The sequence below is a fragment of the Neopsephotus bourkii genome, unplaced genomic scaffold (genome assembly GCF_033783945.1).
Source record: "Neopsephotus bourkii isolate Nb327-2 ecotype Australia unplaced genomic scaffold, CSIRO-AGI_Nbou_v1 NB_1707, whole genome shotgun sequence".
Taxonomy (NCBI): Eukaryota; Metazoa; Chordata; class Aves; order Psittaciformes; family Psittacidae; genus Neopsephotus; species Neopsephotus bourkii.
Genome location: NW_026902181.1, coordinates 2,537,128 through 2,940,929, shown reverse-complemented (window position 1 = coordinate 2,940,929; position 403,802 = coordinate 2,537,128). Strand labels below are relative to the sequence as shown.

The window sequence follows — 403,802 nt, the reverse complement described above, 5'->3', positions numbered from 1 at the left end:
GGCTCCCGAGATGTTGGGTTGATCATGGATCTGTATCCCACAGCCCCTCTCACGTGCTGTGTTCCTGCTGTGGAGCACATCCATGTCCCTGCCAAGCCTGAGCAGAGCTGCCACACTACGTTTCAACTCTGCTTTTGGGGAGGCTTTTCCAGTTTCAGCATGAATGAATTGAGGCCTGTGAGGAGGGCAGGGCTGGTTCATTGCTTTTCTTCACTGTGCTGCTGTACATCACCACCTTCTGCTGGGACCTGGCTGGAGGTGGCTGTTTCTACTTGAAGAAATGATGCTGCAGTTCTGGGATGTTTGTGAGTGAATGTGGTTCATGCAGGAGTGCCGGCTGCCATGGGTTTAAAGAAGAAAATTAAAATAGGGAAATAAAAAGGCCCCGACTTTTCCTCACTCTATTAAAATCATGCTCAAGTTCTGCTCGGGTCTGGAGCTAGAGCTAAAGAGTAAAACAAACATGATTTTTTTTTAAAGAACTGTGGCAAATCTCACAGCGTTTCAGGCAGGTGAAGTGCTTTGTCTCCAGCAGTGGGTGACCTCCCCCACAGCTCTGCCTTCTTGCAAATAACTCAGTTTTAGTATGGCCATGTTGCCAGTCAGAGAGGAGAACATGGGGAAAAGATGTGTTGGAACCTTCTCCTGTGAGATAGTAAGTGACAGGATGAGTGCTCCTATAAAATGTGTAGCAAACTCAGAAAAGTAGCACTTAAAGAATTCTTTTCCAATAACTATGCATATTTCCATAATAGTAAATATATTAATTCTTTACTGACTGAATGATAGATCTATACAAGGGTCATTGTGATGAAAGGAGAGAATCCTTTCAAGTGCTCAACTTTTTTTCCTCCTGATGGCATGTGAAGTATGGAAGACATTTTCTGTATTTGCATTATTAGAGCTATTTAACAGAGCCTAAAAATGCAGTGAGGCCCCATAAAGTTGCCTCTCGGTCCTATTCAAGCAGTGACCAGCCTCTTCTGAGGTGAGAATTTTTGTCTTGTCTGGACTTCATCATAAAATCGGAGAATCTCAGAATGGTTGGGATGGGGCATCCACAACTGTTGGGCAGCCTGTTCAATGTCTCACTACCCTCACAGTAAAGAACTTCTTCCTAGTCTCTCTCCTTTCCCTGCTCTTCCCCACTAAGGGATGTGCCCCTAGGAGGCAAGCTGCTCTTAGCTGGAGAGCTAAAGTTAAAAACAAAGTGTGGATTCACATGACTTTGTTTGAGGGGCCTGTCACAGGAATTACTGCTTTATAGGGATAAATAGTGAATGTACATAATATTCAACAGATCTATCAGGATATCCTGTTCAGTTCTTTAGATGGCAGAGAAGCTTATAAACCCCGTTCCTGGCTGCTGCAAGTGAGCACAGCCAAGGAGAGACACCAGCAGCTGCTTTGATTAGCCCAGCTATAGGCTGCACCACTTCTTTCCGTGGTGCATGGTCCTGTGATCCTTCCACACACTCAGAGTTGGAAGTCATGGGAACACCTTTGCTATCACCACCATTTGTCTTGGAAGAAAGCATTTGACATTATTTATGTCCTGCAAAATAATTGTTCAGCAAAGCAGTTAAGGATGTGTTCATCTGTTGTGCTGAGCCAGTGCCTAAACCAGTACTAGAGCATTGTAAATGGGGAAACGAAGAGCAAGCGAACTGCTAAAACCTGGAAAATAAGTATCATTAATTTTTCAGTGTTTTACTACTGAACTGTGGTAAATTACATGGCACGCTGTTTCCTAGTCAAGGCTTCATTTTACTTATGATCTGGGTATTTTAAACTCTTTCCATCTTTACACATAGGAGTCACCTCCACTCATGCATTATTGAGTGTCAGTGATTTCAATTTATCTGCGTAAGGAAAACAAGACGGCTTTGCTATAAAAATGCCAACTTCTGCTGCTACTGCCTCAACTGACAAAACCTTTGCTCATCAATAATCACGTGCTAAGGAGCCAGCATGACCATTAATAGTGCTACTGCATGTTTCCTGTATCCCTTTCCCCCAGAATTTTCTGTTCTGAGTGCCATTTTATATGTGATTTTAGTTTAAATGTTCCACCTTCACTGCACGTTTGTAATGGAAACGGGTTTATGACTGAAGCTGGTGCCTTTTCAAGTATTTTATGTATGTAATTCTAATGTGAAAAAAACCCATGATCCCATCCTTTCAGCTGCTCTTCAGTTCTGTGAACTAACTTGTAGTATTTGTCTAGTGATGTGTGTTTCATTCAGTTGTAGATTAGATTGTTGTGGTTGAATAAACAGGTATCATGAAACCTAAATAATACATGGCTTTTTATTCACTTCTTTCCTGTAGCTGAGCTCAGCCTGGTTCCATGGGTGGAGGGGGAACAGGGACTAGGTAGAGCTGACAGTAGATTGAGGTCTCATCTCCCTGACGAAGAAAGAAGACTTAACTCAAAACTAGTTTTGGCCTGGTTCCACTCCTTCATAAAATGCATGTGCAAAAGCATGGACATGCGTACTTGCTCTCACTATTGTTCTTGCCCTCTAATCTTTTTTCCCTTCCCTTCAGTGAACACTAACAACCCAGTCCTGAATGAGAGGCTGCCACTAAGAAATTGGTGGGCATATATGATGACTTGTTTGAAGCAGACTTCAGTGTCAGCCTACAGTGCAGTGGTTATTATTAACTAGAAGTAAAACTATTTAAAATAGGTTTTAGGGAAAAAATAAAAAGTTACTTTCCTAGAAATACATTTTTTTTGTGTGACATTTTGAGATAATCTCACAAAATCTCTTCCTTTTATATATTACATCAGCTGAACAATTTGCTGTAACTGTACATAATGAAAAGATTGCCGGCTATGGAATTTTCTTTAGACCTTTTAACATGGTTCAGGGTTTTTTTTTTCCTGCATAGATTCTTTAATGGCAGAAGAACTGAATATCATGTCAGCAACTGACTATTAGTTCTTGGTGGAAAGGTTTGCATGGGCATTTTGTGACAACCCAGCAATGAAATAATGGTTAGAGTTGGCTGACTTCTACAGAGGCAGAAATTTAAATGAGCTTTAATGTCTCTGCTTAAATGTGGCAAGGGGTGGAGAGGATCTGTCATTTATCTCTGAATACAGCACTTTTGTGAGTTGTAGCTGTGAAAGTCTTAGCCGGAGCACAAGCCTGGCTTCATAGACACAGCTACATGGAGCAGTGTGCTAGCTTACAGGCTGTGACCACTGCGAGCTCTGGAAGCACTGCTGACCCGTATGGCTGTAGCAAGCTGGAGCCTGGGCACTGCTACTTGGAATCATAGGATGGTTTGGGTTGGAAAGGAACTTAAAAGATCATCTAGTTCCAACCTTCCACTAGACCAGGTTGCTCAAAGCCCCATCCAACCTGGCCTTGAAAACTGCCAGGGATGGGGCAGCCACAGCTTCCCTGGGCAGCCTGTGTCAGTGCCTCAGCACCCTCATAAATGAAGAACTTCTTCCTAGTATGTAATCTAAATCTCCCCTCCATTAGTTTAAAGCCATTCCTCTTATCACTACATGCCTTTGTAAAATGTCCCTCTGCAGCTCTCTTGTTGGCACATATATAGGTCTCCCTGCAGCCTTCTCTTCTCCAGGCTGAACAAACACAGTGCTCTCAGCCTGTCTTCACGGGAGAGGTGCTCCAGCCCTGTGCTTGGGATTGAGGTTGAGACATACCAGTATGGAGCTGGCATGCCTTGACCCATACTTGAGCACACAGGGGTGATGTAAACTACTATATGGTACTACTATAAGACGTGCCAAATTGCAGGCTTTGACTTTCCATGTTGCTAATTTTGCAAGCTTAACTATATCAGTTAAAATACTAGTACAGTATCCTGGAAATAAGCCATGCTTTTTTGCAACCATAGGTGGGGAAGAAGCTGTTAATTTGCTACAGGGACTGTCTTTCTCTGAACATAAGAATGCAAAGCAACTTGCTTCATAAATCCCCTTGCCAGATGAGGAATAAGCAGTCACCAGTAAGGACAAGTGGAGAAAAGGTGGGAGAATTCTTACAGGCTAATGATAAATCCTTATTTCTATAGGTAAGCATTACAGAAACTGGCTAATTCCTGGGTGATTTTTACTGTAACCAAAACTCTTGTTATCACACTGAGCTCTCCTTGTCACGCACTTACCTCTCTCTAGCACTGCCCTAACTACTGGGTTAGAAAATCAGTTCGGGATGCAGCAAATAGCTCAGCACTTTGAACTACTAATAAACATTACCTGGTTCAACTTTGTACTCTTCCTTCAGGAAATTAGTCAGTTGCAAAGGAAAGGATCTGTGCCACTGAACACAGGCTCCACTTGCAAGTTATAACCTCTTGCTCTGACAAACCAGTGAGTGGTTGTACTTCTGACATTTGCAGCAGGATGCAAATTGAGTTGACATACACAGAAGCTGCCCCCCCCACTAGACACACCAACACTCCCTCCAGACATTGGCTAAATTTTAATGACAGTATTCAAACTGTACAATCAAGAAGCAATGGCAATGTTGACTGTACACAATGATTCTCCAGCCATTGCCAAGTGTCAGTTACATTTTAAAGATGAAACTTATAAAAATGCACAATTCTCTCCCAAGATACTGTACACTATTCAGCAGGTTAAAAACTGAAAAAAAAAATCATTAAAAAAGTCATTACATGATTTGTATACATCAGGGATAGTCTACATAATCATTTTCATCTAGAAAATATGTGCATTATAAACCACTTCCATGCAATGCAACAGTTTCTTATTTCAAAGGTAGTATAAAAAGACAACACAGCAGTCCTAGTCCCTAGAACACAATATGTAATACAAAACAAATGTGCATCCAATTTATTAAATGTTTTGTATGAACAAAATACTATGACAAAGATTCAAAACTAGATTTTTTGAATATTTCTTTTTTGTTTCCAAGAAGTGACTACAGTGCTAAAAGATACAGGTAACAAGAAGTGTGTGTAGTAATCATTTTAGCCAAAGTGCTTCTTCTAAAGTTGTGATACTAAACCCCAAAGTTTGCTATGCTAACCTGAGACAGAGTGCTATCTTTAAGATTGCTGTGATATACTTTCTGCATCTACTCAGTATTTTATCAGCCTGCAAATTTCAGACAACTACAAAATAATCTCGCAAGTTTAAGACAACTTAAAATATTCTGTTTATTGCATTAATGTATGAAGTGTGTTGCTTACAGTTTATTTAGAAGTCCAAAAGAGTGCATTTTGGTATAACTGAAGAGGCAAGGGCTGCTTCCTAAATTGGTGGAGGCCCATTAAGATACTGCAGCATCAGATGCAAAGAACGGGCAAAGTTGTTTGCCCTTGTGCACCTGTAGTCTTCTTCAGAAGATGGAATTATACAAACCACTAGTAAAAGCAGTAGAAGGAACAATTGAAGTGGAAACGCTGCTCGCAATACACGGTAAAAGAAGTAGGGAGTCTGAGGAGTTGCTTGAGTAGGTTGTGGATGGCTTTCGCCTCTGAAAAGGAGATAAAAAGAAGCAGGGGTGGGGAGGGAAGAGAAAAAAAAGAAACTTTAGAGTCTGAATTAAACAAGTTGTTTAACTTGGTCTCTAGGGTTCACCCTACCCTTCCAAGATGCAGGGCTGCCCATCTACAGCAAAATAGACTAACTGTCACTTGAAAGCGTGCAAGGCTGCTCAGTGAGAACCCAGCTGCTGTTTTGGGTTTACTCTCCTTACTGCTGAAGAAGAAACATTTATTTGCCATAGCTTAGATCACTGCATTTTTACCCTGTTTTCAGATACAAACTTAACTTTTCCCTGGAGACAAACAAACCACTCTAAATACATATTAAAGTATAAAGGAAAGCCATCATTCAGACTGCCTAGCCTCTTCTCTCTTTTGGCATTACTGAGATACGTCCTTTGAGCAGGCCCTTATGTACCAGGAGTGAAATGCTAGCTTTGTCCTTCATGAACTGTTTGTAAGTGTTGTAGTTAAGTGGCTCCAAGCTGCAAGTTTCTGTTTCCAGGGATGCTAGTGGAATTAAAGGAGGTTTTACAACTGAAATATTCTCTCATTTGTCACAAAAAGTATTTTCTCGAGAGTAAAGCCAAGGTTGCACATTGGTGCAGAGGTCTAGGAACAGGAGTGCTAAAGGAAAGCATTCACCAAGATGCAACCGAGAGCCAGGCAGTAGAAGAGACACTACAGGTATGCAGAAATCACCTCTACCTGTACATACGTCAACCTATGAAAATCGCTGCCTGGGTTTCTGCTGGCACTCAGCTTATCTCTGTCTTTCTCACTATCCTTCAAGAGATTACAGAATCATAGAATGCTTTGGGCTGGAAGGGACCTTAAAGATCATGCGCAGCGTCACCTTCCACTGGACCGGGTTGCTCAAAACCCTGTCCAGCCTGGCCTTGAACACTGTCAGGGATGGGGCAAGCGAATATAAAATGATACCTTCTGCTGCTGCTTTTTTTGTCACCTGAAGCTCTCTGTACGGTGATCTGTTAAAGAAATAGCTTTTAGTTTCAGAAACTACAAAGAATTTCTCAAAGAAGACAGCTGTAAAATGTAAAGCCCTGTTGTAAATTCTGTAATAAGGTACATGCACCTTAAAGGTGACATGATTACATTTCAGGAACGTTCAGGCTAAATGTCAAAATATGCTATATGCTGACAGGACAATACTAGAAAAAAATACTTGCCTGTTTCGCAGCAGGGTTGGATTTCTCTGTGACTTGATTATAGACCCCTGAGTCCAAGTCATCTGGAACTAGCAGCAATGCTCTGGTACCCTAAAAGGTAACCACATATTCTTCTTTAAAACACATGTTCAAAACTCATAACAGATGAAGTGCAAAGAGCCATGCTTCACTGGCTCTATGTGCGTGCACAGACAAATGCCTCTTTACATGTGCGTAACCAGTGGTAAATGGATGCTCCAGTTCTCCAGCATAAACAAATATTTTACTATGCACAACCCAAAAGAATTGCAATGGAACAGATGCATACAGGTATTAACTTGAAAATATCTTTTATCTGACAGCTCTCAAGATAAGCAATGTATTGCTCTGAACTACAACTCCTATGCATTCATTACACACTCCTTCCTTAATACTTGGTATGGCTCATAGAATAATTCAGGTTGGAAGGGACATCAGGAAGTTTATCTAGTCCCTGCTAAAAGCAAGGTCATCCATAAGACCAGACCAAAACCTTATTCAAAGCTTTATCCTGTCTGCTCTTCAAATCCTTCAAGGATAGAGACTGCACAACATCTCTGGACAATCTGCTTCTATACTGTACTAAACTTGTGGTGCTAAAGTTTTTCCTATAGCCAGACTTCATTATTCTTTTTTTCAGCTTATGAAGGTGTAAGTACTTAAGTTTAAAGTCAGACTTTTATAAATGCCTTTACTCTTAGTATGTTATTACTTTTCAGTATCAAAGATCCATGAACAAGTATTGAAACTTTGACTCACCAGATCTCCTTGTATGGTTTTTAAGTCACATGAAACCCGTTCAATAAGGTCTTTCAGTTTCCTTCCAATTACATGGACCTTCTCATCAGTTTCAATGTCATCAGCATTTGATTTAAGCAGCAGATAAGCTGTGAGTTCTTGACGCAAGTTTACTTTAAGCTGTTGTTCCAGCAGCTCTTTCTGTAGTTGCTTAGAACAAATAAAAAACAGTACAACAGGCTTTTACTCTCAACTTTAAGGATGTTCTCATGGAGGAACTCTAGAAGGCTTTAAAGAACAACTCAACCTGCCTGAGAATCCGCAATACACAAGAATGACTATTATACCTACGTATGAAATGAAGATCTCTTGAAGAGACTGGTTTTACTTGCTTGAACTAACAGAACTAATTCTAGTAGTAATTAATCCATAGCAAAAAGACATTAAAGGTTTGAAAGTGGAAGTCTTACACCAGAATAAAGACTGCCCACAAGGAACTTAATCCATATTATTATGATGATGCATAATTATGGAAAAAAACACCTCATATAGGCAATCTTTATTAAGAAATTTTCCTAATATCCAGTCTAAACTTCCCAGCATTCATGCTACTGACTGACCCCAAGAGTACAAAGACAATGATAAAAAGCATGAGCATCTTCAAATCCCATTTCTCAGTATGCCATAACTTACCTTCAATTTCTTGACCCTTTGTTCCAACACCTGCATGCTGACTTGAGTTGTCTCTTTCTGCAGCTTCTCCAGTTCTTCTTCCGTTTTATCAAGCCAAGCAGAGATGTTGCTGAGATCTGAGTTCAGCTGCTGCCACTGCTGCAATTTCTGTTTTATTTCAAGGTCACTTCTGAAGTCTTGAGCTTGGATGAGCTCTTGCCTATCAATAATGTCTACAAATGATAGAACAACAAATGTTTAAATCTTCAGTAAGGTGAAGAGTGTGTAAACACGATGCAAGGAGGTTTACGAGTAAATTATTCTCCAATCTACTCAAGGCCAAATAATTGCTACCAAGTACTACGGTTATCCAGACACAATTTTCTTGAGATTTTGCAAGTCTGTAAGTTTCATATTACCAGTCAAGTTATCCACATAGTAATGCTACACATTAGTTGAAGATGATTTAATTCAAATCTAAGGAGACAGAATTCAATGAGCCAAGCCGTGATTTGGTAGACACCAAAATTCATCATGGGATAAAGTATGATCTTTTAGGAGAATCCTAACAGCAGTTAGGACTTGGGTTTATGATTCATCAGTCCCATGCTAAAGGAGCTGCAGACACCACCTGTGTGTTCACTAACACTATTTCTGGAAGCACATCTAAGCCCTTCTCAGAGATTTTCCTGTCCACCCCATGTATGGGACTCAATCCTGGTCTGTTTGTGACATAACCTAAGTAACCTGGTGCATATAGCTGCAGTCTTCTTTTAATCACTTGATTCAGTTTTGTGATTGCAGTACAGATGTGTAATTACAATCTCAAGCACCTGAAACCAGGAATGAGGTCCTAAAAGGTTAAGAGAACCAGGTTATTGTCCTATTTGGAAGAAAGGACTGCAGTGAAAAAGTAAAGCACAGAATACATTACCAGCATTGAAAAAGCATTTCTGTAAATGGGAGCTGTAGCATCTTGTTGTATGGAGTACCAATAACTGAGAAAATTAATTTAGCAATCTTAATTTAGAAAAAGAGATGCACTACTTTGGTTTGAAATATGATTACAAGTCTGTGAAGCATTCAGTATCACACAGAAGTGAAATTGTTCCCATTCATTTCAACCAACAAAGAAGTATACTATGAGTGATAAAAGCCTCAAATCTGGCAGAAAATGTAAAAGCTTAGAACAGCAAATGCAGGTTGGAGGGTACCAGGTGAGAAGGCAGCTCAGCAAATTTTAGCAAAATACATCAATTTAGAGGATACTGGTTTACTTCTATTTTGTTCTCAAGGCAAATATGCTGCCTTTGTGCCATCTCTGCTTTGTCTTACACAGTCACAGACCAAATACCCCAGCACCAAAGCCACTCCTAATGCTCTGTACCTGACTGCTCTGCAGCTGCTATATTCACAAGCTCTTGCTCAAACTGGGGTTCTTCATCATTCATGTCAGGAGTCGTAATTTTCTCATTGTTGATGCTGCTGCTGCTTGCAGAGCTGAGCTGATTCACCTGGAATGACATTTTGGTAGGTGAGTCCTGCAGGCTGTCAAGCTGTCAAAGGTCAAACTTAATTACTGTTACTTTGGGGTGGCTGGGTGGTATGTCAGTTTTAGTATTGGGCTTCTGCACCTTTTTTAACAGTTTATTCTGGCTCTCCATGCCTTCTCAGTAAACAAACACATACCATAGTGACATTAATTATTACAAGACTGAGCATGGCAAATTAATTGTTTTTGCGCTACGTATAGCAGACAATGTACATTTGCTGACTGTCTTTGTTGGATATTGGGTCTTGGCATTACTGACTAAGACTGGATTACTGACTGATAAAAGCAACCAGATACTAGTATCTTGTGCTCGGGAGATTGCTTACAAGTGGTCCAGATCCAATGAGCCTGGCAGCTGCTGGCAAAGCCACAGCAGGCATCCAGCCACCAAGGCTAAGGCACCAATGAACAATAGCCATTTTGGCGTATTTTTTAGTGCCCAGAAGCAGATTAAATGGTGGGTTGCATGTTAAAAAAGCACCCTTCAAATCGGTCTGCCTAGGAAAGGAAGATAGATACAACACTAACTATCAAGGGAGGGTATTCATTCAACACTCTCTCCTTTGGGGAGGTTAGATTCCCCTAGATTTTATGACAACAAGGAAATAAGTTCCTCCAGACACTGACTTTTAGCAGGAGCCTGGCATGATTATTCCGAATTGCTTTAAAGAAGCTTCCCTAGCAAGTGGATAGAGACTCTCACTGGTTACCTTAGCCACCAGAAATAATGTCTAAATTTACATGAAGTGAACATTCCCCCTACGACTAATCTTTTCCTTGGTGCTGGAGGAGGGAAGAAGATGGAGTTACAGGAACAACAGACTGTGTTGTACAGGTTTAGTGCCCATACAGCTTCCAACTCACATAGTCTGGCTTATAGCGAGTACTTGTCTCTGGATCAGACAACATATTTACAGCCACTTCTGCCTGTTTGTATTGGCGTTTCCTGTGGACGGGACTGTCTGGAGAACGCCAAGGATGAGCTTCTGAAACAGACTTTCCTGAAACAAATAAAACCAAACCCATACACCATGAGTGCAAAATCCCATCTCCACAAGGAAGATGTTGCTTTGTGTTGTTAGAAAGCGCTTTGAATAAAATGGCATCAACTTATGGCAAAAAAATGACAGTTTTGCAGTTTTCCTTGCAAAGCATGCACATCTGCAAAACATGAACAGTGTTCTAAAGGTAATGAGATGAGAGCCATGCAGTTACGGGACATCCTGTTTTCTTCTGGAAAATGCTTTAACACATGTATGAGCATTCAAAAAAAAAAAAAAAAAGAAAAAGGCTGCACTGTGGTTTTGGAACGTTTGCATCCCAGTAACACTATCACACATCTGCAACACGTCAGTAGGGACAACTATAGACATGTCCTCATTTGGGGAATGCCTGGTCTGGATTTAAAAGACAGGACACACGCAGTTCTGTCATGCACAAACCACAAAAAATACTTGCAGAGTTGGAACTACTGCCTTCAGTAATTATGCAATCAAAATTAGAAACAACAAAAAAAGTGACACTACCCAGAGCAAACCACCAAGAAAGTACCAAAAGACTTTGGATCAATACAAAGAAATGCACATTAACCACCTTGGCATTTACCAGGCAAAATCTAAATGGTATGTTCTTGACTACTTTGTAATGTACGTGTGAATACTGCAGCGTAAGAACACCATGGCAGGATGATACATGGTGTCCACACAAGGCAGGAAGTCAGACATTACGTATGAGAGAGGTTGAGGAATATAGCGTGCAGCACAGGGAGATTGCCATGTTCAGACACATGCATTAGCAGGTGCCTACCAGAAGATGCTTTCAAAGTTTTTGTGGTCATTTTAAGATATGCCTCAGGATTTTCAGTGATTTCTACATCTGAAAAAAGAATAATGTCATTTTCCTCACTATTTAATATTTTCCAACTATTAAGAACAATGGAAACAATGAAGGACAGCAAAGACAAAGAACAAAATAAGTTAGTACTATTTTCATCTAACAGTCTTAGAAAGCAAGGCTTCTAAACCCTTATGTTTCTGAAAAGATAAGCTTGGTTTAGACAATACCGTTCCCTTCACCAAGATATCTAAGAGCTGAGGCTGCTCACTTCTATTAATAGTACCTGAAAATGAACCAACAACGTGGGAGGAAGACCTCAATCCCCCTCCCTTCCCACACAGGGACATCCTGCAGTTGTCCATGTCAAAACAAACAGCTGGCAATTGGTTCTCACCTGACAGAGCACTGTAGTATGTCGCTTCTTCTTCATCTTCATGAGAGGAAGAACCTCCCACATCACCTGTGTGATCCCACTCAAGTGGGATGGAGTCAACACTGACAGGGGTTTCACAGCCTGATCTTTCATGACCCTGAGTAGGGGGCATAAGGTGGCAAAGGGACTGTGCTGAATTGGGCCCCTCGCTGATGGCCTTCTTACACCAGGGATCATTCTGGATTTCTCTGGAGTCTTCTGGATCTGTCTCATTTTCAGAGGTGTCTCTGTCATCATCCAATCCCTAAAAATAAATAACAATTATTGCATATTAATAAGATTTACAATAGATCTACACTGCTTAATGAGCTAATGATTGAGCCACACGCTACTACAGGGGACTATTTCCTGGTCAGCTGCAGTAATCGAAGACCATGTGCCTAAAACCGAAGAGAAGCATCAGTTCTGCCTCCTTCCTCTTTAGCCAAAACAACCCTCACATCAGCAGCAACCTCCCTTTTTTCATGACACTCAACCACCACCATCTGTCTTTAGTTTAAGAGAGGTACCCAGTTCCTAATAGGCAGCAATGAAATGATGCTCAGGTCGGGGTGAACAGCTGCTCATAGATGTTCATGTTACTTTCTCTACCTTGCTTTCCAATAGATGCTCTTCTTTTTGAGCCAAAGCAAACTGAGAATCATCTAAATGTTCCCAGTGAGAAGAGCATGCTGTTCTCCATTCAAGGTTATGCCAAGAAATTGGACAAACAGGTATTCTAAGCACATTACTGAATTTAAAGAAAAAAAAGTGGTACTAAACCCACCAAAAAAGCCCTCAAACCACTACTGTAAAAATGTTAACCCTGTAAACTACTTCCATGCAAATATCCAGATTCTGCAGATAGCGTCCCAAAAGGAGAGGCGTGAGGAGAAAAGACTGGTGACAAACGTTTAGCAAACCTGGCAAAACTACTGAGTAGGTCCTGACACCTTTGAGCTCAAGCCACTTGGTTAAGCTGCTAGGGATAAGTAATGAGCATTACAGTTCAAACAACAAAATTTTCCCCAAGCATCAAAACAACTGTTGCTTCTTACGGGATGCCTTGAAGTCAGTCTTTGATGGAAGCGGGCAACTCGCCCAAACACTTCCTGACAGTATCGATGAAGTTCTTCCAATTCATTCTCAATCACAGCAGCATCCAAAGGCTCACTCTTCTGAATCAGCTGCTCCCCAAAAACGATTAGCTGATCAATCTTATTGGTGTTTAGTGTTATTTCCTGCTGGAAACCCTATTTGGAACACAGAAAAAAAAAATTATTTCTGCAACACCCCTTTTTAGCTTAAGTTTTGGGTTTCTTTTCATTGCACTGAAAGAAAAGCAGCCACTGACATTGTTGTCTAATTTCATTTGGCAAATATACTTTTACTCAAGAGGTCCAGAGGTTTGCTTTATTAGCAGGATTACAGTTCCAAATTAAGTGGCATTTTGCACCCATGTATACTTCAATATAATTGCAGTGTCCTGGGCCTGCAGGGGATCGTGACAGAGGAGCTCAGCTTATCAGAATTTATCCTTCTCTGCTCTCTTTTCCTCAGTAATGAGGAAGTTTGTTTGCCTGGTTGGGCCTCCAGCCTACACAACAGTAAAACTACATCCCAAAAAGATTAACAGTGCAGGGAGAAAGAAGAAACAAGCACATGAACAGGTAGCAAAGAACTAGTATATTCTTTAGAATCACTGCACACACCTGCCATCTTTCAGTTGGAAGTCCCAGCTACAAACAATGCACTCAGAGGACAGATCCTACCTTAACGCAAATTCAAAAAACCTTCTAATGAGAAAAAAACACCTGACTTTAGGAATGTAGCTTTTACTGTTAACCTGCATGTGGTCATTTCCTAGAGAGACATCACTGTCACTGACACTCAGTGTTAGGAAAAATGGGCAGGATAGAACACAGCTTGAACACTGAGCCTGAATTTAAATACGGTTTAATCTTGATTCACAGAATAGGCCTTAACAAATGAGTGGTGTCTTAATACAAATATAGTCCTACAGAGATCTGTTGGCTATTGTGAAGTTCCAGAAAATAAGGTGATTCTGTCAAGAGAGGGCAACCCAATAGGATTAGCCAGACTGCTGATATTAAACAACTACTTCATAAGGATACGCACATTTAACTGGCGCATTTTGTCATCAAAATTACTTTCTGAGAAGTGCTCCACATTTGTCAGCTGGAGGTCCATTTCTGTGAGCCAAACAAGGATGCTTTCTCTTGTCCCCTCAAATTCATCTCTCCGGTTGGTGAAGTGCTGGATAGGAAGAAGCGAGCCAGGATTATAAGATTTCCGCTACTAAAAAAGGTGGTCATAGAAGCCCTCTGAAAACAGTGTTTTGTTTCAAAATTGCTGTTAACCTTAAGGGCTGTTGGGAAACAAACGGCAGCATGCCATGTATAAGAACTGCCCCTTTCCTGTAGTGATGCTGGAACAAAGTGTCCTATGTTAGTACATTATTTGTATGAGAGAGACAGTAAAACTTAGGCAGAGCAAGATGTGCTTATAAATTTATATTCCTGCTTCCACACTGGCTATATTCTCCCACATCATTATATCAGTGTAACAGCTATTTGGACTCAGGTTTAACATCTAATTTGTTCTAAATTTAGAAGACAGACAAAGGAAGCAAGCCCCATCGTTAATTAAAGCACTTAAAACTGTAATACTGAAATTAGTAAAACAATGAAGAAGCTATATCTCAGATGACCATGCCAGTGTAATTAATGCATCATTTGGCACAGAAGCCAAGAGGACTTCTCCCTGCTGCCATCTCCCACAAAAGCTAAAAGACATGCATCTTGTGGTACCCCATTTCTTCTCAGTGGATTTACTGTTCGGGAAAGGAATCGCAGAACATCCCAAACTCTAACTGCACAGAGCAAACCTGTCAGCACTCTCACAGCCTCATTCACTGACTTTTAGAATCTAACAGTTTTGCCTGTCAATTGCTTGCAGCACTGCTATAATTACAAGTCAGGGAGTGATAAGTTTTCCCCAGGGCACAGCACAGAATATCTGCTCAGAGATCAGTTTAACTGGACAAGCGGGACACTTCACTGATGTGTCACAAATACATTCTTCTGTGTAATACAACATTCCTCTGTCAGGCAGAAAGCACAGAAGAACAATGTGTTATAGTCTTCAACTACCAAGAGCCCATGGCAGGAGGGCCTGAACTAGATGATCTTAGAAGTCCTTTCCAACCCTAACTATTCTATGATCCTGTGATCTACCAAGGATATATTTACACCATATACTTGGTGAGACCTTTCTAGATCTCTTACAACTCAAGATAAAAAACAACACAAGGTAGTTGCTCCAGTATTCGTTTTGCCCTTGTGTAATTCCTACAGAAACTTGTAAGTGCTCCTCACTCTCTCACTCCACCATGCAATTACCTTGAGTCTCCTCAGAATAGCAGCGACTCGTTTCTGAAGATAATCCCAGCGCTGGTTGCCCTCATGTACCATCTGCTTCAACTTGCTGGCTGAGTCTGTGCGGTTCTCGCGGGCGAGGCGCCTGTACTGCTTATTAATCAGCTCCAACTGAGTGAGTCGTTCATGAACTTGCCTCTGGAATGCCTACAAGGTGAATCAAGGAAGTCAGCTCCCTTGCCAGCAAGAGAAAGGATCTGGATGATACTATTTATCACGAGAGATGATGATGCTCTCCCCTTAAAATGAGACTTTGTAACTACAAAATTAAATCCAGAGAAGGTCCTGTTATTTTCACTAATCTGCTCAGACTCAGTACATTACAAAAAGAAAAGAAGAAAAAAATTCAACCCACAAACATCTCCAGCCTACAAAATGTAAATATTTAACTTACGAGCAGGATCTTGTCTGTTTATAGTATTTGCTTCTCCGCAATAAAGAAAAATAAACAAATCAAGTCAGCCAGACACCTAGCAGCCACACAGTGGCCACATTATTTATGTTCTCTATGCCACCACTGCCTAGCTGGTGTTTTTTCAGTGATAGAGACATTTCACATAGACATTAAGAATTCATCAGTCTGGACACTCAGCCTGCTGCTGACCATAAAGAAATTAATTTAAAAAAATCACCTCAAATTTCTTCAGCTCCTCCTTTGCATGTGTGTACAAAACCTCTGAGGAATTAGGCCTAGCTGCTATCCATTCTGATGCTACTAGCCAATCTTCAAAGCGAGAGTAGTCGTCCAGAAACCTCTGCCATAGGCGCCAGGTTTCCTCGATTCTAAGATGTAAAGGAAGATGTAAAAATGGAAAGATTTTATCACAAGCCAACTATTAATTTGGATTTTTTTTCCTTTTTCAGAATTTAGCTTGTGGCAAAAGCTACAGTGTTTGTTAAAAATGCTGCCACAGGCTTCTTCAGGAGAGGTAAGAAAAAGACTTACTTCATTCGCCTTTCCATAGACATGGCACATATGTTTCTCCACCGTCTGTCCAAACTCCTGGTAGTCTGCTGGATGGAGTCACACTCTGTCTCATTAGCACACGCATCTGAATCGTGTAGTAGGACTTCACAAATATTAAACACAGATTCCACCCCTGCGGTGTGTTGCTCTATGTCTCGTTGCAGATCCTGCCATTGGCAAAAGAATAGCTTGAGTAGAAGGAAACATACATGGCTAGACTTCACACATACCCTTCCAAAATGCTGCAGAAGATGGGGAAAGAGCAATTTGTATGTCATGAAATGCTTATTTAGCTTTAGAAAACAGACTTGCAGGATGAGCTGTGCAGATGACAGGCTGACAGGTCAGAACAGAACTGCCATGCAAAAAGGGATTGTTCGGCTTTTATTTTTCAATGAAAGTGCAGTCTTCTCATTAACAGTCTGCATCCCTACACATACCATAAACACAAAAAAGTAACCGCATACTTACTAAATTTGACAGTGTAAGATGACAATGCCTCATATCAGCTTACCACCCTCTAAGACTTGACAGAGAACTCGTAGAACAGTCCATGTACTTAGTGACTATCTGATCACAGGCTGGTATCAAGAAACACAGCACATGAGTAGCTGGTGTTACACTGCTTTTCTTACCCCCTCCTGCAGAGCTCCCGTTTTCACAGACTATTTTAAAGGTTCTGGCAAAGACCCTTTGTCTAATCTACACTGCAGATTTCTTCTCCAGAGCCTGCATATCCACCATAGTCTCCATAGTCTACAGTCTCATTCTGTACCTATATCTAGTCCTACTTATTCAATGTAACAGAATAACAGAAAAACAAAGCCTTATCTAAATATTTCTTATTGAAAAGATGGCTCTGTACAATGCTAGCAACTGTAAATATTAATAAAATTACAGTGTTCACTCTACTTCCATTTTTTTCAACCCTTTTCTGGCTTTCCTAACGAAGGATACGAAGACTGTTGCTTGGATAACACTTATTCAAGCAACAGTCTCCATTGCTTGAATAACACTAGAACAACAAATAGAAAGGAACATTTTTTTCTGACAACAGTGAACAGGAATTCCCATTAAATGGTATTAGTGATTTCAGTGGGCAGATGAAGCCGAACTGGTGTTACTTTAGACTTACAAAACCAAAACAAAATAAAGCAAATAAAAAAGCCCCAACACAGACACAGCTTGTTGTAAATACAAAAAGAGGTGAAGGAAGGCCTTCCCAGAAGTCAACAAGCTGCAAGAAGCTCAGAATCACCTGGCAGCAGTCTTCAGTGGTCTTACATGGGTACCTGAAAGTAGGTCTGAGCCATAAATGGTCAACATTTGGCTTGTGGGATTCTGTGGTAATGTACAGCTTTAAGGAATGTGGAAGCCAAAATCTTTGCACAGATGAGAGACTGCCAGAAGCAGACCCAACATAATTTTTGACAGCTTACTAAGGATTTACAGCCATTTTTTGAGGAAGAGGCAGCAGTGTCTTTTTAACACAGGCTCTACCCTACTACTGGTACCAGAGAGACTCTACTGAATGCATTAAATTGCACTGGATTTACAGCTGTATTACTGAAAATTAGAATTTGGACCACAGATTACAAATCCATTCTACTTGCACTGTGGTAATGTTGCTGACACAATGTCGTTACTTTCAGTCATGCCTGGGTTCATAGAGTAACCCTAGTCAAAATCCTCGCCATTTTCCTAGGTATTATTCCAAATGACCCGACTGTATTATGGTGAGACAAACACAGCGAACTAAGTAATGGAGCCAGGAACATACACTGAGCCCCAAAAGGTGCTTTCCTTCCAACTCTGCACAGCATTGCCCAGAGAGCTTAAACAGACTAAATGCTACTGCTAGACATCTGCATTACCAGAACAGCTTTGAAATCTTAAGTTTAATACTATTAACATTTTACTCTTTATCCTTTAATTGAACAAACATGCTATAAAACATATCTGTGGATGCACAATGCTTTTGAATGCCATTATTCAAGACTGAACAGGTAAAGATTTTCTAGTCATGGATGTCAAATAAAAGAAGCCTGCAGGGCATATTTCTCACCATCATTCTGCTCTTGCTGAAATAATTGGTGAATGTAACTGGGGCAGATCCTCTTACTTGTCACACTCAGATAAAGCTTTCTCTATTGCAGAGCAAAAGAGGCTTTTTGTGGTTTTTTGTTGTTTTTTTTTTTAACTGTGGTCTTTTTAATCAGCATAGTCTTCTCATATACAGTCTACTAAAAGTTTGCAGCAGGAGTTTAGAGGTGCTCAGATGTGTTCGAAACAATCCAAACAACAAAGCAGTAAGTAGCTTTGAGCAGCAAATGATGACTCTTAACAGTGAGCTGAAGCTTGAACACTCATAATAAAAACAGTTCAGACACAGCTCCTTTGTCTAACATTCTTCTCAACCTGGCAGTTTATCACAGCCTTTGAGAATGCAAAAGGTTTGGATGGGGAGAAAATATTTTCTTGTTCTTTATACAACCATTTATAATGCAGGGTGAAACCACTAGAGGCACTGGACCAAGGCTTCTGGTGTGTGACCAACTGCTGCAGTAGAGCCGGTGGGAGCCATCTCAACTCCTGTTGCAGTGGAGCTGGCCCTTCCCATTATGTATGGGACATGAAAGCATCAGGCAGAGAGAGAAGATGGGAATGATGGGAAGAACACCCATAGGTGTTCTTAAAGGCAGACACCTTAAAGCTTCCATGCTTGACAGCTTTAATCTTGATCCTTGGTTTTAGGGTAAATATTCTTGTTTAACCCAAGGGCAAGATTACAGGTGGTTCTCAGCCTTCCCACAGAGGCACTTTGACCTGGAGCAGACTTAACAGCACAGCCCTGAGAAAAGGCTGCCTCCACTAGCAAGTCTGTGCTGGCTGCTAAAAACAGGCATTTACTCCCAGACTATCCAAAACATCTCACACTTCCACTTGGCTGGATACCTGGCACATTCAGCTGTGCCAAACCCTTGCCATCTCCAGCATTTAAAACTAGGATAGATCCTGAAGATCTCCCTGGTAAGCTGCTGTCTTGGACAAATGCCTACACACACTCAACCAGCACTCAACGGTGGTAGGCTGCTTCACACTTATGCCTCTGCAGGATTCATGCACCATCTCACCCAACCCTGAGGGGACCATCAAAGGCCTGCTTACTGGATCAGGCCTCAGTCAAAGGTGTGTTTGCACAAGTCCACCCTCCAAAACTTAAACATCCTTCTTTGCCAAGCTTGCTCTGTTGCCTGCAAGTAGTGAAAGAGAACTGAGCTAGTGAGGGCACTATATCAATATCAAATCACAGCACCAAAATCTGTCACAGCTAGTTTGCAGGAGACCTGGCATTCACATCTTGTTAGCCTGAATCATCCTCATGTATTTTGTCCACTGCCTGTGCCCTGCCTATCCATTATGAAACCTGCTGTACTTAACTGAGCAAATATAAAAATGCTTTTGTTTGTATTTTCCTTGTTTTCCTTGTGTGGAGAGGAGGAGAAGCGGAGCGATAAGTCAACAACATACTGAAATTACAGCAACCAAATTAAAGTTTTCCATGCCATGCATCTTAGCAGGAATATGCCATGAAAAGCTAACAGCTAGAAGGCCTTGCTAAAGAAAAGAAACAGGTGATTTTAAACCAGGGCCAATGTAATAAACAGGATTTTGGCTCATTTACTCTGGCTGCTGCTATTTCCTACCTGCTGCTCTGCCAGTCTCTTCTGGATTTCTTGGTCATCACAGATGTCATAAATCACAGGCTTGGAAAGCTCAGACTCAATCTGGGCCAACCAGGTGCGAAGGTTACTCATGTTTTTGTCCAACAGCTGCATAAATTCAAACGTCTCCTTCAGTTTCTTCACCCTAAGCAGACCAGTAAGAACACTTTGTTACAAAGATCTGCAATAAGTAGAAATGATGTTAGCAGAAGGTGATGACAGGCATGGCTTTATGAAGCACTTACTGTTGCACCAATATGTTGCCTGTAAATCAGGAGCCATGTTTTAGTCAAAACCTACCTAAATTGGCTCAGCAGGGCCCTGCTCTACAGCTACAGGAAGCCCTTGTGTGAATTCTTTAATGAAACTATATGAGCAGACTGAATTTTCACATGCTAGTTAGCTCTTCAGTCAGCTCCTGGACATTTGTTTCAGTGGGAGTTTATACCATAACATGCCACAGTTAAACTAAGATGGGTATCTATGGTCTGATTTTCCTGCTTTGAATTATACCCAGTGTCTTCTTCAGTAACTAACAGGCCCACTCTAATCAGCAAGGTACCGCCTCTGCCAATGGAGGCAGAATTTTCTCAAAGCACAGGTCCAACACCCTGGTCAAATGGATGCTGACAAGAGAGGAGACAGCCTGAACAAAGGTCTGAACTTACAGTGCCACAACATTATAGCTCTTCTAAATAACATGCTGAAATGTGTGGAGATGTACCTGGCTCTCCTGGTGGGTGAAAATGAAAAAAGAAAAAACCCCACACAATCCTGAAGAGGGAGAACACCCAAGCACTAGAGAGAGCTGTGCAGGAGACAAGCAAATGAACCATTATGACCATTTACTTTTCTTATAGCTGTTTGTAGCACAGGTCTCAAACTGCAGACAAGCTTTTCTTTATTCCCAGTCTTTACAGCATATTCCCTTGTCAAAACCCCTTACCAGCCCCTTAAGTTATACAAGTAGCACATTTGTACATTTTGTATAACCCCATATGTTGGAACAATGTCTGTTAAGCTACCTCACTGCTCTCAGATCTTTCCTTGCAATTCTCATTTATTGCAATTCCAAACAAAAATCACTAAAAAGCACAACAGTGGGATGACACTTCTCTCTTCTGACTTCAGACTGGTATCAGAGCTTGCCATCTAGCCTTTGCAGTTAATGGAGAAAAAAATATAATAACCTAGATGATTTCCATCAGACCTGTATTAAACATCCAAATCACCAGATGAGACAAACAGTATCAAAAAGCATGTACTTGTCTCCATAAAGTGTAATGGTCTCCCCTGCAGTACTATAAACATGAACACTGAAGATGCTAAATCAGGTGAAATTATTCCGTGCCTGCCTTAGGGAGACCCCACTTCTGAGCCAGCATTGCTTCACTGCACTGTTCTGGCTGCTTGCATCCCTCTGACATGTAGTTCTGTCCCTGTGCCTTGGGAGTGATTTTTGGACCTTGCATGTCATTTTTAAAATGCAGATTCCTGAATTAAACCCTCAGTTACTGCCTAGTCTAGCAACCACCCAGATTAGCCTCATTAAGCGCAGGACAAAAAGTATGCACTGTGAAAAGGCCAAAACATTCTGCATTAATTAGCCTCCTCTGCTGGGAACTCACTAGGGGTCTGAGATGAACCTTAACATACTTTGCAACACCAGTGTTGTACAGGCCAGGTCTGGAGCATCATGGGGAGATGTAAACTCGTCTAGTGCAGTGAAGGACTACACCAAGACAGCAGTGTCCTGACAGGGTACCTGGATGCTGGTCCTGCCCTTCTTTGCAAGAAAAATCCGTTTTCTGTCCCACTATCCTGCCTGCTGCCAAACTATTATAGAAAGTTTTAGAGGAGAGGGATCCAAACTGCCTGTAACAGAGTGGTTTTTGCAGCTGCCTGCTGCAGAACATGATACAATGACAGAAGAAATACAGGACAGGTAATTCGTAACGAACACGTCACTTGCTAAGCAACAGCCCATATTATTAGCAACCTGAAGGTAAGCAAAGAGGATACACACATCAGCTAGACCTGATTTAAGGTAAAGCACTTAGAGAGGAGATGTGGGAAATGATCCTGCTGGATTTCTTCAGTCCTATTCGTTATTGTGAAGGTACTGAGTAAGGCTAGCAAATCTGGAGTCTCACATGTGCATTCGCAGCATGGGAGGCACCTTCCCCTGCCTCTTGTCTCAAAAGGACGAGTAAGTACTTTCAGTTGTTTCACAAGGAGGGTGAGAAGAGCACAGTGCTACAGTAGAACTCCTGGCAAGCATTTAGCAACTCTGCACACTCTAAAACATAAAATTAGTCTTGTCTGGTTGATGCAACCCTGCAAGCCAGCCTGAAGAATTTGACAGAAGTCCATGGTCCACCTAGTTCCTTGCAACCACAAAGCCATCGATACTGGTGTAAAGTGAACACAGATGATTCTGCCCCTGTGCACTGACAGTACCTTCTACTATTGCAGCTGACAGAGAGGAAGCCAGTGGATAAGAAAGGCATTTAGCTGCTCTCACTTTCCTAAACAAGCTCTTTTCAGAGCCCTGCTCCCAGGTTCAACCCTGCATGCAGAATGCATCTGGCTCCCAAGCAAACAGCTGCTATATACATCTTCCTGCTCCTGGCTCTGCTTCTATTAAGTGGTGCTCAATGAACATGTCATACTCTAGTAATTGCAACTGCACTTTCTTGTGCTATCATGGGCTGGCAGTAATTTACCTGGGAGAACAAATTCTTTCTCCACCCTATCCCTTGCTTCTGCCCCACCAGTCACTTTAGATCCAGTTGGTTATGATGCTCAACAGGGCCTGTGACTCCCCAGGGTATGTGGCCCACCAAAAAGACAGGTGACTCAGGAACTGTTTCCCCTGGAGAGATGTAATGATACAGGCTCTGTACTGAGCACTGAAGGGAAGAAGCACTATAAGAGCCAGGCCTGTGGAAAAGTCTGAGCCAAACGCTTTGCTGTTGCATTGTTAACTTTGCATGACTTCAGGCCAGTCAGGAGGAAAGCAAGGCTCCATTGCTGAGCTGTCCCTCCCTGGCTGTATACAGTAACAATTTATTCGTTGCACATTCTATGACATTCCTCATTAGTGCTTTGGATATGTCTCTCTGGTGAACTGCAAGAGATGAACGTGTTGGGACCATCTGATGCCACAGCTAACCTGCTGAGACAAGTTTACTGTGCTTAGTATCATCTCTGCTTTCCTGTACTCCCTTCTCTGTATCCACCTCTTTGCCATCATGAAGCTACATTACAAAAAAACCTCAGGGGTTGCAAGATATCTTTCCTCAGTCTGCATATTGGATAACAGGTAGGTGAAAGTAGCAAAGGAAGAAAAACAAAGCAATATTAGATTATAAATAAATTTTTCTATGACTGACAGCACATGGTATAAATTAAAAAGCAAGAGTTTTAGAACCCAAGTGGGGGGTTTGCACCAAAAGAATCCCCAAGAGTATTATTTTGGCTTAGGCATCACTCTAAAATCCAAGTTACTGATATTACCATAAACAGGTTGGGCTTTATCTACTAGTGTTACTAGAAGCAACAGTATCAAAGACAGAAACACTGTTGGTAGTGCAACCTCGTATTTACTTTCTAGCAATTGCCAGTACAGACACCCCATTGTAATTTAGTAACTTAATCTGTTGCATATTCTGGATAGAATATGCCATTTGTCAGTAATTTAACCACCCTCAATGTTTTAAATCATTAATGTCAAACTTGAGCTAAAGAGCCAGAGAAGAATAAAACCCTAACAGAAGTTCACACTAGTGCAGCGTGTTGACAGGAAGGCAGCCATGTCCAGATGCTCACACTGGCTGATCTGCTCTTGCTGCAGTCAGCAGACAAAGAACCCAAGGTAAGGTAGGTAGGGTTCTACACTAAAGCAACAGAAGTCACAGGGAACTGCAAGTTGACTGGCTACAGCTCAAAGAAAAAAGTAAAACACACTAATTACAATCACAAAAGTATTTCCCAACAACCATTCTCAGGTGCATTTCTGCACCCTATCAGTATTCTTGCAAATTATCTGCTCTTTGCATGAAAGAAGCCTCATCAGCTCCTCTGAGATACATCCTGAAGGGACTATTTGTTCAGAAAGACAGGCCTCCTGGGAGCTTTGGAGGGGGTACTCAGTGCAAGCTTCCAAGCCTGGGGGCAAAAGCTCCCCCCACATCCAGGTAACAAATCACCCAACACACACTGAATTAAGAGCAATAAAAGTTCAAGTGCAGCAGCTCAAGGAAACAGATCCTCCCAGTTACCCAGAAGTTGAATAGGCTGCCACCACTGTTGCTTGAATTCTTCCTCTACAGTCTTGTTCTCAAGTTACTTGGTCAAACAGGCAAAACTCACTTATTAAATAAAGGACTACCTACCTACAGTTGACTTCCCAATGAGAACCCACCATTCAACATGCCCCCAGAAGCAAAAAAACAAAAAAAAAAAAACAAAAAAAAAAACCCCAAAAAACAAACAACACACAAAACCCAACAAAAACCAAACAAAAAACCAACTGAAAAACTCTTAACAAATATCACCACTAATCTAAAAACCCCACAAACTCAGACATCTACTGTACTTTGCAATGGGCCCAGCTTAAAAGATATCCTGATTCAAAACCGTGTTTGGACACACGCATAACATGACTGGAATAAGCCAAAAATGTCTTGATCTTTACGCCAAAATGAAAATGGCAGCAAAAGAACAAAACCAGTAGATTATAACTAAAAGCTGGCTGCAAAAGTGAACAGAAGGACTAACTGACCTGACTCAAGATTGGATTTGAATCTTAATACCCTCCATGAAGTTGCCAGCATTGGGTTACAAGAGAAATGCGTTAAGCTGCTTCAGGCTGAATCACCACACAGCCCCACAAATACGCACAATATTTTGTAGTAGCTACTCAGGAAGTATATAGGAGTAGAAGGCACTTCCAGGTTCACTGGAATGTATTCACACAAAGAATTGCAAAATGCCTGGCAACTGCATTGCATTAGTTGTCAAACTGCTGCATTAAAAGGTACAGGGAAGCTCAAATAAGGTAAAAAGTAACATTCAAATTTTAGTGCCTGATGAAAAACATCCTGACATATATTCCAAACTCCCCTTCACAAGCACAAACATCTTCAGAAGAAGACACCACATACATTTCTTTTTAACCGAAGAGGAGCTGAACTTGCCCTGCCAGCTGATAGGATTGTTTACTATCCCGTGAAGCGAATGAGATGCACAGACCAGGAAACCTTTGTTCAGTAAGCTGCCGGCTGAGCTTAACCATGTAAGGGACAAAAGACCTGATCAGAAGAGGTGATGTCAAAGGCAAATTTTAGGCCTTCATATAAAATGCAAGGCTGTTTCTTTGTACAGCACGGGGCCCCAGTACAATGACAGGAAGCCCCAGTGTTTGTGGACTGTGTTAGCACAGTAAGCAGAGCAAACAGCGACTGTGCCGGAGGAGGCTTTTCTCGTGTTACTCTGCCAGGGAGCCCAAAAGGTTGACGCAGCCCTCCACCGCCGTGGGTGCAAAGCCCCTAAACATGGCTGATGTTAAGCGAGAGGCGTCTGAGCACTATTCCTCCTGATAACGTGCCGCATCTCCCGCTCATTCACTTGTCCAAGGCAAATCGCAGGGAACCACTGGCGCATCGGTGCCCTCCCCCCCCCCGCTGCCAAGGCCAGACCCGCTGCGCCAGCGATGCCTGCTCCAACTAACCCCACCGCGACCGCACCCGCAGCCGCCTACCAACATAGCACTTACGGTTTGCAAGAAAAAACCATTCCTCAGCTTGCAAATCCCAAGCTGCAAGGGGGACCAACCGTCTGTGCGACCACGGCAGGCATGGAAGAGGAAACCCCTCCTCCACAGATGCCCTATTTATTCATCGCTTTAGCATCGCGTGTCGGGGGGGGGAGGCTCGCCCGTCATCCTCCTCCCCGACCCCCGAGGTGGGGAGACACTGTAGCTCTCCCCAGTTTTAACCCCTGAATTTTGGGTTGGTATTTTACCTGGCAAATGGCCGCATCCCTTCTCAGAACAAAGCCGCGAGAGCTTTATTCTGACACAAGAGAATTAGCACAGGAGGAAATGCAGCTGAGCGGCTGCCTGCAGCTGGCGACAAAAAGGTTGCACCCTGGAGGCTTAGGCACTGAAAAAGGTAGATGTGGTGCTCATTCTTGTGCGAGAGGGACTGGAACCTCGGACCCGGATGATTTGCAGCAGAGTCAATTTGAAGCGAGCCCAAAACACCACGAGAAAATGTACATCCACGCACAGGCACCATGCACACAGATATATCCTTACTTCACCTTCCCTCTGCTCTCACGCCTTTATCACTGTATCCCAGGTATCTAAGCATGAATTAAATCTCCCACACACTAACCTGTCCTCTCTTTAACCTTCCAGTGTAGGCAGAAGGCCTCCAGTGCAAGTAGCTTGTTATACTGGAGGACAAAATAACCCCTAATCTTCATTTATGTCATCATTCATTTGTGAAAAACACAATGTCATGATCTGTGTTATGACTGCCAGAGATCACGGGGTGGGAAAAAAAGGCGGAAGTTGGAGAACCTTGGATTAAAAGTCACTCCCCATCCAGGCAGTATCAGGGGAAAAATAAAGAAGCTATGATAATCCTACCAAAAATGCAAAGGTTTTTCAGTATTCAGGTCATTTTCCACAGACCTGTACTGGCTTGCCAATCACTCATTCAATATATGGCAGGATAAAAAGTTCCTGGGAAGACCCTGCACACCACTGAGAGAGCTTCAGACATTTGCACAGGTAAATCATGCCCAGTCACTGGGCAGTTTTAACCTGATTATGGCCCAGGGAGGTTCAAAAACACATTCAAAATGGTACATCTCAGAAAATGGGGAAGTAACGCTTGCAGCTTGACAGGCAGGCACTGGGAATGGTGAAAGCCTGAGGAGACAAGGACTGCCCTTGCACAGCCAGCTCACCCTGCTCCTGCCACACCTCGGTACACATTGCATAACCTAAATAAGTCCAACCATCCTGCCTAATAAGATAATGAATTCTGTCACAGGTTTTGCACCGAAGAAAAGCATAATCCCTAAAGGACAGGGAGCCTGGAGAACACTGAAAGAAATCATGCACTTTGCAAGTGAGACTTCAACTGTCCGGATATTTTACCTTCCCCCCCCCAAATAAATACAAGAATGAGATTTTTACGGTGGTACTGACACAAACCAGCACAACTCTGCTGAACATGGCTGTTAACGTTCACCTGGGGGCCTCCCTGCAGCATACTTTGCTTCCCTTGCCATGCAATACTAATGTGCAGCAATATAAAAAGACCTTTGAACTGGCTGTGAGCTGCAGCAGGGTAAGACAACACACTAACACGTGGTGCCTGAGTGTTTGCCCTGCCAAAGGGTAATAGGCAATGTGGTGGAAAGTAAACAGAAAGACCAGCCAAGAGGCTGTGAACTTGCTTGCTCCCTGTGCCTACTAAGCTGAAGCCAGATGCTCCTGGAGTGGCAGCCCAGCTGCAGTGCAGTGCAGGGAGAAAGGGTAGGCGCAGAGGAGTAGCTACATAAATAAGACCTCCATGGAGCCTTTGCACAGCTCAAAGTGGTGTCACTGAAGAACTTCAATTCCATACCATTTTACTGCAACCTGCAGTTTCAGGCTGTTTGGGGATTTCAGCTAGGGTATGCAGGAAAACAGATGAAAACACCATGAATACACCATGACTCTCCTAAGTGGGAAGGAAGGGGCTGACTTTGGTTGTGGCAATTTAAGATTCCTGGATACTGCAACAATGGCTGGCAGCTTCTAAACACTAGTTGCTGAGGATTAACATTTAACAGAATGAGCAGGCACATCTGGCCTTGCTGGCTTCCCTGTGTTTTCATGCTCACATTCATCGGTCATTTGAACCCATTCCTGCTATGTACACAAAAAATGTGCCTTTCTCTACAAGGCTGAAAACATGGACCAGACCCACCAAGTAAAGAAAACACATCAGAGAGTTCCCACAGCCAGAACACCTGAGAAATGGCATCCCTCATCCACAGCTTAGCAGCAGTGAGAAGAGCTGCCAGATGCCTTGAGGTACAGCAATGCAACATGTGTTATTGTAAAGACAATACCGCAGACCCAGCTCTGCTGGAGGAAGTTCCTGATGAAGCTGGTAGCTTTAATGAAGGCTCAAGCAAAATCCCAATACACTGCACTATGCCAGGCAGTGCACACATCCTCCCATAACACATAGATGCTCCTCCAGCCTGCCAGCAGGCACTGCGCAAACATCAACACAGAAGGCAAACACTTCCCTGTGGGGCTGGGAAGCTGGTATCAGTGGTGAATGGGCCAGGGAAATACACTGAGGAACATGGCCATGCACACCACAGTTCCTTGGCAATTCTTGCCCATTACTTCATGGCTGGGGATGTAAATCCTACTCAAAGGGGTTTTGGCTGCCTACCACCCGCATGCAGCATGTGCACTCCTTCTCCTACTGTTGTACATACCAAGCATGCAGCATTTTCTTCTGACAGAGTGCTGCTACAAGGTTGGTGACAAGAGAACAAAAGAGGTTTGCTGTGTCCATTTTTACATATAGCCCAATGCACCCTTTCTGCCTGTTAGTATGTTTGCATTCCCGCTCTATTAACAGAGACTTCATAAGAAGTCTCTGCTGGTAAGAGTATCTTGCAAGCTGAACAGAAATTCATTTGTTCTCCTTTCCAGGCATGCCAGTGTCTTGATGGTTACTTCATCCCAATGAGAATTAAAATTCTGAGACTTCCAAGTTTGCACCAAGCCACCCTCTGGCTGCGGCACATGCAGCAAAGCTTCTGTCACCACACAAGCCAAGCACAGGCATGTAATAGAAGTGCAAAGTCCTGCAAGTGCCACCATATGGCCAATCTGAACTTGTCACTGTGAACTATGAGAATCACTTCAGGGACTACATGGAGAGCTCACCTAATCTGTCCATCTGTCCCAGTTGGGTCAGTTATGGAGACATCAGAAACCACAGAATTGATACTAGCTATAAATCTCATTTAGACTCCATTATGGATACAGATTATTTTATACTCCTCCTATGTACTCATTTTACAGCACATGGAGGTGCTGTAAAAATAAGTTTCTACAAGTAGCTTCTTCAGGACCAAGACAAGATAGCCTCCCTGTCACAGTTAAAATCAGCCATTTCTCTCCAGGCAGCATTCTCCTACCTCAGCTGCCTCAAAGCTTCCACAGCCCTCTGGTAGTCCTGCCCTGAAGCATCTCCTCCATCTCTTTCATCTTCCCCAAGAAATGAAGCAGTGCTCAGTATGCTGCTACAGCAGCAGTTGTGCAATGCTGCAATTTCTCTTCTGCCAGACAGCAGTGGTTTCACAGCCCCTGTACCATGTTTCACAGGCTCTGAGCTCCCTGGAGCCCACCCATTCTATCTACCACATGAAACTGGTGACTGTGGGTTTTTGAGATGGTCTGAGGCTGTCTGGACTGTGACGGCTTCATGCAATGGGACCAACATGATATTCTGCCACCACTCTTATTTTCATGAGCTTTTTCAACACAGCTTGAATACAGTATTTTATTTTTTTTTAAGTTTTTGCAAAAGCAAATCGAAGAAGAAGGAGACAGTTTGTCAGCATGGGACATTACAATCCATGCTCACAGCTCATCTTGCCCTCCAGCCCAAGGCTCCTTTGCTCTGCTCTGCTCCCACAAGAGGCCCAACTTATGGCACATCAGTGATCGGTAGAACTGCTGCGTCCTCCCCAGTACTTGAACTTAAAGAAAGGCTACCCAAAAGCACAGGAAGATCCTCCTCCCAAGTACCCCAAAGCATACCTGTGACTGAGGTGTCAATTCAGTCAACTGAAGCCTAATTTAATTCCTTCAAACCACCAGTAAGGCAGGGATCTTGAAACAAAAAGTTGGAAGGTTGTAAACAGGGGAAAATAAACCCTTAGGACCATACACAGATTCTACTGTGAGTGTCCAGCCTGAAGGTTAGTAATAACTGAGCAGCTGAGAACAGCTGATCTGCAAGCCAAGCCCAAGCAAGATGGATTAGGTGAGGAAGGAGATGTGCTACACCCATGCTGCAAAGTGCTGAACCTCCATGAGTATTAAATCCAAGAGGACCAGCAATGGGCTGCCTCATAACCTAGGACCAGTGAGGGAGCCGCTTCAAATCATAATTTGTCAAGTCCTTTCAAGTTTGTTACTCTGGCCCTGAGCACAAAGTTGGTGGAAATCACAAGTAGAAACTGGCATGTTCCAGAACTTTTTTGGGATTAAGAACATGGGAACAAGCATAAAGCATCATACCAACTCTCCAAGAACTGCAATATCCATTTAGATATCCGATACTGGGAGCTATGTTGATGCTCTAGGCAAATCTGCATTAATGTACCTCAAAGCACCACCATACACTTGTCTGAAGGTAAAGATTTAAGACATCCCAGGTAGACAAACAAGTGCTCTGCTGTCACAGAGTACTTGAGTAAGACTGACAGATCTCTCTTTAAATATTCTATCAGTTTCTTAGCACATTTTCCTAAAGATTACTAGAAATGTGCCATGGTTACCTCAGTTTTAAAATGGTGCATTTTGAGCTGCATTTTAAAATTGCTACAATTCAAAACTAACACACAGCAAAACATGATCACAAAAGTGCTTGAAAAGTGGTATGTTACCCTAATATCAGAACAGAAAAAGTGCTGTTATAAAAGAGAAGCTTTCTTTCCTACACCATATCAAACACAAAGACACCTAGAGACAACTGTTGCAAGACTATCTGCTAAGGGTTACATCTTAAGAAGGCATCTTCTGTGCTTAATTATTCACAGCTCATGTGTCACTCTTCATTCAGATCTCATTCTTGATTAAGATCCAGCACACTCAGCAGTACGCTGTCACAGCACAACCACCAGCCTTATCTGTCCCAACAGCCAACTAAGCAAGAGAGTGTCTGAGGGATCAGAGAGGGTGGTTACAGGCAAAGCAAAACCTTCAGAGAGAAGTTTAGACCAACACTAACTTGATGTTAACCTTACTATTTCTGGCTTACTAATAAACCCAGACAGGCCATGAGACCCAGCGTCCTCCTCCCATGCTGCAAAGTGTTATAAAAACCCAGACGTAACAGTGAAATGGCATCACCTCAGTAAGGCTAATACTAAAACAATCATGATGTTCTTAGCTCTGTCAATTATAATAAAGGTGCTAAATCCTTCAGAAAGAGGCTATTGCTTAGACTATGCTGGTTTTTGTTTTAATTTCAACTGATAGTATTTTCCATTTCATGACCATGCAGAAAATCCTGAATTTAAAAAATAAACTCATGGCATGGTCTTCCAGTTGCTTTTAGGAAAGGGACTGAGTAAAGAAATAGCACTAATACTAAATGAAATTTCATATACTTCTGAATTTAAGAAAGGAACATTATAATTGTATAAATATGACTGACTACAGAGGTAGGCCAGGAGTCTATCACAAATTTCGCTGCATTCATACATAGGGTGAAATACAGGTTTGTCTTAAAACAGGAGACTCTCCTAAGAGTCAAAATGAACTATTACTACACTGCCTTAAAATTAAGCTGCAATTCAACACATGCAACAAATCACTTTGACTCCTCTTTTTATGCAGTTACCATTAAAATTATATTACATATGAGTTCTTAACGCTTTGCCCTCTAATCATCAAATAAATTAAGACATTTGGTGTCATAATACAGAAACAAGTCATAACAAAAAAACATTAACTTCAGTGTAATTTGACTCTCAATAAATTTCAACAGAACTGAGAAGTCATGTCAATCTCTTTCTGATGGTCAAGTGCACTGGCCTCTAACTTATCTCATACAAAATATTGAAAATGATTTTCTTACCGTGCTCCAATGACATCAAAGAGATGCTGCCAGCGATCACTGATTTTGTTGAGTTTATCATTGATTTCTGCAACCCGGCTCTCATTGCTAGCCATTATCAGCTCATCGCCCATTTGTTTCAAATTAAGCTTGTTTTCACTGAACAGATTTATTTCTTCCATGTAATCCTGATAAAATACACACAAACACTGATTAATTCCTGAGCAAAACAAAGCAACAAAACCAAACCAAAACCTGATCAGTTTCTTTTCCCGTGTGTGTGATTTGAAGTCAGGTTTGGCTTGCCATGGCTGAGGTTTCTACATTAGCATGTAGAACTCTTTCACTTAAAACAAACTAAACCAAAACCAAACCTCAATGGAAAAGCACTCTCACAATGAAGCCACTATGAAAAACACAAGCAGCTTAGAGACTTGCAAGTGCCAGGAGCAAGTACTCCTAAAAATAGCAGTTTAATGTTCTAATTTTGTGTCTGCTTTCCTGATTTAACATAATTTTTCAATCAAGCTACTTCAAAAAGAAACCAAATTCAAGTCAATGATGGCTTGATTTTGCTGGTATTATCCAGAGGAGACCTGGGATTAGATATCAAGACATTTAAGCCGTGGGGAGGAACACTGCAACAAAATAATGGTTCTGTTTAAAATCAAGCTAATACCAAAGTATTAAAAAGCACTAACTACCAAGGAGAAGGGGGAGATTTAGGTTTCCTTTTGGTTGTGGTAACTTCTTGTTTGCCTGGCATAACACCTACCCCATCCTTCCATCTTTTCTTTGCCCTCTGAATACTAGTTTTGTAATTCCTGACAAGGGTGGAGGTGCTGAGAACAGTGAGAGGCTCCCAGGACACAGCTGAGCACCACCAGGGAAAGCTCTGAGCAGTGCTGTATGTACATCTGGCACTCAATAACCCAGACATCCCCCCTCCTCCCCACCATACTCACATACATCATGCTCCATGCCTAAATGCAGTCAGGCAGCATTTCTGTTTTGCATTATGCTCCAAGTCTGAACATCAAGAAGAAGGTAAGAGCTGATCCTAGAAAAACTCATCTTCTCCTAAAAGCCTGTACATACTGGTTTTATATCATGTATTGCTTTTGAGAGCCAAGGAAGAAATGAGGAATGGTGTCTTTATAATGAGCTATCAGACTGCAATTTAAGAAAAGTGGCATTACTACTTACCTTCTGCAATTTGTCTATCATGTCTTCAATGCTAACATCTGCAGTCTGCAATACTTTGCTTTCCATTTGTACCAGCCAGGCACACAGCTCCTTATTCTTTTCATTGAACACAATCCAGGCATTGAGCTTGTCCTCGATCTCCTGCTTACGCAGAGACACCTATGGATAAACACACGCATCAGCTGCTGGCAACATCTTTCTCAGGAAGGAACCAGCAATTATGAGCCTTCTAATCTCTAGTCCGCATTGATAACGTTCCATTTTGCAAGTGCAATTATCAAATATCACTAACTTTCTTTTCAAAGCCAGCAAGCAGATTGTTACTGCATCTTATTTTGGATAGCAGGGCAAAAAGTTGACCAGCCAGATTCTCTCCCTCAGAAGAATTAAACTGACAGCTTTATACATAATGAGCTTAAATAACAATTTGAATATTCCTCAGTGAAAATCTGAAAATGCCAAACAAAGAACTACTACATATTGTTTAGTACGGTCTCATTTATAACACAAGAGAAATAATAGCTAGGGAAGTTCTTATTTTTCTGCAACTGTAAGAGAAACTTTGCAAGTACTGACTGCAATTATTTTGTTTATATAAAAACCTCCCTCTTTTCTTTCCGTTTGCTCACCAGTTCTTGGAGAGCTTCCAAAAAATCAGCATCAAAATCTATCCTTTTTATTGAGAACTATGGATATATTTTTTTCGACCAAAATTACTTTGCCACGATGGATAAACAAATTGTCTAGACAGAGAAATTAAGGTCTGATGCTACCTGAACCACCAAAGCTAGTATCACTGCTCCAACATCTCAGAAAGAAGGACAGTCACTCTCCTACTAGCTAACAGTACTTGTTTTTAGCCTAGGGGTCTTAAATAACACATTTTTATTCATTTACCTGCTTTGATGGATTCCTGTACTAAGATATATGGGACAAAGAAAGTGAAAAATGGTCGAAGTTCTACTAAAATAAAACAAGACAAACAACAAATCCTTTACCCTTGACAACAAACTCTGTGTAAAGACTGAGCATTTTGCTTGCCTTGGCCATAAACTGCCACTCTAAGTATCACCCAATGGCAAGAAACACTCCCTCTTCACATCTCATGTGCACCATATACAACACGTGACTCCTCAAAATTCCATTAGTGATTCTGCTAGGCTAATCTCTAACACTATATTGTACCTCAGGGTCGAGTTTAAGTGTGGAAGCAAGAACAGCTCCACATAGCATGAGGATCAGAACATGAGGCACCAAGTGATCTTCCAATATATTGCTTTTGTTCTTTAAATTTTGACTACTTTTTTTTTTTTTAAGCAGAGAATGGGGAATGAAAGTGATTTCTGAATTTTTAATGCTGATCTAAGCAAAGAGATGGGGAATGAAAGTGATTTCTGAATCTTTAATGTTGATCTAAGCAAAGAGATGAGCCGAAAGCACTGTCTTGGGACACAGGGAGACCATCTTTAAAGTTCTGAATGGGAAGAAGTCTCTTGGAGACCCCAGGGACCTCAAAAAGCCTCCATAAGAAGGCCTCTGCTCTGGGATGCTCCCTCATTCCTTCAGCCTCAGAGGTATGAAGGGTAAATCCTTCATCCTCCTTCTACCAGTTGCAGCATCTCATAGAATCAAAGGTTAGGGCTGGAAAAGACCTTAAGATCATTTAGTTCCAACCCCTGATCTCCCTTGTGATGAGACAAGTTAACCTGGTCAGTGGAATAAGACACTACGCATGTCAGCAAAACCACTGTTACAATCCTGAAACAATCCTGACTCAACTTTTGCCTGCTAAGCATGGACAATGCAGGATTTTAAGTGCAAGAAGCACCTTTTACCTGGCTAAGAAGTACAGATTGGTGGTAAACTGGGAAAAATCCCCCAGACAAACTTTTAGGAACATGTCCCCTTCAAGCCACTGCTTTGAGTACTTTCTCCTTGAACCAGGTGCTCTGGTACCAGCTCCATTTTGTCCGCACAGCATGATGCAGGAGCAATCTGAGCATTCCCAAGGGAGGCTAAAATTCTATCAAGGTCAGGTGCAACCTATACCCTATAATTCGTTAGGACAGGGTACTTGCTGATATAAGTAGTTGAATCTTTGACCTACATGTAGCTTGCAAGGGCAGCTATGTAAACACTAATCACTTGCACACATATGCCCACTAAGTGTACAAGTGTCCCTGCCCAGTCTAGCACAGGCATGTGGCTGCCCTGCTCTCCTGGTTGTGACAGATGCAGAGTGGTTCCGTCTAAACAGCTTTCAACTTTTTTGCATCTATACTGCAATTTTTCTTCACACAGTACATCCTGACTCCTCTATTTTGTTAGCCAAAGCAAAGCAGTCATGCTAGCAGCACAAACCATCAAGTCTGCTTTCATACTCTCATGTCTAGCACTGAGCATCGGCGCAGGCTGAGCACGGAGGCCCACCAGGGCTGTGTAAACATTTCAACACATCACTCTACTCCAGCACGGAAGAGATTCCTCCCACTACAGACTTATGTGTGCCTAACACATAATGTCACCCTTTTCTTGTCTCCAAGTCAGACTGAACTAAATGTTGCTCCCTCAGGAAATTAAAATGGAAATTTTGAATAAAATCAGAACTTTAAATTACTACAGGAAATTACTACCTGGGTGAAGTGTAGTGGGGTACATGCAAAAGATAGGTTAATTTTCAGAGCTGCTCACAACAGTTGAAACAGCATCAGCAGTTGACCACAAATTTCCATTAGGAAAATGGTTCAGGCATTTTGATTTAAAAAAAAATGGTCTATCTCAGGAGGGGGAAGGTGTCTCTGGAATTATTTTCAGAGTTCAGAAACAGTTAACACAGAAAAAGCTGGCTGTAGATAAAGGCAAAGCCCAGTTTAAGCCAAATATATTAATTTTTCTTTCCCACTGCAATGCAAAACAGAATCCAAACCCTTAACCCAAATTACTATTTTCATCACACCAAAGTTTTTGAAATAAGCACAGCTGTTCATTACTCTGGCAATATTCTCACCAAGACTGCTTTACCTTTGGCCAATTAAGGCTTAGGCATGAAATGCTAACTCACATAATTACTGCTTTACAAAGTGTAAAATAAAAGCTATTGACTTGTGAGTAAAAGAGGCAAGAGTCTGGCTTGTGGGCATGTAGAGCCATCCAGCCTAACTTAAGACCCCGAAGTATTTTACTTCTTCCAATTCTGTTAACAGGGCAAAGTAAACACACATTCAAACTGCATAATAACGTCCTGAATCAAGTTCATGTGACTTTGCTGGTAAATGTTCCCCAGCAATTTTATACGCAGCACTAAATTAAGTGTAATATAGCAACCAGCCACAAAGAATGAAAATGTTTTGCAGTATTGTACTGCTACAGAAAAAACAAGTGAGGTCTTCATGTGTTTAAACCCAAGGAGCCAGTATTTAAACACACTGAAGTTTTCTTTATCAGCTCTCGGCATTTTTTTAACATCAGATTGCATGACCTCCCCCTTCCTTTCCCTGCCTCATACCCTCAGGCAATTCCTGTATTTCTCCTACTCCCCTCCCTCCTCCCCTTTGGCAGCCCAGAACAAAGCCACCTATTTCGGTAAACAGCTGCATCAGAGCTCTGTGAAATTCAGGCATTCACTAGTTACAAAGGGTTTGCAAAGAAGAAATCTCAGCAGTCTAGGTTCAGGAAACAAGGGCAAACTTCAGCCCTGGTCAGCAGTACCAGGAGAAGCCGCGCTCCCATCCGAGACCCAATCCAAGAGAAGTCCTAAATCCTGCCTGCTAACCCGCTGCCCCTTTGCTGCCAGGCCCTGTGAACATCCCACTACAAGACCCAAGAGGAGGAGGAAGCCTTACCCGCAAGCAGAGCTCTCCCCACTGCCTGTGCAGATGCTCAACGTGCTCCTTGAGCACCGACGCATCCTCGGTGAGGACGCACTCCGCCAGCTTCACCGTCCAGGCTTGCACCTCCTTCATACTGTGGGCCCAGTCTGCCAGCAACTGCTCCAGCTCCTGCATGGAAACGCACCCAGAACAAGTCTTGGCACTAAGCTCCTCTGGTTTCCAAACCTGCTCATTAATCCTCTGCCCGGCCCGTGGGGGAGGAGAGGATGGGAACGTGCACAGCCCATGCAGGCTCTCCGGTGGGCTGAGGGCCGGCTCTGAGCCCCGGGAGTCCAGGGCAGAGCAGTTGAGATGTGTGGCAGCCCTGCTGCATGATCCCTGCAGCCTCCCATGCTCCAGAGCAGCTTTTGGGGTGTCACATCCCAGAAGGAATGGATCCACTTCTTTTTTTTATTACTTAAGCCAAGTTGCTTTCCACCCAATTTCAGCTTATTCATTTAAATAAAGTAAATTTGGTTCCTTTCTCTAAGTAGTGATTTAACAGGCACTTCTATCAGATTGTGGAGATTTTGAACTGCTCATTCACAGAAACACAGTCTCTTTTCTCCCCTGTTCCTCTGACTCTCTTTTCCCTTTATAACAAGCTTATGCACTTTCCTACCAGTGTTAAAATTGTCACCTAAAAAGCAGAGACACCACTGCACACAGCAGGGAAACATGGTACTCTACACACCAGGTACTAGGTCTCATGTTGCAAAGCAGTTGCGGGAAGTGTCACTGGCTCCTCTAACAAAAACCAGCTCCTACAGAGGATCCAGTTTGTCTCATTTTAGAGGGCAAAAATGGCAAGTGTTTGTATCAGGAGAAGTGTGCTGGGTCCAAGCCCTGTGAGCATTTTCAGAGGTCTTTTGAGCCTGTCACTTACCTAAATCATAAAAGAACTCTGATCTGCTTCAACGCTGAAGGAAAAAAACACCCCAAAACCCGAGACTAAAATTTACCGGAGCTCACAACAAATCACTCCCTATGGATGTGCAAATATGCATTTATACATCTTGACAAGGGTTGAATCCCTGCATTAATTGAACTAATGATGGAATTTCATGGGACTTTGTGTAAGACTTGTATAAGGTCTAGGCTTATAGAGAAAAACAGCTTTATTCCATAAGAGTGAAATGCAGGGAGAGGAAAGAAGGTCCCCCCCATGCCATTTTGGTCCTTTTTTTTTATTATACTGTGACACCCAAGAGCAGTAACTGCTGTGGCACTGTCTGACCCTGATACCTCTGCGGCTAAATTTCTCTTACTAGAGTCAGGGGCAGGAGCCGTGTGCTGCCATCTCACAAATAATTCAGGGCTACAGGAAGACTGCTGCTGTGGGAAAGGCTGCCAGAACTCACAAAGAAGATTTCAGGCAGCTGATAAATGAGTTCAAAGCCTTGGCTCGTTAATAAGCTTATTTGTTCCCGCTACATAGGTCAACAATTCACTTCATAAAAGGATGATGAAAGATTGACCAGTCCAGACAAAATGCCTCCTACGTCTTGGAATTACTTCCCTTGCCATTTAATTTTCAGGGTGCACTATGGGTTGCCAGGGTTTCTGCCACTCCCTTACTCTTAATTTTCCTTCTCTTTAACTACTGTCAGATCCCACAGGTGTGCATGGTATTCTGCAGACATGCAAAGTCTCTCGCTTGAGGAGCTCCCTGTCCAGAATAGACTGAAAACAAAAAGGGAGATTCAGCCACTAGGACAGCAGCCAACTGAGCTGAGACCAGGAGATTTTTTCCTTTTGTTTAAGGAACTGCTTATTTTGTAAATTAAGACTGTGGAAAGGGAGCAGAAGCAGGAAAAATAAAATCCAAACACTACTATTCTTGTTAGCAGCAGTCAGGATCATATAAAGGAAAGAAATGCACTGTCACTAAAGACAGGTTAAGAGAGAAAACTGATTTTACAGGGATCAGGTGTCCTGCAAAGACTACATCTACTTAAATACAATAAGGCAGTTTGATACCTTCATGTGTTCCTTGGCTTTGTAGAGCTCTTCATGTTCATTAGGAAGTGGATCTTTTATTTTCTCCTTTAGCTCTTGCAGCCTGCTTTCTAATTCCTTTGTTTGCTTTTCGCAGCAGTCCCAATTCTGCTCACGGAGACCCAAGGAAGTTATAAAAGGTGAAGATACTTCAGTATGGCATACTGAACCACATGGATATGTTGCAAAATAGCCTCTTCAACCAACTTAAATAAACAATCATGTGCTCTGGTTATTTGCATTTTCTTTCCAGTACATACCACCCACAAGAATTTGACTCATGGATTTACAGAACTTGAACCCTCTCTTGTATTTAAGGTTTGCCTTACTAAGCATTTTTGCCCATCTTGTTTTGTCCAATCCAATGGGTGTTAGGGTGTAAGCATAGTCTTTGGTTTTGGGATAGTACTGATGACAGCATGTGTGGTGTTAGCCATGAAAGAAAATTCACTGCTCTAAGGAAATGGCTACCCTTCTTTTTAGAGATGCAACAACAGGAGTATCAAAACCCTATAAGCTGAATTTTAGCTCAGGCTTCACATCCCAAAACAGGAAAGCTCTTCAGGCCACAGGGATCATGAGAATAATCAGAGCACGTACATTCATTGCTGCAAAAAAATGGATGCCAACCCATTTCCTTTGGAGAATCAGGGGATCAGTTTGCTGCAAGCCCTAACAGCATATGACAGGCACTTCCTTCAGAGCCCCTCTGCTGTAAGCAGCAGTTCAGCACTTGCCTTGTTGATAGAGAGCTCAGCCCTGAGGACAGTGGGGCAGGGCAGCTCCTGAGACCCAAAGTCAGAGAAGCAGGTGCTGCTCCTCCCTGGGGAGGCCGTCATGTACCTGTATGGTGCTGCTGAGCTGCATTATCTTCTCCTGCAGCAGGGTCTGGGTGTTCCCCCAACTCTTCTGTAACTGGCTGAGCTGCTCCTGGAGAAGAGTGCTGGTCTCTGGATCGGAAACAGTGTGCAATTTCTCCCCAACATCAATGGTTACTGAGTACATGGCTTGCCACCTCTGAAGAATCACTGCCTTAGCCTTTAAAAGAGAAACAAAAAAGTTTCTAAGCTTTTTTTAGCAAGCTTTAGAAGCACACTCCTGGCATTTCACTTGGGAACAAGTGAAATCATACAAAGGGAGTTTCAAGGCACTATTTGTTCACATTCATGAAACAGTAATGAATAGCACATTTCCTATCTGCTTTTTTAATTCCAGAAAAAAAACAAGATTCTTTTTGATCTTATTTATAAAACTGTACAGTAGCTTTTCACAGACTGAATGTATAGACTGAAACTGCAGCAATTACAAAAAGATGGAAATTCAGTTGTATGAGTTATTCAGAGTAACAAACCAGTTTAAGTTCTGCTGTTACCTCTAGCATCAACAGCTAACAATTTTTTTCAGAGATAGCAAGTCTGTTAACCATGACATGTTCCAAGTGAAGTAAGCCATCATTAATACTTCGCCTGAAACACAAATTGGTCTATAACACAAGCAGATACGATAATTGTTTCTTTCTGCAAAACAACAGCAGGAGGGAAGGCCAATTTGGAGTAGGAGGGAGAAGACTTTTATGGCTTTTCTCATGAAGGAAAAGCATGAACACTAACTTGTAAAATCTACTGAAAATCATCTTCCCACAGCAGGTAAAAATACAGATGAAATAAATATGGCAAGCACCAAACAGAATACTGGTAATGTGCTAACCCATCAACATTAGGGGTGCGGGAACACAGTAAATCTCGGACTGTGCCAGTAGCATTCAGCAATATATTTTTTAAGGGTTTTAGATTGCTTTAAGCAACCATCAAGTTCACTGCTTGTTTTTACTTTCCTATAAAACAAAAAGGTGTATAATTAAACGGAAACCCCAAATATACAAAATTAACAAAGGAGAATGTTGGGGTTTTTGTTCTGTTTTGTTGCGGGTTTTTTTTCTCACTGCATGTAAAATGCAGAATTCAAATGCTCTGAAGAACTGCTGCTGTGCATCCTGGAGTGGTGGCTCCAAGGACAGACTCCCTTCCAAGCGCTTTATTCTGTGCTCCTGGCTCCTCCTGCCTGTCCCTGCACACACAGGACTCATATAGCCCATCCTGCCCCGCATGTTTCTGCTTCCTTCAGGCAAACTGCAAGGCCTGCATTCAGCAGCCATGTCAATAAGATCCACGCATACCTAGAGTGTATTTGTTTACCAGGGTTTCTGCCTAATTTCCCTAGCACCCTGCATTTCCATGTTCATATCAGTAATATTTTTAAAGCATACAAGGCTACTAAATGACCAGGAAGTTTCCTGGTATAATGAGTCCTTCACAATGTCACTGTTTTCTCATCTGTCCTCAGCTTTAAGACAAAGTGTCAGCAATTGGTTTTCCCCATAAAGCATGCAATTACTTTTTTTTTCACCTTACTGGACAGAAGTTGTTTCAGTCTGAGAAAAACCCGCAGATTTTAGGTTTATGAAGAGATAAATACAGTACCTTGCAATCATAAACTAGAATTCTAAGCTGGTAAAGGCTATAGCAGTCCTGACTCTTCACAGCTACAAGGAAGCTGTTTGTATCATCAAGAAGTCTGCTGAGACTCTGCAGGGAACTCTTGAAGAGCTGCCACTGGTTCATGCGTCCATCAATATCCATCTTCCTCTGCTGAACCATCCGGATGACATTCTGCCACTGTTCTTTCAGCAGTGTGAGCTTGGAAATAAACTTTGTTCTGTAAATGACAAATGCTGAGTGTTAACATATTTTGATCTCAAGGCTGCATTTTACAGTGATTGTGATGGATTTCCATTTGCAACATTGTATTCCAGTCATGATGCTCAACTATGCAAAAAGCTCTATGCAGCCCTAAGTTCACCCTTGCTCTCTGTATTTCATCTTTTATGCAATCCAAAACGCTTCTAATATGATACAACAATGGATAATGCAAGTCATTCCTGCTGTTGCGGTACAGCAACATACATAGTACAGCAATCACAGAAACAATAAGCACTAAACACTTCCCTGAAGAACAAGAAGGTCAATGCAAGTAAGACAAGGTCTGTGATTATGCTGCAAAATTGATCTCCGCTTTTATGAGGCTGTAAGGAGTTCAACCATCACTGTATCCTACAGCAGTGAGACCTGACTGCAAAGTGAAAAGGCTCTGTGTTGTTATTGAACCCATTCAAGCCATTTTTTGGCTTCTTCTACAACATGGTTACATTATTGAATCATAGAATGGTTGGGGGTGGAAAGGACCTTAAGATCATCTACCTCCAATCCCCCTGCCATGGGCAGGGACACCTCACACTAGACTATGTTGCCCAAGGCTCTGTCCAACCTAGCCTTGAACACCGCCAGGGATGGAGCATTTACCACTTCTTTAGGCAATCTGTGCCAGTGCCTCACCACCTTCATAGTAAAGAACTTCTTCCTTATATCTAACCTGAATTTCTCCTGTTTAAATTTAAACCCATTACCCCTTGTCCTATTGCTACAGACTCTGATGAAGAGTCCATCTCTGGCATCCTTGCAGGCCCCCTTCAGATACTGGAAGGCTGCTATGAGGTCTCCACACAGTCTTCTCTTCTCCAGGCTGAACAGCCCCAACTTTCTCAGCCTCTCTTCATACAGGAGGTGCTCCAGGCCCCTGATCATCCTCATGTCTCTCCTCTGGACTTGCTCCAACAGCTCCATGTCCTTTTTATAGTCAGGACATCAGAACTGCACGCAATGATCCAAGTGGGGTCTCATGAGAGGAGAGCAGAGGGGAAAGCTAACCTCTCCTTCGACCTGCTGGTCATGCTTCTTTAGATGCAAACCAGTATATAGATCCAGCAGGCCTAGCTGGAGTGATTAAGACAACTCCCATCTATCAATTCTGCTTCTCTGCAGGAGGCCCTGGCCCCCAGAATAGCTCTTACACAAACACCTGTGTTTGTGGAGCTAGCTTCCATGCAAAAATTCAGCAGCTTTGCTTAGTTTAGTCCTACTTCCCTAGCAGCTTTAAGCTAAGCTACGTTTTTTGTACTGAAGTGGTCAAGGCGAGCACACACAATGTCCTGCCATATCTCTGGGAGCAGCAAGATCTGGCAGAGAGAGGTGATGTGTTCACAGCAGAAACACGTAAGGCAGTTGAACCTCTGCTCACAGTTATTACTTGCTGCTTCTCACTCTACATTGATTGAGAGAAAAGTAAGGTTTTCTTAAAAAAAAACAGGTTTAGTTACCATATATTTTGGATTGTGTGCTGGTGACTCAATGCCCTATCATGTGTACCAAGGGAAACATGGATAATCTCAGACCTCTGCACTTTCAAAAGCTGAAGTCTAGAAAGAGAGAAAGGATCCTTCATATGCAACATTCTCATTATGCTCTGTAAGAAAGTCGCTTCTCAACCACTGTAGTTTCAAGAACTGCAGTTTAGCAGTAGACTAGGAAGCCTCCTGTTCAGGAGTAATTATTTTTGTTAGACAGAACATCCAGTTACAATCCAAAACACAGTCTGGCCAGGGCACCAGCACTTCTTTGTCTTTGCATCTCTTCACACTTGTACAAAATGTGCCATGAAGTTATTTGAAGAGTGAACCAACTCAAGAATTTGGGTTTATGTCCTCATGACAGCAAAGATTCAATACATCCAAGGAAGAGAGCATATTCACTAAATTATCGAGATCTTAGGGAGAAAAACTGACAGATTACCTTTGCGGCGCTGCTTGTTCAGATTCCAAGGAGAGTAGAACTTTTGCTATGATAGAATTAAATGTCTGCTGATTTATGGAAATCTCAGTTTGCAGCATCTGAAAATACCATAAAAACAAGTTTTATCTATTCATTGAACAACTTTCACTGTGAAAGCTGGTTCTGCTCCTCTAGAGGGACAGTTTTTATTTAATTTTAAATGCTGAAAGCTCTATTATTTTCAAGAGCTAGCATCAAATGCATCCTAAAATATTCCACACTTTCTGGATAGCAGGAGGAATGTGCACATATGCAATAGCAGAACGCACCACGAGCTGCGTAAGTAATCTGATGCCTAAAGTTTACTGGACTCGTTCAGGAGAAATGCAATCTAGACAGAAATCCATAGAAAAGGTATTAAAAAAGCTACCTATAAGGGTGAGTTTACTCTTTATCACAACAAGTATAAGTTTATTCTAGAAATCAATGACTGAATTGATCTGGGGAGTCTAAGTGAAAGAGAGAAAATAATTTTCTGTAGACCTTAATGAGTATCACTAACATCACCTAACACCCCATGGAATTAGTGACAGCACTTTGGGTAGTGTCAAGCTATGCTCCACTGCAGCAGCAAAAGCTCACCCTAACTGTTCATGATGTTTACCATTTACCACTTGGTTTTACTTTATTTATTTTCTGTATTCCCTTGGATTTACTTTATTTATTTTCTGTATTCCCTCCCACCACTGGGACAAAAGTCTGTAGACAGACACTTTGCTCAGAATTGCATCCACATGCTACCACTACCATGCAGTGTACCTTCTCCTCTGAATGGATAGTATCATACACATGTGAAACACTAACAACTAGCAAGTGTTCAGGAAAATGTCAGAGAAACAGATTTCTACCAACATCTGACAACTGGTCAAAATGGAAATATGCTGTGAAAACATTTTGTTTTAAATGCAGTTCTTCCAGAAACTGTTGAGGTTTCTGCCAGATTGCCAACAACCTGCCTAGCTAGTCGCCACAGGCTTCAGTGCCCTTGTACAGGCAGACAGGCAAGCAACCTCACGGCTGGAGAAATCTAAGGAATTCCATGACACAGCACTTGAAGATGCACTCCTAAAGGTCTAATTGCTGCAAAAAACAGGAGCCATCCATTTTGAAAAATGATTTTCACATTTCAACGTTTTCCTCTCACTAAGTACAAGGCCACATTTCAAGAGCGACATGCTCCGTAAAACTCTGCCCAAGTCTAATTTCAAAAGGTGTAGCATTTTTAGCGATTTCCCCCCAAGATGCTTCCATTTTTGGAGTCAGCTTTACCTCATACACTCTTTGCTGCTCTTGGAGTTCTTCAAACCGTACTGGAATATTTGTTTTTGAGGTCTCTTTCATTTTTTCTAGGAATTTCATCCAGTTTTCACATTTCTGAAAGAACTTTTCATCGTTTTCAGTTTCCATGCTGTAAAACAAAAGAAATAATCAGAAACTATTGTGTTGGTGGTTGTTTTTCTGCCCATGCTTGCATATAGTCTAACATAGCACCTGGTAATAATAATATGGTAGGGATATGCTTGGCACTTTGCTACCTTCTTCACCTATGAATATCCAGATTTTTGCTCCAAGTGATTTGGAATACAGAGAGCTACTGAAAGAGCAAGAGTTCAAGCTTGGAAAGCTCCTGAGAAAGCTGAGAACCCGTTGCAAGACATGCTTTAATTTGGTTTTGATTATTCTCACAGAAATGGTTAGTGGTGATTTTGTGTTTGCATTTCCGACCTGCAGTATTCCAGAGCAGCTGCTGTTTTCTGACTCCACTTCCGAATCAGGCTCTGCATTTTCTTCAGGATGAAGTCACTAAGTGGCAACCTAATGCTTGCTTCATTCAAACTCTCTATGCTTGGAGAAAGTGCAGCAAGCTTCAGGGTTTGATTCTGGAATTAAAAAAAAGCCAAATTAATTGCAAAAAATACTGCCTTTCGTGCATTTCAAAGAAATACAGAAGCCTATTCTCTTTTGTAGGAAGCAGCTGAATGTTATGCATCCAGAATGCTCAGCCAAACCTCAAGCCATTTCTGTCTAACTTCAGCTATAGGAAACAAAAAATTTGCAATTCCCTTACACAATGTCCACTTTTCCAACAGTACTGAACAGATACTCAAGTGCTGGTACCCATATGTTGGGGCCCCCAACATAAGAAGGAATTGAACCTGTAAGAATGAGACCAGAAGAGGCCACGAAGATGATCAGAGGGCTGGAGCACCTCTCCTGTGGAGACAGGCTGAGACAGTTGGGACTGTGCAGCCTGGAGAAGAAAAGGCTCTGAGGAGACCTTAGAGCAGCCTTCCAGTAATTATAGGGGCCTACAAGAAAGCTCAGAGCTCTTTTTTGCAAGACCATGTAGTGACAGGACATGGGGGAATGGCTTTAAACTGAAAAAGGAAAGACTTGGATGAGATATTAGGAAGAAATTCTTTACTATGAGGGTGGTGAGGCACTAGCACAGGTTGCCCAGAGAAGCTGTGGATTCCCCATTCCTAGCAATGTTGAAGGCCAGGCTGGGTGGGGGTTTGAGCAACCTGGTTTAGTGGAAGGTGTCCCTGCCCATGGCAGGGGGATGGAACTAGATTATCTTTAAGGTTCCTTCCAACCCAAACCAGTCTTCGATTCTGTGATTGATTCTATGATTTACTTTGACCTTAAATTCAGGGCAACAGGTAAGCTCCACACCAAATCTGTGGAAAAGGATCTTCCACCAATCTCAAATCTATGTGATTTTCCTCCCCTCCATGGAGATGTCTGGCCTGCAATATATACCTAGACTTTTTATGAACTTAAATCGCTGCTTTTTGTGTTTTGGATGAGATTATAGTTACTCTGATGGAAATGCAGTAACTATAATGCTTAGGACACTAAGAGTTTCTTGAAGTAGGCAAGAGTTGATATTCTATAGGCTCTAAAATCCTGAGTACTATCTTTTTGCACTTGGCAATCCAAACATACCGTAAGCAACTCTGAGTCGTCTGTTTCTCCCGCTAGACAGAGACTATCAAAGGCATCTATGCAATTGTTGACATTACTCTCCAGTGTTTCAAGGCAGTTGTTGAAATCCTCCAGTTGTAGAAGATTGAACTAGGGTAAATATTGCATATTTAGGTTAATTATTATGTAATACACAGTATACAAAATACACAGGATACAAAAATTTAATACACACTATACAACAAAGTGCAATAAGCAGTACAGTCAGGAAACCAAAAAGATGTTAAATCCAAATTTGCCTGTATTTTTAACTCACTCACTGAACTTTTTTTTTGCACTGGATAAAACAAAAATCTAAGCCAAAGCAGAGGACAAAAAAACGAATATCTAAATTTTGAGAGATTCATCTCTATCTGGAAGGAATAAGGGCATCTGTGATACCTTTTTGTAGGTTTGGGATGTTTGATTTTTTGTGAAATTGGAAAGCCAAAACTTAGCTTATCAGAGGGAAGAAACTTGTGAAAATGAGTTTCCTTTGAGCTACACACAGGGCATGTTCCCATGTGCCTACAGCCAAGGCTGTGTAGCTTGCATGCACTCTGCCAGGGTAAATAACTAGGGCCCGAATTCAACTTTTTTATTCCCTAGGTTGGTTTCTTTGGGTCAGGGAGAAGAGCACTGGGAAAGTTTCTTCTTTCTTGTAAAAATTATGCTCCACATCTCTTAGAACATCAAAGCAGCATAAGGAATGAATGGTAGCTGATTTAATAATCAAAAAATACCTCAAATTCATGTAACTTCCTCTGTACTGTCTTTTCCAAATAGAATGGTCTCTGGAGTGGTTCCATCTTCTCCAACAGAAAGGCTTGTACAGCTACTCCAGCCTGCTGTTTTATGCTACCAGCCATCAAAGAAATCTGGTCACGGCACACTGTTACGTTTAGAAGGTCCTGCTGTAAATTCTGATGAGAGAAGGGGCAAGAAAAAAAAAAAGCCAGGAAATGAATCAGATCATCAGTCATGTGCCAATTTCATTTAGTATCTTTTTTTTCTGTAACTGAGCTCTTTTTGTTGATCTCCTTTGGGAGGCAAATTCAGCTATGATGAAAGTTTCAGTCTTTTACTGGGAGGATAATTGGAAGTGCATCCACTGACTCTAGTGTTAGAAAAGGCACAGTTCAAAGTTCAGTGAACACCACGGACTTCAGGAAGTGGGATGCTACTACTACAGAGGAGATTATGGAGAGAAATCAGAATATTCTTTTCTATAGAATGAATATAAACTAGCAGATGGATAAACTGATCCATCCTGCAGATGAGAAATGCTATTATGTTACAAACACATCAGTACTTTGGATCCCTTAGTGATGGAGGACTATGGATTTAGTTTTATTTGTTCGCCTTTACTACAGAAATGATGCTATAAATTTAAACCCTAAAGACGGCATGTTATACTTGTTCAATGTACTTTATCAGTTATTTTTTTTAACCTGGACAAATGCAGTTTACTTTTAGCCATGAAATCCCCTGGAATTTGCTACTGTGTGTGGGAATCTTTTCTGTGAGTATTGAACAAAGACTTCTGATTGATAGCAAAGAACAGACATGTTTCCCTAAAAAGCAAGATGGCCCTTGGTTCCCAACCCCTGTCTTTGGACTGGATCATGCTGTAAACTGTCACTTCAGCCACTTAGTAAATAACCCGTTTTGATTTCTTACTCTCTCTGCATTTATTTTTATTTACTGTGGTGACAGAGTTCTATAAACCCGTAATTTATCCTAATATACACTAGAGGAAAAGATTAGAGATATTAAAACACAGTTTTGTAATGCATATGCATTTTCAAATGTACATAATCATATGCCATATCACTGATCTCCATTCTTCTAACTTGCCACTTTAAAAAAACCCACAATAAGTTCTATGTATCCTACTCACACACACCAGGACAAGATCTACACTGTTAATGGCACTCTAGTGGTTATGCCTTGCTTAGCAGGTGCAAAACTCTTCCCAAAAATTTCCAGAAAATGTGATGCCTTTTTGCTGACATACTGATAAATTTATGTCACAGCCATTAATAGATCAGAATAAAGTGAAAATGTTTTGGTCTAAACTTTGCTGCTGTCAGTTGTTTCTGACATAGGAAGAAATATATGAATTCTCTTTCTCAATTCTCTTTCTCATAACATGAAGTTTCTTAATTGGCCACAAGCACGATGGGGTAACTTTGGACTCCTTCCAATATATGGCTAGAGGTGCATAAAGCATGATTAATCATTGCTCTGTCCTGAAACAGGATTATTATATTACTTTATTGCAGTGTGAGAACCTAATGACAGCTTTGCTGCCTGAGTGAACTGTACCCTGTGGTCTCAGCAAGAGATCTCATTTGCCTGAAGTCAGAAGCACTTAGAATAATCTAATAAGATTAGAAATCTGTGAATTTATCAGACCAGGCTAAAAGAAAAAGTACCAAATCAAAACAAAGCCTATCTGAAGACTGTAGAAGGCCTCAAAACAGACTGGTGTTCTGGAAATCTGGTCTTTTTTCCCCAGTTCTAGTAGATATTATCTCTTCTCCCAAATAGTGCCCCATAAAGTAAATAATTTTTGTTTAATGATTCTTTCCACCACAGGTCTGATTCTTTGTATAGAGCAGAAAGGGGCAAAGATGGAAGACACATGCTACCTTCTCTCTCTTCCCATCCTATGTTAACTCTTGTTTGGTTTGATCTCAGGATCTGGTCCAAGTGTTTAAAGGAAATACAAAGTGCTTGTTACTGGAAAAAATCCACAGATTTTTAAGTTTTCCACTGCCTGGATTTGGGTGAGGAGGGGGAAGAAGGTATTCTGGCTCAAAAAAAAAAATAAAGCCTGGTTTGTTCCAGGCAGCAAAAACATATTAATGTACCCTTAAATCCTGTATCCTGTTCGTCAGGGTTTCTATCATGTTATCCTCAGGCATGTGAGCATCCAAGAGCTGAGTGCACTGCTCTCTGTGCTGTTGTAACTTGGCTGCTGCCTCTGTGCATGAAGTATCAAAGGACTCCAAAAGCTGCAGGGTCGCTTGTGCTGCCCGCAGTTGATCTGTGATGTCTTCATTTACTGAGTTCCACCTGCCAAGATATCAAAAGATAAACGCATTCCCCTAGCAGATTCTCCTCCAGAGTATGATTTGGTGTAGGATTCCTGTGGGAGTTTCTTTGCATTCATACCCATGTGATTGAAAGCCCACTAACAGCACCATTTTGTGCTCTGATCTATCACAAAAAGGTACCCTCAGTAATTCACCACACAGGTACCCTTAGGTGAGTTGTATTAATATGGATTTACAAATCAGACATGTTCAAGTTTTGTTTCAGGAACTTTTTTTTTTATAAATACTAATAACTAGAGGTCTTTTCTGCACGCTTACCTAGTGTGTGCCTCCGTGTACTTCCATTCAATAATCTCTGCAAAGGAGGGAGAGCACTTCTTCTTCAGGTTACTGGCAGCAGCCTGGAGCTTGGCCAAACATTCTTCATTGTTCTCTGATTCATCTTGAAGAGACTGCAAAATGGATTAGAGCAATTAGTTGTGGAGATGAACGACCTAAGTACAGTTTCCCTTAGAGTTTGGTAGGGATAGGGTACCAATAATGCCACAGATTTGCAGCATGGATCAAAATGTTTGTGAAAAATGTAATAATACCTGATCCTAAAAAAGAGGTGAAATGGTTCAAGTTTAAAAAATAAATCGAAAAATTGTTCAGGAAGTAATTTATTTGCTCTTACAGAATCCCTTACTTAACAAACCCACAACCTTGGACTGATTAAATTAATACACTAGAAACCAGAACAGTTTTTATTTTAGGCCACTGTTTCAGGAAAACTTCTACTGGCAATAAAGTTGACTTGACAACCCCTCTCCACGGCTGCATGAGGACCTGATGCTTCACATGGGGATGCTTTTCAGCATGTGCATAAGACTAAAAACATCAAGGGATCTCTGCAACCCAAAATGGAGGCTTTGCAGGGAGACAGGCTAGCAGCTGACCTGTACTTATTTCTTGAACCTCGGTACCTAACTTTCAATGAAGTTGAATTTATGCACAAACTATAGTAAGAAGTCTAAAAATAGTCCTCAGTATCACAGAACCATAGAATCATAGAATAGTTAGGGTTGGAAAGGACCTTAAGATCATCAAGTTCCAACCCCCCTGCCATGGGCAGGGACACCACCCACCCAAGGATCTCTGGAGATAAAAGAAAAAATAATAAAATTCCACTGTCTTTGCTCATATAAATTTTTCTATCTTTTTTTCAGTGGTGTTTGGGGCTTTTTTGTCTGTTTGTTTAAAGGCACAGGAAGAAAGTTATTTTTGGAAGTAAGACAACTTCAGTAGATTTACCTGAAGAGTTTTGACCTGGTTTTTCAAAGCTTCCAATGACACCTCAGAAGGTTTACACTGGTCTATGCAGTACAAATATCTTGTCGTCATCAGGCTGACTTCTTCATAAGCTTCTTCATATACTCTCCACTGCTCCAGTATTGACTGCATTGAGGTCTTTAACTGTGCAACCTGCAAATGAGTCACTCTTGTTACTCCTTAGGTAGTCTTGACATATAAATCATCTTAAATTGACGTAAAATCTAAGATCAGTGCTCACTTCATGACAATCCAAAGAACTGGAGTATTTTCCTACTTGGTAAGGAACTGTGCAGGTTTCAAACCACGCATATTTGATGGAAACAGAAATTTAACCAAGGTTCAAAGGTAGCACTATTCTGTCAGCCAAAACTCCAGAAGAACCCAAAAAGTAAAAGATACTGAAATAATGAACTGCTTATTCCTTCCTGTCAAAATCAACCTGACATGGGAAGAAGTTGAGAGCCTTAATATTCTTAGGAAGCATATAGTTTGATCCAGAGATCAAGTTTCCTTTTAAAGAAAATTTGAACAGAAATTGCTTTGTATGGAAGAAGACGCTACTACGATACTCTGGAGAGGTATCATCTCTCTTATCCCATTGTGCTTTAATAACGCAGGCCCCTCTGAATCACAGTCTAGGAACTTCAGGATTCTCATATAAAACTAAATTATAGGTATCCACTTTCTTTTCTATGTCTCTTCAATTGCTGCAGTTGTTGATATGGGGGCAAGCATGGTTTCCATTTGCCACATAGCCCTAGACACTGCAAATACAAAACCATCAACTCATCATTATTTGTTCTTTTTATCCTTCCCTATTTGGTACATATATAAGGCATATCATACAATCACAGGATGGTTTGGGTTGGAAGGGACAAAAATAGATGCCATATTTCAGTTCTTACTATGGATCCACACAATGGAAGATGAAAACTTTTCTACACCACAGTTCACCCTAAATATACTGTATAGGTCATTGTATCCTAGTATCCAAGTTCCAGGCATGCACATGTTGATAGATGTATCATCCCTGTTCGTATTTGAATCATGGTATACGTGGGAGGAATCTTTACTTGTTTTTTGTAGCCTGCAGCTAATTACCGCCACACAAGGAAGATGGAAAGACATTATGCTCATGAAATGTCTGGGCCACAGACTCACAGTCTCAAGATCAACCTATGAACAATGCAATCAAGGTATCACATCTCCTTAGACCCATATCTGAAATCACATCCTGGCTGTGCTGAGAGCAGTCATCCATGGGAAGTAAGCAGTATTCAGTGTTTCACTGCACTTGCAGACATTCTCTGCAGCAGATGGTTGTTTATTATCAGAAATTTGCATCTAAATAAATGTACTTGCCATTATATCTTCCGTGCCTATCAATTAAATCTAGATTAAAAAGATCAGTTCCAAGCATAAGGAGAATATAACTACAAAGACAAACTGCTGGAGAGTCAATTTGAATGGGAAACCAATCTGCCAGACTCTCCTTGAAAAACTGGAAACGACATAGGATTTGAAGATAGCGAAATCCATCCAGTTGTGTTGACAAGAGAATAGCTGGGGGATGGAAAAGCTGTAGAGAGAATGGGGCAGGAGTAAGTACCTTCCACCAGTGTACTACAGGGGAGAAAGACCAGGGCATGAAAGAGAAAACAGGTTTCTGCTTCCAACTTGACAGAAAAATAGCAGTGCTTTTTTTTTTCTTTTTTAAATTCTATTAAACTGCAGATTATCTACTACTACTAATTCAAGATCAGACTTTCTCTCTTAACTTTGGAAATACATTAATTTATATTATGGTAAAGACTTCAAAAAAAGATCTTAGGAAGGTTAAAAATAAGGAATACTTTGCATTTTGTTTGTACCAGCTCCTGCAATCCTATGAGTAATACTGATGAGACTGGTGGTAAGAATATGCACTGGAGGAAAACTTATCTGGTTTACAAGTCCGTCCATTTCACACAGCTCAACTATCCTGAGAGAATCTGGGTGTTGTTCTGCACTACTAACCAAAGCCAAATACTGTCTGAGCTCATGAAGAATTAGGGATTTAGTTGTGAGTTGATTTTCTAGCTTCTAAATGAAAAAAATGAAAAAAAAAAAGGAAGAATGTTACTTAGTTACCGGCTGGGTTTAAACCACAACAGTCCTTTTTTGCACCCAGCCCGGGGATCAAAGGGTTGAGATAATGACAGATTTCACCAGGGGGTGTCAAAACAAATTTGCTATAAGCATTCACTGTATTGGATTAATAGCCACTGTTCAAAATGTTGATTTGTTTGCTCTTGTAGTTGTTGCACTTGGTCTCAGAGTTCTGTATCACCATGATTACAGCCTGCATTCCCTGTTTTGGTGTTTATTGGCTTTGGTGCCTGAGCTAAGGTTCTTGTTTTGTTGTGCTTTATAATAGTGGCTTGTGATGCAGTAGAATTGCTGGTCATGAAATTTATCTGGTATGTGTTCTCAGCATTTTCATCACCTCTAGATTGTGGGAGGCATCTAACGGGAACTATTAATCATTATACCTTTTGCCATTTCTCCTCGGAATGTCAACCAATCAAGGATATATCCCTCACCAGGTTATTTACAGCAGCATTTGAGAATTTTGAAAATTTTGACTATTCTTTCAGCATCTTGGGATGCTTAAACAAGCCTGCCCCTATCGCTAGGAATCAGTATGTTGTTGAATACAGTTCATATCTTGCTTAGGCTTAAACAGCTGCATGAGAAGCACTGCAGGTTTCCAACCTGCATGAGAAGCACTGCGGCTTGAAGGAGAAGAAGAGGAACTCAAGCTTCAGTGACAGCCACTGTGGCTACTCAAATTCCAGTCACAAGGATTTTGGCTGCTTCAGACCACACCAGAGCTACTCAAACTCCAGTGACAAGCACTGGAGCCACTTCAACCTCCACAAGAGGCGCTGTAACTACTCAAATTCTGATGACCAGTATCTGCTCAAACTCCAGCAGCAGCAATTGCAGTTATTTTTATCCCCTTGACAGGCACTGCAGCCACTCAAACCCCAGCAGCAAGTATGGTGGCTGTTCAATCTTCGGTGACAAACACTGCAGCTGTTTTGGTTCCTGTGACCAGTACCTGTGACTACTCAAACCCGAACAACAAGCATGACAATGACCCAGACCTTGGCCATGAGTAGTACAACTGAACTAGAGAACCAGTCCAGGTTTACTGGACTGTGTGGATCAGATGGCCTGGCACATCAGTCAGAAGGTGGCAAAAACATGTAATGGAGGAAATGTGAATGCAAACAAAGCTTTTACCTGGTTTGTAAGGCTGTTCAGCATTTCACTCAGCTCAGCTAATGTGACACGCTGAGCTTCCGGGGTTTGTTCTGCATTACTATTCAAGCCCCAACACTGTTTGAGCTCATCAAGAGTTCTGGATTTAGCTGCAAGTTGATCTTCTAGCTCCTAAATTAAAGAAGAAAATAAAAAATACATTGAAAAAAAAAAGGATGAGAAATAAGATCTTTTGACAAGACCATAGAAAAACCTTCTGTGTGAAAAGCTTAAACATTCCTTCTCTAAAACCAATTTGGTGTGATTCTTCAGCCACGCAACAAAACCACCATTTCAACTCTCATACAGAACAACTGCTTTACAGGAATTCAAAATGATAGTGACTGCTTTAGACAGTGTCCTGCAAGTAGCAAGAATCAGGCCATTTAGTATCAGCATGAGCACTGTACATCGTACTTGGGAAGGAAATAATCAGGAGACAATTCTGCAGCCACCACACAGGCCTCTGTACCTCTCCTACATGATGCCAAAGTTCTGTTAATGCAGTTGAAAGTTTTCTTGGGCAGGGTAGCATTCAGGTCTCCTCTGTTCCACCAGACAGATGTAAGATAGGAATTGATTTTCAATGTGAGAGTCCCTGACATCCTAACTACTTCTAGACAATTATGTTCAGCTTGTCCTCCCAGGCAACGAACTTCACTGAAATCAATGGAAATGCCTGGGAGAATAACTTCCCCTCCCCAAACACAATCAACAAGATTATAAACTAGTCTTAACATGCTAGGGAAAGCTCAGCAGTAAGCTCTTCGCAATGTAAGTAAATATCCATACATGGAGTAGGCTGTAACAGTTTATTGTAACACTATACTTAAAGCCATGACTATTTCCCTTCCCCCTTCTTACTGTCCCCAAAACATTTTCAAATTTGGACCTAATTTTTATTGAGAAAATGAATTTTAATGAAAGATTTTAGACACCTGCATGCTAGCAGCGTACCTTTCTGGAAGCAAGTTAGTATTTTAGTCAGACATACCCTGTGCATTTCTTCCATTCTGGCCCCTTGATATATTTCAGAGTACTTCAGAGACACAAGTGTGTAACAGAGCACTCTGGGCAATAACAGCAGCCCAAGAGAGAGCCAACAAGAGAGAGATGTAACCATGGCAATGGAAGACCAAATATACCATGTTAAAAAATAGAGAGGGAACGCTGTAGTCAATGAAAAGAGCAGACTGTCAGAGAAATAGAAGCCAATTATTAGTTGGCTCCACCTATACTAATTTTGAGGGAGCTGATGCCTAGTAAAACATAACAAAATCAAAGGACACCCAGATTCCTGAAGCTGGTGCAGACAGACTACATTCTGTGGCAAGAGTGGAGGGAGTTGCTATTTTTCCAAATCGGACTGTGTAGTTTTCCGACACTTTCACCACAGTTCTTCAAACTAATGGGTTGGATAGCTTTTGCCATGGCTGTGCTGAACTGAGAACAACTTCCTTTAGAATAAGATCTACATTATTGCTGCACAACACTCCAAATACCACTGAACAACAGCAGACACATCTTCAATTGGAAGAAAAAACCATAAAATAGCAATTCACATTAAAAGTGTGTTATGGTTAAAGCCCAGCCAGTAACTCAGAACCACACAGGCACTCACTCACTTCCCCCCTTCCTCCCCCTCTCTCAGAGGGATGGGGAGGAGAATCAAAAGAATGTAACTCCCATGGGTTGAGATAAGAACAGTTCAGTAACTAAGGTATAACACAAATCACTACTGCTGCCACCAATAATAATAATGATAAGGGAAATAACAAGGGAATAGAATAGAACTGCTCACCACCCACCAACTGATACTCAGCCTGACCCGAGCAGTGATCTAGCCCTTCTTGTAACTGCCCCCAGTTTATATAGTGGGCATGATGTGCTGTGGTATGGCATATCTCTTTGGTCAGTTTGGGTCAGGTGTCCTGTCTCTGCTTCCTCCCTGCTTTCCCTCCTCCCTGGCAGAGCATGAGACTCAGAAAGTCCTTGGTCAGAGTAAACATTACTTAGCAACAACTAAAATCATCGGTGTTATCAGTGTTGTTCCAAGACTGAAAGTCAAAAACACAGCACTGCACCAGCTGCTAAGAAGGAGAAAACTGACTACTACTGCTGAACCCAGTACAAAGTGGATCTTGCTCTTCATCACCTGAAACTAACATGCTTAATTAGAATTACATTGTAGCATTCTTCCAGAAAACACCAACTTCCTTTATAATTTTCTTTAAAATCTTTGCAGTTCTTTAGTCCGGATTCAACAAAGTGCTAAATGTTTTTACAATAACATCACACATACAAGGCTTTACCTTGCAATCATCTAATGTGTTCTGTGCAGAGATCAGACTTGCTGGAGTTTGTAAAGACCTCAGTCGCTCACTCTGAGCTTCCAGCCAATTGTGTAGATTCTGTGCCTTGTTCTCATTTTCAGTAATATCCTCCAAAACATCTTCCAGGTCTTGTATCTGAAAGTTACAAAACCATTTTAACATCCTTAAACCTAGAGGTGAGCAGAAACAGGGCTCCCCCTTCCAGGACAAAATTTGAGATGACAGTATCTACATTGAAAGTACTATTAAGAGAAAACATTTTGAAAGGAAAAGTCGAAAAGTTTTACTGGCTTTTTAGGATCTGACCTTTTCCCTAGGAAGAAAACACAGCAGTGTGGGTTTTAGAGCTGGCAGCCTGTAGACCTGACAAGGTGGGGAACCCTAGGCTATGCAGACACATTCATATGGAGTTTGAAAACCTCATTCTTCCTCAAACCCACTAACAAAGTTACTAACAAGCAAGGCACCTCAAGTCTCCTATCCTCAATCTTAGGCCTTGAGGATCTATTAAATCCTAGAATGCAGTTTCTTGAAAGTGGTTAGAGAAGATAACTTCCCCCTCCAATTGGAATTTCATAATGGAAAGTTTCAATTGTGCAGGAATCAGATTTTCCACTTGAACATGTTTCTTGAACGCTTTCTGAGCCAGAAAAAATTGGGAATTTTCTGTTTGTTCAGCAGTCTTTGTATCTGGATTCCGTGTGGGCAGCTTCTCCCAAAGCTGCCCAAAGCACAGCTTTCTCCCTATACATTCAGAAGAGAAAAAGAGATGGTAAAAGGAATGTGCTGGTAAAAGGCTGCATTCCAGCAGCCTCATGCTTGCATATTGGGATTCTAACCTTCCCTATATCACACAAGTCAAATTAGCTTTTCTAGGCACTGGGACACAAAAGCAGTGGCATTTCATTCTGGATGCACAGATTATTTTGTAGCCTCACTACAATTCCAAGGCACTGCCTGAAACAGATTTTCTACTGAGAAAGATGATCTATAGTTAGACTCCATGTAGAATTTGTCTATAGCTGCTGTTCTTCAAAGCACTCCATTGGGAAAGCATATTTAATTACTTCAGAAGGAGGACACAGACAGCAACCCATTTCCAGTGACCTAGCAGTGCTGGAACAGGGCTGGGAACTGATCCCTGCTGTGACTTTTCCAGCACATATATCCCTATCTGAATACAGCTGTCAGCACTTCTTTCTTATTAATTACTTTTTTGGCAAATCCAACTGCTACAACAGGAAAATGGGTGATAGTTTAACTATATCCCTATTTCTTATTAGCATCATATGGCATGTAGAGGGGATGTTTGCTTTTCTGGTGCTGTGCTTGCTGAGCAGGGCCTGACTGTTTGTACCAAGCAGTGTAGCACCTCTTCTTTCCACAAACTATCCAGAAATTTTTCCCATTAAGTTTTAAATGCCCCAGATTTCACAGCTCCCCAGTTTTCCCCAATTGACAGATCTCACTAACAGGTTTCCCTGCAGACACTACCCTAAATTCTTCCTTCTACATAGTTTTCTCAATATAGATCTTCCTTGTTGACATGTCACTGACTGTATTTTCTTCATATGAGGAATCTTTTTTTTTCCACCTAATAGAGTTAACTAGGGTAAACCCCAAACTGTCATGAAGAGTAAGTTTTGTCTATTTTTTGTCCATACAAGTTACAGGAGAGTTTACCCTCCCAGACCTTGCTGATGTTTAGATGCCTGCCCACCAGCTGATAGCTAATGTGCTACAAGGCCACTCCATAGGCTGCCATACTGGACAGCATCATGGATAGACAGCAGAGAGCACAGGGGGCTTTACTGTGTTCAACAGTGTTTTCAGACTCAGAGAGAAAGGCTGCTTATACAATACAGAGCACTGGTAGAGGCAAGATCAGAGCTGTGAGAAAGAAAGCAGGAAGAACTCAGTCAGACCTTTCTGTTCAGAGATGCCTGCATCCTGTGCCACTGCAGGTTCATTTCTCCAAGATACTCTGCAAATTCTGTCCTTTCGTATCTCTTGCTTTCCACATCACAAGTGCTCATCTGCAGGAGTGATTGGTTAACAAAATCTACTGTCCACTGTTTAACGTTCATTTCCATCATATATTCCTGGAAAGGGGAGGGAAAACACAGGAAAAAAACAAAAAACATAAAACAATCATTTTGCCAGTTTTATTCTGATCAGTTCCACAGATGCTTCAAGTATAGTTATGGGACATTGATGGCTTATTCTGAACCATGGCCTAAAGTATTTCTCTAAAGGACACGTGGCTGTAGGAATAATTCTCAGTTTTTACATTCTTGTAGCTATTTCCTTTCACTGGGAACTTTTGCAGAAAATCCCTACCATTATGTGATTAGCTCAAGGTAAGAACTAGTGCTGGAGCAGAGAATAAACCTGCGGGTATAAGACCCAGTACTTTATCCATTGGACAATACCATCACACTGCCATGGGCCCAGATTACACTAAGACTGAGGCCTTCCCACACTCCCGCAACTCATAGACAAGTGTAGACAAGGGCTTATGCTCCTTTATCAAAATACCTGGTATCAGAATATCTGGGAGGAGAGTGTCCTCCAGTATGAGTGCACTTGCCCACAGAGATGAGTGAGAAACTACATGCAAAGTGAGAATATCATAAGGGAATGCCTTTTTATTTCAGGTCTTATAAGAGGGGAAGAAAGGGCTCCTTACTGTATCTAGTAGTACCTGGAAAAAAGCCACTAGGGAATACCACAGTAGAGGTACTGAAGCTGTAGCTGCTTCCCTGTAGGAATTTGTGACCCTGATCCCAGCTTTCTTCCCAGCATACACATCCCCACATTGCTGACAAGTGCAGAAGACACACCAACAAACTGATGCCTAAATATCCAAGGGGTTAAAACCAGCACCCCACCTACATGTTCTAACTACCGAATTGAATTGATATATACCAAAATGTTATATAATGCTATACTAACGCACTCTGAAAGAAATGTTTATGTTGGCACTTGCCTTACGTGCAGTACCAACGTGCCTGTGAACTGCAGTTGATGAAACATAGTATTCAAAACCCCGGTTCTCTAGTTAAACAGATTGTGGTTATGGAGCTCCATTACAAGGTATTCCTTGTTGAAAAGACAAATTAAAATACAGTGTAAACACACAGTCTATCTTCCTAAGGAAGGAAACCTTTCCTAGTGAACATGTTTTATAATCTAAATATCAGAGAAAATAAGCAAGACAGATGGGACAACATGAGATTATAGCACAGCAGTAGCTGTACTGCAGGGCCAGCAGTGTTTTGTGTGCCATGGACACAAAAAGGTTTTTATAAAGGAAGATGTTTAAGCACCTTTCAAACTGTTTAAGGAACCCTCTTTACAGCAAGGTGAAGGATAACACTGTGCTTGTAGGCTGTTTTCATCCTTTCAACAGCTAAACACCTTGCAGAAGGCCTGGACTTACAGTTTCTCATTTACCTTGTACTTCTGAAGGAGATTTCTGACTTGGGCAGCACTCCACTGTGCATTTATTGGCTCCTTGTATTTCTGCTCAAATTCCACATTGTACAGCCAGCTCATTAGGTCAACAACAGCTTCCAGTGATGAACGTTTTTCCATCTGAAGCTGGAAGAGCATATAATGAATCCTCTACACTCTGCTTGTTAGAAAAATCAAGGAAGATGACACCCATATTTTTAGAAAGGCTCGGGCACTATAATTGCAATTACTGGGGTATGAACTTGAAAGTGAGTCCTGTACTACAGAGGGATATATGATGTAAGAAAAGGTTGAAAATTCAGAAATTTGAAGTAAAATTCTAACTGTCACAGACTTACACATCAAACTGTAAATATGATAGACATGTACAAAACAGCCCAAAAAACACAGCAACAATTAAACTGCAGTACAATACTGGGGATATTCTGAAAGCAAGAAGACAGCTAATTAGAAAGGAGGTGCCTTATGGAGCAGCCAACTGAATCCCACAGCAACATTTTAAAATAATTACTTAGCTTGAACTGAGAGATGTCAGCAGTTTCTCACCTGGTGAAGCTTTTCTTGGATGGCTGGGAGCTGTGTAATCAGTTCTCCCCATTCTTGCTCAATCTTTGCCAAAGATGACTTAATTGCTGCAGTATCACCTTGCTTCATGTGGAAGAGCTGGTTGGCAGTGCTCACCACAGATGACTTCAGGGAAGATTTTTCATCAATCTCCTTAGATAATGTCTGAGATGCACAGGAGAAATTTGAGAGGGTGAATTTTTATGTATCTTTTTAAACAAGTTTTTCAGTCAAAGGATGAGCTGCCTTAACAACCAGATTTTAGCAAGTCTATAAAGTTCAGAAAACCTAAATTCAACATGTTCTGGCAGCACGCAAGGCCTTTTCCTGCCCACCTTGATACAAAGCTGAATTCTACCTTCTGCTCCACAGGGCTTGGGAATACCATTTGGCAGACCACCTTCACAGACCTGGTCCCTAGTGAAGAACAGCCTTAGTGTTCACTACACCCAGACTCCAGATTCAGTTGGTAAGTGGCCCATCAGCTTAGCTGAACTTCTGTATTTGGCATCAGGAGCAAGACAGAAATCATACTATTACATTGCAGGTGTTTAAGAGATCTTATCTGGGCTCTAATACCTTGCAGTTGAGTTCATTATGAGGACTCCATTGCAATTTATGCACTCTACCTGGCCTCCCAATCTGAAGGAAGGTCTTTGGTAGCTTCCCATCCTCATGGTTCTCACACAGATAATGGGGTGGCTTTGGGACACACAGCCATTCAATGCTATATTATGTGGGCAGCTTCTAGGTCATGGTAAATACAAAAACCACTGAAAAGGTCATTTTCACACTGGAAGACACAATGTCTTAGCTAAACCTGACAAGAGAAATTACTTACAAACAAGCTCTTGATGTTATTCTTGATGGTAACAGGATCTTGTGCCACACTGAGAGACTCCTCCTTCAAAAAAATCATTCTTTGCTGAGCAGAATCCAGCCATTTCATTAGGTCCTCTGAGTGTCTGCTGTAGCTACAAGGAGAAAACAAAGCACACGAACATACATCTCCAAGCTGAGTCTAGGATACATTTCTCGCCCTCCAAGTTGTCCTCTCTGTTAGGAGGCATGTGCTATCTGGCACCTATGCTGCTACATAACCCTACAGAATGGCTACAGGATGGCTCAATGTGCAACACAACAGTTCTGCTGGATGTACACAAAACTGTTCCTATCAGCTCTTTTCAGCTGGTCTGCTCTCCCTGAAATTCTCTTTCTGTATTCACCTAGCAGTTGCCAGGACAAGCTCACATGGGAGAAGAAAGCTTTGCTGGAGGTCAAAACCACCAGAGGAGACTGTGCACACTGCAGATACAGTGCACAATACACAGCAGGGGTAAACACCAACAAACACTAGTATGTTCCATCCACACTATGGGTCCAGCCATCCTGAGCTTAGAGCACACAGACAAGGTATGCTTGGAACATCAGCTGGTGGACTGTGATATAGAGCCCCAAACTTTCTCCACCTGACTGCCAGGATTGCACTGACAGTTGGCTTGGGGCATGTGAAAACATTGGGTCTTTCCCTTTTGAAGAGCTTCAAAAGAAAAGTGTATCAGCCAGCATTTGATGTGTGTAAGGTGGATAGTGTACATGCACAGACTGATACATTACGCCTTTCCATACAAATCAAGGCTAGCTTGCATTTGTAGCAGGCCAAAATGCTTAGAGCAGCGTGATCAGAGCTTCTGTTAACACTTCCAACGTAAAAATTGCAGCACGATGCAGCTAACTCTCACCACTACACTGACTTTGCAATGGCAGCAATTAAACAAAGTATGCAGGAAGTAAATGACTTGTCTACACAGTGAGAGATCAGCTGTGTAATAAGGAGCCACTCTTCTGATCACCACTGCTTTTGTGTTTGGTTTTGTTGGGTTTTTTTTTTTCATTTTTAGGTCAAAGGAGCTCTCGTATTTATTAATTCACTGCCATATTTCAGAAAATAAATCAACAGATCAGAAAATTTCTAGCTGATACCTCTAATTGCTTTCCTATACCCACCTGACCAAGAGTTTGAGTAATGTTTGCAGTCGGTGTAGCTCATGGCCAACTTTTTTGGTTAAAGATAACCACTGCTCTTCCAGCTTCCCAATCTGGTAGCTTATTTCTGGACAGCTCACAGCAGTCAGCAATTTCTTCCCTTCTTTCACCATCTGGTACAGCCTGGCATGCTTTTCATTGACATTGGTTTTGATTTGCTATGAGAATACGGGAGGTTTACAAAACAATAATATTTTAAAAACTGAAAACACAACCAGCAAAAGATATGATTTGTTCTAACTTCTTAATCTCACATTTCCTCTATCATGCATTTTGTTTTCCAAACAGAAGGAACCTGTACTTCATTACATGCAAAAGGGATGCAGTTTGTTTTGTTTCCTCAGAATATATCAAGACAGATCTCAGCATAATTTCATACATTAGCAGAATGACTGTCTTATGATTTGATGGGCTTTTTGAATACATTTAAGCCTCAGGCAATGGACAAACACTCTCTTATCACATCTGGTCGCACTGTCCAAACATATTACTGTCCTCAGCTGAAAGTTATTGCCCTCCTGTTCTTAGAGGGCCTTCAGACTCTGTCCTATTTTAAAAATGTCACCAGTCTTCTGAAGGAAGCTGTTGGTGTAATTATTGAATAATGGTGGCAGGGAGGAATGAAGAATTAACAGTGAAGGCATTAAGTAAAGGAGTGGTCTGGTTTGCTTAGATGGGTGAAAAAAAGCAAAGCATCATTTTAGCATTACTATGCTTCACTGCAAGGTCAAAATCAAAAAAGGGAAAAAAAGAAAAAACAGCTTAGGAAGTAAATCAATTCCAGGGAAAAGGCAGAAAGTAGCAATTGCGTGATTTGCCTCCAGCAATAAAGGGCTTCTACAATATTGTTAATGGGGATATTTCTCTAACAGGAATTAAGAATAAGGGAACTTTATTCTGCTGTGTCCTTGAAACTGTGAAGCTCTAGTGCTGGGACCCCTCCCCTTCCCCCAGAAGACAGAAATCAGAACATTTCATTTTGAATTCTCAGGATTTTAAAAGTAGCTGATAAACCTGTAGACCTTCTGTTCAGAAGTAACTAGCAATTCAGATATTTGAAGCTACTAGGTTGATTCTCCTCTTCCATAGGTTTTACATCATGGCATGAAAACCATTCCTGAGTTACAGAGAAGTAGCTCTGTGTTCACTCTAAGGCTACCTGCTGTCCTTGGGATCCATGTAGCCATCACACCATTTTCTCCCATTATTTGTATTTGAAGACCAAGTTCTAAAGTAGCTACAGTCATTATTCCCACTTAAATGAACTTGTAGCCCTTGGCTGAAATTAGCAGCCTGAACCCCTGCTACTTTTAAATGCAAATTTTCAGCTTGCATCCACACACAGACAAGCACACAAAGGAAACAGTGCCCTGCAAACAATCACCACCTCATATTCTAACTATTCTTTTTGCCAGTTCTACAGATACAAGAAGAAAACAAGTCAGAAAGATAGATGCATAAATACCTCCAGAAGTGCAATCCTTTCCATCAATCTTTCTTCTGTTTCATCAACCAAGTTCACAGAAGGCAACGTAGAGGTAATTGCCTCCATCTCCTTACTCAAAACTAGGTATTCATCATCAAACTCCATCCATTCCTAAAAAACACATTGTAGCATGAACATAGCACATATCCATCTGCATTTTTACCACACTAGACTGCTTATTCTAGCATAAGCAGCTCTTGCTTTAATGAAACAGAACACAAAAAAAAGGTGAAGGATGATTTTAGCACAGATGAATTAATTATTTATTCACAGTATCACAGTATCACAGTAGGTTAGAGATTGGAAGGGACCTCAAAAGATCATCTAGTCCAATCCCCCTGCCGGAGCAGGAACACCTAGATAAGGTTACACAGGAACGTGTCCAGGCGGGTCTTGAATGTCTCCAAAGAAGGAGATTCCACAACCTCCCTGGGCAACCTGTTCCAGTGTTCCGTCACCCTCACTGAGAAGAAGTTTCTTCTCAGGTTTAAGTGGAACCTCTTGTGCTCCAATTTGTACCCATTACCCCTTGTCCTTTCATTGTTTGCCACTGAGAAGAGCCTGGCTCCATCCTCGTGACACTCCTCCTTTATATATTTATATACACTAATAAGGTCACCCCTCAATCTCCTCCAAACTATAGAGGCCCAGCTCCCTCAGTCTTTCCTCATAAGGGAGATGCTCCACTCCCTTAATCATCTTAGTTGCCCTGCGCTGGACTCTCTCCAGCAGGTCCCTGTCCTTTTTAAACTGAGGGGCCCAGAACTGGACACAATATTCCAGATGAGGTCTCACCAGGCCCGAGTAGAGGGGAAGGAGGACCTCTCTCGACCTACTAACCACCTCCCTTCTAATACAACCCAGGATGCCATTGGCCTTCTTGGCCACAAGGGCACAGTGCCGGCTCATGGTCACCCTGTCGTCCACCAGGACCCCCAGGTCCCTCTCCCCTACACTGCTCTCTAACAGGTCGTTCCCCAGCCTATACTGGAACCTGGGGTTGTTCCTGCCCAGATGCAGGACTCTACACTTTTCCTTGTTATATTTCATCAAGTTATTCCCCGCCCAGCTCTCCAGCCTGTCCAGGTCTCGCTGGATGGCAGCACAGCCTTCTGGCGTGTCGGCCACCCCTCCCAGCTTAGTGTCATCAGCAAACTTGCTGATAGTACACTCAATTCCCTCATCTGAATCGTTGATGAATATATTAAATAATACTGGTCCCAGTACCGACCCTTGAGGCACTCCACTAGATACAGGCCTCCAACTAGACTCCGCCCCATAGACTACAACTCTCTGGCTTCTCTCCTTCAGCCAGTTCACAGTCCACCTCACTACCCGATCATCCAGACCACACTTCCTCAATTTAGCTGCAAGGATGCTGTGGGAGACCGTGTCAAACGCTTTGCTGAAGTCGAGGTAGACCACATCCACTGCTCTACCATCATCCATCCACCGCATTATTTCCTCATAAAAGGCTACAAGATTGGTCAAGCACGACTTCCCCTTGGTGAAGCCATGTTGACTGCCCCTCATAACCCTCTTATCCTTGATATGCCTTAAGATGGCACCAAGCATAAGGTGTTCCATCACTTTCCCAGGAACGGAGGTGAGGCTAACCGGTCTATAGTTACCCGGGTCCTCCTTCTTGCCCTTTTTGAAGACAGGAGTGACATTTGCTTTCCTCCAGTCCTCAGGCACCTCTCCCGTTTCCCAAGACTTGGTAAAGATGATGGAGAGCGGTCTAGCTATGACCTCAGCCAGTTCCCTCAGCACCCGCGGGTGCATCCCATCTGGACCCATGGATTTATGGATATCCAGATTGCTCAACTGATCTTTAACCCGTTCCTCATCAACTAAGGCAGACCGCTCCGTTGACCTATCTTCATCCGGGGTCTCAGCGGTACAGGGCTCTTCAGGGCTGCCTCCAGCAGAGTAGACAGAGACAAAGAAGTCATTCAGTAACTCTGCCATCTCTGTATCTTCTGTCACCAGGGCACCCGTCCCGTTCATCAGCGGGCCTACATTGCCTCTGGTGTTAGTTTTACCTGCCATGTATTTGAAAAAGCTCTTTCTGCTGTCCTTGACCCCTCTCGCCAGCTTTAATTCCAAGGAGGCCTTAGCCATCCTAGCAGCTTTCCTACATCCTCTAGCAGCAGCCTTATATTCTTCCCAAGTGGCCAGCCCTTCTTTCCATGACCTGTAAACTCTCCTCTTCCACTTGAGCATACCCAGCAATTCCCTATTTAACCACGCAGGTCTCCTGACCCTCTTCCTCGACTTCCTACGTGTCGGGATGCTCTCATCTTGAGCTCGGAAAAAGCAGTCCTTGAACGTCAACCAACTATCTTGGGCCCCTTTCCCTTCAAGCAGCCTAGCCCACTGGATTTCCCCTAGCAATCGCTTGAAGAGGCCAAAGTTTGCCCTGCTAAAGTCCAGGGTTGCGATTCTACTTGCTATTCTACTGACCCTACCAGACAAGATCCTGAATTCTACCATCTCGTGGTCGCTGCAACCAAGGCAGCCCTCAACCTTCACTCCTTCAACCAGACCCTCCTTGTTAGTGAGGATGAGATCCAGCAGCGCACCTCTCCTGGTTGGCTCATCCACCATTTGCATGAGGAAGTTATCATCCATACATTGGAGGAACCTCCTGGACTGCGGCTGGGTTGCCGAGTAGTCCTTCCAGCAAACATCAGGGAAGTTAAAATCCCCCACGACGACCACGGCCTGTGACCGTGAGGCCGCTGTCAGCTGCCTGTAGAAGGCCTCGTCAACTTCCTCACCCTGATCTGGTGACCTGTAACAGACCCCGACAACAGTATCACCCCTGCCAGTCTGCCCCTTAATTCTCACCCACAGACTCTCGACTCGCTCATCATCTGTCCCCGGACAGAACTCAACGCATTGTAGCTGCTCTCGCACGTAAAGAGCAACCCCACCACCCCGCCTGGCTGGCCTGTCTTTCCTGAAAAGGACATAGCCCTCCATGACTATATTCCAGTCATGTGAGCTGTCCCACCACGTCTCTGTAATTGCCACCAGATCATAATCCCCCGACTTAACACAGGTTTCTAGCTCCTCCTGCTTATTTTCCCATGCTGCGCGCATTGGCGTACAGACATTTCAGGGAGCGAGCCGAGCACACCGATTTCACCCTAGGATTACAGGAGGCCTCCCAGTCTTCATCAATTCCGGAGCGCTGTCCCACTGAGGCAAGCCGAGCTACAACCCCATCCCCCTTCAAATCTAGTTTAAAGCTCTCCAAATGAGCCCAAATTCGCCAATATTTTTAACATTTATTTTAAAGTGGTATGGTTACTTTTTTATTCTCTAAGGGTGTTTTAAGATCTATCTTATGTTTTATTCAAGGAAAAAAGCCAGACACACAGAGAACAAGTAATAGACTTCTGCTGTCCAGTGGAGACATGAAAGAACAACTACTAGACTAAGAAATCACTGGTGCAGAAAGGGTTTCCCTAGATGCAATTCTTTTTCTTCCCTCCAGCCTTTACTCTGGGTTTCTTTTGACTCATTACCTTTAACAAGCTCTCTAAGTGTATACCATACTGGCAAGCCTTCTGCTCCAGCAATGTGACTTCATTCACCATCTCTCTCCAAAATTCCTCTTTGTTTTGTAGGATGGAAGGACTCACTCTCTTTGAAAACACTTGTATGAAAGCCATGTGGGTCACCAGGCTGCGGAAAAAGTCCTGAAAAAAACAAGTTTAAACTTGCTCTTTAAGAGAGACCACACTCCCACAGCAGGCATATGAAGAAGACAGAGAAGACTCATCAAGAAGACCATCCAGTTTCAGGGTCTCTCATAGCTGGACTCAGGAGCTTTCTATCCAAATTCTGCATCACCCCTAGACTTGTAGTTACTGATCATTTTACATTTAGTCAGGAGCCAGTGATCAGTTGCATACGCTAATTTCAGATATACATTTCTAAAGGAGAAGATTCACATTTATACCTTCAGTTCATATGAAATACGAACTATTAAATATGCTGTATGAAGATGATGGTAGGAAGAATTTAACTATAACTAAATTCATAATTTAGCATGAGGTAGTTATCACTGGATAGCCATTATTCAATTTGTTTCACCTAGATGCAAGATGACTCCAAGCACCAAAGGTATTAGCAGTTCTAAGGGTTAAGTAGTATGCAAGGCGCAGTAATCCTCTGGGATAACTATAAGGTAACATTTTGCTTTAGCTATGGTTCAGCTGAGCTCCTGAGAAATGTATGAACAAAATGCTTACACCCACAAAAAAGTTTTGACGGTTTAAGGACTGCTAAGTCCTGATTACCAGGGGAGGGAAAAAGGCTTTTGCACTTTTTTTGCTTTTGTAAAACAATGTGTGTATATTTGGACTGCAGATATATTCTTTGCTTTCCTTTGTAAATAAATTCCTAACATTTTGCTTCGGACAATTAAGGGTTAATTTGCTAGTGACAAACACCATTCCTACCACAATGGAGTAGTGATTTGCAGTGCTTAGCATCCTGAAACAATTCTTAAGGAAGTTTGAGCTATGTGGACCACTTAAAGCATTGACATAACAGACATTGTCAAGTGACTAGCATTGGCCAGGCCTTCTTGCCAAACAGCAGGACAGTGAGGATCCAGGTGCATTCTCAGCCATCTCCAATCAAGCATGTAGCAGCTGGGTACAGGGACACAGGGCTGGCAAGGGGAGGATCTAAACTATCCTCCATTTAGGAAAGGAGTTAAGGAGTTGTAAGTTTCTTCCATTCGATCATGATGGTGCAGAATGCTGAAAGCAAAAGAGCCCTCCCAATTGCTAGACAGCAACTTCAAGAACCTCACAATTGATTTATTACCAGTAATTAGGAGTACATGTGTTTTCCTCACACATCAGTATCTTCTGAGGTAAGCCATAGTAGTATTAAACTGACAAAACTGAAATCCCGATCTTGATTTATCACCAAAACTGCAGTTGTAATAATGACCTCCCTTTAGTGTGTCCTATTTTGATCTATGGCAAAACTCTGCTTTGCTTTCTGCATGTACTCCAGTCCCTTCCCTATGCTATAAGCTAGTTATTTTCTCCATAACACTGGAGAGAGATCAGTCAAAGAATATAGTGCTCCTGCTATGTTGATCTGAGCAGTGCTGCGATAAGCGTCTTATACCTTGTGATCTTCCAGGTGAGACTGTAGAGCTGCTCTGCTTTTGATTAGCTGCTTTGGATCTTGTGCAATTTTCTCCTGTCCAATAGCTACCAGCTCTGCAAATCCATGCAGTAACTTCTCATACTGGCTTCTACTGATGGAAGTAGAGTTCAGCTCCTCATACTTTCTTTTCAGGATCCCCCACATGTCGTCCAAAACATCCTACAATGTAAACACAGTTTAGTGATTTATGAAGGACAAAAATGAATTTTACAAACCTGCACATACATTCCCAGAATGCAAAATAATCATCAGCCTTTTGATGCTAAAAATATATTGTTTGGAGGATTAAACCTTGCTGACTAAGTGGAAACTGTATTGTGCTCTTACCTCTAATTTATAAACTTCCTGGATTAAGGTGATAGGTAACTGAAGTCTTTCCCCATGGCCTCTCAGTTTTGCTACTTGTTTTTCAAGGTCTTGCAGCTCCAAAGCACAGGCATCAGTTTTCTGAATTAAGGACAAAATAAGCTATTAAGAAGAGTTCTAGTTCCATTAAACTTTCCATTATCACTAGTAGCACAGCACATCCAGCAGATGGATATCTGCTGTGCTAGCACTTCATAAGTTCACAAGGAGACACTGACATCCAATGAGCTTATAAACTAAATAGGTAAGATTGCTCATGACACAGCTTACTGGATTCTCATGGCACAGCCAAAAGAGAATTCAGGCCTTGTATCTCAATCCAACCTTCAACATGCACTTCAGTTTACTAATTCAAGAGCAGCCACTAAAAGGAATCATGTACTCAGAAAATATCATTTTTTCTTATGAAATAGAACAACCCAGTCAGGGGTGGATTGAGTCAGGTTCTTTCTGAAGGAAGGGAAGCTATATACTTTTGACATTCCTTTTTCAAGAGTGGTTACTTGACAATATATGTAGGGCAACAGTCCTTGCTAGGGGATTCAGCAGTTCTCAATGTAGCTTTCAACCTGGCAGAAAAATTCTGCCTATAAACAAGGTTATGGGCCTGTAACGAAAGTGTTGTTTCACCAAGAAGCAGACAGATAGCAGATGACCATTCTGTGGAGGATATGTAGCCTGTAGAGAATATTAATTCTCTGCTGGTCCTTATGAAAGTTGAAGAAAATAGCTTAACTGGTCAAATGTCCTATGATAAAGTGCTCAGAAATGCTGAATGAGTAGATACAAATACTGTAGTCCTATTTCTACAAAGAAAAACTAGTTTTGCAAATAAAAAGAAACATAACATGTGAAGTGCTGTAACTTATGTAGCTCATTTCTTCCCTGCCAGAAGGTGGAGCGTACTTGCTCTGAGAGATTGTGGAGAGACTGGTTCCTCCACTCCAACTACTAAAAGGACTGGAATTAGGTCTGACTACAGAAAGGGGTGTAGAAACAAAAAGAGGGTTGTTTTTTTTTTGTTACTCTCTTCTTTCCCATTCTTAAAACCTAAGTGAGACTCAAACTTTAGAAAACATGGAACTTAACAGATACCAAAAAAATGGAAATAAAATCAAATGCTGTGAGTTCTTCCTCTCCTTTATGTTGAATTACCTGAAGCTGTTCAGAAATATTATGTCCATGTATTGCGTTCAAGCATTGCTGCAAAGCAGCCTTTTTCTCAGTTAACTGATCATAAAGCAGCCTGGTTTCATTCTGCAAAAGAAACAAGCATCAGAGGTATATCACGTAACAGGAATATAGTAACAACCAGACAAAATTACATAACAAACAAAATGATTGCCTGTTATGGCAAAAGCACTTTTTTCCTCTTAAAAAACAAACAAAATACCAAACAAAAAAAACTCAACCCAAACCACCACAACAAAATAAAGCATGTGCATTATTTAAAGCAGTATTTTAGAGAAGGAAATTCTGTAGTCTGTGTTGTGTATAAAAGCAGATTACTCCCGTAACAGTGATCCTCTATGACCATAAAAATCCGTGAAACTTATAAAGAAAAAAATTCTTTCCTTCTGAAAATGTGCTCATTACTGGCCACTAATGGAGCTCTGTGGATCTGCATAAGCAAACATTGCAAGACTAGTCCTGTTACTGTCTGAAGACAACATCCCACTGTTCAAAGGAACTGTTTTAATGTTAAACAGTAAAGAACTAGGCTGACTTGCAGATGATGAGCACACTGGAGTTTTGCTGGACATTGCAAACTGTATTTCAAAGACTAGAATTTTCTTTCCTTACTTCAGCTTAAATACCTGATCTGAATATTTCCCAACAACAGGTAGTAGATTTAGCCCAACATGAGAATCTATAGAAAATTTTCTTATTATCTGCTTTTCTGAAGATGAACAAAAAAGGCAAGTTTGCAGAACTATAGCTTCTGCTACTGTGGCACAAAATCTAAAGGAACTGATTTGGTCAACCCTCTGCATCAGAACAGTAAATACAGGGTCAATAAAAAGGGTCAAATCAACCTTCAGTATATAGCTGCCCAGCGCCAGACACGGCAGCAAAGGGGAAGAGCCCACAAAGCAGCAGAAATAATATACAAAATCTTTCTTGGTCTGATCCCTACACACAGAAACTTCTTTAGCCTGTAGCTCAGTGTGCATGGGATCCCAGGTGACTTCCATCCTTTCTGCATGAGAATTTTCTCCTGTGATCAAGGCCTCTATAGTAGTCAGCACTGCAAATAGCACTGCATAAACAGCAAAATTAATTTGATTCTTGAGAGGCCAAGACAAGCTTGTTTAGTACCGAAAGAAGAAAAAAAGAAAAAAAGAAAGCCCATCATAGGTTGCTCATCTGTAACCCAAATGCATTAACACTGACAAGTCTAACAGATGGTGTGAAGTAAGACATGCATTTGGCAGTGGAGTACCTCGTAATTGCTATTATGATCCAGCCCAGCTTTCATTGAGTTGCTCCTTAAAGCAGCGGCAGCTTGAGTTTGTTCCAGCCATGCTTGCAAGTCGTTAAAGCACTCAGAGAACACATCTGTGCTCCCACCAGCATGGATAGCAGACTTTAGATCATCCTTTTTATCACTCAGATCAGTGTGAAGTTTTTGCAGCTCCACAGAAAGAGTCTAAAGGTTTGAAAGAAAGATAACAAGAGTGAAAACGGTCTCCCTGTCCAAGGACTCTTGATCATATAAAGCAGGTTTCAAGTTGATAATTGTTGTTAAAAGCAATAGGCTCAAATCTGTGCAACACCAAGTTTGATGGTGTTATTCCTGAATGACAGAGAGAAAATATCATGCCACATATACTCTGTTGTAAAAGAAATCCACTGGGGATTCTCTTTCCCTTGATGCTTTAGGACAGTTACCTCGTAAAGAGCCTGCTGCACACGTGCCTCTTCAGCAGAGAGAACAGAGGTGTTTAGCATCTCCTCCATGTTATTCAAACACTGGCTGATTGCCAGAAGCAGTTCAAATAATTTTCTGTCCAAATAAGAAGAGACTTCCTCTGCAACATTATCCTGTGTAAAGGCAAGTAAGAAGTTTTCAGTACTTTCATCCAAGTCATGGCTAAGATTTATTCACTCGTGAAAAGTTAGAGGTTCAGTCAGCTAGTACCAAAATAGAATTAATGAAATACTGAGGCACAGACGTGGGTGAGACAGTAATATGCATGTAATATTCAGAGCTGTCAAGGCCAAAGCTGAGACAATGACCATTTATGTATTGAGAGTGGCTGTGGTCTTACAAGTCTCTAATTTCATGAATGGGCACAACACAACTTGTCTTGTCAGCACCAATATTGCAGATTTACTGAAATCATTCACAAGCTCCTTGCTTTATACAGTTCGCGGCATTCTACCCACACTAGCAAATCTTTGGATTCAGGCAGCAGAAATACCATAGCTGAAACTTGAAACGTTTCCTCTCAAAATCCTAAGATGATTTCTATTTCATAGTCCACACCTGACGCAAAGCTACACTACAGTGAGTGCCATTTGAAATGATTATTGCTGCTTCCCAGTGCCCAAACAGTGCCTTGTGTCTAGAATTCCTTGGTTTTTTTTCAATGCTAGGGCATGACATTTTTTACCTGTGTATGAACCACATTTGCTTCTTGGCTTAGGTCCCCCAGCTGGACAGTGTAAGTTTTCAGCTCTTCCACAGTGGGGGTTCCTGCACTAGCAAATATGCCTCGGGGTAGCATGTTCATCTTTGCTGTAATCTAACATTTGGAAAAAGAACATAGTGATTAGGTGAAAAGCTCAAATGAAGACAGGGCTTTGGGCAACTAGACAACACACCTCTCAGAAAGCATTAAAGTTTCAAGGCATTATATAAAGCACTTGGATAGCAGGGCTCCCTTTTTACTGACAAAAATCAGTTGGGTAGTCTATGCCCTGATGGGACACTGGTTGAAAAAGCAGCCTCTGATTCCCAGCTTTAAGAATTACAAGTTGTAGTTTGTGATAAGACAGGCCAACTGCCTACTGCAGTGGAAGTCTTGCCTGAAAAAGCTGACATTCATGCTTCTACATGACTGATATTGTTCCATGTAATACAGCAATTTTAGAGAACAGGAAATGTAGTCATCTTAATTTAATGTGATCAAAACTGTTAATGACAGAAATTACAGCTTTGTCCAAACAGTAAAATTCTGCAGTCTGTTCAAGATACATATATATATATATATATATATATACACACACATATATATACAGTGTGCTCCCATTGCAGTTCAAACTCCACTTTTGGTATGTGAGAAAGACAGAACACAACCGTGAATGGCAAAAAAAAAAATTAAGGCAGAGATTTGTTTTGACAATTTCTTTTTTTTTTTCAACTTGCAAGAACTGAGATTTAACCCACATCCATGAGAATCGTCTGGGAGCTTGTTGGATAACTCTCTTAGTTCTCTTGACAGAATTAAGCAAATAACATCTTGTCTGAATGTTAACTACAAGGATTCACCAATCTGCTCCCACACTATGCTTAGCAGTCACTACTTCAGAGACATTATTAACATTACTGTGCAGTAAAATCAAAAGACAATCATGAAAACAGTATGCAGTAACAATTTCATCTGGAAAATGTTTGCACAGATTTCAGTTACCTGATGAAGAGACATGACATAACAATGCAGGAAGATAGCCTAATTGCTATTTTTACCACAACCAACTGCTCACAGAAAGAGTGCTTTACTGAACTTAAACAGACCTGAGGTTCCACAATTTGGCAGAGAGGAGATTTCATCTTTGATGACAGCTCTTGTTGTAAATACTGCCATTTATTACCACTTTGGTCCTTTGGAACTAAAGTGGAATCAGCCGGTTTGCTCTCTGGATCAGATTCTCCATTGCTGCATTGAGAAAACACCATTAGCACGGCAAATACTGAAACAGAATAAGCAAAATCAGATTTGTAATACTTTTATTGCTCCTGCCTCAAAACCAAAGTAAAACCAAGTGCATGGATAATCTTTAATTAGAACTGTGATACATTTCTTTGGGCTTTTCCCTTCCTGTGAAAAACCTGATGGACATGCTGACAGCCTCCATCTCTCAGTTTCTCATCACTGAATCTGGTAACTGGTTTTGGTATTTTGTACCTTGATTCTAATTTTGAAGTCACACTGTCCTCAACTTGTGGCTGCAGTTTTTCCATGCACAACTCAATGAAGTCAAAGAGGCTTTTCTGTGCAGCTGCTTTTAGTTCTGGATGCTGTGGACAGAAAATAGTGTGAACAGTAAAATTATGTGCACTGTATTAATCTGATTATGCTTTTCCAATCACATTTTATGTGCTCTCCTGGGCTATGCAAGCTCCCACTTAAGACTGTGCTCCTCCAGCACTGGAGAGACTGTAGTCGCTTTAACCAAGCACATCAGCTGAGCTTCTCCAGCTCCTTGAACAGTGGGGACTGCTTCTGAGCCAGGAGTTACTGTCCCATTCACTGGAAAACTCAGAAAAGAGAGCACAGCTGTGGCCCACAAGAGCTGGCAGTCACTATCATTGCCATTTACAGATTCTTCAAAGAGAAAATTACTGATTAAAGGTCTCTCTGCTGTGATGCTGTCACAGACAAATCCAGCATTTTTAATGCATTTAAAAAAACAAACCAAAAAAAAACAAACCACTAAACAACCCCTTTCCTGTACTGCTTGCAAAATTTTGACTTGTCACCGAGAACTTAAAGCAGGAAAATGTTGTTCAGAGACTCATTAAAAATCCACTGCTTGCTGCAAACTATAAATAATTCTACAGCACTGTAAAGCAGAATAACAGCAAGTCTGATGTCTCTGATTGACTTTTCTCCCTTTCTTAATTCTAACTGTTCTTCAGCAACTACCGCACATTAAAGTTCCATAACTCTCTCACTCTTGCTCTGCATAGCATTCATACGCTTTACCTGTTCTTCATTGCATTTTTCTTGAAGCATCATCTGGAGTTCTTCCAAGCTGCACTTCACTTCCTTCAGCTTCAGGGAAAGAGCTTCTACTTCTTGTTCATAGTCTGCACTAGCCTCAGAATCTTCCATTAAATTAGGGATCTTTAGTTCAATGTCTGCTATCACCACCTAGAAGGGACAGCAGTCAATTATTCATTCTTAGAAGTACAACACTTTTTCTTGATAATGTTCTGAAGTCAATGCTAACACTTCTACACCAAAAGAAACATGGAGCCAAAAAAAGACATGGCTTCAAACCCGCCAGATTTTCTCTGAACAATTAAATAGATTTTGTACAGTTAGTCTTAAAGGTGTTTCAATAATAGCCTCTGCAGGAATTTGTATTAACTCAGATATAGAATAAAAGAGGAGAGGAGAAATGAAAGACTCCATTTGGATGCAACCAAGAAGACAACACACCTCAGTGGGGAAGGAGGCGGTGCACAGACTGATCACCTCACCCTTTGGGAGGAATGATGCCGAATTACCAAAACATAGTAACTTTACCGTATGTCAGCCAGGCTATTGTAAACTGTTGGGATCTGGTTTTTGATACAAGCTGCTGTGAATCAACATTACTGCATTACTTTAAACTCACATTTTTCAGGTGAGTGTGGAGACAAGGTACTATGGCTCAACTGCAAAGTAATCAACTGCAGTAAATTAACTGCTTTACATCATACGTCCATATCTAGAGACTGTTTCTGCTCATGCTATTTGAGTTTTCCTCTGTAGATCTTGACTAGGTTAGAAAAACCTCCCACCACTACCAAGTTCTTGTCTTAACATTGAGGCAAGTCATTAAATGCTGACAGGAGTTCAGCAGCACTTACAGCTGCCTGGAGCCTCCTTGTATTTACCAGCTGAACTGCCCTGCCTGTGCCAACATGAACCCCAAAAGGGATCCAGGCACAAACAGTTACTTAGGTGCATTCAAGACCCTAATTCCTGCAGAGTTCAGCACCTGAGTGCTCAGCTGAGTAACAGCTTAAACCTAGAGGTATTTCTTGGCATGGAGTCAGTTCCTATTAAAAAAACATACCACCCAACAACAACAAAACAGCTGGAAATGTCTCCTAACAATTTTAAATGGGGAGATGTTGATATTGCCTCTTTTATAGTAAGTGAGATTTGCTGCTTTATGTAGAGACAGTGCTTGAAGCAAACTGGTACACCAGACTGGCACCACAGAGAACTTCAAAGTGGCGTGCCTGCCACTTTCTTATAATCTGCATGCCTAAGAAAAAAGCTGCATGCCAGGCTCCCACCCAGCCCAGCATCTCATGTCAGTCCTGCTTGCATCCACCTATTTTCACCAACAGGTACCACCTACCCCTATCCTGCTGCCATCTGGGCCTGGCAATAGGATGCCCTAGTGGTAGGTTCAAATACCACCACAGCTCACAGAAGGCAGGGGACAAGCCCCTATTTTTCTACCTATGCTGGCAGCTGCTCTGCATAAAGAAAATTTTACCAACGGGGAAGCATTCTTACAGCACTCTTTTGAATCAAGTGAAAGTGCCACAGAAAACAAAAAAATCATTTTATCCTAGCTGACTTTTCATGATTGAGACCAATGAAAAATTGCCTTTTAATGGAGAATTCAAACTATACTATACAAAATAATCCAAAGACAAAAAAAGCTTTAAAAATATTCATGAATTCTACTTAAATTCCTGGATGCATAAAGATCCCAAATCTAAAGACAGTTTTTTAAACTAAGCCCTTGGAAATCTGCACCTGAAACTGAAGCCAAGCAGTTACATGTTTTCTGTACAGTGAAATGAAGGTGACTAAGTGGGGAGAGCAGAAGCAGTGAGCATTGCTTTTCTTCAGACACACACCTCAGGGAAGTGCAACTTGTACGGATAGCAGCAGTAAATTGTCTGATCTGTCTTACCTGGTAATAGGCCAGCTGCATTTCCACCGCATGCTGCATTTTGGGGGTCTGGGGGTCTGACTTCAGGGACACTTTAGTTTTGTCTAGCCACTGCTTCACCTCAGCAACTTGGGCATGGCACATCTGGAGGATCTTTTCTGGTTCCAACCTGCTGGGACCCACAGCTTTCCCTCGAGAGCCCCAGGTGATGTCAGGGATATGAGGCGGCTTGTCACTCTGAAGGAAATCACATGGAAGAAATGTGGTTATCTATCTGCTTTATACTTTCTTTCCCTTCCCTTTACCAGTGGGAAATACAAAACTTTTGCAATCACAGAGCTCCAAAACAACTCTGCCATCATGTTCCCAAATTAAAAATGAAAGAAAGAAAAGCAAAAAAAGAAAGAGAAAAAGAAAGGGAAACTCAGCAGCCAAATGATCCAGGATCTGGTGTAACAGGTTTCCAGGCAGCAATTTGCATTTGCACAGGTATACCTGAACAAGAGGAAGAGGGATGACGCACCATTAACCACCTCTCCCCTGAGGAGAGATGTTTTCCTGTAGGAGTTAGATGTAAAAGCAATGCAGTTTGTAAGCTGCAAAGCAAGCTGTCGGACCACACTTACAAGCTACTTGCACATGTTCTGTTCCAAAATTCAACCAGTGCTTTATTTGGGCTTTAGGTCACACAGAAAAATAATATATATTTTTAAGTATGTTTCATGTAATTCCTTCTAACTTGCAGTCCTTTAAAAAGCAATATTGCACACTTTGTAATAAGGAGAAATCTAGAATGTGCTAAGACATCTGCAGTTGTTTGGAAGGCTGTACAGGTGTATATATACCCCTATACATACAAATACTGACACTTGATAAGTAAGTCACGCAAAACACCACAAGAATAAAATTGCCTATAGACTACCATGGCCCTAGAGCATACATTCAGGCAGCTGAGACAGTCACTGGTAGTGTACAAGCTTCATACTAAGATGAGAATTGGCAGAAAAACAGGGAGCAAAAGTGCATGGTTTCACCTATCAGTGTCTTAACCATTACTGTTCTTTGCCTCTGAGACACCATGGGACAGTGCCATTAAACACAAAAAAGGTATCTGAGCTTGCAATTCCCAGAACAGTCTATGTCTCCTGAGGTATACATGATTGAAGAAATAAAAAAGTACCAACTTACTTGAACCTCCACCAGAAACTTCCAACTCTAGTTCTAGGCCTGTTTGTTCTAGTTCATTCATCTAAATAACAAAACAGTACACATGTATAATACTGTGCTGACACCCTTTCATCACACACGTATGTGCACCTAAGCATTTAGTTTACAGTGTCAGCATGCTCTGCCCCTCCCCAGCTAGACAGTGTTACTGCAGTAAACTTGGTCCCCCCTCTTCCACAGGAATAGAAATTCAGATACATAGTCTAATCAGTTTGATGAAACATACTGGTATGGTCCACACAGTTGTCTGTGTACACTTCATGGAGGCACCAGTGGACGGTTACCATGGCTCAGCTGACCACACAATCATAGAATCTTCTGAGCATCTTCTGACTGTGCTTTAGAGTCACTCATGTGAAAGAGCATGCTTTGGTAATAATATTCCAAGGCCATACCAGGCAACCAAGCTTCCTAGCAATGCCCTTAACCCAGGTGCCAGGGAAGCAGCAGACTTCTCTCAGAGTAGGATCTGCCCAGAGTACTGGGCCCTCTGTTACCCTCAAGTGAGTCACCTACCACTACAACCCATCTTTTCTTCCTCATTTAGTAATTAAAATGTTTTTATGAATCCTGAATCATGTTTTAGGCTGCTTTAACTGAATTTGGAAGCACATATGTTTCCATGGAAGGGACAACATGCCAGAGGGAGGACATGGTATCATTTAGCAATCATTATCACAAAAAAAAAAAAAAAAAGAAAAAGAAGAATATCACTCTATACAGGGATTTGGATAACATATAGAATTGTCACAGTATAGCAAAACACTGAAGTGGAAAAGTGGGATCTCACTAGATTAGAGTAGCAGGGAGGAGAATCATCCCCCTTGACACACTGGCTATGGTCCTTTTGATGCAGCTCAGGATATGGCTGGCTTTCTGGCCTGTGAGCTGCCAGCTCATGTCTACTTTTCCACAGAATCATAGAATAGTTAAGGTTGGAAAGGACCTTAAGATCATCAAGTTCCAACTCCCCTGCCATGGGCAGGGACACCTCGCTCTAAACCATATCACCCAAGGCCTCGTCCAACCTGGCCTTGAACGCTGCCAGGGATGGAGCATTCACAACCTCCCTGGGCAACCCATTCCAGTGCCTCACTACCCTAACAGAAAAGAATTCCCTCCTTATACCCAATCTAAACTTCCCCTGTTTAAGTTTTAACCATCCACCAAGTGCTCCTCTGTAGGGCTACTCTCAATCTGTTCATTCCCCAGCCTGTGCTGATACTGGGGGTTACCTTGGACTGAGGTTTAGGACCTTGTGCCTGGCTTTGTTGAACCTTATCAGGTTCACATGGGCCCACTTCTCAAGCTTGTCCAGTTCCCTCTGGATAGTATCCTGTCCCTCAAGCATGTCAAGTGCACCACACAGCGTGGTGTAATCTGTAAATTTACTGAGCGTGCACTCAATCCCACTGTCTGTGTCACTGATGAAGATATTAAACAGTACTGGCCCTACTACAGACCCCTGAAGGACATCACTGATCATGATCTTTGTCTGGACATGGAGACGTTGACCACTACTCTCTGGATGCAACCAGCCATCCAATTCCTCATCCACCAGTCTGTCCATCAAATCCACCTCTTTCCAATTCAGAAAGGATGTTGCGGGGGACCATGTCAAAGGCCTTATACAAATTTGGACTTACAGAATTCCAGACAGATGACAATCATAGCTCTTCCTTTGTCCATTGATGTAGTCATTCCACCACAGAATGCCACTAAGTCATGCAAGACCTCAACACATTCATGTCAGCCTCTTGCCTTCCTTTCCTGATTTCTTACACCTGGAGATTGAGATCTCTTGTGCTCTATGGGAAGTGTCATTAAGATCTGCCAGCTCTGTTCTGCATCCTTGTCCCTGAGGGCAGTTCCCCAGGGGGTATTGGTTAACTCCTTGAACAGCCAGAAGATATTACACTGTGTACAACCTATAGGCTACTGCTCACTCCTCCCTTAGACTGTAGCATGCCTTCCACAAAGCAGCAATATATAGGAGTTTCAATCTCTTTAATTTCTCCTTTAACTCCCAACTTAAAAATCCCATAGTTGATGTACGCTTACATCACTTGAACACCTCCATTAATGCCTGTATGAATGCCAGCTTCTTATTTCCTGAAAACTCTCCATTTTGTTTTCTAGTAAATGGCATTTCAAGGAGCGAATCAAAATCACCCAAAGCAGTAATCTGAAGAGGCCCACAAAGGGTTGTAGGTAACCTACCATATCATAAATACTGCAACAAACTCCAGTAGCATAACCATAATGAATCAGGGCCTCTGCCTACTAGGTAGGTTGCACAATGAGCGGAGAAATTCACCTTGTTCAGCCTACTTCATGCCTTCAAACTCACCATAGCATAACTGCCATCACCTGCACCAGGGTCTTCAGTACTCTGCAAAGCTTGCATAGAAGTTTCCTCACCATGTTTATTGTTCAATTCCATCATGTCATCAACATCCTGTAGAAAGAGAGGCAACACTGGAAGTATTTGTATCAGTAGTGTGATGTGTAGTAGGTGTAGATGTGGCACTTAGGGAAGTAGTTTATTGCTGGACTTGGTAGTGTTAAGTTTATAGTTGGAGTCAATGATCTTAAAAGTCTTTCCAACCTAAATGATTCTATGATTATTGCTTTGTTGTGCAGAAACAATTGCAGTTATTACATTATTGAGACACTATGCAAAACAGACCACAACCAAAATGATCAGATGCTGGTCTTCTTATGTACAAAGAGAACCTCTTCCACAAATGATCCCCCAATAAAATGCACATTTTATAGCCTTTCTAGTAATTAGTGAAACAAATTGCTGCTACCAAATGTTCATTTCTGTCTTTGTGGGTTTTGACAAGCTAGAAGAAATTAATATTCAAGAACAGAATCACTTAGGTTGGAAAACTCAAGGTCAGTAAGTCCAACCAAAATGTGCAACAGGAAAAGAGATTTTAAATGGCAAGATTTAGCATGATGTGGAAGATGGAAGATCAAGGCCATCATGTTCAGCACTTCTACAGTTCTTCTTCTTTGCACACTTCAGCAATACCTGGGACTTGTGCAGATCTTTTCTACAAAGATGAGACCCAGTCCCAATGGAGATAACCCCGGGTGCATTACCTGAACGAGGCCATCCGACAAGGTACCAGAAGACCAGGAGGTTGCACTGTCTTTGTGCTTTTCATCATCCCTTTCCAAAGGCCAGAAATTTGCATCTTTCTCTGTGTCTGTACCTCCCTTTGAAAGCAGAAACAGCTACGCATTAGATTGTGAACAGGAAGCTCAGATATTCCTTCAAGCAATGTAAATTACTGCAAACCTTCAGTAACACATTGGTCTGTTTCTGCTAAACCTTCAGTAACACATTGGTCTATTTCTGCTTTGCTTATCTGTCCTTATTGTGTTTCCCAAATCCCACTCCTTCCATTGCTCTGTAGCTCTGCTGCAAAACGAATGGCAATTGGATGACACTAATAGTTTTCTCTAGAGACCACAGAATATCCTCATTTTTTTCATGCTATATATAAAAAAAAAAAACCAAACCCGAGAAACAACCTTTCTCCTGTCCCCTGAAACATCCTGTATGTAAAGAAAACCACAGCAATAAAGGGGCAGAAACCTTGCAACTGAAGTGCTTGGATCAGAGTAGTAAGACACGACCTCTATGCAGGCTGTTGGGACTTCTTCACACTGTCAAGCCATGTATTTTCATCCTTGCCTAGCCTAAAGCAACCCCTTCAACACTCTATCACTTCTTTGACTCATTTCCTTTTGATTCTTGTTGCAAGGGTATATCAAAAATTCTAATTAATATCCATAGCAAGGACTTCAGAGAAATTGAGATTCTTCAAAACTTGATTGAGGCCACAGTCCCTTCCAGGAGATTTATACGAGAGTAGCTTGTCATTACCGGCCCAGGCAGGCTGTGAACTGCTGTGTGAGTGGGTATCTAGGTTAGAAGTTCATTGGCACTTCTGCACATTCCTGATTTCACTCAAGTAACTCTCATTTAGTCCCTAGGATGCAGGAAAGTTGTGCAGAAAGTTTCATGGATTTTTCTTTTTTTTTTTTTTCTTTTCTTTTTCCAAAAGCTATTAACTACCTCATGTAACTTTACTCCCAGCTTTGTTCCTCTGTGGTTCACATGGGCATTTAGACTCCACAGGTTCAGAGCAACCTGCTGAGCAGTGTCTACCATTCTCCCAGAAATCTCTCCTTCGCTTGCTTCCAATAGTCTGATTATGCCCTTTTTTCTTAAGCTCAAACATACAAATAATTTTGATTAAGTTTTAACATTTCAGAGGCTGCCTAATTCTCTCTAAACCCCATTCCATATATAAACATTGGCGTTTAGGCTCATACTTTGCTGTGAACACATCCATAAAGGGGGTATTACTGTCTAAGCAATGCCACCAAAAGCAGCATCACAGAATGAGGTGCTGTGTAACACTGATATTGTAATACTGGTAGGCTGGCTAAAGTGCAATTTCTTAGTATCCTGGAGCAATAAAAGATATTTTAGTTTGTTCTAAAGTGTTTTGAATTAACATATTTTTCATAATTTGTCCTGTACCAAAATCTGGTGTCTTACATACATGGCTGTATATGCAAGATATGTACCAAACTCACCTTGCTGTGGAAAGAACAGTCTTCTGATTCTTCATCCAAGGAAGGTAGAAGAGACATCATTCCTCTTTTTTTCAACTACAAAACCGCACACAGAGACAGTCCAGTTATTCATGACAAGAACAGTAAAAGCCTTTTCTCTTCTGCTTGTAAACCAAAAGAAAGCTACCACTTGAGGTCAATTTTTAGAGAAGCATTGAACATCTGCCATGCTACAGTAAAGTAATTGAAAACTGCAGGTACTAAGCACCTCTGAAAACTGGGACTTTTTCTGTGCTATACTGTTTTAACATCACAGCTATAATAAGGTCAAATTTCATTCTGCTCCATAAAAACAATTTACTGAAAATCTCATAACAACTGATTATCCACAAAACTACACATTGAGGATTTTGCTGTTGATTGCTTGATGCAAACTTCATGTTGGATCTGCTCATGCTAAAAAAATAATCAGAGGTACACTTCTTCTGCCTTATCCTATACATGCATCATACTCAGTCCTTCTGGGACCATTCAGAAGCACAAAGGGGAGGAGAAGAAGTATTAACTCACAGCTGAAGGGGTGCTCCTCTCTCAATACCACTCCTCCTGGAGGAAGAAAGGTTATTTACCTGCCTCCTCAGCTCTCAGGTAAGTGATTCCAACATGGTGCTCCACTTACCCACTGACCAGAAACATCAGTCCTAACCAAGTCACTTTGTGCTAATACAGAGGCTGTAGGTTCATCTTCTGATTCAGGCACTTCTTGCTGTAAGCGCTGGTGAAGCTCAGACATTGAATTCTTCATTCCAGTAAGGATATCTTCCTTTCTTTGGCACAGCTTTATGATTTCTTCTTTTACAGCTTCCATGTCTCCCTAAGGACCAACAATATCCATAAGCATCCATTTTATTATTTAACCAAACAGTAATGTAACTGATGATAACAGTGATGCATCTTACTGAAACTGGGACTATTTCCCTTTTTTCCTTTTTCACGGCATTCGGACAGTTCCCCATTGTCACTACAGAAGATGTCTAGATACATGCAAAACAGCAGCAACAGATTGAACTCAGAACAGCACTTGCTGCCTGTAATGCAGAAGCTGGTAGTCTGGAAGTAAATGTGAAAGGCTGGGTAACTAATTCTAACTAGGTCCTGAACAGCCACGGGGATATGAGTTTCCTTCAGGACAGAGGGAATGCAGCTGGGTTACATTACTGTGTGCCAGAAACCTGACACAAACCACTTAGGATAGCTTTGATGAGGTCAAAGACAACAATAAGGGTAGCTCAGGTAGCTGAGTTTTCTTTGTTGAAGCTGGCTTAAAAGAAGGAAACAAACTCTTCACTGGCTTTTAGTGACACGTACTGGGCAATAACTATCCCATGTCTTTCAATGTGATATTGGGAGCAATTATCCCCGATCTGCAGGGATTGAACAATAATCCAAGTAACTGCATTAATAAAGAGGGAAACAAATTGTCTTTGTCTCCTCCCTGAAGAGCTAGAGCTGGCTCTAGCTGGTGTTCTGTTTGGACCTTTCCTTATCACCCAGTCACCAGGTGAGCAAAGAAAGCATAAGAAATCACAGGGTAAGACACGGCAAGGAATAAAATGCCCTACTCCATTACTGAAAGTGCTAAAGCTCTTTGAAGCATTGTTAGTTGCTCAGAGAATTGTAATGTGGCTAAATATCCCATTGCACACTGGGCTCAGTCCATCAGACCAAGCTTTGATGCTATGCAAGTAATAATCTGAGACAGATGAAAGCAGTAAAACTGCTGCTTCCATCTCAACTACAGCTTCTTCTGTTAATGTTAGTGTGGCTGCAGGACTGGGTAAGTAGAGGCAAAATCCCAGCAAATTTTCAAAGGACGTGGAAACTTGGCTCAGGCAAGAGTGGTTTTTTCCTTTTGTACACTCAAACCCACAAGATAAAAATATTCCAAAGGTAGAGACAAGAAAAAGCCATTGGAATGAAGAAAAAGCCATTCATGACAATTTGGCATGTTTTATAAATGTCCACTAAGAAGCGTATTTCTATTTGATTCATTGCAAGAGAAGACTGCAGCATACATTCACCAGATACAGTTTGGCAAACTTCACTAGCCAAAAACTTCATCAGAAAACAACTCTTTATTAATGCCACTTCTTCATGTGAAGCCCCTCAGTAAGATAGGCAATTCCATTGCCCACATCTGTTCATGAAATGCTACAGTTGTGAAAAGGTTTTCCTCTAAAACAGGAGCTATTAAACAGAAAGTCCTACACTAAAAGACAAAAACAGGAACAGGGAAATGAGTCATGCCTCATACTAACATCAAGCCTGCAACATCCAAGCACCTGAAAGCAAAGCAGCTATGTATTTAGAAGCCTACCAAGTGATTATAGTTATTAGGCAAGTACAGTGTATGTATATTAACTTTATTGTGATTGACTGCAAAAAGCTGAATTTCAGAGGCACTTTATAAACAGCTATTACACTCAATTAGTCATTTCCTGACTTTTGCAGTGCTGTCCTTAAAACACATCTTACTTTTGATTAAATAATCAATTAATCTACTACAGAAAGTAGCTGACTGCAGGGAGAAAAGCAGCACATGTTTATGAGTTAATGAAAACAGTGTGACAGAGAGGACAGCAAAAGGAGTCTAAAGAATCCCTAAACAGAACCACCAAAAGTACTGCTGCATGGTCAGTGATCAGAAATGGACTCAGTTCTCTGCATTATCCCAAGCTGCCACCTCAGCAACATCATCTGGATGCTGAGCACAGGCAAGATATGAATGCTACATATTGTTTCACCAAAACAGCTGCCAGCTGTCATGAAAGCAGCATTCTAAGTCTTCCTTAAAAGTTGATATAGGTACAAACAACACATCAAAATCAATAAGAAGTAAATTATGGAAGATGTACCCAACTAATATTAACTGTAATATCTCTTGGTATATGTCAACTTACATATGCATAGTCAAACTACGTCATTTAATTGACTGCTTGACCATGCATGGTGGGGAGGGGAAGCACGCTGGTATTTCTCAGTGCTCCGCACCATTGTGATTAATGTTAGCCAGGAAAAGTAGCAGACATGAGAGAGTAAACAGTAAAACTCACCTCTGGACAATGAGTCTTCTGAGACAGTGATTTATCTTCTTGCGATATTTCTACTAAGGGGTTCTTTAGGAATTGTTTCAACTTTTCCATTTCTTGCTCACATTCTTCTGTTTTCTTTACAGCTTCCTGTGAAGTTATAATCCTCATAAATAATTGTGAATTCAGTAATAGAGAAACAAACTAGTCAGTAATGGAAGAAACTTGTGCTGAAGAGTACTGACGCCTCCTTTATATGTGTAGTTACATGTAAAAGTATTTGGTCTGCTAACTTTGCACAACCCTATCTTCACTAAGTTTATTATTCACTTGCTAAAGACAAACTGCTCTATCCATAAATCTAAGTATGGTGGAGTATTCTGCCTAGAAGCCTTTGCTTACTCCAGAGTGGAACTACGAATTTGGTTATAAAATGCAAAAAGCATATTAAATCATATTCACTACAATTTAGAACAGGTTGAAAAAAAGGGAGAAATTACAGGGTGTCATTCAAGTTAGAAAGCGTACCTGGTTTTTATTGGTGCTCAGGTCTTTACTGCCAGCTAGTTCTGCACTGACTGCAAATGAACTGTGCTGCACACCAAGCAGACACTGCAGCTCAGAGGATAAGCCAACCACAGTATCTGACAATTTGAATACTTCCTATAAAAAGGATAAGTATTTCTACTTGGTGTGAGCTTCTGCTGCTCACATGACTTACTGGAAAACATATACATTATAAAGAGCCAAATTTACTTATTTGAGAGCGATAGCAAAATCTCATCAACCCCCATGCTTGTTTGTGCAGAAATGGGCAGTTCCCCCCGCAACACTGTTCATGTTTGTCAGCCACTGCCTGTTACAATGTCTCACGTAATTAAGGAATTGTTACATCTACAAACCAGAATATTTTCTCAAAACATTTAACTTGCAAAACACATTCGGTGTCTCTCTGTTTTCTGACCCATGAACTGTTCCTCAGGTGTCTGCAAAAGGTAATAAAGAAAATGCAGTCTACTTGAACTTGAAATGCTGCTGATAGCAGAATTTTTTCAAGCCTGACAGGCTGAAATAATCTCTCTGCAAACTTCGCACAGATTCTGCCTTTCAGAGCAGAGATTCTCTCCTGCTATGAACAGTAACAGAAAAAAAGCCAGATTGGAGAAGAAGATACTTAATTGTGGCCTATAATCTCAATACAATAGCATTAAGAATCAGAGGAGGAAAACAAAGAATAGGTCTTCAGTTCTATGAGAAACTAGAAGTCCTCTAAAAGGGTGGTTCTCTTACCATGCTTCACTTCCACATTAATAGGACTGTATAGTAATAGGTAAAATGTGTACTACCTCAAAACTTCCTTGATTAAAGAATATGAATAATTTGTATACAGACTCCAACATCTCCTGTCATGAGCCAATATGTGACCATAGCCACTAGCCTGGAGAGCTCATCTGTTCTCTGCCTTGCACTGAGACACAAAAAAAATAATCTTGTTTTATCCTTCTCTTGATATAACATAAATTATGCCATATATGTGGGACTGAATATCTTCCTAGAAGCGTTGGCTCTCTTTTAAGTTATTTCCTGTTGACATTTGCTCTTTACTTTTCCTGTTGCGGTAACAGTACTAGAAGACCTACCCACGGCAAAGGGCCACCTGTCTATAGTGTACAGGCAGGCAGGCATTTATTTTTTTTTTTTTATTAAAGAGCTTTCTAAAAATGAACACAGTAAATCAGCATTTATGCAGAGACACTCTCTTGCACAGAAAACCAGTAGAAGCAGCTGCAGCTTCCAACTCCTCCTCCTGATGACGTTCTTCAAGTACTTGACAGGCCATAATAATAACAGAGGGCAACATTCAATTCAGATCTAAGTCACCTAAAATCCTTCCCCAAAGCTTTCACATTTTGTTACTGTTACACTTTTTCAGGTGCAACTTAATTATGCAAAAATTACTACTGCAATATCCTGTTGCATCGCCAACAGCAAAATATGGGCAAATGCACCCAAACACTGAGATTTCAAAACTAATCCTCAGGAAAAAAAATTGTATGTATATATATTTGTACAGGAAACTTGCCTCCCATTTCCTATCCTCTCTATCAGGATACTTACTACCTTTTTATGCAGTTCTCAACATGCCATCCTTTAACAGCTTTATTCTTTGTTATGTCTTTGCTGGTGTTAGACTTCTATTGTAGTACTGCTTCTTTCAACCCATTCAACAGGACTGGAAAATGGTTTTTTGCACAGTTTGATATCCTAGCTGTCAAGAACTGCAGTTTTTCCAATCTGTTCTCCCACAAAGAAATTTCACTCAGCTACAGACTGTTGGGTCCCTACAAGACAAAGGCAAATGCTGAGCAAAAAAGGCTACAGCTGTTTCAAAAAGGAGAAAGATCTAAGCCTTGACCTAATGCTTCACATAAACCAGATAGAAATCTCATGGTAACACTTTATAATTGGAAAACACGCTGTTTCTGATAGTTTTAAAGTGTTTTGAAAATTCTGAAGTATTTAATCTGGTAACTCGCTGAAAAAGGTACATTTTACCACATCCATTTTTCAGACATAAGAAACTGTACGGACTAAAAAAACCTAAGACTGCAGGAATCATACAGATCTCACACAGTCATTGCTTCCCCCCCCAAACTCCAAGCATTAGTCATGTACCATATTTGAGTTTTTATCTTGGTGTGCTGCTCTTCATTTCACAAACTGAAAATCAGAGATGGACATTCACATTTTAGCTGTCACTTGTTTCTGCCTGGCTTCTGAAATACCCAGGAGGAAGTTGGATGTTTTAAATCATCTGCTGTACTGTAATAGGGCTGGAAAACCAAATCAGTAAAGATACTGTATTATTTTTCTAAGTGCTGCTATAATCCTGTTGAGAAATGGATGGGTCATATGAGAATTTTCATACCTCTGCTCACTTGGGAACATGCATAACCAAACTCCAGGTTGTCCCCAAGTATATATACCCTGGGCAGTGGAACGTGATGGAAATATCCCTGAATTAAAACCTTCCTGAGCTGGTACAACCACATCACTCAGTGAAGTGCTGCAGAGATACCACTTCAGGTTTGTGGCCAGTATTGCTGTTTCATAATCCTAACTGCTCATGAGTTAACACTCACTGACCCATCAACACTGCCTTCTCTTACAGCCATGTGTCACACCAATGCTGTTACATCATTTCTGTTTCCAAACCTGTCAACAGCATCTCCAACCCCCCTGTCACATGTTCACTTATGTGGATACACCCTCGGACCTTCTGAGAGCAGGAGTTGGCGTGCCTCAAAATCAAGTGACACTGGTGGAAAACAGTCGCTTTCCTGGCTCACTGATTTGGGAAGATCATCTTTACTAAACAAGTTTATGCTGTCATCAATTTCTATTCAATTTCATGTTCAGGTAAGCTTATGTACTTGAACATTGCAGATGTGAGCACCTGCATGTAACACTGGACTTAATCATTAGTTGTGCAAACCAAGATCATAAGACACTTGGGCCTTCATTTCTTCTACAATATGCTAAACCACATGCTCTCAGTTGTGACTAAATTGGAAAACTGAAATAAATTCCAGGACTACTCGGAGTGCCTTGTTGTAGTATCAAATTACAAAAAGACCCCAAACCATTACATAGAGTCATAGAAGATGTACTATATACCTGTGTTATAGTTTAAGCCCAGTTGGTAACTCAGAACCTTGCAGCCATTTGCTCACTCCCTGCCCTCTTCTCCTCCAGTCCCACAGGGATGGGGAAGAGAATGGAAAGAATGTAACTCCCATGGGTTGAGATAAGAACATTCCAGTAACTGAGGTATAACACAGACCACTACTGCTACCACCAATAATAACAATAAGGGAAATCACAAGGGGAGAGAATACAATTGCTCACCACCTGCCAACTGATACCCAGCATGACCTGAGCAGTGATCAGGGCCTTCTGAGTAACTCCCCCAAGTTTATATAGCGAGCATGATGTGCTGTCTAGTGATTAAAATTATTACAAAATAAAGGTGGTTTAGGTGACAGTAAAGAAAAAAAAAATCGGTTACCTCCAGAAGATCATTTTGTTCTTTAGTAATTTTTTCTAATTTCTTCAATTCTTTCAAAAGCTGCCTTGCTCTCTGAAAGACTGAGAAAGGTTGCATTTTCACTCCTGGTAGCAGTAGCGTATCTTCATAGGACTGTATATGTACAATGCTTTTCATCATGGGACCAACATGGTCCAGTATAACCTATTAGGATACAGGAGAGATCAATGACATGATACTGAGTTGGAAAAATAAAAACTGAAAATTTATACTACTGTCATGATGTGCAAAAGTTCTCTCTAGTGAGTTTCCCATTTTAAGAATGAAGAATATTTTAATCTTGGAACAAACAAGTGAAAATCTATAGTGAGGTTGTCTAAAGCAAGACAAATATATAACTAACATTTACAATTTTGCCTTTTCTGCATATACATACAGTTTGCACAGTGACAAAGGATCATATTCAGATTAATTTCTATTTACTAAGCATACTGTTTCAATTTAAAATGAGGAAGTAGACGAACATTATTTTCCAGAACAAATATCAGTTTATTTTTACCATGTAATGTAGCCATTACAAAATCATTCTCTGGATAACAAATCTACGAAAGGTATGATGACACTCATCTCTTCCCTGATACTGAACCCATGCTTTTTGCATTTCAGTTACCTAACTGAAATGCACATGGTATAAAAGAAAAGATACTAGAATACTTCGCTTTGCTTCACTCAAGCAGAGGAAGGAAAACCATGTGGCCGAGATATCTTTGCAGTGAAGTCTCTGCATGATGAAACACTTTTACTGCAAGTCACTCCATCCTGCCTTTCCAGAAATGTCTACTAAACTTTGCCTCCATTTTTTGAAAAATAGGGCCTGATTTTCAGACTTTCAGATTACTTACTGTTTGATGCTAAGTAGAGTGATATGCAGCATCTCTGAGAGTGAGGCCATAAACTTTTCAAAAATGGAGACACTCAAATATGGCAGGTATGTCTGACAATATGTACTTAAATTACATATTAGAGTTCATTATGGGCATTTTCTCAATAGTGCTTTAATTTAAAATGTTTTCACTCAAACCATGACTGTGCTTCTTGAAGGGATCTCCCAACAGTTTCACCTTGGTGTTAGAATCATAGAATAGTTAGGGTTGGAAAGGACCTTAAGATCATCAAGTTCCAACCCTCCTGCCATGGGCAGGGACACCTTGCTCTAAACCATATTAGCCAAGGCCTCGTCCAACCTGGCCTTGAACACTGCCAGGGATGGAGCATTCACAACCTCCCTGGGCAACCCATTCCAGTGCCTCACCACCCTCACAGGAAAGAATTTCCTCCTTATATCCAATCTAAACTTCCCCTCTTAAGTTTGAACCCATTACCCCTTGTCCTATCACTACAGTCCCTAATGAAGAGTCTATCCCCAGCATCCCTATAGGCCCCCTTCAGATACTGGAAGGCTGCTATGAGGTCTCCATGCAGCCTTCTCTTCTCCAGGCTGAACAGCCCCAACTTTCTCAGCCGATCTTCATACGGGAGGTGATCCAGTCCCCTGATCATTCTCGTGGCCCCCTCTGGACTTGTTCCAACAGATCCATGTCCTTTTTATGTTGAGGACACCAGAACTGCACACAATACTCCAAGTGACGTCTCACAAGAGCAGAATAAAGGGGCAGGATCACCTCCTTCGACCTGCTGGTCACACTCCTTTTGATGCAGCCCAGGATATGGTTGGCTTTCTGGGCTGTAAGCACACACTGAAGCTGACTCATGTCCATTTTCTCATTGACCAACACCCCCAAGTCCTCTGCAGGGCTGCTCTGGATCTCTTCTCTGCCCAGCCTGTAGCTGTGCCTGGGATTGCTCTGACCCAGGTGTAGGACCTTGCACTTGGCATGGTTAAACTTCATGAGGTTGGCATCAGCCCACCTCACAAGCGTGTCAAGGTCCCTCTGGATGGCATTCCTTCCCTCCACAGTATCACAGTATCACAGGATGCTAGACATTGGAAGGGACCTCAAAAGATCATCTAGTCCAATCCCCCTGCCGGAGCAGGAACACCTAGATAAGGTTACACAGGAACGTGTCCAGGCGGGTTTTGAATGTCTCCAGAGAAGGAGACTCCACAACCTCCCTGGGCAGCCTGTTCCAGTGTTCTGTCACCCTCACTGAGAAGTTTCTTCTCAAGTTTAAGTGGAACCTCTTGTGTTCCAGTTTGTACCCATTGCCCCTTGTCCTATCATTGTTTGCCACTGAGAAGAGCCTGGCTCCATCCTCGTGACACTCCCCCTTTATATATATATATACACTAATAAGGTCACCCCTCAGTCGCCTCCAAACTATAGAGACCCAGCTTCCTCAGTCTTTCCTCATAAGGGAGATGCTCCACTCCCTTAATCATCTTAGTTGCCCTGTGCTGGACTCTCTCCAGCAGGTCCCTGTCCTTCTTAAACTGAGGGGCCCAGAACTGGACACAATATTCCAGATGAGGTCTCACCAGGGCAGAGTAGAGGGGAAGGAGGACCTCTCTCGACCTACTAACCACCCCCCTTCTAATACACCCCAGGATGCCATTGGCCTTCTTGGCCACAAGGGCACAGTGCCGGCTCATGGTCACCCTGTCGTCCACCAGGACCCCCAGGTCCCTCTCCCCTACACTGCTCTCTAACAGGTCGTTCCCCAGTCTATACTGGAACCTGGGGTTGTTCCTGCCCAGATGCAGGACTCTACACTTTCCCTTGTTATATTTCATCAAGTTATTCCCCGCCCAGCTCTCCAGCCTGTCCAGGTCTCGCTGGATGGCAGCACAGCCTTCTGGCGTGTCGGCCACCCCTCCCAGCTTAGTGTCATCAGCAAACTTGCTGATAGTACACTCAATTCCCTCATCTAAATCGTTGATGAATATATTAAATAATACTGGTCCCAGTACCGACCCTTGAGGCACTCCACTAGACACAGGCCTCCAACTAGACTCCGCCCCATAGACTACAACTCTCTGGCTTCTCTCCTTCAGCCAGTTCACAGTCCACCTCACTACCTGATCATCCAGACCACACTTCCTCAATTTAGCTGCAAGGATGCTGTGGGAGACTGTGTCACACGCTTTGCTGAAGTCAAGGTAGACCACATCCACTGCTCTGCCATCATCCATCCACCCTGTTATTTCCTCATAAAAGGCTACGAGATTGGTCAAGCATGACTTCCCCTTGGTGAAGCCATGCTGACTGCTCCTCATAATCCTCTTATTCTTGATATGCCTTAAGATGGCACCAAGGATAAGGTGTTCCATTACTTCCCAGGAATGGAGGTGAGGCTGACTGGTCTATAGTTACCCAGGTCCTCCTTCTTGCCCTTTTTGAAGACAGGAGTGACATTTGCTTTCCTCCAGTCCTCAGGCACCCCTCCCGTTTCCCAAGACTTGGTAAAGATGATGGAGAGCAGTCTAGCAATGACCTCCGCCAGTTCCCTCAGCACCCGCAGGTGCATCCCATCTGGACCCATGGATTTATGGATGTCTAGATTGCTCAACTGGTCTTTAACCCATTCCTCATCAACTAAGGCAGACCGCTCCATTGACCTGTCTTCATCTGAGGTCTCAGCGATACAGGGCTCTTCAGGACTGCCTCCGGCAGAGTAGGCAGAGACAAAGAAGGCATTAAGTAACTCTGCCATCTCTGTATCTTCTGTCACCAGGGCACCCGTCCCGTTCATCAGCGGGCCTCCATTGCCTCTGGTGTTAGTTTTATCTGCCATGTATTTGAAAAAGCTCTTTCTGCTGTCCTTGACCCCTCTCGCCAGCTTTAATTCCAAGGAGGCCTTAGTCATCCTAGCAGCTTTCCTACATCCTCTAGCAGCAGCCTTATATTCTTCCCAAGTGGCCAGCCCTTCCTTCCATGACCTGTAAACTCTTCTCTTCCACTTCAGCATACCCAGCAATTCCCTATATAGCCATGCAGGTCTCCTGACCCTCTTCCTTGACTTCCTACGTGTCAGGATGCTCTGATCTTGAGCTCGGAAAAAGCAGTCCTTGAACGTCAACCAACTATCTTGGGCCCCTTTACCTTCAAGCAGCCTAGCCCACGGGATTTCCCCTAGCAATTGCTTGAAAAGGCCAAAGTTTGCCCTGCTAAAGTCCAGGGTTGTGATTCTGCTTGCTATTCTACTGACCCTACCACACAAGATCCTGAATTCTACCATCTCGTGGTCGCTGCAACCAAGGCAGCCCTCAACCTTCACTCCTTCAACCAGACCCTCCTTGTTAGTGAGGATGAGATCCAGCAGCGCACCTCTCCTGGTTGGCTAATCCACCATTTGCATGAGGAAGTTATCATCCATACATTGGAGGAACCTCCTGGACTGCGGCTGGGTTGCCGAGTAGTCCTTCCAGCAAACATCAGGGAAGTTAAAATCCCCCACGATGACCACGGCCTGTGACTGTGAGGCCGCTCTCAGCTGCCTGTAGAAGGCCTTGTCAACTTCCTCACCCTGATCCGGTGGCCTGTAACAGACCCCCACAACAGTATCGCCCCTGCCAGTCTGCCCCTTAATTCTCACCCACAGACTCTCAACTCACTCATCATCTGTCCCCGGACAGAACTCAACGCATTGTAGCTGCTCTCGCACGTAAAGAGCAACCCCACCACCCCGCCTGGCTGGCCTGTCTTTCCTGAAAAGAACATAGCCCTCCATGACTATATTCCAGTCATGTGAGCTGTCCCACCACGTCTCTGTAATTGCCACCAGGTCATAATCTCCTGACTTAACACAGGTTTCTAGCTCCTCCTGCTTATTTCCCATGCTGCGCACATTGGTGTACAGACATTTCAGGGAGCGAGCTGAGCACACCGATTTCACCCTAGGATTACAGGAGGCCTCCCAGTCATCATCAATTCCGGAGCGCTGTCCCACTGAGGCAAGCCCAGCTACAACCCCATCCCCCTTCGAATCTAGTTTAAAGCTCTCCAAATGAGCCCTGCTAATTCGTGCCCCAGCATCCTTTTGCCTCTGTGCGATAAACCTTTCCCACATGCCAATGTCCAGACTGGTGCCCTATAAAACCAGCCGTTATCAAAGAATCCAAAGCCCTGCCTGCAGCACCAGCCTCGAAGCCAATCGTTTATAGACTGAATTTTCCCATTCAGTCCCACATCATCAATAGAAGATGGAAGGAGTGAAGAGAAGATCACTTGAGCCCCAGTCTTTCACCATCCAGCATATCAACCGAACCACACAGCTTGGTGTCATCGGCAAACTTGCTGAGGGCACACTCAATCCCACTGTCCATGTCAGCGACGAAGATGTTAAACAAGACCGGGCCCAACACCGATCCCTGAGGGACACCACTCGTTACTGGTCTCCAGCCGGACATTGAGCCATTGACCCCAACTGTTTGTGTGAGGCCATCCAGCCAGTTCTTTATCCACCGAGTGGTCCATTCATCAAATTGATGTCTCTCCAATTTAGAGACAAGAATGTCACGTGGGACAGAGTTTATACTAAGCAGTTGTCTTGGACCATGCAAACTGTATTCTTTTCAAATGAAGCTAAAGCAGAAGACACCCAGCCACTAATGGAAGTCCATTCTACAGGATCAGTCCAAAGTAAGGCCCCAAGACATATACAACACAGATATCAGGTCCTCTGCACCAACTGTTTTGCCACCCTACCAATGTGCTCCTTTTGGACTGCACTACTTGCTACTGTAGAAATATGTAGGTAAAATCATGACTATAAAAATACTTTCAATCTTTGACCTGAGAGTTAGAATTTGTGTGGTACTAACATTTCAAAATCATATACTAAAAGCTGGTAAATTGCAAAAGTCACAAAGCAGCTTGTGAAAACATATTTATGCTAACTTATGCATAAGAAAAAAGGCCATATAGGAGTTTTCACAGACCTGTCCATGTTTAAGTTGGTCTTTAGGAGAAAATTCTAACAGATCTTCAGATGACAGGCTTGTCTTCATTTTGACAATGTCCTTCTCAAACACTTTAATGTGAGATTCAATGGCATCCAATTCCTAGATTTCGGGAAAAGGGAGAGTATTTGTAGATAGCACAAGTATAAGCCAGCTTGCATTTCTGCCTTTCACTTACATTTAAAAAGAAATACTGAAAAACAAGTGCAGTGTATGCAGGATATGTTAATGGATGCTACCAAACAAAAGGTTAATTATTGTAGATTATGTATCATAATTAACTTCGAAATGAATTAAATTTCTAAGGTTACCTGGTCTGTTTTAAACCCTGAATACAGAACTGAAATATCCTTGAAAAGTCACAATATAAATTAGCAGCAGTGACAAGACATTTCCGCAGTGGTGACAGTTATCAGCATATAAAACTGTCTAAATACACGTTTGCAACTTTCTGTTGGAAGAGTATTATGTCACATCGAAAATTTATCCACATAAAGTTCAGCTGCTGTGAACTCTCATGGAGTCACAGAATAAATTAGGTTGGAAGGGACCTTGAAAGATCTCTGGTGCCCATCAGAGCACATTGTCTGGGGCATGATCCTTTTGATAGTTACATATCTCCTAGGATGGGGACTTAAACCTACCCCTTTGGGCCACTGATCTAGTTTTTAAACAATCCCACTGAAACAAACAAACAAACAAACAAAAAAGAGTCATTTTTAATATGTAGATGGTATTTCCTCTGTTATCGTTTCAGTCTGTTACTGCTCCTCTTCTCTCTGCAGACCCTAAGAAAAGTATTATGTAGTAGTAGACAGCAGTAATACCCACCCCCAGCTGTCTCTTCTCCATACTGAACTGACCCCAGTTTCTGAGCCTTTCCTCCTACATGCCATGCTACAGCCCCCACAACCACCTTCAAAGCCTTCCTCAACTCACTTCAGGAATGTTTGTCTTCCACTGGGAAACCTAAAACTGGGCACAGTACCCATATATGATCTCTCAGGCAGCCCAGGACGCTGATGGTCTTGTTGCAAGGCCATGCTACTATGCCATGATCAACATGTCCACCAGGACCACAATTCTTCAGCAGAGCTGCTTTCCAGCTGGTTCACCCCCTGGCCTTTGTTTGGACATGTCCTATCCGGGGTGTCACACTTTGCATTTGTCTCTGTTGAACTTCATCAACTTCTCTAGCCATGGTGTGAGTCCAGGTGCCTCTGAACAGGAACCCTACCCTCTGGCAAGGTAAGTCCTTTTAATTTCCCAGTCAACCAGCCTTGCATTTCTCCTCCTAAACAAGAAGTTTCATTAATACTCCTGAACTTTGCAGCTTAATTAGGTATCAAACACCTTCTGAGATGGTTTGTTTCCAAACAATTTATTTCCTCACTTGTTATACATACACCAGCACACCTTTTTACCTGTGAAGACAATATAATCTGTATTGCATAACATATGATGAAGCACCTGATAAAAGGCACTTACGTCAGCCACATGCTGGATCTGTGGAAGAATCTCTGCTATCTCATGCTGTAAAGTTGCTACTTGCTCATCTATTTCATTTAGCTGCTGCATTACACTGTCTGTTTCAAAGACTGGTGTTAGCTCCTCCAGCTCCAAGTAAACACTGCGTAGAAGATTTTGCTTTTGCTCTGAGTCTTCCAAAGCCATCTGGAGACAAAATAAGAGCTTACTTTGAATCATCAATGGTGAACATGAAAGTTTCACAGAGGTTAGTACCAGAATGAATCAGTTTTAATTTCCTATATGTCATTGACCACTGCATATATTCCCAAAAGCTTAGTTCAGACCAAAACACTTCACTCCTAAGGGAACTGAACTGCTGCATTCTGCAGGCACAAAAATGAGAGATGTGGCATGATTTTAAGGGAATCAGATAAAATAAGTCTACGTGAGCATGACAAAAGGTATAAAGAGGAAGATGAACTCAGACAGAGGACCCGCTACCAAAAAAGTATGAGATCCTGAAGAAGATTCCTCTCCAGCTCCTTTGCAATGGTCAGGCTGACCCCAAGTATGTGAGCAAGACATGTCAGCCAGACATCTGAAAAAGGTTTTCTGTACACCAGCCTGCAGACAACAGATGTATTAAGATGCTCCAGAAGGTACCTGGCCAGTTGTTCATGATGGGAAGATTCTTCCCATCTGCAGCTAACTGGATGAGCTTTTGGATTAATTATAGTAAATGTCTTCACGAAGAACAAGTGAGGGTTGCAAGAAATGCATATGATCCACTTATCTCTGTGGCATATGAAGGAAAGGACTGAATGCATACTTCAACTCTAATGCAAACGTTGTGTGCATTTTCAAATCCACTAGTTTCCCAGCTCAGAACACAAAATTCACAAACACAGGGGACAATAAAATTTTGTCACAAAAATGTTCACAGATTTTAGAAATCAAAATCTCCTGAATGTGGCTACATGCTCTGTAACATATCAGCCCAGAGCAGTCAGCTAATTTTTGTAAGGAATTCTTACTAGCTTTAGTATGAAAACCTGTGTTCAGAGCACCACCTGTCCCTTGGCATAAGCCAAGGAGTGGATGTATAAAAAATTAGATTTCAAAATCTGGAATTTCCAGAAATCATCTTGGCACTTGCTTAGCCCTGATCTTCCCTGTAAACATTACAAACATTTGATTCATGAAATTATTAGACAGGACTCCCTTCAAAATATAGAGAAAATGGCCTTCCAAACCACAGTTTACTTCGAAGTTTCCATCTAACACACAGACATTAAATACCACTTTACCCTTTTTGGATTACATGCACACTATAGAAAAAAGAACCATGTATATTCAGGCAGTCAAAACCAATTATAGCCACGCAGTAGGATAACAGAAGACAATCACATATTTCAGCACATTCACAAGACAGGTATGTCCAACACCAAAAAGTATCAATCTATATTTCATGAGTGTCTCTCTCCCTTTTTCACTTAAAGGCTTTACTGAAAATGGTAAATTATTTACGTCAGTAAGACTTAAGAATGCAAACCTGTATTTCTGCAGAGCAACCTGTTCTAATAAGACCATGTATCTGCATCAACACTTACCTGAAGATCACTAGTATGTTTGCATAAGCTTTTAGCAGAGTCATTTTGAGCATCTGCTCTTAGCAAGCAGTTGGTGTTTTCTATCCAAACTTTCACATTTTTCAGGAGTTCATTGTATTCTTCCATCTTGTTGGCAGCCTAGAAATTTTACAAAGAAGCATAAATGACAAGATTTTACAAAGAAGAAAAATGCACTTTTATTCACTGCATAGGATAAATGCATCTACGGACAAGACTAAAAGAAAACAATGTGTTTTCATGAAGCTCAGTTTATAGTATGATGAAATAAAGATCGTAATTTTTCTGAAAGAGTTTCATGATTTCGGGCTATTTCCTCTAATCAAGCAAATTATTGGAGGCATCGTTGCAATGTTAATTTAACAGATAGCGCATTAGCACAGTCATAGAGAACCCTCCTGTCACCCACCCAGGGGCATGAACTTCCCATGCTAACCCACATTAGCCATGGTGCGTATCTGGTTTTTTGGGATTGCAGCTGAATGTGATGTTTGCGAGTCCAGAAACTGAGCCACCATAAGATGATGCACCTGCAGCAGGCTTTTGAGCTTTTTGACTCATTTGACAGCTTTGGATGGTATTTTATGAAAATACTTTATTTAAGATTTTTCTAAGATGTGGGGGTTTTTTTCCTTATACTTTTACATTTGCATCTACCTTGTTCAAAATGGCAGTTCTGCGCTCTGCAAGTTGTGAGACCTGTTGGTACTGCTGAAGGGGGGACACTAAGATATCCATCAACTCTTGTGCATGGCAGGAATTTTGCTCTACTATATCATGCACTTCTGCATCCAGTTCATTGAGTTTGTAATGCCAAAGGTCCAGCATATCCCAGATTTGCTGCATGGACAGAGAAGGGAAATGAAATAAAAGGTTAGACTCCAAGATAAGAGCAGAGTTATTTGTTCTTCATGTGGGGCATAAAGAATTAAAGATTTTGGAACTGATATGATGAGAACAGAACATGCTGCATCTACTGGTGTGATTCACAGCTGAAAAAAATGACGTATTTTACTATGAGAAAGAACTGGTAAATATTCACCAGCTAAATGCTTTCTTGTACCTCTCCTTTTACAGATGTAAAATGAATGTAGGGCCATTTTATGCTCCTGCTAGATCAGGCTCTGTAGAAACAACCAAAAATCTTTCAACAATCACAGAGGGGTTTTTTTATTGTTGTTGTTTTGGGTTTTTTTTTCTGCAAGATTACCTTCTGAACTTCTTTGGCTTTTGCAATGTTTTCATTCTTCTGTTGCAACATCTTTTCAATAGCTTGAAGGCCATTGTTAATAGTTTCTGCTTTTCTTTTCAGCACATTCTGAGGAGAGCTCTGCAAGATTTCAAAGCTCACCTGTAAAGAGAAAACGACAGGGAAGATTATAAAGGTTTGCATGTTTCTCAGCACCTCCTCACCAAAATTATTCATATTCTTCTTATGTTTCTCTTGACGAGTCACTTAAAACCTCAGGAATGGAAATACATTTGCAGGAAGAAGCATAAATGTGAGCAAGTTCAACATTTACATGTTGTTCAGTAATTTCCTCTCACTCAAAAGTAACTGTTCAAGAAATACAATCCCTGAAGAAACTAACAATAAGACACTGCAGCTCCCTGGTTGCTTAGCTGCCCCTTTTACACTAATCTGTAACAGAGACTAATCATGCTGCATTGTGGAAAGGGTCACATTTAGATTCATACTGTAAGAAGCCTAGACTGACACCTCTATGTCTCAGCTGACAGCTATTACTTCCATGTAACAAATGCGGGAATATAGAAGTGCATCAATGTATTACAAATTTCTAAATAAACATTTAGAGATTTAGCAACAAAATAAAAGGCTCCGAGCCCCCAAAAGTATGTGGAAATTAATTTTAGTCTGCAGAACTCCACAGGAATGAAAAATCAGTACACTGAAGGGCCTGATTTTTTATGTAAAGAGAGAAACTCTCAAGTAAGCTGAAGCTGAGTAATTGCCTGAGCACAGAACTGAGCGACACAGTTACTAGGCACCAGGTTACTGTGGACTAGATGAAGTGCACGGAGTGAGAAAGTTCTTGCTCTTGGCCCAGAGTTTCATCTTCTCTTACTAAACCCCACTAGCTCTTAGGGTCAGCCAAGCCCCATGAAATTGTTAAATCATGGTAAATTCTGTGTGTGCTTAAGCCCTAGGATTTTTGGGGCATATGCACATTGAACAGCTTTATGTTGCACTGATGCAAAGATGTCTAGTTTAGTAGTTATTCTGTTCTGAAGCTCCCTATACATTATATCCTTTTTTTGGGAAGAGGAATTAATAATTATTACTAAGTTAATAAATTATTTATCTGTTTTATTTCTTAATTTTATTTAAAGTATTTATTATTTATGGATTCCAGCATGTAGTGTCAGACCAATATAATCATCCCGATTGCAAAATGTTGCATTGATAAAATTATATTATCAGAATGAATATATACCAGAAAGAACTACAGTGCTCCTCTCAAATACTCATGCTTATATAAGAAAAGCTATGATGTCCAAGCTGTACTTAGCACCTAAGACTCTTTAGAAGAAGGAACTCAAGGCTGTAATCACCAAACACTTGACCATTACTACTACCCTAGAGCACACGAAACATGAAAAAATAATGATGTTTGTAGTGCTAGTTTCCAAAATAGAAGAGGACTGTGTAGGAGTGATACAACAGCTGGAAATGAGAAAGCAGACCAAGCACTGACTTCGTATGTTTCCTCAGAAAAACTGCTGCATCTGTCAATGCTCTCGTCATCAGTGGGGTAGGATTTTAATTTCAAGAGTTCTTACCGTGATAAATCTGGGATAATTTTTTTTTTTTTTCCACATAAAATGCATGGCATCAACATTACAATTTATTTTCATCTTTAGGTTAGCAGGTTTAGAAGGAGGCAGAATGCCAGCAAAATATGAGAAGTCAATTCAAGTTAACACATGCTGGTATTTCTTAGTATGTAAGTAAACTGACCTCCAGTTCCACCAGGATTTATTTTGTTTCCTAAACGCATTTTGAAAATTTCCAAGATAATTTACATTGTTTTCCACTACCTAAATGTGAAAAGAAAATGTTATCTAGTTCCCAGTATCAGTTCTTTCACTCTGACGTGTAATGTGTACATTGGGATAATCTTTTATCTCAGCAAGCAACAACAAAAAGCCCCAACAAACCCAAAGCATAAATACTGTATTATTTCCCTTCTTCTCCTCTCTCCTACCCAGTTGTTGGCTCTGAAAAGCCTGGTTGCTTTTGAAATAGATGCTACAAAGTTAACTAAATGAAAACTAATAAGCTGTAATGAGTAAGTCTCTAAATACTTAATACAAAATAAAATGAATGAATAATCTCATAGATACTAACAAGTAAGTGGACTTCAAAATTGTTTTATTAAACTTTCAGATGTCATCAAATTAACTGAGATTTAGCCTTTAAAATTAGCACTAAACTTATTGTTCCTGAAATAAGAGAAGTAAAGGGTTTTTTTCTTTTTAAAAGTAACACAAATAAATAAAAATGACCATAATTATACCAGGCTAAAATTTTACACCAACTTACAGTATGACTCCATTTTCCTTTAATTTTGTTTCCAGTTAATTGCTTATATCCCCCCTAAATAGAAAACACTGCCAAAAGCTGATGCTCTGTCAGTTAGTTATTTAAATTCCCTGTCTGCTTTTAAAGGAATACAACCATGTCCCAAGGGGTGGTATCAAGAATGCCATGACACCCTACCACGTGCAAATTCAATAAAAAAAAAAAACAACTGTTTTCAAAGTCCTCTTTTAACTCAGTTTAGAAAATATCTTCTCAGTTAAGCTATACAACCTTCCCAATCAACTCTTAACTACTTGTTCAGTTTAAGAACCAGACTGGATTCAAGACAGCATCCGTATCATATCCAAGACTTTACTCGTAGTGGGTCTGCCATGCCCTTTTTTAATGGAAAAGAAGAATCTTATATTCACACTGCTTGCTGTAAAGTCATTCTGTAAAGAAGACAGTTAATGTGAGTTATCTTTCCTCATGCATTCACTTCCACAGAGAGGAAAAGTGCAAATGAATATAATCAATATTTCAAGTTGAAATTTACAGTTACAACTTTCATCAAATACTACTATACTTATTTATACATTACAAAAACGTAAACATGAAAAATACATCAACAGTTACCTTGTCTTCTAGGTCTTGCAATACTTTCTTGCAGTCCTCCAACTGCGTTTCGATCTCTGCAGGAATTATTGTATGCAACTCAGAATATTTGATCCGGAGTTTCTCCATGATGTCCTTTAGAGTTTGACTTTCTTTACCAATCACATTCTGAATCTCCTACAAAATTAAGAATAATTCAGCAATTTTATCCAGTTTACACCGAGTGCATATTCATATGTACATATATATATATATATACACACACACATACATATTGTGTTTTATATTTCCTACCATGACTATGGTCTGGAAAAGCTGGGAGCTTTATATCAAGCCTCATTTGATTACCTCTGCAGGCAGATTAACTTTGAGAAATACTCATTTAACCAAATGACGCTTTTCAATCTGTAAGAATTAATTAAACTTGATAGTGCTCCAGGTCAAGCAACTGACACACTTATGCTTATTGAGGTATAGTAATGTAATATTTGAAGCGCTCCTATGATTAAATGTTAACCTCTGTGCTCTCCCTTTTGCCAAAAGTGCATTTTCTCTTTGAAAGACATTTAATAGCCAACATTTATTCCTTCATTATTATAAACAACACAAAGGCCTCAAAAAGCAACAGGTTTCAAGCTGAAGTGTCTTCTTTCAGGCAATTACGCAGAGCAGCACAGCAGGTTCCTTTCAAAACAGTAGTTTCCAGTTCTGCACAAAGAATGCAGGTTTTATGAGAAGAAACCTGAACAACTGTTTCTAGACCTGTGGCCTAGAAATTAAATCTGATCTAAGTCCTCTTGCAGAAAGAAAGAAGAAACTGATTTGTTTTGAAGGTTTTCTAGAATTTCAAGTTGAAAAGTTTTGTTCGTTTGCTTTATGGTTCCTTTTCCCACTGTTCAGCTATTTAAGAAACTCAAATTTTAAGTCAAGTTATTGGGGAAAATGATCCAAAGCTCCTACCAATGAAAGGCAATGAAAGACATTAAAATTAAATCCTTTGCTTTTTCAATCAGGGGTAATAGTAACCCATTAACTCCTAGTGTTAGCTTGGAAATCATTTCCCTCACACAAATACAATGCAAGAAGAAATATGTAGGAGTCTGAGACTGATTTATTTTCTATCATCCCATGACAACTGGGTCTGATACTAGAAAACTCAAAACCATGAAATAGCCACGTGCCTCATTCTACCATAGAGAGGGCTGCTGTTGTCAAATGACCCAGTTAAGATTGTGCCAGTATTTACAGGGGTTTATAGATTCCCTGACTTGAATTTGAAAGAATCAGATACAACATTAGTCTCCAAAACAAAACATTTGTCTGCAAACTGGTTTCTGTATATAAATGCATGTTCACATTTTAAGGACTATTTAGCTGGAAAGCATATGCTTGTCAAAACTGTCCCAATCTTTCTTCTAGGGGACTAGATGGTATTACCTTCCATTTGCACACTCATCTATGTTGGCGAGTTAAAACTTCATCACCTGACTAACTTAGATTTGTCATCTGGAAGAGAAATAGGCATTTCCATTTAAAAAATGCAATGGAGTACCAAGTAATGTTATAGATTTTATAGAAAACAGGTTTTCTTTAAGAAGAAGGGATGAAACTGTAATGCAGATTTTGGCTTACTGGTGTTTATATTAGTTAAAATTAAGGAAATTTTCAATCCTTTCAGCTGAATTTTCTACTGCTACAAAGAAATCATTTAACAGGACTGCTGCTAACATTTGTTTGTGCCAATTGACATAAGGAACAGGAACAAGGTCTAAACTCACTTTTGGGTGAGTTTTAGGTGCTCAGAGTAGCACAGTTTGGATGCGAGGGTAAAGATGAGGCATCAAGCACTTGCAGTGATTAACATCTCCCCTTGGATACAAAGAATTCAGTAAAAGAGTAGACCCAATTCTAATTCTAGATAATTTTCAATCAAAAATCAACCCTTTCAGACAAATTGACAAGGTTTCACCAGTGATGCTGGCTCATGTGTTCTCAAATGTAGTTAACATGTCTCTCTCATGCTAACCCCTATAATAATGCTCATATCTGCCACTACGGTCTTCAGCTTCTGTACTTTTCCTAGTCCTTTACCAGCCTCAAGCATTCATCTTCTAAAGAAAATACATGGTGGGAACCTGCAACTAGTTTTTATACAAAACTCAGCAGAGAGCCCAAATTTGTAATAGACCTTAGTAGGTTAGAATAAATAAATTATGAAGTTCTACTGTTAAAAGATAACTCAAACAGAATTAAAAATATTTTTAATCAAGATTAAATAATTAAGACAGTAATACAAACACAGTTAAACTCGTTTGAAATAAATACAATTAAAATAATAAATAAACTGTTACGAATAACAGAATTTCATAAAGTAAATAATACAAAGGACAATGGAAAAATAGTTAAATGACATAAACGTATAGACTAGTTGCTGCAGAGTGCTGGCTGCTGCTGGTGGATACTGTTGTCTTGATCACAATTTGATTCCTAAGAACCATTTACCAAGTTAACCCCTGATGTGGGATATAAATCCAGAGCATCTGAAGTGGCCCTGACTAGGTACCAGATGGGGAAGGGGGACAGGACATACACTAAGCAGTCCTTCCTAAAAGGCATGCATCTGGCTGTGGACATGGCAGGGTCAACCATGGTCTGCTGAGTCAGATTCATTTTCTTTAAGTCAAGTCCAGGTTGGACATACCCTTGGATGACATGGTCTAATGTGAGGTTCTCTGTCCATGGCAAGGGGTTGGAACTAGATGACCTTAAGGTCCTTTCCAACCCTAACGATGCTATGATTCTATGATAATGTGCATATGCCTATGTATATACTTTGCCACTAATTTTACTTGGAGCAAGTCTAAGCCCCAGCATGAAAGAGAACATATTCTGAATGTTCACGCACAATAACAGAGCCTTCACCAACCTCCAACTGTCCTGGCTTTCCAGAAGCACCTTGTAGTAACACAGCAGCATTCTGTAATGCATGTGTCACAGCACTTATTTCTTCAGCAAACTTGTTCCTCTGTTGAATCTCAGCTTGTACAGAATCCTTATGGTCCTGGATCTTTTCATACAGCCTATGAAAGTTTTCCAGCAAGAATACATTGTTAGACTCTATTTTAGAATTATTTTCTGTAACAAATCTCTGAGATTCTGGCCTTTATTGTGTCATTTTCTTCAAAAATGAGACTTCAGATATTGCTAAGCAAAGTATGTCTGGTAGACCAAATCAAACAGCATGCATATTTAAACTGCAAACAGCTCAGGTTCTCAGAGTCTCAAGATGTTGGAAGAACAGAAGATATCACAAAGATTTCCATGTAAAAAAAAAAAAGGCACAGAGAGGGCAAGTACAATCACAGATTTGAAAAAAATAAATAAAAAACATTAAATATTTGAGGCAAATTTCAAACAATAGAACTCAATAAGGCAAAAGTTGAAGTGTTGAAAAAGCACAAGGTCTCATTTTCATAAGACTGGAAGACCCACAAACCTCATTCAAGTTCACAAGAGCCTGGAACCTCAAGAATTGGTAATTATCCCTTCTGATTCCTACTACATTTAAAGATAAATTGCAGCCCACACATGATATGGTCATATCACCTCTAACTAATATATCCCAGTGCCCATGAGGGAGATAGCAGATGGGTTAGATGGAGCATTAGTCTGACCCTGGAGAGAATTCTCTATCTTTTTATGTGTACAACCAATAAAACACTGTGCTTCTAAGTCGTCCTATGTCCATGTTCAAGAGAAATTTCACACTACTTACTTTTTACAGCGATCTTGCATTGCCTTTATCTCACATAAAGCAGGAAGGGCAGCTTCTGCCTCAGTATTTTCAGATGTATTCAGGATGTTTCTTATTCGGTGAAGAAGTAGGAGTAAGAGGAGCTGTTGCTGGTCGATATTTTCCTCAAATGAGTTCACAAAATCTAGTAATTCTACCAGTTCCTCTCTGGTGGCCTTTTCTTTCTCTTTAAGACCTTCTGGCTGTTCTTCCTGGAGCTTATCGAGAATTATTGTTTCTCGTTCCAGCTAAGTAAACAGCATGTCAAAGCATGAGGTAAAGTGCTCTTTTATTCTATCACCTTAAGCAACATTATTCATTTACTCAGACACACGACTAACTACTGGGAATTACATAGCCAGAGAGCTTGACTCTCTTTAGTGTGACAAAACATTTGGGTTTGCTCTAAAAAAGCACATAATCCCCCAGAGAGTAGCTCCGGGTCTAGAGAATTCATGCTGTAAATATCCCCATCATTTCTGTACCTAAGTTCAAGAAAGGCTGGGGATAAGTGGCTGATCAGTGGGAAAGAAATGATGTTCTGCACTAACCTCAGCCTCATCCCTACCACATTCCCCAAAATTTACAGTCTGTTGAGCAACTCACCTCTTCACTGATGAATTTCCATTCCTGCTTTAGTTCTTCACAGTTTATTTCCAGCCCTTTTGCCACCTCAAGCAAACCCAGCCAATTTTCCCACAGTGCTGTCACCATCCTGCCCAGGGCCCTGTCACTTCTCCTGCATAATCTCATCAGCTCTCCAGAGACCTGCCTCAGCTTCACAAGATCATCTTCAGCCGACTCAATGTTGGAGACTAAAATCTTATAGGAAAATAAACCAATAAATCAACAAAATAATGCAGTCAGAAGTGTTAATGAAGCATTCAGTAACATGATTAGGATCCTCAAATAAAATGGCAGTCACTCCCCTGAGCTGGTTAAATATGGTTGTAATACAAGAATTCTGTTTGCTAAGAATGTGGAGAAAGATGGGGTAAATAAAACAAAGCAAACAGAAGAACAGTGCACCCTGGCAATTACATTGTTCTTACTTCTTTGTTGTTATTTGGAAGGGAAGAGAAATGAGCACAAGTTACAGATACAAAAAATGATAAGCTTGCAATACGAGGAGTAGTAAAAGAGAAGGCAGCCAAGAAGCTGCTTATAGCAGTGGCTTGATGGGGAAGCAGCAAGGGGAAACTTCGCAGGAAACTGGAAAATATCTTATTTCCACTTCTGAGAGAAAACAACAGCAATGTTAGAAAACTGATCAGTCCAGGTGCTGCAAAGAAGCAACAAGGAATCAGAACAGAAATGCAGCACTACCATAGGCACTGATAATGTTTGATTTCTACAGTAGTAAGATGTATTCATTTGACATGGCCTATTATAATCCAGTCTTCCTACAGGCATATAAAAGTATCATGTGGATTTATACATACAGAAATACAGGTCAAAGAATTTCACTTCTTTCTACTAAGATGGAACACTACGATGAAGTGTTCATAACTGCATAACAGTTTTGCATGAGATTTTTCAGTTCTTGAGAGCCATTTTTACCTTGCTTTCTTCTAAGTGGTCCAAAGCTTCTTTATAAGACATCGGTGACTGGGACAAAGACTGTCTAAGCATCTTTTCCAGTCTGTTAAGATTATCACACACTTTATCTTTGGTTTTTATGTAGCTTTTGTATTTTTCTAAATACCTGTAGGAAACAACAGACCAATTAAATTTGTTGTGGTTGCTCTCTCCAACCATAATGCTCACTAGAATTAAAAAGAAAATCTTCTGAGCTGGTAGTCCTTACTATTTTAGAAATTGTCTTCAATTGGCACTTGTTCTTAGGGCACTGGAGCATTGTTATTAGGTGAAGAGGCCTAAGTGCCCCAGAGGTAAAGAAAAGCAGGTATGTATATCCATATATCAGACATGGAGCTACTCAAGAGAATTGTATGCCATGATCTAAGTCTCCGTCCTCCCCAGGCATTACCAAAAGTTAGTTCCCACACATTCACATATTCCACACAGTCTATTTGTCCCTGCAATGTGTGGGGACTGTACAATTCCAGTTTTTTATTTCTATATCTTGCCATCTCTTTGCTATTAATAAAGCCTTTAAAGTCATCCAATTCTTTTATTATAAAAGGAGATTTGAAGGTTATGCTCAACAGAACCAGGAGCACTGGATCATGAGCACACTATTTAAGAAACGTAGATTGAATGGTTTGAGTTAGAAAAGACCTTAAAGGCCAGCTAGTTCCAACCCCCTGCCATGGGCAGAGACACCTTCTGCTAGACTAGATTGCTCAAAGCCTCACCCAACCTGGCCTTGAACACTGCAAGGGATGGGGCATCCACAACTTCTTTGGACAACCTGTGCCAGTGTCAAAAAACCCTCACAGTAAAGAATTTCTTCACAATATGTAATCTAAATCTACCCTGTTTCAGTTTAAAGCCATTACAGGCCCTTCTTATGTTGGATACAGTACTCCAGGCGGGGTAAGAGAGGAGGGGAGAATGGCCTCCATCAACCTTCTGGCCACATTTCTTTTGATGTAGCCCGGTATACAGCTGGCTTTCTAGGCTGCAAGTGCACATTGTCGGGTCATGCTGAGCTTCTTGTCAATCAACACCCCTAAGTCTTTCTTCTCAGGGCTGCTCTCAATCCATTATCTGCCCAGTCTTTATCTGTGCTTGGGAGTGCCCTGACGCAGGTGCAGGACCTTTTACACTATCTCCCAAACTTTTTCTGTGTTTACACGTGGAGGTACATCTGAAGGTATACACCTTCAGATCTCTTCCATACCTATATTTGAAGGAAGGAAACTATGGCCTGCATCTTGTTTGGTCTTTTTACTTCCTTAAGTCATCAGAATAGTCTATGGAAGACATGCATTAGGGTCCCTGGGCACCTCTGAAGATTGTTCTATCCTGCACCAGCACCGAATTAGAGACAGCGGAAATATGCTTTCTTCTGATTGTGGTACCCTATGACCCTTAGTCATACCCCATAGATACTTTTTTGAATATGCTAAAAATGATTGCATTGTAAATTAGTATCAATGTAATTATTGTCTAGTAATTTTCCTTCCAATCACACCTTGGAACAACAGAAATGCTTAAAGTTCTTTCTGCTAAATTACCATAAAACCAACACTGCATTTATTATCAGTCGAATATCTTATAATAAGGAACATTAAGATCTCTAAAACCTACCTCTGTTCATCAGCTTCCTTTCTGTGAGCTTTATTCCTTAATGACAAACTCTTGTCGATTAGTTCTGTTAAAGTATTTTCCAGATATGTTTTGTCTTCTGGTTTCACTAGGTTTTTCAGCTTGGAGTACAGGTTTTCTATATTAGCCTTTGCAGAGTTGAACACTTCTGGTTCCCATTGTGGGGTCTGATAGCCCTCCTCTGAGCTACTGAGCTCTGGTGCGCCAGACTGGACTTGAGTTTTGTAGTCCTCAAGCAACCTGGCAGCTCTTTGAACAGCCGTGGTATAAAGCTCACCAGTCTTACATGCCTCCTCCAGGGTACTCTGAAAATGTTAAAAAGACACAGGAACAATCAAAAAAACCTACTGTGCTCCTCTGGATACCAGATGGTCTTCTCAGATTTTCACACTTGGCTGTCTCTGAGACCAATATTCCCCCTAACTGGCCTGAGGAAGTGACTATACTCCGTAGGCAGTCATAGAGCAGTGCTGTAACTATGGACGGATTGCCCTCAACCATAGGAACAGGTCAATAGTAGAAAAGTCAATAGAGAAGGATGGCAGAACACAAGAGCCACAAGATCCCTTATGGACATGGCAGTATACAATCTTATTATTTGTTCAGACAAGGAAAGGCCAAACACTGATGCTGTATTTGTTTACGGAGGGGATATCTCTGCTATGACTTGCCGAACCGCTTCAAGCTAAAGCCTCTTCTTGTATATATTTATACACAGAATAATGTGTGATGTGTGACTTCGCCAGCTACTGGATTCCCACATGGCAGAGAAATTTTGGCATTGTGCTTTCCACACAATACCCAAGCAGCGAAGATATAGCACAGCAAACCAGGAAATCTGGCAGCAGGACCGTAAGTCCATCAGGGACACTGAGTTCCCCTCCCTGTTATTAGCTACTACCTTATATTTCCTTGTTTGTACCCATCAGTCTCTTGGGCAGTCAAGGCACAGGTCTTCTTGACCACAACACAATTCCAGAACCTCTCTGCTATGAAAGTTACCACTCTTTTGGTTTCCAACATAAATTTATCACTAACACTTTTTCTTTGTATTAACACTTCTCTTTAGCTTAAGCAGTCCTTTTCAATCCATTAAGCCTACCCCCTGCTTTGTTATATCTCAGCTAGATTTACCATTTGTTCCCAGTTTACCAGCTTGAGCAAATTCAGTTTTATTATCTGCTCTCAACACTCCTCATCCCTCTAACACCATCTGCTCTTTTTTAAGTGGACTTCACCTGACAAAGGCATCAAGAATCGGGTCAAACCTCCAACAATCCTTTATCAATGCCTTATATACTTGTAATTGAAGCCCTGGATCCTGGTTGCCATTCCTTTCCTCACTCTTCCTGAGCCCTGATCCCATTGGTTTGACCTGTGCTTTACTCTCCTTGATCATTACCAACTTACAGGCTTTTTCTTCACAGTATAAACCAGGAACTTCTGGGATTTTTTATCACTGTCACAGTTGAAAATGGTACATAAAATCAGTCCCAAGAATAGTCCCACAAAAATTGCACCCAGTCTCTCTTCAGCTCAATTTCAACACAACCTTTTCCTTCCTTCCCTTTTCTTTTATGCAAATCCCCACTGCTTGGTTATAACCAAACTGAAAAAAAACATATTTGCTGTATCCTTACTTTCTTATCATGATTCCTATCATATCCCCCAACGCAGAGATGATCATGACCCAATTCAGTTATTAGAATAAAAGAAGGATATAAGTCATGAAGATGCTAGTCACCCACAGATCATCTGATTATTGTGAAAAGACATAAACCCATACCTTACTTTTATTGAATATACTTACAACACGGGCAGCAATGCCTGTCTTCAGCTGTATTCCATGATCTTGCAGTGTCTCTAATTTTGCATCTGTACCAGCAGCAATAGATTTTTCTTCTGGTTTTTCCCTTTCTTTTTCCATTACACATTTAATAGCAGAAAATTTTGTTTGGATCATATCCTGAATTGCTTCCCATCGTATTTTTTCATACTGCATTGTTTTTATATCTACCAGAAGTGGCTGCTGGAGTTCTGATTGAATATACTTTATGATGTGGGATAGATGTTCTGATTCATTCTGACTACCTTCCTTGCTTACAACCTGGAGACCAGAGACCAAGTTTTTAAGAAGCCGATTCAATTCCTCAACATCCTTCTCCAGGTTCTTTATTTCTTTCCTCTTAGATTCTTTGAATGGTGTATCAAAGACCTCATTTTTGTTTAATTGATTTGTTGCCTCCTGGATTAAGTACAGTATTTGATGAACTGTCTGAAACAGAATCAGGGCAGATATAAGATCCTCAGCAGAAGAGCTAGAGCTATCATTTAGCATGTTAGCTTCTTTTCTTACAGTGGATATCACAGTCTGGATTTCATTTAGCAGTGCTTGAACCTTATCATATTCCCTAACAACATTATCAAAATGTATTATCTTCCCTTTAATTTTATTTTTAATTTTAAAAAAATTAGTTTGCAATTCATCCAGCTGCAGTGAGTCCCATTTTAGGCCTACACATTCAAAGATCTCTTTGTACTTCATTATTTGTGACAAATTGGATTGAAATGCTATTGCTTTTTCTTGAAGTGCCTTGCATTTATCCTTCACTTCCACCTGGGCACCTAATAATTCATCTTCTTCCAGGTTAATTTCACCAGAATGTAGATCATTAAGATCTCTCTGCAGTAAAATTACTCCTTCAGCAAACTCTTTGTAGACAACTATCTTTCTTTCTACTTCATGAAGCTTACTCTGAATTTGCCCCTGTGTCTTCCTTGCTCTGTTCTTCAGACTTCTTAACTGATCAATCAAAAATAGTTGTTCAGACAGGCTCAGTTCCCCAGCTGTGATCTGGCTTTCTGTACAGTGGGATGAGATCAGCCCTTCTATTTCCTGTATATCCTTTAAAATCTCCTTTAAAATGGCTTGTTGATTGATTAACTCTGACCACGTGCTGCTTTGGTTCATGTCAGGCCTGGCAAGAATCTCAGCATTGCGAAGCTGACAGTGAACCTTTTCTATTTCTGCAATCAGTTTTTGCCTCTCCTCCAGCTGGAGCTCTAGGTGCTGTAATCTTTGAGCTGATTTTAAAACAAGAGCCTTGTATGAATTCTGCAATGTTTGTACAAGGAAGGTCATATCAGAGCTCTCCTCTGGCTTTAAGCTGGGAATGATGTGCTGGAGCCCATAATTCAGTGATAGAATCACAGGTTCTCTGTTTTGAACTTCTGTGATCAGAAGCTGACAACTTCTGATTTGTGATTTAACATCACTGGGAAAAAGTGCTGCTTTTTGATCAAGAGAGGACAGTGAATCTTTGACCCATGAAATATTTTCTTTCAGCTTCTTCATAATTTCATTTTTTATGAGAGCAGGACCAGTGACCTGAACATCCTCTCGAAGAGTTTGTTGTCCTGATAATGCTTCCAATTTGCTCTGCAAATCATGTACAGAGTTCTCCAAAGCTACCTTCTCTTGATCACTCCAAATTCTTTTCATCTGAAGTTCAATCCTTCTTTTTAATAGAGAAAGACCATGTTTAATGTCCTGTAGCTCTGTAGTCCAAAGTACAGGGTAATTGGCTTTTCCTGCAGCTGAGGAATGTAACTCTGCTTGTACATACTGTTCTTGTATCAGCCTCTGAATATCACGTGCTTTATCCATAAGCAGGTTAAATTCATCGATTTCTGCTACAACTTGATCATGTTTCTTTTGCACTGTTTGTTCCATGTGTTGCCACCATTGTTCCAGTTGCCTCATTTGGCTTTCAGTTAACACTTTATCCATGCATGTTAAATGCTGAGATAAACTTTCTTGCTGAGTCTTCAACTGGTTTAAGACATCTCTTTCTTTTTTTAAGGACCCTATGCATGCCTTAATTTTCTCCAGAAGAACTGTGTTGTTCATAGGGCCCCTGCCAAAAATATGAGTAGTGTTTAAGAATAACAAAACAACTCCTAAAACATGGAATAGACACATTTAAAAAAAATAATTTTAGTTTTTAGAAAATTATTCACTCACTTTATTCATTTAATCATATGTATCTCTCAGTGTTATCTCACAAATTTCCTCACCACTGTTTCAGTATCATTATTTCTTGCTTATCTGTACAGCACTAGTTATTTCTAGATAACTCTGCAAGAAAGTTATATTCTAATTTATCTTCTCTAAAACTGCAGTATTTGTTAATACAGAATGTGTGATTTCCTAAAGGAATGTAGCTTCCCTTTAAAGTTACAATAAAGAAAATTTTAAAAAATCAGCAATAGTGTTTGTTCATCTCTAAGTGAATTTATACTTTATGGTAATTTCTGATTTACGATGAAGATAGAGCTTAGTTATAAGAAAAACTTTAAAAATTACCATTTATTCAAGAGAGTATCTACTCATCTTTTGTTTCCAGGAGTATTTTGAAATTCCAACCTAAAATACATTCAGCAGCTAGATTTTTTATTTTTGTGAATCTCTGTGCTGTAAATTAACATTATTTATTTTAAAGATTTTAAAATTATTGTGATACATTATTGTGAATGATAGGCTAGTTCCATGTTTTGAAGGCTGATTCATAAAAGGTGCTAAATATTTTGTGTGCATTGGTTACCTCTGAATTGATACCATAGACTTACTTCCTGCCACAGAATTCTTCCTATCAAATAAGATTAATTTTCAGAGTAATGAGATACTTCACTCAGGAAAAAATAGAACTGATAAGTCCTTAAAGAAAAATCAATATTTCACATCTACCATAATTTTTTTAAATTATTTTAATATGGCTTTTACATAGGTTTTGATCACAGCAACCATTTCTTTGTTTTGCCTAAAAAATAAGAATTGATGTTGCTAAAGAATAGCAGAGAACCCCAAAAAATGCTTCTGTTTAAGGTTCTTAAATTTACAAACTGATGAGACTTCTCTGGGTACACAATATTAATGACATGGATAAAACATCGTGTTCTTGCTGAGCATTATTCAAGCATGGCACAAAGTTCAGTCTAGGACTATATTTGTTCTGCAACCTATTATCAGAAAACCTCAACTATACTTACAGCTTTATGTTATCTTTTTCTGTTGACAGACTTTTCATTGAGGACTGTGCAGCAGAAAGATTTTTCTGGTACTCGTTAATTAAACAGTAGTGTTGTTGCTTCACTGCCTTAACAGCATCAAGTTCTTGAAGCAGCCTGTCCCAGCAGGGCACTGTGGAATCTGTGGTTTGTAGACCTGCTCTGTTTGATCCTGTTGCATTGGGAAAAGCTTCCTGACTATGACACAAAGATTTTGCCTTCCACGTTTCCAGTTCAGCTTGTAAATTCTACAATCAAGCCCACCACAGAGAGAGGATTAAAAGAGGATCTCAAAACACTTTCAGCTTTCAACACAAAATACAGTTAAATACCAATACATCTACAAATACACACTTGTTCATTCACACGCAAATGAACATGCATGCCTGTGAACATCATGGAAACACACGTGCAATCATAGGCGTATCTACTACTGCACTCTAGAACAGCAGTACAAAATATGGTATTTACATGGACATACTTGCATTAAGGCAGTGTTTGTAGATTACCTGGTAGACATACTGACTAATCATGCAGTCAAACTTCAGATAGGATGACATGCAACAATTTTAGTTTGCCTAAGTGAATCATAATTCTTTAAGTGTATCCCTACATTAACAATGAGGAATGGCTTTGTACTTTCCATACCTCCAGCTCTTTTAATTGTTCATTTATAAGCACAATATCCAGTTCAGCTACTTCATTTTTCAGTTCCTTGACCTTTTGTTCCTCTTCAAAATATTCAGTGTTTACTTGCACTCCAGGAAGTAGCTCCTTCTGGACAACCGCTTCTGCATCTGTGTCCTACAACACAAAACAGGATTCTTATTTCTGAAGGTCCTAAACCAGAAACTTTTCTGATTGCAGCACTTGGCTTCACATGTTTAAGTCATGCCTAAATCCTACTGCAGCATCCTCCACAGCCTTTGTGGGTCAACCACAACCACCCACCTTTGTGGTCACCCCAGCTTGACAACACTGCTCAGCTAGCTATGTAATTTCTACCCATCATTTTAAATTTGAAACTCTGATATCCCCACCTTCAAATAACATTCTCCCTGCACCCACCTCTGCTACTGATGTATTCACAGGTCTATCCTCTCTTTTTCCCCTCTTCCTTATACATTCATAGATCTTTAGTCTCCCCTCACCCCCACATTCCTTCTGCTCAGCACATGCCTTGATACACTGATGCAGCCTTCATCAGGACCTTTTCTTCAACTATTCTTCACAGGGCAACTCATGCATGAAGCACAAAGCAACTCATGCATGTGACACAAAGCCAACAGTTGCTACTACAAATACTATCTGACATCAGGGGTAAGACAAGAGTGCTAGGCAGCCATGTCTCAGTTAGGGTGGGGAGGAAGGGAATGGGGGCCTCCTGAACCAGACCCTGGCACATCAATTCCCACAGTTACAGAAGGACAAGTCATTTGGGGTGTGCCAGGCTTAACGGCCCATCAGCTGAGCTGAGGTTGCCCAAGTGGATACTCTCACCCTGACTCAGTTGACATGCAAAATGTAATCCTCTATATCAGCTTCAGCTATTGCAGACAACAATATAAATGAAATGTCACAGGCTTATTGTCACATGGCAGTAACTTAAAAATCTTTCTGTGCTTACCTTCCCCCTATACCTGGTGTAAACTGTGATGTGTTTCACGTATAGACTTTGTGAGTGAATACATACAAATACACAGATGTGACTATAGTGTGAGCTTGTCCATAGTACCAACATATAAAACGAGTAACAATGACATATTCTTGTTTGACAAATTTACTATATTGATACTTTAGATTATTTTACTAGGAAGCAGCCAGCTATCCCAGCAGCCATATCCCTTGCAAGCTATCGCTGTCTCTGTCTCCCTGTCGGTCGTGACCTATCCAAAATACACCTGCTTCCAACTGTGGGAAACAGGTAGCACATTGTAGACATTATCAGAAAATAGTAACTCTATTCATTTGAACTCTTTTGGTCATTTTCAGTCAAAACTGAAAGGGAGCTCTCAAAAAACTCTCCATCAGAGAACTTTTCCATTTCTCTGTGTAAACATCTGTAACAGTTGTATCAATTCAAACATAAGATTTCATCTTAGGAAACTTTGGAGTGCCATCAAATTAAGTAAGCTGAAAAACTCAGGTAAGTTATCACAGAGTGAGGAGTAAATCCACTTCCCAGAATGAAATATAAACACATCAAAACACACAGTAAAGTGTCCTGACACTAAGAAAAACCACAGGCTTGCTATGTAGACATTTTGCTTGTTCCATGATGTTCTCAATGTATATTGTGGCACTGCCTCCCCATATACCCAGACATATAGATAGTATCAGTCTCCCCAGACACTAGTTTTAATGTTTCCTGTATGTTTTCCGTATCATCAGGTGGTTGGAGAGGGATGAAGAAATGAGAAGGTAAGAGCATGGGTGTTGCTAAGAAGCTACTGTCTTTCAGGTACAAAGCCAGGGTTCCACTGCTGACTCTTCACAGTGTAGGCCCAAGGGAAACTAACAAAACATGGCTCTGGCTTCAGGCTAAGGCATAGCCCTCACTCTAAATCCTTTCTTATCCAATACCTTCCTCAGGAAATCAGCAAAACCTACTTCCCTTTCTCTTTGCAAACCACAAGTTTGGCATGCTTAAACACATGCCTAAAGATCACATTTAGAAGTGAAAAATTAGTCAATCTAGAATAGAATACAGTATTTTCATTTGGAAGATACCTACAGCCATCACCTAGTCCAACTGTCTGACCACTTCAGGGCTGACCAAAAGTTAAAGCATGTTATTAAAGGCACTGCCCAAATGACTCTTCAAAACTGACAGGCATCAACCACCTCTCTAGGAAGCCTGTTCAGTTTTTGACCACCCTCTTGGTAAAGACATGCTTCCAAACACCTAGTCTAAACCCCTCCTGGTGCACCTTTGGACCATTTCCATGCATGCTATCGTGAATACCAGGGAGATCAGAACCACCCTTCTCCACCTCTCCTCCTGTAGAGAGCAATGAGGTCACCCCTCAGCCTCCTTTTCTTCAACCTAGACAACCCCAAAGTCCATAGGTGCTCCTAATAGGACAAATCTTACAGCCCTTTCACAAGCTTTGTTGCTCTCCTCTGGATGCATTCAAGGACCTTTACATCCTTCTCAAATTTGCACCTTGCTATTCGTTCAGCTTGAATTAATTCTCCTTTCTCTCTCTCTCATTTATTTTCTTATGCTGGATTACCCTTGGAATTCAGTTTTCTGATCTGCCCTCCTTGTGATGGCAAAACTATCACAGCTAACTACAATAACACGGAAATAAGTTGCATTGATTAATAATTTAAATAGAAATCCTAAATATCATAAAGATTGATTATGATGGCTCTGAAAACCAATATTTCTCTTTTTGAACAGATCCACTGAAAAATATGGTGTGGCTAGCCCTTTGGATAAAATTTGTAACTACCACGGACACAAAGCAGAACTACACACAATGGTCTCGATTTTGATGTGACAATAATTCCTCTTCTTTTACAACAGAACTTCAGCTGAAGCCCATGTGGAAGCAAAAAAGGCAGTGAGAAATTTAGCTTGAAATAACAGAATGTGGGTTACCTGATGTGCAAAAACTGAGGGATTAGGTTGCAGACTATCTTTCTCAGCTGCTGAAGATTCTGGGACACAACTCTTCTGGCACACCTTTTGTTGAACCTGTTCCATGTCTTCTTTATATGATTGATTCTTGACATCATTACATTTCTCCTTTTTTGTAAGAAATGAAAAAAAAAAAACCCAAACAAACAAACAAGTATTCAAAAAGCCCTAACCAAACCTGTTCAGTAGTAATAACAGACAATAACAGATGACAAAGTTACAAAGCCCGTAATTATAGGTAGATGAGGAAAACCACAGTTACATCTCTATTGTGGGCAGGGTTATGGCAGAGGAAACCATTTAGAAGCAGCAGTGCTATAATTTTGTTATAAATTTGTAGAAAAATTGCAGATTTAATTCCTCTGACCTACGCTGGGCATCTTTCATTATTCTAAGCATGGACCTTGAACTGTGTACCCCTGGATGCAGTCTTGAATGCATTTTTTAGAAGGTTTAGCTTCTTCCTGGGGCTCCAGTCTTGTACTGTAGACAGAAAGTCTGTGGTTATGACACCCAGCCAGGCAGGATATTCCCATGGGCAGCCTGGGGATTTGCTGCATGTACATGCTAAGGCATTTGCTGACTCTTAAGTTCTGCCCAAGTTTGTTTGTCATACGGAGACAGATAAATCAGCCAACCACACAAACTAAAGAATGGCAAATCCTTACAGTATGACTATGGGGGAGAGCACAGCATCAGGGACCTGTCCATGCTGCACAGATATCTCATCTGGTGGCTACAATTCAGATGTACTGAAAGTAGCCAAGAACAACCAGAATAAATAAATTTACCCTAATTCTCAGCCAGCTCATGGGTGCATACTGTGCTCCATCTTATCACAACTACACTGCTTATACCCCTCTTAGGCTTTCTATCTCCAACATGAGCTTAGCCTCTTCCCACTCCTAAATGCTGCTCTAGTCTGTCAAAATTCCCCTTGTACCAGGGTGCACGAAAATATGTAAATTATAGATCTAAATAAATGAGACTCAAGCACAATAACAGAATTCAAGGAAAATGGTAAGATGACCTCACAATACATACAGGTGACTCAGAATGCAATATCCTCAGGAAGCCACTAATGAAGAAAAAAAAAATCCCTCCATATCGATTTTAAATGTACAGAAAAGGGTTCAGAGGGTTAATGCATACCAAGTATACAGCACATCAGACAAAAATAGCTTGATGTAACTTGAGATTTTCACTATTTATAAGAGGTATCCCCACTACATGTACCCTTAGACTCAACCACTGTTGCATAATCTCCTGTCTGGTTACCTCTGCTGGATGGGTTGCCTTTCTTGTGTCATCACCTTCAATACCAACACCATTCTGATGTCCTTGCAGTTCTGCTTCATCACCCTGAGCTGCATTGTCCAGAACTTCATCTTGAACCCTACCACGCTTTTGCATACTTGGGCTCTTTTTATCGGCATCCCCCTGCTTTGAAAAATACAAAGTTTACAACTAGTAAAAGCCACAGTCCAAAATCTGAATTTACAAAGGAATGACACACTCCACAAGCTATCTTCAATTAACTTAATGAATGAAGGAAAAGGCTGAGGTAACCCAAACCCAAAGTATTTTAGCAACACCTGTTCAGATCATTTTGCCATATCATGACCTTAATCACTATGAAGAGTTCCAGGAGAAACTGAACTGGAGTAAGTGCTCACATGATTTTTAATACTGTCATAGAAGTTTCTATTTAGACACATTTGGTAACTTTTAACTACTGGTCTTGCTCCTTCTCCAGAAATGCCAGTACAGATGGTTTCTACTCTCATAATTTTGATGGTCATCTCTCCCTACTGCTGTTACCACTCAATGTTCAGTTCAGTGAGGGAGTTCTCCAAATTGTTCCCTCAGCTTTGTGCATGTGAAGTTGTTTACAGTGTGAATGTCTTTCTTTATGTCCCCTAAAGATCAGCAGTGCTAGGTCAGTGACCTCTCATCAACTCTCATTTGTCATCACATAGTTGACCAAACCTGTTGAAATTACAGGTATGTTGCAGGTTCTGCATCATTGAGAAAGCACGTCCAAGCCCTGTGGGTTTATAGAAATCATCACGTTGATCTCTCTCACACTTCTCGTGTGCAAGGCTGAAGGGATAATTTGGAGAAGATACTTTATTACTCCTTTCATGAGAGAAGTAAATTAAGTCTCTGTAAGACTACAAATTTTAAGGAACTACATATGCATTTCTAGTGGACAGACACACATGGATATATATATACTGACATGTACTGGAACATATTGGTCAGGCACCTGAACAGTCTGCCCCAATTTATCCTTGCTTTGACAGACACCCTGTAAAGGGCTGTCTGACAATACACTGTTTTCCTCCAAAAGTGGATCATTTTGCTTCTCTTTCTCTGGCATATTTCCATTTACATCTTGACCCTAAGAGAAATGATATCAAACAAAACTTACTTGCGTGACTGTAAATATTGTATTTTACCATTAAATCTCTGAATGGCAAAAATCGTTTTCTAGGAAAACAAACAGAACTAATATTGTGCTGCAGCTGTAAACAAGCCTTACTGGTTTAAAAGAAGCTCTCAGAGTTCTTTTGCAGCAGTGTACCTGAAATTTTCTCATCTGTATACCTTCTCCCTCTGTGTCCTGATCAATGATACCTGCTCTAATTAAGTGCAAGAGAAAGCTGTACTGCACTTTTGAATAGATACTACTGGCTTGTTATAGACTTCATATAACAAGTTAAGGGAGTTCTTCACCACATCTTTGATTTTTATACACATGTACTTACAGAAGGCTTAATTTCAATGAAATAAAGGATGCATCTGAGAGACAGATGCCTTTTTAACCCATCTTCCACTGTCATTACTGTCAACAAATACACTTACATCATGCTTTTCTGAAGGCTCCTTTAACTCCAGTGCAGTCAGGCTCTCTTCTGCAGCAACAGGAGTATCAGAAGTGACCTGTATGTCTCTCTTCAACATTGTACCTGCCTTATCTTTCATCTGTATTTCAGTACCAAACACATCTTTAAACTCAAGGGCTCCACTTGAAACATTTTCTTTCTTTTGCTTGACATTTTCAAGTCTCTCTTCCAGACTTTTGTGTTCACTCTGAAGTGTTTCAATCTCACCCTTAATAAACTTCGGTCCTGATGAAGAGGTGTTTTGTTTAACAGTTTCTGCTACAACCAAAATCTTCTTTAACGTGTCTTCGCCTCTACTAAGAGGTCCTTGTTGTTCCTTTAAACACAAAGAAACATTTTATTGGAAAGTATCCTCACTCAATATATTTAATGTTAAGATCTAAAGTCAATCATTAAAATCTTTGTGAACAACAAAGTGTGCTGAAAAGCACAGGCAGACCTATTTGCTGCAAAAGGTCAAATACTAAACTAGTAATTTTAGCTAGTCATTTTAATAAGCTGAGAACACCTGAGCTATAAGCATCAAGACAATGATAAAATAATCAGACGGTATGCTGTGAGGTGTATAATGATCTTTCCAAGTTCTGAGCAAATAATCCCCACCTTCTCTTACTCCTTTTTCCTAGAGGTATAGCAAATTCTGGAGGATGGGGAATTGCAGTGATCCATATCTGAGCTACTGTCTCAGCTTTCAGTAGCTCTCTATGCTCACAGCTACGAGAATTTGTTATCCAACCTGCCACAGTGCAAACGAATGTCTACTCATCTGTGAAGGACACTTCTTTAAAATGTTCACCAACATCTTCCTAAGCTTTCTGCTCTGGCTAACTTAAAGACACCGACTAACACCAAATTTAATCTCTCTCCTAGTTATACCCAGAGAGAAAACAAAAAAACCCCACAAAAATCAAACAACAACAAACCCCAAACAGAACAACAAAATTGAAGAAGCCTGTGTGCTTGAGCTAGGACAATCCTGTCTTCAGCTGACAATAAAAGTCCACTCAGTTCATTAAGACTGTGTTTGGGCCTACAGTTATCTTGATAAAATGAATATAACATATACTTCATATTTTGGAAAGATTTCTTATTTTTTTGGTGTTTGACACATTACCAGTTCCGTGATGGTCTGTACAAGCCCCTAGGACATAGACCCACTTTCTCCATGATGCAAAATGTGAAGCATACCTGTGATTTCAACTGGGCTTGCTCTGCTGATGGTTGCTCTGTTGCTGGACCTTCACAGTCAGCAAGCTTCTCAGAGGCAGTTTTCAACTCAGTGCTTAGGCCTGATACCATATCCTGAAACTCCTGGTGCTCTTGAACGTGACCTTCTAATGTCTGCACTATGGTCTAGAAACCAAGGAATTTCTGGGATTAGTCTACCATTAGCTCAAACAAATGTAATTTGCCCACAGATTATTACAGCTTTTCCAGGACCTCAGCAGCACAAAAAATCTGCCTGCTATAAAACATATAGCTAACCACAGGTGCACAAAAAATACCCATCCCTCTTGTCAGCACATCATGCCCTCCACGGTGAACAAAATGTTCATTAATAGCAGGAAGCAGAGGAGTTTACACTCCATAATAATATACCTCTAAAAGTGATGTCTGCTATTCAAAACAGATTAAAGATTAGATGCAGAATGCCACATAGGGTGCAAAAGCAATTTGCACTAAACTGGATGGAACCAATAACAAACAAGATGCAGAAAAAGCCATACATCCTTCCAAAAGAAAAAAAAAAAAATAACCAACTTATTATAGGAACAAATGCTTCATATTACAGCTATCTGAATTTGTTTATACAGGTACAAAATGTTCTTCGTACTTACTGTGGTTTCATTTGTTTAAATTTATCCCTCTGCAAAGCACAAGGTGGTGAAAAAGTGATCTTCTCATGTTCTTTTTCCTACTGGGGGGGAGGGGAAATTCCCTGCTCTACAGAGAAACTTTCAACCTCCAGTTTTACCTATAAACTTGCCATCTGAATGACACTACAGGCAAACAGTGAGAACTGCAATCAACAGGCATACCAAAAATCCTGTAAGGAATGAGAGAGAGGTTCCAACCTGTAGCTGGCTAAGCAGATTTTCATGTTGTTGCTTTAATTCCAACCATTCCGACTCTGTGAAGCAAGGATCCCCAGCATGACCCTGTAGGTGATCTTCTTGGCTTTTCAATTCATTAAATAGGGAAGTCAAATCTTCTGCTTTCTGCAGGAGGCTGGAATAGTTTGTCAGCTGAGCTTGCTTCTCTTGTAAACCAGGTTGAAGGGCAAAACCTATCTCCTGTTGCTGTTTCTCCAGATTGGTTAAAGCCAGTCTCAGATCTTCTTTGCTTTGTTCATATTGTTCCCTGTTGAACTGAAGTTGCTCCTGAGGACTAAGAAAGAATACTGTGTTTAATAGTATTAAAATTTTTTATTAATTTCCCAGAAAATGTCAAACTGAACAAGTCAACAATTAGACTGAACTTGAGCATGCTGAATACTTTTTTTCAGGTTTTAAATTATTGAAGTTATTGCTACTGAACTGGACAAGTGACTAACTCGCTTAAAACCTTAGTCTTCTAAAGCCTTAATTTCTAGCACCTGAGACGTGATGCTCAGGCTTCGTATTTTTTCACATTTCATTACAGCAGAAGTTCTGTTTAAAAACTACAGTATGGCTATGAATCCATTTTCTTTAACAACTTCTTATGACAGTCTCCTGAAAGGGAATGTTCTGTAGATGATACAGACTGCATTAGTTGAGATGGGAGGTGCAGGAGTGTTTTAGAGATATAGACAACAAGACTAGCATATGGAATATGGGTCATGCTAGCACAATCCAGTGCCTACTTTCCTGACCTTGACATTGGACTGCAGATTGTTTGCTTTATGAGCATGCATGCTGGCCTGCTGCAGGTGCAAGTTGCATTTGCCCACAGCAAATATACAACTATGATCAGTGAGACAAAAGTAAGATTGCTATGTTCACATTTAGTGTTGAAGCTCAGATATTTTCCAGATGGAACTTAAATGCCGACATTTGAAATTATGATCCCACACAATCAAATCCAAATAAATAAAGTCTGGTTATAATTCTGTAAAGTACACGAGAACAAGTGAGGACAAAAGCAAAGTTTAAGTGTTTCATTTTTTGCCCCTTATGATTTGTGTTTTTTGGAAAATGAGAAATAAAGTGTTAGCCTCACATATGTTAAGTACTCTTGCTTCAAGTTCCCTGTTCCAGCTTTGCACTGCTGCCATTACCATGTCACACCTGTTATTCACAGATCTGATCCTGCAAAGTCATGAACATCTCTTCAGACATACTCAGCACCCCATCTCCTCCCTCCAACATATTGTGAAGAGGGTGCTCTGCATTCTGCTGTACTGGATCCAATACAGCCAATGCTCTACCTTTCTGAATGCCACTTGTATTGCTTGCACCAAGTGCTCAGTAATAAGGGAAGGCAACTGAATATTCTCAAAAATACTTCTTTTAGTAATTCATTCCCTGGACATTTTTAAAGAAGTATACAGCAAAGTTTCCAGTGCTTTTACTTAAAGCTGGTTCAAGGAGGTTATGGCAAAAAAATATCTTGAAAGTGTCTGTATGTGCAAGTTTATGTTTATGCAACACACCTGAAATCATCTGATATGTTTTAAAGGATCAGTCTGGCTCTCAGACACAGTTCCCACAGTGCCAGCAACACTAAAGTGCCTTAGCAGCTTCTAGAGCCAAGAAAGTCTCTCAGAAAGCCAGAATAAAACAGGCTTTAAAAACAATTCAAAAATCCCAACCTCCTGGATTTACCCCCAAACTCTCTTCTGAAACAGTACAAATCCGTGGAAAGGTGGATCGCACCTCTGCTAGGGACAATGCCTGGGGCACAGAGCAGGGAAGGGTCACCACAGTGGCTAAATCAGTGTACCCTCACTGCACAGCCTAATGAAACAAGGAGCATTGGGTGCATATTTGTTTGGGCTGGTTTTGTTTTGTTTTTTTTTCCATTTCCTTACAGGAGTGTCTGAGCTACTTCAGTATCAAAAGCAAATCTGAGGCAAGCTGGGCAGACCCCATCAGCTGTCCTGCCACATCCTTTACACCTCCTGGCTACACCCCCCACTTGACCTTTCAATCCAACACTGCAGAAAGACAAGGATTTCTGTAGCTGTCTCATTCTGCCCCCGAAGACCACAAATTCAATGGGACTCATACAGGAAGAAGAGAAGAAAGTCAATGTAGCAGAACTACCTCTTGACAAATTCCACATTACCTTTTGTATTCTGTGGCTAGATGACAGGTGCTTTCCCACTTGTGCTGGAGCTCAGAAATAGTCTGCTGAACCGCTGGCTTTTTATTTTTTTCATTTCTCATTAAAGTTTCTCCTAGAGCTACCATGTTCTGTATTTTGGCCTCTCCTGCATCTTTGAGAGCTGTGATTTCCTGTATTAAACAAGAAGCAGATACAGTCCATCCCCAACTATTTTTGTGTACAAAATAGAAGGTACTACCAATGATTTGTTCATACTTTGTACACTGCTGCTCAAGACAAAAGAATTCTCCTTCCAATATATTGCATAACTGATTCATAAATGGACAGATCACCTAGTTTTCAAATGTCTGGGATAATGAAGCTGATATTATTGATTTTTCTCTACAAAAAAAAAAAAACAACAAACCCAACCCACAGTACTGTGCTGATAAATAAAAAAAAAATAAAAATGCTTCAAATCTTAGAGAAAGAGATTTGTCACAATGCCACCCCTTCCACATGTAAAACCCAGCATCTTTATCCTAACTAGTCAGAGAGAGGAGATACCAAAGATGCCCGAGAGACCCACCACCCAGGCAGTGGAGCAGCCCAGCACAACGGCACTTCAGCACACCTGCAAAGCCATGAGAGATGTCCCAGCTATAATACTGACCACCCTCTTCACCTCTGGAGCAGGCTATGATGGGAAGGTGCACAACCACCGGGTGCTGCTCCACCCAGACATACAACAGAGAATCTCATGTGCATAATAAAACTACATAAAACCAAATCAATCAACCCACCCAAACACACTTCTCTGCCCCCAAATAAGTCAACAAAACCACAGGCAATCAGCAGTGACATTATCTTTTATGGGGTAGTGACTCATAAAACTTTCCCCTGATATTAGAATGAAATATGAAGTGGAAAAGGAATACTTTTCACCCAATACCTTTACTTGATTAATCCTTTCGTCTGATGGCAACTCCCTTTCCTGTGAACTCAGCTTATTAATAGCCTCCTCGAGCTTTTTGATCCAGCAAGAAACATCCTGGGCAAGTTCTTCAAAATTCTGTCCTTCCACAGGAAGTCTCTCGGTATTCCCTGCCTTTTCACTTACATGTGTTATCAGTGTCTGGTATCTACTAATAAGACCACTGGCTTCTGAAACAGTTTGATATTCTGTTAGCCCAGCCTCCCTCAAGGAACTTGCAAGCTGAGCCATGGAGTCAAATGGTTTTCTGAAAAATACAAAAAATTAATAAACATCTATTTGCTGTGACAACAACTTCTTTAGAAGACAGTTCTTAGAGACCACAGAAAACAATACCTCTGCATTAACAGTGTTCTATACAAATTTTCAAGTTTTGTCTCATCGTTTTTGGTCTCTTTCAGTTTTTCTTCCTGAGCAGTGAGCCATCCTTCCAACACTGTACTGCTTTCTTCAAGGCTAAAGAGAATATAAATACAAACATAGCTGAAAATAAGAGACATTACAAAAAGTAACATAATGTGCCTCATCATGCAGTTTTAAGCACAAGCTTAATTTTCAGTATCTCAGTTCATGTCACTGAGACTATCCATAAGCACATACTCCCATATAACACTGAGTCTGCTATGAAGTGAAAAAACACACAAAGCATACAACAAAACCCTCATTACCCTTTATGAAAATCCATCTTTAATAAAAAAGCAGGGTTGTTTGCCATTCACTATGGCTGTTTAATAATGAATCATTTTGTATCCCTTGTGATTAAAATGTCAGAAACTACATTAGTTCCCTACCTACTGAGCTGCTGGAGAGAAGCACCAAGTTCCTTTGCCCGTTTCTGACATTTGGAAATCAGTCTTTGTAGTTCTGCTTCTTGATCTCTCACACGGCTGTTAAGGTGGTTAATGCTTGCTTTGGGTAAGTAATGCTTCACTTTATTCAACAAAGTTTTAACCTCTTGGATATCTCTGTCTTTACCTTCAGATGTTAGGAAGTGCTGAATAAGAGCACAAACACAAGATGCACCTGTCAAATTTTCTGTTGTACAATAGATATTTATGTTACAAGAGTTTTTCAATTCCTGTTATCTCCACAATATTTTCTACAGTAGTTCTAGTCCCTGAAACAGAATATATGTTAATTGACAGTTTGCTGACAATTCCACTTGTAAATGGAAAAGTTGCTGTTTGCAAAATAAGGAGAAAGGGAGGCAGATGACTTGGATTTTCCTCTCTACAGTACAAATACACAGAGAAGAAATAGGCAAGCAGCATTCAAATCTAGCACTGGCATCACTATGTCTTCTGCTGCTGCTTAACTGTGACTGCTGCTCACAGATACTGTGATTTTCCCTCTTTTCTGTTGATTCTGTCTGACTTAGAGTGAAAATCTGGCTACAGAAAAGTGAACGTAATTTTTCGTACCTGAGTCAAATGGGGGTCAGAATTTCATTTTACTCTCCCCCTGTTTGATTTTCTGCATCTTTGCACACTGAAGAACTTGGTCCATTGACTTTCACTAACTACTGTCCTGTCTCTCACTTGCCCAGCTATGTCTGAACATGAACACTGATACTCCATTTTGAAATAGTTTATTTTCAATCTACTTACTGACATAATGCTTTAAGTTACAAGAAATGTTCTTTCAGCTTCAAGTTACAAAACTACTGTAGATGAATTTGCTCCCAAGAACAGTCTGCTGTGTAAAAAATAAAACTTAGAGTACAGTCAACTTCAGAAATTTGAACATTTTAATACTTTACCTTTAGCCTCTGCAGTCTTTCTTCCAGTATCGGTTTTGTTTCTGATGGATCAAAGCAGTCCTTCAAAGACAGCTGAGTGCTACTGAACCAGTCATTGAAATTCTTGCACTGACCTGAAAAAAAGATACATTCCAATTTTCTTCATTAACTGTATTGTGTAAAAGAAAATCCTATTTAACATGAAGATTTCAGACAATCTGTAATTACATTTGTCAGTGCTACTGTCAAAGGTTGCTTTGCACACTGGAACACGTGACAAAAAATGCTGTAGCTCATACTTTTTTTTAATTGGCAATAAACATACCTGTTCATTTGGGAGGGACAGTCTCCTTCCCAGGTTTGCCTACCGGCAACTTTTATCATTTCCACACAAATAAATATCACTCAAAAACTATCTGAAGATGAGACTACCTTTGGGCCTAATTCTACACCTGCACAACCTGTATCTGTATAAAACTAAAAATTACCTAATAAGGTTATTCACTCTCATAACTAAGATTAAGTAAAAAATGACTGGAAAAAAATGAAAACATTTTGATTTTTGTATTTTTTCATGTAATGTTCTGACATATTTTCCTGAATTATCATTTATATTTCCTCTACCTATTTTTTTTACATGTGAAAATAAGAAACAAAATACTTTGATTCAGATTGAGTGTTTTTTTGGAATTAAAAGCCATTTTTATCCAAATCTTTATCTTGTTCAGAATCCTGAAGCTGTTTGAGCTATTGAACCAGTTTCAGACACAAAGCCAAGAATAAATTAATTGTATAACCTTTAAGAAATTATGATGGTCAATACAAACCTATAAACCTATGTAAATACGAATGTGTTTGCTTACGATTCAGAACACCAATAAAGTGATCTTGAAACACATGTTTCTTCTTATTAAATAAATCAGTGACACATTTAAGCTGCTTATTTAATTCATCCACATCAGGACAATCTGTCTCTTCTTGGAGTAATGTCACATAGTGTTCTTGTTGCAGAATTTTCTGGTGTATCTCCTGAATATTAAAAAAAAAAGGACAACTGTTACAAAGAAAATGCTGAAGTGCAAGCAGAATTTCCCTGTACAGAGCTACTGTTGCACCAACCAGGGTTTTGCAAAAGGATTTAGTCCTATCTATGTGCCAAAATAATTTCTGAAAGTATACTGCATTAATAAGGCAATCAAATAGGTAAATACAAGCACCAAACTCTCCTTGAGCAGTATGTATACATCTGTATGCATGCATAATCACACGTATAGTCACCCTTGCACATTTTGGCATCATGCAAAATAGGTGTGTGAAGTTCACAGTAATATAGTATGTTCCAGAGAATATAATATTGAGAAATTATAATGCCTTAGCTGCCACAGTTATTATTCCACCCCTAAATGCCTTACTCTGTAGGTCAAGTCCCTGTGGGTTGAAAAACAACCTGGACGAAGCTAAGAGAATTAATTTAAAAAGCATCTTTCTTCCAATGCCTGTGATTTCACTGCCCCAAACACTAACAGTCTGACGGCTAGAATGTGCAAAATCCACTCCTCAACAGGAGGCTTAAATCTTGCCAGCCTTCAAGCTCCAAGCAAGAAGTAGCTTTATTCACCTCTCTCCCTGCTGCAAACAGTATGAAAAGTTGGCTCAAATTGCCTACTGGGAGCTTCCCTTGCACAAAGACAACCTCTGTGTATTACCCAGTCTTGGAAAGGATATAACCTAGTACCCCCACTACTGCTTCAACCTACAGAGGATAGTACACTGTTGTCATGCCCATCACTAACTATTTGTAATAGCTGCAAGGATTAACTAACTAAATCTGGTAACATCCAGTGAAAACAGGCTTTCTTTCATGTTTCTGGCAGCTTAAGAAAACATTCAAGCCAGGCTCTTCACCTGAGTTATTCTAGAATTTAACAACATACATAGGAGAAACACTTATGAAGTCTTGCCCAGGAGAGAAATAATGAACAAAATTATAAAAGTTGCATAATTTGTGGCACGCTACCTCTAACTTAGTAAAGATCTCTAAGGTGTCAGAAGGAGATAAAGCTTTTAAAAGAGATTCAGTCATTCCAATCTGTGTCTTGGCCAAATCAAGGTCTCCTTTTAGTTCTGCTGTATTCAAGCTGAGTTCGCTGGTCCCCCTCTTCGTTGACAAGAGCTCTTTTATTAGCTCCATTTTTTGCACAACAGATGATCTGATGACCTTAAAATTGAAAATAAAACATAGTTAAGAAACTACAGCAGATTGGTGTCCTAGAATATTACTGAACTCCATGACAGACATAAAAAGCAATAACATCACCTGAAATCCAGATATTTCAAACACAGCTTGTTTCAGTTTCTTTCTCTCCCACTCCACAAATTGAAAAATAATAGTATTTAAGCCCTGTTCTTCCTAGCACAGCTGATTTCATCTTTAATTGTGATATCATTTACTGATGCTGCTTTACTAACAAATTTATTTGTGAGTCTACCCTCAGCTGGATGAAGGCCTTACCTGCACTTTGGCTACCATTTAAAAGAGGGTGCCAGCTCTCCCCATAACACACCTCCTTGCAGTGATCCCACTGCATGTGGGATCCAAATGCTGATCCAAACAGGCAAGGAGAGCAGAAAGGTAGGGAGCTCTGGCTCAGACCAGTCACAAGGAACAATAGGTCCTTAACCTTGTCCTTAAGGCTTGTGCAGATTTGCACGAGACAGCAACTCAAGGGCATCTGGTGCTCCCAAGGAGCAGTGTGCATGGTACAAGGTTGCCGAGTCCTTTCCTAAGCTCCTTAGATCACTTTACCCAGTGAATCTCCTCTGAGTTCACTGCCTGCTGAGGTTAAACACAAATAAGCAAACCAGGTCAAGCTCAAGGTGCATCTGATGAACACTGGAATCACATGTTTAGGGAACTGGTACAAGATAAAGGTAGGCTAACATGGTCTTAAGCAGTGGAGAATAAATTTATTCTTTGCTGTATGAAGTTAACACAAAAAGATGTAGATTTCCTTATAATATCCCAAAGGAAAACATCACAGGAAAACACCACTCTATGCAAATAGCTACATGCTACCAAGCTACCTTAAGCCATATCCAGGTAAAGGTACAGTTTAAAACAGTCAGCATGCTGAGTTACTGGGATCACCAAAGGGATGATGAGGCCCACTGTTACTGGCCAACAGCTAAAAGCCAGATATCACTCATATTGGCCTCTTTCAGCAGGTCTGCAAAACAGTTGGGTCATGTCTAAGTTCCTAAAAGACACAGGACTGAAAGAGGCCTTTGTGTTTAAAATGACAGGTTTGGTTCTAACAGCTGTAGAAAGACTGTTGTCTTGAATGAAAAGTCACTGCTAATAGCCAACAAAATGCTTCCAATTCTCTTTGGCTTGATTTAAGTCAAACCAAGACATGCTTGTGGCAAAGATGATAACAGAAGCACGCCTTTAGTAATGAGTACTGCCATATTAGCTGTAAAAGTGTCTTCGTACCTGTAGCTCCAGTGGAGGTTCATTACTATTTAGAAGTTCTTCTATCTCAGCCACTGTGTTGTCAAATTTCTGCAGTTTCTCCTCTTGGGCTTGTAAGCATGCCTAAAGGTGGAAAACCACATCGGTAACTCTGTTTCCCCCAGATTAAACTTCCATCTTTCTCTTAGAAAATTACATTGCTCATACTGTGATTCTGCAATGTGGCATATAGAGCTTCCACAGCTGATCCATATCCTGGTTTTAATTTTAATAATTCAGACTTTTTTTTGTGTTGAGTCAGAAACACTGTTTTGCAGGCAAAGCAGTTGTTAATGCAAATCTATCATAAAGTTAACAATAGTTATTATTTTATTGTATGATTATATTTATATACTTATTATAATATATAACTACTATTAGTAACATTTATTATATAATAGATAATACGTATTATGATTATTATATTTTTATTTTTTATTTTTATTGTAGAATAACTTATGGCCAGGAGGAACAGTGCTAGCCCTGAATGGTTAAAAACCTGCCCCAGGGAGCGTGAGTGACCATGAGTGACCAGGATAGCAGCAAACAGAGCGGGCAAACAGAGCAGGTCGAGGTAGTTTGCGCGGGCAGGCATGCGGAATGGTGAGCACTCGCCGTATGACCAGGGACGGTCTGGGACCTCTGCTCTGGCTGCCCTGGCGGTGGCCACCGTAGGCACCCAGAGAGCGCTGATGAGAGGGGAGGCTGCAGCACAGACTTCGGGGTGTAGAGAGTTCCTGTACTGGTCTGGGGAGGGAAAGGTACACAATGGGCAGGGCTGCCCTCGGTGCTCCCTGGTGGAGGTCCTCCTGCAGCAGGTGGCTGAGCTACAGCATGCTATTAATAGGCTACAAGATGTCAGGGTAGCTGAGAGGAAGCAGGAATGATTGCTCCCGCACGAACTGTGCAGGGTCCTTAAGCTTCCCCTCTAGCTCATGGAGGAAAGAAGGAAGCCATTAACCCGTGAAGCTGGGAATTGGTGACAAAAAAAAAACCAACAAAAAAAGGAGGAAAAGGACAGTTAAAAGCAAGGGACTTCCCCCTAAATCTGTTGTCCCCACACAGAACCGCTTTGCTGTCCTGCAGCGGGCTCATGAGGAAACGCACTCGCACGAGAAACAGTCGGCTGATGCACTAACGAAGAGTATTTGTACTGGTGCTGCCAGGAAAAAGCGGCCGGTTGTTGTAGTAGGGGACTCTACTTTGAAAGGGACAGGGGCACTCGTCTGTCGGCCTGACCCTGTCTCAAGGCAGGTGTGTTGCCTGCCAGGGGCACAGACCAGGGATGTGGCAGAGAGGCTGCCTGTTCTAGCAAGCCCCATGGACTATTACCCACTTCTGGTGATACATGTGGGTGCTAGGGATATAGATAGTAGTAGCCTGGGGAACATAAAGAAGGACTACAAAGCCCTGGGAGAGGTGGTTAAGGGCTCTGGAGCTCAGATAGTCTTTTCGTCTATTCTCCAGGATACAGGGAAGGACCTGAAAAAAGCTAGGAGGATTAGCCAGGTTAATAAATGGTTAGAACGGTGGTGTCATAGTCAGGGGTTTGGGTGTCTTGAACACAGGAACCAAGTTTGTAGGCCAGGTCTAGCGGGGGCTGGTGGAGCTGGTCTGATAAAAGAAGGGGAAGAGCAGTTTTGGTAGGAGGCTTGCCAGACTGGTCAAGGAGGCTTTAAACTAGACGTGCTGGGGGAGGGGGGCATCATCCCATCCCAACACACCCAGCACCTACAATAAATGCTTGGAGCAATGTAGAGATATTCCTGCTGCTCCAGCCAATGAGCCAGCTTCATTTGGAGCTCAGCTCAGATGCCTCTATACAAATGCACGTAGCATGGGTAACAAACAAGAAGAATTAGAGATGTGTGCACGTCTACGGGGGTATGATATAATGGGCATCACATAAACATGGTAGGATGGCTCCTATGACTGCAGCGTTGGAATGGAAGGTTACAGACTCTTTAGAAAAGACAGGCCTGGCAGGCGCAGAGGAGTTGCCCTTTATGTTAGGGATAGGCTGGAGAGTATGGAACCCTGTCTGGGGACAGGTGAGCAGTTAACAGAGAGTTTGTGGGTCAGGGTTAAAGGGAAAACAGCGATGGGAGACGTTACTGTGGGGAACTGTTACAGACCGACTGGTCAAGGAGAACCTGCGGATGAAACACTCTATAGACAGATAGGAAAAGTGTCGTGTCATGCTCACAGGCCCTTGTTCTCATCAATCACCCTGACATTTATTGGAATGACGGTACGGCCCGGCACAAGCAATCCAGGAGGTTCCTTGATTGTGTGGAAGACAACTTCCTTCTGCAAGTGATAGAGGAGCCGACAAGGAGAGGTGCCATGCTTGACCTTGTGCTCACCAACAGGGAAGGGCTTGCTGGAAATGTGACGCTCCAGGGCAGCCTTGGATGCAGCGATCATGAGATAGTCAAATTCGAGATCCTCAGGACAGTGAGAAGAGCGTGCAGCAAGCTCACTGCCCTGGATTTCAAGAGAGCAGACTTTGGCCTCTTCAGGAACCTGCTTAGTAAGGTTCCATGGGATATAGCCCTAGAGGAAAGGGGGGCCCAAGACTCTTGGTTGATATTCAAGGATCACCTGCTACAAGCTCAGGAGTGTTCCATCCCAACTAGAAGGAAGCGCAGCAGGAGGGCCAGGAGACCTCCTTGGATGGATAAGGAGCTGCTGAGGAAAATTCAAATGAAAAAAGAGGCTTATAAAAAGTGGAAGCAAGGACAGGTGGCCTGGGAAGAGTACAGGGATGTTGTCCAGGAAGTTGGGGACCAGGCTAGGAAAGCTAAGGACCAGTTAGAATTAAACTTGGCTAGGGATATTAAGGATAACAGGAAGGGATTCTACAGGTACATAGCCAATAAAAAACAGACTAGGGAGAACGTAGGCCCCCTCAGGAAGCTCTCAGGAGAGCTAGCTACACAGGATTTGGAGAAGGCTGAGGTTCTGAATGACTTCTTTCATAGAATAGAATAGTTAGGGTTGGAAAGGACCTTAAGATCATCAAGTTCCAACCCCCCTGAAAAGGGCAGGGACACCTCGCTCTAAACCATATCACCCAAGGCCTCATCCAACCTGGCTTTGAACACTGCCAGGGATGGAGCATTCACAACCTCCTTGGGCAACCCATTCCAGTGCCTCACCACCCTAACAGAGGAGAATTTCCTCCTTATATCCAATCTAAACTTCCCCTGTTTAAGTTTTAACCCATTACTCCTTGTCCTATCACTACAGTCCCTAATGAAGAGTCCATCCCCAGCATCCCTATAGGCCCCCTTCAGATACTGGAAGGCTGCTATGAGGTCTGCACGCAGCATTCTCTTCTCCAGGCTGAACAGTCCCAACTTTCTCAGCCAATCTTCATATCGTCCCCATCCAGAGGGGACGCTTGTGAGGTGGGCTGATGCCATCCTTACGAAGTTTAACCATGCCACATGCAAGGTCCTACACCTGGCTCAGAGCAATCCCAGGCACAGCTACAGGCTGGGCAGAGAAGAGATTGAGAGCAGCCCTGCAGAGAAGGACTTGGGGGTGTTGGTCAATGAGAAAATGAACATGAGCTGTCAGTGTGCGTTTGCAGCCCAGAAAGCCAACCGTATCCTGGGCTGCATCAAAAGAAGCATTACCAGAGGTCAAAGGAGGTGATCCTGCCCCTTTCCTCTGCTCTCGTGAGACCTCACCTGGAGTACTGTGTGCAGTTCTGGTGTCCTCAACATAAAAAGGACATGGAACTGTTGGAACAAGTCCAGAGGAGGGCCACGAGGATGATCAGGGGACTGGAGCACCTCCCGTATGAAGACAGGTTGAGAAAGTTGGGGCTGTTCAGCCTGGAGAAGAGAAGGCTGCATGGAGACCTCATAGCAGCCTTCCAGGATCTGAAGGGGGGCTATAGGGATGCTGGGGAGGGACTCTTCATTAGGGACTGTAGTGATAGGACAAGGGGTAATGGGTTAAAACTTAAAACAGGGGAAGTTTAGATTGGATATAAGGAGGAAATTCTTTCCTGTGAGGGTGGTGAGGCACTGGAATGGGTTGCCCAAGGAGGTTGTGAATGCTCCGTCCCTGGCAGTGTTCAAGGCCAGGTTGGACAAGGCCTTGGGTGATATGGTTTAATGGGATGTGTCCCTGCCCATGGCAAGAGTTTGGAACTTGATGATCTTAAGGTCCTTTCCAACCCTAACTATTCTATGATTCTATGATTCTATATTAAACAAAATATATTTGCAAGAAAATAATCTTTAATTTTCTATGTATTTCTTGCTGCTACTATTAAAAAGAGATATTCTCAGATGTTTCAGTCTAGAACTGGCATTCTGATGATACTTTGGTAGGGACTTGATAAAACACAAGTCATGCTCTACGCACTTTTTTAACCTATATTCTTTGTATATGAAAAGACCTCTACCTTTGAATGGATTTTGGAACAAGCCAGTAATGTGGAAGTAAAATATCAGGTTCAACTTATGAAACAAGATAGTCACATTTGTCTCATATTCCCAAACTGATACTCCAAACTCCCTCAGGACAAAGTACTCTTTCTACAGCCTCTATACAAGCAATCATCAAAACCAGTTCACATGCTGCAGCCCTTAAAAGAGTTCCCATTTGCGTTTGCAGACTTGCTACAGTGGAAAGCAGGACTTCTCCCACATTATTTATACTGAAATTATCTTTAAGTATACAGTCAAATAATTCATTACTCTTTTCTTTAGTGGCAGGCTTCTTGAAAGCAGGAGCACCAGTGTTCTGTTGGGTGGTCACAAAGGACCCTGGGTTTCAACCCTATATAACATGATACATATTGCAACAGTTGGTTTGGGTTTTTTTTTTTTGTAATTAACATTAATGTAGAGATGCCTCAGGATCAACAATAAAAGAAATAATAGTAAATGGATACATGAACCTGAGGCACTCTGAGGTATTTAAAAAAAAAAAATAGCAACACAGAGTTCAGTTTTCTCTCCTCTATTCTGCTTTTATAGTAGCTCATAGAAAACATGGTTTCTCTCTCCCTTGCCCTCTTCTCCCCTCTCTTTTGAGAGCTATCCTCTCGCAAGAAGCAGCAGAGGAACCTTATCGCAGCCACTTCCAGCACAGCCCTTCCTAAGCACCAACAGAGGCATACTGAGGGCATGGTCACATCATGACGAGGTTGAGCAGTTTCCAGGTAATAAAATGGCTCTTAAGAAGCAGTTGCCAGCTGGTGCATTTTTACTGGAGCCATCAGAGGCCTGAACCACCCCAGGTAAATTCCAACAATACAATGATAAAAGCAATAACAATGTGACAAAAGATCAACCTCTGCACAGTGTTTATACTACTGGCTCATTGAGATCTATATACAAAGAAGACCTTGGCTTTTTACTGCTCTGCAAATTAAAACACATGAGCTGTGCTCTGTGCTAACGGTAGCAGTAATGCTGCAAATAAGTGTAATTAAAACCATGGCATTTGCAGCGTGTAAACACTGAGAAAAAAATGCATGCATATTTTCAGACAAGCATATACGAAATATATTTATGTCTCAACGCTATGCAAGCAGGAAATATTTTTGTTTAGTAGATACTGGCATATAGCTAATATATACCAACAAAGTGGCATAGCTGGTTAGTTATGGATCTAAAGCCAGAAATCTAAATATTTACCCCTGTATGTGAGGCTCTTCAACGGCACAGAGCTTGTGTGTGTGTTTTTACATCCAACTGCACCCTGATACCAAGAGTTAAAGCTACAGTCTGTGCAAAAGGGGCAGGGGCAGCTCAGGCTCTGCTGGTGCAGCCTCTGGAGACCTTTAGCAACCAGCCATTACTAAGGCCACACTATGTTTGCTGGAGAACACACCAGAATGAAAATTGCAGGAACAAATAAGTCACCTCTGCAACCTCTTCCTGAACCGTGCCTTGTCCGATCATTTCTGAGGCTCCAGCATCTCCACTGATAGGCAATTTCTAACTAGAAAACTAATCACTACCCTATACACAATCTCTTCTCTTTCTTCTCTAGGCACAAGGAAACGTGCACCATTGTACTCTTAGACTACAAGCTTTCCAAGCCTTCTTTGCTGTTTGTACAGCACAAAGGAATGAGAGGGTTTCTGTAGTCTAAAGCAGCAATTGCCGTGTGGCATTAATTTCAAACAATTTAGTATACATATACTCCATTTATTAGTTTCCAAGACTTGTACCCCCGATATATTGTACAGTATCTTGAGTGAAACTATGCATATACAATTGCAAATGTTACAATTTCCTCTGCTTTTGCAGTGCTGATATTTCTGTGATGTGCATGTTTACAGTCCAAAGTCCAGACCATTCCAGTTAAGAATAAAAAATTTCCACTCAACTTACCTTCAACTGTGTAAGGTTCTCTTCAGTCAGACAATGGGCTTCTGCGTTCTTAAGCTCTGCATGTGCCCAAGCGTCGATTGTGCCAGATAAACTAAGAAGTTTGTCCCACAAAGCCTGAGCTCTTCCCAAATTATCACAGTAGTTTTCAGTCTTTTCATTGATCTACCAGGAGATTTATGTACAGAAAACACACATGGATTTCAAAATGAGAGTTATATTCTAAAAGCAAAATAAGCATAATAAAATCAGAGCAAAATGAAACCACCCACAAAAACAAGTGCAGCAAGGGGAAAAAAAAAATCTCATGCCTTCACAGTGAACTGGTCATGGAGAAGATATTTAAATCCCTGCCACACATGTCACCAAACATACCAATCACAACAGCAGCTTGCCAGTTTTAGGGCAGGTTTAGGAAGGAGCCTTGCTCATTAATGTTTATCTACTCTCAGTAAATACCATCTAATCTCAGTATTGATGCACTGCTTAGATTGACAGTGGCAAACATTTCTTACCAAAAGCACCAGCACTGTAATTCTCCAGATTGTCTCCAAAGTCTAAATCCACAGAAGTTGTTACGGAAGCTTACAGATTCATGCAGAAAGCTCAAATATTGCCTTTCTGCCTTTCCTAGATTTATTTACCGTCAAGGAGTACCCACGATATAAACTACCTGAGGGATGAGAAACATTACGCCAAGAGCCGCTCGACAAGCTCTGCTCTGGTAAACACTTGGATTTATCTCTTAAGAATCTCTGCACTTAATTTATTGCAAATATTACACACATGTCAGAATCAATTACTATAATGCATAAGAGATAAGACCACCCTGATAATTTACTTTTTACATACATCCAGCCATCTGTCCACAATAATGTTAGCCTCATTCTCAAATGGAGGCTCCTCGAAGCTTCTCATTTTATTGAGCTGGAATTGAAGATTTTTGCAGATCTGATTTATTTTGTCTACATCTTCAGCATGATCATTAAATTCCTCTTTTGCCTCTTCAATCTGTGAAAAATGTCAAATGGATACTTATGAACATGTGTACTTATGACTGTTTATTCAGCAAAATATTTTTAAATGATGCACTGTTCAGTTTAGAGAAACAACAGCCTTACAAAAAATAATCTATTTTTTATATCAGGAATTTCATATATGACGAGACTAAGAATGCATCCTGTGTTGTTATATCCCTGTCATGCTGATAGGAACATTTCTTTGTTAGAAATCTGTATTATTCTGTTATTGGTTACAAAGCAGCTGAGTGGGAACTGTGGATAATATATTTCTGACTAAGAGAGCCAAAACTATGGTTTGCTTTAAAATTTGCAATTGAAAGATCCAAGGGGACTGAACATCTATACACAGAACCTCAATTACAGAAATAAACAATGCACAATATATAAATCATCTGAGATACTATTACAACTAACAAAAAAATATAACCTGGCATTCTGATCCCTAGGTTTTTAACTGCTTTTTTATAAAAGCTTAAATCCTACTTATATATAGCACCGTCAAATATGCCATTGCCAGAAACTGGTACGTCCCTTTTTCCTACTTTCTATTTAAACACTAGGCTGCTTCTTTGTGCTTAATTGTAACGTCAGTGTTTACAAACAACATGGAAGCTCGCTAGAAAAGAAACACTGACCTCTAGTGTTAGGCAACTTGATACTAAAAGCTCTTAACGTCCCGGAGACAAGCCTATTACAGCCACTGTGGTAAGCGGAGCAGCACTCACAAATCAGAACAAAGTAGAGGAGCTTCTCTGCTACTATTTACATAATTATAAATAAAAAAATTACCAGTCCTCAAGGACATGCCTGTACTGTGCCACAGCTATTGCAGACCACAGTTCTGAGAGTGGCAATTGCAAAACTGAGGGTGAGGATGAATGGCTGCTACCAGAGAAATGTCTTCATACACGCAGGGACCAGGGTATGCAGGCAATATCCCCTGCAGCAGGAGCCTGAGTGATATGACATGCCAGAAGTCTCACTGGTGAAATAATGTGATACACCTGAGTGATAAGAGATGCCAGAGTCTCATTCTGTCTCACCTAAACAGTGTGGCACACAGAGACACCATCCCAAAGCCTGCAGGAAAAAACTTTACATTCTTTCTTGAATATAACCATCCCAGGCACTTCCTGAGAGCAAGTGTTCATCAATCTATGGTTGATGCTTCATGAGAAAGCCTAAAAATCAGATCTGAACAGCCTGCTATATAACCCATCTAGGAAATGTGAAACCTGTACAGTAAAATGGTCACAATGGACATGCTGCTGTTCAGTAATCCATTAGCCACAGACAATTATGTCCAATGATTGTATTCACTTAGCTAAGAAGAATTTAGCTGGCTGTCCAATTTTTGCCTGAAAAGGTGGTAAACTTTAAACTGAGGGGGTGTCCAGCAATATCTGCTCATTCAGTCTCCTCAGCTAATGTAAAAGCTACTGCAAATGTTTTAACTGCTATCACAGACAGCGTGCAGCAAATGCTAATAACAGAAGCCAAGGCTATTATACAGAAGGTCTGTCTTCCAAGTAGGTTTGTGACATGACAAGTGAGAGGAGAAATACTGAACTATGTTGTTATGGCTTCTAACCACAACAAATTTTGGTCAGCGAAGTCAGTGTGATGGCAGAGAATCACGCTGCAAGTGTAAGCAGCTCGAGGAAACACTGTAAAATCACTCAAAACCATTTTGGCCTCCTAATCCACATCCTAAGGCAGCACCATGTCAGAAAGCTCTACGCTGTTTCCGATGGCAATGACATACAGTGAGGTACACAAGCTCCAGCCTGCAAAGCAGGACAGATCTGCCATGGCACAGTCTCTGAGCAGATGTGCCATGCTGACATAACCTTACTGCTACTGTTCCTGATCCAGTTTGCTTGAAGATTTCTGCACAGCAATGGACAGTGCAGACAAACCCCACAGCCCTGTCTGGGACCCAGCAACATGAGAAAGGAGAGAATACAGGTCTAAATTCTTGGTTATAAGCTACAGTGATGGCAGAGAAGCAAGCAGCCACAAGAGCTTCATTACCTATTATTTTAGCTTTTGGTGGTACAACATTTTAAAGCATCTTCTCAGCAACAAAGTAATTCACTAATTTTGTATAGTTACAAACTGCCCACTATAAGCTGTTTAACTTGGTAGAAAATAAATATTCTAAAGGGTATGGGTGAAAATGGCTGATTTCAACATGTAGTTTTGGTAGGACAGGATTTTGTCTTATTTTCATACTAGATCATAGTTTTCCCTTGTTGTTGAGTTTTTGTGTTTGTTTTGGGTTTGGTTGGTTGGTTGGTTTTTAATCCCTCCAAATCTATGAAACAACACATAGATTCACTATGCAGAACTAGACATCAACTTAAAACCAGGGTATGGGCTCTAAATCTATTTTGGAAGCTGAAGTGGAAGCAAGGTCTTAACATACTCCTTGAAGGCTGAGTGTACAAGGGCAAACTTAAATATAAACGCTCCCAGGAAAGGCTTTTGTTTCCTTTTCAGTAAGTTCTTGTAACTCACCTTTGTTATTAGTCTGTTCAAATTCTCCTTCCCCATGTAAGAAGTTTGCTGGGAAAGCACAATCTCCTGTTTCTGGATGATGCTGGTCAGACTAGTTTTGCAGCTTTGATACTGCTTCAGGAGCTCCAGAGCCCTTGCACACTGCTCCTGGCTATTAAAATAAAAGAGATGCATTATTTAAGGCCTAAGCATAAAAAAGCAGCCTCAACCTCTTGTCAGTTTCCTTCTTCTATATTCAAACGTGGGGATTTTATATTACTATATCTGGAAGAGAGAAAAGGGAGATAAATTGTACCAGTCATAAACCCTGCGATACTATGGGATACCTGGTGTGGTATTTGGACAAGTTTTGCAATCAAAAATTCCCTTCACCATTGGATACTTCTGATTTACATTTAACTGTGATGTGAATTGAGCAGTTGTCTGTATGATACTCTCCACCTGAAAGCTGTGCTCAGCCATCAGTAAACTGGAATACAACATGCAGCATCTATCACAACAGCTTGGGTGTTGGGCAGTGGGAAATGCCACCTCAGCCCAGCCTTCACTGGGATATGGGAACAGATTATTCCTACTGACACCTGTGCAAGCCATGAGGATTAGCAGAACTGTGCCAGTCCATACAAAGCCTCCAGGCACCTTTAAAAACTGTAAGAGAAGGACAGATGCCCTGGGTGATCAATCATAGCCTTTCCCAGTCCTCACTCTCACAGACTTATCAAACCAAGCTCCTTTAGTCTTTTCCTGAATAAGAGACTGTTTTTCCAGCTGTCTTCTTTCATTTACTTCAGTTTGACTTTTCTTTTTGAATGTGCTGGCATGAAATTCACAGCAAATACAGAAAGCACATCATTCCCAGCAGCAGCCAGGTTTTTATTTTGGGTACCAACTAAGTCCAACATACCAGTACATACCTGCTAAATGATGAGACTGTGATGTCTTAAAACTATGTAACATTCAGGAGCACTGGCTGCAAACTTCTATGTACAATCCTTTGCTTTATGACAGTTATAGCATCTTAACAGTAACATTTGCTACTGTATCAGTATTTCATTTACTTTGAAGTATGGTCTAAGGCTTTTTTGCTGTTTCATTTTACAAGCAAACTTCTTACTTGTACAATACGACTTTAAGATGTAGCCTTTCTCCTTACCATTCAGCAAGCAAGAATTTTGTATCCTCCCATAATCTCTCTGTAACTCTGCACTGTTCGTTTGCTTCCTCTGCTTTTTCCTCTTTGATCTGTAGGAGCTTATTAGCAATTTCTTGCATAGGTTTCATTTCAACAGCAGCACAATCCAATTCTTCTTCCAATTCTGTTAACGATTTTACCCTTCATTAGGAAAAAAACGAAATACAGCTTTATGTTAAAGTAAGTATCTGATTTTTCCCCAATGTAATTATAGAGTTCCTAAGAAATTCATCTTGAGCTGCACATGCTATATTGAATGACATCATAGTAAGTCTAATTTGATCTTCAGTTTCTGAAGTAATTTGACACGGTCCTTCAGATGAGTTATGCTGACCTAAGCCCTTTGAGAAAGTAATCAAAAATCCTAGAGACCAATAGGGTCTGTATGAACGTAGTGAATTCTTTTGCATTAAAATGTAAGCACATTCTGGCTATCTTAAAATACGGTCTAAGAAAGTAAGCTATGCCATAGTGTAGGATTTCACAACTTAAAAATGGCCACATCTTATCATCCCCTCTCCCCTTACTTTTTTCCTTCCCATAAACAGTACTAAGTTGTTTATCCATCCTTTGCAAGGCTGCACAAAGCTCCTCTGACAGCCAATAACATGATCTGAGACACATAGATCATGTTATTGCTTTCTCAGGTTGTGGTAAAATAACAGAAGGCAAAGTTTCGGACCACGTGCATTAGTGCTCAGCAAGAAGGCCCATCTCCCTGTTTGACAGTTTTCTCGCTCAAAATTAAGATCATAATCAACCTCCTCCTGTTTTTTCTTCATTAATGCTGCTTCAAACAAACACATACATAGGAGTCTGAAACAAAACACGGAGAAGGCTTCCTTATTTAGGCTGTGGCAAAACAAATAGAACATTAAGTTCACTGTTTCTTCCAAAGCTCCACAGGTACTTCACCACACATTCAGATTTCAGTGAAGGTGTCACAGGCTCTCTGAGTTCAGTGAAATTATGAAAGTGAAAGAGTTTTAAAAACAAATTCACCTTTGTTGAATAGCTGGAACTGTTGGATCCTTCAAGCCTATTTTGTTAATTCTGCCACGTAGATCCTGAATGGTTTTAAGGAGTTCATTGTTTTTTGCAGAAAAAGTCTTGTACAAATCTTTTTCGTCTGTAAGTATCTGCTCCCTTGAGGGATCATAAGTCACATTTAGCTCTTCAGATAAAGTCAGAACAAGGTTTTCACAGCAAGTCTTTCTCCCACATTCAGAATCTTCCAAAGAGATATCAACTGTTTTCAAGCGTTCATCCAAACATTTGGCCTCTTCTGCCATACGAGAAACTTCTTGTGCAGCCTCTCTCAATGCTTTTCCATGTATTTCAGGCTCACCGGGGGGATCTGTGAGGCATTTTATGGAACACTGAATCTTCCTCAATGAGGCCATGAAAATTTCCAGATCTTTAAGGACTGTCTCACGGATCTGCATTTTATGGCTCATTTCTTCGAACAGATTTTGATAGTAAATCATAATTTTACTTGCAGCTTGCAGATCTATTGGATTAAATTCATCTCTTGCTGAACTATCAAGGTGTTCCAACTGTTTGCACACTTCAATCTGATTTAATATGGATCTCTGCAGTTCCTAAAATTGAGAGAATGACCAACAGTGTTAGCAAGTGAAGGAAAACCTGTATCTTGCATTAAAGCTGAACTTATGACTGAAAAATAAATTACACTAGCAATAAAATAAGTACTAACCTTACATTATTAGGGTGGCTATAATTTTTTTTATTTATATTAATTTTATTAAGGGCAGTGAAGAAAGAAAACCCCTTTTTTCCTAATCTACACTCCAGTGGAGGGAAGGAAGAAACAGCTAAGTCACCACGCACAGGGAATTTGTTCAGTACAACAGAAACCCCAAGCCTCTTTCCAGCAATCAGTCAAAAAGGAGAGAAAGATGACGAAAGTCCTGGGACTGAAACCAGCAGGCTCTTGCAGTGGGAGATCACTCAGAGCATAGGCAGGCACATAGATGTTATTCTTTTTTTAATTTCATCATGCTATACTTTTTGAGGAGACTTACATGCATTTAAAAATCTCTTGGTGAAGTCTGCATTCTACCTGGTTACAGCCCTCAGGCAAACAGCAGTGTGTCAGTGTTATGAAAATCCAAAAGTGCTAAGAGCTGGGAAAAAAAACAGGGTCCTTCCAGCCCAAAAGAGTTATCTCAGACAGAGAGTGCACATGTTCGCTGTCCTACAGCTTGAGACACCTAAACCATGCTTTGCTTGAGAGCCAAGAGAAGACAAATGCAAACTTGCAGTTCTGGACAGCTGGAGCACCTCACATATGAAGTAAGGCTGAGAAATTGGAAAGAGACAGTTGGAAAAAGTCTCTTGCGCAGAAAAATACTAAAGCAGTTTGGTTTGGTAAGTCTGTGAGAGTGAGGACTAAAAACAAAGACAGGGGCTGTTCAGCGTGGAAAATGTGTGGACACGTCATAGCAGCCTTCCAATATGTGACAGGGCCTTTAAGGGTGCCAGAGAGGGACTCTTCATCAGGGACTGTAGCAATAGGACAAGGGATAATAGGTTTAAACTTAAACAGGGGAAGTTTACGTCAGATATAAGGAAGAAGGTTCTTACTGTGAGGGTGCTGAGGCACTGGGACAGATTGCCTAACGAAGTTGTGAATGCTCCATCCCTGGAGGTGTTCAAGGCCAGGTTGTACAGAGCCTTGGGCAGCATGGTCTAGAGTAAGGTGTCCCTGCCCATGGCAGGGTCATTGGCACTAGATGAGCTTAAGGTCCTTTCCAACCCAAACCTTTCTATGATTCTTTGAATATTCACCCTAAGTATAAGACATTGATAAGAGCCTAAGTATAAGGCATTGATAGCAGATGAACAAGTTACTGCATACATGCAGAGCTTCCAAAAGCATCCTGAGTTTTGCTCAGACACCTCAGCAGATATGACACAGGCAGTTTAGCTTGGCTCACAGACTAACACCACATTATGTAAATAAATAAGTGATATAAAAGCCAGGAGGGAAGACTAAATCTGAATCAAAGGAAAGTAAGCTAAGATTAAATGTTCACGACCATGGGTTTTATCGTAGAACCTATCGAGGGTCCCTGTCTGGCTGTACAGGAACAATGACATTTAAAGCAAAGAAAGTAAAATGCTGTTACCGTCTTTAGAAGATTTGGCAAGTGGTCCCAGACTCCTCAGTGAAAATCCCATTAAGTTTCCCAGTTACTAGATATATTAAAAAATATTCTGGCTAAGGTGTGGTCTCTGCATTTTCCCTTACCTTTAGCTCCCTATAAGCAAGATCACTATTGATCAGATTAAACCGCTGGATGTCCTTTTTTTTCAGCCGCTGATCTAATTCACATAGAAGAATGGATTCATTTTCTATTGGCAAAACAATTTCCAATGCAGTCCTTAATGAGTTTGTTCTACAAGAAAGGTAACAAAACATGAACTGAAAACAAGCAAGAAAAGACACACAACATTTTACAGCACAAAAATAATGTAATTGACTAACAGACCTAATCCTCATCCTCCTGAGGTCAAAGGAGTTTTTCTATTGATTTATAAGAAAAGCAGTGTGAATCCCAGTGAATTTAGCCAGAAGGTTGAAGGAAATAACAGTAAACATGGAAATGCTGCACAGTCATGTTACGAAGATCTGGCGCTGTGCTTATTGGAGAGATACATATGCAGTATGTGTATGAAGCAAGGATAATTAAGAAAAGCTTAATCATATTAATTACTTTTTTTAAAGGTTAAAAATGTGCAGGTATTTTCTGTAGTGCACATTATTCCCTTCACAACACACAAATTAGTTAAAATGAACAGTTCCTTAGCTAATATTATGAAATGTTATTCTATACCTGGTATTTATAATATCTTGAAGCTCTTTCCATTCTTCTTTCAGTTTGCCTCTTGTCTCAGAGATAGCAGCCTGCTGTGCTTCAACCACAAGATTTTCTAAGGTAGAGGAGATATTTTCCAATTGTGCCCAACCAGAACTGGTTTCACTCTCTATCACCTGAAAGATACAGAGCACTACCTGCATTAATATCATAATGTATTTCTCAGTGGATTAGGCAGTTCATAAAATTACAGTCACAAGAGTCTACAGAAAAAGTGAAAACATCACCCAAAAGTAAGAGATCTATTGCTTTCTTCTTCGTTAAGACTCTATTTTAGCTACATGAAATCCCTCACAACTTTTTATGATGAAAATTCCCAGGTCAGACATATACCTTGTCTACATTTTAGAGAAGGTTCAATAAATATGGCTCAACCTTTTTTACTACATGAATGGAAGATACTTCAACTTAGCTGTGCTCGAAAGAACAAAAAACAAACCTAGAACTGAACAAAGTTCTGAGATGCTAGATGAGCTTTGTATTCTTTTCAAACAAAGATTTGAAAAATTGCAGTAATAAATTTCTCAACATCAATTATGGGCCTTTTATCATCCCCTTAAGGTTCTCACAAACATAATCAAGTTACAAGTTCTGGAACAGTTTCATTCTGCACATAAACCACTGCCATTTGACGGTTCAGTGATGACTCCTCCAGCCCTGACCATGGTCCATCACTTACCACTCCTACTGAAAAAAAAGCTGCTTTCTGTAGTTATTTTTTACATTAGACCTACTTCAGCCTGCAGATCACAAACTGAGACACCCTAATTTCTTCTTCCAGCAACACTTCTAAAACTCCAGTGCTAAGTAGGAATGCAGTTCTCCTGAATGCTAAACCTTTGATTTCCCCTCTACTTCTAATAAACCTGGTTGTAAGGATGCTCCTTTTTCCTCAATACACATAACAAAGAGGTGAGAAAATAGCAATTTAGGCACCAAGTATATTTGTGAAAGACGAATACTTACCTGCAGCTCCATCAGCTTATTCTGAAGGCACGAAGTGCCTTTTATTTCATCAGTAAAGCCAGATGCTACTTTATCTCTGCTGATTCGTAAAAGTTCCTCCACGTTCCTTACCTGTGTATTATAGCTAAAGAAAGAAGCAGTCACTTACAGAAACACTATGACTTGTAATTTAATGGAACATAGCAGGGTATGGGACTTGCTGATCAATAGATTACCACATAAAATAAGCACGGTCTATTGCAAATGCGTATTTTTACCTAAATCCCAAACGAATGGGCATAGATGAGAAGCACATAAAACAGCTGGTAAAATTGCTCATCTGGCTAATTTTCAAGTATGAATGCCTGCCTGCACACTCTACATTCAGTTTTATGAATGCAAAAATTACAGTTCTTTAAAATTTTGCAATACTTTTAAGTTATTAGTAAGGCAGGTACAAATTTTTCTGGCCCAAGAAAAGAGCAGTTGTTTTATAACTTTAAGTGTTCTTGCTAGAAAATCCTAATGGTTGAAGTATGTAGCTACTCTAGTGCTTTCTTACCAATTACAGAGCAACAGCCAGTAAACTATTCAACAGAGTTCTGCATAGCTAAATTGTACCCTATGTTTATTACATTGTTGATTTATGAATGTCTAGCATAGTATCATCTTTTAATATATATATATTTTATCCTTTAAAAAATACCTCTCTAATAAAGCTGATACGGACAAATCACTGTCTTCCTCAAATTTCTTTGCACAGCTTTCTCCATTGTGATGTTTCACATCTGGTTCCAAAATTGTATCTGCAACAGGTCTTGAGGACTACGTAAAAATAAAAAGGTGACAGTGACCTCTGCATCATGTGTCAATAGTGAAGACCAACAAACATAGAAGACCAATTGCTCAAGCGTTCCACAGGAAATGAGATACCATTCACGAATACAAGCTGTTTTTAAACTCTATCACGAACAAAAGAGCAAATTTTTGAAAACTTGCAGCCAGGTCATTCATTCCTTCCACAGATAGTGGGTCCCTGGCATGTACAATCCCCTTATGAAAGTTTTTGCTACAGTTCCATGGACATACACGGGCAAACCACAACTGTCTTCTGCAGCTTTTGTCAGGCTGCTTACACCACATGCTTTTGCGTATCTCCTGCCTGTATTCCAGCATACTTTCTACTACTCAATTTGAAGTCAGCTGATGGTATACAATTCATACTTTTGATTACCCAGAACAGATTTCATCATTGTATTAGGGACAATATTAGCAGCCTTACAAGACATGTTCCTTCTCAATAGCCAATTCCTATGTATCTTCAAACTTCAGGTAAATGCAGCCGGTCCCTTCCTATAAATCACCATTCAGAAGGCTGCCTGATGAGCTGTCTTCAGCCTTACTTGCATTAATTTTTACCCTAAATGAGACATCTGTGGCATACAAATGGCAAAGTGCAGCATATTCTCTCCTTGAAGTTATTTCTAAGAAAATACACGTGTTCTGTTTCTCCCTGTATTTTTCTAAGGCAAATACCTCCAACTCCTCACTATTTTTAATCTGTCCTCTGAAGATTGATCAGATGACTGGGACACTATGGAGGATTTGAACTTGAACACAGCTTCACACATGATTCTTGCAGCTGAAAACCACCCTTTAGAAAGATAAAATGCAAAGTTGGAGACATCTCCTCAGATGCCTAGTTCTGTTCCTTGCATGTTACTTTTTAGTATTTACTCAGTCCACATTCCCAAGCACAATGGGTTTTTGACATCTGACCAGAGGCCTGAGGTCCTTCCACAATAGAAATAGTAAGAGAAAGAATCAGTTTTCCTTTTGGCAATGATCTCCCCTAGACAGAGCACTGTTTTCTACAGTAAGTACAGACTTCTTACCTCCTGTACTGAAACAATATCTATTTGTTGAGAAGAACTGGGGTTTTCTCCATTCTCAGCAGCAGTAATGGAGCTCCTACGGTTTAAAAGAAATTTCAGCTGAAGAACAAAACATGAAATACAAGGGGAAAAAGAAATCCTGGCTAATGATTAAAAAAAACAGTTCATCTGTGATGAAAGGTACTCAAATATTGCACTTGCTAGTTTATGAAGCTTAATACTAAATGTTTAAATGTACAGTTGTCCACAGTAATGTACTTGGCAGTACATTTACAGTATCATAAAATCTATCCATATATCTGACTTCAATGAAGCTACAGCACATCAGGCACTGAGTCACCCACCCTTTCTTAGATGACTGTCCTTTTCCAGCTCGAGACAGCAGAGCTGTGTGAGTATCTGCCACAATTTGTTGAATCTTTTCCAGCTTTTGTTCACAGTCTGCAGTCAGTGTTTGTATCCCTGGGACAGTTTCTTCTAGTAGTCTTCCCAGTATTTTGAGGTCTTCTAATGTCTTGCTAAGTTCCCTCAGGCTGCCTTCATGTGAAAAAAAGGCCTAAACAAAGAAAAGCAACAGAATAATTTTAATGTTAAGTCATGCAGATATGCTATTATTCTCATACAGTTTTTTCTATTTCCATTGTCTTCTCGGATGAGTGCACTTAAAGCATAAGCTGTCAAACCAGGAAAGAAGCATTTATTTTCCCTCAGTTCTTTTTCAGAGCCAGGAATGACACTAGGATTTCTGGCAACGTGTTCCACAGCTGCATTCACAAGATTATACTGACTCTTGCTTGATTTTGAAATTAAAGTAGGGAAAATTTAGTTACATAATGAGAAGTCCCAAATCCTCTTCACACTGACATGTCCCACTGACAACAGAAGTAGAATTGGAAAACCTATTTTAAATATCTCCCATCAATATTAATACTTCCCATGGTGAAATCAAGATATACTAAACATCTAAGAAAAATATGAGCAGAAGCATGCACCTGAAAACACCTGTTTCTCTTTACTCTTGCATACATAATATTTGCTGATTAGGAATCCATGAGAAGCAAAGACTAAAACTCCACTGAAATCAGTAAAGACCAGAATTTCATCAACAGAGCAATTTCTTACCCTTGTAAGTATTAAACTGGCCAGATCAATGCATCTCAAAGAGCAAGATGAAGTAAAATACTAGAAGCAATGAAGTGCGAAACCCATTGCTTATGCAATATGTAAGATTCACTGTAACTCACACTGGCAAAGAGAAACATGAACTTCTGATGTCTAACTCTGTGGCTAATGTATATAAACATATAGCACAAACACAGAGGTAAAGGGCAGCTACTGCACTGTGAGAAGATACTCTCACTTGAAGGCATCTAATACCATCTGTGCAACTGTAGCAAATCAAGGGACTAGCGGAACAGGTAATCATTCTTATCTTTATACTCTGCACAGGTAGATCTGTTTTAATGTTTCAAGGCTGTCAGAAAAAAGAAATGGAAAAAAGATTCCATCCATGCAACAATTCTGAAAGTCTGCAAGGAGGCAAACATCTGCAGTCAAAATAGGCAAAGGAATATTTTGGGTGGCCTCCTTGTTATGTATTCACCTAACAGGCAGAACAAGGGCCATGTTCCACAAACACATGCAGCAACAATGTACCTAAAAAGGAGCAAGGACAGACAAAGCATTCACAAAGAAAGGTAGGTGAGCAGGAAGTGTGTGTGTCAGGTACCTCATGTTCCTTGATGAGCCCTTTGGTTTTATCCATACTTAGGAGTTTCTTCTCTTTGCCTAATTGCTTATTGATTTTTTTTAAAGTTGCATTAAATTTCTTTTTTTCCCTTTCTACTATGAGCTGGAGGCAGGTTGTAATTTCATGATGAACTGCCTGCAAAAATCAAACACATTGTCCCTGTGAGGTGGTGAGACACTATTACTAAGTAAATAATCACAGAACACATTGTGACAGAAAAAATTGTTTTTCAAAGGTGCCAGGCCTAATGAGAACAAACAGTGGATCCTCCTTCCTGTATTACCTCACCTCCCATCTTTTACGAACATCTTTACTCTTTTCTTCCACTGCCAGCTTTTCACAATCTGATGAAATATTTTTCAGTTGTTCAGCTGTTTTCAAAAATTTGTCAAGAGCTTTATTGTCCAGGGAATTATAAAATTCCTGCAAGAAAAGCATCATAATGAAAAAAAAAAAAAACAGAACTGAATGTATCTTATTTATCTAATAAAAATTACATGAGTAGTACACAAAAACCATCCATAAAACATGCATACATTGCATGAATGGGCTGTGGTAGCACTTGCATGAGTGGGTACAAGAGCATTCTGCAGGCAGTGTAAGTGTACGCTTTTTGGAGAAAAGTACATGGTTTTCTTGTAGCTCCTCTCTTACGGGCAAATTCGGTACCAAAAAAAGATTAAGGTCCCTGAACTCTGCCTCATTTCTAGGGAATACACATGGCCATGTGCTCTGCCTGTCAGAGAGAGGGTGACAGGCCTGCATCAGTGCAATAGGGTCCTAGAGACAGCCTGGAGAGAGGCTCTGCGCTGCTCCCAGCACATGACTGCCGAGGCCTCACTGTGCAAGACGAGGCAACTCAAATTTGGGCACTTCCATTTTTGATATCTCACTAAGGACCCCCTTTAAGAGATCCAGATTTTGAGACTGGACACTTTCTTTTACTAGTTTGACACTGGGATAAAGAAGAGATTCAGTATTTATAATAACACTTTAAAAACCTGTCCAGGAATTCAGGCGTAGTATTCTTGGTGGGAAGCTTCATTATTAATCAAGCAATAGAAATGGCTGTAGTTCAGAAGACAGGGAGTTCTGATGGGGTGATGGAGTAATTTAAGACAGGGTCCTGAACTAACTGCTGTACAGACTGACATTTCTACAGAATCACAGAATTGTTGTGTTTTGGGCTAGAAAGGCCCATCAAGGATCATCTTGTTCCACCCCCCCTGCCAAGGGCAGGGACATCTTTCACTAGTCAAGGTTGCCCAAAATCCTGTCCAACCTGGCCTTGAATACTGCCAGGTATGAGGCAGCCCAAGTTTCTCTGGACAAACTGTTCCAATGTCTCAACACCCTCACAGTAAATAATTTCTTCCTTATATCTATATCTAACCACTTTCAGCTTAAAGCCATTACCCCTTGTTTTATGAATACATGCTCTTGCGTAAAGTCCCTCTCAAAACTGTCTGCCAAGATAATATATGCTTACAGCGTTAAATCAAAAAGCTGAGAACAGCATTAATAACTATTAAAAAAAAGCTGGTATTTTTCTCACTGTGGTACCTTAGACTTTTAGAGACTAAACAGCACTAAGAAATACTCAGATTCAGCTATTTAGGAAAACAAACCCACCTCATATCTTGAAATAGATTCTTCAGGACTGAACTTTTGACTGACAAGTTGCACAGCCTTTGAAATGAAGGCCTCTAGTTCTTTCTGGGATTCTTCAAAATTGAGCACAGCCTCCTTCTCTGCGGGTCTCTTCTCAGATTTAGACAAGATGCTGTTCATGTCACCCATGACAGCCTTGGAAGAAAGAGACTTTTCAGAACATGCCTGAGTGTCAGTAATTACATAAAGTTATTGCTTCATAACATCACTCAAGTTTTTCTGGTTGAGATACTGATCATTGCAATGTGCTTGGTTTTGTCCCAGCAAAAGCCTGGGAGACCAATTCTAACAGTATAAAGCCTTTTCTATTTTACATGACTGACAAGGAGTCTTCATAATCACATAATGCTAAAATTAGAGATGTCTGTGTGTATAAAGTACAGTAACAATAAAAAAGTTGTACCTCTATTTTGTCTTTGGCCTCTTTAATTTGTGCCTGCAGCCCAGCATAAGAATGTTGTTGGGACACCTGACTTGAAACATTCTGCACCAGGGACTGCAATCTCTCTTCTGCTGCCACAACTTGTTCTCGGCATGAAGTTCCCCTTGCAGCCAAGCTCTGGTTGAATGAAAAACATTAGAAGCCTCTATGGCATTTATGTCTTTTTGTTTAAAGGAACTGAATGAAAAAGCCAGTCTTGATCATGGATGATCAATATTTAGTCAAATAAAAATCTTATATTCCAATTGTGGTGAGTGTATTGCACTGCAAAATCTCTGTGCAGAGAAAGACATTTGCTGCCATCCACAGGGGATTCTGTTTGCTGAAACTGTCAATGTGATATCTCTCATGTCTTTGCCTCAGAGCCAATTACAAGTATTTTTGAAATATGTGCTCCCATTCACATAGCTTTCCAAATGAATGTACAAACCACACATTTGGATATGCACTGTCTGATCATGAAGTCATCCAAAAGTAAGCACCTATTAAGGCTCTCATTTTCTTGTGGCATTCACTACCAGAAAGCAGGAAGCAGCTGAATATTTTGCATGCAAAAGTCGTGTGCAGTATTTGAATATTTATCATGAAATGTCGTTCTGAGAGCTGTTTTGATCTATGAATATTCAACACATTTTCCTGTTTGAAGTTGTCAGTTAGCATTCTTCTAATGATAATCAGTGCTTTATTCTAGATTTCAACCTATTGTACCGCAGGTAATAAGCGACATGATCTGATCTGCTCACAGACATGGAGATACAATAACAGTTACGTTTTTGGAGGCTGTATTTAGTTACTTCATTGTTATTTAACAAACTAGTGTTATACTGCAAAATGAGGCTTATTTTATAAACATATGCCCATAATTACAAAAATACGAATAGATTTTTTTTGTAGGCTCACACTCATAATTCTGTCAATTAAACATAGTGCAAGAAGGCACATACCAAAAGTAAACTAAGAATAATTCTGATTCACAGTTACTGTAAGTGGATTTAATGTACTAAAGAAGATTTCTGCTTAATTTTAGCACTTAGAGTAGCTCCAGTGAAACCTCCCTTCTGGTGGTCATCTTCCTACTGTTAGATTATACTGGCTCTGCTGCAGAAATAGCAAAGGCAACATAAGACAGTGCTCCACCTTCTCTAGTGATAAGGTTGGCATCTTTCTTCAGTCTCACCTTCACTGGCAGGTGAAGAAAACAAATCTGATTGTACTGAAGCTAACAAGTTATATGCACATACTGCCACCTGCTATCTGCAGTGGGTGGGGAGTGGTTAGCAATCCCTGGCAGACAAACATGGAAAACAATGGAGACTAGTGGAAAAAATTCATCAGTGCTCACTGTGAATGTGTAGAGAACTGTCTATATGCCGAGATACACAAATTACGCAGCATGCTCCTGAAAATACTTCAAAGTATTCCAGTTTTTGACAGGAAAGCCTTCAATACAGCCAAAGTTGCCTCAAACACCCTCCCTGCACTGAAGGGTAGGTGCTAGAAAGGACTGTATGACAAGGGGAAATTCTCAGCTTGGCACCCTGCAAAGTTTTAGACTTCTGCAAATGTTGTGCTGGGCAGAGAGTAATTAGTATCACTCCAGAGCAAGCTGCCGATCAGCAGCACCAATGGCATTTCATTGGCACCTGCTTGTCACCTGGACACACTGATGTTGGAAGATTCATTAATAGCTCATCTGGGAGTGATCCTGAAAAATAACAAAGCACTAGCATTGCTTTGATTTTTTACCAGTGTTACAGCACAAAATCCACATTCATTTCTACTTCAGTGATGGCTCATTTTACCCCAGCCATGAATTCCATGCTGAAAGATGAGAATCTGACAAACAAGTATTTTAAACAGTGTATTTCCATTTTCACCTGCAAATGTTCCTCTGTCTCAGGCTCAACAGGCCCCTCATGACTGATCTCACTAAGCAGGAGCCTGGTCTCTGCTGTCCAGCTGTCCACCCTGGCAAGGAGTTCTTCTATTTTCTCCAAGCTCCCTGGAAGTTCTCTGGTCTTTTCAGCAGTATCTGTGCCCTCTTCACCAAGCTATAAACAAAGAGCAGGGTAAGATGTGCATTCCTGTCATCAGTTCACGTGTTTCTCCACTACCTTCCTGTAATACACAGTCACCTCTTAGGTTACTTCCCAGCTGTTGCCCCCAACAGGGATCAAAGGAGAAGTAAATGCATAAGGCATGTGAGGTTCAGTTTTTCAACCCAGAGGGAAAATGGAATAGCACAACCTCTTCCCCTCCTCTATAAGCAAGCAGCCATAGTCACACTATCACGGAGAACAACTCCTTGGCTGCAGCATCCCCCACCTGGTGCTGGTCAAATCAAGACCAGGGAGCATGCTACCAGTTTAATGGTACAGCAGTCACAGGGCAAGCTCAAGCATTTGCCCTTGCCTTTCTGTATAAAAAGTATTACAGCCATAATGTCCAAAGCAATGACAGAAAAATAACTCCTGAAGTCCTTAAGGCCTTGTAAGGGTGCAGGAGGCCTTTTTAATCTCTGCTTTATGAATGTATTTCCTAATAGCACCTCCTACTAAGGGTTTTCCTAGGAAACCAGGGATATCCCCCACCCTAGGGAATATATTTCCTTTGATCTTCTTGCATTCTCACTAAGCTCATCTACAAAGATACTGTAATCTTTTGCTACCATTTAATGTCACAGCAGTACCTTTAATAAAGGTCAGTGAAAGGCTCATCTTAGAAAATTAAGAGCTCCAATATTCCCAGGCAGAATGAAAATGTCATTCTTGTGAAAGCATTCTAGGAAATTTAATATGTGTAACATTAAGCATGTCGTATAGGAATTTACAGCAGCCTAAAAATCTTCCAAGTGAGCTGGTGTGAAGTGGCACAACCCTAGAAACATCTATGCTGCAATAATTTCTTTCTACTAGCTGAGGCAGAGATTATAAAATTTAGCAAAGGTTCACAAGCCCTTAACAAATTGATTACTTCCATCTCTAAAACTGAATAAAGAGCTTTATTCTGCAAAAATATTTCCTTTTATAAGTGGTTTAAAATATTCTATTTAAAATTTTGAACATTTTCCAATGCGTTCTAAAGAGCATTTAACCAAGTCACAAAGACTTAAGAACATTCCGAATGCCCTTGTGTATTCTCTGTTCCCGTTTTAAAATTGGCAATAGCGAGTTGACTGAAAGATTTATTCATCTCTGATGAGCAATCTGTTTAGTCCAGAAAACAGGACTTTGAAGGCTGCATGGCAAAAGTCATATGAAACTAGTAAACTTACAAACTGTGTTCTCTTGATGAACTTAGCCCATCTCCTGTTCAACTTCTTCAGCTCTTTGGCAATATTCGATCCAACTTGGTCTTTGCTGACTTCAATGAGATAGTTACCAGCTTCATTTAAGGAACCATGAACCAAATTCCACTTTGCCAGGATCTCAGCAGGGATCTAGACAGAGGCATTGAAATAATTCTAAGCAGAACCCTGTCAGAAGTTTACTTCCAAAACGAGGAACAGAAAAGCAACAACCACCACCACTGTCCTATATAATGCTTTCCATCCAGGAGGCTTCCAAGTATCTCTGTCATTACATTACCTCATTTGGATGCTCATTTCGTTTTTCTTCCAGCCACGTCTTTAGCAAATGGATGTTTTCCATATAATTACTCCAGGAAGACAGGACTTTCTGTAGAGTGCTATTTACATTGGAAATATAGTCTCTGCACACAGAAATCTTTGACTCCACTGTCTTAAAGAGTTTGCTAATTTCTTGAGGATTTCCAGCTAGGACATCAAATGGGGAATAGCGTTATATGCTTGGAAACAAGAGAGGTTAATTACACTGAAGCAGTATTTTACACAAAACATAAGAGGGAAGTAAAACTGGTAACAGCACGTCAGTTCAAAATAAAAGGTCTTCATATCAGTTTATGTTCACAAACTTACCTAAGTCAGGACCGGTTATGTTTTTGTTTTTCAAATCTTCACAGATCTGAGTAGCAGTTTCTAGCTGTGCTTCAAGTCTCTTTTCTTCAATGAAATTCTGCCCAAAGGGAAAAGTAATTCACATGGGTAACACTAACCCACATAAAACTAGGTAGGAAATGCAGATTGGGATACATTTCTTTTTAAACATGAGTCCAAAACCTGCCATTAAAAGTGAATCGAGCAAAGCCCATTCAGCAACTCCTTTGCACCCTGTAGTCTTAAACAGATCTAGGGTTTTTTCTGCACATTCTGAGAGTAACTTAAATGAGAATATTAATTCCTCAATGCCATTGTCTGAGTCATAGCTTTGCATAAGTCAGGGTTGCTTATTTCAAAAAGTTGCAGCTGTAGGGCAATACTTACAAATGGCATCTAGAACAAGTCAGACAGAATTTAGTCACCTACGTTAGAAAAGTGATGAAAGGTAGGTTTCCCTGCATGCACAGAAATATTGACATGCCTAATTCCTACCACAGATCAAGCAAGGTCCGAACTGGTGATGGAAAGAGTGAAAGAGGAAGAAACGGGAGCAGAGGAGGGGACGTCTGCTTTGAACATTCAACCCAGCGAAGGAGGGTTGATCTTCAGCCCCACTCTGAGTAGCATCTCTCTCTCTAAAGCTTCTCATTTCTACAAATGTGCTATCTAGCAGTCTACAGAACAACCTCTGCTGTGACCATGACAAACCTGGGCCACCACACCACCACTCAGCCAGGATTGCACATCACGAGACCAGAAGAAGAGCCAGCAACAAGCCTTAAACTCCTTGTGAAAGCTCTATATTCTACCAGCTTGAGAAAGACCACAACTGTAGAAATAACATGAGCCATGAACCAGAACTGCAGAAATAACATGATTAAGTATTTATTAAAACAACTGAATCAAGAAACTCAGCACAGATTTAAGTCTGTACTCCCATCTCACCACAGGGAAGGTTAGTACTCCTCAGGAAAACCAGTATTTATACAACCTCTTGCTGTCTCCTTCCACAGTTCTAAGGCTGGTATAATTCCCACTAATTTAACCAGTGATGTGCCACTCTGAAAAGCCTCTGAGAAATTCTTAAAATTGAATTCACAAGGAGTCCCATTAACTAGAAGTGGAACACAATTGATGGCATAGCATTTTCACATCTCTGCCTCTGTTCTTTATGCAGTATGCTTTGTCAATATTTGGGGTAGGGTAATCCAGCACCTCCTATAAGCCTACACGTGGTATCATTTTAATAACTTGAGCCCGGAAGCTGAGCTAAGCACAAAATGAACCAAGACAATTCATATTCACTACAAAGCATAAGGAGGTAAGGAAGCTGGAAAAAGGAAAAGGCAACAGCAAAATGCAGCATTAGCCAGCATCGTGAATGATAGCTGGCTTTGAAGATAGGAAGTACACAACTACCCCATAGAGGTTTGTGTTGATTTACGCTAGGGAAGGGCTGTTACTGCTGGTTCTATAATCTAGAAAGAAAGAAATTTTCACAGTAAAGAATAAAAAAAGGACAGAGAGAAAATTATAGTCACAGCTTGCTCTATTTCTCCAAACTAAAGAAAGAACTCTCATTCAGAGTAAAATGGGAAGATGCTGGGGAGGCAGGGAAGAAAACTTCTATAGAAGTCTACCTGTCTTTCTTTACAGAAACCCCAGATTTCACAAGTTTACCATTCTTCTATCAACTACAGTAGTATCTTCCAATGAAGACAGACACAAACTTTACTCAAAGAGAGGCGGAAGAAGAATTACTGTCAGGGTGTGATATATATATTTTAAACTTACATTCCAACTTTCCAGCAGTGATTCCACAGAGTCTTTTGCACCATATTTCATGTCCCAGATATTTAGCTTTAACATCACCTCATTGGCTATAGCTGAGCACAGTCCATAGTGGTATTCAAGCAAGGCGTTGAAGTTTGTGAAACGAATATTGCTGAATCTGCAAACAGTGAAATATTCTAAAAGTTGATTCAAAATCATTGGATATAGAAAGCATGAATGGATAAGGTTTTTAGCTTAAAAACCCAAAATTACATGTATGTAAACACTATTTTGATATGACAAGAGTAAAATTGTAAGATAATGACAGTTCATTTTTTTTAAGTAGCAACAATTTTGAGTCAATATTGACTGCTCAATTTATGAAAAAACTTGAATGTCCAGAAAAGATGCATCTGTCATCTGTATTTCAAAGTGTCTCAGCTTATGGACATGGATTCACTGGTCATTTTTTAAAATATCCTCCAACAGATATATGGGGTTGCACAACCTGTAAATCTCAGTGATTTTAAAAGGTGGAAGTTAGAAATTTCAAAATCGCCCTGAGAAATTTTCCCATACAAAATAATCATGTTTCCTAACCTCAATGGATGTTTCCTATCCACACTAGAAAAAGGCATTTATAAAGGCCCTGTTGATGAGCCCCATTCTGTACACATAATTAGACATTCACTGGACCAATAAGTGAATAAGTAGGTAAGTGCCTGCTCCACTTAACAGTTAATCTGTGCTTAGGTGGAAAATGCTGTTTTCCTGCAAGGCATGGATAAATCATGTGCTTTTTTTTCAGAATAGCAGAGCAAGACAATAGCAGAGCTAGAATACAACAGTCAAAGTAGCAGGAATATGAAGATCACAACCTTCTTTTCATTTCCTCTAACTTTTCAGGCAGGACTAGTGGGGTATTCTTCTCATCTTCATTCTTAAATGATTGAAGGGCATCCAAGTGAGAATCAAAGCAATCCATCAAGCCCTGGGGAGAAAAAGACATGGTAAGCCTTTCATGTTAATTCTAGAGTCTTACATCTGGGAATCAGCAAGTCACCTGCCATTAGGGTGAGAGCTCTTAAGAACTAGCCAGCACACGACAATATTTCAGTGTCTTTACTCATTAAAGTACAATGCAAGTATTTCATCACCTCATAAAGTGCATAGTTCGTGCAGTATTGCCCGATTTCTCTTAGCACTATGCATCTAGTTAAGAAACGTTAACCAACAGTACCCATCCTATCAGTTTTTTCTGCACTTTCATAAGGGCAGGCCGTAATAGGACAAAGGGGGATGGCTTTAAGCTGACAGAGGATAGATTTAGATTAAAGGAAGAAATTCTTTACTATGAGGGTGCTGAGATACTGGAACAGGTTGCCCAGAGAAGCTGTGGATGTCCAAATAAACCTATTATGTCACTCCTATTGCTTAATACTTTATCTGATTGCTCAATAAATTTCCATCTAAAACCATGCTGATGGCATATCACATTAATCTTCTGACAGGCGGTTTCACATGATTGGGAAATACTTTACAGGCACATGTCTGAGCACCAAATTTGCTATGTAAAAATCAAACATAAAATGCATTGCACAGAATATACACATATTCGTAAGTGGCATAAAAATAAGTATGTTTGAAGTTCATTTCTATGTAATACAACCTGCCAAAACATGTTAATGGAAATGGCTACATCCTGAGGCAGCCCTCAACCCCAAAAGTAGTGCACAGATTTTAAATCCTTGATTTGTAACCTTAATACTATTACAGTCAGACGGTTATGAACATGGGCAGGTAATCTGATGGATCTTAAGAGAAAGTAAAATTTCCATTATAAGGCACCACCTTGGCAACAAGATCCCTACATGAGACATACTGGAAGGCATGACCAGAGGAAAGGTGGGGGTTGGGGTGGGGAATTCTCAGCAGAATGTTTTCCCATTAGGAAAAGTGGGTTTGACAGGGATTAAGTATCTTGGGTTTCTTCTTAAGGAACTTAATGATTATATATACATGTTCAATGGGAAAGAAGAAACCCCTAAAACAATGATATCTCTATCTCATTCTTTGACAGAACTACTGAGGCTGAACAATAAAAATCAGATAAAATGGATAAAGTCTGGCAAACCTGTTACCAGTTAAAAAACATCTTTCATATGAGGAACTGACTAGCAATAGTACAAAGAAGTGACGTTACCAAGCCACTCAAGAGCCTCTATTTCCCATTCTTTCAAATTCTCTTTAAGGACATGTCATGAAAACATCCAGCTTCTCCCCGTTCATTAAAAAAAAAAAAAAAAACCAAACACTATGATGATCAACCAGGCATCAACACATCTACTCTTACATAATTTTTCAGACTCAAAAGGACATTTAAACTATTATCAGTGCAATGATTAAAAGATCAGAAGAAATCACCTGCATAGTTATCAAAATACCTCCTAGTGCTTTGAATGGAATTACAGAGTGATTCAGCAAATACTTCACTTTCAATACACAAACTTCGTGAACTCACTGGAATGTAACCCTGAGCCCAAGTGCTTTTCTGAACAGGTATGCATTAAGCATAAAGATAAGGATGCAATTACCCTGTGTTACTACCTAACAAACAAATGAGTTGCAGGAACCACATAAAAAAGAATATATTAGTTTACTCATTCAGATAGTATTCAAATTTAATTTCACCCCAGTGAAGTCAAAAACCTTCCTTATAGACTTAGGCAGTGACTTCACTACATTCATCATTTTTCAAAGGTATGCTCATAAAAGCTTTTAATCTTCAGAAGATAAACATATACACACCACTACCTAAATGTCAAACAGCAATTCCATAGCAAGTGTTCTGCTAGGTCAGACTGTGGCAGAATGCTCCGTTGTGATCTTCATACCTTAAACATTACAATGATTTCTCTGAAGACAAACATTGCTTTAAATGGGTCCTGTAAATCAGGCAAATCTTCTGCCTCCAGATGTTCTAATTCCTGAAGCCAAGCCTCAATGCTATCCAGAGGGGAGGGCAACATCTGGTCTAGCTTCACTTTCCATTCATTAATCTTAAAAAGAAAACCAAATGATTAAATTTCTCACTACTGTTGTCTTTCCCATCTCTAAGGTAGTGATATAAACTCTGTAAGCTGATGCTCAAAACATCCCAGAGAAAAAACCAAACCAACAAAACAAAACAAATAAACACCTGTCACCACTGAGAAAAGGGAGCTTCCAATGAAGTCAGCTGCTAATCAGCTATGTTTACCTGAGACCCAGGTTTGCTCTTCAGCCTGTATACTGAGTAAATACTACGGAAAATTTGGCAGTTGATATCCTTGGCTGGTGACCATCCCAAGGTCCAGCAACAGGTAAATTTACAGCAAACTAGTTGCAGAACACAGGCAAAACAGGGATGCTCCAGACAGCCTTCATCATGGGCCTGACAGGGGAACACCATTCCATAAGGAGCATTACCAGCAAGGACCACTACATCCCCACTCATGGCAGACGGAGATGACAGAATCAAACTCACTGTAAAGCACTGACCAACCAGATTTCACTCTATCACTATCCATGCCACAGGTAAGAATACATTAACACACTTTTGCCAGCTGCATCATTATCTGAGCCATAATTATGTCCCAAAAGAACTAAAGCATATATTGGCCAAAAACTTTGATCAGAAGAGTGCTTAAATATATTCAGGTGCAGGCCATTTTTTGCAGAGGTTTCAGTCCTGAGGCTCAGGATTCAGAAGGGTAATACAAAGTCATCTTCTGCCTCCTCTCAGGCACTGTGCACCACTCAGTTTGTCTGGACTTCAGGTTCAGGGTCAATATCTCTTTTACCAACCCAAATAAAGTATCACCTCCCCGCTTCTCCCTGTGCAAGTTAGGCTTCTTCATTAAACATGCTCATGCTGGTAACAAGGTGAGCTAAAAATGCCTCTAACCTGAGAGATCAGTTTATCCCACTCTTCTATTATCTGCTGCTGGCCCTCGACCAGCTCAGCTTCACTTCTTTTTGATGACAACACAGGCAGAAAGGGTTTTTTGCCTTGGTTAAATGCTTCCATAAATGACATCATTTCCTAAAGATAAAAAGAAAGATTAATTAATGGAAGAAGACTTCAGGTACAATCTCATGAAGCCAAGTACTGCCTTTGAACAAGTTGGTCTGATTTCCGTTAACTTCAAAGGGTGTGATGCACAGGAAGACAAGATGGAAGAAAAGAGGCAAAGCTGTCTCCAGACAGTATTTGTGTCTGAAATTATAGGTGCCATTCACTAGCAAAATCTGTATTTAATATAATGCCAGCACAGTCAAGACAAGGTTCTCCCCTCCCACCAAGCTAAGGGGAAAATTCCTCCCCTCACTGTCCCCCATGGGCCATTTTATTACAAACTGTGGCTACAATATAAACTAAAGGAAATTTTACTTCAATACATTCTACAGCAGAAATTTTAGCTACTACCCAGCATCAGTTGGGTAAAACCTACTGTTATTATTACCACAGAAATGGTGAAGGTAATCCTGTAAAGGACCTATGTATTGAGTTTTGTCCAAATCTTCAACTATATCAATTAAGACACTAATCTAATCTCTAAAAAAAACAAACCAAAAAGGCCTTTCTCTGTTCAGAAACCAAGCAGCACACCTTTTTCCTAACAATAAGGATTTTATCCTACCCTTCCCTTTGATAAGTGCCCTTAATCAGATGAGGGTGCTTATCAAATTAATTGTCAGATTTCCAGCTCTTGTTTAAAAAGTTATTTAATGCTTCTGTTTAGACAATGAAGATGAAAACCATTAAAAATCTTCCCAGAAACATATATTCTTTTCACATTAGCAGTTAAATATGAAACACAACTTACTTGGTACTTCTGATAATATGTTTCATTCTCTGTATCGATCAGCAACTTCGCTAACTTCTTCTCCTGTGCAGCCAACCAGCTTTTGGCCTCTCTTACTACTTCCTGGTAATAAGAATAGAAAATTTCATTTTCCCATTTTGAAAGCTTTGTTTTTAATTTACATTGTGCCATAAAAGAGCACATTTTGAACATATGATAAACCCTGTTCAAAGCTATTTTAAAAAACCCAGTAATTTCTTGGACTCTAATGAATTTTGGGTCAGCCACTATTGTAGAGCAAGGCCAAAGTTTTAAACCTGGCATCTTGATACATAAAAACATCTGAAAAGAGACTGATTGCAGTCCTGCCAAAAGGAGGTTATCAGTATGGAGATACGTGAATAACTAATTGATACATAAGCTCTTACGGGAGAATACAAGGAACAGAAAACTTGTTTTTTCAACCAGTGTAATCTGTGAGAGACAATTTCTGTCCACTTTACATGTGAGCTATTAAATTTAAAGCTGGTTGTTTTGCACATTTGCAAATCTGTCTGCCTCTACCCTGGAGGTAGACAGATAGACTTCAGAGCACACATGAAGACAGCCAGGGTTGAAAATGTCCTTTGCAATAGCTAAATGAAAAAACAACACAACCTGCACAGCAATTCCACATATATCATCAAATATCTATGACATTGAATCCTGACTACCACAAAAGAGCATCAGAAGATTCAAGTCAATTCAGCCCTGTTAATGGCTGAATCAGAAGATCTACTAACTGTTATTAAGGTAGGTTAGAAACTGGACAAAGACAGTACTGATATTCTTGACATCCATGATGCACGTTCATTTAAAAGTGCCTCAGTGATAAACCATATGACATACCTGCATGTCTTCTTCAGACTTGGGTGAATTCCTGGAGTATTGCAAAAACTGAGCCACATAAGTCATGATGGATTTTTCATCTGGATTCATAATGTCAACATCTACAAGAGCCAATACACCATTTATATAATCATGCAGCCTTCTAGGCCTGATCACATAATTACATGCTATGCTGCAGTTACTAAAACACATTACCATAAACGTGTTTATTTTGCAGCATCTCAGTGAACATACCATTGACAGAAATTAATATGTAATGAACTTTTTTTCCTTGGGAATATTTTAATATAGCATGATTAAAAATTGAAAAAGTTTCTCCAATGAACAGGAAAGTTTCATATCCTTTCTTATGCATATTGTTCCTGCATTTACTACCAATTCAAAAATCCTACAAATCCTAAGTGCAGCTGGTGTTATAATATAAAGAATCTCAGGTTTGAACACTAAAGATCAGTGTTCCATTTCAAACTTAGGCAGTCTTCTTCTTTTCCTGAATTACAAATCCACACATACAGGATTATATTAATCTCACTCTTGATTACAATGATTAAAAAAAGGCAAATTATTTACCTTCAGGTTCAAGAAGCCGTGGAATATTCAGCTCCAGTTCTGCAATTCTGAAAGCCTCTTTCAGGTTTTCTTTATTGCTTCTAGCTTTTGCCTTCTCCAAATCAACTAGACCTGGTCGTAAGGTCTGGATAATGGCTAAAAAAGGGAGACCACTTCTCCAGCTTGACTTGAAATCGGTCACATTGATAGAGCCATGCCTATCCCCAAAATGATTAGAAACAAAATGTTATAGTCTGTTTCCTCAGATGTGCTAAGTACAAATTTAGAAATAGAACATCCATTCAAGAAAATGGAGTATGAACCAAATCCAATGAGTTATTGAGAACTTCTGCATATGCATCATCAGACAACAATAGAGCCAGTATTACCAATTGCTACAATTACATATTTTATACTTTTTTGCAAAATAACTCAATCTTTTTATCTTATGTTGCATTCTGAAGATGAACTCTTGTTGATCCAACATCCTTTCTGAACATCACATTGGAGCTCAGTATCAATGTATTCTATGGGATGGAAAAACAATTAGCAAAGCACGGAAGAACATGTAGATATTTGTCTGTAAAGGCACTGAGTACCAGAATCATCTCTGGCGTTTTAGAAAATACAGACCTTAAAACTGATCTACCACTGCAAGAAAAATATTTTTTCCCTTATTTAGTTTAGTGTCTTTAAAACATCTTCTATTAAGTGGTGCCTGGACAGTGCTCTGAGGTGTCCAGCTCTGCAAACCACAGTGAATTCTGGGACAACTTTCCAGAAACAGCCTCCATATTATGAATATGCTATGGAATGGAAAAGAAGTGGGGTTTCAGGTGACCAAATTTAGTTACAGAACGATGGGCCAGGACTTACAAGATTTGTTCCTTTACCAAAAGCTACAGTATGCATTGATAACAAAATCATTCAACACAATCACAGTTCAGAAAGGATGCTACAGGACAGACTTCAATATCACTGAGAAACAAGCAATGCAGTGCTTTGACAGAGAAACACAAGATGTAGGAAATGCAGAGAGCCTACATTTTCCACTAGAAAAGAATAAAAAGAATTGAGACTTTGTAAACCAGTGCCAAACATGAGGATTGAGACTAGCAAACATTCCACTTAGCTTACTACACAGAAGCTCCTAAAAGAGAAAACCCAAACAACTCAATTTACATTGTGGTACTTTATTAGTAGGATTAGCTTCACATTATTATATTTAAAGGGCTCATGTCAAAACATTTAAGGCCTGACTGATGCTAAAAGTACTGGTAACATCTAAAAATCTAAAGGATTTTCTGCTAAGCTGTCACTAATATGTTTAAAAACCGGGGAAGTATCACCACATTTAGAGGAAAACAGGAAATACAACGTGTAACATATTATTCATAAGTCTTGGATGAAACTTACAGTGAACACTGTTCTTTTGCCCACAACAAAAGAGCCTTTGTAGCGGACATCTTCCACCGTTCCTTAATTTTAGCACTTTTCTTAGCTGATGGGCTTGCCTTTGAAGAGGAATCAACAGCACTTGAACAACCAAGTGAAGGCTGACTGTAAGTACAAGCAAGTGTCCTGGCAAGTTCTTCAATCTGTCAGAGACGATGGGAGAGTTAAAATTACAATGACAACAATGGCAGAAAATCACAGACAATTGGAAAGAACTCAATCACAGCTGTAACATTAGTACTCTGCCCCCAAAGATCAGATCAGCTTTTTTTATCTGTTCAATCTAAATCATTTCATGCTGTATTACCATCTTCAGGTGATTTTTTTGGCAGGAAATATTCATCCAAAGACTTCCATATGGGTACCAGTAATGGAACTCTCAACTCAGAGCACTTTTCTACTCCTCCTAGCAGTGAAAGCAGCCTCTGGCAGCTGTGTTTTGTGTTGTCAACAGTGTCATGTATTAGGCATGCCCAGAATTTGCCTGCTCACTTGGAGTGCAGGAAAGATCTCAACAGACCTCAGAGATCTGCACTTAGTTAGAGAAGCTTGGCTTTGGTTAAAAAGGTAATGCACAGTCTACGTGCAGTACAACAATCTTCAACACCAAAGTACCTTTACCAAGAAAAATGTAGGCTATAATAATGTTAAAATAACTTTGCTTCTTAGTGTTCTCCTGAGCCCCAGTCACCAGTTCAACCCCAGCATGCCCATGTTAATTCACTGCTGTGTTCTTGCTAGAAGACAGTTTGGCTCCATCATCCTCTAGAGTCCTACAGCATGATTAAAGCAACGCCATGTGCTTTCAAAGATCGCCATAAGCTCATGATATGAAAGATACGAGCTCAGTATCTTGTATAAGACACATCACTGTGACAGCCTCCATGCTATTTCAGGCTCTGGCACTTGTAAGGTGCCTACCAAAACAATTCTGCATGTAAGCATTCGGCCTCCAGCTGGTATATCTTTGACCTGAATGTGGACAAGTGACCAGAATGTGAAACTCATCAATCCACATAAAATCAGACATCTATATTTGCATTATCTGGTCTCTCTAGTCTCTGTTTCTTGCAAACCCCCCCAACAAAGTTCCTGCAAGGAAGGGTTTGAATGCAGGCTGTATTCAGCCTACATATACTTACAGGCCTTACACAGGTAAAGTTTGGCCTATTTTTTAATTGGCTACTTTAAAAAAAACTCATTATCTTTTCTTAACATTTGCAGCTAGACAGCATTCATCAGTTAGGCTGTAATCATTGCATTGATGAAGCAGGTAAAAGACACAGGGAAGGCGTACTGGTGCATCTCCTCCCTGAGCTATTACTTCCAGATGCCAGAATATAATCTCCTTTGTACTAACTCATCTTTCAACCACGTTAAGTCAACACATTTTTGAGTTTCTCCCCTCTGCTAAAATTCTCTTTCATCACTGAAATACTTACATGAAAATGAAATATAATTGTCCAAATTAGGCCAAGCACAATGGAAGGTTTTCCTTCAATAATGTCAGCAACATGAATATTTATGAGCTTGAGCTACAGGAAAAAAAAGGATCATTGTTAACAAAGAAAATGTTCCACCAGCTAAACTGGCTTCAGTTGTGAATTTGGAAGTTAATACTCACTGATCTGCTCTTTAAAAATGTCAAAGCATTTTCTATGTTACTTCGGCACTGGAAGATATTAAATCCTTTTTCCCGTGGCTGTAAAGCAGAAAGAACAGGTAACATCCTCAGCTGTAAAAACTCATTTTGTTTTATATTTTGATAAGGGAAGTCCTGCAAAGATTCACAAATTACTTTGGATCAACTTATTCCAGTGTGTTTCAGTGTCAATGGAATAAGTTACTTGCAAAAAGCTCTATGACTCCAGAAGGATCAATCATATGATTATAATTAAGCATACCCAGAAATCTTTGCTGGATTTGATGAAGGATTCAGGTAATATTTTATATTACTCTGTCTTACCAGATGTTGACCTGAAAGCACTTCCAACAGATCCAAAAGCAAATGTCCTTGCTGTATGTCTGTATAGAGGTCTGAGATAACATAAGGAGATGTATGCTGCAAAATAAATTTCAATGCTTGTCACACCATCTTTTGTCATTTTGAATTCAACATGCTACAGAACATCACAGGTTACTCTGCTGTTAAAAAAAATTCTTAGCATCCTTTAATTTTTCAATACAGTGAAATATAAATCCTACATCTAACCAACCATATCCTGCTTCTTATAACCCATTATTACATTTGTCTTGTATTCCCTTTTGCCTTACCTCTGTATTTTATAAGGGTTATTTAGGCTTCATTTGTACTTTCCAAGGAGGCATGTGGCAAAAGGCCCCAAAACTCTGACAAGGGAAAGGTGCAAGGTCCTGTGTTTGGGTCAGGACAATCCCAAGCACAAATACAGACCCCCATAAAACCCTGAAACATGTGCCACAATCCAGCACAAGTTTTTTATTTCACATCAGCAAGAAAGATACTATTCTCTTCTTACAAAACACCTTACGAATGTCCTTGGACAATCACCAGAACAGTGCTGTTGCACCTCTAAAACAAATGCTTTCCATAGGCTAATCTTTCCAGGCAGTACCTAATAATTTTTAATGTTTATTTCCGAACTTTTTAATCTCCAAGGAGCACATCTGAAACAAAAAGGCAAAAAGCATGTCTTTCTTAAAGAATCCCCTTCTTACCTTTGCCAATATTGAATTTATCCAGCTAGTGAAGGTTTTCTTCTGTGTAAACTCTCGCTGCACTGGGGTGTGGGGGGGGCATGGGGAAGAAGAAAACAATGGTTAATGGAAAAATTATCCGGTTTTATTTCTCTTTCTCAAAAAGATACATGGCATCCATCTCACACCTAAGGTCAGATATTAAGCGATATTTAATATCGCTTTTTTTCAACTCTTATTTTAGAGCTGGTATTTTCTTGCTTGCACTGCAAGGACCTCCACAATCAGCAAACATAATTCTACTGAATACAGCAAAGAGCAACTAATGAAGGTTTTATCAAAAGTTCAGTAAAGGCAAACAGTGGTATAAACACATAATTCTACAGAGCAATACATGCAGAATAACTCCGTCCATTCCTATGCGTTTCTTGAAAGACTCAAGAATATCATCAGTACAAGACCCATCTTGAAATTTGGGAAAAGCCATTAATGGGGTTGGGTGAAGAAACCAATGGAGGCTGGGATCAGGTGATAAATGCAAATCTGTGGGCGAAACCAAGGAATGGGATGTCTTGCCTAACCAAAAGGCTGGGGAGAGTTATTAGGCTGCCATCTGTGAATATACCCTCTATATCCTTTCTGGTGCTGGGCCTTCCCTAGGGTATAAAGACCATTAATCTGGCCAGAAAGAGGCACACAGAGTCTCAGAATAGGAGGGAAGAAGAAGGAAACACTGGATCTCATGCCCCAGTAAAAAAACTGGTGAAATGGGACTCAAAGCGTGACCTGGTCATGCAGAGATCCAGCTCTTCACCCAGGTCCTCCAGGCCAGTACGAAGTGATAAACTACCAGCAGTTGTGAAGGGAGAGAGGAAGTTGGTTAAGCCCATGTTTCAAAGATCAGAATATTTAAACTGCTTGTTGCACCCATGTAGAGTTAAAGAGAGGAAAAAGCCTTTCTCCATGGTTTGTGGGGAGCAGAGATGAAGTCTGATTCCCCCAAAGGTGAAGCAGAACACGAGCACCAGAAGCGGACAAGACCAGCTCTCCATTCCTGTCCAATGGTCACAGTCCATGGGACACAACCCATGCTCCCTCCCCCAGAAACCATCCCATTCCCAAGACACACCACTACCAAAACCACACATTCCCACTAAACATCTGTAAACAGGCCTGAGGTAACAGCAGGAAGTGCTGGCCCTGAGGTTTCACCCCTCCATGCATGGCTACAGGCAGCTGCCCCAGGGATTGGCCTGCAATGCTCCTGTCTCTCACTGCAGGCAGCAGAGAAGCAAACTGAGAGACAGGAGAGATAAAAAGCAGCAAGCAAGAGCAAGCTCCTCTCCCTGCTGTGCCAGGCAGCAAGAGGTAGCCTGGAGTGGAGGATGGGGCTCTGGGTAATGGCAGACACAGAGGTTCCAAGCTCCTGCATACAAGGAGGCAGATGGGCCTTGGGATGCCAGCCCTGCCAGCAGGATAGAGGAGGAGGATGCGTGTCGTGCACCATGGCCCCAGTGCAGCTCCCTGACCTCCAGCAGGTGGTCAGGCAGTGTGCCAGGCCTGCAGAAAGATTGGTGGGCAAGGCAGCTGCAGCAGTACTCACTGCCCACGTCCCAGCTGAGGTAAAACCTCCCACCGAAGGGGCAGCACATCTGGAGACTGACAAGGCCATCAGCTTGCAAGAAGAAACAAAGCTGGGAGATAGGGTGGGAGAGTCCATCTCTTGTGTCTCTGAAAGCACTCTCTTGCACAAAAGGTTAATGTGAAGGCAAGTTTGACATCATAAGGTAAGTGCAATGCTACTCAGCAATAGATATGTGTGTTTTTGTAGGCGGGGCATGACGAAAGATACCAAAAATAGCAAGCCCCTGGGGAAAAAATGCAAAAATCCTGACTGCTCTGAACATGAAAATGCCACTCAGAGTAAAATGGCCCATAGTTTATCACTGGGAATCTGGCAACCACAGACCCCAGCTCTGGGTGGCTTTTCATCACCCAGGATTGCCAGAAGGGCCTGCTGCACAGAGCTTCATCAGCTCATGAAGCAGAGCAAGCTGTGCAAGGATAACACACACTCCTGCTCCCAAACCCACCATTCAACCCACAGACCTTCTTACATGTGTCGAGGGCTGTTTTGCATTCTGTAGTTAACACATCTTTCAACAGTCTTCCTCTAGTCTCCACCACTATGATCCTGTCGGAGCTGAAACAGCCTATTTCCCCCACTTGCTGGATTATTTTGTGCTTGTTTTTAAGTATTAGAGAGACTGTGATGAACTGTAAGATAAGGGCAGACCTGAGGCCAGGAACAAAAATGCAACCTCAAAATTCTGTTTTGTTTGGAAAACAGAAAATAAGCGCAATATGCCACACAGACCAATCAGCATTTCAACACTCACAAGGAGGACACAAATAGCATTGAGATACCGGCTTCATGTTAGCACAGGGCTCATCCACACCCTTTGGTTAAATACGCATGCGGGAGCCATTCCAATTACCTAAGGAGTGATTATGGAGTAGCTGTGCTCAATTTTATCAGGCAGGCAAGGCTGGTATTGCTGGCACTCGAAAGGAATGGAAAACAAATATTGACTGCTTTGCCTGACGCCAGTGACTCTGCCAGCTGTAGCTCTTGCCAAACACACTCTACTGTTACTGATTTAGAGAACTTGCTGCTGGGTTGGTCACAGAAAGAGGGTTAGGATGAGGATGTTTAGCCTTGTTGTAGTCAAATCTCTCCCTCCTATTGCTATATGATGCAATATGGGCCAGACACTGCACGTGTTGATTCACATTGGCAGCTCTCAGGCAAATGTCTCGCCTGGTGAAAGTACAAGGTGGTTATTTCACTACACACACCTAAGCACACCTTAAACCTTCCCTAAGCTACAGCTGCTGCCTAGTGCAACCCATCAAGCTGCCTTCCAAGCAGCTGCCACCTCAGCTGCAGTGTGGCTTATTTTCCTACCCAAATTAATAGCAGTAATAAAATCTCCTCCTGAATTAATAACAAAAGTCCATGCTTGCCAGTATATCCCCAGACTGTAGTGCAGCACTCACTGCTTCCACCCAAACCACACAACCCACAGCTTGGTACAGATGTGCTTCTGTCACCATGGCAGACAGTCTTATTGCAATTTTCAGGCTGTGTTTTCCCTCCCAGCTTCCGTCTTGACTCTACTGTTCAGAGGTGCTAACGATTTAATCAAGCTCTCAAATTCTTATCTCTACCACGTGGTCAATTAATACGGATTTTTATTTTTATGAGGATGAATGGATTCTTTGTTAGGCCTTTTTATAGGGCTCTGAGAGACCTTGGTTTTCTCTTGCCCTACTTTTCAAAATGTCACTGACCCAGAATTTAAAAAAAAAAAAAAAAAAAACCTGTAAAAAAAATGCTGATAATTTCATTCACTTTGGACCAAAAGTCACCAAGTCAAAAAGTGGATGTAGAGAACAAAGTAAGAGGTCGCTAATCTTAAACCACCCAAAATCTATCACATTTCACCCTGTGTTTTAAAGGTAATCGTCAGAACAACTCTTTAGAGAGTAATAACACATAGAAGCAGTGTGTTACATAGGCTAGCCAAAAATCAACACACACTGCTGGACAATGACTGTTTTACCCAGTAACAAGCTATCAGCAAGTGCTACAAACCACACTAATCATTAAGGGCTGCAGTATGGAGACTCACGGGGAACCATGGCAGTGCTGAGCTCTCCCACGAGGAATAGGAGGGCAGCAGCACTGCCGGTCACTGTTTTACTGTCAGACTTCCTTTAACAGCAATACAGAAAAGCCAGACTTAATATTTATCTCCTCTCCTCTGTTGCCTGCCGTGCCTCCTTTCCTGTGGTGGGAGACAGCAGCTCCAGGGAAAGCACCATCTCCTCCCTTGGCAGGGAGTTTGGGGAATCAGACTACAGCAGAACAGATGTAGCCTGTCTATCCACACTCATCAAGCAACGTCACCAAACAGCAAAGAGGTTTTCTTCTGTCGGGAGGACTGGTACATCGCTGCCAGTGAACCATTTAAAACTGTGACGCTTTTTTCTTTAAAATAAATTTTAAAAAATTAAATCATTATTTGAAATTAATGAGCACAAGTCTGTCTGCCATCTTCCCATCTCTGTTTTGTCAGAAGGCATTATCTCTTGTGTATGATATTTTTGTATCTTCCTTTCACCATTCAGGTCAGCTCAGGCTACATCTAGAGTAGCAAACAGTGGAGCTCAACAGGAACAGATCAGCAATTCAAAAGAGCTGGTGTTCAGGAAGCAGAGCACCCACCACATGCAGGACAGAAAGGCTGTGTTAGACTACCTCTATCTAGCCTGAATGCCCACAGGGAGCCATGGAGTGCTTCATCCTTGGAGCATTCATGTCAGTTTCATCCCAAATAACTATTTCCACACTCCCTGATGGCTCAACGAAATGAACCAAAGCATGGTCAGGAGGGATAACTGGGAGAACTCCTTCAAGAGAGTACTGCTGATATGAGCTAAACCACGGAGCATGAATGACAGGAACTATCAGAACTCTTAAGTACTTTCCAGCCCAGGGAGAGAGAGAGTGAGCAACTCATCCCTGAACCCTTTATATAATCCTTTCCCTTCCACCCAGTAGAGTTTGATTCTCTGCAGACAGGAAAGCAAGGAAAACAGTTAACTTCTACCATTTATGTTCAGCAACATGGTGTTAAGCAATTAAAAAAAAATAAAACAAACCCCACAGTATGTTTTTAATCAAGATTAGAAAGTTTATCCACACGAAGGTAATGAAAATACTTCTACAGGAATGGGCCTTTGCAAAACCAAATATTGTTTAAATATTAACAAATTAACTGCTACCATGTCTGTGCGGCAAGTGGGAACTTTCCTTTCTACACTATTCCTTTCAACCTCCTTTTCCTCTTGAAAGCAAATTACCAATTTACCACAAGTGCTGCTAACTCAGGAAGCGTGTTCACAGTGAATTTTGGCCTCCGGCTTTCTTAAACCCTTTTGCTCTTCTCATTGCTGGGATCCTGGAGCAGCTCTGCCTGGAATCACCACTGTCTTTACTGCCACAAAAGCCCATGAAGTAGTACTGCAGTACTTGAGCGCATAGACAGGTTGCAGGTCAAATTCTTCAAGGTACTAAGTCATATCGTTTAGAAATCAACAAACTTTTAAAGATAATGGCTTAAGTGGCTTTTCTAACATTTTTAAGAAAATACACAAATGAAGCAGAGGATTGAATATAAATGGTATTTGGTGCTCTATATAGCTGCCTCGGAAGCCATCCACTCCTTAGGCATTTTAATGCCAGTTTTTAACCAGTTATGTACTTGATAATGCTTTTAACAAATTGAAATTTATCTAGTAAGGAACACATTTATACAACTATACAATCTATTTATTCATTAGGCATGTGAAATGGACAAAAATACCCATGACTTATTCTTTTTTAGGCAGCATCATGTGTCAGTTGCCTCTCCAGTGCCATCAGCCCTGTCACATGCCACGAAGCGATGAGGTTACGGGAACTGCAGACCAGCTCATCGCCCAGGCAGCAAGCAGCATAGACAGGGCATAAATTTCTATGTGACTGCTACAGGACTTTTCTATTTGCAAAAGTTACCTTGAAAAAACATAATAAACATGATCAGAGGGCTGGAACACCTCTCCTACAGAGACAGGCTGAGAGAACTGGGGTTGCTCACCCTGGAGAAGACTCTTTGCGAGAACTTAGAGCAGCCTCCATTACCTAAAGGGGCCTACAAGAAAGCTGGAGAGGGACTTTTTACAAGAGCATGTAGTTAAAGAAAAATGGGTAATGGCTTTAAGCTGAAAGAGGGGAGATTAGACATTAGGAAGACATCTAATGTAGATGGTGAGGCACTGGCACAGGTTGCCCAGAGAAGCTGTGGCTGCCCCATCCCTGGCAGTGCCCAAGGCCAGGTGAGTGAGGCTTTGAGAAACCTGGTCTAGCGAAGGTGCCCCTCCCTATGGCAGGGGGGCTGGAACTAGATCTTTAAGGTCCCTTCCAACCCAAACTGTTGTATGATTCTATTATTCTGGTTAAAGAAAGAACAAAGTATAGTTGTAATAACATTCTGGCTGCAATGGATGAGGCATACAGCTAGAAATAAACCAACAAAAAAACTGGGTAAGAATTAGTAGTCTTCCTGACCTCTGGATGAATTAAACAGGTCTCTTTAATTGGAGATAAATGCAACCTACTACAGGCTGCACAACAAACCTATGCATATATATCGCCATATTTTCAATCTCACTTGAAATCATTCATAATGGATTAGACATAACTGCATGAAAACAGCATGATTTATTTATATCATTAAAGACTTTTAAAACAGTTTCAGCAGCCACATTCTTACATGATCATCCTTTGGGTTACAGTAATAAACAGTTATATATGTATGGGGATTATAAGCAGAGCCAAAAATTAGGACTCCTGCAGTTAAGCAGTGAAAGAGTAAGCGCATGCTCCAAATTCCAACACCTGAAATACACTTTCCTGTATCTGACTTAGTTCAGCAAGGTAGAAAGGAAAGGGAAAACAGAGTTCTGCACCAGCTTGGTGGGAAGCATAACACATAGTGTCTGTTCGCTCTCCTAGGAAGAAAGGGGAAGGATTTGTGCATGGGAGAGAAAGTGGGGGTTGGCTCCTCACACAGTTACAGATTTACATCCCAAAAGCAAAAAGTATTTCCACATTCTCCTTACTGTAATACTGCACTCCTGCTCATCAGCAGGGTTAGTCAATCTCCAGTTCTCACTGTCACAAAACCCTTCTCTTACAAAAGGAGGTGACGTGCCTCCGTAGTTCAGGTAGCCGATAACAATGCTGTATTTTGTTTGACCAAGGGTGGATGCTGCAGTGTCACAGCTCCACACATAGAACGCATCTGTACCATTTGTTGCATCTTTAATCATTACAAAAAGTGCTTATGTCACTTCTGAGGGATGCCTCCAAATGTTTTACAACAGTCAGATACATATAGCTTGCCCCCTGATTTGCAGTGTGTTCATTTCAGCATCATCTAGGAGCTCAAATGATTACAGCAGAGAAACATAATTTAGTCATTTCAATTTTAATAATCAGGGCTCCTCCACTGAGTAAAATCCCCTGACTAAACTGACTAAAATCCCCTACTGTTATTCGACACATAAACACCAGTATGACTTTTCAGAAAACAGCATTAATATTACTTCAAAATAAAACCCTATTCTACCATCACATGTAACTAATTCAGCACTCTCTACCTTAAAGCTAGATAGGGCTTTCCAAACACATTTCATGACAGCAGCCAATTCAGTCTTTCTACCAAAAGCTGAGTTTGACTGGCACAACAAATGTGTGTCTGACAATCTGTGCTTGGTGCAACAGGCAGACTAGTTCCTGTCTGCTACAAGGTTTTGCTTGCCCTCCTGAAATGTAATACTGAAGCACAATGGAAGAAAATTCACCATTAAAGACATTTGGCTGTAGACCACTGCTAACACTCACTCATCAAAACACACTGCTTCAGCAACACGAGTGCAAATATGGATCGTAAAAGTGACTTGGCGCAATATTCTTTTGCCCCATCTGTTTGAAACACATTTTTTCTCAACTAAGCACCATAATAATTTCATTGCAAGTGAGCTAAAAGGAAACAGCTCTGTGGAAACACGACTTACTCCATCCTTCCTAGAATAATCAGGCTCTAAATACATTGAAGACAGGCTTACCAGCAGTGCTAGTCCTGTTGCCTGGACTAGCCTCCTAGATAGCCTCCATTAATATTTTTGTGTATATATTCAGAGGAAAACCAGCCTTCCCAGGAAACTCAGCATGGGACTAGGGAAAACCCATAGACTATCCAAGAGGCCCGTTCTGATGCACTCATTATCACCTAACTAGTCCAGTTAGCTGCCATTAAATTGGAAGAATTAAAAATCAGCCACTGAGTGCTTCTTAACGAGTTGTAACTCATTGCAAGTAAGGATGAAAGACTCTGACCTGCAAGAAATTTGTTTACAAGCCACAAAACTTTTCTACATGTTTTGGCCACAAGCTATCCTTCTACAATTGCAGGCGATATAGCGGTAAGAACAGAAAAACAAATAAAACTGTACTGTAATTAACAGCCTCATTAATGCAACCAACTAACTGCCAGCAAATTGAAAGCAAGGAAACTAACGAAATGACACAACTGTTTTCATGCTGGCAGTTCCTTTAAAAGTCGTTTACAGTAACATGTATTCTGAGTAACAAAACATAAGAAGGATGATCACATATGTACCAAAAAAGGCACCAGATCTGAAAATATCCCAAGAAGGGACTACAAGAGCTGTTCTCATTTTGCTGCCGAAGGGTCTCTCATGAAACACAGAAACATCTGCAAAGAAACACAGCCTAACTACAATGATCATATGCTACTTTTTACAGGTTTCTCAGAATTCTTTTCAACTTATACACAGTCACAGATTTTTGCCAAAAATCTACATTAAAAAGGCACAGAAAAATACAGTAACTTACCTTGCAGTGACAAATAGAGGTCATCTATTTCAGAGGAAGCCTGCTCCTCTGATGAGGGAGATGACTGTTTTGATGCCATACTGAACTCTATGGAGAATCTTTAATCAATTTCCAAACTAAAATCATAGGAAAAAGGAAAAAGGAAAAAAAAAAATCAGTAAAATTTTACATAAAAACTGATGATGCTCAAGTATATAGTGCTAAGACATACATTGTGCTTTGGGTTTTCTTCCCTTGGTAGGCTGTTTCCTTAGCTTATACAGAATACAGCAACTGCTCCCACTGTGTGAATCCAAGCTTTGGCCCCTTGACTTCTCTAACAGCAGCCAGCAGTACTCCACAACACAAACCATGGGCCCCCGTGTGTCTTGCCATGAAAACAAAAGCACTGGGACTAGGGAAATTATAACACTGTTGCTTTCTTTGAGAAAGCCAGGGTGCCTTCTGCAGATTTGTTGGTGCCAAACCTCGTTTTTTAAGATCTTTGTATTTTTCAAGCCTTTCTTCCTGTCCAGATAATTACTGCAAAATGCAAACAATTTAGGCAGAATCTACAAAGATTAAGGTGAAATGAAAAAGCAGCGGTTATCGTACAAGAATAATCACAACCGCTGCCTCTGTCTGGTACCTTTGTTACTCCTCAACCCTCATGAAGGAGTTTCTTTTTCCAACTCCATTTTACGATCCATGGATGCCTCCCCATCTCGAATGCAGACTTGGTGAACAATATCTTTCTTCAAATACTAACACTGTTTCTGGTACTGCAGTATGTATAATGCTCAATCTGCCACTGTAGTAAAACCCATATACTTAAAAATAGACACATTTTAATCAAGAATTATAAATTTAAACAAATTCAAAAAGAAATAAATCTGAAAATTAAATAAGGGCTAACCTTAAACAAATTTTGCAATCTAACTAACTGTAACCTTTTCATCAGAAGTACCAGGATTTACACAGTTTATATTAATAATTAATCCACCAAGAAAATGCCAAAATAAAGGGCATGAATAGATGAGTAAAGAAACACAACATTAAAGAACACCAAAGAAATGTTACCTTAATTCCCTTGTTCATATGAATCATGAGGCAGCCTTTGTTTACTCCACTGTATGCTATATTTCCTCACTCCCTGTCTCCCCCACTGCACAGAAAGGACAACATGCATTTAATGAGGAGCTATTCAATATTTTGTTTTCCTCACTCTGAACCATGAGTGTCCTTGTGCTTTATCCAAGAGCTCCTCTGATAACAGGATTATTAAGTTCCTCACACAATTTTCTATGGCACTTATCACCCCAGCATCTGAACACTTCACAAACATCAATCAATTCATGTTTACAGCATCTACGTGAGATCAGAGGTTATTGCCCACATTTAGAACCACAGAACAGTTTGGGTTGGAAAGGATCTTTAAAGATCATGTAGTCCAAATGCCCTGCCATGGGACATTGTTTTACCAACAACTAGCAAAGGTTGGACAAGGAGTCACATGGAAAAGACAAGGGGTAATGGGCACAGGTTACTCCCAGGAAGATTCTGACTGGACACAAGAGGAAAAGTTTTCATAATGAGAACAATCAGCTATTGGAATCATCTCCCCAGGAAGTGGTGGATTCCCCAGCATTGGACACTTTTAAGATTGAACTGGACAGAGTGCTGGGACATCTTGGTAGATTGTGCTTTTGCCGAGAAAGGTTGGACCAGATGATCCTTGAGGTCCCTTCCAACATGGTATTCTATGATAAATACGGGGTTCTAACAAAGCCTTCCCATACTGGCAAGCAGCACAAAAGCTTTACGCGACTTTAAGATCAGCATTTTTCAGAAATAGACAACAAAGTGATTGCCTTTAATCAAGGGACTCTTGGACTTCCAACCCTGGAGAACTTTCAGGAGTCCTCTGTTCTCAAGATAGAAGTACAATTCACAAGTCAGACAACCAGATAAAACCACATAGATACCACTGATAAAAACTGAGGTTTAAGTGCCATGGCTAGCATCTTGCAGGAAGTGAGCAAGGGCAAGGGCTGAACAAGAATCCAGTTCTGCCAGCAGCACTGCCTATGCCCAAGGCAATGCAATCTTTCCTGGGAAACTCTTTCCCTTTCTCTCAAGAACAGGCAACACAAACCAAAATCTAAATATGCAAAATGACAGATGGCCTTAAAACCTTTTTGGTATCACTGTATGCCTTTAATTTGATTTTGTGATTGCCACCTTGAAGGCTACTAAGTTTGCAGCAAGACCCAAATGGGAAGTATGCAAGCAAAATCCAAACCACATAATCAGATCTGCTGCTTTTTGCTCTTGGGACACAGGGAGCTTCATTTGCTCCACCTTGAATTTTCCAGGGGCCAATTTGTAGGCCTTCAGAAATAATTATGTAATAGTAAATCCCAGACAACAGTGAATCCATGGGTAACATCAATGAGCTTGCCTGAATTTAAACCTGAGGCTATAACTCAAATTGGGTATCATGTAAAGCAAGAGGGCAGGACTAAAAGCAAACATGCAGACACCCACCATGGCCACATCAGCATAGCCTGAAAGCAAGACGTCCTCAAAACTATGTATATATCTATGTTCCTGTGGTTCTGGGGCATGCACTCAACACCAGTGGCAACATATGCTCCTTTTTAACATATTTGTTCTCTTTATTTTTTATTTTATTTGAAACTAATCACTAATCAAGGATTTTCTTTTAAAGCACAAAAGCAGCACAAAATCCCCAGTGAAAACACATCTGTTCAACTTTAACACATCCACATTTGAGATGGTAACAAGTCATCTTCACCTAACCTTTCCGATGCTGAAGTCACTGGCAGCACAGTCCAGAGAAAGGGAGCAGGATTTGGCATTAAAATTCCTCAATAATAACAGGAAAATATGCAAGAGGCGTGAACAGCACTGATGGAAGTTTCATAAACAAAATGCATTTTTAACCTTTTTGTAGCTGTTCCTCCTCTGTCCAATCCTATGGCAGCTATACAACCACACAGTACATACCGTCTGCTTTTATGTGCCCATACTGCACTTCGCATGATGGGACCCCAAGCTCAGTTCAGACCTTCAAGCATGAAAGTAGCTGAAGTTAATAGAACTTTCAGGATTTTAAAGCAGAAAGTACATTAAGCTTTAATGCATTAACTTTTATTAAGTTACTTAATTTACTAATTAAATTATGGCACATGATCATAGAACATGTACAATTGGAGAAAAAACAACAACAAAAAAAAAGGCAAGCATATGCTCCTAAGGTCAAACTATGGCCTCCTTCCCAACAGGATGTGGGATTTTAAATTACACGTAGAAATTCACCCAACAAATCCACAACTAATGCAAGGTAAGTCTATGATAAGCTTTCATGTCCCTGAAACCCTTCATTCACTATCCACACAGCATACCCTCAACACCTTGTCCTGCCTCTGATTCCTGCCCTGTCCCAGCAGAAGACTCCACAGCCGGTTTGAAAGGGAGACACACACTCTTGGAGGACATATCATAAGGATTAGTATTCTTTAAAAAGTACAAGGTACAGATTTGTCTGAGAAGGGATTATACAGGAACAATATGATAGTCCCTTTGCCCTCCCTGCCCCTGAATTTCATCCAAATAAAGCACATGAAGTGCAACTGTATCATAGCAATCTCTGAAGAGTCTAAAACAGTCAAGCTATCTGTAAGACTGCTTAGCAATGCTTTTCATAAGCAGTAGGAGCAATCAACTTTTCTACTTCGTATCCAAGTCAATTATTTTGTTTCACAACAACTAAAAAACCGCACAGCTAAACCAATCTTTCATTCCCCTGAAATGCTGGACAACTAGGAAATGTATACCCAAAGGGCTGAAAGTAAATGTTTTCGAATGACACCATTCCTTTTCAGCAGGAATAAAACAAAAAGTGACGACAATGATGTCCTTCCCTCTTTCTGGAGAATCTAGCATTAATGCAGGAAGCATTAACTGCTTATACCCTGGGATAACCTCTGAAGAACTACAGAGCCAAAGAGAAAGTTCCAGGAACACTGGGACCTTCTTTCCAATGGATTTTTTCCCTGTTGATTAACTTACATGAACTGCACCAGAACTGCTGTCCAAGCTCATCTTTACTTCAGCACGGGAGAAGTCACACAAGAAAGGTGCAATATATACGTCCTCATCAAGAGAAAAGCTTTCCATGGTGTTCTCCAAATGTGTAACTTCTTGACCACCTGGGCTGAACCTGCAGCTCAAACGGTTCAACCACCAACAAAATCTTTTCCTTTGTTACAGGCACTCATAAAACTCAAATCTTTAGTGGGTATTGAGAGAATATTTCTCCCTTACCTCTCCAGCTGAAAATACAGACAGGAATTAGATTAACACAGTCATACAATGTAATTTCAACTTCACTCTCTTGGAATCTGTGCTCCTTTCCCAAGTTCAGATGAAATTAGCCAGCAAAGTGAAAAAACCTCCTGAGAATTAACATATAGGCACAAGCACATTGACAGAGAGAAACCTAAGAGCAACTAGCAGACTGCAAATCTCAAGGAACTAACTGGATAATATACCAAACCTTTACGTTCTATTATCATAAGAACAAACAACACTGACAACCATGTCTCCAGTGGGGACTAAGTCCCAGTGAGGCCTAAGAGGTGCTCTTCTTAAGCAGGGTCTTTGTAAGGACATTCTTGTCTCATAAGAAAGGAGGAAAAAAAGTTTCAGATGGATTTGGAGGATTCATTAGCAATGATTGCATAGCCTTAATGTTACAGTTTGGACCGGGGTGGTTTGCAAACCTTGCTTTTCCACTGTTCCAAGTACTTAGCATGGTAAGATTTTATTGTATGAAAAAAAATGCATGTAACTATAGTAAAAATATAAAATGTGCATTTCATTAATTATTTAAGGTTACTTCTACAAAACGGCTGTGCAATGTAACTAGTAAGCAAGGTAAACTACTTGGTGTGATTTCAACGCTCTCCCGGGTAACGCTCTCTTCAGCCTCTGAGTTTACTGCTAACCACTGTGTACCCTTACACTGTGCTGCAGCCTGCTGCACAAAGGTACCCTCAGACTCCTCCCTGGGAGCCAATCTTAGAAAATCATATGGCATGAAATTAGCTCAGATACACACTCCTTAAAGCTGAAAGCAGCAGATACCTTGTAAACAAGCCCAGCTAGAGGTAGATGAGTATTATCACCTAGTGATAGTAAATCCTTGCTTCATTGGTTTTGCCTTGTAGACACATGCCCCATATTTTCCCAATTATGTTGCTTTCCACTGGTGTTGCAATAGGAATTACAGACATCTTTGCATGGCATCTCCCACCGCTTGCTTTTACTATTCCTCCTTTGAAGTGCCACTGATTATTTACGACCCACTCAGGGACTCGAAAGACTTTCCCTCCGTAGAGGCCTCTACATGTAAACTGAAGTCTGTTCCTAGCAACAGATTATTACTCATGTATTCAAGTCGAGCCAAACTCATGAACAGAAAGTGCAGATTTTTATCTTTGGTTAACTAGTCCAAAGGAAGTAGCTCCACCATGCAAACTGACTGAAGACCCTTTTTCTTTCTGGTTATTAATAAAGATCTCTGTTTTACATTCAGAAAGAAGCAGTAATGTACAGAAGTGCAAGTCTTGAACCCTGCAGAGTGCTGCTGAGATGCCTTCTTTTGGCAAACTGTTTTTCCCTAAGTCTGTCACAGCCTCCCTAAAGGAAAATTGTTGGAATCTAAATCATACCCTTATACAATGACGGTTTGGGGTTTTGACTTTTTATAATATTTTCTTTTCCCCCGACTTCCAATGTCTCACACCTCTCAAGTCAGAGAATTTCACACAGCACTTAATTCTGATGGTTATGCTTTCTTCTCAACACTTCATTTACAAGGGTTTCAACATTTTTTTACCCTGTGTCGGGGTGGGAAGGAAGGAAAGCATGCATTTTCCAAGATCTTTGTACTAAAATGCTCTGTTTTTTTAAGGTGCTACTCCAGACTGAAGTTCATTCTTTACACCTTCAAAATGATTGTCAATATTGCTTTTGTGGGTGATCTCAGACTGTACGCATGTCAACAGCAGGGGCGGGATCACACAGCAAACATACTGATCCCTTTCCCTTTAAAACCAGATCCTCAGGTAGCAAAAATAAGGCTAGAGCCATTGACAGATATACCCCAACTTCCCGACTTGAGGAGCTGACAACTTCTCTGTCTGGCAGGAAAAAAAGTATTTTTCATCAGCCAGTAAACAATAATGGCATATTCTCTACACTTTCCTGGAGGAAGAAAAGGGCTTCCATTAGGTTTCCATGACTTTGAAGGTGATAGGGAAAAGACGCTATAGCCTTCTGATCCTACATAATACCCTACAGCAGTCAGATAGATATCAGCCAGTCTTTTAATAAGTGGTATTAGAGCACATGGCATTAGAAAAGGTCTGCACTGCCTGGGGTAACAGTGAAACAAGTCTAGCCTTGGGTCTTCCTCAGCTATCAGTAGCTGGAGATGAAGGAATTGAAAAGGGAAAAGCCTGGAAAAGGCTGAACAACTCTGCTCAGAACAAACTAAGCCCAGAGAGCATTAGATTTGCAGAGAACCAGAGATGGACACAAAGCTACACTCGATTGCCAGAGAAAAGAGTCCTGCCTTGTATGAACTGACACACTGAAGCTATATGCACAAGTAAGGCCTCCACCAAAGAATAATAGCTGCAAGACCAAGACATCTCTTATTAGTTTATTTATGACAACCAGCAGTATATTTTTGTTTTCCAGGGACTTCCCAGTGATCTATTTATAGCTTCTGAAAACATGCCAGGATAAGCATATGAGTATACAAAAGCCACAATACTTTTTAAGGCCAGCAAATGTTGGTGGTTTGTCTTTGATTTACTCATCAGTAACAGATTCTATTATAGAAGCATAATGGATCTTCTCATTGCATTAATCAATTTAAAAACGTGATTAGAAAAGTATCTTTCTTGACCTTTTTTTGGCGGGGTGGTAATATATATGTCATCCTGGTACAATTACACAGTTTGAGAACTGCACTAACCACATGCTGTTGTTAACAAACACACACACAAATGCTTTCATCAATAGAGCTAAGCCTTGTTCACACAACCACAAAAGCTGACGTGTGGCGGTGCATGATGTATTTGCTTGACCCAAAATACAAGCCTATATCACATTTATCTATTCCTGTGGGGAAATAGAGCTTTAAAGCACACTTACAAAAGCTGGAGAAAACGTTCAGTTTTGAACTGGTTCCCAAGTTTTCCCACATTGTTAATAAAAGCAAGAACTGTTCGGAATTCAAAATCATAATCTTTAATGTAAAAAGGGGAGTGTTGAACCTGGAAGCTCAGGAAGCTGGTGCCATGCCTCTCCATCACCCCTGGGTACATTGCTATGCAGGAAGCAAAAAATACTATGGTGACTCCATGGCTCCATTGAAGTCAAGTGGCTGGATGACAATTCAGTCTCCAAAACACGCACACAGCCCATAAGCACATCCCAGTCAAAATCTACCTGTGCAATGCCCGGAAGCCTCCAACGTTGTGCAAAAGCCATGATGTTTATACGGCATGTTGAAGCAAGGCCAGAAAGGAAAAGCTTTTCCAAAGCAGGGTGATTCACACGACTCCCTGCCGCCCAGCACACTAGCCACGCCGTAGCCCCAAGGCCGCTTCCCGCAGATAACGGGGCTGTGGGGAAGGGTTATCGTAAAAACAACATGAGAAACACAGGCTGGCTCAAGAGCTGCGCCGTACCTGGGAAATGCATCCAGTGCATAAGCACAACCTCTTCCTACCCACTTGGGTAACAAGGAAAGCAGGCAACAGGATGACAACTGTTGTCGTTTCACTTCTACAAGCCCTTCTGCATTTTCACATGGAAGACGCCTCTGTCCCCATTGCCTCGGCTACATGAGCTGAGACAAGGCTAGTGGCCAGGCACAGTGCTGAGCATCCACACTCTGCCTGGCTTCCTTTCAGCAAGGGGAAAGGGTGCAGCATGGCTACAGCAGTCCTAGCACTGCAGGGCGCAGACAGACCTCTGACCTTCAGGCATGCAGTTCTCATCACAAAAGTGAAGCGCTCCCACAGCTCATTGCTCCCCATCCTCGGCGCTTCCTGGCTCAGGGTCAGTTTTTACAATAAAGAAGGGAAGGGGGAGGGAACTGCCTGCAATCAGAGCAAGTTTAACCTTCATGCAGGGAACTGCCTGATGAGAACAAACTGGACAACACTGCCGGCTTTAAGCAAGCAAGCAAGTATTGCCGGAAGTTCTTTCTTCTATTTACAAGTGTTTCTTTCTTTCCCCTGGATTGCAACTGAGATTCTTTGGTTCGTGTTTTAATAGAGATTCACAGCCAGCTTCCCATTAACACTGGAGCCACTTTACATGGTGTAAAAAGGTATTTAAAGTAGCAGTACGTAATAACTATACCTGCTTTATATTAATAACATGATATTAATGAAAATCAGGCTCCCAGGAATATTCTTCCTTTGAAGGAACTGAACTGTTTCCTTTCCACTGCCTTCCTAATTCTCTTTTCCCCCAAATAAAGGGAACAGCAGATGGTTAACAAACAGATTACTCTGTTGAGTGAAGCTAGCCTAAGGAGTAAAAAGCCTGGAGTTACTCAATTAAATTGTGAGGCTGTTCTTGTTCCTGAAAAGCAGTCATTTGTTCTTCCAGGAAATTAAGAAAAGGGAAAGGTAAGGATAGTGGCAATCTAAATGCAGGAGTTCTCACTGAAGCAGGGACTTATCCTTACTGAGCAAAATCACTGGAAGCAGCAGTGCCGTGTTTGCACAACAGACCTCTGCGCACAGAGCTACTGATGGTGCCAGGAAAGGGGAGGAAAGTGAAATGCAATGTGTATTTGGGAGCCAAAAGAGAAAAGGCATGCCTCATGCTAAACCTATCTGCTTTGGCAGTATTCCTGTAAAGATCTCGAACTTGTTTTGATCACTAAATATAGCAGAGAAAAGGAATCTACTGCAAGTAGCTCTCTCCAGCAGTGCTTGCTGTTTTACACTGTCAGAAGAACACAAAAGAGAGATTTGTCAAGCAAACGGCAAATGAAGCTTGCCAAATTTGAAGGACAAATTCCAATTTAAATAATAGTTCCTAGCCTGGCAGCCGTGAATTCATCAACTTCTCTCTCAAGCATGCCCAGCAGAGGCTACAGCAATGCAAACTATCACTCCTCCCCTAGCACACCTCCACTCTGACACAGAGGGGCTGCCTCTCCAAAGTGTTTTTCGTGTCCGTGTAATTCTTCCAGCTGAAAATTCCCTCCAAAGTGCTAGCCAGGGTCTTGTTTGGTTGGTTTTATACCTTCTGTCCCATGTAATTCAAGGTTTGTGGGCAAAGGAGCAAGCGCAGCCTGCATGTTCGCATGCCTGTGCTGGTTCTGCACACATGAAGGGGGCCCTTCGATGATGGTGTCTCCCACACTGACTGTGCGGGACCCTCTGCACCAGGAGAAAGCCAGGGCTTCACTCAGACAACTCAGCAGAGACCCTGCACCGCTTGGCCAGGTAAAGCACTTGTGTTTGCTGCTTAAGAAAAATAATGTGTTTCTCTGTTTTCAAAGAATTAGCTGACCATAAAAACCTAAATCTCTGATTTATAGCATAGTTCCAAGCTTGTAGAATGACTTCTTGTGCACAGTGAAAAAAGGCCAAACACTGTTATTCTTACAGTACTGTTGCCAGAGAGGACCAAACAGCCAGACTGCACACAGACAACCCAAGAGAAAGAACTTGCTAGCAATAACCTGCTAGAATAAACTGTTCTCACTACGCAAAATAACAGTACTAAAAAAAAAAAACAAACCAGTGGCAATTGCAAAGCCAAGGACTGCACATCAGAAATAGCCCACACTAAAGGATGCCTTACTTATTTGACACATGCACCTTCCACACATGCAGGATGACAGTCTCCTCATCAGTGTCTGAATTGCAGAGCTGTTCAGGCTGCTTTCTTTGAGAATCAAGATTTCTTACAACATAGACAAAAGAGAACGAATGCCCATGAGCCTCATGCATTTCCCTCACTGAAAGGCAGCAATATTACTAACACAGAAGTTACTTATACACAAGTTCAGTCAAGCAACAGAGAATGTGTGTTGCGTAAACAGAGCTGCCATACCATTCCCTCCTGGGCCAGGCAGTGAAGCAAGGCCAGAGCCAAGCAGGTGAGTAAGCTGTGAGCCACGGCTGGCTGCCTAAGCCAACTCCAGCCCACCAAAGCATGGCTCTGTACTGTTTGGAGAGACACACCTGAGTCATCATCCAGTATGAAACTCCAGCAAGGAGCTGTCATGTGACTGCCAGTGCAAGTCCCCAGAACAGGACATGCTTCAACTTCCTTACAATCATGCACTGGCTTTCGGTACAGTAAACTCCTGGACTGGCTTTTCAGAGAATCTTTGGAAGAAGAAACATGCTCAGAGTCACCTCCAGGCTTCTCAAAGGTGAAGCCTTTACTTGCAAACATTATCTGTAAATATAAATTATTATTCCAAGTCTACCTACAGCATTAGTAAGGCACAACTGCGCTGCAGGAACAGTGCTCACACCTACATTACACAGGTATCTGCTTCCCCCCCCTTAGAAACTGATGAAGTGCCCTGGGCATGTGACTGGGAAGAAAATTCAGATTCAGTCTTTTCACTCCTCCAAATGGAAGCTGACTCTTCTCTTGCTTCCCTCTTACAAGCTCTGCTTTCCCCATCCCGGGGGTATTTCATCACCAACATCCCACCCAGTTCCACGTAAGAAACAACACTGCAAACAATCTACCAGCCACCTTTTTTTTTTTCTCTAAAAAAAATCCAAACCCCCAAACCAAAACAACCCTAAACCTGCCAGTCTGCAAACAGACTGTAACCGCTTCCTACAGTCCAAGTGGCTGATGAAGCAGGATGACAATACCAGGAAATACCTGGAATTGATCTTCAATGTTTATTTTTGGCTTTTCTCCCAGTTCTTATTTAAGTTTGCTCTTTCCCTCCTCTCCCCAGCTGTTCTCCCTGGGATCAAATTGCAATTTGCTTCACCTCTTGGAGTTCACCCATGGACCTCCTAAGCAGAGCTTGAGGAATCAAATCCTGGCTCAGGCAACACATTCTTTCTATTTCACAGTTACCATGCTCTTTCTCATGTATCAAAAAAGATAGGAGAATGCCCTGGTATTTGTCTGAAATCAGAAGTGCGCAGGATGCATTTAACACTAAGTACTCGCCTGTACTCCGTATCTCTGCTGTTCAAGCAAATTCCTTCAACAAATCCTCCCCCTAGACAGCTCATTTAGCAAAAGAAGTCTTTCTGCTGTAAACCAGTTCTCCCCACAGGAGGAATTTTATCCTTACCCTATTTGGTTTACCTGCACAGATAAGTTCGGCTTTTTCCAGAAAACCTAGTGATTTTTTTTCCAGGCCACTAAATAACACAGCAGTGCCAGTAGCAGCTCAGAGTAGAGCAGGTCACAGCTCCCTGTGCAGCTCCAGAACTCCCCGAGTTTGCATTTAGATATGTATTGCAAGGTTTAGAGATATGTCTGTTTAGAGTCCCCTCATATCATCTGAACACCACTGAACAATAACACATGCTGTCTTCAGCTACTACAAGCCTATATATAAGCTATACATATATATAGGCTTGTGTATATGTTCTTGAACTATGGATTTTTGGAAGGGAAAGGAGGATGAGTAACAAGCTGTATAATTTTGCAGAAAGTTTTCACAGAAAGGAAAGGAGCACCTACTGGGTTCTGTCCATCTCCAGGAGCCAGGCAGCCGGTCTCACCCCCAGGAGAGCAGCAGATTGCAAGGAAGCTGCGAGGAGCACGGGCAGGGGAAGGAACAGACCTCTGGGAGCCTGCGGTCGGTCGTCCTCATTGCTTCCATCTCTGCCACTAACCTGATGTGCGACCTTGAAAAAGCCACTTCACAAATCCCCTTCAGCCTCTTATTTATAGCAGAAGATTGTCTGGTGCTGTGGGTCCAGCCTGAAGCTTTTCCGAATCCAGTGACCGATCAGGGGAGGAGGATGGCTTTGAACTGGACATTGTGGTCTGCACTCCAGGCACACCACCTTACGGTGTGCGACCTACACGGATTCAGAGTCTCATAGAAATGAGGACACTGGGAGCCCTCCTGGAATCTCTGCTCGGATATGAGACACTTTGGCCGAGATTCAGCTCTCCTGACACTAAACAGCTACACAAGAGATGCCTCCATATGCATTCATTGTTTGAACTCTGCAGAAACAATGGAGAGAAGCAGGCACTTTTAAGGCAGTTCATCCAAAGATTTTTAGATATCCAACTCACAATGGATGAATCATGGCCCAAAAGTGTTTGCTCCTCTCTAGTGACTATGAAAGTAGTCTGGGGAACTGTCTCTCATGCAGATAATTATGTTGTAGTTGGGCAAGATTAATTTCACCCTTTTAAGTTGGGGGAAATGAAGTAAGCAAACAAGCACCCCCTTCAGTTTACACTTAAGTGAGAAAGGCCGATTCCACCAGGGATACACTGTGCTTTCCTCCCTCATAAACACCTTGTAACACACACAACATGAAACCACCTTCACAGAGAGGGTGCAGCTTTCCTAGAAAAGCTTCATTTAGTCATTGAACTTGAAGCTTTTACCAACTACTCCTGCAAGCAAAGCTCCATGTTGCCCACTACACAAGAGCCTCCAAGAAGCAGGACATGGCTGCTTGTGGAGCAGTTTCATTTGTCTCCCTGCATAGTTTTGGTGGTTATTGTCAACACAAGCCAACCCAAAATGAAACACAGGTGTCATTAATGCAAACTGTACTGAACCCATTCCTGAAATATCTCTACCTTTTCATGGCCAGCTGTACACAGGCTGCTTGCCACAGACTAACAAGGCACATGTTCAGCAGCATATTCATTCTCCTCCCTGCCACACCTTTTCACTCCATCATTCACCAACTACTTGTCTTTCTCCTGGCAACCAACAGGCCAATAGAGTTAGAAAGCAAAACTTTTTCCTGTAAAACCCACATTTCTGTCTCCTCCCTACACTTACATGAAAGGATTTACAAGTACTTTGTTTTCCATCCTAATTGTCATTTCCTTTGATAGAACTTACAGCCTGAGTCTTAAAGCTCCATTAAAAAGCTCTAATACCATTCTTTTCTTCCCCATCCCTGGCCACAAACAGTACTGCTTGTACCAGGGTCAGCAACTCCTTAAAAGCTTCTTGAGCCAATCTGTGCCACTATATTGTGTAGGGACTTATCAGCAGGCTGCAGGAAGGTCAGAAAGCAAACATGCATCTCTATGAGAGACCAGAGACCAAAGTTAAGTCCATAGTCAAAGCTCGGCCCCTTTTCCCCTCCTGTGGGGAGATAAGAGCCTGTTCTGCACCAGCCCTTTCCCCAGCACAGCTTTCTGCTCCCTTCCTGTGTGTGCGGCTGAGCTAAACAGAAGTGTTTTCCCCACCCCCTCTTCTGTCCCCATCCTGGCCCTTTCGCATATCCATAGAAGCTGCTTGCTTCATCTCCTTCTACAAACACTGTGATTCAGGTGATCCGTAGAGCCCGTCTTCTTCATTTCCCCACAAACACTGGGAGTTGTGTGTGATCCATGAAGGTCACAGGAAGCTGGCCAGTACTGACAGACACTGTTAGCCTTCCTATTTCCATTCTGCAATGTCTTCACAGACAAAATCTCCAGACATCAGGGGTCTGTCCCCTCCCAAGCTAAAATACATTCATCCTTCACAGTGACCACTTGATGATGACAACCTTCATGCTCCACAGGATGGAAGTCAGCCCAGGAAAGGTAAGACAGTCAAACCCATGTCCTGTGGGGTAACATACACTGTATTTTTGATTCATAGTCCAGTAGTTGTAGGTGCTACTGCAGGTATAATCTTCTGCTCCTCCTGAGGAAGCTGCATGTTGGCAGAGGAAGAAGCAGGGTGAACATAGCCTGGCCCTTAACATGGACATACCATTTTTACTCCCAGACATATATTTACACTCCAGACCAATTCATCCACATCAGCTGAAGTAAAAAATTCCCCCAAACCCAGCTGAAGCCTTGATCCCCTCCACAGAGCACAGATGGGAAAAATCAGATCAACCTCATCTCCCAGTGGCTATATGGACACCTGTGTTTCAGACACAGGAGTCTTCCACCCACACTGGCAGAGGATGAAATTCAGGCAAAGAAAGATTAGGTGAGAGGTGTATGGAATGTCACCTTGCCTTTAATCACATCTTATGGATCCAGCCCTGAAGCATTACTCATACAGCACTCCACACGTATAATCCCACCACCTAATCCGACTACTTGTTCAAACAGGCACGTTGCTAGGAGTGGGTCCTTGCCACCACTGTCTACATTTCCAGCATTCCTCCAAGACCACGTCCTCTCCCACATCTAAGAGTCTCATGACAGTTCAAAACAAACTGCAGAAAAGCTAGAGCAAGCGTGGTGGCACACAGGGCTCATTCCTTCAACTCGAGAAACAACACGGACCACTGCAACCTGACGGGTGCTCTCCCACGCTGCCAGATCTTGTTGGGGAAACACTTCAGTTGTGGTAAGCAACAGATAATCATCTCTGTGCATACACAGAAACAGCATCTCAGCTGGTAGACTTTTAAAACCGGCATTTATTGTGCCCCAGGGAAGAAAATGAATTGGGTAAATGGGCTGAAAGGCACAGCTTTGCGAGGAGGAGTTTGGATGTCTCTGCATCTCTCCATACAAACCCAGTCAGTGAGAGTCCAGATCTAAAACAGAGCCACATTTGCTAAGAAAACAGCGCTGCGAACAGATGTCAGGAGATGATTCATGCAGTAAGGGCATATCCCTGTACTACAGATAAACCAACATGAATGAAGCTCTTTATACCTGATCTTCCCTTGGGCTTTTTGCTTTAGTTCATTTCTATATTCAGATGGCAAGGAAACTGAACAGGGCTGAACTCATCATTTAGGGAATTAATTACTGGTAACGGGGTTTTGAAGTGTGCATAAAGAGCTCAGTAAAACGGCTAAAGTGTGGTCCATTTTTCCGCCAAACAAAGCAGTTTTCTCCTGATATATGGAGCAACTTTGCCCAAAAACCTCTAAGAAGAAATAAGCTAACCCCCACAGTTAAAACTGCAGAGGAACAAACAGTAACACTTTTTTTCTTTTGTTACTTTCCCTTATACCATAAAACCTCAAATTAACAGCTAGAGAGATAAAGCATTTTCAACCTATTAGATCATTAGCCAGTAATGCATGCCGCTTCTTGAATTACTTCATTGTGTCTATGCTCAAAATCTGTGCCTGATGAATAAATAAAAAGTAGCTAGCACACTGCAGGACTGGCTGAGTGCTACTGACACCAACGAAGTTCTCATTTACTTTAATGAACTTTATTCAGATTTAACTGGAGAAAAATAAGCTCCTTTCCCCCTCTTAAACCATCATGCTCAATTCTTAGCACGGTATGACACAAACAGCAATTAAATACAGTTTCCTGAACTCGTTTGTAAAGAACTGTTTAAATAAAGGAACTTTACTATATGTTTTTATTGATAACTAGGGTAAAAAGGCTATTATCGTTCATTACCTTGCACTATGAAGGGAAGAACAAACACCGTGTATACTCTTCTGAATACATGTTTGTACAGCACCCTGCACAAGGGGGGCCCAAACTTCACCACAGTACAAAGCAGTACAGGGCAAAACGTTGATTCAGGTCCCTGCGACGTTTCACCACCCCTCCAAGCTCCCACATGTCACTGATCATCCTCCTCAGCTTCAGCTGGTCCTTGCTGCCATTGCTTGCAGATGCCACGGCTTTGCTCCCCTGCTGCCTCATGCTTGATCCACACTACCCTGTCCCCTCCTGCTACGACGTGCCTTCTTCTGCATCAGAAATCAATTATTTAGGCTGCCCTGATTTCACTGTGAGGTGCCTGCCTGTGCGCCTGTGGGGTGGTGGGTACTGCTATTGTGGGCAGCACTACCAGCCGCCACCATGCTCCTTCTCAGAGCTGTAAAGCCACCCCAGAAGTAGCTGAAGGCCACAACTCAGCTTACCAGGCGCCAGAGGCTGCGTATGTGTCCCCTGCAGAAACTGCGTTTTGACCAGAGGTGTAAACAAATGTGCCTGCCAAGATACAGTTTTGTCAGCTTGGCCAACAGTCACCATGACAAGCCAAGATCCTGCACATGGCACTCACATGTTGGTCTGTCTGCCCTGTGATGGGAGATCATCCTGAAAGCTAGAGGGAGGAAAACATGGAAATGATGGAAAGAGAGGGAGAGAAGGACATGAGGCACCCTGAAAGAGGGAAGCGGAGGTGTGAGTGGAACACAGTTGCTGATCTGACAAAGGCTGGGAAAAACTCAAACAAACTTGCTTCAAGTTTTTTCTCCGTACATTTTGAGTTACTTGAGCATGAACCTGTTCTACCTCCCAACTCCTCCAGCAGCTCTCGGGCAAAACACAGGACAACAACCCTGTTTTGGGGGGACAGGCAGAGGTCTGAGCCTGCCTTTAGTCAGCTGAAAGGAGACAGCGAGCCTGCTCTTAAACCCTTACACACGCAGCACCTGACACAAAAGTAAGCACCGAGTTAACAGACCAAGAGCCCTACATGCAGCATCCCCCTGAGCTGCAGTAATACAAATCCGTAATAACTGCTCTGAGAGGAAACGGAGACTGCCAGGAGCCCTTGTGAGAGGGAAGGGAGGGAAGGCAGGAGGGAGGCGGGCTCACAAGGCGGGGAAGAGAAAGAAAAAAGCCCACATGCAGTGAGAACAGCGAGCGCGAACCCTCAGCAGGACATGTTCTGTCCAGGGCAGAAGACGCAACAGCAGCGACTTCGGGCTCATAAATACAGCGGCTGAAGAAACGCTTGCCTGTGCCTGTACCTCCTGTGGCTTTAGCAGGAAAGCAGTTACTCCTTTTACAGAAAACTTTGCCCGAACAAGTATCCCCCACCAGTTTTCACAGGTGTAACCCAAGAGATAGCCACTTTATAAGCGACGACCCACGGCACCTGCCCAAGACGGGAGGTGCAGGGCAGCCTCATTTACCTGCGCGCTCCCCGTCACCCACAACGAGCCCGCTCCGGCTTTCAGCGGGGGAAACTGTCCCGCAGGACCGGACACCGCTCCGGGGAGGCAGGGCCCGGCGGAGGCGGGAGTTCCCACAGCACCCGCTCCCGCCGCCGGCCGAGCCCCGCCGCTCTGCCCCCGCTCCGCCGAGAGAACTGCCGCCGCTGCCTCGTTCTGTTTCCCCCTGTCCCCGGCAAAAGGCCTGGGAGGACAAGACGGACCCGCTCTGGGAGCGGGGTCCGGCAGGGCACGGGCGGTGCCGAAGGTGAAGCCGGCACCGAGGGAACAAAGGCGGCGGCGGGGAACAAAGAGCGGCAGGTACCGGCGCGGCGGAGGGGAGCGGGGCCGGGCGGGAAGCGGCACCGGTGGGGCCGGGGCTGGGGCGGGCAGAGCCGCTTCTCCCCGCACAAAGGCGCGGGCGGGCCGCGCAGCAACTTCCCGCGGGCGGGCGCGGGCAGGCAGACTCACCGCGGGCGCAGTCCCGGCATCGGCGGCGGGCGCGGGTGGCGGCAGCGAGGGCAGGAGCGGTTGGGAGGAGGAGGAGGAGGGACCGGGCGCTCCCCGCCCCGGCCACTGCCAGCGAGCGAGCGCGCTCCCAGCCCGCGGGCGGGAAGGCGGCGCGGCTGCGGCCCCCGCAGCCCAGCCCAGTCCAGCCCTGGCCGGGCCGGCCGCGCTCCGCCTTCCCCCGCTGCCGCGGGAGGGCCCGGGCTGCCGGATGGGGATCAGCGGGGCGGGCTCCGCTCCTCGCACCCAGATCTGGGGCAGACGGGAACTGCCGCAGCTTTGCCCTCCGCCCCGGAGCGGCAGTTCCCTGCCAGAGCCCCCCAGTAACCGGCTGCCGTGCGTGTTCCGCGGGATGCCCCAGCGAGAGGAAGAGGAGGGCCCCCAGCTCCCCAGGCACGCATGTCCTCAGGCTTGGGTTTCATGCTGGGGGTTCCAGGTGTTTTCCCTCCCAGCGCTAATCGGGACAGTGGTGCTGCTCCTACCCCCTGAGAACAGCCAGGCAGGGCCCCAGAGTGTGTTGATAAGAATCGGTTTATGGGCTGGGAAGATTTGGGGTCACTGGTGATACAAAGAAATAAAATACTTCACAAATCTGCAGCACCCCTGTATCAGATCTAGAAGATACGGAATGTAAGTGGGTACAAATTGGAGACCTTTCATAGTTCTCCTCAGGCCCAGCTCCCTCCAGCTTACACACGGATCCCAGGATGAGCACTTTCCCTCCTCTTCCAGATTCAGACCTCCCTCAGTTTTAGGGACAGCATCACCTGGACTTGCCCAGCCAGAACTCTAAATGGGGACGAGGTATGTGAACATGGAGCAAATCAGGGGCTCCTTAGAACTTCAGAGAAAGGGGTTTGGAGGAAGGAGAGGAAGGAATTTATTAGATTGGCTCCATTTGATACTGGATAACTTTTGGCTATAACAAAGTGAGAGGACACAAATACTGAGATTGAGATTTGCTTTACCTACCCAGAGGTTTACTGGCTATCCAAAGAAAACTGGAACTCACCAAAAGCCACTTCCTGCCAGTGCTAATACATCATATTTCTTCTCCACCTGTGCCGATAAAACATTGACTTAAAAAAGTGGAACTGAGGTCCTGCATTTGAAGGCTGCAAAGGCAAATACACTCACTTGCTCAAGCTTCTCTTACATCCACAGATGTGTCTGAAGAAACTCTGCAGATTTGGAGCCCAGATTTTCTGTAAGGAAATTTTTCTTCTCCAGGTAAAAGTGACCCCTGCACCTTTTTGAATGTTATTTCAGCTGGAGCCCAAGAACGTGAGGACTCACATTTGTCAAAGCTGGTCACAATTGCCCTGAGTTGGAAAACACCTGCAGCAATTCATGCTGTCCTTGCAGCAAATTGACTTGTGAGTGCTTTTTGTGTACTTTGTTTACCTGTTTTATTGAGGATTAATTAGTGTTTGTATACTGACACAGTTGTTTTCAATACTCCATGGACATGGTTGAAGGCAAAGGGCTGCATTCAAGCTGTGCTGTAGTCTCCTAACTTCTGTGTTACAGCTGCTTTAACATGTCCTTGAAGTGAAACAAGCGTTTCTGACTGATACAGTACTTTTTGACTGCCAGATTTCAGTCAGCAGTGCAGACACTTGCCAGGCTTTGTCAAACACCAGCACAGGTCCCACCCCAAGGTGCTTGTTTTCACTTAAATTATGCATTTCATAACTACCTTGTAAACCACTTTGAAGATACGACACTAAGTATTACTAACACTAAATGGTATTATTGGACAGGCATAATGCAAGCAATTACATAGTAATACTATTTAAAACAGGTGGATGACACAAAGGTAGAATTAAATCACATATGCCTACTTTGCATACATATTTCTTGGCTCTTGATTACTTAGTACAGCCTGACACTCTGAAAATTCACTTTCATCTCTTTTTACACACAGCCTTCCAGCTAGGAGCTGCTAAAGCCCTGAGTGAGCTCAGACTATTGCTTTGACAGGTATATGGGTGCTGTCAGCAAAGCTAGCGACTGCCATGGGGTCAGCCTTTGCGGAAGGTGAACAGGTGGAAGCTGTGTGAGCAGGGCTCTCACCTACTGCCCACAGGTGTCCAGAACAAGATGCCTGCATGGATGCATGGCGCACTGGGGAAAAGACTCGCAGAGCAACAGTGCAAGTTATGACCAACAATGGTGAAGGTAACTGTGGTGAGGATGGGAGACCCTCACAATTTCCATGTGACTCCTCAACACATGTATGGTCAGTTAAGCAGTGTGTCTTGCCCCAGCCTTCCCACACCACCCTCAGCAGCAAACTCAAAGCTGCATATCTCTTGTACAAGGCATCCAAGTAGCTCACACTTGTAGACCCCACATGGGTGAACGGCATGAGCTTTGTTGTAGGGTATTTGTTTTGTAATGCAGAATTTGCACTATTAGATTCCAGCATTGGAGGGAGATCAAATGCCCCAAGTCCACTGGATAGTGTTAACTGTGAAAGATAGTGATGGCTGTGTAAACCAAGTTTGTTTGGATACTTCATGTTTGCTCTGTAGTCTGCCAGAACAAACCTTTGGCCTAGTGACTCTCCTCTTTCCCTGTGTGCAATGCCCTGTGCCATGCTGGCACAGGGGAGCTGGAAGCCAGAAGAAAAATTAGCCTGGAAGAATACTTGTTTTCAGCTGGATTGCTCCCAGGATTAGATTGCAGTGTGGACATACAAAGAAGTATGTCAGCATGACTGGGGGGCAGCAGGGTCCAGCACAAGGACAGAAATGCACAGCACAAGCTGGAGCTGGGAACAGGATGATACAGCAAAAGAACAAGGCTTCTGTGCCGTGCCAGGAACATCAGCCTCCATGCTCAGCTGCTTTCTCCTCACCCCATCCCTCACAGGAGAGAGAAGGATTGGGAAAGAGAGGAAGGGGTGAGAGTAGGAACTCACATTTGGACTCTTCTACATTCCATGCTGCTGGCACAAGAAATAAGAAAATAAGGCAATAAGGCTGTGGTTTTGCAGACATCGTTTGTGGTAGCAGCACTTTGATGGAGTGGTTGGGTTATGCTCCTTCCACTGTGCTGGTGCAGCTCTTTGTGCCATTGTGTCATGAAACTGACCAGGAGGCTTCTTTAAAAAAGCAGCACACTCCCCACATGAGTTATTTTCACTCTGGCTCAGCTCCCAAACACAATTCACCTCTTCTCCACTGTGCAACTGGAGGAAGAGTGTTAGAGTGGGAAAGTGTAGCCAGAAGCAGGCAAACAGGGCTCTGCCTAAATCCACAGTGCCTCTCCCCATGGCCCAAAACCTCAGGGAGAATTTCTCTTCAGCAGTCACAGGCAACTTGTTTGTCAGAACTGGAGACATCAAAAAAAGAGGAAAGAAAGGTTGAATCCACGTAGGCACGTGCAGCATTTGCATACTGTTTTCCTCTGCAAAACATGGAAGGAAATCTGACTGTAATCATGTTAGAAATGCTCCCTCTTCTCCCATTTAATCTAAACATTATGTATGACATTGTCCCCAGCGCATAAGATGGCAATCCAGCAGACCACTTAGGTATTGATGCTGCCTTTAACACCTGATCGTTCCTGCTGAAGTCAGTGGAAACACATAGATGACTAAAGCTGTACATGCTTAAATACTTTTGTTAGGTCATGGGCTAATTTAAGGACAGCAGCAGAGCTCCAAAATTGAAAAACAGGTTAATAACACTGAAGTCACAGCAAATCTGTAGTAAATCTCCTGGAATAGGTTCATAATTAGTAAACCTACACTTCTCAAAGTAAATATCCTAACCTTTTCAGTTCCCTTTCTCCCCTGAAGACTTCTACACTGACAAATTAGTGACTGAACCTTACAGCAGCATCCATGAGCCGGCACCATACACTTACATCTTCCTGTACAGCATTGCGTAAGTGGGGTGTTTCAACGGGGTAGCTATCTTAATGTTGAACTGACAGTTTGATGTGAACCCCAAAATCTTTCAGAGCAAAGACACTGGCCTCCACTCATGCAAGGTGTCTCCTGAAGACAGGCACCTGCAATCTGAACTGAGCAGGGCTCATTCTGCTGCATTTATAATGCTGGCACTGTATGTGAAAAAAGGTTTCCAGTCTACATTTTCCCATCTTCCAAAGTGCCCCAGCTTCTTCTTAAGGCACAAAGTAAGTTTGTTACACAAAGAGATGTAACTTCAGGTTCCACCCTGAAAATCAAAATTCAAAGCTGAGCTCCCCCAGCCCTCAAAACCAGCTGAGTCGAGTCTCTTGGATCACTTATTTCTACTTGAGGAACCTCCAACATGTTCAAGTCTTGCATCAGCTGCTAAAGTGCCTTTTTGGATCCCACTTGAAGCCTTGCATTCCTGATGGGCTTTGTGGGCTTAGCAGACTGTTTTATGAGTCTGTTAGGCTCCTGATAAGACTGGGTCATGGTCTTACGGACCTTTAGACCTTAGCCAGATCTCATCGCTAAACTCAGGCAAAGGTTTTGGGCTCAGAATCCTCTTAAACCCAGAAGTTTAACCACTTTTTTCACTTACATTAGCCATTCTAATAAAAAAATATCACCTCTTCTATCCTTAGACTGTCACTGCTGCAGCACTTGTACTGCAGTATATTTGTAAGAGTGCTGTGACAAGGCTGCGGTCAAGATCACACCGGTCCTATCCACTTACCCTCATGCTCCAAGGTAGACTGGTACCTTCCAAGCACACTGTACCCACCACCAGTTTAGCATCTCAGTTTTGGCTCTATTTTTCAGAAGCTGGGTGAGAGGAACCTGCCAAGAAACACTGTATTCAGGTGACCATAGCAGAAGCTGGAAAAGCAGGGCATAGGTGTCAAATGCCAGGTCTGGATTCAGAAACCTGCAGGATATACAAGGAAATGACAGCCACTGGTAAGCAGCTTCTTTGCAAAATAGCTCCAATATGCCATCTGCAAGCCCCAGTGCTCATAAAGCAAAACTGGACAGCAAAAGGCACCCAAGGTCTTATGCACTGTTTTAGTTGATGGCCTACTGTCACTCCTGAAGCCTTTTTTTTTAGGCTCAGCCAGGACCTACAGTAGTTTCACTTTGAGCAGAGGCTATTTTAATCTCCTGACAGCCTTTTCCCTTTCCTTGCCACCTCCAGGAAAAGCCTCTTTCTCCATAGTTGCAGGTCTTGATAGTTCTAGGACACCTGGGCTGAGGACTACAGAAACAACATCAGCATGTGCCTCCTGCTCACACTATGCAGGGCACCCTTCTCACACCTCCATCATCAGGGTAGGGCACCCTCCAGCAGCTCTCAGGCAGCAGAGGTTTGATTTGCCTCTGCTTCTGTTGCAACACATACATGTCTTGGATGGCTACAGCCCATTCTTAATAATGATTAAATTGAGAACAAAAAAGCTCTTGAGGGTAGGAAGTGGGGCTAAGGCTTCTTTTGGAAGCAGGATTTACTAATCCCGATCACCACCTTTAAAAATTAGTGCCCTTGGGCCCCAGCCAGCCCTCAGCTCTGTCAACATCTTTGCTGCCAACTTTACTAACAGTGACACAAATGTAAATCTAGTGTGAGAAGAGGATTATGCCCATTCTGGTTTTGTGGCCTATGAAATGTCTACAGCTGTGTTGCCACCAGGCAGTGATTCATAACACAGAAAGGGGAATTCAGACTGCATCTTCAAAATTGTAAAGGAAAAAGGTAATTCCAGAAACTTCACCAGCCAATGAATTGTATGCATACAACATTTCTTCTAAGTCAGAAGCTAACAGCCTGCATCTTGCCAGATGCTGGTGGAAGTACATGATTTTTTTCCTGTGAAATAAGATTAGCAACAGCAATCTTCCATGCATTCAAGTTCAGGATTTTGTCTGCAAGGCTAAGGCGAACATGAGCCTGCCTGGATACTGCCCTGCTCTGTACTGCTTTTACTTGGGATGAGACCTGTGTAGGGGCCTGTGTAAGAATCCCACTAAAATGATTATTTTAGTGCTGACACAGTTGGACAGGCTTTGCAAGAAGGACTGAGGGAATTAGATTTATGGTTTCTAAGAGTTTCAGTTTGATGTGGATTCCTGACTCCCTTGGGCTGATATCTTCATACAAAGGAAAAAAAAGGGTTTTTTACGATGTAATTTATGATTGGATTTCAGCTCTTGGGCTGGGAATATATTTTGATTCCAGGTTTCTATATTCTTAGAGCATGGCTCAGCTCTCATAGCAGGACTGCAATACCACTGAGTAACTGTTACGATTATTAACAGTGTAACTCCTCTGAGCTGTCACAGAAAGACAGCTAAGATAAATGCGTCTTTCAATTAAAGATGCAGAATTATGGATATTTATGCACAAGCCTGGAAAGCAGACAGGATCTGAAATGTACTTTAGGGCAAGAGATACAATTAACTTTTCATTGCCTTTTTTATTTTGCAATTTATAATGGTCTCTCGCTCGAAAGTCTCAGTCCTTGCCCATTTAATATTGATGTCTTCAGTGTAAGATTTTGTGGGTGACTGTGACTTTTTTGGTCACAGGGATAGGTAGGAACTATAATGAGATATTGCACTGCCCCTAGAAGGCACAACTGATAGCATTTGCCAAGGTGGGAATCCATCTCCCCAGCAGACACTTGCATACACTCTATAATAGAAAATACCTTGCAGATCAGAAAGAAAAGTGGTGGCGCATGGAAGACAGGCTGCAGTGACCTCTTGTTTTGGTGTTTACTGCTGTTTGTTTTGGCATTGCAGATATATTGGTAAACTGTCATCTGCTATAATTTGTGTGGGGACAGCTCCCATATTGTTCGCTGTCCTGCAACACCCAGAGTCCTTAAAGAGCTCTTTCATTTACACACCGGTCTATTTTAAAAGCAGCATTAGGTGACACGTCTTCTTCCTTAAAAACAGTGTGAGGATCCTGAACTACCAAACACTTGTGCAGCTGCACAGCAGGATTTTAGCCAACTCTTCTTACGCTGAGCAAAATATCTGGTATTTATTTGTAAATAGTTTTCCCAGAAACTGAGGGAAATGCATGCTAAATAAGATGCTGTTGTGTTTTCTGTGTGACAGACTGTTCCTTGAGTTGTGGCCCCTGCTCCCTGGCAGTATTCCTCTTCCTGCAACAGGCCCAGCTATTTTTGGCCATGAAGGCACCAGTGCCGGGCACTGGTGGACCTTCTGCTCTGCAGCAGTGTATGTACCACCAGCCTCTCACATGTGGGCAGCCACCAGTCACTTGTTAGTACTGGTCACAGGTTTGCTTGCACTTCCTCTGCCCGGGGCTGACTGCAGAACACCTTGCTTGAAATTGGCAGGGGAAAAAAACAAACACTGTTTTGCACTTAGTCCAGCCATGGAGCTGTGGGCTGTCAGGAGTCGCCACACACCTCAAACAAAGGAAAGGAAAAAGACCACAAAAAGAGCCGGTACCAGCACAAAGGTGGGGTTAAACTACTGGGATCAGTGCAGCACGCCTGTCATCACAACCCAGGCCCTGCAGGGCCCCACAGGTGGGACCCCACAGCCCCTATTCTCCCTACACCTCTCCCACCCTGGGGATGCTGCTCCCCACAGCCAACTTGTCAGGGTGAGCTCACCCACCACAGTGGCTGCCAGCCCCAAGGCAAGCCCAGCTCTCAGAGACTGACAATCGCACCTCCTGCAGCCAGCTTTGGGCTCCCCCATCCTTGGAGGGCAGTGATAACTCCTTGTCTCCTTTGCCGATCAGTGTTACTCCACTCATTATTGCTCCTAAATTGCTCCTGACATGGGCTTGTCCTGCAGGAAGTCCCAGATCATTACTTGGATACAAGCTACCAAGACTGGGTCTTGCTGTGCAGCAGGGAGCTCAACTGCCCCCTCCAGCTTTGGGCTGCTGGACATCTGCGGTACAGTGAATCCATGGCCCTTATTCTGCAGAAACAAAATAAATGCTCCTTCCAAATTTTAATTTCTGGATAACATCTACTGATATATAGGGCAGGGCAATACATTATCATGTGTCATACACTGCTTGCACTGGAAAAAGCAAGGTCAAAGGAGCACACCTTGCAGGTCAGAAATTTCGTGATGATTGCAGTTCTTCTGGGAGTTGTTATTATTAGGATTTGCAGTGCATAAAATCCAAGACTCCTGTGGTAAAGGGGCATATCACTGCCACCAGCAGAAAAAAGGGCAAAAGGAGCCTGTGCACAGGAGGTGTCAGAGCCAATGACTCATTATGGGTACCCATGCAGGAGCTTGTTCCTAATGGAGGCGGGTGGAGGTTGGACCCGTTCTAGCCTAAATTAGTCAAACTGATGCTTAAGCCTCCTCAGGGTTTGGTGGACATGGAACAAGACGGTCCCAGTGAGCATCCAGAGGAAGACCCGAGCAGAGGAGTCCCCAGCAGAGCAGAAGCTCACAGAGATGAGAAGGAGCAGGTCAAGGAGGAGGGAAACCTAAGTGTGAAGAGTCATAGAATCATAGAATAGAAGAATGATAAACACCTGGCAGGGCCAGAGCTTCGGTGAAGGGCAGCTGTGACAGAAAACCTCAAGCTGCTCCAAGAGGCGTATCTGTCCTTCCCCACCACCTCTAGCTGGATGCTCTTCACATCTCTGCACCAGGACTGGTGCATGTGGGAACCATAAACCCCAGCTTAAATGAGCCAATGCAGCTGCAGAATGGTCCAGAAAAAAGGCATGTAGTTGGTTTTCAGTTGGCTGGTTGGAGTCACTGCAAGGGTCCATGGCTGATAAGATCAGAGAAGTGGGGAGCAGGGAGGGTGCAGGCGGCAGCTTCTGGCAACTCTGTCCATGTAGGTGAGCATGAACCAGCATTTGTTTCAGCTGATCTAAGCGGGGCAGTCACAGTAGGGTGATCCCTAGCTGTGACCTCTCCTTCCATCCTACACCAGATTTAGTGATGAGAGGCTGCCAAGGTGAGCCAGTTCAACTAGGAGATCCAACAGAAGACTAGCAGGAAGCCTTTCCTTATTGACAGGGTGATCAAACACTGAACAGGCTTCCTAGAGAGGTAGTTAATGCCCCAAGGCCATCAGTATTTAAGAGGCATTTGGATGATGCCTGTAATTACATGTTTTAACTTGTGATCAGCCCTGAAGTGGTCAGGCAGTTGGACTAGGTGATGGCTGTAGGTCTTTTCCAGCTGAACTATTCTATTCTGCTCTTTCATGGCGGTACTCTTTTGGGATGCTTCTGATCAATCAGAAGAGCATACTGAACAAGTTCATCCCATGGTCATATCATCACAGCTGCAATGCAAAGGGAATAGTCATAAGCATGGTGTTTTTTGATGTGGCTGAACCCATTTACCTGCCCATAGCCCTCAGTGTGGATGGCTGGGTCCCTATTCCCCTCCCCATGACACATGTGGCTGGGCAGGACTGCAGCGCTGACAATGACCACACAGCAATCTTGCCCTTCAAGGAGCTGAAGCAACCAACAGCTCATTGCAGAAATTAAAAATAGCTTCTGCCTGGGCTGGTTGCACACCATGACTCACTGTGCCAGTAAGCACCAGAGCGAGGGATCAGGGGAACTGGATTTGACAGCATTTGATGCACTGAGCTGTACCCTAAAGCCACCCCTCCAGTATGACCTTGAAGCAGAGCTGGTCTACAGCAAGACCAGCAGTGCCAGCCAGCAGGCAGACACTGATGCTCACACAGAGATGTGCAATGAACTGTCCTGCCATGTGGCAGCACTCACTTGTGTAGCAAGGTGCAGCACAGGGCTCCAGATATTTCACCAGTGTGGAACAAAAAGCCAGGTCAAGGTCATTCCAGCAATACAAACAAACTGCAGGTAGGTGTGCGTGAGCAGACTGTATTTCTATAAACAGAACACATCTTTTAGGACAAAACTGAACTCTTGGTAGTGCAAACAAAGGTAGGCTGGATGTGGGAGAGCATGTACTCGCTGGAGCAATGAAACAACTCATCTGCAAGTGCCAGATAGGCCCAAAGAAAGCCCTGTGCAACACAGAGATGCTGTTATTCCATTGCCACCATGGTCTAAACTGAAATGTAAATCTCCCTCAAGTCCAAAGTATTATCCCATGCTGTTTTAATAACAAAGTTCACTGTATAATTTGGCTCTGTTCTCCTTATTCACTTCAGGCAAGTCCAGAAGTGAAATGGGAATGGGGTAAAAGGCCAGAGCTGAAATACAAACAGAAGTTGCTCATAGCTCATGTTTGGTTCATGCCATCAAACTTTCATGTTGAATGCTACTAATCCTTCATTTTCATGATTACTTCAAAATTTTTTTAATGAAAAAGCTGAATCCAGAGATGTAGCTGCAAAATGGTAATTGCCTCCTGTGCATTGTATTTAGAAGAGACAATTAACGGTATATTCCAGGGATAGATTGAAAAGATGAACTTTAACAATGACAGAGTTCAGCAATCGGGAAATCTTAATTTTAAAAACCTATCTGGTATTTTTATTTTCTTTTTACATTGAGTCTCCAGAATTATTTCAATTTTTAAAGAAAGATGGATTTCAACAACTGTTAGAATTAATTAGATGTGACTAACCAGGAGGGTACCTGTCGGTTTTACTTATTCGAGTGAGTATGTATGTCACATGCATTTATTCAGATTCCTAATTACCTTTTTAATGAAACTACTAGAAATAGCAAATGATGCTTTTCGTTAACAATATTATTTTTCACTTGGGTCAGACTGGATGGAGGTCAGGCTGCAATTAAAAATGAGTAAACAAGTGCTTACAGATGTATTTTTACTATAAAGATATCCTACCTGTACTGGATATATACAAGACACAGAACTCATACTTTTTAAAAGACTAAAACTGATTTCTTAAATAAATGAGCTTTCTTTGTAACTGGATGTAGATTTTTTTCTGGATCTCAAGGTTCCAGAAGTGCTAGTTCTCTTTCTCAGCTGTCTTCTTATGTAAAAGGGCGAAAACAAGTTTTCCTGCTTTTTCAGTTGTCAATTTCTTGAGCTTTCCTTAACCAGGTAACTGAATACATTTAAAATGACAAACACTCTTTCTGCTCCTGCAGAGCAGGCTCTTGCTGAAGCCAGGACCCTGCCTCGTGCCAGCGCTGGCTGCTGGACCCTCGAACCAGAGCAACTTGTCAGGATATGGGCACTCAAATCCACAGGGACTTTATGGCTGCGTGAAACTGGGGCTGCTGTGGGTCATATTTAATTACAAACAGGCTTATTTCCAACAAAGCAAAGAAAATTAGACAACTCCAATGATCTTAGTGGGCTTTTGGAACGCGGCGCCAGGCACAGGGGTCGTAGGTGGGCTCCTGGTGACACGTATTGACATGACATATCTTGACAGGGGAGTCAAAAGCATTTTGGTACAGAACTCTTACAGAAAGCATTTCGTCCTAGTGCCAGCAGGTAGGGGATTCTCTCCTCGGTGTGGTGAAGGCCTGTCTAAATGAGGGACCTTTATTAAATGCTTTTAATCAAACCCCATGTGATTTGCAGAAGCAATGATGACATCTAGCGGGGAAGCGCATTATTTACGCTAACGGGAAAATCGCAGTTAAAAGCTGTAGGCAGCAAGTAATGAGTGTTTAGAAGGGATTTTTCCAAGGGGGACTTAGCACCACTGTTGCTAGTGGGTGGAAAGGCATCAACAACAAACAAACACTGAAAGTCTGTCCCAATTATCTGTAAACGTTACATGACCTCGAGTTTCTGGGGAGAGATGATACCCAGCACTGAGACCAGCCCTGTTGGTTTTTATTTGATTTCAAGCACCATGGAATCAAATCTTCTTGTTTGAGACTTAAAACTGCAGGGTTAAAGCAGCAAAAGGAAGGGATCTCACTGTCGAGCTTAACTCTATGTTTTGCCTATTTTGGACTAGAGAGAGAAATGTTGCATGTTCATGTAAACACCCAATAGAGATACATGCTATGTGTTGCTGCTCTGCAGTTACATCTGACATGAGATGTCATGAAATGAGAATTTTTGTGCCTGTAGCTCTTGCTTCTCTGTGATTTTAAAGGCCGGTTTGTCAACACATTGGATCAGAAGTTAAAGGAGGAAGTGTTTCGCTAGAAACCTGAAAAGGCTATAGCCCATTTTATAGTACTGGTAAGAAAAAAGATATTGAAGGGAATGATAAGCCTCCCATGGTGTAGAAACAAACGTGAGACTAAAGAGGGAGAGCCTATGGCAGGCTACCAAGAAAACCTGCTACCACCAAAGCCAGCAAGAAGCTGAAAAACCAGGAGAGAGATTTTGCTTCTTCAACTCAAAATGCATGAGGTCTACCCATAAATATCCTGTTTGGAACAGTTGCACATCAGGGCATAGTCTTCAGAATGTGTCGGTTAAACTTCCTGCAAGATCCAGTTTGCCTACAGGACAACACGGGGTCAGAAGCAGCTTCCAAGGACTTCCCCAGGGAAAGGGGCAGTGAAGCAGTATTGGCAGGGCTGTCCAGTCCCCCAGACTTTGCAAAGAGCATGGGTTTTTGGCAAAGAGAAAAATTAATCAAGACCTTAAACAATGAGTTCAGTTACACAGAGAACTAAAGCATTCCTCGGTTTAGGCTTGTTCCTTAAAACCTAACACTAATAGAGAACTCTGGGATTGTTCAGGATTACTGTAGCGTTCAACCTAAATCTCAAGGTAAATGTTCTCATGTTCTCTGCTCTGGGAGTGTATTGAATAGGCAATAGAACTTCTCCCTGAATAAAGGGTCTTGTGTCTCACAACGTTCCTTTCACCCCCTGCAAGGCTCTCTGCCTGACTCAGCAAGAATGGCAGGACTTGGATATCCACACACCGTACGTGCACACAGAAACACTGGAAAGCAGAAGCCCTTTTCTGAAGCGATTTCCACAGGGATAGCTTCTTTTAAAGCAAGGGGTCTTCACAAGCAGTTCCCGGTGTCCTGTTCTTGCAGTCATACAACAGGATTTTACTCATTACATATTGGTGTCTTTTTCCCTCTCTTTCGTTTGTGTTTGCAGTTTGGTGCTTTGCTAAGGCTTTACTAGGACCCTAACTTGAAACATGGCTGAAACAAATGTGCAGCTGCTGGAAAAGAACAAAACGTAATCCCTGCCAGCACTGAGGTGTGTCTGGTCAGAGCAAAGTGGACTGTGCAGACTGAAACAGGGTAGATTTAGATTATTATTGGAAATAAGTTCTTCACTGTGAAGGGTGGCAAGGCCCTGGCACAGGCTGCCCAGAGAAGCTGTGGCTGCCTCATCCCTGGCAGTGTTCAAGGCCAGGTTGAATGGGGCTTGGAGCAACCTGGTCTAGTGGAAGGTGTCCCTGCCCATGGCAGGGGGTTGGAACTGGATGAGCTTTAAGGTTCCTTCCAACCCAAACCATTCCGTCATTCTGTGACATCAAACATGCAAACACATCTGTGTTTGACTGCCTTGTACTATTATCTTACCGCCTCCAATGCCAGGTCTAGAGACTGAAAACCAACTCCCAGCATTGCTTGTTTGGTCAGAACACTGTCAGTATTTCAGACCCACCATATATATGTATTTATTTTCTCTTTTTGAACACCGAAACAAGGCACACCAGCGCCCACCTTAGGGGCATATGCACAACAACAGATAACACACACAGCAGCACTGCACTCTGCCTAACATGAGCATGGAGGGTGGTAAAGCTGCTGCTGTGTTATGTGTACCCACTCATGTTTTACAGCTCCCAGCAGCTTGCAGGCAACTTTGAATGTTAGTGATCAGAAACCTTCAAGTCCTGATCCTCTTTTCAATTAATGTTATCATTCAGTGTGCAAACTTGGGGCTCCCCTTTCCTTCACACACAGGAGTTACCAACACAGACAACCAAACTCGTTGCCAAGACTTGGGAAATCTCTACTCTCCACTCAAGGTGACTTCAGCAGCAAAGCTTCTTTTTTACTGATTTACTGATTTTTGTCCCCACTGTGTGCCCATAAAGCACAAACCAGCGCACAAGTAGGAAAGCAATGAAAGCAGGAGGGTTTATTTCCCAGTTGTGTATTCAGAGTTGCACAGAAAAAAGCAGATAATGCAGCTCCCACGATGCAGCCCCCTTTAATCTATCCTTACTCAAACAGTAGTTTATTATGGATCTGTAACTTCTTATAGGTTATGCCTGTATTCTTGCTGTCCTTCTCAAGCAGCACTTTACTCCAGTATTAAACCCAACTGATTTGAACAGGCTCATTTGTGATCTTTTGAAACTCTCCACAAAAATGAGGGATGCAATGCAGAAGTACCATGCGAAATGCACTGGCCTGTGTTATGCAGATTGACAACCAGATAATCAGAACAGTGTTTGAAAGCTCTGAGTGCTCCTTGTCAGTGAAGGGATTTGTGGATGAGAACTTGTTCTGTGGAAGGGCAGCAAAGAAACTTCACTGTAAAACAAACAGTGAGATGGTAACAGCTTACTGTAACAGGTTTTGGGCTTTTTTTCCCCTGTTAAAGTAAATAGAAGGCTGTTAAATTTCTACTGATTACCTTTTTTGGTGATACAATGCAGGAAATTCATTTAAAGGATGAATCTGCACTGGGGGAGATTTGGGAATCTGGGCATACTGGGAAAAGCTATTGCAGAAATTTCAGCAGAGTGTTTGCTTGTGAGATTTCCACATTTCTCTTTACCATTACCAAAGTGACAAGACTGCAAACCACAGTGACTTCCCAGTGTCTTTTAAAAGCCTTTATTAAAGCTTGGAAAGGTGCCAGATGAGGTTGCTCTGCCTGTAACCAGTCTTACTTAAGGATACTAGCATCATGTGAGATTTTTTATGATGGTGATTCCCACATGGGTGATGCTCCTAAATCCTTTTGGGAAACATATCAAGCAGCTGGACTGAACGTGCCCCAGTGGCTGAGGTTTTCTGAAGAACAGAGGACAGGCTGTACACACGTGCAGCACAGCATGCAGGTTCTACAGCCATGCAGGATGTCTTGACATGCAGGAAGTGGTCATGGAGATTGTCCACTGAGATTCTGGCTGCTGCACTTCTGAAGATCTTTAGCAAACAGAAAGAACCAGAGAAAAGCAGGGGCTGTATGGGAGCCTTGAGTCCATCTGTAATTGCCAGCACTTTCAGGCACTCTGACACACACCCCCACACCCATCCCCCAAATTATCCTCCTATTCTCATTACCTTTAATAAGCATGAAGAACCAAATTTGAGTGTCCTGGGAGGATTACATGTGCTTTCTCACACTCACACAGGTTTCTCTACCTTCACCTGGAAAGCTAATTTACTCCATGCGATGTGTAATATCTGTGCACACAAGCTGGGAATGCTGCTCCTCACAACCCTCCAAATTGGGCACATTTCCAGAACTTCTTTCTCAGGTTTCTGCCACAGATTTCTATGCCCCTGGTTTAGGTTTCTCTCTGTCCACACCACACCTGCCCTAAGGGTGCCTAAAAGGCTTAGAGTAGCCAACTGCCACAAAAAGAAGAAAGAAACTAATGTCTTCAGAGCAACACCCCTTGACTTGAAGCAGGTCCCACTGTGCACAAGCCAGTTGTAAGGTTAGCTGTCCTTGCTCCCTGCTCCTGCAGCCTGATATCCCTAGCTACCAGCTAGGAGAGATGTCAGCTGGGGCAATGCCAGTACTTTCCTGCATGTCTTCACTGGTCCTTTAGCTCAGCAGATGCAGTTCTATTGGTGCACTTTCATAAATGCTGTGATTTATTTGATGCACAGATTGGCACATTTATGCACTTACTACATGTAGTAAACCTCAGGCCTGGTGTGTATGTACTTTATGCATTTATGTAATTAAACATTTAGGGATAATTATTCTAATTGCCTAGTTTGACTTGTTAAGCTTCCAATTCTGAAGATAAAATCCATTTACCTAAAGAAGCTTCATCTTCATAGACCTCTCTTTCATATTGGTCTTTTATAGAGCTTTGCCATGCCCCCTTTCCCACATCATGGCTCCTTACATTAGAGGTAGGCAGTGATTAGGGCTGCTTAATCCTCAGAGCTGGATGCACATGTCACAGGCAGTCTGCATTAAGGTCTGTTTGCTTACAGAGTCCCACAGTTCCTAGCAGGTCAATAATCCAGCTGTAGCTTGGCATGGTGTCCCTTTCTCCCTCCCTCCATCCCCACTCACAACCAGCACAGGCTGAAGAACCCTCTAAGGTCTGGTTAAGCAATGTGCCTACCTGCATACGTGTATGAGCTAATCCCTCCATGTTTGCAAAACTCCCAGATCTGTGCATTCAGAGATGAATCTACAAATGAGAAAACACTATGGTATGAGCACAAAGCTGCAAAGATCTTGACATTATAAAAACCAAGCCTCCAGCATACGAGTCATAACTTTGCATTTTGACTGTGTAGATAAGAACATGCCACCTATTCTATTACTTTTTACGAAGGCTCTGGTTTAATCATTGATGTGCTGAGAGGAGGTATGCCTTCATTCTTGCAATAACTCCCCACTGCTTGAGCTGAGGTGAAGGGTCCTGAAGGAATGGAGCTGTTGTAATCATTTGCCAACTGCTCTCAGCCTTTCTTAAGGGGCAGACTTTCACGTGTTGATCATGTGCTGTCTTGATCTGCCTCACCTACAGCCTTTTGCTTGATTTTCTGCTTTCCAAAATTGTATGTCTTTTCCAGTTCTTTCCAACAGATGCAAAAATTATCCTCAAGAAAGCAGCCATGGGAATCCAGAAAAGAGCTACAGCTAACCAACGCTCTTCCTTAGCTGTACAAACACGTTAAGTTGTGCTTTAAAGCCATGACATAATGAAGATTAAATAATGCAGATGCTTTATAGTCTTTCTTCTCTTTCTGGGCTCTGGACAGTAGTAACTCCTCCATTTATTTGGACAGGTGGAAATCAAAATGGGGAAAACTCATTCATCCTTGTTTAATTCTCTGAAATAGCTCTAAATGAGATTTTATAGTTTACACTGCATATATAGAACAGACAATGAGCCAACATAAAGTTTTGTGGTACTGTCCTTTGGAAAACGTATTTAATACGTTTGTGGATTTCCTGCTTGCGTGTAATACACATTCTAGGCTCCCGTGAGTAATAAATAGCCTACATAGTATGCCACAGCACACTGGTTCAGTACGAGAACAAATCTTCTTTGGAACGCAAAGCTTCTTGCTCCTGCTTGGAAGCATTTCTCTGTACCACTAGGTGGCTTTTCCACCCGGTAGATTTTCTTTCTTTCTTCAAAGTCACTACAAGTACAATGAATCTGCTCTTAAGTGCAGCAATTAAACGGGTGGAGAAGAGAGAAGAAAGCTAATCCTTCAGCAGTTGAACTCTTAAATTCCCCATACTTTTACAGTGAAATCTTTATCCTTCTAATGTTAGTTTCTAGTTAGTTACAGCTAGCTAGCTTACTTCTAGATTTTGAGTAGCGTATTTGCTCAGATATGTTTCTGTATAGCTATGAAACTTTGCATTAAGTACTAGTGTGTCTGATTTTATGATAGACACTTTTGTAATTTATCAGAATAAACCAATTAATAACCCAGAAACAGGATGTGTACTATTTAGTGAAATGCATTGTCTCACCATGGTCTCAGGGTTTGCCTTTTCAGATATTTAACTCTGGTTTTTAGCTTCACTTAAACCTTTTAACTACAGGTCTTTACTCACACCTAAACACTGCAAATATCTGGCTATTGATAGTATCTTTTTCAAGGAGCACTCAATGTCTAAAAAGAGAAAAGCCCTGAGGGGCTCATTGACTAGAGTGCAGAAGAGTGTGGGGGGAAGGATGAGGGTCATAAATGTGTCCTCTGCCACCCTGATGGCACCTTTGTGTTGCTCCGAGAGGTGCAGGCACTGCAGGAGTGACTTGAAATGTTGGCCCAGATGATCCTTGAGGTCCCTTCCCACCTGGTATTCTATGATATTCTATGATAAATCCACAGCTGTGTTAAAAAAGATCAACCACCCCCATAGTTTTTAAGTTTGGCCATGTTCAGTAACAAGTATTTTATTGGAAGCAAAATACAGCTGGGTTGAGTAGAGACAGACCTGAGAGATATTAAGTTTGGCAGGTGAGCTCAGGATTTGCCTTTTTCATTCATTTCAGACATTTTTTCCTTTAATATAGGTAACTCTTATTTTCCATTACAAACATGGTTGGAGAGAAACCACAAAGCTCTCTCCTGCCAAGTACCCTTCAGTGGTATGAAAAGCTGCACCAACAGCTCTTTCAGGCAGAACATAGTAACACACACACAAATTTTAGGGGGGCTAATCCTGAAACTAATTTTACACATCAGATAAGATTTCAAAGATGAAAGCCAGTTGCTGATGAAAAAGCTGGAGAAAGTTCCTGCTTTAGAAAACAGCAGAACTGCATTTAAACTTGACTACCTCTGTAACAGCTGGTTCCCACCTCCCCATATCAGCAAAGATGGACCCAGGCTGGCAAGAGGCTGAGAAAATTGCACTGGAAGCTGCTCTGTGTTGATGCAGCACTACTTGCTCTTGGTTGCCATGTGCTGATGTGCACTGTTTTGATCCAAGTCTCTGCCCTGATTGTAGCAGACAGCTTTTTACACCAACTGGTTTTCAATACATAGCTTTCCCAGAAGCCCTGGACGCCTCCAGATTTCTGAGGGAAGTAGAGGATAATAATTAAATTTATTACAGCTAACTGGCACTCAGTAAAACAGGGCAGTAATATAGCTGAATAAATAAAGCAATTGGGAATACATTTATTTTCATTATACAAGCACCTTCCATGCAGCCTTTACATAGTGTAACAGCCCATGGTATAACCCACTCAGACTCAAGTGAGCTCTGTCCGAGCAGTGAACTTAACAGCTATGTTACCACATTAGGCTGGTGATGATTCAAAATCAGTATAATCGGCTCCTGGGGGCTTTTCTACTGGGGCTCAGCACCACACAACTGCAGGCACACAGCTTTTGGTGAGCATGGAGCACAGGTAAGAGCCACCTGCGGTATCCCAATGTATGCCACACTGACATACCCTGACCTACCTGCAGTACACCATGCAGGTGTGCATGTCCAGACTGATCTTTAAGTTACAGTAATCGTAACAAAAAAAATGTTCTGATTTGTCAGGCTCAAGTCCTTTCATCATAATCCATGCTATTGCTTTGGCCCAGCACAGTTTAAAGCACCTGCACAGCACGAACATAACCCTGCCAGTCAGTGCTGGCAGTATTTCACTACCGGTGAGTGATGCAGTATGTGACTAAAAGGCACTGGACAACTGGGAAAGCTCAGGACAACCTCTGATCTCTTGGCTGTCCCTCAAGGTGTATTATCTCTGCAAACATGCGCTTCCCTTAATCTCTATATAATCTCTTCCCAGACAGAGTAATTAAAAAACAGTTCCATGTCCCTCTCCCTGGGTAAGCATTTTGCAGCCTCCCCTCCTCATGCCAACATCTGTAAATTTTGCCCTGTGATGTTTTTCTAAAATCAAACTTTGTACTCTACTGCCAGATCTGCTCTTTATACAAAACTTTTTTCAGGTGAAACACTCTCTTGTCCCTTCTCCACCTCACGGAGCTTTATTTGCATGCCCAACAGTCCTTGTGGAAGCAAACTCCAATCCCAGTCCTGCATGGTTTTTAAACGCTTCCCTCTATGAATTCCTACCAACTCTTCTTACATCACTGTGCCCACAAGCTGGAGCAGACAGCTGTGGCACAGGAGCAATGTGAGCCTGGTTTCTGTGCCAGGGCTGCTTCCTGACCTGCTGCAGGTCTGGGGGCACAAAGAGGTTTCTGTGTGATACTTGTCACCGAGTGCAAGCCTTGGCGGAGGCATCACCCAGATGGGAACAGCAAAGTAACAGCCTGGGGCTGCTGTGGGAGGCAGCTGGACACCTCTCCCAGCCTTGCCAGCCACCTCCTGCCCACAAGGGCCCCAACCTTCTCCCCAGCCCTTGGAGATACCCACTACAGAAGCTGTGGCTCTTGGTCATGGGTATACTTCATATGCTTTATGTAGGTCAGTATTTCTATTAGATACGCCTCTGGAAAGCTTCTCCTCTCTTGTCAGCTTCAGAATTATTTTATTCTGTATTTTTATGCCTTTGTGATACAGTTTTATGCTAAACATGGGACACATGGGTGCTGTGGTGTGATGTTTTTTACTGCTTTGGTATAGTTAGAAGGACATGTAAAGGACTTTGAAATCGATTTTCCAGCACAACAAACAAATGTTATTATAATCCTATATTCTCAATAATTTTCTTTTGAGAATAGCTAAACCATATGGAGAAGAGTGTGAAAACACCTTCTGCAAAGAACAGATCTTTTTTTTATCAAGGACTGTGCTTACACCTCATATTTTAATTTGTAACAATAATTTAGAAACAGTGGATTCAATGTAATAGTATTTTTCTACATGGATGCCAAGGTTCCTGCATCTGAAAGGCTACGTGAAAATTATTCACAAATGCAGATATTCACTGATAACAGCTTTTTCTGACACTTTTCATCAGATGATCTGCAAAGGAAAAGAGTGTCCTTATTTTCCTCTTACTGGTACAGAAGCACAGAGAGGAGAAAGGGCTTGCTACAGTTTATGCCTGCTAACAACATAATGGCTTGCAGAGGTGTTGAAGAATTTTGTTTCCCTTTGACTTTATTTGGCATTGAGAGCCCTGGAGGCCCATTAAGCAACTATCAACCTTGACCTAAAAAAATTCTTTACATTTCAATCTATGTATTGTCTTTACTAAGAGTATTTCAACACCAAGAAAGGAAGTTACATCTTAATTCTGTTTGCAGTAGTCCCACAGGTTTCTTAAAACTCATACAAAAGATTTTATGACCTTGCCAAGATTCAGATTATGTCCAATTTTCAGCGCTGAGTGCAACCCACATGACTCCAAAGAGAGATGTGAGCATGATACATACGGATAAATCCTTGCAGAATCACAGCACTGGTCAGTATCTTCACTGGAAATTAAACAGCTCAGAGTATAATAGAATGGTTTGAGTTGGAAGGGACCCTAAAAGCTCATTCAGTTCCAGCACCCTGCCATGGGCAGGGATACCTTCTACTAGAACAGGTTGCCTAAAGCCCCATCTAATCTGGCCTTGAACACTGCCAGGGATGTGGCAACCACAGCTTCTCTGGGCAACCTGTGCCAGTGCCTCACTACCCTCACAATAAAGAACTTCTTCCTAGTATCAAATCTAAATTTCTCCTCTGTCAGCTTAAAGCCACTCCCCCTTGTCCTGTCACTACATGCCCTTGTAAAAAGACCCTCTCCAGATGGTGAGGTATTACAAAGAGGTATTTTTTGTAAGTACACATTGGGAGCATGGTGTGGCTGCTTTAATTCAGAGCTCACTTCATGCTGAAAGCCTACAAAGACTGCCTTGTAAGAAATAAGAAATAACCCTTAAAGGTAAAAGGTGGCATTTTCTAAGTTTTTCTTTTTTTTTTTTTTTAATGCCACCCAGGTTCATGCATACAGGCTTCCCTCAGCTCTGCATGAAAAGAGTAGTTATATTAGTAACTGTATGTGGCAAAAAGGCAGCTGAAACCAGAAGGCTGTAAATGCCTATTTATACAAATGTTTTAAACTTCAGTTTTTAAACCATTTAAGCCAAATATCAAGCCAGATTTGTTGAACACATGGCTCAGTGATACAGATCATAAAACTTAGCTAGGTTTACACAGAAATCTGATCTGAGCTTCACATTTTTGTTTTATGCTGGCTTCAGGTTTTCTTGCAAGTATTTTGCATGCCCTAACAAATGCAACTGCATTTTAGTTTTCACACTGTCAGGATCCTTCATACATCAACACACTGCAACCTCTCTAGGCACTCCGAGGAGTTTGGTGACCATCTTCAGGGTTAGCTCTGTAACCTCTGGCACTTGAAGGGACAAGATTGCAGGCAAAAGAGCTGTGAGAAGTCTCTTCCAGGCCGTCCTATACCTGTCCTTTTGTCATATCCTGTCTTTGCTTCCTTGACTTGCCGTTCTGGCTTGAACGTGGCCATACCTCCTTGTTGTAGCTTTGCAGCTGCAATCACTGAGGCTGCTCTGCTCAGTTTGTTGGCGTGCTGCAAGACTGCACCTCAACAGAGACGAAGCTCATATTAAGAGCCTGACATGTGGCTTTTTCAAGCACTTGTTTTAAAAATCAAACCAGCTTGTTAAGTTGCAGGAAAAAACTACATCATCTTCATTAAAAATCTTGCAGGCAGTTGTCATTTAGCTAAACAATAGGTTCTGCCACTTTAGCAAAGTCCTGTTGGCCAGGATTCCCCTGAACATGATACGCAACAGAAGTAAGATGGACAGCCTCTTGCACCATCTAGATGCCAGAAGTCCTGGTCCCACTTTAGTCCTGGTGGGACGGTGGTGATTTTGTTGACCTAAGAAGGTGTTCCTATTAAATCTGCACCTGAAACAGGGCCGTAAGTGATTGCTATACTGTGTTTGTCTTGTTCTCTCTATTACACTTCGGACACAACACAGAGCAAGACACTACCAGCATGAACGCCAGATCTTGTGAACTCAGAGGCTGGAAATTTCTCTAGGACAGCAGCTCTATTTACGTACACAGAAACCTGCAATTCTATCTACGAAGCTTTGCCATTTTAGTTATACTTTGTTTATGATCTGGTTGTATAAATGATATTGGATAATTATACTCATACTCGTCCAAAGACATATGGTATGTCCTCAAGCAAGTGTGTCACTTTGTGTCTCTTGTTTCTTAATGAAATCCAAATTCACTAGGAAAAATGAGGAAGAGTTCTGTCCTAAGTAGGACTTACAAACCATATCCCCCAAACAAATGACTCTGCTAAGGAAGTGATTCTGTCTGTACTTTTTTTTTTTTCAGAACAAATCCAATTTTGCCCTTGTTACTGTCATTGTCAGGACCCTGTCAGTGCCCTCCTTCAGCTGCCACTGAGAAAACCACATTGAGATGCAGCAATATGGCCCTGGTATTATCATACGACCAGAAGTGCGAGCAGTCCACCAGTGCTGGTAGGATTAAAGAGTAGGTCAGAAACGGCTGCACAGTTTGCAGTTGCAAAAGCTCTGCCCTACACGCTATGACGCAAAACCAAAGAGGGTTTTGAGAGTCTTCCTGACTCTACACATGGATTAAGTATTGGCCAAACAAAGAGGCATATAGAAAAGGTGTACATGCACACGTATATGTCTCTATCTACACATACAGAGGTGGAGAGCAGGACAGTCATAAGGCAAAACCACATTAGAGAAAGTGAGCATATTTAGCCTACAAGAAATCAGGAGAAAAAACATCTGATTAGCCAGAAAAACTGCGAAATTTGAGATGAGGTGAGTGTGACAGCTCCAGCTCCTTCATGAATAGTGTTCTGTATTCCTTTGTTGTCTGACTCAGCTGGTTTTAAAAGCCCCTTCATCAGCAGTATGTAGTTTCTAACACAATAAAGGTGCAAAACTAAACAATCTTTAAAACACTCAGGCTCTTAACTGATAAATCTACATTGCAAGTTGCTCCAGTCCTGTTCAGTTACAAACATATTTTTTTCTCTAAAATACAGTGGTCAAAAAAATCTGCAGTCTTCCACTGCCTCCAAATATTAATAACTTATTTGAAAAATGCTTCTCTTACTATATATTGTATTTTATTGCTTGCTTTTCAGCAGACACAGGAGATCACAAGGATATATCACAAGATGTATGGGCAAACTAAAACAGAACTCCTGCAACTTAAAGTTATGCTTTAAGCATGCTTGCACCACAGCTCTGTGAATCAGCAGTCTTGTGTTCTTGGCCAACTTCTACCATTTACATATCCTGACTCCAAATCTACAGCTGCTTAACTTCTGTCGCACGACTAACATCACGACTAACATCACTGAACTCCAAGGGCAGGACTCAGGCGACCTCCAATAGAAGTACTGCAACTCCCAACACCTGGCAATTCAGATCGCCTAATCAAGTGCTTCTGCTCCCTTTTGAGCCAAAGCAGTTAAGCTCCATCAAATGTAGATATCCTACATCCCAATCACCAAACTGTAAGTCATGCAAAGTCTTGCTGGATCTCCTTCTAGCCCCTTGTGCTTTACAGCCAACAGTGTAAATTCAGGAGGAGGAGGGATGAAAAATGCAATGCCCTGGATTATGTCATAACCTGGTGGCTACAGCAGCCTTCTGAGTCATAAGTGGGTTGCATCCTATCAGGCCAAGGTGAAACTGAATTAAGATTTCCCACTCCCTAGCTGACTACGTTTATTAAGCTATTATGGGAAGGATAAGCTCTAGTGTTTCTCTTTCTTCATCCTTTCCACAGAACACTGTGGCTTCTCTGTGAACAAGGCTGAAGTCAGCTCTACAAGGCTCCGAGTGTGCGCAACACAGTAAGCTCCTGCAGGGATTCAGCTGGAACATAGACATGTCTTTGCTGTCCTCCTTGACCATGGCAGGATTCAGACAAGAGCCTGGCCCCACCTGTCACTGCCGCCTGTGCAGCCATGGGCATTCCAGTTTAGTGACCTGGAGAACTGCCAAGACAAATGAGTAGGTAGTAGGAAATTTTACATACCTCTAGGATCAGACAGTTGCCACAGTGGGCGATCTTTATAGGTAGTTTTCTTTAACTTGGTCAGATGAATCCGAGTCCATTTTTGATGCCCAAAGTAAGTACTGTAGAACTTATCCATCATGAAAATGCACTTATTTAAGGACCTGGATGACTGAGGGCAAGTCATATAACCCCTATGTATTTTAACTCACCACCCTAAAATTTTAATTACTACTTCATGTTGATACTTTAAGGGTTAATTTACATTTGAGGGAATATCACAGACACATAACTCTGAGCACTTTCTGTGTAATTAAGAAAAGCAGCAATGTTCATGCTACCCTGAAAGCAAGAGCCTGTAGAACAACTGGTTACATTCAAAATACTTGCCATACAGGTTCTGAATTGCCCTGGGATGCATGGGTTGCATTACCTTGAACAGGGTGCAGCAGTAAGGCAAGCAAGTTGTTCTGAGTATCACCATGTGTGTTGAGCACACCTGGCCTTTTCTGAAGAACCTTCCCAGGACTGGTAGCACTTAATATTCTGAAGATGGAAGACTGAGGGAGGTGGCTCATTGGCGTTTTCAGCAGATTGAATGAAGGAGGCTCTTGGTGGTGTTGTGAATGTTCTCAATACACCTGCAACAAACAAAACCATAGAGAAAATGAATTAATATTGGCTATCTCATTGTTAAAGGAGCCTAGAAAGGTCCTTTCTCAGGACGAAGCTCTGACCACTTGGCGTTTACATCAAAAGTGGGCATCCTATCCTGTAAAAAAGTGAGATCTACCCAATTATTAATAAAAGTACTTGTAACTGACTACCATCAGGAGATCCTGTATCACACATAATTAAAGGTATCTCATTTTTAGTCATGCCTTAAGTGTGGGATTGAGTTTCAGAGCCATCCTCACATCTGGTTTGTTATCAGCTAACCAAACAGCTCTCTCATCAGCCTGTAGACTTCCTGGTCTGTCTGTCAAGGCATCTGCCTTTTCCACTGAATTGCAGGAAGAGTGTAAGGGACTCTAGATTGTAGTCTGAAGGTTAGGAGTTACAATACTGCAGTGCTAAACATGCTCACACATATCTTTTTTATTGGCTGCAGATCAAATCTTCAAATATGGATGACCTCATCTATAATAACAGCTATCGCTGCAAGTGGCACTGTTGAAACCCAAGAGAATTCATAATTAGTGTAAATTATGAACATATTCCCCAAACTGTGGTTTCTTTTCCACCTTTGAATGGAAAATGAACAAATGTCAGAAAGAAGCCTGAGGAAGCTTTCACTCTTCCTCCTCTAATGATGAGTAATTTGAACATGAACTGGCTTAATTTCATAAACTTGGCAATTTGGGGTTTTTCAAGGAAAAAAAGGCCGGAACTGATTTAAACATGCATCTGTGCATGTTAAGGCAAATTCCCATCTGCTGTATTTATACTTTGTATCCTGATTTTCTCATTGTATCAAATCTGTCTTCCCTAATGATTCATTTGGTATGTACATGCCTTGCCTAGTTTCCTGCACGTGAACTTTAGAGCCTGATGGTAGGATTCCTTTCTCTGCCTCTCATGTTCCAGGATGCCACGTGGTAAACTCTCTGTATCTGCTAATCAGGTTGATTCCCATTATTTCCTTCCCTCTGCTCTAGTGTGGGGTGCACCTCTTTGAGAAGTTTAAGTAATCAGAACGGGTTTGCCCTCTTGAGATGGTGCTGCTTCTTTTTCTTCATGAAGCTGTAACTCCTAGGATGTGATCACTTGTCTCTGATGGGAATCCTGCCCCCCCACCCCCCTCCCTGTGGAGAGGCTTGTTCTCATCCTTGCACTGGGGATATACTCTTTAAACTGGCTCATCAGCAAGCAGGTTCTGCTTCTGGGGAACTGGGAGCTGGGATCCCTGCTGCTCTTGGCATGTTCCAACAAGAAGCTTCCTGCTGGCGAGAGTTCTCAGCAGTTGTTTGCCCTGGCAGCACAGTTGGCTTGCAGACACTGATGTAACTCCCACTCTTGCACACAAAATTCGATCCAATATGCAGTAATCGCAGTTGATGCAAGTCAGCATGAAAGAACTTACTCCTTTCTTAAAGGACAAATATCTTTTAAGGGATCTGCAAAAATTAGAGTGATAAAAAGGCTGCAAGTATTGTATAAGCACAAAAGTTCAGATGATGTGGGGAAGAAGGAACCCTCTAAATCTGGTCTTTAGGTTGATAAAGAGTTATGCACAAATTTTGTTTTTTTAATTCAACCCTTCCTCTGCTGTCTTGCTAGTAATAAAACATAGCTATAAAATAATACAGGGATGGTACCCAAAGAGGTGCATGCATCCAGTTAGTAACATGTCTCTTCCATAGACAAACGGTGTGAATAATCAAGCAGAGCATGGGAATGAAGGTACAGTCAGCTACTCCAAGCAAAAGCAAGCAGTTATACAATTTAATTCCTGGTAGACAGAGCAAACAAACCCTACCCACCTACAAAGCAACTAACCTCTCCCTCCACCTTCCAAAATTCAATTGTTTTCAATTCCAAATGCTGGCATGAGGAGGCAAAAAGACAAAGGGTTTGTAATTGCTTCAGGATTTGTTAGTAACTTTGAGACACCATGGGGGAAAAAACCTCAATTTTCTCACCATACAGACAGCAGATTACAAAATTTAAAAATTAAAATTACAGGAACCTGGAAAATGGAATAAATGGAAGTATACTGAAACTGTTACCAAATCTGTATCTCATTCCCAGGTAAAAAATGACAGGGGTGACAATTACACATTCCACTCCTTTATAGAGTTGTTCTGAGGAGGTGCCAATTAATGACTGTAAAATACTCTCATGCTATAATTGAGGACATGTAATAGTTTAAGATAATGTCAAAACCAGAATAATCTCCTTTTTAGCACAATAGAAACACTCCTTAAATAATGTCACCCTATCTGATTTATGTTTGAAATGGCATGTGACATGGTTAAACACATGGATTTAAGTTCACAGAAGAATGATAAGATTGCAACAACTGCATTCCTAGAACGACTTCACAGAGGAGACCCTATCGCTGCAGTCTCTTTTATTACCTATTTTTAACCTTTTACTTATTGTTTGCTATAACAAGTAACAACATTGTACACCTTGCATCTGCATACAATCACCTAGTCACTAAAATTCTGTGCCTTTCCAAGATTATGTGCCAATATAAACACCTAAAGAAAAAAAGAAAACCTAACCCAAGCAGCTGGGCAGATTCAGTAATGATGGGCATACTCAGCCCTCATCTAAATGAGGCAACAGTATAAGAAGTGTCTTGTGACACGCAAATATGTGCTGCTGTGCAACTCCATGCTAAAATAGCAACACAGCAACGCCACCTTATTCCATTCCCTGGAAATCCAGGCTTGTAACTCTGAAGCCAAACATCCACCATTTAAACAAAGCCTGTATTTTTTGCTTGTGTTGCTTACAGTGCTATTGCTAAGTTAATATTGTTTGGGTTTTCATGTTCACTTTGTCTGGTCTGCCACCGGATCAGATTTCTGAGGTATCCAGTGACCTTTCCCTATCATATCCAAATGCTACAGCAATTTAATAGTGCATGAACAGTTTAGCAAATTTTCAGAAGTAAATAATACAAAGTGTTATAAAAACAAACAAAAAATAAACCACTTACATATGGAACTTTGACATCATCTTGCAGAAATAAATGCATAACCAGGCTAAACTGAAATCAGGGGATTGCAGCAAGTCATTGAACTTACTTTTATTGTAGTCGGTAAAGATTTTAGTATAGCAATCAGAATACCAAAGAGACAAGAACCAAGCCTCATTCTTTCCAAAGTCCTTAACTTTTTTTACCCATGGAGACTTAACATATTTGTTAGACCTATCTAAGAGAAGTGATACATTGGTTCATTATTTACATATTTACTAATGATAGCTTTTCCAATAGAACTTAAAATAATTCTGCTCTCGCTGGATTTCATGAGCAGTAACTTGTACAGAGATAATTATATTTTAATATCTTAAATTGCTTACTAAAAAGTACTATGCAGAACTCAGCAATGACCAAGTACATCATAAGTAAGCTGAAAACCCTTCAGAATGTTCTTTCTTCCACTGCTGTGGGAGAACATCAGCACTTGCCCAGTGCTCCTTCACTAAGCTATTGCAGTAGCTCATGCTCAAGCACAAATTAAAGAACTCTCTGGGGTTTTCGCTCATAGTAAAATATATTACTTGGAAATAAACATCTTTCCTTATTCTCCTATGCATTTTGAAGACTAAATGTTATGATAAATACACCCTAACCTTCTCAAATCTGAGTACTCATCTTTTTTTTTTTTTTAATAATAAAGCTGGTACTATTAGAACATTTTATTCATTTACATTCAAAACAATCTAAAATGAAGCCTTCCTCTGACTCTAGGCACTTTAACATCATTAACAATATAACAAAATCCTAGCAGCATTAGAATAATTATTTCAACAGGAAACTAGCCATTCAGACCTCTACTGATACTCCTTCCATCTGCAGTGCCCACTGCAATTGCTTCTTACCTTAAATGTGCAAAGGTAATTTAAAAGCTTCTTCAGTAGTAAGGTTGCATAATTTTCACACTAACAGTTCAAAGTCAAAATAAACAAGTTTCAACCACACACAAAAAAACTTTATGCTTTTTCAAGTTACCAAGTACATACCAGAAAGACATCTCACTTCATCATTTGTAATCACTGCACTTTTTTTCCCCTGTACAGTTATTCAGATCTCGTTCCAGAATTCATCATCAAGTTAATTAACAGATTTCAGTGGTTCTGTGTTTAAGGGGAGATTGTTTGTGGCTTGACTCTGGGAAAATGGCACAAAAGGCGGCAGCAGCTTGTTTTTCAGCTCCTGTCTTTGCATTTTCTGCTCAAGAGCCAGGGAAGCATGTAAATTAGGAAGCACATGTTCCTCACAGGATTAAAGTTGCACATTTCTCAGAGAAGGCAGAGAAATTACAACATACCTTCCATTCTCGAGATAGAAAAATAGATCATGTACCATTTCCAGGGTGGTTTTTTCATGTTTCTCTGCCAAGCTGCTGATCTGAAATCTTACATTTCATTCATCTCTCTTTCAGTAACAGCTGCTCCTCCATTGATAATATAATTGTTTATTATAATGCCTCAAGAGAGGTTAAGGCTACAGGGATGCAAGCATATGCAACATAAAAATATACATAATGCAGAATATAGGAAATTTATCAGGATTCATTTGGTGCATTGTTATCTGAGCACTCTGGGTAATATTTCCCCAAGAAATATTTTATAATGTGAACATCAATTATGTAAAATTGCCTCAAGGCCAAGAGAATCAGAATGCACCAAATGAATTACTTCTAAGGACCCATTCCTTCAGAAATTTAAATTAAAACGCAGACAAATTTTTCCAAATAATCCCCAAAGTGTAAATTTAGGAAGCGAAAGGTCAAAACCTTTAGATACTGTCTTAGTAAGTATATTCTGCAGCCAAAAGCTTAATTCAGATCGGCTTTTTTACGGCACATAAATATGTCAAGGCAAAATAAAAATTTATTTTAATGCTCACGGTTATTAAGAAAATGTCTGCTTCTGGCATTTAAAATTTAAACCATGATGGTCCCATTAGATTAACCTGACACAATGTATACCATGGACCATCAGATTTCAAACTGTATTCATCCAATAGATAAAATATAATCTCTGCTCAGCTAAAAATAATTTTCAGAAATACATCTTATCTTTAACAGAAGACATAAAACAATGGAAAATACACAGCTTCTCTTGGGAACGTGTTCTGGTGGTTAACCATGTAAAAATGTGTGGTTTATTTCCTATTTGAGTTTGTCTGGCTTTTGCCTCTGGCCATTACTTCTTATTATGCCTTTTTTCAATAGATTAAAGAGCCCTTTAATATCCTGGATTTTCCCCCAGGAATATTCCTATACACTACAATTAAGTCACCTCCCAGTCCACTTTTGAGATAAATTTTAACAGCCTGAGCACTTAAAACCTCCTAGTGTAATGCATTTTCTCTAACCATCAGAACATTTTGCTTCAGTCTTTCTCTTTCTCATTTTCTAGCATGCTTCTTAAAATCTGAAAACCGGAACTGTATGCACTATCCCATGGATGACATTTTTGAGGCCAAACATGAGAGGTAAAATAAAGATTTTTTTTTTATTCCTTTGTTTATACATTGATTAATCCTTTTCTGCCACAGCCACATACAAGACAGCCCTTATCTGATTGCTTACTTATTCTGACCCCTAAATCCTTCTCAAAGTCATTACCTTCCCAGGCTACAGTCTTCTGTTCTCCAGTTACAGCTTCCACAGCTGGTTCTGGAGAGACAACTTTATAGTTTGCTGGATTAAATAGTGACGTTTGAATGGGCTGCTTGTACCAACCATTCTGATCAGTGCCCCACCTTCACCATTATTTATGACTCCATTAATCCTGGAGTTTAACTCTTGGCAGCAGCAGGTTTAGATCTGCTTCCAGATCATTGCTAAAATATAGTACAACATAGAACCTACTCCTGGAACGTCTTCAGACACCGTTTCTTTCAACTCAGCTCTTCCTCTTCTTGAGATCTGGCAGCAAATTCCATTTAAGTATCATGAAGCACTGAGTCAAGTACCTCACAGTGTTAACACCTGTTTTTATGAAAATACTGTGTAGACATACGTTATATTCTTTAATTTCAACTTTTAATTATTCAAGTTCTATATCAGATGTTCTGTTTTGGTGAGGATAGCTATTAAGCTAACCAATCATTTGGGTCATGTTGCTCACGCTTTTAAAAACGGCAGCATCAGAGAGCATTGGTGACTGAAGCTTGCATTTCTCACAGCATTTCTAGGATGGAAACCCCAGCAACGGCGGCCTTCCAAAGTACCTGACTGCAAATGTTCTGGTCCTGCTGAACTTCAAGCCATGCACACGCAGCTAGGGAGGTGTGGAACCTCCTCCCATAATGCCCTGCAGAACCCCCGGAAGTGCCTGTCAGCTCTGCATCCCTGTGGGTAACTCACCACCCCCACAAGTAAACGGCCTGTCTGCTGGGGTCAAGATCACTCACAGTCTCTTGTCTGAAACCAGCTCTCCCGCTCATGTTTATACCACCAGATTCCTGCTTCTGGGGTCTGCACGGGCAGTGAGAGAGGAGGAAGAGGAGGGCAGGGGCAGCCGAACATGGGCCTCAGAGTGCTGATGCCAGACGGTGGCTGAGGCGAGCGCAGCAGTAGCTCACCGTAAGCACGAAGGAAGAGCAACCGGCTCACTGAGGACCGAAGGCCAGGCTGCAACCAGCGAGAACGTACCACCCCTGCGCCCGTTTCTTCGCCTCACGCTCGAGGCCGAGGCACGCCGCCCGCTGCCTCGCGCAAAGCCGAGCTCTGATTGGATCTCCCTTAGCAAAGGGGCGGGATCGGGAGAGAGCAGCAGCCAATCCGCACTGCGATGAGGTTTTCTGCGGGGGAGCCCGTACCCGCGGGCGGCTGCTGCGCGCATGCGCAGCGGGGTGGTGCTGGCGAGGGGCGGTGACGGGCGCGCGCGCGCGCGAGGGAGAGCTAGAGAGAGTGAGGGAGCTGGGACCGGAGCGGCGCGGGGAAGCCGAGCTGAGGCGAGGGCGGTGGTGGCGGGGGCTCGGGCCGGGCGGTGTCTTCGCCCCGCCCTCGAGCGGGTTTCTCCTGAGGGAACCGTTCTTTTCCCCGCCGCACGCACGGGATCCCCCGTCCTTTTCGCCGCCCCGCAAGCGAAGCCCCCTCAGCTTCTCGTCCGCCTACCCAGGCAGAATCTAGCCGCCTTCAGCCCGCTCCTCGCGGGCGGCCTCGTCCTCCAGCCATGGCTCTCTGCCGGCGCCTGTCCCGGCTGGCCGCCCACCTGCAAGACCCACAGAAAGTGGCCGCCTTCCAGCGGCTCTGCGGGGTGGAGGGGCCTACGGGCTGGGCCGATGCGGAGCAGCGAGCCGGAGCCCGGGGGCCGGTGGCTAACGGCAGCCCGCCGGCAGCGGAGCGGATGGGAGGGCAGGGGCATCCCGCCGGGAACGGGACTGTGCCCGGTGGGGCGGGTCCCCCGCAGCGGGGGAGGAGGAGGCCGCGGCGCAACTCCCTCACGGAGGAGGACGGCAGCCAGGAGTTCTCCACCCGCAGCCGCTTCCTCTACTATCTCTTCAGTCTGGGCACGGAGCTCGGCAACGAGCTCTTCTACATCCTCTTCTTCCCCTTCTGCATTTGGAACTTGGACGCCTGGCTGGGCCGGAGGCTTATCATCATCTGGGTGTGGGTGATGTACCTGGGGCAGTGCACCAAGGATGTCATCCGCTGGCCGCGGCCTGCCTCCCCGCCTGTGGTGAAGCTGGAAGTGTTCTACAACTCGGAGTACAGCATGCCCTCCACTCACGCCATGTCGGGCACCGCCATCCCCCTGGCGCTCCTGCTGCTCAGCTACGGCCGCTGGCAGGTAATGCGCACCTTCTTGCCCTTCAACCAGTGTTTCCCAGCCCTGGTGTATAGGGATTTGGCAATGTGGCAGACCTGTTTTCTTTTTGAAGGGGAGGTGGCTGAGTGAGGTTGGGAAAGTGTGAAATTTGTGCTTTTTTTTTTTTTGCTTCCCCCCCCTTTTTTCTTTTTTTTTTTTTTTTACTATTTCTGTGATCCATGCGAGTGCTCAGGTAACAAGACCTATTCTAATAATTCTGTCTTCGGAGTGGAAGTTCTGCTGACTTTGCGAACGATTAGCTCAGGGTGCATTAAAAGTCCGCGTTAACAATCTGCATTTTGTTCTTGTGAGTTTTCTTTTTTTAAACTTATTGTAGGGTGAGTGCTTTGTACAGTTTTATAAGCATTTGATGTTTCTAAAGGCGTTTGGGTTTGCTGACTGAAAACTTGGTGAAGAGATAGGCTTTTCTGCTGCTGCTTCTTTACCTTTACATCACTTTGTATAGCTACACTGTAGCTTTAGACTTTTCTTTAAAATGCTTTTAGTCTCATTACCCGTGAAGTGGAAATGACTTATTTCTGTTCTGAGGAGTCCATATATCTTCAGGTGATTTTATTGCTAATAATGTACTAATAATCAGCAGGAACGGATAACCTCTGATCTTTCCAGCACCTTTATTCCACAAAATTTTAACATCTGCCTATTGCACTTTGGGTTAATAGGTGAAATAAGACCGTTGATCATCTGAGGCATTTGCTTCAGCGCTTGCTGTTTGCAGTATGGGCAACAGTAAGAACTCCAAAGAAAGCACAACATACATTCTTCTCTCTAAATCGCTGCCCCAATGAGGGAGAAGACTTTCCCAGGCAACAAATGTTCAGTGCAGGGTTTTGAGAATGCTGTGTGTGATGTTTAAGAAGTTATGTAATAAGGCTACTGTTAATGTTTACAGACTCTTACTATAACACCTGCCTATTTTAAGTCAGATGTTTGTCATCTTGGTAGAGAGAACTCTCTTTCTGAACTTTCTGCGGGGGCTGAACTCTTGTCTTCCCAGTTACTGTTAACAATTAGCAGTTCTGTGCTGTTACAGTGTGACACTTGGGTAGTTTTATCTCAGCTATGGAATGGGTACCTGAAAGGAAAGAGGTAGTTGAAAGTTACAGATCGTATTTCGCTTCTCTTTAACCAAAGTTAGTACTGCAGGGTGATACGGCGTTCCCCAGAGAAAGCTATTAGGGATTTGTACTTTGCTAAGAAAATACGAAGTATCACTCTGCTAGAGTTGAGCAGCCATCGGATAATAATGCCATGTTTTGTGGGTGTTTGAAATATGTATTTGCAGTTTTGTCAGTGAGATACTTAATCTTCAGGTTTTTGAGTGTCTGTTTCGGTTTTTTTAAATGACTAAAATGGGAATGCTTGCTTATTACTTGTTAGAGATGTAGGGCTGATGCCAGTTGGAAGAATGAACTGGATTTCTGTTTCTCTGCATGTGGGAAACTTCCTTAAGTAGTATCAGTTGATTGGCTTTATATGGACTGTTGTCATGTGTGCAGAGAAGAACCTGGTTTGGTTGCTCTTCCAGTACCAGCAAACTGACAATGTGTGAAATGGTATTTTTGCCAGTGAGCCACATTAGATCTTCAGCTTGCCAGCCCTGCAACTGTGGTCTGTGAAACACTGTGCTAATTGACTAAACATATTTATAATGAATGCATATTAAGAAATCAACATTTAGTCTTGTTGTTATTCATTTAGAACCATGCTTAAGAAATGGGGAAGCAAAATGTTTGAGTCTTAATTTTAATTCCTTCTTCCTATGAAATGGCTATGAATAACAGAGCTCTCCGAAACCAACTTCTACTTTTCCAAAATATTCATTTAAGAAAAAACCAGTCTGAGTATTTTAAATTTATTTCCAAATATTCATCAAAAGCTAACCTATGGCATGTTGAGTATCTTTTGTTTTACCCCTAAAAAGAGTTAAGCTTTCATCTAATGCTGCTTCTGTTCTTCATATTTTACTTGCACTGAAAGGGAGTCGAATCAATATGACAACTTCTCGTCATGCTTTTCTCGAAATAGGTGGGGTTACTGACTGATCTCAGAGCTTCTTGGGAAACTATTAATGATAAAGAAGCTTTAATAACTGGTTTTTATTAAATTAGACATATTAATAGATACAGATGATTAGATTTAAACTTGTTGGCAAATGTTTGGGTTCAGTCTTTCTATTTTTTCCATAAATGCAAGCATTACACTGATCGTGATCATGATGGGTCCACATTTTAGGGCTGCTTGTTCAGAAAAGTCATGGTGGAGCAAGACTGAGCATGAATTTAACAAGATACAGCTATAAGTTTTGTGCAGAGACTTTTATTCTGGAATACAGGTAACTTTAATTGAGTTTGTCACTTTGAAATTTACACTAAACCAAAGAAAGTCACTCTTGCTCTAAAAGAGGTTAACTCCAGTGTGAAGGAAATCACTTTCCTGTATTGCTTATTTGGAGTTTGCTTTCATTGAGCTACGACTTCCTGCCTACTCCTGTGTTTCTATCAAAGAGAATCTATGAGTCTTTCCTTTGAACAATAGAACAGAGCAAATCTGTTCTTACTTTTCCATGTATGGCCCAAATTATCTATTTAAAACCAACACTTTTTGACTCCACTAGGTTTACTTTTAACCTATTGAATTGAGTTTGTGCTTTCCAAGTTTTCAGTGCCTAACAGTAATCCTATTACAACTATTTTCCTTTTATGTAGTATTCAAAGAGTTTTTGACTATACAGAGAAAAACTAAAATACCTGCTTATAAATGCCATTGTTTGAGTAAAGTATTTTCAGTATTAAAATAAATTTAAAGATGGTTGTGGCAAATTTTTACAATTAGACACTTTGGACACAGGGAATATGCAATGCAAATGACTTTCAGATAGACGTGTAAGAGAATCTTCAATGGACTGTCCTGTCCATTCTTTTTCAGGTTTTCATTGTATTATAAGAGCTTGCCTGAAACTTTTGATTCTGCTTGCATAATCTGTATTTATTATTGTTAAAGCTCAGCAGGGAAACCACTTGTTTCAAAGACATTTCAGTAACCTTGAAATTTAACGTGCATGCCAAAGGCTTGTGACAATTTAGGAGTGTTACAGATGCTAATATTTTTCTTTCTGTCACTGAAGCTTTTATACCCTAAAAGAGAAGGGCAAACTCTTAAAAGAGAGTGAGGTTGTAGATCTCAATAAAATGTGGGGAAAAAGTATACCTTCATCCCACTGGGGAAAACCTGCTTTCTTTGAAATACTGACAGTCTGAGCCAGTCTGGCTTGTATCATGTTCTCAATGGGGAGGAAGAGATAGTGTCAGTTGCTTATTATCTACAAAATCTCCAAAAGCCTCAGGCTGAGATTACGGGAAAAAGTGTCTTTTTATATTGTATTTGACTGCTTTGAATAGCTGATTTCAAATAGATAGCACCACATATTTTACTAGAAATGTTGCTTGAGTTGATGGTACCCGAATGTGTCATAACCCTACTGTTTTATTTTGAGGAGGGAAAAAACAACAACAATTAAAAAAGAGACACAGAAAATATGCTTTTCTTCCAGAGTGCCTCCAGGATGCAACTTGGCTCTAGCAGTAGTTGTCCAGGTTACGAAGTGATGATTTAACACTGCCTCCTGAGCTTTGCATAAATAAACTGCTGATTCTCACTATAGGCCACTAAGCAAACTTTTAAGTTGATATTCATCAGGAACCCAGAACCGTGACTGAGCAGTAGCTGCTCTCTATATTAACCAACATTGTTTGAATGGACTTACCTTCTGAAGAAATTTAAATATGACAGCATTGTCCTCCCTGCGTGCTTGTCTGCAAACCCTATCATCAGTGACTTCTTCTGCAGTCAAGTGCATCTGTTCTGTAATGGCCTGACTGTCTCTAAATGGCTAATGGATGACTTTGTCTCTAAATTGGAGAGACAGTTTGATACATGGAACACTCAGGGGATAAAGAACTGGCTGCATGGCTGCACACAAAGAGTTGTGGTCAATGGCTCAATGTCCAGCTGGAGACCAGTAATGAGTGGTGTCCCTCAGGGATCAGTGTTGAGACGGGTCTTTTTCAACATCTTTGTCGCTGACGTGGACGGTGGGATTGAGTGAGCCCTCAGCAAGTTTGCTGATGACACCAAGCTGTGTGGTTCAGTTGATAATGCTGGAGGGAAGGAATCCCATCCAGAGGGACCTTGACACGCTTGTGAGGTGGGCTGATGCCAGAAAGCCAACCGTATCCTGGGCTGCATCAAAAGGAGCGTGACCAGCAGGTCGAATGAGGTGATCCTACCCCTCTACTCTGCTCTCATGAGACTTCACTTGGAGTACTGTGTGCAGTTCTGGTGTACTCCACATAAAAAGGACATGGAACTGTTGGAACAAGTCCAGAGGAGGGCCATGAGGATGATCAGGGGGCTGGAGCACCTCCCATATGAAGACAGGCTGAGAAAGTTGGGGCTGTTCAGCCTGGAGAAGAGAAGGCTGCATGGAGACCTCATAGCCTTCCAGTATCTGAAGGAGGCCTATAAGGGTGCTGGGGAGGGACTCTTCATTAGGGACTGTAGTGATAGGCAAGGTGTAATGGGTTCAGACTTAAATAGGGGAAGTTTAGATTTGGATATAAGGAAGAAGTTCTTCAGTGTAAGGGTGGTGAGGCACTGGAATGGGTTGCCCAGGGAGGTTGTGAATGCTCTCTCCCTGGTGGTGTTCGAGGCCAGGTTGGACAGAGCCTTGGGTAGCATGGTTTAGTGTGAGGTGTCCCTGTCCATGGCAGGGGGGTTGGAACTAGGTGATCTTAAGGTCCTTTCTAACCCTTAGTATTCTATGATTCTATGACTGACACACCTAAAAGTATTTTTCAGTTTTTATTTACTTAGTGATTTGTTGACTCTATCATTAATTCTAACTGTGTAAGACTGTCACATGGTATCGTGGTATCGCATCCAGCACCTTTCCAGAAATCTTTCATCTGCACCATTACTTCTGTCAACCAAAGCGGAGGAATCTAATCAGAAGAGGTGGGTTTGAGAGGATCTGTTTTGGGATTTCAGAGGGATTTGCATAGTTCTGTGATTCTGAGATTGACCATTACTAAATATTACCTATAGGATTGACCTGCTGCTCTTCCATTCAAAAGGCTTATTTCAGATCCCCACTGGGAATGAGGAAAAATTGGTTGTTGGTGTTGGATGAATAGTATAATGACAGTGCTATAGTGAGAATTTTACAGGAAGTGGGCAAATCCTAGCTTTAAGTGTCTCTCCTTGCTGAAAGGCTTGCATAATCAGTAAGGCTAATGTGATGATAAAATTGGAAGCTACACGTAGGAAGCCATCTCTTCTGTACAAATTCTGTGTGTAAGAGCAAGTACAGATTCTTTTTGGGAAGAGATGCTTCACCTCAGAGAAGCCTAAATGGATTTTGGTTGAAATACTAACATGTCATGAAGAAACTCAGGCAAAGAGATGCGTGCTTGTCTAATTGGTTTTCTTACATGTGCTGCTTAAAATAAGCAAACAAAAACTCTTCTGACATGAAAAGCATTGCTGAAGGGGTAATCTGATATCCTAGAATTGCCCATGCACTGAAGAGCTCATGAGACAGAAAGATGGCAATCTGGAGGGTCAGCACTTGCCTTGTCTTGTACATTTGAGTTATAAGGACTTATTTTGTGGGCCGTATTAATGTCTGTAGTTCATTTGTAAAGGAAGCTGGGAAAAGTTGTGTGGCCTGTTTGATGTGGGTGCTCCTAAATGTTTAAAAAGAGCATAGACAGTTCATACAAGTCTCATGGGAAATTTTGCCAGAAGTATGCAGCAGCCTGCCCTAGTAAACTGTGTTGATGGGCATTAAATATATTTTTCAGATTTTCATAAGCAGATCTTTAATTAATGTAAATGATCCAGGGGGTGGGGGGTAGGGAGGGATATGTAAAAAATGCTGTAAACTTAGATGCAGTTTTTGAAGAGGAGAGGATTCAAAAGTAATCATTCTCATGCAAGTTTTTCCTTCTTAGTGGATTGTACACACACAAAGCATTCTTCACACTTTCAAATAGTATGTGCTGATTAAACCTGAGCAAACATCACTTTGCAGGAAAACTAATTTTTAAGTGTTGGTGGCATAAGTAGAGAAAGCTGGAGGCAATTTTTGCTGGGTGTGTTCAGGAAGGGATTTTTTATTTTAAGGATACAAATAAGAGAAGTAACAGGCTCCAATTCCTATTGCCAGTCCTTAATTTCTTTTCAGAAGAGGTATAGCAGAAAAGTAAACCTTTTAACTCCCTGCAGGGCTGGTGTTCAAAGCTTTATCTTGGAATTTAAAGAAGAGGTTCTTGCAGTGGCATGTAGCATTCTCAAACTGCTATGCTTTTTGATGTTTGTCAGTGGAAGAAAGGAGGAAATAATAGATAAATGTAGGTTAATCAGTGTTTTTTATCATTTGGCCTCTTTTGAAAAAACAGGGATTTGTCTGTATCTTTCCTAAAAAGATAAGTGGTCTTTCCTCTTTAATTATCCTTTTCTCCCTTCTTTTCTGCTCATTCCACAGAATCGTTTATATGTTGTGCTTTTTTTATCAGTAATGCAAATACGTAGCCCAAATATCTTCTTCAAAGCATGATGCTTGGATTCGTTCAGTGAACTCTGGCCCCAAATAATTGTCTCAAACTGAAGGTAAACTGAGTTATCATACGATTTTAAAAGATCATTGAGTAATGTAGAATACGGAAAATATGAGAAAATAGTTTGGATCCCTTTGTGGATGCTGGAAACTTCCCCAGTGTGGAATGTGCTTTAAAAAAGTAAAGAAATGGGCATCTAGAGTTTATTTTCAGAATGTTCCATTATGACAGAAGGAATTTTCTGACCTAGGTCAAAGCTTTTAGGACAGATTGTTTCCTTATGAGCATTTTCAAACAATAGTTATGTTATTAAGACTCTTGGCAAAAAGTCAGAAGACGGGGAGGGAGGAGGATAGGCAGCTGAGGGAAACATTTTTGATGGGATCCTGTCAGAAGCTTGCAATCATGTTTTGGAGGATGTAATCAAATAAAATGGGAATTTCCTATTGAAAACATAGAGCATAAAATTCTGAAAGACTTATTGGGAATAGTTTCACTTTCAAATAGGACCAATTTAATGTGGTTTCTTTGATTAACAAGATTCTGGATATGGGAACAAAACTGAGGTCTGAAAGCAGATGAGTAGTTGACTAAAATTAGCTTTATTTCTAGCTTTTTCTTTAACTTAATATGTGAATTTAAGAAATCAATAAACCATTTTGTTGGGGTTTGGGGGGAATTTTTTTTGTTTGTTTTTTTTTTTATTAAAATGCTTGGTGATCTGTCCCTTAGTCACACATGTCAACACTTGGACACTTTTCTTAATGGGTATGATGCCTTCAAACATTTTAAAGCCAAAAAGTGTCAGCAAAAGTATCTTTTTAATATCTGTGTTGAATTTGTGTCTGTTTCTGATCTCTGCCTTGCTGCAATTCCACCTGCTTTTACTTCATATTCTAATCTTGTAGTTGTACTACATGCTTATGCATATTATCAAAGTTGTATTCTGGCCTTCAGAAAAATGCTTGTGCAAGCCAGATATCAGCGATTTGATCTAATATGGAATGTGGGTATTTTTCTCAAGGAGAAGTAGTGACAGGTAAATACTGGTTTTGAGCCAACATGTGATTCTGAAGTTCACATTAAGTGTACTATGCAAGTATCTTTATTTTTGCATAAGATTAAGATTTTCAGATCACAACTTGGGTTTTTTTCCCTTAATTTGGCAAAAAGAAAGCAGTATGCAGTTCAATAAGTATTCCCAATACTAAAAATTGTTGGGGTGGCATGATAGCTATGGAGATAGTATAATGAGTTTTTGAGGATATACATGCAATGCTCTTGAGGGCATGGAGTCAGGGTTTGAGATGTTTATGTCTAAAAAGGCTTATTTAAGGCACTGTACTAATAGAAGTTATTTGGTATTTAAGGGGATTTCTTATGCCTGGGCAGTGGGAGGTTACAGATATACAACCATGGTATACTAAATGTATATATGCAAAATACATGCAGTTAATCAGTTATAAATGAAACAACATGTAGAAAATGTTTGCTAGTACCTCGACATTGCTTTATTTTCAGACAGTGATTTGAAAGTAAATTTGTGGCATCAAGGTGATGTCAGCTTGGCATGCTGCTGAGCTGTTTTCTTGCTGAGCTAAAAGATGTGTGGGAGTGTTAATATTCTCCTTTACTCACCTTGTACACTTTATCTGTACGTGTGAAGACAAAACGTGGTTGCCTTATCACCTGAATGTAGACTTTTAAGCAGGTGCTGCTGGTTTGGTGTCCTAGGAATTCTTGAACCCAGTGGCTGCTTTTAAATGGTGTGAGTGAAAGCAGTCCAAGGAGGAGGCAGGGTATTTGTGAGCTTTATTTGTGTTGAAGTAGCTGATGGTTCTGCTTGATTTCTAGTGGTGTCTAAGGAGGCCAGTGAACTGTGAAGGCCCAAAGTGTATGTACAGCTTTACTATGCTCTGCGGTGGGGTACTGGGGTTGTGGGAAGAAATTCTCATCAGTAATGCAGGGAAGTATGGATGTAACATGGGGAGAAACCAGGACAGATGAAAGTTAAAACCTTCTTTAGGTGAAATTTTATTTCTGTACTTCATATGAAAAGATGTCTTTAAACTGATAGTTATTTTACTGATTGGTAAGTAAGCTTCAGACATAAACTGACAGTTGTCCAAGAGTGCTGGTTATGTAGTGGGGGAGCATAGAAAAGAATGGTTTGTGTGGGAACTAAGCACAAAAAAAACCACTTAACTGTTGTATTGTGGATTATTTCAGAGGAAATTAGAATAATTGTTTGGTTCTTCTGCTTTTTCATTGTGGACAACCCAGCTCAGCACACTGTAGTGAGTAAACTCGCTTGGTGGAAATAAACTGGGTTTAGGACTTCTGTGATTATTATTATCATGCATTAAAAATACCATAAATCAGCATGTTCCTAATACTGCAGATACATTTGTGGACAGGTCATGCTAAAGCTATTTCAGTACAAATAATTTGTCTGGGTTTAAATTAAAAAATCTTTCACTTTAAGATGATATGAATTGGGGTAAAATGTATAATTGGATTTTATTTGTGATTCAGTAAGGAAGTGTTTGAGCTCTTAGATACAGATGCTTTGCTACAGAAGAACTAAACTAGCCAATGTTTTCAGATATTTTAGTGGGTATACTCAATATTATTAAAAACAGAATTAGAGTGAGATATGAGAGAGTCAAATACTCTTTTTGAACTTTTCTTGAAAGCTGGAGCTTCTGACAATTCTCTTCTTTCTCAAACACTCCTCCCTTGAGAGCTGACTAAGAGCAAACATTTCTTTTACTTTTCAGAATTTATCTGACTCTCCCTGCTGTTCACAGTGACCTGCCCAGGACTCTTAGAATAAGACTTCTCACATACACCTTTTCTGTCATACTTCTTAGAGTCTTGCTTTTTTAGCTGCTGTTAACTTTTCCCCCTCCATGGTATCATTAGCAGCTATAGCCTGCAGAGTGTGACACTTCATGGGTCTTGCTAAAGCTCCAGGTTCTGTTTCTGTCATGTATTTCAGAAACACAGGAAAAATCTTTATTAAAGAAAAATCTTATTCTTGATTAGGGCCTGAAAGCACAAAAGATGTGTGCCAGGAAACAAGAATGGGCATATGGTGGTATCAAGTGATGCACAAAAATGTTTGAAACTTGCATATGAACACATGTAAGTTGATTCTACCACCAAGTAATTGTGATGGTATTAAGTTTTCTAGTCAAGAGGTCTGCATTGCTTCTGGAGTTACTAAATATTCTCTTATTAGTCTGTCTCTGGGAAACAAGAAGTCTGTCTTTCCAGGCTTTCATGTTGTGGAGCAGGTAAGGATGTGCTAGAAGCTCTTCTCTACTTCAGAGAATATAGGATATACTTATCCCTCTATATACATACAGCATTTCTGCTTTGGTAGGCCTCAGAGGTGAAGGGAGAGTGGGGCATGAGGTTGTGTGGCTGAAGTGTCTTCCAGTTGCAGGAAACTGGTACCCTGAGATCAATGGAAGTGATGGAAGAGACATAATGGTGTAATGTATTCTGGTGGGGCAGCACAGGGTACAAGGATTGCTTTTGTGGCTGCTATAACAATGCTGGCATCTGATGACTCTGCAGTCATGTCTTGAGTGTGACCTAGTTACTGGTGTATTGCCCGTTATTAGCATAATTCTGAAAGGCAGGAAACTGAATTTGTTCCTTTTTCATTTCAGTTAGAAATGAATCATTAAATACGTAATTTTGTTTAGGTTACAATTTGTAGGTGAATGTTGTAGAAAAAAAGACACATGTTGGTACAGGAATTAAGAGTTTAAACTAGATGTAACACAACTGTGAGCTGGGCATTTAGAATTGATTTTAATGTGAAATTTGTTTCGTATGTGAAGCATGAGCTTCCCAATTTTCCACTCATTTGAGAAAATTTCTTTAGGTTTGTCATGCTAGCATGCTCCTGGAGCTAAGAATTCAAAGAATGTTGGAATAATGTGGAAGACTTATAATCTCCTCCCAAACCTTTCACTGAAAAACTGATTTAGAAGCTTGTCAGTCTGTCAAGTGGCCTTCAGAGAGGATATACACCTTTCTCCAATAAAATTAAAGATACTTTCTCTTATTTGTTAGATATTCTACCCTTCAGGTTACCCATGAAAGGAGCAAGGCAGAAGGCAAGAGAACTGCCTGCAGTTCTTAGTTTGTATTCCAAGATTTGAGTACATCTAGACTGCCTGTTTGTATTGAAAATGCTTATCATGTAGGAAGTGAAGCAGTTTTGGAAGCATGCTATTTTGTCTTGTGATGACTTCTTTTATAGAATAATTATTTTTAATACTGAAAGGAAGCCATATCCTGTCTTGTACAATGTTTTGCAATATGGTAGTTAGGGAAAGTATTTCATAATGTGTTGCAAGATGTGAATTGGCATACGTTTAGCCAAAACCTAGGGAAGTTAAAATGCTAAGTTTCTGCACATGCTGATACACGCTGATTAAAATGAAGTGGTTCTTTTGTGCCTGGTAAACAGTACTTATTAATTTAAAAATCTGTCAGAAAGTGGAAACAATTTGAAATAATTCCTTGATTATTTATGTTCAATAAATATGGATTGCAATAGGAAACTTATATGGGTTTGTGGCGAACAAAATTGATTATGATTTCAAGAGTTTCATATGGATGCTCAGATATTGAGTCAGGGACTGCAGAAAGGAATTGAATTTATTTGTAAATGGTTACGAGTTCTTCCTTTTCAGAAGAAGGGTGAAGCTACTAGATTCTGCCTCAGTAATTGTTAACAATACTACAGTGTAAAACTGTTCTGCAGTTTATAACACAAGGCTTGTCTCTGCCCATATTGCCAATTTAGGATCTCTTAAGATGGCAAGACTAACTGCTACTGAAATCTGTTAACTTCTTACTGCTTTGTCTGAGAAGATACGATCAAAGCCCTGAACTTCATATCCTGAATGCAAAGGAAGAGGACAAGGAAAAAGTTGAAAAATGTCAGTAATGTTTTGCCGTTATGAAAAGCGGATTTCCTTGAGGTGGTCTAATAGGCTTGGGTAGGCTAGGGCAAGGGAAAGGGTAAGCATAAGTTGCATTAATAGGAATTAATGACATAATTAATTATTACAGATTTCTTAAAGTGATTTCTTTTAGATTTATTTTTTTTCCAAACTCTAATACAGTCTCTCCACTTGTTTTTCCCTACCAGTATCCCCTTATGTTTGGACTGATCCTTGCATTCTGCTGGTGTTTGTTGGTTTGCTGTAGTCGAATTTACATGGGAATGCATTCAATTTTGGTAAGAAAATAATCCTACTAAACTTCTATTTTAATGTTGTTCTAATTTCATAAACTTCCATCACACATAAGCTTTTACAGTGCAGTAATTGTATATAGATCATTTTATAGAATGGCCTACCATACAGGAACAGAATACTCGCATTTCTCCAGCAGTACATGAGTACAATAGCTAAAACTAGATGTCAAACTTGTGTTAATTTATACTTTTCTTTCATAAACTCAATCCACAGTTGAAACTTAGCTGATGTTTCAGCTAAATTTTGAAATTGACGACCACTAAATCATAGACTTAAGGTTTCCTCTGCAGAGTAGAAATAATTTCATGGGATGAGAGAGTGGCTGTAAATGTCCACTCAGGTTCCACATCACCTACTCAAAGCATGTGCATTTCAGAGTGTCATGCCAAATGCTAGAGTTTCACTTAACAAACTTCTAAAACAAAATAACAAAGTTGTCATCTTTGAAAAAGGGAATTGCTTATTAAAAAGGATTAAAAAGAATAAAACTGAAACACAAATACAAGCAATGTAAAAAATGGGAAAACAAGATCACTATAAAATGGTAATCAGAATTTAAAAGGATTAATAGGGATGGTTAAAGAGGTTTTTGAGGATCAGTTGCTAGAAGGGGAAAAGTTAACAGAAAACAGCAAGCCTGGTATTGAGTAGCTGGTTGATGAACACAGTGTAAAAGGAGCATATGAAAATAAGGCAGCTTGGAAAAACTGACCGATGTATTTGCATTAGTGATTAGGAGGCTTCCCAAGTCAGAACCAACGTGTGGGGGACAGTGGAATGAACTGATATTTTAGATTACAGTGTCAGCTGATAGATAGTCTGTAAGTCATGCAACAAATCGTGATTCATCATGTGGAGCAGGTTATTCAGCAGTTTCATATCTGATTCCTCCTTAATGTTTGAATGAATACAATTAACCATGTGTTACCTGTAATGAAATCAACCATGGTGCCTAAGTTGTGGGGGGAAGGAGGAAGGGTTCAAGGTGGTAAATATGGGCGAAAGCTGTTGTGGTTGCTTTTGAAATGAGAAAGTCTGATTTTTCCTCTCAGTCAATTCTATTAGAGCTTTTATCAAGCATTCTATTAGTGGAACTGAGTGATTCATTGAAGATGGAGCAATACAAATACTGCTGATGCATGTCCTACCCCTGGCTCGTGTGGAAAAGTTGATAAATGTGAATTAAGGTGATCTTGTTGCTACAGCTTGGATTTCCAAAAAGCCTTCAAAAAATTCCTCCTTAAAAAGTAAAGGTGACAAAAGCTGCAGATAATTCTGTGGAACTGAGTGATCAATCAGCAGTAACTGAAATTTAATGTTAAATTAAAAATGAATTTGAGGAACCTTTTAATTAAGAAAAGACATTTTAAAAACAATAATAAAACTGAAAATCAAGTATGAAGCCACAGATGTTACTTCTTCCTCTCCTTTAATAGTGGCAAACAATTCTTTATTCTTGTAGTGTTAATTCTGAAGCTAGAGTGGAAAGTCTAAGCCACTGTAATGACTAGCTGCAGTGGTCCTTCACTGCCTTACCAGCTGTTGCTGCCAGTGTACCTGTGTCTTGGCACTCGGGCACTCAGATCCAGTGTTGAGCTGTTACAGCAGAATCAGCTGGCAGAACTGACTTAGCTGGGCTAGCTAGCACTGTGCTGACTGTAGGCTGAGTATCTGGATAAGGACCATTGTAGCCAGCAAATACAGTCACAGAAGAATCACAGAATGGTCTGGGATGGCAGGGACCTTTAAAGGCTATCTAATCCTACATCCCTGCAATGAACAGGAACATCTTCAACGTGTTGATGAGCAACAGGGATGAGGTTGTTCAGAGCCCTGTCCAACCTGACCTTGCACGTTTCCAGGGATGGGACATCTGTCACCTCACTAGGAAACTGGTTCCAGTGTTTTACCACCCTCATTGTGAAAAATTTGTATCTTGCATCTAGTCTAGATGTACCCTCTTTTAGTTTAAAACAAGTACCTGTTATCCTCTCACTGCACAAAATCTGTACATCTACAACTCTGATAATGGATCACTTGATCATAGTTCCATTCATGATCTGATTATGATGCAGGTGTCCTATTAATAGGTGGTCAAACGTAATTCCTTACCCTTAACATAAAAAAAAAAGTAATTGTGGACAGTAAATAGAAGAAGATGGGAATTCACAAGTTGCATATAACAGATCAGTGAGACTTCTTGCTAAAGTAACTTAAATTATTTTTTGAAATAGTTATTACACTGAAACCATATTTTTGTCTCTCTTCAACAGGATGTTATTGCTGGATTTCTGTATGCTATCCTTATCTTGGTTGTCTTCCATCCAGTTGTGGACCTGATTGATAACTTCAACTTAACTTACAAATATGCACCCTTAATTATCATCAGTCTCCATTTAGCCCTGGGCATCTTCTCTTTCACTCTAGACACCTGGAGCACATCTCGAGGCGACACAGCTCAGATACTCGGCTGTGGTGCTGGAGTAGCCTGCGGCTCTCACGTTAACTACATGATGGGTCTAAATCTAGATCCTCCTCCCAAGACTTTACCTTTATCACTTTCCTCTCTCACTGTGACTGTGTTTGGAAAAGCCATATTGCGGTTGTTAATCGGAGTAATAGTTCTGTTGTTAACAAAAGTAGCGATGAAAAAAGCCACTATTCCACTGGCATGTAAAATATTTTGCATACCACATGATGATGTACGGAAAGCAAGACAACGCATGGAAGTTGAGCTTCCCTATCGTTATATTACGTATGGAACAGTTGGGTTCTCCCTCATGTTCATTGTTCCTTGCCTCTTCCACTTCATTGGTCTTTCTTGATGCAGTTTTATCACTTTCAGTAGGGAGAACAGAGCTGGTTGCTTTTCAAAGAGGTGCACAGTCTGCTAAGTCAAGGCTAGTGAGCTTCACTTTGGCAGGGTCTTCACTTTAACAGCAATACATAGAAGGCAAAGCATTTAAAGAACTTTGCACATCTTTGGGTATGGTATGGGGCCAAAAGTCAAATACCAATTCACAAGAAGTGCTGAACTCTATAAATGCTGTGTCTAGACTTATTGCTGTAACAAAGTCTGTGTGTGTGATGCAATTAATGTATCTGGAATGTCTGTGCCTGTGTATGTTGACATTTTAACAGGTATATCAGCTGCTCAGAAAGCTTCATTCATGACCTGTTTGCCATTTCATAATAACTTACTCAAATTGTTGGACCATAGACTGCTAAATTTATTTTCATCTATTCTTTCCTGAAGCCTTGCTTCAAGATGTTTCAGCTAATAGGCATTTCTAATGGACCAAACTTGTAATGAGTTTGAATTTTTCTAAGGAAGTAAACAGAAACCTTTTTCTTTACCCCGCTCTACAGAGTAAAATGTTTGGACTGATATTGGTAGATACCACTAAAGTGTATATGATCCAGGTACTGTATTTTATGGTTTAATAACTGTGCCTTTCTGTTACTAAATTAAGAAATGCCATATATACTGTGATGTAAAAATGCCAAATTTTATTTAAGATACTACATAATTAGGCAGATATTTTTAAATGTTAGATTGTCCATCATGTTGCTGGCATGGTTCAAGTGAACTCGAAGGTATTCAGTTTAGCCTGATCAAAATTGCATAAATGAAATAACACAAGAATCATGTCCTTAAGCTCAAGATGTTGTAAATGGACAATAATCCCTTTTGTAAGTATTTTTAATGTGTATTGTAAGTTACTGGAAGAGGATATATTTTTCTGGAGATTGTTTATATAGTGAACAGATATTCAAAATTAATTATCTAAACACGTAAACAATAAAAACATGCCATTCTGCAAAGAAATGGGCTTCACTTATTCCAAACTAATTTAGAAAGACCGTTGTTTTTGCATACTTTCTTAGGAGATATAATTCTTATTCTCAAGAAAATACATGTATTTTTATGCATTAATGTATTTAAAGGTAATAATCACTTTTACTCCATTTAGATAGCTATAAGACAATATAAGGATCAAATTAAATTTTTAATCATGCTGATAGGTAGATTGTGAGCAGTCAAGACAATATGGTCAATGTATGAACAGTTTGTGCATATCTAAGTTTTACTGAATTATTATGCACTTTCCAGCTTTTCATGATCCTTTTCCCAGTGATGAGTAGAATATGACCCTTCAACTGGAATTTCATGTGCCTCTTGTGTTTCGTTTTGTCTATGTTCATGTGTTGCTTAATCTGTTCTTCCCATGTCAGGAACAGTCTCCTTGTCTGGCCAGATGTGAATTACTTAAGTTTTGTATTGTACTTTTTTTTTTCCCCCCCAGGAAAATCATAATCTGGTTAAAAAGTCTAGGGATAGAATACAAAGCTTAATTTGTTTTGTAAGTAATATTTGGAACTGGAAAGACTGTTCGTACTGGGGCTCATAACTCCAAACTGTTAATATGTAAATTAACAAAGTTAATCTCTTTCTTCAGAGCAGCGAAGTTATGGTATGCCAGCACTAGGTGATGTCAAAAACTAACTTTTCTGATGCATTTCTTCAGTGCACTAAGAATGTACCACTATGAATGTATTCAAACTGATGTATTCAGAACTGATAGTGTATTAAACAACTTCTGCAGTTGAGAAGACCTTCCTTAGTAGAAAATGGTTAGCTTATTTCAGTGCATGTTTCTGGATTTGATTTTTCTGTCTGTCCCTCTTTTGCAGTTTAATGTTGAATGTGCAGTAAAGGGTAAATTGGTTTCCAAGGTTTTGTGGGAGGGATTTCTACTTGTTTGGCTTTGCACACTAAGTCATTAAATAAACAGCTGGGGGGAATGTACATAAAATGCCTTACACTTAAAGCCCTGAGCAAGTGATTTAGTTCAAATTAGATTAAACTAGTCTGAGGACTGGTGAAAACAATAGGATAACTTTCTCTGAAGTTTAAGGCATATTCTCCTTAGATATCCTAGCTTTACATTTTATAGCAAAAAAATGTTTAAATTGTAGCACAGAAGAGACAAGTGAGCAAGACTGATCTTTTACGGTACATTTTTGACTTCTAGGAACTTCAGATTTACAGCATAAGGGTATTCTTAAAGATGTCTTTCCTAGCTGTGCTTGCTCTCTTCTATGAATGAAAAGTAAAATCTACTGTGAAAGAACTAGAATGGGAGAAAAAAATAATATGCAGGTAGGGCTTTCAATGGGCGAAGTAAAATTGCACTGTAGCTTATACTACTGTTACTCATAAAGATATACTTTATATTTTTATACATTACATTGGGTAGCTCCAAAATGTCATGTTCCATGTACCACATAGTCTAGTCCACAGAAAATGTGTATCAATGTTTATACAGCACCTTCACAACCCTGTTTCTAAGACTGCAACAACTCTACTGAAGTTTACATGAAAAAAATGTTACTATTCTATTTTCATGTTTTATAAGGAGTTACAGTCATGAGGGCAGTTGAGCACAAAATATCATGCAATATGAATACTGTTATAAAGAATAAAAAACACAAAAAATTAAAAAGCCACTTTAAATGTGAAATATTTGTATTTTAATATATTTATGTCTAATAAGAATCTAAGTTCCTTCAAATTGGGCATAATGAAACAGCAGGTATAACTGGAGCACTTCCTTTACACAAATTCCTAGAGTTGAACATGAAAACTGGTTCTTATATAAGCATCAGCTGGTACCAAATTGTTTATAAATAAATTTAACGTAACTTTAAAAGGTAGTTAAATGACTCTTCAGAAGGACAGTACACATTAAACCTTTCATGAAGTGGTGCAAAAACATACTCATATGTCACTGCTAGTTCCAGGTTGTATCGTCCCAAGGAGATAAATACTGCTACTGTATAGTAGCAGATACAAATACATATTTATTACAAAAAGCCATGAGTTAAATTTGTCTTCTTTGATTACTGTATGAAATAACACCTGAAACAATCATGTAGAGTACAATTTGGCATGAGGTTCTGTTTTCCAAGAGGCTGAAGAGACTCGAATTATTCTCAGGCTGTGTTAAACATAGGAGTAGGATTTTTCTTGACCTGGCCCTCAGTCAGAACTAACATATGCATTGCATCTTGGGCAAGTCTGAGAAGCTATTATTGGAAAAAAAATCATGTTTATAAAAAAACCTATTACTTCTGCTTCCTATACCATGCACTGGGGTTGAAACATCTTTCTCCTGTGAAGCTCACCTATGAAGCTGTTCAGTCTTTTATCACATTTGCCTTACCACTTACCTTGCAGAGGCGGTGGATAAGCTATTTTAATTGGTGAACCAAAGGGAGTTGTATTTTGTTTACTTACTTAGAGATTTGGTTTTTAAGCTTATGTACAGATTGTCTCCTGTGGGAGAGAATAGTAAATAAACAAAAAACCCCCAAACAGACAAAAAAATCAGAAAGATGCATTTCTTTTAAAATGTCATCTCTAAATGTGGTTATGTGGCTTTTTCATTTCTTTTATTACCAGAACAGTGTTAAATTGTCTGGATTTTAAAAGCTATTATGTTTTCATTTACTACTATCTTACTAATACTGCTTTCAGTATTTTTTACTCCATTTCTTGCTTATTTCCCAGGGATTGTCCTGAACTTTTTGTAAGCAATTTATGTGAAGATTGTAATTTTGAACTTGTAAAAACTTAAGGGCTGTTAGTGGCTGTTAGCTGCTCCAATACACAAAAACCTTGCATGCTGTAAGTAAATACATCTGTTGTGCTAGCAGTTGTTTCTATTTCAGTATTTACTTTCTCAATACAAAATTGAGATTTTTCCTTTCACGCACAATAAACACATCAGATACCTAATAACTCAATAATATGAAGGGGCATTGCTGTTAAATTCCTGTTCTGAAGGTCATGTCTATGGTCTAACGTGCAGGCATCAATGTGTGTGAAGTGACTTTCTTTCTAAGGTGTAAATATAATAGTCTTGCTTTTGAGGTCTGAGATTGCTGTTTTTACACTCACACTTAGCCCAGTTTTTACAAGACTTTTAAAGGGCTTAACTTGGAAGCTGTTTCTGTAGCTGGAATTGGCTGTATGTTTGCAGTACTTAATTCATGCTTTCCCCTCTGTACCATAATTGCACTGAATGCTGAGATCCCAGAATAATGTCAGTAGGTAAAAGGATGAGAGGAGAATTGATTTCTTGAGGTACTGTGACTCAACTTCCTGTAATTGATTCTTGGGTGGTTTTTTGGTCTAATATAGGATGTTTCTAGGTTATACTATTTCTATATTCTACAAATGTCTTTGAGGAAATTTTGACCTTTTGGGGCAGGAGGAAGTAGTACTGAATGACTTCATGCCAGAACTTTATTCTAGTGGAAAATTCTTAAGTGGCCTTTTTGTTTCAGGAAAAATACATAAGCCTATTTTAAAGTTTACTGTAAATACTGTATTTGTCAAATCAGTAGATTAGTTGGGTCACTCATGAAACAAAGGCAAACAAAGCTTAATTGAAACAATGTGATACTGTATGGCAGAGAAGATGCAGCTCTGTAGGTGTTCTCTAAAAAGCAAATACCACATGCTGAAGTTTAAGCAAATATAACTGTGCATTAGAAACATTTCTCTGCACTCTGTTCTGCACCAGAAATATGTATGTTGGTAAGAGTCCTTTCAAAGCAGTATGTATTTGCAGTGTATAATAATAACAGTTCCTGGAGAATCAAAGAGGAATGGAGGCGTACAAAGGAGACTATTATCTTCAAGATATTGACAAGTAAGTAAACAGTCAAGTTGGAAGTTTTTATTAGTCACTAAACTTTGACTAAATTAGTCACTACAGTTTTCGCACAACTTAATTGCTATTAGAAAGGGTAAAGAAAGGCAGGGGTGATATTCCTGGAATGGAAATTAGATCTTAAGGCAGTTCTAGATGTCTAAAGTATTGTAACTGAGAATGATCAGTTCATGAGCCAGTAAACTGAAATGTAAGAGCAAAGTCTAAGGAGGATTTTGTATTAATGCACTTAAAAATGATGCCAAAATTTGGCCTATACTTGATTTATATGAAATCTGTAGTATAGTATATATATAAAATATATTGCATATTGGAGTTTTAATTTTTTATGTACAGATTTTTTCTTGTTACTGCATTCCCTGATAAAAGCAGGTGTTCATAAAATATAAGCCAGCTTTGGCTGTACAAGGCAAGGTTTTGTGTTAGTAGTATTTCAGGAAAGAATGCAGTTGTAACCCGCAGTATCTCAACCTCTTGGAGAACTACTAAAAAAAGCAAAACAAACAAACAAAAAAACCCCTTTCAAATACAAGCCCTGAGTTAGTAGAGTATCGTATAATGGTTGCTGTATAATAGTGTAGAACTGATGTTTTAAAAATTAATACATTGGAACTTTTTGTTATATTGTCCTTAATGATTTTGTACTCATTGTACACTTCTGCAGTTGTCAACTAATGTTTAAACTCATATTGACTGGTAACTGAAGTGTCTTAACTTCATCTGCAATGAGTGGGTAATAAAGTACTGTTGGATTCACTTGTGTTTTGTTGTCTTTATTCCTTCCAGTGCTAAGGGGCATGTGGTTGGACACATACCACAAGCGTAAAACACAGATCACAAGAAAACTCATCTATCAGTAACTGTTAGAACAATATTGTCTTTTAAGGTGTGGGCTTAATATGCGTAAGCTTAGGAAAAAGAACAAGGAAATTCTGAAATGAAGTTTTTCTTTTTCCACTGCTTTAAAATCTGGACTATTTAGCTTCATATAAACAATAGAACAAGCTACTGATCAAACTGTAAACAAAGATTTAAGTTCTATCTGTCTGCAGCTTTTGTCAGTTGCTGCACACTGATGAATACGGAAGGAAGCTTTCAGTCTAACTGACAAGAAACTTGCTTTCTATGCAAGTGCCTGTTTGGGGAAAAAGAAATCATTTCCCAAATTCTGGAACTGTTCAGTTTGGATTTCCAGTCTGACAGCTGCTTTGACTTACACTGCACAGTCAGTTTAATGAGGCAGCTCAGTCCTTGACTGAAATTAGAGTCCTTGTGGAAAACAACCAGATGAATTTGTATCCTGTTGGATCACCTTCCAGTGATTTCTACCTGCCCCCTGAATCTGCTCTGAAAATTGGCCAACTGTGGGTATTTTTATTCCTCAGGCTATTAAATATCTACAGATTTCCATGGAATGTACGTAGGCAGTATATTTGCATGAGCCTTGCTTCCTTAGTAAAACAGAATAATTGCAGAATACTATTAATTTCAAATGCTGTGAATTTTGTTTTACCATGGTCCCAGGATGCTTTAACTGCTGTTTAATATACGGGCATGAGAAAGTATTAGTTCATTTGTGTATTTGCATTACCTTTATATAGCCTTAAGTTACTTGGAGAAGTGCAGCAAAAGAAATACTGGTCAGCACAACTCTCACTTAATCTCTTCCTGCTGTGTACAGTGCCCAGTGAGGAAGTTTCATCAGTTAAGTAATGTTTCCGGAACAGTGTTGCAGAACACTCTAGAAGAGGTGGTAACTGCCCCTTGAAAAGAAGCTGTTAGGCCATTTCAGATCCATTAATGGGGCACTGTAAAGCATTCCTCCTTTTGATAGCCTGAAAGATTTATGTGGAGATAGTTCAGGAGATTCTACTTATTACCTAAGGTAAACACTTCTATGCTAAGCAAATGTCGTACCACTTGAAGAGATTGCTGTGACTTGTTTTGTTGTCCTACCAAGGCCTTTCTGTCCTGTTACAGCTGTCAAAAATGTAGATGACTAGGATGTTAATTCCAAGCACAACCAAAATGCAGGATCTGTTGGTCAAGAGTTTGTTCTGTAAGTTTCAAGCTACTTCTGAAGATGCTGAGACAAATGGAGAGGGAGGAAAAAAATAAATAAAAACCCCCAAACCCAACACAAAAACGTGCCCCCAAAAGCCTCAATGACAACAAAAAAACCCAACACTCAAACCCCCAAAAGGATAAGCTTAGAAGAACCTCAACAAATGTAACTAAATTGCACTTCCTTGATGGCAAGGTTTTAATTAATCATTCCACTGATGTTTTATCTGTTTATGGTCTCTGCTGAGGAAACAAAGGTTTATTGTAAGGATTTAAAATGTTACATGTAGTAACAGTAAGTAAATGCCTGGTCCCTTGCTTCATGAAGTGACTCATATGTCACTCATTAGTCTTTCTAATTATTAGCTCTAAATGACATATTTTTGAAAGGATTTGAAGTATTCATTCTTTGCTTCAACAGCTGATGGAGCTTAATTGATAGACTCATGCCAGTTTAGTTTATGCTACTGAACTGAAATCAGAAAGGTGTAATTGGAACTCTTCTGATCAGCGAATCCTGACCAAATATTACTGAATTGGTAATTAAATCTCCATAGACCTGAGATTTGGATCTTCCTTGGTTGTATGTTGTTTGTTGCTTCTTCCATGAGATTTTACAATGAAAAGAGTAGATGAGATACAAGATAACTACTTAAACCTTGATAGGTACAAATTATCTATAATATTTCTCTGACATCGGTTTAGCCATGATTTACATGTAGATTGTCTAATTTGGTTTTACTTTTTACTTGCTAATTACTTTGCAAAAGTAAAAGCAAGTTCCAGTCCAAAAGCTTAGATCTGCATTCCACTGGGAACTGTCCCTCCATTTCACATTTTGTTTCAGAGCTTTCTCTGAGTTTTGAACTTGGTTTGAAGAACAGTTGGATGTAGAGACACTTGGTTTACTTTTCTGAAGGATTTTCTTACTATCCTTTTAATTGTAAAATATTTATTACACCATTTATTATTGACTTAACTGAATGCTCTGGTTTTATACAAGTGAATTATTCTGACCACATACAATAACATTTTCCAGATAGCATGGCAAATACTTGGTTTACAGATGATGTGGGTTTGGTACGGTTTATAGCATTCCTTTCCAAGTATGGCTGGTAGGCTTGTTTTTTATTTGCCTCTAATGTTCCAAACCTCCCTCCCCTTCTGGGAGAAATATGTTCTTCTGTCCCCACAACTAGTGAACATAGCTTACATCCTGAAGAGAAGTATTTTCCTGGTTTTACTACATAATAAATCTTTTAGGTGTGGGAAATGATTCTAAATCTGCTAATAATCTGTGGGGTTTGTTGTTTGGTGGGTTTTTTTTCCCCTCTAAAGACATTGCAGCCATTTGTAGGGGAGCCAAACTGGTTTTCTTAATTTTGGGAGTAAAGTAGCAAGATTCCTTTACACTGCCATAAAAGTCAGTGAAAAGCTGCTGCTTGAACACATGCTTCATAATGAAATTTAGAGAAGTTTAGACCACTCAACAAGAGGATCTTATTTCTGTGGACACTATTCTAAAACTTATTAGTTCAGCAGAACTAAAGCATTTGTTCTACTCTAGAAAACACTACAGATTGGTGATAGAAAACACCTAGTGAGCAGTAGGCAAAATTACCTTCAACTAGAGGCTGATTGGCCTTTCCTGGGTGGGAAAGCAATGATTTTCTGATTCTGTACAAGCGGCCACTTGCCTCCCAGTCATCTGGTGCTTTCCTATGTGCAGCCTTCCCATGTGCTACAAGCTATTTTCCTCACCTTCACTGAGACCTACTTCTCATTTACTTTTCAGCTTTTTCTTTTCAGGTAGCTCCAAAGAACGGCATCCTCGGGAGATTTACAGCCATACTTCGTGCTTGGTGACAAGCCACAGCACAAGGTTCTTTCACCTCACAACAGACAATGTTCATGTGCCAAACTGATACCCTTCACGTATGCATCTTCTGCATGGTCAGGTATCTCCTTTCTGCATTACACAGTGTCTGGTCTAAAATGTGCACAGTAAGATGGTTGAGGGTGAGAAACAGCAAGAAAGTTTGTCACTAGATCATGGAAGAGAAAGGGGGGGAAGGAACCTGTGTGTAGCAGAGGCAAGATATTTGATATGGAGGAGAAAAGGGTGGTGGGAATAGGTAAGTGGAGGACATAAGGAATTGCAGAGATGTTGGGAAGTAGTGAGCTGAGGAATAAATAGTGTTGTGAATAAGGCAGGAGCTATAAATCCTTTCCCCTTTTCAGAACAAACATCCTTGGAGTTAGGAACAATTCCATCTTTTAATAACTTTAAAAAAAATATGGTTTTTTTTTTTTCCTGAAGTTGTGAGAGTGGGGAGCAATTCTGGCTTAGGGTTGTAGTCATCTTCTATGGTAGCCAGAGAACAGTTCATTGCCTGTACTAATTTTAATGCAGTTTGATTACATGTAGTCTCATATTTGATTTTGTAGATGGTTTCAGCAGTTAATCTTTTCAGAATCTTAAAAAAAAATATCCAAAATATAAAAATGAGCAACCAAAAGACCCCGAAATATTCAGGTTCATTTTCTGAAAGTTATAGTCCTCTTAAGTGTATAACGCTAATTTGACATGATAGCTTAGTAAGCATAAGCATATTATTCTGTTTCCATATCAGTTAAAGACAAAAATTCCCTCTGAATTATTTAATCCATCACATGTTTAACCATCTCTCCTGGTGTGCCAACAGCCATATTTGGGTAATTCCTGCTGTGGAAAATTCAGTTCTGGTGGCTAATCGAGTCCACAACTGTCTTGGGAAGGTTGCCCAAAAAATGCCTGTTACAAAGAGTTACTTTGCAATTGCTGATCTCATGCTGTTAAGCGAAGGGATGTAATCATGTTTGCCACGTATAGAATGAATTTCAGAACACTATGACCTAGATTTTTATTAACTTGCAAAGATTTTTAAACTGAAAATTCAGCAAGAGCATGTACTCTATAATCATTTCTGGTCATTTACTGTCTGCAGTATTATTCATGCTGTAATGGCTGTTCATTGCTTCATGGTCATTGCTGTGGATCAGTTGCTGGAAACTATAAATTAAGTATTTATATAGATAGATGGAACTATAAATTAAGTAAAGCTATTACTCAAATTTACACTTGCTGCTTTTAGAGTTGGAATGTCTTCTCTGGGCTGATGTTCAAGGACATAATGCTGTCCCTGGTAACTTTTAATAAGGTTTGAGGGAGTAAATGTCACCAACATCTTTAAAACAGTGGTAAAAGCATGAAGTCAACCAGTTCAATATTCAGACTGCTTTCATACCAGTGCTAATTAGCACTGCATTGTGCTTGCCCTGCAGTAGCAGTTCTACTCACTCCTGATGCGTTGGCCTTGTGACAGCACTGATACTGTGTCTACACTTCAGGCTGACTAACCTCATTAATACGTAATTGAAAGCCAAATAAAAAAATTCTTCTGGTCAGATTTGGCTCTTTTCCCTTAGAGGCATGTCCAGGCATCTTTTTTAAACATCTGATTGCTGAGATTTCTTTCTTGTCAATGCAAATAAATGTCTATTTCATATAGGAAATACATAGGAGCCTTGAGTAGTTATGCAAACACTGTCTATGATACAGCAGTTCTGAAATGTGTACCTGCTCTGAGTGCCTAGTGCTGCCCTGAACTCCTGCTCCTGAACTTGTTCAGGATTTCTGGGGGGCCAGTCCTTTGCCAACCAATTTCAACTGCAGTTAGAAGACCAGAGCTTGAAGCAAAGATGGTACACACCAACAAAAAAAAGCATACAGTGTATGAGATCTGACAAATCCAGGCCTTTTAGGGAGTTACAGGGAACAGTTGGGCAGGCTGAGGAGGAGCCCACAGTAAATGGCCCTATCTTCTGCTTTCAGCAGGATTCAATATAAAATCTTAAACTGGCATCCTGTGCTGCAGGTTATGAGAAATTGTGAGCATCATTACCAAAGCAGCATTATTAAAATTAAGAATTCCTGCAGAAAAGGGATGATGAACACAGCTCTTCTACTGCAGGATACACAGTTAACTCAGGATCTCTTGAGTCATAAGCTGTAACTCTGAGCTGACCTCTAAAAACTGGTGTCCTTATCCCAACAACTTGACTTCGCAATCAAAACATCCTTTTATTGTATGATGTAACTATAGATTTTAATCAACCTTTGATTTTGGTTTATTAAGTGCTTATTCAGCACTAAGTGGCAATTAAGCATTAAAATACCTTCAGTAAATCCAGGAACTTGGTAATCATAAATCATAATAAATTTGCCCCATTTCTCGATTGTATCAAGTAGAACTGCAAAAAGTGATTGAGAAAAGTTTGTCAACTCCCTGTCTCCCTCAACAGACGATAACCAAAAAGTTACAACAATCCAGTGAGCTGTAACTTTTAAAGATGTTCAAAATAAACCCTTATTTCTTCAGCTGCAGGAATCTTCCGATTGAACTAAGTTCTGTAATCCCTAGTATGATCTCTGACATGGAACTGTTGGAGCAAGTCCAGAGTTGGCCATTAAGATGCTCACAGGGCTGAAGTACCTCTCCTGTGGAGACAGGATGAGAGAGTTGGCATAGTTCAGCCTGGAGAAGGCTCTGGGGAGATCTTAGAGCACCTTTCCAGTATCTAAAGGAGCCAACAAGAAATCTGGAGAGGGACACTTTACAAGAGCATGTAGTGACAGGAAAAGAGGGAATGGCTTTAAACTGACAGAGGGGAGATTTAGATTAGACATTAGGAAGAAATTCTTTTTTGTGAGGGTGGTGAGGCACTGGCACAGGTCACCCAGAAAAGCTGTGCTGCCCCATCCCTGGCAGTGCTCAAGTTGCTTTCAGCAACTCAGGGACAGTTGTGTCACAACACAATTCTGGTATTATGCAAACACACAGCAAAAAAAATCTCACTCTAGAGACCTTGCTGTTTCAACACCTGACCTTAGTTCTGGAGACATGACACTGAATCTCAGAGCTGTTTAGACTACTTTGCTTTTTTTTTAGTGTGGGGATCATAAAGACTCCTTTCTCAAGATGTCTTTTGTTTTGAGTGATGTCTGTAAATGTCTTTAGGGAGTTACAAGTGATCTTTGGAACGACTGTCACGGAACTACTTTTGTGAACTTTACAGATTCACTTCTACCTCATAGATACAGTGACTTGGCAGCATTGCTGTGCTATCAAGAAATTGTACTTTCTGTTAATCTAGCTGGATCCATCTGGGAGTCCTGAATACCAAATCTGTGGCAGTAGAGCTGTGTCATTCCAGTTGATCTCGCAGTTGTTTTTACTTTGTGAACAATGAACAGAAGGTATTTGTTGCATTTGTGGCAATACAAACCATCCCAGGAAACTCAAAATTAAAAATTAACTAAAAATATTTCTCATTATAATATTGACATTATTATAGTGTATATTGTGCTAAATTAAATATTGTCTTCAGTGAAATCATACACATCCTGTTTTCACATTTTCAGAACAGCTCTCACTAATGTGAGTAGTGATTAATCCTGGGTGACAGACTTCAGCAGGACCTGGCTTCATTACAATGGCAGAAGGTATTTACTGTGAAAATAATACGCATGTAATTTGGGTCTTTCCTGTCATGTGCTTAAGAGATTTTCCTATCTTCAGTGCACCATGCAGAAACAAAATGGTCCCCAAAATAACTGTTAGGAAGGAAAAATAAATGAGAAAGAGCTCCTCTTTATGGCAGTTGGTAAGCTCGTCTATCCCCTGCGATACCTGCTTGGCTAAGCAGCTGCTGTGACTCCGTAATTACAAATAGGTGTTCTAGTCTGTCCTAACTATTTAGAGGCAGACTTTGAGCTGCAATCTAGGTGAATCATCAAGCCATCTGTAAAATACAAGCCAAGCTGGTGATCTCATGGTGTTGCAGTGATGACAGAAAATTCTCTATTCATAGAAAGATTATTGTGCCAGAGGTACATAAATAGCTGCAGTAATAACAGTAGTTACACTGGAGCATGACTTCTCATTACAAATTTGCACGCTACTAGTGGCAGGCAACTGCAACTGTCAGTACTTTGAAGTATCTTTTGATGAACTTTCTGCTTTCATGACATATCACACTTAAGGACGTTAAACTGAGGTACAACTCTTTTTTTTTTTTTTTAATAATGTTCTGTCATTATTATACATGTGATTTGATCACATTACCGGGTTTAGATAAAGCTTTTTTTTTTTAATCTTGTTAGAAAAATAGTCAGCTCAAATGTTTAATTTTAAAAATGGCAGTGGAAACTTGTTTAAACATATATCTTGAAATAGCATATTTATGATACTGGTATTATTACAACAACTACAGCACTAATCAGAAAAGACTACAAATCTGATTTTAACTGGTACAAAAATAAAAGTACAGATTTGTCTATTCATTAACATCCAAGACCATGGACTAATGCAGTACTCTGCAGCTGGAGCCAAACTTGAGTGCTGCACAGGGAATTAAAAGTAGAATGAGAGATTTTGAATCCCAACACTTTGAGCAGCATTAAATAAAAAGAAGAATCGAGTGTGAAGTACGTTGTCCTTTTTCTAATAACCTGTGTGTGCTAGCCTCTTAAACTGTAAGTAAAAAAAACAGGGGGGGAAAATACTGTTTTGAACTTTAGTTGGTAAAAAGAAGGGCCCGGGGCAATGACAGGAAAAGCAAACCTCAGCGGCTCTCCCGCCCCCTCTTTTTGTTTGGGTTCCTCCCAGAAAACATCCCTGCCATGCTGGAGGAGGGCAGCTCCCCCCGGCACCAGCACAGCTCACCACACACCTTCCTCCCTTGGACGGGCCCACAATGGCACCGCCCCCGCCACGGCCAGCAGCCAATGCGGTGCTGGAGATGGAGAGGTTGCACTGCCCCTTCCGCCTGCTGCACCAATCCGCTTTGTGACGTCACTTCCTCTCCCTCTGCCGAAGAGGGAAGATGGCTGCTGGCGAAGCTACAGGAACAGCCAATGGGATGGTGGCGGAAGGTTCTGGGGGCGGGGCCAGCAGTGGGCGGGGCGGCGCGCACGCGGCAGCCGGCTGCGTGGAGCGGAGCTTCCGGGGGCGAAGAATGTGGAGGGGTAGGTCCGCGTTGGGGGGCTCTCGGGGGAGGGAGGGGAAAGGGCTGCCGGGGGCAAGGCAGTGTTTGCTGTGAGGAAGGCAAGGGGAGTGTGCTTCTTAGGAGGATCGACTCTGGCGGGAGCTGGGTGAGGTGGGAGCCTTTGTTAAGTGTGGGGGGCGCTGATTCCTGTGGGTTTGGTACTTTTTGGGCAGGGGAGGATAAGGGTTGCCGGTGGAGGGTGGTTTGGGTGGGAGAGCAAGTGCCCACAGGTGTCTGGGGTGCACAAGGCTGGACATCTCTTGGCGTACGTCGTGCCCTGTAAGGTGGGGAGCGGAAAAGGGGCGTTCCTGGCGTTTCAGTGCTTCACCGGTGTTTTTCTGTTCGGCTAAACTGTGGCGTCTCGTGCTTGCCTGATTGTGATGCTGACTGTGTTGCTGCTAAAGCTTGAATAAAAGCACTCAACTTACGCTGTGAGGTTATCCTGTTACTCACTGATGCCTGGAGGCTTAAAAACAGTAACAGCGCTCTCAAAGCGCGCTGGACAGGGACAGAGCAGGTGGAGGTTTGGCACTGGCCTCATCACCCTTCCTAGCTTTGATGCTGTGTCTGGGAGAGAATCGAGGATTGAGCCTGCCATGAGGATTGTGTCAGTGTATTTATTAATTTGGATAGGCACATCTGATGAGAATTTTGACTGGCCACTTACGGGCTGCCAGGGTTAGAGTTAGAACCTGTATTGGTGGATAATGTATGTTTAGTAAGCAGTTATGCTGGTAAGTACCAGTGTAGGTGTTGTGAAGATGGGATCTTTTTTTAACAATAGTAGTAGTTTTAAAACAAAAACAGTCTTAAAACTAGTTTTAACAAAAATTGTTTCTAAACAGAAAGAGTTTTAACAAGAATAGTTTTAACTGGTTTAAGCAAAAATAGTTTTAAAACAAAAATAGTTTTAAAATAAAACCAGAAAATCTGGGAAAAGTCAGAACGAGAAATAAAAGGTTTGATTTGTGTTTTTTTTTTTTGTTTTGCTGTTTTACTCTGCTGGGGAAAAGTGAAAACAAACTTTTTCATGTTTTTGAGTTAAATACACATGGAGGAACTTGATGGTCATCATGACTGACCAGAGTGTGTTATATTAGCTTCCTGAGAACAGACACCCAGGCTCTTTTCCAGGGGCCTACAAGAAATCTGGAGAGGGACATGTAGGAATAGGACAAGGGGAAATGGCTTTAACTTGAAAGAGCATATATTTAGATGAGATGCTGGAAAAAAGTTCAAGTGTTCAAGGCCAGGCTGGACAGGGCTTGGAGAAACCTGGTCTAATGGAAGATGTCCCTGCCTGTGCAGGGATTTGGAACTAGGTGAATTTTAAGGTACCTTCCAACCCAAACTGCCTTCAGATTAAGTCAGGGAAATGTTGCCTTCAGATTAAATTTTGATAGTTTGGATGAGTTGTTTCAATGATGTATTTTTGCCTTTGCTGATACTTTGATGCAAGTTTCACCTAAGTATTTGAGAACAAAACAGAAGATGGGAATGGACAGCTCACTGGAAGAAGAAAGTAAAGCCAGTCTAAGGCACTGAAAAAGTCATGCTCAAGTTGCAGGACAAATAGTGAATAATTTCCTTAGGCTGTTCTGAAGGTCTCAGCACAGGATGTGTTTTCTGTCCTGTTTCTAGGCCTTACAGGATACTTGAGTGTTTTCAACAATCCAGATATTTTGTAAGTAGCGGCAGTAGGTGCAGCTGTGCATTGGAATGAGTTCACATTAATATTTTCTTAAAAACTGTTCAGTCTGATATGTTTTTATTCTGTTCATTATGTAAGGTGCAGGAGGACTACTGCATTATCTAGTCCGAGCTCCTTTGCAAGATAAACCATCTGTACTGTTGCTTATATCCTTTACAGACTTTACATAAATTTATCTCCCCTTTCAGATTAATCCAAAGGCACTTCTTACAGATTAATACTTAGGTTGTTGTTATTATTTTTTATTTGCCTTAATTGTATTGCTGAAATTATTTTGAGGTGACCTTAATGTTTACTTTCAGACTGAAAGTTGCAACAGAGAGGAATTTAAGTATTTTAAAACCTCTTAGTCGCTGTTGTTTTACTCTTTGAGATTTCTTTTATCTAAGACCTCACTGTGGCTTTATAAGGGCACTTGCTATCCTTTTCTAATTCTGTAGTTTCATACCTAAATGAAAGTTGAATGAAAAATCAAACCTAAAGGGTTCTGGAAATCCTTTGTTTAATATAGCAACTGAATCTTATCTGTGAAAAAGCAGATGTATTAAACTACTCACAGTTCCTATGCTGGATTAAACTAACTAATTTAAAAAAAATAGCTTTAAAGTAAAATAACTTTTTTTTCCTGTGTTGTTAATCATCTTTCTTGCAAGTTTTTTTTTTCTTCATCAGAATCTTCCTCTTTTTTCTTTGCTTTTTTTAGTTGATGAGCAGCTTTTCACTTGCAACTCTCTCTGCAGCCAGCCGTGACTCCTGTGATCTTTCTTTTTCTCCCTGTGCTTATTATTTCAAGGCAAAAACATTGCTCAGCTTCTTCTTAAAAAGATGTAAAAGTGCTGTACAATTGGGAAGCAGTTATGTTGGTGACAAGATGGCCTGGGATTTAACTAAAATTGGCAAACTCCTTGCTAGATGGAGCTATTTGCTGGCAGGACCTGGACTAGGAAGCTTCAGCTATTAGTCACTCCTCAATAATCTTTTTGTAATAAGCATTTCTCAGTGTTTGTTGCCATGGGAATAACTGTAAGAGCTGGAATTATTATTTTTCCTTTGTGGAATCAGAAGGAACAAGCAGATGGCTGTGAAAGCAAGAATTCTTGTTTAGAAACATACACCTCTTACTAGCAAACTTGACGTACTTGGGTTTTGTGTATGGTTCATGGAGGATTTTTCATGAGGTAAATGAAGTTGATTTTAGTTCACTCAGTATCCGTCAATGTATTTAAGGAGATACATGGCCTGGTTTTGAAATGGGGAGAAACATGTAAGGAAAAATTAATTCTAGTGGTTTAATGTCTTGGGTAGCTACTACCACGAATGTGTATTGAATGTTATTGGTTGAGGAATGTTCATAGCAGCCAGACATGAGGTGTAACAGTGAGACAGGAAGGGGTTTTTAGTTGTTGGATTTGGTTTAGTGTCATCTCCCCTCTTGCCACTTCTCTCAGAAAATTTGGTGATGATCATTTTTGGACTTTATGCTTCCTGGATGCTTCAGGAGCAAACACCGACACACCAGTCAGTTGTTGCTGTGTGCTTCTGTGCGCATTGCATGGAAATGTGAGAGTAACATCTTGCATCCTCATGAAGTCTAAAAGATCAAAAGCTCTGAATTGAATTCACAAAAATGAGACTTTAAAGAAGTGTGTGGTTTCTCTGACAGATCACGAGAAAAAGTTGCAATGTAGTTAAATTTGGGGTTTTTTTTGTTTTATTTTCCAGGTTTTGGTGCTATACAGTTCTAAGTAAAGGCTATGATCTGTGATTAATAGTCGGATTTGAGGAACTGAGGCTTTTCAAAGGAAATAGAAAATGCTGCTACCTTTAACAACATCCTTTACAGTACTTCACTCTGATTTCCTGTGCCTTGCACTGTAAATGAAGATTTTCCTTCCTTGAATGCCACTCTGTTAAGACGACAATTAGCTTATAAGAACCGATGAAAATTAGCGGATGAATATATAGACGAAATAAAGAGAGTAAGTGTTCTCTCTTTGAATTGTGGGGTCTAGATCTGAGGCTGCAGCTCCTAGAAGGAGTGAGCGAGCTCTTTGGGAGCGGTGGTCGTTAGTGCCATCAAGTGGGCTGGGTGCGCAATGACAGCTGCTGTCCGTCAGGCACACATGTCACCACCTGCTCTCCGAGGGACTGACGGTGCATGTGTCCTCTGCCACGCTGATGGCACGTTTGTGTTGCTCGGAGAGGTGCAGGCACTGCAGGAGTGACTTGAAATGTTGGACCAGATGATCCTTGAGGTCCTTTCCAACCTGATAAATAGTCAAGCTTGAGACGCAGGCATTGAATTTTCCATGCAACAGCCTTTGTAAAAAGCTGTAGCTGTTTGGAGGAGCACCATGCAAATCCTTCAGCTTTTATCCCGACAACTTCAAGGGCATGGAGAGGGGAAGCCATTATAATCTGGAAGCTGCATCCTCCTTGTGCACGTACATAACCCCTTCTTACTACTGTCTTATGCTGCTTCTGAAACTATGCAGTGAGCAAATGTTGTGTCTTGCTGTTGTCTGTCTGGTGATGTGGTATCTTTCAGGAAGAAATGATGAGCCAGCTTATCTCACAGCTACTTGTTTTTCAGTCTGCCTTCCTATTTGTGTTCTTTGCTGTGCAAGGGCAGTTGTGGGTGCCAGGTTGACAAGCTTATAAAAGTAGATGAAGATAGTCAAGGTTTTTTTCCTCCACTGTTACAATTGGAAACTGCTTTGAAAGATAAACTTTATAATTTCTGCTCTAATTTTTATTTATGGTCAGTTTATACTCTTAAACTGTTGTGCCAGTATTGTTCTTGAGTGGCTCCCCTCCCTCATCAGCATTTATGCCTTTGATGTTTTGAAGATAGCAATCATATCCCCTCTCAGTCTCTGTCTTTGCCAAGCTATACAAGGCAAAGAATCCCAGCTACTTCTTGTAAAATAAACAGTCCATTACCTCAGTCATCTGACCCGTCCTCCTCTGCACTTGATTATGGTTCACTTGTCAAGAGGTTGGCTTCAGCAAAGAGCCCTGCTGGGAACCTGCTATGACCCTGCAAAATACAGATTGATTAAAGCATTGAGAACCATCATGGCTTGAGAGCAGGGTTATTAAAATGCATAAAGCTCTTGACTTTGTTTTTGAACCTTGCCTTGTTTTGGGCACTGCCATCTGCTGAAGAGATTGGAAAAGTCATTGTGGATCTCAGAAAAATAAATTCCCCACCCGTGTCTTAGGGGTTTGTGGGTACTAATGAAAGCATATAGTTTTTGTTGTCCTTTGCCAGCAGGGGTTGGCTTTGTTGCTGCATACAGTAGTGGTAGAGTATCAGTATCTACACACTTGCTCTTTTGTCCTTCCCTTTCATGATTCTATTTCTTACAACTGTGTCCTAGTTCTCATTGTGAAAAACCAGTTGAATGTGAACTTCCCGTGCAGTGTAGTGGAAAATGACTGTGCACTTGGATGTTACAGAAAGGGAAAAATGAGTATTTTTTTTTTAATCTGTGCATGGCATTGGTGAAGATATACCAGAATCTGTATGGCTCAAGTGTAAACACTGCCTAAAGGCTCCTGAAAACAAAGAGCTGAAGACAGTGCCTTGCATGGGTACACTGTGCACATACATGATGCCTTGGCACCTTTTGTGGAGACTGAAAAGTACATTCTTTCGAGCAGCATAGAGTCAACATAGCTCTAAACCCCTTTATTTCAGCCTTCCCATGCTGCTGTTTTCGCTCAGATGACATATTTTCCTTTTATTGCCTCCAAAGTATTGGAAATTGAGCTTAGGACATCATAAGGATTCAGCAGAGCCTCCAACTGTTAGGCTATGCACTAAGAGCATGTTTTGGAAATTGATAGTCTGTTAACTGCCGTAGGCACACAAAATTCTCCAGCTTCTCCTGTTGCTTTGATACTGGAGAGGTTCTGACAAACTACCCTGATGTGGTGATGTTCTGGATTGGCTAAATACATATATACATATATGTGTAATCACAAGCATAGGAGAAGATACAGAACTCATCAGTTTCCCAGTTATATACAGGCAGCAACTGCTGAAACCAAAAATCAAACAGGGTACAACATATATAAAAAGGATATTGTAGGATGTGACTGGCAGAGATACCTTAGTGGTCTGCATGTTCCTGGGGAAGCAAATGAGGAAACTGAGGAGAATCTGTTTCCTCTCCTTAGGCTTGGCAGGTGTTTGTACCTGTGGAATACATCTGGAATTGCAGAGAATGGGCTTATGCAGTAATGCTGTAGTAGTGTTAACAGTTGCCAAGCACACAAATACTGTGCTTGAAAAATCCGGGTGCTGCACATGTATAAGAATATCTTCTTATCAGATCACCAGCACCATCCCTAGTGAAGATGAGAACTGCAGCAGATGATTTAAGCTTGAGTTTTTAAGAAAAGAGTCTTGAAAACATAATAGTCTTATGTTTTGAAGAATGAGCTCTGGTAACAAAATGTACTTAAGCTAAATTACTGTTGTGAAAGAATTTCTAAAGTATTCTGGTAAACAAAACATTTTATCTCATTATAGGTATTTTGGCACCCATGTGTGGTAGTAGGAGCTATTTTTCCTGCTGTAGCTGGGTTTCTTTATATCCTTTTATTATGGTTGCTGCTAAATTTAGGCTGAAATTTCCCAGGCTTCCTGTGGTGTAGAAACAAATTCTTTGGAAGAATTTCAACAAAACTTATTGACATTTGGGAAGAATCTTCTTAGTTATTTCCAGTTAGTTGAATATGAGTGTGTTGGTACCAAGAAGCGGTGTCTACATTGGAGGAAATAAATGGTGTTATTACAGAGTCACTGTATTATTCATGCAGCTGCATAAGCAGTTTTTTCCTTTCACCTTTCTCTGTAGAGTGGATCACTGGGGTTGCCTATTCAGTGGTGGTTTTGTTCATCTTAAAATGGCTCTGAAACTCATTGCTCTTGGGGTCTTTTTTTGTAATCCCAAACTTGAAAGGGCATCAAAGCGCTTTTTGATTGCGGAATTTGCAAGCGCATTGCAGTGCTACCCAGACTTCTGCATTTTATCTTGTAGTGTAGATAGATGTTCAGAGCAAAGCTTTTACTTTCAGAAGTTTGCAACTGACTGTACTTTACTAGTGTTTGTGTACACAAGTATGACCAGTTAGGCATGTATTGTCTTTGTTTCAGTGATCGAATGAACACTGCACCTTGCTGGGAATTACTCAGTAAGCTGTTCTGTCAGAATAAGGAGTAGTAAGCGTTTGTAGGCCAGGCTGTTGTTCAAATGGACTCGGATTAATAGCTTTATTTCTCTTTTCTTTATCTGTGACGTGGCCATGTTGATGGATAGCTCTAGTGCCAAGTCAAACGTCAAGCTGTTTGACCTTTTAACAGAAAATGCTGTTAGTGTGGAGGTGTATGAGGCATAGTTCAGAGAAAGGTCTGAACCTTCTCTTAGCTGCTGTATTGTGGAAATGTGAATGGAGACAAACTTACTACTACATGCAGTATAACATTGTACCCTGTACATACGCTTTCCAGCAGTTGCTGCTTGTACATAATTAGGAGACTGATTAGTTCTCTATCTTGTCTCCTGTTTGTGGTTACAAAAAGTAATGTCAATATGGTGTCTATGGTGGGAGGTGCTCACAAGAGAAGGGAAGTGACTTTTCTGTGGTCACTGTGGTCTGATGAGATAAGCACAAATGAAGAAGCTGAGACTTGGATTCTCTTCATGTTTTGCAGCGGGCTGGCTAAATAGCCATGGTTACATTACAGGCACGCACCAGGACAACAGAGGTGCTGCTGTGTCCTGAAGCTGTGAGTTACCTAGCATCTGCTGGAGTTGGGAGCATTGATGTTTGCACAGCACTTGGACAGTGAAGTCTTCCAGAGTGGTTGGCTGTGCACATCATGTACCTTCCGTTCCTCGTGGGGGTGTTAGCCAGTATCCTGGGTCCCTTCACAGGAGGAGGTGGCTGCTGAAGAAAGAAGCTGTGTCATAGAACTGGCCATGCCTTATCTGGAAGATGCTTACCCTTCTTTTAGAGGGTGATCTGGGTGCTTCACCCCATATGTTGTTTAAGGTTAGGCATTGTCTGTGCCTGTGAGGAGAGTAGAGAAGGGGGAGCAGTAGGCACAAACCTCATATTTGACCCCCATCTCGGAGACTTGCCACAGTGCAAAAGCCAAGGCCCAGTGCTCAGCCAATTTTCCGGGCAGCTCCTGTCTGTTTTCTAGAATCTGCCTGAGGATGCAGTTTGTTGTTTACCTGTTCAGAGGCTGTGAGTGTGCGATTTAGACATAGATGAGCTTTTGCAGAGGGTTTTTAAATACAGCATTCCTTACAAAAATAAATGAGAATATATAGAATGTAGAAAAAAAATGTCCTGATTACAGTGTCTCTTTCTGTAATTGAACCTTTGCCTGGGACTCTTTCAGATCTGCCTTTATAAAATAGGATTGCTTCTGCTGCAGCTTCTGTCAGCTTGATCTGAGATTTGCCACGAGAGTAAAATAGAGCATCTCTTATCCTCTTACTACTTTGCAGTCTCCTTTATTGGATGACCACCCCAACACCTTGGATGCAGTAACATCCTCTGCCTGGTGAGGGCACTACTAGGAAACCGCCTCCTCACGAGACAGGTTTCAGTTGACTCCGGCTGATCATGGCATCAGCGTGACAGAACTGACTTTGCTGCTCCTCTGTTGATAGGTCTGTGTCATTAGAATGGAAATTGATGAAAAGAGAAGATTAAAAAATGAAAATTTTCAAAAGTGTTTGAAATAATGATGAAATAACGCTTCTTAGGGTATTTAGAAACCATGTTTCATGTTAGGGTCTCCTAAACTGCTCAAGAGAAGGTAGTTTAGATATCTGGGCATCAGATTTTAATAATTTTGGATTAAATTTGAAGCCAAAATTAGTAACTTGGGCATTTTAATAGCTTTGTATGGTGTTTTCTGGCTTATTTGAGTTTTTTAATTGTACATTGGTTTGTTTAGGGTGGCTTGTTGTCTGGGTCCTTTGCAGCTCTTTACCATCTCTTTGGTTCATGAATTTATACCAGTGGGCTTTTGGTTACTCAAGCTTGAACCTTAATTTGTGGCAACTTGGACCTGAAGTCATGACTTAATTTTCTGAATCTTGCCTACCTCCACAGTGTGGAGTAGAAAGTAGAAATGCAAAATATATTCAAAACCCAATGTTTAAAATTTTCTTTTGATTAAAATATTTAATGCATGGCTTTTATGATTTATGCATTTAAAACCGCAGTTGGTCAAATCCAAAAGTTGTTTTTGTGTTCTCTCTCCATGGATGTCTGGTCTAATATTCAAAAAGAATTTTTGTTTCTGTATTGACATGAACACCTGCTTATGCCCCAAAAATGAGCACACGGAAGTTATAGTTTCTTTCTGGTTTTTTAATTGTTGACCCCCAAAGCACTGGGCACCTGTGAATTTCCAACTTTGCTCTCTCCTAGCTCTGACTTATTTTTTTCCCTCCAAACAATACGATTATTTAGAGCCATTTACTGGGTTCTCTCTCTCCCATTACAGCACTTATCTCCATTGCTGAACAGGATTGTATCCCCAAGGTCCATACTGGTGGGAGGGTAGGAATTGATTTCATTGAAGGCAGACAATTTGATAGACCTGTTTTTTCTGCTCTTCCCATAGACTTTGTGGCAGTGTTTTGTCTTTCTCATCCTTTCTTGATACAATATTTTTCTCTCTTCTGCAAATGTAAAATCAGGTGGAGTTGTGCATTACACTTGGAAACTAGATGTAATGATTTGAAGGGATGAAATAGTTCTGTTGGCAGTTTACATCTTGTCAATGCACCTCAGTGTAGCCTCTCACACATTCTATTCCCTTTTGATAGACTAAATTCTATTCTTTTTGTCTTAAAATGGCTTTATGGGAATACTGGAAGAACACCTTATCTCTCTGTCTTGGTAAAAGACAAAATCAGCTATAGGAGTTTGTATCCTGCAGAAATTCCACATGCCTGATGAGTGTTCTGTGCCTCTCCTCAGTGCTTAGATCATTCAGCTCATCCGTCTTCTGTTGGGAAGTGGTGCCAGTGAGGAGAGGTCTCTATGGGCATTTTGCATTAGTGAAGTGCAGCGTACTAATGTGTTCTCCTCAGCCAACCTCGCACTTTGCATGTTTGTTTTAAAATGCAAACCACATGTAATGTTGCATGCATGAACAGCTTTCCACTGCCCAGAGCTCCGGGTTTCTTCCTGAACTTTTAATAATAGTGAAAATGAAGGGAGGGTCTGTTTGTATTGTTTATAGTAGGAAAGAACAGTGCAAGATTTCATCTACTGCTGTTCAAATCCCTTGCTATTTTTGGTATTTGACCTCTGCAGAGAAGATTGCCAAAACTACAGGTTGTTTTCATTTTTATTAGTGTTTCTACCCTCCTACTCATAAGTTACTCTCATGTTACTGATTAAATCTTTGAGAAAGTTCCATTTCTTCCACATTTTCAATGGTATTTTTCAGAATGGTAATTTTGTGTTTCTGTATGTTGTTTAGCTGACATTCCCTTTTGGAAATGAGAGCCATGCAATCTGGCAGCATTGTATACACCAGTAACACGAGAAGGAAAATAACTTACAAATTGCTCATTTATTTTTTTTAAACCTCTGGATTGAAGAGGACTCATGAGTCTGTTGGCTTGAGTTGAGAATGCAGCATTTAGAACACTGCACAAAGAGCACAGTGCTATCTGCTGCGACAACATTGACTGTTGAGTTTGTGCAGGTGAGTGCTTACCTCTCATTTCTCTGTCATTGAAAAGGGTGGCTTTGGCACCCCTGCCTGTTTGCTTCTAGTCTTGCTATGTGGTTGTTTCCACACTCAGCTAGTGAGAAATGTGTAACAAAGCATCTGAAAATCCCGTCCCGTCTCTTTGGCATCTTTTCCACTTCATGCCTTCTATTCTGAAAAATCAAGCTTCTTTCTTTTTAAAAGGACCCTTGGGGGTCAAAATATTTTAGGTTATTTTAGACTACTGTATTCACACTGAGTTCCCAAGGGGTAATGAGTTTTGAGTGTCCTTCAAGAAGCTTGTTGTTTCTGGTTGGTGTGGTATCAAGGAGATGTGCAGGGGTTGCATGAAGTTAGTTCACAGAAAAGATCAGGTGAATGTAGCTCCAGAGGACTAGATACAGTAACACAGAAGTTTCTGGGTTAATTTGTAAAAGGTGGCTTTGCCTTGCTCACCGGGTGCAGGTGTGAATGCAGATGAGATGCAGCTGTTACATACAAGGAATGGTGATCTCTGAGGATGGGACTGCACTCCTGTTTCAAACACAAGTGACTGGCCATAGCCAGACACCTTCAGCCAGATATGCATATGCCATCCCAGTGGTAGTATCTTCTTGGCACCTTATCCCCTGGGTTTTGTCTGTGTTGAGACTAGATTAAGACCGCAGGCTGCTGTGAGCTGGAATAAGCAAAGTACCTGAATTTAATCAACTACCTCACATTCTGAGCAAAGGAGGTAACTTGGGGAAAGAAAAGGCTTTTGGCCAGTGCTCTCTGTGATCTCTTCTGAGACTGGAACAGTTCAAGAGCAAGCTGTCTGTGCCCGCCAGTCTTTATGTCAGCCAGTTTGTCACCTTAACATGAGCAGTTTTTCATTATTGATCATTGCAACTGGCTGTTGTGCTATATCCAAGTATGTCAGGTTTCAAAGGGCTCTTTGTGGCAGAAACAAAACAGTTGTGTTGTTGAAGTTAAGGAGTGCTCAACTAAAAGTGCTTCACTTCTGTGGTGCAGAGCACTATGTGCTTTGTAATTGGCTGCAGTCCAATGCTTAGTTATCTTCTATTGTGTTTCGAAGACCATTGTTTCCTATTTGTCTCATAAATTTAACACAGATCCTATTCCTGCCATTTAAATTTTCCCATCAAAATACAACAGTGACTTCCCCTCCTGAAGAGGAAGGGCTGGCAGCTACACCCTGAAGTTTGAGCATGAATTGTTTATATAACCTTCAATCACAATTTCATAGGAGTCTGAAGACTTTCTTACTAGGGCAGACATTTTACTGAGTTTTGAGCAAAAACCTGGCTACCATCAAATGCAATTTTAAGGGTTCTTAGTTGTTGCAGTGGAATTGAATTGAGAACTGTACCCTCCAGCTTCTTGATGATATAAATTGCACATCTGTCTGGAAACATGAACAGCATTTTCTGGTATTTCAGAATAGCTCTACTGATGTCATTCAGGGGTAAAAGCATAAGAGCTATCTAGGGCTGATTTTACTTCCCAGAAAATATTATTAAATCTGAATGAACATGCTTTTGCAGGCTCTGGCTTTTTACAACTTCTAGGTACTTGTAGAGTTCCCTCCCTTCCTCTCCCCAGCAGTAAAAGCTCTGACATGGGTGTTGCAGAAACAGCTTATTGAATAATATTCTCTATCAAAGTCAGTAATATTTAAACAACTGCAGCTTGCTTTCCAAATGGATGACATTTGTCAGGAACATGTCTGTTTGAGTTTACTTGGCCTTTTGAGTATTAAAAGTCTGAATATTTAGAGCTTGAAATTCAGGTCAGCCTGGAAAAGCACATTTTTCTCACAAAAAGTTTACAGAGAGAACCCATTTTTTTAGTAACTGTAGTACTACAGGATAGCTGGTTTATGAAGACTTCTTTCTCCACCTTCAAGCACATGCTTTTGAGATACTATTTAAATTGAAGCTTCCGTTGCAATTCTTCAGTAAATTGGATTATGTAGAAGTTGTTCTTATAGGTAATATTAAAATATTTTATTTCTTAAATTTAAATTACTATTTTGCATGGGAGTTCAATAGTTTTGTGCTTAAGCAGTGTGGCACAAGGTCTTTCAGAACAGTTTGCTTTATGTAATAGTTCTAGTAAAAGCTTGTTCCTTTTGAGGACATACCCAGAAAAGCAAGTAAGGAGCGAGCTCTGTGGGTAGGGTTCTGTGCAGGCTAATGCCAGAAAACATGTTGAACTTCTCCTCAGAGGGGAAAGAAGTTTCCACAGGATGTCTGCGTTTTATGGCAAAAATTACTTGTAGATGTGCTCTGAAAGGTTGCCTTGATTTGAAGATTAACCTGAGGACCTCGCTGTCAGGATGTTACTGAAGAAAACAGCTTAGTGAGATTATTTGTGACTTGGGAATTGAGTGTGCCTGCTTAAGCTGTTTTTAAGAATTTGCTCGTTTGTCATACGCTGTTGTGAATATTTTTTATATGCACCAAATGGGAGGAGGGAAAGCAAAACCCTGAAAGTACAAGCAGCACCTCGAAGAAAAAAAAACAACCAAGAAGCAGAATGCAGTTTTGTCATAGCAGTCTGTACCAGTGCGAAGTCATGGGGGTGTTGACCCCCTAGAACATGCTGTGCTTCCCTCAGTGGTCAGGGGGAGGGAGTTTAACACAAGAGAATAATGTAATTGAGCCTTTAATTTTAACAGGAGCCGTTCACATGGATGATTGTGCTTACTTAAGGTACTCCACTGCAGCTTCCTTTTCAAAATGATTGTAGCTTGTGAACTCACTAAAACCATGTATTGTTTATGAATGCAAATATCTCTTTCAACTTTAAGTTCTTCAGTATTTTTTTTGATTCTGAATTGCTGAAAGCCTTTACTGCAATCGCAGAATTGAATTTGTCTTTGTGTTACAGGAGAGAACTCTCTTTTTTTTCTTTTTGGATTTCTAGGAGGGTTCAGTTGTGCTAGAGGAGAATTGCCTCTGAAGGGGAGATTTTTATCAGTTGCACAAAGAGCCAGCATTATGTGGTTTTATAGGAGGCTCAGAAACCATTTAGGGCCTTAGGAGAATTGATGAAAAAGGCAAAGGTGCTTGAGTCCAGTGAATTCCACTGATGTCATGTAGCCTGTTTAGGTGGTCTGTGGTATGCTGACAGGGGTTCATGTGCGTCATTGGGCACCTAAATACTTGTAAAATTTATCTCATCTGGCCATTTCAGGCAGTAGTTGTATGTAATTTTGGTCTCATTGTCTACCTACCCTTTGCACATCCCTCAGCAGAAAAGTTCTCACAAGAAGCCTGCAGGTGTACTGAAGCAGCTATTTGTGGGCTGTGCCTCCAGCAGCTTCTTAGGGCACCTCCTCAGGTCATGGTGATGACCTCATTTTCTTTCCACTCGTGGAGAACATGGCTTTATAAAAAAAAAAAAAGCAAATTTAGCAAAGTGGCTTTCACACGATTTGCAGACAGACTATTGGATCTTTCGGGGGGGGGGGGCTTATGATGTAATGCTTACAAGTCACAAGAGGCTGAACTCCTTGAGGAGCCCTTTCCAGTTCTGTGTTTCTGTAAATGAAGTGGTAGTGTGTAGGACATCGGGATAATTAAGTTTTGACTTCACACATCATTTCTGTGCAGGATGCTTTTTTACACATTTTTAAAGCTAGTGTTACTTAAGAATGCTATAATTAAAACTCACCTTGGTTTGTATTTATCACAGGTTTCTGACAACATTAGGAACAGCATTTGAGATGACAGCAGTGGAGAAGATTGAGGAGCAGCTTGCTAGTCTAAGCATAGCAAAACGTTCTATGCAACTTGAGGAGCCTGCTTACTTGCTGGATATAGATGTTTCCAAACCAGCTCAATCCGAAAGCAGTCGCTTTGTGGCAGTTTCATGTTCCAATAAGTCAATCAGGGTCTATAACAGGGAAACATTAAGCTTCCTGCGAGCATACAGTAACCATCCTGGGATACTCAATGGAGTCCGATTTGCACACACATGTGACAGCACAGTGTTTTCAGCATGCAGTGATGGTACAGTGAAGTGTTGGGATATTCGTTTATCAACTCAGAAAGCTGTGCAGGTATTCCATGGCTATCCTTCCAACGTTCTCATCAGTTTTGATGTCAACTGCAGTGATACCATACTTTGTGCTGGAACAGAAAAAGTCGAAAAGGACACATTTCTGGTGTTTTGGGATGCAAGAGGCGTTGCTAACTGCGCCAGCACAGGTAAAGAACCCTTGGGAGTCTACTCTGAAAGTCACAATGATGATATCACTAGGATTTGCTTTCATCCTATCAAACCCAATTTGGTAGTCTCTGGGTCAACCGATGGGTTAGTTAATGTGTTTGACATTAACAAGGATAATGAAGATGATGCTTTGATATCAACTTGCAATTCAGAATCATCAGTAAGTTTTATTGGCTGGTCTGGGAAAGATTATAAACAGGTCTACTGTGTGACACATGATGAGGGATTTTGTTGGTGGGACATAGCTCAGCTAGATACTGAAGACCCAATAACACTGTTGCATGTTGTGGATGTCAGAGAGGCAGTCCATCCTGAAAACGACAGCTTACATTACCTGGTAGGTGGTTTGTACCATGAAAAGGCAGACAAACTTTTCCTTATTGGGGGAACATCCAGAGGAAACATTCACCTCATGAGCTGCAGCACCGATGGCCTGAGCCTGATGGGTACCCTTTGCAGAGGACACTCTGCTCCTGTTCGCTCTTTCTGCTGGAACATGACAGATGAGTCTCTGCTGACAGGTGGAGAGGATGCACAGCTGCTGCTATGGAAACCCGGCGCTGCTGAAAGGGGCCTCCCAAAGAAGGTGTCTATGAAGATTGCGTCTTCTGTGCAGAAGAGAGTGAGAGTTCACAAGAGCTCCCTCAAAAGCAGGAAAAGGTAACATCCTGAAGGCGGGGATCTCTGCTGTGTGGAGCTTTCCTGGTGTTTAATCTCTCAAGCAGTGCTTTATTTGGAGGTGTTATGTGGAAGGAACTGCGGTGCTTGAATTCTACCTGGGAATGATGTATTTCAGTCATTAGAAATGACTTATGCCTTTTTATGGGTTTTGTTTGTTTTGTGTATTTGCATTTTTTTAAAGTTGCAAATATTAATCAGAAGGGAGTACATGTTTGCTCTGGAATTCTTGAAAAATATCTCTTACACAAAAATGTTTCTGTGGTTGTTTCATGTCTCAGCCAACACTTTTAATGTGTAGTACAGGCCTGTGGCTTGCATAATTTGTTACCTTCCCACTAAAATCCCCTGGCATGTTTTAAATGCTTTTGTATTTCATGCAGTATTTTGCTTTCTTTACAGAAACTTTAATGAAATTGCTCAATATATTAAAAGATTTTATGTCACATCTTTATGTCTGAAGGAATTACTTCTTGTAAAACAGCAATACTGTTTTGCACCGTCATGTCACTGGTTTATAACAGGCTCATAAAGAAACAGCTGTATGTTTCATAGCAAAGATACGAATGTATTCAACCAAAGAGGAACATAGGATTCCAAACATCTCATTTTTAAGTGTATGAGAACTGTTAAACTGGCATTATTTAGGGCATATTTCCTCCATGAAAATACCCAACAACCTTGTAAGCAGCTTCATTGTCTCCTGGTAAGTACATCTCAGGGAGGTACACCTGGAAGATTGCAGCGATCTTCCATTGGTTAAAGACATAGATAGGTATAATTACAGCAGTGGTGCTTCAAGTCCCAAATCCTGGATTTAAAATAAGCCAGTACCACATGCTAAGGGGGGATGTTAAAACCCAAAAATGAATGATGCCTTGTGAAGCTGGACAGAGTGCCAGCTGACATGAGGAGACTGTAACAAAACTTCTAGAGGTTAGTGTGTGTCCTTTAAGAAGTGTCTCTCTACAGAGAGGTTTTACGCTTAGACATCTCCCCAGCACAGCTCTGTTTTAGTATTCCATCAGATACCTATTACGTGATGCAAAAATTGCCCTGTACTTCCGAAACAGGCGAGTCTTTATGCTTATTCTTCTTCCCTGGCAGACCACAATCTCTGCGTGTGGCTCTGCACATGCAAATACCTTCATCCTTCTGAGGATCATTGCAGCCGCATGGTGGTTGGTAACTATGCCATAATTAACACGTGTGGACTACAACTGAAGACAGCACAAGAGTGTTTCAGAATTGCTATGGTATGGAATAGTTGGCAAAGGAGTTAAGAGGGGCTGGGTTTATTTTTGCATCTGAGACTGGAGAGGTCGTTCTTTTGAAAACAAGCTTCAATGTCAGCTTTAGAAGATTAGTCTGGAGTTCAGGTTTCCAAGGCACAGAGGATAACTCTAGTAGATGGTAGCAACTGCGCTGAAGATGTCCTCATCATCTCTGAAAACAAATCCTATTCAACCACAAGTATCAAGTTTCCACATAATACATTTCCCAAACTGTTCGTGTCTTTGAGCCACAACTATGCATCCATGGTTGTTTTGGGTCTGTCTGTTGGTGATAATTGAGATGGTTCCCTTGCTTTTGCTACTGCTGGTTATTTAAAAATGCAGCTGCACTTCAAAAATCACATTTCTCAACCTTTTTTTTTTTAATGCCTGCTGTTAAATTCAAGTTCCACCCAACATCCTTGTCTGGTGCTTTTCAAATTGCTCTGTGCTATTTTGAGACCATTTGGGCTGTGTCAGGACTGTGGTGCACCTGGATCATGTGCCTTTTTGAGATTTATTCTCCTAGGTCACTCGATACTGCCCATTCCTGTGGAATTCTGTGAGTGGACCAGAAGCCCTCATGGGCCTGATGGGGTTCAGTACCAGTAGCTGGGGAGTGGGGAACTAAATAAAGGATTATTGAGATCTATTTCATTGCAAGTACAGCATGTAACTTGCTTTTCAGGTGTTCTGCCACTGTCTTTCTGGTATCTTGATGCACACAGTGGAGCAGGGTCATTGGCTTTGTCTAATGCTTGATTTGAAGAGAGTTTTGTTTGCTACATAGAGGAGTCTCCCACACTGGAGATATTCAAGGCCCGCCTGGAGAAGTTCCTGTGTGATGTACTCTAGGTTACCCTGCTCTTGCAGGGGGGTTGGACCAGATGATCTCTTGAGGTCCCTTCCAACCCTTGGGATTCTGTGATTCTGTGAATGCCCAGTGAGGGAGCTCCTGGTTGCCTCTGCCCACTCCCAGGTGTCTGCTGAGTGTGGTGTAGGTCTGTTCTGCCAGCTCTCTCTGATTTAAAGCAGCAGAGATGGGAGTGCTGGTACTGGAGTGCTTGAAGTATGCAACCTGTATCTGCTAACTTGTTTCTGAATTAGGTCGATCTGCCATAACAAATCGATACCCATCACAGTTAAAGCCATGCTTTTCCCTAAGTTGATTTCTCCCATTTATATGCATAACTTCAACAGCAGTGGAAGGCGAAAAATGTATGTATGTGTCTTAAAATTCTGCAAAAGCATGGCAGCTGTCAGGAGTCTCAGGCTTGTGTTGCCTCTGAAAACACTTGATTTCTTTTGTGCTGACCTAATTTCAGGTTAACATCCATAGAGATGGAAACTACATGTTAACTAGTAATTAGCATTGCTTGCTTTTGTAAACTGCAAAGGCTGTTTCATAGACCAGAAAGCACAGGCACAATGCATATGTAATCATATAAATAACAACATACTTGAAATTAGGCAGGTTGACTTGTCTGTGTTTAATCTCTTGGGTTAGTTTTCATGTCTGTAAACTGACTTCAGCATTGTTAAGAAACAGAGAATCACAGAATCACAGAATGGTTTGGGTTGGAAGTGACCTTTAAATGCCATTTAATCCATCCCCCACTGCAATGAGCAGGAGCATCTTCAGCTAGAGCAGGTTGCTCACAGCCCTGTACAACCTGGCCTTGAATGTTTCCAGGGATGGGGCATCTGCCACCTCTCTGGGCAACCTGTGCCAGTGTTTCACCACCCTCATCATAAATAAGTTCTCCCTCATATCTAGTCTGAGTGTACCCTCGTTTAGTTTAAAACCGTTGCACCTTGTCCTGTTGCTACTGGCCCTGCTGAACAGTTTGTCCCTGTCTTTCTTACAAGCCACCTTCAAGTATTGAAACACTGCAGTAAGGTCTCCCTGGAGCCTTTTCTTCTCCAGGCTGAACAAGCCCAACTCTCAGCCTGTCTCCATAGGGACTGTGATCTCTGATCATCTTCGTGGCCTTCCTCTGGACTTGCTCCAACAGGTTTGTGTCCTTGTGTCAGAGGCTGCAGAGCTGGATGCAGTACTCCAGGTGGGGTTTCACAGGAGTAGAGGGGGAGAATCGCTTCTCTCACCCTGCTGGTCATGTTATATGTTTGGCTTTCTGGACTGTGAGTGCACACTTCTGGGTCCTGTCCAGCTTTTCATCCACCAGCACCCCAAGTCCTTGTCCACAGGTTTGCTCTCAGTCCCTTCATCCCTAGCCTGTGTTGATACCAGGGTTGTCCCAGCCCATGTGCAGGACCTTGCCCTTGGCCTTGTGTAACCTCCTGAGGTTTGCATAGGCCCACCTCTCGAGCCTGTCCAGCCCCCTCTGGATGGTATCCTGTCCCTCAGGCATGTCAACCACACCATGCATCTTGGTGTCATCTGCAAACTTGCTGAGGGAGCACTCGGTCCCATTGTCCGTGTCACTGGTGAAGATACCAAACAGTATTGGTCTCCGTACAGATACCTGAGGGACACCACTCATCACTGAGCTCCATCTGGGCATGGAGCTGTTACTGACTGCTCTCTGGATGTGACTGGCCATCCAATTCCTTGTCTATTGAGCAGTCCACTGATTAAATCCATACCTCTCCAGTTCAGAGAGAAGAATGCCATGGGGACTGTGTCAAAGGCCTTACAGAAGTCCAGATTTGACCTTTATAAAACTTATGTAATTGAAACTCTGTAGAGCAGCTGGCGTTCAGGAATCACCGGCATTCAGGAATCATTTCTGTGTGAATGTTTAACTCCAGGGGAAGCTTTCATTCGGAAGCAGGATCAGATTTTTTCCAGTAAATGAAAAGTGAAAATCCAGATAGACTACCTAAGTGCACAAAAACGTCCATCTTCATTCAGAGATTATAGTAAACCTGTCACAGAGTATTTCTGAGCAGCAGGAGATTATCCTGCTGTGAACACATGAGAATAAACTTCCTTGCATTTGGCACATTCCTCAATTTCCTCTGTTTCTTTTTCTTTTCTGTGTAAGTAAAATCCAATACTTGCACCCGTACCACCATGCTGTGAGGGTGAACACCACACTGAACACGAGCTTGCTGCCTTTTCTTGAAGTACTGGTTTAGCTTTGTTTGTTCAAGTAAAAAACGTATCAGGATGACATCCCATGGGCAGTGAGTGATTTCAGCAATTCTTTCAGTAGAGTGTAGGATTTTACCCACACTCTGGAACTGCGGTGGAAATGACCTGACAAACTAAAGATGCGGATTCATTTCTAGGTGGAATTTAGTTAGCCAGTTACCAGCCAGAAACAATTTTGTGAACAGATTCTGTACGCCGTGTGTGCTGTGTATTCAAACGGACATAACTGCATATCTACATTGAAATCCTTATTAGCAAAGATGCTTATGCAGCAACACATTTTAAAGACATAAAGTGTAAGCTTTATGCTATGTTTTTGAATGGTGGCTTTCTCTTGGCCAGTGATCTTGTGCAACTCTATAGGCCATACTCTTGTATAAAGCAATAGATTTTGTCCTGTGAAATGCTGACTCAGAAACGGTTCTTTTGTGGTGTTCAAGGCTGGGCACCTGCACACTCCTGTAGCCACATCTTGTTTTTGGTGCTGGGGCTCCCACCTTTTGAGAGGGAACCTGGCCCAAGTGTCGGTGTTGGTATGGATGCAGTTAATTGCCAGGTCACTTAATCAGCAAAGCTTTTTGTACTCCTGAAAGAGCTGACACTTCTGGCCCACCTTGTAAAGCTTGTCTACATCTGCCATGGCTATTTTGGAGTTAATTCTCTCCATCCCTTCAAAACAGTGTTCCATTATTTGGCTGCTTAGTCTTTTTTTGGGGGGTAATCATGAGTTGTGTCCTGGTGTCTGCTTTTCTGGGTGTAATGAGTCCCATCCCTTTCCCCATGGGCTCTCCTGTCCTGTGTGTAGGCTGCTGGACTCTGCACTTCATATTACACCAGGGGCGGGGTGGGAAGCAGAAAGAGGGAAAGAGAGAAGGGAGGTTGCCCCTTGCTCATAGGGGCTGGGTGTCTCTAACTTGTGCTGGCAATGAGGAAAACCGCTGTTCAAGCCAGTACTGCTGCTGCTTGGTTCTGCAGGAACCAATGGATTTGTGGATTTCAAATTCCTTGGAAAAAAGGGAGGCAAAAGTGAGTGTGGAGATGACAGCTGAAGGCAGCAATTCAGCCTGTGAACTGAGAGCTGTCAGGTGACAATGCAGTGCTGTATTCCTTGGTTCCTTATCAGAATTATTTGCAGATAACTTGGCAATCAGTTGTGAGGATCTTTGGTACTTCTCATTTTCTGTTTCCTTTTTTGACACCAGTTCATAAGCAGCACAGGTATGTTGGCCTGATGGCAGCCGAGTGGGGTCATCTCCTGTTACTGCCGCTGCCTGCGTCGCCTCAGCTTGCCATTAGCGTGTTCTGTCCTACTTGAGATTTAAACACATGCATTTCTTCCAGTCGTATGTCCACATGCCTTTAGATACTTTGAAATCTGTATTTTGGAAGTTACCTACTTTTTTGGAAATGGAGTGACTGAAAACACTCTGTGCACTCCTGCTGCAGTCTTGGCACCAAAACTTTCATGGGAATGTGTTACATTTTCAATTCAGTATAAATTTCAGTCTTCTCTCATGCTCTGAATGAAGATTTGATGCTGCCAAAATCCCATGAAGGTAGTACTTGAGCAGCCTTTTGCCACAGGAACTCGGAACCAGCAGTGAGGAATGCTGAAAGAGTTCATGAGAGTTCTCACTGCTTCATTGTAAATGATCATTTGGGGAAGTCTAATAACAGTGGAAAAAAGCAAGGTTCATGGAACTCAAACTAAGCAGTAGATCACCAAGGGCCTATTGCATCCCAGGTCAGGTATTTGCTATTACTAGTACTAGCAAGTGCGTTAGACTGAAGCTGAAGCACAAATGCAGGCCCACAATTCACTTTTCTGGATGGTTTTAATACAGGAATTCTTAATTCCTGATGGAGTTGAGTACCTGTGAATACAGTGTACAGCAGTGCTCACCACTTCAGATCCAGATTAAAGGTCACTAAATACACACAGAGCATGTAAATGAGCTGGAGGGGACATTTAACTTCTACTGGGACTTCTGGAGGGTGCTGGAGAACAATGCTTAGAATTGATTTCTTTGACTGCAGCGCTGTGGGTGTATGAGGAATGAAGGCAGACAGGGAAACCAATAAAGTGCTTGTAACATTCCCTTCAACTGTAATGATTCCTGCCCCAAATCCTGGGCTGGTGCATGTAAAGTTTGCATTCAGAGTCTTGTGTCTCTCATCTTAGAAAAAATGGTTTCTTTCTTATGTGCTTTTGTTTCTGTTTATCAGATCAGAAGAAAAGAGGAAGTGTGGACCCTGGGCTGGGAACTGCAGTTCTGCTGATGCTCTGTTAGCAAGTGCCCAGCTACAAAGGCCTCTGAAAGGCGTTGCCTGTGTTTGGAGCTGGTAACAATTGGTGTCTCTTGGGTAACTCTCAGCACAGCAAAGCCTGCAGTGCTCACCAGAGTGCTGTGGAGGATACTAGCTGCTAGGTGAGCTGATAGCTGTGTCTTGAGAGAAACTGAGGCTGACACATTTTGAGGAGGGTAACTCTTAACGCAGGGAGCTCTTAAGCGTTGCTTTAAATTCTTTTACTCAGACATCTGCAGAATGCATAGCGCAACATTTTCTGACAGTGATTTGGGGATCACTTGAAGAAGGGAGCCTCAAGACTTCACTATAACAACGGCTTTGGTGAGCTCTCTCAATTTAGGAGCCAGAAATAAGGGATCAGTAGAAACAGAGGGATGTCTCCTGCCCTGCTACAGTATTTTTTCAAGTTTGTATAGCTATGGATTTTGGGAACACATAAAAACAGACTTGCATTTCCTATGCTACTCTTTAAAAACATACCTGAGCATGTAAATGTAACAATTATGCTACCAAATGAGCACTTAAGACGCCGAGCAGTTTTATGTTTCAACTTTAGATCTTTTTGACAAAACAAAGCAGGGAACAATCATGTTTGTTATTATGCCAAGACAGCAGAGACAGTACCCATAAGGACAGCAGTGTCTTGGATCAACCAGAGTGCTGTTTGTGCTTCACACCCCACAAATCAAAGCCTAGATGAAGCCAGTACTGGACAACCTCATGTTTATTAGAAATAAACGAGCATTTTATAAAACAACCTTGTTTTGTTAAGAAGGACATGGAGCTGTTGGAGTGAGACCAGAGAAGGCCACAAAGATGCTCAGAGGGCTGGAGCACCTCTCCTATGGAGACAGGCTGAGAGTTGGGGCTGTTCAGCTTGGAAAACAGAAGGTTTTGGGGAGACCTTAGAGCAGCTTCTAGTGCCTAAAGGCAACCTACAAGAAAGCTGGAGAGGGGCTTTGGACAAGGGCCTGTAGTGACAGGACAAGGAGGAATGGCTTTAAAGAGGGTAGATTTAGATTAGCTCTAAGGAAGAAATTCTTGCCTGTGAGGGTGGCGAGGCACTGGCCCAGGGTGCCCAGAGAAGCTGTGGCTGCCCCATCCCTAGCAGCATTCAAGGCCAGGTTAGGTGGGGCTTTGAGCAGCATGCCTTACTGGAAGGCGTCCCTGTCCATGGCAGGGGGTTGGAACTGTATGGGCTTCAACTTCCTTACCAACCCAAACCATTCTGTGATTGTATGTATGGGTCAGAAGAACCACCTCTAGACAGCAAACCATTAACAGGGTAGCGACAAATTTTGGGTAGTCTTCTATATGCATATGGTATTAGAGTGACAAGAAGATAAAATGCCTGTTGGAGTTAATTCTTATAGTTGGGTTGAATTTATTGAGTCCTAACTGTTGCAAACAGTAGAAAGTATGAAAGCAATTAAGGAATGTAATAGGAGAACACAGGCATCCCACCACATGGCAAGGAATGAGTGGTGGCATTTTGTTAGAGCATCTTGGTTAAAATAAGCCCAAATGCTTATTTATTTTTCCTAGTGTTATTATTTTAACATTTCTGTTGTGGTTTATTGCCAGGATGCCCAGACAGTGAGTGAACGGTAACTCACAGTTGTTAGGAGCTAGCTCAGTGGCATGTGCAGCATGTGCAAGCTTCTCTTCCTTTTATGCATTCACCTGCCATCCAGGACACTTGTATTTTCAGCTTGCTCCTCTTCCAGATGTGTTAAGCCTGCCTGTTTATTGTATTTGAGTTAAGAATTTGACTGCTTTTATTCTCTAGACTCTTAAAATACCCCAAGCCTGCATTCAAATAATGACATAATTGAAGTGTTTGTGGTTTCTTTCAGGGATGTGTGATATATTAGACACATTTGCTGATAGCTAGATTTATTAATGTGGTAAAGTTAGCACATGGAGAGTTACCTATTTATACATTAATATGGCAGTTTTAACTGTCCTGTCAATACTCCTTAAATACACCAAGAAAAGGCCTGAGACTTGATTACAGTTGACAATTTCTGTAGGTGTGGGTATTTCTAGAGAGTTTGGTTTATGAAACAATTCCGAAAAGCTCCATAGTATCTTGTAAATGAAAAGCCAGTGTTTTCCAGATGGCTCTATAAATAAATTTAGTAGATGCAGAAATAAGCAAAGGTATTTCGAGAGCTCCAGGCATGTTTTTGCACATAATGCGGTACTGAGCTAGCAGAGGAAATGAACTTCCTTTTGTTTGCAGAATACAAAACCCCTCAACTTTGTAACGTTTTTTCCATCCTGCTGGGTGAGTTAAGCTACTGTGCAGGTTTTTCTTGTCCATCGCAGGTTTCCACGCATACCATGTTCATGAACCCTCCTACAAAACCTCGGAGAAGGAAGGCCACACACTGTTAGCTCTAGACAGTTCCTGCTGATGCAAACCAGAGCATTCTGCTGTGCCAAAGCCCAAAGTATAGGAGAATAAAGTATACGTGTGTAGCTGGCCTATAGCAGAACATAAAAAGAGCAGTTACTGCTGTGTTTGTGTCATGTCTCCATCCTTTTTCCTAGTATTTTAGAAGTTGGTTTAACTCACTATGCACTGCGGGGTCATCTTACTGCAAAAGAGAAAGGGTTACTAAAATTTCTTCAGTATCTCTAAGGACCTCCTGTATGTGTTCCCTGCCTTGCTCTTCTTGGTCTCAGAATATTTCTGCTCTTTAGGTGAAGGTGAATTTGACAGTTGCCAGGATGATTTCCAACTGTCTGGCTCACCAGCACAAGCACTGGGACAGCACCAAAGAAACAGGAAACATACTGGTTTAAAATAGACGTTTTTAATCCCCAAACGGCAAGAATGTTCCCAAGTAAGTGCTCTAAAAGCACTGGACTTGCTGACGTTCTGGGCCATGTGGCTTCATGCAGCATATTGAAAGAGGAGTGCAAAGGGATCCCGTGTGTACACACGCCTGCTGAAATGCCTGTCTGAGGGGGACTTCATGTAACAGATCACACAGAGGAGTTTGGAATTGCCTGGGAACGTGATCAGCTATTGGAAAGCTTTTAAGATGGTTGATAGGAAAGCAACTGTGTAAGTGGAATAGTCTAAATATATACTTAGAATAATAAACTATTGCGGATCTTCTGGTAGAAAATGGTGCTCTGTCATTCAAAGACTATTTTCCTCAGATTTTAGACAGGATTTAAGCTTCCCCCCCCCATTATCTCCAGTACAACTAAAATAAACCAGCTCATCTTCAGACATATGTTACACAGTTATTCTCAAGGAGTGAAATTAAAACTTCTAAACTGGAGAACTCAAGTGGAAACTGGGTTTCTAAAAGTGCAGCTTTTTTAGATATATAACAGGCATTCTGTTCCATTAAAGATGGTTTCATTATTACATATTTCATGAGCAGAATGGTCTTGAAAACCGTTACTATATATCAATTTTAGACAATGATACAAAGTAGCATCTCTCTTTAGCTTCCCTAAGCTAAGGGAACTAACTCCTGACCTGTGTTCCTACCTGCTCCATTAGTTTGCCGTGGCTGGAGGCACTGGCAGAGCCCAGGTTTCCCCATACAGATAAACTACTCTGTACCTGCTGTATGTGGTGCTCTATGGGTGAACAGTGAACTGTCCTGCCAAGAGTGCTTACCACTTCAGTGTGTCAAACAGAGTGGATGTTGTGTTTTTCACTTGCAGACAGGGAAAGTGAGGCAAAAAGCTCCCCATCTTCAAAGTAAGAAATCTGTACCAGAACTGGATTGGAGCTGAGAACTGCTGCTCCGCTCCCACTCCCCTGCACTACAAGGCTGCTCTTTGGCCTCTCCTGGAGTTTATAATGTTACCATTAAAGGTAATTTGTTCTGATAATTTAAAGCTCTGAAGCTTCTGTTGAGGTCTAGAACCCCCAAAGGACAGGGAGACAAGGAGCATGCAGTTGATGCACCAGACAGAATAAATCACACATGGGCAGAAGAGGAAGGGTGAAGAGATCAGCAGTAGCCAAGTCAGGTGTGAAACCAGAAAACCCTGACCCTTCCCTAGCCCCTCACAAATTTCTGTCAAGCTTTTGAGAGCAATGGGCACATGGCTTTAAAAGAGTTCTTGAAAGTGAACGTTGTGGTTTAGTTCCTGGGAGCCCCTGGGAAGGGTGAGGGGTGGAAGCAGGGGAGAAAGCAGAACACTCATTTGAAAGTCAGACAAAGAGGTGATAGAAACTCCTATTAGATGTGTATCAGCGAGGCAGGAGTAGGACGGGTGTAACCTGTGTGGCCTGTCATGTGCTCTGTCAAGGCTAAATTGCAAGTTCAAGGGTTCCTGTAGGGATGGCAAGGCAGGACTAAGGTCCCAGAGTCCTATCTCCCTAAAGCAGAAAGCCTCAGAGAGATTGCGTGTCTCCAAAATGTGCCTGAGTTCTAGCGATGTTACTGGGGGGTGTGAGACTGCAGTACCATGCTGCATGGATAGTGAAGAGCCTTCAAAGGACCCAGTGAGCAGCCATTTGGGGAAAGGAGGAAAAACTGAGACAACCATGAACAAGATGTGCAAGATGAGCAGCCGTGTAGCAGCCACCAGTGTCAAAGACAACAGGACCATGGGAGGAAGCAATGGTGTTTGGAATCAGCTGTCACCCATGGTGTTTCATGATGATGCCCTGCAATGTGATCTCTGTAACAGACGCAGAGGTAGGATTCCTGCCAGCTCTGTTCAACCAACTTTGTTTTCCTTGCTGATGAAGGCTGGTGGAAGGCAAGCACAGGCAAGCAACTGCTTGTGCCAGTCCAACAGGTAGCTGGGCCTGGGTATGGGGGAAGCAGGGCTTAGCTCAATTTTTCTCCCGAGCAAGGCTCTGCCCTCAGACCTCCTTATACTCTGCACCCAATATGCACATCATGTTACCGGAGTACAGACTGTCCCAGTAAAGCACCACAGAGCTCCGTCCTACTTTCCCTCCCACTGTGCAGCTGCAAACCCCTGGGGTCACTCTGCAAATGCCACAAGTTGCCATTTTGCACAGTTCACTGATGTAGGCTTAGGAACCCTGAAAGGGGATCTGCCTGATTCAAACTCAGAGCAGCTCAGCAGACATGGCAGTGCCTGCAGGACTGCTACAGTTTCAGGAGGTGGCAAAAAATCATAGAATCATAGGTTAGGATTGGAAAGGACCTTAAGATCACCTAGCTCCAACCACCTGCCATTGGCAGGGGCATCTCCCACTAAACCATGTCACCCAAGGCTCTGTCCAACCTGGCCTTAAACACTGCCAGGGAGAGAGCATTCACAACTTCCCTGGGCAACCCATTCCAGTGCCTCACCACCCTCACAGTAAAGAGCTTCTTCCTTATATCCAATCTAAACTTCCCCTCTTTAAGTTTGAACCCATTACCCCTTGTCCTATGACTACAGTCCCTAATGAAGAGTCCCTCTCCAGCATCCCTATAGGCCTCCTTCAGATATTGGAAGGCTGCTATGAGGTCTCCATGCAGCCTTCTCTTCTCCAGGCTGAACAGCCCCAGCTTTCTCAGCCTGTCTTCATACAGGAGGTGCTCCAGTCCCTTGATCATCCTCGTGGCCCTCCTCTGGACTTGTTCCAACAGTTCCATGTCCTTCTTACAGTGTTGAGGACACCAGAACTGCACACAATACTCCAAGTGAGGTCTCACGAGAGCAGAGTAGAGGGGCAGGATCACCTCCTTTGACCTGCTGGTCACGCTCCTTTTGATGCAGCCCAGAATACGGTTGGCTTTCTGGGCTAAAAGCGCACACGGAAGCTGGCTCATGTTCATTTTCTCATTGAGCAACACCTCTAAGTCATTCTCCGCAGGGCTGCTCTGAATCTCTTCCCTGCCCAGCCTGTAGCTGTGCCTGGGATTGCTCCGACCACTTACAGAACCCCAGAAATGCCTTCAAAATGAGAGCAGAATTTTCACAGGAAGCTAGTGTTGAGGGTTTTTTTAAGCCAAACGCATTTGTGTCTCACTCAGCGTTGCCAGTTAGACCAACCCCATTTTATTTCTGGAAATATCTCATTATTTCATACAGCCCAGGACTAAGGAATCCATTTCAATAAGCACAGTCAGAGGCTGGTGGTACAAGTGGTAGAGTACCACCACCACCCCCTCCTCTTACAGGCAAGTCTCCTATCAGTTGCCTCAGCAAAGGGCTTTGGGCAATACTGGCACTGATGAAGGTGGCTGAAGCCCACTGGTACATCCCAAACACCCAGGGTACAATTTTATTACAAAGCAGCATTACAAGACGCAAATATAAATGTTAAAAAGCATTCAGAGGCAGCATTACACCAGGGCATTTGTACATCTTTCTGAAAGGACAACAGCTGCCCTTTGCTCCACCTGCGAGCATCTCCAAATGTGAGGTCTGCAGTTGTGTGAGGTTTTCTCCCATGTAAATATACAAGGAGACGAGGGCAATTTGTGATTTTGTTTCCCAACTGATACTTGTTTTATGGTTTAGTTTTATGGTTTGCCTCTTATGTTTCCCAAGTGTTTTCCATGGCTTTGGGAAAACCTACATGTATACTAGTGGTGGATTGACCCTGGCTGGACACCAGGTTCCCACCTAGCCACTCTATCATTCCCCTCCTCAGCTGGACAGGGAGGGGAGAATGTAGGATGGAAAATAACTTGTTGGTCAAGATAAAGGCAGGTTAATAAAGCAAAAGCCATGTGCAGAAGCAAAGGAAAACAACAGATTTATTCTCTACCTCCCATCAGCAGGTGGTGTCCAGCCACTTCCTGGGAAGCAGGGCTTCAGTTGCTCCGGAAGACAAACATCATAATAACAAATGCTCTCCTTCCTCCTCCTTTCTTTTAGCTTTTATTGCTGAGCATTCCATACAGTATGGAATGTCCCTTTGGTCCACTGGGTTCAGCTGTCCTGGCTGTGTCTCCTCCCAGATCTTGCTCACCCTCAGCCTACTGGTATGGGGGAAGTGCTGGAGGGGCAGCCTTGCTGCTGTGGAGCACTCTTCAGCAGCAGCCAAAACACTGGTGTATTACCAGCACCTTTCTAGGTAGCAGTACAAAGCATAGCACTGTCGGGGCTGCTACAGGGAAAATCAACTCTATCACAGCCAGGCACAACACAGAACTAAAAAACATCTTCAACCTTCCCATGATGGAGGCTATGAATAGTCACAGCCATTTATGACCTGCTCTGGCTTCTAAGAATGATGATTTTAAAGGGATTATCAGTGCCTTCAAGGTATTAAATATAACACTATTAAACTGTTAGTAACCAAACAAACCTACAGGAGAGCTCCATGGGTTTATCAAATAAGTGAAATGAAACAAAACAAACCTGTTCTATCACCTCTTCTTATATAATGTACAGCGGCAACCAAGCACAGCCTTGGCTCCTAAACACACTTCAAGCTGTTAGCTCAAGTGTGTGTGGTATTAAGAGCTATTTATAAAATCCACACAGGAATACAGCAGGCAAATCAGTCACTGGGTCAGAAGGTGGCAACCTCTGTGTGCCCTACAGTCTCTTGGTTCATGCCATCTCCTCCATATCCATGTGTTAGACTCATTGTTACTGCTCTCCCTGATGGCTCTTTAAAAGGACAAAAGTACACAAATAAAAACCAAAAAGATTGCTTTAGCATCATCCATGGTAAAAAGCCTTCATTCAACTTTATCTCGGGGCTCTTTAAGACCACAGCATCGACTGTTCTCTCTACCATCATTCAGACTCTCTCTGAACAGTTTTCTGCTGCTTGCGCTCAATCAGAACCACTCATTGTTGAGCCAGGCTCTGCCACTGGACATTACAAAGAGTAACAACATCATGACATCCCTGCAAGTTGGCTTGAAATGTGCAGATAGCAACACATCCTGTATTAGCAATATAGAAATACGACCAAATTAACTCTACAAGTAATTGTCATTTCCCTAAACTGTTGTTTATGGTGCTTTAACTCAAGTATAGGTTATAATACAGCTTGTGTACCACAGAAACTTACAACCTTAAATGTATAAAACTCAGCTTCAGCCATGTTTAAAATTTCTTGTGGAACAGAGGCTTCTGTGAATACATTAGAATTAATGGTAACATTAACTAACAGCCAAGAATGCAAGTCTAATCCTTCCACTCCTCTGTGTGCACTGCTAAATTCAGGTTTAGTGGGATGACTACTCAGAATGGGAGTCCTAAACCTTTCTCACAGAGGTCATAATGTAAAGAAAAAACCCCACAACTCCTCCTCCCCTGCAGCACGTTGTGGTTTACATGTGTACATTATAGAAATCAACCTTTATAGAATTATGTTCCATGTAACATTAAGATGATAGGCAGCTTACAGTCTCTCTGAAGTGCATGTGAGTGCGGGCCATCTAAAGACAGGATGTCTGTCCGGTACTGTGGAAATGTGCTGGTTTGGGACCTGAGGTTTTAGTATGATCCCTTAGAACATACCAGGCCAGCCCCATGGCTTCTCCTCTGCAAGACCCTTGTAGTCCTTCACCTCCCCCACGCACTGAAGAAAACCATGGGAGACAAGACACAAGGCTGTACAGAGGCTGCTTATGCCTACTTGACCAGCCTGTGAGGTCTGCAAACTCTGCTCTTTCGTTCATGACTGCATGTAGGAATAACATTCAGTAATAGCAATTTGGTAATAATCAATGTATGACAAGATGACTGCCTGAGAGCTGAAATTGGACATAATGTGAATTAGAAATAAGGTATGCTGTAAAAGCAGGGGCTAAAATTAACCATTCCAGCAACTTGCGTTTTCTCCCGCCCCAGTTAAGAAATGGTCAGTCTTCATAACTCAGTTTAATAATTCTTTTAAAGGCTTCAGGCCCTCTACACTCCCATAAATTCTCATCTTTCCTTAATTTGAAAGATTAAATGTTTGAACTTCAGATTCAAACACTTAAAAGATTAAACTGTCTCCCTTAAAACACCTATGCTAGCCTGACCTTGCTAAATCCAGCTCTGAAACGACATTTGAGTTGTCAGCAACACTGGACTGTTTCAGGAGTGCATGGATATGCTCCATGGTGCAGGTGCAGCTCCATGAGTGAATGAAGTTGCACATGCTTAGTCTCTTAGATTTTGAGTACTTTTCATAATAAAAGTACAGACGAGCTCCTCTGCACAAAGGAAGGAGCTAAAGCAGCAAGTAGCTTTTGCAACTACTTCCCCATTCACTTGGTTGCCCTGACAGCAGCAGGTCATGAAAGCATTACCAGTGCTGAACAGATGTTGGAAGGATATGGTGAATACCAAAAGAGCAAATTGTATAAAGAGGTAGTGGAGCAATAACCAAAACAATTGCCGAGGAAGGTGCCATAACTGTTAATAAAGAATCTCCACATGTAGCACAGCGTGATCCTAAGCAGGAAATTGCTTAGGATTCACCTTCCAGAGCAGAACCAGGTGCTCCAGCTGGAGAAAGAAGATACATCATTATTTAAGCAACTATTTCAGTATTATCTTCACATTGCTGCCTCCTGCTGCTCACTGCCACACTGGAAGAGGGTCAGCACTCACTGGGCTCGATAAGGAACTGAAGGAAAGGTGACACCTCAGATTTGGCGTTCAGAAGGTATGTCTGTGCTCCTGGAGTACTTCCCATTTGTTTTGCTCAGGTATATCGTTTACCAATCTTAAGGAAAAACCTGCAAAACTTCAGTAATTTTGTGCATCCTGGGAGATGGGAATGACCGGAAGCCAGTAAAGCATGGTACAGGGAACAGTTATTTTCTCCTTAGAATGATGTGCAAACACACTGAAGGTTTTTAACTTGCATTTGTAACACAGATGTGAGCAGCAGGAACAAATATATATTTAAATACGTACTTTCATATTTCATAACTATATTTAAAAGCTGTTAAAGAACAACAAAATTATGGGAGAAAATGATCCTGAGAAAGAAAAAGAAATAAGCCTTTCACAGGAAGAGAACTACAAGATAGGAGAAATTTACCTCCTAAATTGTGTATTGCACAGTGAGGCAGTGACTGGTGTGGTTTTACAGTCTAATCATGTAAGTTTGCCTATGGTATTTTTGCCCCAATTTCCTCGTAAGTTAAGAGCTGCTAAGAAATAGTTCTGGTTAAGCTAAAAAGAACAGAGAAATGGGTGGTATTTCTAGAGGAGAGGTATTTCTCAGTCACTGGGAAGGTCTGAGAATTCTGCTTGCAACACTGTTGGCCCTGGTTCCTCCCTCTTGTTTATATTTTGAGTTTTCAAGTCACATACTGAATTATGCCAAGTGACAGAAGGGAAAATGTCTGTGTGGAACAGAGTCATGCTCCCATGAGAAATTGGCTTCCTTGGCATATCAGTGTTTTCAGGCACTAGTGACCCTCTGAGTGAGAAATAGAAAGAAGAATCATGAGCCAGATTTCCAGACAGGCATGCAATATTAAACACATTTGAAAGTGTCTTATTTACGCTCATAAGGAGTTATTTGTATTTCACTCCTAGCAGTTTGAACCTACTGTAACCTTCTTTAATAGTCTCACAAGTTGCTGCCCTCTTCAAACGCTTGATTAGCAACCTTGCTTTCATCCTTTCTAGCAGGGATGTAGCCTCTGACTGGGTAGAATAGATTTTGGCCAGTGGTGAGGCATGCACAACAGTTACAAATTAATGGGGGAAAACCATGAGCTAAATGTAGGATAGACATATAATGCAGGACCTGCATGTGAGTACGGAGCAAGAAGGCGAGAAGCTGAGCATGGTTACTAAAGGCTTCTGGCAGCATGCGTTTTAGGCTGTGATTACGGTTAGTGCTTTCATATGAAGCTTCTCTCCCACTTAAAATTTGCAAGGCTGTGCACATGCCCCATTGCTTCTTATATAGCATACATTAGTAGAAATTGACTTGGCTCACGCTTAAATTCAACTTTCTCAGTAAGGAGTAACTTATTCTGTTGCCTCATTTGATCACTGATATAATTTATATTGTTTTTATTCAAGCACATGTGCCAGAACCGTATTTTTTTTGTACAGGTGGAGAAGTTAGTCTGGTTTGGTAGTACACAGGTTTATACTACTGCCCAGCTTCCCAGATGGGGAGGGAAATCCACATGGAGAAATGTGTCTTACTGTAGTAGGCAAAATGGTTCACAAGATATTTTGGCTGAATTTGAAAATCTCCGTGCAAAAGCTGGAGAGGCATGGCTGTTGTAAAAATCTGCAAAAGAAAGGGCAAGAAGTAGATACAGCTCTGTGGTTCAATAAACACACTTGCAAGGGGGGCAGTACAAGCAGTTCTAAAATCTTCTGGGTTAATGAACCAAACTGAGAACTGGAATTGCAATTAGCAGGATAAACTAAATTATGGCAGAGTTCAGTGAATGCAGGTAGTCCACCTAATTTCAGTGCTTAACTTTATATGGCCAGGACACATAAGATAAAGCAAATGCAAACTCCTCTCTATATAATGGAAAATGTTGATAGGTTATTTTCTTAGTGTAATATTGATTTTTCTGAGCACAACCTTTTGTAAAAAAGCCATCATCTCAAGAAACTCTGGCTGCGTACACCAGTCAATGACACTTAGTCCCATTAGTGGGAAAATGGACATAACCACCCGTGGAGTCTGTCTTCAAGGAAGCAGAAGAGCTGCTGGAAGACGCTGAATAAAGTCTCATTACTTACTTAAACCAGTTAGAGATTTTGACCAACAGTGTATTCTGTTTAACCACAGAAAAGCTGCTCCAAGAGGATGTTCCCACTATGGGGAGGTACACAAGAGATACCATTGTGACTCGAACACTGGCAAGAGACCTGTAAAATCTCTGGTTTCACAGCTCTCACATCCTGGGTAACTCTGAAATGACCAAATAGTGAATTGAAGGACAAGATGGCTGAAAGAGTGAAATGCACATGATCCAGAACACCTTAAAATAGAATGAAATTTGGGTTAACAATAGTTTGTTGAAAAAAAACCAATCAAACAGAAAACATAAAAAAAACCCCAACTGTCAAATGTAAGTAACTTTGATTTAGGAAGTAATAAAGACTTGATGGGTGTGACCAGTCTACTGGATCCTTAATTAAAATAGGAATTCAAAAGCCACTGGGAGCTTTCTATACTCATATGATAGAGGAAAATATCCCATGTTATATACCTATCATGTATTTGTTTTCATGAATCAGAGAAGTTCTGACCGATGAAGGTACCCAAGGATAGCTAATGCTATGCTAACTTGCACTCAGCCTTTTTGGTAAACAAATGGCATCATTTTTAGGGCTTCTGAATGCAACAGAACAGACACGTAGCCCACTGAAGATCATCCATGCAAGAAGGTTAGTACACAAGTTCTAGAAGAATGCAAGGTGGTCTTTCAAAACAGTTTTCCTTTGATGGTGAATACTCCAACATGCAATGGGAAGTGGGTGCAAGTAGCTGAGAGCAAGCCTGTTATGCAGTGGAGAAACATTTTAAACAAGAAAAGATGAGGTCTACTCCCAAACTAGCTTTCCCTCATGACAAAATATTTTCAACATTGTTTTTAAGACTTAACAGAGACTACTTGCCTGGACTTCCAGCCAAAGTAGCTCCCTTGTTGCTTCTTTTTAGGAAAAGAAATTGAGATGGGAATGGTTCCCTGAACAGACATACACACACACACACACACACACACACACACAGGGTCAAGCCTCAAGCTGACATTGCTGCCAATTCAATGCTGGCATTGAAGTGCTCTTGATTCCAGAGATGGGGCTAAGCACAGACAACATCAGTGTACTGTTGCTGCAGGACAACCAGGCCAAGACATACACCTGTGGCACCTGTCTCCTGAATGTTAGCTGAGGTAGAGAAAATGTACACCACCTCCTGCAGATTCTTATGGTCTCCTGACCAGGGACTGGCTCTGAGGATTAAGATGAAATCCAGTCATTCTTAGAAATACCATCTATTTCCAAAAAATACTCATTCTTGGGAAAATAAGTAAACACACAAGGATTCTAGCAAACAGAAGTATTATACAAAGGACTTTTAGGCTTGATGATCACTGACCTACCTACATGTAGAAGCTATCAGTCTTCTTGCAACTTGGGATGGAACAGCAATATAAGGTGCAGTCCATTGTACATTCATTCCAGAAAGCAAGAGGGTCTGAGCTGTGAAGAGTTGCCATGTAGGACTGATTTGGGCTAAACCGCTTTGTGGTTAGATCAGTGTTCCCACCTGCAAGAAGTATACTGTGTTGGATGCCAGAAATAAGTCTGTTGCACGGGAAATGTGAGCCATGTTATTCAGCACAGTTTGTAAAAGTAGCAGCCATCTGCTGGGGTTTATAGCAGGCTGAGAAACACAGGATGTTTACTTTTATTCAGATGTGCAGTGATGTGCCTTGTATGAGCAGACTTGTTACCCTACTAATAAAACAACTGGGATGTTAAACTCAGGAGAAAAGCTTGTTTTATGTAGTAAAACGGAACTTGAGCAAGATAGAAAACGTTACAAATATACATGCACACACACATATACATGATCACTTAAGTAAAGGTCAGCAGAAAACAGGCCAGACAGAAATTCAGAACAAACACAGCACTAACTCAGAGACTAAACTGGCTGCTTTCCAAGGTGCTCTATAGAACCCCCCCCCCCCAAAGAAATAATCTACAAAAGGTAAGATAAGGAAAGGTCCAGTTTCAAAATAAATCTACATTATGAGCTGAGATTAATTTAGATAAACTCTCCAGAAGGGATTTGGCATTACCGACAAAACTGAAATGTGGGTGTCTACAGCAAGAATCCAAAACCTCTGAAGATGAGACAAAGGCATTCCCTCATGATTGACAGTGATCACCAAGACACTTGAGAGGGAAATGGGTTCAGATGTCTTTGACTACAGGAAATTGTCATCCACAATGTGAATAACTTGATGCTGTTGTGAATGTTAACCACCAAAGAGGAAAAATTCCCATGAGAGTTCAGAGGACGCACGTGGAATTCTGCAAATTGCTAAGAGAATGAATCAAAGAAGTAACCAAAGATGCAGACAGAGATGCTGGCAAACAGCATTAGCAACAGCTAAGGTTGTTTTTGCCAACAAAGGAAAAAGTTAAGTATAGTAAATCAAATAAAATTAAACATGTAGCAGCAGTAGATGCCCTACTTTTTTCTGCAAATGTCTTTTACCTTTTTTTTTTTTCCCCAGGAGGTAATGAGTATTTTTGTAAATCTCAGTTGAAAGCAGACTATCTTACTTGTATTTCTGACTAACAGGTTGAATCAGCAGATAACATTTCAGAGGGCAAATATTTTTGCAACTAAAATAAAACAAAGAATGCATGGCTTTCTGGTTGAAACATAATGTAGATGATCACCAGCAGAACCAATGCTAGATGGTAATTTTCTTGAAGAAAGAATTTGAATGGGATGATAGGCAACGGTACCATATGAAAGCTTTGGCATGCATATTTGTTATAATTCTGTCAAAAAGTGGGGAACAGGAGGCAGCTTAAATTGCTTACATATATATATATATCGAAACAGTTTGCTAAGTGCAGTGCCACCAGGAATTATGAAAAAAGTCTAAAGTATATTCACTGCAGTGTATTAGAATGGTAATGTGTAACTTCCTATAAAATCCCCCTGAAAATGGTGGGATCACATAGGGTAAAGGCCTGAGCTGGGTTTCAGTGGGGGTGGAATTACATTTGATGAAGTCAGAACAGTTTGAATGTCATGGAATTAAATTCTGGGTCAAAACCAGTGTACTTTGGAAGAAAGTTCGGTAATTCAGAGAGGATGTTTTATGCAGAAGATGGAGAAAATCTATTTTGATATTTTCCAGGATGCAGCTTACGTAGTATTTTAAGATCCTACATGAAGCTCCAGTGAGTTTTCAAGAAAGGAACATAAGATCATAATATGAATTTGACCTAGGCATAAATGAGTGAAAAAGAAAAAAATCACATTTAAAAACTGTACTCAAGCAGGCATTGAACAGTGCTGCCCAGGAATATCTCACACTCAGGCTACAAGATGGTGATAAAATTTTAAGAACTAAGCTCTACAAAGATTATAGGACTAAAAAAAACCATCTCAACAGCCTATCATTAAAACCCAGTAACTGAATTTAATTATTCTAAATTCTTCCAAATTATTCTAAAACAAACGAGGAAGAGCTTGTTTGAAGGACTCTCATTAGCCATTTGTGCCCTAAAAGCTGTCAATATTAGAATTTCATTATCTAGTGTATTTTTCATGGCCTTTAACACACAAAGTAGAGATGCACACTTACAGAATCACAGTTAAGAGATGAATCTGCTCAGAGGCAGGCGCTCTGTGTAGAAAGCCACATATTGGAACCAAATATGACTCAGAAGTGCACAATTCTGTTAAAATATTTATTTACTCAAGATGAGTGAACACTCCATGAGATCTGATTATTTTTTCTGCATCAGCTGAAATGGCTCAAGTGGGAGCCACAATTTCTTTTAACGTACTAAATATAGCTTAAGATTAATTTTCCAGAGGTGTCAGCTGGTGCTACTTGGTGCCTTAGCAAATCATGGTTTTAACTCCTCCTTGCATCTTCTTAAAAAGGAAAATCCCAACTCTATTTTTGATCTTCTCTCGTTCAAGTCTTGGCTATTGATTCTTTCTATAAACTCTTCCTGGACTCACCTGACACCAGATAATGTTGAAAATTCTCAAAGTGTGGGGACTGGATAACATGTCAAAGAAGCTAGTTAATAATAATATGCCCAATCTTATCACAGCATATCACAGATTTCATATTGGCTCAAATTCTTCTATATTTACTGAGTTTTCTTACCCTAAATCTGGTGTCTAGACTTCTCTCTAGAACACATTTTTCAAGTTAATAGCGGTGCATGTTTGTTTAGTGGCAAATAAGCTTCTAAACTTATTAATGTGTTATATATGTCATGTATATTGCAATTATGGTAGCCTCTTAAAGTACAAGAGCATTTAATCTCCTTGGTACTCTTGGGTTTTTAAAATTTTGTTTCATTTTAACCTGTTCATACCTTTTGCTTCTGTAAGAGGACATGAAAAGTTGTAATATTCCACTTTGCCAGATACCACCAAAAAAAAGTAACAGAAAGGGATTTTGAAAAATAAGTCACTCATTCACCCATCTCCATTCCACTGAAGGTCTTGACAGACCTCTACCAAATAGAGCCTGGAGCTTTTTAATTCTGAGCTCAATATCCGCAGTGTATTAAGCCTCTCCTCATGCAGGAATTGTACTGAGCCATTTTATTTCTCAGCTTTCTCTATATTCTCTTTTCTAAATACAGTCTACACTAAATTACACAGAGTTAAATATAAGAAGGGATGCATGATAGGTTTGTACAATGGTAATCGATGTTTCCTGTTTTATTCATTATTTCTTTCCTACCCTTAGCATTCTCATCTCTTTTTGTCATCAAGTACTGGAGAGGCTTTAATGCCATTCCTTCTGTTTCCTAAAAATCAGTTCTAACAATGTGCTTCTTTACAGTGGGACATTCTCATCTCTTCAACTAAGTTTTTAAATACCATTTTTGTTCCTGTTCCAATTATCTAGTTTTGTGTGGTCTGCTTGGTCAGGAGATTGTTCAGGTGGTTCTTTGCTATTTTCTGTCTAAATCTAATCAACTTCTACCTTTTTCTAGGATTCATAGCATTTGGATTTCAACTCCAGTTCCTGTCTCATGTAAAGTCCTTTACTGCAGGTCATTTATAGGGTATCTGTACTTCCTGTACAGCACCATGAAGGAATTACAAGCCTCCTTATTCATATAACTTTCTCAGTGGTGAAATTATCCTGTTTAACCTTGACAGTGGATCTGGAAGGATTTTAGAAAGTGCTCTTATAACCATTCTTTTCCTGTCCTTCCTATTTCAGCAGTATATAGATTCCTTTCCAGTGCTTCCCTAGAGTAACATCTCTACTGTTGTATCTGACAGGCAGCCAACAGCCAGTCACCTAAGTGGATATACCAGGGACTACTTGGTTTTGCTCCATGTGAGGGCACACCTGTGTGTGCAGCAGACTTCCAGGAAGATTTGTGTTCCGACCTGTAACTAATACTCAGACACTTCCTTCCAAGCAGCTTTGCTCCCAATGCTCCTTACTAAGTTGTTCAAAAGCTCTGTGTAAGTGCTCTCAGCACCTGTACAGCCCTTCCTCTACCCAGCTTTGTACCACAAGCTTCGGAAAACCCATTATGACTTACATTTTTAACTTATTTAAATGCTGTAAGATTCCCTCTGTTTTTAAGCATTCCCTACAATTCTGAGCTGAGCTACAGAACACTTCTATTTGCCATAATTTGTAAACTCTAGAAGTACCTAATAGGGCACTGACAAGTATTACTGCACAGCTGATACAAGGGGGAGTAGGCAAAAAGTAATAAACATGTGCTTGTTATTATAAAAACCTCGTACGGCAATTACAAATGTTGCCCAAAAGCTGGGCATAACCATTCCTCCCCAGAATGCAAACGTATGAATCAGAAGTTAACTGGAGGGTAAACAGACTAAACAGAATGTTTTGTTACACATGAAGCTGATTCAAAAGGAAACAAAAAATCTCAGATTGTGCTGTTTCAATCAAACTGATGGAGCAAGACAGTTACTTTGATGCACTATTTCACTGTGCTCATTTCTGTTAAAAGGTATATTAGAAAAGCAAGGCTCGCATGCTGATTTGCCTCTTCAAACAGCACTGCTGCTCCCTCCATAACACTTTCTGGTCTTTTTCTTGGTGGTCTGAATAATTAGGTCTCTGGGGAGATCAAATCTTTTCTTGATTACTGGTATTGTAATAGGGAATATCTGAACTTATCCCACAGCACCCCCAATAATGCTCCTTTTGACACACAGATCCTTTACGGGGCATTACATGACCTTTACTGTAGACAAATACGCATCAGATGTGCTACGTGAAACATTTACAAGCTCTAGCTAGATACACTTATGTTTAACACTCAGTGGAGCAGGACTTCCACAGTGCTATCTACGTAGCAATCCTGTTTGATAAGCTGCTACATAAAGAGCGGATTGCCAATGTGGATGTGAGCTCCGTATTCCTGCCCGGGTGGCCATAACAGATGGTCTATAGTGGAACTTCAGTCACACAAAAAAAACATGAAGCAGCACAAATCTGAATCACCGGTACAAAAAACTCTGTTTTGGAGGACTCTTGACTGATATTCCGACTGTTTGGGTGCTAAAAAGCACAGTGCCTAACTGCTGAGGAGCTGGCCTTGGAGGTGTCTTTCTAGGCTGTATTTTTAAATCCCTCTTATAGGACAGTAAGGCAGTATAATTTCTAAAAAAGGATAGGCTTGTCTTATGCCTTTGATAACAGTGGAGAACCAGTGATCAAAAGAACTTATTATTACTTGTAGGTCTTCAGGAAGGGCTGGAGGTATTGAACACATACATATATATATATGCATGCCTACACAGTTGTATGTGAGATGTTGGTCATGTGAACTTTATCTGATGATAGTTATTTCTTATACTTGCAAATTGATATTATATGTATTTATACAAATGCATATATATACAGATAACACATCTATGTAAAACACCTGTGTTACTTGTTTCTTCTCCATCTCTGCTTGGGACTCATGTCATCATTTTTAAAGTAGCAATTTTTACAAAATACAGACTAAACAGAGAACAGCAGAAGGCCACATAACAGTGCCCCTTTGAAATATTAGCAGTTTTAAATTCGTATCGTATGTTGTGGTCTTAAATCTCCTCACAGATGGAGACTTCAAACACCAAAGTGGAAAAATAGAATGCAAACTGGAAAGAAAAGAGAAGGCAAACTGTAAACTCTGCTGACCAACTGACAAAAAAAGGCAAAAATGCTGTTTATTCACTTATAAAGCCTATATTTTTCTTGAATTGTTACCATACAAAGATTACCTGATACAGAATACATCATAGAAATGCTTTACACAATCAAAATGGACAAAACATACTTCATAATGTGTTTTTCATTTAAGAAGTAACTGAATGCATTATTTACCAACTCACTCAGCTATACCGAAGAACTAATTCCATAGCTATTATACAAAGACATCATGAGAAGTAAAAAGCTCAGTGTACACAGGCTAGTGGACCTGTACAGGCTTCATTTTTATCCCTTGGATGGCAGTTATTTTAATAAACACCCACATCACATGCTTCAAGTTTCAATTCTTAGCATTTAAAAAGACAGATTTCATTTCATACTCCATGGCATCTGTAAACAGGAATGTAGTCTGCAATAGGTATGACAGCAGATGCTGGAGTTGTTGAGTCCTTATGTGTAGTAGTTTCCACTCTTGGGTGCTGCAGTCCAAAACAGATGTGAATGATTTTGAAACAACACAGGAATAATAAGCATCTTAAGAAGTTTACAACTGTGACACACAAGGACTGAAACAATGTGGAATTGCTTAGTCTACAGTTAAAAAAAAAAATAGGGGGAGATATATGTCTTATGATATGCAAGAAGCATACTGTTCATGTCCATTACAGCTGTATTTCAGTAGCAAGGAGCTTTTATTTTAACTAGTGTTCCAGGTTCCTCAGTGTGAGCTGGTCCACGAAATTCGCCTGGCTGAAAATGAGCAATTATGAAGATAGCTTCACAACAGCTTAAATAACTCTAAATCAAGTCTGCCAGAGTCCCACCTCCTCTATTAAGCCAACAACAGTACTCACGTACCTAGAGGGTAAGCTGAATCAAGAAGCTGAGTGGAACAAAAACTAGGCGTCCTTTCTAGAATCAGTAATGTTTAGAGGGTTCAGGTACACATTCCCTGCACAAACCGGGGGAATGTGATTGACCCATCAAAGCAACCAGCTCTCAAACGGCCCTTAAAGCCACTTCCTAAGGAGAATGACCGTACCTCGGAGGTTTTTGGTCACATCAACACAGGAAGACTGCTACTCGTATGAATAGTTGGGTATTTTTTTCTTCCAGAAACACAGGGGAAATAGTGGATAGTATTTCTAAACAGAACAGCCGTACGAACACCACTAGTTTTATTTGAAAAAGAAAAAAAACAAACAAAAAAGCAACAAGACACAACCACCAAACACCAAGCTACCAGGGAAATAAGTTTAAACAAAATCTATGATATTTAACAATATTATCTACAAACACTCGTTGTGCGGGCCGCTATACATATAAATACACTTTTAAAAAAGGCACAAAATGACTCGAAAAGCAATCACACAGTGGCTAAAGAAACACAAAGCCAGGAAGTGCAGGGCTGCAGAGCCCTGCCGCTGAGAAACGAGCCGCTGCAACGGGGAGAACCGCGGACACTGCGGGCCGTACCTGAGGTGGCGGCCCGGAAGGAGACGCCTCCTGCCCGCTGACCTCCCCAGCAAAAGGGCTCCGGGCCTCTGTCAGAGGCCTGGTGCGGCGGGACAGGAGCTTTACCTCAACATTAGCAAGGTTTTATCTCAGCATTGCCGGGATTTTTACCTTAGCCGACGGGCCTCGCTCTGGCGGCAGTAACCGCCGCTCATCCACCTCGCCCCCGGCCGGCAGAGAAACGAGAAGAGAGCTGGCGCTAACAAGACACCAGGCATCGCCGCCGCCCCAGTCAGCACCGCCTCCTACAGCAACGATCCCCTTTCCCGGCTGTCCCGGCGGCGGCGGCGGGCGCCAATGAGGCGGCGCGTCCCGACGGCAGGATCCAGTGGGCGGGCGCGGGGGGCGGGTCGCTGGCCGGGGGGGGGGCGGTGGCAGCACGCTCGGTTGTGAGTGAGTGAGTGTGTGTGTGAGTGAGTGCCATGGCCGGAGCCCGCTGAGAGTGACAATAGGAGTGAGCCGGAGCGCGACCCCGAAGCTCACCGGGATCCCCCCTCTTACCTGAGCCAGCCGCCGGCGGAAGAGGCCTTCCCTCCCCTCCCAGCACCGCCGCGCCGCTCGCCCGCCCTGCCCCCCCCCCCCGGCCGCCCTCGCCGCGCCCGCCGCTCCCCCTCGGCTCGGCCCGCACTCGGCTCCCCTCGCGCCCCCCCTCCCCCCCCGCCTCCTCAGGGCCCCTCCGCAGGGCTCCGCCGGGAATGTGAAAGAGGCAGCAGCCATCGCAGGCAGCGGGCCGCGCCGAGTGCATGGGACTGAGCGGAGCCCGAGCAGCCGCCCGCTCCTGAACCCGCCGCCAACGCCGCCCTGCGCTGGGGAGGCCGCCAACGCCGCCGAGGCCTACAGGCTCCTGCGCCGCCGCCGCGGCAGGGACCGAGCCCGGCGCGTAGTACATTCGGGCCGCCGCCGCCAGGCATCGGCCGCGCTTCACCAAGCCCGGCTCAAGCCACCGCCTCCTTTCCGTCTCCGGCTTCTCTACCAGGAGAGTCAAGGTAACTCCATCCCTCCGTCCCTCTGCGCCGGCCCGCGGGGGAGAGGTGAGGCGGCGGTGGTGCGGGCAGGAGGCGCGGGCGGGCCGGGGCGGGGGAGAGGCCGAGGGGCGATGAGGAGGCGCGGGGGGCTGCGGGGAGGACATGTTCCAGCTGCGGTGCTTCGCGGCTCCTTTCTGGAATTGACAGCCGATAGCAGCAGGCGGGAGGCAGCTAATTACACCTCTCTTTCCCCGGGCGGGTAGCGAGCCTCCTGCTCCTTCCCTGGTGGTGGTATCCGTCGGTATTTTCATGTTCACTCGCCTCTCTGTGCATTGCACCCCCCCTACCCCGGGAACCAGCACATCTGATGTGCGTGGCTTCCTATTTACCAAAATACTTAGGGAATAAATTAAGATCCCCTGCTGAAAGAACCAAGAAGCAGTGGCTGTGTTTGCAGCTTTCCCATTCGCACACAATAAATAATCTCCACCACCACCCCCCCCGCCGTTCTTTGAAACAGTGTATTTCACTGTGATAGTGTATTCAGGGAAGCGAATGTTCATTTGGAGAGATAAAAACAAAGATCAGTGTTTACTGTAAGGTTGTTAGGTTGGATGTATTCTTGTTGAATTAGAATTAGATTTTAATAATTTATAAAGCAGGTTAGGGAAACTGTTACTAAATTTACAGCAGAGAAGTGTCAGTAAAGCTTCTTGCTGACACAATGATCCTGCAGTTTAAGTGATCTACTTTAGCCCCTGCCCATTATTATTATTTTTTGTAATTTAATTTTGAGAGAGCATGAAAACATTTCTGCAGAAATGGTTCCACTTTACTGGTGCACGTGATGAGGAGGTGAATCTTTTTTTTAAGAGATGAAATAGGGCCAAGCAATTCAGGTTTTAAGAATATATTTTTGCTGATATTTCCAAAATTTGGTTTATGTAACAGGTAACTTTGTGTTTGCATGTTTTTTTAGTGGACTGTTGAAATCTTAGAAGTGGGTTGCTAAAGTAGAGGCCATTCTATTTCAGTTTATCTTTTTAATTTATTAATCTTGGCTGGGGCCTGAATGCCCTGGTGATGGTGGCATTTTTTTTCCCCGAATGATAAACAAGACCAGTTTAAGGTACGGGTTCATGTTGCTGATAGTATATTTAGAAAGCATATCTACAAATCAAAAAGATGGAGCAAGGCTTTTTCATTATTGTAATGCCAGCTGCACAGTTCAGCTTCTGGGTGCTGCACATACTTCCTGGAAGAAGCTATGGAGTTTATACTTCCATTTTTGATAGATTTAGTGCACATATATGTAATTTTGTTTTGGAACTTGTTTACACTGTTGCAATAAATAATACTTTCTAAAGCTTTTCTTACAAAAGACAAAGCCAAACATGTCTGTTTCAGTGGATTTAATAATTTATGAAGCATATGAGTAACCAAATATTTTAATAAAACCAGCACTCTAAAGTGTTCTCTATATTGTGGAATCAACTTCTTTTAGCATACGACTCACTTTGGTAATTGAAGTCAACAGACATTGAGGATGAGTAATGCTTTCCAAGGACACGTTCTAAGACCCTGATCCTGCAAATGCTTATGCCGATGCTTAACTTTGCACAAGTGGGTAGCCTTACTCAAATCAACAGAGCTGCTCTTGTTAACGATTGTGTTATTAATGCAGATAGCTCTGTTGATTTCAGCAGAGGTACACATGCTTGTGAAGTTAACTGTACACGGAGCTGCGTGGAATATGTAGGCCTAAATTCCTCCTGTCTCATTTCCCTTAAGTATTACTCATGTATTTCACCAAGATGTGATGGGCCTTTTTAGCAGCCAGGACAAGGCTGGTAAATACAATAGCTGCATGATTAATTCACTGTTTAAATGTTTGCTTTCATTATTTCATAGTAGTAGGGAATCAGATGCAGGAGTACTACTAAGGCAAGTTTTTTAGAAAGAAGCAACACTTATTTTTTCGACTGGCTAATAGAGCTGGGAAACAAACGAACTTTTGCTTGCAGAAACCTTTTTTTGGCTCTTTGCCTCTCCTGCAAACCTTGTTTGGTTTATGCCCTTAGAAAGTTATGCTTACCACACTGCAATTCTTACAGAAATGCCAGAAGGTGTAATAACTGTGTATAAATAAGCTTACAAGAAAATAACTGAGTATTTCTAAAGTGGAGAATAAAGAGGTAATATGTAGAATTTGTCGGTGTTAGTGAAATCGTGAAGCATAGCAGTACTTTTTGTTATACTTTCTTAAATTTCAATAACAACTTGTATGCAGGTGTGGCAGAAAATAAACTGAACATTTCTTCTGTCTTTTTTTTTTTTTTGTCCTGTGCATGTTGATGACTGTAATGGCAAAAAAACAGTTGCCCTTTTTGTGTACCCATTCTTTCGCATGTGTGGTCCTTTGAAGAATGAGTTGAAATTACTTTATCCCAAAGAATATGTGGTTAAGGCGACAATCCTATGTCAAGTCTATAGGTTTATGAAGTTCTATTGACTTAATGATGTCAGTACTAGGTCTGAATTTTTTTGTGGCAGGATTTTGCAAATGGGAGACACAGATGGAAAAAGTGAGAATTATTACACTGTTGCATTAAGTTTATTCCGTGTAATTTGTACGTACGTTGGTGGGTTAGCTCTCAGTCTGTCTGGGTGACTCTTCAATAGGAGAGTGGTGCTGAAAGAAGATGAGTTTTTGAAAATTTAAGTTAATCTTTACCCACTTGGAATATGTTGGTAACATTTGTTTTCCTTCAGTAGGGATATGTCCTCAGCACCAACTACTCCTCCATCAGTGGATAAAGTAGACGGATTTTCTCGAAAGTCCGTCAGAAAAGCCAGACAGAAGAGGTCACAAAGCTCCTCCCAGTTTAGGTCTCAGGGCAAGCCTATCGAGTTAACTCCCCTGCCTCTGCTAAAAGGTAAGATCAAGAATGAGTTTTAATAAATAAAACAATAGCAATTTTACTCTACAGTCAACTTCCAAAATCAAAAGTATTCTATTGCCTGAAATCACAAGGAGATTTTGTCAGCAATGAGAAATGTTTCATGCCAGAAATGTATGTATTTAAGATCTACACAATATTTTATCAGTGATTTGAGGGTATGGTAATTGTTTGCAATACTTTTGAAGTTTTAAATGCTGATGTTGACCTCTACCATGACTTGAATTTTCAAGGTACTCAGGCTATGTGTGAGTATTTTAGTTAGTGAATCCTCAGCAGTTGATGTAGATGAAGAATAATTTTGGTAAGCCTAAATTGAGTTGTGAGCAGAGGGAAACTTTTTTTTTTAATCTTTCCTTGATGTGTGGGTTTGCAGCTTGAGACAGTGGGGCCAAATTCAGCCCACAGGCATATTTTGAATGCCCTACAGCAAGTCATAGTGGGGAGATGGGACCCCCTCTCATATCTCTTGTGAATTGGTAGCTCCAAGCTCCTAATTTCTGGTGAGTTTTGAAATCGAAAGGTCCATGAGCTGCAGCCTCTCAAGGGGGAAGATGCTGCCAATCAGGTCTTAGGCAAGACACTACTGTTTTGAGACCCTGTGTATCCCAGCTCTGGTTGAGTTTCTGCTGGCAGATTTAACCTCTAATTTGGGAAAGAAAATTATGATCCAGCTTACTACTCTTGAAAGGATGCCAATATCTCTGTAATATATTGAATGTTTCCCTAAATTTCAGTTGTCACTGAATTTCAGTACAAATCCAGGGGTCAAAAGCACCTATTAGAATTATGTCTGTCTGTTGAAGAAGCGGGAATTGCCTTTCAGAAGCATTGCTTTTACACTGAATTCTCAAATTGTTTATTTAGATTTGTGGATCTCTTTCATTGATATTCTTATTTTCTGCTATAAATGGTGAAAATAAGCACGGTTGGTGCTGATAATTCTGGAAAATAGGAATATTAATAGGTTTAATATTGTTTGTCCGATTTTTGTTTAGTGGGCCAGTGTAATTCCCACTTTCTCTCTTCTACCTATTTGCTAGATTTGTTAATCAGAGTATTGAAATACATAATAAATAAGTAATTGCACTTTAGTTTCATTCTTAACCCCGCTTTTTTATAAGAAAAGTTGCAAAAACCCTCCCACAAAACAATACCAACCCCCCCCCCCCTTCCTGTCATGGGGGTTGGTGTATCTTTTAATTTAGTAAAAATGTATGGCTTTTAATTTAGTAAAAAGTAAGATTCTAGGATTAGTCCTAGTGGAGTTGTCATTAAAGTATTGGGGACTTCTTTCTGTGACATACCTGTAAGAATGCAGAAATGGCCATACTGGGTCAAAAGAAAGGTATGTTCAGCCCCACTGCATTACTCTGACAGTAACCAGCTTGGAAGCAGAGAGGGCAGAATAGGAGGCACAGAGTGGTGCTGTACTGGAGTGCTCGCCCTGTTCAGCATTTCTCAATGTAGGGTCAGTTGGAGCCAGTAGCTTTGACTTAGTCTGCAATGAGTACTATTTTCTGACATTGTCTTGTTTTGTGATGGTATGGTAAAGAAGCAAATGCACCTTTCAAATAATTTTAAAGCTCAGTTTTATATTCTTCAGGTCATTTTTGGTACGCAGGTAATTTCCTTTGAAAATACTAGCTGCTTCAGAAGGTGAATGGAGTTTATCCTTTGGTTTAAATGGGCAAATTACTGGAAAACATTGAGATTTGTGTAAATGAAGAAATTGACGTTAGAATAATTTTGTTCTGTTGTGTAGCCCCATTCAGGGAATAAACCAGGCATGTGCAGAAGCATAAGAAAAATGTTGCTGTTGTCTGAAGACCTGGTTTTGCAGAAATGGAGGCATATACAGGTGCTTAATTTGACAACTGTAGTTAGTCCCATGGATTGAGATATAAAACCATAATAAGATAAAGCAAACAGATGGGGAGCAGAGATCGGTGATGAGGCATTTATGATTAGTGTCATAATGAGTTATAGTGGTCCAGCTTCAAATTAAGAATCTGATTCTGTGAGTTAGTTTTCCCTCTTTGACTTAATGCATATTCCCAGAGGTGCAGGGGTCTACCTGTGCAGATTAACTTGCAGGATTTGGGCTTAACAGTTTGTCTGAAACTGCAGTGGTATTGGTCTCTGCGGAAGGGATACTTGCAGTTAAAAAATCATGCTGCTGTTTGGAAATATTCTTGGCCTACATTAGATTTGTAACATTCAGGATTATTAAACCTGAAGGAAGTGAGATAACAATTTTCTCCTGCATTTTTCATACTTTTCTTGGCCAATTACCCCAAAATCCTAATTTTTTTAAACTCTTAGATTTGCGCTTACCTTCAAACAGTTGACTAGTCCTATTACTTAAGTCCAGTAACCATATGACTTCCGGTTTTATCCTTATTGTTTGTGTCTTTCAAACCAAAGTAGAACAGAGATTTCAACAAAATAGCTTCTGAAAGTCTCAGAAAAAGTCTCCGTTTGGAGATCTATAGGTGTGTATTTAAATTTCTTGTTTTGGGTGAATTTCAAGTTTAATTAAACTTCTTAAGAAATACCCGTGAAGGAAAGTTTTAGAGGACAGACTTTGAATTCAACCTTAGATGTATTGCATATTCACAATGCAGGAACTTTGCTGACAGAAATAGACATGCTATGCCCCTTCTTTTTTTTTTCCCTTTTTTTTTTTTTTAGTAGCTATTTTGCATATTGGCATTCCCAGGCTGCCTTCTGTCATACAGTAATTTTATGGACTTCAGCATCTTCTTTGATTACAAGAACCATGTATGCAGAAAGCTAGATAAATGCTTAGTCCATTCTTTGCAAGTTTTTGTACTATGCCTGTCACCATAATGATTTGAGCACCTTCCAGTAGTGTATTAAGTGACGTGACTACACATCTGTCACATCTTATCTGTTCTCATTCCTTTCCCTAGGGGCAGAGTCATATATAGTGAAATGGCTTGTTTTGGTAGTGTTCTAATGCAGTCTGTTGCCTTCTGTGAACATACATGCCTGTATTGCAAAAACAGATAAGTTAGTGTTGTTGTTGTTCATTTGGTAAAAAAAATATTTCATGAGGGGAAAATAGAAAAGACGCTGTATTTTGATGCTGTGTACAAGTCTGAGGGATAAGCTGCTACTTAGAAAATGTAGTAAGAAGAACTGGAATTTTCCGTATTGCTTATTGTAAGAAAAAACTATAGAGAAATGAAGTTGTTACTGTGGTATTTGTTTGCTTTAAAGTGTGTATTGTATCTTTTTGTAAACAAGCATTTAATGTATTTAGAAAATAACGTCTTCTGAGGCTGCCAAAAAGCAGTTCTGTTCACCTACAGTAAGGTCTTAACTTCTCAGAAAAACTAAATATTTTTGTTTGTTGTGTTGTGACTTTAATTTGGAGTTATCTTTTAAAATATGACTAATATCCAGTAGAACAGCCTTCCTCCTTTGTTTCAAGTGTAGAGGAATGGGATGAGAAGTGCATATGGGAGTTATGATACAATTGGCCTGTATTTTCACTATGTGTACCCTTACGTATATTTCAATCTCGCATTTTTAAATGTTTGCAGGCTCTTGCCTGCAACTATATGTTGCAGTGCATTATGGCTCCTGATTTTTGCTTTATTTTTAAAGGGGCTGTTGGTATCATCAAGGCTGGCAGGTGCCTTAGGTACCTGGATGTGGGACAGCAGTCGTGGTGAAAGGCCCTTTTCCAGGATTGAGTATTTCCACCTCTGAGCCTGAGTCAAACCCAGCCCAAATTTGTTAATCAAGTCTGTGGCATGCACCAAATCGTGCTTGCTCTGTAGATGAGATAGTACTGTGTGTGCATTGGACAGGTGTATTATTTTCTTTTATTTTGTACTCTTTTTACTTGGTCTCTAGAGGTAGATCAGTAGGAGTGCAATGTTAGAAAGCAATTGGTAGGAAAAAAGTATACTGTAGTTAGTACTGGACATGTGAAAACAGAGCAGTTTCATTTTTACCTGTATAGGGGGAGTTAATTTGTGTTTCTGCCAGTATCTGTAATGGCATGGGAGTACCCAGAGGATGGAGACATACATATAGATGTTTAAAAAGATCATATGCCTTATGTATACTTTTAGCATTTTGAGAAATTGTACAAAATATTAGCATACAATTCACAGTATTGTTCCCATCCCCCTTGCCCTCATTAAAAATATGTAAGTTGGGTAAAGCAAACCATCCAAAAGTAAGACTGTTAAATTTTAAATCCGTGTATCCCATTTTTGTAATGTCAAGGTGTGCCTACGTTTTCCTATCATCCTCCCACATTTAACAATGATCTGATATGATTAGTGTAAGTTACTTTCAGGTTTTCTGAAACTATTATGTATTTTTGTTGAAAACAGCTCAAAGTATGATTTTTATTTTTAGAAAACTTTTCTTCCTTAAAATAGGCACTTGGAACAGAAGTTCTCTGTCAACAATACCAATTGCTTTGCTACCTCAATATTATGAAATTTATTGAGCTTCTAATACATTTATCAGATAGTTTCCATGGCATTAAGGAGTTGCTGTACTGGCAACAAAAGAGCATTGCATAGTCAAAAAGGGAAAATATCTTCACTTGTTTGCTTTTGATCATTATATTATGGGAATAGGACCACAATCCCAAATGGGAGAAGGACTTCACAGAATCATAGAATGGTTTGGGATGGAAGCAACCTTAAGGATCATCTAGTTCAAACCCCCTGCCACAGGTAGGGACACCTTGCACTAGACCAAATTGCTCAATGCCCTGTCCAATCTGGCCTTGAACGTTTCAGGGATGGGGCAACCACAGCTTCTCTGGCCAGCCTGTTCCAGTATCTCACCCCCCTCACAGGGAAGAATTTCTTCCTAATATCAATCCTAGATCTCCCCTCTGTCAATTTAAAGCCATTCCCTCTTGTCCTGTTACTACACGCTTTTAAAAAAGTCTCTCTAGCTTTCTTGTATGAGGTATTGATATATAAGGTTCTTGTCATACGTAACTAATTTCTTCACTTTCCTCTTGTGGTCTTGATAGTTGTTTTTTAATATATACTTTATTTTTTTCAAAATCTGGTGGGTGTAGGAAAATTCTTTGCAATAATCTTACAGATTTCTGATTGTTTCTGATGGTGTTTAGAAAGGGCCATATGCTAATAACATTGTGTCTTTTTGAAATTTTTTTCTGCTTGTTACTGTCTCCTACAATTGAAATGTAGTTTTGCGTAGCCACATTTGTCGAGAATGTGTAGAAATGCTGACTTAAACTTTAGATCATAATAAAAGAATACTTCCTTATCTTAACAGTGTATTAGTGGAACTGTGGTTGCTGAGAAACTGTAAGCTTAGCCTTGATCTTCTAATATTTCCATTCAGTTGTCTTTTTTTATTTCTTACTCTCTTTAGGTCTGGTGATTTTCCTATAGCAATAGTTGGGGGGGTGAGGAAGAAAGGTGAGAAGCTGGCGAAGGTGGGCTTGTTTTGGTTTGCTTTGCTTTTTAATATGAAGCCTTCAGTATAATTGTTTTACTTCCAGAATTTCTAAGTCTACCTGCTGGAAATTGGAAATGTGGAAATGTTAAGGAATGATCATCATTCCCGCATCTTCCTTTTCTATTTTCTTTCTTTTTTTTTTTTTTTTTAAGTTGTTTAAACAGTGAAGTAACTTGTAATCACTCTGTAAAATGTATTTCTATACTTTTCACGACATTGAGTCTAAAATCTTGGTAATTTTATGCAGGAGCACGTAGACTTTACCATCATTAGAAACTTTAGTTTTCAGTCTGTATTTGTACGATAGGTCTCCCAAATATGTTTCCCAATATTATTTATTTCTTTTAATAATATTACATTTTTCTTCTCTGTGTTTAAGTGTAACCTTATGGGTCTGTAATAGAACCTCCTATTTCTGTAGTCCCTCCTTTATTTTCCTTTCCTTTGAGAAAGAAAGCTTCTGGCTTAGCCGTGCAATTATTTCTGTTTAGTATACATGATTGTTGAAGTATAATGCTGCCTTTATAATTGATTTTGATATCAAACTTTACTGTTGTGAAAGGTAAATTTTTTAATATCTCTGGAATTTTGTGTATATAAAATTTGTGGGTTTAAATCAAATGTGTATAATAGTAAATATATATAACTTGTTTATATGCAGATATATATCATATATAAAGTTTAGAGTTTGTGCTTATTTAATTTTCTGTTCTCATTTAAAACTCAGTACTTTTAGTGAGATACTAATTCTGTTCATTGATAAAGCTCTGTAGTCAGGAAGCAGTCCCTTCACGTTCATCTGTTGTAAGCTACTGCCTCCCTGAGAAAAGAGCACTTTCATTTATGCTTTCTGGGGAGTGGGAGGAGGACAGAAAACTATTTTTACATGCAGGGTAATTCCCTTTCACCTACAGTTTTTTCATTCAAGTTATTACTGTTTCTTCAGCTCAGTCAGGCAAAAATCCTTAAAAGTAACAGATGAGGGGACTCAGAGTTCAAAACAGTTTTGGTAGGGTTGGACATTTAATGGCTTAGTGATGGCACCGTGTAATCTTGGTAACTGTCTAATTCACAAATATCAGCAGTGGACAAACATTAGAAGTTAAAGAAAATCTCTTAGAAAAATACTACAGTCTTCTTTCAGAAGGATATGGCAGAGCTTATACAAGTTTGAAACCTCACTGATTGTGTCAGTCTTCATTGCAGATGCAGTTACATGAGGTTTTTTTTCTGATGATGAAACTTCTTTGAGAAGTTCCCAAGCATATACCACAGTGCACTGCCTTTCATTTGTGCTAAGACAAGTGTCTGTGGGGCCACAGTATAAACAGATTGTTAAAAACATTTCACCTTCTCCTAATTTTAGTGATGTGGTTACTCCAGTGTCTTCTCAAACAGTTAATTAAGCAGAACCGAAATAGTGGTGAACTTTTATACAGGGTTGATGGCTTCTGTGTGTGTGGTTATCTGCTTAAAAATAAAATAAAAAAGAAAACCAAAATTGCTGCAGTTACAGTCTAAGGATTTTTATCAAGCATTTTCAAAAGGTAAGGCGGCTGTCCAAAGAGCTGGTGTAAAAGACTTTTGTGCCCTCAGTTGTTGCACTTGACTGAAAAAATTGTCTGTTTTGAACAAAGTCCTGAAGTCAAGCTATAGGGGAATCAGTTGTCACAGTATGTCTGATATTAAGTCTTACAGCAAGTTGTGTTGCTTGAAAACAATGTAATGGAAGGATTTTATTTTAAAACACTTTAACTGGAGCACCTTCCATATGAAGACAGGCTCAGGAAGCTGGGGCTGTTCAGCCTGGAAAAGAGAAGCTGTGTGGAGACCTCACAGCAGCCTTCCAACATCTGAAGGGGGCCTATAAGGATGCTGGAGAAGGACTCTTCATCAGGGACTGTAGTGATAGGACATGGGGTAATGGGTTTAAACTAAAACAGAGGGAGTTCAGGTTGTGAGGGTGATGAGGCTCTGGAACAGGTTGCCAAAAGTAGTGGTAAATGCTCTATTCCTGGCAGTGTTCAAAGCCAGCTTGGACAGAGCCTTGGCCAACATGGTCTAGTGTGAAAAATGTTTGGAGTCTTTAAGAAAAAATAACAGTGGTTTGCACTGTATGTGGGCTGTAGTTTTCTGTTGGATTCCTGAAAGATTTTCAGGAAGTTCTAACAATATGTTCTGTGAGACCTCTAATTTTTTCACCATGCTTGTGATATTTATCTACCTGATCTGAACCGGCCTTTTGTGGTTTGGGATTTTTGTACCTCTTTGCAGTGTCACGAGTTTAATATTATTGTGACTTTCTTGGCTGCTTTTTTGTGTGTGCTTATACGAAACCTGAATTTTCAGGTGGCAGTAAATTTGTTTGTTGCTCTCAAGATTTTGAATATATTGTTAATTATATACGGATTAAGTTGCAAAGGAAAACTGCTGCAACTTAAGTTTCTCATATTACAAATTGATATTGGGAATAGTCAGAAGCTGACAAAAGGATGATTCCAGATTCTAGTGGAGTTAAATATTCTTATTTTTCTTTTATGTTGCCCAGTAAGATGTAATGTGAATGCCTAAACTTCCATTAGTTTTCTTGGGAAGTTTAGCTCACGTGCTCTCCCCTCTCACGTTCCAGCAGCAGGGCATAGATGTTAGATGCAGTGTCTTTATAAATTATGAAGTCTATCTAGTATGTGTTTTCTGACTTCTCACAAGGTTAACTGTTCAAAGCTGTTTATAGAGAATCTATTTTCCCATCTATGTGGAAACAAAGGCGCAAAAGGTGTTGATTACAGTTGAGACAGTACTTGAATCACTGTATAGAATGTAACTTATTTGTTGAATATTGTCTGTTACTGAGGAATAAATTTGGCAGCATGTTATCTTTGGTGTTTTCAAATAGCATTTTTGGGATAGCTTTTTGCAGAAGTTGAGGTGGTACTGTGTAACTAGTCATGGTTCTCCTTCACTTTCCCTTTATCCCACCCGACCCATACTTCTCCTTTCTTCTTCTTTGCTTGTTTATCACTGCTTTCGTTACTCCCACTTCTTCCTATAACCTCTGATGGGTACAATTCACTCATTTTTCCACAAGAGGGTGATAAAACTCACTGATACATGTGAAAACAAGCTCCAGGTAGGGTGGATAGCAGAGGTTATTGAAAATCTCAAAATGATAAAATTAGCTATATTTCTAAAGAAAAAAACAGTGTGTGTTCTTCCCAAGCTCTATCAGTGTGTTAATAGTGGTTGTTTGCACCTCTGGAGACAAGCCTAGGCCTGTCAGGATGGAGATCCACCCTGTGAAAAGCATGCCAGCTCCATGATCCCTCTGTTTCAGTAATCAGACCGTACTGCAAGGCAGTGTTCCCTTTCTGTTATTCATGCTATAATTTTCTCTGTGCTTTCTCCTCCATGCAATCTCTTGATGTTTCTGTTGGTTTTGTTGGGCCTTCATTCCCCCCCCCCCCCCAACTTATTGGAGGAAACAGAACCTTCCTTTCCACCAGTGCTAAGAAACTGCAGTGGCTGGGATTTCTGTTCATGTTTTAAAGGTGCAGAAATGGTTAAAAGGCAAAGCAAAGAGGGTGAGAAAATAAATAACCACTGCTGTGATTTACCTCTTATAGAGGTTCTTAGTAGATAGAAATCTATATCTGCTTTTGGCTGAACCTAGACCTTAACAGGTATTTTACTCAAGAATAAACACCACTATAGTTTTAGTTTCTATTTTTAGTACTAGAAATGATGATGGAGAGAAGTGGTTATTGGTCCTCCTGAGAAGAGCAGCTCCAGAATTGTCTGTCTTGTGATGGATTTAGTGGCTGAAGTTAGAACTTTAGCAGTGCAATTGTCTCATGGTATGTTGGATGCAAAGGTAGAGGAGCAGAGCTGTTAGGTGTGTTGGGAGGGTTGGAATGCAAGGCTATTTAGATGCACTTTGAGGAAGACACAGCATATCAATGAGGTTGCTAGCCTGTATTTTGGATGCCATCATCTTAAAAAAAGTGTCCGTTGCTGTGAACTGCTTTAGAATATAGTCTGAGCAGCCAGACTTGACTTGTGGCTAATGAGATTTAAAGAACTGCAGCAAGTCCCAGTATTAAGAGAAAAGAGCAAATGGGATTTATATTGTGGGTTAGGAATAAGGTAGACAGTGGAAAGATTCGTGGAAAGTTGTAGATGCTTCATTGTGAGGAGTCAAAGGAGTCGTGGCAAGGAAGGACAAAGGAACAAAATATTTGAGATTATGTTTACTCCATCATCCTATTAACTGTGAAATTCCAGGTCACAAAAGGAAATTTCTCACTCTTCCTTAATTTCAGGAAGAAGTGATAAATCAAAATGATTCAGTCTTTTAAGAAAAAGACAACCACAGAGTCAGTAATTTCATCAGAATATCTCAATATTTTGTCTCCTTCCAATAGTAGGGAGTTCCAAAGGCAGGAAAAATGCAGAGTTCCACAGGACAAGTCTGTTCCCCTTCCTGTTCTTTCAGTGTCCTATTGTCCCTAAACTACCACATCCATAATGCACACAGTCAAGTTCAACAAACAGCATTTGGAGCATCATGCTTCATGGGCAAGAAGGGCTAAGTTTAAGGTTTGGTTAAGGTAGCTTCTCATCTCAAGTGGGACAAATTCTTCCAACTAACACACCTGGGAGGGGGGGGATGACGGACATCCCTACTCCAAAGCAGCCCTTCTACAAAATTAAAACTAACCCTTATGAAACCCAAATAATACTTAGAACTTCTGTATATACTTCTGATCTGGTTCTGACAGAGTGTAAGGGGACTGGAGAGATTCAAATTTACATTAGCAATGTAACAGTATTTTTCCTAAGTTTTTAGGGTATTCTGATGAAGGAATGGCATAATATCTGGAAACAGAGGTGGCTAAAAGCAGGTTTTGAAGTGTGTCCTCAGGAAGTTTCTTTTTTTTTCTGCTTGGTAAGAAACAGTCATTCCTGTTTCACAAACTGTCCCAATCCAGGATTTTTCAGAGATGAGGATTGACATGCCTTTCAGAATAGATTCTGAGGTGACCTCATTTGCCAGAAGTTCATTGTTGATGTCTCCTTGTTTTGCATCCTAGCATGAACAGATAATTGCACTACAGCAAAAAGTCATTTGAGAGCCAACATTTTCAAAGTTACTTCAGTTGTGGTGAAATGTGCCAAGCCTTCATGGTCAATAAAGAGCACATAGTTTGGAAATGAATGTATTTTCATGTTTATTTGTTTTTTGGATACTTCTGGATGAACCCCCCCGATATTTACAGTATAACAGAACAGCTCTATAACGCCACATAATATTCAATAATAAAGCACAGACTATTTTTCATTACAGTTAATCTCTTTAGAGGGAGCATTCAGTACTTAATATTTTTGCCCATGTTGTTTTAATTTTCTTTAACAACAGGACCTATCTTGTGTCCAGAGCTGCAGCAAAGATAGTTGAATATTGCCAACCCGCGTGTGCTTATTTTCAGGAGAGGAGTCAAATAAGCAAAAGGAAAGTAATTCAGACTTCTCCCCCTATTCCTAGATTCGGTGGCCAGATAGACTACCCCGTCTTTTTTATGCTCATGCTGCATTTGTGGTTAATGCATTTTTTCTGCATTGTTGTTTCCCAGGTTTCTTGTCCATACTGAATATCTATATTTGGGATTATTTCCTCCCAGTTGTATCAGTATGGTGTTTTTCCATACTGAATTTCACTTTATTTTCAGGCTATGTAAGGAATTTGCTTAGGTTCCTTTGTATTGTTTCTGACTTTACTGCTACTCAAAGTTCCTTATTTAATATCCTCAGAAGATGTTATCTATATGCTATTTTAATCATATAGATCATTAAGGAAGTTATTAATGTCTGGACTAAATTGAATCTTATATCTCATTGGCATTTCTTTCCAGCTGGATACTTTGAGATTTTTATCCTTTTATTTCTAGACTTTTCGGCAGTACAGTGTTTCTCAGCCTCTCCTACCCCCCAAAATTGGAATGAGTTTTAGACATAGGACTTTAGGGGAAAACAGAAGTGTGATTCATGCTGGAATAGAGTAAACTCTGTAAACCCAATTACAATCAAAATTGAATCTGTATTATAATAATTCTGTATATATCTTCGCATTGATTTCAACATGCTGTCTTTGTACTTTAATTTGTACAGTAGTAGTTCTTAAATGATAAATTATTAAGTAAATATTTTCCTAGTGGAATATGCTTTCTATTTCTGTATATCATCTTGAGAACAGAATGTGATTCCTTTCTGTGGGGTCAGCTATTTGAAATACTTGACTGTGTTTGTTCTAACTACATAATCTATAATCCTCAATATGTCTTTAATCCACTTTATCTCCTACAGAACTACGTCTTTGGAATAGGGAAGAATATAGTGTGAGAGAATCTAACGGCATAAAATTTAGGAAGTTTAAATCCATTTCTGAGGTCAGCATTTATAGATCTTGCCAAATGACTGGTAGAATAAATGACTAGTGAAGAAAACTAAATACTACTCGTATTTTCATTCCTATTAAATGAACAAATAATAAACAAAGAAGTTTTACAGTATTTCATATCTGGAAAGAGGATAAAATCAAAGGTGGAATTTATCACCTGGCTAATCTGAAACTTTTATAGTGTTAAGGGAAATGATTTATTTTTCTTTTGATTCTTTATGATTATCGTGTGAAGTTGAATTGAAATTAAAAATGTTTACTTTTTTTTACCTTTGTATGCATGACTCAGATAGAAACCAGAATGCATGTTCTTTAACACTCACCACTTGAGACTGAGTGGATGCATTAACCTGAAAGTAATTTAGCTGTGGGTTCAAGGAGGGCAGTGTGTGCACGCATGCACATGCATGTTTAGAAGTCTATTCTTGGAAGAACGAGCGTGTCCTGGTGTAGGTTAGTAGTCTTTTTGACAATTTGATGTGCTGTTTTTGTTAAGGATTGCACCAAGAGCTTCTGCTGTGATTGTTTCATTCGAAGAAGGGAGGAGAAACATTTTGGAAAAAAATTGGCTGTAGCCTAAATATTATTAGTATTAATAGGCAAGTATTAAAGTATTAATACACAAAAATGTAACAAATTTGAGCAAAATTATTGATGCTGCTGGGGACGTCTCTTTTGAAGGACTCGATAGACTGCACTTTTTTCAAATAGAATAGGGAAGACCAGTCATCAACAAGCAGCTATCAAAATTTAAGAAGTTTTTTTTTTATTAACCGTAAACAAGCTTTATTTAAAACTACTATATTTTTGGTTGCAAATTTCAGGTATTTTATTTTATTAGATAAGTATTGTAGTATTAGATGCAAATGCAGGTAAATCTTTTTTCCAGTTGCTGCTGTTGCTTTTGTAGTTTTTGGTAAGACAGCAATTGAAGATTATTAAATGAAACAAGTTGTTAAAGGTCAGGTTTCTGTGTTTGTCTGATACTAAAGTATCAGGTACCATTTGTCAGGGAATGACTGATTTCTCATTTCACCTGGTGACAAATAATATGATCTTACATGGTCCTTGAGTTTGGGGAGGGGTGGGGATAGTGATCATGTGAAAAGGTAAACTTCCTTTGCAGTGAAGCCACACTACATAGCAGGCCTGGGTTCAAACACCACCAGTAGTTCTTTTTTTTTTTTTTTTTTAAAGGAGTTGGTGTTAAGCACGAGTATTCCTGGTTTCATATTTAGAAGATGATGAAGATCAACAATGTTAAATAAATCTGGCATATCTCTCTTAATGTTTCTTGTTCTTACAAATGGTTAGGAACATGCATGACACTGAAACTCCCACATTCTTATAATACTAAACAGAAGAAAAAAGATAGAATGCTGAAATTCCACACTATATTTGTAAAACTTCTGACAATCCTATGAGGAGATGTATATTGCAGGGAACCTTATTTAGTTGAGATTTACTTTATACAGAAAAAAAGATAACATGTAAAGCAGCATGGTCATAGGCTGCTACTTGCCCTTATATGATGTCATCTAATCCATCCCCTGGAAGGGACAGGAACTGGCTAACAGGGCAGCAAGTGAATGTGAACATTGAAATGTTTATTTTGTACCTGCAAAGGTCATTGCGATAGCATCCATATGGCTGCAGGGAGGGCTGGGCTGTGTTTTGGCTGCTCCAGTGAGGCAGTAAGTGGGAATTTGCCTTTTTTTTTTTTTTTTTTTTTTCCATTTAGACAAGAAGTTTTCTATCAGCTTCACTGCTTAAATTCATATTGTGCTTTCTGTGATGCCATACCATTTTCAGTAAAAGAGCAGTTGCATGGAGACAAAGAGGCTGCTGATTTAAGTCTCAATAGAGAAGTCTGTTAGGCTTCAACTGTGGGAGGATACTAAATGTAGCTAAGAGGTTGGCAGATGCTACCTGGACCAAACCTACTTGAAAATATTAAGCAGCTGTTTAGTAGGTTTGCCTAAAACCCATTTAATGGCTGGAAGAATTGCTGGAAAAAATATGACAGAGGAGTTTTGGTTTAAAAATGTACTTATTGTCTGGATGTAATTTCTGTTCATGTTGAATATAAAACAAAAAAAAAAGCAGAGTTCAGCTACAAATATTTTGCTGATGTTGATGTGAGGGGAAAAAAATCCATCTGCAAGCTCTTCCTTTTCTTACGTGTCTCTTTTTTTCTTTTTTTTTGTGAATTATGTCAGTTTATGTGACTTTCCTTTTCAAGGGGAGTAATATCATTTCTGATTATGTAAGTTAGGCTGAAAGCTGTGGAGTGTTGTCTTCTGAAGTTTTCAGAAAGCTCAGAGCAGCTGCTGCTATTAATTTTTTCTAAGCTGTAACAATGTGAAATTTTACTTAAAAGGGTTTATTTTGCACTGCAGCCTGTGAGAGCACCATAAGGAGGCCAGAAGTGAGGTAGTGGGACTAGACCTGAATTTCTACTGGCTCCATGTGGAGCTGTGTGTACAGCCCAAGAGGGGAAGCTTTCTTCATCTGCTCCTTCCTCATCCCTTGCATTGGCCTCCTCTGCAGGTTGCATGGTCCTGGGAGCTGCCCTTGTTTCTTGTCAAGCCAAAGTGTCTTTAGCCATACCATTTGTGACCTGTGAGATGCTGTGAGGGACTCGTGAAATAAGCTACCCCAGCATTTTTTGGTTTTCCATTTGGTGGGCAAAGAAGGGAGCTAAAGAGGTTGTGTGAACCTGTTGTGCGGTGTGACTAAGCAGAGAGAAAAAGCCTAGGAAGCCATTGCTCAGGACCAGGAGACTTGATTCTAGCAGGAAGTATGAACTTATAATTCGGTTCTAAGTGCGGTTCCCTTTATGACCTCTTCCGTGGGGAGAGTTGATTACAGGATCTCTGTGCTGGGTCATTAAATAGTTAACATCAATGGAAATACTTATGCTTTAGAAGCAGAGATTTGAACATGTGTGGTTATAAGCGTTTCCAGATCCAGTTAACCTGGGAAAAGTCAAAAGAGGTGATTAATGTTTTGTACCTTTTGAAATAGGTTTAATTTGTGTGCCTAAATCTTCAGGCAGGTGCTGTATAGAAATGGAGGAAAAAAATAAATTACATTTTCAGCATGTCTTCACATTGAACCACAAAATAATATTCAAATGAACAAGAATTTCTTGTCTGAATCTAAATGGAAAATGCAGATTTTGATGTTCTGATGACTCCAGAAATGATCATTTCATTGTAGACAAGTTGAACTAAAACCTAGGAGATTTCTGCAAAACTACCTGAAAGAAAAAAAATACAATTCTCTTTTAAAATGAGGCAAAGAAATAGCAAGAACTTACAGAGTCCGTGTTGATCTGTCTCTGCTACTAGTTCTGCTTCTGATAGAGTTTTCAATTTTCATAAATATGTTATGTGTGATTTATTTACTATTTTTCTTGTTACTACACTATGCAGTAACATGGCTAAAGTTTCAGTACACAGTTTCATAAAGTTTCAGTACACAGTTTCATACAGTTTCAGAAAGTCTTGTAGAATTTCTAGAAACTTATTTCTGAAAGAGTGCCCTTCTGCCCATGTGAAACGGTTGCTTTAGAATTTCTCTAGTGGTCCCTTGCTGTTTGTCTGGGATAGTTTTTGTGCCCTGGGTCAGCCTTTTGCTTTGTGCATGAATACCAGCCCAAATTTGGCATAGTTCTTTGATGGAGTAAGATTATTTTGTGAGTAAGAGAAAGAGATAGGGTTATACTAATTAAGAATCATCAGGCAATTTAGCATCTGTTATTAACCAGAGTGTACATGTGTCATCCTTGCAGAGCAAATTATTTGTTTCCTCTTAGGTGTGACAGAGGCATCAGTGTTACTCCTGTGTGTGGCCCTAGTAAGATCAATACTAGGATGTATCATGGAGTTTGGGACTTGAACTAACTGAAGAAGCTATAGCAAGTGACAGAGACCCATTAAATGATCGAAGACTCAGAGAAAACGCTTTATGCAGTACAAGTAAAAAAATATAATCTGTTTGAATAGTTTATCAAAAAGCTTGAGGTCTGATATCGTGTCTTATGTGGAGAAAATAGTGGTCAAACACAAGAAGACCTAATGCTGTCGGCTAAAGCCAGAAATTAGGCGTGCATTTTTAATAATGCGGAGAAATATGTGCTGGCAGGAGCTCTTCAAAGTGATTTCCGGTTTTGTGCTTCCAAATCAAGAGTCACGACTTTTAGAAAAGTTATATTGTAGTTGAACACAGGTTATTAGACTGAATTCACAGAGGATTGCTTCATTAGGGAATCTTAGGGGCTGTTTCATTTAGCTTGGGCTATATGCTCTGGTAGCCCCTTCTGGCTTGCGGTTTCCTACGTATGCAGCTGTAACAGCCCCAGCTTTTCCCATTTCAGAAGCTTTGAAAGTTTGTAGGTAAGGCAGTGAGTGATTTGGGAAGAAAAGCGAGGCTTTCATGTGTTAGAGTAGTTGGATATTTTCTTGGAAGAATTAAAATGTGTTGATTCCTCTGCTTTTTATATCTTCAGTTATACTCTGCTTGTTGTTCAGAAGTGCTTGCTCTTTTTGCTGCTCAGTCTGAGACGCTGGGTCGTGATTTATGGAGTGGATGATGACTCAAAATACAAGTGAACTTGGTGGGAACTAGTCCTAAATACTACATAGTGCTAAGTAAACATTCAGAGAAATCAGGATGTCTCAAATTGGGCATTGAAAATTAATGGATGTTTTCAATCTGAATCTTCTTATTTCTCAGTGTTCTTTTAAATTAGTATCTTGTGAGTAGTACAGCATAAAAATAGCAGTCTTTAAAAATGTTGTTTGGTTTGAGAAAAACAAGAGATAAAAATTAAATATGGCATTATACAAACTTCATGATTCTTTGCTTTCATTACAGCTGAGTAACTGACTGAAAGATTGCTCTAATCTTATTTTAATAGAAACAAATCTGATTTAATTATTTTTTGTTTTCTTCTCAAAAATTACAGACTATTGTTAACATTTTTTAAAGTCACAGCTAAAGGTGATGATACAGCCTAGTGAAATTCAGGTCTGAGCCAGACTGGAGCACTGTTGCTTCGTTGGCTCATCTGAAGCATGAGGTTCCTTCCTTCTCAATCAGATTTTTTGTTTAAAGTAATAAAACTTTTAAATGAATTATTGTGGTTTTTAATTCACTATAATAATTCATTGTTGCATTAATTTTTCTTCCTGAGGGTAGTGTGCTGTGGGTTTATTTGAAAAAAAAAATAATTCTTTTTTTAACTGAAATCCATAGTTGGTATTGTTGCTTCACAGGATCTGTTCCTTCTCATTAGCACATTGTAGCAAACCTCACCAGGTTAAATTAGGGCTGTAGATTTAAAATAATTTTAAACTGCAATTCTGTATAAGCTTGTCTATTTTCTCACTTCCCTCTGCCTGTCTTGAGCACAGCTGTCTTTGCATGCCCTTTCTCTCCTCTTCCTTTACTGCTGGGGAGAATGCTGATACCACCTACATTTGTGATCCTCATTGTCAGCTGTAAACTGTTTGGTAGCAGATGCTTTGTATGTTTGCTTGGTATTCCTTTCTTTGGGTCTAAATCTTAGAGAACATTGAACAACTTCTCCCAGTGCTGTGAAATGATATTTTACAGCACTAAAAAGTTCATCTCTGTGGACTTCTGTTATGTTTGTTACACCAGTTCTGTGGTGTAACATGCAGTAATTTAGTGTGATGAGCTTTGTGTCCTTACATTAACTTTTGTCCTTCTTAGGCATTTGCCTTTCCATTTCCAAACATATGTGTTAAAACCAGTAAAGCAGACCACTGAAGGTAGAAGGGAACCTCTGCCTTTGCAGAAATGAGTGAAACCTCAGATGATGTGATTTAAACCAAAGCAAAACAAAACAAAAAACCTGAGGTTTCGTGGCTGTTACAAACTCCTTAAAACTCACTTTTTGATTTATTCTTTTTAGGAATTTGGGGAAATGAAACACAATATGCTGGTGAATCCAGAATTTGTGGAGATTTGATATGTACTTACATAGAGGCAGTGAGTTGCTGAAATGAAAGCTGTTCAGCGTAGTTTTTGAAAAATGATTATGCTCTTGTTGTTTGAAAATAAAAGGGCTGTAATCTGAGCCTGCCTTTTTAAGACTTTCCTCTGACGTTGTTTCAAAGTAGAGTCTGAAAAAGGAAGTAATTTGTAGGCTGTTGAAATACAGTTCAGTGTCAAAGCAACGAAAGAAGAAAATTACTCAAAATAAATAGTTGCTTTTATTTTGAAACCGCATCAAAGTGGAGGAGCTTTCTTTACGCATAGTTACTATTGGCTACACAAACCCCTTGTTTCTGTGGCTAATGATAGATAGGAATAATATAATTCATGCCTTGTCATAGTTTGCTACTTAATCATCTTGTTTGGCACTCCCCTCTTCATGTTATGTGTGGCCATAATTCAGCAATGAAAGCTCACTTGGGCACTGGTATTACAGTCCAGTAATCAAAGAGGCTGGGATTATGCAGATAATGAAAGGACTGGCCAGCGTGTGTTTACCCATGAGAACTGGAATGAAGTTAGAGGCAGTAAACAGCCGGGGAGCTGCCTTCAGCGCTGGACGATGGCCGTCACTCCTACGTCACAGCTGCTCTAGAGATCCAGGCTGGGTAAGCAGAAACCGAGAGCGCTCTTGGGTTCAGAGCCGTGTATCAGCACTACTACTTGGGAGTTTTCGCCATGAAAAAATCTCTTACAAATCTGTAGTAATGTTGTCTTTTGTTTGCTGTTGCTGCTGTCAAAAGTAGTATTTGAAGGAGGTTACTAACATTTGATTAGAAAATATTTGATTTATAAGCTAGCAGTTTCCTGGACATTAACATAGATTAGAAAGATAAAGGGGGGGGTGTAGCATGAATCTGAATGCAAATAAAACAGAAAACCAGTTTTGTTTTTGTTTTCCTTCTTTCTTTTTTTTTTTTTTTAATTGGTGACTACAATTTTAGATTCTAAACCAGACATTTTTCTCAGAGGCCAGCACCAAACCTTTGTGAATCATTTGTGATTCAGTGTTAACTTTGGGTAACTTTATTTTAAATTTTGGAGTTGAAAGCAATTGCTTGGCTCGCTACTTGAATGTGGGTGTAATTGGGGGGCAGTGTAATGGGTATAATGATGAGAGGATAATGGGAAGTATTTGAAGAAGTGAAAGCAGAAAATAAGTTTGGTTGGGATTTGTTTCGTGGCTTTTTTTTTTTTTCTTAACTCGAGCGCTTTCCCTCTCTTGTTTTCTAAAGGGTGTTTCATCCCTAAGTAGTGTAAATTCTTCCAAGCTACCTATGATTTTTTTGTGAAGTGGTTTCCATGCTCTTGTCAATGCATGAATAACAAATAATAGAATGGGTGGGGAGGAAGTTGATTGTAATTTGACTTAAAAGCATGGATGTTTTGACCTCAAGGATTGGCAGTTTGAAAAGAATGATTTGCTGTGCTGTTTGTGTGAGTGTTGGTTTGTTTAATGTTAATCACCATCTAGTTATGAATATAATTCACTTGTTAGGCAAGTGAATTAGTCTATAGGCTAGTGTTGGACTTTTAAACATACCTTCAGTCAGCACTCAGGTTAGAAGGAGGTATGCTCTTTAGAGTGCTCCATTGATGGAAAGAAGCAGTACTCATCTTGTGGATGTAATGAAGGTAAGGTTCTTAAATGTGTCTGAAAAATAAGAATTTTTTATTATTAGTATTATCAGTTTTTATATACTTAAAAGATGGATTTCCTAAGATATTGAGTGACTACCTGTCAATTTTTCAAGCATAATCAAAGGATAAGGTATTTTGAGGTTTTGATAGGGCTTTGTTGTTGTTTTTGTTATTTGCTTTTTCTAATTACTCATGTTTCAGGTGTTAAGATTTGAATAGGATGCTTTTTTATTTGCTTTACAACTTGAGATGGCTATCTTTAGCAGCTGTAAACTTTCAGTGGCAGGTATCACTTAAAAATACTGTCTGCACATGCTGTAGCAAAGCTGTGGACTCGGAGGAAAGCTGATCCTTATTTTTTTAAATGATGGTTTTATTTGGCTTGTATTTGCAGAGCTTTATGAGACAGTGAGTCAAAATTAGATCAACTTATAACCTGATCCTATATTCAGAATCTTCTAGCCTTGAGAGCCCTAAGAGCTGGGGATGCGTAGGTTCATCAGTCTCCACATTTTAACAGTTTTCCCTGCATTTCAGAGTTAAGGCTAGTTTCTGTGTTACTCAGAACCACATATAATTTGGTTACATTCGCACTTTTCCTGATTAAGGACTGCTGAATCAGGTTAACTATTTGACAGGTAGTCATGTAGAGGGAGATGTGTGTTAATGTGTGTTACCCTACCTAGTGTGCTGTGTGGTAACATCAATAAGGCAAATCTGATCGCTGTGTTGAAGAACATTAAGAGGGACTGTACTTGTATTTTAATTCAAAAAAGAGATTGCAGTGTATTTTATCTTTTGCACATTTTTTTGCTGAGGTGAAGACAAGTTTTGAAGTCGTCATTGAACATGACTTGATTCTCCTCCAGTTGGGCATAGAGTATTATGTACAGAATAAAGGTAAAATTGTAAAAACAAGTTGGATTTCCAGTTTTCCAAGTTTTTATGTGAAAGTTATAAATCCGGATGTTTTCATACCAGTAATGTGCTCTCAAATATTTCCATGGGAAAAAAAATTCTGTGTTTCTCTTTGGTTTAAGAAAGGACATCAGCATTGTTTATTAGGCATAGAATCATAGAATAGTATAACAAAAAAAGCTCTACTTTCAAAAGAGCGATCCAACAAGAATTTTGTACACATCGTGTATTCTACTCCTTGGACATTCAGAAAATGTTAGGAGTTTCAATTACAATTAAGATATTTCTTCAGTCATCCGTTTTTTTGTTTCGGTTGTTTGGTTTTTACCTAAACATTTTCAAATAGTTGTAAAATTCTTCTTCCTACGGGTTTGAATGAGTTCATTACTTATACCAAGGAAAAAAGCTTCATTTTTTTAAGTTTGTTTTTCAAATGTGCAGGAAGACCAGAAACATAAAATAGCCAATGTTTGTTAGCTTTGACATACCCAGAAGTAGGTAGCAGCTTGCTAAGTAGTGACAAGAAAAAGGTAGGATGATCAGGGAAGGGAAAGAAAAGGGGAGTTGTTGCTCAGTCACAGAATCAGGAAGTTGAGAGGAACTGGACAAACCTGTTGTATAGGAGGAGTTGGAGGGACAGGTGCAGGGCAGTGGAGGGGAATTAGAGCTTACTGGTGCCGCAACTGGGCTGAGTACTGAGAAACAGAGAGCTCTGCTTGAGTGAATGTATTCTATGTGAGAGAGGAGGGAAGTGCTACTGCAGGCAAACTGCTGAGGTATCTGAGCTTGCTCTAATGTCTAAACCACTTTTTCCTCAACTTTTTGAAACTGTGCATTTTTGTAACATTGAAAAAATAAGATGAAAATTCAAGGGTTACTTAGTATGTTGTTACTTGGAGATAGTTGAGGATGAGGAAAAATGATAATAAAATTTTATTCCTGAACAGGTGAAGTACATTCGTGCACAGTAATACAGTTTTTTTTGCAAGTACTTTTATCAAAAATACCAGTCAATTTGCATCTGTCTACAAGCTGGTTGAGTTTTTGAGTAATTTAATTTTTTTTCAGGTGATCTGAGCTATTGCAGGGAGGGCCAGGGATGGATACTTGAACCATGAGTGCCCTAAGGTGGTGCTGATGCCTCAAGCAAGGATTATCTCATAGTTGGGAAGAGTAGTGCTCAAAGCAGAAGAACCTGCCATTTTCCTCTTCATTGCACAAGCAAGCCTTTTTAAATTTCCTTTGCCTTGCTGTATCCTGATCAAACCCTTGCATTAGGCCAGGAAAACCTGTGTGTCCAGGTAAGCCTGTGTGCGGTGAAAGAGGACAAGCTGGGCTGCTCTTTGCACCTGATGTGAGTGGGGACAAACAACTCAGGAGAGCTCAGCCATCTCTGGTAGGCCTGGTTGAGTGCAGGAGATGGCACTGAAATGGCAGAAAAACCCCATGGGGAGTAGGGACCTGTGAGTCCCTAGCCAGGAGGAAGGAGTGCCATGGAAAGTCAGTGGTCTCCTCTCCTGTACTGAGGTCAGCGCAGGAGACTGGGATTGTTTGAAGCTGAGTACCCTCAGAGATCCCTTAAGTTTCTAGGCTGGTTGCAGATCACCATAGCACCTGCCTGCCACATCTGCTTTGAACACTGGAGAATAGCCTCCTGTAAGATGATCAATAACCATCAGGCCTTGGTCTGTGTAGAAACTATTTTGGCTGTGCCTGAACACCCCATGGACAATCCAAGAATGTAACTGGGACTAACCATGTCCTGTCCCATTACAGTTGTGTCCACAGCTAGAAACTCCTACATTTTTCCAACATTTTGGATCAACAAGGAGTCTAGGAGTTGAACAGTGAGAGGGATGCTCTCGAGCTGGGTTTGAGGGCCCAGATTGCCTGGTACTCCTGTGATGGTCTCTGTTTGTCCTATGGGAGATTGCTCTCTGCTCACTCCTTGCTTCTTCCAGGAGCAGGATGTCTGTCATGGTGCTGTCGTGAGAAGTAAGGATTTCTCATTGGTTTTGGGGCACCGTATGTTTGAACCCAAATAGATGTGCATGCCTTTTCTGTAATACAATTAACTGGAGTTCTTGCTGCATTACTTCTGTATTACTGGAGTCTTCACTCTGGACCAAAGTTGTACACAGCCATACAGACCTGTTTCTTTAAAAACAAAAATAACCAACCCAAACCAAACTAATGAGGGAGTGGGAGGTAGGGATGCACAGGGCTAATGGTGGTGGTTTGCAGGGCAAGGATTTTGCAGTCTGCTGTATATGTTCATTCTTTTTATCAGAGTCACACTTAAAGCAGATTCCTTTTGCCTTCTTTTCAAGTGAAAAGAAGGTCCTTTCTCAGCAAAACAGACCATCATAGGAGCATTCAGTTTCTCATTTGCAGAATAAATGATTTCAAGTTCTCTTGGGTCCACATGGAAGAAGTACTCCACCGTTTTACCGGATGCTGTGTTCTCCAAAACATCCCATTTTTTTTTAATGGCTGTTTCTTAATGATCTGCAGCTGTAGGGCCTTCCCTGTTCTCTTGGCAGTGTATGCCGTCTTCATGGGGTGGAACAGGATACTTTTTTTGTCCTAGGAAATAGTATTAATCCTGCCAGTATTTAACTGAATCCAGGATTACCAATGTGTGGAAAAGCTCTGCTTTTAGTTTTTACAGATGATGTTAAGGACATCTTATAGTTGCATTCATGTTGTCAAAAGCGCATGTTGTGTTTGTCTGTGGTAACCTCAGAATTTCTAAAAGGGATTCATTATATTAGTATTAAACGACTGCAGTCTTCATTAGTGAAAATGAGCCAAGTTCTCTTAATAAATGGTAATTTTCTCATTTACGTTCTATACTTCTGAGGTAATGGCTTTTAAATACTTAGCATTTAAATTTGCCATTCTAGTCGAATAATAAAGTGTTACCATCACTGTAAAGTAATTTAGAATGAATTTAGATGATTTAGTTATTTACTTTTCCCACTGTTTTCCTAGCAAAAACTGCCTAACTAGTCTGTCTTATGATCCATTTTTCCTGTTTGTACCAATTTTGTTGATAACAACACAGAAGCAGAATAGTTAGGAGGAGATTCCAAAATGCTCCAACTTAACTTTTCATTAGCAAAGTGATGAAGAAGCAAGCAGGGTTTGCTGAGTTGTCTGAAACATCATTTTGTAGCTGTGAAGCCAGCTGTTTTCTGTTAAGTATGTAAGAAAGAAGTTTGTGTGGAAAAAAACCTGTTTCAGAATAGGTTGCTTATGTGTGTGCACTGTCATCATTTGTTTCACTCATTAAAAATCTAACTACATTTGTTTTCTGTCCGTTCTTTTGGGAAGATACCTGCAAGAAGACTGGTGAATAGGTCAAGTACACTTGATCTCTAGTACTAGTTAATCTCGTGTTATCTATTGCTTCCTTACAGGATTTAGAACTTCAAAAGCATAAACTCTTGTGCGGGAAGGTCATTACTTAAAAGTGTGAGGTCATTACTTAAAAGTGTGCAAGTGAACTTGAAATAGAATCTTGGAGGCTAAATTCTGGTTAGTTTGTGTTACACTTTGGGCTTTATCTTGCATGGGAACAAATTCACTGGAAGCTTCCTCATTTGAATTAATGCAAGTATGAGACATACAGATTCTTCAGTGCAGCAGCTCAGAAAGAGTTACTCAACTAGGTTACTTCTCCAGTTGTGACTAAGGGGCCAATTAGCAGCATCCGGAGTGAGACGGCAGTGCCTAGGTAAAAATAGATGGCATTTGGAGAAGCTGGGGGCTGTTTTGGAGAAGGTCTTCAGCTGCAGACTGAGAGAAGCAAGACAAAGAGGCAAGCTTTAGAAAGGAGTATTACAGACATGACTGTGAGAAACTCCACACACAGGCAAAGGTAGGATTAGCCCAGAGAAATGTCATGAAGCAATACCAAATTGGACCCTAAAACCAAAGGCACTCTGCTGCTGATGGAATGCCTGAGCTGGATTCTTCTTCGCTCCCTTCTGACAAGACAGATAACGCTAGTATTGATATTAAAATGAAACAAGCTGTAATACCCTCTGAAAATGACAGGAACCAGAGGAGTGGGTGTACAGCTCTCTCAATTGTTAGGTCTTATGTTAGGGATTGATACTTTAATGCCTCAGTCAGAGAAAGGAGTAAGGCACACAGAAGTGCTGCTTCAGTAGGTTAGCTTGAAGGCAATTAGTTGACCGTTGCCGAAGTCTCCTAGACTAAACAATCAATATTCCAGGTACAGGGTAGAGAGCTTGATGGCATGGGATTGCATTTTGCTTTCTAGTCTTTACAGTTATAACTTCATCCTGTGATGAGAGTTTTGATGCTCCTTGTCTGTCATTTCTGTAGGATACTGAAGCCACAGGATTAGTGTAGTTTAAAACTCTTGTTCCTTACCTAATTTGACTGTGCGTTAGACATTGGATTGGGGAAAGGCCATCTGTGCATGTGCCTGCTGATATAGCCTGAATGTAAAGAGAATGTAGAATGCTGTTTGCTTTCTCTTGATAAACTTCAGTTCAGTGGCAGTGATTACTTACATGGCATGCTTTACTTGTCATTTAATAATGTATTAGTGAATTTGGTATATCATGTGGGGGGAGGAGAAAATAAAAGTCAAGAAGGATGAACCTGAAGTCCTAGCTTTAAATGCACAAAGGATATGTGTAAGATCTGAACTATTGCCAGTAGTCTAATTGTGAGATTGGCAATTCCTAAAAAGTATGCGCAAGCTACGAGAGTATAGGAGCTTGTGTATTCATATGATCAGGTAAAAAGCATGTTTGCTGTACTATACATGCTTTTCTGATTAGTGATCTGTACCTGCAGAGACTCTGTAAAAATGCCTTTTAAAAGTTATGCTAAATCACCAGTAATGTATTTGGATCATCTCACTTATGAAGAGGAGCTTTCAGATTCTACTTTTGTATGTATAAATCTGCAAAATACACACTTTTCCTGCTGAGTTTTTCTCCGTTAATTTTTCATAGAATACAAAACTGCTGAGATTGCTGTTCTTTTTTTGATTAGTAAGCAATGAGCTTTCTGCCAATTAGAGCAAAGGTGTAATTGCAGGTCTTAAGAACCAACATAACACTCCCATTGACTTCGGTTTGGCAAGGATGCCAACTGAAGATGAAGTTTGTGACCATAGCACAGCTGAGGATAAATAAGCTGTTGGTAATCAGCTTATCATCTTCAAAAGAGAAGAACCTTTACTGATGAGTAGCTTGGAAGAGATAGAGAGGGTAGCAGTGTTATTTGATAACCAGGGAAGATAGGTTTTAATTGTATTTAATGCCTAAACTGTTATGTCTGGTTGATATTTGTAACAGTTTAAACTAAAAACATTTTGTAAGTGACTTTGCTAAGCACAGCAGAGCGATACCTGTGGTTATATTAGTTGTGTGACATAACCTTGTAGTCTCTGTATTTTTCAGTTTTCTCAAACTTGTTTGTGAATCTTAAGAACATAATACAAACCTCCTTATTTGTAATCGGTCAAATATGTATTTTGAAGGTGATACACTGTTGTAGACCTATAGTGGTATTTCAGAGGAGCTAAGTAATCTCTAGAGAAATTCACTTCAGTTGCCAAGGCCCAGTAATAGATTTGTCTGTTCAGTAGCAGGTGGCATTTCTGAGGCACAAAACCCGTATGACTGATGTGTATGCATGCAGGTAAATATATTCTCCGAAAAGAAAACTACATTTTTAAAATTCAGTGATTTTTTGGAAGAGGTCGGAGTAAAGAAAAACATCAATGCATGTTATGGTAATGCAAGGCTGTGATAAGGGTGGTTCTTTAGACAATTGCAGATATTCAGAAAGGAGGTGTTTGCTCTCTAGAACCTTGCACTGTGGAGATAAAATGTCTACCCTGTTTAGGATTCCTGCAGCAAAAGTTGCTGTTTAAAAGGTAGAAAAGTGGCCTAAATACTTGTGTCAGTCAAGTTTCTAAGTTTTAGCAATAATATGCGGTTTAGGTATAACATAACAGTGGACTCTAAAGGTGAATGATAATTACTAGTAAGTGAGTCTCTTATTTACATTCCTTTAAACTGAGCTGAACCATTCTGTGATAGAGGAGATCCTGATTTTTAAAGGAACAGCTGGTATTTTTATGTAGATGTATGTAAATGTACTACAAGTAACATAAAATATCCAACATAACACAGATTTAACTTGACAAGGTATAGGGGAGAATTATATAAGTCATGTTATTCCTTTCTATTGGTGAATTGTTCCAGATCCTCAATAATCTGAAGATCAAGAGGCTGCTGTAGATGTGGTCTAGAATGGAGATATATTTCTGTGCACTGGGAAATCTGAGACAATCTACAGTAACTACAAAAACAAAATAAAATAGATTATTTATTTTCTGTCATTTAGGCAGATCTACTGGGATTGGCCATGAGAAGGGTGTTCCCTTAACAAAGAGCTTGACTAATTTGAGTTATTGTCATAAGGCATTGAATAGCGTAGTCTGAGCCTTACAAAATGACCATATCACAGGGCAGCTGAGCAAGCCAAAGCACTGGAAGGCCTTATGCAAGGAACATATATTGAAGGAGGGAATAACCTCCTTTTTTGACAAAGAAACTGTGTGGTTTGCTTGTGGATGCAAAGTCCTCATATAGCATCCTTTGAGTAATGCTTTCTGGTTTCAAAGTTGTCAAAGATGTTATTCCAGTGTGACCAGGATATACCTTCAGGTTTTCCTGTGTTTTCTCGTGGCTCAGCCAGGATGTAGTGGGGGTTAGGTTCTTGTGCTCAGGAAATGCAGATGAGCAGTGAGTGCTCTGATTCCTATTCCTAAGGGACACGTCGCTGCAGATGCATCATGCCCTGCAACCCCAGCTTGTCTTTGGCATACATTTGAATCCAGCTTGAGGTGTTGATTCTGATCTCAGAGGATCTTAGTGGGCTGAAACTAGTATTTAGAAGACTGAATGAATAATGAAAGCCAAACCAAATAATTTTGTCCTTCTGTTGTGCCCGAGTTTCTGCAGTGAAGAGGAAATGTGTGTAAGTCGAGCTTTCATGGGGGTCCATTTTGGGACTTCAGATTGAATTCCCATCTTGTTTCCATGTCTTCCATCATAACTTTGGGGTATGTTTATTAAATCCTGTCTTTTTCTTTCACAAACATAGCATCTTACACTTGTGCAGTTCCTTAAAATCGTAAAATTCTTAATCCATTACAAGCATTGCTCCTTTTATGGAAAGAATGAGAGAGCAAACTAATGACAGACAGTTGGATTGCATAGCGCATTACTGGAAAATGCTTGGAGACTATTGTGGTAAATTAGCATAGAGCAGAATATGTTCTTGACTAAATTTATACTACCAAATGAGAAGGGAATGGAAGTTATGTTTTCAGGGTTCAATTAAAATCTTCTCAGTGTATAAATAGGGTTAGAGAAATCTGTATTTTATATGTATGTATATTATTTAAGTTAATAAATGTAAATATAAAGCCTGAGCTCTTAGTGGGTTGTGTTTGTAGAATAGCTTTCACTTAATTACTTCTTCCACTGGAGAATCAAGTACTCCTGTGACTTCTGGGATAAATTAGTGGGTCAGTACCAAGCAGAGTAGCAATCCCGGCACTGGTTCTGACCCCGTTTGGATGAGAGTTACGCTTTGGACTTCCTGTGTTCTTGGTTCATGGTTGTTTGTTTGTTTGTTTGTTTGTTTTTGAAGAGTCTAAAGTGTTTCTGCATTAATTTCATAGAGCAACTCTGTAGTTTGAGCAAAATGAATGCTGCATATTTTTATTTGGGGGTTGGAACTTGATGATCTTTAGGTCCTTTCCAATTCTAACTGTTCTGTGATTTGGAAGGATGGCAGTTTCAGAGCAAGGTGTAGTTTTTGGAGTCTCAGAAAGCCCCACTACAAAGATTTTTTCATGTAGAATCAGCGTTTTGTTTGTAATACAGTGTGATGTTAAAATTCAGAGATCTTTTAAGTTTGAGGAAATCTGGATTCTTAGGCTAAGGATTTTGTTACACAGCTCTAGGAAAGGATGAACTGGGTCTTAGTGTTGTCTCTCAGGAAGCATGTACATACACATAATTAATCATTATTTTGTTATATACTTAATGCACCAAACAAATTCCAGTGCAAATCCTGAACTGCCTTGTGACCCCAGTTAGAATGGAAAGTAACTGTAAGACTTCTGTGACACCTTTGTGTTTTTACATATAATGATTGTTATAGTGCAAAAGCTTCCCATGTCGTGGAAAAAAAAAAAGGGATCTGATAAGAATCTTATGAAAAGGAAGACAGTCCTCTTTGGATTCTGCTGTCTGCCTGTTCAGCAGGCCATCATGAGGTTTTTTTTGCAAACGTGTTTCTTAGTAGCCTGGAATTTGTAAACCTTATTCTGGGTTTTAGATTTCTTGCCATTCAAGGAACCTGGAATCATAGACTGGTTTCGGTTGGAAGGGACTTTAAAGATCATCTAGTTTCATGGGCAAGGAGACCTTCCACTAGACCAGGTTGTTCAAAGCCCCGTCTAACCTGGCCTCGAACACTGTCAGGGATGGGGCAGCCACAGCTTCTCTGGGCAGCCTGTGTCAGTGCCTCATCACCCTCCAGGGAAGAACTCCTGCCTAAAATCTAATCTAAATCTCCCCTCTGTCAGTTTAAAGCCATTTCCCCTTGTTCTATCACTACATGCTCCTGTCTGAAGTCCCTTTCCAGCTTTCTTGTAGCCCACCTTTAAGTACTGGAAGCTGCTGTAAGGTCTCCCCGAAGCCTTCTCTTCTCCAGCCTGAACAACCGCAGCTCTCTCAGCCTGCCTCAGTAGGGGTGGTGCACCAGCTCTCTGATCATCTTTGTGGCCTTTTCTGGACTTGCTGCAGAACGTCCACATCCTTCTTTTGTTGGGGGCCCCAGAGTGGAGCACAGTACTCCAGCTAGGCTCTCACAAGGCCAGAGTAGAGGGAAATAATGAGGTGTTTGTTATAAATTGCTAGTCTTGTAATTCTGTGATATTTGCCATTAATTTACATTAAAAAAAAGAAACCCCAAACCCCCAAAACCCACATGATGTAGCCAGGGAAAGTTGAAGCTCCAGTGTAATCCATCATTCTGCCTAAAATTAACGGAAACAAACTATAAGATAAAAGTGATATAAGCTCAGCATAACAAAGTTGAAGTAATGAGCCAAGGCTTGTGTCTACTGACATGGAATTCCAGTGTTCTACTAAGAACTTAGGAACAGATGGAAGATGGCAGGGTCCTAGAGACTAGCAAGGCAGTTAAAAATACAGTGAAAACCAGCTTGAAGGACTGTTGGTGATTTTAAAGGAAAGGAAGATAGCAGTAGGGTGACCCAGCAGAATGCTATTGTGTAGCTCTGCTCTATGCTGTAATTTGAGAAATCACTTTGAAAACTGGGATGACTCTGTTTACATTGTGGTCCTGTCTCCGGTCTTCTCCTTTAGGGTAGAGGAGCTGAGCAACTGGGTAAGTTCAGCTTGGTTTAGATTTACATTTGCTCTACCTATATAGCTTTTGCTATTGTAGTGTGTACAGGAAAACAGCTCCTCCTTCAACAGCTGAAAGGAACCAGTTGAAGATTCAGCACTGAAGGCATTACCAGCTAGAATTGAGCAAAGGTATAAGGAGTAATACTAATTGCGGAGTCTCAAAAAACCCAACTACAAAGATTTTTCATGTAGAATCAATTTTTTGTTTGTAATGGAGCATTTTGTTAGAATTCAGAGATCTTTTAAGTTTGTGGATATTTTGGGTCTTAGACTAAGGATGTTATAGCTCTGGGAGCTGGTGAACTGGGTTTAAGTGTTGTCTCCCAGAGTAACTAGGCATGGTAAAAAAAACAACCCAGTCTACTAAATTAACAAGTCAGTGACAAAAAAATCCCAAGAAAACACTAGCCAACAAACAAAAACCAAAACAACCACAAATCCTATAAGTATACATATGTTTATACAAATGTGGAAAGAAGTCTAACAGGGGTTTTATCATTTGGTTTACTGGGTTTTTTTTTCTTTTTTATTTATTTATTGTTTGTTTGATTTGTTTTGTTTGTTTTAAGAATATTTGAAGTTAATCTCATTTTCTTTTTTCCCCTCCCCCTTGGAGAAGATTTTGAAAAGTAACAGTTATGTCTTTCAGATCTAATGGCAGGAGATTAGGCATAAGGTTAGGCTGAAGTTGTATAGCAGGTCAGTATTCTCAAGCGGCAGGACAAACATGGGCAGCAGCTCTCTCTAGTGACTGTTCAGCAAACCTAGTGACTTCAACTCTTCTGACTAAAGGTTAGATTGTTCTTAAAAAGTGCAAGTCAGTAATAACCTACTTACCTAACATAAACTTTCTGAGCCAGTATAAAAATCCTTGAGTCAGTCCAGGAAAATTGGCCACAATAGCTCTTGGGTGTTTCAGCGAAGTATTTTTGTCTTATTTTGGGATTTTATGCTACGTATTCATTTTTGGAAATTGAAATGACATTTCTGTGTATTTTTGCCTGCCTTTTTGCTTCTGTTAAAAGCAAAAATTGCTAATTGTTTTTGAGATAATAGTAAAACTTTGGGAGAGAGGGAACAGAGAGAAAGCAACCTACAAGAACTGAGATCAGCTTGGGGCTACGAAATAAGTGTTCATTTGATGTCTAGGCCCACTTACCATAAATAATGTAATGGAATATATTAAAGATGTCACAAGAGTGTCAGAACCTCCAGGTATGTAGATGTTTAATCAAATCTAGCCCCTAACCACTAACTCATTCATTCTTGTTTGCTTAAACACTTTGAGTTCGTGTTTTTTTCCTTTAAAAATATTCTACTTTCTTTGCGTTACCTGTTCTCTGAACAGGTTTTTCCTCTCTGTCTTTTACAACTTTTCTGCTCATGCTCTACCTCATTCTTTTTCCCTCTTCATCTTTTAAAACTTTGTTATGCTGTTGCTCTGCCTTCTTTGGCTTCCCATTCTGTCCCCTTGTCATAATACTCACAGGTGATTTGCTGTTCTTCCACCTCTTTTGGTCCACTCATCTACTTGCTTTTGCTCCATCAATTTTTCTCCAAAATTGGCTTAATCTCAGTCCTTTTCCATACCTTCTCTGTTATTTTCTTTCACCTGCATGATTTTGGCTTGAACGTACTTGTAGGTAGAATAGGTGAATTTTGTCTTAGGTTACTCCATTAACCTAAACTCTTCCCATTCATTGAAGAACTTGTGAGGAGGGTTGAGAAGTGTTGTCAGCTTACCTGTGGAAGAAGGCATTGCTGCTTGACTATGAGAAGACACAATTACTACTATTATTATTAATACTAGTGTGACAGACACTGTCTACTACCAATACTTTTGTATTTTTGTGGGACCCAGAGCAACAATTGGTGTACCAAATACCCTGATAATCTTGTCTTCCAGTAGCTGCTCATGAATTCAAGTATATTTATTCGATTGCTTATTATCCTGGGTGTTTGATATAGCTGTGCTTCACAATGGATTCATCATGTTGGGTTAGTGATGAGTAAGAGGACCCAAACCTTTAAAACCTAGCACACCCTGCAAGCGTTCTACTCGGGAGTGACACATCATTGGTGCTAATTTGCAATAATACAGCCTTTTTGCAACAAGTATGGATGTAATAGTACTTTGCTATGGCTCATCAGTAGCTTTGACAATCAAGCTTGTGATCTTTGTTCACTTCCAGGTTGAAAGATATTCATAGCACACACACCATTGGTGTGGTCAGTAGTGGGATGACTGAGTGTTGGTCACAGATTGACAAAGCCTAGCCTAAAGGAGTCTTTTTCACTGAAAGCTTTGCTGCTGTGGCTCTGGATTGAGCCTTATGGGTGAAAGTGAGGAGGCTTAAACTGTTGCCTGCACTTTGGTTGCTGTAGAATCAGGAAAAAAGTACAATTGAAGCTTAACAAAATTTAAAAGTATGTGGTCTAAAAATGTGCTTTATTGAAATTATTTTTTTATTGTCTGTTTGGTTTTAACTTTTGGTCTTGCAGCCCTTCATGCATTCTATTAAGGTGCTGAAGCTTGTCAGATTTTACATGCATGATTAAAGGCAGAATTTTGATTAATATATTTAAAAGTATATCTATGCTATAAAATTTGTCAGTGTATATGTCTAATAAGGAGTATCCCCTGTTGCTTTTAGTGCTGCTCCATGCACTCAAGGCACTCAGAGGAAATGCTGGGTCACTTTCAGACTACTCATCCTAGTAAATGAAGTTTGTTGAAAACCTCTGTGAAATGATTGGGCAGCATTTGCAAGCAGTAGAGGGATTTGTAATATCTAGGATCCTTGTGAAACTACCCAGGAGACTCCCACTTGGTGAGAACTTTATTCGGTTTGATCAAAAGAAATTTATGGTCAGGGAACTAATTCTCAATTTTGTGATTGGTTATCTGGAGAGACACTTTATCAGGAAAACTGGTGGAGTATGTACTGTGTTGCACTTCTAATAGTGCATTTTGAATGTGCTGGAAACAGTATGTTCATGTTGTGCTTATCATTTTGGGCATAAAAATCAGCTTGAGTTTGTCTCACTATATTTATTGCTGAGTGAATGATGTTGGTAGTGGTTAGACTATGTATTTTGAACACAGTGCGTAACTACTGCCCTGCCTGTATAATTATTAAGTAGAGAGAATGGTTTGAGAAAACAGCTTTGAAAAAAACACCTATTATAAATGAGTGACTACTGACTTCACAAAGCATTCATAATATTGAAAGCCAGTCAGGAAAATTAAATGAATGTAATGAGGATAGTGATTACTTTTCTCAAGAGTTATGTGTAAGAAAGAGAGGGCAAACATTTGTACTTCTTGACATCTTAAGACCAATATTCTTCTGTAAAAAGTGGCTTATAGAAATGTGGCTTGTTATATCCTGAGGTATATGTATGACAGGATCTTGAGTTAGTGAAAGCTTTGAGCTGGGTGTCGCTCCACCTCCTCTTGAAGCCAACTTCTCAAAGCAGACAAAAAAGGCTTTTGAATTCAAATTTTCAAGTTTTATTTTAATAAAAACTAGGAAGTTAGCTTCTTACCAAATAGAATCTTCAAAGTGACCTGTGGGGGACAGATTTATGCACAGCTGCCTGCTTTTTTCAGGTAGGTCCTTGCTTCAATAGTTGGTTGTGTTTAAATTGGTGCTTGGCAAGTGGCAGCAAAGTGGGAGCAGTTGGTTGGGGTTTTTTTGGGCTTTTTTGTCAGAAGGAAATGTTAGTGAACTAGAAAGATGGTAGTCCTAGGTTTATTTAATAACTGGAAGATATGGAAACTGAAGGAAATTTGGGGAATTATTTTGCATTAAGTTGATAGGGAAAGAATACAGGAAAGAATCCCAGTAGGCAGAGGCAATTGAATATACAGTTCTCAGATGTTGGGAAATTGTAAGGAAGTTCTTAAAATTAATGTGAGTAAAAAAATTAGTATTAATCTCACTGTCTGACATTCTGGACATACTTTGGGTTTAGTGTGTGTGTTCTTATTTTTCATGCATAATGTGGTGCTTGCTTTTACTGTCAAAGAGGTGATGCTAGTTCCTTATGCAAATGTCACCTTCAAGACGATTTATTCAGTAACTTATATACTAGAAGCAATAGTTAATTCTGAGGGCATTTTGGTTTTAATTATTAATAAATGTTTGATAGTACGTATGTGGGTGCAGGGTAGCATTTGTGAGCGTATCCTAGTTTTGCTTAGTATTTTGTATGTGATCTGCATTATTTGTTCTGTTTTCCTCCAATTCAGAGCTCTATTATCTCTTGCGTATGCAGTCCTGGGACTTTTCCTTATAGTTGTCGTGTTGGTTTTAAGCAGCTCAGTCCCTTCCGCCATCTTCACTTCCTAGCATTATACCTTTCTTTGGAGAACTACAGGCTGAAGCAGATCAGGGAACTGATCCACATGTTTAGTTTCTCTCTGTTCTTGGCTTTTAATTACCACTGAGAGGAGAGCCATGTCTTAGCTCTCTATATGCAGTTTTGCTTGTCTAATGCATAGTTCTCATTTTTTATGATCCAAAATTGTTTACTTGTAAATAACATCAATTAGAATTTGAATGTAGTTTAAACACAAATATTTTTTATGCATGTAGGAGATTTGCAGGGGTAGTATGGTGTTAGATTTTTACTCTGATAAAAGATGCAGAAGGCAGAGACTGCAGAGATGGTTGATGAGAAGGGATGGGCTTCTTGGATTAGGATTATTTTGGGAAAGGCTATTAAGAGAGAAACTTAATTGTGTTGGCCATTTTAGAATTAGTATTTCAGCCCTTGTAGTAACAGTTGTTTGTCCATGTCTAAAAAAAACCCAATTACACTACTTTCAGACAATTTTCCTGATAACTTCATGAAAGAGTTTCTTTTGTTAAAGGCTCTGATGCTCTCTTCATTATCATTGTTCCGATGTATTAATACTTGCTTTCACTAAACCAGTTTCCTTTGAATCTTTGAATACTCAGTGTATTTCAAAAGCTCTGTATAGGTTTCAGTGGCTAAAAAGAAAACCGACAAGCCTGAAAATTAACTTGTAGCAAAGACCTGAAAATGAGGAGAGTTCTCACAGTCATCCAGATGGAAGTTTATCTTTCTTTAAATCTTTATTTTAATAAATATATACTCTCCTGTGCATTTGACACAAATCACACACACTAGTTAATTGTGTCATTTGAGTTTAACTTTTTAGATTATTAAAGTATTACCGGTATTTATACAGATTTATCAGAGCAGTTGTTGAGTTTTCAGTTCTTTCAACTAAAAGTAGATACAATGTAATATTGCAGGTTGTCAAATTTTGGGCCCCAAATGTTTGGCTGCACCTTAGTGCAAGAGTAAAGTGTTGCAGGATTCACTGAAAGTGCTAAGTATGCTTCTGCTGAGAAGTAATTATTTGATGGTTTTAATCTGCAAACTGTGAACATCTGTAAGGAGCTGTACGTTTCTTTTCAAGTCATTGCATTAAGGAGCTCAGCTCTGCTATGGAGCTCTATAGGTCTGTACCCCAAGCACCAGTTTGCTTCCTGCTCCAAATAGCAAGAGGATGGCTGGGAAAGTCCGCTCTCAGTGATCTTTTGGTAAGTTCTGTACAGCTGTGAAACACACACACACACACACACGCACACACAAATGCATGCTAATAACAGTGAATTCTGAAGTCCACTGTACTTGTATTATTTGAAGGCAGGTAGTCAAGAAAGCAGTCACAAGTTCTTTGCTTCCCCAGGCCCTTTATCTGATATGAGGCTGTAACCTTAGAAGGGGCTGCTCACAGAAATGGTCGGGTTTTGTAATGGGTGGAGGCTAATGAGTTTCTCTGGCTCTGGCTTATTTTAGATTTCCCCACTGCCTGCTGTGAGGCAAGAGGAACCTGTGCAAGAGAGCTGGCCAGTGGAATAGCTTTAGGGTGACCTGGTTTTGGGACCTTCATTTTTGCAGAGGTGTTTGAGAAAGATTCTTTTCTTGCATAGCTGCTGTTGTTGGGATTCTGTAGGACCATTGCATCTTCTGTGCCACAGATGTTCCACCGTTCCTTTGGGAACACAGGGTGAACAATTCTGATGATATGAAGTGTGGTGTCATAACTGTAAAGCTTCCCTTCCCCCCCCCTTAATTTCCCTTGGAAACAGCTGTTGCAGAGCTTACCCAAGCCTAATGAATAAGAGATTGGTGTGTACTGCCATCAATTAAACTTTACCCAGATAGTGGTTGTTTTTTGTGGGATGCAGTTTGCACAGCCTATTGAATCCTGTCACTACTGCAGTACTATAAGCAGAAAAAGGTTGAATAAACTTGTACTTCATCATGTCAGGTCAGAAAGCATGTAGCATCTTTATTTATACCGCAGTCCGTATATATTCTTTTCAGTGTTTAAGCAATGCAGAGAGTTGATGTGAAGTGCCTTGGGGTCCTTGCATCTCTGTCAGTACTTTTAGGAACTATATACTGTGACCTTGTAATATTTCATAGGTTTTTTGAACTTCAAATTAGTAACTGTTTTGTATGTTTTAGTCAAAACAGATTCATGGTACTTTGTCCTTAAAGCTACTCTGAAGTTACTAACAGTTTCCAGTGTTTGACAAGTATTCCTTAACTCAACATACTCTCATGTCAGCCGTAAGAAGTTCTGCCTTAGGCTGGCTTTTTATAAGTATGTACAAGTTTTAGGAAATGAACATAAATTCTTTACTAGTAAAATTTTCTAGTTGAAATCAGCAGAAGTTTTCATTTATGTGTTGTGGCTTGGAAGGTAATTTGCTGGATTCTGGTGCTGACAGAGCATTTTTGCCTTTAGAAAGTTGACCAAAGGAAATGAAGTGCCCTCTAGTTTGAGGGCATACTTCCAGAGTAGAAATTCATATTTAATTTCTGCGACTTTTTGCTGCTGTTAGCCTCTGATGTACATGAATGTTGGATAAACTAAGCTTTCTGTGTGCTCTTTTGATGCACTTGGTAAACTAACAAACCGTGAGGAAGTTTACATTCCTTTTCCTATTTTATTAAGCCTTTTCTTTGCTGAGAATTAAGAAAACAGAGCAAAAGTAGTAAGTAGTACATTCTGTTACTTTCCTGGTCAAGCACATATCATTTTCTGTGCAAATGTTCCTGTTGATGTGTGTTATGTCTTCATAGTACAGCAGATAGTCGTCACTGTGTTTCAGTAAAATTGATTTTGCTATGGAAAGTGTCAACATTGGGGTAATGATTGAATCTGAAAACTTGTTTGCAGAATTACAGTCTTGCTGTGTATTCATATACATATTTATGTATATTCATATAGGTTGTTTAGAAATACAAATTAATCAAGTTTGATCTGTTTGACAGTTCTTTCATCCTTCTTCAGAGTGTATGTTATTGATGGTGAATGTTAGCCTTCAGTGAAAACAGTGGTGTATCACAGAATTACATCTTGAATGCTGTTGTGTGTGCATTTTCTGCTTCAGCCTGCACTTTATTGGTGAACTTTATTTTTTTAATAGCAGGCGATGATTAAATTACTTCTACAGCATGTTGTTCGAGATCTGAAACACACAATAGTAATACAGTTTGTATAAGGGGTTTGTTTGTTAATCTGAGCTCTGTTTTACAAAAATTGTATGAATGCTGCTTTCCTTTGAAACTGATCTTCAGAAAGAAATCCTGTTTTGTATAGTAAGATGTCAGACTCACAAAGATTTCCTTTCTTGTTTCATAGACGTTCCATCTTCAGAGCAGCCTGAACTGTTCCTAAAGAAACTTCAACAGTGCTGTGTCATTTTTGACTTCATGGACACGCTTTCAGACCTTAAAATGAAAGAATACAAGCGCTCCACTCTTAATGAACTGGTGGACTACATTACAATAAGCAGAGGCTGTTTGACAGAGCAGACTTACCCTGAAGTAGTTAGAATGGTGAGTTCCTTCTTTTTCATGGTCTCTTTAAATCCGCTTGCAATTCCAGTTACGCATTGTGGGCGAAATTGAACTCTGGAGTAGGTGGATTAAATGAGGCCTTTGGTTTGTTTTTTCTAGTAGACATTACTTGGGGATAATTCTCCAAAGAGAAAAATATTAATTTTTATATATTAATGAAAGTCAAGTAGATGATGGTTATTACAGTGTCACAAATGCATGAAAGGACACCTGGTTTGTTTCTTGATGGAGAAAGCAGCTGTAAAATCAGAGTTCCTCACCATCTATCCACCCTCTTCCAGTATAAATAATGTAATGTCTTTCTTTGAAATTTATCCAAGGTCTTGAGAGTGTACTTTAGGTGGAGATAGCCTAAAGTATACACAGGTAATGATTTTTAAAGAATAAATGCTGAAAATGTTGTATAGTGTCAATATGGAAATTTCCTGGTTGTATTATGTGGATTCATCATAGCTGCCACTAGAGTGAGCAAGGTTATGTGGTAATAAAGCCATACCTTATATATATAGATTGTAAAATAGTGTTTTCAATGTAAAAATGGAAGCAGTAACAGATGCTAGCTATATGGTGAAAAAATGTTCATTGTGATTTGCAAAATGAGTCAGTGCTTTCATAATCTTTATTGTGTACTACCATAGAGAACCCTTATAACCTGTTATCTAAATGAGAAGGCACTTAGTTACATGTAAATTGGGTGATGTTGGTTTCCTAATGGTAGTATGTGATCATGGAATCCACTGGCTGTGTGCTGTAAGCATGAAAACATGAGTAGGTTTTGCTCCTTACTTTCCTGACACATGTGGCCACATGCTGTGTTGTTTGTCTGAAATATTTAAAAATAGCTGTAAATAGTGACAGAACTATCAAAGAGCTAATAATGAAGAAAAATAAAACAGAGTTAAGGGTGTATAGAAAAATCTTGATATGGCTGCTTTGTGTGTGTGCATTGTCAGAAAGCCTGTAATTATCTGATCAGATTATTCCACTTCTCCTTCACCCTCCCTTTCTCCCTTCTGTACTGGACCAATCTTCTGAATGAACTGCTTTCAGTCTGTTTTGCTGCTTTATTCAGCATGTGGTCTAATGCATCATTCAAATACCAGTCTGAATACAGAATTACTGCTACTTTGCTCAGTTCTTCCACTGGTGCTGCACTGTAGTATCTAAAGGGTTTGCAAACGTTAGCTTAATCTTACTTGTAACCTGTATGATGATCAAAGTATACAATACCCTTTGTATAGACAGGATACTGGTGCACAGGTAACTTCAACAAAATCAGGTATTTTTTCTGTGTGTAGCAGGTGCCTCCAGGCTCACCTCCTGGGATTATTTGGTATTTATTTTAGCATTTCTGTTACTGAGATTGTATTCTTACATTGACTTTGGTTATAATTGTTTACTGCAGCAATATTTGTAGAATAAAGATGCTGCAAGGTAGTGTTGTCTGTTGGGTCCCGAGAAGGAAGAATTTGATCTGTAACTGCTCATAAATTTCAGCTTGAATCATAAATCATAACCTATGAAGCAGTCTGAACTTGAACTTTGGAAGAGACACAGCACCTCTTTGCTGTGTGTCCAACTGCCTTTGCAGTCATTTATGTTCATTCATAGAACAGCTTTTATCTTAAGGAAGTGATGCATTGCCTAAATAGTTTGAAAAGCATAGATATAAATATTTTTTTTCAAATAGTCTGTAACTACAATAAGGAAGAGTCACTGGAAGTGAAGATACCATTTGAATTTTTCTAGTGGATTTTACAGATACTTGCTAATGGAGCTTCAAGAGTTCAGTTCCAGCTTAGCTCATTTTTGATGGAACACTGTTCTGTCTCTTCTCCAGTATTCCCCTGATCCTTTCATTGCATCATGCCCTTCATATTTCTTGCCTGTGCCTTGCGTTTGTGCCCCAGTGCTGAGCTCAAGCTATGTTTTTTTTCTAGTGCCAGGGTACCTAGCAGGGGAAGGCTGAGAATACTCTCAAGTCTATGTGGCTACTCTGTGACACTTGACTGCCCAAACATGGGTTGTTTTGGTTGGTTTAGTTTTAACAGATAAAAAGATACCTAAATAGTTTCGGAAGTGAACATGCTTATTTCCCTAAAGAATTTCCTGAGAAAGTCCTAATATTTAAATTTTGCAAGAAAATTCAGCCTGCAACAGACACCTATCTGTTGATGAAGCTATTGGAAAGTTGGAGTCCCATAATTGTGCCTGTTGCAGCCAGCAGTATTCTTGCTGCATGTGCTCTTGGAAAAAAACCCTTTGGTGGTTGTATTCCATGTGGGCAGGATGCTGTGCTCTGGAATTGAATTTGTTAGAGTGAATCCATGGCAAACACATGAATGATTTCTATGTCATCCCAGTGAATGCTAATGAAGTGTTTCTAGTGTGAACCACATCATCAGGGCTTTTGTGGGTTGCAGGTATTTTGTATTTTACAGGTAAAAAATGTTTTTTTTTTAACTCCTGGTCTTTGCTTATAACAGCAAGACTTCCCCATCACATTGACTTCAGTTATACAGGCCCTAGAGGGAAAGGTAGGACTTATAATACTGTATGAAAGAAGTTTTCAGTGCATATCGCGGGGTGAAGGGACAGCATTAGTCACTTCGTTCTGTTTGGTATAACTTGTTTTTTCAGGAAGCACATGTTCTTGTTTCAAGAGGAACTGTGCTTGTAATCGTATACTTAAGAGAGACTCAACTGCACACAGTTGACTTCATGAGTGCAACTGCTGCCTTTATCTGTTTTTGTGGATTTTCATCTAAGTCTCCAACTGTGTTCACAAAGGAGCTGTCACATTGGCAATCTCAGATCTGTCATGATAGTAAAGAAAACAGCAGTATCTATGTCCTGAGCAAATGAGTGTCCCCATGGACTGCCTGCCACAATTGTCACAGGAGTGTTGTGATTGAAAAAACAGTATCTTAAAACTGATCAAAATGGAGCACAAGTGTTCTTTGTCCCCTTGGAAGGTCTCCTCCCTGTTACGTTTAGTGTTTTTGAATCCAGGAATTAATATTTCCTGCTTGGCACTTTGGGCTTCACCTTTTGGAGATGAAGTACTGTAAACAGGGGAAAAAGAAAGAAGCTATTTTGTGAGGTTTTTTGTCATGTAAGAGCATAAGAAAAGGTGCACCAGTCTGAAGCTGATATTTTAAAAGTTAGTAGTATTTATAAAAAGTATTAATGGCTAAAAAGTGATTTCCTATCTTAATAATCTAAAATGCCAAAAAATGTAGTATCTGTGGGAGAGCCTTTTTTGCTTTAAACTTTTATAACATATTTGTATATTAGTACTCTCTGTTCATGACCCAAAAGGAGTTTGGCTTTATAGATGCTAGAATAGAGAGAGATTGCCTGTAAAGTTCTTCAGAAATGCTGAGATTTTTAATTACTTCTAAAATGTAGTGGTGTTATGTTATAAGGGTTTGAAGTCATTTGTGGTAACCAGCATAACAGCTCCTCAATATTTTTACTGCCAATTATCCTAAATTCATGACATTAAAACCTTAATCCCTAATTGTAATGTCACATATTTGCATCTTGTTCTCTTGAGCATATAATATGATGCTGAATATACCTAAATGTGAAATCATTTGGCTGTTTGTCAACCTGTGCTTCTTTAAACCATTTTCTTTAGCTTGATATATACACAAGTGTTTGGCATGTTATTGTTTTTGTTTGTTTTGTGTTTTTTTTTAAGAGAATGAAATTGAATTTACTAATGGCCACCAAAGCAAGCTTGCAGTGTCCTTGTCACTGTCATCAATATCAGTTGATGGGAAGAGCAGTTGGGATTTGTGTTAATGGCTGTAAGCTGGACAGATTTATTCAGGAGGGTATTGCTCAGAGCGCTTCCCCTGCAGTTTGATGTGTTGTTCAGAAGGGCATATGACATTCTTTAGAATTAGGCTAGTCATAGGAAAAAAGGCCCTTGCCAATTAAACCACACTCTGCTAAGAAGGAAATGCCAGTAATGTGGCTTTATGAGCCAATAATTGGATGCTTAATCTAAAATGTGATCCTGTCTGAGCAAAATGTGGAGGCTTAAACTAATGATGCTGATACTGCTGGTAGATTAAGCAATAGTAGTTGAATGAATTAAATGTTTGTTATTATCTGAGGTATCCTGAAGGGTGTATGTAGTAGAGCTTTTTGTTTCCTGGGTATTAAGACATAGATTAAGGAAGTTGATGTCTTTCAATTTAAAAATCGGATGGAAAAAATTGACAGGCTGTTAAACTGAGAAGTCTGGATGAAGCTCTTTGTTGGTGGGCAGCATTTCAGCTCTCCTGTTGCTGCTTCAAAAATTGTAAACCTGACCCCTGATGTTTACCATGCTGTTTATGCAGCAGCCATGGATGGTTGTCAGCCCATAAGAGATGGCTAATGAAACATTTTTGCGATACACATTTTAGAATGGAATATTGTTACTTTGTTCTCCTCTAAGTGCAGAAATGCCTTTGACTTCCTGTTGTTGTTTTTATTTTTTTTGTAATGACAAATCAAGTTAAATAAGACTCTAATCTCTATAACCAAAGTGAAACATTGTATTAGATGTCTTGTGCCTTAGAAGCTGTGTTGAGTTACACAGTGAAAGTAACTTGGTTAAATGAATACCCAAATAAATACCAAATTCGCATTTTAATCTATTTATTTATTTATCTTCTTTCTATTGACATAAATCTAGCAGGGTTGAATCCCTTCTACTGCAGGTTTATCTCAACAGAAGTGAGAGCAGAATCTGATCAGGAGTTTTTGTGACAGACCTGTTAAACATTGAGACTATCTTGTTAACATGTAAAAAGCCATGGCTTAAGAACGTATTTTTTGGAAGTGTTCTAGCTGTTCGACTTAATAGGAATTTCGAATTTTTAAATTTTCTACAGCTTTAGCTGTAGCTTCTGACTAAGTATGACACCCTGCTTGCTAACTGGTCATCTTGTATAGGATTTTCAATGTTAAAATGTTCTTGGATTAAGATTTTTGTGCAAATGTACCTATACTCAGTCTTTGATTTAGCAAAACCCATGTGCATATGTTCCTGTTGGTTCTTGTATTGGATTTAAAAATGCTGAATGTAATTTCAAGCTTAAGGGCGGTAAATGAGATCATACAGTCTTACAAGGATTTACAAATCATGTTTCTTTTCTAATACAAATTTTATATACCATTAGGAATTCTGCAAAATGTTACAAATTAATTTTAAGCTCTAATCAGTAGAAGCTGAATGGATTGTTCTGAAACCATCTGAAATGCTGAAAGGAAGATGCAATGTACTTTCACCCCCAAAATGGACTTGGATTAAAAATTGTCATCTAGATGTAGCGTGATGGAGCAAGCATGCTATGGAAATTAGGGAAAAAAAAGTATAAGCATCACATCATATTTTAATTTCTGTTCTTGTCTCTTTAATGTGAGGGCTATCAATTCTGTAGAAGCAGGAGAAGAATCTAATGTTAGCTTCTTTTATACATTATTTGCAAATCCCTCTGTTAGGTGCATTTTATTATTCACATTCTTTATGCACTTAGTTTGTAGAAACCCCACACTGCTTATTAAAAGAAGAGGCTCTGATGTTCTGTAATCCTCTCAAAAAATCAGTTGGAGGCAGCTCCTCTTGCGGTAGCTGTCCCTAATAATTTTTCCCGACAGTATGTAATTACATTTACCCTTATCCATTATTCCTGCTGCTGGTTACACAGGCCTTTCATTCGTCAGACCTTATCTGCATAATAGTACAGTTACTAGGTCTAAAACAAAGAAATAAACTGGAAAAACAGTTTCTTGTTTCTTTTTCCAAGAAGTACGTGTGCTGACGGCAGCTGGGTTTTTTTGTTTGTTGTTTTTTTTTAGGAGTGCACATCTCCACCCCCATTTTGGCTGTGTCATCTTCTAAAATACCTTTCAAGCATTGTCTCTGTAGATAAGCACAGTATGAATCTTCTGGGGGATTGTTTTATTGGTGTTTGGTTTGTTTTGTTCTTCAGTTTGGAGTCTGAGACAGTGCAAGTTTTGTGATGCTGTCTAGAGTTCAAATTCAGGTATTAGCAGGCTTTCACTTCATCCGACGCCCGCTCTAGAAGTGAGGGGCTCCTTCTGCTGGTACCATGCTTTAATTTTTCCAAGATGCTTGAGTTTCTGCTGTGAATTTTTAGACTGCGTTGTATAGAATTAGTTGGGGACACATAACATAAATAAGTGTTCCCTGGATCATCTTGAACTAAAGTTACATGTGGGTAGTGAGGAGCAGGATTGTTACTAGTAGGGTATCCTGTTATGGTGCAGGTTTAGGCGACACAGTGGGATTTCAGAGCTCCAGTTCCAGCAGTTTCCGGGGATGCTTCCTGGGGATGGGTCTGTGGTGGTGCTACTAAATCAGATCCTGAGTGTGCTCTTGAAGTGGATCTCCCATTTGTTCTGACTCCACTTGCATGTTTGTGACAGAGAAATGTTAGGATTTGAAAATTCAGTTAATTTTGGACAAAATGTCTACTAAAGGAGTGTACCTAATGCTTTCCAACTTGCTAATGGGCTTCAGTGCAAGGGATCACTAGAAAAACTCCTCTCTCCATTCATATTGTAGACATTGCAGCTGAGACCAGAAATTTTGTTCTGCAGACTTGCTCCTGTTGCACTTGTCAGCCAACAGAATTCTAAGGATCTCGATTTTGCTGCTTGCTCATCTGTAGGGATGGAAGCTGCTACCACTACAGAAGTAGGTGATGGTAAGCTGACAAGTTTAGGAACCCTGATCTACAGCTAAATTCTTGCAGGTTATTGATTAAATCTGTGGAAGACTTAAGATCAACAAAAGATGAGAAAGACTCTTTCCCCCCCACCCTGCGATCTGGATTGTTGACTGTGTTTGCAATCCATTGTAGTTAATTTAGTGCAGCCAAGTCAGAAGTAATGCTGCTGGGCAAAAAGAAGGTTCATAATACTAAGACTTGAAAGACTGTATTCAGACAAGCAGCGGTGCAGAAAAGGACCTGAGCATTGTGCATTACTATCATGAGTATCTTAATGTGAGTTTCTGGTACAGTGCACTGTTCAAAGAAATGAATGTTGATAAATAAAAATGGCAACATGCAGGAAAAAAAGATGAAGAGCGTCTGGTATTTTATACCTACCCCAGTATCCTTGCTGTGCACAGGTGGGAGCTCAAAGGAAGGAAGCAGGAGTAATCACAGGATTATAAACCAACAAGGAAACTAACAACTGCCTGGGTTCAGACGCTCTAGGTCTTCATTTAGCAGCACAGAGGTCAAGAAGTGTCATGTCTATATAAAAATACCTACATATAAATAGATATATACTGCATATGTAAATATATATGCAGATGTGAAATAGATCTGGTGGTTTAATGAGAACCATCAGGGAATCGGGCAAATTCAACTGAAATCTGAAGCAGGCTGTCGTTAGATTAGTAGTAAAGCTTTAGGAGAGTGGTGGAATCATTTAAAATCTTTTAAGATAAAAGTAGGTGTTACTTTTTGTAAGATGTGCTTCAGTCAATCTGGGAACAATTCAATGGGTTATATAGAGACATAGCTGAATGACTGCAGTAGTCATTTCAGGCTCTAAAATATGTAAATCCATACACAGTATTAAAAAATCACACACAAATACATTTAAGGACAAGTTTAGTGTCTGTTACATGGGCCATTGTTGTCTCCCAGTTAACGTGGCTTCATGTTATGACTTAAGTTCCATGTTATTGTTACTGTATGTTGTTAATATGCAGTAGTAGTTAAAACATTGCATGTACAGAGATACTTGGTTTCAATTTCATATGTTCACAGGGTTTATTTAGATGATTCCACATACTGATAATAGAAGAAAAGGTATTTCCTATGAATTAGTTGGCTATTCACTTATCCTATTTTTTTTATAGCTAATATACTAAGCTTCCCTGTGTGCATGCTTGTTTTCAGGTTCCATTCAGGAAAACTATTACTGATGAAACTGATGAAAATCTTTGTTTTGAACAGCACAGAGTAGGAGTGCTGAGCTGAAATTAAATTTGTGAAGTGTTTCTGTTACAGCATTGTCATTTTCATAGCAGTCTGGTGAGGGACAGAGAATGGACTTCTCAAAACATTTATTCCTACCTTCAGACTTAAGCTTTTTATCATTTTCTTTCCTAAAAGCTATTAAAAATATAAATCTGGTGATAAAATCAAAGCTTTCCTGAAGCTCATTACTTTAACTGTATATTCATAGTTCTGCATTGCCAGGTACTAGTCATCAGATCTATACAGAATTTGCAGCTCATTCTGTGTGGGAGTATCAGAGCAGCCTTCCCTATCTTGTTTGTTTTTAATGAGTTGTCATTGACTTGCAATAGCCTGGAAAGGTTTTTATAGAATGGTTTGGGTTAGAAGGAGCCTTAAATCCCATCTTGTTCCAACCTTCTTGTTTGAGCAGAGACACCTTCCTCTAGGCCAGGTTGCTCAAAGGCCCATCCAGCCTGGCTTTGAACACTTTTGGAGATGGGGCACCCACACCTTCTCTGGGGAACCTGTTCCCCTTACCACCTTCCACCTGTTCTGCCTTACCACCCTCACAGGGAATAACTCATTTTCATTTTTCTTCTGGTCAGAGTTGTGCCTGACTGTCACACTGACATAGGGCATAGAGGCTTCTGACATCTTGAATTTAAAAATCTATCATTTTGACATTTCCAACTCGATCATGGAAATTTTAGATTCAATGCCAGTTGGTAGATATTACTGATCTGTTAAACTGGTTTCTGGCACTTGGGTATTTAAATTCTGCATACCAGGGGAGCAGTGATGTACTTTTCTACACCCAGTTTGATGTTTGCTTCTGAAAAGGACAGTAATGGAGGATATAAGAGGGGATCTGTCATCCTGCAACTTTCTGCAACATTAGAGTTCTGGTTTGCTTTACAAAAATAGCGTCCAGGCTTGGAGGTGTTCCTAACCAGTGGAAGACAGAAGTCAGTATGATCAATAGTCATTTGTGTTGGCTATGGGAGATGAATCATCTGGGACTCTATATGGCGGCTGGCAGTCATGTCCTTTGGCTTGATGATGCTACATAGGTCAGAAGAGAAATGATTTAGCTATCCAGCTGAAGGAATTTTGGCATGCTGAGTGGGCCCAGGGGTAAATACTAAATAGCTACCTTATGCCCATCTGAGAAAAAATTATTTGTTTGGATTTGATGTAGCGTATTCCCATCTTTGTGTGGTGGCTGTCAAAGTCTCTAATGTACAGCTGGGCAGTTCATGCATGGAAGAACTTGTTGCCTTCTCTTCTCCCTTAGAGGCTTATAACATCAGCCACCCAGAGGCTACTGATTCAGATAAGCATGGTATAAAATTGACACTGTATGTAAATGAGCTATCATGCTCTGTTGTGGTGATTAATGTAACAGTAATGACACACATTATCTTTTAAAATTATGATAACCTGGGGAAATCACTTAAAGATAACCTGTTCTGTCTGTTCTTCTCCAGAGAGTATCTGCATTTTAGTTTCGTATAGCTTATCTTTTCTCCTAATGCGAAAAAGAAAGAGAGCAAACTGTATACTAGGACCATATTCTACTTTGTTCATTTACTCTTGTATGTTAATTTTCTTATGCAAAAAAAACTGCTTTAGAGTTGCGTTGAAACGGGCCTGTTTTTAATAGGGGCTCTCCAGAAATGCTGGTTTTGTTACAAGCTCAAGACTCAGGTGTCCATGCTGGCACTTAACTAATTGCTGCTGAACCCTTCATACTTCTGTCATGCTGTTAAGGCCCTGGCACTAACTGCTTGAGGCTTGGTTTGACTTAATTTAAATCTTAGAGGAACTTGTCTTTAGTTTAGCTTTTCATTCTGAAAGTAGGCACTTTTCCTTGCAGGATTTGCTTGTGCCATAATTCAGTATCTGTTTGAGTTTCTAAACACAACAGCTGATGAATCCTTACATTTTCTCTGATCTGTTGGTACAAGTTTCAATAATTTATGTATGGTTAAATTTGCATGAAAATTTCTTTCTTGTTTCAAGTAGTTTAAAGCAGGGAAAAAAAGAAAATAGCTGTGGAATGCCTTTGGTTTTGCTAGTTGCCTATTTTGGTCCAAATCCTGGGAAGGCCGGGATTTTTGAATGTGAAGCATTAACCAAAAATGCTTCAGTAAGTATTGCAGAATCCCAGATGTTCAGATCCAAGGCACCAATAGGTATGTTTTCACTTTTTTACTTGGGAATAATCCTTTGAGCCATCTACCCTATTTTGCTGTGTGCTCTTAACACAGGAACAACTCTTGTCATGCCAATTCTGATAACTCTCCTCCTCTCTCTGCCTTTTTTTTTTTTTTTTTTTTTTAAATAAGGAATAGTAGAAGGAGGAGCTCAGGAATGTGTATTCCTGGAATAGTTATTTGACCTCTCCTCATGCAAGTCTTTTCATGAGGGGCTCTTGAGAGAAGTAAATGAGTCCGGGGAAGAGGATGGAGAAGGGAGGAAAAGAGTATCTCCTAATAAATATTAGTAGTCACTTGGCAGGTATGCACACAGGGCAAGCAGAGTTCAGTATCAGCACAGACTATTTAATAAGAGCTCTATCTGTTAAGGTTGAAAGCCACGTGACTTAAAAACATGAAATTACGTACACAGTGGAGGCTTCTAGTGTTTTACTGTGATTGTAGTGAAATACACCCTCTTGTGGCAAGAAGGGAAAAGTCCAAGCAGAAACCCCATGTGACCCCTTTATGTTTGTGTTGAGTTTGGTTTTGGTTTTGTTTTCTTTACCTTTTTCCTGTGCTCACTTGTTTGCCTTCCTTTTCTTTTATCTTTGCCATGTGCTCACTGAATATTCCTCACTGGTATGCACCACATGTGCTTTCCTACAGTTTTCTATTGTTTTATCTCTCTGCTTATGCAGTACCTGAATCTGTTCTGATTTTCTTGCAGATATTTTCTTGCAAAGATTTACTTTTTCTATTTCAATCCACTTTTTCCAGTGTTTGAATTATATTTAAACTCTTGGCTTTAAAGTGTTCTTTCTTACTAAGTTGCCAATATATTGAAAATATGCTTTACAGACTAACTTGTAAACATTTACAGGAGTAAAAGCTGGAAAAATAAATAAGGATGTTGCAAAATATACTAGCTTTGTTTCTTAAATAGCTTAGCTTGTCTGAACTGCAATGAACGGGTCGTGTATAGACAGGATTAGGAGATAGCATGCTGCTTTTCCCAGCTGTTTGATTAACAGCTTAGAGGTGGGTCAAATGCAGTAGCAGAGTGCAAAGAAGACACAACATCACCTTCAAAGTGGAGAAAAGGCTGTACACCATGTTTGCAGTTTATCAGATTTGCTGCATAATAAGCTGTACACTCCATTCAGCACTATAATTAACCCAAGAAAGCACTCTGGTTCACCCTTTGCTGGTAGCATGAACCTCACAAAGCCAAGCAATCTCATCAGAATTCCTCTAAATAAGATTAGGCAAAGTGAAATGATCATGAAATAAAATGCAGACTTAAGTGTTGAGCAAATGCTATTTGTTGCTTTTATTTAGGACCAATTTCTGTACTTGGCATGAGGTGTCCAGGCATACAATGTGTGAATAGCACTCGCAATTCTTAAAAAGTGCTGATAAATAAGACTTTAATCAGGTATCATCAATGTTTTCCCTGTGTAACAGGAAATAACTCAAGCTTGTATGAAAACACTTGTAAGTGTTGGCGTTTCCTGCAACTCCTAAACAGTTGTGACTCTCAACTCACTGGTGCCTGACAGGATTGGGAATTGCAACTTGGTAGGCACATCTGGAACATGGTGGACAGAAATAGTGGCAGACTGGGTAATGCCAGCATAGTAGTGGAAAGAAGAAACTAAAACACCGTGGAGAAGGGCAAGGCTCATGGGAGGTTTGTAAGGTGTCAAGTTCCTTAGACCTGTGCTTTTGCTAAAGAACTTTATCAAACAGCAGCCAAAGAAACACTGCTTACGTGATGGAGGAGAGAGTAGGTACAGACATACAGAGTCCTGAGGTCTAGTACCTATTTGAAAAACAGATCTCATAATTCTTTCTTTTCACTTTTCAGGTATCTTGCAATATATTCAGAACTCTCCCACCTAGTGACAGCAATGAATTTGATCCAGAAGAAGATGAACCCACCTTGGAAGCATCATGGCCACATTTACAGGTTTTTGATAATTTATCTCAGAAATGCTCGTCACTGCTTAAAGTATCTAATTTTCTCAGCTTCTTTTTAATCTGTGAATCTGAACTAGTCTGTAAAGACACATATATTAATATTGTTCATGGCCATAATATAGTACCTACAAAGATGGGAGAGTACTTTATGAAATTTGCAAAATTTGAAGCTTTCTTTCACAGTTGTATTGATGGTGCCACTCATATTCTTGTTTTCCTTCACTGATTTAAAAACTATTCTGCTTTCCAAACTGTTCCATTGCACAAGTGTCTTTCAGCAATTTCAGCGAGAGCATTGTGCAGATGATACTGTTCACAGAGGTTAGTTAATTTTCATACAAAAGTCCACTGGTCTTGGTAGGTGATCAGAAATATGAATGAGAATCTACATGCCTATCTAAGTCTTCCTTCCTCTTCCCTCATCAAGATTTGCCTTCTGGTGTTTGTAGCAGAATGCATGCTCACTGTTGTGTATCATCCCTTCCTCTGTACCTCCCGTGCCAACACAAGGTATTTTGAACAAAGACCATAAACTGATTTTGGAGAAACAAACACTGATGCTAATGCAGTAGAATCCTATATAGAAAATACAGATGCAGATTCTATTTGTGTTAGTCAGGACAACGACTTACATCACTAGTAAATTTAGAAGAAGTTTGCCTGAGAGGTAACAGTTTGTGGAATCTGGAAGTTTCTGTGAGCAAAGGAGCATAGTTGATCTCAGCTTGAAATGAGGATTTTATTGGACAGTTGCATGCACAGTCTTTGCCTGTGAGCAGTTTGTTTCACTCTTTTGTGCTACAAATTTAGAATTTGTTGAAAATGTAGGTTTTATCTCTCATATTAAAAAAAAAAAAAAAAGACTCTTAGAAGCTTCAAGGCAGCTCTGAACAGCTCTGCCTTACGGGAAACAGCACAGGCATGTGTATCTGCTATCTTATGTTTGTTGACAGTAGCGCTGTAATTTTAAAAGTCATTATTTACATGGAAATGATGGCATTTCTCAGCTGGTGGATGATTTACCCTTGTCAGGAAGAAAGAAATGCACCAAAGTATTTGTCAGGAGTTGATGGAATCGATCTCCTGATGATTTAATATTAGTTATGTAAGCTGTCACTTTTTCCATATCATATTTCTAAACCTCTCTCCCCCTTTTTGTTTTCCTATCCTCTTAGAAGTCAGAGAACACTGATGTAAAGCAGCAACAGTATTTCAGCATATTGGTGTTAGCGTAGAAAAGTTCAAAATTATTTTAAAATGTGATTTTTAGCTTTCCTTCTCCTTTCAGTATCAATATTCATACTCTGAAGTCAGAAAAGAAAAAGTTTTAAATAGCTACTCCTCTTGAAAAGGTTCAACAAAAAGGCCACGGCAGTCTCTTGTTTCACTTCCCTTCCTTTTTGCCTGTTTTTCATACTCTTCTCTTTCTCCACGATCTTAAAAGTCTGTTACTGTCCCGCTGAATAGTTGAGGCAAAGACAGAATTGCTTGAAAGTAAGCAGGTTTTCTCCAGCCTGAGGCTAATCTTTGCAGTAAGTTAGGAACTTATGAATAAATTCTGGTTTGTATTCTTCTTTCCTTCAAGTTGTAGTAAAAGCTACTCTAAGCAGTTTCTAATTTAATTTAAATATTTCCAACTGTTTCCTCAGCCCTTTCAGAATTGTAATGTCTGTATTTGATGTGACTTCAGCCATTCAGAGGGCAGTTTAAATGTGCTTTGCAGTTACTCTCAGAAGCTTTACAAGATGATAATAAGCATTACAAAATGGCAGTCCTTGTTTTTGGTGATGAACTGTCTTTGACTGGACTTAAATAAGCAAAACTAACTATAAAAGCTTGTATAATTAATTGTAACTCTAAGATAGCAGTTTGATAAAGGAGAAAAACCTTTTTCATTCTTTTCAACCTTTTGCTCTGTGGAAAAATAAGCATTTTATCTTCCAGCAAAAGAATTTAGAGAAAGACTTCAAAATATAAAGAGTAATCAAGTCATAAACTAAACTGTGGAATATTTTTATTCTTTTGCAGCTTGTATATGAGTTTTTCATACGATTTTTGGAAAGCCAAGAATTTCAGCCCAGCATTGCCAAAAAATACATAGATCAGAAATTTGTATTGCAGGTAAGCTGACGTTTATTCTAAATTTAAGGCTTCATTCTGCTTTTGAAAAAAATGTCTTTAAAATATTTTGTTTAGAATTTGAAAATCTAATTTTACTTGCAACAGAAAAAGGCTAAACAAGCATATACAGTGAGAGTTTTCAGTCTATGGAGGTAGGGGAAATACATGTGTGTGTCTTTATATGTCAGTCTTGTTGCTATAGATATATAAAATGGATGGTTTGTATCCAGTCTTGATACCTTAATCAAAATATTTGACTTACTAGTTATGAGAGGGAGCTGAAGTAGTAATTGTTGAAAAATTAAAGGTTTGCTATCAGGTAGTCCAAAAATGCTGCTATCTAGAAAGACTAGCAGTTGATGTCATCTACCTGGATTTGTGCAAAGCATTCAACACTGTCCCACACAACATCCTTATCTCTAAATTGGAGAGACATCAATTTGATAGGTAGACCACTCAGTGGATAAAGAACTGGCTGGATGGCCGCACACAAAGAGTTGTGGTCAATGGCTCAATGTCCGGCTGGAGACCAGTAACGAGTGCTGTCCCTCTGGGATCGGTGTTGGGACTGGTCTTGTTCAACATCTTCGTCGCTGACATGGACAGTGGGATTGAGTGCGCCCTCAGCAAGTTTGCCGATGACACCAAGCTGTGTGGTTCGGTTGATACGCTGGAGGGAAGGAATGCCATCCAGAGGGACCTTGACACGCTTGTGAGGTGGGCTGATGCCAACCTCATGAAGTTTAACCATGCCAAGTGTAAGGTCTTACACCTGGGTCGGAGCAATCCCAGGCACAGCTACAGGCTGGGCAGAGAAGAGATTCAGAGCAGCCCTGCAGAGAAGGACTTGGGAGTGCTGGTCGATGAGAAAATGAACATGAGCTGGCTTCAGTGTGCGCTTGCAGCCCAGAAAGCCAACCGTATCCTGGGCTGCATTAAAAGGAGCGTGACCAGCAGGTTGAAGGAGGTGATCCTGCCCCTTTCCTCTGCTCTCGTGAGACCTCACTTGGAGTATTGTGTGCAGTTCTAGTATCCTCAACATAAAAAGGACATGGAACTGTTGAAACAAGTCCAGAGGAGGGCCACAAGAATGATCAGGGGACTGGAGCACCTCCCATATGAAGACAGGCTGAGAAAGTTGGGGCTGTTCAGCCTGGAGAAGAGAAGGCTGCATGGAGACCTCATAGCAGCCTTCCAGTATCTGAAGGGGGCCTATAGGGATGCTGGGGAGGGACTTTTCATTAGGGACTGTAGTGATAGGACAAGGGATAATGGGTTAAAATTTAAACAGGGGAAGTTTAGGTTGGATATAAGGAGGAAATTCTTTCCTGTGAGGGTGGTGAGGCACTGGAATAGGTTGCCCAGGGAGGCTGTGAATGCTCCATCCCTGGTGGTGTTCAAGGCCAGGTTGGACGAGGCCTTGGGTGACACGATTTAGTGTGAGGTGTCCCTGCCCATGGCAGGAGGGTTGGAACTTGATGATCTTAAGGTCCTTTCCAACCCTAGCTATTCTATGATTCTATGATTCTACTTAAATGCCTATTTTAAGGTGTCTTAATATTGTTAAAATATTTCTGTTGGAAAGGGAGAGTATTTCTCCCTTCTGTCTCTGCTGGAGAGTTAGCAGCAGGGACAGAAGTTCATCAGGAAGCCTATTCCCAGTGCAATTCTGAAAACAGTGCTGCTGTATTGGTTGGGGAGGAAGTAAATCAAAAGGCTATATGAAGTTCACGCGCTATTAAAAGCATGGAAGAAGTAGCATCAATAATAAACAACATTGGCAAAGAATGTGTACCTTTATTTTTGTAGTTTGCTCACCATTGTTATGGCTAAATGGAAGAGATGGGTGCTGTTACTTTGGTCACCTGGTAGCCAGGGTTTTTGTGTTTCAGATTTAACCTTCTTCCTCCTTTTGTATAAGCTAGGCTTTGTGTATGCATTGTTATTTCACTTGAAACTACAGTACTTGCTCTTCTATGGGGAGGAATGTTGGTCCAGGCCTTGACAGACACCAGAACAGAGGTGGCTGATGGAAGGTGTTTTCTGGGATAAGCCAGGAGATTCCACAGATACGACTTTTGTCTTCAGCTTTTGGGAATAGGCCTGTCTTGTGTTCTCTGTTCCCATCATGAATTTTTGTGTAACTGCAAAGTCAGAAAGAACTTTAATGCTGTCTATAGCTTGCTTTTGAAATTGGGGAAATTTAGAAAGATCCTACTTAGTCAGAAAAAGAAATTTCCTTGTGGGCTGAAACTTGAATCAAAGCCAAACTAAAACTGGCAGGAGACACTCAGCATTTGTGAAGACCATTCTCTACCACTCTGGCCTACAGCTTTTATTTTTCCCTGTAGTGGTCCAGCAATAAAAATAGTGCTTTTCCTGTTCATGTGTATTATTTTTACGGATAACTAAAACCATAGCAAAGAGACCAACTTCTGTCCCTAAATTCAAAGATTTCAGGGACTTCAGTTTCCTTCTTAATATTACAGACCTTCTTCACCCTACAGAAGCAACAGGATATTTATGTTTTATCCATTTTCTAAATACAGTAGTGTTTTTCATCCAGATCAAGCCTCTGTGATGGAGTTCCCTTTTTGTTCATCTAAATGCTGACTTGAACAAGGGGCTACACCAGTCTGATCATATCTGGTGGAGATGTAAGACTATGCATGGGGAGATAATCAGTCTACAGGTTTTTCCAGACTGATTTTATTTTCTTTAGTAGGATTGCATTAGAAGAAATATTTGTGTTCCACTTAGAGATCTAGAGAAAATAATTCCTGGATGCTTCTGTTATGTGCTGCTGGACTTGGTCATGACTGGTGGCATTCCACTCATGCCCTTTCAAGGTGTTCAAACATGTTAAGAATTTAAAATGGTAGAATGGGTCTAAACCAAGGATTTTTACTTTTTTATTTTAAATCCTGTTAGTGTTTATTAAATCTACTAAGTGAAAAAATGGTATCTACTGAAAGAGGGAAATAATGACACTTTAAAAACATCGTATCTGAAAATGCATGATATTACAGTTTAGAGTTCAAAAGAATTCTAAGAAGTCCTAAATTCTGGCTATATGGTTAAATGTTGCATTTTTACGTATTGGTGTGCACAGTGTGTTGATTTAAAATTCACCTTTTTTTCTGTGAGAAGTTAATGTTGAGCTGTATAAATACATGTAAGGAAATACATCTGTGTGTGTGTGTTTGTTTTCAGTGTGTAAGTACTGGCTTGTCCTTCCACTTCATATTCCACTTCTTATGGTATTTGCTGTGTGTCTAGAGCAATTCCTTAGAATCTGTGACTATAGACTATTTACATAGGAAACCAGTTTGAGACTTAAGGACATTAAGCATGCTTGATGTTTCAGGACAACACAGGTGTTGACAGTCTGAAATCAGGTTTCTCTCTATTTTTTTTTTAATGTGAGAATCTTTATTGAAGTATTTCTTGGCAATAAGAATGCCTGTATAAAAAAATGACACTTTAATGGGTGTTTTTTAGCCTTTTTCTTATTTACTTGTTTTTTGCTTTGGTTTTTTTGACTATGGATGTTTTTCTCGATTTCAGCTGTATGTTTTGATAAAATGGTGTATTTAACAATGTAACTGTTCATTTCCAAAGCTTGCGTATATACAGTCTGAAATGGTTGGCAGTGGTTGCTAAGAGACATACTATTCTAATATATCCACAAGTGTCTGTGTTATGTAGGTTGCTATTTTGGAAAATTTATTTCCCTTCTCTACGTATGCTTAGTGTCAGAACAGTCACGTAAATTACAAAAGTCTTGCAGCTTATCCATAAAAATAAGACTTTATTGTTGAAACCCGTAACAAATTTGGCATATCAAAATAGTTGTCCTTCTTTAAAGGAGAGACCCAGTCTTAGTTCAGCAATGTTTCCATAGAGGATCTGTGTGAGAGAACTGGAAATATAAATAGTTTGCTCCTAAAAGCAGTCCAGTAAGAAAATTAAAAACATAAGTGTTTCCAGCTGTTTGCTGTGTTTGGGTGAAATTTACTATTTGGGGACGGATGAGGTGACTGTTTATTTATTTAACTGTAGAACTAATTGAACAAAGCAATATGTTTATAACCTCTGGAGGGCAGTTGAGGTACCTCATTGTTCCCACATGAAATTCCCACCACAAATTCTTACTGCAAGGAAGAGATAGTGGGATCTTATTACAAGCTACAGAAAAATCCAGAATAGTGTGAAAGGATACATACGTCAGTCCTAAATCTGGATATTAGAAAGCAAAATGCCAGACAACATATTTTAATCATATTTTTCTGTCTTTTCATTTTACCTTCTCAAAGTTGTGTAGCAGTTTAACAGAGATCAGGTAGTATACATACACTGCCATATGTACTTATATGTCAGTATCCATTTGTGAATCCAAGATAATACTGTTTTCTACCACTCCTGTAATAACTTTCTGACAGCATCTTACACATTTGTCAGACCTCTTTAACAAACTCTCAATTTCTCTTGCAAGACAGGTAGTGGTTGACAGTTAATTTCTTTTTCATGCAACCAAGTGGCTGCTTATGATTACTACCTTAAACTTACCTTTCATCTGTGCACTAGGAGGGTGGTGGTTGGTTTTTGTGTTTTGGTTGGGTTTGTGTTTTAAATAAAGTTTACTTTCTAACTCATTCCAGCTGTCTGCCAGAATAGCCAATGCTGTGGTATCAAAAAAGGTGAAGAAGGGATAAGGGGAAGCTCATACTTCTGTGGTAGGGGATTCAAGGGGAATAGAAGACGGATCTGCAGGTGATATTCCTGCTGCTCATTTCATGCCTTAGTTCTTAGACACAACTTTGGGTGTCAGTGTTTCAGGATATATTTTGTACAGTAAAAGACATGGGATGGCATTCTCTTTTCACTGTACCACATAATCATTCTGCTGTTTTAAAATGGTACTTACAAGTTACTTAGTAAATGTAGGTTTTCTGTTGCTGGGGTTTGTTTGTTTGTTTAAACTGGATATTGAAGTTACCATTGTGTTCAACATGGAGGATTAATTCCACTTGATGCTTTGATTTCAGTTGATTGGTGGAGATTGTGTAATCAGAGATCCAGTGCTGGCATAGGCTTCACTGTTGAGCCTTTTCAGAGTGTGAAGGCCATGCAATCACTAGGAAGGCTCAAGAATTCGCAATATAAATTGCAAGCAATTAGAAAAATGTGACCTTGACACAATGTTTTGGGAACAAATAAGACCAAAGGAGGATCTTTTATTTCTGCAGACTGAGGGAATGGTGAATGGTAAGAGGTAAATTGTCCTATTTTGTAGCTATGGCAATGTCTAAGAATTTATTTATTTGGAGGAGAAGAATGAAGGCAGCATTTCGGAGCCAGTTAATCAAAAGTTTATCGGTTGTTTAAGGTTGCCAAAATTTTGTTATGCCAGAAGTGGAAATTAATAGACTGAGTTTAGTGGTGATGTAGTGGGGTTACAACTACAGATTTTTTTAATACTGTATTTCTACACCTTGGGTAACTGATACTGCATTTTTACATGCATGAATATGTAATTTTTCTTTTATATAGAAGTCTGCATGTCATACTTGTCAAATGTCTACTGCTTCAGTTCTCTTTTTCCTTTAAACACAGCTGTTGGAGCTGTTTGACAGCGAAGACCCTCGAGAACGAGACTACCTGAAAACAGTCTTGCACAGAATTTATGGCAAGTTTCTGGGTCTTAGAGCATTTATCCGAAAACAGATTAATAATATTTTTCTACGGTGAGTTGTGGAAGTAGGTATGTTTTGCTTATGAAGACTTTAGGAAACTGATATATTACTTATATTTAACTTCTTTTTTTTTCAGATTTGTTTATGAAACTGAACACTTCAATGGCGTAGCTGAACTGTTGGAAATTTTAGGAAGGTAAATGAGTCTTTGTTACCTATCTCAAACTTCCTTTCTGGACACATCAGAATAGTGTCAGATTTGGAGAAAGTGTAACTATAAGCCCTGATTCTGAAAACAGATGTGCGCACATGCTCATCTTTATGCCTATGTGCAAATCTCTGTTATGTCTTTGCCAAGAATATATAACTGGATGCAAGCTAGAGCCAAAAGTGTTGGATTGACTTTCTGTACGTGTGTGTTAAATTTTGTGCACTTCATTCTTACATGCTGTAGAAATAATTACATTATTTTGAGCACATTAACAGTGCAAATATTTTTAAAGAAATCTACTTTTCGAAGCTAATTGCTCCAGAACATCTTGCTTATATGAATTTACAGGCCACATAGACAAGGTCTTACGTGTTTGGCAACAGGTTTGTGCAGTTGTTTATATGATTATTCCTAAGTCAGAGCTGAATTGCTATCTAGCTATGTACTACACTGCTAATATAAAGGAGGATGAAAGTCAGCACCTGTTTACAAATGGCATGAGCCTGCTATTTGTAAACAGGTGCTGACTGTTAAATTATTTTAATCTAGGAAGTGCTTGTTCAGACTTCAAGAATGTTTTCTGTGATGGTAACTAACAAATATTTCTATTCTAATTTCCAGTATTATCAATGGGTTTGCTTTACCTCTTAAGGCAGAGCATAAACAGTTTCTGGTGAAGGTGCTGATCCCTTTACATACTGTCAGGAGTTTATCACTCTTCCATGCACAGGTAGAAATTAATACAAATATTTTCTGCTCTGTGGGGTGATACAGGAAGATACTTTTTTGAAGGTTGCATTGGAAATGTAATTGCATGTTACATGAAAGATGGGGGGAAAGTTTTGAAATGTAGAAAAAAATGTGATAGATTTTTTTTTCCTTTTCATGTAATGTCCTTTGTATGATTAATGTTTTGCTTCTGATTAGATAATTAAAAGTATAACAGAAATAGGTACTATTGGGGGATTTTGTTTAGTAAACTCTTTAGTTTTGTCTTTGATACTTTCTCATTCTCATAAGTTTGCCTTTCCCATTCCTCTCCCAAGAGGATATTTGGGTTTCCTTAGTCTTGTGCTGTCAAGGCTCTTCTTCACCCTGGCAACTTTCTGAATACCAATACCCACATTTTTGCATAATCTTTAACATTCTCGCTCACGTATTTCTCAGTACTGTATTTATGCTCTCATGTATCTTTTTATACATCCTGCTTTCATGATGTAATTTTTCCTCTGATAAGTGATACCTGTTGCCTTTTTCTCCAATTTTCAGGTAGTGCCGATAAAGCTGTACTTTCTAAATATGCTATTCCAGTTTTTAGCTGTCTTAGCTCATCTTGCCAAGAGTTTTCATGATTTTGCTGATGTATAAAATGTGTAAAAAGACACAGTTTCAGAGAGTAACAGAAGCTTCTAAACATTGGTTATATGACTGTATTTAGAGTTCTAAGTTGCTCTGATTGTTGTATATGCTACTGTGTCACCTTAATTTGTTTATTTTTTTTTGTAATGTGTTCTGTTATTTCTCTTGAACTGCTCTTTGGGTGGATTTGCACAGTGCAAACCATACATCTCAGTTTAAAATTGGATGCAGTTGGAGAAAGCTGTGTAGCATCTTGTCTTGAGTCCCTCTTAAAAATAATGGTTTTGTTGTGCTTTCTTTATAGAAATGTTCTAACTTTATTTTCTTAAATCTTTACTGCTTCACAGCTGGCGTATTGCATAGTACAGTTTCTGGAGAAAGACCCTTCACTCACAGAACCAGTAAATATTTCTTTCATACAATTTTTATTTTATTTTATTTTTTTCATCATAAATGTCTTACCCTGTGGAGAGGAAAGAAAAAAAAAATCTAACTTTTTTCCCTTTAATTTAGGTCATTAGAGGTTTAATGAAATTCTGGCCTAAAACCTGCAGTCAGAAAGAGGTAAGTGATATTGTAGTATTATAGAATCATAGAATAGTTAGGGTTGGAAAGGACCTCAAGATCATCTAGTTCCAACCCCCCTGCCATGGGCAGGGACACCTCATACAAAACCATCTCACCCAAGGTTCTTGACTTGAGCACCACCAGGGATGGAGCATTCACAACTTCCTTGGGCAACCCATTCCAGTGCCTCGCCACCCTTAACAAAAGGTTAAGGGTGTGTATTATTTGTATTAACAAAACACAACTGTTATTTTGTTCTCCAATGTAATAGGCAGGCAGTCTTTAGGTATTTCCAGGTAGATAGCGCATGCTGTGGTGGATCCTGGTATTAATTCTTGTAGCTGATTTTCCATACTTGAATTATGGGTGTTTTATTTGGCAGTTTTAACTGTGAAAAGTTTGATAACCATGTTTGACTATTCACAAAACTAACTATTAGCAAAACAAACACTGGTTCTTCGGCAGAGGATTTCTTTTTGTTTCAGAAGAACATAAAGTTGAGGATAGATTGGTAAATTCTGTTAGATTTGGAATAGTTTATACGTGAGGGTAGTATTTTTCCAGGGAGGATTAAAGATATTTTATTGTCTAATGTTTACCTAGTAAACTTGTAAAAGGTGCAGTTAGATCTTTGTATTTTTGTTTCAAATCCTTGATGCAAATCTTGAGATTCCCTAATGAAATACTGTGACCCAATGAAACCATTATTTTGAACACTGCTTCTGAAACTGATGTGAAATTAAGGTACTCTCCTTGCTTAAGAAAGTTAAAGCCTTGACCAAATTCTTTGACTCTATTAGGCTAGGTTTTCAGTGTGGATATACTGGTACAATTCTGAATTTTGTTGTAAAGGACTACTTTAAATATAGTATTTGCATACACTGGTCCTCATTCTTTTATGAGACTGAATCTAGAAGCTGTTAAAGGTAGAACTGATCATATTTTTTGAGAGAGGGTCTTGCTGAGCTAGTATGGCCTCCATTTCTCCCTGAAGTAGGATTTGAGAGTTACCAGCATTTTGCTGATCAAGATGATTCAAATGTTTTATATTCAGTTCTTTCTTCTTTGTCTTTAGGTCATGTTCCTTGGAGAGCTGGAGGAAATCTTGGATGTAATTGAACCATCACAATTTGTCAAAATCCAGGAACCCTTGTTTAAACAAATTGCCAAGTGTGTCTCTAGCCCTCATTTTCAGGTCAGTTGTAGAGGTTATTGTTTGTATAGGAATGTATTGTCTCAGTTTCAAACATAACACCCCTCCAAATATATATATAATATCATGTTACATTGTTTTAAATACTTGTCTTCTGGATCTCTACGGAAGAGGTTATGTTGCAGTGGAAGTTTAGTTCTTGTTAGATATATCTGGGGTTACAGCACAGAACTTGCTGTTCTGAGCCACGTAAGGCCTTTAACTGTATCAAGGCAGACTTCCAGCCCTTCTGACAGTAGGTGATGTGTACTCACCATATGGCCTTGGGTCTGATAGACCATGTAGGATGTATTTGCTCCCTTTTTAACACAGTATTGTGCAACATTCTTGTTTTCCTACTTACCTCCTTCTGTAAGGAGATGTCTGGTTAGAGATGATAGAACCCATATCCTGTTCACGTTGCATAACAGAAAGGAGGGGAATGAATAGGATTTAAATTGAAGCGTATGTGAAGAAGGAATTAGGATATATGACCTGTGGTGCCTTCATATTAAGCCAGGTGACCTATCCTGTCTCAGAGGCAGATGTGTCTGTTTTCATCTCTTTCTTGGACTACATTTGTATTTAGCATAATTTAGATCAGTGTTTTCCCTCCTAAGACAATCCTTCCCCCTCAGCTCCTCCCCAGAGTGATTATTATGATTGGCACCTTACTCACATTTAAGATCTCTCCTCCTTCATTGAGCTCAGCTACTGGGGCTTTCCCTTCTCCTTCCCCTGGTATCCCAGCACAGTTCTCTTCCTTCTGAATGCAGTCACAGGATTGAGGGAAAGGGGTGATGGGAAGTCTGTCTGCTCTCCCTTCCCCTCCACAGCTGCAGCATTAATGTACTGTCTGCACCTGGTCCTCAGTGAGTAACGTACTATACTCAGGGGAAACAGAGAGTGGATGCTGGGTGATTTGAATTAGAAGATAAAAACTTAATTCCATTAATGGGTGTTATGCTACTGATTAAAGTAGAGTTTTAATTCCGAAGGTAATGATTCCTGTTAAAACGTCTTCACAGAATTTCTCTGTGATTTATTTTTCCTTGAGAAAATTGCAAAATTACAGCTATATGAATTCCTGTTAATATTTATTCCTTCGACTCAAAGGTGGCCGAAAGAGCGCTATATTATTGGAATAACGAATACATCATGAGTTTGATAGAGGAGAATTCAAATGTTATACTTCCCATCATGTTTTCCAGCCTTTATAGGATTTCTAAAGAGCACTGGAATCCGTAAGTTTTTTGCCATTATACTTTATTTTACCATTTGATATGCCACTGATAAACCTGGGGACTGTCTGCCGGAGAACGTCAGAACAGGAGAGATCCAGATTCAAAGCTGGCATAAACGGGTGCAACTCTGTTATTGTCAGGATAAATTATTCTTTACTTGAGTTTATCTCAAAATGATTTTAATTATGTGGTATGTGTACAAAAATCAGTACCTTGTGAGATAAAAATAGACTTTGTCACAAGTTGGAAAAAAGAGAAATTAGATGTTAGGTTGTTATTGAAGAAAAAGTATTGCTCATCAAGCATTTCTCCTACACAGTTTTTTATAAACTGGTTAACATCTTAAGCCTGATTGTAACTTGTCTAGAAGAATGCTGCTTGGCATTAATAAAGCTTTGTGGCTGTATCGTGGATGATAGTGACACCTGTGGTAGACCTCTGGTAGTGGCATTTTTCTTATGAAGCATATAGTCATTGGGCTGGGTTGTTTTTTTCTGAACTGATTTAAACACAGCTGGTCTCTGTTACACACAATAATAGAGCAGTTGATCCTCATTGATATCCTCTTAATTTGGCATTTTTATTTTTAAACTGAATGACCTAGTAAAAAGTGTTTAATGAAAAATGCTATTATACTTAGATGCCATGTATTCTATAGCTGAGAAGTTTTTTGAAGTCAAGATGGTTACCATTTAATAAACCCAGAATTTTTAATGAGCTGTGCTGTGTTCAAGTCCCAGTTGCTGTAAGATCTTACTGTAAAGTATTTGTAAAATATTTCCTCTTTTCAAACAGTCTTTTTGTTCTGGACCTCTCCAGACTCTCAAATTTGTTAGAATGAATGATGAATCTAATGCTACTGGAAAGCTTTAAATAATGCTGGTCACAAAAGGATGCTTTTTATGGCATTACTGTATCACCATTCTCCAGCCTGCCTGTGCTCCTGCCCAACCCTTTATACTGAGCACTGGGATGCTTCTGGTAACGAGAATATTGCAGTTATCCCAGTTTACAGAGTTTTTCATACCTGCAGGAATTTTATGGCTTTGCCACACAAGTCAGGTTAAGATACATGTAAAATAAAGAAGGTGTTTAAAGAATTTTTATATTTGTAACATCATTTTTAAATGCAGGCAAGAAACATGGAAGTTTATTGAAAGTGAATGATATACAGGGTGCAAAGGAAATGGTGCAGAATCTGCCTTGCCTGCCTTATAGGTTAGTTCCAAAAGTTCCCAGCACCTGTAATGGTGATTCACTGTCTCCTGGCTAAATCAACATCTTCTAAGCTGTTTCTCAAGCAGCCCCATGTCTGAATAGTAATGGATCAGAACTAGAATCTCTTGATTGATAATATATTCAAAATTCTTCAAAAGGTTTTTAGATGTCTCTTTCCATTCACCCTTTTCAGTTGCTTTGGTGTTTCTTTCAGTTCTGCCAGAAAGAAGTTTTGACCTCTAGTTAATAGGATGATTGGCAGATCCATCTTAATTTAGTAATTCTAGTGTATTTTAGGTTAGTTATCCAGTCAAATGGTATAAAAGCCTAAAATGTATCTCCCTTTTTGGAACCTTTGTGGGACAAAATGCCTTTGAAGCCTTTGTGAAATTATGGTTACACATCATTTCTTCTTGTGTGAACAGATCATACCTGTTATGTTTTATGCAATTAAGCAACTTGAATTCAGATGAGCAGCAGTGTACTGGTCAGTAACAACAATATGCAAAGTAGGCAGAGGTTATCTAGAGACAGATATATAGATATGATACATATGTTTTTTATATATATATATGAAAAATGTATATGTGTATTTATATATAAATGCATAGTTTTACACAGGTACTGCAAGGATCTGTGGGGGGGTTTTTTGATGAGTTTTTTGCAGTACCAATATCAAAATGAATATGAAATGTATGAGTACAAGGAAATCAAGCTTGAAATACAGCTTTATTTTGCATAGATGCACTGAATGTTCAGCCTCATAGAAAAATCATAAGGAAATATGAATCATTCCCATTTCATGTTTAAATTCTATTCTTTCTGACAGCATTGATGATTTGAATCCCTGGAGATGAATTCAGAATTGTTCCACAGCATGAGGGGAAGACTCTGTAGTTAGATGTAATAGCTTTCTGTTGTTACCTTTTACCCTAGAGTTTTGGGTTGCTCCATTGAAGAAGTTAGTAGAGACATGAAAGCTGATTTTCACCTTTAAGTATGTTAATCAAAAGTAGTTTCACTGAAATCAAAGAATTTACATTATCACACTTGCAAGAGCAGAATTGGTTGCAGCAATGCTGGTAAGAGAAGACACTTATTTCATATTTGATTTCATCTGAAAGTAAGACTCCTTTCTTTTTTCTATTTTAATGTTTCACAGGGCTATTGTGGCTTTAGTCTACAATGTGTTGAAGGCATTTATGGAAATGAACAGCACCATGTTTGATGAGCTGACAGCCACTTACAAGTCAGATCGTCAGCGGTAACTTTTTAAAGCTTTTTTTGTCAGCTGTGCATAAGGGCTGCTGTTTAGTTTTCCCCTCACACTCAGGTGCAGTTGCATAATCTCACACATAATAGACACAATGCCTCATTTTTCCCTTTGCATGCTCTTCAGCCTTCTGCTTGAAAGATGCAAGATAATATCATCATATACAGGTTGTTCTTTACCCCTTATGAAATACAGTATCCATTGCATTGCTTGGGAATTGCATTCCTCCTGGAGTTCCTTTTGACTCCACATTCCAAAAGGCTTGAGTGTATCAAGATCTTCAATAGCAAAAGAAGAACAAGGGTTTAAAGCTAACACTTTGTTTAAGGACTTTTAAAAAAGTTACACTGAGGTTTCGAAACACGAGGGGGCACATCCTAAGACTTGATTTGCCAAACTACTGTCCATAGGCTAGATACAGTCTTAAAGCAAAAAGGCATCTCTCAACCCTTTCATTTCTTATTTCTGGGTCTCTCTATATTGGAGTCCTCTAACATGCAGGATCCGTTAGATACACCAATCATATATACATTAGTTCCACCCTAGTAAAATGCTTTTTCTGTCTTTTCTCCCATTTTTCTTAATCTTCATTTTCCAGTTAAAGAGCAATTAAAGTTTCAGCTTACCCAAAGTGTCAGGTGAAAAAAAAAGAGAAAACTTGAGGAACTCTGAACAGTTTACAGTTTTATTTAAGTTATACCTTTTCTATGACTCAGGGTTCTCCCAGGCAAAGCAAAGAGTACTGTATGTCATTTGAACTTGTTAGTTAGCATTGTCTCTAAAGTTTTGGAGGCCATGTTTTTTGAATTGTGTGCCTGGAATCACACTGTCCTTCTGCTTCATTTTTGTAAAATACAAAGTTTTATACACACACACACAAAAGTCTACACTTAACAGGTTAGTTCATTAATACAGTATTTTAATTTTGGAGATGTAGATACATATTTGAGTTAAGATGCCAGATCAATTCCAGATAGGTGTGGATAAATAAGGCTCAATCCGTTAGTGCAGTTGAGACAGTGCTGCATGGTTTTCTAGTAGAAAAGGCAGAGAATCTTAGGACCAGTCATCTTATCTACCCATTTACTGAGGGAGCTCAGTGACTTACATCAATTTGAGATTGCACTTTGCCCCTTAAGGTGAGGAACTCTGCTCTTAACAGGACCGGACACTGTACTATTATGTCCCATGTCTGAATAATGAGGAAGGCTTACTGTCTGAACTGCACAAAGAATTTTCCTTGCACCTACTGATGTTGTAGCTCCTATCAAGGATAATGCTAACCATTTCATCATTTTTATTTACTACTTAGCATTTTAAAACATGTAAAGCCTTAATGTTTACAGAAAATCTTCAGTATCTTAATAGAACTGCATTTCAAAAGGGTAACTTGATACAACTTAAATCTTGAGAAGAAATATGTTAGATATTAATGACTTTCATAGGTCAAATAGGTAAGTTGAATAAGGTGATCATCTAGCAGTCTTTTAGGTAAGCAGGCATATATTTCATAGTGCTTAGAAGATAAATATTGGTAAGTAGCCTGAGAATGTCAGGCTATTTCACTTATTCTTATATTTAATTTGAAATACTTTTAATGACAGTGGGCTCGTTTTTTTGTTTGTTTTTCTTTTTCCCCTTTAGCATTCTTCAGGGATTTATCTGAAAGTGAATTGTATTTTTATATGTTTAAAATACACTTGGGAAATAAAAATTTCAAATAAATGAGCCAGATATTGGCATTTTGACGTGAATCAAGATGTGTAGGAATGTTTCTAATCCACTGAAATATTTTTCAAGAATTCTTTAATGTGGCTGGCAGAGAATGTGTCTGTAATTGTTAAGATTTCCATTTCATCTGAACCTACAAGGTGATGTAGTAGAAATTGAAAGGATTTTGTACCTTGCAGCATCAAGGAGGTTTATTCAGAGTAAGCCATGTCAGAGACAGGAAGTTCAGAATGTAAATAATGCAGGTAAAGTAAATGTTAGGTTAGTTGTTAAAAGTCTGTTGTTAAAGCAAATGCTACATAGATCTTGTAGGAATTTGTAAGGAAAAGCAATAAATCACTGAAAGGCACATCTTTTAGCTTGAACCTTTTCTTGGCTGCTACCTAAGTGATATGAAAGCCACCAGTCAATGTAAGTTAGAACAGTGATTCCAAAAGAATAAGGGAATGCTTGTTCTAGAAAGTGGCTGCTATTTATAAGATTAAAAACTGCCTTTCTTAAAAGTATCTTGAAAATAATTAAATGCAAGCCAGTCCTGAAATGTTAATTTTTGTAATTATGATATCTTTGTTCCATAATATATCAAATATTTTAAAATATTCCATAATAAAAGCCCATTTTTTTCTCATTACAAATTAGTGCATACTGTCACTTCAGTCAGCTTATGTTTCATATTCTTTTTGTACTGCTTTGTTCAGTGATACTTCTGTAGGTAACAGAAGTTTTTAGAAACTTAAATACATGTTAGGCAAATTGCAGTTATGTTTAACAAAATCAGTGCTGCTAATTCATGTCAGCTATAGATATTTTTTACATAAATATTCTACAGTATTCTCTCCTGCTAACTTTTTGTTTTATTTCATCTGTCAGTGAGAAGAAGAAAGAGAAAGAACGTGAAGAACTGTGGAAAAAACTGGAGGATTTGGAATTAAAGAGAGGTCTTAGACGTGATGGAATAATTCCAACTTAACAAAAAAACAAAACAAAACAGCATTATTAACCTGTGGAGTCACACATTTATGTAGTAGAAGATGGAGCAACAGTTTTCTGTATTGTGCAACTTTACAGTAGATTTCACATTTGTTTCATTATTACAACAGCACTGTATATACCTGTCTCTAAGTAAAGGAAAAAAGATAAGGACTTTAATCCAAAGTTTGGACAGCAGATGGACTTCTCAGAACTTTACAAACATAGTCATTGTTTTAACCCTTCTTTAAAACCAGTCTTCAAAGATCTGTTGATGAAAATTGCGATGTCAAATTCCATTGTCAGGACCTGTTCCTTATTTATCGTTAGCAGAGAGTATAATACAACTTTCAAATGTGAACAATCTTAAAATTTAGCTTGTCTTTCTGCTAAACTGTTAAGTGTATTTATAGTAAAAGAGAAAAAAGACTGTCATTTCCTTATGAGTTTGTGTAACATCCTCCTTCTCTGGATAACTTTACTGTAATTTGACTTTTTTTTTTTTCCTTTTGCACATCTTCATAAGTTGAATGTCCATTCAGATCAGGGCCATGGTAGGTCCAAACATAGGTCCTGAATAAAAGTTTTGTTTACTGGTGTGAGCATTTTTTTTAGTACCAGGCTGTCTCTGGTGCTTCCTTAATTTGAACATTAGGAGTTAAAAAAAACAAGTAGGTGATAAACATAGTAGGAAAGGGAGCTTTGGATTTGTGCACCTATTTATTGCAAATCCAAATTAGTGTCCACAATCCTTTAAAAGCAGGCAGTGGTAACACCCTGGACTTCAGTACCTAACCAGTATTAGTGATGTGGCATTGGACATGCGTACCGGAGTTGTTTTAGAAATACTAATTGCTAAATTATTACAGTATGTTTTTATTGGACCATTTTGAAAGAATAAAGACAAATGCTAAACAGTGTGAGCATGAAATTAGTTTCCAGTGGTCATGAATCTAATTGGAAATTGAGTTGAGATAGCAGTTTGGACTGTTTGGAGTTGTTGCCTTACTTTTTAATATGTATTTATAAAGTGTTCCAGCAAAAGAGGATGTAGCCTCTAAGAAACATACTATAGTGTTTTTGTGGTTCTAGTACTATTATTCATCACAGTACCAGCCCTATGGTCTTAGCTGGAAAGGATTCTGGATAATATACTTATGCATTCTCATCTGGATGCTCATTCCTAACTACTGTATTTGTTACCAAAACTGGTTCTACAAATGCTACTGAAAAAAATTCTGGAAATCCTAATGTTCTGAGTATTAATAATAAAGTTTAAAATGCTTTTATATCAAAGGTGCATTGTGACCAAATTGTTTAAAACAAAAGAAAAAATACAAAAACAAAGAAGAGGGCTGTATTATAAGTATACATTATTGGCTATCTGCTTTGTATCTGAAAGTGGAATCTTACATCTTTGGTAGGTAAAATGCTGATAAGACTTATGTACAATATATATTTAGCTAATGCAGTTGCATTATTATATACCGAAAGGTATGTGTTTCAGGATTTTTCTCCAGGATGCTTTTGAACTGTTATAGACATATGACAACAGTGAATTGATAATCCTAAACCATCAATCCAGCAGTATTTACAGTATAAAAATGAATTGGTGTTCTTGAGTCTTTGTGATAGTTGCAACCATGAATTTATGACCTGTTGCCATTGATAGAAATACGGTATAAATACAAGCTTGTATATTTTTCTTCCTATCATTTAAATATACAGTAGGATTTGAAGTTTTCTTGTTTTCAGGCATGGAAAAGAGGTAAAAAAGAATTCCCTCCTAGACTACTGACTGTTTCAGGATTATCAGGTCACGGTTTGTATTCCCGAGTCCGCGCACACAAATGTTGTAAACTCAACAATTTTGTAAAAACTTGACACTGTTAATTCTGGGAAAAAAAAGTGGAACTAGTCATATGCAACACCAAACACAACATGGCTTAGTGGGATTAGTACAAGATTCTTTTAAGTACATTGACTGGGACGCAGTGTAAATTAGGCAGTTACTGTCATAGTTGAAACATTTTATTTTAAAAAGTGCCGAAGCAAAGGTACAGGCTGAAATACTGAAGATTAAATAAATTTATAACAAATCGTGTCCCTTAGCCCATTGATTTTGACAGTCTTTTATTTCTGTTACCAAAAAAAATACTAGACAGTGTGATTTCTATGTGAAATGATCATGCTTTACAAGAGGGGTGGACCCAAACTCATGCTTAAAAGAGTAATGTTCAGTTGTGAAAAACTGGGATAGAATGGAGAAAAAAAGATTAATGCCTTCCACCTGGTGGAGTAGAACACAGCAATGTGAAATTAGAAAAAGCACGTTGTCCTGTACTTAGAGTTTAGGTGAGTGGTGGTTGTTCATAACTATTTTTGGTTTTGACCTGACATTCTGGTATTGATCATATGAAACTGATGAGAACCTGATGGGTTGCAATATTTTGTTACCTCTTATGTTACCTCTGATGTGGGGATGGTGGGAAGTACCTAAAGTTCATAGATGATTTGTCGCTTCCAAGAAGGGACATTTCTTTAAAGTGAAGGAGACAATGTGATATTAGTCACTTGAGTCTTAAAGGCTGATATGGCGCTAGGTTGCACTGTATGATGTATATAAGAAGCACTTGCCACAGTGATACGACCTCACCCCCAGGGTCCACTGTTTGCCACAGTCCAAATGCGACGTCCTGCCACTCTGCAATGCTCCCATCAATTGGAGTTGTAGGCAAAGAACGTGGCAGTGTATGGGCCCAAGTGTGATCAGTGTGTCTATTTAATTATGCTTTTATTTGCTTCTTGAGTTCCAGAAGCTACCTTTATTTGTGTAAATGTTTTTATTAACTGCTCATATGGTGGTTGTTGGGTGGTCACTCGTGTCCTGTACCATATTGATTTCAGGAGAAAGAATTGAATGCTCTCTGGTAAAAGGAGAGAGCTGCATTTTCAATGCTAGGGCATTGCATCAGGTCATGGGGATATACCAACTGTAAAAGTAAAGTTCCTCTCTTATACTTCAAATTGAGTTGAATTTGCTTTCTTCATGTTGCAGGTCTCCCTTATTGTTTTTCTTTCCTTGCTTTTGAGCGTTTTTTGTGTCTCTTCCAAAGGTTGGAATGCTTTAAATAGAAGTATTCTAATGCTGTTGCAGTATTCACTAGAAGGGTTACAGTAAATTTAATCTTGGTTTTGTTAGCATAAATAAAAGGATTTAATTTTTTTTTTTTAATTTCCTCCTATTTATGGAAAAATTTAGGGTGTTAGAGCCAAGAATTGCTTGAGTAAGAAATACAGCAGCTGTACTTATATTATAAGTGCATTAAGTACAGCCTCAGGCTCTCTCACTTTGTGGAAAGGAGAATACATTAGGAGTTCTAAAAACTTTGTTTTTTGAGGAGGGAGAAAGACAGGTTGCTTCTGTCCTTCAAGTAAAACTGAAATAATTTGCTTTTATTTCTGTGTTGGAGAAAAAAAAAAAAAAAGATGGCCTATTTTCTTAACTGTGTTACAATACCATCCTGAAGCAGTTGCCCTAAAACAAGACAAAGGTGACAATGCTCAACACTGAAGAATGTGTTTATTTAGGTGTGGCTTTTTTATTTTGTCTCACCCTCTTCCCTTAGCAGCTCTGGAGCGAGCCATGGATTAGTTTTGCTAGTTGCTAGTGTGAGCAGATTTTGTATAGCCCAGTTTTTTGTTTTGATGTCTATGAAACAGTATTTTGAAACAGAATGGAACTAATTCTGATTGAAACTTTTATCCAAGTGTTGCTTCCCATCCACAGAAGCAAACACTTCTTATCATGACCTCTCTCAATACAAGTTTTTGTTACTTGGATCTCTTACTGTAAATATGTTGTATTCATAACCTCATGTAATGATGAGGAGTTTTCAAATATAAATAGTACCAGTACATTTCTTGTTGTTGTCCTATTTTTGATTCTAGCATAGCGAATGACCTGTCATGCTTTTCGTTGAAGGTTAGCATTAGATTCATAGATCTTAATATTTTAGCATTTCATTGTTTAAGCAGGAGAGGGCAGCAAAAGTTCATTTTTCCCCATAGGAATGCTCTGGTTGATTACTGGTTTTAAATTTAGATGCATTTAACTATCGGGGGTGGGGGGACGGGGAGGGGAGGGAAAGGGGAAATGAAGCCTTTTTTATATAAATTAGAAGGTGCATATGAAAATATATAGACTGGTCCAACCAGACTTTGAAAATGTCTTCTACTTTACATTGAAGTAATAATAAAAGAAAAATAATCTCCACTGCTGGATAAAGTACAAGCAGGTCTTGAGTTCTTGGATTCAAATGTAATTCTTTGGAAATAGTTTACTTTCTCAAAAATGGTATCACAGAAACTCCAACTCAGTGGTGCTCCCAACTATAAGTGTGTGATCTTCCTCTTCTGCACATGCTGAAGAGGCTCTGTACTGTGGGTGCATCTAAATAAAAGAAGCAATGAAGTGTTTTCCAGGTGCTTGGCTTTTTTTTCCACTTCCTCACATCTGAACTTCCTGTATCTTTTCAACAGTGACCTTCCAGTGATCAAATACCCATTCTGTATTGACTGCAAGGACCAAGGAAAAAAAACAACAAACCACTCTAAACAATGAGGTGGCAATTTAAGTTTCTCAGATAGACCATAGCAAATGGTCATTTCACAAAGTTGGGTGTTGGTATTTTTTAAGGTTTTTCATGATGGTGAGTAGCATCATACTGCACAAAACCACACCTGTGAGGAAGGTAAAGGGCAGTGGATACAGAAGAGAGGATTTAGAGCCATGCAGTGTTCTTTATAAACCCTTTGAGCCTTACACTTCACAATTGGTGAAGGAACTTGTTCTTTTACTGTATCATGCTGTTTCAGTCCTGGAGCTACTTTGTCTTGCAGTTTGAAAGTAAAGAGAAAGGCTTAACGTGGTCATGTATGTGGAAAACGCCCTCTGGAAGAACCACAGATAGAGCCTGGTAAGGGTCAATGCTGGTTTAAAAATTGTTTTACTAGAATTGCGGCAGATACGGATGCTGCAGTAAAACTGTGGATAAGATGTATTTAACATTTAACTCCCAGTTTTAAATATCAGTTTCCTATGTGGATTATTCTAGTAGCCTAATTCTTAAAAATTCTTTCCATTTTGATTTTTTCCAAATTAGATTTTCAGCAGTTGCACATCTTATGTGCCTTTGTTAGAAGAGCTCATTGTCACAAATCACTTCAAATACTTATGAGGCAATATTCAGATCACTTAACAACCTCACGTCTCTAGTTTCTTATTGCAAGGCAAGTATTTTCCAAAGAAGTTAAACTCAGAGCATGCAGTAAATAGGCCTTCAGGGTAGAATTTGTATTAGGTACTTGAAAGTTAGAAAACAACCTTTAAAAGATCAGAATTTAAAAGTTACTTTTCTACTTTTGGTAATGATAATTGCTTTGCTAATTTTTCATTGTCTTCTTTCTTCTCAGGTATGTTTTGGTTTCTCATAGCAGAGTGCCTAGTTTTATCTTGCATTGTTTGGACCCCAGATCACAAGTCTGTGACTTACAAAAGTAGTTTTGTGTGCAGGTAAAGGCTGTTGCCAAGTCTCTGCTCAATTATTGCTTCAGTGTACAATAAGGCAATAGCTTGGGTATTAAACTAGAAACTGATACAAGGTCTTGCATTCTGAGTTTGGAGCTGTCTATGGTTTTAAAGATTAAATGCTGAAGCCAATCCTGAATTTGTTAGTAAACACCTTAAGGTGTATTGACCGTGAGTAGTGACTGTAGGCTTTTCTGGAAGTCTGCATCAGATGAAAAATTGTCATGCTGAAACTTGATCTCCTATTTTTCTGTTTGTGTTACTCTCTTCCCTCTTTCGTTTTGTCTTTTCAGTACTTATCCCTACCCACCCCCACCCCCCCAAATCACTGAAGGTGTGAGACGCTTGGGATCGCTCAAGAAGGATGGAAAGCTTGTGTTGCATTTAAAGAAATGTGTATTTTTGTGTTGCTGAACAGTCTTACACCTTTGATACACACTTGAAAATATCTGGGAATTTGCCTTGTGTTACCCCTGAATCTGGGAAGGTCTTCCAAAAAGAGAGTGAGAAAGGGATAAGGGATATTTTGTACAGCTTCTGAATCTTGTTTTTGAAATTCTTACTTTGTCACCACCTGGGACAAGCTTTTTCATGTGTACAGAGCCTTGCGCTTCACTGACAGAGAAAGCAGCAACCCAAGCGGCAGTATTTGTACACCATCTTGCTAGTGGAGCAGCACAGTGAGGATACGTGATATGGCAACCTGGCAGCTAAAGCAGATTGAAGCTCAAGTGAAACTGCCCTGAGAGCAAGGAAGAAAAGACCTTGCATTTGTAGAGGCATGTGTGGAGACTTCCAGCAACAAAAGGCAGCAGTTACCTGTAAATCTTTTCAAATTAAGCAGGCTCAGGTCAATTTTGAATCTTCACCTTCTGGTGAAGCAGACATGGCTTAGCTGTGTAAGGAAATTGGTTAAACAGTCCAGTTAATTTTTGGGTATCCTTTAATATTCTGCAAAATGTACGGAGTAGGACTACAGCTTATGCTCATCTGTCATCACTAAGACTATGTGATAACTCCCATGCTTTTCTAGATGCTACTTCAACTATGTAGATAATGTGTGTAAGTGGAAAATCACTGTGTACTTAACTATCTCCAACTGTAATGGGTGTCTGCATTATATAGCCTTCTGTTTCAGGCAGTTGGGAGGCAGCAGGCTAAAGTATCCAGTCAACAGATCTTGGAGTATACTGGAATTTGACAAAACAGACTCTTGATTTCTGGAGCAAGGAAATGTGGAATTCTAAGAGTGGTATTTAGCTTATTAGTCCACAGATTATTTCACAAATGCACAGGGATGTTATTACAATTCGCTGTCCATGACACTCAACAGTCAGTAATTGTCATGCTTAGTGATTATGCACTACATTTCAAATACCAATTCTGTCCAGACAAAAATTACACTCAGGAATACAAAGGGAAGAATATTTGCTACTATACTGTGGTGCTTCACACTGCTGCCCCCCCTTCTTCCCATGCTGCTGAGAGATGCTGACCTCCTGCATAAAAGTGCTGCAAACACAAGCCTAAAGGCTTGCAATGGACAGAATTTCAGCAAAATCTCCTGTTTCGTTGGTTTAATTCCAAAATTGTCATAAGGTGGCAGGATTGGTGATAGCGGACCAGAGGAGTGCTTTAGCCTTATCCAAGCAAATGCTTTTCCATGCAGTTAGCTAAAGAACAGAGATTTATTGAGAGGTCCTGTGGAGCTGTGTTCTCACCTGACCTCGCAATGTAACTCTGATTTAGCAGAAACTGTTGAAGCTTTTTTTAAATTTTATTTCCATAGTGACCTTCAATCTATTAAATCCCCCTAAATCTTCCAACATGAATCATTAAAAGGCCCCACCCCTACTTCAAATCCCATTGCTATCTATTTGATTATTCAGTTTGTTGGTAAAGTACTTTGAAAATGTTGAAATCTATAAATTTGCTCCAATACTTAGAAATGCCTCTGCAATAAATGCAGCAGAACAGCTAAAGATATATGAGCCAAGGGCTTTGATTTGACACTCTAATGTAAGATCAGACAGGGATCTTCCCCCTGACCTATTTTTGTTTTCTCTTGCTGTAGAGCTAATTCTGCTGATGGTAAATTTGAGTATGTCCAACACTGTAAGCCAGAGAGGAAAAAGCTGCTTTCAAGAGCTGTGCTTCCAGTGAAGGTCACTGTAAGTCCCCCTTCAGCATGTGTGCAGTTATTCCCCCCCCCCAGCTCCTAGAGATGTAATGTCTTAATGTAGGGGTATCTCTGATCGGTATCTGCAAAGACCAGATCCTCATAGGTCATGTAAGGCTTTTTGTTTCTTCTGCTGATACAGCTTAGACAGGCTAAGAGTATTGCTGGTTTGTAGGTTTTTGTCAGAATTTGGGAGAGCAGAGGTGGCTGCTTGTCCTGTCCATCAACTTTCAACATTTGAGTTCTGTTTTCTGTAAATTTTTGTCTGATTTTGTTGCAGTGAGCATGCATTGATAACTTTCTATGCAGTCCAAATGCACTTTAGTAATGAAGATCAGGCAGTTGTACAGCTTTGTAGGTACATCTTGCAGGAGCCTGAGGCACTGGCTCCTCTGACACATGGTTGAACTTAACTGGGACAGAACTGCGGAGAGGAGAACTGCCAGCAGTCGGGTGCATGTAGTGGCATAATAACACAGAATTTATTTCCTTAGGAAACCTTACCATAAAGGGACATGAGGCTTCTTGCCTGAATTATGAGCAATGCTGTTCCAACAGCAGCCCCCTGGTTTATATCAAGTGCTTCAAACTTGACCAAATCAAGAAGGGGCCTTAGCAGTCATAACATGCTATCTTGCAGCAGGTATCAGGTATGTATAGAGTCTATCCTTCGATTTATGAATTCAGTGCCAAAGAAAAAGAGACCAACTAAATTAGATAGTTAAGACACACCACACCCCCTTTTTTTCTCCCTTATTAACTAAGCCTATTTTATGTCCCTGATAAATCCACCGTCATTAAATTGCTTTCTCTTCTAAATTACCAAATGAGTTTCAAATTGTTGGCAATGAAATGTATGTGGTATATAACTTAATGGAACAATATCCTACCTATTATTGGGATTTGACATCTAATAATTAAATGTAAATGTTTGGATTCATTGTCTAGACAAACAGAGCCTATAAATAAGCCATTTAATGTCATACTCTTTGGTTGCTTGGTTTGTTGGGTTTTTTTGGGTTTTTTTTTTTTTGAGTTGGCTTTGATTAGTCACCGATGTAGTACACCCTGATTTGGCTGCGTCATTATTGCAGCAGGGAGAATGAAGCAAGAAGTACAGATCCTGCAGTAATAAATAACAACTCAATTTCCAATGCTTAAACTGTGGTTTCTGCATAAGCTTGGTTTTGTGGGATGGCTGACTGACCAGACTTTATTCATTATGGCTGGATAGCTGCAAGGCAGAACTATGGTAAGTATTACATCCCACTGCTTTATTGAACAGACAGAAACAGATAAATCAGATGAAAGGGAAGCATTTCCCTTACAACATTCTTTCAATAGCCAGGATGTACAAAATGCAGGTAAGGCTTAGGGACAGTGGTTTCAAGCTTGCTATGGAAATACTAGGAGTCAGTTAAAATCATGTGAATTTACTTCCGTGTTGGCTGGTTTCCATCTGTTCTGCCTGACCTGGCAGTGGTTGGAGTCCCCAACACACAGCCTTGAAATCTATTTTCCTTTACTGTAGGCTTGAATTGTTTTCCCTGTGTTTGAATTCTGTCATTCCCATCCATTATCCTCCTCAGTTTGTTCATGCTAATATGTTTTCCAAGTAACGTCTTACTGTCTGGAAATGTCTCTTTGCAGCATTTATCTTTTTGCCTGCAAAAAGAGAACTGGGCAAGTGATGAGAAAGGTTTCTTGCATTCCCATGCCAGTGGGATGGGAGTGTGAGTGATACAGGAATGACATACCTCCCCTGCACGGATATGAGAGCAGGTATGTCCTGGAGAGAGAGGGCCATGGGGTAGCCCTCTCCCACTCCCCCAGGCTCCCCAATCCTTAGGTTTTCCATTCCACTCACTCTTCCATAAGCATCTCAATGACTAGACACTTCCTCATCCCTCCTTGCCCCAAACTGGCACATGCCTTCTCTCATTCAGTTTTCCTTTTCTTCCTCTTACCAGAGACCATCCTTCATCCTGTCCTAAACTCTTCCTTCTCTCTCAAGAGGCAACTCTTGTTCCTTATTGCGAAATCCACTGCAGCTCCAAATGACATGCCTCTGATGTGGAGATCATGTAGGCTCCAGTTGTTCTGTTTGAGCAAACTTCTCCTGCCCTCCAGAGCTCATACCTTCTTTACCCCCTATTCTGTGGGATACTTTGTCAGGTAAATAGTGCCTCTCACCTGTCTCTTCTAGAAGAAAGACATCCTCTGCTATGTGAGGGTGTGAAAGACCTGGACATAGCAAGTCAGTAATGACTCAAAATCAATCCGGTGCTTAAAGCGAAGAACATGTAGAAAAAAGATGTGTGTTAGTCTGGAACAGAGCTTGTCCCTCTGTAGAAGAGGACTCTGTTTTCATCTCAAAAATAAACCCAGTGGATTTCCACCATGGCTAAGTTTAAAAAAAGAGATATTTTTTTTTTTTTTTACCTTGGGTGCACTTATACTCCCTTGAATGATGGAGATCTTCCCTCTTCTAAGAAACATGATGAGACAGTACAGCTTTTCACTAAACTGCATTGACTTAATTCTCTTCCTGCCACAGTCAATGATGGAAGTCCTGTTGCTGTCACCAAAAGTAAAATAAAGATCTGTGAGGAGATGGGACAGATCTGCTTTGTCTGTATGGGAAACTGGTCAGTACTAACAGGAGTGATGTGAACTCATTTCCTCTTCCTGCAGTAAACTTATCCTGTTCGTATCATCTACTATTGTGTGTATATTAGCTGGCTGACCTCTAGAAAGCTTTTATAGATACAAGCTTCAGAAAGAATGTGTGATCCCCGTTTGCTTCCTGTCTGTCTTACAATGATGCATCCGTCAGCCCAGAGAGAAACTGAATAAATTTGTGCTGCGTTATTTGTGACCAGAATGTGAGCATACAATGGAACTCTGAGGCATATACAGTAAAACATAACCCCTTCATGTTAATTAGAGACAGTTTTTCTAAGGCTGTCTAGACACAATGCCTGTGTACAACAGAATTTAGTTAGGAACAGGGCAGCATCATCCAGAAGATGCTATTCTGCTATTGGGGAAATTGAAAGGATTGGTTTTGCTTTCAAGAGCAGGGAACTACCCTTTCCTGGTACAGTTGTCATTTCATGATCAGTGTTACTCAGATACTGCCTTTTCTCCTCTGAGACTATCCATTATTATTACTTAACTAAAACATGCCGTCCTGAGGAAAAAAACCACCTCTTTACCTAGACTCTAATCTAAGAAAAAGTGGAAATTAATCAGTGCAACTTCACTTTCTTTGTCTGGAAAATAACAAAAGCATACAGGAGAGGTGTTCAGTACAGACTGCAGTAAACATCAGTGTGATGCTGAGAAGCAAGGTATGTACTGTTTTGGCACCCTGTAATGAAAGTGGACTGACGTTTTGTAAACCACAGAAGAAGGTAGCTTGAATTAAGTGCACTGCTCTGACCCATGCATGCAGAGAAGAAGGGATGCTGAGGAAAAATGTGGGGTTTATAACCCAAACACATCTCAGAAAAAAAGTGAAGTTTTATAATTCAGAGTGCTACAATGAGGTGCAAACAAAAAAAAGGCAAAAACATTTATCTTCCTGCAGGGATGAGCAGATGCTTAACAAATTAGGGAAACAAGTCATTTTTGAACATGTCAAATCTATCTACATCCAGGAAAATGCTTTACTCCTATTGCCCTGGAGCAGTGGAGCTCCCGCACAGTGCACAGCAGGGTTTCCTGAACCAGGAGAACCTCAGCAGAGCAGAGACTTGCCAGGAGCCTGTAGCTCTTTGACCTTGAGCAATGGCAGCCAAGCTCCCACCCCCCATACAAAAGGAGCCCCTGGGGAGCACCAGTGACCGGGAATGCTGCTGACAGGGCAGGCAAATGGGGCATGATACAGCAGTTTGTGCAGCAGGGCCTGCCAGTTCAACCAGGGGTCAGTGGTACTCACCAGGCAGAAAGCCATGGGCTCTCCAAGCTCCACACCCGCCATGACTGATGCAGCGCCCCAGACGTGGCAGCAGTGAGCACAGGTCTGAGAGTTGTACCCAGGTAAAACAGCTCCTCCACATACTGACAAAGCTCTGGCAGGTGGTGAGTAGTGAGGAGTATCAGGGTCATGGTTTGAAGTTCCTGCATTCCTGTGGTATGGAGAATCCTCCTCATTCCAGCATTGCCCTGGGGCCAAGCAGAGAGACTGGGTGAGCATAATCTTTATTGCTCTGTCTAGAGACACTGCCTCTTCCTTACGTATTAGAAAGATTTGGGAAACCTTTGCACTGATGCAGTCCTGCATATACAATAAAACAACTAAAATGGGGGGAAAGAATGGGTTAGCAAATCTTAATCAATCTGTCAACATGGTGGCTCCTTGGATTAAAAAAAAAAAGGGAAAAGGTGATTTCTCAGTTGAAAAAGACTGAAACTGTGATGTTAGAGAAGCTGTCACTGTAACCAGTGTCTTTAGAGACACACTGCTAGCTCCACCAGAGCTCTCTGTGATAGAGAGATAGTGATAGTTCTCTCTGTGTAGAGAATAGCACCCAAAAGCAGCAAAGTTGATAACTTCAGATAATTTAGTACTATGGCCCTCAGGTTTGTATTAGTACCTATGCCTTTTCATCACCCTGGGGCCAATCTGGGGAGGCTTTTCTAAAAGTAGTATAGACCTATACATAGTTTTTCCCTTTCAATGTCAGTGGAGGTTTGGCTATTGCTAACTCTTGTAAATTTAACTATAGCTTGTGGTGCTTTTCAGTGATGCTGAAGGGCCATGAGTTCAGACATTCAGTTCCATACAACTTGGAGCCTGCAGGGCATTTGCTCACTTCTTATAGTCATCACTGGTGTTAATTAAAAAGGCAAACCTTAACTTTAATTTTCTAGCCTTATGTTTAGGGTCCAACCCAATATTTTATTATCTTTCCAGCTTAGTATGTGAGTAATTTGTAATGCATTTTCCTTACAAAGCAACATCTGTATGTTGTATTCTTTACATATCGAAGGGATTCATAGTCTTGAGTGGGAATCCCTAGGGTACAGTTTGGCATCCTACACTGAAAAACATACCTTTTAGTCATTTCAGTACTAGGTTTCAACTTAAATGGATGATCAATGGTTTAAACAGCTGGATTTCAATGACTGTTTGCCACATGCCAGCTGCCAGCAAAGCAAGAAATTATTATACTGGGCCATGATTTACCTATTTGACCTTTGAGCATATGAGGATATAGCAGACATTGTCAGAATCAAATACAGTATGAAGTGCTGTCAAATATGAAGCTTTTCTTGTTAGACTGTCAGATCTTAATATATTACTGTCTGTTTTGCAAGTGGCAAAATGTCTGTTTTTTAAATGGCAAAAGCATTTTGTTTTTATCGGGATTTATCTGTCTAACCTAATTAAAGTAGACACAATTTACAAAGACAGCTGAATATAAAGCATGCTTGAAGAAAAGCAGAGGTGTGTAGCAATAACACCATAAAACTGAAAAGAGCACCATGGTGCTCTTTCAGTTAATCTGTGATATGGCCCTGGCAGTGATGCTCATAAGTGAAAGATGGAGCTTCGACATCTCTAGCTGTTCTTGTTTCCCTCCCCTGGTAATTCTTCAGTGGCTAACGAGTTGGTAACTCAAGATAGACAACAGTAAGCTGGCAACCCTCTGCTCACCTAAGCTGTCTCTGAATGGCTGTAGGGGTTGTTTCTCAGAGTCCTGCTTTTCTTTATGGCCTTGTGTCTCTGTAAACCCTACTGGACCTGTGACATGAAATGAGTGCACCCACAAGGAGCTTGTTAAAATCACTGGCAACAGGATGATGCACTTAAATTGGAAAGAGTCTGAGGACTCGGAGTGTTGACTGAGATCCACATTTCTCCAGAGGCTAAAAAGAGATCAGGCTGGAAGATTTAGTTCTGTCTGCTGCTGAAACTTCTTGCCTGTTTCTGTCTGGCTCTGTGCTGTGCTGAGGTTTGGTTTGGCCTAGTGCCTCTCTGGGGTTTGGGACTGTCATTATATTTGTTTTCCTGGCTGGGTTTTGATTAGTTCAGTAGTTCTATGGGTTTGTTCTAACAGGATTCACAGGAAGAGATGGTAGCTTTGTTTCCAGAGGCTTCATTTCCAGCTTTGTCTAATCTGTAAACTTCACTCATCACCAAGACACTGCTGAAAACGGAGCATCAGCACTGGTGGTGATACATGTCAAAATGAGGTGGCTTTTTTCTAGTGCACTGGACATGAACAATAGGGAAATTAATGAATTATGGTAATGTACTTTTGAACTTCTGTAGTTTTTATTAAGAAGCTTCATCTTCACATTCTGAGCCCAGAGGAGATGATTAATGGAGGTGTGTAATTGCCCAGTAGTCTGTCATAAAAGCCTAAAATGTCCTTTCAAAAGACCATTAAGGGGAAGCTATGGAACACAGAAGTACTTTGAGTTAAATTAGTTAATGTCAGTCACATACAGTTCACATAGCACCTATGTTTATTGGTGAATCTTTTTCACGTTGCAATGAACTCAGAGCAGATCTCCAAGCACTTACCTGGGGTACAATTAGGGAGCCCGGTTCTCATCCACATTGATGTCTAGCCAACTCCACTGGATTTGAATTCTTGAATTGCAGTGGGCTGAATGTAATCAGCGTCGTCACCATAAATGAACAGTTTAACAGGGAAGAAAACATTGTAAATGTTGATGTAAAGGTATGCTCACTTTCAAAAGGGTCTGTGAAAACTGAGAAACATGTTACCAATAGTGTACAATGTCCACAGTAAGTTATTTAGTATAGGTTTGTTAAGGCAAAAAGTGCAAGAGTGAAGTGCTACAGTGTTTAAAGCTTGCATTCCAGGTCTTTAAAAATATAAGGTGAAACACAATGTTGTCCTCTCAAGTAAACGTCTCACGTTTTGTCTCTTACAGCATTTCTGTCCAGGCTTTCTAAAGAATAAAAATAAAAATGTATATTGCATATCAGTCTATCAGTTTATTCACCTTAATTCTTTCTATTTCTGCCAAGCTCCCTGGCTGTTTATGGCAAATTTGAAGGAAGAGTAGTGCTTACTATTTTTCAGGCATTATGGGTATCATGGATACCCGTCATGTTACTGCCCTTGAGCAAAAGCTGCTGTACTGTTGTACTGTTGTTGTACTGTTGGCAACCTCTAATAGACATAAGGGAACCCATGTGTCAGTTTTGATACACACATCCACAGAAGCACAGATATCATGTCTCAGTGATCATATAAAACTTCCATACCAGTGACACTGGTGAGACCAGTCAGTCTCACCTCTGTGCCTGTCAAAATCTTGGAGCAGATTCTCCTGGAAGGCATGCTAAGGCACATGAAAAACAACAAGGTGCTTGGTGACAGCCAGCATGGCTTCACTAAGGGGAAATCCTGCCTGACCAATTTGGTGTCCTTCTATGATGGGGCTATAGAACTGATGGACAGGGGAAGAGCAGTTGATGTCATCTACCTGGACTTGTGCAAAGCGTTAGACACTGTCCCACATAACATCCTTGTCTCTAAATTGGCGAGATACCAATTGGATAGGTGGACCACTCGGTGGATAAAGAACTGGCTGGAAGGCTGCACACGAAGAGTTGTGGTCAATGGCTCAATGTCCAGCTGGACACCAGTAATGAGTGGTGTCCCTCTGGGATCGGTGTTGGGACCGCTCTTGTTCAACATCTTTGTCGCTGACATGGACAGTGCAATTGAGTATGCCCTTAGAAAACTTGCTGATGACACCAAGCTGTGTGGTTCAGTTGATACGCTGGAGGGAAGGAATGCCATCCAGAGGGACCTTGACACGCTTGTGAGGTGGGCTGATGCCAATCTCATGAAGTTTAACCATGCCAAGTGCAAGCTCCTACACCTGGGTCAGAGCCGTCCCAGGCACAGCTACAGGCTGGGCAGAGAAGAGATTCAGAGCAGCCCTGCAGAGAAGGACTTGGGAGTGCTGGTCGATGAGAAAATGAACATGAGCTGGCAGTGTGCGCTTGCAGCCCAGAAAGCCAACCATATCCTGGGTTGCATCAAAAGGAGCGTGACCAGCAGGTCGAAGGAGGTGATCCTACCCCTTTACTCTGCTGTCGTGAGACCTCACTTGGAGTATTGTGTGCAGTTCTGGTGTCCTCAGCATAAAAAGGACATGGATCTGTTGGAACAAGTCCAGAGGAGGGCCACGAGGATGATCAGGGGAACTGGAGCACCTCCTGTATGAAGACAGGCTGAGAAAGTTGGGGCTGTTCAGCCTGGAGAAGAGAAGGCAGCATGGAGACCTCATAGCAGCCTTCCAGTATCTGAAGGGGGCCTATAGGGATGCTGGGGATGGACTCTTCATTAGGGACTGTAGTGATAGGACAAGGGGTAATGGGTTCAAACTTAAGAGGGGAAGTTTAGATTGGATATAAGGAAGAAGTTCTTTACTGTAAGGGTGGTGAGGCACTGGAATGGGTTGCCCAGGGAGGCTGTGAATGCTCCATCCCTGACAGTGCTCAAGGCCAGGTTGGATGAGGCCTTGGGTGATATGGTTTAGAGTGAGGTGTCCCTGGCCATGGCAGGGGGGTTGGAACTGGATGATTTTGGGGTCCTTTCCAACCCTAACTATTCTATGATTCTATGATATCAATGTTTATTTATAACAATAGTTGCTTTGCCCATATGGGTAGCTTCCCTATGGTACTAGTTCTGCAGGTGTTGCTCAGGCAGTTTTCCAGATCAACTTTCTCCTGAGACAGGGTGAAGTGTTATGCAGAGAGGAATACTAATCTTGTCAGCTGTCATTTAGAGGGTGCCATTTATTTTCACACTCAACCATGTATTGCCTTGCTTTGTAGTGTCAGAAGGGCTCAAAACTTGGAAGGAACCAGAGTTACCAAGGTCTTCATGTCAAGCAAAAGTCTGCTTTACCTTGTAAGTTTTCTCTGGATTTAGGCTGATCTTTATGTTAATTAAACTCATGTTTCATTATTTCAGGGCATGTTAGTCAACCATGATCAGTTGTAAGTTTATGTGGTGGCTGTTGTTTTCAGGCCCTGGTTTTGCTCCCTGTTGTGCTGGTTTTTTTTGTCTTAAATTGACACTTTTTAACGAACTACTTCTCTCAGGCTCTGATTGTGTAACATATTTGGTATTGACAGAAAGCAATGGAATTCGACAGCCTGGGCTTGCTTTGGTGCTTTTATTCTCCTCCTCACCCATTTTAGATATGTAATTTTTTTCCAGAACAACTGTATATATAACAACTCTTAAGTTTTCAGTGAACTCCCCAAGAATGTTCCTATTGCAGGTGGATTCTTCCTGGCTGTCAGGTGCGTTAAGCAGTTCTTAATCATTGCAACACACAACTTACTGACATTGTAGAGTATGACTCCTGAATCACTATTTGCCCTGCTTAGACCGGGATAGGTATGAGACAAACTGGTTTGCTGTATCACTTTTTTATTTTATATTAGGGCTATCCTTGCACCATTGGGTCAGGATGCATTTTCTTCAAAGATGTCCTTCTCTTTATCATGGAGATTCTTAACTTCCTACTTGCCTTTACATTTGTCCTTCTGAGTTTTTCTTTCAAAACATTTTGCTCAGAATTTAAGGTTTGAGAAATTAATTTTTCTGAGGTACCACATATATAAACATGTAAACCAGGAATTTTAGTAAATGTATTCCAACTGCTATATAGACTGTCTGTCCAGATTGCATAAAATCAGGTTAAGATCAAGACTCTGAACTGAACCTTTAATTCCGCTATATATTTATGTTTATTGGAATTACCTTTTTTTGGGTGCAATACCTGTACGTTAGAGATGCTCACTACTAATTTTTAGAAGCTCCAGCTCTTCTAGTGGCTGTAGGCCTTTCAGTATTTCCCTTCTGGGTTGAATCTGTCACAGCTGCAGGCCTTTTTCAGCAGAATTGTGTTGTCTCAACGGGCTAGATGTGCCTCAAGCAAACTGTGGATTAACAGTTTTTTTCTTACTGTTAAGCTTTACCCTTGGACTTCATTTTCCAGGTCTGGATGGAAAGGAGATGAATTGTGTTTGGCAGTTTCCTTGCAGCAGCAGTGCTAGTAAGGCGGTGTCTGTGCCAAACTGGCGATGATATTGTTGCAGACAGGGCAGTGCTGTTTCACAGCAATTCAGATCTCCTGGGCTAGATTTTGCAGGTCTGTTCTTTGGGCCATTCTGCCACTTGTAACTCAGGTACCCCCAAAAGCAGCAAGAAGTAACTATCTCTTCTTAAGATGGGTCATTACCCTAAGTACTAAGTGTGGAGTGGTTTATTTCCACAGCAGCCTCGACAAATCCTCTTTCCTGAATACATTCTTCTCACCCTAATTCTCGTTCAGGCAGTGCTAGTTTGTGTTGTGTTAAGCTCAGGAAGCAAAATGAGCAAAAGTCTTTTACAGCAGAAGTGGCTCTGTGTGCCTGAAACATTCAGCCAGGATTGGTGTCTCATTGTTAGTAGGGAGAGTCCATGTTTATGTCATTACCGTCTGAGAATACATTTCCTGACTGCTGCATTGTGCTTACAGTTGGCAGTATTTCTGTCAGACCATTTCTATGAGATTTACTTGCTTCCTTTGAGTTTAATTCACAGATCAGTTATGCCCTCTCAAGGTTAAACCTATTTTGTCTGTCCCTTTGCAAACCAATTCTTCCTGTTCTTCAGAAATTTAGCAACTTACAAAGTCACACTCCCACAATAGGGACAATACCCATATGTGGGGATGGATTAAGGAATTTTAACATGCTTGTTTGAAATGCTGTTTTCAGGACATAAAGGTTTATTCCTGTCAGAACTACCAGCAAAGAGTAAATCACCCATTGAGACAAAGTCTAATATTAGCTTGTATATAGGAAAAAGTGATTCTGGTGCCAAGTTTTTAAGTGAATTCATCAACTTAAGTCTAGCATTATATCGCTTCATCTCCTCCTACCTGATAGTTGATAACTCACCCTGTTCAACATGAATCCTAACCTCTCTTGGATGCCTACTCCTGTGAACTTGGCCAGCAAACCCATACCACCTCATTTCATCATCCATTTCCCCTCTCTCACTCTTGACCCTACAGCCAACCCTTCCTGACCTCTGTGTGTGCAGTGCATTAAATATCTCCTGTCCAGTCACTGTCTTTGCTTGCCTGAATGCCAGTTTCTTCTTGGCCTGCCAGCTGCCTGTGTGGTTCTCTGCAGTAGTTACTGTGTGTAGCTACACAACGTCGTTTCCCTTCATCTGTCTCCTCATAACACATCTCCGCTCCTTTCTCATGACTAATCCAATTAAAACTTGCAGTGCATTAACTGCCCATTCTTTACTGTACCTCTTTGACCACTTCTACAGTCTCCCTTCTCTGACCTCTGTGTGCATGGTAATATTGCCTCAGTTATCCAAGGTCCTCTCCATGCTTGCAAGGCATCTCAAAAAGCATTTGTAATGGCACTACAAACTGTATTTCAGTTCTTTCTCAAAAGTCAGCAGCGTCATTGATGTCTGCAAGAAACTTGTGAGATGATGTGGAAAATGTTTTTAACATTTTATTCACTCCTCCGTAAAATTCTGCGAGAAATCTCACTTCTGCTAGAACAACCTAGAGATCTGGGGCAAACACAGTAATAGTAGGTTGAAAATACCCCCCAGATCTGCGTTTTCAATCTGAAACAAGAAGTTTGGCACCTAACATGAAAAGCAGTAATTTTCTATTGAAAACCATGGTGGTTTTCTTTTAACCGATTTTTAAATTGTGCTCTTGTTTTCTTTTTAACCTAAACTAACACGATTACTGTCAGTAGTGCTTCACTTGTGCGTGATCTCTCACCTTTCCACCCCATCATTCATACCTCTCTCTTTCTGAGCTATGAATTAATCAGGATACAGACAGGTTGCTCATAGTACCTGGAATATTTCAAGACTTACAGAACTATAAATTATCCTTGTAGATGGTTAATCATAGGAAAAATATATTAGGGCATGTTTAAAGTTGAAGCCTCTTCATTGAAAAGGCTTCTCATTGAAGGATAAAGATGGAATAAAAAATTCCCTGCGTGGCTGAGAATTTGGGGGTTCACGTTAGTTAATCTGTTTGGGTAATTTTAATTTGGGAATTGTATGTAGCCTTGGAATTGAACAGCACCTGGTATTGCTCTGGTTTTTGTGCATGGGAGAGGAGATGGGGAAAGACAGAAACAAGCCACATTCAGAAGTCAATGAAGAACTTGTGCATACCCAAGGTCTCATGCAGCTATAGAGTCCCCCACGTTGTAGGCTAAGAGCCCAGAAGGTCTTTGAAAAAGAGAGGTGGTTTTTCAGAGAGCCTTTTGAAGTGCACAGGCTGTGTATTGGGACTTCTGCAATGGCAGTTCAGTAAAAGGCCAGTTCAGGAGCAAAGCATCCTTCCTGCTGGCCAATCTTCCCAGGAATGCACCTGGGAATGGTGCTGTCCTGCCAAGAGAAACCAGTCACTGGGAGTCCAAAGTTTGTTCTCAGGATTTGCCAAGAAGCCCAAAGCCCTCTCAGGATTTGCTGGGAATTGACTGGATTAAACCCACAGGTACTTTATAACCACTGAAGTTACACATGGTGGAGGGCTGCAGCAGACTGCTATGGTAGCTCTAGTGCAAAGCCTATGAGATTTACTTGAGGAGCAGATAAGGCTGTAAGCTACTAGTTCTCATAACCCTGACACCTTGAACATCACACTTGATGTCTCTGTTCTGCCTGTCCAGAATTCAGGGGAAAAGCCACAAGGCCCGAATGGGTGAGAGGAGACACAGTCCTCATGAGATGTGCTTTCATGGTCTATCTGTTCTTCTTTGTGTGTCTCACAAAAGGAACAGGCAGGTGAGTGATGGACATAGTAATCTCTACAAGTTTTATTTACATATCACCTTTTATTTCAAATGAATTCAAAAGATCAGGGAAAGAAAATATGCAGCTTTTAAACTTCTGATGTACACTGAAGGCCAGGTGTATGCAGTAGATTTACTAATTAACTTCAATGGCAAAAACCCAAACAAAATGCACACAAAACCTCACAAACAATAAGCTGACAAAACTCTGCCTGGGAAAAAGCCAATGCTCATGCATTTCATGAGACATGACACAAATCCTTCAGAAATTGCTGTCTGTGTCATGAACAGACAGGATTTTCTAAAGCCAAAGTAAGAAAGGGAGTCTGTAATTTGTCTTTCATTTTACTTTATGAGGTTATTCAGTATAAATGGAGACAACAGAACAGAATCTTGGTTAGCTGAAGTCAGTGAATCCAAACTGAATTACACAAACCTGAAGTCCAACACCTGGTTTTCTAATCCATAGAAGAAAAGGGATCTGTCAAAGCTGGTTGATCTGCCATCTGGCAGCTATTTCCTGTATTTGTCTCTAATACTGGGCTTATTTTTGCTGGCACATTTCCAGAGTCGAGTAAAGGAATTTATGATGAATATTTTCACTTTTACCAATATTTTCACTGCAAGTCAGGAAATTTTAAACTGTACATTTTAAAAAAAACCTTTAAAAGTTTCTTTTTTTAGCTTTAGTTTTGGTCAGCAAAAATTACAGACAAAAGGTTTTAGGTATTTTTTGTGAAAGTTGCTGATATTTTTAGATCAGCGGCAAGACTTTGGCTGCTCCTCTTGACGTCCCTGTGATCTGATTCAGCTTTGAGTCTCTTCCTGCTCCCTTCCACAATGTCCCACCTGATAGGTCTTCACTTGAAGATAAGGTCCTTTGCTGCTAGCAAAACTGTGAATAACAATGAGTGAGAATACTGAGAAAGATCTTAACCATGCCTCCCTCCTAACTTCAGGACAGTTCTCAAATATTTAGTAAAAATTCTGATCCTTTTTTCTTTGTTCTTCCCTTCCTCTTGTAATTTTCTATTTTTTTTTTGTTGTTGTTTGGTATTCCGTTAAGTGAATTAATTTCTGAAGTAGTTGTTTCCCACATCCTGATGGCAATAGAACTTAATGCTTACTGCTTTTCTGTGTTTCAGGAGGTGATTGTGAAAGCCTGGAGGCTGAGGTTGGATAGAGGGACTCATGTCAGTGACTGGAGAGTGCTTGCTGGAGAATGCCCTGCACTTGGATGCCTCCCTGTCTTGATGTGCAAGGCTTAGTCTTCTCACTGCAGCTCTAGGGCAGAGTCTTTGTATGGCTGATGCAGCCTCAGTCCTGGTAGGGACCTACTGTGCTGCTGCATCAGAAGTAGGTGGTTAAGAGCTGGAGAGAGAAAAGGTGAAAGAAGAAGGAAAGTTAGGATGACAGTCTGAACCGGTTGTGCTGGTGTACACCCCAGCATATGCTGAGGTGAAGGTCTGCTGCAATGTCATGTCTAAAGAGGGGACAGAGGGTATCGGTTATGCAAAATGTCCTGAGATGTTATTGTGAGGCTTGCTTGGCTGTAGACAATTGCTTCCCTCTTTTACTTCTTCCAATTACCATTTCCTAAAAAAAGACACAAAAGACAAATTTTGGAGGTGAATAACCAGCCTTGTGTGTATGTAACTAGTGTAATTTACTGACCAGGGAAACAGCAGGGCCACATAGTAGACAGAAAAAGAGCTGAGCAGTGGCTGCTCTAAGCTGAATAGTAAAGTATAGCAAGCGCTTTGCGGGTTACCAGGGGGTGTTAACATGAGTATGAGCCCTGCTGTGGCACCAAATATAGGCTTTTGACCTTGGAAATGAGACAAGGACCTCAAGCCACAGGTTACTCACCCTGAAGTAGGGAGAGCACCTACGTAATATATCAAGTTTCTTCCTGAATACTTTAATGTCACATTTGCCCAATGTCTCTTATTTGGTTTCCATAGCTCATACTACAGAAGGCCTGAACACAACCTACCAGGAGCATATATTTGAAGCTTGTAAGGTAGGTAAGTTAACAAACTCACTTGCCTGCCTCTAAGAGCATCACCCCAGTGGGTCGGTAATTACACTGATGCTTGCCCTGCCTTTTCTGGATGTGCCTTGGTATTGGAGCAGTGAGCACTGGGAAGTCACTCTCCAGCCATGAGCTGGTGGCAGGGAAGGGAGGTGACTTTATCAAGGTCACTGAGTCAGCTTATGGCTGTACTTCTCTCACCCACTTGTCTTTTAAGTCACTGATGGGCAAGTTTTTCTTAGCACCAAGATTCCTCGACTTCTCTCTGTCCTGTGAATAGCTGAAAATTGTGCTTGCAGAGTGAAGGCAATGGGCACAATTTCCAGATTTCATTTGCACAGTGGTGCTTATCTGTGTGACAGCTGCCTGGGTCCTCAGTAGAGCATTTGCTTTTCTTGCAAACTCGTACCTCCTTTCCCCATCCCTCGCCTTTGCTTGTACAGAGCAATCAAGTAAAAAAAAGATCTTACGCAGTTGACAAAAAGTCAAGTATTTTTCACAAAACATTTGAAAAGTCTTCCTTCAGGGTGTCTGCTCAGGGCTTATTAATTAGGGGAGTAATGATTATTTCAGAGCCAGCCCGCAATCTCCTCATAAAGGTGCTGCAATTCCACTATGGAAAAGAAGATCCATTTTGCCCCAGTGCTTGCTCATTATTTCACTCACAAAGATATTCCATTTGTTTCAGCACTGATGTTACAAAACAATACCCTTTAAGCTAATTGCTGTTGGAAAGGAAAGGCTTGCTTTACAGTCAATGGCTTTGATGCTTTGGGTAGTTCAAGTCAGAATCTGCCTCTGTCTTGCCTTGATTGACAGGACACTTTCTATATATTTGAGCAATTAAGCAAGCCAGTAGCAACCACTGGGGAGACCTACTGAGCACAAAGCTGATTAAGATTGCTGTGTAGGTCTCCTGCTGCTCGCTCTGACTTCCTGAAACACCATTTGCAATTTGAAGCTGCAAAAGGAGATCTGACTCCAACAAGGTAGGTGAGTGTGCTTCTGTGTGTTTGTTCCATGTCATGGCTCTGGCTCCTGAATAAAGAAGCAGGTTTTGTTAAAGTGGCAAAGAATAAATATTCAATTTGTTCTGAAGTTTGCCTTCTCTGGTTGCAGATGTCTGCTTTTAAAAATAAGGAACTTTCACCTTTTTTTGCCCTATTGAAGCTTAAGTATAAACAGACTGTCTTTTAATCGCGTACAAGACTATCGTGTATGCATGACAACATATATGAAGCAACATTCATGTGCTAATCTAAAACTGTATTTGGCAAATTTAAAGGATTTGGTTTAACAGAAGCCTGGGGACTCAAACATCAGTCAGGTGAAAGGCAAGCCAAACTCATTTAACTTAAGTCTATCCATCTGAGGATACAGGCCAATGCACACAAGACTGTGTGCCTCATGCAGTAGCTGACTTTCTCAAAATTAAATGTCAAGTCTGGGATTCTAGGTGGACATTTTGAGTGCAGTGCAATTATGTGAAGCACAAAATGGATCTTGTGGCTTAGAGATACTTTCCAGCTCTTTTTGTTTTCTGACAGAGGAAGTTTTCCAGAGGGGCTGGTCACATTCTGCACTGAGACAGAAAGGCGGCAAGTATCACAGGGACTTGGCTGATACTGGGCTGCTCAGAGAGTGTGAGGAGTTTACGCCTTGATCCCCTTGGCCCCGTGCTCCCTTGTCTAAAGGGTTCCATTCACCAGTTTAGCAGCCTTGCTTAGGTCTGAGCTGGCTGGTAGGGCAGCGTGTGCGGAAGAGCTCCCAGGCTCTCTGGCTGCAGTCCTGGGGGTGGACCAGAACCAGTCCAGTGCTCAGGGTATTGGTAATGGCAACTCCAATAACACTTTGGGAGGTGCTGAGATTATAGCACAAGTTCAGGGATGCTTGGCTCTTAACTTAGGCTAAAAGGTGAGAGGGATAAATCCAGAATTAAGTGCCTCAGTCAAAATGCTGGTGCTACATGCAGACTGAACCCTAATGAATGCATGATGCTGCAGCTGTGCTGCTTTCCCCCTTGTGCAGCAAAGCAGGGAACCTGTCACCTCCCATAGGTGTGCCTGACAGACAGAGCCCTTCCAGATTGACCTGCCAGGGCCACTACTGTCAGGGACTTCAGCCAACAACGCGCGTGTGCACTGAGAGGGAAGTGTTGCCTAGTGCAACCCCAGGGCAACCCAAGTGGGATGGTAAGAACGGTTATCTGCAAAGTAAACTTGCAATATAGAGATTTCTGTGGGTCTGAGGCACTGGCTGGTGGCTTTGTCGCTTCCAGGCAAAACCCACTGCTGTGCATGGAAAGTCTGCAAGCTAATGTATTCTGTTACAGACCATTTTACTAAGACTTTCCACTTCTGGGTGAAGTGGTAGGTGGCCCCTTGTTCTCACATCTGTCCATCTTCTCTTGGGCAGAATGAGGATGAGCAATAGCATGTCTGAGGTGAGGAAGGGCAGCCCCAGCTTCAGCTGAGCCTGTGCATTTGTACTTGGGTTGTGCTGGCTCTTCCACCCCTCTGCTTCTCTCCCTTCTGCCTCAGTATGAAGCTCCACCACCAGACCCTGGGCGCTGTGCTTCTACTGCTGCTGGCTGGCTGTGGCGTCGTGCTCCAGACCTCTGCCATCGACCTGCGGACCTTCATTGGCTGTGCTGTGCGTGAGTTCACTTTCCTGGCCAAGAAACCTGGCTGCAGGGGGCTGCGGGTGACAACGGATGCGTGCTGGGGACGCTGCGAGACCTGGGAGGTGAGGCTCTGCCGGCGCTGACGGGGGTGGCTGACACCAACATCCCTGGGTATTGTGCTTCCCCATAGGTGGTATATAGTACAGGTGCTTCCCCACCTAAGAAAAGAAACCCACCCAACATTAAGCAGCTTGCAGCTATCTACTAAACAGGCAAAGTCTGTCCCACTCCACAACCACCTCGCTACCACTGCCAGCAGTGTTTGCTGTCAGTTATTCCCTCCCTCCTTCCACTGCCTCAAGGGGGCATGTGATGATACTAATGAAACACTTGTGTAATACTCTCATCATGCAATTTGAAAGCCTCTTATGGCTTGAACACTTACGGAGAGAAGGTCTTTGTTACTTTACTAGAAGAAATTCCTTGGAGATTAAGATGGAGCTCCCAACTAACAGGTAATAGATCTTGTTCCAAAAAACAAATCGTAAAGATAATGTCTGCTTCTAATTCAGTCCCGTTTTAAATCACAGCCCTGTATAAATATGAAGTGGTTATGTTTTGGGGGCATACGGAGTGGGGAAAGAAAACGCATAAGCTCCTCTACACACACTTCAGAGGACAAGTTTCTGACTATCTTTGCCTTTCTGCCACTGGGAGGCTCAAGGGACCAGTCCCCATTTGATTTGTTCAGAGAAGTCTTGAGTGACTCCAGAGGGATTTCATGCACGTGAAGACAAGGACCCTGTAAGTGACCACAGGAGGATACACGGTCTTTATGCCAGCTCTAACTGCCCTTTTTCACTGCCTGCTGGGGTAAGGGGAAAGGCCAGCAGTGGCTAGATTTCCCTAATGGATGATTCAGAGAAAACTCCAGGAACAAACTTCCTTCTACTCTGAAGCTCCTCTGGCAGCACAGACCTTGCAGACTTTCTTACTGTACTTCAACACCACTGGCACGTAGTTAAGCTGAACACATCCAGTTGTAGGCTCAACAGCTTCTAGGAAGTGCCATGATGTATGTGGAGGGGGGTGTTGGGAAGAGGGATGCTGTTTGGATATCTTCTTGCTGAGATGTTGCATTTGTTCTTTTCCACGCTATCATTCTTGGTTCCCAGGGCAGGCTCTTTACACAGCACAGGGTGAAAGAAAGAATAAATTTAAATGTCTCCTGGTTGTGTTACCTTATGCTGTGTCCCATCTCACAAAACAGTGGACTCCCGCTCCTGTGTGTTCTGCCTCTTCTTGGAGTCTTTGGAAAATGGGTGCCCCTGTCAAGGAAAAACCCACTTTTCAGCAAAAGCAGTGCCACTGTGATACCATGTGGCAATGGCGGTTTCAGGACCTTCAGGCTCCCATTTTCTCTTGATGTCTGAGGTCTCTGGCCAAGCTGAGGAACTGCAGACTTCCAGGCTGGCTGCTGTGCTGGGTTCATCCCCCGTAGTGTACCTCCATCGGGCTTTATGGGATGCACAGCCTGACTAGGCAGACAGGTCTGTCTAAGAAAAAAACAGCCATTTGGCACTTGGATGCATCTCTGCTCTTAGGCAGCTTGTGCACAGGGAAGGGTTTCCAGCAGAATGCATTTTCCTTGATGGACAATCAGTCCTTTAGGAAAAAAGTAGCTGCTTTTGGCAAACATGAGCATTTAGTTGAAACACTTATATTCTCCTGAAAGCCAGCTTTTTGGGTAGGCTTTTGTGTTCCTTCAAGCAGCTTTAATTGGAGCTTTATGTTTTAAACAAAGAGAAACATGTGCATACACCCACTTTCCTCTATGGCAGGGCTCCAAGAAGCAAGTCTTGAAAGATGTAGCCTAAAACTTATTTACATGGTCTCTTCCACCTGATCCATGGCTCCCCTATTTACACCAAATCCCCTTGAGGAAACTGGAACCCCAGATGTTTGTCTTGCTGCTTGCCTGAGGCCAGTATTTCTCCTCCACAGAAACCGGTGCTGGAACCACCTTACATTGAGTCTTACCACCGCGTCTGCACCTACAATGAGACAAAGATGATGACAGTGAAGCTTCCCAAGTGTGCCCCTGACGTGGATCCCTTCTACACCTACCCTGTGGCCGTTCGCTGCGACTGTGACATCTGCTCCACTGCCACCACTGAATGTGAAACTGCCTGAGCTCTCCTTTCCCATGTCAGGTGAGGAGGGGCCAGCTTCTTCTCTGGCTTCATCTCCCTGGTACCTCCAGCATTACAGAAGGTGTAATTATGCCAGTCAAGGATTTGATCTTACCCTTTAGTGCTCTTAACGGTTGACTTTTCTGGGCAGATGAGGCTTAACCCCACTCCTCATGCTGTTCAAATCATTACTGCTGGAGAAATGTAGTGCACAGCCTTATAATAGCAAATCCTGTGGTTAAAAAGGGGGAAAAAAAAGTTGCAGTTTCCCTTCCTTAGAGGCTTTTCACACTGTGTGACCTTTCTCCATGCACAAAGCGCACATGGACCTAACAGTCACTAGGGGAGGGGGGGAAGCAGATCACAGAGGCATCACCAGCTCTGTAACAGCTTCTTTATTCATGTCAGGTTTTAGTTCCTTCCCAGTAATGTAGATGCAATTACTAATATTTCCACCACCTCACCCCTGCCATTAGTTTTTCTTACCCTGAGGTCTATCAGGAGCAGCAGCCAAAGACAGAGCCTTAAGGCCAATGAAATGAAAATGGTTACCCAAATTGCTACCTTGAAATTAGTGTGAATGCATACTCAGCCCTGACTTAACAAAGTACTTAAGCTCATGTTTAAGTGTTTTGCTTAATATCAATACTTTTACAGTTAAGTACATATTTCAGTGATTTGCTTAATTGGAGCTGTACTGTTGACAAATTTGCCTTACAAAAGTCAAATCCTTGGAAAAAAAAAAAACACATTAAATCTTCAGAACCAAAAGCATGTATCTTCCCACCTGCTTTTGTCCAGGAACAGAGGGAAACTGACTCCATGTAGAATCAATGAATTCTGCAGAGCCCAAGGGGTCTTTCCTGACAGTTTCCAGAGTCAGAGGGACCAAGCCAAAATATGATGATTGTGGTTTGGGTTCAATGAGCCAGCCCCTGGCTGAGCTGGTGGGAAAGGGGGCTACGAAGGGTGTTCCCACACTTCCCTGTGCTGCTCAGCTCCATGGAGACCTGCTCCTCTGTGGCTGCACACAGAGCTTATGGGCAGCCAGATGTGCTCACAGGAAAGCTGTGGAATGGCCAGTAATGTTGCCAGGGTGGGTGAGACAAGCCCAGTTAGGAAAGAGAGCAAACATGCCAAAGAATGGTTCACACCTTCTCAGACCATTTACAGATTAGGGGACACCTGTGAGCTGCTGCAACAGCCCTCTGGTCACCACAGCCACGGAAGTGCTTTTGTGCTCTGGTTCCCACCTGCAGGAGGACAGATCCATGTTCATCCCTCATCCTCCCCTGAACAAAATGGGAAATTATGTGAAAGGAGGAAGAGTTGCCAAGTGGGAGAGGTTCCCAGGAGATTACACAAAGACACCTTCTCAGATAGCCATTAGGAGAGAACTGTTGCTGAGAGTAATGTCTGCACCTGCCTTTCCTCAATTAAGAGTCTTGTCTTCTAGATGCAGTCACATTCATTTCCAGGGTTTCATGCTTTAAACTCCCCCAAGCGTTCTGTCCTCAGTGAGACAGATTTAAATTAATCTCTAATTGATTAGTTGCTGACATTTTTTTTTGTCTGTGGAACTGTAAAAGCTGCACTATGGTTGAGTAGTGTTGTGGTTTAAACAAAGTCAGCCATAAATCACGCAGTCGCTCTCTCACTCCCCCCACTTTTTCCCCTCCCCCTGCTCCTGGAGGGATGGGGAAGACAATCAAAAGACTGCAACTCCCACGGGTTGAGATAAGAACAGCCCAGTAACTAAGGTATAACACAAATCACTGCTGCTACCATCAGTAATAATAATGATAAAGGAAATAACAAGGGAAGAGAATACAACACCTCATCACCCACTAACTGATAACTCGCCCCCCCCAAGCCTGACCAACCACTGACCGATACCTAGTCCAACCCCGCAGTCCTAGCCCTTCTGGGTAACTCCCAGTTACATCCTGGGCATGGCATGCTGTGGTATGGAATACCTCTTTGGTCAGTTTGGGTCAGGTGTCCTGTCTCTGCTTCCTTCCAGCTTCCCCTCCTCCCTGGCAGAGCATGAGGCTCAGAAAGTCCTTGGCCAGACTAAACATTTGAGGAACAACTAAAAACATCGGTGTTATCAGCACCGTTCCCAGTCCAGGTAGATGACTTCAACTGCTCTGCCCCTGTCCATCAGTTCTATAGCCTCATCATAGAAGGCCACCAGATTGGTCAGGCAGGATTTCCCCTTAGTGAAGCCATGCTGGCTGTCACCAGGCACCTTGTTGTTTTTCATGTGCCTTAGCATGCCTTCCAGGAGAATCTGCTCCAAGATTTTGCCAGGCACAGAGGTGAGACTGACTGGGCTGTAATTCCCTGGGTCATCCATTTTCCCCTTCTTGAAAATGGGGGTTATATTCCCCTTTTTCCAGTCGTCGGGAACTTCACCTGACTGCCATGATTTTTCAAATATGATGGCCAGTGGCTTAGCAACTCCATTTGCCAGCTCCTTCAGTACCCGCAGATGGATTTCGTCAGGACCCATGGACTTGTGCACATTCAGGTTCTTAAGATGGTCTCGAAACAGATCCTCTCCTACAGTGGGCCCAAGGTCTTCATTCTCACAAAATGACTGCTACTGCTGAACCCAGGACAAGTAGGAAGGAGGTGACTTCATCACTCTGACTTTTCTAATTCTGAATAGAGTACTGTGTCAAACAGCAGCAGCACTGGTTTTCTGCTGATGGATTTAACTGCCCTTTAAGAAGTTCTATGATTGATTCTATGACTTAGAAATGGGCAAAAATGGGTTAGAAATGGCCCAAATGTCTGAAAACAGGAAAGTTCTTGTGCTCTGTTTCAAATTTTTCAAATTGCACCTCACGATCCTTCTGATCTTGTTACTATTCTAACTGGTATCACAACTATTATGGGAGACCTACCAAATATTTTTTGTTCTTTGTAAACCTCAACATTGTAGTACGAAAGCAATTTAAAGCAAATTGAAATTTATTTATGTGTAAGGGTTTCTCACATAGAATATGTATAAGCTCCTACAAACTCTTTGCCAGAGCCGTGAACATCTGTAAAACATCTCAATGCTGATATGAACTCATTTCCTTCACTAGACTTCTCTCATGGAGTCTGGATGTGCTATAGCGTCAGGACTAGAAGTAGGATTAGAAAGTGGCAAACTTCCTTTGCAGCCAACAGGAAATATGTGCTGTACACAGATATGGTGAGACAGTGGGAACCTCAGCAAGTACTCAGAAGAAAACTCTGCAGAGTGTGAAAGAGGGTTTTGACTGATGCAATAGCAGCTAAACTGGAGGGTGGAAGAGTGGGAAGGATGTATTGACTGAAACCATGCTAACACTTCTGGATGGTCTTTTAAGGAGGAAAGTAAAAGTGAATGAGATGCTGTGGATTTGCTGTGGGTGACAAAAGTACAGCCAGTGCCAGAGCCCACTAGGCTATTTGACTGGTGCATATCCCACTTCACCTGGATATGCTGGATTCCCA

General features: G+C 40.7%; 5 protein-coding genes and 2 long non-coding RNA genes across 12 annotated transcripts; 5 read left to right on the top strand and 2 right to left on the bottom strand.

Annotated features, from left to right (window-relative positions):
* Positions 1 to 5,190: 5,190 nt before the first annotated feature.
* Positions 5,191 to 197,079, bottom strand: SYNE2 (spectrin repeat containing nuclear envelope protein 2). Its single transcript, XM_061376171.1, has 115 exons — positions 196,951 to 197,079; positions 179,369 to 179,484; positions 170,863 to 170,924; positions 170,132 to 170,227; positions 169,790 to 169,867; positions 169,608 to 169,700; positions 168,127 to 168,308; positions 166,732 to 166,928; positions 166,162 to 166,262; positions 165,295 to 165,396; positions 164,373 to 164,510; positions 163,321 to 163,485; positions 161,305 to 161,417; positions 160,448 to 160,604; positions 158,633 to 158,729; positions 158,283 to 158,470; positions 157,970 to 158,134; positions 156,573 to 156,746; positions 154,657 to 154,812; positions 154,215 to 154,388; positions 152,871 to 153,005; positions 152,562 to 152,717; positions 151,177 to 151,388; positions 150,833 to 150,908; positions 149,644 to 149,762; positions 148,959 to 149,082; positions 147,951 to 148,108; positions 147,365 to 147,512; positions 145,093 to 145,691; positions 144,052 to 144,231; positions 142,899 to 143,049; positions 140,209 to 140,367; positions 139,360 to 139,521; positions 132,977 to 133,078; positions 131,501 to 131,701; positions 130,347 to 130,512; positions 129,505 to 129,617; positions 128,537 to 128,739; positions 128,082 to 128,201; positions 127,704 to 127,992; positions 126,773 to 126,942; positions 124,579 to 124,891; positions 123,692 to 123,856; positions 122,463 to 122,819; positions 121,864 to 121,998; positions 120,873 to 121,034; positions 119,556 to 119,702; positions 116,597 to 116,752; positions 115,931 to 116,196; positions 112,692 to 114,798; positions 110,864 to 111,186; positions 109,208 to 109,352; positions 108,254 to 108,469; positions 107,630 to 107,895; positions 106,781 to 106,934; positions 103,876 to 104,031; positions 100,906 to 101,046; positions 100,353 to 100,535; positions 99,678 to 99,815; positions 98,086 to 98,271; positions 96,577 to 96,699; positions 90,699 to 90,881; positions 86,654 to 86,779; positions 84,220 to 84,414; positions 83,562 to 83,636; positions 82,053 to 82,169; positions 81,292 to 81,399; positions 77,736 to 77,951; positions 75,797 to 75,964; positions 74,996 to 75,108; positions 74,605 to 74,746; positions 73,481 to 73,612; positions 72,756 to 72,908; positions 72,307 to 72,513; positions 71,019 to 71,120; positions 69,825 to 69,944; positions 69,456 to 69,656; positions 67,832 to 68,005; positions 64,275 to 64,406; positions 62,771 to 62,967; positions 61,605 to 61,737; positions 60,746 to 60,928; positions 60,179 to 60,325; positions 58,648 to 58,824; positions 56,702 to 56,857; positions 54,372 to 54,521; positions 51,063 to 51,233; positions 50,088 to 50,221; positions 49,584 to 49,788; positions 47,451 to 47,630; positions 46,690 to 46,818; positions 45,466 to 45,620; positions 45,010 to 45,148; positions 43,702 to 43,799; positions 41,497 to 41,731; positions 39,860 to 40,054; positions 38,999 to 39,124; positions 36,992 to 37,147; positions 33,150 to 33,308; positions 31,965 to 32,131; positions 20,047 to 20,209; positions 16,319 to 16,506; positions 16,005 to 16,155; positions 15,337 to 15,519; positions 14,054 to 14,191; positions 12,973 to 13,167; positions 11,897 to 12,179; positions 11,473 to 11,541; positions 10,531 to 10,667; positions 9,502 to 9,628; positions 8,136 to 8,347; positions 7,464 to 7,652; positions 6,687 to 6,776; positions 6,439 to 6,485; positions 5,191 to 5,486 (listed from the first exon to the last, which is right to left on the bottom strand). Exons 2-115 carry the CDS (start codon positions 179,445 to 179,447, stop codon positions 5,261 to 5,263), a joined length of 20,553 nt encoding a protein of 6,850 aa, XP_061232155.1. The 5' UTR covers positions 179,448 to 179,484; positions 196,951 to 197,079; the 3' UTR covers positions 5,191 to 5,260.
* A 3,106-nt stretch (positions 197,080 to 200,185) lies between these two features.
* On the bottom strand, positions 200,186 to 229,733 carry LOC133224694 (uncharacterized). Its single transcript, XR_009728933.1, has 4 exons — positions 229,599 to 229,733; positions 221,894 to 222,101; positions 211,851 to 211,958; positions 200,186 to 201,839 (listed from the first exon to the last, which is right to left on the bottom strand). It is a non-coding gene; the product is annotated as an uncharacterized LOC133224694 (long non-coding RNA).
* On the top strand, positions 229,123 to 246,506 carry SGPP1 (sphingosine-1-phosphate phosphatase 1). Its single transcript, XM_061376458.1, has 3 exons — positions 229,123 to 229,944; positions 241,780 to 241,869; positions 244,162 to 246,506. The coding sequence occupies exons 1-3, from the start codon at positions 229,327 to 229,329 to the stop codon at positions 244,711 to 244,713; spliced, it is 1,260 nt and encodes a 419-aa protein (XP_061232442.1). The 5' UTR covers positions 229,123 to 229,326; the 3' UTR covers positions 244,714 to 246,506.
* Positions 246,507 to 251,298: 4,792 nt separating this feature from the next.
* On the top strand, positions 251,299 to 257,268 carry LOC133224692 (uncharacterized). Its single transcript, XR_009728932.1, has 3 exons — positions 251,299 to 251,515; positions 253,490 to 253,629; positions 257,159 to 257,268. It is a non-coding gene; the product is annotated as an uncharacterized LOC133224692 (long non-coding RNA).
* Positions 257,269 to 259,118: 1,850 nt separating this feature from the next.
* Positions 259,119 to 274,620, top strand: WDR89 (WD repeat domain 89). Of its 3 annotated transcripts, none has more exons than XM_061376123.1 (2): positions 259,119 to 259,214; positions 272,958 to 274,620. In XM_061376123.1, exon 2 carries the CDS (start codon positions 272,989 to 272,991, stop codon positions 274,156 to 274,158), a length of 1,170 nt encoding a protein of 389 aa, XP_061232107.1. In that variant the 5' UTR covers positions 259,119 to 259,214; positions 272,958 to 272,988; the 3' UTR covers positions 274,159 to 274,620. The 3 variants fall into 3 exon arrangements, with proteins under 3 accessions (XP_061232107.1, XP_061232110.1, XP_061232109.1); XM_061376126.1 differs by lacking the exon at positions 259,119 to 259,214 and adding an exon at positions 267,167 to 267,189; XM_061376125.1 differs by lacking the exon at positions 259,119 to 259,214 and adding an exon at positions 272,052 to 272,603.
* A 26,860-nt stretch (positions 274,621 to 301,480) lies between these two features.
* PPP2R5E (protein phosphatase 2 regulatory subunit B'epsilon) lies at positions 301,481 to 374,952 on the top strand. Of its 4 annotated transcripts, none has more exons than XM_061376261.1 (14): positions 301,489 to 302,187; positions 304,942 to 305,102; positions 342,859 to 343,055; positions 355,148 to 355,249; positions 357,289 to 357,381; positions 362,998 to 363,128; positions 363,214 to 363,273; positions 363,910 to 364,018; positions 364,995 to 365,048; positions 365,161 to 365,211; positions 366,290 to 366,409; positions 367,523 to 367,650; positions 370,031 to 370,132; positions 372,743 to 374,952. In XM_061376261.1, the coding sequence occupies exons 2-14, from the start codon at positions 304,946 to 304,948 to the stop codon at positions 372,840 to 372,842; spliced, it is 1,404 nt and encodes a 467-aa protein (XP_061232245.1). In that variant the 5' UTR covers positions 301,489 to 302,187; positions 304,942 to 304,945; the 3' UTR covers positions 372,843 to 374,952. The 4 variants fall into 4 exon arrangements, with proteins under 4 accessions (XP_061232246.1, XP_061232245.1, XP_061232244.1 ...); XM_061376260.1 differs by having other exon boundaries at positions 304,939 to 305,102; XM_061376262.1 differs by lacking the exon at positions 364,995 to 365,048 and having other exon boundaries at positions 301,481 to 302,187; positions 304,939 to 305,102.
* A 22,749-nt stretch (positions 374,953 to 397,701) lies between these two features.
* On the top strand, positions 397,702 to 400,919 carry GPHB5 (glycoprotein hormone subunit beta 5). The gene is made up of 2 exons (XM_061376211.1): positions 397,702 to 398,240; positions 400,123 to 400,919. Exons 1-2 carry the CDS (start codon positions 398,037 to 398,039, stop codon positions 400,309 to 400,311), a joined length of 393 nt encoding a protein of 130 aa, XP_061232195.1. The 5' UTR covers positions 397,702 to 398,036; the 3' UTR covers positions 400,312 to 400,919.
* The last annotated feature ends 2,883 nt before the right edge of the window (positions 400,920 to 403,802 follow it).

Bases quoted from the DNA above. Each gene is read 5' to 3' on its own strand.
- SYNE2 (XM_061376171.1), bottom strand. From the start codon at position 179,447: ATGGCATCAAAACAGTCATCTCCCTCATCAGAGGAGCAGGCTTCCTCT. The intron at 161,418-163,320 runs GTATGAAGATCA...TTTTCTCCCCAG, and splicing joins AAATCATTGTAATGTTTAAG to GGCTTGATGGATTGCTTTGA. The intron at 90,882-96,576 runs GTCTGTGAAAAC...GTATCCTAATAG, and splicing joins ACCAACTTAAACATGGACAG to GTTATACTGGACCATGTTGG.
- SGPP1 (XM_061376458.1), top strand. From the start codon at position 229,327: ATGGCTCTCTGCCGGCGCCTGTCCCGGCTGGCCGCCCACCTGCAAGAC. The intron at 229,945-241,779 runs GTAATGCGCACC...TTTCCCTACCAG, and splicing joins TCAGCTACGGCCGCTGGCAG to TATCCCCTTATGTTTGGACT. The intron at 241,870-244,161 runs GTAAGAAAATAA...TCTCTTCAACAG, and splicing joins TGGGAATGCATTCAATTTTG to GATGTTATTGCTGGATTTCT.
- WDR89 (XM_061376123.1), top strand. From the start codon at position 272,989: ATGACAGCAGTGGAGAAGATTGAGGAGCAGCTTGCTAGTCTAAGCATA.
- PPP2R5E (XM_061376261.1), top strand. From the start codon at position 304,946: ATGTCCTCAGCACCAACTACTCCTCCATCAGTGGATAAAGTAGACGGA. The intron at 355,250-357,288 runs GTTTTTGATAAT...ATTCTTTTGCAG, and splicing joins CATCATGGCCACATTTACAG to CTTGTATATGAGTTTTTCAT. The intron at 357,382-362,997 runs GTAAGCTGACGT...CTTTAAACACAG, and splicing joins ATCAGAAATTTGTATTGCAG to CTGTTGGAGCTGTTTGACAG.
- GPHB5 (XM_061376211.1), top strand. From the start codon at position 398,037: ATGAAGCTCCACCACCAGACCCTGGGCGCTGTGCTTCTACTGCTGCTG. The intron at 398,241-400,122 runs GTGAGGCTCTGC...TCTCCTCCACAG, and splicing joins GACGCTGCGAGACCTGGGAG to AAACCGGTGCTGGAACCACC.